Below are 437,167 nucleotides of genomic sequence, written 5' to 3' on the forward strand. Positions count from 1 at the left end.
TCAGCATAAGTCAGTGGCAAAATTGAGAATAGAAGGTAACACCTTTGACTTGGGTAGGAAGTTTGTGAGAGAGTGGGGTATAAAATGGGAATGCTCTAATTGGCAGTAAGTGGGGAGTTGCACTCCCTTCTAGTCTTGACTTTTTGCCATTTTTAATGCTAAATAAAGTTGAGTTTGCAGGTGACATCAAATGAAGTTGCTGATTATGTAGATCAAATGGGAAAAACTAGCAGAATCAGATTTAATATCATTGACTTTGATGTGAAATCTGTTGTTTTGCGGCAGCAATACGTGCAAAGACCTAAAATTACTATAAATTACAAAAACAAATAGTGCAAAATAAAAGGAAATAATGAGGTAGTGTTCATGAACCATTCAGAAATCATTGAGTGTGGATCTTCAGGCTCCTGTACCTCCTCCCCGATGGTGGTAACAAGAAGAGGACATGTCCTGGATGGTGAGGGTCCTCGGTGATGGATGCCGCCTTCTTGAGGCACCACCTCTTGCAGATGTCCTTGATGGTGGGGAGGGTTGTGCCCGTGATGGAGCTGGCTGAGTCTACAACCCTCTGTGGCCTCTTGCAATCCTGTGCATTGGAGCCTTCATACCAGGCGGTGATGCAACCAATCAGAATGCTCTCCAACATACACCTATAGAAATTTGCAAGAGTCTTCAGTGACATACCAAATTTCCTCAAACTCCTAATGTGGAGTAATGTGGACAAGAATGAAGTAATCATCTTCAAACCTAAGAGTAAATATATTTGCAAAATATTGAGGAACTTGGAACTAATAAAGGTAAAAAGATTTCTGTAGGTGTAGCCAAATTATTTAAGCTTGTAGACCTGTACAAATATTATCACAATGACTAATAGAATATTGACCTTTTTTGTCAAGAGGATTGAGAAAGAAGTGGAAGTTTTGCCTTAGTTGGCTAAAGCTCTGGGTTGAGTTTATACGCAATATTTAATTCCAGATTTGGAGCACTGACCTCGGAGGTTATGTAAACAAACTGTTTATGATCCCTTGAGTATGAAGGTTGAATGTTTTAAACATCCCCTCAGAATTTGATACGTTGGGTACAGACACTATTGTCACTGGCACAAAACTTGAGGGAACAAAATCTTACAACTTAAGCCAGGCCATTCAGGAAGGAAACTAAGTATGTTCGCACCAAGGGTTGTAAAAAAAAAACTGGAAGTCTCTCTCACTGTCCCTCCCCAAAATGCTCAGGCTCTATTTAAGCTTTATAGGCCAAGGCTGCTTCTGTAATAGTACCACGGGAGGCGGAGCTAAACTGGATAAATACAGTCGAGTTGTAGATCATCCATGATCTAATTAAACCATAGCTTGAGGGGCTGAATGGCCTCCTGGTTCTATGGTCCTAATTTAACCAGTGTTTTTGACCCTGGCATGCTCTCATGAGACGCGAACGTTGTCTAAAGGCACAATATGATGTTTATGTCTTTTGATTTTACCTCTTTAATTCTGATAATTGTTTCTCAAGATAGCTGTCGGAGTGCCACCGTCAAACCTAATAGGCTTGTCAAGACTCGTGTGCTTTGGAAAACTAACCTGTTCTGCTCTGGTGGAGGGAGGGGGAAGCTGCAGTTTTGCAGTCAGTTTCTCATCTCTCCCATTCCCCCTTCTATTTAAAATGTTGAGACCTGTGAACTGATCTGGATACCTACTTCGTGGAAGATTTTACAAAAACGAAATACTTTGGCGTTTGGAACCGGCTGATGATTTGCCCGCCCCTGTGCATGAACAGCAGGCGTTAGGACCCAAAAGACTGCCCAGTTCCAGGCGGGACTGGTGGAAATACCACAATCCAGAAATGCTTTGGGTCGAGTAAGTGGCTGCGCGGAGGAGCCTTTTAAAGTCAATTGTTTTCGTTGATCGGGCGGGAGACTGCGGCACATCGGGAAGGAGAATGAAGCCAAGTTAAACTCCCCACTGAAGAGCACTTGTTGGGTTGTTTCACCTGCTTGCTGGAATTTTTGCTCACAAACCCTTGGCGACAGGAGGAACTTTAGTCACGTTTATTTCTGAAGCCAGGAAGAGGTTGAATTGAAAAGTGGTGATGGGGACCCCGGTCAATGCTCGGAGAAGGATCCTGTCCAGAGAAATGTCGGAGGATGAAAATGTGATGATAATGATTAAAGAGGTAAGAGACGCTGTTTCTTTGCCCTCTTAAGTACTCTGTTTTTAAAACGTTGTATTTTGCAATACCTTAGATTTTAATATAAAGTTTTAAGTTGCCTTTTTTTTAATCAAATCGCCTCTGGGTTACCATGTAAATCCCTCAATTATGTCATGCTGCAGTATGAAGTCACCCGAAGCTAACCACACAAAACAGGAACCAGATTTCATATGACTTCAGAATTATTCTGCCTCGGTGTGATATGTAGATAGAAATCATTTTTGTAGGCATGATGCTACATCAAACTTTGGAGTCTGAAACTATTTTTCCACTTGTTTGTTTAAGCTCAGACACACCTAACATCTTCCCCAAATCTAGGTTGGACTCTGCGTAATTCCCAGAACAGAAGTTCCATTCAATTAATCCTGCTTTCTAAAGGAAATAACACCTTGTATTTAGTACCTTTCAACACAGCAAGAAGCTTCATGAGCCTGAACAGCAAGCAGTTAAGGCAAATGACCCGTTGGCCTTCATTGCGGGAGGTTTTGAGTACAGGAGCAAGAATGTCTTGTTGCAATTACACAGGGCCATAGTATGACCACACCTGGAGTATTGCATGCAGTTTGGTCTCCTTACCCAGGGAAGGATGTACTCGCCATAGAGTGCAGCAAAGGTTCACCAGACACGTTCCTGGGAAGGTGGGACTGACGTACGAGAAGAGATTGGGTTGACCAGGTTTACATTCTCTAGAGTTTAGAAGAACAAGAGGGAATCCAATTGACAGGCCCAGACAGACCAGATGCAGAGAGGATGTTTCCCTTGGTGTGGGATGTTTACAACAAGGGGCTTTAATCTCAGAATATGGGGCAAACGGTTTGGGACTGAGAGGAGGAGCAACTTCTTCAGAGGGTGGTGAACCTGTGGAATTCACGACCAGAGAGGGCTGTGTTGGCCATGTGGCTGGGTGTCGTTTAGGAGATGGAAAAGGCATCGAGGAAAAGAGGGAGAGAATGGGAGATGGAGGATTGGCCACGATGGTGCCAAATGGCAGAGCAGGTTCAAAGGGCTGGATGGCCTATTCCAGCTATTTGCTGTTTCAGGATGATTGACTGGCACTGTGTGTGAGTTAGGCCACGGTCTGTCTTGGAGTTGGGAAAAGTGTGGATGAGAGGTTCCATGGCAGAGGAGCTGAGAGAGGAATGGAAATAAGTGATAAGGAGGTGGAAGTAGGTGTGGATGTGTCTGAAACTTGGCTCACTGTCAAGTCTCACACCAAGGTTGCAAACAGCCTGGTTCTGTTTAAGAGACTTGCAGGGAGAGGGATGGAGTCGGTGACGAGGGAATGGAATTTGCGATGTGAGCCTAATGTTTGGTTGGAGGATGTTGGACAAGCCATCTGACAACTTAAAGACAGTGAAGTTAGCAGGAGAGGTGATGGTGAGCAAAAGCTGTGAAAACTAATTACATGACATGTATCCATGTTTATCCCAGTGTGGTGGTCTCATTGATTACGTCTTGAATGTACTGACGCTTTCTGGCAAGACTGTGTGTAGATTTACCACCTTTCTGGAGGAATTGTGACAAAGCCCAAATCTTTCTGTTGGACTTTGTCCCAATGTCCAGACTTGGATGGCATTTAGGAGCTCAAGCTAGGGCTGCCTTGGTTTATCCTTCTCCAACTTAGAAGTCGATTGTAACATCCTTGCCGTGAGTCCTTAATGTAAATTAACAGCACGAAACCACTTGACTTATTATGTCTGTCCGCTATTTCAAGAGCAATCATAAATTAATCTTGTTCCTCTCCATTGTTCTGTTTCAAATCTGTATCCAATTTTTATTTTATTAATCTATGTGTCTCAACTGCTTCCTGTGAAAAATTGTTCAATGTTTAATTGAGACTTTTTGATCTCTCTCCTCCCTAAGTTCAGTGGCAAACTAAAATTGATGACCCTCTCCACTGACTCTGCAACTAGAGGAAATGGTCCTTCCTGGTTTAGTTAAATCCCCTAAGAATTTAAACAACAACTTTGTATTAAATCTGTTGGCCTTCCTTGCTCCACTGGAAGTAGAATGTTGTAATATAGAGCCAAAATAGACTGCAAATCAGAAGAAATCAAGATAAAATTGTGCAATGTACTGGTCAGACTGCACTGTACTGTGTTCATTCTGGTGATCAAAAAAAAAGCAGGAGAGGCAATCAAACCTTTCTATGGTTAAGACTCTACATTAGAAGAAAGCTGGAGGGACTTGGGTTTCAGTCTGGAAAGAAGATATCGAAAGCTGCTTTTATACTTGGACAAGGAGAGACATTTTAAGTATAATAAGGTTAACTTTAGGACTGATGTTTTGAAGCTCCCCCTCCATATGGCCTTCCAGATGGATATTGTCAACTAATGATAGAGGGGCCTACTAAAAGGCACCACTTTCACATGACTGACCTCATTAGTGTTTGGCCACCATTTCCTGCAGTTTGAACTTGGTTTTTCCTGATATCAATGGAGGCAAAACCCTGGAATCATTTTTAAAAAAGAAATGATTGGTTTTTCCCATGGAGGGCCGTAAGGTTGTCTGGGTGTGTGAACTGATGTGGAGTGAATTGGCCTTCGTGATTACTGAATTCCCTGCATTTTACTGTGGTTTAAGTTCACTTTGGAATGAGAAGAATTCATCTTTGTTCCCTTGTTATTTATCTAAAACTGTTAATCTTTAAACCAAGTGCACACTAGCCACCATTTGCTGAAATCAGTTCCCATGGTCATCTGTAATCAATGCCACTCATTATCACGGTGCAGGGATGTGCACAAAGGGGATGGGTAGCAGAGATGCAGCACTGCCCCTGGTAATCATTAAGAACATGTGCATATATGTACACAGTGAGTGCTTCGGGTCTCTTTCCAAAAGCAGTCACCTGTGCATAACCTATGGGCACTGAAATTTGAGAATGTATTTTCATGTACGGTGGCTATAGGCCAATTGTTGAGGGGTAGGTGGATTAAATTTAGAAGAATTTTAGAAAATAAAACACAGACCTGACAAGGAATAATAGACAACAGAGGTCCCGATGTGACGGGAAAATGGAGAAATAAATCAGGGTGGCTTACTGGCAGCTATGTAAACACATATGTGGCTTGGAGCTACTTGATTTTCTCCACTTGACATACCTAGTATGGCTCTGCTCCTGCTGTACTTTTTTTGGCAGTGTTCAGTGATGAAACCAGGGGCTGTCATCTGTTGTATCAGTGGGTCAAAAGTTGGGGAGGATCTGCATTATTTATGAAGGGGTGATTAAACTGGAGTGGCTTTTTTAATTATTAAAAGCTGCTCGGAGGCAGTAGCAGCACCAAGGAATAACTTTAGCATAACCCCAGAGCTTGCATTACAGTACTTCCCTGGAATGTTAAAATCACTTCATGTTTTGCTTTATTTACGAGCAGGCCACATGATTTCCAAAGCACTTTGAGAGAAGATCATTATCTTTTCCCCCCATTGTGGCCTTGACCCCGTGTGACCCATCACAACTTCTCCAAGGCGTCAGAACATTGGCATCATGCAAATATTTCCTTATTTATATTGAATGAATTGCAATTCTCTCGAAGGCAGTGACAGTTTCTTCTTTGAATGCTGTTCTTAATAGCTCTTAGTCCTGCAAGTGGGAAGGTCCTTTAAAAATTGGTAAGCAATCCTTGGGATTGGATTTTCCCAAGTCTGACAATGGAACATGTCTGCTTCAGGGCCAGAACTGCTGCTTCAAACACAGAGCAATCACTTTGATTAAATTATCTGCAGAACCTAAGAGTTGTTCAGCTTGATGCCGCAGTCCTAAGGTAAGTAAATAAACAACGATCTAAAGTTTGTGAAGGATTTTCAAGTCAATTTCCAATGTGCCGGAGAATTTGAAGCCAGTGTTGAGAGGGGAACACGAGGATGGAAGGCAAACAACATAAAACACTATTGTTTCTCTTGCTACTGACGACAAAAGTGGAACAATTCATGGTTCCCTGGAGGCTGTGATGCCAAATATTTGCAACACATGGGTAAGAATCTCTGCCAATGGCTGTCTTGCACACCTCTTGAACAATGTTTCTTGCGACTCTTCATTTTCTCCTTATGTGGGCATGCTTTCCTTTCTCTGGTACCAGGTCCACATAGTGTAAGTGAGATCATAACTTTGTTCTGTTAAAACACTAATCCACACCCAACCCTTCTATTGCATAAGCATCTAGAAAAGTCTGGAAGTCTGTTGGCACTCCTGAAATGTCACCTGTCCAACCTGTCCATTTCCTTCCAGAAAACTTTATGAAAACGACTGTATTGATGAATGGGGTGACGGGGGGGTTGGGGGGTGGGGTGTGGTGAGAACGTTGAGGAGGAAGTTTTGATGAAAGGATTGCTGAATGTTGCAACTGATCATTGCTTAAGTATGATAGAATAACAAGGTGGAGCATGGGCTGTCTCTTGAATGCTAGCTGTTGCATTCCAGAGCGGTGAAAATGCCACATGACACACGCATCTTCGAACCCAGCTGTAACCCTTTCCAGCAGTTTACGACGGCACACTTCCAAAATCTGTTGGGTGTGTCAGGGCCAGTATGCTGGCCGTTTTGAAAACCAGCAAGCTGTGACATGTCAACACATAACAGATTGCCTGTGTTAGTTCTTTAAGATTTTGGATGAATCTGTTAGAAAGTGTGTAACTTCCACACAGATGAGTGTCCTATTTAGCAGGGATATAAAATTGGAATTCAGTTTGCAATTCGCCCTTCTCAAAGTATCGGCCATATTTATTCAGTGTAACTAAAGGGTGTATAGTTTTCTTCACACTAAAATGGAAGAAAGTAAAGTAAAAGGTGAGGGAATCATCATGAGGTTTACTTGTGCCAGAAGAAACCAAGAGAGGTCACAGATGCTGTGGCCTCCATTTAGGGCATTGAGGCTTCTGAGGCGATAGGTGAATGCATCACATGTTGTGGTATTGAGTGAAATCCATTAGAGAGGACTCCACTTTAATCCTTGCTTTATACTGAGTTAGGTGGGAAAACTAAGTTAGTGTGTGATCTTGTGACTACAAAGGATTACAATTTTGCTACTGAACTAGTAATCCAGAGTCCTAGGCCAACAATCCAGAGACCGAAGTTCAAATCCCACCACAGCACCTGTGGAATTTAAGTTCAATTGTGAATAAAAAAAAACAAATCATCACTGAGTAATTCTGTTGTCATCAATATCAATCTTACCTGGTTTAGCCTACATGTGACTTCTCTATGTGATTCTTGAATGCACTTAGTTGTATGTAACCACGATGTGAAATGGAGAAGGAATACAATTAGACCACCTGACATCATCCTCAGTGCTGAATTCAGATATGCCGAAATACTCCCAACCCAGAAAATCCTCTCACAGCATCTGGGCACTGGTGTGGAAATTGGGAGAAGTGTCCTTCTCCCAGCCAAGCAACAGCCTGACATAATCGTCCTCACAAAATTGTAGCTTAAAGGCAATGAGGCAGCCGCCTCCTTCACGATCCCTGGACGTGTGCTGACCCACCGGAGGAGGCAGCACTGTATGCAGGCTGGATGCAGTGGCCCTGGGAGTCCTATGTAGTCGTATGGCATCAGGTCAAACACAGGCAAGCAAACCTTCTCCTGACTACTTCCTCCCTTGGGTGATGAATCAGTGCTCCTTCATGTTGAACAATACTTGGAAGAAGCACTCAAAGTAGTAAAGGCACAGAATATGGGAGATTTCAATGTCTGTCACCAATAGTGGCTTGGCAAAACCACCACAAACTCAGCTGGCCAAGTTCTGAAGGACTGAGCTACCAGACTGAGTCTACATTGGTAGATTTACCCCTCGTGTTGAGTGAACCAACGTGAGGGGTAAATCTACCATTTTAATGTAGCTAATCTCTGCCCAATCACTTTACTCTTGATCATCAGTAAAGTGATGGTAGGTGCCATTGATAGCATTATCAAGCAGCACTTAATGCTAATAAATTGCTCACCAATGCCCAGTTTGGGTTATGCCAGCACCACTCTGGTCCAAGTTTGGACCAAGGCTGTAACAAGTCTGGAGCAAAGAGCATTGTTTCAGAGGTGAGAGTGATTGCCCTTGACACCGTGGCAGGATTTGACTGAGTGTTGCATCAGGAGCCCTGGTAAAACTGAAGTCAATGGGTATAAAGGGGAAAACACTCCAGTAGGTGGAGTCATTCCTCACATGAAGGAAGGTAGTTGTGGGTGTTGGAGGTTAATCATCCCAGTCCCAGGACATCACTGCAGGAGTTCCCCAGGGCAGAATTCTGGGCCCAACCACCTTTAGCTGCTTCATCAATAACCTCCCTTCCATCATGAGGTCATAAGTGGGGATGTTCACTGATCATCGAACAATCCTCAATTCCATTCACAACTCCTCAGCCAATGAAGCCCAATTCTGCATGCAGCAAGACCTAACCAGCGTTTGAGAGTGGTAGGTGGCAAGTAGTGTTTGTGTTACAAAAGTGTTAAGCAATAACCATTTCCAACAAGAGAGAGTCTCACCACCTACTGTTAACATTCAATGGTATCACCATCACTGACTTCCCACCGTCACTCTCCTGGGGTCACCACTGATCAGAAACTCAACTGGACCAGCCACGTAAATATTATGCCTATGAAAGCAGGTCAGAGGATAGGCATTGTATGATGAGTGACTCATCTCCTGACACCCCAGAGCCTTTCCACAGTCTACAAGGCACAAATTGGAGTGTGATGGAATCCTGTCCATTTGCCTAGATGAATGCAGCTCCAACAGCGGTAAAGCTCGATACCATCCGGGACAAAGCAGCCCACGTTGGTACCCCATCCACCACCTCCCTCCCTCCACCACTGGCACACAGTGTCTGCAGTGTACACCATCTACAAAATAACACTGCATTTACTCGCCCAGGCTACTCCAACAGCACCTCCCAAACCCATGACCTCTACCACTAAGAAGGACATGAGCAGTAGGAGTGTGGGAACACCACTGCCTACAGGCTCCCCTCCTTCTCCCGAGTAGCTCTCTGTCCTGACTTATAAATGTCTCTGGTCCTTCATGGTCACTGGGTCCAATTCCTGGAACTCCCTCCCCAACAACACTGTGGGAGCACCTTCACCATGAAGGCAGCGCACCACCATCTTAAGGGTGATGAAGGATGGGCAATAAATGCTGGCTTTGCCAGTGATGCCCAGATCACAATAAATGTTTGAATTAAAAACAAAAATGTACTGAAAGTGAAGGAAACTGGGCACCCATTTGGCACACAGTGGTCAAAAACCAGGTCGTTATTATCAGTGAACTTTTTTTAATTTAAACATTTAAATCCTATCTCTTATTCCCTTCCCCCACCTTCAAACACATTTATGTGCCTCAGCAATCCTGTTCATCAGGTTTCAGGCAGACGGTTTCATTCCTGTCCTTGGCTATATGGGTTGGAATATAGCAATGTAAATCTTACTGGCTTATCTCAGTTCAACTTTTAAATTTGTCAAATTGGGAGTTGTACTGTCACGTTGGAACTTTAAGCAAGCTGGCACTGATATAAGGACTTGAAGCCTTCTGTTTTTTGGCAGGTGAGGCCAAGTCTGGATCTTGTTTCTCCTTGATTTTTATTAATGTGGGTGTGGCACAGTGGCGCAGCAGGTAGTGCTACTGCCTCGCAGCTCCAGTGACCCAGATTTGATCCTGACCTCAGGCGCTGTCTGTGTGGAGTTTGCACGTTTCCCTGTGACCCCGTAGGTTTCCTCCTATGTTCTAAAGATGTGCAGGTTGGTGGGTTAGTTGGTCACTGCAAATTGCCCCTTGGTGTAGGGGGGAGGAGAATTGGGGGTGGTGGGGGGGGTGGAGAGCTGACGGTCACATGAGATAGAATAGGCTCCAAGAAAATAAGTGGGGAATGGGACTGATAGGAATGCTCTGAGTGTCAGCATAAGTTTGATGAGTCAAATGGCCTTGTGTCATAAGAAAATATGAAATTGCAATGCTTAATATGGGACCAGATTGGTTTTGTGAGGTTTTTATTTTTGTGTTTAACAGAATGCACCTTTGAGAAAGAGAGAGACATTTTTCGTTTGTCTGAGCAAGCTTCTGTGAAGCAGCTTGGGGTGTTTGCAAGAGCGGAATGAATGCAAATTGTTCCTCGTACAACTTTGTATAATTGTGACGTGCAGAGTATCTTTGCTGAATTCATCCCCATTAAGGTGTGTGTTTTGTGATTGGTCCCCTATGCTTAATTTTATTTGTGCAGTGGGTTGTTCTGTAAATGGGCAGACCTGATGAGTGTCCAGCTTTGAACCTGAAGAGTAGGAACTTCGGGGCAGCAGGGCAGAGCAAGTTGTACTGTTGTTGGGTATTAACTTTTGAGCTGGAGTTGAGAGAGATGGAATTCACAGCACAGCATCAAAAGTGCACCGTTGCATTGAAAGCACTTCGACTCAAATAAGTTACAAAGGTTAATTTAACCTGCTATTGACATTGTCATTGTGCTTATCATTTCTTGTGGTTTGTTCCTTTTACCGAATATGAATGTCACTAATGTGGCTGATGTTTATTCCCCATCCTAAATTGGTCTTGGAAGTGGTGATGTCTCTGTGTCGAGAAGGTACTCTCACTGTGCATTTTGTTGGAAATACAGGATTTAAACCTGGAAATGATGAAGCTGCAGCGTTATATTTCTAAGTCAGGATAGTGTGTGGTTCGGAGGTGAACCTGCAGGTGATGAGGTTACCAAGCACCTGCTGCCCCTCTTTCAAGGTGGGGAAAGGTCACAAGTTTTGGAGACACGAGACTGCAGACGCTGGAATCTGGAGCCACAAACAATCTGGAGAAACTCAGCGGGTCGAGCAGCATCTGGGGGGGGAACAGAATTATCGACGTTTCAGGTCGAAACCCTGGAGCAGGACTGATGCAGGGTTTCGACCTGAAATGTCGGCGATTATGTTCCTCCCACAGATGCTGCTCGACCCACTGAGTTCTTCCAGCAGATTGTTTGATAGCACCTCCAAAACTTGTGTAGTCATGGTAGCCTTGATGAGTAACTGCAGTACATTATGTTGATGGTGTATGCTGTACCCATGGTGACGATGGAGAGAATGAATGTTTGGGGTGCAGGTCAAGTCCTGGATTATGTTGCTCCATCAGAATATCATTAGAGCTGCACTTATCCAGGCATGTGGAGAGTGTTCCATCACCGACCGACCTGCACATTTTTTGGGGTGTGGGAGGAAACCGGAGCACCCAGGGGAAACCCACAGAGTCACGGGGAGAACATGCAAACTCCACACAGACTACCCGAGGTCAGGATCGAACCCAGGTCTCTGGAACTGAGGCAACGGCCATTGTGTTGCCCCTCATGGAATTAAAATTCGTGAGCAGGTTAATGGTGATGAATTGTTGCTATTTGCATGATTAATAATGGATCATTTGTAATTTATTATTTTCAAAGTACAATCTTAAATGGAGACCTGGGAGTGTGTATATGCTTCTGTTGAAGGTGGCAGGACATGTGTAAATGGCGCCGGAGCGTGGCGACTCGTTGCAAGCTGCTCTCTGCAGATCTACTCATTACTTCTACTATAATCGTTACCCTGTACTCCCTCAATGCACTGTGTAATGAATTGACCTGTACGATCGGTATGCAAGACAAGTTTTTCACTGTACCTCGGTACATGTGACAATAATAAACCAATTCCAATTTTGTTTTAAAAATACATCATGTGTTACCTTTTGGATTTATTTATAGGCACAGATTACGAAAACAAGGAAGCTCTGCTTAACCTTTTTTTTTAATAAATAGTTGAAGAGATCTCAGCTGGAGTATTGTGTCCAGTTCTGGGCATAACACTTTGGAAAAGACGTCATGGCCTTGAAGAGGATGTCGAGGAGATTTATTAGACTGATGGCACGGATGTAGAGCTTGATTTGTGTGGCAACACTGGAGAAGCAGGGCTTGCTTATCTTGGGGCAGTGATGGTTAGGGAGACTTCAGTGGAACGATTCAAAATTATGAAGGGGAATAAACAAAGAGGAACAGTTTTCAATGGCTGGCTGGTTGGTTGGTATCTGGAGGACATGAGTTTAAGGCAAATGGCGAAAGAACCAGAGGTGAAATGAAAGTTTTTTTTTCAGGATGGGCACGTTGTTGCATGATGTGTAATGCCCAGTCTGAGGGGGTGGTGGAAGCAGATTCAAGGACAGCTTTCCAAAGAGCTCCCACTTTCTACCCTCCAAGATCAACTGAAATGTCTCCATCTTCCTCCTTTTGTCTGCCACCATCTATCATCCACCTGCCTCTGTCTCCCAACTCCATCCCTCCCCCCTCTCCTACCTGGCTTCATCTGCCTGTCATCCTTAAACCCCCCCCCCCAGTCCACCAATCACCTCTGGCCCCTGTCTCACCACTCTCCCTCTTTATACCGGCTGTCTCGCCTCTCCACTCTCAGTCCTGATCCAGGGTCTCGACCCGAAACGTTGATAGTTCCTTCCCCCCCCCCCCCCCCGCACAGATGCTGCCTGACCTGCTGAATTCCTCCAGCAGATTGTGTGTTGCTCCAGATTCCAGCGTCTGCAGTCCCTTGTGTCACCCAAAACTCTGCTGCCCTAACTCACACCCAGTCCCACTCATCCATCACCTCCATGCACAATGACCCACGTCAGCTGCCGGTTAAGCAACACAATGGTTTTTAAAGTTCTCATCCTTGTTTTCAAATCCCTCCATCATCCCATCCCTCTGAGATCTTTCTGCTCCTTCAATTCTGGCCTCTTGCTCAATCCTAAACATAATGCTCTGCCTTGTCAACATGCCTCCAGCTGCCAGGACCCTAAGCTCCCCTCCCTAAACGCCTCTGTTTCTCTACCCTCCCTTAATATGCTGGGTTATCTGCATGTGGCTTGGTGTCAGGATATGTTGGTTATTCTCTGAATACCTTGGGACAATTTCACTATGTTAAAGGTGCTATATAAATGCTATATAAAGTTATTGGTGATGAGAAACATTTCCAAGGCTTTGGGGAAAAATACAGGAGGATGGGATTAACCGAGCAGCTCATCCAAAGCATGAGCACAATTGAGAGACCAAATGGCTTTCTTCTACCTTGTAACAATGTTTGATTCTAAGAGCTTATTGTAAAATTCAGTACCCAATTACTCAGGTGGAATGGTTGAGTACAGAAAAATTACAGCTCTTTGACCACCTCCCATAAAGTTTGTTTTGGCTCCACAAGCACCAATCTTCCTGAACATTTTGCATAAGTAGCTGTTCTTCATACCACTTGGCAACCAAGACAGTGACTTTTGACATGGTAGCCAACTGCAAGGAGTCTGATCTGACATCAGCTGGTCTCATCTTCTGCCCCTGCCCACATACTTATGATTTTCCAGAGGAAAGCAGGAGTCCTGGGTGTTTTTTCCCTCCCTAACCCAGGTCGTCTGCCTCCCTGACCAAGGGCAGCTAACTTAGAAACTGAGGGAGTAAATTGTCCTGTTCACTTACTGTAAATGGTGCAACGGCTGCAGAAACCATGGCAGTGTGAAGCCGTTCATGCATTTTTCTTGTGTCTGTGTGTGTGTGTGTGTGTGTGTCTCTGTGTGCTCCCTCTAAAATTACAGCAAAAGTGCACAATTTCAGAAAAATATGCATCAAGGAACCAAACTGAAAGCTTTGTGATCTCTTTGGCTGCTACTCGTGCATTTAAGGTGAAAGGGGGTATGTTTAAAAGAGATGTGCGGGGCAAGTTTTTTTTACACAGTGTTGGGTGCCTGGAATGTGCTGCCGGGGTGGTGGAGGCAGATACGATAGAGGTATTTAAGAGGCTCTTAGATAGGCACATGAATGTACAGAGAATGCAGGGATGTGGACATAATGTAGGCAGTAGGGATTAGCTTAGTTAGGCATTTTAATTACTAGTTTAATTAGTTCGGCACAACATGGTGGGCCGAAGGGCCTGTTCCTGTGCTGTAACTGTTGTATGTTCTCCGTACTCATGATTTTAACCAGCTGGGCTACTGGAGCACCTCAGAAACAGCTGCACAGCAAGAATTGTCACCACAAACTAGTGTTGTGTTTAATTGTGTTGTTAATCCATTCACTAAATAATCTACATGTATTTTTTGAGGGAGGATTTATTTATAAATGATAAATTGGATCATTGTCTTAGGAGCTTCACTGCACTATCTTGGACATTCAGTGATGGTCTCTCTGACGGTTCGTGTTGTCCATTTCCATGTTCACCATGGACTGGAAGCAGCTGCAGCTCCTTTAAAACACCATGGATGCTGGAAGAAAAATCTGACGTTTACTCGTATCTGCTTCCATCTGAGCAGTAAATAAATCTTGACAAGTGTTTCCAGATGGTTCCAGAATTCATTAAATGTGCACAAGCTCTTTAGATTTCCACTGCTTTTAAACCTTGTTTATTCTTTGTTCTGGTCTGCAAAAACACAAGTGAGCATTAGACTGCTGCTGCTGACATTTCTCAGCCATTAGCTATTGGAGACTTGTTTTTTTTTTTGTTTACCCCCTCGCTTTGTTCCTACTTCTGAAGGGAATAGCCCTTGACAGAGTCACTTTAGACAGTCCCTTGGGATTGAGGGTGACTTGCTTCCACTACAGTTGTGAGGTGACTGAGGCCAATGTGGGGCAGGAGGTGGGTGACGGGACAGGAGGGTGAGGTGGTGCGCTCCTTCTGCCATTTCTGCAGGGCTCCTGATGCACAGTCTCTAGGTTCTCAATGCCACTCCAAACGCTTCTTCCCCACTTTGAGCAGTTATGGGCCAGGGATTCCCAGGAGCCAGTGGGAATGTTGCATTGAGCACATCCCTGAATCTTTTCCTCTGACTACCTGGTAACCTCTTCCCATGACAGAGCTCGGAATAGAGTGTCTGTTACAGAAGCCTAATGTTGTGCATGCGAGTGATATGGCCTGCCCAAGGGAGCCAACTGTGTGTGACCAGGGCGTCCCTGCTGGGGACCTTGGCCTGGGATGGCATGTTGATGTGGTGCCTTGTCCTTTCGGGTAAACTTGAAAGATTTAGTGGAGACAGTATTGGTGGTATCTCCCCTGTGCCTTGAGATGCGTAATGTGGGTAGTCCAGGTCTCAGAAGTGTCTAGGAGGGAATGTGGGGGGTGGAGAGGGTGAAGGAGGCTCCGCAACTCGCTGACGCCCATGACCGCGCTTGGCAATCCATTTGTAGCCCCAGCACCTGAGGTCCTACCCCAGTGATGGCCAAGAATGGGGATAAACTCAGCAGGCAGTCAGCACCCACTGGAAGGAACATTTCCAACACCTCCTCAACACAACTCTCCCCTTTAATGTGTAAATCTGTCCCACCGCTCAGTACTAACTTGCCCCGTGTAATGAGTTCAGAATGATCTGACATTCATCAGTTCAGAAAGAAGTTATGTGCTGCCTTTGTTTGTTGTTTATGAAGATAGATTTGAAACAATAAGGGAATGAATAAATGAACTGCGTGACTCCTGGGAAAGTTTCAAAGCCTTTTGGGGAAGTTTCGCAAAATCAGTACTGGTCTCGGACGCTGTCCCTGACCTGTTTGCTTTATAAACATGATCAAAGTTGGAAGGGAGGCTTGGCTGCGCCACAAAAATGTGACAAATGGAGATTACTTGTTACTGCATTGACCAATCTGTGTATTCTGAAGAGCAAGTAAACTCTGGCAACCTTAGTGAGGGAGATTTGTTTTTGGAGGTTAAACAATTGGGAGAAGTGAGAAAGGAATCAAACTGTAGAATGTTGGTGTGGGGTTAGCGGGGAATATTGTGAACCTTGATGTCAGCATCGACCTGGAACTGATCCATGACTCTGATCCTTGTGTGGAGGGGGAGAAGTACTGCAGGCCCAAGTGCTGTTTTCACTTTGTAACATCCAGTGTTTTGAATATGCATTTTGTGTGCTGGAACTGGAATATGGAAGAACAGTTCAATCAAAACAAATCTCACCAACAAGCTGTATATCTACAGTGCCTTTCTAAGATTTCTTTCCTATCGTTGATAGGAAATTTTAAATAAACTTGCCAGCTTCATTATCGTCACCACCTGAAAGTGGGAGAAGCCAGTTGTCGTGCAGCTTGATGCCAACTGCATTTGTGGCTCATTGCAGTTTGAACTATGCTGTTAACCTGGGACCTGTTTCTTCCTTTGTATATACTTTTTATTTTATTTTTGAAATTAGAAAGGAGCTGTAAACGAATGAGAGGGCGAGTTTCGTCTGTACTCAGTCGGGCCTGCAAACACGCCTCAGTCAACATAGTAAATACATGAAGTGTTACGTCACCCAGCAGCAAGTCCAGCAGATTCAACTGAATGTGGAGCTGTGCTGGCAAAAAAGATTGCAGCCTGCTGACCCCCATAACCCCAGAGTTTACAGAAATTGCACACGAAATAGAGATCCTGTTGAGAAGCTGGAGGAAGGTAGTGTAGCTGCCACAGTTGCACTGCACTTTCTCTATAACTGGAACATCATATTCTGCATTCAATTCTCTTTTCACTACCTTGATGTACTTATGCACTGAATGATCCGTCTGGATGGCACACAAACAAAAGCTTTTCACTGTATCTCAGTACATGGGACAATAATAAACAGTAACAACCTCTTGAATTAAAAAAAACTGGACAGCACAGTGGTGCTACAGGTAGTGCAGCTGCCTCACAGCTGTTCTCTCTCTAAGCCTATAGGTTTCCTCCCACATTCCAAAGGTGTGCTGATCAGTCAGTGAATTGGCTACTCCTACGGTAGGTGGACAGTAAGGGAATCAGGGTGGAGTTGAAGGGCGTGTGAGAGAGAACAGATTTTGGGGAAATAAGTGGGGAAAAGAGATTAACGTGAGCCTGAATAGACTTGATGGGCTGAATGACTGCCCTCTATATTGTAAGGAAAATGTGAATAGTGCTTCTTTTGACTTTGTTGTCTGATGGCCACGGTGTGCATCACTTCCCTTCTGTTCCTCTTGCAGGCTGATGCAAAGTTCAATGCCAGGAAAGCTTCATTTGCTGAGGCCAAGGAGACTTGTGTGAAAAAACTGGTGCAGCAGCAGCAAGAGGTAAAGCACAGGGTCAAACACGCACTTAATCATTGTCTTCACCAGCACAGTGTCTCTGTACAGATGAATGATGAGAGGAATCTCTGAGAACAATGGTACACACGTGATAATATAAAAACAACCTTACTAAAAAGAAATCTTTCCATTAAGGCACATTGTTTTGAAACTGTCTCTTGCAAGATCTTCCTGTAGTATCATAGGAGTTACATATCTAGACATGTAACTCTAGATGTCTAGATATGTAACTCCTATTACATATTATATGCAAAAGTTGGGGGGGATAAAAATGACATTAGCCAGCGATAATATTCTTCTGTCGGATCAGCACATTAATGAACTAAGAATATGATGAGAATAACTTGCTATTTAGTTATTCTGAGGGGGAAAAAATCATGGAATGCTTGAATATTTTTTTGTTTCACACAGATAGATTGAAATTTAAAAATAAGACCAAGAAACAATATAACAAGCCCTCCCCAGTTTTAAATGATCGGGAAATGTAAAAAGGAAAATAACTAAATTTTTTGTTGAAGTGAATTATGGGATTGTTAAATGAGGCACAATTTTAAAAGTCTGAAAGTATTTCGATATTGTTCCCTCCTTGAATTTGCATCTCTACAGAAAGACAAGTGTTTCTTTAAAAATAACTGAAATTTCAATATTCAAATTGGACTTTGATGAAGTTTGGGTGTGTTTGATGCTGGTGTCAAAAGATAACAACTTGCTTCTGTAAAGCACATGCACAATTTGCATCTTGTAGCAAGGAACATGGTGCACATCCTCCCTGTTCCTTCCTCAAGAGTGTCATAGAAATAAAAACAGAAAATGCTGGAAACACTCGGCTGGTTAGGCAGTGGCTGTGGAGAATGAAATGGTGTTCATTTTGGGTCTGTCCGGGACCCTTCTTCAGAAGTGGGAGAGAGAGAAAAACAAGTTAGTTGAGGTAGTAGAGAAAGTGGAGGAGGGATTGGGTGAAAGAGTGTATTCTAGCCAGAGAAGTGGAATAATAGAACAATAGAGCATCAAAGGAGAATGCCTTGCCTGTGTGCCTGTACTGGCTCTCATCTAGAACTGTCCAATCGATCTTCCTCCCCCTGCTCTTTCTCCATAATCCTGTCAACTTTCCCCAACGTGTTCAACTTTTGTTTTATTCATCATGAAATATTGTTTGGGCTAACTGCTCGTCAGCCAAGTACATCTGAAGCCTGAAGTTTGAGGATACAGAATAGTTGCTGTTAAATCTTCCAAAGCCTTCCCTGGAACCAATACAATGCCAAGTTGATGGCCCAACTCCAGCAGAGACCCCTCTCTGCCCCATAGCTTTATGGTCTCACAAAGGTTGTAACCGTATAATCTTGAATTGCAAGATGAGCTTTTGTATTCTATATCCTCAGCATGGTAAATGTTTATAAGATGCAGCATAGCTGATATATTGGGGTAGACTTCCCAAAAGGATGTTCTTGTTCTTTTACTCTAACTTGGATAGAAACTACAGTAAATCAGCAGAAGGTTGAGAGTAACCTTATTTGGATGTTGTGTCTGCCTTTTATCATCATCCATGGATTGGAACAAATTAAAGAGAAAAACAGGAGGGAGCCAGACTTTTAGAGGAGGGTGGGGAAGAGAATGGGGACTTTGATCATTTAAGATTTGCTCTTAAACCAATATATAATAATTAGTTTCTTTATTGTGTATCTCTTTCACAGATTGAAGGGCTAATGGAACAACAAGGTGCTGACCAGGTAGGCATTTTCCTGCTTGGAGTCTGTCCCAAACAGAATATTAAGTCCTGATGGTGACTAATCGATTAATTGCAGTTTCTGCCATTCAGAAAAACTCTCACTCTGTGTTTGGAAGAATGAGAGAAGATCCCATTGAAACATACAAAATTCTTTTTGGTTTGAATTGGTGATTTCCCCAGGCTGGGATATCTAGAACAGTCTCAAAATAGGGGGTTATCTACTTAGGACAAAGATGAGAAGAAAGGTCTTCATCCAAAAGGCAGTGAATCTTTGGCATTCTCTACCCAAGTGGTCTCTGGAGGCTCAGAGAAATGTATTCAAGACAGAAATCGATAGATTTTTCACTATTAAGAAAGTTGAGGGATATACAATTAGTGCAGGAAATTGGTAAAAGTTTGATCATGATTTTATTGAATGGTGGAGCAGGTGTGAGGGGCCAAATGGCCGCCTACTATTTATTTATGCCACCAGAGTTCTTGAGGAACATGGGGGAATACTAATACAAGCCTTTAGTTTACAGCCTTTCATGTACTTGCTTTATAAAAATTCGTTTTATCGTAAAAATTAATTTACTATCCCCATGTCAGGTCTCAAAGAAAATTGAGCACTCTTGTTTCTGTGTATTACTGTAATGCATGACTTAACTGATAAAATGTCAAGAAAATATGAAATTTAAAGAAGGTTATTAAGCTCACCAAGCTCATTCCTCCCCCAAGAGAATTTACAGCATTCTATTATGATCATACCCAGCTTATTAATTGAGGGATGACTAACAATATTTTAAGGAGGATTAGACTCCACAATTTCTCCATGGGCCCTATAGATACTTCTGTGTCGATTCCAGGCTGTCATTTCTGCTATTGTAACTTGCATTCTTCAACATTGTATGCCACATAGGACGTCTCTCGACAGCACCTTGGACAGCAAGGAAGTCATGCAGGACAGCATTTGATCACTTGTCTAACTTTATCCCAATATGACACTATCTTAAGGAGTTGACTGACACCATTTTGTTGGGAATCTGTTGCAAATTTAGGAGAAAACCAGAATCTGGGCCCATGAGATTTTTAATTCCATCTTTATAAGTGGTGTTTATTTTTTTGTATATTCTTGTGTGCACACACCTATAGTTACACCATGTTATGCATATTGAGAAATGATTATTGAGATATTGTGTCAACATAAACCACAGTAGTACAGTTTTTTCATTTTGCCCTTGTCCTTAATCAATCGGGGAATTGAGTTTAGGAGCCGAGAGGTATTGTTGCAGCTGTACAGGACCTTGGTCAGACCCCACTTGGACTATTGTGCTCCGTTCTGGTCGCCTCACTACAGGAAGGATGTGAAAGCCATAGAAAGGGTGCAAAGGAGATTTACAAGGATACTGCCTGGGATGCGGAGCATGCCTTATGAAAGCAGGCTGAGGGAACTTGGCCTTTTCTCCTCGGAGAGACGGAGGATGAGGGGGGACCTGATAGAGGTATATAAGATGATGAGAGGTATTGATCGGGTAGAGAGTCAGAGGCTTTTCCCCAGGGCTGAAATGGTGGCCACAAGAGGATATAGGTTTAAGGTGCTGGGGAGTAGATATAGAGGAGATGTCAGGGGTAAGTTTTTTTTTTACTCAGAGAGTGGTGAGTGTGTGGAATGGGCTGCCAGCAGCGGTGGTGGAAGCGGATACGATAGGGTCTTTCAAGAGACTGTTGGATAGGTACATGGAGCTGAGTAAAATAGAGGGCTATGGGTAAGCCTAGTAATTTCTAGGGTAGGGACATGTTCGGCACGGCTTTGTGGGCCGAAGGGTCTGAATTGTGCTGTAGGTTTTCTATGTTCTATGTTCTAGAATACCCAGGAAGACTTTAAAAAGAAGTACGTGGATGCAGTTGAGTCGATTGGTCATTTGGAAACTGAGAAGGTTTTACTTGTGTACGAGGTGGAGCGGCTGAAGGATGTTCTGGAAGGCACTGAGGAAGAGCTGGCCGAGCTTCACTGGAAATACGAGCAAACAACCAGGGTACCATGTCCTTGCTTTCAAATTAACTTCTAATTTGAAGGAATTGTGTCCAATGGTCTTCAAAACAATAACCATCACTCAAGGGTACCAGAGCCTGAAATTGCCCCACTGCCCTCAAATACCCTCTTGTCAATGCAGCTGCATCAATAATGTCCTTGTATTCCTTGCCCCTTCCCCAGACCTAACCTAGATCCCCAATCCCTAATATTAACTGGCCCTTTCCAGTACCACCACTATTCATTTTCTTCATGGATGCGGAAGATTGGACCTTTTCAAATTAATGAATTAACTCTCCCCTATTAATTAGCATACTATTTGCACAGTGAAATTCCAAGGCCACCGTGTTTGGCAGTCTTAACTCTGCATTGTGCTATTATTTCATGCACAATTGCCTACAAGTTAGCCCCCAGGACATCAGACCAACTGATATTCAGAATGTCAACAGAGAAGTACTGATGCGATGGTGATGTTAGGGGGTGGTAGGGTTACAGCACAAAATTACAACCGAATGGAGAGAGAGATTTACACAGTGACCAGGAAGTGTTGGATGCAAAAAGAAATGCACAAAGTGGTCATTTCCTTGAACTTTAGGAAGAGCAGTAAATGTAAGTTACTGTAGTTTATATATGAAAGCTTGTTGAGTGATTACTGTTCTCTCATTCCATTAACAGGAGCTGGAAACAGAGAAAGCTGCCAAATATTCACTGTTGCAGGAAATTAATTGCATGAAGGAGCAACTGGAAGAGAGAAAGAAAAGCGAGGTAAGAGTTATTAAGTCTGGCTCGTGTTGCATTGCAGCTCGGGCCTTGGGGAAACTGCATCCAATCAATGGAAAGCTTTCTCAGAAATTCTGGGTGCCGCGCTTGATCTGCTGAGCCTCTATCAGGAAACCTGCTGATCCGGACTCCATAGATAGTTATCAGCTTTTCATTTATTAATTCATTTTCTGGGTTCTGACCACTGCTGGCCTTGCCGTTGGGAAGGTGGTAGTGAGCTGCTGCCTTGAACTGCTGGTGAAGGTGCTTCCACAGTTCCATCATTTAGCCCAATGATGATGAAGGATCGGTGACCATCCTGAATCCTCTGTCAATCTACTAAAGCCCAATGTGCTTCTACCTCACTGGACCTGGAGAGGTGATAAGCGCCTCTTTGTGAAATATGACTGACCTTTAGTGCACTGTTATACATCCCTGGAATATGTCACAACCTGAGAGAAATGTAAATGTTGCACTTTTTGTTTAAAAAAAAAGCAATTTAGCCTATATATATATTCCTTCATTAGTATCACAGTGTGAAAGAATCCATTTTACTCAGTATTATCTGTGCCAGCTTCTTGATAGAACTTTTCAATTAGAAATTTTCCTCTCAGCTCCATAAATTTTTCTTTTTATTCAATTCCCTTTTGAAAGTTACTGTTGCATCTGCTTCCTCTACTGTTTCAGAACACATTGTTTAATTTTTAAAAAGGAAAGATCTCCTCCCCTTCCTCTTTGTCTGCAAGCCTTAAACCTGTCCTCTGGTCATCAACCTTCCTGACAGTGGAAACTGTTTCTCTACATCAAAAGTCTCCTTCATTTTGAGCACATCTGATAAGACTCCATTTGACCCCTCTCTGGAGACAACAATCCCAGCCTCTCTGTTCTTCTCATCTTGGCAAGCCTTCTCTGTGTCCTTGCCTGGGCCTTGACATCCTTCCTGGAGTGCGGTGCCGAGATTGGGCACACTACTCCAACCAAGGCCTTGCCAGTTATTTATGTAAGGATTTGCCATAAATTCCCCAGAAATATCTTGTTAATTTCTTTAAATCTCTCCTGTTTACCTTCCATTTTGGCTGTTTGGGAAGAGTTAAATAGAAACAGAATTTTAATAGTGGGAGGAATAAAAACTGAATGTTCCATTCAATTTGAATAAATAGCTATAACAGTCAACCCTTAATGTTATTTTGTGAGACTCGTTAGTGGACTCTCCCAAGCAAGCTGATTCCTTGCACATTTTAAAAACAAATGCCAAATATTTATAAAATTGATTACTATTACTACCTATGATTTCCATTACACATTAACTAATTGTGGTGTATTTCCACAGGCTATTGAAATAACTGCCACAGAGAATATGGCTCAAAGTATTCAGAGCAACCTTAAACATGAGGAATATTCAGATGTAAAGAAAATGGAGTTGAAATCGGACGATTCTGGGAAACACGGTGCGTGGAAACTTCAGAGCTCGGCAGCAAACCTTGCAGATGTAGAGCAGAAATGCTTGACAAATAGCAGCTTTGAAACTATACACCATGTACAACATAAAAGAGAAATACCTGAGGAGATCGCGAATGGAAAACATAAAGAGAGAAGTGTGAACGCATTCACACAAGGCACAGCTGACGTGCATGTGAAGGAATCTACTCGTCTGATTAAGGACGGTGAAAGTGTAACGGTTGCAGAAAAGGTGAACCACATTCACCAATGTGAGACTGAAAGATCCAAATTGAATAAGGTCACAAAAGGTAGTGGAAGTGAAACATTAGAACCTGTAACATTGGGCAGTAAAGGAAGTGACTTGGAATGCAAGGAAAGCAAAGCTCCTAAGGGACAAGAGAAAGAGCCGATCTTTGAGGTAAGTAAAGTTGCTTTGGAAGAGACTGCACACGATGAAGAGCAAAGTGAAGATGAGGCTGGAACAAGAGAGCAAACCTATGACAATTCTATGAACACAGTGGAAGAGGAAGTAAGAAAGCAAAGTGAACAAAAGAAAACCATTATAATGGAAATGCATGATGGAAAAAACATGGCGATAGTGAAAGGGGAATCAACAGAAGTTTGTGGAAGTGTAACAGGGGTTCTGGGGCGAGGAGAGTTTGTACAAGACCATGGAGTAACCCCTGGAGAATCCAGATGGGAGAAAACTAAAGAGAGGAACAAGGAAGCAATATCTTCAGATAAAAGTTACAAAGAATTGGAAATGGAAAGTGACAGAGAGGATTTTCTTGATGGAGTTGCAAGAGCTCATGATAGATGGATGGAGGGTGGCAGGGATGGAGAAGAGGTCACCAATCAGTTTCGGGGTACGAGGGAACCCATTCCAGATCTTGCAAAAGATGGAGTTTCTGTGAATCTGAAGCAGGATTTGGGATTGGATGAGAAGCAACAGCATGGAAAAGAAATAACTGAAGATGAGCATTTTAATGAGAAACAACGAGGGAACCAGAATCCAGTCAGGGATCAAGAGATGGATAGATGGTTACAAAGCTCTATTGATAAAATAAATGAAGAAGCTTACAGTGGAAGGAAAGGAGGAGAGAATTCCAATGAAAAAGCAAGACTACATCTATTACAAGAGGACAATGCAGATAAGGAGATGGACGAGATACGTGTAGATTTGGACGCACAAAGGCAGAGAACTGTACTGGGTGGATCAGTTCAGGTGGAAGGGAAACTCACACACGATGAAGGCAACACGGAGGAAAACAATGGTGAGAGGGAGAAGGGCCCATTTGAAATGCTTGTGCAAATGATTACAACGATAATACCACAGAAAAGCCCTGCAAAAAGTGAGGGGAAGATGAGCAGAAAGGACGATGTTGACGGCTGCAGGAGTGAGATGCCGAGGGAAAGAAAAGAGCAGAATGAAGAACATGCGTCAACAAATAGAGGACAATCTGTGGGAAAAGAGAAAGAAGGATTAGAATCACCAGGTGATGAGTATGAGGAGGAAAGGGATAATGATTTGAGTGGGAAGGGACAGGCGGAAAGTATATTCAAGCTGACGCGACCGGAAGGAAGTAAGGCTGCAAGGGAATTCACTGAAGAAGTGGAGGGAGTAGTGGATGATCCATCTGATGAGGAAATGCATGATGCAGCAGTAAGTATGGCACCTGCCACATGCACTGAAGAAAGAAAACCAGACATTGAAGATGATCCTGAAAGCGCCCCAAATAACGATGACTTGGGGTTTGGGCAAAGTTTGAATAGAAGCGAGAGTACCAGACGACACACTAAAAACAGAGACACGTGTCAGGTTTCATAGGACTCCTGTCGTGAGTTTCAACTGCAAAATTTGAGGCTGAACAGGGGAAAGGCTTCCAAGTTGCACAAACCTGGCACAAGTTTGAATTGGATCTTTCAAATCTTCTTAATATTGATTCTTTTGCAATGATTTTCACACTTTAACTGAAGAGTAAATCATACTTAGAATGTAAATAAGTTCAGCTTAAGTGGAAATAATTCAATGCATTGTGTCTCAGCCTTTTGGGATTTAGTTGACAAAGGAATAAATAGCCCATTTCATTATTCTTTAAAAGTCTTTTATATGCTGTAAGGCTACTTTTGCCTTTGTTATGGGCTGTTATGATTTCACCATGCTCATTCGGAAATCTGTAGGGGCCTGGACAAACCTCCGAGTCTGAAGGAGCTAGCAGTGAACCTATAGAAATGTTTATGAATATCAAGGCATCTATTGCATGTTTTAGGCAGTTGTGTATACCAACCTTTGTGCTTTTAGATAAGCATTTAGCATTTTGGACAAGATAAACATTTTATGATGCATTTGAATCGCAGAAGCTTGATCTGTATTGGAGGTTCGAGTAGTATTTCTGAAGCACATGAAGCTCGGCACCATCACTGTCACCCTTTTACTTATTTTGCCTCAACTTGTATAAGCTGTTAAATAACTACTAGTTGCCATTGGCAAGGAGGGGTGGAACCTAGATTTTCAACCCAAAACCAGCATGAAATTGCCTACATTTCAGAGGCCTGAACTTTTGCACTGATCCATTTAGGGGGTAGGATGTGGAAGCTGGGGATTGGCGAGGTGAACTAATTCCTGAATCTTGCTGCTTCCACAATAATCACTTCTACAAAGAATCTTGTTTCCTAATTTCAGTTTGCAATAGTCCCCTTTTCTTAAAGGGCTGCTGGTTCATCCATTTCAATGAGCGTGACCAGTTTACGTTCTGCCCACCTTTATGATAAAATTGCAAATGGGGTCTTAAACCAGCATAGGACCGTGAATTGCAAGTTCATGACCTGTTATTGGCAGGAGCAATGTTGCTTCAATCTGCCAAATGTAAACTGGTCAACTCTAGTACAGTACTGGCACAGTGGTTAAATTACTGGACTGGTAATCCGGAGGCCTGGACTAACAATTCAGAGCCCCAACTTCAAATCCTACCAACTATTAAATTCAATTAATAATTTGGAGCAACAACTAATGAGTAATGTTGACAAAAACACTACTGTATTATTGTAAAAACCCATTGGGGTCACAAATGTCCTTTAGGGAAGGAAATCTACGATCCTTGCCCAGTCAAGCCCACATGTCACTCCAGACCAACCCCATGTGGTTGATTCTTAAAATGCCCTCTGAAATGGCCAAGCAAACCACTTAGTTGCCTCAAGTGCAATTAGGGATGGGCATTAAATGCTGGTCTAACCAGTGATGCCCCGATCCCAAAAATGAACAAACAAAAATATTAGATCTCCAAGGTGCTCGCCCCTTTTCCTTTGCTGTTTTTACATTTTGCAGGCAAGAAATGATGCTCAGCAATTGAAAGTGCTGCCCTCCATCTGACCACCCTAACATGCTCTAAAATATAGTGGCTCAGCCAGTAGTGCTGCTGCAATCCAGGTAAGTTCCAGCGATCCGGGTTTGATCCTGGCCTCCAGTGCCGTCTATATGGAGTTTGCACGTTCTCCTTGGGAGTGGGTTTCCCCTGGCTGCTCCAGTTTCCTCCCACATCCCAAAGAATTGCTGCTTGGCAGGTTATACAAACAGAAAATGCTGGAAACACTCAGCAGGTTGGGCAGCATCTGGGGAAATAAGAACAGAGTAATGTTTTGGGTTGTTGAGCATTCATCAAAACTGCTAAGTTAATTATGCCCACTGAAAATTTTCTTAGTGTGGATAGGTGGCAGGAGAATCAGGGGGTTGTTAATGAGTATTTGAGAGGGAATAGGTTACAAGGAAATGGGTGAAGGAAAGGGATTGATGCAAGACCCAGCAGACACTCCATGGGCCAAATGCCCTCATCTTCCATAAGAAGATATGAGAATCCTAGTTGTTAGTGTGACCCCTTTCATTTCATTACAATAACTAGCAATGCCCCAATGTGCATCATTGCACTGACATGAACCAAAAATTGACAACGGACCATACAAATGGGTATTAAATGACCAAAAGTTTGGTCTGCAGCTGTTTTTAGGGCATGTTTCAAAGCAAAATAAGGAGTGTTTTAGGGAGGGAATTCTAGTGCTTGGGACCCAGGCAGCTGAAGGCACAGCAAACACAGGGGTACTGGGTGAACTGGAATTGTGCAAGTTAAGACCCAGGTTTTGGATGACCCGAAGTTTACTTTTAAAGATGCAGGAGATATTTTAGTCCTTTATGACTCTGCCTGTGCACCTATTGTTGTTATCCTCTGCTTCACTCACCACACCTCTATTCACTTCCCTTCCACTCGATGATATATTGAACCTGCATGTGATGTTTCCTTAGATAGGCCCAGCAGAGATTAGGAAGTTACTTTGTCATGGATACTTTTGCAATACTGCTTTGCTGTGGCAGTCTGTGAGGGCCCTGTTATCATTTCACCGTTAACAAATGTGCTGTAGTCCTGAAGGCTGTGAATGCTGCAATCCACTGTAATGCAAGGTTTCTTCCACTAGAAGGTGTGATCAACCAACTAGGTGACGTCTGCTCTGAAAGTAAACAGTCCTTCATATTTTTGTACTTCTGAGTTGGGACAATAAAATCTAAATGAACGAGATGTATTCTTTTAATATTAAGCAATGCTGTTTCAAGGATATGCAGCTATACAAAATGCATCATTCAAATACAAAGCAGTACATCTAACAAAATGTTCAAGCTCCAACTGCTACCCTGTGTTGGCCAGTAATTTGCAGGCTTCTTTCTCTCTCACAGCCCACCCCCTTTTTTCAATCTAGTTCACTGTATTGGCTGCTTTACATTTGGGATTGGGTCAAACAGATCTGTTCTTTCTCTAATGGGACCCTGCTACTGGAACCCTCCCCCGGTGGACACATTCATGGTTTTTTTTAAATTGACTGAAATTGTATGAGGGTTTCTTTCTTGGAATGGGTAAACGCCCACACAGGAATATAAAAGGCACATGTCATTCTATCATCCATTTCCTAAAGCAGTCTTGCTTGTTGTAATGTGGAGCCGCAACCAAGGAGCCTTCTGGGAGAAATGCGCACGTGCACCGTGGAAGGAACAATTTTCTGTGTTGAAAATCAGAGCAGACAGGAGTGGAGGGGATGGGATTAAAATTATTGATAAAGCAGGAACAGCAATGGTAGCGATAGTGACTTGAGTATATCCTTGTGTGAATATCAGACAATTAACTACTGGCAAATAATTTTATTTCATTTCATCATCTTTTAGCTGTTGCTTTCTTTTCCGCTCAGTTTAAAATTTGTGCATCAAATTTGCTGGAATTTGCAGTTCGGGATGTGAACTGCTCTTCCTCCTCCACATTATTCTGGGAGTCTTCTGGAATGCACATTAGTTTTCTAAGCCCTGTGGTAGGCAAGTCAGAAAAAAAACTTGCATTCTGGAAACCTACCTCTCCCCGACCAAAGGTGTATTTGTCTCGTTGGCTTTCTAGGTTGTGTAGACACCCACTTGTCTTCCTCATTTTCCCCCTGGTGAAGATAGAGTAGGGCAAAACTCAAGAAAGTTCCCAACCTGTATATGCAAGAATTAAAACTGCTGCAGCCTGCAAGTTTGTAACTGGTAACTGAAGATGCCATTCAGACTGTAAAAGGCCATTTTTTTCCCCCACAGATGGTGCTTGGAATTTTTAGACAATTTGATGTAATTTCATCCAACTTGGTGCATGAGGCCAAAACTCTGCTCTGGATTGATCACTGTGTCTGATAAGTGTACTCTTGATTTGCCACAGTGCCGTTTTGAATCAATTTTAACTATTTGTCTAGTCTGTACTCGTCGTAAAACAAAACTGGCTGGATCAAATGCAACTTGTCTCCCTTAAGATATTCTGCTAACTAAAGAGGGCACTGGAAAAACCTGTTGATCAGATGACGTCAATTTGTTCACTGAAGCTCGGTTACCAGAGTTCTGCATAAACAATGGGCATTTCTCTTATTTTTACATTCTAAAGTTAGTCTAATTTGCAGAATATGATATTATGAACTATGCAAACAACAATGTGTACTTTAAAATAAAAATAAAATGCTGAATGTTTTAGAACATAGAACAATTACAGCACAATTCAGGCCCTTCGGCCCACAAAGCCATGCCGAACATGTCCCTACCCTAGAAATTACTAGGCTTACCCATAGCCCTCTATTTTACTCAGCTCCATGTACCTATCCAACAGTCTCTTGAAAGACCCTATCGTATCTGCCTCCACCACCGTTTACGGCAGCCCATTCCACGCACTCACCACTCTGAGTAAAAAAAAACTTACCCCTGCCATCTCCTCTGTACCTACTCCCCAGCACCTTAAACCTATGTCCTCTTGTGGCCACCAATTCAGCCCTGGGGAAAAGCCTCTGACTACCTACCCTGTCAATACCTCTCATCATCTTATATGCCTCGATCAGGTTCCCCCTCATCCTCCGTCTCTCCAAGGAGAAAAGGCCGAGTTCCCTCAACCTGCTTTCATAAGGCATGCTCCGCATTCCAGGCAGCATCCTTGTAAATCTCCCCTGCACCCTCTCTATGGCTTCCATATCTTTCCTGTAGTAAGGCGACCAGAACTGAGCACAATACTCCAAGTGGGGTCTGACCAGGGACCTATATAGCTGCAACAATACCTCAAGGCTCCTAAATTCAATCCCCCGATTGATGAAGGACAATACACCGTATGCCGCCTTAACCACAGAGTCAACCTGCGCGGCTGCTTTGAGCGTCCTATGGACTTGGACCCCAAGATCCCTCTGATCCTCCACACTGCCAAGAGTCCTACCATTAAGACTATATTCCGCCAACATATTTGACCTACCAAAATGAACCACTTCACACTTATCTGGGTTGAACTGCATCTGCCACTTCTCAGCCCAACTCCTCATCCTATCTATATCCCTCTGTAACCTCTGACAGCCTTCCAAACTATCCACAACACCCCCAACCTTTGTGTCATCGTTGAAGACCCTTTGTCAGAACTGGAAGGAGACAAAAGCTTGTTAAGCTTCAGGGAGGGTGAGAGTAGTGGATGTCCCTGACTGGGTAAAACTGGGTGACCATGGGGACGAGCTGTAAATAAGGTTACCTGGTCAATGAGTGAATGGGAGCAGTTAGAGAGTGAGAACATAGAGGGGCAGCACGGTAGCGTAGCGGTTAGCACGACGCTATTACAGCGCCAGCAATCGGTTCGATTCCCGTCGTTGTCTGTAAGGAGTTTGTATGTTCTCCCATGTCTGCATGGGTTTCCTCCGGGTGCTCCGGTTTCCTCCCACATTGCAAAGACGTACGGGTAGGTCAATTTGGGTTTAAAAAATGGGTGGCACGGACTCGTTGGGCCGGAAGGGCCTGTTACCACGCTGTAAATAAAATTTAAAAAAAAAGAATGTAGGAGTTGCAAAATGCAGAGCAGGAAGACGTGGCCGGTGGGTCAGACTGGGAATGTCCTCCACTCCCGGGGAAAAGGGGAGGGGGGGTGGGAATCCCCACCTTATCACAAAAAACACCATTATCAGAGATAGAAGAGAGTGAAATCAATTTACCTATATTTGCAGAATTCAATATTGAGACAAGAAGGCTGCAATGTTCCCAGGTGGAAGAGCAAGTGCTGTTCCTCAAGCTTGCCTTGAGCCTCGTTGTAACAGTGCAGGAGACCACAGACAAGTAGGTCAGAGTGGGAGGGGGAATTACTGGCAGGGAACAGGAAGCTCAGGATTGCCCTGCAAAGTGGTCTCCCAGTCTATGTTTGATTTCTCCAGTGTAGAGGAGACCACATTGTGAACACCAAATGCAGTACACTAGGTTGGAAGAAGTGCAAGTGAATCGCTGCTTCACCTGGAAGGACCATTTGGGTCCCTGGATGACGGGAAGGGAAGAGGTGAGAGGACGGGTGTTGCACCACCTGTGGTTGCAGGGGAAAGTGCTGTAAGTAGTGAGATGGTTGGTGTGAATGGAAGAGTGAAATGGAGTCGCAAAGGGGATGGTCTCTGCCAAATGCTGAAAGGAAAGGTGAGTCTAGTGGTGGAATCTCCTTTAAAGATAAAATTGTGGAGAATGATCTGTTGAATGCAGAGGCTGGTAGGATGGGAAAACTGGGAGAATGGAATAGAGTCCTTGGAGGAGGCAGGGTGGGACGAGGAGTAGTCGAAGTAGCTGTGGGAGTTAGTTTGTAATGTTAGTAGCTCGCCGATCTCCTGAGACAGATCCAGAAAAGAAATGAGCATGTTAAGGTGAGAGCAGGGTGGAAATTGGCAGCAAAAGTAATGAAACTTGTCAAGTTGTGCGTGAGTGCAGGAAACAGCACCAATGGAGTAATTGATGTCTCGGATAAAGAGTTAAGGAGTGGGACCAGGTCAGACTGAAACTGACCATTCTGCATATCCCACAAAGAGATGTGTGTAGCTTGGGACCTAATATTGAAAAACTTCAGCTAACTCGATTTCTCTGTCTTAACAGTCGTCCATCTGTGATATTGACTCAGCTTGTCTGTTTTCTCTTTTTTTCACTCCCCTGGGAATGAGGCCATGCCCAGCCTGACCTGCCGGGCAGGTCTTCCTGCTCAGCATTTCACAACTCCTACATTCTTTTGTCCATGTTCTCCCTCTCTAACTGCTCCCTTTCACTCACTGACCAGATAACCTTGATTACAATTCATCCCCATGGTCATCCCAGTTTTACCCTATCAGAGACATCTCTCTTCCCTACCCTCCCTGCAGCTTAACAAGCTGCTTTTCTCTTCTTCCAGGTCTGACAAAGGGTCTTCAACCTGAAACATTAACTCTGTTTCTCTTCCATAGATCGGGCCTGGCCTGCTGAGTATTTCCAGCATTTTCTGTTTTATTTTAGATTTCCAGCATCTGCAGTTTTCTCAATTTCGTTAACGTGTAATTTACACAAGTTGTAAACAAATGGGTAATTTGTTATAACTTTTGTAAAACCCTATCACGTGTATCTAAATAACATTTCATATCTGAAATTTAGTCTTTTAAAATATGAAAACAGAAAATGCTGGAAAATGCTCAGCAGATCAGACGGCATTTTTGGGGGAAGAAACGGGGTTAATTTTTCAGGTCATTGACCTTTCCCTCTGTTTTGAATTGTGTGCTATGCGATAGCTATACGTTCTTAGAAATGTTTGTATGTTAAGACACTTAACTATAGTACGTATGAAAACAATTGCAAATAGCAGGTAAATATGAGGGGATGTAACATCCAGATACCTATTCAAGGATGGTTAACGACCCCACTGGTGGTGTAATTGGAGTTCCTGGGGTTAAGCATACCTTGCAGGAACAGAATGTGATATTATGAGTCAAGTCCTGTATTTAATTCCTTTTTCATTAGTGTTGTGGTCAAGTGTACAAGGGAACAAACAGGGATTCGGCACAACTTTGGAGATAAGTGAAGTGAATTTTGGAGGCTTTCCTGTTAATTAAGGGACGATTGAAAGCTGTCTGTCTTAAAAGATAATCTGTCCCTTTGCACTTCCTACCAAATTAGCAATATTATGACTCATTCACGAACTCTTCATTGGCCCTGATTCTGGCTGCGGAGTACACTTATAGTTGGTGGGTTTTTTTAAATAACGCTTTTTGGGTAAGATGGTTTGAAGTAGAGAGATCAAATGATCAGTGGGTGGTGAAGGTGTGGTTGATAACCTCAAGGACTTCAGACTAATAATTGCCCCATTGTTGCTCTTCCTGAATATCTGTCCAATTTTAGAATTTGTTTCTTCAGTATAGTTTAAGCTTTGTCTTTGGTGAAATGAACTTAATTTTTGTTTTATTCCAGAATTTAACCAAGGCAGATTTCATTGCATGTATGTGGTATGTTTTGGAAATCGGAGAGCCTTGCAGGATGTTGCAGATGGTTCAAAGTCCTATGTCTCTTGCTGTGTTATCCATTTTTCCTTGCAACTGCCTGAAATGATAGCCATAAAACTTGCGCCTGATCTTTATCAATGCCAACCTTGAGTTGCTTATCAGAAAGTGAGAAATGACATTGGATACTCTCCTATTGCTTCCCTACTTAAGATAAATAGTTCCCTCTCTCGCTCTCTCATTCCCCTAAAGCTACAAATGAGCAGCATCAAAGATTTCTGCAGTTGAAGTTGTATTTAATTTTTACTGCACAAATTTCTGGGATGTTTACTACTGTTGAGAGGTGGTTATTTCCTCGAACTGAAAATGTAAATCTTTGCAGTTGAGGAATTGATCGAGTTCTTTTTGGGGCTGCATTCTGATTCAACTCTGAACTAGATCCTTGCACATGCTTCAACTATGTACATTGCCATGGGTAACAGCCACTCATTCTTCATCTCTCATCAATCATTTCATTCAGTCAACTGTAGGGGCTCTACTAAAGTGGCTCCACTTGCCACATCTCATTTCATCATTTTATGAATTAGAAGGCAGCTCTGTTACTTGGAGGTCAGTGAATGACAAATCACCTGCACAGTTCCCAAATCTTACTTCAATTCAGTTTCTCTACTGCTGTCCCGAAGAAGCCATGCACTTCCATGGGTCCCGACAGCCATCTCACTAAGGTGGCAATTTCTGCCAATGACAGCTGGGCTGTGCCCAAACCAAATGCCTTATGCCCACATATGCAATTTGTAAAATTCCAGCTATCAATGAGAGGCAGGATTATTGTGGGGATAGGATAGTAATCCAGTAGCCTGCACCAATGAGTTAAAAACATGCATTCAAACCCCACCTCAACAGCTTTGAATTCCAGATTATCGAACTGAATTTAATAATCTGAATCTAGTAACGGTGACCATTGAAACTGCTGAATTGTCATAAAAACCTATCTAGTTTACTAATGCGCTTTAAGTAACGGAATTTGCTGTTGCTGAGTTCCTGTCCTATATGTGAACTTCACACCCCCAGCAACGTGGGAGACTCTCTGAAATAGGCCAACAAACCACTCAGTTCAAGGGCAATTATGAATGGGTAGTTAATGCTGACCTTGCCAGTGACACCCATATTCCATGAATGAATAAATAAAATGTGCATTTTATATCAATTTAATGGGGCACAGATTATTCTTAACTGTTTACCAGAATAAACCTGACTAATTTAATGGGGCACAGATTATTCTCAACTGTTTGCCAGAATAAACCTGACCAAAAGTTTTCTTTGAATGCTTTCTGTTGTGGAATCCTAATGGTTTTTATAAGGAACATGCTTACAATCTTACTACAAACGATGAACAGAGGAACTCGCTTCCTCCCTGCCCCTGTCCCAGGGCCAGGATCTCCTGATTTCTTGGTGCTCATCCGTTGTCTCCCTTTTGGAAATGTAGCTGGATTCAGCCTCAGAAGATGAATCAAAAATGATGATCAGATTAACAAGTTTAACTTATTGAAACTTTAAATGCTTTATCTTCTTGTAGAATAACAGCTTACAATCAGCCAATGTATTATTAACAAACTGTAAATTTTCATTTTATTTTCTCCATGCCTTTGTTACCTCCTTAACTATTTCCAACACATTCCTGGCTGATCTCAGTTAAGCATCAAGGCATTGCCAGGCCAACACTGGTCTCATTTCTCCCTATCTCTGTTTTCCCTCTGGCCCAGATCCCTCCTGAGATCTCTGCTTCTTCAGCTCTGGCTTCTTGCATGTCACTTATTTTAATTTAAATTTAAATTTTTTTTAAAAAAAATTTTATTTACAAGGCGTGGTAACAGGCCCTTCCGGCCCAACGAGTCCGTGCCGCCCATTTTAAACCCCCAATTAACCTACCCGTACGTCTTTGGAATGTGGGAGGAAACCGGAGCACCCGGAGGAAACCCACGCAGACACGGGGAGAACGTACAAACTCCTTACAGACAGTGACGGGAACCGAACCCCGATCACTGGCGCTGTAATAGTGTCACGCTAACCGCTACGCTACCGTGCTGCCCTTCTCCACTGTTGGAGGCTGTGATTTCGGCTGCTAATGTCATAAGCTCTGGATTCCTCCCTCCAATTCTTCGTTCTTTGTCTAAGATGCTCCTTAAAAGCTAACTAAACCTTTGCTCACCTACCCTAATATACTGTATCATTTAAGCAGTTGGTACCACAACCAGTTTTCATTCATTCTCTAGATTCCAGCATCTGCAATCCTTTGTTCCCCTTCATTCATTCTCTCCTTGTCTCCACCCTATTCACGGACCTTCCCTTTCATTTTCCCTGAACCTAAAACTTGTTTCATTTATAAATTTCTTCAGTTCTAATGAACAGTAGCTGACCTGAAACACTAACCCTCTCTGCACATGCTACTTGGCCTGCCGGAGTATTTCCACCACTTTCTATTTTCATTTCGAAAGTGTCCTTGTGTTGGTCAGTTTTTCTGTTGCTGATAATTGCTCTTTGAACTGCTTTTCAATGTTTTCTGCTATGTTAAGTACAAAGCTGCCATTACTACTGCTATTATCTGATACAGATATTACCTACAATTCTTTGTTTGGTGTATAGGTATTTTTTTAGAAAGTAGACTTTATGCAATTCTTCAAGAACATAAAATGCTGGAAACACTCAGGCAGCATGTGTAGACAGACCAAGAAAGTTTACATTTTGGGTGTGGAGCCTTAACTTAAAAGCTGCCTTGATAATAGGTCCACGTGTAAATGTAAATTCCTCTGTAAGACACTGCCTGACCGATTGAGTGCTTCCTTCATTTTTTGTTCTTTTTAGGGTTACTGCACCTGCAGATTTCTGTGCAGCTCCTCCCAAATCAAATTGCATTGAAAGTTTGTGTTGATTGCAAACTTTCCCTTCACTTTTCCATGTTAACAATGTGTGTGAACTGTATGCAGTTGAAGCAAGATTAACTGAAAAAACTTTTTTCTTTTAGTTTTTTAATAATTTGACCACTGCAATTTTCCACCTCCGTAACATCACACATCATCTCATCCACTGATGAAACCGCTCAATCGCATCTTTTGTTACCACTTGTCCCAACTGCTCTAACACACTTCTGGCCAGCCAGCTATTTTCCACCCTCCATAACTTGTCATTCTAAAACACTGCCGCCTAACTTGCACCGTCCCATTAACCCTGTGCTCACTGGCACACACTGGCTCCTTGTTAGGTGAAGCTTAGATTTTAAATTCTCATCCTTGCTGCTTCCCTACCTCTGCTATCTCCTCCAGTCTATAACCCTCAGAGGGATCTGCACTCCTTTAGTTCTAGCTGTTGCTCAGGTCCTGATCTTAATTGCACCAACATCGGTGTCTGTACTTGACCTGCTGAGACTCCCAACTTCTAGATTCCTTCCCTAAATTTCTGTCCTCTCTTTCCTCAAAATACAATACTTTAATCAAGTTTGTGGGCACAACATTTCCTTGTGTGCCTCTGTGTCAAATTAGTTTGATAATGCCCCTAAGAAACACCTTTGGAATGTTTTACTAAGAGTGATATATAAATGCAAGTTGTTGTAGTGAAGTTGCTGTTACGTTTTGGTTGCTGTATGTTTTGGTTCCTGGGTTATAATATGAATCATCCAAAATTTTCCAATCTGATTTTAGAATTTGCTGATAGATTTTACCTTAATCTCATTTGCTTTGCTTTAGTCCTTCTCTTTCAGCCTCTTTCGCTTGTGTGGATTCTGTTGGTAAAATGCAGTCTATATCAAACAACAGTTCGCATCAATCAGAAACACTAAGCTAGCCTAGAATGCCTAGCCTTGGGGAAAATGCTGTACATCGAAGCTCTTGTGACAGATAGCACTGGGTTTACAAGGGAAGGTTCAACAATGAGAGAGCAGTGGCCAAGTGTTGGGGCTGCTGGGTTGTGGAGAGAATGATTTAAGAGAAGAATTGTGGAAGGTGAAAGTACTACAAATTTCAAGTAAATTACAATATTTTTTGTCAAGTTATAATTGCAGGTAGAGAAAGAATATCCCTGAAAAGACACTAATTAAACGTACAGCTCTTGTTGGAATACAATTTCATCTTCCAGTTAAGTCGTTAAAAGGTTGTCTTTGCTCCTTCTGTGCTGAAAGTTAGATGGATTAAATGAGACAATGCTGCAGTATGTCTCCTTGCTGTTATAGCTTGTCTGAGAAGGAATTGTTTTTTTTAAGCATTGACCAGCTTAAAATTGCAATAGAATGGTTGCTGTTTTTTCTTCCCTTCTAATTTTGTTCTTCAGACGCTGAGTCATGATGGAGAATAGCTCCATGGAGAACTCTGGCACTCCACAGCCAACCATTCATCGTAAGTGAGCAATGATGCTAAGCACTGGCCAGCTGCCTAAGTGAGAGTGCAATCATCAAAGCAGATGTCATCTTCACTGAGCATCCATCCCAATTTTGGAACAGAGTCTTTAGATGGTGATCAAGTGCAGCAGCCACAATTGATTTTCCTGAAACAATATCAAAAATAAATGCTTTTGTAGTGACAGAAATGGAAGTAACACTCTCTTGATTCTGCCAGGCTGTTTAAATGGGGGGTAGAGCAGAAACTGAACAAAATGAACATTGAATTCAGAAAATGCAACTTCTTAATTAGCTCTGATTTAGTGTGGAAAGATCACTAAGTCAGGATTCTGGTGGAGGTGGAAGTCGAAATCGCTGACTTCTCTTTCCAGCCAGGTTAAGCCTAGTGCAGGAACAGCATTATCTGAATGGAGAGCCAAGGCCATGAGTGATCATGGTAATTACATACATTTTCAATTACTTGAGTTTAGTTGTAATTTATGTTTTAAGTGTATTAGTTTACTATTTTTTTAAGACTTAAATTTTTCTTAGCTTTGAATGTTTTTAACATCAGAGTCTTGTGATAGTTTTGACAGCCACTGTTTCCTCCTTGGGCATTTTGTTGGCAGAATGGGTGGTGTCATAGACAGTGAAAAAGGTGGTCAAAAACTACACGAGGATCTTGATCAGCTAGGGTAAGTGGGTTGAGGATTGGCAAACGGCTTCAATTCAGATAAATGTGAAGGTTTGCATTTTGTGAAGTCAAACCAGGGTAGGACTTGTATGGGAGTGTTGTGGAACAGAGGGACCTAGGAGTACAAGTACATGGTTTGCTAAAAGTGGTGTCACAGGTAGACAGGCGGGTTGAAGAAGGCATTTGGCATGCTGGCTTTCATCAGTCAGGGCATTGAGTAAAGGAGTTTGGGATGTTATGTTGCAGTTGTACAACATGTTGGTGAGGCTGCACTTGGATTATTGTGTACAGTTTGGTCACCCTGTTATAGGAAAGAATCATTAAAACTGGAAAGAGTGCAGAGAATATTAAGAGGATGTTGCTGGGACTCAAGGGACTGAGTTACAGGGAGAGGTTGGGCAAGCTAGGACTTTATTCCTTGGAACATAGATTGAGGGGTGACCTTAGAGGTGTATAAAAATCTGAGGGGTAAACACACATCGTCTTTTACCTAGGGAAGGTAACTTAAAAACCTAGCGGGCATGAGTTTAAGGTGAGAGGTGAAAGATTTAAAAGGAGCAACTTCTTCACGCAGGGCGTGATGTGGATGTGGAATGATCTGCCAGAGAAAGTGGTTGAGGCAGGTGCAATAACAACATTGAAAAGACATTTGGATAAGTCCATGGATAGGAGGGGTTGAGAGGGATATGGGCCAAACATGGGCAAATGGGACTATATCCGTGGTTGTCATGGACGAGTTGGGCCAAAGGGCCTGTTTCCGTGCTGTATTACTTCATGGCTATAACTTGTGTTGCCCCACTCCACCTCCAAACGTGGCAGGATGAACACATGCAGAGTATTGCTACCATGCAGCCCTGTATCATTAAGGATGAGGCCAATGCTTTGAATCAAAGTGACACCAGGGTATCTGCAAAGGATAAGTCCAGATATAACACAGGTTAGAAGTGAATGTGGGTGGGCTCACTGCCGGCAGGAAATTCTGGGCCTATGCTTTTCATCTAAGTATTCTGAACTTTAAATTCCATGTACTGAGGTCCTCTTCTATGCCTTGCTGCCTCTGGACTTCTGTTCTGGAAAACAGCTGGTTGGCCTCCCTCTGTACTCTTGCCACCCAATTGGGATCTGGTGGCATACTGGACTAGTAATTCCTGGACTAGTAATCCAGAGAAAAGACTAAGGTTGGAGCAACACAAAATGCTGGAGGAACTCGGTGGGTCAAACCTCCAGCATTGTGTGTGTTGCTTCAGGTTTCCAGCATCTGCGGTCTTGTGTCACCAAGGATCTGGAAACACGTTCACATTCCACTATAGTAGCTAGAAACTTAAAATCAGATGGACAAATAATCTGGGGGGGGGGGGGAGGCGGAGAGACTTTGATCAGATGTCATCATGAAACAACTGGATTGTTGTAAAAACCTGGCTGGTTCATTTGTGTCCTTCAGGGAAGGAAATCTGCCATCCTTGTCACTACTTGTTTCAAAGAACAGACCTGATCCTCAATGGTAAGTGGTTGCATGGTGGCAAGGCTCTACATGTTTGAAAGTGGGGTGGAGGCAGCATAAGTTCTATCAACAGAATACCCAAGAAAGAAACTGATAACTGGCTAAGTTACCACCCTCTTGCTCAGCTGGCTACTAAACTCATCAAAAATTTTGAATGTTTGTGAATGTCCCTGATGATAAAACATTCAAAAGCCGAAAAAAAACAAATTACTTCATTTTTTTTTCAAGAAAAAGCCTAGAACACTTAAAAACAAACGTGGAACTAAACTCATTCAGTTTAGAAGAAAACATGGAAGTTACATAAAACCCCTCCGGTTCATTCATGTCCTTCTGGGGAGGAACTCTGCAAACTTTCCTAGTCTTGTATGTGACTCCAACACTCAGTAAATGGTTGACTCTGAGCTCTCCTTTGAAATGGTCCAGTGAGCAATTCAGTTCAAGGGTAATTGTGGAATAAATGCTGGCCCTGCAAGTGACGACCACTTCCTGTGGTGGAATTTTTTCAAATTGTGTTTTAAAGAATGCACCCACTGAAAAGAATACTTTGAATTAATATTTGAAAGAGAGAAAACAATTGAAACTTTCTGAGGTATTTTTATATTATTTTTAGTCTGGAATGTTCCCACTGATACTTTCACGTTAATAGAGGATAGTTTCCATGAGCAAACTGAACTTTACAACTGAGCAAATCTTATGAACTGAAATATTTGTCCAAGAATAGGCTAGCATGGCCAAGTTTAATAATTAACCTCTAATTATTGGAAAGTTTATTTATTGGGGTCATGTATCACTTCTGACAGCAAAATTAACCTACAATGAGACAAATGCATTTAGATTAAATTTACTTAATCAAATACAAGGACAATTAAAGAACAGAGGGAAGCAAAAACAAATCTCAGCATACTATTGAAATACCACCAAAATCACACTTGAATAACCTATGAACTTTATGATTAAAATCCTTGTTCTTTTCAATGGCATCCAAATAAATGCCTGACAATTATTTGAAGAGCAAGGCCCCACAGATCCTCTATTAGTTACCTTGTATGGTGAGACATGAAAATGGAGATCCTAAAAATGTCTCTGGATTTTAAAAACATCTTTTCCTTTGTTGGAAAAGCAGTCTTTGAACAGTGTCTTTAGAAAACCTACATCACAGTGAACCATGTCAATGATCCAGAAAATGAGTCTGATTTCAGGGAGGCTTATGCTCTCCCGGTTTTTAAAATCCAATAAAAGCCAAGACTGCCTTTGAACCACAAGAAATACCCATCCAACAGAAGTGAAAGACCGTCCCAAAGAACTTTGTAGGCAAAAAGCCAGCCAATTTGAGCACAATAGAGCCCCAAACAACAAAGTGGTAATAACTAGGTAAGTTGCTCTTAAGGTATTGGTTGAGGTAACTCATCAGCGTTTCCCTGAAACAGTTCCGTAGGATTGTTTACATCCACTTTGATGAACAGGCAGCCTCGGTTTAATGTCTCTTCTGAAAGATGGCACCTCCATTGTCACAGCAGTGCCCCAGTACTGTATTGGAGTGTCAGTCTACATGTTTGTGCTTAAGTCTTTGGAGCAGCACATGAACCCATGACCTTCAGACTCCAAGTTGAGAGTGCTACCCACTGCATTATAGCTGACCTGCAGAATAATGATGCTGAAGAATCCTATAAACACAAACTAGGGACCATATTTTACATAACTTGCTATGCTTTGAGACAATAAAGGAAATTCATTTAAGGAAGTGGTTCTCATGGATGTGTCATCTGCAGTGCTCTATTTGGAATCTGTGATATAGTTTTCATTTTAAGACACAAACGTGTATGTTAAAGACAGGTTTTCTCATTTGTTAGTTATGAATTTAGTTTCATTTGAGTGAGAAATATATTGTTGTAGTCCTGTTCAATATCTCTGTCACCATATTGCAACTGTGGGTGGAGATAGCATGTACTTAGATTAGAGACTCTATCATAAACATGATGATTTACTTTATCTATTAACTTTTTCAATGTGTCCGTTTTTGTAATCTCCCCTCTAGTATATTGCCATCTTTTTCTCCAGTCCTCTTTATAGTTGTTGTATGGTAAATATCTCTTCCTCTAACCAAGGTTTCTTAAGGACACACATAGATACTAGTTTCCTCCTGATCTACAGGAGAATTAGATAATGTCGGTTTTAAGGACACACATAGATACTAGTTCTTCCTCCTGATCTACAGGAGAATTAGATAATGTGGGATTTGTTAACCATGTAGCCTGTGAGTATGCAATTGCTGTGCTGAATTATACCATATTAAATGCAGAAGACAACACTATCAATTAGTCCTGGTGGGTAAATGATCTTGCAATATTACACACATGTAAAATGTTGCTGCTATTGTTTGTGTGCTCCCTGGCAAGTTGGCAGATGCACAATCATGGTGAGTGTTGGCAAAGTACCACCACTAAATGGTAAAAGCAAAATACAGCAGATGCTGGAAATCTAAAAAAAAATGTTAGAGATACTCAACAAGTCAGGCAGCATCTGTGGAGAGAGAAACAAGGTTAACATTTCATCAGAACTGGTATTTGAATTGCAGAGAAAGGGTCAAGGTGGAGAGAAAAGAGGGAATGTCTGTGATGAGGTGGGGACCAAGAGTCTAATGATGCTTGTGCAGCACCAACAGCATTTGTGTCATCTGGATTTTCATGACATCCCAAAGTGCTTTACAACCAATAAGATACTTTTGAAGTGCAGTTGCTGTTTAAAAACATGGCAGCCAAGTTACACACAATAAGCACCTATGAACAGCAATGGCTCCATGTTTCTGAACCTGTGCATGTGAGGTGGCGTAATGGGACACCAATTAAAGTGGGTCATAGTACCATTCTGTACTTGACCAAAGCAAGCAGCTTTTATCTCTACGCTCTCAAGTGAAAATCCATCCCTTAATTTCCTGATTATGACCTTGCCAACTCAAATCTTCAAAAAAACTTATCTGCACCTCAATGTTTCATTCTGGTCCTTTCCTAATTTGCAGAACAAATATTTTGCAGAAGAATACACAAGTATGGGTGTTGTGCAAAATATGGGACTAGACCAAATTATGATGCTCACGTGTTGCTCAATCTGCCCTTTAGTGAAAGGGCCACTTGAGCACATTTGCTTGAGTGACTGTGAGACTGTGCTCTACCATGATACCACACCAAACATAAATCAGCATCATAGAAAGAGGAAAACATTTTATAAACTGTTTTACTGATTATTTAATGGTCACAAGGAATACATATACTGTGATGTGGTATCGTGCCTTTTTCATAGGATTCCTATGTAATTCGGACCAAAGATTAATGTACATGGGTGGTTGATCATCATTGTAATCTCAGTGGGACAAAGGACCTGTTTCCATGCTGTAATAATAATTAAATAGATTATTATTCAAATGGAGAAAGCCTGCAGAAAGCTTGTAGTACAAAGGGATTTGAGGGTCCTTGAACATGAAACGCAGAAGGCCAGTGTAGAGGTGCAGCAGGTAATCAGGGAGGTTGATGGAATGCTAGCTTTTAATTCAAGGGGTGATGATGTGAAGTCAACAAACTAGATCGTTATCTTTGTTTTTCTCTGCAAGTTGCTACCTGACCTGCTGGGTGTTTCTAGCATTCTTTTTATTTTGTATCTTTGTTTTGTATCTCTCAGTTCCAATCTCACTACTTTGTCTGTATCTCTCCCCTGTCCTCATTCATCTTTTTACAGCTCCTCCAGACCAATAGGTCTTTGCTACCCTGTCTCTGCCAGCACCACCACCACCACCACCATTGGTGTCATTCAGTTTCTTTGTCTCCACCCTATCACAGACCCCTGTTTTATAAATTTTTCCAGTTCTAATGAAAGGTCATCAATCTGAAGCATTGACTCTTTCTCTCCCCACAGATGCTGCCTGACCTGCTGAGTATTTCCAGCATTTTATTTTTATATCACTAGAACAGATTAGTTGGTCATTATCACATTACTGTTTGTGGAATCTTGCTGTTTGCAAATTTCTTACAATTTTATATATATATATAAATAACAGTAGCTACATTAAAAGTACTTCATTGGCTAAACGTGCTTTGGAATGTCCCGAGGTCTTGAAGGCACCATATTAATGGTATTTTTTTCATCAAATAAATGGAAGATTAAGATACAAACATTAAATCGGCAGTAATAATGGCAGCTTCATGTCTCAACCCAATCCTTCCATGCTCTGCTCATAAAACCTCTCAGAAAGACACAATAACCTACTGTAATCCCAAATCATATGACTATCACATTCTATTACAAGTGGTGAGTTACAGTAAACTCGGGTGGGAGGGGAATTACACTGCCATTTGAAAAGATTAAAGAAATAAAATTTGTCGTGCAGGTCTTTTATCAGGATATTCTCTGATAAATTAACTTGTCTTTCCTCTTATTGGCTGCTGCTGATTCTGCTGTTTCTAGCAATTTTAATTTTTGTCTAAACCTGATTAACTGTCGTCAGTGCCTTTTCCTGCATTGCTATCTGTTTACCTTCTTTACTACTTAAAAGAAAACTAACAAAAATATTATCAGGACAAAAGTAGGCTATTTAGATTGATGCTTCTAATTGCATCAGAGTTCACTTGTTATTTTTCCATAACAACATGAACTCCCTTCGAGAACGGTTTCTGCAGCAGAAATCTGTTAATAACAATCGTCTTTGCATAGCCACTCCCTCCTGGTCCTAGACGAATGGCAGACAATTTCTTTATACATTTGGTTTTGATAAGGAAACACTGTTGAATGTCCTGCCTGCCTAGCAATCCAAGTCTGTTCCAAGGTATCTTGATCCTTTGTAGATCCAGATTCTATGTCTTGACCCATAATCCAACAACTTTGGAAGAGATTTCTATCAGGGCAGAACTATCCACGGTCACTTACTTATTCATTATTAATGCAATATCATATTCTTGAAAGCCCAATAAGTGGGAGCCATGGATAAGTGAGTGAAGCTAGAATTTTAATGTGACAAATCATGTGGGCGAACCCGCATCACTGGTGTTGCAAGCTAATTTGATTTTCTCCCATCTGTTTTAATTAAATAAATCTCTGGTCAAGTTCCATTTACTTTATTTCACAAAGATAAGTACATATGAGAGAGGCCATTTGGCCTATCTAGAAGCATCTGTTATTTCAATAACTTCAGAGTTTTGACTCCATTACCTTCCCCATAGACCAATCTGAGTACATTTCACTCAACTCAAAGCAATGCTTCCTGACATTAGTCCAAAACTCATCAGTTTGCAGTATGTCCCCTTGTCCAGTGGTTGAAGATGAAGCCAAAATAGTGCTCGCAATTAGCTTTAACTATTCCGATAGAATAACTAGTATCCTTCAAGAAGGAACCCTCTCATTTCTTGCCAGAAGGCTAGAGTTTCAAGTTGTTTGATCCTTTCCTCAGCCCTCGGGGATTGTCCTCGTGCCCTTCTTCTGCACACCACCTAGGTCTCTGGGTGTTTCTTTGTGTTTTGATGAGCAATACTGACCATTGGTCAGGCCACATAGTTGCAATGGAAAATAAAAAGTGAAGCTCACTATAATACAAGGACAGGGCTAATGCCTGTTACAGAGTTTGTTACTGCTCCATTTTTTTCCCCTTCCCCAAAATGGCTAGTGCATGAATCCAGCCGGAAATTGTGTATACTTCTCTGTCTGCCAAACTGGGGCTGAATAGGCAAGTTAGTGACCAGGCAATGGGACTCCACAACCAGATTTACAGGTCAATGTATTTCTCCATGAGGAGTGAAATAACAAGTGAAATTCTTGCACATGTAGTTGAGGACTGTAGCATCAAAGTAATTGCTTTCTATCAAATTAGTGTCAACCTTGGCTTAGCATTAGTAGCTTTGTTTCTAAATCTAAAGGTTGTGAATTCAAGCCTCAATCTTGAGAACTTGAGTCCATGACCTAGTCTAACACTACAGTGCAGCATTGTCAGAGGTGCTGCCCATTGTATGAGATGTTTATCTGAGGTCCTGATCAGATGGATATTAAAGATCCAATGGCACCACAAGAAGAAGAAAAGGGGGCTTCTTTCTGTGAATATTTGAACCCAAAGTGCCAAGAAAAGATTATTCGCTCATTTGTCTAATTTGTGTTTATGAATCCTTGCTCTGTGCAAATTGCCTGACTACTTCACATTGGAAGTTGCCGCACAAAGGCAAATCTGTTAAACATATTTTTTCAGATTCTTGTAATGTTATGTGACCATCGGTTATTTAGTATGAAAAAATTAAGAAGCAGATAGCTTGATAGTCAAATACCATTACAGCCAATATACAAGCCAAAATGGTTTTACTTTTGGAAAATGTCTTGGTTGGTGAGAATCCATTTATTCATCTCAACATAGTTGGGTTGGTTGAAACAAAGGTTGATAGGACAACTCTATAAAAAGGACTTTCTTAAAATGTAGCCTAACTTCTTTGCAGTAAGCTTTTGCAATGGAACTGAATGCTGCCTGGTTGTTTTCTCACTCTTCTCAGACTACATATTTCCAGGTGACATGACTGAATCACTCCCTTTGTGGAACAAAGAACAATGGTTCTGTATGCCAAAAAGATAAAATGCAATGCTGTTGGTGTGGCAGGTAATAGATTTACTTTCTTTCTGGGTATTAAAAAAAAAGCGCTTTTATTGATAGAGCTCCATATATATCAAAGCCTGAATATGTTCCAAGATGGCTTACAATCAATAAGTTGCTTTTAAGTGCTCCAGTCAATTTGTGAAGAGCAAGTTCAACAGACAGTAAATGAATGCATGTCTATTTTTGATGTCTTGGTTGAAGGGGAATACAGAGCAGGACACTCTGTTCTACTCCAAATGATACAATATGGGATCTTTTACTTCCAGCTGAATAGGTAAATGAAAATTTGGTTCATCTTATCAAAAGATAGCACTACAATAGTGCAGCATTTTCTCGGTGGTGCAAGGAAGTGTCACCTTCCTTGCACCACCGTGCTGAAGTTCTGCACAACCTTCTGACTCAAAGCCAAGGGAAACTGAGAACATTTGGAGAATATAAAATGCATTATATTAAAGATGACTACTTAACCACTTGGCACAATGAGGAACACCAGAGGACTGTATGTGTTTTTGTAGCACCCAAATTTACTACCATTTTAATCTTTTTTCTGTTGAAGTTTGCTAACAGGAAATGGTGGAGGGAACAAAAGCAAACAATGAATCAAAGCTATTGGTTTAGATTAGAATTAAACCAATAAGAATTGAACTTTGAATCCATCATTGGAATAGGAGTAGACCATTCAACTCCTCGAGTCTGTTGCGCCATTATTTGAGATTGACCAATCTGAACTCAGCTCCTTCCACCTCCCTTGTCTTCATATCCTGTTACACTCGCATCTGGATTTAAAACCACCTTGGGGGTGGGGGAAATATCATGGAGTAACATCACAAAGCAACATTCCCATTAGGACCATGGAGTACTGAATGAAATGTAAAACATTTTCATGATGTGCATAAAAGAATTTGAAAATTTCTTGCAGAGACCCAGAATTAATAGTTGCCTTATAATGGCAACACATATTTTTGTGGAGTGTTATTGATGGAATTAGAAAACTCATATTAGAATTCATGAAGAACTTTTCAATAGTTGTTGATACAAAGAAACTGTTTCCCTGTTTGGTGAGTCTGTTTCTAGGGAGCAGGAACAATACACACAGTGGTAGAAATGTTGAACTCCCTACCACAATCAGCAAGTCATGCTAGGTCAATTGTTAATTTTAAATGTGAAGCTTATTTTTTTTTGTTAATCATAGGTACCAAAGAATAAGGGGAAAGGCAAGTATATAGAGTTGGGTCCCAAATCAACCATGATCTCATTGGAACAGGTAGAAAGGGCTGAATAGCTTACTCCTGTTCCTGTATACTGATGGCCCAGTGATTAAAATAAAAACACCCTGGTATAAAATTCTGATACACAGATGTTCCAGATACAACTCCGTTTATGGTAAATGAACGGATTTCGGTTGGGGTAGTACTTGGATATAAACCTCAGTGCTTCTGAGCTGGGAGATGAAAAAAAATCAGCCAGTAATATTTGTAGAAAGTATGTATGCTGCTTGAAGACAGGATTGGGATCGTTTGGACAGGTGAGGTATTGAACCTGACCAGTGACCATATGGCAATATTCCAGCATGAATCAAGGACCTCAGGCAGAATTGAAAGAGAGGAGAAACTGAATTGAAAGAGAGGAGAAACTGAATTGAAAATTCTGTTTTTAGTTGTTAAGTGGCAATCACTTAAAACCTGAACCATAATCTCTGGTATTTGCCCATTTGTGGTTGACCAAAGTAATAAAGAAAAGTTAATGATTGGCTTTATTAATCAGCAGTCACATTTTTCAACACTGCTGTTGCTAGTTTATCAAGCGTATATATTTTAATGAAGCTTCTACACATTTCACCTGACAATAGTCTGAGGGTCCCAGTGAGTTGGTAAAATGATACATGAACAAACTGAGGTTCTGTGCAAGCAGGGAACATTCCCACCATGCCCCACAATTAAGATTTTTGTTTGCAAGGCCTATGATGTAAAGATGCCAGATTTCCTTCCCTAAAAGTAAATATAGTTTTTTTTAAAAGAGCAATCTGGTAGTTTCATAATCACCATAATTTGAATTGGTATCTTCTTAATTATTAGTCCAAATTTCTGGATCACTAATCCAGTAAAATAACTATTAGCCTTTAATGTATACATTATAAGAGGGTGACCACACACCCCTGATTTCCAGGGACAGGCCCCAGATGAGACACTTAATCCCCTGCTAAAGAATGTCCCTAAATGAGTCACTGATTCACAAAGATCATTATACTGACCACCCTTTATCGGAGCTGGAACATTGATTAGTTGACAATTGGAAACAACATAATAGCAGTGAAGGTGAATCTGATGAATGGAGACCACTTTGAATTGCAGTTAGTTTGTGTGATCATTCTTGGTGGTTCCAGATAAAAGGCAGGATTTCTGCCAGGGCAGGGATGGTGAAGTTTTTTGAACGATAAGACAATTTTTTATTTACAAAATTGCAGCATTACAAAAAGTTTGCCTCTCCCACATGATCAGAGCTGAACATAGAATTCACTCTCACCGTATTAAATTACAGTTCTGCACCACTAATAATCTAATCCAGTTTGACAAAACTGATGTCTCTGGCAAACTGTGTGTGAACCTCCTGCCCTGCAGCCTTGGGAAGACATCACAAGTCACTTGGGATTTGGGACTCAGAGCCTTGCATCGGTGGTAAACGTATGGGTCGAGCAGACTTCTCCAGCCTGACCTCTTCAGTCCTCGTGCTCAGGGACGTTCAAGGAGGCTTTGGGAACTTTGGCTGCAAGTGCAGCTTTTGTGCCTGTTCAGTCACATTGCCAGACCGGTGTGGCCTGGAACCTGTCCACCAGCTGCCTCTGGTGCCTTGTGTGCAGTGCTATTTGCCACTTGACTAGGCTGGGGTGAGGTCACCATTCTGCTGCTACATTCAGTTAAAACAATAGGGCCTCGGCTGGTTGAAAGCTATTGTCAGAGCAAGTCACACAGGCTGGGACAAGCCCAGGTCTGGTCTGAAGCAGTTCAGTGATATTTGGGTTGGGGGGTTGTTGGAGGAAGGTGTGTGGGGGGGGGGGGGGAGGAAGTGGAGAACATAATCCAGGGTCTGGGTGACCTGTTAATTGTCAAAGCCTCTGCTTACCTTGACAAATTACCAGGTGAGATTAGTACACCCAAAATACATACCTTTTGCAAGGTGAATGTATTTGAGGGGAAATGCAATCTCCTTATTTCCCTGTTTCCCTGCAACTCATTCTCTCTCACACATGCCTATCAAGACCCCCTTTAACTCTTTTGCCATTGACCATCACTAACAGGTAATTTACAGTAGCCAATTCACCCACCAGAATGTCTTTTGATATGAGAAGAAACCGGAGCACTCGGAGGAAAACTACATGGCCAAGGAGAGACCATGCAAACTTTGCTCAGCCAGCACCCGAGGTCAGGATCAAAACCAGGTCCCCGGAGTTGTACCATCGCCTCTTTGTCAACTCGAGATCAATTCTGGTTCCTGCAGAGGCGAAGAAAATTCTCCATTGTTTAATTTAGCATGCGACTAGTAGTTAAAGTTGGAAGATTCCCAGATCAGGACCTGAGTGAAATCTTTACTTCGCTATTTGCTGTGTAGCATCATGAGGCCTGCCTTTGGTTGAGAACTTTCAAGACAACCCTAAATAAAAATATCACATCGGTTCTGTGGACCTATTAAAGTTATATGCGTAGGATAAAGGATGAAGGCAGTTGTTTCTCCTTTGTCTTGCACTGCAGCTACTGCAGATAAATTGCCTGAACTTGCCAACCTAAGAAAACCAAGATACCTTCTCTAAAGAAGTCTGTGACATTACATTCTGCAAATAGAAAGCTACAAGTTCAACGATCACTGTATATGGCAGATGGGATGCTGTAATCGAACATTTCTGAGAATCTGTCGTACCACATGTAAATTTAAGGATGAACTGATCCTTAGCCATTCCTGGCTGCAATGCTCCAGTGGAGAAATCCAGACACAGGCAAACTGTAAAAGACCTTCTCGCTGTCAAATTAAACTTTACTCAGGGTAAATTTCATTCTACAATGTCTTAAATTCTTAAACAAAACACCCAAGGATGTGAACATTCTGAAACAGGTACACCCTTCATAGAAACAATTAATAATCAGAGCTTCTTTAATGCTGTTGGCATTGGACATTCTGTTGGTGAATAGAATTTTTTTTAATGTGCGTTGAATTTAGCTTTTTATGCTCAAAAAGCATTAAAGCAGAATTTACCTTCTGCTTTAATGCTCTTTGCGTTGTGAATCTTTGAAAATATCTACCCTAGAGTTGCTGAGGCTGACAGACTTTTGGACAATAAGAGAATCAAGGGATATGGGGTCAGGCAGGAAAGTAGGCTTGAGACACAGGATCAACCTCAGGAGTCTAGAACTTGGGGTCAGCCTCAAAGTAAGAAGCAGGCTACTTAGGACTGAAATAGGAGATTTCTTCACACAAAGAGTGGCAAAGTTTTGAAATACTTTTTCCTGTGGATTGTGGAGGCCAAAGATAAAACTAATGCATGGTGTACCAGTAAGAAAATGGCAAGTACAAAAGGATGGATGGGTTAAATTGGCAATGTTAAAGAAACGACTGTATTGGTAAGAAATTAAAGTTACTTTCAGCCCAAGTGGACGCCCAGTCATTGACTGCATTCAAATCAGAGATCAACAGATTTTTGGCTATCACAGGGATCAAGGAATTTTGGGATGGGGAGGAAAACGGTGTTTACAAAATGTAAATTAAAACAAATCTGCAGATGCCAGAAATCTGAAATAAAAACACTCAGCGGGTCAGGCAGCAGATGTGGAGAGAAAAAGCTGACGTTTCATGTCTAGGACTCTTCATCCGAAACGTTAACTCTGTTTCTCCTTCACAGACACTGCCTGACCTGTGAGGCTCTCCAGCGTTTTCTGTTCGTATAAATAGTGTTCAGGTAGTGGATCAGCCATGATCTTATTGACTAGAGGAAGTAGTATTAAAAAGCCGAATGAACTCCTCCTGTTCCTATTTCTTGTGTTACCTCGGTGCAAAAGACCTCATCCGCCATCTGGCCGCGGATTCCTGTCAGGTTCCGTTTCCATTCGAGACCACGCAGCTCTATTTCGCCTGGAGTCCCACCCCGATGGAAGACGCTGCCTGCCACCCCCACCAGATGACTTCGTCACCCGCGGGAACGGTTTCGTGACGACGCTTGCGCAGAGTGCTCGAACAAGCTGGGGATGGGAATGCGTACGACACGGTGAGGCGAAGTGGAAAGATTTTCCAGCTGGCGAAGATTTGGACGAGAATTTTGGCGGCTTTTTGACTAAACGTGAGTGAATGTTTTCTATTGGCCTGTCATTTGACTAGATGGGGACCGAGGGTGGCGGAATAGTGCCTGTTTAAAACGGCGACGCGGTAAGTGTTTTATCGGCACCAGAAACTGACCCCGGTTTTGAAATGCGAGACCAGTGGGGACATTGGGCCATTTTTTAAGACCAAGGGCTGCTGCCCAATCCGCCCTTTACCCTCTGAGGGAAATCTTATCAACAGTCACCGAGTACAGCTTTCCAGCTGCATAGTTAATTCTGTCGTCAGATGCCCTCCTGAGAGTTGAGAAAATAATTTTGGATTATTTCTGGGGGCTGGGGTACTTCTTTAGTCTTCATTGAGATAGGAAGGGAAAGTAAATACGACACTTTGCTATGATCACACTTTCTGTCCTCTTCCACTGTCCCCTTTTCTTCCCCCCCCCCAAAAAAAAAGGTACATCTTCACTTGACAGAGGAAACATTGAGAGAATTGTGTTTCTATAACGCCATAACACTTCGAAGTGTAGTCACTGTCGGAAGCGCCTTCAGAAGAAGCTCCCACAAACGTTTGTTATAAATGATGGCCAGATGATCAGTTTTTGGTGTCAGATAAATGTGAAAGGTACTATTGTAAATATGAATATATTCCCTTCTCTGGAAATGTTTTTCTTAAATCTTTTAAAACATTGTGTTTCTAATTACTTTAATCAAGACCTAGAGAAAGAGGGAGGAGAAAGTAAATGGAGGAGTCATTTATTCATTGTGATAGTCTGTTTATCTAGTGCCTTGGAAGTGATCTTTGAGATGTATCTTGGAGAGTAGACAAGGGAGAGCCATTGAATGTGTTGTATTTGGATTTTAAGAAGGCTTTTGATAAGATCTTACGCAGGAAGTTGGTAAACAAGATTAGAACATGTAGAATTGGAGGTAATAAACTGGCATAGATTTTGAGTCAGCTAACCGATACAAAATAAAATGTACATAAGAAAATAGGAGCAGGAGTAGGAATAAATGGTTCCTTCTCAGGATGTGACTAGTAGGGTACCACAGGGATTGACACTTGGGCCCCTGCTATCCACAATCTATATTGACGGTTTGGTAGAGGAGAGCAAATGTAACATTTGAGTTTACGGATGACACAAAACTAGGTGGAAATGTGAATAATGATGAGGATGCAAAGAGGCTTCAGGTGAGTAAGTGTACTTCACCTGGCATTTTGTTGTCCAGTGTGAAAATATGAAGTCATCCGCTTTGGCAGAAAAAAAAGGCTGAGTTTTTTAATGGTGAGAGATTGGGAAATGTTGATTTTAAAAGAGACCTGAGTGTCCTTGTACACAGATCACTGCACACTAACATGCAGGTGCAGAAGGCATTTAGGACAACAAATATTATGTGGGCTTTTATTGTAAGAGGATCTGAGTTTAAAAGTAAAAATGTTCAACTACAATTGTATAGCAAGTTGGTGTATTGCGAAGAATTTTTTTACCCGAAAAAGGATATACTTGCAAGAAAAAATATTACCACATTGGTGTCTGGGATAGTTGGTCTTTTATTTTGCATCATCTTGTGGAAAAAATAAAAATGCTAGGCTTCCATTCTATGGTTCCTTATGATCTTGTTGAATGGTGGAGTAAACTTGAAGGCCGCCGAACAGACTACTCCTAGTATGATTTAGGTTTTATGTTTTATCACTGGGCTAAACTGATCTAATTTTTGAATTTGGGCACTTGTTAAGTTCTATAAGTAAACAAACCCCCCACCCCCCCCCCCCCTTCCTTGTTAGGATTCTATACATTGGTTGCTTAAGGTGATAACTAGTTGACCAAGTCACAACTATTTACTCTCACCAGAAGGAAACTAGCATCTCTCATTTTTCTCTTGCTGTGGATGAAGGTTATTAATTATCAAGGTCTACAATCCTTAACCTACTGAACAAGGCATAAAATCCGCTTGTTTGTCTGTTGGTTAAGTGCTGACACAGGCTTGGCTGAGTGGCCTGTAGTAATTTCTCCATAGTTCTGTTTTTAATTAAAAAGTGAAACTTGCATCTGGAGTGGATTGTGGTGTTGTGGAAAGTGTGGGGCAGTGGTGTTCCCATGTGCCTGATGCTTTCAGCCTTGGTGATAGAGATCATGAGTTTGAGAGATTCTGTTTGAGTAGTGTGGGTGAATAACTGTTGTGCATTTTGTAGATGGCACACACAATAGCACTCTGTCACAATGGTTGAGGGAATTAATGTCAAAGGTGGTGGAGGAAGTGCCAATCAAAGGAACTGCTTTGTTGAGCTGTTCCAGTGTTAGAACTGCATCATCAATGCAAATGGAGAGTATTCCATCACTGATTTGTGCTTTGTAGCTGTGGAAAGACTTTGGGGTGTCAGGGGGTGAGTCTCTTGCTGCAGGATACTCAAGGTTTAAGCTGCTCTTGTAGCCACACTATTTATTTGACTGGTCTACTTGAGTTTCTGGTCAATGGATGTTGATGATAGGGACCCTGGTGATAAATGCCATTAAACGTCAAGAGATAGTCACTGCCTGGCCCTTCTGTCTCTTATCAGTCCATGCTTGAATGTTGTCTAGGTCTTGCTGCATGCATATGTGCCCTGTTTTGAGAACGCACACACATGCTCCTGTGCTGGGTGTAAAACTATTTCATTTACTGATAAGTTTGTGAGTTAACATCAAATTACACATAATTGTTTCTTTACATTCTATTGTTAAGTTATGACATACAACTCTACTGCTAGATAGAAAAAAAAATTGGAAATAAACTTGCCATCTCCACCGATTTTACATTGTCTGGTGAGCTCACACAAATGTTAACTATTTTCCATTTGTTACAAATGTGCCATGTTTGAAGCACTCGGACAGATTGCAGTTTCAGTACAATAAATTCTGGCTTCCAGCTTGAAATTGTTTCCTCCAATGCATTTTAAACTGTTCGAATTGATATACCGGGATATCAAGTTCTACTCCACTAGTTTTCCTGTTTGCGGCTCCCCCTCATTGAAGTGGGTAGTTGAAGTACAATAGATTAAAATATAAAGAAAACAAAAGACAAGTGGGGAAAAAAAACTTGATTAAAACTGAAACTTTATTCTCTCTCCAGGTACCATGATGTCATTCCTGAAGTGTACACGGTCTGCTGTGGGCATCTTGCAGATGCAAAGCAGGTAATGGTCATTTCATTGAGGAGAACAACTCAAATTCAATTTGAGGCTCTAAAACTGCCAGCTGATGGGGCCCTTTTTTTCACATGACGGAGAAACTAGTGTCAGCTTTGGCTCAATTGATAGAAGCTCAGAGTTGGAAAGTTGTGGATTCAAGTCCTGCCCCAGATGAATGTGGGGTCTGATGGAGTGCTGCAATATTGGATGTGCCAGTTTCAATTGAACACTTTCTTCTTGAGCAGTTCCTTAAGATTGCAGATAACTTGCTTCAAAGTTTGTGCATTCTAGGGTGATGAGGCCTTCATGGAATCTGCAGATTCTGCCATAGATGATGCTTGATGTGGTGGGTTATTTTGGATATTGTTTTCTTCTTCTGCTGTCTGTGGTCAGCCTCCATATTCCTGTCATAGGAACTCAGTCATAGTTATGGAGATACAGCAGGAAAACAGGCTCTTCAGTCCACAGAGTCTGCATCAACCATCCATTTACACTATTCCTACATCAATCACATTTTTAGTTCTCATCAACTTCCCCAGATTCTACCACTCACCTCCACACTAGGGGCAATTTACAGTGGCCAATTAACAGATCAACCTGCACAGCTTTGGGATGTGGGACAAAACCAGAGCACTTAGGAGAAACCCAAGTAGAACATGCAAACTCCACGCAGACAGCACCTGAAGTTGGGACTGAACCTGGGTCTCTGTCACTGTGCAGCAGTGGCTCTACTAGCTGCACCACTGTGCTGTCCAGTTGCTTGGTGCCTTTCTAGATTCTCCATTTTTGAGTGTTCAATTACCAGGGATTCCAATGAGTAAGTGAGGCTGTTACTTTATTTCTCCAAGAAGACTTTGAGATAATCGCTTTGTTAGTGTGTATATTCTGATACTTTGATCGTCCATTTGATATACCTCCAGACCAACCCCCATTCAAAATGTACCCAAAGTTCTTAATTAGTTATCAGAAAGAGAGCACAACTGCAAACAGCACTTATAAGCATGTTGGAAAAATATGCATGAGTTTTGACATGGGCTTGAAACCATAATCTTCATACTTGGAAATTTGTGTACTGAGCATCCTCCAAATGGCTTCTCTCCCCTAAAGTTTCACATAATGTGCTCATGCTCTTCAAATTCAATGTTCATATTATGTACTAAATATTCCTTTCACAATCAAAGTACCATTAAGCAGATGACAGCTACTTCAACTAAAATGGTAACTGGTTTTTCAAGGCTGACTGAGTAACTCCCGAATCTGTCATTAACCAGTACATGGGGAAACACAGCTTTTCTTCTTCACCCCAATATATCTTGTGTCCAAGTTCAGATGAGGGCCCAGTTTTAAAGTGTCATCATAATAGTAACTGCCTTGGATTGTCAGTCTAGATTTTTGTGCTTAAGGCTGGAGTGGGACTAGGATACACAACCTTTTCTCTCAGAGATATGAGTTTGAGCCAGAGCCAACAATAGTCTTCAGGTGAGGCTAACTGTATGCTTGCTGTGACAGCCATCCCCACTGTCAAATCAATAACAGCAGAGTGAGAGGGAAGGGATGAAATTACTTTGAGGATGGGGGTATGATGAATACAATTTTGATTTATGAGTAGGGACCAGTTTTACCAGCATAGGAACGGATGCAGAAAATACCTGATATCAAAATTTAGTTAATGCTGTTCAGCTGTGTCTAGTAGATGAATTGATGTAGTTAACAGAAACCTAGCTAAAAGAGCTGGTTCTCCAACATTTTGTGGCCTTGGTTTTTGGTGCTGTTTGGTGCAAAGATCTTTTCACCTCTTCACTCCCAGGAATATCAGTCTGCAGGCACTGGACTGTGCAGCCAGAAAATTAGAGCCTTACACACTGATCTGTCCTGGCAATGCTGCATGGAATGATGGGCTGTAGAGCTTTGGCCATGTTGGGAGCTCCTCCTTTCAGCCAGTGCACGGTTACCAAGTAAAGCCAGGGCAATGACCCCTCAGGAAGTGGGAACAATAGCTGTGGAAAATAGTTTTGTCTTAATAAACTTGTCAGTTGTATCTCTTTCCTATGAATCTTTGACTAGTGGTGTGCCTCAGGTGTTGATGCTGGGCCCATTGTTGTTAGTCATCTATATCAACAATTTGGATGAGAATGCCCAAGGCATGGTTAGTAAGTTTGCAGATGACACTAAAATAGATAGTATAGTGAACAATGAAGAGGGTTATCAAAAATTACAGGGGGATCTTGATCAGCTGAGTAAGTGGGCTGAGGAATGCCAAATAGAGTTTAATTTGGATAAGTGCAGGGTGTTGCATTTTGGAAAATCATATCCAGGTAGCACTTTCACAGTGAACAGCAGGGCCCTGGGGAGTGTTGTAGAACAGAGGGACTTTGGAGTATAAGTATATGGTTCACTGAAAGTGGTGTCGCAGGTAGACAGGGTGGTGAAGAAGGCTTTTGGCATGCTGGCCTTCATAAGTCAAGGCATTGAGTATAAAAGTTGGGAGGTCATGGTGCACTTGTACAGGATGCAGGTGAGGCCACGCTAGGAGTATTGTGTTCATTTTTTGCTCACCCTGCTATAGGAAAGATGTTATTAAACTGGAAAGAATACTCAAAAGATTTACAAGGATGTTTCCAGGACTTGAGGGACTGAGTTATAGGGAGGGGTTGGACAGCCTAGGACTTTATTCCTTAGAGCTTAGGAGACTGAGAGGAGATCTTATAGAGGTGTATAAAATCACGAGGGCATAGATAGGATGAATGCATTCAGTCTTTTTCCCAGGGTTGGGGAATCAAGAACTAGAGGACATAAGTTTAAGGTGAGAGAGGAAGGAATTAACAGGAACTTGGGCAACATTTTTACACAAAGAGCGGTATCTATGTGGAACGAGCTGCCAGACAAAGTGGTAGAGGCAGGTACAATAACAACTTTTAAAAGACAGTTGGATAGGTGCATGGATTGGAAAGGTTTAGAGGGTTATGGGCCAAACACTAGCAAATGGGAGTAGCTTGGATGGGGCATCTTGGTTGGCATGGGCCAGTTGGGCCGAAGGGCCTGTTTCTGTGTTGTACAACTCTATGACTCTCCTTGAAACTTTTTCACTGTCCTAGAAACCTGCACAGTGAAAGAACTTGGATTAGAATGTCAGGCATACAAAGAATGTGGAGCAACAAACAAGAAGCTGGAGGAACTCAGCAGGTCAGGCAGCGTCTGTGGAGAGAAATGGAAGTTTTGGGTCGAGACCCTTCATCTGGACTGAAAGATAGAGGGGAGGTAGCCAGGATAAAGAGGTGAGGGGAAGGGGTTGAGCAAGAGAGGGCAGCTGATGGGTGGATCCAGGTGAGGAGGGGTGATGGGCAGATGGAGGAGAGAAGAGTGGGAGTAGTGACAGAGGCCGGGAGGTGATAGGTGGAGGTGATGAAGGGCTGCAGATGGTGGGATCTGATAGGAGAAGAAGGTGGAACATGGAACCAAATAAGGGAGGTGGGGAGGGCAGGTGGGAACAGTGGGGGGAGGGGACCCAGTGAGAGGAGTGTGTGGGTGATGGGCAGATGGAGTGGGTGGAGGAGGGGAAAGAAACATGGGGGGGGGGAGGGCTGGTGTGGATGTGGGAGGACCTGGGCAGATCAGAAAGGGACAGAGGGGGAGCAGTTTACTCAAAATTGGAGAATTCATGTTCATGCCGTTGGGTTGCGGTCTACTGGTGGAATAAGCAGCGCTGTTCCTGTAGTTACACTTAACCTCACCCTGGCAGTGGAGGTCAGACAGGAGGCTGAGGTCATATGGTAAAGAGGGGGAATTAAAATGGCTGGCAACCAGGAGCTCCAGAAGGCGTGCGGATGGAGTGCAAGTACTTGGCAAGCAGTCGCTTAGTCTGCACTTGGTCTCACAGATGTAGAGGAGGCCACATTGAGAAGCACCAGCTGCAATAAACAAGGTTGGAGGAGATGCATGTGAATGTCTGCCTCATCTGGAAGGGCTGTTTAGGGCCCTGGATAGTGGTGAGGGAGGAGGTGCAGGGACAAATGTTACACCTCCTATGATTGTGGGGGCGTGCCTGGGGAGGGGGAGGAATCGGTAGGGAGGGATGAGCGAATCGGTAGGGAGGGATGAGCAAATCGGGGAATCACAGAGAGAGTGGTCCCTACGGAAGGCAGAAAGGGGAGGGGAGGGGAAGATGTGGCTAATAGTGGGATCAAGTTGTAGCTGGCGGACATTTTGAAGAATGATATTCTGGATGTGTAGGCTGATAGGGTGAAAAGTGAGGGGGAACTCTATCTCTGTTCTGTCTGGGGGGAAGTGGGGTAGGAGCAGAAGTGTAGGAAATGGAGGAGATGGGGGTGGGGAGCCCCATTCCTGAGAAAGGACACCTCGGGTGTCTTGGAGTGGAAGGCCTCATCTCGAGAATAGGTGCAGCAGAGATGGAGAAACCGAGAGAGAGGATGTGCACTGGCTACCAGCTAGTTGAGCATAATTAGTGCCTTTATGCTGGCCATGTTAGTCTTGGGAGATGACATTGACATTAGTTTGCCTATCATGACAGTGGATATGGAGGATTTTGCAGAGGTGGTGTGATAGTACTTTGTCTAGTGCTTGGAGTGCCACTGTAGGTTGGTCCATTTTCCAAAGCATTCAAGAGGGTAGGATCGCTGCTGTTTGATAGAATGTAAGCTTGATTGCAGGTTTGAGGTCTTGTTTTCTTCAGTCAATGGAAGGCTGTACTGGTGCACTGGAGGTGGTGGTGAATTTTTTTCATCGCCATCTGGCTTTGCTGAGAGGCAAATCCTGGGAAATGGAAACTGATCCATATTTTCCAGGGGCTTGTTGTAAATCTTGTTTGTCAGGGGCAGTGGTGGCAGGTGCAGGTTGGTAACAAAAGAACTTAAGAAATAGGAGTTGGCCCCTGTAACACATCTTTATCCCCTTAATATCCAGAAATCTATCAGTCTCTGTTTTGAATGAATTCAATGATTGAGCCTCCACAATCCTTCAAGACTGAGAATTTCAAAGATTTCCAACTTTGCTGAGTGAAGAGATTTCTCCTCATTTCAGTTCCAAATGACCCACTGCTTACTCTGAAGCTTAGTGCCCCTTGGTTCTCGAATCCTTGGTCAGGGGAAACATCGTCTCTGCATCCATCCCTATTGACCCCTGTAAGAATTTTGTCAGTTTCAATGAGATTGCCTTCATTGTTCTACACTCTCGAGAATACAGCCCTAGTCTGCTCAATCTCTCTAAATACGACAAACCATCATCCCTGGAACTAGTCGAGTGAACTTTTCCTGCTCTCCCTCTATTGCCACTTTTCTAGGTAAGGAGATCAAAACTACACACACTATTTGAAGTGCAGTCCTACCCAGGTCCTAACTGCAGTATGACATCTTTTCTCCTTGAAATGCTAGTTGATGCCTGCACACCTTCATACCTTTTAATGTCATTTCTCAATCAAACACAGTTAACCGGCCCTCATACCTTCATAGTTCCCTTTGATTTGACCATAGTTTTGGATTGAAGGACATCATTTTCAAACTCAGTGTAAAATTCTGTCACCTCATGGTCACTATTGCCTCAAGGCCCTTTGACAAGAAGAATATCAATTAACCCTTTCTCTTATTGGTTCTTTACTTCTTGATCTAGAAAAGTATTTTGTATACATTCCATGAATACATCCTCAACCTTATTACCTTTTTGCCTTTCCTATATGTCAAATTTCCTTGAACATTCAGCTGTCAGCTTGGGTCACCTGCAGCCATGTTTCTGGAATTTTAAATGGATATGATCTTATTACTTCTATTTGTGCATTAATTTATCTACCTTTTTGTAAATGGTAGAATTCTTGCCTGCCGCGTGGGAGGCCCAGGTTCGACTCTCAGCCAATGCAATTACATACTTAGGCAGGCACGGTAGTGTAGCAGTTAGCGTAACGCCATTGCAGCGCCAGCAACCTGGGTTCAATTCTGGCCACGGTCTGTAAGGAGTTTGTACGTTTTCCCCATGTCTGCGTGGGTTTCCTCCATGTGCTCCAGTTTCCTCCCACATTCCAAAGACGTACGGGTTAGGAAGTTGTGGGCATGCTATGTTGACGCCAGAAGTGTGGCGACACTTGCGGGCTGCCCCCAGAACATTCTACGCAAAGGAGATGCATTTCGCTGTGTGTTTTGATGTACATATGACTAATAAAGATATCTTTAAAATGCTGCATGCATTTAGATACTGTACGTTTAATTTTGCCCTTTTAACATTTTTCTGTTCTTTGACCTCATTTGCTTCTTGCCTTTGTTTCTGCTGCTTATTTATTTTGCTAGCTACTTTCCGAACTTCTACTTCCTGCTTAATTTGTCTCCTTCCTGAATTCCCTTTGAGGTATCCATGCACCTGCCAAGCTTGTTTAAATCCTTCCCAACAGCCCAGCAAACACCCCTGCAAGGATGTTAGTCCCAGTCCCACTGAGATGTAACTCATTTGATTCTCACCTGCCCCAGCAATGGTTCCAATGGTGGAGGACCTTTGTCCTTCAAATGTTTAAAGTAAGTCCCATCCCCCCCTTGTATGCTTCAGTAAAGCACTGAATGATGATTTGTTGAGCTCCAAGTGTGCAAGTGTTGTCTGTGTAGTGTAACTCAATAACTGAGGTTGGAATGACTTTGGTTCTGGAGTGGAGATGAGAAGGTTGAGTAGTTTCCTCTTTGTCCTGCAGATTAAATCTGCTCCAGCAGGGAGTTCATTGGACGTGAGGTGCAGTATTGCAGCAAAAGAAGATTGAGGAGAAGGTTAGAGCAGTGATGCAGTCTTGCTCCACTCTACACTGGGATAAGGCTTGAGCTGGACTCATTGGTTTGGACCATGGCTTGCCCGTGCAGTGAATACAAAATTGCCACGAGTTTCTGCGGTAACCAAAGTTGAGGAGGATTCTAAATACGACAAACAATCTGCTGGGTTGAACAACATCTGTGGGAGGAAAGGATTTGTTGACGTTTCGGGTCGAAACCCTGCATTGGGATTCAATCGTTGAATGCACTTTGAGACGTCATATACTGGCAGGATATATTACAGCGAATGGCAGGGATCTTAGGAGTATTGATGTACAAAGAGACCTTGGGGTGCAAGTTCATAGTTTCTTGAAATTGGTGACACGGGTGAATAGGCTAGTGAAGAAAGCATTTGGCTTGCTTGCCTTCATAGGCTGAGGCATTGAGTATAAAAGTTGGGATGTCATGTTGTAACTGTACAAAACATTGGTCAGGCCGCGCAGGGAGTATTGTGTGCAATTCTGGTTGCCACACCACAAGAAGGATGTGATAGCATTAGAAAGAGTGTGGAAGAGACTATCACCAGGACGTTGCCTGGAATGGAGGGCTGTAGTTGTAAGGAGAGATTGAATAGGCTGGGTTAGTTCTCACTGGAGCATGGGAGACTGAGGGATGACTTTGTAGTGGTTTATAAATAGGTAGGCAGTCTCTTTCCCAGGGCAGGGGAGTCTAAAACTAGAGGTTACAAGTGAGGGGGAGAAATTCAAAGGAGATATGAGGGATGGGTTTTTCCACACAGAGGGTGACAGGGTGGTGGTTATATGGAACAAGCTGCCAGAGGAGGTGGTGGAGGCAGCTACAGTTACAACATTTAAAATGTATATGGACAGGTACTTGGATAGGAAAGGATTGGAGGGCTATGGGCTTAATGCAGGCAAATGGCATCAGCATAGATAGGCATCACAATAGGTGTGAACAAGTTGGCCGAAAGGCCCATTTCTGTGCTGTACAGTTCTATAGACTCTAGATCAACCTGTTGTTGAGACTGGCAAACATTAGGAATCAAACATGTTTTAAGTTGCAGAGGAGTTCACTCTATCTCTCCTCTCAGCCAGAGCAAGGATGGAGTTCCCATTTGTCCTTGCCTTCTGTCCTACCAGCAGCCACATTCAACAGCTCATCATCCACAATTTGCTCTACCTTCAACGTGACGCCACCAGCAAATAAACCCCCCCCCCAACATTGCCTTCACCATTTTGAAGGAACAGTTCCCTCTGACCTCTGACTCTCTGGTTCATGTTTCCATCTCCAGCAGCACCAACCCCCTTCTCATGGTACCTTCTATGCAACTGCAAGAGATGTAACACCTTTTATCTATTCCCTTTCCACCATCCAGGTACCCAAACAGTCCTTCCAGATGAAACAGTGATTCGCGTGCACTTCTTCCAATCTAGTGTTTTGTATTCAGTACTTATAACATGGATTCCTCTACACTGGAGAAACCAAACAGAGATTGGATGAGTGCTTTGTAGAACATTTCCTTTCTGTCCATACGGCTGATGTTGAACTTCTGGTCGTCTGATAATCTGGTCATTTATCATGTTATTGATAAATTTGCTGCTGTATATCTACATTTAAGAAATACTTGTAAATCTGTAAGGTGCTCTGTGACATTGAGATTTTGAAAGAGCTACATCAGTGGTGGGTGCACAACTTTTTTTTCAGGGAGTACTTGACTTACAATCCAAAACACTTGAGAGGGCCACTTGTGAGAAATCTGTTTTATTTTAACCATCCATGATTGGATATTAATAATTTTAGTCCTGTTTAAAGACACAAATGCAGTAGTTCTTGCTGCTTCAGTTATTGACAAGTCTTCCCTTCCACCTTGCTTAGCAGTACCTGTACCCATTTTATAGTGACAAACCCATAACCATCAGCATAGTACACCTTGTTCCAGAGCTGGACTCTGGCCCAGAACATTGGACTATCCCTGACATGGTTTCTAGGTCTCTTCTCATCCCTGGGTCCTTTGGTGCCTGGGTGCCATTACATCCCAGATCCAGGGTGGCCCTGTGACAAATGTCAGGAGGGTTCTTGGGGCTGTGAGGACAGTTAGTACAGACTAACCAGACCCCATCCTGCTAGCCAGATGTTATGCACCAGGTATTGCCAAAATAGTGAAAACTTGTATTAATGTAACTTCAAACTATTGTCTAAAACTACCTGATCAGTTTGAGGCTTTGGCCTTGAGGATTATAAATTGTAAAGAGTTGTAGGTACAGGGGAAAAAAGTAATAGTGACAATACAGTTGGATATGGTAAACCAAGTCTGGTTTTGTGTGCTGGGGTATACTTCAACAGATTGTTGAAAACAATCAATTGTAAAAATGTTATATAAGAAATGGAAGGTGCAATGTAGATTCTCTGCAATAATACAGTGGATGGGGGATAGGGCCATGAAGGGAGATGAAAAGTTAGGGTATTTTCATGAGCTGAGAAGTTTAACTGTTAAGTTATAAATAATTTTTGAGGAGACTTAAGAATGGTAACACTGGATAATTGGGATGTATGAATTTGTGCACAAATTATTATGCAGAATATTTAAAAATGGGAATTAAATGATGAAACTATTAGAGTATGGAGGGTAAAATGAAATCTGGTGGTTCACAGAGAAAAAGTAATGGTACAGACAGGTGGACTAATTCTGTACTGTGATGTTCTATGACTGGGAGTCCGCAAGAAGCCTTAAACATTTAAACTGATGTTATGAAGCTTAAAAGGTTGCTCCAGGCATAAGTCAGATTTAGAAGCCAAAGTCAATCGCATTGTCCTCTGCATATTTCACTCTTCAACTGTATAGTACAGAAAAACATTTGTGCATTGATCGTAGTCCAAGTGATTTGCAGCAATTGTGTGGACCCTCAGATAGCATTATAAGTGTTAGGTCCTTTCTGAAGTAATTCAGGGAATTGCCGTTTTTGCAGATTGTTCAGGATCGAGGAGAAAAAGGAGCTAACTGTCAGAATTAAAGCTGAATGCAAATGCTTCCACCATGTTTTCTAGTTTTCTAACTGCAGCACTGTGAGACATATTGCTATATAAACTTTGGTGTGTGAGAATTACAGAGTGTAATGAATTACTTCTACAGAATATCTTGCAAGTGGCCATCAATTGGCCAGAGATAGGATTCACAGAATCACAGAGATTACAGCACAGAAGAAAGTCATTCAGCCATTGAGTGAGTTAGGGAATAGGATTGGTGGGATTGCTGTGGGAGCTGGCATGGACTTGAGTGCCTCCTTCTAAGTCATAAGATACAACAGAATAATAAAAATAATCTTCTTCAACAAATGTTACAAAACCAGGTTGGGATAAATGTGCCATAGAACAGGAGTAGCAAATTCAGCCCCTCAAGCATGCTTTGCCATTAAACTATCAATATAACTCATTTTATCAACTCATTTCCTGAACTCTTAATATCCTTATCCAAAAAAATGTAGAAGCCAGTCCTGAAACTTTCAATTGACACTGTCCTCCTTTCATGACCTCATTCAGGGCCCTATTCATCCCACCAACCCTAAGCTCAATAGATTTTTGGGGAAAATTTACAAAACGCATTGGCGTTTGTGTGAAGATCTTTCCTTCCAACATAAACCTAAACAGTTTAACCAATGGAAATATCTCAACAGGATGATCTAATTGCTTAGGATCTAGGTTGACCTGCTTTTATTCTGGTTCTATGGGTCCTGAGTTGGCTCATGAGGCAAATGTGGAAACCTCGGATTCTTCCACAGATGGGGCAGGTGGATGGATATTTGTGATATTATGTGAGGTCTGCTCCTTCCACCACTTGCACGGGGCTTCTGTGTGCATGGATTCGAGGTTCTCAATACCATCCTGATTGCTGCTCCTCCATTTTAACCAGTCATGGGCCAGAGATTCCAGGAGTAACTGGGGATGTTGCATTTCTTCAAAGAAGTTTTGTGAACATCCTTGAATCTTTTCCTCTTAGGCATCTGGTAATCTCTTCCTGTGACAGAGCTCGGAATAATGTCTGTTTCAGGAATTTAGTGTTGGGCATGCAGACAACATGGCCTGCCCAACGGAGCTGGCTGAGTGACCTTGATGCAAGATACATTGGCCTGGGAGAGAGCATGGATATTGTTTCGCTTGTCCTTCCAGTGATTTTGGAGGACTTCAACTGGATCTGACTCACAAGGGAGTATAAGCTGGAACTTTGAGCTTCAGTGTGAATCTCCAAGGCCAGTATATCCATGTGGTACTCAGGATTGAGAGCAGAACTCTCGATGGTCTTAACTAGAGCTTTCTACAACTATAGTGTTGCTTCCACCTTTTTTGAATTTCTCCCTCATTGAGGTAAAGGCAGTGTGAGGTCAATACATATATAGAAAGAAGATGAAGTTACACAGAAAAGTTCAGGGGTAAGTAATTTAAACTAAATTACCAGACATGGTTTTGCTTCTCTATCATGATTTAAATGGAAAGTAAAAGCAGGCACAGGATCAGATCAGTATTGCATGCAATCTTATCAATTTCCTGACAAGGGAGTGGGGAGGATAAATCTGTAGAGTGAATGTTGAATGATGATAAGAGTGGTCGAAATAACTGAACCATTTTGGGGATACCAATACAAAATACACCCAAAATTGAACCTTTCTTGAGAAGTGCCCTATTTTCTCAAATGTCTGATCAACCACTTTTGCATGAGTAAATGGATTTTCTCTTTCATCCCAAAGACATGCTGGTAGGTGAATTGGCTGCTCTAAATTACTCCTTACTGCAGATTAACAGCAAAAAGAATCAAAGGGGAGTTGATGGGCATGTGTAAGATAAAATACCTTAGAGGTACAGGGAAATAAGGAGAGGGTGAATGGGACAAATGGAATTGTTGCCCTGGGAACAGGCATGGACCTGATGAAACCGAATGGTCTCATGCTGTGTCATTGGTAGATCAGAGTTTGTGCCAGTGCTATGCCTACAGTCCAGCTAGTCCTAGTCTCCCGTTCCCTTCCCCACAGCCCTACAATTTTTTTTCCTTATCTGGTTCTCTTTGGAACACCATGATCAACTTTGCATCTGATTCAGCCTGGCAGTGCATTCCAGATTCTAGCCACTCACTTCATTTCTGTTTCTTTTGCCAATCACTTTCATTCGATTTTTCTCTGGTTCTTGGCCCTTCCAATGGGAACAACTTCTGTCTATACTGTCACCCAGGATCCTATATGTTTCTGAAGCTGTTTTCTCAACCTGCCCTGACTCTTGCAATGATTTATGCACACACTCTGTAGATGGCCGAGAGAGAATGGATTCCAGGGAAATAAGTGGGGAAAAGGGATAAGTGGGAATGCTCTGAGAGCTGTCATAGATCCAGTGGGCTGAATGGCCTCCTGTGTTGTATGAAAATCTGAGATCTCTCTTTCCTGTACCCCTATAAAAATTTTGCCCTTCTGACTTTTATTTCCCCTCCTTATTCTTCCCTCCAAAATGTAATACTTCACATTTTTTTTTCTTGGTTAAATTTTGTTTACCACATCTACCCATGCCACTAGCTGATCTATATCTCCATGGACCATTGTGTACTGTACACCCAAGTCCAATTCATTAATATACATTAAGAAAAGTGGTAGTTCCAGTAATGGCCCATCAGGAACACCAATGTACACCTCCCTCTGGTCTGAAAAATCAGCTGTTTGCTGTTGATTTTTGTAGGCAATTTTCGATCCACACTGCTTCTGCCCCCGAACTTTGCAAAATATTTTACAGTATTTGATCACTTTTGATGATATAATAAGGAGTCAGTTAAGGACCACATACATATGCAATGTAAGTAACAAGTGTGAACAGATTACTTCAAGATATTCTAGATAATGGGGAGATGTCATTTTGAGTTGCTCTTCAAATGACATTTAATGGAAAGTTAAGATTTTGTGATATGTAAACATTTGACAGGACCCCCCAAATTAAATTTATAACTTGGCTATTGCTGCTTGTTATCTAATCTTGAATAGTATTTTTTTCTGTTCTGCTGGAGCTCATTCTGCATTCAGATAAGAAATGTTCTGGATAAAAGAATAATAAAGCTGATAACATAAAACCAGATTTCACTGTAATAAATTATATGGTTATGTAGATTTGCATGTACTCTGCCAAAGAGATAGCGATAAACTGGAAACTAGCATTCAACTTGTTTTTGCTTCTTTCTGCAAATGATTTTTGCTAGTTAAATGTCAACAATTAGAGCTGTAGAAAAAAGCTTTTATGTGCAGAGTCTCTTTTATGAAATGTGTTTGGGTTGTACATGGAAATGTTCTCTTGTTCTTGTGTGTGGTTTTTTTTTATTTAAGGCATGAACCAAGAACATTAAATCTATTCAGCCCACTGAAGCTATAAGCCTTGACATTATTGAGTTCTAAAGGTTCTAGTGGTAGGAAGCAGTTTTTGTTCGGTCGACAGTGGTTAATCTTGTTGGCTTTTGAATCATTCTTATACCTTTATGTACATGGCAGAGTCAAATGAATTTGCAAATGTACAAGGTATTTCATTAATGGTGGTTAATGAGGCAAAGTAGCTCAAAGGAGCTAGTTGATTTAACTGGTTTTTGTACTTTGATATATTGTGGGTGGAATAAAAGAATCAGTTCATTTGTGTGCATGTTATGGAAACAATTTATATGTACTTTTTTTAAGATAGCCTTTAAAGTTTGCCTTCCACTTTTAAAAGTTCCTTTCTATTCCACATCACTCTTTCCAATCCCGGTTGTATATAAATGGGTAATTGCTATGTGCACCTTGTGAAATAGTTTGTGAAACACGTAAATCTGATTTGAAGTTAAGATTTGGGATTTCAGCTTCATTTACAAGTTGCTTGTGGAACAATGGAGTAATGTTTCAAATCTTCAGACATGATGTTTCAAATGTTAATTATTTCACTGAATGTTTATTTATGTAACCTTTTACAATTGGTTGTGTTGCCTCACATTTTCCTGAAGACCTTGCTTATTTGCTGCATGTCAGGATCAGGTGTAGAGGAGGGCACTTGGCAAACAGCGATGACTGGTGGGCAGAATGGTCTTGGAGAAAATGGGTGGTTGAAGAGTGGGGGGAGGCCGGGGTGGTTGGGGCAATTGAGCAGGAAAGGAAGAGTGCAGGGCTAGGAGTGAGGGAGTAGGGAGACTGGGGAAGGTAGTGGGAAGGAGGAGATCAGGAGTGGGGTGAGGATCAGATGTGGACCACATAATATACAGATTTGTAGAACGTGTGTGCGAGTGCATGCTTTGTCTGTGCAGCAGAGCCTAGTCTTTGTTTGTCTTAAACTTCCTTGTCATTGTGTCAAGACCTCTTCTGTAAAGACCTTGGCATAGCTGGTGTGCAACAGACACCCCATGTTAAAAGAACATGCAGAAGTAGGTAGAATGTATGTTGTCTCTTGTTTCAGCCAAAAGCACTGATCACAGTAAACCTCTCTGTATTGAAAACCAATCTAACCCCTGACCCTTCACCCCCTATACAAATTTCCCACCTGCCCCCAACACCCTCCCCTCCCCCCCCCCCCCCCCCCCCCCCCCCCCAATCCAACAAGTATTCTCTCCTATCTTGGGAACTTGTCTTTTGAAATAAACTGTTAACTGCACAAAGATTAGCAGGGTTTTTCTTTCAGAAATCTGTTGATATCCAGTAACAAAAATTGTGTTACAAACAACAGAATACTGGAAGAATTCAGCAGGTCAAGCAACATCTGTGAAGACAAGAGGTACAGTAGACCCAAAATATTGACTTGCACCTCTTGCCTCCACGGATGCTGCTCGACCTGCTGAGTTCTTCCAGCTTTCTGTTTTCTGTTCCAGATTCCAGCATCTGCAGTCTCTTTTGTCTCTATACGAAAATTGTATTGATAGCCTATGAATATTTGAGACAGTGTGCCATACACAGACACCTGGAATGTGGTACTGTAGTTGTCATGTTACGAGAACTAGGCCATTAATCCAGAAAATGTCAATTCAAATCCTACCATTTCAGTTGATCGTTTAAATTTGATTGGGGGGAGAAAAGTTCCATAGATAAAAATAACTATTTCGCTATGGATTGTAAAAACCTAAAACTTCATTAATGTCCTTTTTTTAAGGAAGAAACCACTATCTTCCATGCCAGTCTGGTTTATGTGTAACATCAGTCCCTCAACAACATAGTTGACTGAAGTGGCTGCACATGCTGCTCAGTGATATCAAACTGGTACAAATAAAATGATTTACTCAGGTCTCCCAGCACTCTCTCAGGGCAGCTAGGGATAGACAATAGTTACTGCTTGCGTCTTACAAATATTGATAATACACAGCCTTTGATGGGTAGAATCTGAATAAGTGACGCCTTAAGAACATGAAATAATGCAAGAAATATCATTGAAAGCTGATTTTTTTTTCTGTCCGCACGTTGCATCACCCAAGGCTTGCATGTAGACTAACAAGCACAGAAAAAATGAGAATTGGACTAGAGGTTACTGGGAATGGGATGAGAAGCTGTAGTGGGAAAATCCCTGTGCTTAGATAGTTTAAATTGGAACCAAGAGCAGTCCCACTGAGCTGGTTAATGGTGAAGAAGTGTTGGAAGAGAAATGGAATGGCTGGCCAGCCTAAGGACTGCAGAGAACATGAGGAAAATTTGCCACAGTTGCAAACGCTTGTGAATATGCTAGTTTCTGGTTGCAAATCAACTTGTCTTCCAAGCTTGCAGAGTTTTGCATGTTTTATTCCAAGCACCACTGTCTCAAGAACTGCAGCAGTTCAATTGCCCTGCACCACCAACAGAGGCGACTGATAGTTTCCTATATCCAAGTGCAATTTGAAAAGTTCATCAGAGCATCTTTATCATTTCCTATAACTACAACCTAATCCCCCCCAAAACTTATGTCATAGCATTGTCCTTTGAAGTTTTCCCAACAGTATGTAATTGTTCAGGGTATTTTAAAAGTAACATACATTTGTAACAAGAACTGTAACCTGAGTAACACTGGTGTGTGGATTATTGCAGTGTTACAAATGGACTAATCGGGGAGATAATTTGTGCAACAGAATACAGTTTACCAGCAGTACAAGGCTTGACATGCACATGCTTAAAATGTTAGGAAAAACAACGAGTTTGCAATCCTAGGATTTTTTCATAATTGCCTGTTTGGTTTCTTAATGCTAATGAATGCTAGTCATCATGATAATTTGTGTGGAGGCAGGAGCCTGCAGTTCAGTTAAGAATATCCCAGAGACTGGGTCCAGAAGAGTGTGGACATTATCTATTGTGATGAAAATTTGTTTTGGAATGTGTGCTATGTAAGTACGTATTGCTTCATGCTTCCATTTTAGAGTATGGATGGAAACCACTGCAGTCCTCCCACAAGCATGCTCAGTGTGCAGCTCAGTACGATGGAAGAACACTGCTGCTAACCAGGACAAAGGTGCAAATTACCAGTTCCGTAATGTACGATGGAGGCACATGGTTCTGGGCGTCGTGACTGGTACAGGTGCCATCCTAGCTTATGGCTTGTATAGAAAACAGGTATGTAGAAAAATATATTGTTGTTTTACTGACATGTTTGTTTCATTCATATATTTTTGGCAATATTTTTAATGAAGGATTATGTACTGTATTCCCTGTTAAAGAGATTGAGTGTTCGATTCTGTCATAGATCTCTGCTCCTGCCAACTCCCACCTGATTTTTCTGCTGAAGATACACACCTCCAAGGGTACATTTTTCTGTGAAGATAGTAATCACCTCGTTCCATAGTTAATTGGCCATTATTTATGGATGGGGCTTGGAAGATGAGTACCTAGGGATGATGAATGTGGTTGAGGACAATTCTGCACTTGCCCTTCACCAGTCGGTGTCTGGAACCAATCAAGAAAGGGAGCTGGCTGACTTTTCCTTTTGCCCACCCACATCTGAGTGCTGAGATCAATCACATTGTTCCAATTGCCATACTGGGACAAAAAGCTGAGTTACAGTATTTTATTCATGAAAGATAAATGACTTTTATTTTGTCTTTTTTGGTACAGGAAGCAGAGCTGAAACCAGAAACATCGCCTAACAATAAGGCTCAAACATCTTATCCAATTTATACCAGGCAAGATGTGGCCAAGCATAAAACTATGGAAAGTGGAATATGGGTCACCTACAAATCTGAAGTGTATGATATTACAAATTTTGTGGAACTGCATCCTGGGGGTGATAAGATTTTGCTTGCTGCTGGAGGTGCCCTTGAACCATTTTGGTCAATGTATGCCGTCCATAAGCAAGAACATGTTTACGAGATTCTTGAAGAGTACAAAATTGGAGAATTGAGCCCTGAAGAGGTGCAGGTGACTCTTGATGTGGCTGATCCTTATGGGAAAGAGCCATCGAGGCACCCAGTTTTGAAGGTGAATAGTTTAAAGCCATTTAATGCAGAACCACCACTAGAGATTCTATCTGAAAATTATCTTACCCCAAATGAAATCTTCTTCATACGAAACCACCTGCCTGTCCCAGAAGTTGATCCAAAAAAGTTCAGTTTAAAGATTGAGGGAGAGGGAATGAAGTCTATTCAATTGACTCTCCATGACATTCAAACCAAGTTCCCAAAGCACACAATAACTGCTACATTGCAATGTGCTGGCAATCGGCGCTCTCAAATGAATGCAGTGCGTCAAGTGAAAGGACTAAATTGGGGGTCGGCAGCAATTGGGAATGCAAAATGGACTGGAGCTAAACTTTCTGATGTCCTTAAATATGCAGGGCTCCCAGAGAACACGGATGCTAAACATGTCCAGTTTGAGGGTCTTGATAAGGATATAACTGGGTCATCCTATGGGGCCTCTATTCCTATTCGTAAGGCACTTGCCAAAGATGGTGATGTGCTTCTTGCCTATGAAATGAATGATGAAGCTTTATCCAGGGATCATGGCTTTCCACTACGTGTCATTGTTCCAGGAGTGGTTGGAGCACGTAATGTGAAATGGTTGAGCAAGATTGTAGTAAGTAAAGAAGAAAGCAAGAGCCATTGGCAAGTGAATGACTATAAGGGATTTTCTCCTTCTGTGAACTGGGACAATGTTGATTTCAGCTCTGCTCCGGCAATCCAAGAATTACCTATCCAGTCTGTCATCACAGTACCTTCCAATGGTCAACAACTCAGCTCAGACATGGATGAGATCACAGTGAAAGGCTACGCATGGAGTGGAGGTGGCCGAGAAGTGATCCGGGTGGATGTCTCACTGGATGGTGGAGAGACTTGGCATGTGGCTGACTTAAGTGGGGTGAAGCTGAATGAGGGGCAGGCTTGGGCCTGGAAACTATGGCAACTCACTGTGCCTCTGCCAAAGGACCAGAAAAGCCTGGAGATAATTTGCAAGGCTGTGGATAACCAGTACAATGTGCAGCCAGATACTGTTGCACCTATCTGGAATTTACGAGGGGTCCTCAATAATTCTTGGAATCGAGTGAAAATTACAATCAAATCAAAGTGATTAGAAACTGTTTCTGAATCCATAACATTGTGAGAATTGTGCACAGTTGCAGCAGACCACTAATTTAGTCCAGGTGTCAGCGTGGCTTACTTGGTATTACGCTTGCCTCTATTAAAGATTATGGGATCACGTCCCATTCCAGAGGCTGGTATTAAGTTTAGAATGACACTTCAGTGCAGTGTTGACTTCGTGCCATTTGAACACAAGGATAAACAAGGATTCAAATGCTCTCCTTGGGTGGGTGTAAAAGTCCTGTAGAACTCATTGAAAAGGAACAGTAGGGTTATCCCTTTTATCAACATTTATCCCTCCATCAGAATCAATTTTTTTAAAAAACTGATGATTATCACATTATTGTTTTCTGGGAGCTTGATTTGTACCGATTGTCTGCCTCATTCCTTGAATTACAATGATGTAATTCAAAAGAACTTCATTGTTTATGAAGTGCTATGGGGTGTCCAAACATTGTGAACGATACTATATAAATGCAATGCCTCTGTGTGTCCGCCCTTTTAAAACATGGCTCCTGCATTATCACATATCTCTTGCCACGATAGCATTAATTACATGTATGGCCTACTTTTAATTCAAGGCCCACTCTATTTGTGTTTTTCAGAATTTAACTAGCACAAAATGTTTAATGTTATTTTTATCTCTGTTTAATTTGAATTACTTCCATTTGAAAGACCTTTTCCAAAAATAATCTGAATTAAGAGTAATGCTCATGTGAATATAGGTACAAAATAACACAATATGCAGTTCTCTTTCCTGCATTTATATTGACTCTTCCTATCTTTAAGATTTGTAAATGGAAGAAGCAATTAAGTTACCATAATGATAACACCATTAGTCTACATAATTTTCAAAGCATTAGGATGGATAATGAACATTATTATATTTTACAGTGGTGACTCCACTTAAAGTGATTTGGTAGGTGTGAAGTAGTTTGGAATATTCTTAAGCTGATGAAAGATGCTATCATATTCTGTCTTCTAATTTGTCACTTTTGTTCATCTGTTGCTATTTTCTGAAACTGAATCCTTGGGCTTACTTAGCAACGTAAGCCTTTTCACCTAATATCATTGGCCACCTCAGCCATGGGTGAATCATCTTTCCCAATGGAATGTTAATTCATTGACAATTCTAAAATATTTCTTTAAATGTTTGCTTTTTTAAAACCTGCTGGCTAAACTTATCTAATTTCCCAGTCTATTTTTGCCAATTCATAAATGGCTTTAAGTTCAATTTTTAGTTTCCATTTGAATTGTCCTTCTAGTAATGAATGCAAAGTTCACTCTGGGATCATTTTGTTAGAGGCCTGAAGAGCTGATGGCTTGCAAGCTGACTTTATCAATCAAAATAAAATTTCCAAAATGTCTATCCTCCTTAGCTTGCTGTGAAGGTTATTCTCCTGGAGGAAGTGAGAAATGTGCAATAAAACTAGCTCTATTCAAGTTGTAGTGAGCCAAGTAAACAGTATTGGGGGATGGGGGAAAGAAATGACCCATGAAAAAAATTTTGCACACAAGTAAGATTGCACTAGGTATAAGGCTACGCCGAAGATGTGAACAAATATGTTGCATGTATTTTTGTTTTGGGTAGATTCCACACAAGTATTTCCTCTTTCTTGTGGTTTCTTAACTTCTCTTTATTACTTTGGTTATGGCAATTCAGGTGCATCGTTAAGATGTCCCAGCAAAGCCCAGGTGGTACTCTGAAACTATCCAATAAAAGCTGCACCAGTGGCCTTAGTATAACATTGCTCATCTATTGGTTAAGCCCCCAATTTCCATCTGGCAATTTCTTCCTGGTAACAGGACTGAAATAAGCATTCAGAGTTGTCTACATCCCTCTGTTCGATGGCATCCAGCACTTCGTTGTTTCCCTCTTTTATACTTCCTTTGGATACCTTGTAATGGAAAGAATGAAAGCCTCAAAATTGGGAGGGAGTAGAAACACTGAAAATTGTTTAAATTTTAATGTCGAGAGGGGAGCTTAAGCACTGGTGGAGGGCAAAATAATTATTTTTAACTGCAATGAGAATAAAGCTTGCATTAAACCTTCCTCAGCAGAAACTGTTTAGTCATTAATGTTAAAATTTAAGTGATTAATATGTTCATTCACTATTTCATTTTCTATAATGTGGACATAGTACATCATTGTAATGTCCTAGTCTCTTAATGTAGCCATGTTTACCTTTGGTTTTGATCAGTTTGTTTGTAAGGAAATGCTGGAAAAGCTACCATTGTGCAGAGACTTAAATCAGTATTTCAGGTCTGCTCACTCAAAGTGGAAATGTCTACAGATTAATAAATTCCATTAATGCTTGAATGTGTGTCGCAGAATCAATGTTTGGATGCAAGATGCTGCTTCAGTCCTAAGTGGGGGTGAGAGAAATGTATCAAAAAACTTGCAATGAAGAGGTAAGGTTTAAGTACATTTGAGAGTTTTGAGTACTATCTCCTATCTCTATTAATTCAGTGTTTCTGATCACTCAAAGAATATAAAGCTTACTTTATTTTCTCTTCTTTTACTTGAGTCTTGTGATTTTGAAAACTTGAAATAAATGTGCTGATGCTTAAAATTCCAAGAGCCCAAACTGCTTCCCAAGCACTTCCATAGGGACCAGGAGTTCGAGATGCAACATTTGCACCTCTGCCGAGAGGAGAATGTTCTGAAATTATTCATATTTTTTTGTATCTGTTGGGTGTAACTTTGTGCTTAAGTAAGGGGGTTGTTTGGGGTTTGCTTGTTATCTCTGGCACAGTGATCTAAAACATCTTTGACTCTGGTCCTGTTCAATTGATGTATTTGGAATCTGAGTGCTATAATGCTTTTGAGACATCAGTACCATTACAAGCTGGTCATCTTTCCCCATTATGCTTCCGAGGAAGTTATTTTTGGTTTAGTGGCTAAGAAGAGGAACTAATTTGCACAAAACCTTTATGGGTAGATGAAACATTGTAAGTTTGATCTGTTGAGATTTTGAGATTTTTGTGCATTAAACATTAATGAGTTCAAGTAGATAATAAAAGCAGTGCAACAGAACCAGGGAATATGCAGATCTTAGAATCAAAAGAATGCCATCAATGGCACACATGTGGAACTCTCTGTTGATCAGAGTAGATTTGAATCAACCTAACATCTGAGGGCAGCAGAGACCTACACTTTTGTTGAGCTTGGAACATGCTGCCTGATTTGGTATCCAATCAGGTGTCTCTTGTACTTGATAAAACGTTTAAGTGGTTAAAGGCATCTGCCTTATCATTTTATAAATTTGCACATTTAGGAAACCAATTCCATCTTATTTTTCTGACCTGCTCTCTCAGGATTCAAGGATGTCTCAGTTTATTTTGCCAACCAATTGTGTAGAAAGATTATTTTTAAAAATCTAAATCAAGAAAATAACAAAATGGTAGGAATCCTTGAACATGATGGTATTGTTTGATTGTAAGCACATTACAGACCTACATGACAAATTGCCTGTACCATTGGTCCTGCGGTGGAATTAATTTGCTGCTAGTGGCAGGAGGGGCCTGGAGTTGGAGGCGCAATTGCAGGGAGGTTGAGGGGAGATGGCTTGTATCAAGCAGCCATTTTGTGCAACTGCTGAAAACTTTTCTGTCCCAGAGTTTGTGTTGTGAAGACAGGGAAAGATTTCAATGCCTCTCTATGTTGGAGAAATATCATTGATCAAATGACCGGTGAGTCTGATGGATGCTAGAGGGGTCTTCTAGGACATGAGACCAGAATTAAAAACTTGGTTGAATTTACTTATAGAGAAAGTAACTTTTTGCTGGCAACTCTAATAATGAATTGATGTGGAATATCTATTTAAATACAAGAGATGTTGAGGCCAAGAATATTAATAGCTGGGGCAGGACTAGGAACGAAGCCATCAAGGTTTGAGGTTGGAGTTGGGTGTGTGTACAAGATGAATCTAGAGGGTAATTTTCTCAACTTAAAGGAATCTTCATCGAATTGCTCAAAGATTTGTATGACCTTAAAATTATTAAAACCCTACGTTGAAGGCTCTAACTTGAACCATTTCACTTAGCTATGGTACAAATCCACAGGTTATTGCATAAAAACAAATTTAAACCTAATCCTTTGAATATGTATATTACACAGGTCAAACAACATTTAACAATTTTTTTTCATGTATATTTTTGCAAGCTAACAGTAAAATGTTATAGTAAATTCTTCTTTCACTCCCTTATTTTTGCATTCTCCTGTAATGTCATCGGAGAATGCCATTAAATTTTAATTGGTTATTTGACATCTTCAAAATGAAGTAGTTCACTCCTTCATGCAGCTAGACAACATTGAGAGCTTGGGCTGTTAAGTGACAAGTAACATTGGTGCCACACAATTGTTAGGTAATGACAATCTCCAACAAGGAAGCCTAACCACTACCCTTGATGTTCAATGGCATTTACCATTGCCAGGTCCCCCACCATCAACATCCTGGTTGGTCGCCTTTGACCAGACACAACTGGATCAGCCGTAAGTACTGTGGCTACACGAGCAAGTCGGAGAGATCCTGTGAAAAGTGCCTGAACTCCTGACACCCCAAAACGTTCACATCCATGAGAAACAAGTCAAGAGCCCTGATGTGATATTCTCCACTTGCCTGGCTGAGTGCAGTACCAATACCAACACTAGCAGCCTGCTTGATCAGCACCCCGTCCACCATCCTAGACATTCACTCCTTAGACTTCTTAGACAATTAGACTATGAGATATAGGCCATTTGGCCCATTGAGTCTGCGTGGCCATTCAATCAAGGCTGATTTTCTTTTCTCATCCCCATTCTCCTGTCTTCTCCCCCTAACCCTTAACCCCCTTACCAATCGAGAACCTATCTGTCTTAAAGACACCCAATGACTCGGTCTCCACAGCCTTCCTTGGCAACAGATTCACCACCCTCTGGCTGAAGAACTTCCTGCTCATCTCAGTTCTAAAGGGATATCCCTTTATTCTAAGGCTGTACCCTCAGATCCCAGACTCTCCAACTAATGGAAACATCCTCTCCATGTCCACTCGATCCAGGCCTTTCAGTATTTGGTAGGTTTAAATGAGATTGCCCCTCATTCTTCTGAACTCCATTGTGTACAGGCCCAGAGCCATCAAATGCTCCTTATATGTTAAGCATTTTATTCCTAGGATCATTCTTGTGTACCTCCTCTGGACCCTCTCCAGGGCCAGCACATCTTTCCTTAGATATAAGGCCCAGAATTGCTCACAATATTCCAAATGCGGTCTGACCAGCATCTTATTGAAGCCTCAGCAGTACATCCTTGCTTTTATATTCTTGTCCTCTCAATGAATGCTAATGTTGCATTTGCCTTCCTTACTACAGACTCAACCTGCAAGTTAACCTTGAGGGAATCCTGAACTAGGATTCCCAAGTCCCTTTGTGCCTCTGATTTCTGAATTCTCTCCCCATTTAGAAAATATCTACACCTTTATTCTTCCTAGCAAAGATAAGAAGGTGATAAAGTACCAACTTCTGGAAGCTCTGTTCCCAAGTCACTCACAATTCTGACTTGGAAGTATATCACAGTTGCTCAGTTGTCTCAGGGTCAAAATTCTGGAATTCCATGCTGAACAGCATGGTAAAGTACCTTCACCAAAATAGCTCCAGCTGTTTGAGGCGCTGGCTCACCACCACCTCGAGAACAGTTGGAGATGGGCAATAAATGCTGACCTTGCCAGTGACCCCACGTCCTGAAAAATGACTAAATTAAAAGCTGTTTCTTTCTCTAAACTGAGAATATTAAATGTACCTTTTCACCAAATACCTCTTAGAAACCTTGCCCCCTGCCTCTCTCCCCAGTACACATTTTAGCATATTAAATTTCTATTTCTGTACTGCTTTGTATTCTTGATAATGTACACAAATCCAATTTGTTCTTCCAACATTTTCCCCCCTGCCCAAAGCTCTTCCTGGTTAGATCTTGAAACGTCTTTCTTGCAATTTGAAGTGCATCCATAAGATGTGGAAAATCCTAGCTTTAAAGAAGCTCAAATGAAATTTCCAATGATCTGCAGCAAAGCCCAACCTGCAGCATCTAAAGGGGATGAAATGAAAATCCAGTAGATGATTAACTTTAATTAATTATTTTGCTGAAACCTTTCAAGGAGAGCTGGGACAATGATATACATCAAATAATAGGTAGGTGTATAATATGTACTGTCCTAGTGTTCTGGATAGGTTTTGACAGCCTGAGAAGAGTGCAGAGGAATTCCAAGTATTTTTTTGGCCCCAGAATCTAGTTTTCAACTGGCCCACAAAAATATGCATGTGCTGCAGTTCCACCTATCACCAGTATGGGGCAGGCTTGATGAACTTGTTCTTAACCTGTCCATTTTGTGAAACACTGGCTCAGCTTTTGAACTTGCAGCTGTGTTTGCTTCTGGGTTCCACTTTGACCCAGAGTTAAGTCATATTGCACATGGGTCTGCGTGGTAGATAAAAATCATGCGGAAGGGCTGTTGCCACAAAAGCTTTTCCATTTAATCTGTACAATAGATGTCACCCCACCACAACTGCAGTACTACAATCCAAGGATGTACTGAACATAGTGCCCAATTCTGAAAGGACATAAATGGTGAACAATGTGTGATTTATTTCTGCTATTTCCATGGCGTTCTAATATACTTGCCCATAAACAGGCTGTGTATACCCCCTGCCACTTCCAGTCAAAAGCACTGGAAGCGCAAATGAGAAAAGAAAAGTGCCCCTTAAGGTACTTCCTCACAAAGCAAAAACAGCATCCAATGGACAAGCTAAGTAATCTCACAGGCAAAGATTCAGATCAAGGCTCTGCAGTCCATCCACATCCAGCCATGAATAGTGGTGGACAATTAAACAGCTAATAGGAGGAGGAGGCTCCAAGAACTTGCTCGTCCTCGATGACAGCAGGAGTGTGCTAAAGATGAGGCTGAAGTATCTTCAGTCAGAAGGGCCTAGTAGATGATCCACCTTGGTTTCCTCCTGAGATCCCTGTCATCACAGAAGCCAGTCTTCAGTCAGTTCAATTCACTCCATGTGATATTTTTAAAAAACTGCTGAGAACACTGGCTAGAGTAGAAGTTATGGGACCAGACAGCATTTCAGCTGCAGTACTGAAGACCCATATTTCAGAACTAGCTGCCCCTCTAGTTAAGTTGTTCCAGTACAGTTACAATATTAGCGATGCCCTGTTCACAAAAAGCAGGACAAATCCAATCCGACCAATTACCACGCAATTATCCACTCTCAATTACCAACAAAATGATGGAAGATTTTGCCAACCGTGCTATCGAGTAGTTTATTGCTCACCAATAAGCTACTCAGCAGTTCTCAAGCAGCTGTAGGAACTCAGTGGGTCAAGCAGCATCTGTGAAGGCAATGGGATAGTCAACATTTTGGGTTGAGACCCTCCATCAGGTCTGATGCAGATGTTGACTATCCCTTTGCTTCCACAGATGCTGCTTGACCCACTGAGTTCCTCCTACAGTTTTTTGCTCCAGATTCCAGCATCTGCAGTCTCTTGGATCTCAACAATTCTTAGTTTGGGTTTTGCCAGAAGCACTTTGACTCCAGATTGCATCACAGCTTGAGTTGAAGCATGGACCAAAGAACTGAATTCCAGAGGTGAGGTGAAAGTGACTGCCTTTGACGTCAAAGCAGCCTTTTACTGAGTGTGGCATCAAAGAACACTATTAAAACTGAAGTCAATGGACATCAAAGAGAAAACACTCCAGTGGTTGGAGTTGCACCTCCCACAAAGGAAGATGGTTCAAAGAAAAGCACCAAGCAGTAAGGGTTGTGTCAATGAGGTAGTGTAACCAAGTGAAAAATCAAACCCTCTTTGCCCCTCAAACCTTCTCTACCACTCAATGGGACGTGGCTGATCTTCCACCTTAACACCATTCTCCTGCCCTATCCCCAAACCCCTTGATTTGTTTAATATTCAGAAATCTATCAATCTCTGTCTTGAATGCAATGAATAGCTGAGCCTCCACAGCCCTCTGGGGCCAAAAATTTCAAAGACTGGCCACCCTTTGAGTGAAGAAATGTCTCCTCATCCAAGTCCTAAATGGCCAATGCATTGTATTGAGACTATGACCCCTAGTTCCAGACTCCTTAGCCAGGGGAAACATCCTCCCTACATCTCTCCTCTCAGGCGCTCTACATTTCAATGACGTTTTTTCTCATTCTTCTAAACTTCAGAGAATAGAAGCCTACCTTGTTCAGTCTCTCATGCGACAGATCTGTTATTCCTAAGAACCAGTCAAGTGAATCTTTGCTGCACTCCCTCCATTGCAAGTATCCTTTTACTTTGAAGGTAAGGTGACCAAAATTGTTCACAATACTCCAGGTATGGATTCACCAAGGCTCTCTATAATTGTAATAAAATATCTTTACTCTTGTACTTAAATCCTCTTGCAACAAATGCCAAAGTACCAATTGCCTTCCTATTTGCTCACTGTATCTGATGTTAGCTGTTCGTGACTTATGTACGAGGAGACCGAGATATCGCTGAACATCAACATTTCCCAATCTCTCTCCATTTTAAAACAAAAACCTTTTTTCTACCAAAGTGGATAACCTTACATTTTTCCACTTTTTACTCCGTTTGCTATATTTTCACCCATTCAATTTGTTTATATCCCCTTGAAGCCTCTCTGCATCTTCATCACTACTCGTATCCCCACTTAATTGGTGAATGACAGGAAAATGACAAAAATATATATATAGAAACCAAGTGCTGGAAATACTCAGCAGGTCAGGCAGCATCTGTGGAGAGGGAAGCAGAGCATGCTTCAGGTCAGTGACCTTTCAGCAGAACCAGAGCATTGACAAAACAAGTGTATTTCAAGTTGCGGGGGTGGAGAAAGTGAAGGGAATGTCTGTAATAGGGTAGAAACAGAGGTTGTACAAGTGACGCAATGCTTGGAGCTGTCTGGTGAAAGGACGAATGTGGTCAGTTGGGGAGAGGGAAGAAAAACACATTGGAACTGTGACAGACAAAGCACAGTAGTTTTTGAGCACATCCAATGCTTTTTGTTCAGATTTACAGCATCTGCAGTTCAGTTGATTTGGAAATATGGCATTTGGCTCCCTCAGCCAAATCATTCACAAAGATTGTGAATAGTTGGGACCCAAGCACTGATCCCTGTGGTACCAAGAAGAGTCTGTGTATTCCTGCTCTTTGTTTCATATCTGTTAACCAGCTGTCCCTCATTGACCCTGAACTGAGGAGGCAGTTAAGAGGCAACCACATTGGTGGGTCTGGAGTCGCTTACAGGCCAGACCAGGTAATGAGGGTGGATTTCCTTCTCTGAAGAACATTAATGACCCAGAAGTTTTTATGATCACACTTATCAAGGGTGACTTTACTAAACATGTGAATTTAAATTTCAACTGCAATGGTGGGATTTGAAGTTGTCTCTGGATTTGAGGTCCAGAACTCTGGTTGTTGGTTCAATAACTGAACCACTACACTGCCGTACCCAATTCTATTTTTCCTGGTTTAATCGAGTGACTTCAAGTACAGGTCCAGCAGTGAGGAAAGACAAACTCTGAATTCCAGATGTGTAATGTTCAGTGGCTGAACAGCAGTTCTCTTCCCAACTATTTTTAACCAAATGTTTCTAGAGTTTGGAAAGATTAATTTCCACTGTTAATGCATAAAAATATCAGAGGCAGGGACTGAGCACTGCATAAAATTGATGAGCTGGAGATCTGAGGAGGAACAAATGCTGTTAATAAACTATTTTAAAAAGTATCCAGTTCACATATTGATAACACTCAGATCTCTCATCTCTCTTGCCCCTTCTGTTGCTTCTGTTTAAACTGCAAGTTTGTTAACCAGTCTCAGATGAGCCAAAGATTCCTCTGCCTCGTAGAATGGCGCTGTATAGAAACACAAAAGCAGAGTGCAAAAGCGGTGCCCTTCCACAAATTCCATGCCCTGCCCACCAGTGTTATCCAGTGTGTCATGTTGATCCAGACTATTTAGAGCCTTTATCCTTTGACTATAATCTGAGTTTAAAGTGTCATTCCATCCTAAGTCTGCCACTTTCCATGTCCATGATGTTCTTTTCCATCCATGCCTCAGCTGATCTGCAAGCTCCAGTCTTTGCTTTTTACCTCCAGACTGGACCAATCCTCCAATGCTCCCTGGACTTCCATAAAGTTGTTAAACTGTCTTGCCCATAACATAACCTATACTGAGTTCTGTTCACTTATGGTTAGAAACCTAAAGTTGTCTGTTCAAAGGAAACTGGTGGACAGAATACTCGAGTTGGTGCAACCTCCCATACAGTGGTCGATGGTGTTGCTGCCTTGTAGCACCAGAGACCCAGGTTCAATCCTGACCTCGGGTGCTGTCTGTGTGGAGTTTGCACTTTTTCCCTGTGATTGCATTGGTTCCCTCAGGCGCTCAGATTTCCTCTCACATCCCAAAGACGTGTGGGTTGGTAGGTTAATTACTGCAAATTCCCCCTAGTATTGTGGGTGGTGGGAGAAATGAGGGGGTGGGGTTGGGGAGTCATTGAGGATGCAAGAAAAAAAATGGGATTATTGTACGTGAAGCCTTGATAAGTCAGCACAGACACGGTGTGCCAAAGAGCCTGTTTCCTTTCTTATACGACATGCTCGAAGTGATCCTGTCCCACACAAATACAAGAGGATCCCTGATTTGCATTCAAGTGGTGAATTAAACTAATTGCTAAAACATTTGGGTAAATAATAAGTTTTTCTAAAATTAAATTTTCTGTACAATTTCAAATTGAAGAATTCCAGTCTCTATACAATTTGCACTATTAAAAGCATTGCATTGAGATGACCCTTTCTCTAGGAACTCTAATAGCCTTTTTGTATATGTACTTTAGTAAAGCAATCTTGACAGTTGATGACTTGAGTCTACCCATTCAATTTAAGAGCTTTCCTTTCTTTCCAATGTTTTTCAATCCAGCAGGGTCAATCCATAATCTCTTCTTGAGGACACTTTTCATAGACAATCATTCATTATGGTCTAATGTATATTCCATGTAGCATTAGATAGGTATGCCATTTTCAGTACTTCTATTGTATGGGATGTCACTCGACATAATGGGTAAGTGAAATCCTATATCCATTGCATCTACAAGAGCTGTTTTTTCCAGCAGCCCAAGTACTTACCAGCCCATTTACTTTCTAAGCTTCTCAAGCTAGAGGATAGGCTTTTTCATTCTTGCCCATGAGTACAATGAAACTGGCTGTACTTAAATACCCAAAAGGAAGATTAGGATGTGAAACTGGGGGGAAAAAAACTGACTTTATCTTCTTTGGGTTACTTAAGGATGAAAATATAAGGATACAGTTACCTACATTTTATTTTTATTTTGCTCTTAGCATTCTCTCCCATGAGACTCTTAACTGTGCCAAATCCAGACGCTACCCACTTTTCCATAATTTTAATCTAAAATAACCTTGTACTTTGTATGAAATATTACTGAATCTTGTCACCAGGTTAATAAAAGTTTGAAGTTATGCAAATACTCATGTCAGGCACCATTTGTAGAAAGAAGAGAAACCGTTAACATTTCATTTTGATGATCTTTCATCAGAACTGGGAGAGAAAACAAGTTTTAAAGATGCAGAGCAAGGTTGGGGAGGAAGGAACTCAAGAAGAGGTTTGTGCAAGGGTAGAAGATAGGAGGAGTTAAATGACTAAAGGGATGATGATACAAGTAAGAGTAAGGTGGTAACGGAATGAATAAAAGATGGGTTTCTGAGGTAGAAATGACAATAGCAGAATTAAATGAAATTTTGAATGTGTTGAGCCTGGAAGGCTATGATGGGCCTCAACAGGTCTCATAGAATCATAGACATACAGATTGGAAACAGCTCACCACATCCACGCTGCCCAGTGGGGACCCACCCATCCTGATGCTCCTCATCTCATTGGAACAGATGAGCACAGAGGTCAAGCAGGGGGTGGAGAATTAGTGACAAGCAACCAAAAGTTTGGGATCATGATTGAGTAAACCAAGTATTCATAAAGCAGTTGTCCAGTTGAGTGTGTGCCTCTCCAACGTAAAGGAGAGTGCAGTCTGTATCGCCTCTGTGTGTTTGATGGTTCCTGGATGCTGGGGTGTAAAAGGCCACGTACTGCATTTCCTGTGCTTGCACAGGAAAGGTACAAGGGAGATGTGAGGATTTTATGTTTGATAAATGCTGAGATTGGTTATAATCTGGAACTCCCTTCCCATAAGTGGGGTGGAACACAATCAGTGCTTTCAAAACGTCACTACTGTCTCCCCAGAACTGGAGATTGAGAAGGGACAGAGTCTGAGATGGATCACATGAAGGTGAGGGAAAGGTGGAACTTTAAAGCAAGTTTAATGAAATATTCCTGTTTGGGGTGAGTGCAGGAATCAGCAGCAATGGAGTCAATGTATTGGGAAGGTTGGTTGAGGGGAATAAATACTATTCCATGGAAAGGCAGGCACAGCTAGGATCCATAGAGATTCCTGTGGCACCACCTTTGACTTGAAGGAAGCAAGTGTGGAAGGTGGAGGTGCTCAATGTGAGAACAAGCTCAGCCAGCTGGAGGAAGGTGGTGGTGCATGGGCACCTCCTCCTTTTCCACGACCCCACTGTTAAACTTCATTTCCCAAGTGGTCACTAACCTCATCTTCGCTCCAACCATTTAGTCCCACAACCACACACAGCCCACTTTGACCTCCTCTTCAAGGTTCACAAGTGGAACTGTCCCAGTAAACCCATCATTTCAGCCCATTCTCAGGCTATGAAGCATTTGTCTCTCTTCCCCAGGCCTTCCCCTCCCCTTAAGTCTCTTGCCACCTACATCTGAAATCCTTCTACTGCTCTTGCCATTAACAGTTAACTGTCTCCTAGTTGTAACTACTGCATTTTCAACTTGGACATCCAATCCCTCTGCGTTTCCATTCCCCACCACAACAGGCCAAGTGCCCTCTGCTTCCTTCTGAACAAAGGTGAAGCTAACTCGGAGCATTTCAGTCAGAGGAAAGTGAATGAGAAGAAAGGTGTTGGTATCGAAGAGTAGTTGAAGCTTTCAATGGTTGACACCAGTGCAAGACAGAATCAGGTTTATTATCGCTGACTTATAAGATGTGAGATTTGTTTTGCAGCAGCAGTACAGTGCAAAGACATAAAAAAATTTCTATAAATTACAAGAATAAATACATAGTGCAACATAAAAGGAATAACAAGATAGTGTTCATGGGCCGTTCAGCTATCTGATGGCAGAGGGGAAGAAGCTGTTTCTGAATCATTGAGTGTGGGTCTTCAGGCTCCTGTACCTCCTCCCCACTGGTAGTAACGTGAAGAGGGCATGTCTAAGAAAAGGCAAAAGATGGAGTGAAACTGCAGACCAGGACAACTGTGGGACAGAGATTCAGTGCTGCTGGAAAGAGAGGTCAGTCATATGCATGTGGTAGTGGTTGCCACTGAGAGTGGATCACTGGAAGCTGCAAGAACAGTAGTTCAACTAAACATCTTGCATTGTGGGAGGATCCAAAATGTGGAATTTCAATTGGGATCCAAGTAGAATAAGTTATAACTGAAGATGACTGCTGAGGAAGGATGTGGCTGTGAAAGAATTGTGGCAATATTTGACAAGACTGGAAGAGAGAGAAGCAATGAAGGTGTACAGTGCACAAGATGGACAGAAATCCAGTTACCTTTTTTTTAAAAAGGAGCAGAACAAGCTGGCGTTCCTGGATGACTAGTGGGATTAAATTAAGTAAAAATAAGATACTGCAGATGCTGGCAATTAGAAGTAAACAAAATGCTGGAAATACTCAGGCATCTGTGAAGAAAGAAACAGTTTATGTTTCAGTTCAGCCTTTGCAATGAAATGCAAAGTGAAAGCATTTCTCTTTGTACCATACATCAATATCCAATTTTCTGTCCAATACTCTTCCCTTCTGTTCAAAAATCTATTGATCTGGTAGATTCAATTCCCACGAGCCGTTGGAAGTAGAGAATTCCAAAGATTTGCAGTTATCTGAGTGAAACAATTTTCTACTTGATTTAAAATGGTCAAACCCTTATCCTGAGACGGTGTTTAAATTCGTTTCCCAGTTTCCTCAATCCCCTTTGGAATCTTGCTGTGTCTCAATGCGATTCTTTCTCATTCCTCTAAACTCCAATGGGTATAGGCTAATCTTCATTGGTCTCTGCTAAAAGGACAATAACTTCCTCTTCCTCAATCTCTCGTAATAGGAAAACCCTTTCTACCTCTTCCAAGGAGTCAGTCCAGGGAATCTACACTGCACCATCTCCAAGGCAAGTATATCTTTCCTTGAGTACCATGATCAAAACTGTGCACACTGCTCCAGCTGTGATCTCACAAGAGGCCCGTACAGTTGGGGCAAATCTTCCCTATTGCCATACTCTATCCCCCTTATAGTAAAAGGCCAATATACTGCCTGTCTTTCGAATTGCTGGTTGGACCCGTGCATTAACTTTGTTTCATTGACGAGCAAACCAACATTTCTCACTGGTCCAAAAGGAAATTAGTTTTCTTTTCCTACCAAAGTAAATATCCATCGTTCATCATGCTGAATCTAATTAACACTAATTGAGACAAATTGCATGCATCCAATCAACTCCTCAAGGTGAAAGTATGCTGAGAACAGATTGCTGATTGCAGTGGGTAGATAGAGGGATGCAGTGTGAAGTTTTCTTCTGGAGTTGCCAGTCTATGAACTCCTGAGGCGATATTTGTCGGCCTTGCTGTTTTTCTTGCTGCTGGTTGCACCTCTGTGGGCTGTAGATGCATTTCACCCAGAACATCAGCAATATTTCCTTTGCAGCTTGCTGCTGTCCTCATTTTAAGTCAACGGTTTCTTTTCAGAAAAGTTCATCTTTATTCATTATTTTAAAAGATGAAAACAGCAATCTTTTTTTAAATGTGGACCGTGTTTTTTTTCTTGTGCCTCGTGGCTTTTTGTGGTAAAGTGACAGCAGTCGACCATAATGTTCACAAGCGGGATTTTACGGGTTTGTGATCCCATTACCGCAGGTTTATGGGGAAATAATGTGCACATTGTCCTATAACCTAGTGTATACAAGAAGGTCACAAGCATTTTTTTGTCTGTCCCACTTTTAAGTTTTTCAGTTTGGTTCCATGTGGGTTTTTGGCCAAGGAAATGGGCAAACATTTGCTACCGATACCTCCTGCTGCCAGCAGATTCAAGCTGCCAATCGCATGCTTGCCCTGGGGTGAGGAAATATCCAACTTCCATTCAGTGATTCCCCTGATACAGAAGCGTGGACACCAGGAATTTACAGCAAAAGTAAATTTTGGATGTCTGCCCGTATTGTACTTTTGTTGCTACATAAATTATTCTCTCTGTCCCTGCAGCACCTTTTACAAAATACAGCAGTTCTCTTTTGTTTGTTGAAAAGCAACTTGTGTCGAACTTTTGCAAAGGCAAAATGCTGCAGATGCTGACAGTCTGAAATAAAACCAGAGTATGCTGGAAATGCTTGGGACAGGCAAGACCTTAAGGTGCAGAGAACAGAAGTGCAAATGGGTGGTTGATGGTCATTGTAGACTTGGTGGGCCAAAGGGCCTGTTTCCATGCTGCCTCTCTCCATGACTTGAAGGAGAGGTCTGTGATAGACCATGCAGGAGAGATTAAATAACAAAAGGGTAGCAGTGAAAGGGGACGGTGATAGAAAAGAGAAGCCTGAAGCACCTGTAAATGTAGAATAATTATATGAAAGTAGCAGATGAATGTGGAGTAAATGCTGGAAATCTGAAATAAGATGACATACAGTAAATATGAATTATCTGAAATTGTTGATGCCAATGTTAAGTCTAGAAGCCTGCAAGGTGCTGTCCTCAAACTTGTATTGAGATTCATTGGAGTGGTTCAGCTGGTAATGGTCTGGGGCCAGAATGGGAGTGAATGGAGAGCTGGAGTCTCCCGTCACTGGAAACTCTGGGTTATGCCTGCAGACGGAATGCAAATCTTCAGCAAATGAATCATCCAATCTGTGTTTGATTTCTCCAGTGTAGAGCAGAGCAGCAAACTGTGATCGGAAATCTGGGCTGGGGAGTTCATGCAGAGGGAGGGGTTTGTGGAGGATGGGTGAGCAAGGCTGAAGCCACCAGGGACGAGGCATTCATGATATCTCAATGGGAAAACGTTATTGCACATGAGGGGTGGCACAGCTAGCAGAGCCGCTGCTGCACAGCACCAGAGCCCTGGGTTCAATCCTGACCTCGGGTGCTGTCTGTGTAGAGTTTGCACATTCTCCCTGTGACCAAGTGAGTTTCCTCCGAGTGCTCCAATTTCCTCCCACGAGATGTGCGGGTTGATGGGTTAATTGGCCACTGTAAATTGCCCCTGGTGTGTAGGTGAGTGGTAGAATCTGGAGGGAGTTGAGGGAAACATGGGAAGAATAAAATGGGGTTAGTGAAGGATGGAAGGTGCAGCCCTGGGAGGGGGGTGGTGTCACCACCATCAGCCACAGTAAGCTTGTGGACAGTGAGGGGCCATTCTTCCCTGAATGGGCAGTCTAGAGGGAGGTGTGCAGTCCACAAAGTCAGCACTGGCTGGATGAGGTGGACAGGAAGAGGTTTGGCAAGATTAGCTTCCTGCTAGGTTATCTGGGAATGCAGCTTGCTAAGAGAGAGAAAGATAGTAACCTTGAGATTGCTGCTCATAAAGAAGCAGTGATCATTGGGCCCTTTGGAAGATGCCAAAAGGGACACAGAGGGAAGTTGTAGGCTCTTCTAAAACACAACAGAGTCTATCGTAGCGGCAGGAGAGTGTAACAAGGTTAAGAAATACTGAAAAGTAGGGGTATGGATTTGAAAGGAGAAAGGGCCATGATAACTAGAGATGGGGAGGGGAAAAATGGAACTGGAAGCAGTAGTCTTGAGTTTGAAGTGGTAGTTAAAAGTTGCACTTGCATGGACTGGAGGAATAAAGAGTTACATGGAAGTTATTGGGATATGTATATCCTGAGGGTGGTTGAGGAATAGTGGAGAGATAATAGGATGAGGTCCAGAGCAAAAGAAGTTATATTGCATCCTGCAGCCTCCTTTATTTACAGAATGTGGATGTTACTGGCATTTATCGTCCATTCCAAGCTGAGGAGGCAGTGAAACGTCAACCGCATTCAGTGAGTCTGCAGTCACGTCATGGCTAGACCAGGTAAGGGTGACTGATTTCCTCCCCTTTTACAACAGTCCAATAGTTCCATGGTCACAGTTACTGTGACCAGCATTTTTTTTAATGACTTGAATATAAATTCCATTGCAGTAATAGTGGGATTCAAATTCAAACTCGTGTCTCTGGAATGGTGGTCCAGAACTCTGGCTGCTTGCCTAGTAACTTGACCATGAAGCTATCCTACCTTTACCACAGTTAATAATTACAGCCTTTGGAAGGAAATGTCTATGGTCAAAGAAAGAAATACAATGAAAGCCTCTTCATGAGGAATGTGAGAGTAAACCAGCGGATTGTACACATTCTGCAACACTGCACAGTTAAGAGAATTATAGTACAGCCTCCAACTGAAGCAGTGAGACCACTTACAGCAGAGTGGCATGAGGTAATATACACAACCTCCAGTCTTTTTAGTGCATCCCATATCTGTATCTTACAGGAGCAGAAATAGAGCTAAATGGTGACCATCAGTAATTTCTATACATCTCCAAAGGTTTTGGTGGGGTCTAATGTACATAAACCTTTTTATTACTTTGAATCCATTGTGTTTGGGTTGCTGGTATGTGAACATGTAAACCAAGCAGATAATTCAATACATTACCAAGGACCTGCTGCATTATTCAAGCAATTGGCTTTTTCAGAAAAGAGCCAAATCTGTGGTTCTGTTTGTCTCTCAGGCGAATGTAAAAGATGCCCTAGTGTTATTTTGAAGCGGACAGAAACTCTTCCAGTCATGTCCAGAATAAAGAGAGAAAATAAGTAATTGCATTTCTGTACCACTTTTCATAACCCTGGAATCCCAAAAGGCCTTACAGCCTCTGAAGTGTTGTCACTTTTGTGAAATAGGATGTCTGCCAGTCAATGTATGCACAGTAAGCTTCTGCAACTAAAAGAGAAAAGTAATATCCACCAGGAAACTCTCTCCTCTTTGAAATTAGTACCATGAGATATTTTACATCCACTTGCTAAGGCATACAAGGGCTCTGTTTAACACCTCACCTGAAAATTGCCATCTCCGACAGTGCACCCCCTACCCCTCAGTTCTGCATTGAGAGTGTTCGTTAATTTTTCAAGTTTGTTTCTGGAGCAGGATTTGAACTCTCAACCTTCTGATCTAAAGGGAAGAGTTCAACTACTAAAGTATAACAGAAAGAACTAAATATTCATCAAAAAATACTACTGGAGAATTAGGTGAGCTTGAAAGCTGATAAATCCTAAGGAACTAATCATTTACGTCCCAGAGTTTTGAATGAGGTGGCTTTAGATAATGAAGACTCTGGTTCTCATTTCCAAAATTCGATAGGTTCTGGAATTGTTCCTGTGGATTGGAGGGGAGAAAATGTGACCCCACTATTTAAGAAAGGGGGAAAGAGAAACCGGGACGAATGACCTGTTAGTCTAACGTCAATGGTAAGGAAGATGCTGGAATCTGTAATGATGGATGTAATAACACAACACCTTGAAAATAATAATAGGATTGAGCAGAGTTAATGTGGATTTATAAAGGAAAATCATGTTTGATTTTGGAGCTCTTTGAGGGGGGGGGTAGAATAGATAAGGGGGAAATGAGTGGATGTGGATTTTTGGAAGGCGTTTAATAGGTTCCCGCACAGGAGTTTGATCAACGAGGTTAGAGCATATGAATTTGGGGTAATATACTGACATGGAATGAGAATTGGTTATTGGACAGAAAGCAAAGAGTTGGATTAAAGAGATTGCGAGTGAGGTACCACAGGGATCAGTGCTTGGACCTCAGCTATTCACGATCTACATCAATGGGGAATAAGTGCCTTATTTCCAAGTTTCCTGCTGATGGTAAACATGTAGCATTGTGCGTATGGCAGAGGGTGTAAAGAGGCTTCAAGAGGATATGGCCAAGCTGAGTGAATGGCCAAGAACATATCATCACTTTGGCGCACATAAAGAAAAGCAGAATGTTTGTTAAATGGTAGGAGATTAGGTAGTGACTGGGTGTTCTAAGAGGCCTAAGTGTGCTCATACAAATGTCACTGAAGCCAACATGCAGATGCAACAAGTAATTAAGAAGGAAAATGGTATGTTAGCCTTTATTACTAGAAGATTTGATTACAGGGGTGAGGGAGTCTTATTGCAATTATATGGGGCCTTGGTGAGACCACACCTAGAATATTGTGGACAGTTTTGGACAGTACCAACAGAAAGGATGCACTTACCACAGAGAGAATACAGCAAACGGACTGTTTCCGGGAGTGATGGGTTTACCGTATGAGGAGTCTAGGACCAGGGGACACAGTTTGAGTATGGGTGGGCTTTTTACGACTGAGATGAGGACAAACTTTTTCACTCAAACAGTGGTGAATCTGGAATTTTTTTTTACCCCAGAGGGTTGTGAAGTCTTGGTCATTGAGTTCACACAAAACAGAGATTACTATCTTTCTACATATCAAGGACCTTGAGGATTATGTGGATAGAGCAGGAAAATGGTGCTGGAGTAGATCAGCCATGATCTTGATGAATGGTGGAGCAGACTTAAAGGCTGACTCCTGCTCCTAGTTCTTATGCTCTTAACGGACAAAATACTTCCCCCTCCACCAAGAATTGATTAGCTGGTTATGAAGGACGGAGTATAAATCTAATGGAGTATAAATGTTCATCCTTCCTTGTATATTAAGGGTTGAGTGGGAAAGTGGTCCATTAGTAATCCTGAGGTTTGGATGAATGATTTGGAGTCCTGAGTTTGAATCCCATCGAGGGAAGTTAAACTCAATTGTGGAATTCAAAGGCTAGCATCAAAAGGTGGTTTCATTGTCACCGCCATCAATAATGATGACATAAAGCCACTGGATTGTGGGGAAAACCCCACTGAGTCATTGATAATCTTTCAGGAAGGAAATCTGCTATCCCTACCTGGTCTGGCCTATGCAACTCCAGATCCACAGCAACATTTCAACTGCCCTCTGAAATGGCCTGGAAAACCACTCAGTTGTATCTTCAACTTGAAGACTTTAGTAGTTCAGCACCATCTTCTCAAGGACATATTTGATAAGTTTGGGAGGAAAAAAGTATTTGGTTCTCTGTCTAGTTTATTATTTCTCCTCCCCTTCCTTTGCATGATTCGCTTGTGCATTCCCTTGGGAGCCGGGTGCTTCATCGCTTCATTTTGGTAACAATAGCAGATTGCCTCCTCCACATCAGTACATATTAAAAATCAAGAACACAGACTCCCTGCAATTAATTTTCCATAAAACCAGTACTTTCCTGGAAAATGGGAACATTTCACAAAAGCTGAAACTGACAGAGCACTGCATTAATTATGACAGTGTGTCTGCAGTGGTGATTTTTGAAATATGAAAAATATTGCTATTCTTATTTCCATTTCTATATCAACCGTTGTGCTTCAATATTGAGAAGCTGGTCACAGTAGGCAAGCTGATTTCTGTTTTTTAGACTTTTTAGAAAACTGTGGTTGGATTTGCACAAGTTTATTTTCTAATCTTGATCAGACTCTTCCTCTGTAAACCCCTTGATTAATGGAAATTGATTTACTGGAAATACTGAATTACAAAAGGTCAGACAAGGAGTATATGATACTGACATTTACCATGTTAAAGTTCTGTCTTCCTGTTTGCATTTTAACTCTACAGTACTTGATCTTCTGTTTACAATAAAGTCAAGTGCTTAGTTTGCCTAAATATGAAGGATTTGTACAACCTTTGGGGAAATCTATGGAAGCTCTATTAGGAAGCTTGAGCTGAAATTCAATTTGATTCACATAAGTTATGGTGCAAATTTGCAGATTGTTGGACAATTCATGACTTTAGGACAGTAACTTGAGCTTAATTTAAATGGATGTCTATAATCAGAGCTCCGAGGAAAAATTTCAGCCATTTTTGTGTAAGTTTGGATGGTGACTCTTGACCGATTATTTGGGGATGTGGCCTTGACCCCAGAAGCATGAAGAGCAATCAAGAGCGAGAAGCCTGGCTGTTGCTCCCCTTCCCGGCCCAATGACACTGAGGTTGATCGGAATACCTAGTTGAGATGGGCACTGATATCTTGATCTGACACACCTGAAGCACTGTCTTAAGGGAAGAAATTTCTTGCCATAAAGAAGCACATACAATGTATGACATATCAGATATATGAAGTTAATTATGGTTCAAATGTGAAAAGTAAGCATAGTGTGTGAACAGACAAACATATGAACATACAAATTAGGAATAGGAGTGGGCCACTTGGCCCCCCTAGCCTGCTCTGCCATTGAATAAGATCATGGCTGATCTGATTCCCTTCTGCCCACAACCACTTGCTTATCTGCCTCAAAAGTATTCAAAGACTCTGCTTCCACTGCTCTTTGAGGAAGAGAATTTTGATTGCAAAATGTGTACCTCATTTCTATCTTAAATGGGCAACCCATATACAATAGATATTATTATCATTCCAAATGTTCTTTCTTAGCAATATATTATACTGAGAAGAAAAGATGGGACAAATATTTTAGATTGTAATCAGCTATTTGCTTTATGAGCAGAATAAACTGGTCCCCTGATAACTAATTTTTGTTCCAACTTCTTATGAAGTTGTGTGGTGATAAATTTGTGGTTACCCAACAATTTTGTTGTTTTAATAATTAGCTTATTAAATTAATGGATATTATACAATTTGGTGGTTTTGTCAATTTTGGTTTTTGGTATCTACCAACAGAATGGTAACAACTATTTAAGCTGTTCTTTCCTTGGCACTGTAACACCGAGGTGTGGATTCCAATAAAATGTAGTGAGAGGAATGAAAGATTAAACCCAGGAACTGCTGACCGTGCAGGTGCTTCATGCACTTATTGGTGCCTAACTAAAGAGCCACACTGGGAGAAATGCACTGCACTGTTTCCTACTGAATCACAAAGAACAACAAGGCCTCAATTTCTATCCCTGATATGAATTGACTTTGTAGATCGCCACTGTGGTAGCAGATCTTGGCTACAACAAACCTAGGCTGGGGTGTGAAACACTATACAGGTTTTTTGTTCCCAATTGCTATCCCAGTGACTTCTACAAGAATGATTAGGATAGGATTGGGCATAGAGGTGAGACTCTTGACAATAAACAATTCACTCTTCATTCATGCTTGAATCCTGGCTATTCAGGTGAGGGAGCTGTGGGAATTTGACTGTGACACAATTTTGTTGAGAGGAGAGGGGGAAAAGTTGAGAAAAATGGCCATGTAGCAAGTTCCTTGGGTGGAAAGATTTATGCCTTTTTAATCTAGTAATATACTTTTACAAAAGAGAAATGAACTGGGAATGCACTGATTGCACAAAGGTACAATTCAGTGTGTGCATTCTGAAATATAAATAGACTTTTACTGAACATGAATGGTTCTAGTATTTCTAAATGTAAGAAAAAGCACATGGCACAATTTTCATCTTGCTAAAGAATTTTTTTGAATTCATTTTTCAGTTTCTTTGTGGTATGTTCTAAATTTTAATACCACAAGAATGTCTAGAATTTTCTTTGTTCAGAAGTCTTGGGGCTAAACATCTACATCATTACTTACTTTGCTTCCTCTCACTTTTAACAATGTCTTCACTCTTTTCCATACTGTGACGAAGATGGGGTTTGCAAACAACCGGTGCTAATGCACACTTTTCGTTTTAAGGAAAGGATGATCATTTTAGAGAGAGAGTCCAGCTGAATAAGGGTCTTACAATGCTTGCAGCTGCTGCTTTACAAATCATTTCTGAAAAGAGAACTTTTCAGTTTCTACATGTGCACCTAATTTTGAGCTGTTCTGCTTTCTGCTTGTTTTAACTTACTAGTGCTGCAGCTGTCACAGCTTTTGAGAAGTGGAAAATGGGTCTGCCACAACCGTTTAAAGTGATTGGGTTGCTCTTTGGAGTCAAATTAGAAAGTCTGGGCCGTTATATCTTCCATGAGGATATAATTTCCTTTATTTTCTTCTTAGTTTTTTCCATACAAATTTAAATATTTCATTTCATAATAAATATTTTCATAGGAAAATGTGTGTAAACAGATGTAGGCAATATTTTACATAATTACAACTGATGCATTTGTACATTACAGCCAAAAGTTGAGTAATTTCATTATTGACCACGCCACATAGGGTATACTTATGTGTACTTCTTCCAACACACTTGGAGCCTCAGCACCACCGCAAGCTGCCCTCAAGGCTACAGCAGGAACAAGTCCCTCACCACCTCCTGTTGGGAACCACCCCACCTTCACATGAAAGATGTGGAGAGGGATGTACTGGTGAGTGTTCTGGTTCACCCTCAACAGCTGAATGACACAGCACTCTGTGCTCAGTGAACTGTTCCCACTGAGACACATCAACTGATGCTGGAAGACCACCAGCAGTGAGAGAGGCTCCTGTGATCTGTCCAAAACCTGCTGGTCTACTAGCTGAAGGAACTGTCAGAGAGTGTTACGAACTGCCACAGGATCTCTGTTCCCCATAGCTAGTGTGGTGTGCTCAGTACCTGACCGTGATGTAAGAATGCATTGGCTACATACATATAAAATGTCTGTATCTGTGTGAAATTTATCTGCACGTATTTTCCCACACAATATTTTCTATGAAGTACTTGAATGCCTTTGTTTTTTCCTTAGTTCCTCTGCATTGGCTGCACAACGAAGCTGACGTGATCCTGTACCCCTACCAATACAATACCTCTTTCCACTTCAGAGAAGCCTGGGGAGAACAAACCTCCATGTTCCTACTTGGCATCACCACTCTGTTTACGTCTGGTTGCAGCAGTTCCCAAACTTTTTTTCTTATGCTTACCTCTGGATGACTGTTTTGACAAATAGCTCAAGTCTCTTGACAACCTAAACCAAATGGAGAGTCTACCTTCTGTGTTGGGTATGGGTTCATATGGCCAAAGTCTAATTGTTCACTTTAAATTGTGGTAAACTATTTGCAAAATGTGCATAATGCCTACCATGTTCTCCTGTCACACTTGTCCACTCTATAAAGGTTAAAACTACTTGCCCAGACTTATTTTCAGATAAAATGTTGTTAATGCAGTAACTGGGGTCACAGGATGCACCTTGGGTGATTAAGTAAAATAAATCTGGAGTTCTTGCAGCTCCTTTCATAAAGCTCTTCCAAACAGAATCTTGCAATCTGTTTCATGGACTTATTTAGCTCCCAGTTACTACTTCATAAAGGAAATGGAAGTCATTAATTATAAAGAAGCCTTTTTCTTTGAAGATCAAATGATGTCTTTTAGGCGATTCAACATTTCAGTAAACAACGAAAGAACAGTTTGCAACAGTTGCATTTCCTCAGCTTGGTAGTTTAAACACTTGTTTATAATCACATGGTGCTTTTCCGGTTGCTGCATCACTCCTGAAGAGGTTTGTGTTGGATCCCATTGGATCTGCCCATTGCTGCGAGTCACAGCATATATTTCTGAGCATCAGGACCTTTATTAAAGTAAACCATTTGAATCTGTTTGAGAATTGGCGTAACTCTAGAATATTTGGCACAAGGCAAACAACCACTAAATCTATTCCAGTAATTTATGAATTAGGGTTGTTTGTTGACTTGATACAAACAAACCTAATCTCTGCCAATGTTGAGCTTTTTTTTTGTTCATTCATTTATGTGATGTGGGCATCACTGGTAAGGCCAGCATTTATAATAAAATTTTAATGACAATGTGCTAGTCTCATGGCTATGAAATTAGCTTTTTAATTCCAGATGTATCTAACTAGCTGCACTTAAATTCTCCAGTTGCCACGCTGGGATCTGAATTCAATAGCTCTACATCGACCAGCCTTCTGGATGCTAGTCTAGTATCTTAACTGCTGGTCACATGCTTCTTTGTTAGAAATAACTTTTTAATATTCTCAGGTGTGTCAGAAAAGTCTTTACAATTAATTCATTACATTTGAAATGTTGTCATTGTTGTGATTGTAACCAACAAGTTGTGTCCCTGAGGCTTCCATCATTCTGTTACCAAAGGTACAGCTGATGGTCGAGAGAGCCTTGTCAGAAATTCCAGATGGTCAAGAACTGCTGCTGGAAAAAGTTATCATTTATATCATCATGTTGCAGATTTTGTGTCACATTTCAGCCATTATATCTGCACGTAGGCAAATTTGTTGGCTTGAATTTTATAATTGTGAAATAGAGCACAAATGACAATTGAATGGGCAGAAGTAAATTCAGAACGACTTCCTGCATTGAAGCAAAATTCTGTAAATGCTCAACACCATTGTGGGTACACCTTTAGCATGCAGACTGAAGCCGTGCAATGAGAAGGCCTACCACCAATTCTTGAAGGATAGACGATAAATTTTGGTCTTACTCGTAATGCCTGTATCTTGCAAATGAATTGGGGAAAAATATATAGTTGGAAAGCTAAGGCTGAAAAATTGCAAAAGATGTTGTGTGCTGTTCCACAAAATGAGTTAAAGGAGACTGCTGCTTAACCAGAACAGTTTTGTGTCATGCAATTTTCTCTTATGGGATTTGAACATTGTTAGCAAGGCCGGTATTTATTACTCATCTCATTGCCTTGTAATGAGCGTATTGTTGGGCTATTTCAGAGATTGGTTAAGAATCAAGCCCATTGCTGTGTTTGTGGTCAACTATTGGCCAGACTAGAAAGGAAGGGCAGATCCCCTTCTCTCAAGGACATTAGTGAAGCAGGTGAGTTATTGGAAGTTTCCTGGTCACCAGTACTGAAACAAGCTATTTATTCCAGATTTAAAAAATTAATTGAGTAGTCCTGGCACCTGATACTAGTCCAGTAACTTTACAACAATGGCACCATAGCATGTAAAGAAAGAAAGGACACATACAAACTGATGAATTGCTTGCTCCTCACAAGATTTGAACCAAATACCATTTAAAAAATTTAAATCACACATTTCTGGCAACCAGTGGAAATTTAAGTCTGGTTTTGAAGAAATAAAAATGCTAGTTTCTGAGGAATATCACGATCATCTATTCTGTTTGCAAGATGTTTGTGGCTGCAAGCGCCATAAGTAAATTGTTTTAAGAGGAGACAACCAGCTATGGTTATCTCTACCCAAGGTGAGGGGATTGATAGAGAGAGGAAATGATTCATAGAATGGTTACAGCACAGAGGGAGATCATTTGGCCCGTCGTATCTGTGCCAGTTCTTCACCCAGAGCAATTCTTCAGCCCTTTCTCCACAGCCTTGCAAATTATTCTCCACCATAGACTTATCTAACTCCCTCTTGAAGGCCTCAATGCCTCCAGCACACCTGCAGGAAGAAGATCCAGATTCCAACCACATGTTGCAAAAAAAATTAATTTTTCTTCATGTCACTCAATTCTTTTTCCCTTTATTTTATACCCGTGATCTCTACTCCTCGACTTCTCCTCCAATAGGAATTGTCTCCCACTACCCACTCTGTCGAGACCCTTCATCTTATACACAATGTAACCTCGATATAATGTGGGTGTCAGGGACAACTTTAACATCCAAGATAAAACTGGAATTAATACTTACCCAATTTTCATCTTGTGGGATATGATAAAAGCTGTGGTAACGAGGCACATTATATTGAGATGCACTGTACTTCTATCAATCTTCCCTCAGCCTACTCTTTCCAAAGAAAATTGTCCCACCCTCTCTAATCTACCCTTGTGTTTGTAGTCCCTCATTCTCATATATCTTTACTGCGCTCTCTCTAATGCCTTCACATCCTTCTTGTCATAGAATAATGCAGTATGGAAACAGGCCCTTCGGCCCAACTTGTCCATGCTGACCACAGCATCCTCCCTGCTAGTCCCAGTTGCTCACGTTTGGCCCATAACCCTCCAAGCCCCTTCCCTCCATGTACCTATCCAAATGCCTCCTAAATGTTGCAATTGTACCTGCCTCGACCACTCCCTCTGGCAGCTTGTTCCAGGTCCTCACCGCCCTCTGTGTACAGAAGCTACCTCTCAGGTCCCTTTTAAATCTCTCCCCTTGTATCTTGTATCTGTGCCCTCTGGTTATGGACTCCCCAACCCTGGGGAAAAGACGATGACCGTCCACCTTATCCACACCCCTCATCGTTTTATAAACTTCCACGAGGTCACCCCCTCATTCTCCTATGCTCCAAGAAATAAAGAGTCAATGTGGCCAACCTCTTCCCTATAACGCAGGCCCTCCAGTCCAGGCAACATCCTCGTAAATCTCTTCTGCACCCTCTCCAGCTTGACAATGTCTTTCCTATAACAGGGTGACCAAAACTGTACACAATTCTATGTGACGAGAAGTGAACACAATACCCCAGTTGGGGCCGGACTGGTGTTTTACGAACATTCAGCATAACTCCCGTTTTAATACCTATGCCTCCATTGATGAAGCCCAGAATTGCACGTGCTTCATTAACTGCTTTCTCAACCCGCCCTGCCACTTTCAATGACTTGTGCAGCCATCCCCCAGGTCCCTCTCATCCGGCAGCCCTTTTAGAACAGTATCTTTGTTCTATTTTGCCTTTCGCTTTCACTTTGTGTTTCTTCACATTCCATCTGCCAAGTGTCTGCCCGTTCCACCAGCCTGTTTCTATCCTGCTGAAATCTAACACAATCCTCTTCGGTCGACAACACTGCCACGTTTTGTGTCATCCACACAATTAGAAATTGTGGTTTGCACCCCCAACTTAATATAACCCAAAAAACAAAGGCCCTAACACGGCTCCCTGGAACTCCACTATTCAACTTTCTGCAGTCAGAAAAACAACCATTCACCACCACTCTCTGTGGTCTGTTACTTCACCAGCTTCATATCCATGCTATCAATGTTCCTTTTATGCCATGTGCTTTACCCTTGATAAGCCTGTTGTGTGGCACCTTATCAAAAACCACCTTGAAGTCATGTACATTACCCTCAGCATCTCTGTTACCTCACCCAAACCCTCACAGACTGGTTAAACATGATGAACCCTTCATAAATCCTTACTTTAGTTAATCTATTTTCTTCCAGATAACAATTGATCCTATACCAGACTAACGTCTCTGAAACCTTTCCTGTCACTGAGGTTGCACTGACTGGCCTGTAGTTTCTGGGCTTATCCTTGCTCCTTTATGGAACAATGCAAGACCATTGGCCACTCTCCAGTCCCCTGGCAGCCACCCTTGTGTACAAAGAACACTGGAAGGTTATGGTCAGTGCCCCCGGGATTTCCTCCTGTACATCTCTCAAAGTCCTGGAATGCATCCCATCTGATCCCAGTGATTTACGTACTTTAAGTTCAGACAATTTTTCTGATACCTTCATGCTATTGAGTTTTAACATATCCTTGTTTTGGAAGCACCTTCTTCCCTGCTGAAGACAGATGCAAAGTACTCATTTAGTACTTTAACACTGCTCTCAGCATCCATATACAAGTTCTGATTTTTGTCCCTAATAAGCCCCACGTTTACTTTCTCTACCCTTTTACTAATTATATGCCAATAGAACATTTCGGGATTCCCTTTTCTCACATGCTCTCTTTCATTTTAATTTTCACTTTCCCTCTGATCCTTTGGTAATCAGTCCGGTTCTCGCTTGTTTATAACCCAGCACTTGTGTTTTTGCTTCCTCTTATCTCTTCTGTCGTCCAGGGAGCTCTGGATTTGTTTGTTCTTCCTTTGCCCCTCATGGGAATCTGCCTCAACTGTACTTGAACCTTCTCTTCCTTGAAGACATCTTATTGTTTGCCCTGTCAACGTTTGGTTCCAATTTACCTGGGCCAGATCCACTCACACCGCATTGAAATTGGCCGTCCTCCAACTAATTATTTTTACTTTGGATTGCTCCTTTTCTGTAGCTAACTGCAATCTTATGTTATGATTGCTATTTCCTCAATGTTCCCCAATGAAACTTGGTGCACTTGACCTACCCCATTCCCCAGAACCAGATCCTGCAATACCCCCTTCCTCGTTGGGCAAGAAACACAGCTCTAGATAGTTTTCCTGGACACGTTTTAGAAAACTCTCCATCCTCTCTGCCCTGAACACTATTACTATCTCAGCTTACATTGGGATAATTACAGTCCCCCTTTATAACGACTCAACAGTTTCTGCACAGCTCTGTCATCTCCTCTGCATATTTGGTCCTCTGTCTCTCCCACCCATTGACACAGAGAATACACTCAGCAGTGTAATGTTCTCACCAAACAGACTCTGTCACTGGTCCCTCTGGCACATTCTCTGTCTCCAGCACTCTAATACTCTCTTTCATCAATACTGTGACCCCTCCTCCTTTCTTTCCTTATCCTTCCTGAACACTTTGAATCTAGGAATGTTTAATGCCAGTCCTGCACTGAGTTATCGATGCTGTGCCAGATTTCCACACAACTATCTGTGCCTGCAGTTCACCAACCTTACTTACCACTGTCTGCACATTCATATGCATGGGGAGTAAACCAAATTTAGTTGTTGTGTTTTCATTTACACTGACCCAGTAAGTCCTTACGCTGACCTCACCTCCTGTGAACTGTCTTCCCTATTGCTCTTTGCTTTCTTGCCTTTAATGTTGTTTTATCAATTTTCCTTGCTTCTTGTTGGTGCATTCTCATGTTTGTCCACTCTACCCCTTCCTGATACACTGTGGTTGTCACAAACCCTGTCACTGCCCTGCACTATTGCCTTTTCCTTTGCCTTCCTAAATACCCCATTCACCTGAATCTTTTAAATTACTAGGTTGGCTTTTCTCCCTTCTGGTTCTACCCTCAGATTCCCACCCCCTTGACAAACTGGTTTCAACCCTCCCCACCATACTGGCAAACTCCCCTGAGAGGATGTTGGTTCTTTTCCTTTTGAGGTGAAATCTATATGCCTTGCAAAGCTCTGATATCCCCAGAAACGGTCCCAGTTCAAGAATCTAAAACCTTTCCTCTCACACCATCTCTCCAGCCACTCATTCATCTGTTCTATCCTATTTCTGTAATCACTCATTTGGAGATTACTCTCTTGCCCTCTTTCCCAGCTACCTCAACAACTTCCTGTAGCAACTCATCTCTCTTTCTTACCTGTGTTGTTGGTATCTATATGGATTGGGACCTCTGGCTGTGTAGTTGTTCTTGGGATTGGGAAGGCAACGTACCACCTTGGAGTTGCATCTACAACCACAGAAATGCTTGTCTGTCCCTTTAACAATTGAATCCCAATCACTATTTCTCCTGGTGTTTCTTCCTCCCTTCCTGTGCAGCTAAGTCGTTCGTGGTGCCGAGTTCCTGCCTCTGCCTGCACTCTCCCAAGGAACCATCACTTTCACTAGTATCTAAAAGGATACAGCATATTTTTCATGATCAAACTTCACAAGTATGTTAATTAACATGCAGATAATAAATAAATGACTTTTTAATGAATCTTTTAGTATTTCAGCAACTTTTAAACTGCTGGAAATGATCGCCCTGGATAAAATCATTTGTGAGTGGGACAGAGGAGTTCTCACAGTAATAATGCAGGTCTTAAAGGTGTCTCCTGGGGCTGTCCAAGTTTGCTGTCTACAACTCTAGTGTGGAAGCAACATATTGAGTCACTCCAGCTGCCTGTATCCCTTCCACAGTCTTGTCTAGGCCTAGGTGACCCTTGAGGTGTCCATTTGTGCACTTAAAAGGTGGGTACCACATTGTCACTAAATTTCCTTTGTCTTTTTAATCATCAGAGTTTTATTAACTGTAGCCCTCTGAATGACACTGGAGCAACCCAATGACTCTCTTTTGGATGAAGCATTGAACCAGGGCACTATCTGATTTCTCAGGGGAATGCAAAGGATCCCATGTGACCATTTTGAAGAAAAGCACAGGAGTGCTCCTCAGGATCCTGAGGCTAATATTTAATCTTCAATCACCACCAGTAAAACAATTTATCATCGGTGATATTACTGGTGAAGTTCCTGAAGGTGGTTCATGTTGTTCCGTTGTTTAAGGAAGGGAGCAAGGACAAGCCAGGGAACTACAGGCTTGTCAGCCTGACATCGGTAGTGGGGAAGTTACTGGAGGGAATTCTGAGGGACAAGATCTATCAGCATTTAGATAGACAGAGTCTGATCAGGGGGAGTCAGCATGGCTTTGTGTGTGGAAAGTCGTGCTTGCCGAATCTTTTAGAGGTTTTTGAAGAGGTAACCAAAAAGGTTGATGAGGGTAGGGCAGTGGATGTTGTTTATTCGGACTTTAGCCAGACCTTCGAGGTCCTGTGTGGTAGGCTAGTCTGGAAGGTTAGGTCCCATGGAATCCAGGGAGAACGAGTTAGGTGGATTCAAAATTGGCTCGGAGGTAGGAAGCAGAGGGTGGTGGTTGAGAGTTGTTTCTCGGAATGGAGGCTGGTGACTAGTGGTGTGCCGCAGGGGTTGGTGTTGGGACCCTATGCATTGTTATTCGTTATTTATATAAATGATTTGGATGCGAATGCGCGAGGCTCGATCAGTAAGTTTGCGGATGACAAGAAATTAGGAGGCATTGTTGATAGTTGAGAAGGTCTTGCAGATAATGGGGATCTTGGTCCATTTGGGGAAGTGGGCTGAGGAGTGGCAAGTGGATTTCAATGCAGTTAAGTGTGAGGTGATGCATTTTGGAAAGTCAAATCAGTGTAGGACTTGCTCTATGAATGGCAGGGCACTAGGGAGTGCAATGCAACGGAGGGACCTTGGAGTACAAGTGCATAGTTTGTTGAAAGCAGCGTCACAGGTAGACAGGTTGGTGAAAAAGGCATTTAGCATGCTGGCCTTCATCAGTCAGGGCACTGAGGATAGAAGTTGGAACATTATGTTGCAGTTGTGTAAGTCATTGGCGAGGCCGCACTTGGAGTACTGTGTACAGTTTTGGTCACCCTGCTGTAGGAAAGGCGTGGTTAAACTGGAAAGAGTGCAGAAAAGATTTACGAGAATTTTGCCAGGATGAGAGTGCCTGAGCTACAGGGAGAGGTTGGACAGGCTAGGTCTTTATTCCTTGGAATGTAGGAGAATGAATCATAGAATCATAGAGTTATACAGCACAGAAACAGGCCAATGGGATGACCTTCTAGAAATGTCTCAAATTATGAGGGGCATAGATAAGGTGGATGGTAATAGTCTTTTTCCCCAGGGTAGGGAAGTCCAAAACTAGAGGGCATAGATTTAGGGCGAGAGGGGAAAGAGTCAAAAGGGACCTGAAGGGCAACTTTTTCACACAAGAGGGTGGTGGGTATATGGAACAAGCTGCCAGAGGAAGTGGTTGAGGCAGGTACAATAATATCATTTAAAAAGCACTTTAAGAAATACATGGAGGGATATGGGCCAAACACAGGAAATTGCGACTAGCTTGGTGGGCACCATGGTCAGCATAGACTTGTTGGACCAAAGGGCCTGTATCCATGCTGTATTGCTCTATGACTCCATGTGATCATTATTGTTTTGCTGCTTGCATGCAACCTGGCTATTGCATTTCCTGCATTACAATACTTCAAAGGCACTTTAAGACATCTTGGGGTCATCTGCTTTCTTGAAGTGTTTAGTTAGGGTTACTTATAAGAGTAAAAAAAACAAACTGTTGGAGCAACTCAGTGGGTCAGGCAGCATCTGTGGAGACAGAGGGATAGTCAACGTTTTGGGTCGAGACCCTGTATGAGGACCGGCGCAGCTTCCTCACGCAGGGTCTTGACCCGAAACATCAATTATCCCTCTGCCTCCACAGATGCTGCATGGCCTGCTAAGTTCCTCCAGTAGTTTGTTTTTTGCTCCACATTCCAGCATCAGCAGTGTCTTGTGTCTCTTAGTTAAAAGGGGTTTGACCAAAAGAGTGGCTACAATTCCTGGACTCGGAATAGATGTTTACAGAACCACCCTTGTGACAGTTGGTTCACACAGAGGCCATCCCACACCTTGCTGGACCCAGATTGCAGTGTTGTCTATTGTTCATTTCCCAATCACAGTCCTCTTGCTTTATAGTCTCCAGTTTTTAGTTGGTATTCCTGATCTTGATATAATTAATTCTGTCGTTGAGCCTCTGGCTGGGCTACTTGGCCTGTAAAACCTGAGGGAAAATATTTTAAATGTTCACTTTGAATTATTCCGTATTAGTGGATGTATAAAGTATAGGGAAAAAAGATGTTGGATTTTCGGTTTCGGTTCGCTTCGTAACAATGTTTTACTGACGTCGAAACGAGGTTCAATGTGATGTCTTTCAGGATGCCAATGATTGGCGTTGGTTCCCATAACTATCCTTGTTTCCGCAATCTGCTCCCTGCCCTTATTCCCGGAATGAATGGATGTGGCGGAGTTCGACCGCTCGGCCTGGTGGTGCTATGAATCGGTTTTTGGTCTCTCCGCTCGCTTCCCTGGCGCTCGGAAGTTATGGCGGAAGTTGTTCGCTGACTGGAATTCAATCGCTCGAAGCTGAGCGAGGGAATGCCGCTGTACCCGTAAACGCTAATTCTTGAGGTAAAAACTGGGTCTTAATCCGTTAGAAAGGGGATGTTTTGTTCCTAAACCCGACGGTCCATAAAATGTCGGCGTGCGTCGCGCTGTCAAGAGAACGAACCTGGGGCCTAAGGTTTATTTCACTATTATTTCTTTGAGGGAGGGAGCGATGGTTCCTTTTAGAAATGTACCCGCTTTCATAACGAATCCTGTTACCTTGTTTGCAATGCTTTCTCCATTTTCTTACAAACTGAAGTGCAATTTTAAATTGGTTTTGGAGGCATTTGTCTGCTTTTCTTAGTCAACCGCACCTGCTACCGGAGGTCCCGCCTTTCCTTTGTGGTCATTGGCGCCTCTGGGGAATATTCGCGCAATGATTGGACGGAGGAGTTGTCAGTTGTTGGAAAAGGGGCGGGATGTCTGGCGCAATTAGCGTGAGTTTACAATGGGTTCATAATAAAAGGAATGTGCGTTTGATTTAGTTGAAAGTGTAGTTCTGCTGTCGTGGGGTTATAGTTGTTGTAGCAAGTTGATTTCCCCCTCTCCCCCGAGGAATCCGATGATGGCCCATAATGATTCTGAGACCTGTAGCTATTGAGTGTTGCAGGTGTGTTGTCAGTCATGAAGATCTCCCTCAGAGAAGTTAAAGCCAGCTGCTGTGCACAGTGTTTTATCCACGGTCATTATTCAAGATGGACATAAGATCTATTTGGAAAGGTTGTTTGATGATTCACGTATGTATTGTGTTTTTTCCCCCGTTGTTCAATTGCCCAGAATGAGGCCTTTTGTATGACAGCAAACCCTCGCCGGTTGGCAATACAATCATTGTAGAACGGAATCAAAGTTTTGCATGGTGGAGGTTCTTTACTCAAGATCTAAATGCGGGTATTGTCAGGGAGACCTACATATCCATGGAATTCTGATGTATTGGTCACACGAATATAATAGGCGAATCCCCTTAGAAGGCATTTCTGAATAAATTATGTAAAGCTGAAACTCCCATGTTGCAACTAGATTCTATAATAAACTACTGTCCAGAATTTGTATGTAGATTCAGTAATTGATTGCTACAAATGGTCTTCAAACAGAAATAATAGAATTGAGATGTGACGTGTTACATGATCGTGTAGTTGATTGATCGGCAAGTTCATTTTAATAATTAAGCTTCAACTTTTATCCTGTCACTTGTTAGGGTTTTGATATTTAAATTATAGCAACTGTGATGGGGTATTATTGGATTAATAAATATTCACATCACAAATGGCTTATTTTTCTAAATGCTTCGAAATTGTGTCGCATTTACTACGTTATTTTAGTTGTGAGTGTGAAATTTTTTAATGTTTTAAAATATGATCCATGCATCCATATCATTCTGTATGTCTTTAAGGTGGTTGCCAAATTTGCCTCCAAATTCTGGCAATGTCACTACGTAACTCACTTGTTAGGTGGTGTGATAAAGACCCAAGTTTGATTTGCCTTTTTATCAAGTATCCTTTCCATGTCCATGTCTTAATGCCTGTGCAATCACCTTTCATTATCTGACTGAGATTAGATATGGTGTTATGGATCCATGGTAAAAGTGACACAACCAGCAAGATTTCAGAAACTGGAGAAAAAGTGCAGCTGGTAGAACTGCTGCCTCACAATACAAGAGACCCAGGTTCAGTCCTGACCTTGGGTGCTGTCTGTTGGAGTTTGCACATTCTCATTGTGACTGCCTGTGTTTTCCGTGTGTTTCCTCCCACATCCTAAAGACACGCAGGTTGGTAGGTTTATTGGCCACTGAAAATTACCCAAGTGTGTAGGTGAGTGGTGGGAACTTTGGTGGGGGGGGGGGGGGGGGGGGGGAGTTGATGGGAATGTGGGGAGAATTTTTTTAAATGGGTTTAATGTTACCTTAATGTAAATGGGTGGGCTTAAGAGCTTGTTTTCATGCAGTATGTATCTATGACTCTAAAATACTCCTGTATTGTGTTCAAAAATGCATTTCCTGCTGGCAACCGTAAAGCTATTAAATGGAACTAGGTGTCTTTTGTGTGACTACCAGAAATTTGAACATGAATTGCAAAGTTTTATGAAGCTTGCGTTATTGTATAGATGGAAGCAACAATTGGCAACAGCATTGTTTTATGACTTTAGAAGCTGCTCCGTACAGTGTTATGTAACTCGTTAGAATTTCACAAGATGACAACTTGTGGATTGCTCGGTTAAAGTCTCTTCAGCATCATATGTTGGTATGTTGTATCACTCTAAGGTCATTGGTGATAGTAGTGCGAGAGTGCATTTCACTGATATTTTGGAGTGATTGCTGATGTACAATATTCTCATATTTGAAATATTGTGCTACTTTGGAAAATATATTTGCTGTATTCTGAACTCTACTCCTAACAGAGTGGTTTGTCAAGTAGTGGGGATGAAAATGGTGATTGAAGTTGGTTCCAGTGGGAAGGATTTTCCACAGTGGTGGTTATAGTTGATTTCTATTTGGTTAAGATCAAGGTCTGATAACCAGTTTATATTAGCATTCAATCAGTTAGTTCTGGGTAATGGTCTGCTGTATTCTGTGTAGAAGCAGCAATTTGATGACCATTTACCACATTGGTATTCCTGTTGCCAAGGAACACGGCAGTGTATTTCAATGACCAAGTCTAGGCTTACGTGAGGATTGCACATACATGATTATAAATGCTGATGTAAGACTGTAAGGTGTATTGTCTCTGTTTTTGTACCTACCTTGGGTGGGTGAAGGAAGTGCTTTTGCTGCCTGGAACAAAAACTTGCTGCTTGCATATCTATTTTTTTCCTTTGTCTTTTTACTAGTTCCTTTTGTTCTGATCATTCTGATTTTAGATTTTAAATCTGTAAGTTGATCTAGTATGATATTGTGCACACATTTGAAACCAAGTACGTTCTTCAGGTGGAGAGAATGGTGTGGTGGGTAGTGATTTGATCAGGGTGTGCAGATGTAATTTCCTATTCATTTTTAAATTCATTCATTCTTACCGACAGGCCCTCACTGAATTGACTTGTCACATTGAAGGTATGCACTTTTGCCAGCATTGCTCTGGAATGCCTCCATTGGTGATGAGGTGTAATTGCATTGTGACATTTACATGGAGATTTTTCCTTTTTGTCAATATAACCATGGAATTTAAAATGGAAAAGCTTGACAGGGCATGTGCACTGGTATGATTTTTGTCTTTCCATTGTAAGAAAATTATTGCTCATGGTTCAACATTTAATAGATATTAAAATTGCCAATGTTATAGTGAAATTTACATTAATGTTTTGAAATCATCAACCTGAAATATTAATGTATTGAGCATTTCCCTTTTTTGGATTTCAGACATCTGTGGTATTTTGTTTTATTGTTATTGTTTAATTCATTGCCACTTCCACTCAAGAAATGCCCATCCAGCAGTTCTGCTGTTCCATGGAGTTTTGCCCTGCACAGTTTTATTGCTATCCATCATCGTGCTTAATTATATGTTTCTTCTTTAAAAAGTAATCTCCTCAGTGGTAGGATCTAACACAGATGACCTGAAACATTAACTCTGTGTGTGTGTGTGTGTGTGAGTGAGAGACCTCCGCGTGCACTCTCTCTTTTTGTTCCTCATCAAAGCCAGTTCTCCAGTTGAATATAGTGCGTGTGGTAGACTGTGATGTTTGCTGTTGCCCAAAAAACTACACCTTTTAATATGCCATCTGGTTGACTCCAGTCTCCAGTGAAATTTGATAAAAGCATAAAGTTCCAGTGGAGCAAAGCACTTGCTTGCACTCCCACTCCAAAGAATTCGAATGGAGTAAAGCATTCCCCATTCATTACCGTTGTATAGAACTCCTTCCTGATCCATGCATAAAATATTTCTTCCCTACAATGCCACCATCTGCCCCCCTCCCCCAAACTGTCAGACAACCTATTTTTCTGGTTCCGAAAACTCAGTATTGCTATACTCAGAAACAACAGTGTGTGGAAGCCTCATCAGTTTTGTGTAGAAGATTGCTTTTGTGTGATATTTTTGTTTGAATTGCTAAATGAATAAATGGGCTGTAGTGCACAGAATTACATTATTATCCCAATTTTATCTGGAAATTCTGATCGAAATATAACCTTTACAAGCTGGTCATGAGCTTAAAGATTCAGTTCTGTGGCAGTGGGGGTTTAATTCCGCAAGGATATATTATCCCATACACAACTGTCTTTTTAAGCTTTTTTAAAATTTCCTTTTGTTTTTCCAACAATGTTGTATCATCTGTATGAATAAGCCTGGGAACTGGGACTTTAAACTGATAAATCTAAAAGTTCACATTAAGAACATCCAACTGCATTTGTGGAGCACTTTCAATATAGTAAAATATCAAAAGGTGCTTCACAAAGGTGCAATCAGGTTAAAAATCTAAACATAAAAAACCTCCAGCACAACTCAGGCCCTTCGGCCCACAAAGCTGTGCTGAACACGTCCCTACCTTAGAAATTACTCAGCTTACCCATAGCCCTCTATTTTTCTCAGCTCCATGTACCTATCCAAAAGTCTCTTAAAAGACCCTATCGTATCCACCTCCACCACTCTCCACCAGCAGCCCATTCCACACACTCACCACTCTCTGAGTAAAAAAAACCTACCCCTGACGTCTCCTCTTTACCTACTCCCCAGCACCTTAAACCTGTGTCCTCTTGTGGCAACCATTTCAGCCCTGGGAAAAAGCCTCTGACTATCCACACGATCAATGCCTCTCATCATCTTTTACACCTCTATCAGGTCACCCCTCATCCTCTGTCACTCCAAGGAGAAAAGGCCAAGTTCACTCAACCTGTTTTCATAAGGCGTACTCCCCAAACCTGAGCCAAAGAGACTGACTGGAAAAGAAAAGGGGGGAGGAAGTAAATTTTAAGAAACAGCAGCTCCTCTCATAGAAGACGAGGCAGAGGATTTACGAAGAAACATACACTCTCAGTGACATGGGGTGCCATTTGAGACTGATGGTAGCTATTCCATCTCTTTGGGAGGTGTGGAAACCCTTTTTGGAGAAATACAGACATAGATCTGCGGGGAAAGGCAAGCATGTATTTGGGAGGTGATGTGTTTGATAGAAAAAGGAAGTTTGTTATCAGGTGGATATTTGTAAGAGAGGAAATTGAAATAGGCTTGTGGTTGGGGATAACAAAACTGTCTTTGAAAGGGATGCAGTGCAGTCCCTGAAGTGAGGGGAATCACTTGCGTTGCAGGTTGGAATGGGGCCAGAAAGGAAAATTGGGTAGTTGGTAGTTTAGTGCAATTAAATTTGATTAAAGGGAGATATGGTTCTTGTGCGCCAATTGAGTTTGGAGAGGTGGTAGGGAAACTGGAAAGTGAATATGGGATGAGGGCTAGGACTGGAAAAAGATCAGAGGAACATTTCACAGTGGGCAGTTGGGAAGTGGCAAGAGACAGTTGAGGTAGTGGTCTCTGTCTTAAGAGTTCCGTTTAAAAAAAAATCGTTATAAGCATGTTGGGGAGGATAGTAAGTCATTTACATAGATAATTTGTTGTGTAGAAAAGGCATTGGGACTTGTCTGCCCTCCAAGATATTGTGGTGTATTGGATTGTTTTGATAAGGGGTGCATGGTTGGAAAGGATATGCAAGTGGTGAGGGCTAAAAGCAAGGAAATACTCAGAAGTGAAATTGTTATTCGAGACTATCGGGTCATCAACCTGAAATGTTTACTGTGTTTTTTCTCTCTCTCCACAGATGCAGCCTGACCTGCTGAGTATTTCCAACATTTTCTGTTTTTATAGTGCTGTTCGAGTTTATTTCTGGTTTGTATTTACATTGGACAGAGAAACAACAAGTAATCTTAGCATAGGGGATGGACTGGTGTTGTCAATCAGACCTCATTGAAACCAAGTTAGCAGCTTAGACGCAGCTTGCAAAGATTTGATGCTTGTTCTTGGCTGATTGGTAAAATTACTTTATTTTTGCACAATATAAGGGTGGTGATAGCATGCTTGGCTGCAGAAGCCCCTTGTGAGCCACTAAATCTCAATGTCTTCTGAAAGCGAGGCCTATGTTAAGAATTTCCTAAATGGATCCTGCCTTGAGCGAAAGCGCAACACTATTGGAAACTGGCACCATTAGCTTCCTGACCAGCAGATAAGCCATTTCTGCTCTGAAGTTTTTGCTAATTGCTAACAGCATTTACCCCTCTGATCTGTTCCCCAGATAGTGGGAGGGACTGCATCGGGGCTTGGAGAACCTATACTGGGGAACAGGACAGTCGTTAGCAGGCAGGCACAGTGACCGATAAAGCTGATCATGTTTTCTGGATCACGAGAAGCATAGCACAGACACCCTTGAGTCCCTTACTGATATTTCTTTGAGAGATTAACAAAAAAATACAGGATAACTGACAAAGCTCAACAATAGTGTATAGTTAGCAGTTCCTTTAATGTTTGCCAGCTGGAACACCTATCTTCACAAAAACATGCAAAATGATGTAGCTCCTGGATACATTTTCTTAAACCTCAATTGTTCTTTGGTCACACTATGATCAAAATTAGTTTTATTGATTTTATACAGGAGAACCTGAAAAAATGGCTTTTGGGTAACCCTGGAGACTTTCTGTGAAGTGTTATCATTGAGGAATTTCAATGGGTATTTGCTGTTATTATTACTCCTTTGTGCATTACTACAGTGGGGAAACGTCAAAGTTGTTCCACTTGCCTCCCCTCTATGGGGCAATTGCCCCATATTCCCATCCCCAACTGGATGGCAGCATCTCTGGGCATCATAACCTTGGTACGGTGCAAGACTTGAGGTGTGAGGTTTTGGGACAAAGCTCAATTGTTAAATGTTGGAATTCAAAAATCCACTAAATTCTGGTGCCGTAGAGTAAGGGTATCAAGCACACTCCATTATGTTCAACAATACAGCAAATTAAAGGCAGGTTAGTTACCACACAAAAGAAATCAAGTTTATCACTAACTTTGACTTTTTCTGCAGTTTCTGGGGCAGCTAGCATTTTGTAACCTTGACTCATGATTTTCCCCAAAAAATTGTAATACCATTGCAGCATTGTTGGGTACAATGTAGAAAATGTACTTTTATCTATTTGGCTGAAGCAGTGCAGTTTGATTCATGTCAAAGAAAATGCATAGATCAATTTATTCCTCTTAACCCAAAAAGTGTGCTTTTCATTATTGAAACAAAATATTCTGATCTGTTCGACTATAAACATTTTACTACTTTTTGTTTGTTTTATTGTCTCATTCTGCACTTTTTCACCTCTTTCGGTTCTCTCCACCAGTCCTTATCTGCACCCCATGATAAAATGGCTGCTGAAATTCTTGAGGGAAAGTATTGAGACATGGTTATCTAATAGTAGGATAAACGCACAGTCTAGCAGTGTTTGCTTTTTGAATTTGTACTTGCTTTGAGATGTGTTATTCACTGAAATTCTTAAAATCAGAGTGGTTGTCATGCGATTTTGACCCTTTCCTTTTCCAAAAGGAATATTATTAGTGAGACTTGAAATTCCTGCCTGCATTCCTGAATAACCACCTGGTTTAGCAGAAAAAAATAAGGTGGGAAAATCATGGCATCATTTGATGTAAACAAATATTGTATGTTCATTAATAACAATTTGTCCTTTTAACAAATTTGAAAGGTCAATTAAAAAGATGATGCCTACTTGTGTGTGTGTGTGTATTTAATTGAATACAGATGGACTGTTCTTAATAACTAGAAGCAGATGTGACAATCACTTGCTGAATCATAGTATTGAATCATATTTAATTAGCAGATTAGTGTAGTTGCAGTTGATGCAAAATAAAAAGGCAATTTTATATTACAATTCCAGGTGAATTGCTCACCCCCTTTATCTGAGCAATCACACTTTAAGCTTGGTCTCTTGGGGTAGAAGCATATAATTTGCTATCAATGGTGTTGCTAAATGTGAAAGACTAATAACTGCGTACTGCCAATTAGCAACCTTACTTTGTTGTTTAGTTTTGCTACACTTGCTTGGCATTGAACCTTGTTCTCCTGTCGTGCTGGTGATCATTGATTTACACTGGTTTTCCAGCTCCCGATATGTTACATTTAAAATCCTCGTCTTTAAAATCTTGTGATATCGCCTGACTTTGCCATTTTGTGCATGCCTTTGGTTCATACAATTGTTTGATTTTATTTTAACTTGGTCCATTCCCACTGTTGAACTCTTGTTAAAACTTGTCTCTTTAACCAACTCTTCATAACGTTGCCTTTGACCATTCTTAAGCTCTCTCTTGATTTTTGGATTCATTCGTAGCTGAGCATCTTGCTTGGTATCAACTGGTAATGTAACCTGACACACTCTTGTCTATGTGGCTCACTTTTATGCTGTGTGTATGAACTGGTTGCTGGGAGATGTTCAGAGTTTCCTGGTACAGGCTTTGAATTATTTCCTTCACCATTTGCTTGTTAGGAAAGTACCTCCAGGCCAAGGACCCCAATGCCGCGCGGGAGTCCCGCTGTTCTTCCTCTGCTGCCAATCACACCACGCACCCCTACCTACCTCCGATCTCATATCGCACCTTCAACCCCTCTCCTCCCTGACTCTCGTCCCATCCTGTTACCCCCTTCTGACTCTGTGCTTGGTCCCAGCTGCAACCTCTACAGTGTCTTCACCGTCCTCTCTGACCCTTCCCTTTCTGATGCTGAGCAGAGGCCTCACCTTTGTACCCCTGCGCCCGCACCTCAACGAATTCTGGACCCACCGTGATCTCGACTTTTTCTTCCACTGCCTCCGCCTCCAGACCTATTTCTTTGGTAAGGAGTCCTCACCCCTTATTGACCCTTTCTCCCATCTCCAACACTCCTCTTCCTCTTAGACACCCCCTTCTGGCCTTTTACCCTTTCCCAACCTTTTCATTGCCAATGCGACATCTCCACTCTCCTCACCCACTCCAACCTCGCCCCCTCTGAATGAGCAGCGCTACACTCACTGCACCAATCCAAACCTCATCATCAAACCTGCAGACAGCAGCGGTGATGTTGTGGTCTGGCGGACTGATCTCTACTTTGCAGAGGCCAGACAACAGCGCTCGGACATCACCTCATACCTATCCCTGGACTATGAACCCCACCAGTGACATTTAGGCCATTGTCTTCCATACCATTACAAATCTCCCCTCCAGAGCCTCCAACCTGATGAGTCCTTCTCTTTCCCTCCCCCCACGTGACCGCTATCACCCAGTTTCTTTCCCCTCCCCCACCTGTTCCATCTGCCCATCACCCACACACTCCTTCACCAGGTCCCCTCCCCCCACTGTCCCCATCTGGCCACCTCCCTTATTTGGTTCCTCTTCACCCTCCTTTCCTGTCAAATTCCATCACCTGCAGCCCTTTGTTGGGTCTACTTATCACCTCTCGGCCTCTGTCACTATCTCTACCTTCCCCTGCCTGATTCCATCTGCCAATCAACCCCTCCTCACCTAGATCCACCCATCAACTGTCAGCTCTTGCTCAACCCTTTTCCCTCACCCCTTTCTACTGGCTACCGCTCTCAGTCTAGCTGAAGGGTCTCGACCCGAAACGTCAATGTCCATTTCCCTCCACAGACGCTGTCCGACCCGCTGAGTTCCTCCAGCAGCTTGTTTTTTTAACCACCTAGTCTTCACTTGTATGCTACTGATGGTGATTCACCTGAGGGGCATGCAGTTAATTGGAGCACCAGTCTGCCAGCCTATGATGTATTTCTGTTAGGTACGTTTCATGTATAGCAGTGAAATAGGAAGGCTACTTCCAGCAGGCTTTATAGATGTCGGTGAAATCATGCCTCCATTCTGTTGGCAAGGCATGGGCATGTACTTGTGATTGGCAAGTGGCAGTAGAGGGTTACTGAGGAGCTAAGTCCACCTTTATCAGAATTAACAGTCAGCTTGAGTTAGTCTCTTGTATTAGCACGTGGAAGATTTTTAATTTTTTTTGTTGATAAATTCCCCATGAAATATTGAAGTGGGTTGAAAATCAAAAAGCTGCAGATGCTGGAAAACTGAAACAAAAACAATATGCTGGAAATACTCAGCAGGTCAGACAGCATCTGTAGATTAACCAAGTTGGTACAGTACAGAAAGGGGCCATTAAGCTCATCAGGTCTATGCTGGCTCCCCACAGCAAACACATCAATTCCATTCCCTTATTATTTCCCTGTGAGCCATTCTGTCATGTTCACCAACTACCCTCTGACTTCCCTGCTACACACACAAACTGTGGTAGTTCATAATAGCCAATTAACCTACCAACCAGCATGCTTTTGGGATGTGGGGGGGAAATCCACGTGGTCACGGGAAATGTGTAAACTTCATGCAGACAGCAGGTCAGGATTGAACTGTGTCGCTGGAGCTGTAAGGCAGTGGCACCAACTGCTGCGCTGCTGTGGATCACCCCCTGGTAGGTGTGGCTGCCACTCTTGTGTTCAACCCTTGGTTTGTTCTAAATTAACTGATTTTTGGCTATGGTGCTGCAGTTGGCCACAGCACCTTGATTCAAAATTAACTAACCATTGATGGGTGCAGCCTATTTATAAACATTCCTTTTTCTCTCCACCCCTCCCTCTCCGCAACTCGATGCGCTTGTTTTCTTGCTTTTCCAGTTCTGATGAAGGACCCTTGAACCAAAACGTCGACTCTTTGTTCTGTTCCACACTGATGCTGCTTCAAGCACTTTCGGTTTATGTTTCAAATTTCCAGCAACAGCAGTTCTTTTTGCTCCCATTCCTGATTGCTACTCTTGGTTCCTGATAGAAAATTATGTATCTGTGGAGGACTGAATTGGGCTGGGTTGTGATGTTGGCAGGAGTTGTATATCTTGATTTTTGGTATATTTATGAAGGATGGTTATGTAGATAAGGTAGCCTTGGGATGCCACTTTTGTTGGAAAAAAAAGTGACAAATGATCTTGCTTTTGGGACTGGAAAGGTCAAGGTTGAAAAGTGTGTGTGATTTTCCACATAATTCTTTATATTTGACACTTTACCGTGACTGATACCAGTTAGATATCCTGGCTTGATAGCAATGGTAGAGTAAAGGTCACAAGTTCCACGCTTGCTCGTTCATACTTTCATAATTTCCTGCAATATGATGATGCTAAACCCCAAGTATGAAATGGCTTAATTACCACTTTCTGATTTCCTTTGTTTTCTTTTATTCTCTACAATCTTAATATCTTGCTCTGTAGATATTGGCTTTTCATTTTAGTTTAACATTTTTTTGCAATTTATAATGTAAGCGCATACAAAAAAAATTGCAATATACGAATGAATTCATTTTCCTGTTCACATTTAAAAGATGTTGGTATTTTGAGAAGTAACTGGTGTGCTGAATATTCAATGGCCTGCACTATAAACACTTGGATCTAATTGGGAGTACTTGATGCTTGGATTAGGAATTCTAAATGACGGAAGTGGCTAATTCTAAATGACGGAAGATTTAGCCCAGTGGTATTCACTCGCAGGAGTAATGAATGGATCCATTTGATCCTTTGGAATTTGCTTATAATGGAAACATTTAAGTGAATGGAAGTGATTTGGTCCTTTGGAATTCAGTGACAATGGGAAAGGATTTGGTCCATTGGAGTTTGTCAAATAATGAAACTGCTTGGAAAATGATATAACCCACTAAACTCCTTTGCTCCAAACCATTTTTCGACCAGGGTTTGGGCATATTTGATGTTTTAGTAGCATGTCCTTGGTGAAGTGTGGCTACTCATTTGTTAGAGACATTGACTACGTCACCTAAATTTTACTCTGTTGTTCTGGCCCAAGATTGTCTGTAGGGAAAGATGCTGTGGAAAAGATGTTTACCTGAGGAGCTAATTTATGCCCTAATTTTCAGTTGCTGAATGTCTGGTATACTCTGGTCTTTACAATGCACTTCAAAAATAATATTTTAACAGCTGCCTGTTACTATTTTGTCAATTACCACAGAGTCGCACACATTTTTCATTTGAATATGGGGTGTGACTTCTGTGGTCGCATTTTACTGTTTGTAATGAACCTGAACATTGTAGCATTTTCTTTGGGAAACAGGCTTCACAGAATATTTACAACACAGGAGGAGGCCATTTGGTCCATTGAATCTATGCTGTTTGAAAAAGAGATAACCAGCCTAATCTCAGCTTCCTGTGCTATAGTTCTGCAGGTCTTGGCTCATGAAGTACTTGTACCAATACATTTTTTTTTAATGAGAAGAGGTTTTCTGCCTCTACCTCCCTTGGTTTAGGAAGCGAATGAAAAGCATACTCCTCATCTCTCCTCTAATCCTTTTGACCAATTACTTTAAATCTATACCACATGGTTTTTGATGCTACTTGGGACAATGAATCCTTCCTCTCTTCTGTGCCCTTTATAATTTGTATTTGGTTAAGTTTCTACTTGTTCCAAGAAAACAACCCTAGCTAATCCAATCTTTCCTCATGGCTGAAATTTTCCAGTCTTGGCAACATCTTTATAAATCTCTTCTTGGTGCAATCACACTTTTTCTGGTAATGTGGTGACTAGAACTCTGTAACTGGCTTAAGTAGTGTTGCATACAGTTCCAGCATAACCTTCCCGCTCTAGTAATCTATCTTCCCCCAATAAAGCATCCTGTGCACCTTTTTGGACCATTCTACCTTTTTAAGGATCTGTGCATTTTACTCAAGGTTCCTTCACGTGACTCAATATCCTCCCATTTATTGTTTATTCCCTCGTCTTGTTGCCCATCCCTAAATCCATCACGTCACTTCCTAGGTTAAATTTCAGTTAGCATTTTTCTGACCAGATTAAGAACATAATCATAAGCCTGCTCTGCCATTCAATAAGATCATGGCTGATCTGGCCGTGGACTCAGACCCACCTACCTGCCTTTTCCCCATCAACCCTTAATTCCCCTACTATGCAAAAATCTATCTAACTGTGTCTTAAATATATTTAATGAGGTAGCCTCTACTGTTTCTCTGGGTAGGGAATTCCACAGATTCACTACTCTCTGGGGAAAAGCAGTTTCTCCTCATCACCATCCTAAATCTATTTCCCTGAATCGTGAGGTTATGTCTCCTAGTTCTAGTCTCATCTACCAGTGGAACCAACGTTCCTGCCTCTATTTTATCTATCCTTTTCATAATTTAATATGTTTCTATAATATGAGTTCCAGCGAGTATAGTCCCAGGCGACTCGATCTCTCCTCACAGACTAACCCCCTCATCTCCGGAATCAACCTGGTGAACCTCCTCTGCATCGTCTCCAAAGCCAAGTCTTCAGTTCTGGTCTCCGAGTAAGGAGACCAGAACTGCGCGCAGCACTCCAGGTGCAGCCTCACCAGTACCCTGTACAGTTGGAGCATAACCTCCCTGCTCTTAAATTCAATCCCTCTAGCAATGAAGGCCAACATATCATTTGTCTTCTTGATAACCCATTGCACCTGCAAACCAACCTTTTGGGTTCATGCACAAGCACTCCCAAGTCCTTCTGCACAACAGCATGCTGCAATCTTTCACCATTTAAATAATCTGATCTTCTATTTTTCCTTCCAAAGTGGATGGCCTCACATTTTACCAACATTGTACTCCATCGGCCAGACCCTTGCCCACTCACTTAACCTATCTATATCTCTCTGTAGACTCTCCACATCCTCTGCACAATTTGCTTTTCCACTCAATTTCGTGTCATCAGCAAACTTAGATACGCTACAGTCGGTCCCCTCTTCCAAATTGTTAACGTATATCGTGAACAGTTGTGGGCCCAGCACCGATCTCTGCGGCACCCTGCTCACTACTGATTGCCAACCAGAGAAACACCCATTTATCCCAGCTCCCTACCTTCTATTAGTTAACCAATCTTCTATCCATGCTAATACCTTAGCCCGACTCCATACATCCTTATCTTATAAGCCTTTTTTGCGGTACCTTATCAAACGCCTTCTGGAAATCCAAACATACAACATTCACCTGTTCCCCTCTATCCATTGTGCTCATATCCTCAAAGCACTCCAGTAAGTTTGTTAAACAGGACCTGCCCTTCCTGAATCCATGCTGTGTCTGCCTGATGGAACCACTTCTATCCAGATGCCTTGCTATTTCTTTCTTAATGATAGCTTCAAGCATTTTCCTGACTACAGACGTTAAGCTAACAGACCTATAGTTACCTGCCTTTTGCCTACATCCATTTGTAAACTGTGGCGTGACAGTTGCTGTCTTCCAATCCGCCGGGACCTGCCCAGAGTTCAGGGAATTTCGGTAAATTATCACAAATGCCTCCACTATAACTTCTGCCATTTCTTTCAGTACCCTGGGGTGCATCCCATCAGGACCAGGGGACTCGTCTATCTTTAGGTCCACTAGTTTGCTCATCACTATTTCTTTAGTGATTGCAATTGTATTGAGGTCCTGGCCTCCCATCGCATCCATAATATCTCTCTTTGGCATGTCAAATGTGTTCTCCACCGTGAAGACCAACACAAAATAGTTGTTCAAGGCCTCGGCCATTTCCACATAACCCAATATTAATTCCCCCTTCTCATCTTCCAAGGGACCTACGTTCACTTTAGCCACCCTTTTCTGCTTTACATAATTATAAACTTTTACTGTCTGTTTTTATATTTTGTGCTAGTTTTCTTTCATAATCTATCTTCCCTTTCTTTATTGCTTGCTTAGTTGTTCTTTTGTTGCTTTTTAAAAATTTTCCCAATCTTCCAGTTTCTCGCTACTCTTGGTGACTTTGTGTGCATGAGCTTTTAGCTTGATGCCTTCTTTTATTTCCTTAGTTATCCAAAGCTGGCTCTCCCCACTCTTACTGTCCTTGCTTTTAACTGGAATATACTTTTGTTGAGCGCCGTGAAAAATCTCTTTCAAAGGCTTCCACTGTTCTTCAACTCTCCCACCATATAGCATGTGTTTCCAGTCTACACTAGCCAGCTCTTCCCTCATCCCATTGTAGTCTCCCTTGTTTAGGCATAATACACTAGTTTTAGATCAAACTGTTGCACCCTCCATTTGTATGAGAGATTCAATCATACTACGATCACACTTTCCATGAGGATCCCTAACTACAAGGTCATTAATTTTACCTGTCTCATTGCACAGGACCAGATCTAAGACAGCATTTTCCCTTGTAGCTTCTCAAAATCTTCTTGCTTTCTAAATATTTCCTCCACATTATCGATCACACCGCCAATTTTTATGTCATCTGAAATCTTCTTTATCCTGCCCTCTACGCTTGGGTCTAAATCGTATTGATATTACAAAAATCAAGGCACTGAATCCCATAGAACCCCACTGGTAACAGCCTTCTAGTCACAAAACACCCGTTAACCATTATTGTTTGCTTCCTCCCTCTGAACCAGTTTTGGATCCAATTTATTATTCTACCTTGGATCTCATTGGCTTTTACTTTTTAAAGCGCAGGGACTCCCTGGTGCAGCAGAGAGATTTTAGACTAACTTGTAGAAATTCCCATTTTTGTGAGTATATTTTCTAACTTAAAGGTCTGAGAAGAATGTTTGATTTTTTTTGTATGGGCTTCCAGAAATTGAGTAGTTTGTTGTTATTTAAAGCAAAATGCCTGTGACAATTCAGTGTATATTGTTGAACATGTCAAAGGACAGGACATTGCTTTTTGAGCACCACTCTCCACCAATCAATGTCCAATAAATATCTACAAGTTGGATTATCATACTTTTTGAGGAAGGAGAAAATACACAACATTTGCCAACTGTATATATCCCTTGTAGTGCACTGTGGTTATATTTAAAGCCTACTGGCCCCTGTGTGTGAGAGAGAGAGAGAGAGAGAAACTCACTGATGCATATAAGATGATGGGCTTTACATGCAACACCTTCAAGACAAAAGTCCTCAGCCAACCTCCCCTGGCTGTACAACACTGCTCTCTGACAATAAAGGTTCATGGTGAGATCCTGAAAAACATGGGCCACTTCTAATATCTCAGGTGCTACCTCAGGGACTGTAGACATTGATGATGAAATGTGCTAGAACAATCTTTGGTCAATTGAGGAAAAGGATATTTTACGATCAAGACCTCAAACCTGGCACAGAACTCATGGTCTAGTGAACAGCAGTAATCCCTGCCTTCCTACATGCTTCTGAAACCTGTGCTACCTGCAGCAGGAACCCAAGGCAGTGGAAAGGTATCACCAACATTGTCTCTGCAAAATCTCCCATATTCACTGGAAAAATAAATGAGTTAACCTCTGTGTCCTCTCTCAGGCCAGCATTCCCTGCATTGAGGACCTAGTTACACTCAGTCAGCTTCATTGGTCAGGCCACATTGTTCACGTGCTCAAAACAGAAACTCTATTCCAAGGTCTGTCGTGGGAAGAAATTACCAGGTAGACGAAAAGATTTGAGGATGTGTTCAAAGCTGTCTTGAAAAGCTCAATAACTCTTGGAAATCCCTGACCCATGATTGCTCAAAATGGAGAAAAAGCATTCAGCATGCTGTTAAGAATTTAGAGTTCATGCATTGGGAGCACATGGAACTTCTGCATAAGTGGCAGAAGGAGTGCACCACCTTACAAATTACCCACCCCCCTGCTTTGTTTGGCACCTCCTATCCTGTCTGCGGGTCCCACGTTAGCCTCATCAGCCACCTCAAGGCCTGCAAAACTGGAATTGAAACAGGTCATCCTCGATCCCAAGGAACTGCTAAAGAAGGAGTGATGTGTGTAATTAGGAACATGGAACTTTTGCATGCTAAAGTAACTCCAGAATGTAATCTTTGCACAGACTAAATTATCAATATGTGAATGTTTTCTTGTGATGTGAAATGATGTTGGCAACAGCTCCAAAGTAGTTAAATTACTAGATTAGTAATTGAGAGGCCCTGACTACTGATTTGAAGATGAGACTTCACATCCTACTGCAATAGCTGAGCAATTTAAAATCTGTTAATTAAGTTAAATCTGGAATAAAATAAAAACTAGTGACCATAAAATTACCAGGTCCTCCCTGTGGAGGAGGAAATCTGCCATCCTTGCCTGAATCTAGTTGACAACATAGCCTGGTAGCAGCATCACTGAGATGCTGCATCCTGAAGGACAAAGTGGCTATAATGCTTTTGCACTAGGTGGTGAAGGAACCAACATGATGAGCAGTGACCCCTGTGCCCTAACAATTGCAGACACATTTTTATATCACATCAAGAGTGAACTTTGGCATAGCCCTGTCTTCACACAAAGTTCATCCTCCATGTTGTGTGGCACTGCTATCGTGCTAAAGGGGTAGATTCAGAACATATCCAGCAACACAAAACTGGGCATCCCTGAGCTACTGGGCCATCAGCAGCAGTGGTGGAATCGACTTCCACCTGTAGCTCCTGGTCTAGTATTTCACTAACTCTGCCAGTACGTCAAACCAACCCTAGTTCAGTCAGTGCTATGGAAGAGTACAGCAGGAGCAGCACAAGGCACATCTTTCGGGTGGGGGGGGCGGGTGGTGAAGAAGGGGAATAAAAGTACCCACCTGCTGCATTTACAACAAAGGACAATGTGGGTTAAACAGTGAAAGCAACATGTCATGGAGCTAAACAATACTGCAGTCAATAGATCAAACCTGTCCAGTCAAGTTGCACCTGGTCATGAATAGCTGTATACAATTAAATGGCTCGAGGTGAGGGTTAAAAAAAAGTAACTCCATTTTACAGAGCCCAACATGTGTGCCAAAGAGAACACTTGAAGCATTTATAGAAACCTTAAGCCAGGACTACCAAGTGCATGATTCATCTCTCCCTCCTCCTGAGGTCCTCTCTGTTGCAGAAGCTTGTCTTGAGCCAATTCATTTCATTTCATGTGATGTCAGAGAATGGCTGGAAAACAGCTCGGGCTTTGAGCTTTTCTGACTCCTCAGCCTCCAGCCACGTTATTACAGTATACTTACGGTATAACTGCAATGTTGGCATAGACCTATCAATGTAGAAAATTGTCCAGGTATGTTCTGGCTATGAAAAGCAGGACAAATACAATCTAGCTAATTACCAGTTGATCAATTTAATTTTAATCATGGGAGGGATGTTATCAAATAGCATTTACTCAACCAATAACATGCTCAATTTGGATTCTGACAGGTTTGCTGAGCTCCTGGCATCATTACAGCCCTTGGTCCAAATGTAGCACAAGGTGAGTTCCAGGCTGAGACAAGAAAGATTTGTGTTTGAATGATTGCAGCTCTAGTAAAATTGAAGTCAGTGGGAGTTGGTGGGGGAAGGGGTATCCATCACAAATAAAGATGGTTGTGATTGTTGTGATATCTCAATCCCAGGACATTACTGCAAGAGTTCCTCGGGGCAATGACCTAATCTAAACCTTGTTGAGCTGTTTTAATCAATGGCCTTTCCTCTGTGTCAGAAACTGGCATTCCACTTTCAACTCCTCAGATAAGAAAGCATTTGGTGGCTGCGTGCACCAAGACCTGTGCATCATTTCAGGTGTGAGACAATGTGGTGCAAACATTATTTGCCACTTAAGTGCCAGACAATAACCACCTTCAGCAAGGGTGTCTAACAGTCTTCTCTTGACTTCATTCAGTACATCATTGAGTACCCTACGGTGAACATCCTGGAGGTCATGTTGACCAGAAACTCAATTGGGCAGCCACGTAAATACTGTAGCTACCAGAGTTGGTTAGGGGCTGGCTTTCCTGCATTGATTAATTCACCTCCTAACTCCCTGAAGCCTTTCTACAATTTAGAAAGCACAAGTCAGGAGTGATGGTACATTGGGTGATGCAACAGTGCAGCTCCAGGAACCTGACTCCGTGTGGAGTTCCTGTGATTTTGTAACATCGCCCAAAGGTGAGTTGGTAGGTTAATTGACTGCTGTAAATTGTCCCCTGGTGCAGGTTAATGGCAAAAAAAAACAGGAGTTGATGGATGTGTGAGAGAGAATAAAGTTGCTGGGGAAACAGGGAAATAAGTATAGAGGGAATGGCACTGATGGGATTGCTTCCCTGGGAGCCATTGTGGACTTGATGGCCCTAATGGCTGCCGCCTCTGTTCTCAGTGTATGTACTATTCACTTGCCTGGATGAGTATGGCTCCAGTAACTGTCAAAAAGCTTTATCAGCTGGGAATTGGCACCCCATCCATCACACACTTTTCTCTCTCTACTCACCATGCCTGCAATGTCCACCATCTGCAAAATGTACTGTAGTACTGAGCAAAATTGAGGGCTATGAGTAACCCTAGTAATTTCTAAGGTAGGGACATGTTCGGCACAGCTTTGTGGGCCGAAGGGCCTGAATTGCGCTGTAGGTTTTCTATGTTTCTAACTTATTAGGCTGCTTTGACAACCCCTGCAATCTCAAGGGGCAAGGGTAATATGTGCATGGAAATGCCATCATCTGGAGGTCCCCTCCCAGTCCTGACTTGAAACGATATTGCCGTTCTGTCGTCTAAAATGCTGAACTCTCTATCTAACTGTACAGAGACAGCACCTTCACCATGTGAATTGCAGTGGGTTCAGAAAGCAGCTGACTAACAATTTTGGCAATTGGGGGTTAATGGTAAGTGCTGACCTTGCCATTACCCACATACTATAAAGTCTAGAATATCCAGTGTATGTCATTTGAGCCAGAAAAAAATTAACATTCATTGCCAAGTAAATTCAAAAATATGATTAAGTAAACATGGGCAACCACAAATGTATTGAATTTCAATTTTATGTAAAATAGTGCAATGCTTATCAAAAGTAAACATCTGTGTGGTAACCTACCAAACTACAATCAATATTGCTTCAGATGAGGAAGTTTCCATGTTAACACTTTTTTTTGATAAAGGACAACTTAAGTAAGGTGACATTATGCAATGGGCCCTATTTGCTCCTCAGATAGATGTAAAAGGTGATATACCACTATTGGAAGAATACCAAGGGGCTCTCTTGGTGTTCCAACCAATATTTAACCATTACCATTTTCCGAACAAAATCAATTTTAACGACTAATTACACTGCGGTTTGTAACTTTGTAATTTTAGCTGCAGCATTTCTCCACGTCCACAATAATGACAACACTTAGTGTTTAACTGCTTGTGAATCTCTTTTGGACATCCTGAGCGAGTGAAAGATACTAAAGGTGTTTCTTTATTGTCTGACATTGGTGTATATGCTTGATTTCTATCCTGGGTTGCTCAATAGTGACCAGACACTCTGCAAACCCCCCTTTCTAACCCCCCCCAATCTCCTCTCCTTTCCTTTCCTGAAAAAGATACCCCTGAGGCAAGTTATCGTCTTGCTGTAGCTGTCTTAACCTACTATGACTTATGGGATTGAACCTTTTCCATTCTCTCAGGCAGGTTGTATTGAAGAAATAATTGCTAAGGCATGTGGAAATGAATGTTGTCATCCACTTCTGATAATGTAACCATTGATGATTATGCCAGGCATTGGTGGTGTGAGTAAAAGAGCAAAGAATGGTTTTATTGCATTGTTTAGGATGTCCAAAGGTAGAATCAGTTGCCTTTTTTAAATACTTCAGAACACCTTATTTGTATCCTCTTGGCAATCCTGCTCTTTGCACAGAATATGTATTTAGATAATGATTTCTGTAATGTGCAGACACAAAGCTGATTTGCGCATCAGTCTATATGCTGGTAAAATTGCCCTTGCATGTTTTGGGTTTGACCAAGCCTGGATCCATAACTGAGCACTAAATCCAGCTCTGTCTTATTTCCAGAATTGTAGATGGAATTTTTCATGATTATTCATGAATATTTTCAATATTTTTCTGATTATTCTGACTTTTTGAGATGAGACAAATTTACTGATGTAAAGAAAGAGTGCAATATTGGAGACATGAGAGACTGTAGATGCTGGAAACTGGAGCAAAAAACAAACTGCTGGAGGAACTCGGTGGGTCAAGCTGCATCTGTGGGGGGGAGGGGAAAAGAAGGAATTGTCAATGTTTCAGGTCGAGATCCAATATCCTGGACTTCAAGCAAAATGAGCATATTGCAAAATTGGCTTCAGTCACTCCCAATAAAATCCAAAGATGATTAACTGATCTCTCTTGGTTGGTCAAGGTTGCAAGTAACAAAGCCATGCAGATTAGATAATTCTGATTATGTTCCCGGAGTCTGTGCATAACTAGCTGGTATGAATGGCACCGTAATTTGAGATTTTTGACTATCGGCTCCAGCAACCCAGGTTCGATCCTGACCTCAAATGCTGTCTGCACAGAATTTGCTCTTTGCTCCAGTGACTGTGTGAGTTTCCTCTGGGTGCTCTGCATTCCCTCCACATCTGAACTGTGTGCTGATAGGCTAAATGGCAACTGTAAATGGGTGTATGTAAGTGGGGAAAGAACCAAAAGGGAATTGATGGACATGAGGGAGAATACTGTTAATGGGGTTGCTCTGCTGGGAGCCAGCATGGACGGGATGAGTTGAATGGTCTCTCTTTGTCATGGTAAGTAAGCAATGACGTGGCATTAAAAGTGCTGGAATTGGTCTTTGCGTCTCAAGATGGAGAAAAGTCACTCAACAGAGTACAGTTGGAAATTGTACATATTGAGTGAGAACAGGATTGAAATTCTGTGAAGCCTTCTCTGCCACGTTGCCGACCAATACTCATTTAGTTTTCCATGTGAAGAATTGTTGCTGAGGTGATTTGAAGTGTACCTCTGAAACTATCCCTGAATGGGGGTGTGTCTTATGGAGGTGGAGCCAGGGGAGGCAATTTCAAGTGGACTTTTAACACTGTATGCACTTTGGTGTTGAGGTGGAACTTGCCTGTCAGTTAGCTTTAGGACGCTGAGTTTGAAAATTATGTAAAATTTTATGGTTGGATCAGGAGGTCTTTTGTTGAAATGATTGTGGAATGGTTTGGTTAAGTGGAACTCTGTTGGCATTAAATATATTGAGTTTTCTGAATCCAGATTAAAACAATGCAAGTCTCTGTTAAAGCAAACACAAAATAATGCATTACGTAATTACATTACATTTAAACCTCGTTGTAATCATTTTCAGCAATTTTGTAGGCAAACCCAGTTGCTGGAGCTGTATGAGAAGGTGCCCATGTATGTTGCTGAGTAAATTTCTTGGCATATTTTGTCAGGCCAACTTTCTAAGTCTAGTACTCTACATTTTCGAATGTATGTTGAAGTATCTCAATATTTTGTTTTGTCAGCTCAACAACTGAATTCAGGAAGTAACTTTAATTTTAAAAATTAAATTCTCATCCTTGCAAACTATCATAGCTTTTTGAGGAGTGGCAACATAAGTATACTCATTTGGAGTGTTCTGCACAAACACATTTGATGTAATTTCTTTGGCAGGTATGAGAGATTGAGACTCTTAATTTTTTGATTATAGCTTTATTAGAGGAAATGATACTTAAAAACAGTGCATGCAAACCTTGGATACAGTTCCTGAGCTTAGTTACAGACTGGCCAATCTATTTTTCCCTCACTTAACATTTTTTAACAACTTTGTACTTTTGTGACCTTTAGCCATACAGTCATTAGCTCTGTTTCAGAGACTTGCTGTGTAGGTATCCACAACCTTGACTTATAAGCGGCCTATCCAACTTAATCTGGGGAAAAGGTAATGCTGGTCCTTATATGGCTGTAAGACAGATTTATCTACCAGAAGGTCCAAACTACACAAAGAACAAACAGCTATTTTGCCAACTCCAGCTTGTACCAGCCACACAGGGGCCTTGAGGGTCTGAGCTGATCTGGACATGTTCCAGATAATGCCTGCTTCTGCAGACGCTGCCTCCTATTTGCAAAACAGGACCTTCAGCATAAACCCAGTCCCCTCTACGTGGCTTCTCCTGCGTGTTCAAGGTGAAAATCTGATTAATTTGACAAAAACTTGTGTTCTTGAACTAAGTATAGAAGAAATTGACAGGTGCTCTTTTTCCAGTATTTCTGTCCTTTTTTTTAAATTTTTCTGTCCTGAAGTCATCAAGTTCAAAGAATGGTTCTGCAGTACTAGCTCAAAGCTATTTTCCTCTGACATTCATGTGAATACATTTGCATTGGGGATCATTAGATAGAGGTGGGTGTTGTCATTGTTTACAAGGGTATCACTAGTTGAGGTAAGAAAGTCCAATGAAGAAAATTTGGAAATTCTATTCTGGTTGTGGCTCATTGAGGATGAATTGTGTTTCCATCTCACTTTTGATGATATTAGGCTTCCCAGGCTATTGAGAGCTTTTTGAAATCTAGTAATTATGTTCTTAAGTTCTTAAGGTCTTAAACTCAAGTTTTAAGACGGCTATAGATAAGGATAAGTATGGACCTTGCGGGGGAGTACCAAATTGGAGCAGGGCAAATTACAAGAGCATTAGGCAGAAACTAGGGAGAGTTAATTGTTTTTGGGCGAGTCCACATCTGACATGTGGAGGGTGTTTAAAGGCTAACTGCACAGAGTGCAGGACAGGGAGGTTCCAGTAAGAAGGAAGGGGAAGGATGGCTAGGTAAGGGAACTTTGGATGATGAGAGAGATGGTGAATTTAGTCAAGAAGAAAAAGGAAGCGCATAAAAGGTTTAAGAAGCTAAAATCAAATGGAGCACTTGAGGATTATAAAGAAGCTAGAAAAAAACTCAAGAGGGGAATTAGGAGAGCCAGGACCTTTAACAGTGTTGATGCACAGAGGGATCTTGGGGTCCAAGTCCATAGCTCCCTGAAAGTGACTGCACAGGTTACCTAAGAATATAAGAAATAGGAGCAGGAGTAGGCCAACTGGCCTGTCGAACCTGCTCCGCCATTCTTTAAGATCATGGCTGATCTGGCCATGGACTTGAGCTCCACCTACCTGCCTTTTCCCCATAACCCTTAATTCCCCTACTATGCAAAAGGTTGATAGGGTGGTAAAGAAGATGTATGGCATGCTTGCCTTTATTAGTCAAGGCATCGAGTTCAACAGTTGGGAAGTCGTGTTGCAGATTTATAAAACTCTAGTTAAGCCGCATCTGGAGTATTGCATTAGGTTCTGGTTGCCTCATTATAGGAAGGATATGGAGGCTTTGGAGAAGGTGCAGAAGAGGTTCACCAGGATGTTGCCTTGATTAGAGGGCATGTGCTATAAGGAGAAGTTGGACAAACTTGGGTTGTTTTTGCCAGAGCAGCAGAGCCTGAGGGGAGACCTGATAAAAGTTTATAAGATTATGAGAGACACAGATAGGGTAGACAGCTGGTACCTTTTTCCCAGGGTTGAAATAAATACTGGAGGCCATGCATTTGTGAGAGGGGGTGAGTTCAAAGGAGATGTGCAGGGCAAGTTTTTTTTACACAGAAAGTGGTGGATGCCTGGAATGCGCTGCCAGGGGTGACGGTGGAGGCAGATACGATAGAGGCTTTTAAGATGGTCTTAGATAGGCACATTAATGTGCAGAGAATGGAGGGATATGGACATTGTGAAGGCAGAAGGGATTAGTTTAGTTAGGATTTTATTACAAGTTTAATCAGTTCAGCAGAACATTTTGGGCCGAAGGGTCTGTTCCTGTGCTGTACTGTTCTATGTTTGAATTTGTAAGAAATGGGCAGATACCCCATGCAGAACACGACAGCAATGTGATAATAACCAGGTAATCTGTCTTACGTCAATTAGTGGCTAAATATTGGATAAGACACTGGGAGAATTTATTCCATACTTTAATTAGTGCTAAACGATCTTTTGCAACCACCTAAGAGAACAGATGGGACCTCTGATTTAACTTAGCAACTTTGCTTCCAAGGTCCTGCACTAGAGTGTCATGTAACTTAGATTTAGGTGCTCAGATCTCTTGGCTGAGTCTTGAGACCACAACCTTCAGACTCGAGAGATAACAATGCTACCCACGGTTAACACGGTGGCAGGTATTACTCAGTGAGTTGTAGGGTAGGTAATCCTGTAATGTTTTTCTTTGTGGCCCTTTGCACTCTGCTGTAAATAAAAGCAATTGAAAATAATCCAATTGAGCGTGGTGTGGTGAGCATCATCCTGGTGCTTAGAAGAGGCATCACTCTACCAAACTGTTGTTTTGCATATATCATCCTTATTGCAAAGAGTTTCCTATCGCAGTAGTGGTGTCAAGTAAAAGCCAAATTAAAGAACAGGTAATTTCAAATAGCAAGTGAAAAATTGGAGGCTAAGTTCTCTGTTCCTGCCCTTGTATTGAGATGAAGGAGCACATGATAGATTTGTTGAAAACTAGATACCAGGTCATGAAGACCAAAGAGGAAATTGTTGTTTTGCAGGCAATATCTACAAGTATTGACGTAGAAGCAATAAGACTTGCAATGTATTTGCTTTTGTCAGTAAATTGGTAACAATGTTAATTTTGAAGGTAGATGGGCTGGAGTACAAAAAAGAATGTGCTTGGATCAGGACTTTACATTGAATTTTGTCTGGGTCAGGGAATGCAAAAAATCAATGTAAACAGAAAGTGATTTGACAAAATATAATTTGGTCCTTGAAACTGGATGTGCATTTTGAAGTTGACTGCTCATGTTTTGAATTTGTGAACAGAGCCCACTGGAGTTGTGAAGGTATGTTAGTTTCTCAGAGTCCCTGAGGCTGAATTTCAATTTGGACAGTGTTATTCCAAAACATGTGATCTCCCTATGGACACAGACTTGTGCACTGACCAGAACTGTGTGGCAGGGGACAACTCTGAATTTGAACTAAACTGTTTATTCAAGTTCTGACACTTTTTGCTTTTTTTAAATTAACTTTGTGTATTAGATTTGATAAATGTGCATTATCATGTCATTTGGAAGCAGAATTTGTCACTTTTGTTGCACAACTGCCAATTAGTTTTTATCACTTGTGTCGTGCCAAAGTGAATAAATAACTTGCATTCATGTAAGACATAATACCTTTCAAATAATCAAAGGTACTTCAAGTAACCTACTCCTTGAAGGGAAGTGACACACTGGTGAAAGTGACCAGCTGTTTTTGTATGCAGCAAAATACCTCCTGGTATCAGGCTGCATCATTCCTTAAGTGGTTTATTGGTGCTGGTTGAGGGAGAGCTTCCTATTCCTCATATGGAATTTGTACGTCATTTAAATCTACTCTGTCAAGAAGAAAGCACTCCTGCACTGTATTTAAAAAAAAACCTGTCCCAGAATGAAGGCTGAACCCATAACCTGATGGTAAGATGAGAATGGTATTGGTTTATTATTGTCACTTGTACCGAGGTACAGTGGAACAACTTGTCTTACAAACCGATCTTACAGGTCAATTCATTACACAGTGCAGTTATTTCACGTTAGTACAGAGTGCATTGATGTAGTACAGGTAAAAAAAATAACAGTACAGAGTAAAGTGTCACAGCTACAGAGAAAGTGCAGTGCAATAAAGTGCAAGGTCACAACAAGGTAGATCGTGAGGTCATAGGTCATAGTCCATCTCATTGTATAAGGGAACTGTTCAATAGTCTTATCACAGTGGGGTAGAAGCTGTCCTTAAGTCTGGTGGTACGTGTCCTCAGGCACCTGTATCTTCTACCCGATGGAAGAGTAGAGAAGAGAGAATGTCCCGGGTGGGTGGGGTCTTTGATTATGCTGGCTGCTTCACCAAGGCAACGAGAGGTAAAGACAGAGTCCAGGGAGGGGAGACTGGTGTCCGTGATGCGCTGGGCTATGTCCACAACTCTCTGCAGCTTCTTGCGGTCTTGGGCAGAGCAGTTGCCATACCAAGCCGTGATACATCCAGATAGGATGCTTCCTATGGTGCATTGGTAAAAGTTGGTGAGAGTCAAAGGGGACAAACCAAATTTCTCTAGCCTCCTGAGGAAGTAGAGGCGCTGGTGAGCTTTCTTGGCCATGGCATCCATGTGGTTTGTCCAGGACAGGTTGTTGGTGATGTTCACTCCCAGGAACTTGAAGCTGTCAACCCTCTTGACCTCAGCACCATTGATGTAGACAGGTGTATGTACACTGCCCCCTTTCCTGAAGTCAATGACCAGCTCTTTAGTTTTGTGCATTAAGGTTCCAAATATTTTTTTTAAATCATGTTTTTATGTTGAATCTCGCCTCCCAATGAATGAGAGGCTTTTAAATTCCTCTTTCCCTTCCCCCACCCCAACTTTGAGCATCACAAAGGAAAATATGCAAAATGCTTTATCTCTCCATTTTTTTTTCTTGTGGCAATGTATCTATTGCTGGATGAGCAACGTGCTCATGAATCAATGTCAATGTACATCTGCAATAAGTCACTAAATTGCAAATTAGCAGGGCTCTGCATAGCTTTGTAAACCAAGTAATCAAGGTGATGCATTGATATTGTAAAGGGAGAGCCTAAGTAAAGGTAAACCCAGAAGTGGTTTAAGTGATGTAAAGTTGTTGGGTTTTAAAAGTATGTGAACTGGGAGGGAGGCAGGATCTGAGAGAGCTCATTGGTCAAATTCACTTATAACAACCCAGAAGGAGACCATTCTGCCCATTAGGTCCACACTGGCTCCTCAGGGAGCAATCCCAACAGTCCATTTTCTTCCCTCCTCCCCTTTATTTCCCTGTTGTCCCCCCCCCCCCACCCCCACGCAACCTCTCACATATGCCCATCGATCACCCTTTGATTCTCTTTGCTATTAATTACCACTAAGGGGTAATTTACAGTAGCCAGTTAACTTACCAGCCCATCTTTGGAAGATGGGAAACAACTGGAACATCCAGAGGAAACCCACTCTGTCATGGGAAGAACATAGAATGTTCCAGCACAGTATCCTGCTCTAAGATCTATCCATTTTATCCAACCCTTCTCTCCCACATAGCTCTCCATTTTTCTATTATTCATGTGGCTATCTAAGAGTCTCTTAAATGTCCCTAATGTATCTGCCTCCACCACCTCTAACCTTTGACATCCTCCCTATACCTTCCTCCAATCCCCTTAAAATTATGACCCCTCATGTTAGGCATTGTCGCCCTGGGAAAAAGTCTCTGACTGTCCACTCGATCTATGCCTCTTATCATCTTGTACACCTCTATCAAGTCACCTCTCATCCTCCTCCTCTCCAAAGGGAAAAGCCCTAGCCCGCTCAACCTGCCTTCATAAAACATGCTCTCCAATCCGGGCAGCATCCTGGTAAATCTCCTCTGTACCCTCTCTAAAGCTTTCACATCCTTCCTATAATGAGACGACCAGAACCGAACACAACACTCCAAGTGTGGTCTAACCAGAGTTCTATAGAGCTGCGACATTACCACGCGGCTGTTGAACTCAATACCCCGACTAATGAAGGCCAGCACACCATACGCCTTCTTAACAACCCTATCAACCTGCTTGGCAACCTTGAGTGATCTATGGACGTGGACCCCAAGATCCCTCTGTTCCTCCACACTGCTAAGAGTCCTGCCGTTAACCTTGTATTCTGCCTTCAAATTCAATCTTCCAAAGTGTATCACTTCACACTTTCCAAGTTGAACTTCATCTGCCACTTCTCAGACCAGCTCTTCATTCCTATCCATGTCCTGTTGTAACCTACAGCAACCTTCTACACTATCCACAACACTGCCAACTTTCGTGTCATCTGCAAACTTACGAACCCACCCTTCCACATCCTCATCCAAGTTATTTATAAAAATCACAAAGAGCAGGGGTCCCAGAACAGATCCTTGCGGAACACCACTGGTCACCGACCTCCAGGCAGAATATGCTCCATCTACCACCGCCCTCTGTCTTCTATGGGCGAGCCAATTCTGAATCCACACAGCCAAATTTCACTGGATTCCATGCCTCCTGACTTTTTGAATGAGCCTTCCATAAGAAACCTTATCAAATGCCTTACTGAAATCCATGTACACCACATCCACTGCTCTACTTTCACCAATGTCCTTTGTCACATCCTCAAAGAATTCAATCAGGCTTGTGAGGCGTGACCTGCCCCTCACAAAGCTATGCTGACTGGCCCTAATTAGCTTGTGCTTCTCCAAATGCCCATAAATTCTGTCTCTAAGAATCTTCTTCAGTAATTTGCCCACCACTGAAGTAAGACTCACTGGTCTGTAATTCCCAGGGTTATCCCTACTCCCTTTCTTGAACAAAGGAACAACATTTGCCACCATCCAATCATCTGGCACTACTCCTGTGGCCAGTGAGGATGCAAAGATCATTGCCCAAAGCGCAGCAATCTCTTCCCTTCCCATAATAACCTTGGAGAAATCCCATCCAGCCCCAGTGAATTATCTATCCTGATGTTTTTCAAAAGTTCCAGCACATCCTCTTTCCTCACGTCGACATGCCCTAGCGTATCAGCCTGTTGTACGCCATCCTCACAAACGTCAAGGTCTCTCACTGGTGAATACTGAAGCAAAGTATTCATTAAGGACCTCCCCTACCTCTTCCGACTCCAGGCACATGTTTCCTCTTTTATCCCTGATCGGTCCTATTCTCATTCTAGTCATCCTCCTATTCTTCACATATGTGTAGAAAGCCTTGGGGTTTTCCTTAATCCTACTCGCCAAGGCCTTCTCATGCCCCCTTCTTGCTCTCCTAAGTCCATTCTTAAGCTCCCTCCTGGCTAGCTTGTAACCCTCAACAGCCCTGTTTGATCCTTACTTTCTAAACCTTGGGTAAGCTTCTTTCTTCCTCTTGACAAGATATTCTATGTCTCTTGTCAACCGTGGTTCCTTCACTCTCCCATTCTTACCCTGCCTCAATGGGACATACCTATCCAGAACCCCATGCAAGTACTCCTGAAGCAACCTCCACATTTCCATTGTGCACTTCCCCAAGAACACCTATTGCCGATTTATGCTCCCAAGTTCCTGCCTAATAGCATCATAATTCCCCCTCCCCCAATTAAATACTTTCCCATATCGTCTGCTCCTATCCCTCTCCAAGGCTACGTCACTGTCTCCAAAATGCTCTCCCACCGAGAGATCTGAAACTTGATCAGGCTCATTGCCTAGTACCAGGTCCAGTATGGCCTCTCCTCGAGTTGGCCTGTCCACATACCGTGTCAGGAATCCTTCCTGGACACTCCTAACAAACTCTGCCCCATCTATCCCCTTTACGCCAAGGAGGTGCTAATCAATATTAGGGAAGTTGAAATCACTCATGACAGCAACCCTGTTGTTTTTACACCTCCTCCAAAATCTGCCTCCCAATCTGTTCCTCAGTGTCTCTGCTGCTATTTTGGGGGGGGGGGGGGGGGGGGGGCGGGGGTCTACAGAATTCTCCCAATAGAGTAATTGCTCCCTTCCTGTTTCTGACCTTCACCCACACTGACTCGGTGGACGATCCCTCCAGGATGTCCTCCCTTTCTACAGCTGTCATACTGTCCCTGATCAGCAAAACCCCTCCCTCACAACATGAAAACTCAACACTGACACCGTTCAGCCAAGATCAAACCCAAGTCCCTGGAGTTGTGAGGCAGCAGCGCTAACTGCTGCGCTGCCCTTGCACATTTTGTCTTCTGCATTCTGTCCAAGTAAACCGTCCATGTGAGAAGAAGTTAAAAAAAAAATTGGAAATACTTGGCAGGTCAGGTAGTATCTCTGGAAAGAGTGAAAGACTTAACATTCTTGAGTCAGGTCAAATGAAAGGTCATCAATCTGCAATATTAATTCTGTTTGTGTCTCCACAGATGTTGCCTGATCTGCAAAGTATTTCTGTTTTTATTTCAGATAACTAACATCCACAGTATTTTGCTTCTGTATTGGACACAAGAAGGATCTTGCCAGGTATAGGAGCAGTATCCAAGTTTTTCATTGGGCTGGGACTTTTACTTTGGGGAGGGGGGGTGGTAGAGGTGGTGGGAAGAAAGTGGTTGACGTGAAAGGTGAAATTCACTCTTCACACTGCACATCTTTGTCCAAGACTTTGTTTCTGGCTTTATTGTTAGCAGACAGTCAGTAATTGGTGGGGTGAGATGGAAAACAAACAAAACTGCAGATGCTGGAATCTGAAACAAAAACAGATGCTAGAAGAACTTAGCCAGGCAAGCAGTATCTGTGGAAGGACAAAACAGTTAATGTTTTGGATCAGGGACCCTTCCTCAGAACTGAGGAAGAAATGGAGGGTTTCCAGTTTTTGAAGCAGAGCTAGGGGGAGGAGTGAGGTGCAAGTCAAAAGACTATATGTAGATTGTTTAAGGTAGTTCAGGTGATAAGGTACGTGAGTATTGACTGCTAGCAAGGCATTTTAAAGAAATGGAGTGAGAAAGGAATGTATGTGAATCTAGAATTTATAATCAGATTTATCATCACTGACATATGACGTGAAATTTGTTTTGTGGCAACAATATGTGTGAAAATGGGAAATGATGAGAGTAGTTTGAAGTTGGAAGATTTGATGCTCATTCCAGAAGGTTGCAAAGTGCCTTGACAGACAGAAGGGATGTTGCTCTGATCCTCAATGTGGCAGTGGAGGAGGCTGCAGATAGGTCAGAATGGGAGTGGGATTGAGAATTGAAGTGGCATGCAACTGCAAGCTCCGGATCACCCCTATGGACTGAGTGCAGGTGCTCCACAAAGTGATCACCCAGTCTGTATTTGGTTGCTCCAATGTAGAGGAGGCCAATGAAGATACATTGGAGAAACCAAACGCTGATTAGGTGATCTCTTTGTGGAGTACCTGCACTCAGTCTGCAGGAATGATCCCGACCTTCTGGTTGCATGCCACTTTAATTCTCAATCCCACTTCCATTCTGACCTGTCTGTGGCTTCTTCTGCCATAGTGAGGTCAAACATAAACTCAAAAAAAATCTCATCTTCGGTATAGGGACTTGGCAACCTTCTGGAATGAGCATTAAATTTTCCAACCTTAGGTGCAATGCTTTCTCATTGTTTTATCATGCTTATGTCCATTTCTCACCCTGTTTCTTTAAAATGCCTTGCTAGCAGTCACTACTTGTCATCTTGATCACCTGATCTGCCTTAACCTTTCTCTATATAGTCTTTTGTCTTGTCCCTCACTCCTCTCCCTTAGCTCTGGTTTGAAAACAAAGACGTCCACTCTTCCCTGAGTTCTGAGAAAGGGTCCCTGATCTGAAATATTTACTGTTTTCTCTTTCCAGAGATGTTGCTTGATTGACTGAGTTATTCCATCATTTCTGGATTTTATTGTAGATCACAGATCCTTGCTCCAGTTCTATTAAAATTTTGGATTTGATTTATTTTGAATTCTTTTATCCATTTCTGCTTTCTGTTAAATTTTATTTCCTCTTGTAAGAGCTGCTTTCATCCTGTTGTTTGTCACTGCATGGTTAATTGATCAGTTTATGCCCCCTTGTTACCTCTGCTCTGTAACTGGTCAGTAAAATGTGTGAAGATAGGGTGGGTGTGATGTGTATTGGGTTGTGTGTGTGTGTGTGTGTGTGTGTTTGCTGTGGAGTTTGACAGCCAGAGGAAAGAATGCCTTTGCTAATCATCGAGTGGTGTTTGGTAACTGGCAGTTTTAGAGAGTTATAAGTGCAAATCCACCCCTTGGTATTCTTTTATGTTCATAAACTGATTTCTGAATGATTTTAGAAAATTTCTTGACTCCATTTTTTGGAAAAAGGCATTTAAGCCATTAGAGACTTGCACAGATGATGACTTTTGCACAGTATTAAGCTGGTTTTATGTTCACCAGTTGCCAAACCCCAGGTTATGGGGAAGCAAGTAAGTGCTCTGATCTCCTGCTTTTCAACCATGAAGTCCATGTGGACTTAGTAGATCAGATTAGGAGTTTTCAAGTGACAACCTGACTAACGAGCATTGAGCAAAGTATTGATACTGTAATGGCTCATAGATTCATCGTAGAGCAATATTGAACACATTCTTTTTACCTGTGTGTTTCAGCAGCATATGCATCAGTTAGTCATAAGTGAAGATAAGCTGGGTCACTTAAAGTCCATGGGAGTTTATAGACTAAAAAAAGTGTCATGATGTCAACAGCCATACCAGCTGCAATGTGACACAGGCGCATTCTGAATCCAACTTGGCGCATAAATTGGAGCAGTACTTGGCTCTGAAAACTGGTGGTATTCTTGGCTGTTTGCTTTAAGCAAATCTGAGCCAGTAACAGGCATACATTATCAAAGTGCCTTTCAGTGGTATACTTGATTGGTGGCTTCTTCATGCTGTTTCTCCCAAACATCCAAGTAGGCTGACTGAACTTTCCTGTTTAAATCAAAATATGAAGATCAACTTGAAGCAAGAATATTTGATTTGAATAGTTGGTGTTTGATTTATTGCACCATTTACCCCCTAAGACCTACTTTTAAATTTAGCACAGGCCAATAGTGTAAAAGTTCTTTCTCCACCAGTTGTGAAAGTTCAACAAGGAGGCCTGATTGACATCCCAGAGGACATAGGTCATTACTACAAAATTGCCTGTATGTTATGCCTCATAGTGACTTGTCACTGGTTATCTCAGTGAGAGAGAGTGTTGCTTCCCACCAAAAACATTCCCCCACCTTGGTCAGAATGTTTGCACAAAACAAAAATAAGAAAAACTTGGGTTTAAAGGCCAGTGTATAGGTACTGGATAACCCAGGGAAAAGAAATATGAATATTCATTGATTCTGAAGAGTCTACAAAGTAAATTTATTTCTAATTTTGATGCAGAAAGCTTTTGCATGCTTGAAGGGTGCAGTGATGGGGTGGTCAATGATGTGTGAGCATAAAAGAACAAAGTGAACTTTCAACTTTTGTTTTAGGTTCACCAAGTACTCATGTAAAGCAGCTTATGGATGATCTCTAAATTGAGCTATGACTCAGCTCACTTATTGAAATTCATAAGAGGGTACTTTCATATGTTGTTCAGGATTTGGCTGGAAGTTGCCAAAATACTCATTGTTTTCAGAGGAATGCTTTAACCTCCAGTAAAAGTGTAGTGACCACAATTTTAAACTGCTTTATTTTCATCATCCTCGCTTCTGTCCCATTGAATCACATATCTGGCTGACATCTAATTGCTGTATTTGCTAAGTTGACTTGATTTTTTTAAAAGGCAATTGTAAAATTCTGATGGTTCATGTATATTTAATTTTGTCATATTTATATTTTCTCATGACACAGACTTGATTCGCAGTACCCTCTTAACCTACTGACCCACGTCTTTGGGATGTGGGAGGAAACTGGGGCAACTGTGGGGACCTACCAGTCATAGCGCGAGTGTGTAAACTCCTCAGATGGCATCCTAGATCTGGATCAAGCTCGGGTTGCTGGAGCTGCACAGCAGCAGTACTAACTGCTGAGGCACTGTACCCCTTCCCCCATCCAGTGAGGTTAAGCAAGAACTGAACCCGTCCAAAATGAAAACTCCCTTTTGAGATGTTAGGCATCTTTTTTCCTCTTGCTAAATGAACTAAAACCTCAAAGTTCAGGTGTATTAAGTTGTCTTGAGGTTTAATGCTGCTTTCTTTCCTGTACCTGCTGTGTGTGAAGTTTGGCATTGCTATTCTGGGGAATCCTTTTGCCCTTCCTTCCTGAATAAAACACTTCCACACTCAAAGCCTTGAAGTGATTAGGCTTTTATTCTGATACTTGTGACTCCATCAAGACTGTTGTTGAATTTGCGTAAATTCTTGTGCAAATTGTGTGAACTATCCAAGAAGGAAGTGAATTTTTCTTGATGTTCATGTGGATGTTATATTATTGAAGTACAGTGTAATAAAATGGTTGTTTTTCAAAATTAAAATCTTTTTGTCTATTCCAAGCTAAGGCCAAATGACTGAATCAACCTGTATTCAAATTTGAATCTGTTAGGAGAATTTTTCTTTTTCTCATATTCTTACCAAAGGCTATTTACCACATGCAGAACAAAGTAGTGCCACTCTTGTGCTCATTGTGAGAAATTTGAATGATCGTGGGAAGGATTCATTCCAATGCACAGAGTAGTTAGGTTAGAACAGCTCCCATCTTTGAAAAGCAACAAAATGAAAATTATTTCAATTGCCATAATTTGGTGAATGTGGAAGAATTTTAAATGTAGATTCCACGAGTGAACTGGAACAGTTGTGGGCATCTTAAACTATCAGTTTTTGGAAGGTGAGCAGATGCCAGAATAGAAATTGCAATCGAGTGCAATGAATCTGCTGTGATCTTTTAAAAGGGAGAGGAATGGTTAATTTTGCAAGCTGTAAAATAAGAATATTGCAATGCTTTGCTTTGATTAGTTTGCTAGCTTCAGAGGGAAAGAGATTTTTTTGATCTGGACTGCTGCCTCGAAGTAAATGCATGTCTCATGAATGTTTATCATGGAGTTCTAGCTTGCCAAGTGCCCTGTTTTGTTTCCAATGTATGTCAAGTATTTCAAACCATGTCAATTCATCAAACAATGCAGATGGATGTACTGAAAACTAAGCATGTAGGGGCACGTCAGTTTATTAGTGGGTGGCGGATTGTAATCCAAAGGCATATCAAATTTGACATAATGTTTCTTGTTGCAATCTTTTAAAAAAAAATTACCTTTTACTTGGATGTTTGGAAATATACTGATGATCTACCTGGATACCTGGAGGGGCCAGTGCAAAAAGATTGGTGAGATTATACACTTGCTGAGATTAGAAAAATGGAACATTTTTTTCATGGTCAGGAACCTTTGTAGTTGTTGTGATACAGAGTGATCTTGGTTTGCTGGTACACAAAGCTAACTTTGCAGGTACACCAGGCAATTCAAAAAGCCAATGGATTGTTTTTTAATTGCAAGATTAAGGAAGCCTTTGAGATTACACCAGGCTTTAGATGACACCTGGAGTTCTGTGTGCAGTTTTGGCAATGTAGGTTCACAGAACTGATTCCCGGAATGAAGCGATTGAATTATGAGGAGAGAATGAATACAATTAGTCCATACTGCAGTTTAGAGGAATTAAAGGTGTCTCATGGGGACTCTGAGGAAGTTTGAGAGACTAGTTGCTACAAGGCTGTTTCCTCAAACTGTAGAGTCCAGATTTGCCAACCAAAAATTGAACTATTTGGATTGCTCCTACTTACTACCCAGCACTCAGTCAATGCCCTTGTGGTATTGGTATTGGTTTTGGTTTATTATTGTCACTTGTACCGAGGTACAGTGAAAAACTTGTCTTACAAACCCATCTTACAGGTCAATTCATTACACAGTGCAGTTACATCAAGTTAGTACAGAGTGCATTGATGTAGTACAGGTAAAAAAAAATAACAGTACAGAGTAAAGTGTCACAGCTGTAGAGAAAGTGCAGTGCAATAAGGTGCAAGGTAACAACAAGGTAGATCGTGAGGTCATAGGTCATAGTCCATCTCATTGTATAAGGGAACTGTTCAATAGTCTTATCACAGTGGGGTAGAAGCTGTTCTTAAGTCTGGTGGTGCGTGCCCTCAGGCACCGTTGATACATTTTAAATGTGGTGAAGTTTCTGCCACAGCCACCCTTTCAGGCAGTGAAGTCCAGACTTCCACTGCTCTTTGAGTTGAAAGGAGTAAGGTTTCCTTGACTCCCTTCTAAATCTTCTACCAAGTGACCCAATTTTACTTCCCCATAGTTATCCACCTCTCTGTCATGGAAATAGGTCCTTGTTCACTCATCCAGGCCTCTCATTCCATAGACCTTATCTCTCCTTGGCCGTCTTTGTCTCGAACAAAATTTTCTCTGCATGTTTCCTGTAATATGGTGACCATAATTGCATGCATTACTTGAGCTGTGGCCTAGCTAGCGTTTTGAAAATTCTAGTGTGACAATTCTGTCAACCTGTCCTTCAGAATTCTTCTGAGTAATTTGCCTAATACTGATAATTTGGCTGACTGACCTGTAAGTTGATCCACCCCTTTTTTTCTTAAAATAACAAGTGCCACATAGGCAGACTTCTGGCATGACACCTGTAGCCAAAGAGGATTGGAAAACGATAGTCAGAGCCTCTGCCATCTTCACCCTTTTTGAGAGGCAGGGATACATTCTATCCAGGTCTAGAGATCTATCCATTTTCTGACTTCTTGAAATAGAGTTGTACAGCACAGCTCACCATGTCCATGCCAACCTTTTTGCCCATCGACACTAATCCTACTTGACTGCATTAGGATCTTGGCCTTCAATGTCTTGCCTATATAAGTATCTGTATAAATATCTCTTAAATGTAATAATTGTGTCTGATTCCACTGCCTCCTTTGGCAGCATATTCCAGATATCAACCACTCTTTGTGTTTTTCTTTTTTAAAAAAAAGTTTGCTCCTCATCCCCTTTAAAACTCCTTCCTCTTGTCTAAAAGCTATGCCCTCTTATTTTTGATACCTCTACGATGGGTAAAAAGGTTTTGACTGTCTAGCCTATCTATGCCTCTCATTATCTTGTACTTCTATCAGGTCACCCCTCAGCCTCTTTTACTCCAAAGCAAACAAATCCAACCTGTTCCCATAACTAAAGACTTCTAATCTGGGCAATATTCTAGTGAATTTCCTCTGCACTCTCTCCAACGCAATCACATCCTCCTTGTAATGTGGCGTCCAGAACCACATACAATACTCCAAGTGTGGCCGAACCAGTATATTGTGAAGAATCCCAACTCTTGTGTTCTATGCCCCAACTTAGGAAGGCAAGCATGCCATATGCTACCTTCACCACCCTAACTACTTGTGTTACCACTTCTAGGGAATTACGGACTTCAGCCCCAAAGTCCCTCTGTTACTGTATATGTTCAACCCCTATTTGACTTCCCAAAATGTCAGTTTGTCAGGGTTAACCTTGCACTTGTCAGGGTTAAATTCCACTTTCCAACACTCCGCCCATCTTGCCATCTGATCGATATCCTGCTGTAGCCTTGGATGTCCTCCTTCACTATCCACAGCACCAATTTTCATACCATCATCAAACCTTCCACATTTAATATCCAAGTCATTAATATGTATCACAATCAGCAAAGGTTCTAGCACTGATCCCTGCTGTAGACCATTAGTCACAGACTTCCAATCAAAAAAAAATCCTTCCGCCACTACCTTCTGCCACCTATCACCAAACCAATTTTGGATACAAGTGGCCAACTCACTTTGGATCCCATGTGGCTTTATCCTGTAGACCAGCCTACCATGCAGGACCTTGTAAATCCCTTTGGAATTTATACTTGTTCTTTTTTTTCCCTTTCCTGAACCATGTTAAATCTGCCCAAATGATAGCTGCCTCCAGTAAATTCTCCCACCATCACCCTTTCCACTTGCCCAGGTTCACTTTCTAAAACTCAATACAACTCAAAGCAAAACTCTCTTGATTTTACTCTTATTTCAAGAATTCAGCACCTTCTGTGCCCTTTATTCCGTTACTGTCCCAGTTAAAGTTTTTGGGTAGTTTTAAACCCTAACAATTACTGTCATGTTTTTTAAAAATTTCTAATCTGTAAATATCGAAAAAAATGTGATCTAGGTAGATTGTGTTTATTAGACAACTGTTCGAAAGATAAAAAACAGTTGTCAATGAATAAATCTCGAAAACATGTTATGCCCTTCATTTTCCATAAGGAAAACGCTGAGTCAATTCGAGATGGTTGAAAGAAAAAATTAGATTGAATAGGACTTGATAAATTAAATTTATTCAATCTAAAGAATTTACGAAATTGAAACCATATCCGTATTGTATGTTTAACTATTGGATTAGTCACTTGTTTACTCAATTTAGTAAGTGCAAAAGGGAATGAAGCTCCTAAAATAGAAACTAATGAAAATCCTTGCACTGATTCACACTCAAGGTGTACCCAACAGGGACAATGAGTTGCATCTAAATCTTGTGCCCAGAAAATTAAGTATCTAATATTAATTGCCCAATAGTAAGATCTAAAATTAGGCAAAGCCATACCACCATCCTTTTTTTAATCTTTGTAAGTATTTCTTACTTAACCTTGGGTTTTTATTCTGCCATATATATGAAAGAATTTTGGAATTAATAGTGTCGAAAAAGGATTTTGAAATAAAGGTTGGAATCGCCTGAAATAGATACAAAAATTTTGGTAAAATATTCATCTTAACTGCATTAATTCGGCCAATCAATGATAAAGAGAATGGGGACCATTTAGTGAATAATTGTTTCACGTAATTAATTAAAGGTAAAAAGTTCACTTTAAATAAGTCCTTGTGTTCTTGGTAATTTTAACACCCAGGTATGAATAGTAATCAGTCACTAATCTCCAAATGGTACTTGCCTGTAAATTGGGACTTGCATGTTTAATGGGAAAAGTTCACTCTTGTCAAGATTTAATCTATAGCCAGAGAAAACACTAAACTGAGCAAGTAGTGATAATACTGCTGGAATAGATTTCTCCGGGTTAGAGAGATAAAGTAACAGGTCGTCTGCATAAAGAGATATCTTATGAGTCTCCTTTCCACGAGTAATACCAAATATGTTAGAAGAATCCTGAATAGCAATTGCCAAAGGTTCCAAAGCAATATTAAATAATAAAGGACTCAAAGGGCAACCTTGTCTAGTACCTCGAAAAAGCCTGAAAAAGGGGGATCTCTGATTATTAGTAAGTATTGAAGCCATAGGTGTGTGGTAAATCAATTTGATTGCGGATATGAAATTTGAACTAAAATTAAATTTCATACTGTCATGTTTTTGCACTCCTCAGAAACTTAACTGTGTACATGTACATGAATCCTATTTGCCCACATTACATCCATATCCTTTTATGCTTTGCCTATTTGAGTGCCTGTCTAAATATCTCTTAAATGTAGTGATTGTATCTGATTCCACCACCTACGACTCCACTGCAGCATGTTCCTATCAGCTACTCTTTGTGTCCAAAAAAAAACTTTCCTCTCAAGTCCCCTTTAAAACTCCTCCCTCTCACCTTAAACCTATGCCCTCTTGTTTTGGGGGCAACAACTCAAAAGATTATGACAGAAATAGCGTGGGTGATTTCCTGCCTTGCCCTTCCTCTTTTCTCCCTCTTTCAGTCTGAAGAAGTGGCTGCGATTAGGAATTGCAGGTACAAGCTTGTTCATTAATGCTGTGATTACAGTACACCAACAGTTACTTATTGATCATCTTTACTGGAGAAAAATGTCCCAAATCACCAAGCCACATGACGTGACCAAACATTTGGTGAAAGTGGTAGGTTTCAAGTAGAGTCTATAAGGCACTGCAGTCATGCTGCCCCAACCCATGTTATTATTTTGAAGGTGCAGAACCCTGTGGAACTAGTATACAATGTACTTGCAGTGGACATCTATTGCTACAAAATTAATGTAAGAAGAATAAATTTAAAAATTTCTTGGCATCTTCCAGTTTAGAAGATCTTGCACCAAGTGTCTTTCTCTTGAGGTGGTTTCTGATGACGCTGGAGCCTATAGATGTTTCTCACCTGGCAAGTTTAATTCCAAAAACAAAAATCAGGCCAAAACAAAATATAAAATCCAAGGGACATGGCAATTGTAAATTCTCAAAAACAAAATTTTTACAGTGGGGGGGGTGGGGGGGATTAAGATGGAAAAGGCATGATGGCATAGCATTAAAGCAGTCTTCTTTAACCACAACCACGTCAACAACCTCTTTTATTAATCAGGTAACTTGAATAGGAAGAGTAGGCCATGTGTTCTTTTGAGCCTCCTTTGCCATGTGGTGGGAGCATGGTATTTGATCCACTATCCTGCATGAACCCCAATGCCCCCATGTCCTTTGATTCCTTTGGATCAATGGATTTTTGAACACTCAACCTTGAATCTACTCAATGGCTCCATGTCCACAGCTCTCTGGGGTGGAGAATTGGAAAGATTTACAGCCAACTGTAGTTCCTAATCTCATTTCAATTCTCACGGTCTGACAATTTATCCTGAAACTGTCTCCAAGTTCAAGATCCTCCAGAGAAAGGAAGCAACATCCCAGCATTAAGCTCTTTCAGAATCTTGTATATGTCAGTGAAATCACCTCTTATTCTTCTAAACTTCAGATAATATCAAATAGAATGGGCCTATATTTCCTCCCGATCTGAGACCGACCTGCACAGCGGTCAGATTAAATGTATATTCTGATAAAACATTTTGGGGTTGAGTTAACTTGTGCCACGTTGGCCCTTGGTACTTTATTCAGGTCAGTATATTTTGAATGTATTCGTGCAAGTGTTGTCTTTTCTTGAACAGTATTTGGTATTTTATCCTCAAGCAGATTGAAGCATGTCCAATATATACATTCAGTTTTGTGTTGGATTTTAATTTTGTATACAGGCTGACTTTAAGTCTGCTTCTTTATCCCAGGAATCAATCTTATAAACCTTTCTTTTTAATAAAAAACAACAAAATGCTGGAAATATTCGGTAGGTTAAGCAGCATTTGTGGGAGGATAAATGGGGTTAACGTTTTGGGTTGATGACCTTTGCTGTACTGCCTTCAAGGCAAATATCTTTCTTGACATAAGGAGACCAAAACTGTACACAGTACTGCAGGTGTGTTCTCACTAAAGCCCTGTATAATTGTAGCAAGAGATCCTTGCTGTTGTACTCCAAATCCCTTGCAACGAGGGCCAACGTTCTATTTGCCTTCCTGATTGCTTGCTGAACCTGCAGATCAACTTTGATTCATTTTTAAGGCCATCCAAATTTTTCCAACACCAGCCTTTTAACGGTGGTTGTTTCAAAGAAAATGTTCCATTTTTCTATTCTTGTTACTAAAGTGATTAACCTCGCATCTGCCATCTTCTTGCTTACTTAATCTAATTGTATCCCTTTGCAAACTCTGTCCACAGCTTACTTTCTTAGCTTTGTGCTTTCAGAAAACACGAATAACAGGACAGTGTATAATATACTCATTTCAGGGTAACTTAGAAATAGCTGAGGCGCTACTACTGATCCTTGTGGTATCCTAGCAGTTACAGACTATCAATCTGAAAATAACCTATTTATCAATACTACTGTTTTCCATCTATTAACTAATCCTTTATCCATGTTAACTTGTTATCTCCAACCCTATGAGCCCGCATATCACAAACTCCATCAAATGCTTTCTGAAAATCTCAATCTACTGCCTCCTCATTATCACAGCACTTATAAAAGAAAAATGGTCAATAATACAAATTATTGCAACAATCTAAGATTCTAAAAATGAGACCTTGCATTATCCATCTATTTAGCAGTCCTAAATTTTGGAGGAGTGTATTGCAGGTAGAATAGACTTCATCTGAGAACATGAGATGAAGTATGTTTCAGCCCAGCAAGCTTGCTGCTTTCACAGGTCATGCAATTGCTGTTATGTACAATATTAGTTTATTCTCTTGAGGGAAAACTTGGCCATTAAAGATACTTGTACAGCACCTATTTGCTGCTGCTATTTGGTCACCTATACCCATCCTTGGAACCTCAGAAGTCCTGTTTACCATTCTTTAAAGGAGTTAACACTTAGACAAAATGTTTTTGCTTAGAGGCTGTAAGGGGATGATTCCCCCCACCCACCCCCATCTCTAATTTTGTTCACATTTTAATTTTAAACCTTTCATCCTTTGGTGTCTGTGGGTTAATAAACGCATTCCATAATCTTTCTCTCAATTTTAACCATCAGACTTAAATTGTACTAAAATCTTTTTTTTGATCGAGAGTTCCATTTTGCAAGTCGTATGTAATTTAGACAGTCCCAGAGATGTCATTATGCTCTGTACTCTCCCATGCATTATTATCCTTTTCAAAATTAAGCGTGCAAAAGGCATCTGGAGCATGTATCCACATAATTTATGTTTACCTTTTCTATTCCAATTGCGTTATGTCTCAGCTGACTTGACGTAGCCCTCGAGATCCAAGGAAATTTGAACAATATATAGTCCAATTAATGTGATCCACTATGTCAATGTCTTTGTTTCACAGAATGGATGGCTTCTGATTAATTTCCTAAATTGCATTTTGCATTTGTATATCATCAGTCTAATGCAAACCTAAACAATTACAACACATTAGTAATGCCATTTCAGCACTCTAAATTGTAATTGTTCGACTATCATTCATTCTGAAATGTGGACATCATCCTCATAAGATACAGCAGATGCTGCATGAGCCCTGAATTGTGAAGTGAATACAACTCCAACGACAATTAATGGCCCCTAGGTTCACTTACTTTGCTGTTGTTTCGTCTAGCCCATTCTTTGTGGCTAAGTTACTTGGCTAAATCGTCTCAAAGGTTGTATTTATTCACCAGAAATAAATGGAGAGGTGTGCCTAGAAAATCCTTACAATTAATATATTGATTATGAATTTTCTTTACTATGTTCTACAATGAGGTGTAGTTTAGTTGATTTTGAGTGAGCAAATGAGCTTGTGAGCACACAAACTGAACTGTAGATATTAGTTTTTTTAAAAAAAAAATCTTTAGAGATTCCAGTCCAAGTATCTCTTGGCAAATGAGCCACGTGTTTGTTTTCTGTTGTGCCAGAGATGGAGAAGTGTTTGCTCGTCCCTTAAATCTAAGTGAGAACTTAAATCCTGATTAGAAATTTGAAGAGAATAATGCTTTCCTCCAAGGTGTCTCAACTGAAATGTCAAAGGTTTTGAAGGCTACAAAGGGAATCTGGTGCCACGTAATAGAAAAGTTCTAACAGGTAATCGGCCGGTATCACACCAGTAACTGGCTAAATTATTCATTCTAATACAAGTTAATTTAATTTAATTTATTTTCTTTTAAAGAAGAAAGTGTGGTGACTCACCGTCTAGTTGGGCGAACCGGCTCGGCAGTCGGGTCGCGCGGTGTCGGAGCGACGAGGCCTAAGATGGCGGCGGGCCTCGTCTTTCCGAGCGACGGGGAGAACCCGCGCGCAGGAAAGTCCTGATGACGTAGGACTTACGTCGTTGCCAGTTGTTTTGGGCGGGAACATTCTCCCTTAAAGGGCCCGCGCAAGGCGGGAAAATAAACCAGTTCTGTTTGGCAATCCTCCGAGTAGAGTCTTGTTTTATTCCGCGGTAGCAACCGCTACATTGGTGACCCCGACGGTCCAAATGGCTTTTGGACCCGCGAAATGGACGACAGCGCAGCAGCCAACACAGTGGCCCTCAAGCTGCCCACCTTTTGGACACTTCGGCCCAGCATCTGGTTTGACCAGGCCAAAGCGCAATTCCACCTTCGGCAGATCACCTCCGACTCCACAAAGTACTACCATATGATTAGCTCTCTGGACCAGGAGACAGCCGCCCAGGTTGGAGACTTCATCCAGTCGCCTCCGGAGGAAGATAAGTACCCGGCTTTCAAAGACCTTTTGATCCGGACCTTCGGCCTCTCCCGTCGTGAGCGCGCCGCCCGCCTGCTTCATCTGGATGGCCTGGGGGACAGATCCCCATCCGCCCTAATGATTGAGATGCTGGCATTGGCCGAGGGACACAAGCCATGCCTGATGTTCGAACAGGCCTTCCTCGAACAGCTCCCCGATGACATCCACTTGTTGTTAGCTGACGCCGACTTCAGCAACCCCCGTGGGGTGGCCGCCCGGGCAGATGTCCCCTGGAGGGCCAAGCGCGAGAGCGGTTCGTCTGTCAGTCAAATCACCAGGCCGCGAGCCCAACGCCCGCCTCGCCCGGCCCCAGCAACAGAGCAGCCACGCCCCAGGAACGCAGACGACGACACGGGTGACCAGCTGTGCTTCTACCATCAGAGGTGGGGTGCGGAGGCCCGTCGATGCCGCCCACCCTGCAAGTTTCAGGGAAACGCCAGGGCCAGCCGCCGCTGATGGCTACGGCGGCTGGCCGCCGACAGAGCCTCCTCTTCGTTCAGGACAAGAAATCTGGACGGCGTTTCCTCATTGATACTGGAGCGGAGATCAGTATTTTGCCCCCGACAGGCCGCGACACTCGTGACAGGCCACCAGGTCCTCTACTCAATGCCGCCAACGGTACAACGATACGGTCTTTCGGCACCCGTACGCTTCAATTACACTTTGGCGGCAGTCGTTTTACCTGGACCTTTACCCTTGCCACCGTCGCCCGACCACTCCTAGGAGCCGATTTCCTTCGGGCCCACAACCTGTTAGTCGACCTGCGAAGGAAGCGGTTAGTCCACTCTAGCACTCTCCGGACCTATCCCCTGGGAGAAATCAGCCCACCAGCCCCGCGCCTGGACTCCATTTCCCTTTCTGGCGACGATTTCGCCAAGCTCCTAGCCGAATTCCCATCGATTTTGGCACCTTCGTTTACAAATTCTAGGCCCACACACAGGGTACGACACCACATCATTACCACAGGGCCACCCCTTCATGCCCGAGCACGACGATTACCTCCAGACAAGCTCCGCCTGGCAAAGGAAGAGTTCCGTCACATGGAGGAGCTGGGGATTGTTCGCAGGTCAGACAGCCCCTGGGCCTCCCCCCTGCACATGGTCCCCAAAGCCACCGGAGGGTGGAGGCCCTGCGGCGACTACCGCAGGCTGAATGACGCCACCACCCCGGACCGCTATCCCATCCCTCACATCCAGGACTTCGCAGCGAACTTACACGGGGCCCGCATCTTTTCCAAAGTGGACCTCGTTAGGGGATACCACCAAATCCCGGTCCATCCGGATGACGTCCCCAAAACTGCGATTATCACCCCATTCGGCCTGTTCGAATTCCTTCGGATGCCGTTCGGCCTTAAGAACGCTGCGCAGACCTTCCAGCGGCTGATGGACGCGGTAGGCCGAGACCTGGACTTCGTGTTCATTTACTTGGACGACACACTGATCGCCAGCCGTAACCGCCAGGAACACCTTTCCCACCTCCGCCAGCTGTATTCCCGCCTCCGCGATTTCGGCCTCACGATCAACCCGTCCAAGTGCCAATTCGGACTTGACTCTATCGATTTCCTCGGCCACAAAATCACCAGCGACGGGGCAACACCCCTACCCGCCAAGGTGGATGCTATCCGCCATTTTGCCCGCCCCGACACAGTCAAAGGCCTACAGGAATTCCTTGGGATGGTCAACTTTTACCATCGTTTCATCCCTGCAGCAGCCCGTATCATGCGCCCTCTGTTCTCGCTGCTGGCTGGTAAGGGCAAGGACATCACCTGGACTGATGAGGCTGCGGCTGCTTTCGTTAAGGCCAAAGACGCCCTGGCAGACGCCACGATGCTGGTACACCCCAGGACTGACGTCCCGACTGCCCTCACGGTAGACGCGTCCAACACCGCGGTGGGTGGGGTACTGGAACAGCTACTCGAAGGCCGCTGGCAACCCTTGGCATTTTTCAGCAAGCACCTTAGACCGCCCGAACTGAAGTACAGCGCTTTTGATCGGGAACTTCTAGCGCTGTATCTGGCGGTCCGGCATTTCCGATACTTTCTAGAAGGCAGGCCTTTCACCGATCATAAGCCTCTGTCCTTTGCCTTCTCCAAAGTCTCCGATCCCTGGTCAGCTCGTCAGCAGAGACATTTATCCTACATTTCCGAGTTCACAACTGACATCCAACATGTCTCTGGAAAGGATAATGTCGTTGCTGATGCACTTTCCAGACCAGCCATCCACAACCTATCCTTGGGTGTCGACTACACGGCCCTAGCTGACGCACAGCAAGCCGACGACGAACTGCCCAGCTACAGAACCGCAGTCTCGGGTCTGCAGCTCCGAGATTTCTTGGTTGGTCCAGGTCAGCGGACCCTACTTTGCGACGTTGCGACTGGTCAGCCCCGCCCTATAGTCCCTGCAGCCTGGCGGAACACGTTTTTGACTCGGTACATGGGTTGGTGCACCCGTCCATCAGATCTACTGTCCGACTGGTCGCCAGCAAGTTTGTCTGGCATGGCCTGCGCAAACAGGTCAGTGAGTGGGCCAGGACTTGTCCGCACTGCCAGACGTCAAAAATCCAGCGACACACCAAGGTCCCACCACAGCAGTTCGAGCCTACCCGTAGGAGGTTCGACCACATACATGTCGACCTCGTGGGCCCTCTGCCGGTTTCAAGAGGAGCCCGGTACCTCCTTACCATCGTGGACTGGTTCACGAGGTGGCCTGAGGCAACCCCCCTGACTGACATCACAACTGATTCCTGCGCCCGGGCGCTGCTCACAACTTGGGTCTCACGTTTTGGCGTTCCGGCCCACATCACTTCAGACAGAGGCACCCAATTCACTTCCAGTCTCTGGGCTGCATTAGCGAACCTGCTCGGGACGCAGCTGCACACCACCACGGCCTACCATCCTCAATCAAACGGGTTGGTGGAACATTTTCACCGCCATCTGAAATCGGCCTTGATGGCCCGCCTGAAGGGTCCTAACTGGGTTGACGAGCTGCCTTGGGTCCTGCTCGGCATACACACTGCCCCCAAAGAAGACCTCCGCACTTCGTCAGCTGAGCTTGTATACGGGGCGCCACTAGTTGTCCCCGGGGATTTCATACCTGCCCTTCGGGACCAAGGGGAACAACCCCCAGCAGTCCTACAAAGACTGAGCGAGAAGCTTGGCGCCTTGGCCCTGATTCCCACCTCACGGCACGGTCAAGCCCCATCCTGCCAGCCCAAGGAACTACGGGACTGTAAGTTTGTTTTCGTTCGCAGGGGCACACCTCGGGCGCCATTGCAACGACCATATGAGGGACTGTTCCGAGTCATACGGAATAACGGATCCACTTTTATTTTGGACATTGGAGGCAGGGAACAGGTTTTCACGGCGGACCGCCTCAAACCGGCCCATTTGGATCTGCAACAGCCTGTCGAGGTTGCCACGCCGCGACGCAGAGGCCGCCCCCCTAAGCGGCAGCTGGCACAGCCCACGGACCTTGGGAACTGTATCGCCGGTTCTGGGGGGGGGTTGTGTGGCGACTCACCGTCTAGTCGGGCGAATCGGCTCGGCAGTCGGGTCGCGCGGCGTCGGAGCAACGAGGCCCAAGATGGCGGCGGGCCTCGTCTTTCCGAGCGACGGGGAGAACCCGCGCGCGGGAAAGTCCTGATGACGTAGGACTTACGTCATTGCCAGTTGTTTTGGGCGGGAACATTCTCCCTTAAAGGGCCCGCGCAAGGCGGGAAAATAAACCAGTTCTGTTTGGCAATCCTCCACGTAGAGTCTTGTTTTATTCCGTGGTAGCAACTGCTACAAAAGTCCCTTTTTTTTCCTGCAGTGTGTCAGCACAAAATTGAAATTTTGTGAAGGATTATTAATAGAATAACTGATATCAACATTATTTGGTTTTAAATGTGCACGCCTCCCTATGGCAGCAGTCCAGCTTACTCTGCTCATTTTCTGGGAAATGATTCTTACTTCCCAGTGAGCTCTGTTTTTAACCCTTTCGCCCTTTAGTAATGAAATCCATTTTTAACTGGCACCCCTATTGTATAGTATTAATGTAATCAATGAAACTTTGTTTCAAAATGACTTACATAAAGTAGTGGATGGAGGAGGGACAAGGATGCAATTTTGTTTGCAATAGACATGCACAATACTTGGTTTAACAGGGATTGGGGAGGAGAGTTGATTTTTGAATAGGCAAACGACACTTTGAATAAGCTAATTACATTTTTGCCTTTCACACTTTGACAGTGCATGTAATGAACAGTATTGTTCTTTAAAGTCCTAAACTATTTAAGCTTCAGACAAATTGACAGTAACTAGAAAATGGTGCCTCTCAGGTTGGGTTGTGAATAAAATTGCACAAAAAAACAAGGTCAAGTTGGACAATAAATTGAAGAAATACCCAGTGCTAGAATTTGAGCAAGTAAAGTTTTGAAAACGGTTTAAATAAAGAAATCCCATTCTTGCAAAGAATTTGTATATCTCTAGGCTGAGTCTAAAATGTGGATTATGTTTATGAAAGATATTTTAAAATATACCTGGTGGTTGAGAGATTGGAACCCAATGGCTTCAACTGTGTAAAAGATTTCATGGCTCCATTTGACAGAGCAGGAGGGTTTTGTGTCATGGCCAATATTTTATTCCTGAACCAGTACACCACAATGGTTCTAGTCATTTATCTAATTGCTGTGTGACTGTTACATTACTGTGCATTAATTGGCTACTATGTTCCCCTATGTTACAGGACATCAAAAGAGTTTTAGTTGTGATAATCCTTGGACCCAGAGGTCATGAAAATTATGCAATTTCTTTTACTGACGACAAAAATGCACTGTATTTTGCTGAAAATTTACTTGAAATAAAAATTGGGTTTGAGCCACTGCATTGAAACTTTTTTTTGTTCATACTTAGTTGAGGAATTTTTCCACTACTTTGTGCCCCAATGTTGGATTTGACTGAAACTTCCATGATTTTTATTGACGGCTGCTGGTTAGGGACCTGTGAGTTCAGGTGTACAAATTTTTGGAGGTGACTGTTTCAAATAAAAAGCTAAAGGGACCCTGGGCATTATAAATAGAGACCTAAGAGTGCAAAAGCAAGGAAGTTGATCTGAACCCTCGTAAATCAGTGGTTATGCCTTAAACGGAGTATTGTGTGCAGTTCTGGGTACCATACTTTAACAACGATGTCAAAGCCTCGCAGGGAGATTTGGTAAGAGTGGTTGAAGCAATTCAGTTGTTTGCAGAGACTTGAAGTATTGTTTTGCAGTACAGAATGTTCAGTGAGATTTAAGAGATCTTCAAAATTATGAAGAGTTTTATTAGAGTAAACTGCTTGGCAAGAAGGTTGATAACGAGAGTGGGTAGATTTAAGGTAATTTTTAAAGGAGACAGGAAAGGTGAGAACGCACTGCCTTAAAGGATAACAGAAGACGATTCAATGGTAACCTTCAAAAAGGAAATTGGAAAATATTTTTTAAATAATTGCAGGCTATGGGGAAAGCGTAAGACTGTAGAGCCAATTGTTAATTCTGTCAAAGAGCCAGCATGTTTCTGGTTGAACTGGATTGGTCTCCTTGTGTTCTGTATGATTTCCAGAATATGAGGGATTTCCAGAAATCATTTTTCTTATAGACTGCAGTTCCCAGAAGAAATTTCGCTCCTTTTCACTTCATCAGCAACCTTGCCTTCCCAGCTTGCTGTTTACATTGTAGACCTGTATGCAAAACAACATCAAATATGAAAACTCTGGTTTTGAGCATGCGGAGATGTTTTTGTTGTCAAACATGTTTTATTCTGTCATTTGTGCAAGATTTCATCCTGAAACATCAATAATTCATTCCATCTCTGCCCCCCCCCCCCCCCCCCCCCCCCCCCCACAGATGCTGCTGGACCTGCTGAATTCCTCCAGCTGATTGTGTATTGCTCGAGATTCCAGCATCTGCGGTCTCGTGTCTCCATGTTTTATTCCATATTAACTCCAACCCCTAGCACACCAGAAAAAAAATTCAAGCCTGCAGGCTGGGTTCAGTCAGCTTGCTTGTGGGAGTCAAAATTTGTCCATTCTTCTGGTACTGTTGATGTTATATTTTGTTGATTTTTTTGAAGCTTGTTTATTCTTACAATGTTTCAAGTGCTGCAAAAAACATTTTGTATCTATACTGGAAGCAAGAGGAATTTGACAGTGTCAGTGGAGAGCCATGTATTAAAACAGTAAAATATTGTTTTATGGTCTTTAATATTGGCCTTTTAAGTCAATTTTAGAAGCCTAGCATCTATGAGCTGACTTCTATTTTATCCTGTTAAATCTAATTATGGTAGACTGGCGGCAGACTCGTAGATAGAGGTAAAACTGGGTCTACATCTGCTGGCAATCAACAGAAACTGAATGTAACAGCAGGAATGCTACCTGACTATTCTCAGGCAGCAGACTTCCAGACTTGTGGACCAGTATGAAAGTGACTTTTAACTGCCCTTTTTTCTCTCCTGATGTGGATATTTGGAGGGTCCACAGAAAGTTGTTTCTCAATCTCTTCTGAAGACAGAAGCAGTAACCTTCTAGTATCTTCTGAAGTGGCCATTTAATTGGGTAAGCCCGGATACTAAATGTCTTGAGGCCACCTCATTTAACACCTGTGTGTGTACAGATTCAACAGTGGTGAGAAGTTGAGATGATTTTTCTTCCTTGGCTGGGCTACATGGACAATTGTAGTCTGCCCTAACCTCGCGCAAACCATGGACCGTAAGTTTTACATTCTTGCTAGGTACTTTTTTTAAATTACCCCACTAAATTACTGTCAGAAAACAGTAGGAATTTTAAAATAATTTGTTAAAAACCTGCAAATGCGGATTTTCGTGAGTTAAGATTTTGTTCTTTGATACCACTATCTGTCAGAAGTGAACTCAAAAAGCTGCAAATGCAGATTTTCATAACAAATTATTTTTAAATTCCTGCTGCTTTCCGACAGTAATTTAGTGGGGTAATTTAAAAAAAAGTACCTAGCAAGAATATAAAGCTCACTGTCTCCCTTGTCTTTGCTATGTGGCAGTAGATTGATTTAAGTGATACAGGTTCATTTGCTGGTGTAACTGGTCAGCTTTGAAAGAATTCTTATTTGTAAAAACAACTTGACGACATTTTGAGTTGTCTCATCACTACTACGGCACTATTATTTCTCATCATTGTTTTGGAAGAGAAAAGTTCTTACAATCTATCTTTATTTGAAGGGAGGATTGATGTTCACCATTCCAAGATTTGTCTTAGCTGTGGTTTCTGAATTTGTGGGAAAATTATAAAGGCAATATAGGTTTTAAGCAACTTCCTTCTTTAGAATACTTGGGCAACAAACTTGATTGTTGTTCATTGGTAGAAGTTCTTTCAGTTCTTATACCTTGGCTCTGAAACTCCTTTCCAAAATAAATAGATAATCATTCTTGCTATTTCTGTTTCTTAGACGACTATAAAAACCCCTTTCTTGACTATGCTTTCAACGCCTCTCCTTTAATTATGTTTCCCCTCTTTCTTTTCTATTAAGGACTTGTGTAAGGACTTTCGGAGATGATGTCTAGTCTTTGCAGAGCACAATGTAAATGGAATTTGTTCCATGCACTCAAAATAGAAATCTCCATTAGGTTTGAAGCTGTACAACCCAAGCCATTGAGAAGTGAGTTGAGAACTATAATGCACAGACACCAGTGTAAGGTTGTAATTCAATTAGATTCGACACAATAGAAACTTTATGAAGAATAAGTGACAATATTTAAATTTTACACTGTTGTGACAGTGTAGTTACATAAATTTTGAAACCTGTCTGAGACTTGATTGAGGAGCGCAAGACTGTTCACTCTGACAGTTCTGTTTGCTTGTATGGAATTTCCAGTGAGTAAAATAGTACTGATCTAATGATAAATGTGTGTGCCATCATAACTGGAATAATGAGTTTTCTTTATCTTCAGTCTGCAGCAATTTCACTTAATTTAGTATGTTTTGAAAGAAAGTTTGTGTGCAAGTAATGCTATGTACTAGAAATGCTGCACAGCTTGCTGAAACTTCTGTTGCCTTTGCACGAGCAGTGGCATAATTTGTATTCTGGTTTGTAGTTTTCGTCTTTTTTTCTAAAAATAATCATTATTGAAGTTTTTATTAATTTGAGATTCACCGAAGAATGGATTCAAATTTTAAATGATCAAAAATCAACACCTGGAACTTCCCCTCAGTCAGAGCTGAGCATGCAATGAGAATGAAGTGAACCTAGTGTGGTAAAGCTGACATTTAAACTGTGTGAAACCAGAGAGTTGCAGTTTTAAAGATGTATCTTTTTTGTAGCTTCAAAACAAAATTGTGCTTTGAATGAACAAGAGCTTTTCTTAAAATTAAACGTTTTTGGCGTCTAACGTTGGAGAAGACAACCGCAGAAGATCTCTTGCTGCAATACATTTCCTCCGGCCTTCATTCTGAAAGCTGGAGAAGATGTGCCACTTTATAATGCAGATGAGCTTAGTTGAATCAACCAAAATTCAAAAATCCTCCTCCCAACCAGCTTCAAATAATAATTTGGATTCCTCTGAATTTCTCTACTCCATATATTTCCTTTCAAATGTAAGCAGACTTGATGCACTCATATCTGAAATGCAATCCTCTGGGATATGGAAACTTTCAGTTGTTTGTTTGAATCCTGAAGCCATAGTGGAGCTTTCTGCACTCAAATAATTGAAATTTGTAAATTTCCAGCATAAGCATTGTTATGCATAGGATGTCTTTAAACTGGTGAATCAGTGCCTTCATTTTTGGGGGTTAGAGGGAGGAAAATTAAAATTCTTGTTAGTCCAAGGGTCTGGCCATAAACTTGTATTGCTCATTGGTTGTGACACTGCGATTGGGCCTTGGAATGCCAATATAGAAGGACCCTAAGCCGTGCACTGGAAGGGGTTGTGGCAACAGAACATGAGGCAACGATAGAATTTTTTTGAATGAGCACAGGTGTTGGGGTGGCAGTGGAAATTGTAAAGAATGGGGTATTTGATGAGTGTGACTTACTTTGGGACAGGCAGCAGAGTTGTTTGAGAAGTTGAACTTTGTGCAGAGAGAGCGTGAGAAGCTGGTAAATAGGATATTGGGGAGTTTAAGGTAGGGAAAATTTGGTAAGGTTGGTATTGCTTTTGGGGATGCAATGTGCAAGAGGTGGATGTATGCTGTAGCAATGGCTAGGATATGAGTTTTAAACCTCGTACTCATTTGTCACAAACAAATGCAACATTTTCTCTGGCATGAATGTTACTTGGAATCCAAAGTTTTTCCCCATGGATTCACTGATCTTTTCGCATCCTGGTTGAGCCAAGAGTACGATCATGTTCTCACAGGGTTACTATAATTCTCTAGATTGGAAAGGTTCATATTAGTACATGTAATATCTTTTTAGTCAGTACCAGGTCTTCTGTGCTGTGTTGAGATAAGACACTGAGTCATCGTTGACATAGAAAAGGTAAGAATTCCATTTAGGATCCTGGAAAATAGCACCAAGCGCTGAGTGATTGTTTTGATCGTGATATTTCCAGAATTTGCTCCCTTGTTCAAGGTGCATGGTGTGGTGCCTAAAGCACCATGTGATGCACACGTATATATATATTAACTATATAGCACTTTTATTTCTGAATGTTTATTTTTTCTTTTCAATGTTATTGTTACCATACCATTATTTAAGAAGGGCAGCAAATACAAGCCAGGGAACTATAGGCTGGTGAGCCTGACATCAGTGGTGGGAAAGTAACTGGAGGAGATTGAGGTACAGGATCTGCCAGCATTTGGATAGATAAGAATTGACATAAGCATCTGTGTGTGTGTGTGTGTGTGGAAATCATGTCTCACAAATCTGTTGGTCTTTTTTTTTGAAGAGGTAACCAGGAGGGTTGTTGAGGGCAGGGATCTGGATGTTGTCTACATGGACGTTAGAAAGGCCTTGGACAAGGTCCTGCATGGAAGGCTAGGCTGGAAGGTTCTACTGCATGGGATCTAGGGAGAGCTAGCTAAGTGGATACATAATTGACTTGATGGTAGAAAGCAGAAGATAATGGTAGAAGGTTATGTTTTGGACCAGAGGCCTGTGACTAGTGGTGTGCCGCAGGAATCGGTGCTGGACCCATTGTTGTTCGTCATTTATATAAACGATTAGGATGAGAATGTGCAAGACGTGGTTAGTAAGTTTGCAGATGACACTAAAATAGGTGGTGTTGCAGACAGTGAAGAAGGTTATCAAAAATTACGGGGATGGTGGGGGAGTCTTGATCAGCTTGGTAAGTGGGCTGAGGAGTGGCAAATGGTGTTCAATCCAGATAAGTGCGAGGTGTTGCATTGTGGGAAGACAAATGAGGGTAGGACTTTCACAGTGAACGGTAGGGCCCTGGGGAGTGTTGTAGAACGGGAGACCTGGGAGTATGTGGTTCCCTAAAGGTGGCATCACAGGTAGATAGGGTGGTGAAAAAAGCATTCTGACATGCTGGCATTGAGTAGAGGAGTTGGAACATTATGTTGCAGTTGCACAGGACATTGGTGAAGCTGTACCTGGAGTATTATTATAGTACAGTTTTGTTTACCCTCTTAAAGGGAAGATGCTGTTCAGCTGGAAAGAGTGCAAAGCAGATTTATGAGAATGTTGCCAGGACTTGAGGGAGTTAGTTGCGTATATGGAGAGGTTGGGTGGGCTGGGACTTTATTCATTGGAGTGTGGGAGACAGAGGGGTGACCTCATGGAGGTTTATAAAATCATGAGGGGCATAGATAGGGTGAATGCACACAGTCTTTTTCCCAGGGAAAGGGAAATCAAAAACTGGAGGGCATGGGTTTAAGGTGGGAGGGAAAAGATTTAAACGGGATCTCTGGCAACTTCTTCACACAGAAGGTGGTGCATATGTGAAATGAGCTGCTGGAAGTAGTTGAGGTAGGTACCATAACAACATTTAAAAGACAGTTGGACTGGTACATTGGATAGGAAAGGTTTAGAGGGATATCGGCCAAACACAGGCAAATGGGACTAGTTTAGATGGGTATCTTGGTCAGCATGGCGAGTTGGGCTGAAGGGCCCTTTTCCATGCTGTATTACTCTGTGACTCTACTACGTTTCCACTGAATTGAATTAGAGCAAAGTATATGCTGCAGTTGCACCTAGTAATTTGCAACCGGAATAGCTGGAGAGGGAATGAGTCAGACAGAGCCTTCAAATTACGTAGAATTGTTTTAACAGTTCAGCTCCTTCATTTAAAGTCACTTGTTGCATTTGGAGCAGCTGCACATTGCACAGAGACTCTAAAAGTATCCATTGTGCTACAGCAGCAAAGGAACAAGTCATCATGTCAAACCCCAATATTAACTCTGTAAGTACTGAATCTTTTATTTATGGGATTAAATTCGAGAAGGATTCGAGCTACATTTTACAGTAATGCATTCTCTGTATTTGATATTTAAGTTTGGATCTGAATTTTTGCCTTCTCCATAATTTGGTCAAAAATTTTAAAATTATCATCCAGAAAGATTCATTTTAAAATTAGTTTTACATTTTCTAACCAACAGAATAATTTCTCCTCCTCACCAGTGTTTGTTGTGTAATTGTTATTTAAATTGTCATAGTCACTGCCTCTAATATACTGTCAATTTTCTTTTGTCTCTGATTTTTAATTTAAAAATTGTTTCCTGGTTGGAGTAAATGCTGTTTTTATCTTATTTTTTTTAAAAACTTCACTGATTTAACTTGTTCGTTTTGACTTTGCTGTTGGCTCTGCTTAATTGAAAGCCTGATTTATTAAACAAATTATTAAAAATTAAATGTTAAGGGTTTAGGACATTTTATTTAAAGGTAGTACAGACCTTCAATATGTCCTAAACCTGTTAACAGCAATTTTTAACTGATTAGTGCTGAATTTGCACATTCTAGCGAGTTGGGAATTGAATTTAAATTTTGTCAAGTGCAAGTGTACTTGGTTATAACCTTGGCTGAAAATTATACTTTTTAAATAAATATTTTGCATTTAGTAACTAGCAGTTTGTTTAACTACTAGTAGTTTAGTAATTAGTAGTTTGTAATCTGTATTTATCATATACATGGAAAGCTGTCTAAATCCATTCAGTGTCTGTTGTTGAGAATTGGTAGTACTGTGATAATAAATTTATTTTTTAAAATCATCATCGATCACTCAATGTTTATACTGCTTGAGGATGAATCAATTTTCTATACGTATTTTCCAGAGTGAAAACCTATTTGTCACTTATCCAGGGTTATGGTCTGAAGATAAAGCACCTACATTGGTTGCTTGTACATCACTCTCCAGTTTCTTATTGTTCATACCCAAGCTTGGGCAGCGTATATTGTTAAGTTATTCAACAGTGGAGTATTTCAAAGTCAAACTCTGTATTGTCTTTGCTTAAAATCCACACTTTAACTTGCTCAACAGACTGGGCAAACACGTCTGCATGGTAGAATGTTATAATTGAAAGAAACGTCATTATTTTTTTAGATGAAGTTTGTTTGTATATTTTTTTTTACAATCTTCTTTCCCAACCCGCCACAATACACTAAAGACGTAGCTGTAGTGAATCAGGAATCCATCTGCTCATCCTTTTTATTTTACTAGATAGGACCGCAGGTTAACATTTCGTTTGAAAGATGGCCTCTGTTGCCTAACTGCACTGGAGCAGGGCTTGAACCTACAGCTTTCTAGCACAAGCAGAAATAAAACAGATGTACGCATGAAACCCTGACTTTTAATTGAGTTGTTCAAATAATTTTTTAATGAGATTGCATGAATGGCAGAAATCACTGTTCAGGTTGGTTTACCAATCAAGTTCGGGTTGCAAATAGAGACAGCTGTCACTGATCAATGTTGTCTTTGTGGAGGGAATTCTGTCCAATAATGAGACTTGCTCTGTGAGCGACTGTATACGTCAACTGAATGAATTTGTGGTTCCTCTGACATGGGATAACATAATGATTGCAACCATATATCAGTTGGACAGAACTAAATTTATCTTGTGTTATAAATCCAGCACTCCTTCCTTGTTATTAGATGAACAATCAAGGCACTTTGGCATTTGCCCCCCACCCCCATTTTGGGTTGTGGGCATCTGTCTTTACATCAGCTTGCATTACATAAACTGGCTTCCTTAAACCAATGATGGATTCATAGACCCATGAAAATTTATGTCTAAGATTCCGCCTGTGGGGAAGAAAGCTGATATTAGCAATGTAAATGAAGAAAGATCGATCACAATTTTGGACTCTCGTGACCTGGACTACAGAAGCGTGAAATATAAAAGTACCTTCAATTTTACTTCAGTTCAAGAGTTGGCATCAAATAATTCTCAGGTGACTGAAACCAGTTATTCCAGTTTTTTTTTGTCTGTTACCTAAAATCCAAATCCCTTGCTTTCATATCTTGCATATCATACTTTTGCCCATGATGTTTCATGAAATTTTTTTCTCCTTTCCATGTAAAATCTAATTTGGTTGTGATATCCATAATTCCATTCTGTTTTTTTTAAAACCCCTTTTTTTCTCTTCTTCCCCTCCCTCCTCCAGCCCACCACCCACCCCCACCCCCCAAGAAATTTTTGCAGGCACATGCTGATTTTTTTTTTGCAGTGAAACTTCAGCTTAAAATACTCATTGAGTGTACTCCTGGCTCATTTGTTAGACTCTTCCTTCCTTCATCCTCCATGCACTGCAAAGTATCTGGGTAAACGAAATTGAAAAGTTGAGAAAGAAAGAGGAACAATAGAGAAGGAAGTAGCTTGAATTTGTCAAATTGGGTGCAGAAAGAGAAATGAAGATGAAAAGGAGATTTCATCGCGAGAGCGAGAAAGAGGAAAAATAGGAATATTTTATTTAAAACAAAAGTACAACAACTTGACATCTCTAGGATTGAGACTATGCTCTTTCATTTAGTCCCTGTTCAGTGGCATAACAGGAATACCATTCCTTTTTTAAAGACCAGGTTTAAGCTGTTAAGTACTACCCTGAACTTTCTGCAAAGAGTTTAATTTGCAATTAGTGTGTAAATGCAACAATTTGTTGAAACTCATGGGGAGATTATGGTAAGCTGTTTTCATAAGGCAAATGCTGGTGTGATGCAAATCATCCAGCAATTTGTGATAATTCACTGCAGATCTCTTCTCTCAAATTACTGAATGATTTGCATGATAATGGCATATTAAACTTGCACCACTTAACTTGCATCATTTTCCCAGCACAAAAGAGCCTTTTCTCAGATATTTTCATATTTCTTACAACATAGAAGTGAACCACTTGACCCATCGAGTTGATGCTGGCTCTCAGAGCAATCCCATTCATATGAGTAACTTGCAGTAGCCAATTAACTTGCCAACTAAATAAGTCTTTGAGATGTGGGAGAAAACTTGAGCTCTTCAGATAAACCCATGCAGTTACAGAGAGAGTGCGCAAGCTCTTCACAAGCAGCACTGGAGGTTGGGATCGAACCCAGTCACTGGAGCTGTGAGGCAGCAGCATTACTATGCCTTATTAGTTTATCATCCATTGCAAGAAAATGTGTGCCTGAACTGGTTCTACATTACACTAAGGACCCACATGAGTGCCTCCGATATTTGCCGTATATCCATCTGCAGTCTGAAATGTAAATTGCCAGGATTCACTTAAAAACTCCATTAATGCGAGTATCCTTGTGCAATGCAAAGTTGGTGTAGTGAGTGCTTGCAACTTCTATTGCAGGTGGCTACAGCAGGGATGTGATTCTGGCTTTAGCTTCTCTAGCATAGCCTTGACAGAATAACTAGTGATTTTCATTGTGATTTGGTCTGTTTTTGAATTGGGCATAGTGATTCTTGTGGCAGCTATGCTTGAGATGAGGCCAGTCCAGATTTTGGCTGTAGATTCTAAATTATCAGCAAAAACTCTGCATGATTTTCTCTTCTGATGGGAGAACTTTAATGCACATTGGCTGTTTTGCTTCATTCTGTTGGACATCTGTTTCGGCACACATAAGGCAACTCAAGGCGAGGAGATAAATAATTCCAACCTCAAATGAGAAGACAATTTAAGTTCTAGGGATGATGGATTTCAACTACACTGTTAAACTGGAGAGATGGAAGTTGTTCTTGGAGCAAAGGATGTTGAGGGGACTTTTGATGTAGGTGCATGAGATCATGAAAGCCCATAGGTTAGAGAGAAGCTATACCTATTAACAGGTGGTTCGAGGACAGGGCACAGAATCAAAGTGATGGGTAAAGGCATGGTGAATGTGAGAAACCTTTATGCAGGCATTTATGATCTGAACTTCTACCCGTAAGGATGGTGGAAACAACCAATCAAGACTTCAAAAATAAAAAAAATTGGTAGGCACTTGAGGGAGTATGATTTTGCAGGGAACTGAGACTGAGTAGGCTGCCCTCTGATTGTGAACTGAATGATGGAATCTTGTGTTGTAACAATTTTACTAATTTTTAACACAGCCAGTTGACATCCTGTCAGCTCCCTTTCAATCACAAATTAAGTAGAATCAATGTGACATCTTATAACCTGCTCATGGTAGTTCAGTTTGGTTTCTACAAGAAGAACACTGTTCTAGGCTTCATCGCTGATGTGAATGAGCTGAATATTAAAAAGTAGTTGAGAATAACATCTCTTGACATCAAGGCAGCATTCATGCAATAAGAAGCCCCAGCAAAGATGGAGTGAATGTGGGTTAATGATAAAAAAACTTTTGTGGCTGAAGTTATCTTGATCCAACTGGATGGCTGTGCTTGTCAGAGACCAATCCTTTCAATCCCGGGACATAAATCCTAGGACAATCCTCGGTACATCCTCGTACCTCAAAGAAATGTCCTTGTCACAACCATCTTCAGTTGTTTGATCCAATGACCATCTTTCCATCATCATCAAGAGTGGGGCTGCTCACTGACTTTGTGTTCAGACTCAAAGTGAAATGATGTGTGCAAACCCACATCGAGACTTGTATAGTATCCAGCCTTAGGCCGACAAACAGCAGATAAACATTGCACCGCACAGATGCCGAGTAAAGAGACTACAGGAAGTACACCATCTTCCTCCAACAGTCAAGGCACATTGTCCACATCCTGAAAATATTTTCTTCAATTTTTCTACATGATAGTTTAATGTGCGGACAGATACACCAATTGAAGTACTGGCTAAGTTGAAACATTATGTTTTGCTGAAATTCTAGCAAGTTGTTGGAAAATGATTCATTTGAAAAGGGAAGCATCTTGACTCTTCTCTGGAAAAGTCACATGTTGACGGGTTGTGTTTAAAGAGTATGCTTTCTGAACCACTTTAAAAATGGCACTCTCCTCAAAATATATTCATTAAAGGCGATCAAAGCAATTTCAATTTAGATTATTTAAATGTGGTTAAAAAAAAAGAATAAAAACAAACAGCTAGAAAACACTCAACGTGTTAGGCAGCCTCTATGGAAAGAGAAACAGAGTTGGTGTTCAAGATCAAAGATCTTTAGTCAGACGCTTCATCTGAAATGGGCTCTGTTTCTCTTTCCACGGATGCTGCCAGACCTGCTGAGTGTTTCCAGCATTTTCTGTTTTAATTTCAGATTTTCCTATATCTGCAGTTTTTATTAATTTTTGAGAAAACAAGTCACTAAATGATTGTACTGTAACTGATCAAGTAATTATTTTAGTTTGACTAATTTTAGATGTGTTTAAATCCACTGAATGTTTTCATGTTTGATCAGGTTTTCGAATAGATAATCTGCCGGTCAGATGCACCAGCTCGAGTGAATAATGAAATGATTAAGCACTAAGTAACTTTGTGGAAGAGTGTTTAATCTGTGTTGTTTTTAAACAAGCAATTGAAGTTTTCCTAGTATTAGAATTGGTTATAATTTATTAATCTAGTTCTCCAGTTTAATTTTATGCATGCTGAATAATGTCCTGCGGGGGTGGAGTTATTAAATTAGAGCTGGTTATTACGTTTATAGTTTTTTTCTACTTTTCTGGGCTGGGGTTGATGTAACATTAGTTTAAAAAAAGATCCTGTGTTAAACAGAAAATACTTTTTAAAAAAAAGTGCACATCAGCAGACATCAAAGATGTACCTGACACATGATCTCAATCCGGAATTCCAGTGGCTCAATTGTTCCCTTTCACCTACATTATAGAATGATTCAAGTGAGCCAGTTGCTTTCATTTACACAGAATTTTAGTAGTCTCAACCTTTCTCTGACTCTTAGATGTAATTTATAATCCAAGAATAAAATACTCTGTCATTTTTATTTGCTTGAAATGTAGAACTTCTGTTTTGTCCTTATTTTTGTTTACTTCTGACCTTTTAGTATGTATCATTTGCATTTAGTATAATGAATGTGGACTTAACTCCAGCTTGAATGATTAATAAGCATGTTTTTTATATAAAGTATTGACTTGTCAGCCTTGGTATTAAGATGTATAATACAGCCCATCTGAGATCATAGACTTCTGAGTATCTGTACTGCTTGATTTTCAACGATCGATGCTGTCGTAAATTTGGGAAAATTAAAGCACAGTTTCCTGTTGTTTTTGTAAAATATTGTAATGAGGCTTTGAATTGCATCAGCAAGAAGGATGCAAGTACTAAAGCCCAAACTTCATCCCAATGCATTGTATTCACCATTTCCATAAACAGATGGATCTTTTTTGTACAAGAACTTTTTGTCTCTCCTATTTTGACCATGGGTTAATATAGCAATGATTTAATAATATATCACGAATCATGGTAAATCGTTTAATTATAAATCCCCAAATATTCTCCACTCTTCTTGTGTTGCATTGGAAGAGGGGAAGATAGATAGGTCTGTTATTTACAAAATTAAAAAAATGATAACAGCTTGGCCACATAGGAATTTGGTGTAACAGCCTGGAGTTCAACCAGGGCATTCCAGCTCTGTAACATTTTAAGGGTGGCTGATTTTTTTTTTTTGTAGTTAACAAAAGGTCGCTTAAACATTGCATTTGGAAAAATCCTTTTAACCTGAGGAATGGATTTAACTTTTGTTTTGCTTTCTAGCACAGCACTTTGAAAATGGACATAGAAGATTGCAATGGTCGTGGTTACATTTCTGGTAAGGGAAAATTGTGCTCATCTTTCCAAGTGTTAAAATATTTTGACTCCAACTTGCTATCTCATGGAGCAATTAGTTGCCTCCGTAACTTTCCACATAGGATATTTTGAGATGTTTTTACAATCTTCAATGTGACGATTCTATGTACTTCTGTTTTGCTGATTTTCATGCTTCGAGGTGTGATATGTTGCCACTGATGAGCAATATCAACTTGGTAGGCACAGCACTTTGCAAACAAAAAAAAGTCAGTGCAGTGTAGGTTAAATGTGTGCTCAAGTTCCAATGTATTTTAAGTCCACTCCTAAAAGCAATGTACAGTATGTTTGTTTTAAGGAGGTTGAATTTGCTCTCTACGTGGGGTTAATTAGCTGGTCTGATTTAGATTGACTCAACCAGAGAGTTAAGGGATTGTACAGTTGACAGTAGAATTGCTAGGAATGGAAAATTGGCTGGGTTACCTGCTCCTGATCGCTTAGTATCTGGTCTTTCTTAGTGCACCGAGACTGACCTCTCTGCTACAGAGCTAGTGAGGGGCAAGTTGCTCAAGGCTTTTGCTCCTCATTTTTCATACAGTGATCCATATTGCAAGTTGATGTTTTTTGGATGGTGAGATATGATTTGGGTGTGATATCCTCAGCTGAATAGTCTGCTGATTCTTCATGTGAAGATTGATATTGCCACTTTGAAGTGGTATCACAGGATTCTTTGTGTCTGTGGAGCTGTATTCTTCCAAGGAGTGACATCTTTGGGAAAGATGTAACATTTTTGACAGAGTGAGTGGAGAGTTGCATCATTCCAAAGTCTCTGCAATGCTGTTCCTGTAGTTACAGTGAAAAGATGCACAAAAACTGTAGCATGTTAATTTTGAGTTGATATTTTCTTGCACAAGTGCTCCAAAGAACACGAGTGAACTGTAAGACTAACCACCATGACTAACAACTAGTAAATCGAATGTTGTATGTGCTTTTGAATACTTTTCAAGTGCAAAAGATTATGGCATTTTCTCTGCTCTCTGTACCTCTGGAGGTGAATGTGTGAGGGGTCTTTACTGTTTTGAGTTTTTCAAGGGTGCAGCCACCATACTACTGCTTGATATTTCCCTGGAATGTTTCTATAGTGGAAGCCTTGAGGTAATACACACTTTGCACTCCTGTAAGCCAGATTTTCCCATTACTAGAGCCACAGAAATTGTACCTCTGTTTGGCAGACTTACATGCATTGACAAACCCAAGCCTATACCCGAACCAGTTTTTAACCAATTTGTTTTTATTTATCTGTTTTCAATTTTGTAACTTGGAGTATGAACTAAAGGGACAATCTCTAATCTTCCAGCACCTCGTACAAAAATAAGAGTGAATGCACATAATATTCAACCTTTCCCATCATCTCTTATTGATCTTCCAAAGCAAATAGATTGTTAAAACCAATAAGATATTGTGCTTCACTCTGGCATTTTTCATTTTCAGTGGTAGAATTGTATTTCTTCAGGAATTTAAATTGAGGGTAAATAGTTTTTACACAAGTGATCAGGTAACAGTTTTGTCCTGGTTTGTGTCAGTGTTGACCGACCAGTGTCAACCTAATCCTGATGTAGACTCCCTTCCTTGGAGCAAATAGCTTTTATTTTAAGTAATTAATTGTCGAAACTATGAAGCTTGCTTTTATGTTTCAATTGTGATCATTTGTCTCCATAAACATCCTCTGACATTTTTCAAAGTATGAATAATATGATAGTGTTTGCAGAAAATCCAAGTTATGAAAGACTGCAACCTTTTTATCATTGTCAAGTATCACTCTGAATCCTGTCTGAATGCTTCACCAAAAAAAACAAGCATGCACTGCCAGCATTAGGATCAAGTAGTAGTGAACAGAAGTAGTAGCGAGTCAAGCAGTGAGTTCTGAAGGCCCGAAGCTTTACCATTTCAGGTGTGCATATTCGCCTTGTGATACTGCTGAGCACTGTGAGTTGCTTTTAAGTTATCAGCAAGCCGTCCTTAAAGATTCTTTCATGACTTTTTTTTTTAGAAAGAACAATCGCACTTGTGTCATACATTATAGCATCCACAAGAATGTTGACCAGGATGCAAGGAAACTTCCTGCTCATCCATTAATGCATGTGATTCTACATATAGGTGGCCTTGGATTAGCAAATCATCTGAAGAGTTGTGCCTCTTACAGTGCAGCAAACCCTCAATGTAACACTAAATTCAAGGCCTGTATTTTGTGGTTGTCTTTGTTGTGAACCTCGTGATTCAGAAAAGGGGGCTACCAGCTGAGCTAAGATGATTGAAGTCTTCTGATGCCAACTTCTGATACTTTGGAAAAGGGACTTCTGTTATTTATTCATTTTTGGGGGTGTGCATGTTGTTGACAAGGCCAGCAATTACTGCTCATCCTTAATTGCCCTTGAGAAGGTAGTGATGCACTATCGTGAACTGCTGCAATCTTGGTGAAGGGAATTTCAGGGTTTATATTTCCAAACCAGGATATGTGCTACTTGGAGGAGAACCTGTAGAAGATGGTGTTCCTATGCCCTTCTCCTTGGTAGTGGAGGTCACGGGTTGGTAGGAGCTGTGGGAGTAGCCTTAACAAATGTGCAGTGCAGTTTGTAGCTGGTGCTCACTGTAGCAGTGATGTGCAAATAGTGGATGGAATGAATGTTTAGTGTCATGGATGGCATGCCAATCAAGTGGGCTGCTTTGTCTTGGATGGTACATAAGAAGCCACAGAGCACTTTTAAGCATGAGGATGAGCCTTTCAAAATGAAGATGTTGGTGAACTAGAAGACAGTGTAGCCCAGCGGTCACAGGAATGATGGGTGAAAGGGGTTGATCCAAGTTTGAATGTGGGCAAGCTAATTTTTTGGAGGGTGAAAGGTGGGAGACTAGCTAGTAAGTCACTGGAACAGTCTGGTGATAAGAAATGAATGGATGAGGAATTTTGAAGCAGGTCTAGGTGAAAGTATTGGTTTATTATTGTCACTTGTACCAAGGTACAGTGAAAAACTTGTCTTGCATACTGATCATGCAGACCAATTCATTACACAGTGCAGATACATTGAGTTAGTACAGAGTGCATTGAGGTAGTACAGGTTAAAAACAATAACAGAATACAGAATAAAGTGTCACAGCTACAGGGAAGTGCATTGCAGGTAGGCAATAAAGTGCATGGTTAAACAAGGTAGATTGTGAGGTCAAGAGTCCATCTCATCGTACAAGGGAACCAGTCTTGGAGTGGGAGGTATGGAGTTGGGAGGCACAGCAGATGCTGGAATCTAGAGCAACAAACAATCTGCTGGAGGGACTCAGCGGGTTGAGCAGCATCTGTGGGAGGAAAGGAATTGTCGATGTTTTGAGTTGAAACCCTGCATCAGGACTGGAGTTGGGAATTTGATTTAATCAAATAAGGTGTGGAATTTACAAATAATCTAATTCAGCCCGATATAGTGGTCACAAGTGGGATGAAATTGGAAAAGGTATAGAGTTTATGGTGAGAGTCTTCCCAATCTTTATTTGATGGAAGCACAGCAGGTCAGTTAGAATGTGCTGAAAGCTCCAGAACTCAACAGGGATTTAAAAAAGTCGAATTCCAGGAGTTCAGTGACAATGACTGCCCTCAATCTCAAACTAGCCTCCGACTAAATGCAGCGTCAGGGAGCCCTGGTAAAACTAAATTCAGTGGCTGTCAAGGGGAAAATGCTTCAAAGGTTCAAGTAATTTCTCAAGCAAAGGAGGATGGTTGAGGATGTTAAAGGTCAGTCATCTCAACAACTTTCAGCCTCGTATCATGGCTGCAGGAGTTCTTTGGGGAAAGTGCCTGAGATGCATCCATCTTCAGCTGCTTCATCACTGACCTTCCAACTTCAGGTGAGAAGAGGGCATATTGTCTGACTTTTAAACAATGATTAGTTCCATTCACAAGTTGATTGCTTCTGTTAAGTGGAGGTGGGTGGCAGAAGAATAAGGGTGGAGTTGGTGGGTCTGTGAGAGAGAATAAGCTACAGGGCAAATAAATGGGGAAATGTCTGTGACAGGAATGATCGAAGAGTGGACATGGATTTGATGGGCTGAATGTCTTCCTGCACCACTTTAAAAAAGAAAGAGAATATGTAAGGCGATTAAATGACAAGTGACCTCCATTCCACACATAGTCGAATACTCCACCATCAAAATCCTAGGGGTTAAAGTTGACAAAGCAAGCATTTCAGTGAAGGTAAGGAGAGGAGAGTTGGGGAAATAATGGATGTTCCGAGTTGTTGAATGAACTTCATACTGCTTAATAAAATTTGTCTAATAGATCTCTGTGACAAAATAAAATGGCATTATGAGAACAAAAATGTACAAATAGCTGAGGATAGCAAGATAAGGGAAAGATTATGCAATTTTTACCAGCCTCTGGAATTGTGTATAATTTAATTAAGCTATTTCTAGTTGATTTTAACTATATGAAATATTTCAAAATTCAAGATTAACATGAAATATGGTGAATTTTTCTTTAGGTTCTCGTAGGAACTCATTTCCAGAACATTACAGAATTGGTTTCTAAAATACATGGAGAGATTTGGTAAATGCAATATAGTGTTCAGAATTTGCTCCTCAAGTTGCAGGGTTGGGCATTTTTAGACTACAAATCCTTTGGTATTGTTTGATGCTGTGGGTCATTTCCTTGTGATCAGTGTAGGCATAGACACTGAGGAGGCTGTCTCAGATTCATTTCTTGGAAGAAGCATTTCCAGGAAGACAGGTTGCTAAAAGTATGAAAATACCTGGCAGTAGTGTGGCCTGATTTATGTTCTCCTTGAGGCTCAAGTTACATTACAAAATAGAAGAGCAATATTCCCTTCAAGCCTAAAACCTTCTGTATTTGGCTGAGTTGATTTCACCCCTCCCCATTTCATAAAAACAGTTGAAGAATCCTTGCTGACAAATAATAGTGAACAGATTTTTTTTGAGTGAATTTTGTGCGTTTGTATTACTAATTATACAATGCGCTGTGTATATGCAGCAGTTCACTTGAAATATGATGCAGTGAAACACTTCTACAGGTCACCCTGTGACTTTTAACAATAGTCTTTTATTTGTATTTAGAAGCTGTATTCTAGGACCTTGACATCCGGTAGGTGTGTTTGTGCTGTTAAGCAGCTTTCCATAGCTCTGCATCAAACTTGGACATCTTGGTAATAGAAGCTGCCACAGATGTACAAAAAGGGATTTTGCAGCAAAAATGTAAGGAGGCAGCTCCTGGATGTTGGACTCGGAATCTAAATTAAACAAAGCAGCTGTTCCATAATTTTTTTTAGAAGCAAGATAACTTTAGGAATGTATTAAATTTTTATGAAATCTTCTCACCTTGCCCCACCCCCTCTCCTTTCGTTTCAGAAATTGGCAATTAATTTGAGTAAATATTTTTTGTAGATCAGCACTTCCATTGTGACCTACCATTTAAACCCCTAGCCTCACAAGTAGCTAGGGTTAATACATATTCAGTTAGAGGGATCTTGCCTTTGACAGCCATGTAAAATTATAAAACTGAGAGAGAACGTGACTTGAGGTATGGAACAAATAAATTTAACTGAATGTCTATGAATCAAGTATGGTGTCCAGTAATATTTCTTTTATGTTTCAAATGTATGTTCCATTGTGTGTTCATGAATTAAAGGTTTAATTAGTATTTTAACAAATCTTTGTAAACTCATTAGGAGGTGGACATCTTGAATTCCAGAATTAAGCATGATTGACTATTCCTTTGAGTACCAGCAATAGGAATTGTGAAGAGATGTTTTAACTTAGTTTATGTGCACAAAATTCCAATTGGGGCATGAAGAAAATGTGGCCAATTCAATGCTTGTTGACAAGTCACAAATTTAACAGAATAACAAAGATTTTTTGATTTTTTTTTGAGATTTAATTCATCCAGTTATACTAAATGTAGAAGGTGCAAGTGTAATAAATACTGGCAAGCTAGAGTACCATATGTACTCTGGTGCTAACGTTTGGCAGCTGCCACTCTATTTGGCTTCTGTCATCTTGCAGCTGTCTGGTTTCCCTTGCAGACGAAGGGAATTACTTGAGCTGCTGTTACTTTAACCAAATAAAGTTTAACACTTATAAATGGTAAATGTGCAGTCAGTTCAATAAATGTGTACATTAATTATGCTTCTGAAGAATTATGTCCCCTTTTTATCAAAAAAAAATGTGGAGCTCTTGTGATGAGAGGGTGCAGAATTGATTTTGCGCTTACTTCGATATTGAGTTTGAGTAATGCCAGTAATTGGGAGCTCCAGGCTTGGGATCAGGGAAGTTCCAAGCATTGGGCTATTGTTAAACACCGCCTTGTGGCTAAAGGAGGAACAACTTTATAATAGAAAGCAAAGACCCACCAAGCCCCTTGGTGGTTAAACTGTGTGGATTATAAGGGGAAGGAGACTTTGCTTTGGCTTGACTTTCGCTAAATGTTTTCCATATTTCCTCATTTGGCCAAAATATTTGTTCTGCAAATAAACAATTTCTTCAGCATCCATCTCTGGAAACTTTGAGGGCTGAAAATAATGTTAATCATCACAATTTCTTATCAGGATGATTCCATTGCACTGTGATAATATGATCATAATGTGCTCCGAGACCACAGAACCATTTGATACATTCTGCCTTCTCCACTCCAGAAGCGGATAGCCAATTTTGGCTGCAATCTGGGAACTAGGTGAGAGTGGACAAGATATTCGTCATTCTCCCAATTGCAATTTTAAACTTGCAGCCTATAAATTTGTGATGCTGTAGTTTTCATTTTCAGAAATTAAGCAGTCAGGTATTGTACTATTTTGCTTCCTTCTTAAAACCCTATGATAATGAAAACTGAGTTGCTGTTCACACCTTAAAATTAATTTTGAGCTATTCAGATTGTCTTTTTAAAAAAAATCTTTCAAAAGAAATTGTGAATTGGGCTGTTTCATCGACAAGTACTTATTGACGAGCAAGACTTGTTCCATGCAACCTCAGCCATGCCAATATAACCTCAATTTCCTGTGCATTAATTTGTGTCCACATTTTGACTCTCCTCTGGACATGAAGACCTATCCTTTCCACCTCCCTTTTTGTTTCTTTTGGATTATCTCCAAGTGTTTTCTTCTCTCCTTTTCTCTTGTCCAGACATGCCAACTTTCCCTTGAAGACGTTCCTGCACAGTCTGCTGCAAGGGAGTTAATCTCACAGTATCTTGGTAAATCAGTAGTTGACAACCTTCTCGGTATTGTAGAATGTTTGGCCGCAGGTTCTTGCCATCCTGGCGTGATGACATTGATTTTCATAGGAACTTGGCAGTTGGGTGCTGGCATTTAACCCACCCACATGGATGTATATCATACTACCTGCCCTGACCAAACTACTGTGATAGCAGTATGGTTTTTCCTCACTCACTTTCAAGTTTCTCTGGCGGTGCTTATTTGAGTGCCTCATATTTTCCATGCCTTGCTTCTCTACTTTAAAATTGTACCAGTTTTCTCAGTGAGATCCACCCTCAGCCTTTGATGATTTCAGTCTTCGTCTCCACTTGCTATCCCTTCTTTGAATTCACTGCGGTTCTGTCCTTTCTAAGCCTTTTACCTCCACCCTTTTGTTTTTCTTCCTTCCCCCTCCCCCAACTCCAATTATAGGCTTTCCACACCACATTCATAGCCGTATTATGCAATCACGATTACCATTCTCTTGACTGCAGAAGACTAGTTTCCATCCATGTCCTTGTATCCTTCACTGCTCACATCTTCCTACCCTACTTCCATTTTTGTTCATTCCTCCCCCCTCCCCCAACGTTCTCCAGTTTTTTTTGCCCATTTTCCTTCTTTGCCCCCAACAAGCTTCTATTTTCAAACAATGCAACTCCCTAATCCCACTAAAATGCTGATCATGTATATTCCCTTCTTGAAATCCTGTTGTAGTTAACAAAGTAAGTGGTTCCATCATAATGGCTTCCTTTCAAGATTGTTGCTGTCATTCCACCCCCACCCTCTTCAAAGTAAGACACCCCAGAGCGTCTCTGATCCTGCGAATTACCACTCTGTTTTTAGTCTCCATTTCCTTCGTAGCCTTCAGGTGTTTGGTTTTGCTCTACCTCCTAATTGCATGTCCACAATTCCGATAACACAGCTCCTTCTACAGAACAAACTGAAGTGGTCCTGATCAAAGTCACAAATTTCATCTGTGACTGAGCATACCGCACTTCCTTCCTTAACTTTTCCCACTGTCTTCAATGTGGTGGACTTGCACCATCCTCCAGTGCCTCATCCGTTTTCTGGCTCAGTTGGACTGCCCTTGGTTCCATTCTAATGCATCCATTTGTGTCCCGTTTCCATTAATATCCCTAATTTCCAAGGATCTGTATTTGGTTGCTGCCTGTTCCTCATCCTTGTGCCCTGTGGTAACCTAATACTCATGAAGGTGACTTCCATGTTTACACTGATGATGCCCAGCTCTACCTCTTCATTTTTCTTAACTGTTTCTGTGCTGCTGGGTTGCTGCGTCTATTTTCTTTTAAAAAAAACCTCCATGAAACCTACCAAATTGTGTATTTCCTGATGGCTTCCTTCTGACTATACACTGAAATAATGTGTGGCATTTTATAATGTGCCCTTAACATAGAAAAATGTGTGTCGTTGCTCTTTAGAACCTTCAATATAAGGTGATTTTTTTTTACTCTACTGTTCTCCATGGAGGTGGGGAGAGCAGAAGAAAAGATTTAGAAGAATTATCAAGGCAATGAAGATGGTGTTGATTTGGGTGTGAACCGCACAGTACTGGAAAGAGTAGACACTTGTGGAAGAATGAAGACAAGCCATGTGTGTTTTGAGCTAGTTGAGTCTCGTGGTGACAGCGTGAATGACTGTTTTACTGGTGGGTTGACTGAGCTATGGATGGAGATGGACAATAATATTATGGCAGTAGAAGCAGGTAGTGATTGTGATGGTGAGGATATGGGGCTGGGTACTTGAGTCAAACAGGATAGAAAGGTCCTTAACAATCTGTCTCAATCTGGAATGGTAACAGGAGAGGAGGTTGGAATTGGAGGTGGGGGAGAGGACAATCTATAGCTGAAGAAAGTTAAAACGTTATAGACCAAATATTGGGCAAGCAGTCTGATAGTACATTACAATAAATGGATCGAGAGAGGCAGGGGAAATGTGAAATGAAGTTTGTCTGGAGTACGTGTTGAGGTTGATCCATCAGTGATGTCAGGCATACAAACTCATTCCAACAGAACTGGACAGTGAAGAAATACAGGAAAAGAATGGCTTGGTTAGCTGTGATAGCATAATGGTGAAGAAGGAGTAATGTAACAAATAGTTTTCAGCTTCTCTTAAAGTTAAATATTGTCTGAAATTGAGAACTGAAATTCTGTTAATTTTCACAATGCAAGTGACATTTTTACCCTGGTTCCGATAAAGCATGTTATTGCACATTTGAGACTTTGGCTATATACTGACACGTCCAACAAAGCAAAATTCGGAAGGTGTCAATCTATGAAAGTGGAGTATTTTGTTAAAGGGAGTTTTGTTTTGGCAGATGTTGAATTTGTTGCAGTATTTGTTTTGTACTGTTATGCAAATAGAAAGCTGCCACTTTATAGATCTAGTAGCTTGACCAAGGGTTGAAGGACCTTCTCTGTCATTGTAATAGAGCCTTGCTTGTGTTTGTTCTTTGCTAATTCCAGATTCTCTGCCATTTTCTTGGTTTTAAAATTAATTTGACCTTTTTCAATTAGGTACAATGTGGTCTGTATCAAGGTGAAAGCTGCTGAATGAGGTTGGCAGGTTGTATGAGCTGCTCGTCACTCTCCAGCTGGTAGTTCGTTTAATTAATGTATTAGAAAAAAATCTTCAGTGTGAGAATTAACTAGGCTGTTTCGTTTCTTTAAAAATGAAATCTTATTATGCCATAATGTTCGGGAGCTTTTTATTCAAAAAAGGAATTTTTTTGAAATGCAGGTTGCTCACCTCATTCCATTGTAGTTGCTGTCAGTTCTGGAAGTTGAAACAAGGAAAATGGTGAATGTTTTGGGTGCAGAGTGCAAGCAAATCATTATTGATGTGCTTTTTTCCCCTGTGTGGATTTAGAAGACACATACTTTTGTAGACAAACTTTATTTTTAAGATTCTTACTTAAGTTTTCTTACTGTGTAGGTGCAATAGATTGCCATGTAAATGGAATCAAATCCTAATGAACATTGGGAAAAGCATGATGATTAATACTGCGTGGAAGATCAATAATTCTGCGTGGAACTATGCCGACTGACTGATGTGCAAGATTTCTGCCTCTGTCCAGTAAATCTGTGACACTGCAGTGGAATCTAAATACAAATAGATGCATCTATTAATGAGTGAAAAATTAGCCACCTTGTGTGCTGCAGTGAATTGGACAATACATTTAGAATATATCAAGTGAACTGAATATCGAGATCCTTCATTATATTGAGCCTTGATCAGTATTCAGTATACGAGTCTTGGCCATACATCAGACATCTATGCTGGTACTGTATAATAAATAACTGAAGTGTTTGGTACGTGGATCAGCCATTATCTAGAATTATTGTACTCTTGCAGTGATGGTATTGACCCCAAATATCTAGAATGGCTGCTTAAGTTTGAAACTGTGTATCACAATGGTACTGTGTTTTGTTTAGCCATCTTGTTTCTGGATATGTTGTGGAATCCTCAGATCAAAACTTGATTTGAGTCTTTTCATATTTTTGGAAGTGGCAATTCCCAATGCAAATCAACAGTGTACTGTTATTTGCATCCATGTTGCATTCAGTTTTATTTTTGCAAGCCTTTTCCATGTGTAAATGTGTTTTGAGCAACAGATTACAGTCCTAATAATCCTTGGAAATTAATATAAATCCTTATTTTAAAAAAAATCCTTTTGTTTTTTGTGCGCAGGAAGCGGTGACTCTTCAATGGACAAAGAATTCCCTGGGGCAATGGTGGGTCCCACAGTGAGCACACCCAACAGTCAGCACTCTTCACCCAGCCGTTCTTTGAGTGGTATGTCTAATTTTTTTTCAATTATTCATTGGTTTCACTCATTTAACCCTTATTGGGCTGTTGTGAAAGGTCAATTCTGTATCTCTAGAAGTCAGAATTGATTTTCTGAGCATGAATAGAGAAACTGGTTTTAGTCTATTTCTAACACTCAATATAGATGACACTTTTTTTTTGCAGTATTGATTTGGCAGGAAACAAACGTGCTTCACAAGTGTTTAAGGAAATTCTGTACTGAAATGATTAGGTCCAACAGGAGGTAGGATCTTTTGTTTCCATGAATGAAAGATTAACTCGTATTTATCTGATATTTGATAAATGTGAGCAAGTCGTTTGATCGTGAGACTGGTCCTCCTAATGGAGAAAGCAGGCTAGAATTTGGTGGAGCAGAGTACACTGAGGTGTGTCCTGTAAATTGGAATTTTTTTTCTCCCTTTCCTGTTAGCTCAAAAATTTTATGCAAGTGGGAAGTACAAGTTGACCACTGATAAGGTTGGGATCTTGAATCTTGGTGAATGATGGGACCAAACAGCCAATCTTAATTTGAGGATAATAAGAGATGAACAGTGAAAGCAGAGGATGGAATTGTCACATTTGATGCAAAAGCAATAATTTAGTTTCAGAAAAACTTAAGAAGAAACAAAAAACTTGCATTTTCAAATCATCTGGGAACTAGTTGCTAGCTACAGGAGTGAGACTTCATAATTAGTTCACTCTTCCCGGGCTGGAGAAGTTGAACGGCACAGCAAGGACATAATTCTCGTCATTAAGAGGATCCTGGCTTTAAATACAAATCCCAGCTTTCTCTTGTGCGTTTTGGTCCTTATTTACAGCAATTTCTTAAAACCTGAATGAGCTTCAGTTTTGCAAAGCGAAACAGTGGAGTATCACAAATCATTCCATGATTTATATGTCAAAGTTGAGTTTATTGTCGTATGCACAAGTACGTGTATGCACAGGTACAACTAAAAATTTACTTGCAGCATAATCACAAGCACATAGCATCAGAGACACAACATTCACAAGAAAAACATAAATTATACACAATTTTTACAAGAAAGAATGCAATTAGAACAAAAAAAAAACAAAGTACATTGTAGTGAAAGTGGTCATAGTGTTACTGAGATGGTGGTTAGGGCTGTGCAGTTGGTTCAAGAACCAAATCGTTGAATGTGTGGTGGTGAATTGGAATTGTGAATTGCTACAAGTTGCTGGAAGTGCAGTTAACAAGTAGTTACTTTGATGCAGTTTAATTGAAACATTACAATCTATTCCTTTTCAGATTTGTGATAATATCCTTGTATGCCTGTTATTCCAAGTCCTTTGGAACCAGGCAAGCAAGTTTGTCTTGTTTGCATTTTAGAACATGTTTGCAAGCTTAACATGTATGCAACATGGTGAATATTCCATGATTGATTAATCAGTGAATAGGCAAATATTGTGGTTACTGTTCATGTATTTAATTATTCATTTTTACTTTCATAAGCCTCAGTTCTCAATTTTTCCAATGAATATTGAATATCCAGCTTTTATGGTGATTAAAAATTACACGAATAGCTGTGGCACTTGAAGTCTGATCTATAATCGTGGTTTTGGCCCCTTTGCCCTTGCAAACCAATTAGAGAGTTGCACCGCACAGAAACAGGCGCTTCGGCCCAATTCCTCCATGCTGACTAAGATGCTTTCCTGAGCTAGTCCCATTTGCCTGCGTTTGACACATATCCCTCTAAACTTTTCCCATCCATGTACCAGTCCAAATGTTCTTAAAATGTTGTAATTGCACCATCTCTGGCAGCTCATTCCACATACCCACCACCTTGTGAGTGGTAAAACTTGTCCCTCAGGTCCCCTTTAAATCATTCTCCTCTCAGCTTAAACCTATGCCCTCTAGTTTTAGAATCCCCTACCCTGGGAAGAAGACTGACAATCCATCTTATCTATGTCCTTCATGATTTTATAAACCTCTTAAAAGGTCACCTTCAGCCTTCTTTGCTCCAGGGAAAACAGTTCCAGCCTATCCAGTCTCTCCTTATGTCCTGGCAACATCCTTGTGAATCTTTTCTGCACCCTCTCTAGCTTAATCGCATGCTTCCTCTAGTATGGCAACCAGGCACAGTGTCTCTAACATCTTTTACAGCTGTAACATGATGTCCCAACTCTTGTACTCAGTCCCCATCTGATGAAGGCAAGCATGCCATACTCTCACTTCACCACCTTGTCTACCTGTGTTGCCACTTTAAGGGAACTATGTACTTGTACCCCGAAGTCTCCCTGTTATACAACACTCTCCAGGGCCTTTTCATTCACTGTGTATGTCCTACCCTGGTTTGACCTCAAAATGCATCACTTTGCACTTGTCCAAGTTAAATTCCATTTACCATTCCATGGTCCACTTTCCCAGTGGATCTAGATTCTGTTGTAACCAATTTGCGTGTCATCCACAAACTTGCATGTCACCTACATTCACATCCAAATCGTTCATATATATGACAAACAACAGGGGGCACAGCACCAATCCCTGCAGCACACCACTGGTCACAGGCCTCCAATCTGAAAAGCAACCCTCCACTGCCACCCTCTGTCTCCTTCCACTAAGCCAATTTTGTACCCAATTGGTTATTTTGCTCTGGATCCCATGTGATCTAACTTTTCAGATCAGCCTACTATGCAGGATCTCATCTTCGTGGACTTTAGCAAGGCTTTTGATAACATCTACTGCCCTGCCCTCATCAAACCTCTTGGTCACCTCTTCAAAAAAAAAAGATCAAATTCGAGATGAGATTTCCCACGCACAAAGCCATGCTGACTATCCCTGATTGGTCCTTGCCTTTCCAATTGCAAATGGATCCTGTCTCTCAGAATCCCTTCCAGTAAGTTTCCCACCATTGATGTTAGGCTCACCTGCCTGTAGTTCCCTGGCTTGTCCTTGCATCCCTTCTTAAATAAAGGCACGATGTTAGCCATTCTCCAGTCTTCTGGTATCTCACCCTTGGCTAAGTAACACACAAAAATTTCTGCCAAGGCCCCTGCAATTTCTTCCCTTATCTCCCGTAATGTCCTTGGCTACATTTGGTCAGGCCCCAGGGATTTATCCGTCTTTACTGGCCTCAAGACTGCCATCACCTCCTCTTTCATAATGTCGATATGTTTCAGGACATCACTGTTCGCTTCCAGACCAACTTCATAGTAAATACAGACAAGAAGTGTTCACTTTAGGCCTCATCCATCTCCTGTGGCTCCACACGTGGATGACCACACTGATTCTCAAGGCGACCTATTCTCTCCCTAGTTACCCTTTTGCTGCAAACTCCCTTTCCTGTTGTAGCTGCTCAAATTTGTGCCCATCTTTCCTGGAACTCCATTTGAATCTCTCCATTCAGATTTTTGACTCTCCCACAGTACCAAAATGTTACTTATTAAAGATGCTAATAACACATGTAATCTTTTACTTCCTTTCTTGCCCTGTCTACTGCCTGATAACAAGGTTGATCACATCATCCAACTAAAATGGCTATCGACCATCATCCAGCTGTGTGGACTGCACCTGGCTGGTTTATTTCCTCTCCAGTTGAGAACAGAGAATCGCTTGCAATGACTTCTTTCTTTTCCTACGCCATTAATTTTTGTCTTTCAATGGATCAGTCCTTGGTCGCCACCTGTTTCTCATCTACATGCTGTGCCTTGGCAACATCGGCCTAAAACGTGTCAGGTTCCAAGTGCACTATGGCAACACCCAACTCTACATCACTGCACTCTCTTTCCACTACTCCACTGTCTCCACCCAGTCAGATTGCTCGTCCAGCATCCAGTGCTGGATAAACAGAAATATCCTCCTGCTGAGTCTTGGCAGAATGAAAGTCCCTGTCAGTCTGTTTCCTTATTACTGACAACATCTATCCACCAGCACTTAAAACTGAACCAGACTCTTTGCAGCCACTGTGTTGTTTGACCCTGATGTGAGCTTTGGACCACATATCCACTCCATCGATAATATCTGTGCCCTTTGTTTTACCTCTGGACCCATCTATTCCTATGGACTGTTGGCAGTCTTCCCTTGTCCTACACTTGGTAAACTTCAGTTCATGGGAGACTCTCTTCTTGTGTCTTAACTTGCACCAATCCCCTTCACTTGTCACCCCTGGGCTTGCTGACCTATGTTAACTCGTACTTCAGCAAAACCTTACTTTTTGAATTCTCACTTGTTTTCAAATCACTCAATGGTCTTGCTCCATCGCTATACAACTCTCCAAGATCTCTGTACTTTGGATTCTAGATATTCATCTTTCTAAAATCTGTGCTGTTTTAATCAAACTTTAGGATTTTGAGGGGACTTCTAAAATGGGGGAGGGACTGAAAGCAGTTGGGTGTGAATGCAGCTCTGATGCTGGACGCTTCTTTTGCATCTGCTACTTTCTATGTCAATATACCAATTTTGTACCAACATGGTAGTGAACTATTATTGGCCAGCTTGATAAAAATAAAATTCCAGACTAGGCTTACATGCAGTGAGATCACTATCTTCCCACTGAGTTTTTCTGTCCCTTGGGAGTTCTTGGGTCCTGCCTCGGAGATGTGTTGAGCATATAAAAATATTAAATACAAGTGCATTGGTTCTTGCTGGTTTAACGTAGTATGTTTTCCATATTTTAGGAGAACCCTTGGGATTTTCATCCAGGTTCCTTTTTATGATTTTTTTTTAATCACTGCCAAGCTGTGTTATGCTTTATGCTGAGCAGGATATGCCTTCAAGTTAGAAATGGCACGACTTGTCATTCTAAGCAATGATGTATTGGAACACCTGTGAGTACAACATGAAGCTTTTTCAGTATTCATAAATCAGTTGAAAACAAAGGCCTGTATGAAGTCTTGTCAGGATGTGATGCATTACAGGTACCTTCAGGTCCTTGTGAGACGACAGCTTGGGGAAACATTCATTCCTTGTGTTTTTCGTATTTCCTTACGAAATGGGAAGCTATTAAGTCCATTAAGTCTATGCTGGCTCTTGGATTAATTCTACAACCTATTCTCCCTCACATACTCATCAGCTACCCCCTTGCCTGAGCCCACTTCCACCACCCACCTAACAACCAGCACATCTTTCGGATGTTTGTCCATTGTAAAGCTAACCCTGACAAAGGAGAAAGGGAAAGGCAAGAAGGTGAAAACTGTAATCGATTCTAAGCTTGCCATAGAGCTGTTAAGTATGTTTTTGGAGATGGTGGGATTGTAGGGCCCAAGTTTTGTTCTGTATGTCTTGCTGGAATGATGTGCTCGATCAGGAGGCATGAGCATCAGTTGGTTATGGTTGATCCATGTAGTATGGGCACACCTCTCTGAAGCAAGTTCGCACCTGGCTTGCAGCATTACCAAGTATGATTTGACATTACGTCATACCCTTCCTTGCCTCTAACTACCTGAGAATCTGCCACCCCTACCGCCCAACCTTATTGTTTCTCTCTCCTCACATTTGCCTTCCTCTCACTTTTCCTGCCCTACTCCTCTTGCATTTCATATTTACCTTCTCTTCAGTATTTGGTGTTTGCATTTTGCCCTGCAGGTCACCCACATTATCAAGACTCTCCTTGGTCATAATTGCCTTGTCCTTTTCAGTACTGCCAAGGGTTGCCAGCTTTGATTGGATGGATTCTTAAAAGTTTAATCACATAATGTTCAAGCCCCAATCAGCATGTCAAGTTAAATAGACTTCTCTATATTTTCCCATTTGATCTTGTTACACCTAATAAATGGAAATATGCAACTTTTAATAACCTTATGATTATATTGCTAAGTGGCTAGCACTCTTGTGTCTGAAACAGAAGAAAATAGTTTAAAACCTCATGCCAGGGACTTGAGTACAAAAAGTTTGGCTGGTACTCTGGCATAATGCAACACTGTTGGAAGTGCTATCTTTCAGTTAAGCTATCAAATGGAGGCACCATCTGTTCTCATGGATAGTCGTAAACAATCCTCAGCACAATTTGAAAGAACGGGAGCTCTTGCAAGTGTCTTGACCAATGTTTATCTCTCAGTCAATACCTAAAAACAGATGGATTAGGGTAGGATTGGTATAAAAATGGGTGTTTGATGGTTGCTGTGGACTCAATGGACTCAGTGGGCTGTTTCTGTGCAGTATCTATCTCTTGACTGTAGGAGATACAAAAGCACAATACTAGGGCTGCTAAAATCTGTTAACCAGATGGCTTCATCAACAATTTATCTCCGTGGCAATCTGAGCTTCTCCCTGTCAGAGAGATTCCCTTTGTCATATCCCTCCCTCTCTCAAACTTAAAACTAATATTTTCTCTTTCCCAGTTCTGATGCAGGCTCTTTGACCTCAAATGTTAACTTTTCTCTTTCCATTGTTGCTGCCTCAACTGCTGAGTGTTTCCAGCATTTTCTGTTTTATTTCAGATTTCAGGTCAATGACCTTCCAGCACATTATCTAGTCATTTTCATATTGCTGTTTGTGGGGGCCTGTTGGCTTCTGTGATTCCTACTTTACAACAGTGGCTACACTTCAAAAGAACTTCACTAGCTGTAAATAAATAAATAGATGCTTTTGGGTACCCTGGCATTGTGAAAAGCACTGTACGAGTCAAGTCTGTCTGTATGTCTTTCGAGTTTTGCTCCCAACAGTGTCTAGCGATTAACTCTCAATTCCTGTAGACTCCAAAGCATTGAGTCCCTTCAGGGTTGGCAGCCTTAGTGCTGCCATTTGCTTGTTAGGGTTGGTAAGCTTAGTGTTGCCACTTGCTTGTAAATGAAGTCCTACAGTGAGATGAGCTGATTTAAGTCTGTATGCTGAATTATAATAAAGTGATCTTGGTTGTAGGAGGGGAAAGTTCATCCACTCGCAGGTAAGATGGATTAGCAGGGAAGAAAGCAGCAAAATCGAAATGACTGAAAAATAGGCAGAGGATAGTCCCTTGTCAGATATGAATGCTGGTATCATGCTGAGAAGTTAAATTCTGTGAAATGCTTTGTTAAAAAAATTGTAGCTGTTCAAAGTGGTGGCAATTCTGTGGGTTCTTCATTACAGAAATTGGCATGTCTCTCTCCTTACCTTTGACCCATCCCCTGTTGGATCTGCTCTCTCCTCCTCCTCCCCCCACACCTGCCCATCACTATCTCTTACCTGCATCTACCTATCACCACCCTGTGCCCACCCCGCCTCCCCTCTTTTGTCCACCTATCACTGCTCTGCTTTTCCCTCCTATATATTGGGCTTCCCCTTTTCCTATCTTCAGTCCTGAAGAAGGGTCCTGACCCGAAACATTGACTGTCTGCTTTTCTCCACGGATGCTGCCTGGCCTGCTGAGTCCCTCCAGCATCATCGTGTTTTTCATCTCAATTCCAGCATCTGTGGTCCTTTGTTTCCCTGGGCAGATTTCTTTGTCGTGTGTGATATTCATACTAATTTCTATTTCCATTTAATTATGTGCACTGCATCCATATACCCCTGCTCCAGTGTTGCATTTCAAGTGTTCATACAGTGCAGATATGGATCACAGGTTTTCTTGCAGTAGTGATGGAGGAATTTGAGTTGCTGCTTGCTCTATTGTGAGTTGCGAATAATGGCTTTGGTGCTAAATTATTCTTGTCCGTCTCTTCCCTTTAAAGGTATTAAGGATTAATCCTGGTTATCTTAAAGTCACAAGCTTGAGCATATTGGATTAAAGAAGTTATGTCACACTGAGCCTTCGTGTCTATCCATCAAGTAGCTTTTCTTTTCTGCTTTTGAACAGCGTTGGTTGAAGTCTTTTGAGCAAGTTATCTACTTTGGTGGACAAGTCATTCACAAAGTGCAGCACATCTCAAAGAAGTGAAATTATTATTACTAATTCAATAAAAAGAATGCTTGCAGCCATTTGTAATACAGTATATGTGTATATAGAGTCATACAGCCTGGAAACGTGCCTTTCATCCTCCCGAGTCTGCGCTGACCACCAAGTATGCATTTACACTAATTCGACATTTATCCTGTTTTAATTCTCCTCACATTCCCATCAACAAAAAGATTCTACCACCAACTTGCACACCAGGGGCATTTTACAGTGGCCAATTAATCTACCAACCCACACTTCTTGGGGATGTAGAAGGAAACTGGAGCACCCAGAGCATATGAGTGTAAACAGTAGCTTTTTTTGAATTGCAAGACCCATTCCTCTCAGCACATGATAGTTGCATCCAAAACCAAAAACCCCACAGAAATGGTCTGTTAAAATCAATGATTGATGGATTTGCTTGAACCTGAGCGTTCACAACCTGTTCAAATCCAAGCCACTGGAACGTCAACAGCTGAGGAGTGTGCCTTCCTTTGGATTGTATGCTAAATAGGAACCTAGTCTGCCTTAATTGGCCATAAGAGAACCTACGGAACTAATTTAAAGTAGACCAGGAGAACTTACCTTGGTGCCTTGTTTAGAACCTGGCTACCCAGCGAGAACCTTACGATATATGTCTCGGGTTCTGGTCAGGTGTATATTCTGATTAAAACATTTGGAGTTCTGTTTGAACCTACCAGCTCACCTCAGTACTATATTCCCAGTCAGAATGATTTGCCTAGTATTCCATTGTATGTCCTCCTCTTGATGAATATTTGGTAGTTCATCCTTATATCAAAATACATTTGAGGTGGTTATATTTACGGTGATGGTTGGATATAAAAAAACAAATTGAGCATTCAGATTGCCTGTGTTTGGGTTGGTTTTAATTTTGTTACTGAACAGACCTCTGGTCCGAACTAATGCTTATCCCTATTTAAAAAGAGGATTATCTGCTCATTATTATATTGTTGTTTGTGGGACTTTGCCTTATGCGGGAAAATAAGAATGGAAACAGACCCTCGTGGCCCTTTTGAGACTGTTCTGCTATTCAATAAGATCATGGCTCAGCTGATCTTTATCTTCAACTCCATTTTCCTGTCTTTCAATGAGATGACCACTCATTCTTTGGAAAAACCCAGTCTACACATTCTTTCCTCAGCACTGCCACCTCATCCTAGGAATCACTGTCTCCAAGGCAAACGTTTTTAAATAAGACTAAAAACAATTCAGTATTGAAGGTATGGTTTCAACGAAGTCCTGTAGAGTTGTGGCAGGGCAATCCTGCTCTTGTATCGCATCTGCCTTGAAATGAAGACCAATGTGCCATTTGCTTCCTCAACATGCTAACATTGTATGAGGACAACCAGGTCCTCTCTGAACACCAATATCTAATGGTCTTGCATTGTTTAAATGATATTCTGCTTTCTTATCATTGTACCAGTTGGTAACCTTGCACTAAATTATTTTCCATCTGCTATCTTTTTGCCCACTCACTTAATCTGCCAATATCCTACTTGATTAATCTACTTGACTATTTTTGTATGCGTTTTCCCACCTATCTGAGTATTGTTGGCAAACCAAGATGCATGCCACTTTGTCCCTTTTGTCCAAGTCATCATTATAGATCAACAGCTGAGGCTTAACACCTGAGGCACCCTGCCCTATTCAACTTGCCACATCAAAATTATCTTTGCTGTTTTCTTTTTGTTAAACAGAGCTCCATTCACATGAATATATTAACCTCAATCCATGAGCCTTCATCTTGGCCAGTGACTTTTTGGAAATCCAAATACACAACATCCACTGATTTCCCCATTGTTGGCCCTGCTGCCCATGTTCTTGAAGAACTCTTAATACATTTCTTAAATTTTCATAAAGTCTTGTTCATTCTGTATAATAACATTATGCTTTTCTACATACTCAGTTTTCATTGCCTTAATACTTGATTCTATCCTTTTGCCCATAACACTTGAGTTTCCCCTGTGCAAAAATCTTTCCCTGCCTTAAATGCGTGTAATAACCATGATGGCTAACAGGCAAGTAATTTCCTGTTTCCTCTTCCCTTCTACAGCTGTGTTATGTTTGCTGTTTTTTTTTCAGGGACCTTTCCAGAATCCAGGAATCTTGGAAAGTCACAGTCAATGCATCCACTGAAAAGAGAAACACCATTGATATTTCAGGTCAATAACCAATGATCAGAACTAAGTTCAAATTCCTTGGCGAGGAGTGGAAAGATTCCACACATTGCGCCTACATTCTTTGAAAGGTCCTTGACCTGAAATGTTAACTCTGTTTCTGTCTCCACGTATGCTGCCTGAATAGTTTAGTATTTCTAGCATCCTGTTGTGTTTTGCTTCTCAATTCATCCAGTATTGCTCTGGGACACTGACTTAAATGCATTTCGTGGACTTGTCGTCAAGATCACCTTTGTCAATTTGATTTGAGCTGTCTATGTGAAGATTAAGGTTTCTAATGGTTATTGCACAACTTTTGTTACAGCTCCCATTATTTCATGATTGATACGATGTTGAATAATATTGCTCGTGTCAAGGAATCTGTAGACTTCTCCCACCGGTATTTTTGACTTTTTTGCTCTGATCTTGAGCCAAGATCCCTTTCTCTGCTGTTCTAGCACCATCTTTTATTACCGGAGCCACTGCCTCTTTCATTCGCAACCCCCCTGCCCCCCCCCCCACCCCATATTTTCATTTTGCCTGTTTTTTCCAGACCCATTTATCCCTATTTTCACCATGAACTTGTCTATCTTGTTATGAATCCTTCATACACCTGGGTAAAGAACCATTAATTTTGACTTCTTTTTTTTAAGCACTTAACCCTATTTACTGCTGGTCTGTTACTATGTACCCTCTGACTTTATAGCAGTGACCACACTTCTAAAGTGTTTCACTGGCTGTAGAGCATTTTAGGATGTCTTGTGGCCATGAGAGAAATGCAGGACTTTTTCTCACTGATTTCTGTTGTTTGCTTAAGAGGAATAAGGAAGTTAAATTTGTCCATCTTTTGACGAATGTTGGCAAATTGTGCTCCAACAGAAACCCTAATTTATTCTGATTGATTGAATTGTATGCATTGGATACAGCAAAGGCTATGGGCCCTGACAACATTCCAGCAATGGCACTGAAGACCTGTGCTCCAGAGCTTGCAGTGCCCTTGGCCAAGCTGTTCCAGTACAGCTACAGCACTGGCATCTACCTGACAATGTGGAACATCAGGTATGTCCCGTCCACAAGAAGTAGGACCACTACTCTTGATCATCAGCAAAGTGATGGAAGGGATAACGATAGTTCTATCAAATGGCACTTGACAGTAAAACCTGCTCACAGAAACTCAATTTGGGTTCCCCCAACTCACTCAGCTCCTGACCTCATTATGGCCTTGGTCCAAACGTGGACAAAAGAGCTGAACTCCAGAGATGAAGTGAGAGTAATTATCCTTAACGTCAAGGCAACATTTGATTATGGTATCAAGGAGCTCTGGCTAAACTGGTGTTGATGGGAATCGGGAGGGTAAAACCCTTCGATGGTCAGAACCATACCAAGCACAAAACAAGATGGTTGTGGTCATTGGAGGTCAATCATCTCAGCCACTGAACGTTTCTGCAGGAGTTCCTCAGGGCATTGTCCTAGGCCCAACCATCATCAGCTGCTTCATTAATGACCTTCCTTCAATCATAAAGATTAGAAGTAGGGATGCTCACTGATGATTGCACAATGTTCAGCACCATTTGTGACTCCACAGATAATGAAGCAGTCCACAACAAAATGCAGCAAATCCTGGACAATATCCAGGCCTCGGCTGATGGGTGGCAAGTAACATTTGTGCCACACAAATGCCAGGCAATGACTATATCCAACAAGAGAAAATCCACCTGTCATCCCCTGACATTCAATGGCATTGCCATCACCAAATCCCCCACTATCAATATCCTGGGAGTAGCCATGTACACACTGTGGCTACAAGGTCAGGTCAGAGGCTAGGAATCCTGCGGTGAGTAATTTACCTCCTAACTCTGCAAAGCCTGTCCACCATCTACAAGGCTCAAGTCAGCAGTATGATGGAACACTCTCCACTTGGATGAGTGCAGCTTCAACAGCACTCAAGAAGTTTGACGCCATACAGGACATAGCAGCCTACTTGATAGGCACCTCATCCACAACCATTTACTCACTCCGCCACCAGTGCGCAGCAGCAGTTTGTACCATCTGCAGGACACACTGCAGCAACTCACCAAGACTCCTTAGACAGCACCTTCCAAATCCAAAACCTCCATCAGCTAGAAGGACAAGGGCAGCAAAAGCACAGGAACATCACCACCTGGAAGTTGCCCTCCAAGCCACACACCATCCTGACTTGGAACTAATATCGCCATTCGTTCACTGTCGCTGGAGCTCCCTCCATAACAGCATTATATACACAGCTGAAGGACTGCAGCAGTTCAAGAAGGCAGCTCACCACCACCTTCTTGAGGGCAACTAGGGATGGGCAATTAAATGCTGGTTCCATTAAGTAGTCAGCAGCCTCGCTTTCTGAGCTTTAGAATTCATTGCTGGCAGATGCACAAAAGTCTTAATGGAGTCCATCTTCCTTCATGTGATATTTCAGCTATGATGAAGAATTTGAGGTTCACTGCTGATAGCTTTTTGCTTCTGCTCCAATTTTGTCTGCTTTATTTTGATAACCAAATCAGAAATAACATGCTTTATGAGGGGATCCTTCATAAAGGATCTGAAAGAAGGGACTTAAGTGGTCTGTACGTACTTGTGTGTGGCTTGGATTGGACATCGCCAGCATCATTACTGCAAATGCCCTTGCAGAATTGAGTGATAGGAAGAACATTTGTTGTTGGACTTGAACTGTCATGCACCCTAGTTATATATCCACCTTTGCTCTGATATTAAAATCTCTTTTGACTAAATGTCCCTATTCATGCAGTGTTTCAGGAAACATTTGCATTTAAGTGCAAAAAAAAGATGAGCAAATCACAAGTATTTAATCAGCAAGTTTCAAAAAGGTGGTGGTTAGTCTAATTTGTTGGAATATTTACTGTACTCTTACTGTACTCAGCTTAATTTTGTCAACCAATTTGTGCAATACATTGTGCTGTCTGTATAATGTCGTAATTTGATGTGGTGTTAGTGCTTCCATAGTTGCATGATGCTTGCAGTCTTTTAAAAGATGCATATTTTAAGCTTATTCTGTCTACCTACTTTGCTTACTGGGCTTGCTTAAAGGGGGAAAAGAAACAAACTGAGCATGTGTCCATTTGGAGCTGTGAGATTTCTTTCTCTTGCTGATTTCCTCTTTGCTTTTCTGCAAAGTGTTGGCTTTTTGTTGTGGTGCTATTCCTTTGTCACTGATTACTCTTGATCAAAGTACCCATTGGAGACGACGACACGTGTTATCGGGCAGTTCAACCACAGAGGAGGCCTCCTGTATATTTTTCCTGATTGAGTTGTCCCCTGATGCTTGTGTGCACTTCCAGCAGGAATCACTGGATGGGGATTAGGAACAACAACCTTTTTTTCTTTAACCCAGCCAGTTGTAATTGTCAGCTGCTGTTCCATCAAGCACAGATCGGAAACTGAACCTGTGCCATGCTGATTGGGCTTGGCTCAGCTACTCACTGGATAACTTTTGATGCTGTCAGGGATGCCTTAAAAAATCTTTTTCTCTGTACCTTTCTCTGGCAGACAACCCAGAAAATTGCAAGCCTCTTCAATTTTGTGTGCTTACTCTTGCCCTAAGCAACTTGCCTATTTTTTTTTGTTCACTTTGATTCAGAATAGGACGTGACCTCCACTTGATGCCTCTGTGAATTCCACTGCAAGATTAAAAAAAATTTTACCAATGCCTCCATGTATGAACTGGTGGTTTACCAAATCCTTAGTTCTCCAAAATAATACCTGGAATGAAGAGGCAATGTATAATAGACTGTGTAAAATTAGGTTGTATTCTCTGAAGTTGCTGATTTAAGGGATGTTATAATTGAGGCGTTAACAATAGATGAATTGATGATAGTGAAAATGTTTCCCACTGGTACAGAAATCCAGAACAAGGGAAGTAATCTTAAAATTAGAACTCAGCCATTTGAAGTGATTACAGGGAAAAAAATACATCTTGTGATTGTGAAAATTTGGAATGCACTGTCCCAGTCGGTCATATATTGGAGCATTAATTAAGATGCTTTGAGTATAATTTTTGAGATGCATGGACAGGACAAAAATACGGATGAGAGCAAGATCTACCACAGCTAATAGAATTCTTTCACACAGAGGGTTGTTGAAATCTGTAACGCACTGCTCGAGTGTATGGTGGAAGTAGGTATTCGCACAACATTTTGGTATCTAGACGAACAGTCGAATTGCCACGGCAAAGAAGGCTAAGTGCTGCTGAATGGGATTAGTATAGATGGGTACTTGATGGTCAGCATGAAGTGGTGGGTCAAAGGGCCTGTTTCTGTATGACTTGATTCTATGATTCAGCAAGTAGGTTTGATGGACAGAATGACCTACTCCTGTCCTTCTGTTCTTGCCACTCTTTAACCAATTCAATTAGAGTGCCAATCTGTTGTAATGTGCTGCCTTTTGCATTGCATGCTAGTTGCATTATAGAAATTATTGTTCTATAAGTGAGGACGGTGAGCATGAATAAACTACCTGTGGCTTTACAGTTGAGTCCAGTTCTGCTCTCAACTATTGGGTGAACATTGCGTACATTCCAACTGCTTGGAAAAGCATGGAGATTTGCAGGCTGATTGGAGTGGTTCTTTTACTGACCAGGGGTTGAATCTTGAGACCTTGCTCATTTGTTTGCCCCTGATACCATGACTTCTGATTTGGTAGGGTACCACGAACTCCCAAGTGACTGGCCACCAAGAGCTTTTAGCAGTGTTCAAATTGCCACAGTTGCTTGGGAACCCAAGATTCTTCAGTTGGGTGCTCAGGATGTTGTCTTTTTTGATGTTGTCATCAATTTTAATATATGTTTATTAGAGCTCTTAAGAAGGAGAAATGCACTTTAAACTTTTTCCACAATAAAAGCTTTTTACTATATGAATAGGTTGTCACTGATTATAGTATCCCTGACTGGTCCTTAGACAGGTACTGTAAATGGCATTTTAACTAAGTTTGTGAAGAGGTTTTCACTCCTGGGTAAACTGAAAAATGTTTGAAGGTTATTCTGTACAGTGAAATTAAATCAAGGTTGTCATTCTTTTGCACCTGGATGCAATGCAAGACAGCAATCATTCAGGACAAAGTGTAACATTCATAAATTAAACTGCCTATCTATATACGTATAATGGAGGAGGTAAGAAGGGATCCATAACTGTGTACTCAAATGATTCACTAGTCTTTCCAACTGAGAAGCAAATTTCTGACTGGCTGTGGAATGAATGGTTGTACTTTTGTTTTGAAAAGTAATGTGAGAAACTGCACTTCACACAAGTTAAGATCCATAGAACTTGACCATTTAGTGGGGATTTCGAAAGACCAACATCTTTGAGTTGACCTTGTTATCATGCTAATCAGAATAGTCCTTTGAGCTATTGAACTATTCCTCTAAACTCTAGAATTACGGAGATATCTGCAAGCTAGTTTTGTGTGTGGGAGAATGTTATACCTTTTGTTTTTAATATTTGCTGGAGCCTCAGTTTTACCATTACTTTGGTTGCTTGTGGGCTTGGACAAGTTTTTAAATCCCATCTTACAAATTCCCCAGTTCCAGGTGAAATTGCTCACAAATAGTGCTTGTTACTTGCTGTTGATACTCTCTGAACACCCCAAACAACACTATATAAACCAAGGAGGGAAAAGAACAATCGTGTAACGTTTTAATATTTCTTGGAAATATCAGTGTTTCATATACAATCAATCTCTGAAGTGTATTGACTGCTTACACAGGCAACTGACGAAGTGAGTTACACAAAGTGAGAGCTGATGATCTGTAATGAAACCAATGATCAATTAAGCTGCTATGGCTGAGAAAGTGAACTGAGATACATGGCGAATGTCCTGCTTTTAGATGCTTGGCATTTAATCATTGTCCATCACAGTTCAGCAATTCATCCAAAGGCTTCCTTCTCTGACACTGCAGCATCTACTTTGCCTTTTGTATTAGATAAAGTATAACAAGCCAACATATGTTTGGGCTCATAATTCTGAGGGGAGAAAGTGAGTGTAAAAATTCAATAACGGGATAGTGGTTGTAATTCTGAATACTAAATTCAAGCATGCTAAGCCAAGACACTGCAAAGAATGTATCTTGATCCTTGCATGGTCCAATATATAGGAAACAATAATTAGACCCTTTTGCGAAATAAAGACACAACAAGAGTATCTCTGCCTTGTGTTGTGACGGTGTTTCACTGCACAAACCTTTTGGGGGAGCGGTGTAAAGTGAAAGTGTCCTTTCAGTACCTCGGGCACAAGTATTATGCTGTCCTATGGTTGCAATCTATATTTTTAGATTTTAATTGCATGAAAAATGTGTGGTCTCAATATCGAAGCCAAGTAAGTGATTTATTGATCAAATGCTTCTCCCTTGTTCCATTAAAGATGTAGTGGTTGAATTCAGTCACTAAATTAGTTGATGTGTAATATCTGTCCTAAATGGAGGGAGAAGTGTGGAGTTCGTAATTATTTGAGAGGCACAGGCAATTAAGTGACAAATTGCAATAGGTTAGCAATAAGTTAAAACAAAATTAAGATTGGGAAGACCACTTGCAGTGAAAATAAATTGTACAATATTTCAAGATAAAAGCTGCCAAGATTTGACACAAGTAATACCATATGAACTAATCAAGGAATTCTTCAGTTTAAAATTTAAAAACAGCCATTTAATTGGTTGCATGCAGCAGATTTGGCAGCTTCTACGGAAAGAGAAATATAGTTAACATTTCAAGTCGAAAACCCTTCATTGGAATAGCACCGATGAAGGTTCTTCAACCTGAAATGTTCATGCTTTTTTCCCCCAGATAGGTGCTATCCAACCTGCTGAATGTTCTCAGCATTTTTTGTTTTTATTTAAGATTTCCAACATTTGCACTTTCATTTTTCTATTACTTTTGTTACTTTCTTGCATCACATTTGCTCCACCACATTTGCTATTTGTTGCAAGTTCTTCACTGCAGAATTCAGAGGTGATCTTGCGTAGATGGTATGAAAAAGATGGATCCAGAAAATTACATCTAATTAAATTAAAACGACAAAATGATGTGTGTTTACGATAGTACAAAGCAAGTTTAGGACTGATATTGGAAAGGTCTTTGATCAATGTGTGGAATGAAATCCCAGAGAGCAGAGTGGAGGGAAGAATCATCAAATTATCTGAGACGCATTTGGGAGGTAATTTGGACCATTCCGAAAGGCTAGGCTGAAGTGGGTTGAAAGTTCTTCCTTGCCTGTAATTACTTTGTGGTTTAAAACTAATTAAGTTGGGACCATTTAATGTTTGCCTTGGGACTTGTGGTTGAAATTGTGTTTAGCCACTTTAGAGTTAATTTTAGTCTGGTATGAAATACAGCAATATTGTGTGCTAATTTGTTGAATGTTGTCTTGGACTGTGTACTTTTTTAAAAAAAGTGAAATGTACACTAGTATGTAAGCTTCCTAGTATGTCAGTTTCCATATAAAATTAAGTTTGTTTTTTTTTTGCTCAGTTCAAATATTAGGTATAGTTTGAGGTGTTAAACTTCCATTGTTAAGTGCTCAATTCATTGTTAAGTGATTTTAGTTTGCTCAAATTCAAATCAATGATTTGGATTTGCATTCTGCAATTTATTAACATGTAGCAAAACTAAAATCATCCAAAGTGCGATTGAGGAGGGTTTAAACCAGCTTAGCAGGGGGATGGGAACCTGAAAAGGAATTCAGAAAGGTGAGAGACACAGCAGGAAGGGGAAGTCATAAATGAAGTAGGTAAAATGAATAGACAGTAAAAACAAAGTTGAGCAAGAAAGGTTTAAAATACAGAAAATGTCAAAACGGCAAAATTAAGGGCTCTGTTATCTGAACACCTGCAGTATTTGCAATGAAATACACATTAATGTGACAAATGGGTATGATCTCCTTGCCATTAAAGAAATGTGGCTCCTGAGTAACCAAAGTTAGGAACAAATTATTCCAGGGAATTCAACTTTTAGGAAGGACGGGAAAAAAGGAGAAAGGAGTGGTATAGCACCATTAATGAGGGAGATGATTAGTGCAGTGGTGAGAAATGATCTCAGCAAAACACATGATGTAGAATTGGATCAATTTGGGTTGAATGAAGAAATAGTGAAGGGCAGAAAACATTTGAGGGAGTTATTTATAGGGCACTGACTAATTGTAATGTTAAGCACAACATGAATCAGGAAATTGGAAGCATATCTAACAGGGATAATACTGTAATTGTGGGAGATTTTAATCTACATATAGACTGGATAAATCAAATTTGCTGTAATAAGGTGGAAGATGAATTCTTGGGATGTATTCAAAATGTTTTCAGATAAATATGTTGAGGAACTGACTAGGGAAGAAGCTATCTTGGATCTCATTTTATGCAATGAGGAGGGCTGGTTAGATAACTTTTGTCAAGAGACCTTTGTGGGACAGTGACCATATGATAGAATTTTACATTGGGATTGAAAGTGATGCAATTCAGTGTGAAACTAGGGACTTTAAACAAAGGATACTATAAAGAGATGGGGGGAGAGTTGGCTGTGGTGCATTGGGAGAACACATTGAAAGGTGTGACGGTGGACAGGCAATGGTTGGCATTTAAAGAAGTAGTGCACAAGTTGCAAAAAAAATCCAAATCCATTAAGGCATAAAAACCCAATGGGACAAGTGACTTATTCACGACTGACCAGAGAAATTACCAGTGGTATTAAATTAAAAGAAGAGGCTTATAAAATTGCCAGAGTTAGTAGTAGGCCTGAGGATTGGGAGCATTTTAGAACCTGCCAGAGGACCACCAAGGAACTGATAAAATGAGGCAAGATGGAATGTCAGTGTGGACTTGTCAGAAACTAAAACAGACTATAAGAACTTTTATAGGTTTTTTTTTAAAAAAGCCTAGCAAGGGTAAATTTGGGCTTTTTTTTTAAGAGATGGGAGAATTTACAAGAGAAATAAGAAAATGGAAGAGGAATTAAGCAATGAATTTCTTCATGGAAGATGATGTTTCCAATTAAATGCAGCACGCAATAAAACACACCAGACAATGACTTTATCTAACAGCTGTACTTTAATCACGATTGATTTAAACAACTCAGATTCACTATGTAATTTCGAACAAGACTCACTAACTTTTGTTTCACAACACTCTTAGTTACACAACTCTTCAGTTTGCTTTCACAACTTCTAAAAGCCGCAATTCAGATATTACCCATTTTTTTGATGAACCTGGCCGAGGTTCAATCTTGGCAAGTTCATCTCAGAATCCCTGACTCTGTCTTCTTCAGTGGTCGATCTCTGGAGTCACTGCTGTTGGTCATCTCATAAAGCAACTTTTTATACATTTCTTCGCACACCTTCCAAACATTGCTTAGTTCTTTATTGTCATTTACATAGCTGTAATTCCAATCCTTATCTATGTTTAATTAACTTCAAATTCCTGCTGGTGCCATCCCATAATTACTTCAACCATTTGGTTCATTAATTATCAGAATGTTTTTCTGTGCGCTTCTTTTGTAATATATAAAATCCTACCTTCCACAAGATATCAATCCCCCAAAGCATCCCCATTTGCTTGTTCCGTGCTCCAGATAGCTCACAGTGGGATGGTTCACAGGGCACAAAGCTGTCTCAGCTATGTTCTCAATTGATATTGACCAGGTGTCAATTACCTGACCTTCCTTCACAGTCTTTCCTTGTTCTGTGGTTCCCAACATCTTTTCCTAGCCAGCAGAGGACCCTCCCAGAACCTGATGGGATACTTGACGTCCCTCTGGCCGCACCAATGCACAAACCTGCCAGATATATTTGAGAAGCAACTGTCCAGTGAGAATGATATATTTGAGAAGCAACTGTCCAGTGAGAACGAGGAACGAAGTATTAATTAAGAAGGTACTAGAAAAGTTGCCAAGTTTAAAAGCTGATTTGGCTAAGGGGATGAAATGCTATATTTTCAAAGTTTGCTGCTGATACTAAAATAGGTTGGGTTGAGAGTGCAGCGGAGAATATAAAAGTTCAAGGTGATGTGGGCAAGCTGAGTGAATGAGAACATGCCACCTGGGACATAATGTGGAAAATGGGGTCATCCAGTTTATTGCATGTAACAACAGAAAAGTAGTTTTTATTAAATGGAATGAGATTAGGTTGTGTTAATAGCCAAAGGAACACAATTGCGCTTGAGCACAAGTCACTGAAGGGCAGCATGCAGGTGTAGCAAGTAATCAGGAGAGCAAATGTTTGTTAGCCTCTTTTACAAGAGGGTTTAATTGCAGGAGTAAGGAAGTATCCTTGCGATTGTTCAGGGCCTTGATGAGACTGCACCTAGAGCATTGTGTATAGTTTTGGTCATCCTAACCAAAGAAAGGATGTTCTTGCCATAGAGGGAATGCAACAAAGGTTCATTGGACTGGTTCCAAGGGTGGTGGGTTTGCCATATGAGGAGAGATTGAGTAGACTGGGACTCTATTCTTTAAAGTTTAGAAGGATGGAAGGTGATCTTGTAGAAATGTACAAAATTTCCAAAAGAACTTGACAGGCGAGATACAAGGAGCATGTTTCCTCTGGTTGAGGAGTCTCGGACCAGGGGCACAGTTTGAGAATAAAGGGTGGGTTGTTTAGGATTAGGGTGAGAAATTTCTCCACTCAGAGTGTTGAACTTTTGGAATTTTCTGCCCCAGAGGATTATGAAGACTCTGTCATTATGTTCATTCAAAACGGAGATCAATAGATTTCTGGGCACTAAGAGAATTGAAGTGTATGGGGATAGTGGTGGAAAGTGGTGCTGAGGTACAAGATCAGCCATGATCTTAATGAATGATGCTCTTAACAGAGCAGTTAGTGAACTTCTGCTCCTACTTAGGTTCAGTGTGGTGTGAAATAGACCCAGGGTCACTGTTCCCGTGTACAAAATGAAAACTTTAAAGTTCAAGTATACACTACATTATGCATTGTTGGGTGGTGCTTGAGTGGGATGGAAATAGCCAGATAGGTCACCCCAGGATGATCTTGTGTGCCTTAAGAGCAATCTTGTTAAAGTTGGGGAATGTGTAATTAAAAGTGATATGCGTGAAGTAGCAAAATGAGAAAGATTTTAAAGTGGAAAAGGGCAATGGGTCTCGCCTGGCAACTGACTTAGTAATGGATATGGGCATGGCTTGGGTGTCATCCAAAGCCAGGCCAAACAGAAAGTTCCAGATTTGACTCGCAGTTTATTCCATATTAAGTGAACGTAACTGTTGTCATGTCAGCCTTGGTACTCCTGTGATTGGGAGGGGATTATTAAACCAGTCATGATTCCAGCTCCGGATGCTCCTTTATGATGAGGGCAGATTGAACTCAGCTGTAATATTCATTTTTGTTCCCACCCCCACTTCTTTCCTCCTCCCTCTCCTTGAATCTTTTTAAGAAAACATTGAATAAATAAGCTGTTAACACTTGCCGTCAAAACTCTCAAATGAATAGCCACCTGGGCAAAGTACTGCATCAGCAGTAGAATCATATCCCAGCAAATACACAAAAGGAGAAAATTGGAAAGAAACAAATGGATAAAAAGAAACAGATGGAAAATATGACCTGCATTTTAAATGGCAGTTTGTTTTTGCTCGTTATTTTTGAGAGTTCCAGTTGGTTCTCAGCAGGCATTTACTACAGGACCAGAGTGGTCTGCTACCATGGCAAATCCACTGGTTGCCATGACAGTTTTTGAATTGGATATTTTAATACATAAAGTAGAAAGTCTTTGTTTTTTATTCAGACTAATTTTGCATTCGTAGAACTGAAAGGCCAAGGATTGTGGGAATTGTACTGTGGGGATGCTTTGTTGATTCTGTCAGTTTGGCTTATGACTCGAGCACAGTGATAAATTGCATGGATGCATTTCATCCACGGGATTGAATCTGTTATAGTGTCTTTTTCTTTTAAACTGAATGCATTTGTGAATTTAATCCCTGAAGTTAAATTGGATAAACTCTCTCCTGGACAATTGGAAAGCAATGTGAATTCTGAGAAACTGCATTTTTGTGTTTTAGTTTCAAATTTAGCTGTTATAATCATAATTCCCTGTGATCTCATTGACCCTCGAGCTGGTTATAGAATCTAATTATGAATCTTCATCGAATTTTAAAGAAAAATAAATTTCAAGTTGCAGGTAATGTTTTGTCTTTAAAACCTGGGTTATTTTAAACTTGCTTGTTATTTTTGGCTTTGGTGGAAAGCAGTTAAGTTCAAAGAAGTCTTTTTGTATTAAATTTTATTGTGGTCCAGGCACAGCACTAATTGTCACGTGGTTGCTCTTTAGATTGAACTTAATATAGTAGATGCTGGGCTTCTGTCCGTAGGGGGTGAATTTGAATCCCAGTCTTGATTGATCTATTGCTCAAAATGAGTGTTCTGTTACAAGTAGTGATAAAGAAATGGGAATGTGGCTTTTGCTAAACCTCAGTTTTCTGACTAGTTGTGAGTGTTGTTGATGGCTGCTGTGATGAAGGCTTTCGTCCAAACTGACCAATCTCAAGGCTGAAAGATGAGCTTTGATAGGTGGCAACTGTGGGTGGGGGGGGGGGGGGGGGGGGGGGGGGGAGTGGAGTGGAGATATTGGTCAAGTTCTGAATGATTTAATCTTTAATGTTGTATTTTTGGACTTGTGGATAATGTCTCAAATTGTCTGTTTCTTTCATAACTCTCACTCACACTGACAAGTCCAGGGTGTGGATTCCTGCATATCTCAAACTATAAGAGTAAAGGTAAACCACCCCCCCCCCCCCACTGTCTCCCTGAAATGATTTTCAGACATATTATCCATCTCTTGAGGGGTATAGGTCCATAGCACAAGCATTTCTGAAGCTCTTCTTGAAGAAATCATTAAGTGGGCAATTTACCTTGCTGCTAATTTGGGGCATCATAATGGGATCATAATTGTATTATTCTGTTCATTCGCAATATGAATGCTTGATGCAGACATGAGATACCGAAGGTGGAAACGTTTCATTTCCCAGCACTGTTTTGTATTACTTTGACCAGAACAAAATGTATATTTTCAGCATCGTCTTATTTATATAAAATAAACCATATCTCTCAAATGCTGAATGGTAGCATGAATTCTGTGCAAATCTTTTAAGTTGTTTTACTTGTCATATTCACTCATTTATTTATTGTGGTTTTGGAGAAATGTATGCTCCATTACCTATTCTCTCTCGGCTGGAGGCAGGTATTCACTGGTAAGCAGTTGGGAAGAAGAGGAAATGGGAAAGTTAACACACCAGTGTTAAAAGCTCAGTTGTTTTAGGCCAGTTGCAGAAGGTTCCATTTTTCTTTGTTCTGTTATTTCTGAATCTTATCTCAATCTCAGCAAGTGGTGTCTTCCTTTCAAAATGTACCTGCTGCTGTAACTATTCCACAGTTTTTGTCTGATGCTCTCAACTTGTTATCCTTTTCTCTTCATAATACTTCATTACTCAAGTCCAATTTTATCCATTTCCAAACTCTTCTTTGAATGGATCTTTTGTGTATTTTGTCCTGTTTATTGCTTCATTTTAGGAAGAAGGTTTCTAGGTCTGCTGTGGTATCATCAAAAGTAGATGAAATGCTGAAGTTACACAATTCAATAAAATGGCTGCGCGTTTGTGTTTTTATTTGTGTTCACTGTGTGCTCGTAAGCTGAAGGACAACAGTACTGTAGAATTGGATTTTTTTTCTTCCCACATTTTCTGTGAGCAACCATCTCCTGGGTGAGATTTAGCATAGGTCATCTATAGTGCTGGGTCCCCTCTTGCTTCAAACTTGCAAATATTTGACTAAGACTGCTCCATGAGGGCTCTCAAAGTTGGTTGCTGCACACTTGTTGCCATCTGGCCCATCTTGAACAACGCCCGTACCTGGTGTCTAGCTAGCCCTGTCATCTTATGGCTCCATCTGACATTTCTGATGTTCATTTGCAGCCAACTCCATCAAGGTTGAGATGTACAGCGATGAAGAGGCAGGGAAACTTCTGGCACAGGAGGATGGCGCTAGTGATAAAGATGAAGCAGTCATTGCGGATGAGTCTTTGACGGAGCCGCTAGGATTCTGTGAGGGCACGGGGCAGGGACCTCATTCTCCTGGAGGGATTCGCCTTCCTAATGGAAAACTGAAGTGTGATCTGTGCGGAATGGTCTGCATCGGACCGAATGTTCTTATGGTACATAAAAGGAGCCACACTGGTAAGTATGCTTACGCAAGTAAGGAAACGGAGTGACATGTAGTTGGGATTTAAAGTCTCTATCTGTGGTGGCAGTTGTTTGAACTCGCTTGTAATTTATTTTCCCATGAAGCTTGGCCATTTATTTCTGCCCCTGGGACCCTCTGCTTTATAGGAGCAGGTAGATGGAAGTTGTAGTATTCACCCAGCTCTGGCAACTGAACTTGAGGACAATAGAATTTCCTTTGGGAAAACTTCCTGCAAGTGTTCTTGGAGCATTTTTTTGGTTCTTGCTATTTGTGCTTTTTCTTTCTTGACTCATACGAGGACTTCAGCAACATAACTGCAACATGAAAAATGTAACCAGTCTGGGGACAATTTGGTTTCACAGCACATGACTACAATGAGTTGGCACCAAATTCAGCGAAGCTTCATGGCCAGCTTTCATGGGGAATGGAGAGAATTGCACTGATACAGCAGAAATGGTTCTTCTGTAGTTGTTGAGGTGCATTGAGGCAGAGCAAGTTTCATCCTGCGCCAAACCTACATGATATCAGACCTGTTGTTGCCAGATGCAAGTTTTTTTTTTCTTAATAAAGTCCTTTTCCCAGTATTGATGTCCCTCAGCATGAGCACAAAAGTTACCGTAGAAATTTGGAATTGTTTATTACCAGAATGCTGTGTTCACAGAAGATGTCTAATGAAATTTGTTTTCTGTTCATTTCTGACCAACGTATGGCAAGAAAGCTGAAAACGTTGTTCAGTCCTTGGAGGGCTAGATTTTTTTCTTGTTTGCTCACATTATCATTTTTCTCCTGGGCACTTCTAGCTGCAACTTGAAAAGACAAGAATTGAGCATCTCTTAGATTTGCAACCATAAATTTGCAGTCAGTTTTGATGATACTAGTGTTCAAATGCTCAGTTGGTACTTGTATCTTTTGTAAATTTTTATGTACTGCTGCTGCCGCCAATAGAATATTGTATCTGAGAAGGCCAGGTTATACTTAACAACATGATCAACTATTCAACTTGACATTAAATTGAATATGTAACAAATCATTGGTAATAGATGAGACAATATATGTCCTTCCAATGCAATTTTAATCTTGTAATCTATGCCACAACTAATTTGACTGATGAGTAACCAGAAGGTTTGGATTGTTCATGTGTTTGATTGATCTTGAGGTTTTTTGATTGACTGTCAGCCAGGCTTAGTTGGCAGATTTCTTGCCTCAGAAGATTCTTGATTTGAACCTACTCCAATACTTGAGTACAATGTCTGGATTGCAGCACTAAGTAGGTGCCACATTGTTAGAAGTATCATTCTTTCGATGAGACTTAATGTGTTGTACTTCAGCATCACACTTGCACATTCTCAAGTGATGCAGATGGATGTTGAATCCAGTGGCACTATTTAAAGACCAGAAAAGTTAACAAACATCCTGGCAAATATTTGTTCCTCGCTGCAACCAGAACGGTAAACTGCTTTCTCATTTTATCTATATGTGGGACCTTTACTATGTATAAAATGGCTGCTGCATTTACATAAGTGTTTGTGCTACAAAGAAATTAATTGTAAATGCAGCACTGTGGAATGCCCTGAGATGTGGTGGTGTCTGGTGCAGACAATTTATTCAGTTTATTATTGCCACTTGTTCAATTTGACAAGTTCTAAAATTTCTTTCATATTTCAAAGAAAGTATCAGCTCTACGTAACATTGAATTCCACAAAGTGGAAAATCCTTTGTTTTCCAGCATTGTCATCCTTCACCTCATTGAATGCAAACATTTTGTGTTGAAAAGCTGATAATATTTTAAACCTCTTTCTCTGCTTCACTCTTTGACCTTTATGCCTATCTTTCTTCCTCCAGGTGAACGCCCCTTCCATTGTAACCAGTGCGGTGCCTCATTCACGCAGAAAGGAAACCTCCTGCGGCACATCAAATTACACTCTGGGGAGAAGCCTTTTAAATGTCCTTTCTGTAATTATGCCTGTCGGAGAAGGGATGCACTCAGTGGACACCTCCGAACACATGCAGGTTAGTGGGTGGGATCCTGTTCGGAGCAGGGAGACGTGAACTTAATTTTGACCTCCTCGTATAACAGCTGTTTCAAAGATTAAAAGAGAAGTTGTGTAAATACACTCTGAAGACAATGAAATTATGTGTAGGGGAAGGGTAAGGTGCAGGAATCCAGCATACTCCAGCTCAATTTCTGGTCTTCACCCATAGTATACCACAAACATTTTGTTTTTTAAAATCCATTTATCCAGTTTCCTAAAATTTTGAAGAAAATGTCATGCTGTTAATTTTAGTCTCAAATATGTAAGAACAATAGAACATAAGTAGTAAGAGGTGGATGCTCTGTCTGGCCCTTTGATCCTGCTGTGTCATTTCTGGAGGTCATGGATACTCTTCCACCACAGTTCAACTTTCCTGGCCCATCCATCATATCCCCTGATTAAGTATCCAAAACTCCATCAAACTCAACATCTGGGGTAGAGAATTTTAAAGATTCACCAACCACCTCTCTGAGTAAGAAAATTTCACCTTATCTCAGTCCTGAAGGAGCTACCCCTTATTCCTGCACCTGCCTCACTTCTAGTTCCCTCAACCGGGGGAGCATCAGCTCTGAAAGAATTTTGTAACTTTCAATGAGATCATTTCTCATTTCTGTAAACTCTACAGAATATTGGCCTAGTAAAGTTGGTATGATAAGCACACATTTCCTAATCTGTCACCATTTTAAAAAGTACTCTACTTTCCTGTTTTGTGTACCAAAGTGGAAGACTTCACATTATACTCCATCTGCCATAGACTTGGATTGTATGTATTGCCTTGGAGCCTCTTTACATCCTCACCTCCACTGCAATTAGTCTAGTTTTGTGTCAGAAGGTGATATTTAAACTTGGATCTTAGTTTGAACATAAAACTGAAGTGAAGCTATAAATAAGTTCTATGCTCACTCCCTCACACAGAGTAGCAGATAAATGGAAAAAGCATGGCAAAGGCATTTCAAAGCACCTTAGTGTACTCCTTGTAACAAAATACTCCTTAAATATCCAGACAAGAACCAGACTGAAGGATTTCGAGGATAAGAATCAACCTAGCTGAAGAATTGATAGATGGAACATAATGGTTCTTGTGCTACAAAGAACATGAAAATATGAATGTGGAATGTAACCATCTCCAATTAAGAGTGCAAATTTAATGTTGCTTTGCTATCCTAGAGGTTTGTAAGATTGCCATTGACTGGAAGAAATTTGTTACCCCTTTATCTCTGGTTTCCCATTTCCCAAGCAATTCTGAAATGGAGTAGAATTCCTAAAAAATACAGATAGTCTGTTGAAAGAATAGCTTTCCATCCCAATGTTGTGACCTTACTGCATTCACCCAGCTTAGATCTACATGTATTTTTTTTTTAAGTGAGGAAGCTAAATTAAGAACATTTTCTAGTTGGAATCTTTTTGAAAGGTTCCGTGACGTAAATATGCCCTCGGGTACTAACTCAAATGATTTGTGCCAGTTGGTTGTGATCTGCAGTTCTGAACTAGCGATAGCTGTGGTATTTTCATTTTTGCCAGTTGAGCAGGTGCCACTTTTTCTGTAAAAAAAAACAGAAGAGAAAAATCCCCTAAATTTAAAAAAAAATCATCTTGTGTTACGCTAAACAACCATGCTGGGTACTAATAAAGTCACAAGATAAAATCAGCTGGGTTACAAATACATGCTTTATTTTTGAGAAAATGTAAGCAGCAGTGCACTTTAACCTTTAGCACAAGGGCTGCCATGATCTTGAATACTGTTTATGCATGGTGGGTGGGAGGTGATGATAAATATTGGATTCGCTGAATGATGGAAGCCCATATATTCCATCATAGTTGACACATCCCTAATGAGACACTTTCTTTGAATTGAGCACTGCAGAACTAATTCTACCTCTGGAACTGGAAAGTCCCCTCCTTGACATTAATACAGAACTTGGGTTGATTACATGATGCCTTTCACGACCTCTGGACATCATGAAGTACTTCATAGCCAACTGAGTACTTGTGGCAGATGATTATTTGATGCTTGTGCAAACCTTGTGAACATAAGTTTATATTGTTTATGTGTTTTAGTTTATTAAATTATTCAGAATACAATTACTCAGTGTATCTTATTCATTGTGTGGGTTTGTAATGCTGATCAACAGGACTCCTATAATATAAATCTATATGCATTTTGTGTAATTCCATCTTGATGAATGGTAAAAATGAGCGAAATACATTTGTGACTATTTGGAATGTACCGAAGGAAGGATGTTTATTCAGGTAATTAGTTTGACCTACTGGCTTGTACTGGATCTATCTTGTCCCATTGAAGTTAATGGGGGAACAAGTCTTTATGCCCGTGGTTTTCAAAGCCATTACGATGAGGCTAACATGTCTTACCCAAGCCATGATGGGCCTCCATTGCTGTTAGCTTCCACACTTACTCATCCTGATATCGTGTGCCATTTTTGCCACTTCCAGCATGATGGCATTACCAAACGTCTTTCGTCCCCTTTCAGATTCCGAAGGGACCATTCCTTCTCCAGGATGCTAGCCAGCTTTTCAATCCCCTCAATGTCCACTCAGTTTCCCACAGCATCTTCTGTGTAACTCTAGGAGGTTATTTCCCAAATAATTTTTCAAGCAAAGGGAAAAACAATTCAAACTAAGCAAAATTATTAACCACTACTGTAGCCTAATATTATGTTTAAAACTTACACAGCTCAAGGTTTAAACCATGCACAAACTGTTAAATATTACCATCTTGACAGAGGATTGAACTGAAGTACTTTTGCCCTACTTTCCATTGTCCAGTATCCCAAACAATTCATTTGAAATACTTTTTTAAAAAAAAAGCAAAGAACTTCACTCTCAATTTAGTGCACTGTATTCACTGCTCATGATTTTATTACGTCAACCAAAGGCAGGTTGACTGATCGCTTTGTGGAATATCTCTTCAGTTGGCAAATGAAAATCAAAAAAAACCTTCAGATTCTGGAAATAGTGCTGGTGTTAAAAATAATTAAATGAAGGTCTTTTGTATGTTACGTTGGGGGGGGGGGGGGGGGGGTTGCATTCCTAGAAAACAGTCCTTATTGCAATTTTCCGCAACACAAAGCCATGTCATCTGTGCATGCGTCAAGAAACATGAGTTGGAAAAAAATTGTATTGATTTATTTACTATTTTTCCATACAAATTCTATGGGAGCAAATTATTCTGCATCTCAAATTTTTGGGTAGTGATTTGTGTATTCTGTAAGGACGAATTTTTGTAACCCAAACGGTCATGACGTGGGGGTCGCCTGTACTTCAATTGAATCTTCTGCCCAGATGATAACATTTAACATAGTGCACACAGTTGCATTGTATTTTTATCTTATTTGTGCTTGTGCTTAAATCTTGAACTGTATAAGCTTAAACATAATATTAGGCCATAGTAGTGCTTAATAATTTTGGTTTGTTTTCCCTTTAGCTTGAAAACTGAGTCTTAATACATTGATAGTTCTCAGCTGATTTAAATAAGTTTTCATAGCTTTGGCTATTTGATCTCCAGCTCTAATCATCAAACATCATATGTTGTAACAATGTTACAAATGTTCAAATTTAAAATGTCCTAAATTTGCCATTCTATATAATTTTTATATGCAATGCTGAGGCATGAAATGGTGCATTTGAATATTCTCCTCCATTAATTTTAACAAATGCATGCATTCTTTGTAAAATGTGTTTACAAATTCAATAAAATCCAAAAAAAAATATTTGGCCCTTTGTTATAAAGGTCTGCAAATGACACAAAAGAATGCAGATGGTGGAATCTGGAGCAACAAACTGCTGGAGGAACCTAGCAGGTCAAGCAGCATCTGTGGAGGGGAGAGGGGCGTGTGGGAAGGAATTGTTGACATTTCCAGTCAAAACTCTGCCTCAGGACTAAGTGGAGAGGAAAGATGGCCAGTATAACGAGGAGAGGGGGAGTGGTGAGAAGGGCCAGTGGACTGAGAAGGAGGTGAAGAATGACAGGCCGATGGAACTAGGTAGGGGAGGGGTGAAGGTGGAGTCAGCTAGGAGGGTGATAAGCAAGAACACAAAGGCTACTAGTGCTGGAATCTGTTTAGTGAGGAAGGTGATGATAGAAACCATTAGTGGAGAGGTGGGCAGATGGAGAGGGGGAATGAAAGTAGGTGATGGGGGGCTGGAAGGGAGTATGGGAAAGGGGACTAAAATGGGAGGACCAGAGATGGATCAGAAGGAGGCAGGGGAGAGAAAGAAACAGGAGGGAAGGATTACATTGAATTTTTCAATTTCAGGTTCATACCATTGTGTCGTAGACTACCCTGGCAGGATATGAGGTGGTGTTCTTCTAGACTGCGCTGGGCCTCACTTTGTTTATTGCATCTTTTGTGACTGATTAGAAGTTGGTATTAATAATATTTGCCAGTGTCTATGGTTCTGATACATGTAAGAACATGTCAGTATCAGGGAAAATTAAGGAGTAGACTGCTAATAGTAAGATCATTTCCAAACTAAAATATTTGGGATAATGTTTTTCCAAGTGAAATACCTCAAAGTAGGTTGTTTTTGATTTTAAAATTGGAGTGTGACTGAGCAAGACCTGATGGATCTTGCAAAGTGTAAAAATAACTCACTAGTTACATTGTTATCTAAATCCATATTCAGTGTGTCATTTGCCTCAGCCATGTGTTTCACTTTTAAACTGTTTCAAGCCAATATGGTAGGTCGGATGAAATGGGTGATATCACTATTTCAAGTCTTAATACAATATGCAAATGAGAGAGTGGATTGTTCTTTCTCCGTGTGAGATGAGCATTTTTTCCATGGCTAATATGATAGAAAGCTACTTTACCCACGGAGGAAGCAATACTTGTAAAGAAAGATTAGCAGTTAAGGGGAAAACAAAACCAAACTAAGATATCCTGCAGACACAAGAAAGACTGCAGATGCTGGAAGTATCCTGCAGAGTAGCTAAAGCCAGTTCATGATGACTCTGCCTTCATTGGTGAAAGTTTGTTTCAAGTATATGGTACTTTCTGCCATTTGTGCACTGTACCACATCACTTAACTGTCTGTAAGCCAGTGACTGAGTGAACACGAGTTTCACAGTACACAGTAGATGGTTCAAAGATCACACTGTCAGAAGGTGCTGAAAATTCAGAAAGCCTATTCACTCTGAAGGACTGTTCTTTGGTTGTAAGCACAAGATTGTAAGTTGTTCTGATCAGTATTAGGATTCTTTCTATTTATCCGTAACTCTTCCTGTTCTATCTTTTACTTGAGGTTTTTAATCAACATTGTCCCCTTGGATTGGTCACTTTGTGACTTCTGTGAATTAATGGTTTAAGATTATACATTTGAAATTGTTAAATTACTTCTGAAATGTTTGTTTCCAGGTCTTAAAAAAATCCTCGCTTCCATCTTCTAGCTTTATTTTCCTTATTTTCCTGAGAATGCTGACTCATGCTGGTGTACATTCCTATGACTTCATATCACCAGTATCTCGTCTAAGTGACTGTCTTCATGTGCGATTATGCACTAGGTTGCAGCAAAGTAATTGAGTGGAGTGTTGTGGCATCACAGCTGAGCCCAATTCTGCTCTCAGCTGATGTCAACATGCAATATTTTACCCCCATGTGAATTACTGAATAGAAATCAGTGACTGTTGTATTTCCCTTTTCTTTCACTGGAGACAGAGGCCATTTGGGCTCCCACTACCACAATAACAATTTTTGACAAACCAATGAGATTACATCTCCTTAGAAATTTGTTAGAAAGAGGATTGAGCTTCAAACAACATTAAACAATAGAGTTGTAGCATTCAAGTAGCAAATCAGTTTATAATCTGTACAAATTGCAGAAAATATTTGAGGACTAAATTAGTGGACCAAGCAGCTTGTTTCAGTGTTGTTCTAAATCAAAAGTTAATCCAGTATTACTATAGTATATTTTATAGATCTTTTTCTGAATTGCTGTTAAGATTTTTTTCAGTGAAAGCCTTTAAGGATAAATCTGTACCATATGCATCTTTTGAATGAGCAGTTGGTGCAAATCTTTGGGAATCTCTACTGTGCAAAGCTTTGAATGCCAAGTCATTGAACTTATTACAAGGTGAAGAGAGATTTTGGATTAGTTGGGATTATTGTAATTTGGCAATAAAGTTGATCTCATTGAGTAGGAGAGCAGGTTTGAGGGGAATGTATGACATACTCCTGTTTTTTTTTCTTGGGTAAGTGCAATAACTCTGCTTCACCCCTTTGTGCAACAAATTTTGCTCCTATTCCACAATACAATGTCGACTAGTTTGGCCTTTCGTTAAAGAGTTGTTGAAACATTTCATGTTGTTTGGGGAAGTACCTGGCCTATACAAAGCCCCTCTCCAGTGTAGTGGCTCATAACAAGAGGTTTTGCCCAACCAATCCATAGCATGATCAATTGTACTCTTCATACCAGGATGTTTATAAAAATCCAGTTATTTGGCAGCTTGATGTTAGGTGTGTAACCTACAATGCATAGAGAATTAGTTTATAATCCTCACTAGACACAATTATAAACTATGCAGACTAATTTCCAGTGCCTGCTCTAAAGCTATTGGTAGACATCCTACTTTGTTGGAAACCTATTTCAGTCATCAATGCTTGGACCTAGTCTGAACTGGCCAAGTCCTGTCATTTGAAATGCTCATCCAGAAGATGAGATGTTCCTCTTGTCATCTGTGCATTAGATTCAAATGCAGATTCCAGTGGTGTAGGCCCATCTCTAATCCTATTGATACTGAGATTTCAGATAAATTATCTTCCTCTTGTGTATCATTCACAAACCATTAAAGGCATGATTCTTATCAGCATTACCAGTCATCTTCAAGTTATTTTAATTACTGGTGGCTGTCCTGTGGTATTTTTCAAAGTGCATCAGTGTTCATTGTTTTCTGGAAAATAACATGCGAAGATGGCTTGGTGTGTGTGTGGGGGGGGGGGGGGGGGGGAGAAGAGTCCTGTTTTATTGGGAATTTTGGGCTACAATTACACAATGTGGTGATTTGTGTAGAAACTAAATCAGTTACCTTGATTACCATTGAAAGTTCATTTACCAAATGTAGTCAGTTTTTGTTTTAAAGAGATCAGGATATTGAGAGCTAAGGCAGGTAATGCTGGCCACTGAATGTCATTTGCAGGAATTGGGGCTGGCATTGTGGATTGGTAGTCTAGAGGCTGTTCCTGGGGTTTTGTCAAGTGGTTAATGGAATGTGGGAGTATTGTGGATGATGGTGTTCAACCAGGAAAGGAATTGCAGCATGTGGAAGTGCACTAGAGGAAGTTGTGGGGACTGAAGGTGCAGAGCAGGGGATACCATGGTTTGCAAGAAGTGGGAGAGATGTGTTAGGATATGGCAGTTCTGGGATTGACCACGGTCATATGGGTAAAGGGCTGTAGGATGCGGAAACCTGTTCAGGATAGTGGAGGAAGTGGATTTTTGTCCTTGGGATGTGGAAGCTCTGAGATGGCAGTGCCAGGGTGTGTGATTGACAGAAGTGTAGTAATAGGTGGTTTCTTTGGTCAGCAAAGGAATACATTGTGGCAGATGAGTGGAAGAGATGATAGAAGGTATCCATTCTTGGAACCATAATGGTAAGACCGGGGCAGAGAAGATGTGGCCCTGATTAGGGGGAAAAGGGATTTAAGTTTCTTGACTTGTGACTTGGGTGAAACCCTAAACATGATCCCTGGACATGTTGCACACAATGGTTGTGTTTCTAAACATACTAAATTTGCCTGGATTTACTGTATATTCACTTTGTTGCACAAGTATGAAATTATGTTTTGTTTCTCTCGCTGAGATGAGCATAATTGCAGGGGTTTGCAAATCTAAACTGAAACCAAGCTAGGAAAAGAAAGTAAGAACTTCAGTGAGAACAGAATGTTCGAGTTGTGAACAAAATTTTCAAAACAAACAAGATGATGTGTAGTTGTGAATTATCTAAAGAATTTCTGATCAGATTAGACTTTTTAAAAAAATGCATGAAATTAATAAAAACATTTTCCCAAAATGGTGTCACTTGCTCTATTAGCATTCCAAGTTGAATGGGAACCTTTGGAAATGTTCTGTTGGATCATGCATACACAAAGTGACAAATATTAGAGATAAGGTAGCAGAAAGATGAGCAACCATGCACATTAATGTACATTCAAAGTAATCCCACCCTCAAAATACTTGAAAAATTTGGTTGACGTTAAACCTTAAAAATGCATGGCTGTGTGGTGGTTTAAATCTGGTCTAATCTTGCAGAACCTGACCGAAAATATTTTCAGACTATCTAAACATAAGGAACTGATACTGCATGACAGAAATATCAATCTTCTGAGTTTGAAATCTAGCTATGAGAATTTGTCCTGCATTAAAGCAGGGCATCCCAGGTGTGCCCCACAAAGGCATTGGTTCCAAAAATAAATTTAGGCAGCCACTATTACGCTGCTTCTCTCTGATATCGTTGTACTTTATTCTGCATCTTCCTTTAACTACAGCACTGGGCACTCCCTAATTCTCAACTGAGATACAACTATTATTGTGGAAGATACAAAAATGTGATTGAACCTGAACAGCAAGAACCATTTCTAGTCATTGTGTTCATTCATATTAGTGCTGATCTTGCCCCCAGCATGTGCTTTTACTGCAAAGGTACATGAATGATTTTGGCCAGTCTGCCTTCTGACACTGCCTAATGTTGGGAAGGTTTCGAAAATTCACTGCTGGCTTCTGTGAACGTGCTTAGAAGTCCACACAACCACATATTCAACCTTTGTGCTGCTGGGGGATGTTTGCATGCATTTACTTGCACTCAGTGGTTGAAGCACCAGATGGAAACTACTGTTCTGAGATGATTTTCATGATGGAGTGAGAGCATTGAATTACATTAGACAGTTGCCTTCAACTGCATTCCTTTTGGAAATGTATCAAATTTAGTATACTATAATTTTGTCAGATGTAACCAAACTATTAGCACTGTAGCCATTGGGTCAAAGGTTTGTGGGTTCAATTCTTACAGCAGAGGCTTGAGCACAGAAATCTAGGCTGACACTCCTATGTAGTACTGAGGGAGTGCTACATCATCAGTGATGGTGTCTTTTGGATGAGGCATTACACTGAGGTAACATCTGCTTTCTCGGGTTGATATAAAAGATCTTTTCCACTATTTTGAAGAATTGGGAGTTCTTCCCAGTGTCCTGGAGATTTATTTATTCCTCAACCACCATTAAAACATAATCTGATGGTCATCTTATTTGTGGGTCCTTGGCTCTATGCAGATTGGCTGCAAAGTGCTTTGGGATGACACAAGTTTCTGAAAGGTGCTTTGTTAATGCAAGTCTGTTTTTTAAAGTAATAATTGCATCCCACAATTTTCTATTGAACTTTCCATTTTGGTGTGAGCTACTGCTTTCTATGAATTTAAGTTACAAACACATGAATTGGTAGCAGGAGAAGGCCATTTGGCACCTCAAGCCACCTCCGCCATTCGATAAGATCATGGCTGATCTGATTGTGAATTACCTTTGTGCCACTCCACACTTTTTACATGCAGCGTTACATTTCTGTTAAATATCAGTTGTGCTCATTTCTATTCCTGTGTACGTTTCTGAATCTTATGGTGATTTGAGGTGAAATACAGGTGATTTGTCAAGGGTGGAAAAACTGACCATGCTAAAAATCTTGGAAAAAAGTAAATGTGCAGTAATGAAGACGTTCAGTTTGGAATTTCCAGCATTTTGTGTTTTAATTTCATATATGTTGTCCAATTCAATGTAGTTTCTTATTGAAATCTGTCTTTGCAGAGCTTAATACTCATCTGATAATCTTCTCTCTTTCTAGTCTCTTCTCCCACCGTCGGCAAACCTTATAAATGTAACTACTGTGGGCGGAGTTACAAGCAGCAGAGTTCGCTGGAAGAGCACAAGGAACGTTGCCACAACTACCTGCAGAGTCTGAATGCTGAGCCCCCACAGCCATCTACTCAGCAAGGTCTGTAACCAGCAATGTCACAGTTAGCCTGAGGCAGCAAGGACGGTTCCTAGCAGTGTCAGTTATACAAGAATAGTGAGGCCATTAACCAACAGCAGCAAATGATAATGCTGTTGGGTAGTGATCATATCAGCAAAAGCTATACCTTTTAGAACTACCCATTGCTTGGATACATTGCAGTGCATTAATGTTTGAAAATGTGTGTTTAATCATTCAGGTATCATTCACATATCACAGGAACTTGTTCAATCTTGATTATGGTTTGATATAATGGTTCTGGGAAGCATGTCTTTATTTAATGGCATCATTAAAACCACCTCTTGGGTAACAAAAATTGACTCCTTGCTGTACAAAACTGTATAAAGGCCCAGTGTCTCCTTGATAGTCCAATGACCAAACAATGTCCAGTCATTGTGCTACACGATCTCTAGTAGCACATTTGTATGAAAATTTACTGGTAACTTAATTAGAATACACCCGCAAAGGAGTGAATTGGGAATAGTGTGGTCGGTGTCTGGTATATCGCCAAGTCACTGGGCTGTGATACACTTTTATCAGGGATGTATTTCAGATCAATGGCTCCAATTTGGTAACACAAGGATGAGTTACAATATGTATGGAAAGAATATCCCAGTAGAATTTAATTTGACTGAGTTTATACTGAAAGCACAGTGTAAATATATAAATCTTCATTAAGTAGGGAACCTGAATGCCTAGCATTGTCTCAAGAACTCTGCTTGATCCCTAAGCATACTTCATTACATGTAGCAATCCATGTTTAGTGCACAAACTCACTATTTTTTGTATTAACGTGTATTACCAGTTTGAGGAAAATTGGAAACGTCTGATTTTCAAAACACTACTTATAATACTCTGTTCAGGCTTCAGATTCTAATGAGATCTGTAAAGATGTCCTACCCTTGGGGAAACCTGCTGAGAAATTGACCTACTGGTCTAAGCCTTCTAGAGCCATTCTGTAACAGCCCTGAGTGGCTTTAAGGATTACAGTGGCATTAAGTCAGCAAACTCTGTCTTACCATTGATTTTACTGGGGCTCTGATTAGTTTTTCAGCTTTGAGCTTGTCTGGTCTCCCAGATCACAACTGACCACAATCAGCATTTTTCAACAGCTTAAAGGGCAATTCCCCAGTTAAGCAAGGTTCTGGTACTAATTATCCAACCCTACTTTCTCCATTTGAATTCCATGCCAACCATTTTCGTGGGTTGTACATTTAGATCACTTGCATACTCACCTGATCAGGACAGTATCCAAAATTAAGGTGTCTCTGGAATTCATGAAAGCTAGCAGCTAATATTGGGTTTTTGCACCTATTACTTGTGGCCAGTTGGTCATGTGACCTTCACATTAACTTTTGGATCTTGCAAAACAATCAGTTCCTCAAAAATCCTATTTGTTTGCCTGAAGTGACAAATCCATCCTGGTTTTGGATTAACCACTGTGAATGCTCGTTTTTGAATTGATCCTGCTATCAATAGGCTCTTGGGTATGGCTCAGTTACCAATACAGAATCTGTTGGCTTTTCTTGCCCTCTCAGTTTCCCTATGGAGCACCTATGAACTGTCTCTGTGCGCCTAAGCCTGCATTATATTCATATTTGATCAACTGGTTCATCCAGGCAGCCCAGCAAGTAATTGATACCTTTCAGTAGCTGGTAATTTGTTGATTAGCACCATCAGGATTCTTGCATAGGCTCATCTCGTTCATTCATGTCCTTCAAAGCAGGAATATTTGACCCCTTGCTTGCCTTGCATCTCAAGCTTACCTCTACATTTCAAACTGTCTGGTTGACTCGATGCTCTTGGAGATGGGAAATAAATACTGGGTTATTGGGGTCATCCGTTTTCTTAAAAACAAAAGTTTACAAGAAATTTCTTACTCAAACCTGTCAGAACATTAGAGACACAGACCATTCCAGCTCATGGACTGCCATTGAAACTTTCAAACTGTTTTAAGCTGCTTTCTTGTAAACCATGTTACTTGCTCTTCATTATATTTTCTTGGCAGATTGCTCCTTGCACATTTACGAGACATAGTGAAATTTGGACAGTATTCGGGTTTTTCCTTGTCTGTTTTGGCAGCAGAACATGTAGCTTTGCAGTGAGGGCCTTTCTTTTTAAGTGCTATGCTGATGTGTCTCCTATATTGTGTGAGGGCTGATTTGAATGTCGAAGTTATTACCTAGTAAGTTCTTTGACTTGCAGTATTCCTTGTACATCACCATCCCCCCCCCCCCCCCCCCCCCAACCCATTATATTTTGTCATATGGTTGGGTATTTAAGGGAACCATTTTTAGGTTTCTGTAGATTATTGCCAAGGTCCTGGACCTTTATACAGTGTGAGAGCAGGATGTCACATGAGCCAAGCTCTCAATGATGTCCTAATCAAAGAGAATGTGATTTCTAGGACTAATCCAGATTGGGCAAGCCCCTGTGGCCTGTGAGGGATGCTTTCATATGAAGAATTATGAAGACTGTACAAGGTAGGTCATTTTTCTTTGCCTGTGACTCCCACATGAGGCTTTCCTGATTTCAGCAACATTGGAGGAGTCTCTGACAAGAGGGGACATGGGAACAGAAAAATTACTGTGGGGACATGGAACAGAAAAATTACTGTCACCCTTGGCTATTTGCACATTGGAGCCTTAGGAGTATGTTAACTTGCCCATTCACCCTCTTAACCAGGGAGTAGGATATGGCTGGTACAAGGAAGAGGAGAGATAATAAATGCCCATGCGACACTGTATGAGTAATTGTTTTGATGAATTGTAAAAGATTGGTATTGGTTTATTATTGTCACATGTACTGAGATGCAGTGAAAAGCTTTTGTTTGCATGCCATCCAGACAGATCATGCCATACACAAGTACACTGAGGTAGTAAAAAGAAAAACAGAATGCAGAACATAGTGTTGTAGTTACAGAGAGAGTGCAATGTAGGTTGATATTGCATTCTGTTCGGTTGAGCATATGGAATGATACCACACACAAGATGAGAAATTATTGTTTGTAGTGTTATCTGGAGGTGTGGTAGTATAGTGGTAATGAATTTGACAAATAAGAGGGAGGCCACGCGTTCAAATTGCAATGTGACATTTTAGTGAGAATTCAATAAATTGACGTGGCACAAAAAAAAATTAATGACCATTTGCAGTTGATTTATGTTATGGATGTAATATCTCAGTGATAACAAATAGTTTGTAGACTGACTCAATTCTGCTATTAATATTTTGAATATTTGCAGTGGTGTTTAGGAATTTGCTAGCTAGAATATTAGTGAGTAGCAGAGTTTTACTAAGATTCCTGTGGCTGGCACTGTGATGGTTCAAACTGAATTTTTTCTGCAAAATTTGTGTCCACTGACTGACGAAGATGTCAGAATATTGATAATTTACAGTTTTTATGCAAAAATTAAGTTTCAAAGTTATTGTATTCTCAAATCGGTTTCTGTGTATTGCTTGGAAATTGAGTAGATCACTGTTGTATCACTGATTTTTATTGAATCGAGTTAACACTTGTTCACTGTCTGCCCACTCTAAAATTGTAGCCCTTTTAAAAGTAGTTTTCTTCATTCCAGGTAGTGTTTAAGTGATTAGGCACATATTCCTACTGACTGATCAGCACTTTTTGCAGCTGACCCTTAACCACACTTCTGACCCCCTGTACTACATCATTTTAATGTTTTTGCTGCTTTAGACGTGCATAAAACCAAAGTAAATATCTGTGTGTGGCTCCAGCTGATGCTGAAATATAATGCGATATATGCATCTGATGGCATCATTTAAAACCTTCAAGCTTCTTGCTGTGAAATGCTGTCCACAGCAGCTGGCTGCTAAAATTCCCATGTTTAGAGACAGGAAATACCAGCCATGGTTCCTGCTTCTGATTGCTGTCCTGTGCTTAACTATGAAACTATGGCAAAGACTATCATGAACCCAATTAACATTCAATCTAGGCTTATCCCTGAAGAACAGCCACTTAAAAATGAAATGATGTTTTCTTCGAAAGTGCAAGCTCTCCAGAACTTGCAAAGGATGCCTGGTGCGTCCAAGCACTTTAGGGGAGATTAGTTGGAGGGGGAATCAAAACAAAATTGGGACCAACCCACCATTTGCACCCAAATGGAGAGCAGCATAGAGTGGGTCCATTGTTTGGCTTGAAGGTATGTTTTATGTTACAACCACCTTGAAGCCTTTGGATCAAATTTTCCATTACTGTTATTTAATGTGTTTACTGGTTTTCTTCATGCACTAAGCAATACTAAGTTAACAAATAAATACTGAAAAATACTGACAGTGAGAGGGGAAAGATTTAAAGAGGATCAGAGTGGCAACTTTTTCCACACAGAGTGGTGGGTATATGGAACAAGCTGCCAGAGGAAGCAGTAGAGGCAGGTACAATTACAATGTTTAAAAGACATTTACACAGTTACATGGATAGGAAAGGTTTAGAGGAATGTGGGTCAAATGTAGGCAAATGGAATTAGTGTAGATAGGCATCTGGGTCGACATGGATGAGTTGGGCCAAAGGGCCCCTTTCTCTACAACTCAATAACTCTATGAATCTACGAAAAGTAAGAAATTTGTTACTGCTCAAAGACAAGTCTTTGGTTGTCAATGAAAGTTTAAATTCAGTATGGAATCACCCCTCCTCCTGCCAGTTTCCTTGCTTGGTGCTGCCCGTTATCCAATGCTTTGGCATTTCCTTGTGTGAAGTAAAGCAGGAGTTGTAGTTAGGAACAGGGACCCTAACATCTCCTCTCTCCTCCCTTCCTCCACTCTTCTCTCCAAAGCTGTGACAACCCTGCTTTTAGTCCAAACCAGAAATCAAGCTTGGACTTGTTTCAGTTTAGTGTGGTCCAAACTATTGCAAGCCAACCTGTATAGCATTAATGAAATAAACTGTGCTATGAATTCAAAACTATAATGACCAATACAAATTTGCGGCTCTTGTCTTATTTGTAGCTTTTTAAAGAAACTGGAAAGGCCTTGGAGAATTCATTGGTAAAGAATTATTTAGGATGTTACCAACAAGAATTGGGTGTTCCAATCTTTTAATGATCTTCCTTTATTTTCAGAACCTTTCTCAATTTAATGTCTTTAATGGAGACTAAAATTTGTTTTTAAATATTTAGTGCCAACAAAGTTTATCCTCATTTGTTCAAACTCCATAATTTTGTTATTGAAAAGTTTCAGATGAATTTAGTTCTCATCAAGGTAAAAGATGTTCAAGCTGGGGAGTGGAGCATTTTCCACCCAGAATTGGCATCGAGCACACCCAAGCAAGTCTCTTCTGTTCCTTGGCACTTAAGCATCAAAAGGTGACCTGTGGGAATGTTTCCACTTTCCACACCAGCAATCATTATGGCCTGTAAGTGTTGAATTAGGGACAATTTTGTGCTGTGGGCCCATAGCTACCTTGAAACTAGGTTGAAGTGGTCCAAACTCATCTCACAAAGGACCTAGTTAAGACCTGGCGCTGGCTCAAATGAAATAAATTAATAACCTGTAACTGCATTGAGAATGCATGCCATTTTGAGTGAATGCTGTGAGTGCCCTCCATGTGGGTTCATGTTGCATATCTCGTATGCTGCACTGTTCTATAAAGAAAACTAAAATGAATTCTGCTTGTATGACACCCTTGGACAATTACAGTTAGGAGCTGGCAGAACTATGGAATTGCCGACAGTTCTTTGTCCTCCTTAATTATGGCGCAAATGCGCAAAATGCCTTGTAAAATGTAATGGAGCTCTGATTATCCTTATTGCCAAAGTGGAATTCCTTAACAGGAACTTAACCGGTTGTGCAGTATAAAATGATCGCTAAAGCTGGTTCAAAGCAAGTTCCACTGTTATTCCCAATGCTGGCTGTACAATGTGCATCAGTTGATCACCAGATTTTAGGGTGCTTTCTCTCATCAGCAGGGGAGGAGAGCCGTGACATCGATGTGATGCCTGACCATATCCTTCAGCCGGCCCCTGACAGGCCTTCTTTTATAGATAGGCTTGCTAACAGCATTGCAAAAAGAAAAAGATCTACTCCACAGAAATTTGTTGGTAAGAGCTTATGTATTTTTTTGCTTAAATGCCCCAGAAGGACAGTGGATGGTTAGGGTTTGTACAACTATTTCCACGTGTCTTGAACCTTTGTGTTGCTGATGGGCAAGCATTCTTAAATGTCTTTCTATATTTGCAACTAAATTCAGAGGAACTCAGCCCTACAGAAAGCAAACTGCTGGATCCTTCAGTTTCTTGTACTTTGATGTACAAATTAAACAATGCCATTCAGTGCATTCTGCTTAATCCACTACAGTAATCTGGATGCACACACTCTTGGTTTAGGGCTTTCCAAAAGTACAAATTTGGATTTTATTGTGTAGGCAATGCAATTTTCAGCAAAATCACAAGTTTTTTAATGTCCTGCATCCAAATGAAAGGGTATTTTAATCATCCACTGTCCAAAATACCTTCTGTTTGGATTTAGAGTAGGATCTTCTGTGACTCTGTAAATCTGGAGGAATTATGTTTGTTTCTGAAGTCTTCTGTCACCGACAAGTAGAAATGTGAAATCTTCCTGGTTGCCTTTAGATTGTATTTATAAGTTTTGATTATTTTTTGATTTCAGGGCTATTTCAAAGTTGAATTCCTGACCATTGTCTAATCTTAGTCTGGTTTATCCATATTTCTCTGACTACTATACAGACTAATTCTCCTTGATTTCAAAGATCATGATTTCAAAGTACTTTGCTTTTGCAGATATTTTCATTGTGTTGGTGAAACAAACCCCAACAAGAATTTGGTAATTCTTGATCCTGAGCTTTGACAGGATCAATTTAATGGCAAGACCATTTAGTCTTGAAGGCCATTTGTATTTCTGAATGAATATCAGAACAATATTCAATACATTTTAACTGTTACATTGATGACTTTGTAATTGAATTTGGAAATGGGTAGTTTCAGTTATTGAAAAGCAAAAAAAACTACAGATGCTGAACTATTGTAAACACTCAGCAGTCAGGCAGCATTTGTGGAGAGAGAAACAAAGTTAATGTTTCAGGTCAATGACCTTTCACCTCTGCATTGCTGCTGCCTAATCTGAATATTTCCAGCATTTCAGTTGTTACCATCTGTGAAACCTGAATTACTTAAACCCATTTGGTCCACGTCTGCTTCCAGCAGGGTAATTCCATTAGTCCCAGTCCCAGTCCCCTGCAATTTATTCTCTTTCATGTGCCTATCAACTCCCCTTTTGGTTCCTTTGCCACTTATGCGAACAATATGCAAACTCTAAACAGACAATGCCCGTGGTCAGAATTGAACCTGTGTTGCTGGAGCCGAGGCAGCAGCCGACTTGCTACACCACAGTGCTGCCTGAATTGTGAAATTTTATTGTAAGCATGTGGATCCAACAGAATTGGTGGCTGGGAGGGTGTTGATTGTAAACTAAGTTTACCTTTTGATTTCCTGGCTGATTTATTTTCTGTGCTTTCTGATTTTAAACCCTAATCCTTTCTTTTCAGGTGATAAACACATGCGCCTCAACCTATCTGATGTTCACTTTGAGATGAACTCCAGTTTTGAGAAGGATGTAGAGATGATGGCTCCTCACCCCATGGACCAGAATTTGGGCAGTGCACTGTCCTATCTAGGAACAGAAGCAATGAGGCCTCCAAGGCTGCCCATGACCAGTTGTTTGCCGGAGATCACGCCCGTGATCAGTGCTGTCTACTCGCATGTACATCCCATCCACAGCCGAGCTGAGGCACAGGGAAGTCGAGAGGCAGCAGAAAGTCATGAAGACATGCCAGAAAATCTGAATTCTAGAGCAAAAAATCAACTGGTAGAGCTTGGAGTATCTCCAAGCAATGGTTGTCATGATTCCACTGATACAGAAAGCAGCCATGAAGACAGGAATGCCCATGCTTTCCCTAGTAACTATGTCACAAGGCAAAGCCCGGCCTATTCCAAAGAGGACCCAAAGGCACAGGAGCCTCCATCATCTGCCAAAGCAGCTCAAAGCTCAGCCAAAGAGGTCCTAAGAGTCTTAAATGAAGATGGAGAACAAGTTAAGGCTTATAATTGTAACCACTGCCGGGTTCTCTTTCTTGACCATGTAATGTTTACCATACACATGGGTTGCCATGGATTCAGAGACCCTTTTGAGTGCAACATCTGCGGCCACCACAGCCAAGATCGGTACGAGTTCTCCTCACACATTGTCCGAGGAGAACATAAAGTGAGTTAGAGAGGGCCACATGGACTACACTTTTCTACTCCCCTTGCACTGACTTCATCTAAAGAAGGAGGTGTTCTTACTAGGGTTGGACAAGATAATTGTTTTCAGGGATTAATCTACAGAATAAACGAGGGTTAAATTCGGCTCCAAATAAAACTAAGTGTTCTCCATCTGGAATATTTTGTTGCATCTTTGACAAAAAATATGCTTGCTTAAATTCTCTTCTGTTGAATTTCAGAGGAGGAAAAATCCATATTTCTAGGGGCCCAATTTTACAGTTAATGAATATTCAGATTATGGTACTTTTTTCCGAGCACTGATTTATCTGTAATGTATATAAAGGCAGTGTAGGTGGGTTTTATGTAATAGGTGAATTCAAAATGAGGCTTCAATTCCTATCAAAGCTTCCCAATTAATGGGATTCAACTCTGTTTTAACCTTATAGATAATTAAGCGTTCAACTGTTCTTTAATCCTAAAGACCTTGTGTAACTTTAGAAGAGAATCATCCAGTGGAAACTACTGACCCTTTTTAGTGTCGTATGAATTCTTAACCTAGATAAGTAGCAGTAATTTATCCAAATGACATGCATCAAAGAGAACTACCTATGTTTATGCCTTTGTGGAATTTGTCTTTGAAGTTTGATATTTTATAAATGCCCATTTTTTTTAAACTAATGAGGTTAGGAGTTGAACTATCTAAACATCTTGGCAATTTTGACATTTTTTTATGATGAAAGAGATGATGCCTGTAATTGTTTTCTTAAAACCAGTTCAAAAACTGTGGATTAATCCCAGACCAACGTGACTTGGCTATCAGTTACACAATTAGGGTGTCCAGCCAGATTCTGTAATAGCATTTTGGGGAGGGAGGGGTAGGCACAGGCTCAGTTCTAATTTGTTGGCAAGAGTAACCCTTACAAAATAACAGATTTTATCTGCTTCAGTTTGAAGATGCCCAATAACGTAGTAGTGAATGTGCCTCCTTTGTCACTGTGGTTACAAATTCATATCCTGTCAATGGTTCACATGTACTTGCCTACTGTCAGTGTGGTGAGTTTGACAAATCCTGGGTTGAACCAATGCACCATCTAGTTCTGTGTCAAATGACCAGCCTGTATGCTGAGCCACAGACTACCCTGGCAATATGCAGGGTAACTAAGCCATGGGCGTGAGAGTGGAATTTGAGGAGCTATTGTGGTGAAATCGGACAATTTATGAAATTAGTGTCATAAGCAATCCAAACTACCTCGTTCTAGCTGTTGGATCTAATAACTACCATGACGCAACCTTGGCTGGTGAGAGGCTTTGAATTGGTGGCTAATGGTGATAGCTAAGTAATATTTCCTTATTCCCCTTCCTCTCACCAAGCTGTTTGATGATGTCACAGTGTCGCCAACCACTAAGAAAGTGTACACAAATTGAAATGCTCAGTCTTACTGGTGCATGATGGTTTCTGTTGTTCAGTACTTTCCGTGCTTGAAAGCACCAGTGCCCTGTTTGCATAAAATGTTGACTTTTGGCCTGACAGTACAGTTAATGTGTATACTTTCTGAAGTTCAAACCTTCTCCAAAGTCAGTATTCCAATCCAGTAACTACCATGTGCATGTTGAGTTTCTTTAGTTTTTGGCTGAAACACTGCAGTGCTGCTTACTCTGTGGGAAGAGGTAGCCATCTGTGTTCATGCTCACCAACACTGGAGCAGCATTTGTACAAGAAGCTGTGATGAAGTCTGGGTGTTTATCTAGAAATGTGCAGTTTTTAAAACTTTAATCATATAATAAATATTTTACTTTGGACCAAATAAGGTTTACAGGCAGAGGGTTAATATATTTTAAGCAATTAATGTGTTCTTGTCTATTAAAAAGACTTTTCCAAATGTTGACTTTTAAATAGTGTCTGCATTCATATTTATAATTTTAAAATTCTGTAGTGTAAAAACTTCACACTCCTGTGGTTGTAGGTTCAAGTCCGTGGCTGAGGCATATCGGTCACATTAATGGTGAATGGTAACCAGTTCTCAGTCTGCTGACTGGGTGTGACCTCTTGTGGGAGTTGGATATTGTCAGCTGCTCCACTCCAGTGAGATGCAGGAAAATTTTCCTTTGCTGAGGGGAGAAAAAGAATGAAGAGAACTGGGAGAAGACTTTGCATTCTGTATGTCTTTAGTAAAGAATGTTGGATGAATACACACAGCCATTGTGAAATATCTGTAAGAGTTTATTCAAAATGGTTTTATGGAGTTGATAGATTTTTGTAAAGAAGGAAACTCTGTGACATCATCAGTTTCCAAGACACCAGGGCAAATTCTAGATTATAGCTTGCGAGGGGGACTTGATGGGTTGTAGATTTTTTTTTGTCCAACCCTAGTTTTTATCAGATATTCAGTTATTTAATTAATTTCTTTTGAACTGACACTTCTAGAATTATTTTCTGAATTTGTTTATTTAAATTGTCTTTGCACATTAGTATGTTGCACACTTGTTAGCTTCCTATTTCTTCTGTAGATCCAATGTCACAATTCATTTTCTTTTGCTTGTGATTTCAAGCACACTTTTAAGATTTAAGTGTTTAATCTGTGCAAAGTACATTTATTCAAGATCTACTTTAAGGAGCCCTGCTGCATTAGTAGAAATTTATACCCCCCCCCCCCCCCCCCCAAGTTCTGATACAATCTTGGGTTCTGGTCTCTGAAGGAATGGGACTGGCTGCAAATTATGTCAAGGGGGAGCTTGAGTCCCTGAATTGCTACAGTCCTCTAAGCTGTTGGGACAGAAACCAGGAAATGAATTTCATTATTCTGTATCAGTTGAGTTAGATGCAAAGGGAGCAAACTTTAAATATGTGGTCATTATTTCTGAACCAACCTTTTAATAAAATTAAAAATAAAAAGTTGCTGCTTGTGGAAATTAAGACAGCAGGTTGCTTCGAACAACAGGAAATCCGAGGCAATGGTGGTGGATGGTTCAATGTAGGAGATGTTTGTGCATGAGACTATAAGTTCATTTTTTTTCCACATGCTTTTTTCGCGCCTTTTTTATGCTTCTCATGTCGCTTAATGGTACTATTGTTTTCTTGCAAATTAAGTGTTGCGCTAAACCTGCAATCCTACTGCAAAAGGCAAGAGTGGTCGAGCATTTACCAAGGGGGGGGGGGCTTCTGCCCTCGTAGAATCAGCATATTTGATTGCTTGGAATCTGGCCACATTGTCAAGGCAATGTAGCTCTGGCTGTAGCTGGCCATAAGCATCACTTCCAAAATTGTTTATTGTAGCATTGAGCAGATCTAAAGGAGGAAAGCCTGCACCAAACCAGCAGTCCAGTAAGTGTCTGAATCAGGTGATGTACATTTGGACTCGATTGCATTTAGCATTTTTCCCTATTAATCAGGGGCCTTTACCCATTATTAGTAATCCAGTAGATGCCATCTATCATGTAAAAGAAACTTGTTTTCAAGTTTAACTCACAATTTGTCTATTTTTCATCTTGAAGCACTTTCAAAATCATAACTTGAAACAAATAGCCTTTGTGCCTTTAATTATAGAACATAGTAATATGTTTTGTATTTGTAATCTTTGTGTATTTTTCAAACCCATGTGGGACTATGGATCATAATGCGTGGATCTGGTTGGAGCGTTTGGCCCTACCTAGTCACACTTGTATCACTGTCCACACCAGAGATGAGCAGATGCAATCCTATTCTTCTTTAATTAAAGGGACTTGGTTGAATATGTTTTTAGAAAAAAATAGATTTCTGATTGTGAGACAGTGCCTTGCAGCTTTTACCTGCAGCACCATTTAGTTTTGTTTTCTCTGTATTGAAAGTGTTCAGAGTTGCGCAAACCATTATGAATAAAGTGTTTCCCAAAACCATTGCATCAAAACTGTGATAAATCTTGGCTTCAGTGAAGATCAACTTTTTCTGCATAACTTCATCTTTTTGACTTTGTAGTAACTGCTGTGACCTTCCAGCAGGTTTTACTCCACTTTCTAAATCAATTTCCACTGTCTTGCACATCTAAATACACACAAAGAAATCTTGCAATTCAAATCGCCACCATATTCCTACCCTCATAAAATTGGGATAAAAAAAATTCAATTGGCTTCATGATCTTGGGAATAATTTGAAGATCATTGAAGAAACTCTGGACAGTGAGCTTATTTGATGAGTATATAAGACTTGGTTCATGAGTGACTTGCATGTCACCGTGCACACAATGGAGTTCGATTGTGGTGAATATGTCCTTGTGGCTGCAAGGGCTTTTTCAATCAATTTGCAAGAGCATGACTGTAAAACCATTGTGTATGTGTGAAAAATAAAGGAGATGATCAGAAACATGCAAGAAAGGAGTTTCTCCCCACCCCACCAACTGTGGTCTCTTGATTATTTTTCCAATGAAACTTTTAAAAAAAAAAGTACCAACTCATTAACACAAGATTTGGGCATTATTTGGGCTGTTGGTTTGATGAAGCACTTCGATCTGCAATATTAAACCTTCAATGGGCTAAAGCGTGCTACTGAATTTTGCACAAAGAGATTTCAATCTCTGTCCTTCCATATTTTAATTATGTATGTTTAACATCAAGATTCTTTTTGGTAAATGTGGCATTTTGATTTTCACAACTAGCTTCCATATTTAACTTTTCTGTACGCCTGTGAGGTTTATTTTGCTGTTCGGAATTTGTGTATCGCTACGCATGAAAAACAGCAACCCAATAAAATAACCAATGTGCTCTCAAGTTGTGAAAAGGCAAGTAGTCCAGGTTGAAAGGCATCTTTGGGGCATTTACAGCCTTAGATGCTCAGAAATACATTGATTTGTAATTATCTTTAGTTTTTTTTCCTGTGCCTGTTCCCATTGTTAAGGTGTCTAGCTTTATGGACATCCCCCCTGAATTTGTGCATTAGACATCTTGAAAGCTTGCAGTGTACTTCAAATGTCTCTGTTCAGCCTGTCGAAGTCCAAGTATGGGTAAGAATCAAGACTAAGAAGTGAGCTTGGTTCTTCCCAGATAGCAGTCAACTGTTTCATCCTTGTAGCTTCAATTTAAGATATTTATAATTTGGGTAATTGTCTCCAGAGAAAAATATTAAAACTTCAAACTACCAGAGACCAGATGTAGATAAACAGGTCTAATACTGGTTGATGAGAAGTTAACCCTTGCAGTCCAAACTGGACTCAAAGTTTCAGGTGGAGAGAGAGTGACATTTGAGTCACTCAGCTATTGCAGTTTTTTTTAAAATAAATCTTGTGCTGATATTCTCTAGTGATCTTCCCTTGGCTGTGTTTTTATTTTAGCACTGCAGATACCACCTTCCAACAACAGCTCCTCCTTCCCCCCCCCCCCCCCCCCCCCCACACCTCACCTCACCCCACCCCCCCCCCCTTCCATTGAAAAGGCCATTTGATATGTTGTGACTTCCAATGTATTGTAGAGTGATGGGTACTGGGGAGTGAATTATAAGACATTAATAAGTGCTCAGATGGCAGAATGAAGCTTGCATTATTAATCACTGCTGTGTGAACTCAGCAAAGTTATTGCCGTTGGTTCCATCTTCTCTGTTAAAGCTGTTGTATTATATGTAGTGTTTATGTCATGTTTTAGTGAATTTGTTTCTGAAGTTTGATTTATTCTGATCCTTTAAATGTGGGAGATGTGAAATGTAAATGTTTTCAGATCCAATGGTAATTTGAAAAATCTGTACAATGTGGCAGGTACTGAGGTACTTTGGTATCTGCCTGCTGGAAGGTAATATATACAAGTGTTTATTATATGTTGCAGAAATTCATCCCTAACCATTATTCATCCCTAACCTTTCCAAAGAGCATTGTATAAGATGCTGAGCAAGGCACCAAAAATATAGTTTGTTTGAACTTCCTCAGGTATTGTAGTCCCTTACTCTTGTGTACTAGTTTTGGGGGTTTTTAAATTGCTATCAGAGCACCCCATGCCATTATCAATAATGGTGTCATTGATTATTTTAGATTGCTTGGTGCACATTTTTTGTGGTCTATTTTCTATGAACTCTTCTCAGCCCCACTCTCTTTCTGTGTGCAGCCTCAAGGGGGGCAAAGAGTTTAGATTGATACTGTTCTGATGTGGTGCTTATACCATTAATCTATACTGAAAGTAATATTCCCACATCAATGTCTAAACCCATCTGCAGTTTCTTACCCTCTTCTGACAAGAAAAAACAGGCTGGGGTTTGGGGGTGGGAGACACAAAGATGAACTTTAAGGATGGAATCGGGCAAAAAAAAATTCTTACTGTGGGAAGGAAAGAATTGTTTTTGATTATAAAATATGTAAATTAAGCCACAGATCAACAACCAGTGTGATTGTTGCTATTGCAGCTGGAATTTGCCATATTCAACAACTACCATAGTTTGCTGGTCATTTTGTAAAATAGTCAATACTCTAGAGAACAAGATTTTCCAATAGCAGCAACAAAAATCTTTTTGAAATTGAGAGCTTTTCCCTTTATACGTATCAGTGTTTGATCCAAAAATTAGTACATGGTGTACATTATTCAGCGCCTTGCTGCTTGTATATAATCTTGATGAACAGCCCAACTGAGCATTTAGGGCAAATATCTATGACTGATAAATGAACTGCAGAAACAAGTCGTGTGTTTTTTAAATTTACACGAGGGGGGAATATGGTTCAAATTGTTGAATCCCACCTACATGTCAAATACTTGAGTGAAAATAGAAAATATTGGAAATATGCACCAGTAGGGAGAGAAGTAGGGTTGGCATTTCAGGTTGATGGCTTTCATCAGAACTATTTTACCATAATTTCGCTCTGATGAAAGGTCATCAACCTGAAATGTTAATTTTGTTTCTCCTTCCACAGTTATTGCCAGACCTGCTAAGCATTTCTAGCATTCTTTGGTGATATTTCAGGTTTCCAGCATCTGCAGTGTTTGCTTTTTGATTACTTTGTCTTGGACCTGTGTGTGAATTGGATCAAATTGTCGGTCTCAATGCATGCACAAGTGCAAACAAGAGCCTGAAGGCCTAGTTTGTATCTAGAATCGCTTCTTCAGTTTAACTTTATTGAACGGAAGTATAAAATTCTGGATATATAAGTTGGAATGGGCGCAGGAACCTCTTAAAGCTCAATGTCATAAATTTGGGGAAAAAAATGTTTAAAGGGCATATCAAAAAAAATATATAGAAGGTAGGAATTGTTGAAGGTTACTTGTAGATGTTGCTGTAGTCCCTGATAGGAAAAAAAAACTCAATGTGAGCTGAACTAAAAATGATGTTGGTAGTTTTTTTTGCCATGATATAGTATTTCCCAAAAAATTATACCTGGCATAAAACTACAAGTTTGTTATAAATTAGTGATGAAAAACCAGGCAACCAGTCTCATTATTGTCACCCGATGCATTCTGTTTAAATAATTGCATAACAGGGACACTCAATTCTTTAATTGATGCTTTCTGATCTCTCCTTAAATAAAGGCTAACAATTTATAGGTAGAGGGCAAACAGTTTGGATAAAGTGATTTTTGCATTCTAAAGATTTGTGCATTCTATCCTTGCTGTTTGATCCAAAATTAAAAACCTTGATTTTATGTTGAAATATTATTACTATTGAGTCCAGTCAATAGTATGTCATGAAGCCTTGAGACTCCTCCTGTGCGGAACAAAAAATGGCATCCATTTGTCTTGCAGTACCCCAAACGTTTTCATCTTTAGTATTTTAAATGAAATTTTATTCCTTTTGTTTAGCCTTTTGTTTGTCAACCTACTGATTGTATGTACGTTTGTATTTAGTTGATGAGAAAGACAAAATAGGGGCACTATTACTGTGACTGTAGCCCTATGTCGATTGAACAGAAAACACAAATAACATCTGGTACGTTTGTGTGTGTGTGTGTGCATGTTGCAGTAAAAAAATTATAAATTGTCACCAATTTTAATTTGCCCTCTTGATTGTAGGTCATAAAACATCATAAAAGAAAAATAAATCTGTGGTTCTACCTGTGTTTCCTTGGAACACTGGTCTTTGTATAAAAGATGTAGTTTTATACAAGAAAGTGTTTGATTTCTCAAGTAATCAAGCTTTTGCAAGTCACGCACTCGAGAGCTAACAACTTGAATCATTTTCGATCAGCTTTCCAAAGCACTTTGTCAATATTTAAAGCTGGTGCAGTGATTAGTGGTTGTTTTGCTGAATTACTTAAGTTGATAATCGATCACTTCTACAGTCAGTTGATTATTCTCTGAATTTGTCATTTTTCACTTAAAACACCAAAAATATTTTTATTCAAAATTTCCTCCTTAATAATCCTGTAACATTTATAAATCATTTTCAAATACTTGTCTTATTTTTTGAGGGTAAATTGAATTTTAGCCATGTTTTATAGCTGCTCTTAATTTTACACGATCTTTTGGATTCGTGACTCTTAACAAAATCTACTTGTGTTTATATAGCGCTTTTAATATTAAAAAAACTGTTCCAAAGTACTTCACAAATGGGAAAATAATGTCTAGGGAAGGGAGAATTGAAGTGTAGCTGAATGGTGGATCAAAGAGATGTATCTTTGAGGTTTTCTATTACCTCATTGTGAATTGAAACTTAAAAGGATAGTAGTGCAGCATTTGTTTGTTTCCTGATAAACACTCCGGTCTTCCTCTGCTTAGAAAGCTGTATTGGAAAATAGCTGTATTCCTAGCTTAATGAATCTGCTCTGGGAATAGTGTTAGCATTGGAAGTTAGTTTAAAGAAATAAATGTAGCAGGAAGGTGCATTTTATTCATAAAACCTTTGTTATATAACAAGGCAATTAATACCATCAAGCCTGTGCCAGAATGTGGGTGTTCCTAGCCAGGCCAGCATTTAATGCCCTTCTCTAATTGGGCTTGAAAAGATGATGATGAGCTTTCATCTTGAACTGCTGAAATCCTGGTGTAGGTATACTCACAGTGATATTCAGCAGAGAGGTCCAGAATTTGGAGGCAGTGATGATTGAGGTACAGCAACATATTTTCAAGTCAGGATGGCATGCAACTTGGCTGAATGTCCGTGGATGGTGTTGTTCCCATGCATCTGCTGCTGTTGTCCTTTTGGGCAGTCAAGTTTGTGAGTTTGGCAAGTGTCAAAGAAGCCATGATGGAGGGAGTAAATATTTAGGTTGTTGGTTGAAATGCCAATCAAATGGGCTGCTTTGTCCTGGTTGGTATGAAAATAGCCTGGTTTACTGTGACTGCACTTGATTTGCTTTGTAGACTACCTTTTTTTAGAAAAAGAGAAACACTCCACACTTGTGATGAGCTAAAAAATAATTTTAACACGTTTCAGGTTAAGTTAATGCCAAAGGTGCACACAATGCACCTTCACTTGTAAGGGCAAGGCTATGGGGACACTGGTTTCTCTATTCAGCAAGCTATAAGGGTTTTATTTGAAATACATTTGGTTCATCTTAACTGAGATGTTAGTGGACCCAAATCTGTAGCATAAAACTCTCATTAACTCTGCGCAAATTTCCAAGTACACAGTATGATACGAAAAATGAAAACTCCTGCACTGGTGCAATAAGGAATGCTCTTGCATTATAGCAAAGTGGGTCATAATGGCAGCTCGACTCTGAATCTGGCTTTTTATACCTCACCTGGGAGAGCTCAGTTTCAGCATTTGATACATATAATGCAAAAGTGAATTTCCACAGTTATTGATATCCTTCATTTTGAGAGTGTGGCAAAATAGTACCAAAACAACTTAAACGATTTGTTTGTAGTGCATGCTTTAAAATAATCTGTGGCCAGCAGTGTCTCAAATATACGTACACTTGTAAGTGGTTTTCTGCTTTACGTGAAAATATTAACCTCCATTCACGGCTGTCCTTTTAAAGTTGCTATCTAAGTGAGTGCAGTGCATTGTCATTTGGAGTATTATTCTTGTGCCGCTTCTCATTAGAACTCATTTGATCTTCTTGATACATCTGAGACTATTGCAAGTATGTTCTGCTGTCAGTATCAAGCACATGTTGTCTGATATGAGAGAAGTAGCCTTTCAATAAAAGATGCATCTCAGATTTTGTACAAGTTTTAAACATTTCTCCACTGTAGTTTTCCCAGATATTCTATGTTGCTACTTTAAACCATGTATTGCTGAAAGCTTTACTCTCCTAAGGTATTCTTATCTTGCATTGAAGAACAGTACATAGTATGCTACAGTCCAAAAACTGACCTTTCCAGGATTCAGCTGAACTGTTTAGCACTAAAAGAACTTGCATTATTATCTTTGAACTGTTAGAATTTTTCACATAATTGTATTTGTCAGCTTTATCCTGGTACCTTCCAGTTTCTAAAGATTTAAATGTACTAACAATTTTTAGGATTTTTTTCTTCCCCTCTGTCCAGTATCCAGATGTTGAATACATGCAAAGTGCACTACACTTATCGAACCCTGCACTTGCATATACTTCCTTTCCCAGATCATGTAAGTGACCTGGGAATGCTTCAGGACAATGTAGACCTTGGGATATGCAGGAAGGTCAAGCAGCTGCAGGTTTCTCAGACCTGTAACAGCTTCTAGCTTCTGCCTGATGATGGAGGCTTATTAACCTAACATGGTAGAAAAAATTAGTATTAACTGACTTCAGATCTTTGGCCTGCCTCAAAACCTCCTATAATTTGGTGGCACTTCCCAGCATCAGCTTTTCCTTAGCACTCTTGTGCTAAGGTGCCTACCAAGTGTTACTATTGGGAAGTAAGCCCACAGGCTGGGAACACCCTGACTCAGTTTAATAGCACTCTTTGGCCTTCTGCAGGTGCAGGCCAGGACGTGCCCCAGCAAGGAAGCTGTAGAAATGCCTAAGCGGTATTACAGGGGTATAGTCAGAGTGATCACTCCCACTTTTTCCTGATCCCCGTGATGAGAATGCTTGCTTCCTACATACAAGAGTCAAGAAAAACACCTTGTCATTTGAGCATTTTGCTCAAAAATAATTGTCCGTTACCCTTTTGTCTACCGGTTCCTATTGTTGAAAATTAAGGAAAAATATGTTTTGTATTTTGCACCATTAGCAGTCTTCCTTCCAGGTTTAGGATAGCTGTAAAGTCAGTAAGCTCTGTCTGTGCTCCATTTTGGAGTTTCGCAGTCCTGAATAGAGAGCATGGAAAAGCTGAATAAATGTTGTTTAGTCACCTGATTTCAGTGATAAATGATAGGATTCCTTCAAATGAAATCTTATCGCTGTCTTCGTAGACAGCATTTTTGTCACTTGCATTTCAGTCAAGTGTTAAAGAGCATTTTGAGCTGAATGACGTGAGTGTGGTTTATTGGCAGTCTATCACCGTTTTAACTGGTGAATTACTATGAAAGATTGGTACAAGCATTCTTCTTCTGTGTTTGTGCAAATATTATAAACATACTCAATATTGGCAAAGGGTGCTGTTTTCTTTTGTACCTCATCAGTGAGGTCAGCAAAGGATGTAGTGTATGGATTGAAGACCCAGCAGTTGAGGGGCACTGTGAAGGACCTTATAATTTATATTACAATAAATATAAAATGCAAATCCATCTTTGCATCTTGCTTTTGTGTCCAGGAACTGGTCAATTATAGAGTAGAGCGCCTGGGTTTTGAGGCTTGCCTTGAAGTATATTTCTTTAAGTGATTGAAAAGATTTATTTAAACAAATGATAACATTTTCATTTGCAGTGGGGAGCTTATGAGACATTTTAGTTTAGTTGTGCACCATCTGCATAGATAAAAATAAAAAGTGGAAATGCTGGCAACCTAAAGAACCGTAAATAGTACAAATGCAGGTCAATGGACCTAACTTTATCTTTTGGGGTGCTGACTGACCTGCATATTGCCACTATTTTCTGCTTTTAATTTCACTGTGTGTTTGTGTGGACTGCTTAACCATATACTTCACTAACCTAAAGAAAAAGCTTCCGTTGTTTGGAGGGAAAAATTTTTAAAACTTTATACACTTCAAGTATGTAAACTAGATACATGCTAAAGTGGAGTATACTGCATGTCTTTTGGCTATTTAGAGAAATTCTAAGAAAAAACCCACTTCTGATAAGGATGGAGGTAAGCCCCAGTCCCTCAGTTTCAATTTTTTTAATTAAAAAAATAACATGCACATATTCTTATATACCTCATGAAAATGTGAATATGACATTAATGATAAACTGACTTCTGGATCGACTATCAATTATAAATAATCGCAATCGTTGTACCTTGCTGATTTGATTTTTGCAAGCAGTTTTTTAACCTGTAGGTGTAAATTTTGTTTAGTTTGAAACTGTTAATTGGTCTGAGGACAGTAAAATGTAATCTTAATAAAGATGTGCTGCCTCAAAAAAGCTGACCCATAGCGTGTTTAAAATGCGTGAATCTTGTGTTTTTATACAATGTACGGAATTCCAAGTGCAATACTCCACTGTCCCTCTTTACAGTAGTTTTCTTGATGGACTTATACGTATACGTTCGTGTGTAAGTACGATAACAGACCATTATTGTCTTGACTTTTTTTTCTCCTGTGATCAATATGAATTGCATTATGTTGCTTTTAAAAACTGCTCCAGAGCCTTTGTACATGTATTATATTATAATTATATATATTTGTGTACTGGAGAAAAACTACTGTAAGTTTTGTACTGTCATGGCTGAAGGTCTACTAAAATAAACTTGAGAAACTCAGGAACCCGTTGACAAGTTGATTATTTTCAAAATTACACTATTACCCATGACTTGGTGTGTCTGTGATCGCGTTATTTTGTATAAATGTGGCCTAATAGATATCCACATCTGTACCATAAGTGCAAGGAGGTCTGTGTCAATGTTTTTTTTCTTGAGCAATCTAATAAAGACCTTTCATACATGGTCTTTTTCACATCCCAGGATTTCACACTTTTTGTAGTATAGTCTTTATTGGTAAATAGACAAATGCGGCTGCCAATATGCGCACAAGGACTCAGAACAATGAGATAAAAGACCATATTATTTATTTTGATTGAGGGATATCTTGCATTTGTGTAGCGCTTAATTATATCTCTTAAAAACATTCCATCTGCTTCACATATTGAAGTGCTTTGAGTGCATTCACTCTTACAAGCAAATGCAGTTACCATTTTGCGCACAAGGTACCACAAAGTGCAAATGAGATGGCTAATTAATTTGGTCTTATTGGTGTCGATGGAAGAATGTTAGCCAGGACACTGAGGAGAATCTTTCTGCTCTCAAATAATCTGTGGAACCATTTATGTCCACCAAAGAGAGCAGTTTGTTTAACAACTCATCTGAAAGATGCCTTCTCCGACTATGCAGCATCTCCTCAATGCAACACAACTTGATAATAGACTTAAATTCTGGGGATGGGTTTTAACTTGAAGTTTTCTGACTTACGAGTTTTGCCACTGAACCTCAAGATGTAATGTTGGGAGATACTGAAGACAACTGCTACAATTGCACTGCAGGCAAAACCAGTCAGCATTATGGTTCAAATGAATCTGACCTCAACATAACCGCACCTAATGCACAATAATTGGGAAAAAGCTTAACAAAGTCTTATAATTGCCTGACGGTGTGTATTTCTGCATTTATTTTAATTAATTTGAGCCTGAATTTGAGTTGATATTTTAAGCATAATTTTAGATGTATGCTTGTGAAGATATGGAATAATGAGACTCAAGCTTGTCTGCCTCTCTTAAGAGAAAGGAGTTTTCAGGTGCCACTGTGGATTAGCAGACTTGTACTGATGTGCAGGGCTGAGCTTCAAATTAAGTGTCTTCCCTGCTGGCTGTAAGCACTCCTACAAGTAGAAATGAGATTTGTTCAACATCAGTCCAGTTTCTAGTGAGTCCACAGCACAAAATAGCTCATAAGCTGATCATTTCACTCCATGAGGTCGGCAGTTGTAAAAATGGTAAACTTGAGCAGGTTGCTCGAAGGCTATTATTGGGAAAAGCAAAAATAACTTTATATTTATCATGCACAACACCTTGCTGGGCTATTTGACGGTGTGAAAAGTTGATAATTTCCATTTTCACCACTGCTGTCCTTTATCTTGCTGAGCACAAAATTCACTGCTTGAATCCTATCTGTCAGAGGTTGGCCTATGGATGAATTCCAATTTTCCTGTCAGCTTAAACCATGCAACTGGAAAAGAATAAACTGGGAAGCCATCACCAACACCATCAACAGATTGACATTAGCAGTCTTGGGTTGTAATGCAATAGAAGACTCCTCTCTTGAGAATGTTTTGCATCCAGCTCAGGCTGAAGGAATTGAAGTATCACCTCTCAGCAGGAAGAGTAACAAATGAGAGTCTCATAAATTGCTGCAGGTCCTCTGTCCAGAGCAGAAAAGTTACTAACTTGGTGTGAATGAGACACCGATGCAGTAAAATAGAATGATCTGAGAAGTCATTGAACCAATGTGTCTGATTTGGATAGTTTATTTAAAAACAAACCCATCCATGAAAATTGCTCCAAGCACAAGTTGACCAAATATTATTACATAGCATCTTTCATGTGCTTTATGGCTAATGATGTGTGGTCACTTTATAATTGAAGACATGAATTTTAAGGACATGTCTCACATTTCAGTCCTTCTCCAAACAAAAACAGCATAAAGGGGTGGATTGATGATTTAAGTTTTACTGTAGTTTTTTTTAATATAAATCAAATTAAAAGTCTTGTTACTTGGTTGGGTGTGTTGTGGTACTAAGCCATACAGACCTGAAGGATCCCAGATTCAATCCTCAGGAGATTAAATGGGTTGGATCAAGTCCATGGTGGAGAGGATTGTGGAAGGAACAAGCTTTGGGTCATGACTATTCAAGACTTGCATTCTTCATCATCAAAGAGGTAATGAAAGCACCAAGCCTTAATTTTCAAATACAAGAATATATCTGTTGTGATCCTCCCAACAAATGGGATATTATGATGTATTTGGTGAGTTTTGGAAGACTTGGTGGATCAGGAAACTATTGGGGTTTGAAAGGGTTAATTGAAAGCCCAAGGAGCCAAATTTTCAAACTAGTTTACACAGAAATGCTGCAGCATGAACATCTGCAGCAGGATTGTTGATTAACATCTGACACCTGTCTGTTATTGCAGTTGAATGTGTGCACCCTGAATCTTTACTGTCCCTGGGTACACCAGACCATAATGTTCAAAATGGCTCATTGATGTGGTAGCTGATTTCAACTTATCATGATGGTTATCTAAGTTTGACATTTCCACAAAGTCCTAGTACATAATATGTACTCTTCTCACCAAAAAGAAAAACACCAAGTAGTTACCGCAGTGGTTATTATTGCAGAGATTATTGTCAATTAACTGTGTTTTTGCAGAATTGTCTGGCTGATTTGTGGGAATATATAGTACATTGAGAACTGAAAAATAGCATATTGACTAGGTTCATTATGTTCAAGGTAATCAAAGAACCACAGTATAATTGCAGGTTAAGATCTCTCCTGATGGAACGATGGGTAAATTATCCACCAAGTGCTGTTTAGTGTCAAGCAGATCAGGCAGGTGCCAGGTTCAGTTCTGCCTCCTGAATTATCTGATCTCAGGGTAGCAATCAGGGAAATGCAGTTGGTTCAACTGAGGGAGCTGGGCAAAAGACTAGTTCCTGCTGCTGATCGTCATAGAGAAACCCTTGTTGGAAAATGTATCTTAGACATTTGCAGTGTTTTAGGGTTTTTTTGAGAGAAGGAGAATGGCAATAATGAGGTTCATATAATGTCATTTCTGTTTTCTCTCCTTCTGAAGACGGTGGTCATGAGGTACGGTTTGGGCACCTGCTACCCTCTGATACTTTGCCTAACTTGTCATTCAGGGAATGTACCTGAACAGCATCATAGCTCTGTCCCAACTGGTCATTATTCCAGTTTTTGCAAACATACACTTTCCAGTAAGGATTCATGGAGTGCCATCAGAAACAGCTCAAGTTGATTTTGCCCCTTCAGTCTGTGCTGTTGAGCTGGCTGCTGCCCAAGCTCTAATTGGCTAACATCACACAGAATGGGGACCCAACCTGGGACCATATCTACCATACACCATTTAGTTATCAGTTGAGCAATGTTGATACTAAGGCAGAAAGTTTCACTCATATAAGCTAAGAAAATATTTGAAATTAACTTAACTAAAGTTTTATTTCTGTTCTATATTAAAGCTCAAAAAAATAATATGTAGAATATGATGAAAGAATAAATGCACGTTATTTGGATAATGTAAGTTTAGAAATTTTCTTCCTGTAACTGTCATTGCATATGGAGGAATTTAAAATGCGGGAGGAAGGGGTTAGATAATCTTAGGTGAGGTTTAAAGGTCGGCACAACATTGTGGGCCGAAGGGGCCTGTATTGTGCTGTACTGTTCTATGGTTCTATGATTTCACTAAAAAGATACATAGGTTATTTAAATCTGTTTCAATTCACAATGTTTTTTAATCTGTGGTAGTTGGAATTTGGCACTTGCTCTGTTTAATTGCAACAGAATAATCTTACAATGGACATGCATTTAGTCACATTTAATTCAAAGAGCTTCTATTTGTTCCCTTGGGGAACAAAGGTCCCACGTGCACCCTCCATCAATGCTGATCAAGCTGGGTGACAGGCGTACCCTCCTCAACTAAGGAAGGAAAAACCACATGGGTTCCCATTCTTCATTGCCTTTAACTGTATGGACTACAGGTGAGGATTGGGTTGGATCTACCTTCGATGCTCCTGTGGTTAAATGTTCCGCTTACGCTGTGAAAGCTCATAATAACAATTTGGATAGTCCCAGAGAGTGATTGGTGTCAGTGGAACAGTTACAGAAGAAAATGCAAACACTAATTGGATGGCATTGCTTAATTTATGAACTTTATTTAGCAAGCTTATGATATTTTAAAAGTTCCACCAAGTACTTGCTGTCCCTCCTTCCTTTCCATAAGACACCAGACTTTGTGCTATTGCTGAGGTAGAAGTCTGAAACCTGAGTGACTGCTCAGCCTGAACATGAGGCTTTCCCCATCATTTTAATAGAGCAATTTATCATATAATTTGAAGTAATATCTACCCCACGGCAACCTGGCCTGAGATCTATCCCAGAATGCCATGGGAAGCAGGGGAGGAAATAGCTGGGGCCCTGACAGAGATTTTTGCATCATCTTTAGCCAGAGGTGAGGTACTGAAGACTTGGAGGATAGCTGAGGTTGTTTCTTTATTTAAGAAGGGCAGCAGGGATAAGCCAGGTAACTACAGGCAGTTGGCCCTCGCATCAGTGGTAGGGAAATTATTGGAGAAAATTCTAAGGGATAAGATTTGTGTACATTTGGTAAGGCTGGTGCTGATCAGGGACAGTGAGAGCATGGCTTTGTGAAGGGGTAATCCTGCCTCACTAATTTGACTGAATTTTTTGAGTAGCTAACTAAGAAGATTGCTGAAAGCTGGGTAGATGTTGTCTATATGGACTTCAGTCAGGCATCTGACAAGGTCCCACGTGGTGGGCTGGTCCAGAGGTTAAGGCACATATCCAAGGCGAGCTGCCTAATTGGGTCCACAATTGACTTGGTGATAGGAGGCAAGGGTAATGGTGGAGGACGCGTTGCTGATTAGAAGTCTGTGACCAGTGGTGTACCGAAGGGTTTGGTGTTGGGATCCTCGTTGTTTGCGATATATATCGACAACATGGATGTGAGTGTAAAAGTTTGCAGACTACACAAAGATTCACAAGCAAAATTGTCTAAGGCCACAGCAGGATATCGATCAGATGGAAAGCTGGGTGGAGTGTTGGAAGATGGAATTTAATCCCAACAAGTGCAAAGTGATGCATTTTGTGAAGTCAAGTAGAGGAAGAAGAAAAACAGTAAATGGTAGGGCGCTAAGGAATGTTGATAAACAGGGAGACCCCGGAGTTCAAATCCAGAGCTCCCTGAAAGTGGTAACACAGGTGGATAGAGTGGTGAAGAAGGCATGTGGCATGATTGTCTTCATAGGATGGGACACAGAATATAAGAGTTGGGACATTACAGTATGTTGCAACTTTACAAAACACTAGCAACATGACACTAGGAGGACTGTGTGCAGTTCTGGTTGTCACAAGATAGGAAAGACGAGGTTGCGCCGGAGAGAGCACAGAGGAGATAGATTCACGAGGATGTTGTCTGGATTGGAAGCCTTCAGTTATGGAGAAAGATTGGAGAGGCTGGGTTTGTTTTCCCTGGAGTGAAGGAGGCAGAGGAGTGGCCTGATGGAGGTGTATAAAATTATGTTCAGGTAGATATCTTTTTCCCATGGAAGGAATATCAAAAACAAGAAGGCATAGGTTTAAGGTGAGAGGAAGGAGTTTTAAAGGGGATCTGAGGGGAAAGTTGTTTTTTTACATAGGAAGTGGATGATGTCTGGAACTCACTGCCAGAGGAGATGGTGGAATGAGGTACAATCACAACTTTTAAGAGACATTTAGACAGACTTGTAGGCAAGGCATTGAAGGATACAGACCTAGTGCGGGCAAAAGTGTTAGCACGGACATGGTGGGCCGAAGGGCCTGTTTCTGTGCTGCAAAATTTAATGACAATTGCCACTGAAAGGCAACAGGGCTTGCAGTTAGATAAATTAGTTAATGTTCTACAATACTTGATTAAAATATCACCTTCCCTCAAAAAAAAAGTTGTTCATACAATGAAGTCTTTGTTTTCCTCTACTTTCCATGTTGGATTTATAACATGTATGTGCACTTTGTTTTATGTTCATGGGTTGTAGGTATCGGGAAGGCCAGCAATCCATTGTTCATCCCTAATTCCCTTGAGAAGCTGGTGGTGACAAACTGCATTGAAGTCCTGTGGTCCTTCTGGTGAAGGCACGGCCACAGTACTGTTGAGTAAGGGAGTTCCAGGATTTAGACCCAGTAACATTGAAAAAAACAAGTCAAAATGGTGTTCAGTTTCTAGGAGAACCTGCAATTGGGGGTGTTCCCATGTGCCAGCCAGAAACACAGAAGTCTTAGGTTTGGCAGGTGTTGTTGAGGAAGGTTTGGATATTTTTAGATATTAGGAAATCTTGGGATATGTGGTGCTGAGGCATAAGATCAACTATGATCAGAGCAGGCATAATATCCTTCTGTGTCTATTTGTTCTGTTCATGGTGAGTTCCTCAAGTGCATTTTATAGATGATGCACACTGCAGACAGTGTGTAATTGAGGTAATGAATATTTAGCATGGTGGATGAGGTGTCACTTAAGCAGGCTACTATGCCCTGGATGACATTGTAGATTCTTGAGAGTATTTGGATCTGCATTCACCTAGGCAAATGAAGATTATTGCCTTGTACTTTTGTGACTGGTGGAAAGGAATTCGGAGAGGTCTGGAATTCAGTCACCTGATGCAGAATACCCACAGCCACAGTGTTTTTTATTAAAAAAAAGCTTGTTTTGTTACATTGTTGATCAATGGTGACCTCCAGGACATTAATGGTGGGAAATTTGATGATGGTAATGTCATTAAGTGCCAAGAATAGGTGGTTAGGGACAGTCTCATTGGAGATGGTTGTTGCCCTGCACTTTTGTCACACAAATGTAATTTGATAACCATCAGTCTAAGCCTGAACGTTATCATTGCCACAATTGTCGAAAACCTCACTGCAGGTGGCTTAAGCACTTGACACATTTTGTGGGTAAGCACTATGATTTTCATTTCTCACCATTGTCTCCCAGAGATCAAGTCAAGTTATACTTTATTGTCATTCACCCATATGCTATAAAAACACACGGAGGAACGAAATGTCGTTTCCCCCAGACTCTCACAACAGAGGACATACATGGAACAGAGGACATACAATAAATGCAGACACAAAAATTGTGCAAGTACAAATAGTGCAAAAAAAAATGGTGTATACAGAATGCAAAATTAGTGCAGGGTTAGTGCAAAACCGAGTTGGACGAAGAAAATACAGAACTCAGTGTGTTGCACTAAATGTATAAACATGTTCAGCAGCAGCCAATGTTCTTGTATGCCGTTGTGCAAACCAGGGCTTTTGATGCAGCATTTGTCTGAAACTGCCTCCAGGGTATTCAGGAGCCTGACAGCCTGGGGGGAAAAGCTGTTGTACAGTCTGGTAGTTCTGGCCTGGATGCTCCGGTAATGTTACAGTTAAATGTTAACTGTATGCACTAACCTGAATAATATGCTGGAAATAGTTTGAAATTATTTTGGTATACTTGTGACTGTCACTTGTTCTAGACTTCTTTCTGGAAAAACGTGAAATACTTTGATCAGCTCTATGTGGCTGCTTGCTGCTGAGTGGAAGTGTTTCCTTTTGCTTCATGATCAGTCACTGGGATACACCAGCCAATTAACAGCACTAATTAAACAGACTGGCTCTTTCAGGCACTTCTGTTTTTAGACCCCCATGCACACTTTTATATTTAGCCTATCACAACACTGAAAATGTTTGGATAGAATCTGGATATAGATGAGTGTGGAACACTGAATTTCCTCTCCAAAGGCAACCTATGCTTGCAAAAGGTTCCTAATTAAATTGAAAAATATAGTGAGGTCAGGGAATAGTGAAATAGAACAGAAAATGCTGGAGATGCTCAACGGGTCAGGCTGTATCTGTGGAGAGAGAAACTGAGTTAGTCTCGGGTCAATGACCTTTCACCAGAACTGGGGGAAAAAACAGCAAATGCCAATGTGCTTCTGAAATAGCTGCTCAAAGGGTTAGTCACTTGCATGCCCTTTGGCTTTATTTCATTCTGTTTTGGAAGAACAGCAACACTGCATTGGGAGCTGGCCTCCACTGTGCAAAACATGGAAACTCCCAGGTGTGAGCCTGCAGGACTAGCTTGCTGTATTTATAGAAACTAGCGACCTTACCCCAACAGTATGCTTGCACAGCCACATTTTTGAAGGCTGTTGTTTCACTGAATGTCAGAATGTTTACACTGTGAAGTGCCACTGTTGAAGATGCCACTTGTGAACCAGTTTGTCCACCTCAGTTATTTTTAGTGTTGCCACTAGAGGGCCCTGTTTCATAAAGTACATGAATTGCTCTACATAAAATGGAAAATACATTTTTGTTTTACATATAACCACAATGTTGTCTCCTTAGGCGATCCTTCAGGATCGAGGTCTCCAGTTCTGGGTGTCTGATAAGGCCAATGTGGGTATCAAAGACTCTTCCACACGTGCAGCAGGGCTTGCCTGATGGGCTGGGTGGGTGGTTTGTGAATTGGTTCATTCTTCTGCCATTTACTTGGGGCTTATGTGTGCTCCACGCTGCCATGATCTAAAGATGCATTCACCTCCACCATTTTCCAACAAGAGAAAGAGTTTTTGAGCAAGGTGCACTCTGATGTCTCCCTAATTGCCTGCCTGCCTCCTTTCCTCTGCTCATAGACTTGAGGTTCTCAGTTCTGACCTGAATGCTCCTTCTCCACTTTGAGCGATCTTGGGCCAGAGGTTCCTGGGAGTCAGTGGGGATGTTGATATTTTTCAAGGAGGCTTTGAGCACATCCTTGAATCTTTTCCTCTTTTCACCCAGTGATCTCTTCCTTCGTGGAGCTACGGAATAGAGTGTCTGTTTCAGGAATCGAGTGTTGGGCAGGCAGGTAACGTGACCTGCCCAAAGGAGCCAACTGAGTGTCATTAGGGCCTCGATCCTGGAGATGTTGGCCTGGTAGAGGACACGGTCATTGGCTTGGTTATCTTGCCACTGAATTTGGAGGATTTTGCAGAGACTGTGTTGGCGGTATCTCTCCAGTGCCTTGAGGTGCCTGTTGTGGATAGTCCGGGCTTTGTGACCAACTTGGGACATTGCACTTCGTTAAGAATGGCAAGAAGGAGAAGGTGCAGAGGGGATTCACAGGGAGGGTACCAGGAATGTTGGTTATGCAGAGAGACAGGAGAACCTAAACAGGGATTAGGAGAAGTTTCAATCTAAATAGTGAAAATTATGAGGGGTTTTGATAAGAATAAGTGATAAGGGTCAGTAACAAGTTATTAAGGTGATTGCCAAAAGAAACATTTTTTTTACATTATGAGTTGTGATCTGGATTGTGCTGCTTCCACTGTTTCTAAATTGTCAGACTGCTTGTCTGACTCCAAAGGTTGTTTTGTGTTTTCAGACCATGGACATTAAATCACTTCTCTGATAATCATCACATTAGTGTGTTTGGGAACTGCCGGGCCCAAATTAGCTGTCACATTTCCAGACTGCAAAACACTCCAGAAGTATCTCATTGGTTGAAAAGTGGTTTGGGACATCCTAAAAATGATGTGAATGGTGCTGTAGAAATGCAGAACTTCCATTGCTCTCGTCCTAAAAAAGATACATCTTGGTCTCTCCAAACTACCATTTTTTCCACATCATTTTTGCATTTTTGAGATTTCTGCCCATCCTACTGAAATAGCCCCAACCAAAGTCACAAATTATTTTCCCTGTGATTCTGACTGTGGTGTATTCACTCTCCTTGTCCCATCTGTTGTCTTTAATACTGTAGAGAACATGTGTGCCACCTTGGAGCAAACCAATATTACCAGTGCAACATGGAGGAAAAGAATGTAGGCCCTGCACTGATCCAGCGCAGGAGGTGGGACTGCCCAAGTCTCAAGACCACAGAGAAGGTTACGTAAGAAGAAATGTCTTTATCATGTGGATTTGAACATCAGCCTGGGAACTTTGAGACGAGTTTCTGTGCACCTGAGTTTGGTTACTGAGATCAGGCCTCAAATCAGGATGTCAGCTGGCTAGGTTGGGGTCACAATATGTTTTGGGAGGGAAAGAAAGTTTACTTGAGCCCAAGCTGGCTGAAAATTGGGCAGCCTGCTGGTGCAAGGCTTTTGGAGCCTTACTTGAGATTGTTCTATAAATTTGCATTCCCCTGAAAAGATTCTTTACAGTTATTGCAGAGTATTTATTGCACCAAAGGAAGAGAGCTTCGGTGTAATGATTGGTTGATAATGAAAATTTTAATAAATTAGATCAAAAATAAGAGCTTTAACTAATGAAGAAAATGAACTGCTCCCATGTTGACAACAGGCACACACATTCTGCACACACATTCTACACACACTCCCCCAACGCTGAAGTTGCTGAGTCTTGCTACAAGTCATTCTTCCTGTGCAAGGCAGCTGAAACACAGATTAAAGAATTAAAGAACACTCCCTGGTACAGCACCTTATCACATTTCAGAAACAATAGACACTTCAAAATGAAATCAAGTTATGTTTGTAAATTGATTAACACTGAGTTTCATGTCATAGGCTCACTCAACCTATCCACTGCCTCTAGATTTACTTGACCACTGTCGAAATTTCTTATTAAACATTGGAAAGACTAAAACCAAAGCTTTTCCACCCTCCATGTGCCTCTAAAATGTCTTCCTTTTTCCTTAACCATGGCTTTCCCCTACCATAGTTCACAAAACCTTTGTCTTCATCTCATCCATTTCCTGCATCTCTGCTCTCAAACCCTCTCCTCCCAGCCAGAGCAAACAATCTGCATAATTTCTGTCAATTTCAAGACTTTACCACCAGATAGATCTTCCCCTCCCCTCTCAGTATTCTGACTGGATGTTTCCTTGTACAATTCCTTAGTCCACTCTTTCATCTCCACCAACTGTTCTTATGGGACTTTTCCTTACAACTGCAGGCAATGCAACACTCATCCTTTCATTTTTTTTCCCCCATCCCACCATCCAGTGACCCAAACAGTCCTTCCAGCTGAAGCAGTGATTCACCTGCATTTCTTCCAATCTGGTGTATTGCATTCGGTGTTCACAATGTGGCCTCCTCCTCATTGGAGAACCTGAATGCAGATTGGGTGACCACTTTGCAGGACACCTCTGTTTGGTCCTTAGAGGCAACTCTAAGCTTCCAATTGCTTGTAACTATAGCTCTCCATCCCACTCCCACTCTGACCTATGTATCTGTAGCCTCCTGTACTACTCCAACGAGGTCCAACGTAAGCTTGAAGAACAGTATCTCATCTTCTGTCTGGGCATGTTACAGCCTTTGGGACTTGATATTAAATTCAACAATTTCAGATAGCTTATTTTTTCTGTGATTATTAGATTGTACATTCTGTTTGTATGTAAGTTCATCCATGTACTTGATCTGCTGGGCATTTCCAGAATTATTCTTTTGGTTTTAGCAACAGCTCTAACCTGTGTTCACCTTTTGCATGTCCACTTGTTTGCTTTCTCTCTCTCTTTCTCTCTAACTACCCTCACTGCAGAACTGTCTGGGTGATAGTTCAAATAGCAGAATCCATTGCAGCCTTGCCTTGCCCTATCAGAGAGATCCCCTGCTGTTAGTTTCCTATCTTGCACTCAGTCCCATCACCATCAGTCCCAGTGCTTGGTGCCCAATTAGCTCCCATTTAAGAGATACCTCAGTGTTAAAATATTCATCCTTAGGAAAAGAGCATTTTAGAAATACTCAACAAGGCTGAAGAGGAATAGAATGACCTCATTTCTCATGCTCGTTTCCAAATCCCTCCACGGCCTTCTTCCTCCCTATCTCTCTACTCTCTTAGTTGGACAGGTACGTGGATTGGAAAGGTTTAGAGGGCAAATGGGAGTAGCTTGAGTAGGCATTTTGGTTGGTATAGACCTGTTGGGTAGAAGGGCCTGTTTCCATGCTGTATGACTCAATGACAAGCTCTGCACTTGTCCATTTCTGGCATCTTGATCATCCTATATGTTAATTGTTCCACTATTGGTAGACATGGCTTTGAGCTCAAGAATTCTCTCCCTAAACCTTTCTGCCCTTACTTTTAACATGCAGCTTATAACATTTTTTTCTTAAGACCTCTTTTTTTTCCCACTCAAGATATGGTCACCTCACAGGCCTTAGTGTGAATGTCACTTGATATCCTTGTTAGTAGCTGTAATAGGAACGTTTTACTTGGGTTGAGGTGCCAGGTTCTGAAAACCATTCGGTGATGCCTTCAATAGTGTGCCTGAAACAAGAGGGCGGAGCGACTAGCGCGCTGTGATTGGTAATTCCACTGATTGACAACTACGTCACATAAACTGATCCAATCTGCCGCGCGCGCTGCTTGCTGGGTAATGGACGCCTCACGGGCCCGATACAGTATATTCCTCCGCAGAGACAAATAGTTCCCAGTGGTTACCGAAACAAATCTACCATGTTTTAGAGGCCCTGGTTCCAGGTCGCGTTGGATCAGCACGGTGGGGCCGCAGCTGCCGTAATGTTGGTGTTGGATGTGTGATCTGGGGTTGTTTCCATGAGTTCCGGGGCCTCAGCGCGGAAGTATAAAAGGCGCGCGCGCCGGTTTCCGTTCCTCTTTGTGACTCGTGCTGAAGATGGTGAGTGGGTCCGTGGCGCCGGGCCGGGGGCCGAGCGCCCAGCGCTTCGGTTGCCCGCTTCCCCGAGGGATGCGGGGAGAAACGGAGGCACACGACAAGGGCAACTGAAGCGCTCGGCCATTTGGGCCTCGGCCTGCGGGACGAGGCGGGGAGCTGGGTCTCTGGGTCTGCCTTCCTGCAGGCTGGCGGCCGACGCAAGGCGGCTGATGCTCAGAGGCGAATGCGGGCCGGTGGGGTGGTTGGGACACGGTCTGAAGCAGACTTTGGGGTCAGTCGGCGTCAATGGCGAGAGGATCGGGCCTTCCGTTTGATGACCTGTCAATGTAATGTCACCCGAAGTATTTTACTCACCATTGCAGCCAAGTCTTCTCGGGGTGAGGCCGGGAAACGCTTCTAAATGCAAAACCTTGTGTGTGTTTGGAACCCTATTCTACAGACTGCACTTGTTAATTTTAAATCTCAAGATTATATAAAGTCTAATGCAGGGGATTGGAAATGAGGATATAGGGAGTTGGGGCACGGCTCCATAGGTAGACTGGTTCATGTAGTTGCTTTCAAAGCTTCCTTTTAATCCTTTTTTTTAAACTAGAAACACTCAAGTTAGGTAACATCAGTGGAGGGAGAAAGAAATTCTTCATTGTTCTAATCCCTGTACTGTGCAGAGTTTTGCTAATCTGAATCAGGATTTGCATTGTGATTCTGTGTGCATGGAGGTGATATAATGCAACTGTGGTTCCAAGTTGCTGTCTGTTTACCACTTATAACTTGCATGTTGGGTGAAGAGTGGGTTGGCCGTGGTGAAATTCAGCCCCATGTCAAAAAACATCCTGCTGCTAGTCCAGTTGATGAGCAAATACGAATATGATGTTTTGTAGTCCTGGTAACATTAGCAGTGCAGAGGTTAAATTACTGTATTTGCAGCAAGCGTTGTGAAGCATTGATCGAGGAACATGTTTGAATCCCACCATGGCAGTTGAAGAATTTAAATTCAAGTAATTATATTGGGGTAGCTTTTTTATAACAAGTTTCAGTAACAATAAATACAGAGCCATTAGATTGTTGTTAAAACCATCTGGATTGCTAATGTCCTTTGAGAAGGAAAGTCTGCCATCCTTCCCCGGTCTAGTTTGTATGTGACTCTGGACCCACCATTGTAGTTGACTGTCACTGCCTTCTCGGTTCAAAGGCATCCAGGATGGACAATAAATCCTGGTCATTGTCATTAATCTGTGAATAAATTTTTAAAGGTCAATTTTAATTGGAGCCACGCTTTCTTTCAGACTAAGAAGCGAAGGAACAATGGACGTGCCAAGAAGGGCCGTGGCCATGTCCAGCCCATCAGGTGCACAAACTGTGCCCGTTGTGTCCCCAAAGACAAGGCCATCAAGAAGTTTGTTATCCGAAACATCGTGGAGGCTGCTGCAGTCCGAGATATTTCAGAGGCCAGTGTTTTTGATGGTGAGTTTCTGTGGAAGCCTGCGTGCTTGTCCATTTTTCCCACTGGGGTTCTAATCTGCAACGCTTGAAGGTAGTTCTGTTGAAATGTTTGGAGGCTGCCGTTGATTGTCCTGGTGTACCTTTCTTTGTTTCCAGCATATGTGCTGCCGAAGCTGTATGTGAAATTGCATTATTGCGTCAGCTGTGCCATCCACAGCAAGGTGGTGAGAAATCGTTCCAGAGAGGCCAGGAAGGACCGCACCCCTCCTCCACGTTTCCGGCCTGGAGTAAGTATTGAAATAGCAGATGTAGTTTGTCTTGTACTGTCTGAGACCAGACATTGCTACTTAAGATTAGTCATTGACCCTAATTACATGGTACTGGGCCCCAAAGGGATCTTGGTAGCTCTTTAAAGCTGCTTCACACCAAGGTATTTAACTGGTTAGCAGCAACACCCAGTCTATTGGCTGGGAGGGCCAGGGTGTTGGTTGGCTGTGAGAAAAGATGTATGAAATGGGGTCATTTACTAAAATGTAAGGTCACAGCTTCAAAATGCCTAAGTAACTAATTGTTTTTCCACCCCTTTCCTGTGTGGTGTGTGAATGCCCCTAGGTTCCAGGTGGGTTGGGCTATGTATTAAGAAAGCAGTTGCTCCTTGAAGAGCAAGGGAGATTATGCTAAATTTTGTTCACTCATCTCAGAATCAGGTTTATTATCACTGACTTGTATATTGTGAAATATAATCCAAAACTATCTGCCCTGAAACCAATTATGAAGTGTTGGGTGTAATGTACATAGTGATTAGAGATGATCAAAACACTTAGAAACTGAGTGCTAAAGTTGATTCAATTAATGGCAGATATGCAACAGAACACAAGTAAATATCTCCAATTTGATGTTTGTTGAATACTTGCTTTTGTTAGGATCAACACGTGGATGCCCATTTCTGAATGGCATTCTTTGCACATTTAACTGCTTTCTGTATGGCAGCTGATGTTTTTCTTTTTTGTCCTTTCCAGGCTAACATCCCACGTGGACCTCCTCCCAAGCCGATGTAAACATGAGCAAATCTTGTCATTTGGTTTGAAATAAAAATGTTGGACCACTGAAAAGTGTTTGCCTGTTTATTTGGACCTTTTTCTGGTGGTTTGGATCTACAGAAAGTGCTTGGACAACACAGTGAGGAATGGATTTTGCTGCTTATATTTGCAGTTTACCTTCTGCTCACACTTCACTGAGCTATCAAGTGAATTAGTTGTCTACTAAGGCTAACAAAATGCTGCTGAAGGAAATTGTGTTTAGCTTCCCAATAGGGTCAGTGTATCTGTACCAGATTATGTGTGTGAACTGCAACAGTTCATTTACATTGCCTCTGGTTCAATAGGTTTACAATGCTTTGTGAGAGGTTTCAAATGATTAGCAATACTGTTTTTCTCAAACTTTCTTTCTGTACTCTCCCCTTGTCTTCCACGTGCTAGGGGAGGTGGTGGCAAAATTATCATCTATCTACTGTTTTCTATGATGCTTTTAACCAGCTCTTGCCAGGTGGAGTGTTTGCCATCTGTTTGGATCCATATCTACGAAGGCAGCATTACCCAATGAACTTTGTATAGAATGGGAGTTAGACAGAGACAGCAATAGAAACAGGGCATTGACCACCAAATATCCATTTACATGAACCCCATTTTATCCCCCCCCCATACTCCCATCAACTTTCCCCAGATTTTACCACTCACCCATGCAATTTACAGCAGCCAATTAACCCACTGACTGGCACGTCTTTGTGATACGGGAGGAAATTAGGTTACTAGCTGTGCCACCCAAAAAATGAATGTGTATTGGATGTTACAAAATCTAGGTAGGTACAATCGATAATGGAAAAGACAACTATGCTTTGATCTGAAGCTGAACCTACAATTTAACAATGCATCATTACCACTTCCATTTCAGCAGTATTGCAGTTGTACCTTCTCCGTTGGAAGCTTTGTACATTTCCTGATTTCTAGCCTTGCCTGCTCAAATACTACTGGCTTTCCACTCCATAAACTTGATTGCAGGTACCTTGTCCTGTTTTAGCTCCTCGATCATCCCCCTCACTGCCAGATCTTAACATTTTGGACTTTGTGTTGATGGTATGATATTGTAAGGTTTGGCTTCAGCTGAAGTTACCGGCAGTTTGGGGGGGGGGGGGGGGGCGCGGGTGGAAGAAGTTTGTCAGGAACTTGGCACTATCTTCATTATTGCTAACACTTTGAGTCTTGTATTTAATGTTTGATGAGAAGATTGGATAGCAGCTCCCAGGATCCAAATATCATGTGAGAAATGGTACCCAGGATTTCCTGTGAGGGTATTCCAAAATTAACATTGGTGCCAAGGGAAGCCATTGTTGGAGGTTGTCCATAAGTGGTAAGAGTGGAAGTGGGGAAAGGCATTAGTGCAGGCAATTATATCAGATGATTAGACCAGAGGAGGAGGTAAGGAACATTCTGAGTTCTGAGATATCTTACATAGGCTGTGGTTAGATTTTTCCATTTCTTTGCACTTCCAGTTCTAATAAAAGGTAATTGACATTAATTCTTCAAAGATGCTGTCTGATCTGTGTATTGACAAGATTTTTAGTCTTTCGATTTTCTGTGGGAAGGATTTCTTGGGTTCTTCACTGAGGAGTTGTGTATAGATTTGAATTTTAACTGAGATTGTACTGTTGATAAACTTAACTGCTTGTGCACATAACAGGATTGAAAAACATTGAGGCAAGGTTTAAAACACTAAATTTCCATGTAGTTTATGTGACTTGTGTCATTTATGTGATGAATGTTGCTGGAAGGGGCAGCATTATCCCTGAGGAGGTGAGGTGAGTTCCTTTCTTCAACTACCGCAGTGCAGTGTTTCTGGTGAAGGTGTTCCTACAATACTAGTGCAGATGGGGCTCCAGGATTTCAACCAAATGATCAAGGAACGATAGAAATTCCAAGTGAGGATGGTGTGCAACTTGGAGAAGAGTCTGTACGTAGTGGTGTTCCCACGCACTTGCTGTCCTTGGCCTCCTTGTGGTAGAGGTCATGGATTTGGGAGGTGCTCTCAGAGTAGCCTGGGTAGGTTAGTGGCAAATTGACAAATTTCTACAGTGCCTTCCATGAATTGTATTCTAAAGTACTTCACCAGATCACAGTGCCAGAGATCCCGGTTCAATCCTGACCTCGGGTGCTGTCCATGTGAAGTTTCCATGTTCTCCCTGTGACTGTTTCCTCCCACATCCCAAAGACGTGGGTTGGTAAGTTAATTGACTGCTGTAAATTGCCCCCAGTGGGGTGAGTGGCAGAATCTGGAGAGAGTTGAAAAGAATGGGGAGAATAAAAATGGGATTACAAATAATGCTGGAACATGTGGCACAGGAAATCTCTCCATCAGGACTGCAGTGTGGCTGGGAGGAAGTTTGGTTGGGGAGTTGCCAGGAGAAGAGAAATTTCCAAGGGACAAGGTTAAAGATGCCATCTTTAACGGGTTTATCATTTTGTCCAAAAGATGGTGCTTCCTTCAGTGCAGCACTCAGTATTGTGAGTTCTTAGCCCAGAATTTTGTGCTCACCTCTTCTGAAGTAGGCTTTGAACCTACAACAATTTATTTTTGGTGAGTGTGCTTCCCACAAAGCCATAGTTTGACACCTGTATCCTTGCAGAAATTACTCATTGTAGTATCAAGATGGGAGATTGCCACTTGGCACATCTTGTCTGTGCCAGCCACAAAAAGTACTGTACAGTCCAATCCCATATAGCAGTTCTTTGGCCTTGAAGGTTACAGCATACCAAATACATGATTACTGTTTAAATGTGATGCAGAATCTGCCTACACCATCCTTTCAGAGGATGCATTACAGACCCCCACAACTTGTTCCTAACACTTCCACCAATTATCTTGAAGCTCTGCCATCTGGTTTCAAGCCACTCTCACTAGGTGAGTTCCATTCTTTTGCTTTCATTTCAAATTTCCACTATTCACAGTATTTTGTTGTTTTGTCAGTTAAGTTCACACTACTACCTCTCTGCTCCAGTGACTGGGGATCGATCCTGACCTTGGGTGCTGTCAGCATAGTTCTTCCTGAGACTCTGTATTTCCCTAGATGCTGCAGTTTTCTCCCACTTCCCAAAGATATGCTGGTAGATTAATTGGTTGCTCTAAATTGCAACCCCCCCGAGTGTTGATAAATGACATAGAATCAAAAGGCATGTGAGAAAGAATTAGTTCCTGGGTTATTGGGGAAATAAGGAAAAGGGGGATTACTCTGCTGGGAGCTGGCAGAGATGATGGGCTGATTGGCCACCTGCTGTGTCATAGTAAATGGGTCCTTCCTGAATAGGCTTCTCAATTTTCTACACCTCAAGTAACTCTGCCCTTGTGCTCCATTCCAAAGAAAATAAGCTCAGGTCAGCCAAGTATTCCTTATAGCTGAGTTTAGGAGGGCAAAGAGGTAGCATGAAATAGTGTTGGTGAACAAGATTAAGGAAAATCCCAAAGCATTTTATAAGTATGTTGAGGGCAAGAGGGTAACCAGGGAAAGGGTACCGCTCCTTAGGGACCAGAGGGGCAATCTGTGTATGGAGTCGGAGGGTGTAGGTGAGGAATTAAGTAAACACTTCTGTATTTACTCGGGAAGGATGTCGTAATGAGAATTCAGAAAAGAAAGCGGTGAAATTCAAGAACAAGTTACCATTAAAAAGGTATTAGATGTTCAATGAAAGATAGATAAATCCTCAGGACCCAATAAAATGTCTCAGAGGCTGCTATGGGAAGTGAGGGAGGAGATTGAAGAGGCTCTGACCGAGATTTTCAAATCTTTACTGTCTCTAAGTGAGGTGCCAGGAGGACAGTGAATGTAGTACTTATATTCAAGATGGACAGTTGGGATAAATAAGGAAATTTCTGGCCTGTGTGTGTAATATCAGTGGTGGGGAAGTGATTGCAACAAAATTCTGAAGGATAGGATAAATGTGCACTTAGAAAGGCAGGGATTAATCAAGGATGGTCAGTGTGGCTTTGTTAGAGGGAGATCCGGTCTGACTAATATGATTGAATTATTCAAAGAGGTAACAAAATGCGAGCATGAGGGTGGTACAGTTGATTGGGACTTAAGTGAAACCTTTGATGAGGTCCCACATGGGAGACCAGTCCAAAAGGATATAACCTGTGGGATTCAGTTAGCAAATTGGATTGAAGTGGCTTGGTAACAGAGGCAAAGAGTGATGGTGGAGGGTTGTTTAAATGATCGGAAGCCCATGACTAGAGGTGTACTACAAGGATCAGTGCTGGGACCCTTGCTGCTTTATACATTAACGATTTAGATGTGATTATTGGAGGTATGATCAGTAAGTTCAATGATGACACAAAAGTTGATGGTGAGAAGGGTAGTCTCAGGCTACAGACAGTCTTGATGAGTTGGTAAAATGGACAGAGCAACAGTAAATGGAATTTAATTCTGGTAAGTGGTGGTGATGCATGTCAGCACATTATCTAAATGGTGAGACATGCAGAGGGATCTGGGTGTTCTGGTGTGTGATTTGCAAAAGGCTGGTTGGTATGCAGGTACAGCAAGTAATTTGGAAAATTAACTAGATGTCAGCATTTATTATTAGGGAGACTGAATACAATAGGAGGGAGATTATGATTCAGTTATATCAGCCATGAGTGAGACCACATCTGGAGTACTGTGTATGGTATTGGTCTCCTTATTTAAGGAAGAATGTTAAGGCTTTGGAAGCAGTTCAGAAGAGGTTTACTAGATTGATACCTGGATTTGTTGTGTTGTCTTATCAGGAGAGGCTGGACAGGCTGGACTTGTAACTGCTGGCGTTTAAGAGAATGAGAGGGGACTTGGTTAATAGGGTGGGTGTGGAAAGAATGTTTACCCTGTGGGTGAATCTAGAACTAGGGGTCATTATTCAAAAATGAGGGGGTGCCCATTTAAGGGAAATGAGGTCATTTTTTTTCCTCTGAGGCTGAGATTCTTTAGAATTCTTCAAAGAGTGGTGGAAGTGGAATAAGATTGAGTTGGATGGGTACTTGGTAAGCAAGGGGGTGAAGAGTTACCAGGCTAGAGGGGAATATGGGGTTGAGTTGAAGTTACAGTCAGATCAGCCATGATTTTATTCAGTGGCAGAGCAGGTTTGAGGGGCTGAGTGATCTTCTCCTGGTCCTAATTAGCATGTTTGTGTGAAATATAAAAAATTCTTCCAGGGCTTGTGTAGATGTGAGGATGATGTTTTCTCTGGCTGGAGTGTCTAGAATCAGGAATCTCAGACTGAAAATGAGGGGTTGGCCATTCAGGATTGAGAGAAGCAATTTCTTCATCTCAGGAACAGTGACTCTTTGGAATTCTCCACTGAAGAGGACTGTGAAGGCTCAGTCACCGAGTATTATTCAAGACAGATTGATGGATTGGATATTTGGGAAATCGAAGGATGGGGTTAGTGCAGGAAAGTGGCACTGAGGTAAAAGATTGCCCACAATCTTACTGAATGGTGGAGCAGTATGGAGGTCAAATGGCCTGGCCTGCTTCTATTCTTTATGTTTTGCCAATAATGGTAAGTATCCTGATGAAGGGTTTTGACCTGAAACGTCGACCATCCCTTTGCCTCCACAGATGCTGCTCGACCCTCCGAGTTCTTCCAGCAGTTTACTTTTTTGTTCCAGATTCTAGAATCTGCAGTCACTTGTGCCTTCCTAACCACCTTATCAACCTGTCCTGATACCGTCAGGAACCAATGAATGTTTATTCCAAGATCCTTCTCTTCCTCTATTCTAAGTGCCCTACCATTTATCATACCTTTCCTTCCCCTTCCCCAGCTGCATTCCCTCTCACTTATCTGGATTGAGTTCTGCTTGTCACTTATGTGCCCATTTAATCTGTTCATTGGTATCCAAAGTATAAATGCAGTGAGTACAGACTCCAATTTAATTGCAGCTTTTGGCAATTTTACCCACACACACACGTATTGTTAAAAAAGCCTCTAACTTTTGCTTGGCATTCATTCACTTTGGCCCCTATGCTAAAGGTACTTTACAAATACACCTGCTTGATGATGTTTTATTGTTGGATTACCTGACAACATTCCGCTTTCTTTGTAAATTAATTGTGTTCCCATCTTCAATCATCCGATCACAAGTCGTTTTTGGAGTTTCCAGAATCTCCTGTACTGTTAGTCTAGAATTAGCCACTAGATGGAGTTTAAGAGCAACGGAGAATCCTGCCTTCAATAATAAAGACAGAGAATGCTGGAAACACTCAGCAGGTAAAGGGAGCATCTGTGGAGAGAGAGAGTCAAGAACTTTGTCGAACCTGATACAATGATCAAGATCTGGGAGCTAGTGTATGAGTGAGGTCGTGGGCAGAAAACCACATCCTATTAATCCAAGAGAATGTGCTTTCTCTTTACTGGGTGAAAAAGTATTAGGCTAAACTTTTTAGGAAACTTTACCAAAATCAAGAAACTGACTAATTCATGAAGGAAGGAATTTCATTTAAGTGGTGTGTGATCATTAAATGGTGCTTTTCAGACCCTTCTCTCTGTTACCTTATAGCAATACCCAACATAAGCTTCTATCTTGGCATATTGCAGCCTTCCAGACTCAATATCAAATTCTACTACTTAAGGCAACTTGCTTTCTCTGTGTCAGCACTAGCCACTTCTGCTGAGACTCTGTGGTATTGGCTCAGTTCTTCTCTCTCTATTAGTACAGCCTGACCTTCTGGTATGTCCCACAACCCTGTTATTTGTATTATCACCCTCAAATTGCCCCAATTAACCCATTGATTGGATGACCAATACAATCCATCCCAACAGCAACCCTGGTCTCACCCGATCAGAGACATTCCCTTTTTACTGCCCATCCCTCCCCTACCTTCTCTGCCACTGAAAATGAACATTTTCTCTCTTTCACAGTTTTGACGAAGGGTCTTTGACCTGAAGCGTTGCCTCTGTTTCTGTTTCCACAAATGCTGTCTGACCTGCTGAGTGTTTCCAGCATTTTCAGTTTCAGTATGCTGGCATAGTAAGTAATTAGGAAGACATGAAATGGAACATTGACCCTTATTGCGAGAGGATTGCTATAACTGTAGCATATCTAGGAGGTCTTGTAGATTTTTTTGTTCCACTATTTAAGGATAAACTTGTCTTGGAGGCAGTGCAGGGCATTCTCTGGATTGATTCCTGGGATGAGGGAGGTTGTTCTTTGAAGAAAGATTGATTAGATTGGGTCCATAGCCTTGAGTTTAATATGAGAGGTGATTTCACCAAACCCTACAATATTCTAAGGGGGTGTGACCGAGTGGATACTGTGAGGAGTCTGGAATAAGAAGGCATAGATCAGGATAAGCAGTTGCCCATTTAAGACTGAGATAAGAAGAAATTTCTTCAGAGGGCTGGGACTCTTCGGAATTCTCTCCCCCAGAGAGCTGTGGATACTAAATCGTCAAGTGTATTGAAGACTGAGATGGGCAGATTTTTGGAGTAAAGGGTTTTGGGTAACAAACAGGAAGATGGCCAAAGAGCAGATCAGGAAATGTTTTAGATCTGCTGGAAATCGGAAATAAAAACAGAAAATGCTGGAAATACTCAGCAGGTCAGGCAGCGTCTGTGGAGAGAGAAACAGAGTCAATGTTTTTAGACGAGGGGTTTTTGATCTGAAGCGTTAACTATTTCTCTTTCCAAAGATGAGACCAATCGGCTCTTATCGGCTCTAGGGGCCTTCGGTCTCCCCTCCTCCTATTCATTATGCTTGGACGTCACTCCCACGGTTACTTACCGTTTCCATTCTCATCACCTTTGTATTCCAGGCGAGGCTGGCATTTATTGCCCAATCTTAGTCTCACCGATCTGACACAACTGAGTCGCTTTTTTTCCAAAGGGTAGTTAGGATTTGGCTACTTGGCTCAATGTCCCCATGATGGGCCGTTGATGTGGGACTGGAGTAACACCCAGACTCCTCTGCATTTCCCTCCAGGATACTTCACAGAACCAGCTGGGTGTTCACAACAATCCAACTGTTCACAGCACTTGATGACGATTTTTATTTCCCTATTTTCTAAATTGAGTTTAAAATCTCAAACTACCGCCGGGTGATTTAAACTTATTTATTCGGATTATTAGTAGTGCTAAAACATAACCACTGCACTGTTGCTACCATTTTCTTACACATTAATTAACTCTGACAGTTCCTTTTCAAAACTAAAGTATGGCGATGCCTTGATAATCAAGTCGGTGAATGCATCGTGCGTGACTTTTGAAAACGTTGACTGCATTTCAAAAGTATTTCACTTACTGTAAAGTGCTTTGGGGCATCCGAGATTATAAAAGGTGCTATAGAAATGCAAATCGTGCTTATACCATACAAAATAGGGAAATCTCATCTTTGATCCTTGGCTGATTGTCTTTACTGGAGTAATAATCGAGGATACTCAACCCCCAACTCCCTCCTGCCATCACACATATCAGTTACGGAGGGAATAAAATCAATTGAAATTCTCGACCCCTGTCTACTGCCCCCTCCCGGTAAATGCTTGTGTATGGATGGCCGCGAGGACAGGTTTAGTTGAATGTGAGCCAGGACCAAAGATCGCAAATTGGTTGTGAAGTGCCTTAATAAACTGATATGGCTCAACTTTTGAAAAAGAGGATATTACACAAACACAGGTGTTTGTTTTATAATATTGCCAAATTCTTCCTTTAAATCCAATCTGTTTGATGTACAGTTGCTTAGATTTGTTAAAAAGTGCTGCATGCGTCTTTGGAGTGCAGTTTCTCACCTTCCTGGTGATGGGATTTGATTCAGAAGGTGGAGCCAAAACCCATGTGTCACATCAGCGTGAAACTGACGAGAGCGGAGCGCAGAGCAACGACTCGAGTGGGACTAAAGTTTGACTAAAAGCATTTCTCAAAATTTTCAAACGATCTTACACTCTCTTAGTGCTTTTTAAGTTAAAAAGTACAAGTCATGGAAACAATTTCCTCGAAGTGACTGAACGATACGAACGCAATCTGGAAAACAGAAGATGGAAATTCTGCAGGTGTTGGGCATATACTTGCTGTGGGTTCTAAATGGTGCTACCTCTCAGTCAGGTAAGGTGGGTTGACCCCACGTTTTCTATCTTTTGAGTCACAAAAATGGTCTATCATTTGTAAACGATACAGCAAGACTTTAGCTCAAACTAATTTGGTGGTACTTGTGGTAATGACGATTAAAGTTTGTCTTTTGGGGTTGGGTGGCGCAAAAAAAACTCCGATAACCTCCCCTATCAAGACGGAAACTGGGAGCTATAAAACCTTGTTTGTTTAAGCTTTTTTTGCGCAAGACTAACGATAAACTGGGAGTGGTTCAGGTTGCGAGAAGTTTACTGTCGCTTGGCGATGAACGTGTTAAATTATTTTTTTAAAAAAATCAGGTCAGCGAGTTCGAGCGGAAAGTGCATGCGTGAGCAAGCACTGAGACCAGGTCAGCGTTCACACGTCCCGGCTAATGGCGAAACCTTTAGAATTAATACTCTCTTTTTGCCGCCTTTCGTTCGTTGGCTTGTTTGGAGAGCAAACTTAGGTCGTGATTTAAATATCGGAAATCAGTCAGACTCTGGAAAGTTACAGACTTGCAGCTAATATTTAATTGTCCAGTCCTTTTTAACTCAGTGACAGATGCTACAGTAACTTTGATTGCTAAATGTGACGGAACCCAATAGCTCACGTTCCTTAAAAATTCAGTAGTTTCTAGAAGGCGCCCTCTTACTTCAAAATTTGACACGGGGCCACGTGAACAGATATTAGGGCAGGCACCAAAAGCTGGGTTTTGAAAGAGTCTTGCAGGAAGGGGGAGAGGTTTAGGGAGGGAATTCCAGAGCTCAGGACCCAGGCAGCTGAAGGTACGGCCGCCAGTGGTGGAGTGGTTAAACGCGGGGAAAGTCGAGAGGCTGGAATTGGAGAGCAAAAATCTTGGGGATGGTGAAGGAGATTAATTCTGACTAAAATCTCTCCTTGTTCCATTTTGCCAGTTTGCCCGAATTAGTAGGTACTTTCACACTCTGTAGGTCGGGTGGTCCCAGAGTCACGTTCATATGCCAAGTTATTCCCATCAGCAATCACCTCCTTCATCCCAGTGACCCAGACCTCAGTCCTGATCTTGATTTGAGTCTGTGGTCTCACTGATGAAAGTCAGGTTTGGTTTGTTCAATCCGCTGAGGGAGGTGGAATCGCCCTGAATGAATAGATTGTGAGCGGCTTTTTTTTCGGGTATTCCAAGAACTACATTCTGATCCTACAAGTGAATTTCAGCACAATTGCTTTCCGCTTGTCTGGAATCCTGTGCATCAGGAGCTGGAGTTACCGAGTTCCAGAGTTTAATTTACAAGTTGTCAAAGCAGCTGCAGATTGTTTAGACATTCTTTTCATTGTTCAGGGGAGATTGGTGTTTGCAAATTGGCTCCTGTGTTTGGCACTTTCAAGTAATTAACCTCGTGATAAGATGGTATATAGATGCAAATCTTTCGGCATTAAACCCACGGAATACCCCCGTTTAAAGATCAATTACTCACTTTTTAATGTTTTTAACTCTTTCATCCTCTTCCCCACCCCCAAGTATGTCAATGATTTCCATTATTTTTCATCTGTATTGAGCGCTGGATGCTTTACTAATTTACATGTTGTGCGATCAGTCCCTTGTACAGAGGATCAGGTTAATTTTGAATTTTTGTTACTGATTTCAGAAATTTGTGGGTTTAACCATTTCTCTCCAAACATGTGCCTTTCTGCTGCATTGATATTGGTATCTGTTGTCCCACTTACACTGCTTGTTGTGTCTCTGAATAATCGCCCTTTAAAAGCAAAAGTTTCCACTTGGAATTTTCCTGCCTGGAAATATATTTTTCTTTCAGTACTCATGGCTTCTCTGCATTGCAAATTAACCCTTTTCCCATGTCCCTTCCATCCTCATTGCCAGGAATAAGTGCATGGAAGTCACTTAAGATCAAAACCATTCATTCAGTTGCCTTTGCTCTACTCCCTTACCTCAGCTGATCTGTCCTATTATCTCCAGGCTTGAGTATTCCCGTCCTGCTTTACATTGTTGCAATCAGCCCGGCCATCTCCAGAATAAAGTTTATGTGTTTGAATGCTTGTGTGGCCTTCCCTGAACTATCTCTGCGACCAGCTCTGCATTTGTTTGACTTTGTCATCCCACTGATACCTCTGCCTCTAGTTGTCTAGCCTTTATTTTCCAGACTTCTCTCCATTATCCTCTGTTCTGAACCAACTCTTTCTGCTCCCCCCCCCCCCCCCCCCGCCTCTGCATGAAACCCACCACCTAAATATTTTTGGACTGTTATGCTTCTGTGGAGTGTGATGGGACATTCTTTCTGTTTATAAAGATGTTTGGAACTTGTTGCCACCTCAGTCAGAGCAACTTGTCGCAACTGTTGTGAGATTTATCGACTAGGTTGCTCCCTTCAAACTCATCCCCTCTACTAGACCATGTATGTCGCACCCTAACCCACATTCCACCTTACCCAATTAACTCCTTAGGAATAATTCTGCCCCTCCTTCCTTGACTATCCCTCAAAAAAAGAGCAATATCACTGAGCTTCTCTCTAACCACAACATGACACTCAGTGTAATCAAGTAGGAATGTGGGTACACTTGCCTCTTGTTCAACTCAATTCACAGTGCCAAGTGTGCTGAGTTTGGAGGCACTAAGCAAACACTGCAATGTCACACTCTCTCCTCCAGGGGAGAAAATCAGAGGCTGGGGTTATGTCATCTGTATTTAGTATCTTGGTTAAGTACAGGTGGATTGGGGGTGTTTCGGGCACAGACCTCTCAGTAGTCATTGTGTTTGGGTCAAATGGATTTGCAACTCAATATCAGAAACGCACAAACCTGGAATCCACCACACTGTTGAAATACCCCTAATCAAAGTCATCGATGTCTGTCGCATTGGGGCACGTTTCAAAAGTTATATAAAAGCAAGTTTTTATTGTTTCTCAACTCCTCTCTTTACTGGAATTTTAAAAAAAAGCTGTAGATACTGGAAATCTGAAACAAAAACAGAAACTGCTGGAAAAACTTTGCAGGTCTAGCAGCATCTATGGAAAGGGAAACGGTTTATGTTTCGGGTCAAAAACCCTTGGACTTGAAAAGTTAGCTCTGTTTTTCTCTTCACAGATGCTGCCTGACCTGCTGAGTGTTCCCAGCATTTTCTGTTCCTCCTTTTAGCTGTTGTTTCTTCATCTTTTGTTTTAAGCCAGCATCTCTTTACAGGCTGAATGTATGAGATGTGAATCGAGAGGGAAAAAAAATCCTGCAGCTTTTTATGCACTACGGACAATGCAATTTACTCTTTGAAACCACAGTGTTGTACAAAACTGGAGACAGAAAAATACTGTTTTTTGACTGGGATAGCAAAATATATAAAGTCATGCAGAGGAAATTTTGTAAAAAGTTGTGCAAAATTTTAAGAAGAGAATGGAAAAATTACTTTCAAAGTTGCCCATGGTGAAGAACGTTGTTGTTCAGGAAGTGTTTATCAGACACTGAACATATGTTTAAAAGACATGTGGCCTGTGTTCCAAGGTGAAATGCTGCAAAGTAAAGTTCTCCAATGGATGCATTTAATTTTGAAGCTCTATTTTCTCTTTGGATCTGGTTTCTCAGACATTTCTGCAGAATGGTAGAGCAGTGTCATCTTCCTGAAGGCAGATTTGTCCTATTAGTTGAGAATGTTTAGCTTCCTTGTTTCTTTTGTAAAGTTTAACAGGGTGATTAAAATACTGCTAATTTAAAAGCAATCCCTAGGTTTCAGGCTCTTTCTCAAAACTTCAACAACTGCATTCTCAAAGCTAGAAGCCATTTCCCAGGTTTGTTGAGACCCCCACATTTAAAGGATGGTTCTGTGTGCATGTGACCAGTGTGGAACTGACCATATGGTTTGGGTATAGACCATGCTTATTTCCCCAGAGTGTACACTTGACCATCTACACTAATCCCATTGACCCTTATTGGGACTGTATCCTTCTATGCTTTGCCTATTTAAGTGTCTGTCTACATTGACTCTTAAACACAGTGATTGCATCTGATTCTACCACCTTCATCTGGCAGCGAGTTCCCTAGTCTCTGGCAGGGCCAGCATTTACTGCTCATCCTTAAATACCCTTACACTGAGTGGTTTGCTCATCCATTTCAGGGGGCAGTTAAGAATCAACTCCATTGCTGTGGTCTGGAGTCAGAAGAAAGGCCTGGATTGGGTGAGGTGGGCAGATTTCTTTCTCTGGAGGACATTAGTGAACCAAATGTTTTTTATTTCATACACTATTATCCAATAGTTTCACATCCCCCATCACTGATACAAGTTTGTTATTCTGGATTTAGTTAATTAGCTGAATTTAAATTCCCCAGCTTCTGCAGTGGGATTTGAACTCGTGTTTCTGGGTGGAATGCCCTTGCCTTTAATGCTAGTGCAGTAACTTTGCTGCAATATCACTGCACGTCCTTAAATTGGTGTCCGTTCCATTCATGTATTGTGGGTTTCCCTTGGGTGCTCCAGTTTCCTCCCATGTCCCAAAGACGTGCGGGTTGGGAGGTTAATTGGCTGCTGTAAATTGCCCCCATTGTGTAGGGGGGTGGTAGGATCTGGGGGGAGTAGATGGGAGGTGGAGATGACAAAAAAAGGAGTAGTGTAATATGGGTGCTTGATGGCCGGCATGGTCTTGATAGGCCGAAGGGTCTGTTTCCGTGCTGTATGACTAAAAGTGGTTTGAGTCAAAAGGTGGTTAAGGTACCTGGGCCTGGTTCAAAGCTGTTTCCTCATTAATTGTAAATAGCAGGTAATTTGTCAGCTTGTTTGAGTAATTAATAAATTCTTCACACTCATTATGGTTGGACTTTACTGTTCCTGCACAACGGAAGTTGTGCTGAGCTTTCCCTTTCAGCTTGTGCACAACTAAATGGACAGATAAAACCAAGCTTCTTTTTCAAAATCTGATGCTGTATCGCAGTCTAGCAACAAGCTATGAGAACATTGTTTGAGGAGATGAAATTGGGGCAACGTGCAGTCTTTATTTTCAATTAACTGTGTGAGGATTTGCTATGTTATTTAAATTTGGGTGAATCTGTTCACAACTGGTCTGCCTGTAAAGTAATTGAAGAACCATCCATTGGAAAGACCAGTCTGGATCACAAGAAGGTAGTGTTGCTTTGCCTTGGGTTATGCTATTACGTGTGTAGATATGGGACTCAACTCCCACAAAGGCATGATGCCCACAGTAATTGAAAATCAAAAAACTGCAGATGAGATGCTGGAAAACTGAAATAAAAACAGAAAAGTGCTGGAAACACTCAGCAGGTCAGGCAGTATCTGTGGAGAGGGAAACAGGTAACATTTCAGGACTGGGACCCTTCATCAGTTGTGTCATTACAGACAAGCAAGGTCACAAGTGCTGCTTTCAATTGTGGCAGGGGGTTGAGAGACGATGTGGTCAGCTGTGGGGGTGCGACAGTTAACGTCAGCTGAAAAGAGACGAGCTTGCGTTCTGCCTGTTTGTTGGAGATCCACATGTAAAGATTGGGTGAGGACACAATTAGACTCTGCCAGGTTACCTTGCCATTACCACTCCCATTCGAAGCTTCTGCCAATGACCTTGCCTTCTGTCTGGCCACCTGGCAGTGCAGAGAAGCAGCACCTTGGAAAAACATCGTCAGCACACCCAGGTTGAAATCGGCAAGTGTGTTCTGTTCCTAACCCTCGCGTACGTCATATCAGAGATCATCAGTTACGTGAGAAATAGGAGCGGGCCATTCAGCCCCTTGAGTCTGCTCTTCCATTTATCAAGATCATGACTGATCTTCCACCTCAGCGTCACTTTCCAGCACTATCCCCATATCCCGAGATTCCATTAATAAACAGAAATCCATCAATCTCTGTTTTGAATGCAATCAGTAACTGAGCTTCCACAGCCCTCTGGGGTAGAGAGTTCCAAAGATTCACCACCCTCTGAGTGAGGTAATTTCATCTCAGTCCAAAACAGCCTACCTTTTGTTCTGAGACTCTGTCCCCTGGTTCTAAACTCCTCAGCCAGGGGAAACATCATCCCTGTATCCCCCTTGTTGAGCCCTGTAAGAATTTTGTATGGTTCAGTGAGCTCTCCTTTCATTCTTCCAAAAACATGTCCAAAAATCTACCTCATACGGCAAATCCACTATCCCTGGAACCAGTCTGATGAACCTTTGCTGTGCTCCTTCTAAGGTAGGTATGTTCTTTTTCAGATAAGGAGACCAAAACTGTATCCAATACTCCAGGTGACATCTACTCCCTGTACTCAAATCCTGCTGTAGTAAAGGCTGATATATCATTTCCCTTACTAAACCTGCATGTTGGCCTCCAGTGGCTTGTGTACAAGCACACACAGGTCCTTGTGAACGTGAACTTTACCTAATTTGTTCCCAATTTTAAAAAATACTTTGCCTTTCTGTTGTGTGCAACAGAGTGAATGACATCTCATCTTCCCATCTTATATTCTGCCTGCCATGTGTACTCACCCACTCACTCAACTTGTCCATATCCTTTTGGAGCCTCTTTCCATCTTCCTCCATACCCACAATCCCACCTAGTTTAGAAAAATAAGCAAGCTTGGAAATATGACATTTAATCCCCCCCCCCACCCAGTCAAATGTGACGTAGGTTGTGAATAGCTGGGGTCCACTGGTCACAGCCTGTCAACCTGGAACAATTGGATAATTCCTACTCTTTGCCTTTTGTCTGTTAACCAAAGTTCAATCCATATTATCCCCAATTTTTATCTTGCTAGCCACCCTCCTGTGTGGGACAATCAAGTGCTTTATCAAAATTATCAAAAGTCTTCCACTAATCAAAATACATCACATCCACTGATTTCTCCCTTATCTAATCTACTTGTCACATCCGCAAAGAACTCCAATAGATTAGTCAAACATGATTTTCCTTTATAAATCCACATTAACTCTGCTCAATCCTGATATTATTTTTCAAGGTGTTGTGTTATTACATCCTTCACTGTAGATTCCAGCATCTTCCTTACCACTGACGTTAGACTAACAGGTCATTAGTCCCCTGTTTTCTCTCTCCCTCTTTCTTAAATAGTGGGGTCACATTTGCTCCCCTCCAATCCACAGGAACAATTTTGGAAGATGAGAACCAGAGTGTTCATTATCTAAAGCCACCTCATTCAAAACTCTGGGATGTGGATCGTAGGGTCCTTGGGATTCATCAGCTTTCTAGCTCACCTACTTCTCTAACACTTTTTTTTTGCCTAATAATTATTTCCTTCAGTTCCTCATTCTTGCTGGACTTAGTTCTCTGCTATCTGTGGCAGTTTTTTTTGTGTCTTCTGTGAAGACAGGGCACAAAGCAGTTGTTCAATTTCTCTGCCATTTCCTTATTCCCCATTATAAATACACCTGTCTCTGGTAAGGGACACCCATTTGCCCTCGCTAGACTTTTCCTTTCCACATACTTATAAGAAGCTCCTACAGTCTGTTTATATGTTCCTGACCAACCTGCTTTCATATTCTATCTTCATCAATTCTCTGCTTTTCCCTTGCCAAATTCTAAAATGCTCCTGATTCTCAGGCCTTTTGCTTTTTCTGACAACTTTATAAGCTTCTTCCTTCGATTTAATTTCTCCTGTCAGCCACAGATGGAACACCTTTTTACTTTTTGGGCTGTAGAATATTTAATTTATGCAAATTATGCATAATTTCTTTAAATGCTACCATCGCCTGTCCTCCGCCATACCTCTCAGCATATTTTTCTGACCCTTCCCCTTGAGAAGGTGGTTTTGGGTTGAAGGACATCATTTTCAAACTCAGTGTAAAATTCTATCATGTTATGGTCACACTTCCCTCAACTAGTCCTTTCTCATTGCACAATATGAGTTGTAAAATAACCTTCGGTTCTTCAACAGACTGATTACGAAAACCACCTTGTACATTCCATGAATTCATCCTCCATTTTATCACCAGTAATTTGACTTGTCCCATTTATATGTTGATTAACATCCTCCATGATTATTGTATTGCCTCTGTTACATGCACCTCTAACTTTGTGATGTTATTGCCATGCCTGATATTACAACTACTATTCGGTGACCCAGAAAAATACTCCCAAATACTCCCATCAGTATTTTCTACCTTTTGTTGTTTTTTTTAGCTCAACCCAAACCGATTCTAATTCGATATCATGTCTGCTGAGCTAAGATCATTTCTCACCTTATCTTCTCCCTTATTAATGACACCACCCCACCTCTTCCATTTTGCCTTCCTAAATCTCAAACATCCTTGAACATTCATCTCCCAGCTTTGGTCACCCTGCAGCCACATTTCTGTAACGGCAAAGACATTTACTTCTATTCATGCAATTAATTCACCTACCATATTGTGAATGCTGCGTGCATTTCTTGATACGGCACCTCTAATCTTGCTGTTTTAACAGTTTTCTGTACTTTTACCCCAATTGTTGTTTCCCTTTGTTTCTGCTGCCTTATAGTTATATACGTATAGCCGATTTCACTGGCTGGTATTGTGATGTACAAGAATCTCCATAGCTCCTGCATTCATCGGTTACCATTTGTATAGTTTATTTAATTTGCCACAATGGAAAGGGAGAGCTTTTCCTAAGTTTGATGATTGGTACCATTATGGGGCCATTCCTTGAAAGAGGAGCTTTTGTGGCCCGTATTTTAAAACTCCCTTCACTGACAGTTGAAGGAGAGGGGTTCGTAAGTCCAGATGTAGCTCAACGGAAAGAGGGCTCTCAGTTTGGGAATCTGTACCTGAATGTGTGTGAGCTGATTCATTGCACTAATCTGTTTATCTACATCATTGCAGAGAAGGTAAACAAGAGCGAGGAACAGGTGTACAGCCAACAAAGACCCAGCCACGTAGAGCCCCAAACCGAGCCAAGGCTATTTGCCCTTTCAGCTGTAGATAACTTGACTGGGGCATGAGAAACCGATTTATAAGCCAAGTGTTCTTAGAATGAAATCCACACCCATTGGCACAGTGAACAGATTGCATGAGAAGGGAAAATAGAGGAATTAACATAGGTGAACAACCATGTTATTCACATTCCACCCTGAGTACTGGTGGATGATGACTTGTTCTTGTGGTGACCACAGTCAGAGATCATTTCTCTCAACACCAGCCTACGTTACTAATTTCCCTAACCACTGGATCTTCCCTGCATATCTGTTTCTCTAGAGTCATCTGTGAGACAAGACATCAAATAGTGCCCCCTCACACACTTCTGCCACCTTCTCTGTGTGGTTCTGCCGACACTTCTAGGGGTTTCCACTGCTGACCTTGAGTAGCTGGCTGGTGATTTGGCCCTTGTACACACACTGGATAACATTTGGAATTGGGAGCCAGTGACTGTTTTTTTTTCTCTTTCAATCCCAAGTCCTGACCTTAAGGCTGGGGAAAGATTGGCCTTTATTCATTTCAATTTTGAAGAATGAGAGATGAATTTTGTCTCGGGAGCAATCGTTTAGGACTGAGATGAGGGGAAGTTCCTTGAAGTGAAGGTGGTGGGTGTGAACCTTTGAAATTCTCTTCCAGAGGGCTGTGGAGACTCAATCATTCAGCATGTCCAAGGTTGCAATTAATAGATTTTGGACTCTAAGTGAATCAGAGGACATGGGGAATGGGCAGGAAAGTGAGCTCGGCTCAGGATCAGCTATGACATTAGAGTCATGGAAGTACAGAGACAGGCCCTTCAGTCCACCGTGTCTATTCCTAATATTACTAATCCCATTTACCAGCATTTGATCTGTAGCCTTCTATGCCTTGGCGATTCAAGTGCTCGTCCAGATGCTTCTTAAATTTTATGAAAGTCTTTGCCTCCACCACCCCCTCAGGCAGTGTGCTCTAGATGACGACCACCCTCTGGGTGAAAAAATTCCTCCTCAGATCCCCTCTAAGCCTCTTACTCCTCACCTTAAACTTATACCCTCTGGTCTTAGACACCTTTGCCATGGGATAGCAGAATGAATGGCGTGAGGTGCCAAAAGGCTTCCTCCTCCTGATTCTTATATGTTAGTGCCCCAACTTCCACAAATTGCTCACACAGCAAGGAAAAAAGAGCAAATTTGGGATCTTCTAAGTATCACGTAGCTAATTTCCCCCTCCCACTCCCATCCACCCGATCCCAATAACCAGTCTTCACACGTGATCCTGGTGGGCTGTGGGTTACGTGACTGGCGGAGAGGGTTGTAGAAAAATCACAACCCAGTCTCATTTTCACACATGGTGCATATTCCGCTGGGGTTACTGGATAGCATTCAAGAGCAGGAATCCTAGGCTGGCTTTGTTCTTCCTCCTCCTTCCTCCAAGGATTCAAACACAAGTTGTCTGCTCATTTTCCTGTAGTGAACTACCTAAGCCTTCTGTTCTTCCTGTAAATCAGCTAATGCTATTCCCACCGTGGGGAGCGAATGACAGCCTCTATCCCCAGCCCCAAGCTCCTTTGGCCAATGCATTTCACTCCCTGAGCCATTAGGAGGCCAGCTTACTTCCTGATGGCTTGAAAACCTTTGCCACTTCCTCAGATATGACTTATAATTTCTGATTTATTCAGCATCACCAAGAACTGATGTTATTCTTGTCATTTTCTTCTTGACAAACGGATTCAGCCCATATTTGACCTGGGATTGTGCCCGTCGGGTACAAGAAGGCTGCTCTGGTTTATCTGTGGTTGTGAATGTCTGTAGGTAACATGCTTAACATTGATGCCATTGACTGAATATTATCTGTAGTAACTGTAGCATGATCTCGCTCTGCTATTTGGACTGGGCCAGGATCCAGAGTCCAGAGCTAACATTGTGAGAAAATATCTTTCAGTTAAATGAGAGCAAAACAATTGTACAGGGTTTGTTTAAGACTTTAGGTTTAATCCCATTATGTTGATCATCTTTTGTCCTTTTGAACAGGAAAATCAAAGTTTGTTCCAGCCAAATGCTCCAGTGGGTGGGATGCTGCCAGGCCCTGTAACCGTGAGAATGATGCAGTGCATCCATGGTTGGGATAGTCAGAGTCATGCAGCACAGAAACAGGCCCTTCGGCCCATCGAGTCTCTGCCAACAATCAAGCACCCATTTACTGGAATCCCATTTTATTCTCCTCCCATTCCCGTTCAGGCCCCCCAGTTTCTCCTACTCACCTACACACCAGGGGCAGTTAACCCATCAGCTCACACGTCTTTGGGATGCGGGAGGACACTGGAGCTCCAAGCAGTTACAGGGAGAACGTGCAAACACCACACAGACAGCACCTGAGGTCAGGATCTACTCACTGCACCATGGTGGCACAGCTCAGAACTTCTCAAGTTTGATCTGCCAATGCAGTCACACACCCATGTGGCACATTGGTTGACGGTCACTGTTACTGATATCAGTTTTTTTTTAAATTACAGGTTTATTTCATGAACCAAATTTAAATTCCCCAGCTACTAGGGTGGGACTCAACTGTAGCCCTGAATCAGTGGTCCCATAACTTGGCCAATATTCCACCCTGTCCCAAGGTCAGATTCCACGTGGGTCAGGGGAACTTGAAGGTGTTTCTGGCCACTTTGCTGCTCCTGCTCTTTCTCCAGAGCAGAAGTCAGGGTTTGGGAGGTGCTGTGGAAATAACCTCATTGAGGGGCTTCTTGTAGATGGCACACACCACTGTCCCAGGGCTGGTTGTGGAGCCCAGTGCAGGTCCTCTGTCCTGGACGTATGGGGCTATCTTCAGGATTGCTCCAACACTCCTGACAACTCCTGCAGATGATGGAGAAGCTTCGAGAGGGCTTGGGGCAAGTGCCCAGCCTTTTGCCTCCTCTTGGAGCCACAGTCTTATGTGGCTGATCTGATTTAAGCTTCTAGTTGGACAATCCTCCCCCTTGTGCACCACCATTGGGTAACAACACCTTGTATATTTTTACAGTCTATATTAATTAAAGCACGCATTCATTACTGAGGATGGTATTGTCACGAGTTATTGACACTTCAGTGAGATTATATTGGAGGATGTAGGTTGATCAGTTGCTAAAGGCCACACTGAATCCACTTCCCCTTTGACACTGGGTCAGGGGTAGGAGGAGGCGGGTCAGGATGGGTCCCACTGGGGCCTTTTCATTAGCTGAGAAGTGGGATTTGACCAGCTGTCTGCTTTTGTCCAGCATGACCAACGATGGCCTGAGTGGCCTCTTTCTGTGTTTTTAATTTTTATAATTGTGATTTATATGGAAGTAGTATCTGCCAATGAAAGGACGAGTATCATTTTGCGTTTGCCCTGGGTGCTTTGGCACTTGCTTGGGTGTTTTTCTTGGACTTGAATGAAACTCAAAAAGCTGTTTTCATTGCCATGAATGAATAAGCGTGAGCGTCGCAACTAATGCCTGAAAACACAAACCTGCATTGACAAAAGCACCTGCGATTGTTTCCCCATTTTCTATTTATTCCTTAAATTCTCTGATTTGTTTTGGCTGTAATTTGGAATGTTGTTCTTGCAGTGGAACATGTAATTATTCGTCATTAAGGGCCAATGAGAATGAAACAATCGAGGTAAAGCTAGTCCGACTTGCTTTTCCGAAAAATTTATTCCTGTTTCTCTTCCCCCTTCAAAGGTGCTGAGTCACACCAGGTGAGAAATTACCCCACCCCCCGACTCTGCCCCGAGTGTCCAGTCGGTGCCGATAGTGAGTAGCAGGGTATTCAACAACTGAAGGCATCACATACAACTCCCCAGAGTCAGCACCATCTGCAAGCAGATTTTAGTTGGCAGGCGAGCCCACTCCCGGCCTACAAGTGCTGTCGCCATTTGGATCTCCCAAACCTACTCTCCATTGTCAAATGTTCAGCTCGGTACGAGTGAGTTCCTTGAACTCGATGCCTCCTTGGTGGTGCCCACAGCCGCGGAGCACCGAGCGAGCGCTGCCGGAGATACTGCCTTTCGTTGAACCGAGGTCACGTCCTCTCTCTTGAGTGGACGCAACAGACCCCGCGCACTGTTTCAAGGGGGAAAGCCTCCCGGTATTCTGGCCAATATTTAACTCTGAACCATTAAAGGCTGATCTGGCTATTCGTGCATTACCATTCATGGAATCTTGCTGTGCAGGAATTGGTAACCTTGCATCCTGCATTGCAACGTTAGCTCGCTTTAAAAATATTCCATTGGCTATACAGCACTTTGGGATGACTTTGGAAGGGGTGCAAATGCGGGTTTCTATTGATTCAGCGGGGCCAACCAGCCCTGTAACCCCGGCTGTGCAGAGTTTCAAGGAGCGATTGCAAACGTGTGACGTGGCTTCCCTGACCACGCTTTGATCTTTATCCAAATACGAAGCCTCCCGGTGTTCAGCACAGTAATTGTTGTAAACATGTTGTCTAATTTCATCGAAGGAAAATCGACAAATGTTGACGTGGTGACGGTGGCTTTTCAATTGCATGTCTGGCTGGGGCCATTTTCACGTCTCCAGTGAGCTATTAGTGTATCTGCCCGTTGTGGACTCTTGAGACAGTAAGCGGACGGGGTATTCGGTACTTAGAGATTGTAAATAAAAGACTGTTTGTGACCATATATTTTGGTTTGCATCGTCGGTTAAGATCTTCATGTTTGTAGATTATAAGGCCCTGACACGTTTACCTACCAAGAGTTTTGGAGAGTTTAAGGCATAGATAACGTAAAGTGGAATCGTGCTATTTAACTTGGACTGTGAGTACTGGAGTTGAGAATGCAGTTCCAACATTAACATACCTTAAATTAAACCAGAGATTGGTGAGATTCTTTCCCTTGCACACAGTCCTATAACAGACGCCTGCTGAAAGCAATTTAATGTTGTGTCTGGCAGCTCCTGCGGGGGCAAAAAAATTGCGGGATAAATATCCTGCATGTTGACATGGAAGCAGTATTGATTGGAATTTCCTCCCCCTCCCCACTTTGAAGAAGAATTTTCTTGGGAATCCTGGGGCTCAATATTACTCCTTTCAAAAACATCATTGAAAATAGATGATTTGGTCATCTCACACTGATGTTTGTGGGAGCTTGCTGTGCATAAATTGGGGTCATGATTTAGTTAGGGTCAACACTCAAAGTACTTTTTTGGCTGTAAAGTGCTCTGAGACGTCCTGAAAGGAATGTGAAAGCAATGCAAATTAACCTCTCTTTTTAGCCTGGTGTCCGTAATGCCAATAATGCCAATGCTAAATAACTCTATAGCCCAACTCCTGCCCTGAATTAAAACATCCTGGTACAGAACAGAAGTTGAAGCTGGGTCTTCCCCATGTGTCAGACTGACACACCTCCATCTGTTTACTCTGTGCCAAACATGCAGCCTTTATAAACAACCTGGATGAGCAATGTCTTCAGTGTGGTTGGCGTGTAGCAACCTGATGATGTGCTCATCCTGCCCTGGTAAAATTAGCAGGCCAGACCTCAAAGAGTTAAAGTACCTGCAGAACTGGATTGAAGTATTTGCACCCAGGGTGTGTCTGTGAATCAGTTGGAGACCAATCTGACTGGGCGTTGCTCTTTCACAAGGTGCTGTTTTACAGATTTTTCAAGCGCCTCTTTAATGAACCCCAGTTTGCCCACTCTTATTAATGGGAGCTGAACTCGGCTTCTGATGTGCTGGTGAGACTCAGCAGAGATGACTTTGACGTCCTGTAAATGGCATTATTTTAGAAAGCCAGCAGGCTCTTGAACTTAACAAGTGTGTTCTCAGGATGGGCAGGGTTGTGATTGTCAGGCTGTTGATAGAAATGTTTGCTTTAATACTAACCGAAAATCTTTAGAGGCAGAGGTTGCATTTCTTATGTAATCAGATACTGGAAATTGGAAACAAAAAAAAACAAGAAGTATTGGAAATGCCCAGCAGGTCAGGCAGCATCTGTGGAAAGAGAAGCCCTTCATCAGGAGACACAAAGGACTGCAGAATCTGGGATCTAGAGCAGAAAATAAACTGGAGGAACTCGACTGGATTCAAAGTTAACTCTTTCTCTTTCCAGAGGTGCTGCCTGACCTGCTGAGCGCTTTCAGCATTTTCTGTTTTTATTCCTATCAAATATTTTTGTCAAAACATTGCTGTTTGTGGGATCTTGCTGTGTGTCATGTTTCCTCTATTTACAAGGGTGACTACACTTCACTGGGTGGAAAGGGCTTTAGAATGTTCTGAAAAGGAAGTGAAAGGTGCTATAGAAATACAATTCTCTTGTGATCGATCCAGAGATGTAACAGCAGCCACAATGACCAGGAGGTGCCAGGCTCCAGTTGATTTGCAAGGCCTACAGTCAGGGGACCCCAATTGGCCTCAGCTCTGCTGTGCTAAACTGTGGTCAAGTTGGCCAGGGTTTCTGCTCCATGCTGGAAAAGGAGTGACGAATGGGTGAAGGCAGGCTTAGGTTCGACTATGATGCTCTCTAGAGCTGTGCAGCCCATGGACATAGAGGGAGCATTTGTGTGAAAGGCAGCTGTGCCTACTGAGCTGTCCTGCACATTCGAGGGTGGGGCATTGTGCTTAAATGTTCTATATTTAAATGGAACTTGCTGGATGCTCCTAAACTTTTTGTGGAATGAATGACCTTCAGAGAACCATAACTTTTAATGTTAATGGCTCTTTGATCTGTGGCTGCTATGGTAACATGCTTTGAACAGCCTGTTTTGTACTCTAAGTTCCTGGTCGAGGACTTTGTCTGTCCCAATTGCTGATAACACACTCAGAAATGCAAGCGGCACAGAGATAACTGTCCTTCCCTCTCGATGAGCTTTACTTTTATGATATTTACAGATGCAAGAATTGGAACCTAGGAACAGGAGGAGGCCATTTGCCTCCTCAAGCCTGTCCCACAATTCAGTGAGATGATAGGTGGTCTGTGCCCTAATGCCACAACCTTTTCCCCACTTGTCACTCTCTTTCTAGTTAACAAGAAATCTACCAATCTCAGCTTCAAAATTTGCAAAACGGGCTATGGGTTTGGGCCCCCACTACAGCCTAAAACTCTTAGCTAACTCTTCAAACGACATAAAACAAAGTGCATTTTTACCCCCAAAGATGAGATGCTAAAACATGGCCCCACCAACTGACCTGGGCAGGTGCATGAGATGTTATGGTGCCATTTAAAGTCTTCTCCCAGTGTCACGGCCAATGATCGCCCTTCACTATAAAGTGTTTTGGGATGTTCTGTAAGGGATAAGAATCTTTACCATGCATTCCCTAGAATTATGTACAAATATTTAACCTTAATTTACTGATGTTTTTCTGTGTTGATGTGATCAGTTGCCTTTATAGCCTTTATATCTTATGATACCTAAAAATTACGGGGGAAGTGAGAAGTGCTTATTCAATATATTCCCAACTATGGACCTTAGTGGGTCTCTCAGCCTAAATAATTCCTGTTGATCTAATTCAGTGCTGTCTAATCCCACTGCCTGACCTGTAATTCCTCCACACAAGTGTCTCCATTGGAATGTGAGCTTCTTATAACTTGCTGATTGACACTGATGGCTATAAAAGAATGATGCCGTCATTCTGCACAAATGGGGAGCTGTGTCCACTTTCCATCAGTGGCAGAGTGCAACTATCTGAGTGCTTCTATTTCTGTGTGGAATGGAATGCACTGTTAAAGGGACAAGACTCTTTATGCTGGCAGGCACAGAGCGTGCTTTCACATCCCAGTTCTTCCCCAGGACTCTTTTTATTATTCCCTATCCTAGATTCTCTTTCCTGCTGCTAATTTTGCTGTACAATTCCGGGTTTGTTGGCCATCTAAAAACTCGCCCAAAGAGTGCATTGTTAAAGAGTGAGGCTGGGCGGCAGGTGCCTGTGGGGTGGCACGCACCCAGCTTGATTCTGTTCTTGCCTGACATGCACACTTTAGGATATGAGTAGGCCATTCAGCCACTTAATCCCACTCCACGATTCAAGATCATGACTGATCCTTTACCTCAATTTCACACCGATCCTTGTATCCTCCCCCATATCCCATTGCCCCAACTCTCATCAGCTAATAGTACAGGCTGACTATATCATGTTTAAACTTAGAAAAAATTACGAGTGGCACTGTGGATTCTTCACTTAAATTTGAGGAAGTTTGGAGTCCATTCATTCAATATTTTCATATGATATACATCCCTTTTCAATAATCTTTGAATTTAGAGGAGCGGAGTTGACGACATAATAATGCTCTTTGTTTATTGAGAAATGTCAGTCCAGTTTTTTTTCTTCTGAAATTTATTTCTAGTTTGTTTCATTTTATTACTTATAATTTTTTTTTCAATTTGGGTTTTTTTATATAATCTTTTTCTTTCTTGTTTTGATTTTTTTTGTAATATATTCATTTACTAAGAAACCGTGGGGCTTAGAATATATCTCTTTTTATTCTTTATGACTATATATGTCATGACTGTCCTCCCGATCTCTTTGTATGACGTGTATAATTACTGATGTTATATGTATTATTCTGTATTAATTTGAAAATTAATAAAAAGATTGAAAAAGAAAGATTCCAGCCTGGAATCCAAGCCTGGAGTTTTATGTCTGCAATAAGGTTGTGCAAATGTCTTTTTTTTTACTCCTGGGGTCTGGATTTGGGATTAAAGACTCCTCTCCTGATGAAAGGGTTGACATATGAAGAAAGGCTGGACAGATTGGGCCTAAACTCCAGAGCATGACCAGAGGCTGGGTAGACAAGGTGGCTTTAAGGGGAGCGAGTCTAAAAGGTGGAGAGAGGAGTAGAGAGGCAGAGGTTTAGGGATGGAATTCCGGAGCTTAGGGTCCAGGCAGTTGAAGGCACAGCCGTCAGAGGCACATACAAATCAAAAAATTACAGATGCTGGAAATCTGAAATGAAAACAGAAAATGTTGGAAAAACTCAGCAGGTCAGGCGGCATCTGTGGAAAGAGAAACAGTTAACTTTTCAGGTCCAGGACACTTTATCAAAACCTGTCAATAGAGGAGTTATTAAATAATGGACTTTGCTGTTGCAACCACATTACTGGGCTTAATAATCCAGGGGACTGGAAAATTATATAACTATTTTATGGTGGTTTAATTGCTCTCCTCTAAATCTGGCCTTTGCACCTTGCCCAACTTTAATTCTTCCACCATTAGCAGCTGCCTGGGCCTCAAACTCCAGGCTTCCCTCCCTAAATCCCTCTGCCTCTCCCCCTCCCTTTCTGGGACACTCCTTTAAACTTATCTCACTGACTGAGTTTTTGGTTATTTGGCCTAATGCCTCCCTCTGTGGCTTTGTGTCAATTTTATGTCTGGTAACTCTCCTGAGTGCCTTGAGATGTTTTGTTGAAAATGTTGGATAGTAAAAGTTGTTATCTTGCCAGTAAAACCTGCAAGAGTTAGTGGAGGAGAAAATTCCTATTGCACGGTTCTAAACTGCACTGAGCTATTATTACTATACAATGTGATATTGTGTTTTATTACTCTTAATATTTAAGCTGTAAACTTTAGGGGAGTTTTTTTTTGTTTCTGGCAACTTGCCTTGAGATAAATATTTGATGTGTTCATTTGGATTGTAAGCATCCACCTATCATGTTAGGTGTGTAGTGGAGAATGGAGGGATATGGGCCTGGGTGCAGATTAGAAAAGTGCCTGGTTACAGTGCAAACACCCTGCCACGCCATGATGTTTGTTTCTTGTATTGAGCTCTTCCTAGTTCAAACCTTTCTGCTGACTCTGACCATTCATTTCATGATAAACATTTAAAAAAAAATCTGTTGATTAAGTTGGCTCTAATTCTGTGGTAAATGATGGAGGTTGTGGGATTCCAGGTGACTTTATTGTCTTTGAGTTTAAAGAAGCTTTTAAAGCTGTCTGGGATCCTGTGACGGCATCTGGGAAGTGTGGCATACTAGTATTCGATAAGGATGGCATTGGGCTTAGCTTGGGTGCCACGTACACTCATTGTCTGAATTCACATGTGAAGGATGCCCATTTATACAAGGTACTGGACACAAATTTGCTGTCTTCATCCAGTCTGGCCTGTACCTTGCCTCTGACCCTTTCCAATGTGCTTGACTCTTAACTGCCTCCTGACCTGGCCCAGCAAGAAACTCACTGGTATCGAATCATGATGTCAAAACATAAGAACTTCACCAGAAGGACTGCAGTGGTTCAAGAAGGCAGCTTACTAGCACCTTCTTGAGGGCAATTAGGGACAGGCAATAAATGCTGGCCTTGCCAGTGATGCCCGGATCTCACAAATTAATTAAAGATTAATGACAGATCTTGGTAATCCCTGGAGATAAAACAACATCATCACACCCAATCCCAATAAATCGAGCAGATGGGTAGTAGGGAACGGCAGAGTGTTGGGTAGCATCTTGTCTTCACCCATTCCCATCCTTTTTGTAATTTCCATCAGGTGCACTGGTTAATGGCCTGGAATTGGTGGCATAAATGATATTGATTTCTCTACCCCATCAGACCCATACCACCCAATAGGATACCAGCTGTCAGCAGAAGAGCTATTTCCTTGGATTTGTAATAAATGCCAACAAATCTGGGTCGTTGTTTCCATGACAATAAGCCATGATAATATCATGTGGGCCAAATACAGACTAGGAAGTGATCAGTGACGGTGTGGAAAGAAGGAACTGACTGCCTGCTGCCTAACACACTCGATGTGGTGGCACTAAGGTTATGTTACTGGGCCAGTAATTCCCAATGCCAGGATTGATGATTGAGTGACACAAGTCCAAATCCCACTGTGGCAGCTGGGAAGCTTAAGTTCAGTTACTTAAAAAGAACCCTGGAATTTAAAAAAAGCTTGTATCAGGAATAGTGACTGTGATTCTACCAGATTGGATGTGGAGCTGGCGGTTTTATCTGTGCGTGGTTTGTCTGCCTGACAGTACAGCTGTGCTTGTGAACCACCGGGTAATGTCAAGCTCCTGTATCACTGGGGGGTGGAGGTGGGGAGGGGCGAAGACTGTTTGACCCCTGAAGCTCTTCTAAAGGCTTCAAGCTCTTCGTTCTGTTTCCTTCTCTGTGTTCCCTGTACGAATTAAGAGCAGGCCACTCTGCTCCTTGAGCCTGCTCCACCATTTCATAAGATCGTGGCTGATCTGATTGTAAACTCATCTCTGCATTCCTCCCTGCCCTGGTAATCTTTCATCTATTTATCTATTCTATGGCATCTATTTATCTTTCCAGATCCATACCAGCATTATAAGAAACAGGCCTAGAAGTTTGTGCTTTTTTTTTGGACATTAAAACATAGCTATTGTGTCTCCATGTTGCTGTTTTAAAAAGCACTTCAAAGATTGCAAAATTCATTAGCACCAGTTAAACAATACCATTCTGTGTCCCCATGTGACTGTCTCAGGAGCATTGGGCTTTCCTGGTCAAATTTCTCACTGCTGCCAGCACTTAGAGACACAGCTGCAACCTCATCAGCCAGCCCTTAAACGTACAAGTACTCAATGCCACCAGCACCCTTCCAGTGACTGGAGAATGATGATCACTTCAGCATAGCTGGCCCCATGATTCTTGAAGGCAAAGAGTGTGCTCCTGGGTTTACTGACAGGAGGGTTTGGGGGAGATGGTGGGATTACTTCATCTACAAGAGTAATGTTCTCAGTTCAAGGGGGCCAGCATTGTAATTCAAAAGTAAAGGACAAGATAATAATTTGGCACAGGGTCAGAGAATTTTCTTTTGAAAAACAAATTGCCTGCTCTGCCTGCTCCTGTGATCTAAAGGAGAAGTGGATCTGTTCTGGTTGAGAGTGTCAGTCATGTCCCTAATGCAGCAGTGATCAGTGACATCTGAGATGTGGTTTACATCAGCAGGTGTTGCCTGGAGTGCTCCTGAGGCTAGAGGATTGAGAGTGAAGGTGACTGGGTATCTTGGGAGTTGGGGTGGGCTTCTTTTGCACTCTTATACCATTTCAAGGCTATAGCTGGGTGGGAACTTGTTAGGGAGTGCTCTGTAAGGATGTGAACACAATTTGTGAATGCCCAGACTTTGCAGAAAATGGGCATTCAGAAGGTGGTTTTGATTGCAGTGAAGTTTTTGAAAATGGAAGGAAGGGTCAGTGTTGAATGTGTTCAGGCTGCAGAGTGAGATGAGAGCATGTAGAGTGGTGTGGAGCAGTCTGCCTATGACTGATTTTTAAATAATATTCAGCTTGAGCATTATTAAAAACGTTTTTCTGTGAGTGAACAATGACTGTCATTATTTAGACCAACTTGGTTGAAAATGTCACAGGAGTCAGATTTTGGGTGTTGCACTAATATTGACGTCATCTGGGCAATCTGACTGCCAGAAAAACAACCTCATACCAATCAATATTAATGACTAGTATTTCCTCTCCCAGAAACCTGCAAAAATTATTTCACGCTGCAACAATACACTTTCCAACTTTGTAACCCCTGCTTTTCCAGCTCCCCACACAGAAGGATTTCAAGGCAAGGAACTATTCCAGAATAACCAATAGATGGGAGAGAATCTGTAATTGAATAGAGTTTTTTCAACTGAATTCTGAAAGGCTGCAGTTTCAGGGATTGTGGATCCAAGTTTCACTCCAGAGACTTGAAGGATCAGTTCAAGGCTGACCCTCCAGGGAGTGCTGCTCTATCTGAGATGGGAGATCAAACTAAGGCCTCATTTGCTCTCTCAGGTGGATGTAAGAGATCGCCTGGTGCTATTTCGTGGGGCAGGGTCTCCTTTCTGGTGTCCTGGGTATGGTAGTGGCAATCCAGAGACCTGAGTTCGAACCCCACCACAGCAGCTGTGGTATTTAAACTTGGTTAATGATCCAGAATTATTTGGTGATAGCCACAGAACTACTGGATTGTTGGAAATACCCAGTTGGTGCAGAAAACTGTCATCCTTACCCAGTCTGGCCTGTATATGATTCCAGATCCTCCTATGTGGTTGATCTGAAATGGCCCAGTAAGCCATTCAGTTAAAGTGCAGCTAGAGAAAGGCTGTAAATGCTAGGTGTTGCCAGTGATGTCCAGATCCTGGAAAATTAATAAATGATATGGACCTATATAAGGAGGCATATGGGGCCTGAATGAGACCACACCTGGAATATTGAGGACAGTTTTGGTTTCCTTACCTAAGAATGGATGTACTTGCCATAGCGGGAGCGCAGCTAGAATTCACCAGACTATTTTCAGGGATGGTGGGTTTGCCGTCTGAGAGGTGATGGAGTAGTCTGGGACTGTATTCTCCAGATTTTAGAAGAACGGATTGAAGAAGATCTCATTGAAACTTACAAAATTCTTACAGGGCTCAACAGGTTGCATGCAGGGAGGTTGTTTTCCTCTGGTTGAGTCTAGATCCTATTTCCCCCTTCACCCATGCTGAGAATTTCCAGAGTTCATTGTTTTTATTTTATATTTCCAGCATTTGCAGTTTATTCTTTCACTCTCTGATTACGTAACACTTCGGGAAGAGGTCCAACAAGTGTCAGTAATTACTTTTGAAGTGAGGGCGAACTGGGTAGGACACAAAGTAGTTTATACTCCAATGTTCCGTCACTAATGCATATCCTAGCTGTATCAGTCTGTCTGGGCGGACGCTCTGCCTCAGACTTTTTTTTTCCCGCTAAAATCCCGAGCATCTGTGATAGATATTAGCCAAGAGCCCACAATACACTCTGGTGTGGATATCTCGCCCCGACCGTTACACTGAGCTTATTGTCTGGGAAGGCCTCATGACACCGGAGTGACTGAAAGCAGATCGTTCTTGCGGCACGTCTGTTGCCCTAGAATCACAATGGTGTTTTGTACTTCACATGACTCACCCTGCGATCCTGAAGTTAGAATTTCTGTACCCTGACATATGAAGAAATGGTGTCTACCAGTTTTACAAGCTGCATGTCGCATCCGTGTTAATAATCTACACTTTGTAGACTCTGTGTACTCGAGCTGAACGAGTGTGCCAGATAACCGCTCTCATTCTGAGTGATGTAGTGTTTTGGGGGATGATTGGTCTAGCGTGGTCTTGCCTCCTCCAGGTTCCAGCCCGGGTCTGTGCTGAGTCAGCTTCCTTCCTCCTCCCGGGAGCTGGGGAACAATGTGACCACTATTCACCACTGGAAAATTCTTGTGCGTGTACGCGCGTCCACATCAGACGAGGAGGAGCGGTTGTGATGCCCTCCGGAGTCAAAGAGCCTCTTGTCCCTCACGGTCCAGCTCTCACTTGATTGAGACACTAGAGGGACTGATAATGTGGAACAGTATCCCACAGCGGGTGGTTGGAATGTGGGACTCCTTCCACAAGGGTTAAATCATTAGATAAGGGAGGAAGGAAGATAGGGAAATGGTGAAGAGGGGTACGAGAGGCAGAAACACGGGTACAGAGTACAAGGGGCCAAATGGCATGTTCTGTAAATACTCTTGAATCAGGAGAAATGGATAAAAAGTGGAGGGTGTGTGATCATTGTAAGCCTCCATTGCCTTGTGTACACCTTTCAGATGAGATGTCAAAGCAAGGGGGTGGGGTTCTTGAGTAGCACAAAAGATCCTGTGGCACTATTTTGGAGAACATGCCAGCGCACAAATTAGAACCGGGAATAGGCCACTTGGCTCCTCGAGCCTGCCTTGCCACTTAATAAGATCCTGGTCCCACATTCCCATCTGCCGGCACTAACTTTCCACCCATTTGGTTACCAGGAATATACAAGAATATTCAACAATTCTTCTTTCACTGCTCTTTGAGGAAGAGAGTTACAAAAACTCTCAACCCTCTGAGGGGGAAAAAAATTGCCTTATCTCTGTATTAAATGAATGGCCCCTCATGTTTAAACTGTGACACTTAGTCTTGGATTCTCCCACAAGAGGAAGAGCAGGAGAATTCTCCCCGAGACCTGGGGCTGATATTTGCCCCTCAAACAACATCACTAAAAGAGATCATCCGGTCATTATCATGTTCTGGGAGCTTGCTGTGCACAGAATGGCTGCCATGGTTTGTAGGTTACAAGGACATAATGAAGTGGTGGTAGGTATTACAGAAGAATGAGTCTTTCATCTTCATATCTAAGAGCTGTTCTTTTTTCCCTGGGAGTGTGCACAGGAACAGCAGATTCAAATAGCCTACATGACAAGGCTCACTGAGTCACACAGTGCCACCCATGTATGACCAATTGCCTTTTATCCAGATTGCACTGACTGTCTTTTCTAAAAAGACAAAAAGACAATTGAGAATTCTGTGCATGGCCTGGGGAAGATCTCCCAGTGTGATCAGTCGGGGAGAGTAAAGGCCAGCATAGGGTCGTGACTCCATCTCAATTAGCATAACACCAACAGTCCATTTGTTTCGACATCAACATGTCTCCAGCCTTGCTCAGTGTTTCGCTGTGGAGCAGGCCTTCATGGCACCGACAACATGCCTTCCATTATTACCAATGCTTTGTGGCTCCGAGCTCAGCAGTCGAGAGGCTAATTCTCTCCCTCCCATCCTCTTCCCTGAGATCATTTGCCAGGTCAGTATACCAAGAAGGTCACTTGGACATTGAAGGAAAGACACTTGTACAAAGTAACTGGGTCAGCTCTCCTTTGAGCTTTGGGGACACTCCCAGGTAAGGTGTAGCACAAACATTACATCTCAGTGAAATGAAAGCTTTCTCTAACACTGTTCTTATAAAGTGGGGACACAAGAGAGACTGCAGATACTGGAAATCTGGAGCAACACACGCAACATGCTGGAGGAACTCAGCAGGTCAGGCAGCATCTATGGAGGGAAGTGAATAGTCGACATTTCGGGCCAAGACCCTTCATCAGGACTGAATGAAGGGTCTCGCCCGAAACATTGACTGTCTATTTCCCTCCATAGATGCTGCCTGACCTGCGCTGAGTTCCTCCAGCATTTTGTGTGTGTTGCTCTTATAAAGTGGGACCTCCAACACTTGAGCACGTCTGTAGCACTGATGTAAACTTTCAACCTCCCATGTTGTACTCCCTTTGAATGATACTGGTGGGTCTCGTGCACATTGAGACATCAAGAAACCCAATAGGGAATTCACTTTATCCGAAGAAGGTGGAACTCGCTCACACATGGAGTGGTTGAGGCATAGATGCATTTATAGGGAGACTGGACAACCATATGAGGGAGCAACAAACAATCTGCTGGAGGAAATCATTGGGTCGAGCAGCACCTATGGCGGGGGGGGGGGGGGGGGGGGGGAAGGAATTGTTGATGTTTTGGGTCAAAACCCTGCATCAGGACCCAAATCATCGACAATTCCTTTCCCTCTACAGATGCTGCTCGACCTGCTGAGTTCCTCCAGCAGATTGTTGCCCCAGAGTCCAGCATCTGCAGTCTCTTGTGTCTCCATATGGAGGAGAAGGGGATAAAGGGGCAAGTTGAGAGACTTGGGTAAGGAAAGATAGTGGAGGCTCAAGTGGAGCATAAACACCGGCGTGGATTATTTGGGCCAAATGGCCTGTGCCATATATCCTGTGTAATCCAATAAATTATGCTCTGTGCCATGTGTTTACAGCCATCAGCTCAACACATCACAGCCCATTTCTCTGGGCTGCCTCAGACAGCATCTCAATGGGGATCAAAGGATTTTTGTCCCCATACTCTGCAACACACTGGTATGCCTTAAGTGTGAGTTAAATTGAGCAAACCAAATCCTGAAATGAAACAGCAGACTTAGGATGGAATTAATAGTCCAGATGTGTAGAGTGAGACCAATAAAGGCTCTGAGGAGCATAAATATTTCTGTGCAGTTTGAATAATGGGAGTATCATTTGTTAGAAGGCCCTGTACAAGGCAACAAAAATGGCACAATTTCATTTCTGTAGCAGTTTTAAGGTATCCTAAAGCACATTACAACCAATAAAGTACAGTCACTGTTGTAATGTAGCCAGTCTGAGCACAACAATCTCCCACAAACAGAAATGTAATAATGTCCAAATTATCTGTTTCAGTACCATTAACTGAGATTTAATCATAGGCCCGCACAGCAGGGAAATTCCCCTGCCCGTTGTCATATTGTACCAAACGATCCTTCAAGTCTATCAAAGAGCACCTTGGTTTAACACGTCTTTCTGATGGTGCAGGACTCCCTCAGCACTGCCCTTCCAGCATTACAGCAATTCCTCAGTATTGCACTGAAGCATCAGCTGAGATTTCTGTGCTTGAATCTCAGGAGTGGGACTCAAACCCACAATCTGCTCACTTAGAGGTGAGAGCACTGCCACTGGGCATGAGTGCATATGTAAGCAAGAGGTTTGTTGTAAATTGTGGAGATTTGACAAGCTGCAAGCCTGGAGTTAAGTGACTGGGCAGAAGCATCATATTAGCTTTCCTTCAAATCATGTAAGTGGAGTTAAGTTGAGGAGAGAGGTACAGTTTATGTGGACTGTGGATGGAGTTGACTTAGTGGGGTGTATGGCCTTTCAGTTCTTTTCTAATTTGCTCTGCTAAAGGAAGTAAAGTCACAAGATGATAGTAAGAGTCAAACTTGATCAATTTTGCTAAATATTAGCACCTTCTTCTCAGGGCCAACATGTTGCAAGTTCAAGCCCTGCTCCAGGATTTCAGTCTGTGATCTACTGAGTTTTAAGTTTGACTTTCATTTCTTGTTATGGTGCACAACTGTTTACTGAACAAAACTGACCCTGAGCAACATTAAGAGATAATAAAGCAGGTAACTAAAGGGTTGGTTATGGAGGCAGGTTTTAAGGAGCATATTAAAGGAGGAAAGAGAGGAGAGGTTTAGGAAGGGAATTCCACAGCTGAGAGCTGAAGGTATGGCTGCCAGTGGTAGGGGGATTAAAGTCGAGGGATGAGCAAGAGGCCTGAATTGGACAAGCACAGAAATCTTGAAGGGTTGCAGGTCTGGAGAAAGTTGCATTGTCAGGAGGTGCAAAACCACAAAGGGATTTCCGCATTAGAGTGAATAAATGGACAAATTATAATACTTCATGCTAACAGTAACCATGCATTTAGAACAAGTAGACTTCCTCTCAGAGGGAGGATGATAACTGATACTACTTTTATCAAGAAGGGTCTTTTTATTTCCACTACAAGTAGCAACTATAGAAATCCTGAAAGCCAAAGTCCTTTTACCTGTGGAATCCAGGTTTGAATGCACCCCAGACTGATGGGATATGAACCTGTCCATGATGCCTTGTCAAGTTTGAGGTGACATGATGTATGACCTGGATGGACCCACAGAACAGAACAGTCTACACAATGATGCAAGTTTTGCCAATGTCACTCCAAAAGGCTTTGCACTTTAGTGGTGTCAGAAATGAAGAGAAGTGCCCGATTGTATGATGTGATAGTAGGGGGCTCTCCTTGAAGTAAGAGCTAATGTACATGGGCTGAATTTTACTCTCATACCTGGCCTGTTTTATCGAGCTGCATTGGTGCTGACATTGGAGATTCAAATCATTCCTCAGCATCAATGTCAGTTCCTTTTCCTATTAGACTTGACCACTGTGATGATGGTTACATAGCGAGACCCATTGTTTCAGTGTGCACTGATTCACAGATTTCCACTATTTCTCTGATGCCGTCTCCTTTTTGCTTGTGGCTTTAGCTATTTTTGCTTCCAAACCAGTTTCTTTCCGCTCCACGGTGCAGCCTTTGGGCACAGGAAGTCGCGGTCTTGCATCTTTTTGTTCTCTGGCCTGCGCTATTTATCACTTGTTAATGATCGGTGGTCCCAATTTAAACCTCCGAATGTTTTGGCGGCCTGAGTGTAAGAAGTGAGATGCTAATGAGGTCATTTTATCTCAATAGCCCACATTGTTGGACCTCATAAATTCTTCCAATGAGTTAACTGTCAACTATTTCATAAACAGCACAAAAAAGGGAGCCAACTCTGTCACAGGTTCTCTGAGCATATTGGATAGGACCATTTTGTCAGGTTTTGGACACGTATCAAATAAGGGCATAAAATTCTGCTGAGCTCTTTAGTTTGAGGTCTAGTGTTTAGGAGAAAATTAACTAGTTTCATTCTGGCATTACATTGTGGCGCTGCATTGGTGTGGAGTGTAGTGGTTAAGTTCCTGGAACGGTATTTAAAAGCTTGAGACACGAGTTCAAATCCCACCACAGCAATTTGGGATTTTAAATTCAAATAACTGCATATCCAGTGACCCAGGTTTGTTTCTGGCCTCTGGTCTGTCTGTGTGAAGTTTGTAGGTTCTCACTGTGACTTGTATGGGTTTCCTTTGGGTGCTCTGGCTTCCTCCCACGTCCCAAAAACATACAGGTTAGGAAGTTAATTGGCTGCTGTAAATTGTCCCTAGTGTGTTGGTGAGGGGTAGAAACCTGGGAAGGAAAAAGGGTTACAGGAACCTAAGTGGGGGAAGGAGATTGATGTGACTGCTCTGAGAGCCAGCATATACTTGATAGGCGAATGGTCTCCTATTTCATAATAAAATACGAATATGAATAAATCTGAAATTATAAAGTATCAGTAATAGTGGCCATGAATCCAATGGATTGTTGAAAAAAATCCATCCAGGAGGGAAATACGTTGTCCTTACCCAGTCTTGCCTGTATGTGACTCCTGAGCTCAGAAATGGCCTGGCAAAGCTAATAATTTCAAATGCTGGCATTGCCAGTGATGCATTTTGGTAAAGGACTTCAAAGAAAAGGTAAAGTTAAATATCAGTACTTTTTTCAGGTTATTTCCTTGTTTCACAATCTTTGTTCCTTGCTGCAGCTGCAGTGTGTATTACTTAGAGCAGTAACTCGCTGAGGCCTCTTTCTCAGTACCAGTGAACCTGTGGCCTCTACTGCTTAGAAGAACAAGGCAGCGGCTGCACAGAAACACCAATGCTTCCAAACTCCCCTGCAAATCACATACCATTGCATCTTGGACATCACCACCTCCTCTTTAGGTTGTTAACAGTCCCACATTGGGAGGAACTGTACTCAAATTGGAAAGCGGCTGCCTTGTATAATATCATTACTGGATGCCTTTACCCCATACAACTTTTCAAGCCTTTTCAGCCCAAACCTGAGCTGAGTAAATACAAGATGGTATCTGTCCAGGATGGAATCACACACCATTGGTTAAGGGTTCTGGAACTCCCCAACTAATGGTGCATTTTGTTTTCACAACCTGTCTGTATCAGTATTTCATGTCTCCTTTATGCTAGACCCTCTTTCCCACACATAAAGCCACATCCTGAACTTTGCCTGGATTTTTTTAACTCTGGGTTGTCCTTTAACAAAGGCCTTAAATTGTATATCCTTAAAAAGCTACTTCAGTGAGGAAGATGGAAACCAAAGAGATGCTTTAAAAAGTGGAGTGATCTGAGCCCTCTCCTCCCCTGACATGAGTTTTCAGGTGTTCCTCTCACTTTTGGGGCACCATAAAATAAAAGTGTATGCAATTCTTGTTGATGATTCTCTGAACCCGATTTGCATTGGTGTTTTTACATCACAGTATTTCTTAAGGCTTGATACCTGAAACTCCAATTCAGTAGAGTTTTTGGTTGTCTTTTGTTTGCCCTTTGGAATCTAGTGAGGTGAAGAAAGTAGGGCAAATATTGGGTGTTAGAAGGTGGGACCTTGTGGGCCTTTTCACCTCCTTATTGATTTGTACTGCACCGTCTGACTGCAGACTCGGTTCTTTGCCTTCTTGGGCTGTCCACTTCAGTTATTTGGATTCAGAGGTAGCAGATAGGCCAAAGTGGGACCCGCAGACTTTGCACAGGAGTTGCCTGATGGGCGGCTGGGTGATGTTGCCTGGATTGTTGCACACTCCTTCTGCCTGTTTGGGCTTCACCTCCACATCCTCCCCAAGGACCCTTCCTCGATGCATCTCCACAGGTTTAAGCACTTGTGGGCCAGTGATTCCTACAAGTCGGTGAGGATATTACAGATTTTTCAAGGACGCTGTGAAATGATTTCTCTGTCCTTTTGGTAATTGCTTGCGTGCAAGAAACAAACTGCTGGTGGAACCCAGCAGGTCGAGCAGCATCTGTGGAGGCAAAGAAATGGTTGATGTTTCAGGTCAGGATTCCACAGCACACTCTATTTGCCACTGGGTAATTGCTTGCCATGATGGGGCTCAGAATAGAGGGTCAGTTTCAGCTCGATTAATGAATGTAGCCATCATCAGATCAGCGCAATGCTCAGGCTGGATTTTTGGAGGAAAGTGTAGAAGTGGGGGAGGAGGAGATGGAAATTACAGAAAAATTCCATGTTTACCTTCTTCTCCTGCCCATTTGCTAACCTGATACATCTGCGAACTGCAACCAGAATGAGGGGAATATTGGTGTAACAGGAAAATTAAATATTTCCAGTCAATTTGCATGGATGTGGCTAAGATTTGAATGTGGAGCCAGGGAAAAGCACAGAGTAACACTAACAGCTGCTCTGTGCCAGGACAATTGTGCTAAAGTAGCTCGCACACTACACTGTGAATTGTTTAATTGTTGACTCCAGAAAATGCCCGCGGGTGACTCTGTCCAACTTTGCCAAGTGGTCAGAGATTATGGCTCCTCTCCTCAGAAGCAGAGTAGATAAGTTGGAGGCCGATAAAGTATTTGCCCTCACAGCTTGACAAAGCCGGGTCTGTCCGATGTGCCAATTCACAAAGGGCTACCTCTGGCTTCTCCCTGTGTGAAGACCATTGTTTCTGAATAAAGACCCTGATTATACTGCTATTAGCGATGGCAGTTTGAGGGGCCTGTGGAATCTGACCTTTTGAAGGCTGAGTACTGCTGAAAAGGCAGAGCTGAAGAGTCAAAGGACTTGGATTAAAATGGGCCCTATCCAGCTGCAATAGCTTGTGTTTAACCCTTGGGACCCCCTGATGAAGGGGAAAAATGTTGCAAAGTGGGTGGGGTGGAGACAATGAACCACAGAGCTTGGAATTGGTGATGGACACTTGCTGTGACCACATGGGTTCTCCTGTGACACTGTGAGTTTCCTCTGGGAGCTCGGGTTTTCTCCCATGTCCCAAAGGTGTGTGGGTTGGTAGGTTAGTTGGCTGCTATAAATTACCCCTAGTGTGTAGGTGAGGGGTAGAATCAAGAGATCGAGGAAAGTTGATGGGAATGTGGGGAGAGTAAAATGGCTTCAGATAGAATTAGTATAAGGATGTATGCTTGATGGTCAGCACAGACTCAGTGGGCTGAAGGGCCTGTTTCCATGCTATACTTCTGTATGACTCTATGACTTGCTACTCTGTGTCCCACCTCCTTGCAGCACAGTGTGTCACTAAGACTCCAGTGTTAAGCCACGTTGTTCAGGGTCTCTTTGTCGGTCCTGAAAAAGTGGGTTGGTGCTAGTGTGGCCAGATCAGGCCAGCACGGCATCCGAGGTATATCAGGCTTGCTGCAGTGCCTGCCAACACACCATTGAAGTCCCCCACCCCAAGGATGACCACTTAATGTGTTGGAATCCCTTAACCAGCAGTGCTTTACGTGAGGGGAGGAGCAAGAAGTTGCACTTTCCCATTGGTGCGAAGGGAATTCAGAATCCCTGTGGATATTTTTCCATTTTTCTGGGTGCCTGGGGAGAGAGTTCACATATCCAGCCTGTGCCAGTGGGCTGCCGTCTTTCACTGTGGTTTGTTTGCCTGTGGAGTGCAGGAATGTGTACTTTGGTTAAGGTGTATAAGTGGGTCCTGCTTTGCTCCAGTGGGTAGAATAGGCCAACTGTATTGTGCTGCTGCTTGGATAAGAGGCTTTTCCCTCACCAAAGCAGATGTGAAGCCAACTTGCTCTGTTTGAGCCCATTCAATGCTAAACAAAGCAGTGGAAACTTTTTCCACTTGGGCAGGGATTCTGTCCTGGCAGGGCTATCCAATAGCAGAGTAGGGGCTGGAAACAGTTTGATAGTGCCATGCTTTGCGTAGTGGCATACCTGTGCCACCTGCCACAGATTGCAGATTGGTACCCACTGTACCAATATGGGAGTACCTTGCCCGGGTATCGCTATTAGGTGAAAGGTTTTAGGTGCTTCAACCACAGTTTGTACATCTGTATCCCCGGAGCAAAAAAACAAGTCCCAAGCAGTGCACTATTTATTTGCTTTTGTAACTTATAGTAATTTTTATGCCTTGCACTGTACTGCTGCCGCAAACAACACATTTCATGACATATGTCAGTGGTAATAAATCTGATTCTGATGAATCAGGGCAAGTGAGCAAAAGCTTTGTCAACACAGGATGTTTTAAAGAGGAGACTAGTGGAGAGGTTTAGCGAGGGAATTCCAGAGCTCGGGCCTAGTCAGCCGAAGGCACGGCCACCAGTGGTGGAGTGATTAGATTTGGATAAGGTCAAGAGGCCAGAGTTGGAGGAGACCAGAGATCTCAGGAGGTTGTGAGGCTGGGTGAGGGTACAGAGACTTGAAGAGTTTGTTGAGAAGTTGGAGATGGATTTTTTTAAATGTGTGGAATTTGCATCTTCTCCCTGTGACCGTGTGGGTTTTCTCCAGGTGCTCCAGCTTCCTCCCACATCCCAAAGACAAATGGGTTGGTAGGTTAACTGGTCGCTGTAAATTGCCCCTAGTGTGTAGGTGAGTGGTAGAATCTGGGGAGAGTTGATGGGAATGTGGGGAGAATAAAAAGGCATTAATGTACAATCGGTATAAATGGGTGTTTGATGGTTGGCAAGGATTTGCTGGGCCGAAGGGCCTGTTTCCACCCTGTGTGATTCCATGCGGTCCAGCGTGCATCACAAGCTCTAGTAATTTTTCTTTAGTGCAGTGCAGAATTCACTGTAAACTTAACAGTAAAATGCAGAATTAATCATTAAACACACTTCATATTGTAATGCTTTTCAAATCCATCCCCTCACAAACAGGTCCAAAGCTTTCTGGCATGCATCTTGTCTCTGCTATTCTGTCAGCGGGGAAGTACAGAGCTCTCGTCTGGTTGTTTGACAAGGTGAGGGCAGGAAGACTGCTGATCCTGGGGCTGGTCCTTGTGTAGAGGAGGTTTGTTGCTTTGTGTTGTATTCACACACTCCTGGTTAGCCTACCTTGACAAACCTGTGTTCACTGTTGCACATGTCCAACACTCTTCCTCACCCATTACTCCCTGTGCACACTGACACATTCTGGCTCCCAGTTATGCATTGTTATGATTTTAAAATTCTCATCCTTTTCAAATGCCTCCATGGTCTCAACCCTCCTTATGCCTGTAAACTCTGCCAATTCTGGCCTCTTAATAATCCCTAAATTTTAACCTCCCCCACTGGCGGCTGTGCCTTCAATGGCCAAGGCCTCAAACTCTGGAACTCCTTCTCTAAACTTTCTCACCTCTGTATTTCTCTCTCTTCTTTTAAGATGCTCCTTAAAACCAAGCTCATTGACTGAGCTTTTGGTCACCTGCCCAAAACCTCTTTATGGGAGTCAACAACAACTTCTAATGCTCCTGTGAACTAGAATGTTTTTGTGACGTGGAAGGTGGTGTTAGAATCACACAGCATGGAAACAGGCTATTGTTAGCTTTTTCTTGGGATGTCCCTGAGAATTGAGGATGACTTGCTTCAGTTTTGACTTTGTGGGTTCTGAGGTGGTTGGTGAGGTCAATGTGGGAATCACAGACTCTTCCAAAGATTGGGCAGGAGGTGGCTGGTAGGGTCGGTAGTTTGTGAGGTGGTCTGGTCCTTTTGCCACTTATACAGGATTTCTGTGTGCTCCTGATCCATGGACTTGAGGTTCTCAATACCATCCTGAAAGTTGCTTCTCTACTTTGAGCGGTTTTGGCCAGAGATTCCCAGGGGTCAGTGGGGATGTCGCATTTCTTCAAGTACATCCTTGATTCTTTTCCTCTGTCCACATGGAAATCTCCTCCCTCCCACAACAGAGCTTGGAACAGCGTGTCTGTTTTGGGAGTTTGGTATCAAGCATGCAAATGATGTGGCTTGCCCAGTGAAGTTGACCGAGTGTAGCTCGAGCCTCAATGCTGGGGATATTGTCCTGGGAGAAGGCACTGATGTTGATTTGCTTATCCTTCGAGTGAATTTGGAGGATTTTGCAAAGCCAGTGGTGTAATCGAGAGGCTACACATCGGGCTATACTCAGTGTGGGATAATTCTGCCTGTCAGTTGGGGGTGGTGCAGCAGATGGGAAGGAAAATGATGGAAGGACAGTGAGGAAGGAGTTGAAGATATTGCCACCATGAACTCAAAGAATTTACAGAAAACACAATTTCACCAGGACTGTTATAGGCTGACCTTGCCTTCAGTGAAAGAACTTCAGAGAGTGGTTCAACTGTTAAAAAGATAATTTCATGGCTTCTTTACAGAAATATTTAAACATCAAGGTGAACAGTGTCATTTTAGAACCCCATTAGATGCTGGACAAAATTCTTAAGCAATGCTCAAATAACTTTGTTGCTAGATTAAAGGAATCTTGTCATTTTGCTGGAGAGGAATTATATCTAATGATAAGAGATGGTGAAAGAGTTTTTCCAAGTGTGGAAGCCTTTGTAAATAGTGAGGCAAGAAAGTGGACAGTGCAATGGAAATATTCATGGTTCAGGACAATTGATTTTAGTTGCTTGAGAGCATGTAGAGATTTGAATTAACCTAGAATGTAGGCTTGGCTCCCACTCCAGAGGTTTAAGCATAGAATTTAGGTGAATCTCCAGTATTGATACTGAGGGAGTGCTTTATGTTGGAGGTGCTTTCTTTTGGATAGGATCTTGAGCTGAGCTCCACTTGCTCTCAGCAGCTTGTAGAAGATCCCATACCATGATTTTAAAGAAGAGCAGAGGAGTTCCCTCCACCAGAGCCCTAGGGCCCATATTTATCCCTCAACCAACATCATAGAGCTGAGGTTGTGAAATGCACTATAGAAATGCGGGTCAGGCTTTCTGTTCCTAGTGTCCACTTTACTGTTGGATAGATAAGCGTTCCATTCTACAGTATAAACGTAGATATTGCTAGAGGTATTTCAGTGTATTAGGCAACAGCTGTGGAAGGAGAAGTAGGGTTAATGTTTCGAGTCAAAGACTCTTTGTCAGAGTTCTGATGAAGGGTTCCAGACCTGAAATATTAATTTTGTTACTCTTTCCACAGACACTGCCGAACCCAGCAAGTGTTCCCAGCATTTTCTGTTTTCATTTCAGATTTCCAGCATCTGCAGTTTGTTTATTTCCATTCTCTACTGTTCTTTTAGTAGAAAAGAAGTCTTCATTGAAAGCATCAATGATTCTCCACTGATGCTGCCAGCTAGATGTCACTTGTTTCAATGTGAATGTTGCAACAATTTCGCAATGATAAGCTATCCTCTGTGTGGCTTATTATTAACCTTCCTTTATTGTTGTTTTTCTCTCTGCGTAATGCACGACAACCCATAATCGACTAATTCGTTAGCCTCTTCACTTTCGCAACTAAACACAGTCATTGGGAAAGAGCAGTCACAAGGCAGAAGGGCTGATTTGAATGTGTCCCACCAATAATCCAATATGAGAACAGAATGAATAATGGGCACAGGATGGCAAGTCTGGGCGATAGCAGCACCTGTAACAGCGCTCAGTTAAAGACCTTTCACTGTTCTATGACCTGCCTTTTCTTCTCCTGCTCCTCCAGCAAATACTGCCACTGTTGTGGGGTTAGTTCTGGGAGGCTGGATGGGATTGGTACACCTCACCATGAGGATCCAACTCCAGACCTTCCCAGTTTTCTGCTGTCCTTTTACCATGGCACCAGTAGAATTAACTTTCCAGAATATGGATTTGCATTCTCTACACCTTGAAGTAGGGGTACTGTTTGGGGGCAGATGTTGAAGGGAGAGACATGTTCTGGCATCCCGTCCACACCCGCACATGAAAAATGCACAATCAAAGGGCTGTGGGCGTCTGCAGTGCAATTTTCCTCTCCTGTTTGTTGTAGCCTTTGAGTGAGAGAGAGAGAGAAAATGGAGAGGGAAGGGACAGTGCCAAACGTGCAAAGAGGCTGTTCTCCCCACCAAGCCTATGCCAACCATCAAGTACCCATCTACGCTAATCCCATTTTTAAAATTCCCTCCACATTCTCATTGATTCCCCCCAGATTCTACCCCTCACCTACATGACGAGCAATTTACAGTGCTCAATTAACCTAACAGTCTGAACATCATTGGTATGTGGGAGGAAACTAGAGTACCCGGAGGAAATCCGTGTGGTCACACAGACAGTACTGGATATCACGATCAAACCTGTGTAGTTGGAGCTGTGAGACACCTCACAGGCAATAGAACTTGACTCTGAAGGGAAGAAAGAGCAAACTTGCTCTGCACCAACTGGTGTTCTGACCCTAACAGTTGCTGTACTTTTTCTCCAGGGCAGTTTATTTGGACCATTAGCCACTGATGAACTATTTATTGACTTGCTAACCAGTATGGTTTGAAACTGGATAAACAACTCGTGACAGTGGCTTGGGAAAACAATCTACCTTGTTGTTAGGGTTACATCAACATACATTCCAATGCTACTTACAGTTAAACCTTTATAAAAACCTTTTCAAAGGGCGTTTGCCAGTGGAAAAGAAAACAAAAAAAATACAGGTTTGCTTTTCTGTAAATAAATTGACAATAGAAGCTTTGCATTTTTAACAATGACTGAAAATTTGTGTGAGCATGAGCAAATGTGCGTGCACCTGTGTGTATGTAAGCATGTTGCAAGCGTGGCAGTGCACACGCATATGCGTGTTTGTGGGTAGGGGGACAGGCTATTTGCAAAACTTGGGGATTGGAAACTTTTCCCAATGTTGTCTTCCAATGTCAGCATCAAGCATCTTGCAATAAGATAGTACAAGCAATTCCATTATCAACTTGCACCACAGAAGGGTTGAATCTATTTGTACACAGATACCCGAGGGGTCAGTTTTAGTTCTTGCTATTCTCACATGGCTTCAGACTGCCCTAAAGCCATATTGTGTTGGATTTTCACTTCATCAATTTAAACTTGCCTGTGGCCCAGCCACCAGTGAAAGGGTGGCAAGGCAAGAATATGGTGAGAAATCCTGTTCTAAAACACAACAGACTGCAGTTTGGCATGAGAGAGTCAGATGGCCACTGAAGAACAGTTACAGTTGTGGTGTGAATCCTTTAGCTTGTGCTTACTCTTTTACCTGCCTCATCCTTGCATCTGGACCTGGAAACACACTTGGAAACTCCCTTGGGGGAAGGCACTGAAATGGTTACTGCTGAGTCACTTGGACCAGGAAAGTCTGAGGTTCACTGATCTGTTATGTGCTGGGTGATCTCAGCAGTGTTGATGCTGATGTCAGCCTCAATGCCCTTCAACCTTAAAAAGAGGAGCATGAGGAAGCCATTTGGCTCCACAAGCTTGCTCTCTCACTTAAAAAGATCACAACTGATCCTTTGCCTTGTCCAGCTTTCCAGCCAAACTCCTTATTCCCTGATTCCTTAAGTACCCACAGATTTATTGATCTTAGTCTTGAAGGTATTCGAGCAGTTGGGAACCACAGCCTGTGGGAGAAAGAAAATTCACAGCCTGCTGAGAGGAGAAATTCCTTATCTCAGTCCTAAATGGATGCCCCCTCATCCTATATACCTTTAGCTTTAGACTTTCCAGCCAGGGCAACAACTTCCCAGTGTCTCACTCGAGGATTTGAAATGTTTTAATGGGATCACCTCCCATGACAGAGGTGAGAAATTTGTTTGTTCTTCCAGTGACTCCCACTGTTAAGTTTGTGTGTCTGGATGTCCAGTGAGGTTTTGCAATGACATTAACTCTTCCTCTCCAATTGTTGACTTGATTTCCTCACATCAAGTATATCCATTGACCATGAACTGTGCTCACCATGAGTCCATTCAGAAGAACACAGGAGGAAATAATTTACTGGTTGCTTCATGTTATCAGTGGCTCAGTCGCCTCTGAACTAGAAGGTTGTGAGTTTAAGTCCCACTCCACAGAAATCTAAATATTCAAATGTTTTGCTGAGGGAGCACCGCCCTGTCAGGGGGTGGTGCCGAAGGAGCACCGCCCTATTGGAGGTATGGAAGCCATATCTGCCCCGCAGTTGGACATGAATAATCTCAAAGCACTATTTCAAGGAAGAGCAGGGGAATTTGTCTGGTCTGTCAGCCAATATTTATCCTTTAACCTATGTCACTTAAAAACCCATTGTCCAGTCAGTATTAGACTGCAGTTTGTGGAATCTTGCTGCGCGCAAATTGGCTGCCAATATTTTAACAGTGACTCAGCTCAGAAGAGCGCATTTCTGTAAAACATTATGGAATGTTCTTGATGTGAAAGATGCTATAGAAATGCAAGATCTCAGCAGGCCCCAACTCTTGAGTGTTGACCCTTGCTAGACTCAAATGCACAGAGCTGCTGTCATTTTGTACAGTGTGGCCTGGCTGTTTGCTGCAGAGCGAGGAGGAAAAAAGGGGGTTTGTGTTGGCACAGCCAGTTTCTGCAGTCATGGGAGCCATTTCTCCAGTCTAAGAGTTGGTGCCAATGACATCAGATATTACTGTAAATAAGTTGGAAAAGCAGCCAGAAGGACCTGCAAATACCATGGAAACAAAGGAAATATTCAAGACTTGCCGAACCAGACCTTGTAAACATTGATTCCTTTCCCCACCCCCAGCTGAACACCCGAGCTGCCAAGTAAAGGCCTCATCCACTTTGGAAGACCACAGGGGCCATGTCCACCATTCCTGGAGGCTGTGCTCAGTAAAAACTTGGAAAAAAGGAAGCCACTGTAATCTGTATGCTACCAAAGCTTGGATGGTGATACTGTACACCTCCTTTACAGTGTGCAGCATTGCTCTCACCATTTCCAAGTTTACTGGCACCACATAGTGCTGTGCTGATCAAGAATGTCAGATTGTGGGGCTTGATTCTCTGCAGGCCCTGGGTGGATGTGATTTGCAGGCAGATGTTTAACTTGCCACTGCTATTTCCTCTAATCTCAGTTACCCAGAAAATTGCACAGGTCTTGACTTTAAAACAAATAGTGGTGGTAAAGAAGGCCAGTCATCTTTTGTTGCTAGGGCAGCAGGAGGGAAGGTACAAATCTGTCAAGGAAGAACTAATTTTTTGAGAGCATTCGTGGTTAATGTCGTCAGGTTGAACTTCTTGGGAGCATTGTACCCATTCGTAAAGTTTGGTTGCTGGTCTGTGGCAAGTGAACCTCTCTGGGCTGGCATTAGGTGTGGGTGGGGCTGAGGCTGTGGCTGCAACAACTAGCTTCTGTGAAGGTGATCAAAGAGGGCTTAAAAAAGAGTTTTGGACCATCTCCAACCAAAAAAAAGTCTTAACGACCTACCCCTGATATTCGTTCACTTTATCATTGCCAAGTCCCCTACCATCAATATTCCGGGGTTCACATTGGCCAGAAACTTAATTGACACATGAGTACTGTGGCTACAAGAGCAGGTCAGAGGCTGGGTATCCTGCAGCAAGTGATTTTCCTCCTAACACCTCAAAGCCTTTCCACCATCTAAAAGGCACAAGTAAAAAGTCTGATGGAATACTCTCCAGTTGCCTGGATGAGTGCAGCTCCAACAAGGCTTGAAACTTGACTGGAACCCCATCCAAAACCCTAAACATTTGTTCCCTTCACCACTGGCAGCTCATGGCTGCAGTGTGTACCATTTACAAAATGCACTGTAGTTTCTCACCGAGGCTACTTTGACAGCACCTCCCAAATTCATGACCTCTACCCATCAAGATGAGCAAGGGCTTTAGATACATGGATACATCACCACCTGCAGGTTTCCCTCCGAGTCACACACCACTCTAACTTGAAGGGGAGGCTCAGTATGCAGGTTGGGAAAGGTATAGACAATCTCGGTGTAAACAGATTGGAGGAAATTTCCCCCAGATTTTTAGTTTGCCCTGAAGAAATATAATTCGACAGAGTCATCATTTTCAGCACAGGAGGGGATGAAAATTGGAAATGCACTATTTTTACTTATGATTCAGTTTCCAGAGACTTTAGCTCAATGCATAAGAATCTTCGATGTACTGAAGGCCAGTGATTTTTATCATTTATTATGAAATAGAAATAAGCCTTCACCTTTTATTAGCAGCCACTTCCAGTCCTGCTAGACATCAGCATGAGGTAATTGTGTTGGCAGAACAGTTTGACTCGCCCACAGGGACTGTCGGTGCTATACTCTTACCGCCGAGCAGGAAGTGAAGGTGCAGCCTTCAACATGCTCATTTAGTTGACGTTCTTAGGGAAAGTAATTCTACAGACCCTATCAAGTCTTGGGCTGAGAGAGGAATTTGGATGCTGGTATACAGCGCCTTCCACAATTTTGAGACATCCTGAACGACTTTACAAGGCCCTTTTTGAAACATGGTTCCTGGTGCAGTACAGGAAGATAGAATCCTCACCAGCTGTGTTTTTCTCTCCAATTAGCTCAACTTTGTTGCATCTCTTAGTGGTGAAACAGCCAGAAAGAACATCTTTGTCATAGTGGGACAGTGGTATACTGGTCTGGACCAGGTGTCCAGAGGCCTGGATTAATGAGACAGTGAAATGAGCTTGAAACTCACCATTCCAGCTGAGTCACTGAACCCCAGAATTAAATATCTGGAATTAAAAAGCTGGTATCAGTAAAAATGACCATGAAACTACCGAATTGTTATTAAAACTGTAATTAGTTCACTGATGACTTTAGTCATAGAGTCATGCAGTGCAGAAACCAGTCCTTCAGCCCATCATGTCCACACCGCCCACTGTACCTCTGTACACTAATCCCATTTACCCGCATTAGATCCGTGGTCTTCTATGCCTTGGTGAGTCAAGTGCTTGTCTTGATACTTCTTAAATGTTGTGAGAGTTTCTGCCTCCACCACCCCCTCAGGCAGCACGTTCCAGATTCCAACTCTCCTCTGTGTGAAAAATCTCCTACCTCTAACAAATCTATGCCTTTTTGCCTCAGACATCCCTACCATGTGGAAAAGATTACTATCTACCCTATCTATCCCCCTCATAATTTTGTGTACTATTTAATGAAAGAAAGCTAAATCATTCAACACCTTAACCCTGCTCTACCACTCAATACAATCATGGCTGATTTGATCCTGGTCTCAGCTCCACTTCTCTGCTTGTTCCCCATAACCTTTGACTCCTCTGTAGATCATAAATCTACTGATCTCGGCCTTGAATGTACTTAATGACTCAACTTCCAAAGCTCTCTGGCAATTAAGGATGGGCAATAAATGCTGGCCTTGGCAGCTATGCCCACATCCTGTGTCTGAATAAAAAAAAAACAGTTGCACTGAATTTTTCTCCATCCTTCCTCAAAAGCCTCATACTTGGCAGTTGAGGTCTGTGCTGTTAGCAGTGCTGTATATTTAGGTGTTGTATCAAATCGTGAAGATGCCATAACCCTGTGCGCTCCTTTTTCCTTCCCTCTCTGTCTGTTATCTGAACTTTGAACTCCCAACGATCACTGATCCAAGTCCAGGTGTTAGTGGAGATAGGCTTCATTTTATGTCTCATGGGCTCATGGTCCAAATCCAAGAATTTTGATGCCACTCAGCACGTACTCCCGCCTTCTTCCTCAAAAGATATAGCACAGGAGGAAGCCATTTTGCCCACTGAGTCTGCACTGGATCTCTGCAAGTCAGTCTCATTCTCCAGCTCTTTCTCTCATAACATTCTGTTCTCCTTTAATTATTTATCCAGATCCATTTTGAAAGGCCCTTTCAGGAAATGATACACAAATCTTTATGCCAGTTCCTTTGTCCTCTGTTTCTCAACCCCTCTGCTGATGGCAACTTTTTCTTTTCTCCACTCTGTCTTGACCCTCTTTGACATCTCCTCTGCACCCCTGCCTCATAAAAGCAACTTAATTGACACAGGTCCCTCCTCACAGAGCAGCTCCTTGGCCTGCCAATGTTGCTTTGAACAGCCTTGAATAATCAGGGTACTTCCTGCTTGCTTCCAATATCCACATTCAGCTCCATGGTTTCTGAAAACTTGATCAAGAAGATTCCAGGCTGCATCCTGTTTGGTCTGGGAGTCACTAGGATATTTAATTGCCTCTAATTCTCTTCAGGGAATTTGCAAGAAACTCGAGGCACTGGGGCTGCCAGTATTTGGTCTTTCTCATACATGTACAAAGACACGATTAGCAGCACAACGCACAGTTTGATTGCTTCTTTATGGGAATTATGGTGCTTTGTGCCAAGAGGCAGGTCCGTTCTAGTTGCTGATTTTTCAAGTAGATTTGTGCTGTGGTTCAGTAGCTCCCTAACAACTTTTTAATTGAGGTATTTCCTACTCTTCCTCCACCCCAATGATAAATGCTTTCAAAGTGGATGAGGTGCTTTTGGAAAACACCGGCTATCAGCCTAAAGGATATGGGCAGAGTTCACAAGGGACAGCCATTCATTTAAGAAAGCTATCCCCGGGTCCACCCCAACTGCTGGTGGTGGGCACAGCTGTGGAGGATGGACAATAGGCTGGCATGGCTTGGTGCCAGCAAGGTGGGCTGGGCCTGCTATGCTCTGCTGCCGTTCTTCAGTGACTACTATTGGGACGTGCACAAGTTGGCCATTTTCCTTCACAGCCTTTTTACTGGCCGCCTGGGTTTCAGCCATAATAAAAACACAGAATTCTGGAAATGTTCTGCAGTCAGGCTGCAGATGTAAAGAGAGAAACAGAGTTAAGATTTCAGGTTGATGTCCCTTTATCGGAGAGGTGGAGGGGATAGTGGGGATATCTCTGTTTGGGTGGGGATCAAGGCAGTCCAGGTGACAGAAAAGTTGTTGATAATGTCTTAGGGAGGATAATGAATGCTTGTTGATCACAGCTGATCTGTCCAGAGGAGTGTGAATAAATGGAGGTTAATGAGGGCAGTAGAGAGAGAGAGAAATAAACATGCTGGAACTGAGATGCAGAATGCTGCAGATCTCAAACTAAAAAGAATGCTGGAAATACTCAACAGGTCTGGCAGCATCTGTGGAGAGAGGTGGGTTTCAGCCATGGCTCAATGGGTCATGTTTGCTTATCTCTGATTCAAACATTTTGGGTTTAAAACCCACTCCAGAGACCTAAGCACAAAAATCTAGGCTGATGCACCAGTGCAATACAAAGTCAGGACTGCCTTCTTTTGGATGAGATGTTAAATGAGGGCTAGGCCGACTCTCTCAGGTGGATGTAAAAGATCTCGCAGCTCTATTTTGAAGAGAAAGGTGTTCTCTCCTGCCAATGTTTATCTGTCACTCAACATAATTGGAAACTGGTTAGAGTCCGAGACTAATGGGGTCATACAACATGGAAATAGGCCCATCGAGTCCATGTCGACCATCAATCACCCATTTCCATTAGGGTACGATAGCATAGTGGTTTAAGTATCCAGAGGCCTGGGCTAATGGTTTGTGAGTTTGGATCTCACCAGAATGGAGACGGAATTTACATTAAATTAATTGACTATTTCTAAAATGAACAATGAGTATGAGAAAACCCATCTGGTTCACCAATATCCTACAGGAAAAGAAATCTGCAGTCCTTGCCACAGGATGACCTACATCCCTGATTTCCAGCAATAGTCATTGTAAGCACTGCAAGTGTCTCTGGTGCATGGAAATTCATGGATGCAGGACACTGCAAGTTGTCTTATGAGGAAAGGTTGGACAGGCTGGGCTTGTATCTGCTGGAGTTTAGAATAGTGAGAGGGGACTTGATTGAAACTATGGGGTTTTGACAGGGTGGGTGCAGAGAGGATGTTTCTTCTTGTGGGAGAATCTAAAACAAGGGGTCACCTCTTTCAAAGATGAGATGAAATTGTTTCTCTGAGGTCATGAGACTTTGGAATCCTCTTCCTCAAAGGACAGTGGAAGCAGAGTCTGAATATTTTTAAAGTGACGCAGGCTTGAAGAGCCAAGTGGCCTACTCTTGCTCCTGCTCCTAATTTGTATTCTCATGGGACACTCTTTTTCCCCCCTACACCATTGCCGACATTTCTCATGGATTCCCCTACTTGTAGGAAAATTTTGTCTACCTACGGTCACTTCCCTTTGTTACCTTCAATCCCTTGATGGATCCATTAGTATCCTCATCCCCAAGGAATATGCTGTAACTCAAACGTATTCAATTTCTCTCATTTGATTGGTTTCTTCATCCTGCATATCAACGTGGACTCCAGGGCTTGAGAAAGAGATACTGATCTTGGACTGAAAGCATGTGAATTCACTAGAATGAGACCTTGACTCAGATTAAATTATGATGAGAGATTCCACAAACCAGGGTTGCATTCAATACAATTAGCCACATTTTGATTGATAGGGTCAATAGAAAGGCATTATTTCTGCTGGTCGGGGAGTCTGGGATAAGGAGGCCGAATGTAGAAATGAAAGCCAGAGTTTCAGGATTAAAGTTAAGAAACACTCCTACACACAGGGGGGTGGGAGGAATTTGTAGATGACAAACCGGAGAATTCTCTAACCCAAACAGCGATCGATGGTCGGTCAGTTGTTAATTTGAAATCTCGGGTCATTGGGTTTTTGTTACCCTAAGAGATTGAAGGAAGGGGTTTCACTGAACGGTAGAACAGACAAGGGGCTGAATGGCCTCCTGTTCCTAAATCCCTGGTGAATCAGTGCTGGACTTGTTCCAAGGCCTGTGTATCCTTTTAAAGATGAAACTCCCAGAACAGAACACGGTGTTCCGAATGAATTCCAACCAGCACTCAGTAAAACAGCCCCAGAACTACTCATTGTGTTCTATTTATAACATTTGTGATGAATCCTTCTGGTCTTGTTGAGTGTGGCGGGGGGTGGGAAGAAGAAAAGTTTCAACACATTCCAGATAATCGTATCTGGTACTGTATAACCAAGGCTTGAATATTTTGGTTTTAATTTTCTATTTGGTTTGGGGGGGTGGGGGGGGGGAGGGTTGTTAGTTGCTTCTTTCTGGTGTTGGGCAAAATTGAGTATTCAGGAAACTTCAGTCAAGGGAAGCATCAGCTTTCAGTCCCTATAAATTGGTCATTGTAACCACAAATGCACATTCAAAGCTCCATTAAGTTTTCAAAATTTAGCACCTTTTAACAGGTTACCACTAAACAGCACATCCCACAAACAAATAGGATTGTTTGGTATTCCATGCGTGCATTTTAAAAGAGATCAGTTGTACTCTTAAAGCAGAATGAATGAAATGTAGATTCTGCTTTTTTGGCATTTATTGCAGTGTGGAGTTTTATTGGTGCAAATACGTAAAATTGATTTTTCCATCGAGGCTTTTGGGATGATTTTAATTCTGTTTTTTTTCATTGGTATTGATCTTATACCATTCTCAGTGAACAGAATTGTACAGCTGGCTTTGGAGAGCATCCTGTGCCTTTAGGCAGGATAAGATGGGTGGAGGAGGAGGAACGATAAGCAATGCCGGCCTCTATTTTAAAAAATAAGCTGCATGAGATGGTCTATTATCTGATGAGTTGAAGGTCCTCTTTGCTGAATATATTTGTTTGTTTTGTCCAGTGTGTGCGGGCACGGAAAACAAGCTGAGTTCGCTCTCTGGCCAGGAGCAGCAATACCAGCAGCTGCAGAAGATGTATACTGACTGTGAGATAGTAATGGGCAACTTGGAGATCACTAACATTGATGCCAATCGAAACCTCACCTTCCTCAAGGTAAGGACAAAGAGTAAAAGGCAGCTCACTCAGCATTTCATGTCGATTTGTCCTCTTCCAAAGTTCCTGCTGTCCCTTTCCTAACTTGCACAATCTCATTCACAGATCATCCTGCAGTGGCTCCCTGGCTGACAATGCCTCCATTTTAAACTCTTCATCTTTGCTTTCGAGTTGCTTCATGGTCTTGCCCTTCCTTACATCTGGAACCTTTTCCAAGCCTTGCAACCTTCCGAGGTTTCCATCAGCTGGCCTTTTGCTCATCCCTCCACTAGAGGTGGGGCATATCTTCAGACACCAAACCCCTAAGCTCCGGGATTCTCTCCTTAAACCCCCTTCCCATCTTTCTTTAAAATGGTCCTTAAAATCTATCTCAGTGGCAAAGATTTTGACTGTTTGCCCTAACCTCCACTGATGTCAAAATGTGATCAACAACACTCTTGTGAATCTCCTTGAAATATATTGGTCCATTAAAGCTGCCACATAAATGTTTATAACCTAAGAAACAGCATCTCTACACATATTCATACAGCACAGAAATAGGTCCTTTGGCCCACCAAGTTCATGCTGACCATCACGTATCCATTTACACTGATGCAATTTTATTCTCCCCACATTCCCATCAACTAACTCCCCTCAGGTTCTACCCCTCATCTACACACTAGAGGCAATTTACAGCTGCCAGCGAACCTACCAACCCACATGACTTTGGGAAGTGGGAAGAAACCTGAACATCTGCAGGAAACACATATGGTCACAGGGAGAACATACAAACTCCACAGAGACGCAGCAGAGGTCAGGATCAAACCCAGGTGACTGGAGCTCTGTGACAGTAGCACTATCTGCTGCACCACTGTGCTGCCAATAATAGCTGATCATTTTTTTCACTCAGGATTGTGAATTTTCAGAATTCTCTCTCCCTGAGGCTGTGGGTCCTCAGTTGTTGAGTAATTCAAGGCTGAGATTGAGTAGATTTTTGGATCCTCGGAGAATCAAGGGATACGGAGATCAGGTGGGAAAATGGGCTTGAGACTTAAGGTCAGCCGTGCAGGCCCAAGGGGCTGAATGGCCTCCTCCTGCTCCTATTTCTTATGTTCTTTTGTCTTGCTGAATTTGTGGTAAATTTCACAAATGTTCGCCACCAGAGTGATCACTGTGATGGTGTTTATAGTTGCCGATTTTGTTTCTTATTTTGACTTCCTACTTCAAGCACTTTTGCCAACACAAGACCTTATGAGTTTCCTAGATTATAATGGAAATAACACTCACTATTGGTGTTAGAGATCTGTTAAGTGCGGTGGGCTTTTCTGCCTTTCTAAGTTCCCTCTTGGCCAAGGGCTCTCAGATCAATGGCTCCTATTCTGGAAGGAAGGGGAAGATTCAGCTTGGAAGGTTCCACCAGCTCATGTCAAAAGGAAATGGTGCTGGCAAAACCTATGTGAACTTAGTATTAGTCTTGATGAAACTTGGCCAAAGTAGGCTAAGTTGGTGTGGCACAGGTAGGCTAAACTGGGCTCCAATTTGGCTCTCAGAGTCTCAGAGACCACAAGGGTGGTTGAGCCCCTTCACTGTACTATAATTCACCCTGGTGTCCTTGGATGCAGAGAAAGAAAAACACAAGGGTGCTGTCTAGTGACCCCATCCCCACTTCCCCTCCCCCACCTAACATCCTAAGACTCCATGTACTTGAGGGGTGCAGCTCGTGGAGCTAGTGCATCACAGCACCACTCCGGTTTCCTCCCATGTATCAAAGACATGCAGGTTGTTAGGTTAATTGGCTACTATAACTTGCCCCCAGTGTGTAGATGAGTGGTAAAGTGTTGGGGGATTGATGGGAATGTGGGAGAACAAATTACAGGGAAAATTACTGGGGGAATGGGATTGATCTGTAAAACAGCATAGATTTGATGGGACAAAATGGCCTCCTTTGTTGTGTGGAAATATGGCATATGGATGGTTGATGTCCCCACAAAGGAATGGTTTCCTGTCACCTCATCACAACTCAGATTTAGGTGAATGACCACAGAAGGTTAGGTACTCAAGGCTTACTAGCACAAGTCACTGACTTGAAAGGGGAAAGAACAAACAATGGAGAATGAAGCCAAGCAAGACTGTAACTCTTGCCTTCTTTGCACTCTGTCCACATTCAGTGCCCCACAGAAAGCAACCCAGAGGCAGAAGAACAAACAATCTGCTGGAAGAACTCAGTGGCTTGAGCGGCATCTGTGGGATGAAAAAAATTGTCAACGCTTCGGGTCAAGACGCTTTTTCCTCCCACAGATGCTGCTCGACCCGCTGAGTTCCCTCCAGCAGATTGTGTGTTGCTCCAGGTTCCAGCGTCTGCGGTCTCTCGTATCTCCAGTGGCAGAAGCCTTCAGCTATTCGTCACAAGAGCTGGATATTTGCTAGTGAGGATTAGACAAGTCACTCAGTCACTTTCCCTCAAGGATGGAAGGAAGTTGAGGGAGGTTTGTGTGAAAATGCTCGCCAGGACCCTTCAAACCCTGAAAACCATTGGCAATTCATCCATTTTGCAGGCATAAAGTGGCACCTAAATGGTTAATGTGCAGTGCAAACAGACTTTTTCCACACTGGGGATGTATTGCCCACTATATTGCATCAGGCTGCTCCATGGCTGTCCAGATATGAGCAGGAATCAATTTGACATACAGGCCATCCCCGGATAATGAATGTGTTCAATATTTACAGACATCCATAAGTCAATTTTGTTCATAAGTTGGAAAATACACAAAAAAATCACTCGATATGGTAACCATACCTCCACAGTATTGTAATGAATGGCATCAAAAGACTGAAAAGAAAGAACAATGACTAAAATTGGAGAGAGAGGAGAAACTAGTTCTGCCATTCGTAGGAATCGATGCATGTAGTAAGACTTTTGAATATAATAATACTATGGGAGCTCATTCATATGTACGGATGTCCATAAGTTGAGCAATCTTAACCCAGTTGATGGCCCATACTCTTTAAATGTTTAACTGAAGGCCTTGCATGGGTAGGACCCTCACGTGAGAGTGGCCTGTCCATTGCTGGATTTACCCAGCAACACTGGTGGACAACAAAGCTGCTGCAGCAGCACTATTTAAAGGGCTTATCCACTGATCACATAGTGGTTTGTGCATGGGGGCAGTTTTTGATGTAATTTCCCACTTCTGCAGCTGATTTCAGACAATGCTGAGAGGGCTTTTCTCCTGGAGGGCCTGAAACCAGTTTCCCTGTCATTGTGGGTGGTCATAATGGTCTGAGAGACAAGGGGTGAGGTGAGGGAGCCAGTGGCAGTGATGGAGCAGGATGTGAGAGTGGATATGACAGAATGGTGTGAGAAGAGAGAAATGGAGGCAAGAGGCTGGGATAGGTCTTAATGAAAATTACAACCATCTTCTGAGTGTTTAACCACTGCCGTTAATCTCCATAGCAACCTGACAACAGCGAGGTTGCCTGAAAAGCTTTAACATCCCGGGCAAATGTATCTCCCTCCCACTCCTGCTGACCAGGCTCTCAAATGCTGCACTTTTCTTTACAAAGCAAAATACTTTTGTACATGTGTACACATAAATCATGCAAAGACAGAAATTGCATTTATTTTGTGCAAAGGAAGTTTAGTGGGGGAGGTACTGAGGTACTTCCCCCACAGTTACAACAAGCATTCAGGAAGGCGGAAAGTATGTTGGCCTTTACTGCAGGAGGGTTTGAGTACAACAGTAGAAATGTCTTTCTCCAATTTTCAGGCTCCTGGTAAGGTCACATCTAGAATATTGTGTTCAGGTTCGGTCTCCCTACCCAAGAAAGGATAGACATGATAGAGGGAATGTCGTGAAAGTTCACCAGGTTGATTCCTAGGATGACAGGTTTGTTATATGAAGAGAGATTAAGCAGACTGGGTCTGTATTCTGCTGAGTTTAGAAGAACAAGAGGTGATCTCATTTGAAACATACAAAATTCTTATCAAGCTTTGTAGGGTAGATATGGAATTGAAAAGAGACATTTTGACATACACACGAACAGCCAGGGAGTAGAGGGATATGGACCATGTGCTGGCAGATGAGATTAGTTAGATTGGCATCGTGGTTGGTGCAGACATGGAGTGTAGAAGGGCGTGTTTCTGTGCTGTACTGTTCTTTGTTTTATGTATTTTCTATGACGTTTCCCCTAAATGGGTGTCTAGAATCAGAGGTCACAGTCTCAAAGTGAGGGGTCGGACATTCAGTACAGAGGAGAAGAAATTTCTTCACACAGAAGATAGTGAATTTTTGGAATTCTCTACCCAACTTGACTGTGGACGCTCAGTCACTGAGCTGATTGAAGACAGAGATTGATAGATTTTTAGATGTTAAGGAAATCTGTGATCATTTTTGAGTAGTGGAGTAGAATTGAGGAATATGGAGTTAATGCAGTAAAGTGGTGCTGAGCCGTGATCTTATTGAAGGTGGGGGGGGGGGGGGGGTGGTTTCCAACAGGAGGAGGTGGTGAGGGACTTGTTCCTGCTGTAGCCTTGAGGGCGGCTTGTGGTGGTGCTGAGGCTCCAAGTGTGTTGGAAGAACAGCACAGGGAGGCCCTTCCTCACCACCTTCCAGGCCATATCCTGTTACCTGTCAGTCAGTCCAATGACAATATGTTTTGCCAGATTTTATCTTCTGCATTTGGGAACATCATGTCAGCACAGCTGATTTCATCAGTATGTAATACAGAACTTTTGAGTCAACATTTTCATCACAAGTCATGTTATTCCCATCACTTAACATCAGCACATCATCAGTTATTCATTTACAACTTCAAAACAAATATTTCATGGAGTTTTAACACAGATTTCGACTAAGTACTGTGCAATGGCAGGAAGGCCCTAAACTGTGGCTCATCCCCATGGAGCCCTTGCAGTGGCTGTCCCCAGTTTAATTGCATGGTCTAGGGCAACCTCGGAACAGTTTGCTGCACTTGGTTATGGACAACACCTTGCTTTGAAACATTGGTGAGATTTGGGCAGACCAGAGGGTGCCTTTCACTGTGTTGATGGTTTGCCAGCAACAGTTGATACTTGACTCAGTGTGTGTCCCTGGGAACATCCCGTACAGCACAGACTCTGGTGTCATACAGCTGTTTAGGATGAACCTTGGCAAATATCCCTGTACCTCATCCCAGACCTTCCTGGCAAAGACAGATTCTTTAAGGAGATGGGTATGGTCTCATTTTTAGTGCAGTCAACAAGAGGCGAGCATGCATTGTCAATCAAACACGAAAAGTGTGACAGGGAGGTCCTTTCTCATCACCAACCGAAGCAAGGTGTTGTTATTTATTTAAAAGCTTTGGTGATGAGGCAAATTGCCAAATGACTTCGACCAGTGTGCTCGGGGAACCGTCCCACTGGATCCACCATGTTCTTCTCCGGCAAGAATCTGATGACATTTCATGCAGACCATAGCCTGACTGATTTGTGATTAACTTTGCCTACATCCGGCTGGCATCAACCGAATGCTATCTCTGTATGCCCTCTCTGCACCTCCTGATAAGTTGGTGCCTGTTGCTCGAGTGAACACCCCCTTTAAGAGCTGATGGCTGACTTTAATTGGCCGCAGCGAAGCCCACACCTCGGCAGCGAATCCGGTTGGTCCCGCGCTTGTGGCCACGCGAAGGGCCGCATGCAGCGCGTGGCCACATCGAGCGAGCAGCCCAGCTTCTGCATCGCCGCCCGCCCGTCCGTCATTTTCCCGGATGTAATTGGGGCAGTGCTCTGCTCCTTGGCAACAGTCTGCGTTTGACTCCTCTCCAAGCTCCAATGGATATTTTTCTTTCTCTGAGCAGCCGACTATAAATAGGCTCTTTCTGAGGATTTTGTGGTTCTTGTACCTTCCACCAGAAACGAAACCATTTTGGCAAATAAACACACAGGGCACAGACGCTCTTTATTAACTCGAGGTGAGCGAGAGGAGTGTTTCCCATCACGGGACAGGCCTGCTTCTAGTTGGTCATGTGAGCCATTCTGGGGTTTATTCGGGCAGCAAGAGCAATGCCGGGACGTGAAGCCTAGGTGGGCTGGATGGAACCATGCGGCGTCCCTTTGAAATAATGTATTTATTCCATCCTGCCCTGAAGGCAGCTACTCAGGCTTCAGATCGGTTCTGTGGAGTTGCCCCCCAGCTGCTATTGGCAGATTCTGAGGGAGAACAGGGCTTAGCAAGAGGCGCCAGGGCCATGAGGGCTTTACTTGCTTTAATGAAGTTCCTTTTTGGGGGGGGGGGGTGGGTAGGTAATGGCATTGAGAAAATTGAAGGGTAGTGTACAAGTTTGAGGGGCTGAATGGCCTCCTGCTCTTGTATTCATGTCTGGGCAACTGAGTGGTGAGCATGGCAGTGGGAAACCCCAGTCAAGCTGCTGGAGGAGGACAGCAGGTTTTGTCCAAAACCATGTTGCTTTTTTATACATGTTCCCATTTTGTCCAGGTAAGTGTTCCCTATTTTAAAACTGAGCAGCGGAGGAGCTGAGCTGAAAGCCATTCAAGGACAGCATGTGTGAAACAAACCTGAAAGCACACACGTACTTCAATGTGTACACATATCAAAGAGCACAGGCTCACATCAGTGTGTGCATGCACATAGCAATGCATGTGTGTGTATTAATACATGTACAGAAACATTCATGCAATTGCACATATTTTGATGCATTCACACATCAACATGCAAGTGTTTACATGTTCACAACATTGCACAGATTAATACATGCACATGTATATACGCACACATTCACATATTCTCTCACATGCACATATATGCAGCGAAGAGGCCACCTGTCCTGCATCGGCTGTTCTACAACTGCCATTATTAATTTTGAGTTGCTAATCCAGAATCAGTGCCTGCTGCTGTCAGCCTTTGCAGCTCTGAGCTTGGTGGCCAAGTGTCTTTATTGTCTCTTTGAGGATTGAATGAGACCTGGTTGCACGCATGTATGTTTTCCAATGAGGATTACTGGCAGAGGGGTTTCCCCTCAATTTTATTTCCAGAAGTGGTATCCAGGTGCAGTCTTTATAGCTCCTGACCATTGTGGCCACCCATTCATCCCACCTCCACCCCTTTCTTAAAAAAACAGCTTGTCCACTCAGCCCAGGGAGTGAACTTGGCACTTCTGATCTGTTTGGCATTTACAAAAAGCTGTACGTTCTCCAGAAAGAGACCGGCATTTCCATAGCCTTTTCACAACTTCAGGATGTACGAAGCACTTCACAGTTAGTGAAGAACTGTGGAAATTTTATACTGTAAAGCTGTTCCTGCATATCCAAAATGTTTTTCGGGGAATATAGTAGCTTGTAGGGGTGTCATTGGATGTCATTGTCCACATAACTACCTTAGTGGAAAATTGACACTTCAGAGTGACGTTAGGTAATTAATTGGGTCAGACACCAGGGAACGATCCCACACACTTAAAATAATGCTATGGAATCTTTTATGCCCGCTTGAGAAAGCAGACAAGTCTCAGTTTGATATTTCAGCTAAAACTCCCTCAGTGCTGCCCTGAGTGTCAGGTTTAGATTTTTCTGCTCTTTCTGGAGTGTGACTAGTCCGAGCATTTCTTTCTCCCCTCACTCCCACCCCCGAGATCTCTGTGCTCCTCCATCTCTTGTTCATCCTCAAGTTTAATTGCTCCACCACTGGCGTTGAGCACTGGAGCTCCCTCCTTAAACTCCCTCTGCCTCTTTCTGCTTAGGATGTTCCTTAAATTCTACCTCTTTGGCCAAGCTTTTAGCCACCTCTCCTAATAAGTTTTTATGTGGCTGGGTGTCAGATTTTTTTTGACAATTTGCAAATTGCCTTTGGACATTTCACAATGCTAAATGGACTATATAAATGCAAATTTAAGTTTTTGCATTTACTTGCACAACAACAGTGATTGTTCTTCAGAAGATAGTTCATTGGCTGCTGAGTATGTTGGATTGTCCTAAAAATGCAATAACAAGTTGCATAAATGGAGAGGGAGGCATTAAGGCATATCAAGTCCTTTTGTAGAGTATTATCTTCTAATTGAAGTTTAAAATAATAACTTTTCTAAACTGCCTTTGCAGCTAAACATACTGTGGGAAAAAGGTAAGTTTCCTATTTGAAATGCAGGTATGTCACCTCATTCATCATGATAAGGAGTGCTGAGTAATGTGCAATCTTTATCTCAAACCACAGGTAAGGCACTGCCTGTCTGGGCCTGCCTGATGAACCTCAGGGCTGGGGAAGTTTAGAAGTGTATACAGTGGGGACAACTCATATTGGTTTCTGAAGCAAACATATACGGAAGCTGCCCCTCTACTTCCAAACACTGAAGGCCAAATTAAATTTTTTTCCCCCTAACTTTCCAAATGATATCCTCAAACAAATAATTCCAGGAGAGGATATTCTTTGGCAGCTGGCTACATCTATTAACACAGTTCTTAGATAGCTTTACTTCCACAAGCCCACTCTCCAGATGGAATAAAGATGTGTGAGATGCATCCAATACAGGGAACAAATAAAGAGGTCCCTGACTTCAACCTCCCTCGAAGACGGTAGAAAGGACTCTACAGAGTCTGCACAGACATGGAGGATGTGGCCACCTGCTCCACAAATGGAAGATGTGCAGTGACCCAAAGTGCAACTGTGACCATGAGTCCCAAACCATGGACCACATCACATCAACCTCACACATGAGGCACATCACTTCTCCACTTAGCACCTGTATCAGGACTGTAGTGGTTTCTGGTAGCAGCTCACTACCACGTTCTCGAGGGCAATTAGGGATGTGCAAGGGCAATGCTGGCCTTGCCAGTGACACCTAATCGAGCAGCACATCCCAAACCCACAAGCTTCACGACTGAGAAGGACAAAGGCATCAGGTGCATAGGAACATCACCCCTTACGAGTTCCCCTCCAAGTCGCACATCAACCTAACTTGGAAATATATCACCATTCACCATCATCGCTGGGTCTAAATCTCGGAACTCCCTCCCTAACAGCATTATGGGTGCACCTTCACTAGGAGGACTGCAGCTCATCACCACCTTCTGAAGGGCAATTAGGGAGATGGGCAATAAATGCTGGCCTTGCCAGTGATGCGACATCCTGTGAGAGAATAATGAAAAAAACACTTGTACTCCCTTACATTGGCCACAAGAGCTGCTTGTTGGACACCCAAATCTGTTCACCCACCAGCAGCTCCACCACCACCAGATTGCCCCCAAGGTTGCTGGGCAACCAGATATGTTTAAATGCCTTTTTTCTGTGACCTTGGGACCTCAGTGTGGAGCTGCTCAGAGTTGCATGGCAGCATGAGGCGCTGATACAAGCTGTTCATAGTTGTAGCTTCCTCAGGGATGAGAGGTCAAAGGGGTTGTTCCTGGTCATGGACTAACCCAAACGGTTGCCCGCCCTCATTATTCTTGCAGGGCCTGTCACATTGTGGCCCACTCACGTGTTGGCATGCAGTTTAATATTGACACTGGTCTTTTTTGCTACCAAAGTAGCTAAATAAAAGACCAGACTTAACATTTAAAAGGTACTTGGATAGGAAAGGATTAGAGGGATCTGGGCCAAACACGGGCAAATGGGACTGGCTTAGATGGGAATCTTGGTCGGCATGAACCATTTGGGCTGAAGGGCCTGTTTCCATGCTGTATGACTCTACAACTGATTTGTTGTATTGTTAAGAGATAGCATTTCTATTGCAACACAGGTTGGGCTGGTTGAAGCTCAGTGGCACTGTGAGTTTACAACTTGTTTCTCGGCCTCTGGGAGCTGGCTTCCAAAGAACGCCATGCTGACATTTCAAAAGCCTGCTCTCTCTGCTAACTTGGCTGCTACTGGGACTTCTACCCAGTTTCTTGTGGGTGTAGAATAGAAAAAGAAAAAATCCTGCTCTCTTTACAGAATTCTCATACTTTAATACCAAGTCTGTCTTAGTGAGGAAAGCATAGAGAAAACTGAGACAATTCTCCCAAATACAACAACAGTGGACTTAAACAGCACATCTAACATAGTAAAATGTCCCAAGGTGCTTTCCAGGAGTGATTATCAATCAAAAATTGACAAAAGCTACATAAAAAATATTGGGGATAATGAATCATGCTTGGTGTCAGAAGGGAGTTTTAAAGAGCATCCAAAAGGGGAGGAGGAAGAGAGGTTTAGGGAGGGAATTTCAGAGCTTGGGGCCCAAGCAGCTGAAGGCACAGCTGCTAGTTTGCGGGGGGGGGGGGGGGTGTGGGGGTGAAATCGTCCAGGGTGAGCAAGAGGACAGAATTAGAGCAGCTCTGAGGTATGAGGGGGTGGAGGAGAGTACAGAATCTTGGTAGACACTAAGATGGATCTCCAACTGTAAGAGTGGAACACAGGAAATCAAAAGTTTACATTAATATAGTATGGAGTGCCTTCTGAGAGGGTGGTAAAGTGTTATGAACGTACACAGTACTTTAATGTGTTTCATACCTTTGCTGTCATTTTCTCAGGAATGTCTAATGGGACAGTGCAGAGGGAGCTTTACTCTGGATCTAACCTGCACTGTCCCTGCCCAAGGATTGTGTGATGGGAAGTTGTGGAGGGAGCTTCATGCTGTGCTTAATCTTGTTGTCACTGTCTCAGGAGTGTTTGATGGGAGAGTGTAGAGGGTGCTTTACTCTGTGTCTAACCCGTGCTGTTCCTGCCCTGGGAGCATTTGATAGAACAATGCAGAGGGATCTTTACTCTGTGTATAACTCTCGCTGTTACTGCCCAGGAGTGTTTGACAGAGTAACGTAGAGGGAGCTCTACTCTGTACCTATGCCATGCTGTCCCTGCCCTGGAAGTGCTTGATAGGTTCTCATGATAGTAATCAAAAGTGAGGACCTTCCCCTGTTTCCACTGTTCCCCAACACTCTGAATCCCACCGTCTTCCATAATCAGGGCTAGTGTGAGATGGTGTATATCTTCCATCCTGGTTGCCCTGTCCCCTGCAATTAGCAAACATAGAGCAAGGATTGAATCTTGAATTCCTTACAGTTTATCTAAACTTTCAACCAAATGGCTTGTTGCATTGTACAGTACATCCTCTTGCAAATCTAACCATGGCTTCTCTGCCCCACAGTCGATCCGGGAGGTTACTGGTTACCTGCTCGTGGCACTGAATCAGTTTGAGTATCTTCCTCTGGAAAACCTGCGAATTATCCGCGGTACAACACTCTATGATGACAAGTATGCACTATCAGTGATCCTCAACTACCGGAAAGACGGAATTCAAGGGCTGAAGCAGCTTGGCTTTAAACATCTGACAGGTAAGATCTTTGGATAGATGGGCAGGAGGAATTGGAGAGGAACTCCTGGGGAGTAGTGAGCGTTCTGGGACCACAGTCCACGATAGTATCTTGGCAAAGACCTACCATAAGGACTTATGATACCTTTGGGGCACTTTGCGAGCACCGTGACTTTTCGGTTTCCTTTGCTCTGTCTGCCTGGTCTAAAGGGTGTACTTATTGTGAGCGCAAAGGAGCTTAGGAGGCCACATTCCGGCAGCATGGACATGGACAGTGAACACTGGCGAGCTGTTCAGCAACAGCAACCAACACCTCTCTGAGCCTGACGTTATCTCGTGCCACATTGTGACCATTGGATCAGCTGCCAGTGTTCAGATATTGAAGCTACTCGAGTTCAGCTGGCCAGGTTTAGGTTGAGGTTTTAGTGAAGACCCTCCACCTTCCCCATAAATCAACCCAGGGGAAAAGGAGCATTTTTTTTGCATCAAGTATGTGTCGCTGTGCTTCCCTCCAGCTCTCTGTTCAAGATGTGGGTTTGGATGACAGGTTTAATTAAAAGATTTACTTGTTATGACTTTTGCAATGAGTCAGTGAGAGAATTGCAGTTTCTGTCAAACCAGATTTTCAGCCAAGGAGCAGATCTGGAGCCAAATTTCACCTCAAACTAGGCAACAGGCTTTGAGGAAGCAGCTGAGCCAAAAGTTGCTGTCTGCTCTGCCACAGCTCCAGCCAAGACGTGCTGCCCCCATCCTACCCACGCACACTTCTGCTCCCCTCCCCCATTCTGACTCCCTTCACACTGCACTCACACCACTCAACCTCCATTCCCTTCCCCAAACATTGCTCTCATCTCACTGCTCCCACACTCACTCCACCCCACTCCCACCATCCCATTTCCCCCCACACTCCCTCAACCCAGCCTCTCATACCCTCAACCAATTCACATCCCATTCCCCCTCACCCCACACTCTTCCACCCCACAGCTCCTTACCCAACTCCCCCACCCCTTAACCCCATATTCCTTGTACACACCCCTCAACCCACCTCACTGCATTCCCTCTCGTACCACTCCCCTCCTCTCATCCCACACCCTCACCCACACGACCCGACCCCACCCCATCCCACCCCGTTTCCTCTCACCGCACTCTACCTCACTCCTCTCCTTATACATTCTATCCCATTCTCCCTTCCTGCTGCTGCATCCAGCAATGTCCCCCTGCCAATGTTGCAGTGATGGACCATGGCTGCTCCTCCCTTTCCTCGCCAGGGGTTGTCTGTAATGCATCAGGTGGTTTCCCGCTTGAGACCAGCTCTCTCGGCACAGACAAGAGATAGAGACCAATAAGCCCATCGAGGCAGCTCACAATAAGATGCTTTGAATTGGCTTGATGTTTCTAAGTCCAGTGAGCTTCCCTTTATATATGGCCATCCAGTAACTCAGAGATGGAGCTGACCCTTGTCATTCTCCCAACCTCCTGGTTAAAATCAGAGGGCAAACTTAACAAGAATGGTAAGTGAAGAGACAACATGTGTCTGTATGAATGACACTGTAGAGCAGCCAGCAGGTGGTTATTGTCAATTTTTGGTCTGGGCTGGTGGTGGGGGGGGGGGGGGGGGGAGGGGGGTTGGTTAGTCATAGTTAACAACTTTCAGTTGTACAGCAAACACCTAACAAGGGTGCCTGTAGGGATTGGGGGAGAATTTAGCAAACACATCCTAAGACATTTCACAAAAGTGTTATCAAACCAAATTAAATATTTAATACTGAGTCACATAAGGAGATATTAGGACAGGCGACCAAAATCTCAGTCAGTAACACAGGTATTGAGGAAAGTCTTTAAAGAGAAGAGAGGAAGAGTGGCTTAGGGAGGGAATTCCAGGGCTTGGGGACCAGGCAGATGAAAGCACGATGCCAGCGGTGGAAAAACTAAATTCGAGGATGTTCACAAGACCGGAATTGGAGGAGCACAGAGAACTCCAGAAAGCTGCAGGACTGGGGATGGTAATATTGCTGAGGAACACTGAATAAAACCCCTTATCAGGCCAAGATATTGGTGTCTGCAATTACAAATGTCACTTGTGTGTGGTCATTCTCACTTCAGGGTGGCCTCTAGACTTGTGTAAAGGCGGTTTAAAATCGAATCCCATTACCAACTCATTGCAAAGAGCCTTTATCCGTAGATTTCTACTTCAGCTACCTGCCTTCCCTCCACACTTTCAAAGATCCCCATTTAAAAGACTGAAGCAAGGGAATATCACATACATGGTGAAAAAGTAATGTTTAGCAATCAAGTAGTAGTGTTTGTGTGTTCACAAATATTGAGATCCCTGCACCCTCCCATTCTCATTCTCTTCAGGATTGGGCTACTTCTTGCTTATGATGCACAGTTCTCGGATAGCGCATGGCTAATTTGAAAATCAGGCTGCCCGGGACCATCTGGAGGTTTTCCCCACACACTTGTCCCCAGCCCACTGTCCTCTCCATGATCCCATTCTCCAGGATTCTCTCCTAAACTATTTCCCCTTCATCATAAGAAATGGGAGCAGGAGTAGGCCAGTCTTGGCCTCAACACCACTTTCTTGCTCTCTCCTTGTGCCCTTGCCTTGTAGTAGTTTAAATAAGATCTCTCCCACCCACCAAAAGACATCCTCACTGAGTCTTCTCCTGTTCTCAACTGACACTGACACACACACACACACACACACACACACACACACACACACACACACACACACACACACACACACACACACACACACTTCCAACCACAGTTGCATTTATATGGCACAGCAAGCTCCCCTAATCAATAGGTAATTTTTAAAAATGTGATTTTTATGAAAGGATAACTATTGGCCTCAGGGTACCAGAGGGAATTCTCTTGCTCCTCTCCAAAATGGTGGCCATAGCATCTTCTGCGTCCACCTGGTTTGACATCCTTAAGTATTCCCTCAGTACTGGACTTCTGTGCTTGAGTTTCTGGAGCAGGACTTGAACCCATGACCACTTGATTCAGCTGAGAGTGTAGCCCACCCAGCTACAGATAACACTTAAATCTTAAGGGCACAACCAGGACTGTGGGCCCTGGCTAGTTACCTTTTCCTTTCTATCGCTCTGCATTCCTGAAGCCCAGTGTTGAGATCAAGCTAGTAACTAAGCCTGGGGCTTTGATTTCCACAGGACTGGCTGTAGCACCTTCTTATAACCCAGGGTCACATTAGGAGAGTCCCCATGTGTGCCTACTGAGATACCCAACAGAGCTTTCAAACACTGGGAAAAACCATGAGGGGTCCTGGAGAGTGAAAATATGGCTCTTGTATTTGTCCACAAAGGTGCAGTTCCTACACTTTGCTGCAATGTAAATACTTGGAAACTTACAGCACAGAAGGGGCCATTTGGTCCATGTTGGTTTAAAATGGATTTTAGGTTCCTCCCACTTCCTAGCTCTCGGTCCATAGCCCTGTAGCTTACAACTCTTCAGGTGCTTGTCCAGGTACATTTTAAATATGGGGAAGGTTTCTGCCTTCACCACACTCTCAGGCACCCACCAATCATTGAATAAAATCATATTTTCTCAACTCTCCTCCAGTACTTCTATCAGTTACCTTGGATCGATGCCCATTCGTCATTATAATTTCTGACAGGGGAAATAGTTCCTTTCTGTTTACCCTGTTGAGGTTTCTCGTCATTTTATGCACCTCACTTAAACCTCCCTTCATTTCCTTTGTTCAAAAGAAAACAACCCCAGTCTGGATAATTTCTCCTCACAACTATAGTCCTCTAGTCCTGGCAACATCCTTGTAAATCTCCTCTGTACCCTCTCTAGTGCAGTCACACTTTGAGAGGCTTTTGCTGCAGATAAATACATGTGGTTCTTAACCACAGTGCATGGTTCTTTTAACCACAAGGGCCTCTGGGGCAGATATTTATTTTCTTCTAGCCAGGTAATGAACACTGAAGGAAGAACATATTCACCTTCAGATAGAGCAATATTGTAAGAAAGTTTGTTGATTTGGAAGACTAGTGGCTGAAATAGAATGGTATTTTAGATATTTCAAGTATAATCTTCCAACATAAAGAACATCTGTAGTCTTTATAAACTGTGATCCAGTTGCAATACTCTGAGCTCAAATATTACTAGAATTTAGCTACATTTGTGCTCACTGTCCGTGCAATACTTATTCCCTGCATTGGTCCCAAACATTTAATTAAATTCTCTCTTCTCTCCTTCCGGGATTTCCAATGATCGTTATTTCATTTCTTTACTAACACTCTCCTTTTTGGTTTTGTGCTGTGCAGAGATTCTGGTGGGAGGTGTATATCTGGAATCCAACAAGTTTCTGTGCCACACAGAGTCCATTGATTGGGCTGACATCCTACACAACCCAAAGGAGAGAATGGACTTCAATGAGACAAAGGATGCCATCAAAGGCTGTGAGTACTGCACGCAATCAGGAAGGGGTACCAACTTTGGAATCTGCTTTTGTAAACTTGCATGATAAATTGGTCCTTGTTTTTATTCATTTCTGGTGTTTATAAGATTAGCATTTATTGCCCATCTGTAATTCCCCTTCAAAAGTTCATGGTAAGCTGCTGCTTTCTTGAACCATTGCAGTACTTCCAGTGATGGTACTCTCACAGTACTGTTGGGGAGGGAGTTCCAGAACTTAGACCCAGTGATAATGAAGGACAGGTGATATATTTTCAAGTAAAGATGGTGTGTGATTTGAAGAGGAACCTGCAAGTGGTGGTGTTCCAAGCACCTGCTGCCCTGATCTGAGATGGTAGAGGTCATGAGTTTGGGAGGTGCTGGGCAAGTAACTGCAGTGCATTTTGTAGATGGTGCACACTGCAGCCACTGTGCGCTGGTGGTGGAGGGAATGACTGTTTAAGGTGGAGATTGAGGTTCCAATCAAGCAGGTTGTTTTGACCTGGATGGTATTGAGTTTCTTGAGAGTTGAAGCTACACTCATCCAGGCAAGTGGAGAGTATTCATGACTTGTGACTTGTGGATGGTGGACTTTGTTCAAAACAAAGGCTCTGATGTTCAAAGTCTGTGTTGGGGACTTTTTGACTGTCTCCCTATCTGTCTTCTCCTCCTCTTCCTTTACAGTAACATTCTCTGCAGAGGAAAGCCAGGTCCCAAAGTTAAATGTGCATGACTGGTTTAGTTTGTTCATATGTACCTTAATTGCTCGATTTCCAATTTATTGCTATAATGTCATTGACTCTTTGGGGTATGTGTTTTTGATTTATAATGATGATGTATTTCCTGTTTTTCAGGCTCCCAGTGTCATCCATCTTGTAAAGGACATTGTTGGGGCCCTGGTGAGGTTGACTGTCAGAACTGTAAGTACATTGTGCATTGTTAATGGATTGCTTGTGAGGTACAGGAAATGGGCAGATGAGTGTACAGTCATTCAGGCTGCTGTGCAGTCCAGGTAGAATACCAACATAAGAGAGTAACTCAAACTGGTATTCACATTACTGAACCATGTGTGAATACATAAAACTGTAGACTTAATAGAAAGACTTGCTTTTGTATACGTGGATACCCTGAGTGCTGATTTGTTACGGTGCTCTTAGCCATCCAGTCCAAACACTCACAGGATAACCTGATACACCCCTACTTTAAAAAAAGACATCTGCTTGGGCTGCACACTGCTGTGCAGGGGACCTGGTGTGAATACCTGCTCTCTGCTGGAGCTCCCACAGCAATGAATCATCCACTGCTCGGTGTGGAGGGTCTGCCTATGGGGGTGGTGTTGAGACACTTCTGCTCAGCACTAAGATGTCCTCAGCAACGGCATGGTGAGTGTGGCCAATGCTGGGGACTGGCAGCACCTGCTCTGGGTGTTGACAGGCTGCCCAGATCCTACAGTCTCCCTCATCACCTCCTGTCAGGAGTGATAGAAGTTGCTGATCCCCCCCCTCTCTTTGCCTGCACGGTTTTTCTACGGTAACAAGCTTAATGGCGCTAGTTGGCTATTGCCTTGATATTGAGCTTAAAAGTTTCAGGTAAAACCCCAGCTTCCCACACACTTTTTCAATGATGTGACTGGACCTTTCTGTTTTAATGTATCTTGGTATTATTTTGTCCAGTTGCCATTTTTCAAGTAATTGTTTTCTCACTTTTCTGCTTCTCATAATGGGTGCTTGAACTGAAACGTTGATTCTTCTTCTCTCCCTGCTAATGCTGCCCAACATGTTGTGCGCTTCGAGCATTCTGTTTTTATCGCAGAACTTAGCTAGAGTACAGTCCCATCATGTCCATATGGTAGTGGATCACTCTTTGGTTACTCTGTTCATATCAACCATCCAGCTTGACTTGAGGTTCTGTTAGCAAAATGTTGTTTCAATCACACAAGCCAACACGCAGTATTTCCAAGGAAGCATTTGGTGTTGGTGGGTGAAATGGCGGCTGTTATCATTTGACTGGATGACACAAGCAGTGTACCTTGGGCTGAAGCTATCAGTATCGACGTGATTCACACACAATCTCTCAGTGTGAATGGGGGTTATATTTATAAACATGCCAAATCCTTTCAGACACACAAAACTTGAAGTAGTTATAGATGATCATAAATTAGTGTCAATTTGAACTGAATTGATAGGTTGTGGTTTGCTTTGTTCCAAGATTTGAATGCACTTTCTGTATTAAGGTGTGATTTGCCAGACTGGTGAAGTGTCACATGGTCAGGGATGTTATTTTTGGATCAGTTGTTTCACTGAAGACCTGACTGAATTGTTGGATTGCTGTCAGAGACTGCAATGGCACCAGTCAGAGAAGATAAAAAGAGTTTGCCTGGTGTCCTGGCTAGCATTGCTTCAACCAGTCTCACTAAACAAAGATTAAGCGATAGGATCAAGAGTAGACCATTCAGACCCTCAAGTCTGCTTCACTATTCAATATGATCACAGCCGATCCTTTAACTTAAATCCACTTTTCCAATATCCCCTTGAATCTCATGAGGTTCAAAAATCTCTGAATCTAAGCCATGAATTAACTCAGTAATTGAGTCTCCATATCCCACTGGGGTAGAGCATTCCAAAGATTCATAACCCTCTGAGTGAAGAAACTTCTCTCATCTCAGTCCTGAGTGGCTAGCCCCCTGCACTGAGACTGTGACTCCAGTTCTCGTCTCTTTAATCTGAGGAAATGGACTCTCAGTCTCCCCAATGTCAGTCCCTCTCTGAATCCTATACATTATAAGGTTATTCTCTTTCAACCTTAAAATCTAAAGTAACTGCCAGAAAAAATAAATTACTTATTTCAAAAAAGGAGAAACACTGATATTAGACCTAAACCTAATAATAGGTCATTCTTGATCCCAAGGGACTGCTTAAGAAGTAAGAAAATAAAAAGAACTAATTTTTAAACTCAGTTGGATCTAGAATTAATCTGGAGTTTGTTGCCCTTCCAAAAGATGCATATTTGGCTCCTCCTATAGGTTATTTGGTTCAGACTGCAATGAGCTGACCTTTATAGGCCAGCTCGCTGGCTCAATTCTTTCTCCATGCTGAATTAGAAAGTAACATATGAAATGCGTAAGATTCTTAAAAGACAAAAATAGAAAATGCCGGAAAAACTCAGCAGGTCAGGCAGCATCTGTGGAAAGACAAACAGTTAACATTTTGAGTCTGTGACCCTTTGTCAGAACTGGGAAAGGTTCTTAAGGGGCTTGACATTGGGATGCTGAGAGGCCGTTTCCTCAAGATAGCGAGTTTAGAACTGGGGGCGACAGAGTATTAGGATAAGGGGCTACCCATTTAGGATGTAAATGAGGATAATGTTCTTCACCCTTTACCTCTTTACCCCAGAGGACTTGGTTGTTGAGAATATTCAGGTTATTGGTATATTTCTGAACATGAGAATCAGTTTGGAAGGTAGATCAGCTGTGATTGTAATGAATAGTAGAGCAGGCTTGAGGGGGCTGGATAGCCTTCTCCTGCTCTTGCTTTTGAAAGATGTTCACTTGTGTGGACCATTGTAGTACATGTGGCCCCTGGGAAACCCCAGCAGGAATCACTGTCTTCAGGCAAGTGATGAGGGAGCACAAAAGCTGCAATGATTCTGACTTCGCTCTCCTTTTTTTCCCCAACAGTGACTAAGTCAGTGTGTGCTCCTCAGTGCAATGGCCGATGCTTCGGACAACACAACCCCAGCGAGTGCTGCCATAGCGAGTGTGCTGGTGGGTGCTCTGGCCCCAAAGATACCAACTGCTTTGTAAGTCCTTGAAGTGCTTTATTTTAGTAAATTCTGGCTTTACAACAGTGACTACACTTCCAGAGTATGTCCCTGGTTGTGAAGCACTAAGCTCACCGTAGAAGCGGATGTCTTCATTTTAATGGTGTGAATTCTGATACAAAGGAAAATCCTGTGCTGGAATTGGAAAATGTATGAGAAACAGGTCAGTAATATCTGTGTGGAGAGAGAAACCAAGTTAATGTTTCAGGTCAATTTGAAACATGAGCCTTGTTTTATTTTTCCTGTCTATGTGAGTGCCAGACATTTCTGGGTAACTGATCCTGATGCTCACAGCCAATAGAAAATCTTTCTGGAGCAGGAATTGACAGTGAATCCTAAAGAGTGAAATAAGCACCGAGAGACAGTATGGCAGGGGGCAAGTGTCTAGTGGGGACTGTTGGAATGGAAGCAGCTGTCTGCACTGGGTGGGGTCTGAAGAGACTAAGTGTGATAATGAGCAACTGGGAGTGGAAAGATGTGAAGGCTTTGGAGAAAGTGCAGAAGAGGTTTACTCGGATCATTCCGGGGATAAGGGACTTTGGTGATCCGGGTAGACCGGAAAAGCAGGGGTTGTTCTCCTTGGAACAGGGGATGTCGTGAGTAGATCTGAAGGAGGCAAATTCCTGAAGGATATACTCAGAGTGGACAGGGAGAAACAGTTCCCATTGGCAGAGGGGTCAAGAACTAGAGGATCTAGAATGAAGGTGATTAGCAAAAGAACCAAAAGTTACATGAGGGAAAACTTCATGCAGTGAGTGGTTAGGTTTAGCACTGCCAGGGTGGTAGTGGAGGCAGGTTCAATTGTAGCAATCCAAAGCAAGCTGGATGTGTATCGGAAAGGAAAGAATTGGTAGAGAGGGCAGAGGAGCGGGAGTAGCTTGATTGCTCTTCCATGGAGTCGGTATTGACTCAATAGATTGGCCTCCTGTGCTAAAACCATTTTGTGACTCATGGACAGAGTGAACATAGCCAAAACTGAGCATGTGATGGCGAATGAGGGAGAGAAAGGATAACGGAGCTTCACAAAATGAGTGGGGCTTGACTGATAGTGAAGAACCATTGCAAGGAGCAACAGACTGCATCAATCAGAGTCCAAGAGCAGTGAGGGCCAGCAGTGTGCCCAAGTATCAGAGTGCAAAATGGTCATTTGTTGAGCTGTTCTGATTTCTCCCACTGATGGTTCTGTTCCCACAGGCATGCAAACGCTTCAATGACAGCAACTCTTGTGTTCCAGTCTGTCCACAACCATTAATTTACAATAAACAGTCCTATCAGCTGGAGCGCAACCCTGACACCAAGTACATGTATGGATCTTTCTGCGTAAAGAGCTGCCCTGGTAAGTACATTGAATTTGCCATGAATCCGTCTCCCACTCTTTCCGTTCTGTGGGAACTATACCGTCATCAGGAGAGGTTGCACAACAATCTGAGGTGTGCGTAACCAACCATTGGACAACTTATGCTAATGATGGCCTCCTTACAGAGAGAACATGGTGTCGCTCATTTTTCTTTCACCCCTGATATAACCAAGAGTTACATTTGCGCACCCCGCCCCCCCCCCCCCACCCCCCTCCAGCCCAAGTGGCATCCAGGCTATCGGCTAACTCAACAGATGGGCATGGAAGCTGCAACCTTTCTGATCTGTATGTTATCACCTCCCCCTTCAATTAGTGGGGTTTTATTCCTGTTATGCTCACACTCAATACACGTAGAGAGTCGCAGGGAAGTTTCATAGAAACTGCAGCATAGGAGGAGCCATTGAGCTCATCGTGCCTGGGCCGGGCTCTTTACAGGGGCTAGTCCCACTTCCCTGCTCTTTCCCTGTAGTACTGTTAATCTTTCCCTTTTGAGTACTTATCCAATTCCCCTTTTGAGAGATCCTGTTGAATCTGCTTCACTATCCTTTCAGGCAGAGGGTTGTGGATCGCAGCATCTTATTAGGTTAAAGAAAATAATTCCCCTCATCTCTCTACAGGTTATGTAAGTGATTCTCTAAACCTGTGAACACCCCCATGCCAGTGGAAACTGTCATATTTCCATGTCTGCTGGGGACATTAAGCTAGCTGCCTGTGTTATACCTCAGCAGCATTTGGTTTCTATCCCAGCCAATTCAATGTCACCTAGTTTATGTACCAATTCCTGGAAATCACTTCGAGGCATGAGCTCATGGAGTGGAGCATGAAGAACTTAAGAAGTCAGAGCAGGAGTAGATCATTTGGCCTCACAAGCTGTTCTACCATTCATCAAGATCATGGCTGATCTTCTCCCATTTTCCTGCACTATCCCAATATTCCTTGATTTCTTAAATATCCTGAAATCTATTGATCTCTGTATTGAATGAATTCAATAACCGAGCCTCCACGGCCTTCTGAGGCAGAGGATTCCAAGGGTTCTCCACTCTCTGAGTGAAGAAACCTCTCCTCATCTCTGTCCTGAATGATCGATCCCTTATTTTGGGACTGTTTTCTTTGGTTCTCAGGGTCACCCTCTGTTTTTGTTTAATCGGCAGCAAACTTCATCGTGGACCAGAGCTCATGTGTCCGTATCTGCCCCAGTGGCAAGACGGAGGTTGAGAAAAATGGGGTAAAGATGTGCGAGCCGTGTGATGGCCTGTGCCCAAAAGGTGAGAGTGCAAGAGCTCAGACTCCTCCCTTCATCCTCAGCAGGTTGCCTGGGCAACAGATACAATTTCCATTGTAATGTTAATCGGGAAGGGGGGGGGGGGAACAAAAAAACAGTTGGTAGCTGATTGGAGCACGATTCCTGTCCCTGGAATTAAGCCAATGTTTGTTAGTTAGTTTCAAGTGAATGTACCTATCTTAAGCCTTTTTGTGAGCACTGAGAGCCATTTCACTGTGTCCAGTGGTGTTTTGAGCACCTCTATGCTACCCTGTATATAGAGCCATTTGTGTTTAATCTTGTTGAGCATATTGCATTGGTGCACAAGAAGTCTCAGTCAATGGCGAGTTGTCTGTTTGTGGTTCAAGGCAACCCAGCTGTCTCCACACCTTGACCCCAGTGGCAAGAATGGCCTGGGAGCTTGGTTGTTGTTGGACCTGTGGTTACGTTTCTTTTGTCAGAGTCAGGATTCTCTAAACATCACCACCTCTGTTTCTCCATTGGCTGAAGGTTTACAGCCAGCAGCTTGAGGCGGGCCTTTGGTGGGGCTTTTGGACAGGCGTGGGTTTGACGTGCTTCTAAGCACTTGGTGCCAGAGCTAACTTGGAAAATCGGCACCTTGGATAATCTTCACCGGCTTGTTCCTACTGACAGCAGCATATAACAATATTGAGGGCTTAATTTAAAACATCAGAGCAAAAGAGAAGTAGGTGTTTCATTTTAGATTATGTCCCCAGTTATTTGAAAATCCACCAACTTTTACGAGACAGTTGGTATGAATGTTCTTGTGGCTCAGAGGACTGCTGTGATGGTTCAGAGTCAGGAAGCTGTAGGTTTAAGTCCTGCTACCTGGACATAGAAATCTGGACTGACACTCAGTGTGAATACCGAGGGAATGCTGCATTGTTGGAGGTACCGTTTTTGAGATGACTAATGAAATCATATTTGCCCCTCCTCAGGGTATATATGAGGATTCCGGAGCAAGAGGATTCTCCCTGGTACCCTAGAGCCAATATTTACCCTCAGTGAACCTCACTAAGTCAGCCCATTTGGTTGTGTTCATGTTCTATTTGTGGAAGCTTGCTGTGCACAAGTTGGCTGCTGTGTTTCTCACGTTACACTTCAAAGGATGGCTGTGAGGTACTTTGAAACACCCAGCGATTATGAAAGGGGCAATAAAAATGCAAGACTTCCCTTTGTTTTTTTTTACTGCTGCCATCATGCATCACTTTTACCCAGTGGAGAACAAGCTGGCAGCAGTTTGGCAAGTTGACCTTGAATTTGCAGGAACCTTCACTTCCTGGTGTTTTCCAGTTGGTAAGTCCATGGCCAGCTCTGATGTTCATGGTTCTATGCCCTGTCAGTGGTGATGGTTAAATTACTGGATTAGCAATAAAGAGACCTGGGCTAACAATCCAGAGACCCGAGCTCAAATCCCACAATGGCATGTGTGGAACTTAAATTCAGTTAATAATCCAGGATCATTTGATGATCACAACATTACTGGATCGTTGTAAATCTGGTGAGGAAATTTGCCATCCTTACCCAGACTGGCTTATATGTGACTCCAGACTCACCAAATGTTGGTTGACTCTGAAGTGGCCTAGTAAGCCACTCAGTTAAAGGGCAATAAATGCTGCATTTGCTGGTGATGCCCAGATTTCAAAGAAAAAAAGAAATAGAGCCTTATTAGGGCTGCTGCTCACTAACTGCATTGAGGGGGTTCAGCTTTCAATTAGGGCCAGATGGGCTCTTTCTTCTTTCTGACAAGTTTGAGGGTTTTGACAGAAGCTATGTCAAGTTATTTTGTAAGAAAAATATCACTCCACTGGAAATTATTTGTGGTTTTCTCAAAATTGAAGATTGCAAATCTGCTGCCAATGCAGAAAATGGTTCTAAAGGTCAGCATGCAGCTAAGAATGAGCAGATTGTCTTGTGAAGAAAGGTTAGACAGGCTAGGTTTGTATCTACTGGAGTTTAGAAGTGTGAGAGGGGACTTGATTAAAATATAAGAGGTCATGGCGGTTTGGATGTGGAGAGGACATTTCCTCTTATGGGAGAATCTGGAACCAGGGGTCACTGTTCAAAAATAAGGGGTCTCCCATTTCAGACAGAGATGAGATGCAATGTCTTCTCATAGGGTTGTGTTCTTTTGGAACTCATTTCCTCAAAAGGCAGTGGATGCAGCCTGAATATTCTTGATGCAGAGGTAGATAGATTCTTCGTAAGAAATATGGGGTGAAAGACTACTGGTGGTAGGGGAATGCAAAGTTGAGGTTACAGTCAGATCAAGTATGATCTTATTAAATGGCAGAGCAGGCTTGAGGGGCCGAGTGGTTGTAACAGGGGAGTTGATGTTTCTGGTGAGGGCTTATCAAAATGCTGTTGTTCTTCCTTTGCCACAACAAAAATCATTGGCAGCTTGAGAAATTTTACAATCATGGTGCGTCCTCAGTAGCAGTTCTTTCACTGACATGACGTCTATTTAAACAGAGCCTTACTTGGCCTTGGGATGTGCCACAACGCTGGACACCCTGAGGGGGGAGGTGGGGATGGGGACAGATACAGTTTAATTACTAATCTGAGGCTGGTTCTTTCATGTTGATTAAAAAAGACTCCTTGATCTTTGTACAGCAGTGCAGGATCATTGTAAAATTCAATAAAGTGGGGGAAAATGCAGCACCTCTGGGAGTGCAGACCTGCACTGTGCAACACTGAAGTGTTGGTCTAGTTCATGGGCCCAAATCTTGGGCGGACCCTGAACTCACAACCGCCAAGCAGAATTTTAAATGTTAGTATTAACCTCATCTAATCAGCAGCAAGAATAATAAAGCGCATCCAGCAGATACGGGTATTTTTATGTAATAAAGTATGATCAAAGTAAACTTAACATAAAAGTAAATAGACTACAATATAACAAGGGAGAAACAAGGGATTGCAGATGCTGGAATCTAGAGCAAAAATCAAGTTGCTGGAGGAACTTAGTAGGTCAGGCAACATCTATGGAGGCAGAGGGATAGTCCCAGTGAAAGAGAGGAGGAAAACCTCTTCAAACTGGGCATATGTACAATATTACAAAGGGTGGGAATAGGATGTGGAGTCGAAAGGGGGAAATTGACCTTCTCACCACTCTTCAGAGCTGTGAGAAAGACTAATCAGGACAGAGGCCATTTTAGGATTGGCAGGGAGACGCCTCTAATCCAAGGATTGATGGAGAGAGACAGAGTTGTATTACAGGACTGGGCACAGACCAATCGTGCTGGAGAGGGGGGAGGCCACAGGTACTATAACCTCAGGAGTGGACGACCCTTATAAACAAGCGAAGAAGTTAGTGGTTTGACTAATTATTTGATGTTTATGTTTGGAAAAATGGGGCAATGATTGCTTGGGAATGCTATGTTCTTTGTGGATTCTTTACATCCAACAAAATCCATTTGCTAATGTCCTAAATGGGAGGAAATCTGTCATTCTCACCTGATCTGGTCTATATCTAACTTTGGACCCAACCAATTTAATCAGAATCAGGTTTATTATCACTGTCTTATATGGCGTGAAATTTGTTGTTTTGCAGCCGCAGTACAGTGCAAAGACATAAAATTGCAGAACAAATAAATAGTGCAAAAAAGAAAAGGAATTATGAGGTTGGGTTCATGGACCATTCAGAAATCTGATGGCGGAGGGGAAGAAACTGTTCCTGAATCATTGAGTGTGGGTCTTCAGGCTCCTGTACCTCCTCCCCGGTGGTATTCTGATTCTGAACAAGGTTTATCCAAGGGCTCCTGGACTATTTTTCTGGAATTTTAAAAAATATCAATTGCATCCCAGAAAGCAGTTAGTCACATGACAATCCTGAAAGAGGTAACAGCCTTAAAGCAACAATCATTGTTCGCAACCTGTATTACATATGGGGCAATTGCAGAGGAGTTATGTTGAATTAATGATAACATTGCCTTGTAATGTTTAAAAAACATTACCAAACCAGTCCCAAAACTACTGGCTTGCTCTGTCGTGATCAAAATGTTTAATCGTTACGTTTTTCAGTTTTGCAACTAGCATTAGCATTAATTTGTGATCTACTTCAACAACTTGGCTGAATCCTGTTACTGTTTATGGTATTCTGACACCATTGGGCTGCATCATACCTCAGTGTTCTGTTCACTTTAAGAGCCTGGAGCCTGATTTTAACCATATCAAAGCACAATATAAAATACAAGTTGTTTTGCCTTCTGATATGTGACACAAACATCCAGAGTCATGACTGAAAGATCTCAGGGCGTTAATAGGCTTGGGACATTACAGGGTGTATGTCCAGTTCTGACCATCGTGTCACAAGGAAAACATTCAGATCTTTAAGGCTGTTTCCAGGTGGGATTACTGGAAGAAATCAGCCTTGCAAGGGGCTGATCTAGAAGCAGATCCATTAGTGAATGATATGGACAACTTGGAAACATACCGGGGTTGGGGGATAATTTTGTAATGTCACAGGTTCAAACTGATGAAAGGCAAATTTCATATTGATGTCAGAGATTCTTCATGGAGTCAACAAAAGGCCTTGAGATTAGAGGCAGTAACTCTACACTTGTGTAAGAATTAATTGGATGCTGTCATGCTACAGATTCTCTTTTGTTCGATGATCTATGATAGGCAAAATGGACTTGCAACCCTGTACCCAGTCAATGCTATTGGCTACATTCATGACCCATTGCTCTGGACTTGCCAGCATGTCTGGACGGCACACTCGGACAGAAGCGCTCTACATCTAATTAACACTGAAAGCTCAGGGTGGGCAAAGTGAGAGGGCCTCCTTGAACACTTTTTCTCAAAATGCAATGTAGTATTTATATTGACGTGGAGTTTAGAGAAATTATTGCTGCAGCAGCACCACCTTCAGGCTCTTAGGGGCTCTGCAGGTTGGACCATCCAGCATCCATTTTCTACACGCATGCAAACAACGGAATCTGCAGGATTAATACTACTTTAGTTGATGGGCAGACTTTGTTGCCTTTAATTTTTTTTATTTTGGCATCTTATCCTTAGCTGTCTCTTTCTTTGATACAGTCCTACAGGAGTATACGTAACAAAAGCCCGCATAGGCACTTTGCGGATCTTTTTAACAAGTGATTGCTGCTTTGGTCGAGTCAATTAACTTGGGAATTAAAGACGTAAAGGACAAGAGAATTTGCATTTCAATAGCACCTTTCATGCCCTTGAGATGACCCAGATGCTTCAAACCCAACATAGTACTTTCCAAGTGTGGTCATTATTGCAAGGCACCCATTCTGTGCACAGCAAACTCCCAGAAGCAGCAATGTGATTATTATCAGATAATCTGTTTCAGTGATACTGATTGAGGGATAAACATTGGGAGAGACAATGGAGAGAGCTCCCCTGCTCATTGTCAAAACACAAGGTTCTAGTTTAATGTCTTATTCAGAAGACAAGACCTCCAATAGAGTCGCACTGCATGAGTGACAGCCTGGTTGTGTGCTCAAGTCTCTGGAGTGGAACAACTTTTCAGGGAATTTTGGTAATACTGATGTGGAAAGTCTCCTGGTAAGCAGCAGCACAACCTGTGTTTTCCTGTCCACAAAATTCCTCCTAAGTATTGGCAGTGACTGCCAGACTCCAGAGGGCTTCAGCTCTTAGCTCCAGCTCTGGGAGGACCTCCATCCAGTGCATTTCCTCAAATTGGTAAATTGGTTTATTATTGTCACCTGTACTGAGGTACAGTGAAAAACTTGTCTTGCATACCATTCATACAGATCATTCATTACACAGTGCATCGAGGTAGTACAAGGGAAAGGAATAACAGAATGCAGAATAAAGTGTGATAGCTACGGGGAAAGTGCAGTGCAGGTAGACAGTAAGGTGCAAGGTCATAATGAGGTAGATTGTGAGGTCAAGAGTCCATCTTATCGTACTAGGGAACTGTTCAATAGTCTTATAACAGCGGGATAGGAACTATCCTTGAGCCTGGTGATACGATCTTCTGCCCAATGGGAGGGAGGAGAAGAGAGAATGTCCAGGGTGGGTGGGGTCTTTGATTATGCTGGCTGCTTTACTGAGGCAGCGAGAAGTGTAGACAGAGTCCATGGAGGGGAGGCTGGTTTCCGTGATATGTTGAGCTGTGTCCACAACTCTCTGAAGTTTCTTGCGGTCACAGGCAGAGCAGTTGCCATATCGAGCTGTGATGCATCCTGATAGGATGCTTCCTATGATGCATCGATAAAAGTTGGTGAGTGTCAAAGGGGACATGCTGAATTTCTTTAGCCTCCTGAGGAAGTAGAGGTGCTGGTGAGCTTTCTTGGCCGTGGCATCTACGTGGTTGGACCAGGACAGGCTGTTGGTGATGTTCACTCCCAGGAACTTGAAGCTCTCAACCCTCTTGACCTCAGCACTGTTGATGTAGACAGGAGCATGTACACTGTCCCCTTCCTGAAGTCAATGACCAGCTCTTGTTTTGTTGATACTGAGGGAAAGATTGTTGTCATGACACCATGTCACTAAGCTCTCTCTCTCCTTCCTGTACTCCGACTCATTGTTATTTGAGATACAGCCCACTATGGTGGTATCATCTGCAAACTTGCAGATGGAGTTAGAGCAAAATCTGGCCACGCAGTCATGAGCGTATGTCTCCTTTGCTTCCTTGTCTGCACAGCATGTGAAGGGACTGGGGCTGGCAACCAATACCAGACTGTGGATTCAAAAAACATCGACAAGTTCATCAACTGCACAAAGATCACCGGCAACCTTGACTTTCTCATCACCGGGATCGAAGGGTAAGAAAACACTGATAGTTCCTTTGGATGGAAATGCCAGGAAGTGTAACACTGGAAACACTGTGGAATGCTAGTGGCTGTAGAGAGGGATTGTGGGATGCTTACTTGTGTGCATCATCCGTCTTAGCCAGGTAGGGAAGTACATTTGGTGGCTTAGGGGATGCACAGCGATAGGGGTGGAGAAAAGATTGTAAGAAAAGTTGGAACCACTCCCATCCTGTGCAAATCTTGGTTTAAGTTTGTCATATTCAAGGATCTGGGAACATGGTAACTTTTTCAGCTTGGTTGGTGGATGTTACAGAGGAGAGCTGAATGGTAATGAAGAGAGTGTTTTCCTCACCAAATCACATCTCCCAGCAGTGTACCCTCTCTGTTGTCTTTGAGTTACAATCACAGAATTGTTCCAGCACAGAAAGAGGTCATTTGGCTCATTGAGTCCACATCAACTCCTTGTAAACTATTGCAATCAGTCCCATTCCCCTGCTCTTTTCTCGTAGCCTCATGAATTTTCCTTCCTTCAGTGCCTTTCTAATTCCCTATTGAAAGCGTTGATTGACTCTGTTTCCACCACTCCTACAGGGAGTGTGTTCCAGATCATAACCATGCTTCGCGTAAAGATTTTCCTCATGTCCTCATTTCACTTTGAACCTTGTCCCTAGAACCATTGCAGTAAATCTCCTCCATGCCCTTTCTGGGAACTTCACATCATTCCTAAAATATGTGACCAGGATTGGAAGTAATACTCTGGTTGTGTCCTAATCAGCCAGTTAAGTAGCCACGACGCTATTACAGCGCCAGCGATCGGGGTTCGATTCCCGTCGCTGTCTGTAAGGAGTTTGTACGTTCTCCCGTGTCTGCGTGGGTTTCCTCCGGGTGCTCTGGTTTCCTCCCACATTGCAAAAGACGTATGGGTAGGTTAATTTGGGTTTAAAATGGGTGGCGCGGACTCGTTGGGCCGGAAGGGCCTGTTACCGCGCCGTAAATAAAATTTTTAAAAAATTTTAAAAACCAGGTCAGTTGTAACCACTGAGCTGGCTGAGGTCAAACCCAAGGTCTTTGGTTTGTCTCTTATTAACCAAGTCATTTGGGGAGCTCTGTCTATTCTTCGGATCACATTTCATGTTGATGGATCATTTCCAACTTCTCTCATGTAAAAAGGTTGCACTTCTGAGTTTTGATATTGTTCATGCACAGCATCAATTAAGCTCATTTGAAAATTGCCCTCTTTCTCCAAGCTTTCAACTTGTTTGAATACAGTGTTCAGAAGTGTTTTTATATTTGAGACTTGACAGCAGGGAGTTGCTTCAATATGTAATTGTCCCAGAGTGTTTTAAGATTTTCCCAAGTGTTTTTGCTGTTGAGTTACTTGGCTTCAAAGGTTACATGGTTTTTAAGGGCAGGACAAATTCTTAGTTTTCCAATTGAATTTTTCCCTGCCTTTTTACTTGGTTTTAGGGACCCATACCACAAAACTGCACGTCTGAATCCAGAAAAACTGAAGGTATTTCAAACTGTTCAGGAGATAACAGGTAGGCACCTTAAGATGATGATTAAAATTCTGGCATGGAACCTAGTAGTTTAATCTTAAACTAAGGTGACTCTAAAGTTCAAAGCTGTTCTAGATTACTTGTTGTGGGGGTCTGCCTGAGGACTGCAAAAGATTGATATCACTATCTGCTGTACCTCCACCTTCAGCCCATTCTGCTACTGGCCTAAAGGACATGGAGTCCATGACGTGATAGGGTGTTGCTTTTCCTTCGATTAAGCGAGGGCCTGCAGAGTTTAAGTGCTGCCTATGTAGCCTGCTCCAGATGTCCTGCTCCGATAGCACTGCAGTTTCTGCCAGTACAACTGATGCTAGACACAGGCGTGAGTGGCTGAACGTTACTGTTAACTAGTTATTGGTGATGCTCATTCCAGCCGAAGGGTTGCTGAATGCACTCAGTCCTCCAAAGCGGAGGAAAATGCAGCAGTGGTGGAGGTAACGGTTACCCATGGGCCTTTCCTGTACATGTCTCTGCTCAGTTATAGAAGAATACTGACGGAGGAGCAGGTGCAACTTTCCTGATTTCTCAACCAATGATGCAAGCAGTAAGAGAAGATTGAAAGAAAAAGTCTTGCACTATAGACCGTTTGGAATAACCCAGGGCAGACACGTACTCAAATCCAGGCTGGTGCTGCTGCAATGGGGAGTGTTTGAGTGTGATCTGTTCTCTGGTGTTTCAAGTCACACATGTGTTCTTCCTGTTCCCAGGTTACTTGAATATTCAGTCCTGGCCAGAAAGCCTGAAGAATTTCAGTGTCTTTTCCAATCTGACTACTATTGGAGGAAGGACACTCTACAAGTAAGCACTCTAAAATGAAAAGCTGGTTGATCTGTAGCTGAGAAGTGGAGTGCTGTGGCGAGTAGCTTTGCCGCCTGATTGTTGAGGGTGGGTGGGGGAGTGGTGAGTCAGTCATGAATCCCGTGGCTGCTACTGGAAGAAGCTCTCCATTTGTGGATATCAGGTTGGGACTGGATGGGCTCTGCTCGTGGGTCCCTTCCCCACCTCCCCTCACTCAGTCCACCCTAGTCTTCCTACTCACCGCCGTCCTTCTTCCCCAGACTCACTCTCAGAAAGTGAAGACCAGCTTCTTGGGCGAAGCACTGATTTACGCGGATTGTAGTGTTGCTTAAACCAGGGCCATCAGGAGAGGTGGGAGTGGGGTGACAAGGCAGGGAGGTGGGGAGGGATACTGGTGTGGTATTGGTATGTTTCAAGACAAGACAAGTTTTTCACTGTACCTCGGTACAAGTGACAATAATAAACCAATACCAATACCCTGATCATATTTGGGAACACACCCATGAGTGTCCGGTAAAAGGGCCGATGCGTCAGTGTACTGGAATGTGACGCATGACTGGGATTCCCTCCACAGTCAGCTGCTGGTCAGAGCTGTTTTTTGTGAATAGCAGGGAAAACACTGCGCAAAACTTAGCGGGGAGCCACTGGAACTGAGTCCTAGTACCCTGACCTCTCATTCTACTCCCTGGTGTCTTTTTTGTAGCCGCGGCTTGTCTTTGATGATCATGAAGCTGCAGAACGTGACGTCTCTTGGATTTCAATCCCTGAAGGAAATTGGCGCTGGGCAGGTGTATGTGGCCTACAATAAGCAGCTCTGCTACTACAACACCCTGAACTGGACAGCACTGTACCGCCCGAAGACTCCCGCCCCTCCCCCCATCATCAAGGAAAACAAGCAGGGGAGAATCTGCAGTGAGTGAGCTTGGGATAGCGGGAGTGGTCATGGGGTGTGGTAAGTGGGCAGGTGGGATGTGGGTAGAGCAGGATGGTGGTGGTGGTTGGGGGGAGCATTCTCTTTACAGCTCAACAACTTGCATTTACCTAGCACCTTTAATGTGGTAAAGTGTCACATGAGCAATAATCAGTCAAATTTTGACACCCAGCCACATATTGTGGTCAGGCCATTAAAAACTTGGTCAGAGGGGTAGGTTTTATTGAGAGACGGAAACGAGGGGAGAGAGTTGCAGAGATTTTGCAAAAGAATTCCAGAGTTGGGGCCATGGTTGTAGGGACAGCTACCATTGATGTTGTTTAGGTAGCAGAGGATAGGATTTGAGCACAATAACAATGATAAAGGATGATAAACTCCCAGGATCAAATGGTTTCCAACCCAGAATTCAAAGGAACCCTGCGAGTACATTGCAGATACTTTAACCATGACCATTCAAAATTCTCTTTACTTGGGAACTGTTCCCTTCAGATTGGAAAGTTCTGCTTTTTAGGAAAAGTGAGAGAAGAAAACCAGGGAAATTTTAGACCAGTTAACCTAACAGTTGTTGGGAAATTCTTTGTGCCTACAAGTAAAGACAGAGTGACTAAACCCCTTGAAAATTTTCAGTTGATCAGAGGGACTGCATAGATTTATAAAGGATAGATCATCTCACAAATTTAATTAAATTTTGTGTGGAGGTTACTAAATCAGTGGATGGGAATGTTGATGGATATTATTTGTATGGATTTCCAGAAGACGTTTGATGAAATCTCTCAGAAGAAACTAAAGGTTGAAGCTCATGGAATGAAAGGCCAATTAATGACCAGGCTGGAAAGTTAGCTGAGGGGCAGGAGACAGAGAGAGAGAGAGAGTAGGGATAAAGGGCAGATCATAGATTCAACTAATGCTGGAAACTGTGGCAAATTGATTTCAAAATAGACGATCTGGGAGACCTAGAGAGGAAACTGGGTGCAGCAATGTCTCACCAGTGACAGAAGATTAAGCAACTACTGGGGTCTTTATTGGTTCTTGATTGGTAAAAGGGTTAAGGGTTACGGGAAGAAGGCAGGAGAATGGGGTTGAAAAAAAATCAACCATGATTGAATGGTGAAGCAGATTTGATGGGCCGAAAGGCCCGATTCTCCTCCTATATCTTATGGTCTTTGACCTTGTCCGCCGCCCTCATGAGTCCCGTGGCACTCTGTATTTACAGATGAGGCACAACTTGGAAGCTGCAGTAGTTTCATAAGGGAACAGAGTGAGGAAAGGAAATTTCCATCTGCTTTTCAGTTGGTGGAGAAGTCCCTCCATTCTTAGCACTGGGTAATGCCCCTCCGTTACCTGCTCTACCTCCTGCCTTCATTCTTTGCTCATCCTGCAGTTGACCTTTGGAAGTTTGTTGTGACTCTTCCAGATTCCTCTGGATAGACACTCATTTTCACCCTTGATCTTCTATTTGCCTTGCGGATGTCTTAAGTTTGGAAACCAATGGCTGTGCCCTTTGCTGAAGTTGTTTCACAGAGCTGAATGAGGTTTAATCTTAGATCAAATCTGCTGCATGCTTGTGTTGATGTTATTTTTTTTCCCCCTCCTTTTCACAGAGGCTGAAGAGAAGGTGTGTGATCCCCTGTGTTCCAGTGATGGTTGTTGGGGGCCAGGCCCCAGCCAATGTTTGTCCTGTGCCTTCTATAGTCGTGGTGGAACCTGTGTGAGAAGCTGCCATTTCCAGGAGGGGTAAGTGACTGTAACACTCATTGTATTATTGGTAGTCACTTCCTGGAATACAGTACTGTTACCCTTGACTCCTGTTCCTTGCTCCACTCCCCTCCATCTACGTATGTAGATTGTGGGCTTTACCTCTGGCTCATGCCCTCGAGCAGACCCGCAGTCCTAACTAATTTAGTAAGAGGTGGAAAAAATTAGCTCAAAAATGGCAGATGCTGGAAATCTGAACTAGAAAATGCTGGAAATACTCAGCATGTGTGGCAAAAGAAACAGTTAATGTTTCAGGTCAAAGACCCTTCATCAGTACTTTCACCTGCTCATATGTCAGAGCTTCCTGTCAGTTTGCTCTCAACTTCTGAACTTGCTCTGCCGCTGCTCTAACCCAACGTGCAAAGCACCTCATTTCAAATTTAATTTTAACTGTAACGTCCTTCTCAAATGTCCCAGAAGGCTTCACATTCCAGGAATTATTTGCAAGTGCAGGAGCTGTTGTAATGTAGGGAACTGCAGTACCATCTTCCATACAGCAAGAATCCACAAACAGCAGTGAGCTGAAGGATAAGTTAATCCATTGTTCAGTGGGAGTGCTGGATGAAGGAGAAATGATGTGAAACATGACTTTTACTGAGTCAAAAAGACACCCACCCCAACCCTGCCTTGCTTTCCCAGACATCTGTAATTTACCCTGCTTCGCAACAACTGGAGAAGGCTGTTGGCTAAGTCAGTTGAGGCAAGGACCCTGGGTTGTGCAGAGGAATGCACCGCTGCTGGAGCTGTGGGCCAGTATCCAGCTGTGCATTCATCCAGTCTGATACCGCAAATGTATAGTTATGTACATATGAATTAAGAGCAGGAGTCAGCCACTCCACCCCTTGAGCTTAATCCACAATTCAATAAGGTCATAGCTGATTTGATTGTACCCTCAGTACTGTGTTCCTGTCTACCCCGGTAACCTATTATGCTCTTGCTTATCAACAATAAGTTTATGAATACTATAGGCTGTAAGTCCAGTATCGACCGTGTTGCAGGAAGGGTTGGAAGGTGTGCAGAATCAGTACATACTGTTCTCTCCACAGAGCCCAGCGAGAGTATGCTGATGGCTCCACCTGTATGCCATGTCACCCAGAGTGCAAGAAGATCAAGGGAGGACCCACCTGCAATGGAACGGTAAGGGGGAACCTGGAGTAGAACTGACCAGAGGTTTTGCTTTGGTTTTCATATTCTACCTTCAGTTTCCTCTGGATTATGAAAGTGTGGTGGGGATTGATACTATTTCTGGTCTGGAGACCTCAGCAAATTCCTGTACAACACTGGCTGGCTGCAGACTTCCCATCAGCTGGCATCTGCTCCTGGAGGTACCAGGGACTGGGATAGGTACCAACTGCTTGACACAGCCAGGTTTAGAAGAACGATCTCAGGAGCTGCAAGGATAAGGTGGACAGTGACTACACTTTGATGTTCTGTCATAAGTACCACTGTCTCTCTGAATGACCTCTTCCACTCTGCCCTTTCTAGTCGGCTATTCGTTCTGGGCTTTGCAATTAGCCTTTGCACAATGTTCAGATATCGGCTGTAGGAAGCTCATTCTGTCACACACATAGCAGGCTTCCAAGCAGGTTGGCTGCCGAGATTTTATTTCCATCAATTCAAATGAAAACCATAGAATTTTACAGCCCAGTTAGTGCCACTTTCCTGGTAGGGCAGGTGGTTTGTGGAAGGTGCCCACTGCACCTGTTCAGCTCTCAAATGCTGAAGGGTAAAGTTGATCTTAATCCACAGAGACACTTAACATCCAGTCCCAGGTAACTGAAAACAGGACACGTTTTTCTGTTTATTTCAATCTTTTTCTATGTTCTTCCTTGTACCTTTGACACCTCTGGACTTGATGATTTCATCATGCTACTGGTCAGGCTTCCCTCATTCTCACATAAACATGAGCTCACCCAAAATTCCACTGCCCAAGCCCATTTACCTATCACCCCGTACTCACTGACCTCTGTTGACCGGTGATCAAGCATTTTCTCCGTTTTTAAGTTCTCCCGCTTGTTTTCAAATCCCTCCATGTTCTCTTACTCCTCTCCATCTGTGTACCCTTCTCCCGCCTCACAACCTCAGCACTCCTCCAATTCTGGCCTTGAAAGAATCCCTGGATTTAATAACTCCACCACCGGCGGCCATGCCTCCAGTTGCCTGGGCCCTGCTAAACCTCTCCACCTCTCTTTCCTCCTCAAAACCCACCTCTTTGACCAAGCTTTTGATCATCTGCAGTGATAAGAATAGAAATAGGAGCAGGCAATTTGTCCCCTGTATCCACCCCACCATTTAGTAAGATCATGGCTGATCTTTTCCCTCAACGCCACATTCCTGCACAAACCTCAGATCCCTTGATGACGCTCTTGTGAAGTCCCCAGAATATGTTTATTACATTAAAGAAATTGTATAATTGCAAAATGTTAATGTCATGATCATTGGCCAAGAGGGATGATGATTGGCTTCCTCCCAAACCATGGCCTTTATCCTTTGATTGTTACCGACCAGGCAGGACACAAGTAGTTAACACTGTACTGACAGAGCGCGGCTTCAGTCTAGCACCTACCCAGAGTGACAGCACCTGGACAAGGGCAGCCTCTGGCACCCATCAATAACCAGCCGTCACTGAGTCCACTGCTGTGGGTATCTGAACTGCAAGGCTGCACTATGTATTTGATATTAGCCAAAGAGGAAGTGGCCTTGCTTATCAATGTAATTACAAAATTTCTAACGCTGTTACAGCACCAGCGACCTGGGTTCAATTCCGGCTGCTGTCTGTAAGGAGTTTGCACGTTCTCCCCGTGTCTGCGTGGGTTTCCTCCGGGTGCTCTGGTTTCCTCCCACATTCCAAAGACGTACGGGTTAGGAAGCTGTGGGCATGCTATGTCGGCGCCGGAAGCGTGGCGACACTTGCGGGCTGCCCCAAGAACACTCTACCCAAAAGATGCATTTCACTGTGTGTTTCGATGTACATGTGACTAATAAAGAGATCTGGTCTTACCTGGATTGAAAAGATTGGGAAGGTTAAAGAGGTAAATCAGTAAGTTGCAATTAATTAATATGAAACCTAGATTGTGGGAGAAAGTAAAACTGAGGGAGTGAGGAAGTTTTGAGGTCTTTGGAAAAATAAAGTCTTGACTGCAGAGTATTGAGGGCAGAGGAGTGGAAGGACATTATTTGTCCAACAAGGTGGTTGTTTTGCCTGACTGATCCAACATCATCCATTTCTCCATTCTCTTAGGGACCTGCTCACTGCTTTCAATGTGCTCATTACAAAGATGGACCCAACTGTGTGCAGAAATGTCCCGAAGGAATCCAAGGAGAGAGAGGTCTCATCTTCAAATATCCAGACAAGAACAAAGAGTGCAAACCTTGCCATGAGAACTGCACACAGGGGTGGGTGCAGATAATTCTAACCTTTGAAATTTGTCAAATATTGCTGTTGTTTTTGTTTCTTTGCACTTTTTCCTAGCAGAACAGTGAGTACTGGAAGGATTCACAAGCTGATTAACAGTCTTCAAGGGTGGTGTGATTTTGTATCATTGCACTCTTCTGTTGGAGAACAATGTTGAATAGGGGAGGGTTTTGTAGGGTGAGTAACAGTGTGACAGGTTGTAATTCAATGGGTGTGAACATTTTTTTTACAAGTCAGTGTTGTGGAGGAGTGGGGCAGGGTGGCAATGGGGACAGTTTCTTGGACAACTCGTGCAATGGAGAAAAAGGTGCAACCTCTTTGTTGAATAAGCTGACCTGCCTCCATTCCACCCTCCACCAGAAGGTTAGAAATTGGTCTAGGGCTGTGTGCCCAAGTCTGATTATTATACAATGATCCCCTGTTGGAAGTATCTACCTTGGACATTGAGTTGACAAAATCAGACCTAACTCCAAGAATTGAGCAGTACTTGTGTTGAGGCTCTTGCATGAGTAATAGCCACCTGGACTCATTGAATGGTGGCCCTGCAAAGACTCCATGCTGGTGAGAACCAAACCCCCTGAAGGTAACGACACAACAGACAGAAAGTCTGCATGCATTAGTAATGCTGCCTTGGGTTTGTGCCACAGTATGGTAAGGACAAGGGCTCTGATCTCAACCAGACTGGGAGCAGGGAGTGAGCAAAGCTGTATTAAGTTGTAGCTGTATAAAATGTTGATTAGACCGCATTTGGCGTATTGTGTACAGTTCTGGTCACCGCACTACAGGAAGGTTGTGGTAGCGATAGAGAGAGTGCAGAAAAGATTCACCAGGAGGTTGACTGGAATGGAGGGCAGTTGTTTTAAGGAGAGATTGGATAAGCTAGGTTAGGATAGGATAGATAGTCAGAATCATTTTTTTCCAGGGCAGGAAAGTCTAGAACTAGAGGGCACAGGTTTAAGGTGAGAGGGGAGAAATTTAAAGGAGATCTGAGGGGTAAGTTTTTCCACAGAGGGTGGTGGCTATATGGAACAAGCTGCCAAAGGAAGTGGTGGGAGTGGATACAACTACAATGTTTAAAAGGCATTTGGACAGGTTCTTGGATGGGAAAGAAATGGAGGAATACAGTCCTATTGCAGGCAAATGGCATCAGCATAGATAGGCATCACGGTTGGCATGGATGAGGTGGGCTGAGGGACCCATTTCTGTGTTGTACGTTTCTATCCTCTGGCACATCTCTCCTGAGCGGACAATGTTAATCTGGTCACCTCCAAGTTGGATGAAGATTCTGGAGTTTGAGTTTTTTTTCTGATGAGCAACAGAGAGGTAATGCACGGGGGAGACTTGTTCAGTGCAGTGTGTATTCTTGGTGTCTTCGCAGGATCTTAATAGGTGTTTCTCACCAGGTTGTCACTTCTTTACCATGAATTGCTTTGTGGTTTTTACTTGTTATTTTTGTATTGCTATGACACCAGGTGCCGAGGTTCTGATGCTGCGGATTGTGGCGAAGTTGTCCATAGGTACTGTTGACCGTCTGCATGTGTGCGTGCATGCCTCCTTATGACTTTCATCTTTCTCTTATTCTGATTGAAATACAGGTGTAAGGGTCCTACTGGGCTGGATTGCTCTCGCTATCCTTGGATGGCCCCCATCAAAGCATTACACAATAGGTAACATCCTCTCCACCCACCCCTTTGAATTCGAGCTGTGACATGTGACATGCAACTGCAACATGAGATCTGTATGGGGAAGGGGGCAGAATCAATAAGGAAGTTTCACCTTTGTTTTGAACAGTAATTGTGAGCATCCCTGCCTGGTGGTTTGTGTGGTTGAAAAGACTGCATGTATTGCGATAGCAGAGCTACAAGAAATTCATCTTGGATGCTACTGCAATACAGGGTTGGTGGCCTTATTTTCCCGTATTGATGCTAGCCAATGTTCAGCTCAGTTGCAGTTAGTGGAATTAAATAAAAACAGAATGCGAGAAATACTCAGCAGATCAGGCAGCGTCTGTGGGGAGAGAAACAGGTAGCCTTTCAAGTCAATGTGCACCTGGTATTTAATTCCATTCTGAATTCAACCCATTTGAATTCTGTATACAATGGGGAGGAATTGCCTGATACTGCCTGATTTACTACATTGCCTGAATCGAATTCCAACACCAGCTAGGTTTTTGCCCCTCATTCTGCACGGAGCTGCTCTCAATTGACAGAAAAATTGGGATCCTCCATTTGGTGTTTGGGATCGAGCTCTTGGGAGGAATGGGAGTGGATTGCTGGAACTCGGCTGGGTTTCCCATGCCTGATCACTATCCAAGTGTTGTCAGTGGGGAACTGCAGTGGACATCATCCCTGCTCATCCAGCCAGTGACATGCCTGGTCTCAGTCTACCCTTCACAAATGCCGACTTGTTGCTTGGCAGCTTGCTCGTGACAAGAATTGGGTCAAATTGACTGAGAGACATTTGGGGGAAGACAAGGTGAAGTGGACATACCTAGTGATCTTCTGTGGCACTTTGCAGTGATAGTGTTAAGCATGCTCTGAATTGACAGATTGGGTGTGAAGTTTTAGTGCAGTAAGAAAAGATGCTCTGCATTCATACGGAAGACCCTGGCTCCTGGGAAGGCTATCGAATACTGTCAGGAAGTCCTGAATTACAGGTTAGCTGTCCCGTTTGTGGTGGTGTCCCTGGGTGGAAAAGGAAAAGCTTCCTCCATGGTCCCTCTGATACTGTGCAGGACACGACCTGCAGTTCTGGTGGTCGGAACAAGATCTCAGTCTGATCTTTATGTTGTACTCCATGTCACGGCACTTGTTATGTATCATCCCTGTTGATCAGGGTACCACAGAGTATTAACATTATTTTTAATACTCTGTTTTGAAATTAACAAGCACTCAATTACATCATCTGCTACCGTCAGCCCCATGTCCCAGAGTTGCGATGCTCCCTGTGTGTCTTTGTCAATGCTTTCATTGGCCATTGTTTTGATCACTGCACGATAACATCCATTCCCATCGGCATTTTCATCCTGCTTTGGCTGCTGTTGTTTCCACCTCCTGTCAGACCTCACCTGTAAGAAATCCATAACCATTGACTTTGTAGAGCACACTTTGGTCAGACGTTGGTTGCAATGGGGGCTGCTCTGATGCTCGGCTGCAGAGTGCACTGCCACAGATGGCACTGAGCACTATGGTATCCCTCCCCAACCTCCCCTTTGGATCCTGGATCTGAGTTGCGTTAGATGATCTCCATCCAGAGGGGAGAAATTGAAAGGAAAAAATTGGATTCCATTGCAGTTTTGCCAATCTGAACTCACACTGACCATAGTTTCATTTGGAGCCAGAGAGTTCTATACAGGTGAGGTATTTTTGGCTTCAATTAAGGAATGCAGTGTTGGATATGAATTCATGGTTAAGGGTGGAAACATTGCTATATTGCACCAGGTGCTTGTCTTTTAACTTAGAAACCTGAAGCAGACCAGTCAAGGGCAGGGTACAGCAAAATGTTACTGCTCTTGTCACAGCTGTTGGTATGAGCACACCATTCCCCTCACACTGTGGTGCTATTCTGTTAAAGAAATAGGCAGTGAGTCACTTTCCCAGAGGAAGGCGTGAATGAGGCCAATCAGCCCATCCCCCTCTGTCACACCACCTTTGCAGAACAACATTGACAATGGCCCGGTCTTCTGACTCATTTGATGGAATGGCGCAGAGTTCTGGGGAAGCTTGAATTCTCTCCCTCCTCTATTGTGTGAAGTTAGATGGAAATATAATGCAAAGTCCATGGTGCAATGTACAGTGACAAATAGTATGTCTACCCTTAACCGTGCGTATGAAACCTTGAGTGTTTTGAATATTGAATGAAACAGATGGCTTTGCTGAAGACATCATTCCTGTTCACCTCTCCTGTTACAGTCTCACTGGTTCAAATCCTTTCACTGCCAGTGGAATAATCACCACTACTCAGAGCCGTGCTCCCATTCTAAAATGTATCTGCAATATGTATCGCACGGATATCGCTGAGGTTATTGTTAGAGGGCGTTTGAGAGAAACTCATGAAGCATTGCTCATGACTGAATATTTTACCTGAATCTTTGTACAAAGTTGGGGCAGTATTTTAATTCTCCATGATCTCGTCTAACCTCATAACCTTCAGATGTCTCCACACCAATCCAGATCAATCCCAGATTTAATTGCTCCACCTTTGGCAGCCATACCTTCAGCTGCCTGGGCCCTAAGATCTCTTGTGCTCCACTAACTCTGGTTTATTAGAACATAGAATAATTACAGTGCAATTCAGGCCCTTCGGCCCACAAAGCTGTGCCGAACATGTCCCTACCCTAGAAATTACTAGGCTTACCCATAGCCCTCTATTTTACTCAGCTCCATATACCTATCTAACGGTCTCTTGAAAGACCCTATCGTATCAGCCTCCACCACCGTTTCCGGCAGCCCATTCCAATTGATCTCCAATTTTAATCTCTCTGCTTTTGGCAGCTATTTCTTCAGCTGCCTGAGTTCCAGGCTCTGTAATTTCCTCCCTTAACCTCCATACCCATCGACCTCTTATTCCTCCTTTAGTACATAGGGGTGAAAATAATAAATTTTTCATTAATATGGTCGTATTGCAAACAGAGCTTCAGTCACTTTCCTACTGGCTTGTACTGGCATACCCTCACCTCTGCCTCTCTCTTAATATCTCCTGTGGTTTAGCATGAATTTTTGCTTGATGACACACCTGTGCAGGATCTTGGTTTTACTATGTTAAAGGTGCTACATAAATGCAAGTTGTGTTTGTGTTATAAATGGTACCATATTTTAAATATTAGAGAACCAGCCAGCAGAATTATTACAGTTTTTCATAAACAGGATTTAAAACGAAAAATAATTCCTAGTTATATAAACTATGATGATGAATGCAATCTGAAGAGAGACCCAGAAATTAAATGGATGAATTTAAAAGCAAAATCAGATTACAGGGATAATACTAATTTTCAAAAGGGTATTGGGGCACATACTTAAAGGTTGTAAAGCAATGGGGATAGGGCAGGGATTAATTGGTAGCTTTTGCTGAGAGCTGGCACAGATACAGTGGACCGAATGGTGACTCCCTTCACTGTTAGAAGACACTATAGGATTGAAATTTGTCATTGGTTGATGGCGCCACTGGGCTAACTATTGTTTAGGCAGAAAAGAGGGAACTTTACACTGTTTTTGGTAGTAATGTTTCCAACCTGGTAACGGTTGATGCCTGAAATGGAGCAGTCTCACTCAACAACTCCAAACTCCCTGACTGTGACAATTCAAATATTCCCACCCAACAGGGGGGTGGGGGAAAGACACTGATATTTCCAGATCAAACAGTATTTCTTCAGCAAAGTTTTCTGTCCCCTTCATTTGGGGAATTCCAACTTATTGGATTCTCCATGTCTTGTGTGTTTGAATCCCTCTGGGTTTTTCTTCTGCTTTTCCCCAGAGCTTTAAAGGGCATATGTAATCAACGGTTAAAGTCCACTTCACACATTTCCTGCGTGTGGCAGGGATTGTTGTAATGTGGGAATAACATTTCGTAGTGGATTCAGGGCATTGCTGATGTCCGCATTGTGGTGGACATATGCATGTGCTTACAGGTATGCACATACGTACTCTTTCACACATGTACTCCCTCTCCTAGTGCATGCTCTTTTCCGCACCGCACCTGCCTCCCTCTCCCCCCTCTCCCCCCTCTCCCCCCTCTCCCCCCTCTCCCCCCTCTCCCCCCTCTCCCCCCTCTCCCCCCTCTCCCCCCTCTCCCCCCTCTCCCCCCTCTCCCCCCTCTCCCCCCTCTCCCCCCTCTCCCCCCTCTCCCCCCTCTCCCCCCTCTCCCCCCTCTCCCCCCTCTCCCCCCTCCCTCCCCCTCCCCCTCTGCCCCTCTCTCTCTCTCTCTCTCTCTCTGTCTCTCTCTCTCTCTCTCTGCCACACGCATTCTCTCTTTCTCACACTCGCTCCTCTTCATTAGCAATAGCCAGCTGACACTCAGACTAAATTGCCCCCTTTGTGCAGTCACTGGAGTGCCATAGACTGTGCCATTGAACTCTGCTGCCCTAGTCCATTTTGCAAATTCTAATTTGCAGATTTGTTTTGCAGTGCAACTGATGTGACCTTTAAAGCTCTAACGTTGCTATCTTTGTTCTAACCACAATGTAAACCTTTATTATTTCGAGAAGGAAAGGAATGACCTTCATGCTGCATTGTGTGGGGCACAACCTGCCTTGACTTGTATTGTTTTGAATCCAGACAAATCCCTCAGATTGTGGCAGCAGTTGTTGGAGGGCTGCTGGCTGTAATGTTTGTGGTGCTGCTGGCTGTCGTTTACTGGAGAAGGCAGATCATTCGGAAAAAGAGGGCAATGCGGCGATACCTGGAGACGGAGGTGAGAGGTCATCCAAGAGGGAAAGTGTCCAAGGGGTTGAGATTGGTTAGCTCCTCTGAATCTCTTTGCAGTGAGGAAGACGCTCAAAAGAGTGTCACCAATTTTAGACAATCTTCATATAAAGGTCCTTGATTTTTCTATCTGCAATCAAATCAGATCAATAATACTGAGCACCCATACTATTAGGATAACACTTTACATTTGTGATTTTGTTTCTTTTCATTAGCTGCTTGATCCCCTTGATCCCAGTGCCGACTCACCCAATCAGGTAAACACACGGATTCTGAAAGAGACAGAACTGCGGAAAATAAAGGTGCTGGGGTCTGGAGTATTTGGAACAGTGTACAAGGTGAGTGGGTGTAAGTCACTGCCACAGCGCCTAACAGGATGATGTAAACCTGCAATTTTGCTGTTCTTGAATCGTTTAATGTTACAGTTCTTGTGTACTGCTGAGATATTCCTGTGGTACCTAACACTGCTGAATTCTAAGCATTATTGTGGGTGAGGTCTAAAGTCATAATTTTCTGTGATGGATAGTTTTGCATTCAGATGGACAAAAATCAAAAAGCTGTTTGAGGATGAAATAGTGAAAACCTTCACTGGTTCCAAAGGAGGAGGCAACAAAAGAGAGATTGTAACACAGAGTCAAAGCATGAAACTCAAAAGTTTTTTGTTTGAAAACGTGGACAGAATCATTCTTCAGGGATGACAATTTTCTCAGTATGTCCAAGCGTCTTATTATTAAACAGACCCAAACAAATGATCAATCCCTTTCAAACTGGAATTGATACTGGGATTGATCAGGGTGCGCTGTTGCAGTGAACTGGAATTTGTAAAAAGGCAGACTTGTGGCACCTTTCAGGATATCCTGAAGTACATAAGCACTTTTAAAGTGGAGTCACTATTGCAATGGAGGAAATGTAGCAGCCAATTTTGTGCACATTAAGCTACCACAAACAGCAATGTGAAAATGACCAGATCATCAGTTTTAGTGATGTGGGTTGAGGGATAAATATTGGCCAAGATATTGAGGAAAACACTAAAAAAAAAAGCAAGTGCAATAGGATTTTTTTGCATCCACTCGGGAGACCCTCAATCTAATGTTTTATCTGAAAGAGGGTGCACCACTCCCTTGGTATTGCACTGGAATGCCAGCTTGGTTTATTGTGCTCAAGACTCTTGAGTGGGTCTTAAACACACAATCTACTGAGTCAGAGGAGTGGGTGCTGCCCACTGAACCCCAGCTGGCACACTTGCACAAAAAGAGATTCTATTTTGAACGACTTTAAGTAAGGCACAGTGGGGAAACGATGGTGTCAGCACATAAATGATGGGAGAATAAAACTGGGAACTCATTTACCTATTTAAATATGTTGCTATTTGTTGGGAAGAAATTGTGATACGCTAGAAAGAGCTTCAGTGACAGAAGGTGAGAAAAAGAATGATGAGATGGAGAACACTTAGCGCTGAGCTGAGCCAGATCCAGTGCTGATTGAGTTGACCTTTAGTTACTTTTATTCTTGATGATCTGAAAAGATTTCTGCTTCCAGGGTCTCTGGATTCCTGAAGGTGAGTCTGTAAAGATTCCAGTGGCCATCAAGGTCTTACAGGAAGGACATTGCTCTGAGACCTCAAGGACTGTGAATGAGGTAAGCCTGCCTTTTTTTTAATCCTTCAAAGGATATAGACGTGGCTGTCACTGTTTATTTATTGTCCATTTCTAATTGTCCCTGAACTGAGAGGGGAAGTTAAGAATCAATCACATTGGCCAAGATATCAGGAAAAACTCTCCCTCTCTTTGAATCCACAAAATAGCAGATGGAGCATCAGCGTAGCTCTCATGTGGAGTCACATATAGGCCCAGGCTAGATTAAAAATAGCAGATTTTCTTTCCCTGAGAGACTTCGGTGAACCAGATAGATTTAGACCACAAACTAATGGTTATCATGGTTACCATTACTGAGACCAGCTTTTTCTCTTAAAAAAAAAAATTATTTAATTACTTGAATTTAAAGTCCCCAACTGCCATGGTGGGATTTGAACTTGTATCTCCAAACCAATAGTCCAGAACTTTGGATGCTAATCTGGTAATTTAACCACTACGCTATTGTAGCCCAAAGTATGAAATTCCAATTGTCATATGTGAAAGCTCCACAGGCTAATTTGTATACAATTCCAACTAGCTCTCCTCTGATTCTTCATCCAAGATGTCATTCCTCTGACCAATAAGCAGCCATATTCAGTATCGTGGGTTTTTCTTGATGTTCCACTGGCGTTGCAATTGGCACAGCCTCAATCTGCTCTGTGCATTTTTCTGGGACTAATGATGGCACAGAGAAATTGGTCAAAGTACAGCAAGGTTGGGTATTGAGTGTGTGAGACTGAGTTGAGTACCAGTACGACGTAGTTGGGGGTGAGGTGGTAAAGAGAGAAATTATCATCGGGGAAAGTTCCCCTTGTGGCAGAAAAGGGAATGGGGCCAGTAGAGAATAATGAGTTGACTCTCTCTGTTGTGAGGTGGATGAGGATGATTTGTGCTGAAGTTAATGGTTCTGACTGAATTTGTCTCTCATTCCTTGCCTTTCGAGTGGAGGTCTATGGAGAAACTAGTTAACAAATGATCTCTGTGACTTACCATGGAAGAGGTCTACAGTTGGTGTGTGCTGTACTTGGTATTTAATGTCATGTTGTGTTTGTAGGATATGTTGATGGTGGGCAGTTTGGATCACCATCATGTTCTGCGGCTTCTTGGAATCTGCCCTGGAGCACCACTCCAGATAGTCACACAGCTCCTGCCACTTGGCTCTCTCCTTGAGTACCTCCACAAAAACAAGGAAAATATCCAGTCCCAAATGCTTCTCAACTGGTGTGTTCAGATCGCCAAGGTATGTGAGACCTCACACTTTGATCCTTTGCTTGGCAAAAGACAAGTGTTATGCATAGCCTTAGTGAAGATCAGCTGCTGCTAAGCCCTTGGTGGGGAAAAATTCCCTGAATGGACTCTTGGTCTAATAATTGGTTACTTATGACCTAGTTAAATACATTGACCTTGTTACCACAGGGTATGAGATACCTGGAGGAGAAGAAGATGATTCATCGGAACCTGGCTGCCAGAAATGTACTGGTGAAGTCCCCTAGCCACGTTCAGATCACGGATTTTGGCGTCACCAACCTCTTGGCGTTAGATGAGAAAAAGTATTTCTTCGATGAAGTTAAGGTTTGTCATCTTTTTTCTTGGTTAAGTAATTGACTACAGAGAAAATATTAACTTCATTCCTCCACAAATGCTGGTTTCGATACATCAGGGAAACCTGAATTAACTTATTAGTGTTATTTGAGGAGGTTCCTGCTCCCAAATAGTGTCCATTCCAAAAACAAGCAGGGTTACAGGAGAATGGAAATTATTAGAAAAATAAAATGATCATATTCACTAGATGGGAATCTTTTTCTTCAGGACAAGTTTCACATACATAAGGAAAGGAGCAGGAGAAGGCTTATCAGCCCCTTGAGCCTGCTCCGATATATAATATGATCGCAGTTGATCCTCCATCTCAACTGCACAGTTGCTATTCTTTCAGCAAAGATCATTTGTTTTTTTCACGAAAAGTACCTGCAAGACATACAACACTTTTCCACAGATTTGTGAGCCATCTCGTACCATTGGTTGAGCGCAAATATTCATGAGTGAAGAGCAGATTGTCTTTTACCTCGGTTATTAAACCAATGTCCGGTCAGTTTATTCAATTGGACATTAGAGATCTCATGTATTAATTAAACACAGGACAGGGAACTCCCCCATTGCTCCACATACCAATCAATGGGCCATTTATTTCATCAGCATCTGGAGCATCTTGCTGTGCGCAAATTGGCAGCTACATTTACCTATGGAGCAATAGTGACTACTTTAAATTAATACTGTATACTTAAAGCACTTTGGGACAGTTCTGAGTGGTGAGGTAGTGTGCTGTGTAATTGCAAGGCTCACTTTTTATCTGGAACGGCCTTATTTTTCCTTTGTCCATTTCCTCATGGATCCTGTGGCTTGCTCTGCTTTTCTCTTTTACATATGTAGAAGCCACGTGAAAGGAGAGGTATTTCAATATGAGCCTATTTCAATAATCTAGGGAATCTCAAATTTACAAATTGTAAATTAGGGAAGAATATTTTGCACGGTCTAGGCTTGCCAACATTTCTGCGCAAAATGAACTTTGCTAATGTTAAATTTGCACTCCTATTAGACATAGTGAAGTTTGACAGTGAAAAAACTGGCTTGCACGAAAACACATTTTACATTGCTGAAACTGGCTCCTTACTCTAGCAGGCATAAGTAGGGACACATGTTCTGCCGTCAGATTAAAGGGGCAGGTGTTAAAAATGGAAATGCAGTTGCCTGGATTTGAGCTGAACCTCAGGGGCGCAAAATACAATATCAGCGCATCGCTGAACCAAATCTGCAGCTATTTCTAAATCATCAGAATTGTGTCACTCCTCTCTTTTGGGCATGAACTGTTCCAGTGGTGAAATCAGGAGATGAATTAGCTGAGCAAGCTAGATCACATGATAACCACCGAAAACAGATGTAACAGCCTCTGTCAAACTCATCCAAGATCTGAATTGTTTCCATATCATTCAGGGATTCATTGCTTGCAAGGATCAGAAGTTTGGTACATGTACTTCAAAGATTTTTTTAAAGGTATTTGTGCGTAACATCACCATGTTATAAAAAAACACAAGGCCATGTGCCCCCTATTGGATTTGTAAATTGGTCTTGCATGTAGTATTTTTTAAAGTTCCCATTCAGAGGAGCTTCACGTGCTGAAAACATATTGGCAGAAATTTTGGTTTGCTTCTGATTCAAGGCTCCCTTGATTTTCTGCCTGTCCATTTTACTGGACAGAAAATCACTGCGAACTGTGAATTAGGAAATGACTGAACTGCTGCATGCTTCAGGTGCCTAGGGCCATAAAGACAAACATTTGACTCCATTGTTATAAAAATTGCCCCACCCTGTTGTTGCTTTGTTGTTGAGTCTGTCTGTCTGTTGCCTGCTGTAGATGCCCATTAAATGGATGGCACTAGAGAGCATCCACTTTAGAAGATACACCCACCAAAGTGATGTGTGGAGTTATGGTGAGTCATATACTTACAGAAGCATTTTTTTTACTCTTAAAGGTGCAGTGCTGCATTTTTGCATTTTTAAATAAAACCAATGCAAAAATACTTCATTTCTGCAGTGAAGCAAGAATCTGGTGGGGAAGGGTTGGAGGTCTTTGTTCTGCTGTTAGAGATGCTGCAAAGGGAGTAAAAGTTCCAAATAATTTATTAGAGTTTCCTGGGGGAGCAGAGACTATGACAGGAATATGGCTTACTGCAACTTCAGTAGAGCCTTTATTAAAGTGTCTTAAGAAAAAAGACTTGCCATCAAACTGTAGTTGGTCAATTAGAGCCAAAGGATCTATGCAAAGGCAAGTACTAAGTGTGGAAGGGTTGGATGAGAGGGTCCTGCGTTAGGACTGTTATCTTTTGTCATTTTCATTCATGATCTGAAATAACATTTTGGTCACTTTAGCTCAATTAGGAGATGAGAGCAAAATAGCAGGGTGGTTAATTAGGTGGAAGAAATGGACACAAACCCCTGGAGAACATTGTTTAGGCGAGCAACATTTGGCTGATGCTTTTTAACACAACAGTGTAAACTCTTCCCCTTGGCAATACAAAATAATGGGAAAATATTGACACTGATGAATCAGGAAAGGGATCTGGGAGTCACTATGATAAATTCCTCATGATATGAAGACAGTGTCTGACTCCTGTCAAAGAATGGAGTATAGGTCATAAGGTTATTCTGCCATTTTACAAGGCAGTGATCAAACTGCATCATGCACACTGTAGAATCTCACTCAGGATGGATGGATGTGACTCGGAGATGGTGAGCAAGGGAATTACTATAATAACTGGGAGACCAGAGACTTAAACATGAGGTTTTTTTCATTCAGATCTTCATGATTGAATCTCTCTACCTGTATCTTCCGGCATTGCCTAAGACATTTATACAAATTGACATTGAGAGCCTACTGACATCCAGTTTGAGGTGGTTTAGCAATCTCTAGATCTTGGAAATGTTGCTGGATGCCAGCTGTATGTGGTTAATGCACCTGGCTCTGTTTTCCTTGGGAATCGTTCCACCTTTGTGACTATCATTGAGATCTTCCAATGGTTAGTTCCTTATCATCTGTACTTGGGGAAGGTTCAGAGCAAAGACCAGATTCTCTAACAGCAATAAGGAAAATTGAAGGCCCGGTAACTAGAGCACAAGTGTGCACTTCGTGTGGGGAATCTGACGTTAGTGATGTGTACACAAATTACCACAAGTACGTCTTGGAGAAAATATGTGAAAGAAGAGGGAAATATAGGTTGGAAATTGCTGTTGGCTTAAATCAAACATCCATGATATTGGACCATTACTGAGTAGAAATTTAGTGTCACTTTGTTGCCCATCTGCTTCTCGAAAGCTGTGATTGGAGGTTATTCAGCACGACGTGTATTGGTGTTTGGATTCTTGTGCACAATATTGTGCTCTTTGGAAATAGAAAATCTCCATTCTGCCTTATAACATTCAGCTTGTACCTGACTACCAACATGTAGATCAACGCCTGTGAACATAATTCCTTTATTTTCACACAATCATTTGAAGGGGAAAGGGTGCATAATGTTAGGTAACTTCTTGTGACCTGCACTCCATTCCCTCTATTGTACAATGAAACATCCCATTATCTTTCTTGGCAGCAGTGAGAAACTGGTGTGAAATCTTGAGGGTTTTATCATAATAACGGCCAAATTCCTTTTCTGATACAAATGGCAGAGTGTTTTCTTTTCCATTATTCCTCTGACCCCTCCAGTTATGTTGTATCCCTTAGTGCAATTAACCACATCAAACTGCATTTGCCAAATGTTGGCCCATTGACACCAACCCCATCCTGCACTTCCAAGCAATCCGAGGATGGCTCTTAAAAATGCAGTTGGAATCATTAATAAAATCACTGTGATCTTAAAAAGAGGCTTCAACCAATCAGTACAACCCCCTCCCCCCCTGGGGTTTGATGGACAAGTGTCAACTGCAACACATTTGTTTGCTTCTTCGCACTGTAAAGAAAGCTTGCCAAGTAGGTGAAGAGTAGGCTGGCAAAGCCATGGTGGAGCAGGAGGTGCAAGTGACGATGAATTTGACACTAACTCGTAATGCAGCAAGTAGAACTGATGCTTCAGACGCACATTTAAAATGGATTCCGCTGTGTGCCATTTTATAAAGCTGCAATCTGCATTGTAGAATGACTAAAGCAAAACCACCACCTTCAATACTGTCCTCATAGGAAACCTATTCCCATCCTTACTGCCTTTTGTCAATATTCTAAATGATTATAAATAAATATAAGCATAAATCCAGCATTGTTCATTTATTTCATGCATTGTGTGGTTACAGAAACCTAGGTTGACACTCAGGTGCAGTACAGCTGTGTTTCAGATGAGCTGTTAAACCAAGATGCCATCTGCTTCTCAAGTGGATACAAAAGATCCTTTGGCTCTATTTTCAAGAAGGCCAGGGGAGTTGCTGGCCAGCATTTGTCCTCAACATCTGGGGAAAAAAAAACCTGCAGACTACATAATTATCATCTCACAATTTGTGGGACTTTGCTATGCGCAAATTGTCTGCTGCATTAAGCAACATTACAGTTATAACAATACAAAATTACTTATTTGTCTGCTAAACACTTTGGGATATCCTGAGGTGATAAAAGGCGCTATAGAAATGCTAGCCTCTTCTTTTGGTCAGTGTGAATGTAATTTAACACAGCGCACGTCTCAGATGTACCTGAAACTACAAGTTCTTCTAATTGATTCCCTTGCGGAAGGAGTAAATATATGAGCTAATTGCATTGTTGCATGAACAACCTGTTGGGTAAGCAGAGATCTTGTGTTGTACACTATGAGGACCCTGTGCCTGATTCTGTCAGAATGGCCATTGTTGTGGCTGACTAGTTCAGCCCGCTTACTATTCCCATGTTTAGAGATGGTTAATGGATGTCGTGGCACTGGACTGAGACCTTACCTGCTACCTCTTCTGGGGTCTGTGCAGCTGTGCTTTCTGAAGATGGTGATAATAATCTGGGATGTTACAAGGATTGGCTTGCTCAGGTATTCCAGATGTAGCTATCAGCTCTTCTCTCTACCTGCAATATTCACCTTTAAGCATGACTTCCAGTGCAGTACACTATGATGATGCTGCTGCAGTTTGGTATCTCTGTGACTGTCACTCGGTGGAGTATTGCAGGACATGAACGTTATAATGCAGGACATACATCTCTATTTGTTGACTGCCAATCCCAAAAAGATCTCCCAGTCTTGGACACTGAGGATGACTTAAGCTGTTGGGGACCGGCTTCTGTTGCTCTCATTATCTGACTGGTTGCATTACCACCTGGGTTGCTCCAATGTTGAAAGAGGCTACAGAGGGTTGTAGACTTAGCCAGCTCCTTCATGGGCACAACCATCCCTGCCATTGAGGACAGCTTCAAGAGGTGGTGCCTCAAGAAGGCGGCATCCATCATTAAGGACCCTCACCACGCCCTCTTCACGTTAATACCATTGGGGAGAAGGTACAGGAGCCTGAAGATCCACATTCATCGTTTCAGGAACAGCTTCTTCCCTTCCGCTGTCAGATTTCTGAACGGTCCATGAACACTACCTCGTTATTCCTCTTTTGCACTATTTATTTATTTTTGTAACTTTTTGTAATTTTTGTCTTTGTGCCTTGCACTGTACTGCTGCTGCAAAACAACAAATTTCATGACATATGTCAGTGATAATAAACCTGATTCTGATTCTGGTGGTGCATGAGGTATCAAGAAGTACACCTACACATGATGAAGATACATGAAAAGTCATTGAGAGGTTATCCTGTGTATGTTCCTTTTGCAATTCCAATTGTAAATGCAGCATATCTCCTAAGTGTTCTCTGACAGATAAAACTTTTGTCCTGGTTTTATTGTGGCTTGATTTTTTTTCCAGCTAATCGTGTCCAACTGTTTAGCAGCTTCCAGCAGTCAATGAGGAATGTTGTTTGCAGGTGTGTTTTCTTGCACTTGTGCACATGAGGTGGCTCCAGTTGTATCGAGTATTGGTGCCTTACTGAAGCACATCCCTGGAACTCTGACATCCTCTTGTTGGTCTTTTTCCACCTCTTGTGGCCCAGGACTGTGGGCTGCACTGACACCATCTCTCACGTCTACGGCACTAAGAGGGAAGGGAGAAGGGGGAGAGGAATGGTCATGAGTCCCATACAGTGTTTCCCTCCTTGAGTCTTCCTAATTGGGCTTCTTGACACTCAATCAGTAAAACTTGTTATTCTTCCTCTGTAGCCCTCAATTGCTTAGAATCAATTTACAGCCACCCTGGCCTCTCCAGTACAACCGAATGGCTCCTAATTGCAGTTCATAGCCAGTTATGAAATTTATTGCTTCTTCTGCATGAACGGCTGATTCATTCTGCTGGCATCTAAGAAAATCTTTTTGTATACCACTAAAACTAGGAGTCTCCTGGGTGAAGCAGCTTCCTTTGAAACCCTCGGAAGCCCAAGTAATTCTCAATCGAACCTTCAATTCTGCCAACAGCAATTTCTAGCTTATATGTTCAGCTTTGTGCACGTTGCCGTGGAAGTGATCTTAAAGTCCTTTGTCTGTGGCCATAGGAGGTAACTGATTTCCAGTTTTGAAATACTGTGTGTTCTTTGCAGGCGTCACCATATGGGAGCTGATGACATTTGGCAGTAAACCATATGAGGGCATTGCTGTTCGTGAAATCCCCGGTCTCTTGGAGAAAGGTGAACGCTTACCGCAGCCTCAGATCTGTACCATTGATGTCTACATGGTGATGGTGAAATGTAAGTATGTGACGAAAGACAACGGTTTTACCTGCTGGATTTTGGAAGGATTAAGGGATGATTTGATTAAAGTTTCCAAGGTGTTAAAGAGAACTGATTGGGTAGAGTAACCACTTGCACTGGTTTGAGAGATTGGAACTAGAGGTGGGTGGGCATGGATTAATAGTTACAGCTTGGCCTTCCGAGGATGGTCAAGAAACACTTCTACATGCAGAAGGTGGTTGAAGTTTGGACTTCTCTTCCATAAATAACAATTGATATTAGGTCAATTGTTAATCTTAAATATAAAACTGATAGATTTTTTTGTTAAGATATTATGAGATATGGAGCAAGGTTACACGGCAGCCTTGAGCAGTGAAGTAGCCTCAAGGGAGCGAATGGACTCCTCTTGTTTCTCTGTCCTTAACTTTGAAAGCACAGGTTCTAGGATTTTCTGTCAAATCAGAGGGCTAAACAACTGGATGAAATTTTAAAAAAACTATGAAGAGCAGAGTGGTATTTAGGCAGTTATGTTACCATAGATTCCTAATTAGTACCAACACTGTTCTGACATTGTTTTACAATACAAGTTGTTTCAAGGTAAAAGAAGACACAGAGACAGATCAGTTTATGGAAAATAGCTGTTTTAATCACTTCTGGTTTTGTTTATCAAAGGAGATTGCCAACTTACTGAATTTAGTTTAAATCTTTACATGAGAGATTATGTATTACTACTCAGCAATTCAGATTCAGATGAACACGTTCAATGGATGCTGTTCACTGCCCAGAAAATTATTTAAGTGGCAGTTGTATGGAAGACATTTCCTGCCCCCCCCCCCCCCCATCCCGATTCCAAAATGCAGTGAAAGGACAGACATAGGAACATACAGAAAAGCAAGTCGTCAAGATCCAGTGTGAAAACTAGCTAATACAAGCAGAGTTGGAAGAAGCAGGGTTTGGATCGGTTTATCTGTACCGTAGGAATAGAATCAATGGGCACACTTTTAAAATAGAACTTGGCTATGGAATATTATATTGTAACTGGTTACTAAATATCAGAGTGTATAAGAGTCCAAATTCATGTATTGTGGATTGTGAAATGTCACTTTAAGGTGCACAGAATATGACAACTTGCATTGCACAGCCCCTTTAACAGCATCAATTCTTGTCTTCTACAGAGTCTGTAATTAGTTAGAATAAAATATCCCGAAGTATGTCGCGGTAACTTTATCAAAAAGAATTTCACATTGAGCCACAAAAGGGGTTAAGAAAACACACGACCAAAAACATGGTCAAACAGATGGTTTTGAAAGAGCATCTGTAAAGAAGAAAGAGAAACAGAGGTTTAGGGAGGGAATTCCAGAAGCTAGAGTCTTGTTGGCTGAAAGCAGGGTCACCAATGATGGAGTGATTGAAATGCTGGATTTATTATCACTGAACGTTAACTAAATGATTATTTCACTCATCAACATTGACATTTATATTCAAACAGCAGCAACAAAATCCAAACATGAAAGCATATGGACCAGATTATGAGAGAGTTCAGTAAGATTTGTTGCAATCTGTGCCAGCTGTAGTAACAGAGGGCAAAAAGATTTACCGTAATAACATTCATTTTGCATGCATGAATAGTTATAAAGGCCTTTAGTATATCGTTCAAGGCAATGAGTGTTAGCAGGATTTTACAGTGTGGATGCATATTGGCCCATCCATCCTCATGTGAGTGTCCTTAACAGAAAACATGATGTGGATTTCAAAAGGCCTTGAGTAAAATTCCATGCGCCATCTGTCTTTTCCCTCTCGCCTTAGATCCTTGTGCTTCAAACCTTCAGGGTTTTGGCTGAAGATTCATAAAGATTGCTGACTTCCTGAATGAGTCACAAGCGGAAATCTGTTCTCCATGGTCTGTTTCCCTTTCTTCTGCCCTCTTCACTCAATATACATTTGGGGTGCAACAAAATGTGATTGTCTTCATTTTTCTAAAACAGGCTGGATGATTGACGAAGACAGTCGCCCTACATTCAAAGAACTTGGTGCAGAGTTTTCTCGAATGGCCCGGGATCCAGATAGATATTTGGTTCTTGAGGTTTGTTATTGCGATGTCTCTTGAAAATGTTGAAATTTGTTTGAGAACAGTGTCAGCTGACATAGAAATGTTAAATTTTAGGAGCTCTGAAAATAGAATTAGTTCATAGAATTGCATTGAATGAACAGAAGGACAAGCCATTGGTCCATCCATTCTATACTCCAGTGGAGCCTTTCTTCCTCTAACTGCTATCAGTATTGTCTTCTAATTCCTCACTTGTTCATCTCATTTCTCTGTTAATCTATTTATGCCATTTGCCTCAACCACTCTCCACGGTAGCAAGTTCCACGTTCTCACCATTCTCTATTGGATTCCAGATTACAGCACTGGTTTATGCAGATTTGCCACTGATTTCTTTGATTTAACTATGTTAAATTATGAAAAATGTTGCTTTGTATTATACACTCAAGGTTCAAGATTTTTTTTTAATCTCATACAGATGGAACAATGCACAGATAGTGATCAGAGGCAACAATGGATGAGCCATTTTGAGCCTTCTATAAAAATAGCATTAAATCTAGAAGCATTGCAGGTTATTTGTTTGTTCGATATTTTGATTTTGGCAGCTAAGATGGAATGTTTTATCAAGTTTGTTTATAATCTGATGATTTAATAGCATCATTGCTGACTTGATCAATAATCATTGCTGACTTTTATCAATAACCTGCTAGCTGTATCCCTAACCTTTCTGTATCTTCCCTTAGCGCGATGAGAGAGCCAACAACACCTATGTTAGTGACCAAAGGACCTTGCATGAATATGAGGAAGACCTCGTGGATTATGATGAGCTGGATGAGGATTTGATGGGGACCACACTGGATAACCCACCATCTGGTGGAGGAAGACCGAGGATTGAATCGAGCAGAGTATGAAATTGGCAAATATGAATCGGGTTTTGTGCCAAGAACAGATCATTTGGGGGCAGTTAGTTCCCTTCCATCTCTCCTAAATGTTGATTGCACAAGGAAGTTCGTGAATGTTTGCTTTAGTCTTATTCATATGATGTGGAGACATCACTGGTAAGACCAAGCTTTTATTGGCCCATTCTTAATTTCCCTTGAGTCAACCAGCTACTAAGTGCAGAGTTGTAATCGAATTTCTTATGGCATATTTAGAGAAACATCAGATTCCAACTCATCCATGCCGACAAAGTTGTCAACTTGAGTTAGTCCCGTTTACCCACATTTGGCCCATATCCCTCTAAACCTTTCCTATCCATGTACCTGTCTAAATGTCTTTTAAACAGTGTAATTGTACCCACCTCTACAGCTTCCTCTGGCAACTCGTTCCATATACCCATCACCCTCATGTGAAAAGTTGACCCTCAGATCCCTTGGTGGGGTAAATGATCAATTTGTTATAGACCAAGAAGACCCTAAATTTGACATCCCAGTTGGATGACCTTAGCTGGAATAGTAGTAATGGCTCAGTACTCCTAGGCAGGTGGATAAAAAAAAAACCAGCCAGGATTCTGCCCTTGGTAATATCCAAACACCCCTGTGTGTGAATATGGAGTGACGTCAGTTTCAGCTGTTCCCCTTGCTCTCTGAAGAACTGGTCATTTGAATAAGGACCTCATCTATACCATGACACGAGTAATGGAGAGACAGGGGAAGAGACTGTTTGCAAATGATTTGTTGGTTATTCCAAAACTCAACTGTCTGTGATCCTGGGCCTTTAAACTATACCTTGGATTAGTTATGTACAAACCCCTAACACATTAATCTGAAATAACTTCATTTATAATTTTTCCTGCACTAAATAACAGACTAGTTTCAAACCAATGTGCTAAGCATTTGTCTGCTAATATCCCAAATGAGCTCCTGACCGACTGGACAATTCTTGTTAAGTGCCCTTCCAAATTTAGTTTTTGTCTCTTTTGCAGAGCAATAGTTTGCCAGCTGGGTACATGCCAATGAATGGGATTGGTCCAGATGGATCTCGGCAGGTAGGTACAAGCTGAGGTCTTATTTGGAGATGCTGACAACAGCAGCAAAAGTTTTTTCTTTGATAGTACAAGAATACAATCAAAAATAGTGACTCTTAAAAATAATTAGAACGTTCTCAGTCTTGGTATTTTAAAAGACAAGTTTTGATAACCTTGGCCCTGATTCTTTAGTGCAGCTATTGTAATTGTTAACTAATATAAAAGATTTTTTTTATATTGTTAGTAGCAAGCACCATGTAATATTCTAACTTTTTTGACCAAATTCCTTTTTCTGTACCAACTGATGGACTTGTCAAATAGTCGATAAGTATGTATCAGGAGAATAGACCATTCATAGAGTCAGAGATATACAGCATAGAAACAGGCCCTTTGACTCAACTCATCCATGCCGACAAAGCTATCCACTTGAGTTAGTCCCATTTACCCACATTTGGCCCATATCCCTCTAAACCCTTCCTATCCATGTACCTGTCTAAATGTCTTTCTATGGCTTCCTCTGGCAGCTCATTCCATATACCCATCACCCTCATGTGAAAAGTTGCCCCTCAGATCCCTTTCAAATCTTTCCCCTCTCACCTTAACCCTATGCCCTCTAGTTTTGGATTCCCTATCCTGGGAAAAAGACCGTGACCATTCACCTTATCCATCCCCTGATGATTTCATAAAACTCTATAAAGGTCACCCCTCAGCCTCCTATGCTCCAGGGAAAAAAAGTCCCAGCCTATCCAGTTTCTCCTTACAGTTCAAGCCCTCCAGAACTGCTAACATCCTTGTGAATCTTTTCTGCACCCTTTCCAGCTTAGTCGCATCCTTCCTATACTCAGGCAGCCAGAACTGTGCACAGTATTCCAAGTGCAGTCTCACCTATGTCTTGTACACCTGTAACATGACATCCCAACTCTCGTACTCAATGCCCTGACTGATGAAGGCATGCATGTCAATCGCCGCCTTCACCACCCTGTCTACCTGCGTCTCCACTTTTAGGGAACTATGTACCTGTACCCCTAAGTCACTCTGTTCTACAACACTTTAAAGGGCCCTACCATTTACTGTGCAAGCCCTGCTCTGATTTAACTGATCAAAGTGCAACACCTCCCACTTGTCAGAGTTAAATTCCATTTGCCATTCCTTGGCCCAATTCCCAAATTAGCCTAGATCCCCTTGTTAACTTATATAACCTTTTTCACTGTCCACTACACCACCGATTTTGGTGTCTGCAAACTTACTAACCATGTTAGCAACATTGTCATCCAAGTCATTACATGAGAAATAGGAGCAGCAGTAGGCCATCTGGCCTGTCGACCCCGCTCTGCCATTCGATAAGACAATAGCTGATCTGGCCATGGACTCAGATCCACCTACCTGCCTTTTCCCCATAACCCTTAATTCCCCTACTTTGCAAAAATCTATCTAGTTGTGTCTTTAAATGTATTTAATAAGGTAGTCTCTACTGCTTCCCTGGGCAGAGAATTCCACAGATTCACTACTTTCTGGGAAAAGCAGTTCCTCCTCATCTCCGTCCTAAGTCTACTTCCTCGAATCTTGAGGCTATGTCCCCTAGTTCTAGTCTCACCTACCAGTGGAAACAACTTTCCTGCCTCTATCTTATCTATCCCTTTCATAATTTTATATGTTTCTACAAGATCCCCTCTCATTCTTCTGAATTCCAGTGAGTTTAGTCCCAGGTGACTCAATCTCTCCCCATAGGCTAACCCCCTCATCCTCGGAATCAACCCGGTGAACCTCCTCTGCACTGTCTCCAAAGCCAGTATATCTTTTCTCAAGTAAGGAGACCAGAACTGTGCGCAGTACTCCAGGTGCGGCCTCACCAGGAACCTGTACAGTTGGAGCATAACCTCCCCCTTAAATTCAATCCCTCTAGCAATGAAGGCCAATGTTTCATTTGCCGCCTTGATAACCTGTTACACCTGCAAACCAATCATTAATATAGATAAAAAACAACAGTGGACCCAGCACCGATCCCTGCGGCACACCACTGGTCACAAGGCCTCCAACCTGAAAAACAACTCTCCACTACCACCCTCTGCCTCCTTCAACCAAGCCAATTTTGTATCCAATTGGCTCAGTCACCCTGGATTCCATGTGATCTGACCTTCCACACCACCCTACCATGCGGGACCTTGACAAAGGCCTTGCTAAAGTCCATGTAGACCACATCTACTGCCCTGCCTCTGTCAATCCTCTTGGTCACCTCTTCAAAAAAACTCAGTCAAATTTGTGAGTCACGGTTTCTCACACACAAAGCCATGCTGTCTACTCCTAATCAGTCTTTGCCTTTCTATATGCTGGTAAATCCTGTCAGTCAGAGTCCCCTCCAGTAATTTTCTCACCACTCGTTTAGGCTCACTGACCTGTAGTTCCTTACCTTGTTTTTGCAGCCTTTCTTGAATAAAGGCACATTAGCCACCCTCCAGTCTTCAATTAACTTGTGCTATGATCAGGCCATTAAGCCAAAATTAGGATGTTTAATTGACTGAACCTGATTGTGTGTTCATGGAGTATTTACCTTCTACAATAAAGTCCTTTAACTGTTCTCTGTAAGATGAATGTGTGCCTTACCATGTACAATGACATATAACAGTGTCCTGTTCATCTATTAGACTGGGATGAAGAATGGAGACCTGGGATCAAAGCGCTCACTGAGGACACGGAATGAATCCACAACTCGGACTATCTCGGAGTCGTCAGAGGGTCGAGGGACAGCATCCTCGCTTGATCTGTATGAAGAGATATCCTTGAATGGAACACTACAGCTCCGTGGCCACCGCTCCCGAGACAGCAGTGCACGTTTCTCCAATGGCACAAACATGATGATTTCCCCATCTGATGAAGCAGAGGTGGACATTAATGGATATGTGATGCCAGAACAAAAAAACACCACAGCTGGTAAGAAACAAACTCACCCTTTGAGCTCTCTGCTTAGATTCTGATTAGAAAAGTAAAACTGAATTGCAGTTGTACAGAAATTTTGAAAATATAAAACTTCTAATAGATGTAACTAAATTACCCAAATGAATTTGGTATGATTTGTGCATTCTCGTGTCTGAATTCAACCTTAGCATATAACCTATCCTGACAATCTATTCTTGTACTTCAGTAGTGACTGAGTGCTCTTTGGATAAATGTCTCTGGGATCAGAAATTAAACCTAAGCCTTGTCTGTTTATTCTGATGGGTGCTAAAAACCCCATGGCACTATTAGAAGAGCAAGACAACTTAAAATCTTGACCAACAGTACCAGGAACGGGTTAACTGGCTACTTATTTACTTTCTTAAGTGTGGGATCATGTCGTGCACAATTGGCTGTCGTATTTGCCTAGATAACGACGGTAACTTGCTGTAGAAGGAATTCATTGGTTTTAAAGTGCCTGCAGTATACTTGATAATTATGCAGCATTGTAGCCCCACCTAATGGTTGAAGTGGAAATTGCAATCATGTGTGGTCCAGTGACCCAAAGACGAGGCAAGTCCCAGTTTCAGTCTGTGGTCTGTTCTGAGTTATTTGTTTTGCCCCAGGCCTGGTAATGACCAGATGAAAGGTGTGTGTGTGTGAGAGAGAGAAAAAGAGAGATGAGGACATGGTACACAATAATGCTTGGCTGAGCCGCCTCTCTGTTGAGACTGCCTGAGCCCAAGAAACTAAACTCCAACACAAGTCAGACTTGCAGCTAGGAAGCAAAGGAGATAAAAATCTCTCAACATTTTGTTATTTTCTAGTGACTTACAAGTGTTCGTGCTTTGCTTGCAGAGAACCTGAAACCTGCCAACGATGTAGATCCCTTGAGCACTAAAGCCAGTGACGTGAACACTATCCAGTCACCTGAGAATCAGAAGGAATCAGACTCGAAACCAAGTGATCACCAGGAATATGAGTACATGAACAAACGAGCCTACCTCAATGGCTATGTGAGCGTTGTGCAGAACCCAGAATACCTGGATGAGAGCACTGTGTTTGTTAATGAGGGTGACATTCATGCCTTTGATAATCCAGACTACTGGCACCACAGTCTGCCAGCAAAGTTAGAAATAAAAAGGACATAGAACCCTGAAGTTGATCCTCTATCTAGATAACTGGCAACTCAACAACAAGCAAAGAGTTGATTTCTGAACTTTGGAAGGTGTGGGGAGGGTTGGGGTACAGTGAGAATTCACAATCAGAAGACTGACAATCTAATTGGAGGAAATGACTGGTTTACTGATGTCTTTGTGTGTCAGTCATGATAAATACATAGAAACACAAACATACACATGCACACACAGAATGAAGCACTCTCATCTCCTGCCACTGAGGTTCAATACAAAGGAGGGAGGGGATGTTTTAATACCTTGCCTATTCAGCAGAAACTGCTTTGTGTTCTTTCGAAGCAAAATACAAGAGGAGCCTAGACATCTTGAATGGAAGTGATCCCTGGCCCTTGATAATAACCAGTTAATGATGCTGTACCTTGCAGAACATGCAGTTTTAGTATGGAAATGCAAGATATTTTGGGAAGGAGGCAGACTAGGAAAAACAGAAAACTAGGAGTGCAAAAGCCATTGCCTTTATAGATTACATCTTTGGACTTTGATTCCAATGGTATATTGTTTATTATACAGCTGAAGAATTGTCACTGTTCATTGTGCTAATGAACAAGGTGAAAAGGGGGTCAGTGATTCAGATAGTGTTTTCAAGTGGGCAGAATGAAGTATAATTTTATTTTCCCTTCACAAGATTTGCTCTTACATGAGACACTTGAAGATTGACTGGCCTGTTCATTTAGCTCAGTAGGGAATGGTAACAATTTGGTTTTTAAGGCAGCTAAAGGGCTATGCTAAGAGGTTAATGCCTAGAAATTGGGCATCAATGTTATTTCTGTAATTACTTGTGGAATTGTCTTGTGATGTTTTAAAGTGCTCCGATCTGAAATATAATTCCTCATGATCTTTGGTTACCACATCCACAGAGAGGAGTTAAAAGAACTTGGCTGAGGCACTACCATATGCGGGGTGGGGGAGAGTAAAACATCAGGAGGCAGTTCTGGGACAGAGAGAAACATAATTCATGCCAAAAATTATGGAGGGGGATGGGATAGAAAGAACGATCTTCCCCTCAATGCTAATTTCCAGTAGTAGCTTTGCTCAACTACCATTCAGGATAGTTTCTGACCGGAAAAGGCTGAGCCTTTTCATTAGCAATGCAAAGCTGGAAGGAGGAGCATGTTTTCAGGGAAGGTTCAAACAAACATTACAATAAAATATTCTGAAAGTGAAGGATACTAAAAGAGAAAGGAGATCTGGGTCAATGGAATCCAGAAGAAATGGTTCTTTTGCCAGATTTGCGAAGAGTTATGGTGCTTTGAGTAATGATGAACCAAAAATTAGCCTAAGTGACCACAAAATAAATGCCTGGAACATTCAGACAGCACTCCATGGTATATCGTGGGTGGGCAGAAGTTCAAATCTGCATCTTCAATTGCTTACTTTGATCTCTGAAATATTTCAATAGGTTTGGGCAATTTTTGTAATTCTATGAACTTCAGTTTGGAAAAATTGGATGTACTCCTTCAATTATGTTCTATTTGAGCACTGTGTTTCTAAATAACCCATTAATAGAAGCCTTCATGGTATCGAATTGTGCAATGGCTTCACTACCTCTACTTCCCCATCCCACCAACCAAACAAAACATTCTTTACTTTTGCAGTTAATACCACGAGGAAGTGTAGTGAGAGAAATTCTTTGTTTTATCTGTATATAAATGCCAAGCTGGGATACTTGAACATAATAATGTGTGATCAGTGCTTTGACTAATTAACTCTGATGGGTACAAAAGATCGCAAGGCATTGATCTGAGGACCTATTGTGGGTATTTGTAGAATTTCATGAATTAAGTTCTATACTGTATTTTGTTTTCTTGCTTTTCTCAAATGAAGCAGCAGTGATGAGTTTATGAGCCAAATAATGTCAGACTCCTTTTGGTGTTACTTTGATACAGATTCCCTGAAAAATTCAGTGATCAAATTTAGTACATATCTATTAGTTTGATATAATTTTTGTATGTATTTACATTTATCCCTTTTTGTTCATGCTATGGGATATGGTTTCCTCTGGTATATACACTAATGTTTGTGTGTAAAAGGGGTGATTATTTATAGACTTCTACAGCTTATTCTGTTCTTGTCTTGTGTCTTGCATACTTTTATCAGCATGGTTGGGTGTGGGTGGGACGTGGGGAGAGACGGGTGGCAGGAAGGGGTCCCCACACAATGGAAATAAGCACTGATAAACCTGACGTGTCCTTCTCCACTTGCCAGTCCAGAGCTGCTGGTGCCCTTGCTGAGAACAGCTAACTCAGATTTAGCTCTTGTGGCCTGTGTTTTAACAAAATGTGCCTTTATCCACTAAAAAACCCTTTTGTTAACCATTTCTCCTCCCATTCTTTCCTGAAAGTGCTTAATGTTGGTTGAGGGATCAAGGGCCAAGTTAACAGGAGCTTGAATTCCTCAGCAACCCACTCAAGTCTCTATTTTTCATGTGTGAGGACTGATATGTGGGGTGATGGGGGAGTGGGCATTGTACCTGCAAGTCATGTGGCCTAGAAATTCTTTGCATAATGTTTGTGCACCACACTGTCTCAAAGTGTGCAACATCCCAAATTATACTGTGCAAGCCTTACTCACCGAAGCAGGTCTTAAATGGAGGGTTGGGGCATTCTTCAGCTGTAAGACTGACCTGACCTAGCTACTGCTGGGGAGTCTAAAGTATCTACCTTCCTCCAGGTTGGTGCCTTTTCTTTGATGGTGATTGCTACCTTCCCACTATCACCCACCAATCCCTTGCCCCTTGTTGCTAAACCCCAGCATCTCTCTGATCAACACCAATCAGTGCACTGATATTTCCTGGATTCTCACATAAAGAAAAGCTGAATAAAAGGCAACTAGACCTGTACCCCAAGACTGGCTGGGCCTTCAGAGGGGAAAAAAATTGGAGAAGGGAAAACTATTTTCTTTTTTAAAAGAATGCATTTACTTTGTTGCTGCTTAAGTACTGTAACAAGTTTCAGAGGGGTGTTTCATGTTGAATTAACCCCATGATTACTTCAAACCAATCAATCTGTCTCTTAAAGTACTCAAATTCTAATATCTACAGGACTGACATATTTTCATTTTCTGACACTACAGTGCTTAATATATTATGTTGACTGGAATGAAGAAACAGTGGTAAAGTAAAACTTTTAATTTTCTATTTTTTAAAGATTTATCAGGATTAATGTGATTCTGTTTTACAAAATATGAGCTTATGACCGAAGACATGCTGAGTATTAAAAACAAAGATGATTGTAGTGTAAAATAGGGGAGACGCTATTAGATATTGCTTCATGTATAGTTTCTTAATTGATGCTGTGTACTTAGTGCTGTTTTTATGGAATCTTGGGGAACTGGTTGGAAGCTGTACAGCCCCTTGTGTAAAATTAAAATAAATATTTGTATAAAAAAAATGCATTCATCTTAACACTGACAGTTCTTAAAGCTTTGATCAAACAGAAAACTACACAATGTCTTTGGTTTTGCTAGTCTTCTCTTGACTCTGCAGTGTCAGAGTGTTTTGGACAGTGGAAACATAATCACAATACAGATTAAGCAGGTGCTTTCCCTTTGCTCTGCTTTACCAGGTTCCCCTTTACCTCTTTAAGCCTTGTACAGTTGAAAGAGCTTGCATATTTTGGCTCATAATCCCTTGTGTTGAAGAGGTAATCAAATCGAGGTGTTCTTATGGGTAAGGGGATTAGATAGGGTAGGTGCCCAGAGATCATTTCCTCTGGTGGGAATTAGAACCAGATCATTCAGGAGTGAATCAGGAAGTAATTCTTTACACGAGGGGTACTGAAAATCCACAAAAGTCCCACAAAAGGCTGTGAATGTGTGGGTGTCAAGAGAATGTTGAAATTTCCAAGACCCAAGATTTTGTTTGCAGGAACAAACGAACATGAATTAAAGCCAGGTAAATGGAATTGAGGTGAAAACCAGCCATGATCTGATTGAATGTCAGCATCATCTCCAGTCTGAATAGCTGACTTTCTGTCTACGACTGTGTAGAAGCCCTGCTTGTTTGAATCAGGATGAGAGTAACAATACTGCTCATCAGATACCGCTATTCTCTTAGACTAAATGGAAGTTGTACTTTGGTATAAAAGCACGTAAATGTTTAATGAAAACAGTTGGAATTGCTTCCTCCACCTTTATTTAAAATGAATTGATAACACCTCTGGAATTTGAGGGGGTGATATTCTTGTCCTTTTTCATTTTCCTACTCTTTTCCTGGTTCCTTCCCTCTGATCAGCGATTTGCTGCCGGGGAGATTTCAGCCAGTGCCACTTTCTATCTGGCTGGAGGCAGTAATAAACTTTGTCTGTTGCTTATTTTGTCGTCTTCTGTCTCTGTGTAATCTCTTGTGATTAACAGCTCTTGTGAAATCAAGAGCATGCCATAAGGATCAGGAAAGCTAAACTTTCTGCGTAGATTTTTAAATTTAAGTGGTCCCCATTAAAAAAAATGTTATCCCGATAATTACTGAGTGCCCAGGGTACAAAATCTGCCTAAATAATCCAGTTTCTGCTGTGAATTGTCAGAAAGATAGTATGTTCTTCAAAGGGATTTTTAATGAAGTCGCATTGCATAGCAGTGCTTGTGAATTGATGCAAAATATCGCATTACACTGAATTGCCATGTCATCATTACCTGAATATGTCAGGTATGTAATTAGAAATTTAAAAAGGATAGCTATAAATGAAAGACATCTGTTTATTTTCTATCCAACAGTAGCATGACTGTGATATTTATATCTCTAACATTTGGTGAAAATGTATGCAAATTACATGGTTTTAATATAGTCAATGGAAATACAGAGATGTTTCACTCATCAGGCAGAATAGGCAAATCTGTTCGCACAGTACAAGAGATGTAGAAAATACAACAACGTTATGTACCATTGCTTCTGTTGTTCTGGCGTACGATATCCAGAATGGGCTATTCGATATTGTGGTAAAACAAGGGGCTGCATACTGTATGTAATGGGAGAGGGACTGGCTCATAATGCAACATGCACAGGAAATCCGCTGCTTTGGCAAGCACTTAACCTTTAGGAAAGGGGCCAAAATATTCACCTTAATTTTCTGTAAATCCCTTCCACGAGTTTTTCCTCCTTTGGTAGGGTATGGTTTCAATGGATGAAGAGGTCTTCTGCTCACTCTTCATTTGTGAGCCTTGGCAATGACCATGAACAGAGTGCTCCAGCAGCCCATTATAAACCATAATGCATTTTTGTTACAGAGTAAGGCAGAGAGCTGAGGACTGTTTTGAGTACAAATTCCCACAACCAGTACTGCACTGAAGAGTCAGACGACAACTGATCCTGAGCCCATGAGCTCTTGGCTTGTGGTTCAGAGTGCTACCAGCTAAGTCAGCCTGACACTGACCTAACATGATCATGTAGGAGTTGAGGAGCTTGCATGTCATCGATGAAGCCAGTGGTGGACTCACCTCCCCTGTTACTGCCAGACACCCTTTCACCATTCCCTGGCTTTTCAGACTTTGGAATCCTGTCCTGCCCAAAATTACTTGATCCTGGGACATTTACATCCCCACTTATATTCGACATTCCCCTTCCCACCCCCACCCCCACTCACTGAGATCCCATTCCAGTGCTGTTGCAGCCTCAGTATCAAGTCCTGTTGCTGAATACCATGGCACCCCATCCTATTGTGCTGCTATATTGCAGAACCACACCATGCAAAATCAAAGCACCCGGAGAAATACTCCATCAGTTAGACAAACCTCTGGAATCCTCCTCAGTTGAATTTTCACACCAGTTCTGCCAAATCCCAGATGTAATGCCATCAAGTCCAGGTCCTCCCTCCTAACCCTAACCCTCTTTTGCTGCTTGATGCTGCAAAATATAACCTTTGCTGTGTACCCTGGTTTAAAGCTTAAAGATAAACATTCAATACAAATGTAAATCAATATGCAATAATCAAGGCTACTCATTTACCTTACCCAGGAAAATGGATAATTTCTTGGAACTTGATTCTTGAAATTCCAGAATACCATGTGATTGATACACATTTGACTTATTCAGCCACTGTAAGTAACAAGCCCTGATAAGACATGGTGTATCATGACTAGCTTTCTTGAAAGTACATCCTTCAATTCACCAAAAGCAACATAAAATGGGATTCCATGAGCAATATTTTGTAAACAGTAAATCCCACACACTGTTTCATAATGATTACTGAGCCTTGCTTTTTTATTGCAAGCTCACTAAATTTTAAGCTGATTGATATGCAAATCAAGTCCAGCTCAACAGAAATTAATTTCCACTGATTGGTCGATATTGAAATTAATGGAGTTAAATTTATGCCTCCTTATTCAGATTAGGCAACAAGGAGAAGGTCAAACACTAAAGCTGGTGTTTTGAAAAAGTTTTAATCCATAATTTATTTTTACATCATTCTGATGAGCAGTCTCTATAACAATATAGCATTAAAAATTATTTTGAACTGTTAACTAATGATAGCACATCATTCAGTGAGGGAGGGTAATGAGTAGGTCATGGTACTTCTTCATACAACTGATCCTGGGCCTGGCCAAAGTGGGAGAGAAGAAGAATGATCACCTGGCCCATCTATATGTCCCTCTTCTGTGGTAATATTTCCATTTGGATGTCCCCAGAGAGTGAGCAATTGGACATTGTCCACACTGTGTTTGAAGCCTCCTGCAGGTTTTGAGCACTGGAATGCATCATTGACCTCCAGGAAAATTTTCCTTTTAAGAAAGGAAAATTTGTGGCAACGTGTTATCTGTGTACATTTATGAAGGAAGCACTTGTTAACTCCTAAACAATGATAACACCAGTACCTACTGCAAAACAGAATCAGTATAGGCCAGAGACAATCACCAAGCACTGGACAGTGATTTTACTCAATGTTTTTTTAACTCAAAACAAATGAATTATTTTTAAAATCTTTTCACTTAAAATTTTAATGATCATCATTGTACATTTTAGAAAATATAAAGCTGCTGTTTAGTTCAAGATCTGTTAGATGCAGTTTGTAAGAAAAATACCCTCTATTACCTTGCCTACCATTCTCACACAATTACCTTGCATTAAAAAACTCAGTTCATTCCAGCTGCTCATTTTGTCCAGCCATACATTGTCCTCTTAATGCCCATTAATTCCATCCACACATCTATACCCAACTAATTTAGGTCTCTCCAGTTGTTTGATTTGTCTGTGCCACCAACTTGAATCCTCACTACCTCACCCAAACCATCCAATTACTCTGAATATTCTTAGTCCCAAAACTACACAATGCTTCTTCCCAACTCTTTATTGAATACTCCTTGACCTGTTCCTGTATTTCCTTCTGCAACTACTTATTACTATTTTTACCCCTTTACAAACTCCTCCACAAATTCGCCATCTTGTTCTGAAACAAATGATTTGGAATTGGTTCATTATTGTCACATGTACCGAGGTACAGTGAAAAGCTTGTATTGCGTACTATTCATACAGATCAATTCACTACACAATGCATTGAGGTAGTACAAGGGAAAGATGCAGAATAAAATGTTCCAGTTACAGAGAAGGTGCAGTGCAGGTAGACAATAAGGTGCAAGGTCATGATCAGTTACCATTTGCTCATTTACCACGAGCAAATCAATGAATATTGACTTTCTTATAAAAAGCCTTTAGTTTGCATGAGAATCTCTACAAGTAGTTACCTTACAAGTTGCCAGTCTCATTGGCATTGACTTCTGATCCAACTCATTGGAATCTTTGCTAAGAATTAAACCAGAGCCAAGCACCTTTTATGGTGAAACAGTGTTAGTTATACGATCATTGATTTTGTGATTCTGGGCATCATTGAAAGTGACCTTTTTTAACTGCTAAGAGAACAAAAGACCTAAATACTGCCTGAGCTGGTGAATGAGCACTATCAGATTGCATTATTTCAAAAATACAAAAATGTTTGCATTGTTTGAATACAAGTTAATTTTTTTTAAAAAGGCATCAAATGGTTTAACTGTAGCTGGTCTGATGCGTGCTTCAACATGGAACACACTGTTCCAGGACCTGAGTCTATATAACAATTTAAAAAATAACATATTAACATTTTCTTAATATGAACTTAAATATTGTTTCTTTGTGGCGACAATATTGATTTTTTTTTGAAGGACAATGGCACACTTTGATGTAATGCAAGTCATTGTATTTAATATTACCCCATAGACTTTGGAATTGGAAGAATTGGTCCTTCAGCTCTGAAGATGCAAAACCCTTTATATTACTATTATAACAGTTGTTCTGATAAAATAATCTTTGGGCATCTGGCACCAGGATTGCAATAGTAAAGAAAGCCAAAGCTTTTCGGTGAGAGACAATCAATGTTGCACAAAATAAGTGGAAAAATAATAATTTTTGGAAGACAATACTGCCTTAATAATTTCCTAACTAATGATTTGGTAAGACAATAGTCACATCGGCTTTATTCAAACCTGAAAACCATTATTTATCACTGTCGGCCGGGACTCAATTTGGCAGCATTCTTGTCTATGAACCATGTCCTATTTCAGAAACTTGAGCATCGAAACCTAAACTGGCACTCAGCTGCATGGTTGAAGGTGCCATAATGTAAAAAATACGAACAGGAGTAGGTCAGTTAGCCCCTCAAGCCTTCTCTGCCATTCAACAAAGCAAAACTGATCCACCTCAACACCATTTTCCTGCCCTACCCTTATAAGCCTTGATTCCTTTAATATTCAGAAGCCTGTTGATCTGTTTTGAATGCAATCAATGACTGAGCCTCTGCAGCCCCCCTGGCGTAGAGAATCCTAAAAATTCACCGCTTTTAGAGTGAAGACATATCTCCTCATTTCAATCCTAAATGGTGTTCCTTTTTGAGACTGTGACCCTTAGTTCCGGACTTGCCAGCTGGGGGAAACACCTTCACCACGTCTACCTGTCAAGGCCTCTGAGAATTTTGTCTGTCTCAGTGAAGTCACCTCTCATTCTTTGAAACTCCAAAGAGACCTAGCCTACTTCATATGACAGTCCCAGGAACCAGTTTGGTTAATCTTCACTGAACTCCCTCTATAGCGAGTATATCTTCCTTGGGAAAGACCAGTAAAATTGTACACAATGCTCCCTAAGGTGTGATTTCCCTAAGACCCCATATAGTTGTAGTGTGGCTAATCAGCTCCATAGAACAGGGAGCTGGGAACCACAGGAAAATTAGGCAAGCTGACCTTAGATTAGTGTAAGATCCAAATCCACAAAACTAGCTGGGTCAGACATTCAGTTTGAGCTCAGAGGTAGCGATACAATGGCAAAAATAGGTGCTACTGCACAGGTCCATCGATTAGTAATTGAATATTTAACATGTGTTGGTCCAGGGAAAGAAACAACAGAGAGGCTGAATGCAGCCTCGGTTTCCCGCCCCTACTTCATTTGGAGGGTTGTGTTCAAAGCCCCCCCCCAACTCATTATCCTTTAAAAGGGACTAGTAGTGGCGCTCCCACCTTGCCATCCAATTGGACAAGCCAAGAGAAGCATACTCTGAGGCCTCCAACCAAAGACAGCACTACATGAGGCAGGAAACTAACATTCATGAAGAGCAGAGAATCCTGGACTCTGGGAGCCCAGTGAAGATGCCTGTGACCAGCCCCAAGTGTAACAGATAGTGTTTGAGGCTCAGACAGATAGTTAGAGCCCAAGTTGAGTATTGCATGATTAACCATGTGTATGTGTGTGTGAATAAAGCTGCATTTGCACTGGGATTAGACTTGTGTCCTTCTGTTTGCCTCGAAAGTAAAAAGCACCTGGGTGAAACACACTTAAAGGGATGTGGTGAAGTGTTCAGAATGCATAGGAGCAACAGTAGTAAGTCGTCCTTACTCTTGTATTCAAATTGTCTTGTAATAAAAGCCAACATGTGATTTGCCTGCGGTACCTGCATGTTACTTTCAGTGACTTGTGTACAAGGACACCAAGGTCTCTTTGAACATCAACATTTCCAAATCTCTCACCATTTCAAAATACTCAGCATTTCTGTGTTTTCATAGTTATACAACACAGAAATGGTCCCTTCAGCCCACTACGTCTCTGCCGACCATTTTGCCCATGTTCTCTCATCCCATTTGCCCAACTTCGGTCTGTATCCTTCTATGCCTTGTCTATTTAAATGTCTTTCTAAATGCCTTTTGAACATAGTAATTGTATCTGATTCCACTGCCTCCTCTGGCAGCGAGCTCCAGATAGCAACCAGTGGATAATCTTGAATGGGCAAATGAAAAAATACACTCAGCTTGCCTGTTGCCCCCTGAAGCCTTCTTGCATCCTCATCACCACTCACATTCCAACCTAGTTGTATGTCATCAGCTAACTTGGAAATGTTACATTTGGTACCCTCAGCCAAATCATTGATATAGATTGTGAACAGCTGGGGCCCAAGCACCAATTTCTCTGTACCCAACTAGTCACAACCTGCCAGCCTGAGAAGGACCCATTTATTTCTACTCTTTGTTTTCTATCTCTCAATCACCAACTCTCAATCAAAGCTTGTATATTACTCTGCAATTCCATGTGCTCCAACCTTGTTGGCCAACATCCTGTGTAGGACCTTATTTGAAAGCTGCCTGAAAATCCAAATACCCCACATTCCAATGGTTCCGAGATCCTCAAACAACTTCAATATTTTAGTCAAACATGATTTTCTTTTCATAAATCCATGTTGACTGTTTAAACTACTTTCTAAATGTCCTGATATTGCATCCATTTATAGATTCCAGCATTTTCCCAATTACTGACGCCACACTAACAGGTTGGCAGTTCCCTGTTTTCTCCCTCCCCCTCTGAAATAGCGGTATCACATTTTCCACTCCCCAGTCTGTGGGAGCTATTCCAGAATTTATGGAACTTTGGAAGATGATAATAAGAGCACCCACTGTCTCCACAGCCATCGCTTTCAAAACTCCGGGACAAAGACCATCACGTCCTTGGGATTTATTCGTTTTCAGGCTTATTAATTTCTTTTGCAGTATTTCTTCACTAAAACTTTTTTTCAGTTTCTTTGTTTGTATATGACCCTTGGTTCTCACACACAAAACAGTTGTTTAATCCCTCTATCATTTCCTTTAATTCTCCGGTCTCTGTCTGTTGGGGATCCACATTTGCCCTTCTGCTATTTTACACATCTATAGAAGCTTTTACAGCCTGTTTTAATGTTTCTCATAAGTTTAGTCTCATATTCTATCTATGTTTCCCTTATTAAGGGAAATTGATCATCCTTTGTTCAATTCTAAAATGCTCCCAATCCTGAGGCTTGTTGCTTTTTCTGGTAACTTTATAAGCCTTTTCGTTGGATTTAATACTATCTTTAATATTTCTTGTCATCCATGGTTAATTAATTTTTCCTGATGTGTTTTTATTGCCTTAAAAGAATGGATATCTGTTGCAAATCATGTATTATTTCTTTAAATGCAAACAATTGCCTGTCCACCATCATACCTTTAATGTGGTTTCCCAATCTACCACAGCCAACTCGCCCTTCATACATTCACAGCTTCATTTGGTTAGATTGAAAATCGTGGTATCATACTGAATGATACATCACTTTCCCAACTTCATGTAAAATTCCATCACCTTATGGTCACTTTCTTTGGGGGCCTCTTTACAACAGGATTATCAATTAACCCTTCCTTTCTGCACAGTGCTACATCTAAAATAGTCTGTTCCTCAACAGACTGGTCCAGAAATCCACCTGCTTTATATTCCAGGAATTCTTTCTCTAAATTGTTAGTATTGATTCGATTTGCACAGTCTAGTGGATTAAAGTCCCCGTGATTTGTACATTATTATTGAAACATACACCTCTAATTTCCTCATTTATAGAGCACTCTTCATCACGACTACTATTCAGAGGCCTATAAACAACCCCTACCAATGTTTCCGGCTCCCTGCTGCGTTTTGGCTCCATCTTAACTGATTCTAACTCTATGTCACCATCTGCTGAGCCAACATCATTTCTAAGTACTGTACCGATGCCATCTCTTATTAACAAAGCTATCACATCTCCTATTCCTTTATGCCTGTCTTCCTTAAATGTCAAATACCCTGTAATATTTAATTTGCACATATGGCCATCCTGCAGCCACGCTTCTGTAATGGTAATTAGATCATTCCTATATACAACTATTTGTGATGTTAATTCACTCACCTTGTGTAGAATGCAGTTTGCAATAAGATATATTGCTTTTAAATTTAACCTTTTAACATTTTCCTTACTCTGGCCCTATTTGCCACTTGCCTGTGTTTTCACTGCCTGTCTGTTTTGCTTACTACATTTCTAACTTCCACTGCCAGTTTTGTTTCTCTCAGGTTTCGTCCCTCTGCCAAGCTAGTTCAGACTCCCACCAGCATTCGATGACATCCTGCAAGGTCCTGGTCACGTTGAGGTGTAACCTATTCAATATCTTTTGGATGAGAAACTAGATGAATGTTCCTCCTGCCCTCTCAAAGGTCCCACGGTATATTTGGAAGAGCAGAGAAGTTTTCCCTAGTATTCAGAACTGTATTCAGGACCATAAGATAAAGGAGCAAAATTAGGCCATTTGGCCCGCCATTCAATCAAGGCTGTTTCTTTTCAACCCCCATTCTTTGCTTTCTCCCTGTAACCCTTAATGCCTTTACCAATCAAGAACCTATCAACTTCGGCCTTAAATACACCCAGTGACTTGGCCTCCACAGCCGGCTGTGGCAATAAATTCCACCACCCTCGGGCTGAAGAAATTCCTCCTCATCTCAGTTTTAAACGGACGTCCTTTTATTCTGGGGCTGTGCCCTCGGATCACCGTCTCTCCGACTAATGGAAACATCCCCTCAGCACACATGATTTAGGTCTTCACATTGCTGTTTATGGGGAGCTTGCTGTGCACAAATAAGCAGGTAACAACAGAATCTACACTTCAAAAGTACCTCATCGACTGGATAGCACTTTGAGCCCTTCTGAATGACGCTATCGAAATGCAAGTTTGTTCTTAATTCATAGATAGCGGCAGTTTCCAATTTACACTTGAATATTTAAGGCCGACCCACTTTTCTGCTGTGGTGCTACTCTCTAACTTTAACTGTCAATTTGAGGATTTAATAATAATCGTGGCCTGCTGACGACACAAACCCGTTTAATTTTTAAGTCCCTCTTACAGTTTAAGTTATTCCACATGCTGTTTCCTTTAGTGCGGGCGGGGAAAAAAGTGACACTTCGCTCCCACAAAACAACACACAAAAAAAATCAGTCAACGGTCAGTGTGGGAGAACTCACCAGTTCGCATGCGCGACAGGTCCCGGCGCTTTCTGGGGCTTGTAGTGTCGTCTCGCCGTCGCTACCACAATGGATGCTGGAGTCGAACTACAATTTCCAGGAGGAGCCGCGGCACTCGAGCGGGCTGGTGACGGGGAAGACGCGGCGCCCGCGGGGGAATGTGGGTAACAGGAGGGAAAGATGTCGGACGATGAGAGTCAGGAGCAGACGATCGCCGAGGACCTGGTGGTCACCAAGTACAAGATGGGCGGTGACATCGCGAATCGTGAGTCCGAGGGTTGAGCTGGGGAATAGAGCGGCTCTCGGGAGAGCAGGCGGGCCCTGAAGCAACAGGTGCTGCCTCGGGATGTGGTTATCTGAGGGAACCACGGTGCTGCCATGTGGGACACGTGGGGAGCGAACAGGCCTCGGCAGCGGGGCTCCCTCCTTCCCTCCCCGAGCCACCCTGTGCTCGGCCTGGCCCACATCCAGCTGCTCTGTAGGGCACTGTGGCAGCGCAAGATCCCTCGGCATGTGTTCGTTTCTCCCAAGTGTCTGGCCACGAGGTGATGGGCCGAAGGGCCCGAGCCTGGCTGCTGTCAGCTTTCAGCGCGCTTATTCTCTTCCCGCAAACGATAAGTGCATAAAACTGCACTAATTTCTCATCGCACTTCTACATTTCGTGCTTCTTAGACAAAACTGTAGTGCTTGGGGACAGATCGGAATACTTTCCCCCTAAATACGTTCTGCTGTGTTTACTGCTGAAGGTATTTGACTCCTTGTTTGGCCATAGCAACACTTTCCTCTGTGGAGACCTAATCGGGCATGGTCCTGACTGTTCAACCATATGGTTATCGTCTATGCCCCCAACTAGTGGTTACCAAGTCGTGGGCAGTAGGAGGTGATTACCCCAGCCCTTTGAAGCGAGGCTAATTGTGGCCCTCTTATCACTGCTGAGATCGTGAACTCGGCATAGGCCCCCAATTAACCGTAATGGCAGAATAGTTTATTCTGTGTTGAGGGTAGGTGAAGTGAACTTTGGTACGACTTGTTTTATAAGATAAATTATTCTATTTTTAGATAATTGATGTATGTTGCCAATATGATTTGAAATTTGTGGCAAATGGCCCAACTAGGTTTAAATTACAAATAAAAAACACATGTTGAAAATCTGAAATAAGAACAGAAAATGCTGGAAACGCTCGGTAGGTCAGGCAGCATCTTTGACCTGTTACTCTTTTCCCGCAGATGCTGCCTGATCTGTGTTTTCTGTTTTTATTTTAGTTTTAAATTATGCAGTGTAGTAGAAATGTAGTTTTAGAACTTGTGCAGAGGTGTGGGAGTTAAGATTGTAGTCTGGGCTTTTGACAAGATTCCTACTTAACTGAAGTTGCATGTGGAGGGACAGGAGTTTGCTGTATAGAATCATAAAATTGCTATTTTGCCTTATTGTCCATTATCAATTATTACAAAATTCACTGGTCAGAATTCATTGTTTAATTATTAACTTTCTTGCCTCGCTGCCAACAAATACCTTGTATGAAAAAGTAATGCTTTCTGTACAAAACTGAACAAGGAAAAACACCAACCACGCTCAAGTCATGCCTCATGTTGTCGGAAGGGCTTTTAATTTATGTATTTTTTCTTTCTGGGGTATGTTTTGAAAGCTTGAGGTTTGCTGCAAATCCATAACAGTTCAGTAGGTCTAATAATTTAACTAGACAGGATGGCAGGACCATATAAAACTATTGGAACCTCTAGGTCAGTGTTTTTAGTGTCATATACCTTTTGTGTTTTATTCTTTGGGAACCCTGTTTTATCCTTATTTCCAAAACATGAGGTTTTGGGTGCAAATTGTTGAGATTATTGCAATCTGGGCACTCTGGGAGCCTGATTTCCTTGAATTTCTTTCCTATGTTCATGATTAATTTGGCAGTATTATCACAGTGCTAATATTTAGCCCCTAGGATAAAGAAGGGAAATTTAACTGTTAGCAGGTTCACAGCATTGGTTTGAGCTGAATTCCCATGAAAGAGTTACTTCATAGATCGTGTCTGGGTTTGGTACTCAGTCTTCATAGTACTAATCTTGCCGGATATATTGAAACAGTTGTCTGTATCTAAATTAGAATAAAACTAGTCAGGGGTCTCCTGATTGTAATTCACACGCAGGAAGCACTTATGCATGGATATTAAGGATGAGAGCTCATCAAATTGGCAAGTCAGCTATTGTCAGAGGTTGTATCTGAATCTGGCTACTGAGGTAGGGTGTCTGGAAATTTATTCCACCAGCAGTTTTCAGAAGAAGGGGATGTGAAGAGATAAAACTTTAATTTAAAGCCACTGAAAACAGCCCCCATCACAACTAAGTTCATATGAGACATGCTGTTGAAAGTGCTGTTCTTTGAGTGAAGGATTAGATTGAGTGCAAGCTGCTCTTTTGAGTGTTTGTTTATTTTTAAAAATGGCTCTATTTTGAATTAGAGCTGTGAATCATTCTTGGTGTCCAATCTCACAGTTGTCATCGTCACTAAAAAAAAAGGATTGTTCAGTCAGTGCTTACTGTGCCCAAATTGACTGCTTGTTTTCTAATTACAGCAGCAATAGTACTTCATTGGCTATAAAGTGGTTCAGGATGTCCTGATGTTGTGAAAGATGTTATATAAACTGAAATCTTTGTTCCTTTTGAATACAGTCTGTAATTGAAGCATACAGATCGAGGCTCCAGCCTTGGTTAAATGATCTTAGTGTGTCTGTAGAAGAAAGCAGGAAACTTCCTTTTGTCACAACAGTGACTCCTACTTGAAGTCTTCATGACCAAATGACAATTAAGGACAGGTTTGGCCTTGCCTATGCATTCATTATTTCCTGCATCTCCTCAGCCCCCCTGACGAGCTGTTACTGTCCTGTATCATCTTGCGTTAAGAGTCGTCACTTGGGCCAGATCGTGAAGGGCTGCCAAAATTTGGAATCTGTGCCATACATCAGGAAGAGACAGGAAATTTGGCAAAATATGGCTACTCTACTCAGTAATAAAGCAGTTGTTAGTTCTGTGGTAACTAAACATTACATTCTGCAGATTAATTCATGTGTTCATATTAATCCATTTTTAAAAAATGGCATCTTAAAACTAAAATTGTTCAACAACTGCCTCTTGGATAACAGTAATACCTCCTTACTCATCTATTTTGCATAAGAGTACTGCAACTAATTAGTTGGAGTTGCTACAGTTGATACTTAAGAATAAACATGGCATCAACTGGAGTTTAATCACAGCACAAGTGTTACAATTTAGTAGCAAGTGCAGGTGTTCAGGTGATCTCATGATATTTCAAGTATACTTGTTCTTTAGTAACGAGCAAAGATTAGAATGGAAGCTTTGAATCAGAAGATTGTGTTTTTCCCAATCCAATGACTTCAGCACACACATCTTTTTCTGCCTTCAATAGGTGGCTCCTGAGATGTGGGAAGTGGTCCACGTTTTCCAAAGTCTTGCTGTTAACCTACTCGTGGGAATGCGTGTTGTGCAGAGACCGATTGGTAGAAAACCTGTCTCTAGCTGGTGATGAGAACGATGAGATTACGGATTCAACAGAGAAGATGATGGGGACCTTAGAGATACTGTAATTGTGACAGTTTTCACGAAAGGAGACAAATCCAAATAAACCACCACTCCTTTCAATGTGTCAGCATGGTCTTTGTACAGTCAAAGATCAAGACCTTGATATCTGTCACAAAACTAATTCACTGCTGGATAGCAGTGATCCCTGCCCTCTTGTATGCATCTGAGACCTGGACTAGCTACAGTAGTCACCTCAAGGTACTGGTAAGATACCAGCAGTGCAGTCCCGGCAAAATTCTCAATTCACTGAAAGGATAAGAAAACCAATATCATTCTCCTCTCCCAGGCCAATATCCCCAGTATCGAATCCCTAGTGACACTTCATTGGGAAGATTACATCACTTGCACGATCATTAGAAGATTAACCCGCATTCCATCATCGTTTTCCTTCATCTTTCTCAACTAGAATGATATTTCCTTCCCATTCTGAGCACACATCAGTGCTTGCAAGTCGGCAAAAGCTGTTCTCAAGCATGACCAAAACAAAGTTTGTTACGCAATTTGCCTTTTGCTGCCCCCAGAACACTCTACACAAAAAAGATGCATTTCACTGTGTTTTGATGTACATGTGACTAATAAAGATATCTTATAGTGCAGTCTTGGGTCTGTCCCCATTTTGCCAAGTTGTCTCTTAATTTGGGTTAGGGGGTGGGTTCTGGGTAGTTCATCTCTCTCCCTGAAAGAAGCAGTTGCCCTGATGCCCTTGTCTATCCCAAGCTGCGCCTGCTGTAACTCTTAGTCACTGGTTGCATGGGTAATTTTGGTTACTGTAGTGGTTTAATCATGACTGGAAGTCTGTCTGGCACATCCTACTAACACTGTTATGCAGTAATTGAAAGAGATAGTGGAAGTGGAAAGTCTTAACATTTTTGAAAGATGCCGCCTTTTTGACTTTGGTTGCAATTTACCAATCAGAAAGGAACTGGTCAGTTCCTCCCCCTGTCTAAGAATTCCGGTCACAGGGTGGTTTGAGAACTGGCTGGGGTAGTGGTGGATTTAAATTTGGTTTCATTCCCTTGGGTGAGCTTTAGGGCAACTTTAGAGATCAAGAAATTGGGGTGCAGGGTACCCTGGATCCTTTGTCGTCATGATTGCTAGATGCTTATGGGCAACAACAGAAATAAAACAGCTACCTTGAGGCTGTAAAGTTTTTTTAATCACTTATGTACTTTTCTCTTTCCATCCTCTTAATATTTACTTCAGCTATTTACTGCTGCCTGAATTTGACTTTGGGGATGTGGTGTGAAACTGTATCAAGGGGATAATCTTGCATTGGTTTGGCTTTGTTTAGTTGAAGCAGGACAGCAGCTGGCATGAAACCAGCATTTAAACTTTAACTCTGCCTAGCAGGCTACAAGGCTACTGTTGCACTTGCATTGTTAAGATGCTGCCTGCTTGGTGTTCTATAACCAAGGAAAAGTTGCTGCTGTTATGCTTGGTAATAATTTGCTGTTGCAGAATTACATTTTTGAAATGTCTTGCTATTAACTACAGGCTCTGATGGATTGGTGCCCATATCACTGCTCCAGATGTCAGGTGCTGCAGTTTAAGCATTGAGTAGTAATGTGCCCTCAAGCCATTAACTCCAGTGGGCTTGGTAAACATCCCCATTCTCAATGATGGCAGACTCTGAGCTTGCAAAGATTAGGCTGAAGTGTTTGTAACAATATTTGTGCAGAATTGCCAAATTCACGATCCATTCTGCCTATTCCCAAATGTCAGTCTTCATCCAGTTTAATTCACTAGATTACACAGGCCACAGCGATGCTTGTGGGTTCAGTGAGGTGCTGAATACTTATGCTCCACAGCTAGCCTGGGTATTTTGGCCATACCGTACCAGTACAGTATGGCTAAAATATGCAGGTATCAACCTGTTATGTCTTTAATAATAAAAGCAGGACAAATCTTACCCATTTGTTATTCTCTTGGTTTGGTTTGTAAGTGAAAGAAACCATCAAAGGTGCTTTTGAGCAATAATAACCTGCTCACTGATGCTTTTTATTGATTGTGTTATTGTAACCCGTTCTTTATTGAGAGTTGAAATGAAATAGAAGGTATAGTTTGACTTTAAATTGGGCAGCTTAGTTTTGATTTGTACAAATAGCCTAGCTTGTCTCTTTCTTCTCCAACCACATTGTCATTTGTTCCCAGGTGCCTTTATTTAAAAATGCAGTTGGCTCAAGCTTTTTTTGGCTGCACCTTGGGGATTATAGGAACCACATTTTATATTTTCCTTTTATTTTTAAAATGTATTTAAAACCTTTTGAGTCATTCCACAAATAGCAATGAGCAGGCTTTTTTGAGGCAGGTGGGTGGGGTGGTGCAGCTGCTACCTAAGCACTTTTTCTTCAACAGAACTGAAGCTCCTTTGTTTGCAAATTGCTGATAGCTGGGTCAAGATTTATTTTAGAGAGAGTATAATCTTTATTTTACCACTCAGCATATCCTCTGCATTGTAAGACCTCTTCTGCCTGTCCTGGTGATTCAGACAAGAATTGACCAATATTTCAAAAATTTTACATTCTGTGGCTGTAACAGTTAGTGCTATTAGCCATGAAGTTACTGTTAAGGCCAGATTTTTTTTACCAACTTGTTTTATTGGTTCCTGGGTATAATTGGATAGTATTAGCTGAGCCAATGCAGACTGGATCCCCAGGTATCATTTCTGTAGACTCTGCTGAATTAGTAGACTTTTTGGCATTAAAGTTCCACTGCTTAGAAGCTAATGAATCATGCTCAAATGTTGCTATCGCTAATGCATCGTGTCCCTTTGCAGGTGTTTTGAAGATGGTGGTGGATGCAGCAAGGGTAGGTGTGTCAGTTGTAGGCCTGTGTGAGAAGGGAGATGAAATGATCATGGAGGAAACAAGGAAAATTTTCAAGAAGGAGAAAGAAATGAAAAAAGGTAAGTGACACTTGATCCTGAGTTGACTCTTAACATCCATGTTGTTTGAGACAAAACATCAGTTTGAGGTTATGGTTGTGTGTTAATATTAAAGTTTTGCTCTGGAGCAAGTCTTTTGTAAAAGATTGAAATGGAAGGTTTAGAAAATTGCAAGAAACTAAGTTAAGCTGTTATGATTGTGTAAATTGCACACTAGTTAGACTAATTCAAACCTGATATCTCCTCATAGCTTAGTGCATGGCCTTTGTTTTATGAATTTTATGCATAATAAACATGATTGATAAAGTTCTTTGTAATACTCAGCCATTAAACTGATGAATGGTGTTACCAGGAAGCCAACTCAAGGTATGGTGGTTAAATTTACTCCAGTAACTAACCATCATAGTGATGGTTGTGTAAATGCCTGTATCCTCTTTCACTTTATCATAAATAGATGTAGTTATGAAATGTGATTGCTGAATGTGAAAACCCCATGTGATAACAATACCAGTTGATTTATTAGTAAAGGGAAGCTGGTCCTGGCTATTTGTCCTGATTGTATTGTATCCTGTTGCTGACCTTGGATATAGAATCAGAAAAGTACAACACAGAAACAGGCCCATCTGGCCCACCTATTCTATGCAAACTATGATGCTACTAGAACAATACAGTACAGGAAAAGGTCCTTCAGCCCACAATGTTGTGCCAACCCAATTACATTAGTAATAAAATATCCAAATAACCTAATCCCTTCAGCCTGCACAATGTCCATATCCTACCATTTCCCTCACATTCATGTGTATATCTAAGAGCTTCTTGAACACCCCAATCATATTTGCCTCCACCACCATCCCAGGCAGTGCATTCCAGGTACCCACCACTGTTTTTAAAAACTTGCCCTGCACATTTCCTTTGAACTTTACCCCCTAACACCTTAAATGCATGCCTTCTGGTATTAGACATTTCAACCCTGGGGAAAAAAGATGCTGGCTGTCTCCTCTATCTATGCCTCAGTCTTATAAACCTCCATCAGATCTGCCCTCAGCTTCCACTGCTCCAGAAAAAAACCACCCAAGTTTGTCCAACCTATCCTTGTAGCACATGCCCTCTAATCCAGGCAGTATCTTGGTAAACCTCTTCTGCACCCTCTCCAAAGCCTCAACATCCTTCCTACAATGGTGACCAGAACTGAATACAATACTCCAGATGCGGCTTAACTAACATTTTATAAAGCTGCAGCATAACTTCCTGACTCAAACTGAATGCCTTGACTAATGAAGGCAAGCATGCCATATGCCACCTTTACTACCCCATCAACCTGTGTAGCCACTTTCAGGGAGTTATGAACTTAGACCCCAAGATCCCTCCGCTCATCAACACTCGAGGGTCTTGCCATTAACAGTATACTTTCTTTTTACATTTGATCTCCCAAGGTGCAACACTTCACATTTGGCTAGGTTGAATTCCATTTGCCATTTCTCTGCCCATATCTGCAACTGACCTATATCCCATTGTATCCTTTGCCAGTCTTCTACACTATCCACAACACCACCAATTTTCATATCATCTGAAAGCTTACTAACCCACCCATTTACATTTTCATCCAGGTCATTTATATACATCAAACAGCAGAGGTCCCAGTATGGATCCCCAAGGAAAACCACTAGTCACAGACCTCCAGCTAGAATAAGTCCCCTCGACCACTACCCTGTCTTCTACAGGCAAGCCAGTTCCAAATCCAAACAGCCAATTCACCGTGGATCCCATGCATCTTAATCTTCTGGGTGAGCCTCCCATGAGGGACCTTGTCAGACACCTTACTAAAATCCATGTAGACAACATCCACAGCTCTACCTTCTTCAAGCACCCTCATCACAAAACTCAATCAAATTAATAAGGCACTACTTGCCCTGCACAAAGCTATGCTGATTGTCCCTAATTAGGCTATGGCTTTCCAAATGCTCAAATCCCATCCCTGAGAATTCCCTCCAGTAACTTCCCTGAGACTGACGTGAGACTCACCAGTCTGTAGTTAACAGGATTATCCCCATTTCCCTTCTTGAATAATGGGACAACATTAGCTCACCAGTCCTCCAAGACTTCACTTGTGGCTAGAGAGGAAACAAAGATAAGACCCCAGCAATCTCATCTCTTGCCTCTCTCAATAACCTCTCTGATGGCGTATATCCCATCAGGCCCTCGGGACTTAGCCACCTTAATGCTCTTTAAGAGACCCACTACCTCCTCTATCTCAAAGTGCCCTAGCATGCCCCACACTGATCTCCCGATCCTCCACATCCTTCTCTTTGGTAAATACTGATGCAAATTACTCACCAAGGACCTCACCCACATCTTCCACTTCCAAGCACATGTTCCCTCCCTTATCTTTAAGTGGTCCTACCCTCTCCCTAGTTATCTTCTTGCTCTTGAATTACAGAATGCCTTGGGATTCTTTAATCCTACTTACCAAGGGCTTTTCATGGCCCCTCCTGGCTTTCTTAATTCCTTTCTTGAGTTCCTTTCTGGCTTCTTTATAATCCTCAAGTGCTCTGTTTGATCCTAGCTTCCAAAGCTTTGTACTTTTCCTTCTTAACTAAATTCACCACCTCTTGGCATCCAAGGTTCTCTTACCCTGCCATCCCTGTCCTTCCTTACTGGAACATACTTGTCCTGTACTCTGCAGTTGGTCTTCAAACACCCTCCACATGTCAGATGTGGACTTGCCCAAAAACAGCTGTTCACAATTAATTCTCCCTAGCTCCAGCTTAATGCTCTCAATTTGCCCTGCTCTAATTTAATACTCTCCCACAAGGTCCATACTTATCATTATCTTAAAACTGGAGTTGTGATCACTGTTCCCTTATTGTTTTCCCACTGGTATGATGATAGAGGTATACAAAACATGATAGAGGTATATGAAATATTGAGAGGAATAGATAGAGTAGATAGCCAGTGCCTCCTTCCCAGGGCACCAATGCTCAAGGCAAGGGGGCATGGCTTTAAGGTTATGGGTGGGAGGTTCAGGGAAGATGTCAGGGGGAGGTTTTTCACCCAGAGAGTGGTTGGTGCATGGAATGCGCTGCCTGGGGTGGTGGTGCAGGCAGATACATTGGACAGGTTCAAGAGCTTGTTGGATAGGCACATGGAGGAATGTGAGATAGAGGGATATGCAGGAGGAAAGGGTTAGATAGTGTGAGGGTGGTTTGATGGACAGCACAACATGGTGGGCCAAAGGGCCTGTTTTGTGCTGTATGGTTCTATTGGAAATGTTAGTCACCTGGCTAGGCTCATTATCCATCCCATACAGCCCCTCCTCTAATTGGACTATAGATATTGCTTTTGAGAAACCCTCCTGGATACACCTAACAAATTCTGCCCCATCTGAACCTCTTGCACTAAGGGAAGTTGAAGACACCTATGGCAACAACACGATTAGTTCTACACCTTTCCTTAATCTACCTGCATATCTGTTCCTCAATGTCCCAGTGGCTATGGGGGGGGGGGGGGGGGGGGGGGGGGGGAGAGAAAGAAGTCTGTAGTATAATCCCAGAGTGATTGCACTCTTATTTTTGAGTTCTACCCATATAGACTCAGTGGACAAGCCCCCCATCATGTCCTGAGTGCAGCTGTGATGTTCTCCCCAATTAGTAGTGCAACCTCCCTCTTTTTTAAAAACCATCGAAACCCTGGAACATTAAGCACCCATTCTTGTCCCTCTCTCAACCAAGTCTCTTATGGCCACAACATTATAGTTCCATGTATTGATCTAGGCTCAAAAAGTTCACCCTTACCTATAGAACTCCAAGCGTTCAAATACACACACTTCAAACTGTCCATCCCATCATATTTATTACTTTTCTCCTGCCTGGTGTGTTTTTTTTTTAAAAACCTGGCCCTGACATCTACCTTCCTCTCAATCCCTCCACTTTCTGACCTAGTGCACTGGTTCCCATTCCCCTGCCAAACTAGTTTAAACCCTCCCGAGTAGCACTAGCAAACCTCCCGGCCAGGATGTTGGTTCTCCTCCAGTTGAGGTGCAACCTGTCCTTGTACAGGTCACCCCTGCCCTAGAAGAGGTTCTAATGATCCAAGAACCTGAAACCCTGCCCCCTGCACCAGTTCCTCAGCCACTCACTCATCTGTTCTATCATCCTATTCCTGCCCTGACTAGCATGTGGCACCAGGAGTAATCCAGGGATGACTATCTTGGAGGTCCTGCTCTTCAGCCTCTTTCCTAACTCCCTGTATTCACTGCGCAGGACCTTTTCCATGTAAGTCATCTGTGCCAACGTGCACCATGACCTCTGGCTGCTCACCCTCCCCCTTGAGAATATTCTATAGTCACTCTGAGACGTCCTCAACCTTAACACCTGGAAAGCAACACACCATCCTCGCGTCTCTTTCGTAACCACAGAATCTCCTGTCTGTCCCCTTAACTATAGAGTCTCCTATCACTATTGTTCTGCCTGTCTTGACCCTTTCCTGCTGAGCCATAGAGTCAGTCAGTGCCACTGACCTGGCAGCTACTGCTGCTGTGCCTCTTCCCATTATCCAAAGAGGTACACTTGTTGCTGAGGGTTATGGCCACAGGGGAACCCTGCACTGACTGCTTACTCCCCTTACTTCTGGTGGTCACCAATCTGAAGCCTTTACCCTGGGTGTGACCACCCTCAGTAAAAGTCTCATCTATGTGGTTTTCAGCTTCCCAGATGGTCTTGAGTACATCCAACTCCATTTCCTTGACCTGGTCAGTGAGGAGCTGCAGCTGGGTGCACTTCCTGTAGATGTAGTTATCAGGGAGACTGAGGTTCCCTGACATCCCACATCTTACAGGAAGGAGGAACATTCCACTGCTCTAACTACCATCCTGCCTACACTGAGTCAAGGACTAAGGATTTACAGATAACAAAATAAAGACCTTACCTGTTCCTTCTTACCAAATTTTTTTTTAAAAGAGCTGCTTGCACTCCCCTCACCAGTGGCATTTACTCAGCCTCTTCTCATCAAAGCCTCAGTCCCCAAACACCTATGCACTGAACCACTCACACAATGACCACTTCACTTAACCCTAGCTTCTTCTTAATGGCTGCTGTCAATTAGCTAATTAGCCAATTATTACTAACAATATGCAAGTGTGCCTCTTTAAGGGTCCTGCTCACTGAAAAAGAACACCAAGCACACAGACTCACCTCTTTTGAAAGCTCCTGCCTCTCGTTTCAAGTCCCGGCTCCCGCTCCCTCATTTGTCTGCATTAGGACTGTATCCCTCTACGCCTTTCTTATCCAAGTACCTGTCCAAATGCCTTTTAATTGTTGTGATTGTATCCACCTCCACCACTTCCTCTGCCAGCTCGTTCCATATAGCCACCACCCTCTGTGTGGAAAAACTTTAACCCTTCGGATCTCCTTTAAATTTTTTCCCTCTCACCTTAAACCTGTGCCCTCTAGTCCTAGGTTCCCCTGCCCTGGGTAAGGGATTCTGAGTATCTATCCTATCTATACACCTAATTTTATAAACCTTTTATAAGGTCACCCCTTGGCCTACAACATTCCAGTGACAAACCCAGCCTGTCCAATATAACTATAGCCCTGGTGAATCTTTTCTGCACTCTCACTATCGCTACCACATCCTTCCTGTAGTGCGGTGACCAGAACTGTACACAGTACTCTAGTGTGGCCTAACCAACGTTTTGTACAATCGCAACGTGACTTGTACTCAATGCCTTGACCTATGAAGGCAAGCTTAATAAAAACCTTTTTGAATACCCGATCCAGCTGTATCACCACTTTTAGGGAGCTCTGGACTTGCACCACAAGGTGTCTCTGTACATGATGCTCCTAAGGTCTTTACAGCTTACAATACATTTCCTACCAGAATTTGACTTCCCAAAATGCATTTCCTCGTATGTGTCTGTATTAAATTCCATCTGCCACTGACTGCCCAATTTTCCAGCTGATCTACATCCCGCTGTATCCTTGGATGACCTCCGCTATCTATGATTCAAATTTTTGTGTATTCTGCAAATTAGTATTGTACCACCTACATTCCCATCCAAGTCATTGATAAATATTACAAACAACAAAGGTCCCAGCACCGATCCCTGTCGTACACCACTTGTTGCAGACTTCCAGTCAGAGAAACACCTATCCAACTACACTGCCTCCTATCTGCAAACCAATTTTGTATCCAGTTTGTAATCTATTTGAGGCAGAAGGATGCCACAATGAATCAGTAACCCTGCTCTAGAACAAATTCAGAACCCTAATGCTTTCTATTACTTCAGTTGACACTTCCTGTATAAAGTTGTCTGAACATTAACAATAATAGTCTTTTTGTGAGTAAATAGTTTGTGTGCCCCTTTTCTTTAAAGGAATTGCCTTTCCCACGTGTATATCAGTGAACAACTGCGTCTGCCACTACTCTCCTCTCAAGAGTGACCCTGATTACGTCTTGAAGGAGGAGGACCTTGTTAAAATGTAAGTATGTTTTCAAACTGGAATACTATCTTAGATTTCGCATGTAGGATCTCTCAAAAATAATGTCATTTGTCAATTGACAGAAAACTGGAAAGTTGGTAGTGTCCTCCGTAGGAAGTGAAATATTGTTTTTCATTCCTAAAATAAAAATCAGAGAAGAATATCTGTTGCCCTTGCCCAGTCTTGCAGATGTGCGAACCCAGACACATTGTGGTTGTTCTTAAACTACCTCTGAATGGCCTAGCAAGGCACTCAGTTCAAGGGCAATTAGGGATGGACAATTTGTCTCTAAACTCAAACTCTAATTTTTCTGTCAGAGGTTGGCCTTTTAAAATGTGTTTTTGGAAAGCATCAGAAACTTTCCAATAAAATTTCTGTTCAGAAATCTAGGTGTGCATTGTTCAGAAGTTTCTCACGATTGAAATCATACCTAATATGCTTTTAATGTTAACCTGACTTGCTTGGTATCACGCATCTTGTATCAGAAGGTTATGGGTTCAAGTCTTACTCCAGGCCTTTAGCATATAATTTACCATGGCATTTCAGTATGGAACAGAGGGAGTGGGGGATAATCCAGAGGTGCCATCTTTTTCATGAGATGTTAAATCACTAATGAATATTTGGGTGGGTGTAAAGGATTCCAAAGGCTGTTGGAAGAACAATAGAGAACTCCGAACCATTTCTTGCTCGACATTCATACACCCACCTTCCAGCAGTGGTTATTTGTCACTGATCCAAGTGGAAACACTGATTCGCTTCACATTTGTTCTCTCCCTGCCTCCTCAAAGTCCAGAGGTATGGAAGAAGTTGTAGTGGCCCTATCCAAGCCTTGATTGACAGGAATGACCCGAGGTTATTCTTGGCTTTTACACTTCTACCATTTGAGACCTTCGAGGAAGCTCCTGTTCATTCTGCACTTGCGTATTTGCAGTGATGAAGGGGGGTGGTTTCAAAATTCTGAAGAATGCTACACTCAGAAGTGTGGTATTTTATGTGCACAAGTTGCAGCTGAGATTTATGCAATTGTCTTTTTTTCCCCCAACAGTGATTTGGGTGTCCATGTGGATGGATTCATTGCTAATGTGGCACACAGTTTTATTGTTGGTGTCAGTAAGGTATGTCCATTTTGGGAGCACAGGCAGTTGGGTTGTTACTAAATATAAGGTATGTTCTAGCTGTGTAGAAAGGAATGTTCTTCGCCTTCTGGTTAATGAGACTGCTTAGATTAATGAGACTGAGATTTTGGCAGCACGAGTGTAATTAATTTTCAGTTCAAAGTTTTTAAAAACTAATTTTGTTGCAAGTTGAACCACTTGACTCCCTGTTAATTTAAAAAGAAAAACGTGTCTTGTTTGGAACAGAAAGCAAATGATCTATTGCCAGGCCTTTTGCAATAGTGACTATCCAATAATTGGTGGCGAACACTGGCCTGTCTGCACAAGGAATTGGAACATCTTGTCTTCTTTGGAGCTTCTCCACAACAGTGTGGCTAAGTTCTGTTGCTCAATGCAGTAATGATTATGGGTACAAATGTGATCCCTGTCATCTTTTGGCATAAGAAGCTGACACTGAAACTCAGCAATAATTTCAAATATCAAAATGGTCCTGATCCCTCTCCATAAAACCAGATGTTATGAATCCCTGTGCTGCCTCTTTTGGAATTCCCCACTCTGTATAGTCTGATTATCATCTTTTATCCTGCTGTAATGAGATGCCCCTGGGAGTAGCTGCACAGCTACATTCTCTGAAGCATACTGCTGTGAGAAGCATGCAATATTGAGTGTTCACTCCAACATTTACTTTCCCCTTTGCTAATCCAGCTGGTTCTGCTTCCCTTGACGAAGCTAAGCAAGCATTGAGATTCACAACAGCTGTGTTCATTAAAGCAGATTACGTTCAGTTTGCTTTTGAATCCGTTGTTGAGTTATTAAAATGTGAATTTCTCCATTTGATGTTGTGCCCAATACCTTTGGTGTGATGGGTTTATTGCCATGTGGTGGGCACTGTTTTTGAATTGGGACAGGCAACAAATATGTATGAAGATATGAGTTAGGAGCAGAGTTTGGCCACTTAGCCCCTCAAGCCAGCTCTGCCATTTAATTGATTTTGGTTCATCTGACTGCAACCTCAACTCTACCTTCCCTTGTAACCACACTCCTTGCTTATTAGCTACCTCTGCCTTAAAAATATTCAAGACTCCATTTCCACCACCCTTTGAGGAAGAGAGAGCTGCAAAGACTCGCAACTCTGGGAAAAGAAATTCTACCTCCTCTTTCTCAGATGGGAGACCCACCTTTTTTTTAAAAATATTATGGTTCTAAATTGTCCCACAAGAGGAAGCATCCTCTCCACATTCACCTGTCAAGACTCCTCAGGATCTTGTATGTTTCAATCAATTCTCCTATCGCTCTTCCAAATTCCATTGGATACAAACCCAGCCTGTCCAATACTTTTTCCTCAAAGGGCAACCTGCCCATTCTTGGTATTAGACTAGTAAGCTTTCCCTGAACTGCCTCCAGTGATTTAAATATCCTTCCTCGAATAATGAGGGTCAATAGTGTACTCTGGGTGTGATCTTGCCACTGTCCTATATGTAACTGAAGTATAGCTTCCATACACTTGTATCCATTTTTCCCATCGATAAGCAATACTGTTAGCTTTCTCAATTGTAGTATCTGCATACTAGCCTTTTGCAAATCATGCACTAGGGCACCCACATCCCTTTGCAACTCAGAGATCTGTGATCTCACCATTTAGAGAATATGCTGTTTTTACTGCCTAAATAGACAACATTCCCACGTTGTACTCAATTTGCCATATTTATGCCCCGTCATATAATCTATCCCTTTGTGGTCTGCTTGTGTTCTTTTCACAACTTGCTTTCTTGTCTGTGTTTGTGTCATCTGCAAATTTAGCATCAATACTTTTGGTCCCTTCAGGATGTCATCAAATGTGGTTCATTTGCCTTGACTACTGTCAAAATAGTGAGTGCATCACTGGAGCACTATGGAGGCTTAAGAATTTTCTTAACTCATTATTTAAGGGGTTGGTGGAATTATTATTGAATTTGCTACAAGTAGTATGCAGTGATAGCCAACAGCACCTTTTTAAGTCGGAATAAATATATTTTGGTATGCATTTATCTCAAGGCCTGTTGGAGCCATGCAGGGTCTTTTTGATTTACTAATAAATATCATTTGAGATTAGTTCCTTAAAGTTTTTGGACTTGTTTCTCCCTTCATAAGTGGCCTAGCTGAAATTCCATTGTCCAATTTTTATTCAGCTAAAGCATTGGCAAGTTTGGAAGAGATAATTCTTGGATAGTAATGCATTCAGATTATGTCTTTCACTTGGTCTTTTCCCTTTATCAAATACTTTATTTTCCAGGATAGCCCTGTATCCGGTCGCAAAGCTGATGTCATTAAAGCTGCATACTACTGTGCGGAAGCAGCTCTGCGGCTAGTGAAGCCTGGCAATCAGGTAAGATTACTGGAAAAGGAGATTTTCTTATATGAAAGCATTTTGCCCCAGTAAATCTAATTGACTGGCAGGGTGGGGGTGGGGGTGGGGGTTTAATACAGGGTCATTTTATTGTTGTTGCTAACATAGGCTATTGAAGGTTCTGTTGCAGTCATCACTAAACCCTGCCCCCACCCTATCCCAAGCGAATACAGATTTCTATTAAGTAATTAGTAACTATTAGTTGCTAACTCTTATCTTAAAGTTGTTCTTGTTTCTTCTCTCCCTCTTCCCCCCCCCCCCCACTGCCAAAAAGGAGGAAATAACTTCTCTATATCCAATCAAAACATTAACATTTTAAGCACTTTGATCAAGGAATACGAGCCAAATTCACGCAGCCTGTCTTTGTAACTTAACCCTTTAAATCCCCATGTTGTTCTGGTGCGCTTGTACTGTATGCACTCCAAGAAAAATGTATCTTCTCCAAAATGCAGTGTCTGTAACTAAACACAATCTGAGCAAGGTTGGATCAAAGCAATGTACAATTGAGCCATAACTTCCTTCTGTTTGTGTTTCAACTTCTTCAGATGTTAAACTGAGACTTGTAACACCTTTTCAACTTTCCACCCATGACCATTTCAAAACCATTCATGGTGCACATGTGTTACCTATTTTTCTTCCTATCTGCAGTATGTATTAGATTTCACCCAGCATTGTTCTGTCCACATTTATATTTTATTCAACTCATTCTATAATTTCTAATTTGCCTTTGAGAGGTTTTATTTGGAGAGCAATAAATTATTGTTGGAAGCCAGAAATGTTCTTATTTATTGACTTTTTATAGGAATATTGTTATTTAAGTGGAAATTTCTTGATTTCCTTTTAACCTCAGAACACTCAAGTGACAGAAGCCTGGAACAAGATTGCTCAGTCCTTTAATTGCACTCCAATAGAAGGTAAGATGTCCAATTCTGATCAGAGGAGAAAATTAATGTATCATTTTTCAGTCCTAAAAACAAAATCCCACTTTCCTCAAATGTTTTATAAACTCGAAAAGGCTTTTGGTGCGTGGAACGCCATATCCACTGAATACGAGGAACATCCACACTTTGCAAGTGGGAGCAGGTTGTACTTGGTTATGTTTGGGGTGGAACTGTAATCAGGAGATTGGGTAAACTTGCATACTATTCATGTACTTCCCAGGAGCCACATTCGGTGTATTTGGAGAAGGGTACAACTTCACTGCTTGACTCAGACAGTGGATCTGCTTCCCAGCAGATTGCAAGTACTCAGCCTGAAAGATTAAAATACTAACAGCCACATTTTTGGTCTCCTTGAATGAACAGTAATACATTCCCTAAGGTTAACAGGTATCAACGTAATGCCGACAGGTCCTCCAGTTGCCTGAAGTTATGGGGCTTGTGAATGGAGTTGCTCTTAAGTCAGACTCATTTCACAAAAGTATTAATTACACTACAAGGATGATTGCACTTAAACTGAGAAGCAGTAACTTCAGTTTGCCCACTGTTTGGAAGGTGAACAGAGGTGGGAGCTAAATATTCTAGGGCATTTAACATTTGGGAAACACTGGTAAAAAGGAGGAGGGGGTAGCTCTGTTAAAAAGGGATGACATCAGTACAGTAATTAGAAAGAATCCAAGCCTAGCAGATATTTCTACAGAATTAAATCAGTTTGGGTTGAGCTAAGAAATAGCAGTGAGCTAAAAATGTGGGTTTTTAGGTCTCTGAATGGTGGTTACAGTATACTGTGTGGTACATATGAAGAGACGTATGTAATGGGTAATATCGTAATTAAGGGGGAATCTTTAATGTACTTATAGACTGGGTAAATCAAATTAGTACTTACAATTTAGAGGATGACTTCCGGAATGTATGAGCGATTTCTAGATCAGTATGTTGAGGAACAACTAAGGAGCAGACTATTTTAGATCTAACAATAAAATTTAAAAATGATAGATTTATGAAATCTGAAATAAAAACAAATGGGAAAATAGCAGGTCAGGAAGCATCACTGGAAAGCAAAACTGAGTTAACGGTTCAGATTGAAGACGCTTTGTCAAAATGTATTATTGTGTTTTTTTTAGATTAAGGTTAAATTAATAATCTTGTCTAAAGGGGTGTGGTCCCTAGGGGAAAGTGACCATAATATAATAGAATTTTACATTAAGTGGGAAAGTGATACTTTCAATCTGAAACCAGGGTTTTCAATCTAACCAAAGGGAGCTATGAAGGCATGAGAGCAGGTTGGCTATATGTGGGGGGGGGGGTGGTTAAATATGGATAAAGTAAAAGGGAAGGAGCGTGCAGGAGAGGTTACCGAAGTCTCCAGAATAAAGAATAAGACAAAGCTTAGAAGGGGATAGGAATTTAACTTCAGGCAGCATGGAAACAAATTTGAGAAGAAGGGTGGTAAATACAGGACAGAAGGTGCTATATTTGAATGCACGCAGTATACAAAATATATAGCGCAGTTAGAAATTGGCAGGTATGACATGGGCATCACAGAGTCGTGGTTGAAAGAAGATCACAGCTGGGAACTAAACATCCAAGAATGCACATCTTATCGAAAAGACAGGCAGGTGGGCAGAGGGGGTGGGGTGGCTCTGTTGGTAAAAAAAAATGAAATCAAATCCTTAGCAAGAAGTGACGTAGGATCAGAAGGTGTAGAATGCTTGTGGGTAGAGTTAAGAAACTGCAAGGGTAAAAAGACCCTGATGAGAATTGTATACAGGCCTCTGAATAGTAGCCAGGATGTGGGGTACAAATTACAACGGGAGATAGAAAAGGCATGTAAAAAAGGCAATGTTATGGTGGTCATGAGGATTTCAATATGCAGATAGATTGGGAAAATCAGGTTGGCACTGGATCCCAAGAGAAGGAATTTGTAGAATGCCTACGAACTGGCTTTTTAGAGCAGCTTGTGGTCAAGCCCACTAGGGAAAAGGCAATTCTGGATTTGGTGTTGTGCAGTGAACCAGATTTGATTAGGGAGCTTAAGGTAAAGGAATCCTTAGGAAGTAGTAATCATAATATGATAGAATTTGTCCTGCACTTTGAAAGGGAGAAGCTAAAATCTGATGTATCGGCATTACAGTTGAGTAAAGGTAACTACAGAGGCATGAGAGAGGAGCTGGCCAAAGTTGATTGGAAGGGGACCCTGGCAGGGATGATGGTAGGGCAGCAATGGCAGAAGTTTCTGGGAGTAATTCAGAAGACACAGCATCAGTTCATCCCAAAGCAGCAGCAGCATTCTAAAGGGAGGATGAGGCAACTGTGGCTGACGAGGGAAGTCAAAGACAGCATAAAAGCAAAAGAGAGGGCAGACAATATTGCAAAAATTAGTGGGAAGCTTTTAAAAACCAGCAGAAGGCAACTAAAAAAGCAATAAGGGGAGAAAAGATGAAATATGAAGGTAAGCTCGCCAGTAATATAAAAGAGGATACCAAAAGTTTTTTCAGATATGTAAAGAGTAAAAGAGAGGCAAGAGTAGACATCGGATCATTGGAAAATGACGCTGGAGAGGTAGTAATGGGGAACAAAGATTGGGTTTTTTAAAAAAAATCTACCAGATAAGTTGATGAGCCTGAAAGCTGATAAATCCCCAGTATTCTGGTCTACATCCCAGAGTTTTAAAAGTGGTTGCTTTTGCTATCACCTACCAAAATTTTGTAAATTCTGGGTTAGTTCCTGTTGATTAGAGGGTAGGAAATATGATTCCCCTATTTAAGAGAGGAGGGTGAGGATGTTTTCCCTAGTTTGGAGGTCATAGGCTCAAAATATGGGGTAGGCCATTTGGGACCGAAATGAGGAAATGTTTCTTCACGGTGGTGAATGTACTGCAGAGGGCTGTGGAATTTCAGGCATTGATTGCATTCAAAATAAGGTGGATGTGTTTCTGGGCATTAGAGGAATTGGGGGATGCAGGAATAAGGCAGGAAAGTGGTCTTGAGGTGGAAGATCCGCCACGACTTTGTTGACTAGTGGGCTGAATGGACTGATACTGCTCTTTTTTTTGTTAAAAGACTAGTTCATTTGTAGTTTTATTGTGATCTTTAAGTATTAAAATTAATTAACTGAGAATGTTTGAAAGATGGTGTGTCCTAAACCATGCAACTTAAAATAGTGGAATAATATTGAATGGTGAGCTGTTGTTTGTGATGGTCCGACACATATCAAACCACTTTTCTACCTCCTAAAGTGGGAATAGAGTGATGCCATTGATAAAAACCAATATTTTTTGGAAAGGATTTGGATCGTTTTCTTAAATTCACTGCATATCACCTTACTTAAAATCACTATAGTTCTCTACTTTCTGAATACCAGAAGCTGTCAGCTCTTCAGAGGTACTTCAGTTGATGCTGGGTTCACTCTTGTACCTTGCCCAAGTCATTTATCAGGTGTGAACCTCTGGCATTATAATGAGGTTTCTACCGGAGTTCACTGGGCTGCAGTTAGGATCAGGTCATTTCGTGTTGCAATTCCTCACTCAGTTTTGCTGTGGAGCCTGTATGTTGCCCCAAAGAAGATTAGCTGTGATTGAAGCCAGGAATTTCCTGATCTGCATAGATAAACTACTTCTGAAAATGATGGAATTTTTGAAGCTGGGATTTGGTTTAATATCTCATTGGAATAAGACCTTGAGTAATGCCGTACATATTTGGTAAACATTGTATTAACCCATAAACTTTTAATTCTGTCAAGAATGCTGCCAACTGAGCTAACCTGCCATGGCATTTAGAATGTGAATTATAACTTTTGAACTGAGATGTTAGCCCAAAACCCCAATTATAATGTTAGTGAATGCTAAAGATCCGTTGACACCATTCAAAGTCTAGTTCCATCACTGCCCAATGCCACCCAGGTAGATTAATTGTTCATCTCGTTTCCCAACTGTTTGCATTTTTTTATTCTGTTGCTAACCTAACTATGATTCTAACATTCAAAGAGTAAATCCTTGTAGTTGAACCTCCTGGGTCATGCAGAGATGTTATACAAGTTTAGGATAGTTTTTTTTTGGCATTTTAAGGTTTGGGGTGGGGCACAGGTGGTTTCAAGCCGGAATATAAGTTGCATTTATTTCTGTTCAGGCATGCTGTCACACCAACTCAAACAGCACGTTATTGATGGGGAGAAAACAATCATACAGAACCCCACAGATCAGCAAAAGTAAGTTTAAAATGTTTGGCTTTTCATTACAAACGAAATGACGTACTTTTAATAAAATGCTTGTAAAGTTGATCTTCCAGGTGACATTGTCTTAAACAGTTTCTGCTCTGTCAAAGGAAGGTTGCTTGTGGGTATCAGCGCTAATGTTTTAATTGGTACTGTGCACTGGCAGACGAGAAGGATGCTTGGGATCTGCCAGTAAGGGCATGGATGAAAAATTAAACAGCGAAATCATAGAATCATACACACAGAAACGGGCTCTTTTGGTCACCTTGTCCATGCCAACTGTGATGCCTATCTACGATATTTCCACTTACCCACATCTGTCCACACCTTGGCAGGATTCAAAACAGCTCATGGCTGTGTTGAATCCTGCCTTCCTTTAGCGTCTAAGTTATTTCAGGCGATTTGGAGCTTTGTTTACATTGTACTGAATGCAGTCAAGGGTGAATGTTAAAAGAATTAAATACAAATTAGTTTTAACAGTATGAGCCTGAGTGTATGATGCATTTACAGAGTGAGTTTCTCTAGCTAGTGGAGTGGCTTGAAGTTATTCCCAAGATTGAATGCGATGCATAGAAACGGGTCATGTAACCATCCAAGTCCATACTGCTTCCTCTCCCTTTCCTAATGAGTTAGCAAGTCTAAACCCATTGTTTGATTCTTTTTTTATATACAAGTCCGTTTCAAGCAATCTTTAAGTTCCCGTTGAAGTTTAGCTTTAACAGTATCTTATGATTACAATATGCAATAATCAATCACAGTCTATGTAAAGAAGTATTTTTTTAATAGAGAGGTAAAAAAAATACTTCTTTACATAGACTGTGATAAATTATTCCATATTGTAATCATAAGCATTTTTTATAGCAGCCTTCTATTCCAGTCTCATTGACCAATAGGAATAACACTTTTATTGTCACTTGTTTCAGGTAATGCTTAGCTCTCTTGGTTCTGGGAAAGGGTTTGGTTTTCTCAAACTGTATTGTCGTCCTGATAACATTCTTTTAAAGCTGCACTTTTTAACTTTTCCATTGTTTTGATTTCATTTCCATTATTTTGGTGTTCAAAGCTACATAAAGCCAGAATGGTCATGTACAAGTTCAAGATCACATTTTCTGCCTTTTGGATGTGAAACCAAGGAATCTGCTTCCTGCCTTTAATGCACAATGTTTGTGTATCTGCTGTTCTTTGCTCCATTAAAAATGTTAACGTATAAGGTGCATTTTTCCCCCCACTTTCAGTGAAAAATAGTTATTACTTCTTGTTGTTCTGCATAGAATAGTCTGCCCATCCTGCTAGTCTAGTTATAGCCTGCAAAATTTCTGGAATCCTCATCATAGCTTGCCATCTGCAATGTCGTTGTACCCACGACGGGACAATCTGGTGGTGATACGTGGCTCCATTTGATTTTTGGTTTTCAAATTCTTCCATCAGTGGTGGTCTAACTGTGCACCTTTTCTTGTAAAGGAAAGATCATGAAAAGACGGCATTTGAAGTACATGAAGTTTACGCTGTTGATGTATTAATTAGCACTGGAGAAGGCAAGGTGAGGAATTGGTACATAACGGGCCATGAGTTTGTGTTTTCATTTGGGGTTAGAATGAAATGTTTGCTCAAAGGAGTATACCCTCAGCCATCAGAGTGGGGGGTCTGGTTGCATGAGAATTGCTCAAAACAGACATTACTGTACATCAAACAGTAGTATTGTGTGCATAAACTTTTAAATTGCCGAACCATATGTCATCTTACCCTTTTCAATTAACAAAGTTTAGCACTGCAATTTTACACAGTATTAACATAAAATACAGCAAATATCAAATGAGTGATTGTACTCTCCATCACATGAAGTGCCAAATCTTCGATGTTGCTGCTAATCAGCTTACAACTGCACTGTCCTTTTGCATAAAGTAAATAAACACGTCTTTTCACATTCAATTTGTACAATGTGAAATAAAATTAACAGAGTTTATCTTCATAAAAGTGGAACAATCTTGAGTAGGCTCTGCATAGATTTTTATGCCTAGTCTGGGCTTAGGCTACCACTTAAACTAAAATAACTTCATTCTAAATGTCAAAAGGGCAGTCTAAGAATGTTAAGCAATTTTATGAAATTACTTAATATTCTAAGAATTTTTTTGCCAGTTGCATGGGAGTTCTGGATGCATAAATACCAAATAAATGTCAGCTTACAGTAGTTGGAATTGTGAAGGTAAAGTGTTCTCAATCAGTGGCTGGGAAAATGGCCTTGCAAACTTTGTGCGAGAGTGGCAATATGTTGCAGACGTGGAATGGTAGGTTTTTGCCCCCAGTTTAATTGTGTGAGGAGCAATGATGTGCATGTAAATCCACTAGGAGTGCAGTCTGGGCTAAAGACTGACATTAAGAGTGGAATGTATATGTGTTTACTAAATGTGCATGCTTGGTGTTTATTAAAACTTGTTTGAAAAGCATACATAAAATGCTATTATGCATTTGGACATAATGTCGCAGAATTAAATTTTGAAGTCTCGTTGATTTGTTTAGTAAGCTTTATCTTAGAAAATATGCAGGTGTAGTAAATCTTTGAAGTATTTCTGTTAATGTAATAAATAATTTGGCATTTTTGGGAGGAGCGTGGACAGCAAAATCCAGTTATTGCAACATTTACAGTACTTTTAAGTTTTCTGACTGAAAGATCAGAAACTGGTATGACATTAGCTGAACAGTTAACTCATTGTTTCTCTGAGGTAATGGTTTTTGGTATCGTAATTGGATTAAGATTCATTACGCAAGCAATTTAATTCATATTTTGCATCCAGCTTGTACCACCAATATTTGATTAAGTTATCCTTCCTGCTTTTAGATTAAACACTCGATCAATTTGCAGCAGACACATTCTTAAAGATTTTGGCACACACCATATTTTCTTGGGCGTGTTACTTTGCAAATACTCTAGTGGCCTAGAAACTTACTGCAGCGGCCTTATTTTCCACAAATGGTTTCCTATTGTAGGAGGTGTTTGAACAACTTAACCAGCAGTTCGTATATTGACCCAGTGCAACCAGAACTTCCCAGGTGGCCTTTATTCCAAGAGAAGTTGTAAAGTGCACTGAAAAGTAGTGTAGATATTTGTTTTCCAACAGTGGGAAGGAAGAGGCAGATTTGAAATCGCTGGGGGATGGGATGAAGCTGAATGGATTTGAACTGTTAAAATGCATATGAACTTGTACATGTATAAAAACAAGCTTCTTCACTCTGGTATGTCTTTAGGCAAAGGATGCTGGTCAGAGAACAACTGTGTATAAGAGGGACCCAACGCAACAATATGGTTTGAAAATGAAGACTTCTCGTGCCTTTTTTAGTGAGGTTGAAAGGAGGTTTGATGCTATGCCCTTCACTCTGAGGTAGGCCTGATATTAAGCATGTGGCTGTTACTTTATGTAACCTGGGGTTGTACTGATAGTTGATCTAACTCGATGTAATATGGGGATTTTCCTCAATCCTCTGCACTCAATGTTAAATCGTCCAATTTTTCTCAAACTTGAAACATAAGGTTTGCAATTGCAGCTTCTTTAGGATGCTGGTAAAGCTAGGATTTCTTTTCAAAGGGCGTTTGAGGATGAGAAAAAAGCCAGGATGGGAGTTATGGAGTGTGCAAAGCATGAACTTCTACAGCCATTCAGTGTACTATATGAGAAGGAAGGTAAGACCCTCTGTGTTAACTACAGGTCACCCCCAGGTTACGACAGGTTTCCGTTCCTGTGAACTGTTCGGGTGATGTGGCTGTGAACAGAGTTCCCACACAGCAGGAGATGCCTGCAGCCCAGCAGCAGCCGGCAAATCCATCCCTCTGGTCTCCCAAACACTCACTTGTATATATGGGCTGGACATAAGTGGGGCATTTGTAAGCTGGGGAGGACCAGTACGACATTGAATGATTTAAAAGTGGAAGTTTGCTTCCCTAATTTATTAAGCTGTGTAATGGTACGACCTGTTGCAATAACTCCCTGTTGACTGTGTGTTGGATAAGATTCTGTGGCTGCTGGGCAGCTTCAAATGTCATGCGTAGATGGCCATCATTCATGTGCCGTTCTTAACCCACAAGTAATTAGGTTCTTCACTGCTGATTACATCATTGTGGGACTTGGCTCCCACACACTTTCCAGCGGGGGTCTTGTTTTACCTTGGCCACTGTGCCAACCTCCTGCTTGCAGGTTTGATGATTTCCTGTTCCCTGACCAAACTTAAATTTTATTTTCAAGTGGCACATTTGAAACTCAATGATCTCAACAGCACTGATGAAATTGTAATTTTGGTTAAGTTAAATACTGGGAACATTCAGCACATGCATTGGCTTTGGATATTCTGATACCTGAAATGGCATTGTCATTTCTTGATTCCTGAATTTGAAATAATGCTTTACCTGATGTCTGTTCTTTGTTCTTCCCCAGGAGAGTTTGTAGCTCAGTTTAAGTTCACAGTTCTGCTCATGCCAAATGGTCCAATGCGAATCACCAGTGGAACATTTGAAACTGATCTTTATAAGTCTGAATTGGACATTAAGGACCCTGACCTAAAGGCAAGTTATAGAAACAAACCCCTGTTTTTTAAAATTTCTTCTACAATCAAAAGCAGATTTCAAAATAACGTAAAACTTTACAAAGTTACATATCAGCTTTAAGTTTTTTTTTACCCATTCTGCTTGCAGCATTTTTGTTCTCCAGTTTCATCTGGAAATACTTGGGGTTTTCATGAACTTGCATTGCTGTCTTTCTCTAACCTTGCTTTTTGATCTAGAAGCACAAAATAAACCTTACGTAAAGCTGCGCTCTGACTCTAACCTGTAGTGGTGTAGAGGTTTGTAAGCGAAGCTGTTTACAAAAATGGTTTGCTACCCTTTTTTTTGAAGATTGGCTGGAGTGGCTTCTTACTTCCTGAAATGAGGATTACTGATTTTTCTTTTGTTAATCACACACACCCTGTGTTTATGGTTGAGCTGATGGGACTGTCTATAAGTTTTCAATCTGTATGATAAGCATGAGTCTAATTGGAATAGTTGATGGCTTGAAGCAGAAACACCTGATCCTCTCCCCACACATACTGTCTGACCTGGGCATTCCCAGCAGTTTCTTTTGTCCTGGAATATCCGGTTTTAAACAGACTGTGGAAATTCTACCAAATACTATATGGAAACCAGAAAAGTTCTGTTCTGAAACTCTACGACTAGTGTCTTGTGTTCATTCCGCGGTAGCAACCGCTACAAGCAGTGCTTTACCACTTCACAAAACCAACGTAGATTATTTGAAGCCCAATAGCTTCATAATTATCAGTAATAGATTCTCAAAATTCCAGTCTGAGAAAATCCCCAGCTCTAGCAGAAATTGGCCTAGATTTTGCCCTTGAAAAGACAGTCATGAGGTACGAAAGGGTTATGGTTGTTACTGGACTAATATCCATAAAAATACATTGGTTCAATGATGTTCTTCAAGAAAGAAAATCTGTTGTCACTTCAAACCCTTGGGAATCAACCATTTTGCTAAATGCCCCCATATGGAAGGGCCCAGCAAACTATTCAAGGGTGATGGTGGAAGGTCAATAAATGCTGCACCTTGCCAGCAATGGCCACGTTCTGTTTAAATGCACAAAGAGTTTGTCCGTTCTCAAAGCAATCCGATCGATCATATTCCCCCACATATTTCCCCATTCTCTCTCATGCCCATCAACTCCACTCTGATTACTGCAGGTGATTGGTAGGGGAAATCAATTAACCTACCAAGCGGCACATCCAGCGCACCCAGGGGAAACCCGTGTGGTCACAGGGAAAATATACAAACTCCACAACTTTCTCCTGACAACATTCTAGTACTACACGCAAAACGTTTCTTGACGTACAAGAAGGCGAGTCTCCATCTTTTACTTTTTTCTACCTCTGTTACTTGCATTAAAACTACTCTTTTTAAATACCCACTTTAGGCCCTACTTCAAAGTTCTGTAAGCCGAAGGAATCAGAAGAGGAGGAAGAAGAAGAAGGTGGTAAGTAGCATGTTTTCAGAGCCCATTGATAATGCAGCTGCTTTCACTTCAGCTCCTGTAAGTGGATTTTGTTCTCGACATTTTAGAAGCTGTATCTTCTAATTAATCTTCCTTTGAAGAATTTTGTAATCTTGCCAATTTCTGGGGAGAGAAAAATACTCTGACAATTTGCTTGCTAGAGTAAAAGTAGTATCGTCTTGTTGCACATACATTGCAAATAGATGGAGCTTGCAGTGTTCAGTCAGGCCACATGAATCAATATATTTTTATAAGCACATTAGAATAAAAATTTAGCAACTACTCCCAAAACAATAATGTACAAACTACGCTGCATCCTAACATGGTTCTTAACAGATTGAAAATACTCCGCTTGACTAGAGTTTCTATCTAGTGTATGATCCTATTGGATTACTTGAAGTAAGCTCATCTTTTCGTTAAAAAAAAATCCTAAATACAGTGCAGCAAGTGGCCATCTTATTTTTTTTTAAATTACCTTCAGGCATCAGTAAATCATAACCACATTTGGCCTTTCTGTGCCAGAAACTAAGTCCCTCTTTTGTTTTGCAAAGTTTTCAAACAAATTAATAGGACAACTGCATTCAAATGAACAATAGCTATAAATTTTTAGTACAGAAGGTTCTGCTCGGGTCAATGTGCCTCCAATAATTGTTTGTGCCGTGCTTAGGGTTTTTGTTTCCTCTGGCCAGTAGCAGAACTGATGGGCTTTAAGCTTTGAGTCCCCCTTCTCCCAAAAGCTGTGGTGGGAAATGGTAGGTGTTGGTCGAGCAGTAATTTAATACACTTGTATGTCTTTCATCTCCAGGCTTCCCAGTGTGGACTCTCTGCCACCACTGGCAGCACCAATGAGGAGAATGAGACTGGAGACTGACCTCTGGTAAACATAGCCCCAGAACTGACCTGACCTTTGACATACTGTCTGTACCTGATGGCGAGATCCATCCCCCATTGCTGTTTAGTGTACAGCTTGTGGGACCCTTTTCACCAGCTCCTATATTCTTACACTGAGGGAGGACCACAGGACTCGCATTTATGACTGCAGACTACTTCAAAAACACAATAAAACAAAAAACAAAAAAAAATCTTTGTGCTATTTGTATGGTTTTATATTTTCTATCCAAGCAAGAGCATATGGCAAAGAGAGTAATCGGTTTTGGAGACTGAAAGGTAGCTGTTTAACTCTAACCCCAAGCCTCTCTTTTTTTCCATTGCAGTAGTTTCCCTCAGGTGTTTGTGTAGTCATCCAACTTGTCGGCTATTACTGCTAATTGAGACAGCATAATAGTCATCTAATGCTGTTTGGTCAGAACTTGGGGTGGGTGGAATGGTGCGGTGGGGTGGGGGGGAGGTTCTTGGATTAAAACATTTTTAAACTGTATAGCTTATTAGAAGTCAGTTTCCACCTTTTTTGTATCCACTTTTATGAAATATTGCCAATTTCCCCAATTACCTGTTGTGGTTATTAAATATGCTGCAAATGTTGTTGGTCATTTCTCCAGTAGAGTTTTCTGTAGACTCGAAACAGCTCAGGATAAACTGAAAACGTGCATTGCAAAGCTATTATTAATTATCCCAAGCAATTCAGAAGGATTCGGCAATCTCCAGAAGACTGGGAAATTTAAAAAAATGAATACCATGTTTAATTGTGACCCTCCGAATGATGGGCCAAATAGCTATCGACAACAGACCAGTTTGGAGTCCATGTACATTGTTTCTGTACTGTGAAATGTTCTTTTTTCTTTCTCTATCTCGTATTTTTGGGGAAGAGGGAATTTACATTTTACAGACCTGATTTGCAGGATTGGAAGTGTACTTGTGAGCAGAGGCCGAATTGATGCAGATTTATATTGTATAATGAATTGTGTGGTTCTGTCTGATTCCGGTGTCTTTAACGATTGGCTGGTATTCTGTTGATGTTTGCAAATGCAGCCCCTACCTTTTTATTTAAGAACAAAAATAGCGTGCATACCAAACTGGAATAAGGACTCTTGTTGTGCTAGCCCATACCATCAATGACTTCTGTGTGTTTGTGTGAGATAGGAGCTCCGTGTAATACCATGATTTGTTTTGGGTCACTGTGGGGATTAAATAAATAAGTGAATATTAATCCTGTATTTGGTTTGTCTTGCTTCATGTCCCCCGCCACTTGCTGCAAAGCCTTTCAGTCATTAAAGCACCCTTAGTGTAATGTGATTCTGGTTATAATGGATGATTCCCACCCTTAAAGGATGTTGTTGATTATAATGGTTCCTTTGTGATTGCACCACACTACTAACGAACTACCACTTGGTGCGCACGGCCTTCACAGGCAGCAGTGCTTCCTTGTTCATCTGTTGTTGCCCTGGTACTGACCTGGAGCAGCTGCTGGGAGTGATCTGGCACTGTTAGTGCAACATGGCTGTCCACCGTCTGCTTTTGATACTCAAAATATGCAGTCTATGCATTTTTAAGTCATTTGAATAAAAAGCTCAATTGAAGATATTTTAAAAAGCGTTTGTCTTTTTTGTGCTGAATCCAAAGGGATTTTGGAGGTGCTTTAATGTGGAGTCGAGATATTGCAGCTGGACATAATTAGTCTGTTGCAATTTTTTTTCTATATAGGAATTTCTCTCAACCTTGTCTCTTGCTAGTGATTTTAAATTTTAGGACATTTTTCACTACAATTTCTTCACTCAGTGGAACTTTCTCTTTACACTTCTGAATTTTAAACTTGTTTATTGAAGCTCCTACTATCCTTCTCTACTGTGTAGTGGAAATAAACCTTGTGTCAAAAGTTCCTCAAAAACATGTAGGAGTTAAGCCAGCATCTCCTTTGTTGGTATGGGATTTTTATCTGGCTAGTTGCTTCAAACAAAAAAATCTGTTAAACTTCTGTAAAATACAACTTGTTTTTAAACAATTCTACACAGGCTGTCTTTAAACCAAACCTCTTAATTCTTAGTAATTGGATTCCATTGAAAATGGACTTGCTCTTTTCTGGATCATCCTGCTTTTCCTTGATCAGTGAGGTTGCTACCTTGTGACGTTAATGTTCACTTTTCCAACCTAATGTTTATAGTGATTCCATGCATTTGTACAATTCATGTTGCTGGGCAATGCCATGTTTGCAAATATCCCACTTCAGAAAGGATTCCAACAAATAGTTTTTAAAAAATGCAGCCAGGACAAACAAACTTTGAACTTGATGTTGGAGATTTGCACTTAAAAAGTGTCCATCGTTCACACCCCAAGTTACTACAATGTCCAGTCATATGAACAGCAACAGGAGAGGCTCCTGACTAGTTTTCTTGCACGCCCTTGAATCCCCATGCAGAATTGATGTTCCTTTTGTAGGCGAACCGTGCACCCCGTACAACAGCTTCATGCACTCGGTTGCAGCAGTAACTGATGTGATTATTAAACGGACCCATCAAGACAAGGAACAAATGCCTCTGCTGAGTTCAGCAGAAAACTGTAGCAGTTATTGGAATAATTTGGTTTTCAGGGCCCCTCCCACCATCACCATTGTGTGCTGACGGAACATTTCTAGTGTTCTGTTACAGCATCACTCCAAACAATGTTTGACAGAAGTCCCAATATCCACATTGCATTAAATATGAACTTTGGTCATACTTCTACTTGAGCTTCTCTTTACCACTGTGCACAAGTGTTAGATGATTTAAAAGACTGACCCAACCCAGTCTTCCTCCCCCCCAACCCCTGTGCTTTTTATATGGTGCATTAAGTTTTTAATTAATTTACAGCATGTGGCCAGGATTTCTCCCTTCTCATTGCACATCAAGCATCCCCCAGATGAAGGATTGATTCTAAATTTTTCGTAAAATTAAAAGGAGTCGATTTGACATTTGGCTTAATAATAGAATCAACAGGAAAGTACAAAAACAAACTGTTGGCAGACAAGGGCTATTAATGTGATGTCAGTGGTTTAAATAATCTTGCGCACTCACTCCATTTTATCCCTACACTGAATTCAGAAAGTGCGACACCTTGACCATTTAAGGCAGACGGTGTATATGTAAGTTTAGCCAAGTGCAACACGGGCGCACACCATTTGGCACACTGTATTTGCTCTGTTGAGGAACGATGGTTAGTTCCTCCCCTGCCCCTACTGTGCTTTTGTTTTGCTATTGTCCTGCAATTGTTTTCTCCATGTGTATATTTAAAGGCTACTATTGAACCTGTATCTGCACTGTCGGGCAGTAAATTCCAAATTCCACTCGTTACACAAAAAAAATGTTCCTTCTCGTCTGTTAATCGTCTTAAATCTGTGGCCTCTGGTAATCGGCCCTTCGGTCCTGAATTACTCTATTCCTGTACAATAAGCAGATAAGTCCAGCAAGTTTAAGGTTTAGGTCTCAAACAATGTTTTGATAATTTCAGATTCTGGTACTTTTTGGTTTTGGTGAAAATATAAACAAGCTTGCCAATAATGTTTTCTAGTGTTAATGACATTGTGGACCATATTGTAAATTGGCCGGAGGTGAGTGACAATCTTTCTCCCCTGTTCTCACAACTGCACAAGACAACTGAAGTGATTCCTTTCTGGTTTGAGGCTGCATTTTAAAAATGTCCTCTTTGCACTAGCTGTGCTCTTCCGTTCTCTTTCCCTGTAACAGTAGAAATTTACATGCTGTATCCTGCTTTCAACGTAATGAAACATCAGGATGCTGCACAGCAATGAAATTGGACCGGAATTAACACTGAGCTCTGAAGCAGCCCCAGAAACAGTGAATGAAAGTCTTGTTGGAGGTAAATTTTAATGGAGAAGGGAGAGGGGAACAGTTCTGGGAAGGAATGGCAGAACGTATGGCCTTGATGACTGAAGGTTATGGTGGCTGATCGACACTTTAATGTTGATTACACAATTAAAGTGAATAATTTTGTGCTTGGACCACAGTGTTGGACCAAATGATGGATTTGCAAGCTTGCTGATGGTACTAAACAAGGCAGGGTTGTGAGTATGGGGGAGGATGTAAAGTGGCTTCAAGGGATGAACTGAGTGAGTGGGTGAGAAGATGGATTATGAGGAGAAAAATGTGAGGTCATCCACTTCACAAAACAGAGTCTTGTTGATTGGTGAAAGATTGGACAGTGTCGATGTTCAAAGGGGGCTGTGTGTGCTTGTTCGCAAGTCACTGAAGGCCAACGTGCAGGTGCAGCGAGTAAGAGGGCAAATGATGTATTGGCCTATAGAGCAAAGGGATTTAATTACACAACTAAGGAAGTCTTATGGCAACTGTGTAGGGCCTTGGTGAGACCACAGTTAGAGAATTGTGTAGTTTAGGTCTCATTACCGAAGAAAGGATGTACTTGTCATAGAGGGAGGTCAGTGTAGATTAACTAACTAGTTCCAGGGAAAGTGGCTTTGCCATAAGGAGAGATTGAGTGGACTGGCATTCTCAAGAGTTCAGAAGAATAAGAGGATATATCTCATCAAAACCTCCAAAATTATTAAAGAACTTGAAGGGCTAAATGCAGGGAGGATGTTTACCCTGGCTGAGGAGTCTAGGACCAGGGGACACAGTTTGAGAATCAATAGGAGAGAATTTCTTCACTCAGAAGGTGGTGAATTTGGAATTTTCTACCCGGAGGGCTGTGGATGCTCAGTTCTGTTCATTCAAATAGAATCAAGATTTCTGGACACAAAAGGAATCGAGGGTTATGAGGAAAGTGTAGGAAAATGGTGCTGAGTTACAAGATCTGCCATGAGCTTGATGAATGGTGGAGCAGGCTTGAAGACAGCAGGCCTACTCTTTCTTACAGTGTTGGGTACATGTAATTGATCACTCCAGGAATAGGGGCATGCACAGGAATTTGAATTCATTGCTTTTGGAGGGGCACATTGAACACATGCTATATGCATACATTTTCTGTTTTATTTCAGACTTCCTGCATTTTGCTTTTGAATTTTCCTTCATCGTGATTATAGTGTTCATTGGGCTTGGGTCAGTGCTCCTTCTGCCCTCACTTCATCTTCTCGTCCATCCTCCACCCATACCTGTCTAAGACTGAGTTATTCATGACTCAGATCAGTGGTCCATAATTTTTTTGTATGGGTTAGAGTGACAATCCATATCACTTCTGCAGGTCACTCATGTTTCAGTTAATCACAAATAACCAGACGCTGATATTTTTAGTCACGTACATGGAGACAAATTCTAAAGTTTATAAACGGCCTAATTTCTGTTGAAATTACTGTTAAACACGTTGATAATGGTTCTCATTCAAAATGCAATGAACTCTAATTGTTTTTGTGTTTGACAAGATAATTGACTCTAAATTATTTTTAGAACCTTGCAGTCTTGGAGCCACTAGCAGTCTGGGATTTTGATCCTACCAACATCTCATTGTGGGTATTTACATAACCACTGCATTACAAATCAAACATTCCTTTGGAAAGTATACAGCATGGACTGGCCCTGCTTACTTTTAAAAAAAAACATTCAGTTTTCTCTCCTAGCCTCCTCTCTGAATTGTATTTGGGCACTTGTGTCTGTTTATTCTTTATTAAACATCTCATTTGAGATGGGATTAACTTCCTCTCTTTAGGGAGAGGTGAAAAGCAAATGACAATTTAAAAATTTTGCAGATGCTGGAAATCTGAAATAAAAATAGAAAATGCTGGAAACACTTAGCAGGCCAGGCAGCATCGGTGGATAGAGAAACGGTTAATGTTTCAGGTCAGAGCCCCGATTATTCTGCAGGTGACTGTGAAGCTTAAATTCTTAATTAAAAATACTCTTTCTTATTGCCAAACTTGTATTTATAGGTGAAGGCTCCAGTTTTGAAATTTTATTTGCAATGATGAAGTAAAAAATGTTTGCATGTTTCGTAATTCTGAAGATGTGTTCTGAAAGAAAAGGTTATGTTAAAGCGTACTTTACCTTGGAGCCTGTTAAGTACTTTTAGACATGAAGTGTATGCCGGGGGTTTGTCGGCTTTGGGGTATAGGTGGAGGGAATAAAAATTTCCGCTGGGTCGAGTCGGATCGGGATGGGCTGGACCTTTATAATAAACATGTTCCCAACCAAAGGACCAAGTTGGGTGCAAGGATGTAGGGGCCTTGCTGCTGGGTAGGGTTGAGCACATGCTGTGTTTATGGGCTGGGATGGGTTCCTGAAGAGGGTCGATCAGCAAAGAAAATTATGGATCCTCAACCTTGGTTGGTTTGGGTTGGCAGTGATTGGGTCTTAATTTAGTACCTGAGCTGGCCTCCACTTTAGCTCCTGATCTTCCTCGCCCCAGGTACTTGTTTCGCTTCGACTTGTCAGGTGCATTTATCAGGAGTTTCCAAACCACCGAAAGAAGTCGTGACCTGCAGGATTTCAGTTTACCCGATCTGATGCAAACATAATCGTCCCAATGACTTAAGTTTGCAAGTATACTTACAAAAAGCCAAATACGGTGGATGCTGGACATCCGAAATAAAACAGAAAATACTGGAAACAGGCAGTCAGCATCTATAGAAAGAGAGTTAAGTTTATGACCTTCTGATGAACAGTCATCGACCTGAAATGTTTTGTCTATTTCTCCCTTCACAGACACACGGCTGCCAGTATTTAACTAAACAACTTACCACAGTACATCCGGAGTAAACTCCTAACAAGTAGACCAGTAAGACCACCTATCCACTTGGTTCTTGAGGTTACTTGGAGGCTCCAGGACACACCAGAAAGAAACATCTAGCAACCAACCCTGATTTAATGTCGGACTCCAATATGGGCAGAAATGTATGTGTGTGTGGATTCTAAACCTTTACAACTAATGCTAAAGAAACATAGTGCGATGTGATTTCTAATGCCAGAGTTTATTCCGTCTCTGAATGCGGGTGCTCGTGGTCAGTGTGTGATACAATGTTGGTGTTCAGTCCTACAGGAGACTTTCCTGCCTTCTCCCTCCCTCCTCCTCTGGTTGGACGGTGAGTGAGAGACACCACCAGAGGGCAGCGTTAAGCTAACAACCCAATCTTTTCAGGGATCCACGCTGTTGCTATCGGTATACTACAGTTTGGGAGGAATCATCAGCAACTTTAAATAGTTGATGGGATGTAGGAAGGAGGGGATTTCAACAATACCATTAACAGGTGAGAACCACTCAAATGTTGCGCCCCTTTTGCAACACACTTAAACAATCCCTTTTCCTTTGAATAATATTTCATTTAACAGCAACTTTCCTTCGCTTGGGCTTCCCCTTATCAGTTTGTGGCTCCATTTTGCTGCAAACCCCCATGACAACCCTTCCTCTGTAGCATGCGCTCCTGTTATCTGAGAGCATCCCAACTTTCAGAGCTCCCTGCTGCATCACGTTCCACGTTTCCTTGTTTGGAATCCATCTGCCGTAGTAAAGTAATTGGGCTAATGCCAAGGTTACTTTAGATGTGTGCGAGGGGACTCTGTGACATCACTTCGAGCAGTTGTATCTTCAGAGACACAAGCAATTCTGCAGATGCTGGAATCTGGAGCAACACACCAACTGCTGTAGGAACTCAGCAGGTCAGGCAGCATTTATGGAGGAGAATAGTTGAGGTTTTGGGCCGAGACCCTTCATGTGTCCTGGGGGGAGCAAACAGAAACCACAGCTGCTGGCATTCGGAAATAAATGCTGAAACCGAGACAGCATCTTTTGCAGAAATGAGAAATCTTGGCTCTGGGGCTGCATCAACCTTTCTGGTCATGTGGATATCTGTTGCAACCTCACCCACTCTGGCTGTCTATGACCAGATCTTAAAGATAGATGCTATGTCTGAATCCACTGTACCTTGGCACACAATGAGTCCCAGATCTCCTGGAATACTTCTTCCCCCATGCTCCAAACCATGCAGCGCCTCCTCCCAAAGAGCCTCAACCTCTTTCCCCTCCCCCCCTCAAATCCCCTTCCCCAATGAACTCCTACCCACATTTACAAAGTACCTGGATGAGCACTTAAAGCACTGTAACCAGCAGGGCTGCAGACTGAGAACTCGGGTGTAAAATTAACATGTCCAGTTTTGGCCAGCATGGAGGTGATGGGCCAAATGGCCTCCTGCACACCAAACTTCTCTGTGTGAATGAACCACTGCCCGACTCTGGACTAATGTCGTAGAATGGTTACGGCGTAGGAAGAGGGCATTTAGCCCACTTGTGTCTTCAGAAGCTCTCTCTCCCACAGCAATCTCCAGTTCCATCCGCTGGCCCTTTTCCACAGCCTTGCAAGTTTATTCTCCAGCGTACAGTTCCCTCCTGAAGGCCACAGTGGAACCTGTCTCCTCCACGCTTGCAGGTAGTGTTTTCCAGATTCTAACCACACACTGTGTCTGTGTGGTTCTTCCTCATGTCACTCTTAAAATTCTCTTCCCTTTTTTATATCTGTGACCTGTACCCTCGTCCCATCCACCAACAGGAGCAGCGTCCCGCTATCCGTTCTGTCCAGACCCCTTGTCCTTGGTGTTGCTGAACTCCAGAACCATTCACTGCATTCATTGTGTCTTTATGAAACAAACACCATCATAAAGTTTGCAGATGACATGACAGTCATTGGCCTGATCATGAACAATAATGAATTGGCAGACAGGGATGAGGTACAAAACCTGACAGCCTGGTGTTCTGCCAACCATCCCATTCTCAACACCCAAAAGACTTAAAGAGGTTGTGGTGGATTTCAGGAAGTCAAGGAAGATAGATCTTCATCCAGTGTTCATTGGTGGCGAGGCTGTGGAGAGAGTCTCCAGTTTTAAATTCCTGGGGGCATGCATCACCGAGGACTTTTCCTGGGCAATACACACCTCAGCTGTCATTAGGAAGGCACAGCAATGCCTCTATTTTTTGAGGAAATTGAGGAGAGCCAGACTGTCTCAGAACATTCTGGTGAACTTCTACCGGTGTGCGGTGGAGAGCATCCTGACATATAGCATTACTGCTTGGTATGCCAGCTGCACTAGGAAGGAGCAGAAGGTTCTGCAGAGGGTCATCAAGATGGCCCAAAACATCATCGGGACTCAGTTACCAGCGATGGAGGACATCTATCAGGCTCGATGTCAGAGCAGGGCTTTAAACATCGTTCGAGAACCAGCTCACCCTGCTCACTATCTTTTAAAATTACTCCCCTCTGGTAGGCGATACAGGACAATACATGCACACACTACAAGACTGAAACACAGCTTTTTTCCCAAAGCTGTTAAATTGTTGAACATGGACTAACACCTCCTATACATACACACACACACACACATACTATGTCTTCCCCCCTTTACTGACTGGACTCATCACGGTGTTATTGATATGCTGCTGATTATCATTATTATCACGGTTCATTTGCACACTGCCTTTTTATTTTTTTATACTTTATGTTTGTGTAAGTATGTTTGTTTTATTTTATAGTTATAATTGCTCTTATTAATTTACTGTTTTGGTTTTTATTAGGCAAGGGAGTGCCATCGTAATCTCGTGTTGTTGTTGCAACAGTACGATGACAAATAAAGAATTCTTGAGTCTTGAATCTTGAATCTCTCATCATTGGTGCAAATGTTTCCTGATTTTTTTTTCTGTCATAATTTTATTTAACTGCACTTTGAATAGTGCAGAAGGGTGACCCTCATGACTCTGTTGGTGTGTCTGTTTACTTTAACTCCTTTCCTTTTGATTCACAAATTGGAAGTTTGGTGTATAATTACAATGTGCGGTTTTATTTAACTGTTGAAATTCCCTTTACTTCAGGTTTTCCACTCGTACCTTTTATTTTGAGCCAGTGTCGCTTTCATTCTTAGCAAACCTTCAAAAAAACATACCAGCAGAGTGATCTGTTCTCCATTTCCCCTTGGAGTTGTCTGCTCTTTATTACCAACTCATCAACCACAAATATGAAGGCAGTGAAGAATTCAAAATACCTCTGTATTCTGAAATTGCATCTCCACATGATCACCAAAAGCCAGCGGGTCGATGACATTACGATACGTTAGCTGGGGTAAAATAGCGTAGCATTCAGTCTGTGATGACTAAACCTTTAGTGGAGCGCTGTACGTCCTGTGATCAGAAGACTGCATGGGTCAGGTGCTATTTTTCTTTACAACAGAGTACTCTTAAAGGTAAGCTGATGGGGGCCTTCAAAATTCTGAATGGGTTTGGCATGGCAGATGTGGCGTGGATCCAAAACCACGGCCATAAATAGAAGCTGATAAATCCATTGGGGGATTTAAAATGTTCTTCATTCAGTGGTTAGTATGTGGAACTTGTGATCTCAGGAAGTGGTTGGAATAAATAACTTAGATGCTTTCAACAGGAAACTGGACGAGTATATGAGAGAAAATGGAATAGAAGGAGAAATGAAAAGCTGCTGAGATTTATTTTAAGAACAAAAATAGAATCGGGAAGAGGGAGTCATTCAGTAAGATCACTGCTGATCCTGAGCCTCAAGCCTACATTCCTGCCAGATCCCCATATCCTCCGATTTCCCAGAGTGTCCAAAATCCCTCGACCCCTGTTACATATACTCAGCGGCTGAACATCCGGTGCCATCCAGGGTAGAGAGTTCCAAGGATAAATGGGATACATGCCACAGAAACAGTCCATACCAGCGGTACTGGATGCTCCTGAGGTTTCAGCCTGGTATGGTTGTGGGTGGGAAGAGCTAGAGATGTTCAGTGCTGTCGGATTGGAATGTAACAGAAGGGAAGAGAGTCACAGAGTAATACAGCACGGAAACAGGCCCTTTGGCCCAACTCGTCCATGCCGACCAAGGTGCCCATCTGAGCTCATCCCATTTGCCTGTGTTTGGCCCAATTCCCTCCCCACTTTTCCCATCCATGGACCTGTCCAAATGTCTTTCAAATGTTCTTAATGTACCTGCCTCACCCACTTCCTCTGGCAGCTCTTTCCATACACCCACAACCCTCTGCGTGAAGAAGGCCCCCACCCCCCCCCACCCAAATTTTCCCCTCCCACCTTAAACCCATGCCCTCCAGTTCTTGGTTCAAATTCCCTGGGGAAAAGACTGTGTGTGTGTGCCAACCCCATCTACACCCCTCACAATTCCAGACACCTCCACAAGAGGCAAGGTGGCCAGGGAGCAAGAGGGCAATGCAAAGCGAATGGCAGAATTGTAGTTTCGTGGTTGTTGACGGGTTAGCAATCCAAAATCCTGACGCAGGTTCACATCCCGCCATAGCACATGGGAATTTAAATTCAAGACTTTTCTTGATATAAACAAAAGGTTAGTCAGAATAGCAGAGACCATGAAACTACCAGATTCTCATTAAAGCCCTAAAATTTAAAAACTGCAAATGCTGGAAATCTGAAATAAAACCAGAAAATGCTGAGAGTATTCAGCAGGTCAGACAGCAAGTGTGGAGAGAGAAACAGTTAATACTTTAGGTTGAAGACCCTTTAAATGTTTCCAGCATTTTTTTAATCTCAAAATCAACTGGTTTACCATTGTCTGACGGTCATTAAATTCTGCCATGATGGGATTGCTGGTTCTGATCTCTGCTGATCTGGTAACTACTCTGCTGTAAATATTGCTGTGCCAATGTTGCAGGTAATTTTTTTGTATTGTTGGAAGCAGTGTTCCTGGTGTGTGAGATGAATTTCCTGATTTGCTCTGTTCCATACCTGTTCCACACCTAGCCTATTGAGCCTTGTTAATGTTTTGTGAATAAGAAATATTCACATACAGCATCTAGTTGCAATAAATGCACTAAAAGAGGTGATTCTTTCTCCATAGGAAACTAGTGGAAACAAAAGGTACACCCACATCTGTGAAGAGAGGGGAAAGGAGTGGTTACCTGTAGGTGTTGAATTCAACGTTAAATCCTGAGGGCTTCAATCAACCCATGCAGCAGATGAACTGCTGTTCCTGCAGCACTGGCCATCGTTGGAGCAAGGTGGGAGTTTGACAGAGGATACACATTGCTGCCTGACACACCGAGCGCTTGTAGCACTTCCTATTTTTTTACCACCCGTGCATTGTAGTTGATTCTCCCCCTCTTTTTGCATGCTGATCAATGAATTTTGTTCTCTTCTTTAGCTCAGAGTGCTGCTTTCTGTCCTGTGGTCCTGGTTCCAAACCTCTCTGGACGGTGAGTTTTGTTGCAGATTGGAATTCTGATTGCTTTTCAGAGTTGGTTGCCTCTTAGCCCTGCATTTGACATTCTTCCAGGGCTATGGAGAAAGAATCACCTCTTTTATTGCATTTATTGCAACTAGATGCTGTATCTATAAGATAAGATATCTTTATTAGTCACACGTACATCGAAATACACAGTGAAATGCATATTTTGCATGGAATGTTCTGGGGGCAGCCCGCAAGTGTTGCTACGCTTCCGGCACCAACATAGCACGTCCACAACTTCCTAACCCGTATATCTTTGGAATGTGGGAGGAAACCGGAGCACCCGGAGGAAACCCACATAGACACGGGGAGAACGTACAAACTCCTTACAGACAGCGGCCGGAATTGAACCCGGGTTGCTGGCGCTGTAATAGCGTTACGCTAACCGCTACACTACTGTGCCTGTCCTATGTGTATTGATATAGAAATGTGTACTGTGTGAATCTATGTGCACTGATATAGAAATGCATGGAGTTAGTGATGGTGTGTCAGAGGCAGATGTCTGGAGGTGGAGGTGGAGGGGGTTTATACAGATTGTCTGTACAAGATGTGTGCAGAGGGGCAGTACAGTGGGTAGAGCTGCTGCCTCACAGCGCCAGAGACCCGGGTTCAATCCTGACCTCAGGCGATGTCTGTGTGGAGTTTGCACGTTCTCCCTGTGACCATGTGGGTCTCTCCCAGGTGCTCCGGTTTCCTCCCACATCCCAAGGATGTGCAGGTCGGTGGGTTAATTGGCCGCTGTAAATTGTCCCTCGGAGGTGAGTGGTAGAATCTGTCGGGGGGGGGGTTGTGGATGAAAATGTGGGGAGATTAAAGTGGGATTAGAGTTAATTGGTGATTGGTCAGCACAGACTCAGTGGGCCAAAGGGCCTGTTCCTGTGCTGCATCTCTGTGACTGAGGTGGAAATGAGTGTACACAGGATGGGTGAGGAGGAGAGAGTGGTGCATGGGGGAGGGATAGAGGGTGCAGAGAGAGGGGAGGGGTGGAGAGGTGAAGGGAGGGAGAGAGAAGTGCAGTAGAAATGGAGGGGGTGGCAGGCTGAAGCGAGGGGGGGAAGAGATGCGTGCCTAACCTCCGTCTCTTGGCCTGGGAGGACCCTCTGTCTTGGGGTCTGTTGTAGGTACTGGGGCAGATGTGATGTAGAATCACAGTGACTGCAATCAGAACCATCACAGCAGGAAATCGAGCTCTGGCTGAGGGCCACAGCAGAGCCTTGGAAGGGCTGAGCTTGGCCGGCAGACAGCCTCACCAGTGCCCCTGCCGTGAGGACCAGATGCGAGGGCCCTCTGCAGTTTCTTGCTGCCATTTCCTGTTTTCACGCACTGCAGTGGGATGAGCTGCCGCAGATTTGCCAGGGCTGGAAGCTGGTGTGGAAAGACTGATTTGAAGTATCAGAATTATTTTGGATTCAATTCAGTCTTTTAGAATAATATTTTTATTAAAATCCTCTTTGCCCTCAGAGTGGGTCATTTACTGTAGCAAAACTCTTCAGCGCTGTTTAAGTGCAATTGTGGTGACTTTCACAATGCTGCGTATATACTTTATTGAAGAAATTAACTCTTTCGTGCTACACTTTAACACAGTCTGTGCATGTGAATTTTGAAAGTTGTATTTGCATTCGTGAGTTCACTGTAGACACTGTGAATGTTTTATTTCCCAGCCGTTTTGAATCACTGCTTGGCCCAGAGGTCAGTAATATATGGTGTGAGGAGGGTGGATGTTCCCTGGCCGACTTCTGGCTCCTGGCTCTCTTCTCCTCCCTTGAAGCAACCCCTGAGAATCCTCCTTCCACGCAACATGTCCATGATTGTAGAAGATTGATTTTTAAAGTGCCCCCAACGCTAAGGACAATGCTCAGCACTATCGAGGCCCTTGGCAGACAGAACAAACCGTGGCTCCCCTCGACCCTGAATCCCGGTCCCAACCACCTCAAACCCCAGCTCCTGTCTGCCACTGAGGTAGAACGTGAGAGCAGACCATAAATAGTTCCCGATTATGTGGTGGGGATTTCTGTCGGTGGTCAGCACATGGTTTCAGCTGACAAGGTCAAAGGTTTGAAGGAAAGCTGATGCTCTTCTGTGAAGGAAAGTTGATCCTTTTGTCAAAACTCTCCTTGTCTCTGTAACCTTGGAGATATCTGAGCCTCTCCAATTCTGCCCATTTTATCAACCTTGAACTTAACCGTTACATCACCGGTGACTGTCTTCAGCTGCCCCAGGTCCCGAGCTCTGGAACTCCCTCCCTACACTTCCCCACCTCGCTCTCTCTCTCTCTCTCTCACTCTCTCTCTCTCTCCTCCTTCAGCTGCTGCAGGTCCCTGAGCTCTGGGACTCCCTCCCTACACCTCCCCACCTCTCTCTCTCTCTCTCCCCTCCTTCAGCTACTCTGGGTCCCCGAGCTCTGGAACTCCCTCCCCTCCCTACACCTCCCCATCTCTCTCGCTCTCTCTCGCTCTCTCGCTCTCTCTCTCTCTCTCTCTCTCTCTCTCTCCTCCTTCATCTGCCCCAGGTCCCCCAGCTCTGTAACTCCCTCCCTGCCTCTCTTCCCTTAATCAGTAGCCGCCTTAAAACCCAGCTCTGTGACTGAGCCTTTGGTTTGCTGACCTCATCCAGAGTGTGACTTGCTGGCAACTTGTGTTTGATAATTGTTATATTACGCAAACAATTGTCTCTTCCTGGACTGGGAGAGACGAGAGCAGATTCCCAATCACCCAGAGGCCACAGAAATCATAATTTAAAAAAATAAATATCTTGTCTAACTTCTGATCTTCTTGGAATAAAACGAATTGCAGACTCAAGAGCTGCAGGTATTGGGCTGGCTACAGATTCTGTGTGACCCGGTCCTTAAAAGGATAGGGTCAAACCACTTTCCCATTGTCTCGCAAATGTTAATCTGATTACTAACAGTTCAGAATTTTAGCCTGCGTCGACCAACAAAAATGAATGTCGCAGTCAAACTTATTAAGTACTCTTTTGGCTGTGTGCCCACTTTAATGGTCTCTGTGTTAAGAATTTGTGAATCACTGCCCAGTGGGACTTTCACTCAATTGTACATGAGTTATGATTGATGCTTTTGAGTATTGATGTGGAGAGTTTGTGTGAAATTTTATACACTTCTTAATAAACCACATACTTACACCCACTTCATCAAGACCCACACTGTTTCACAGGGAGAGCTTGATGTGCTGTCAAAGCTCCTGGTTGCTGGCTGTAATGTTTTTCTTTAATGAAGATTAAGGATGTTAATGGTTTTCTCTTTAAATTGACCATCGTTGCCTTGTCTGTACAACAGAAACAGTGTGAGCGATGGCTTGGATTAAACATTATTTGTTTAAATAAGGTCTTGGACTTCTGGAGGTGTTTTTTAAAAAAATAACGTGTTTTGGAGCCAAAGCCGACAGGGTGATGAGCTGACCTCCTTCTACAGTGTTGCCAAGGAGACGATAGGTTATCGCTGAACATTGGGAGCTGGAGGTGAGGCTTCTGCAGGCAGAGATCAGCTTTCATGAGACAGCCTGCTCTGGCTCTTGCTCACCACCACTTGTCAAGGCCCCAGACAGACCCTCGCTGGTGGGCTCCCTGTCTGGGCCCAGCTCCTCTGGCTTACCTACACGAAGACTGATTCGTCCATCGTCTTCCATACTTGCCTTGAACCCGAATCCCTTCCCATTGAAGCCGACGGGTCTGGGTGGTGTGATAGGGTGCTGTCTTGCAGGTGTGGGTTCAAGCCCTGTGCCAAGGATTCCAGCACAAAAGTGGGGCCTGACTCTCCAGTGCTGAGGGAGATCCGTGCTGTCGGAAGTTAAACCTTCTGCCTCCTCAGGTGGATGTGGACAACTTTACAGACCTTCTACCCTGTGTTTTGGTTAGCATTTAAACGTCAACAGTAGATTGTCTAGTCTATGTCACATTGCTGCCTGTGGGATCTTGCTCCGTACAAATTACTTTCTATCTTGCAAAGGTGACTATACTTCAGAAGTATTTAATTGGCTAGAAAGGGCTTAGGGCTACAGAAAACCAAAATCCTCCTTACCACGTTAGCCTGATGTTCGGTTTAACACGAGAAAATAGGAGCAGGAATCGACCAATCAGCCCCTCGAACCTGCCCTGCCGTTCAATCTCTTGAATGTGACTGAAAATCAAACAAAAAACTGCAGATGGAAATCTGAAACAAAAATCAGAAAACGTTGGAAACACTCGACAGGTCGGACAACGTCCGTGGAGAGAGGAGCAGTCAGCATTTCGATGAAGGGTTGCAGACCCGAAATGTTGACTGGTTCTCTTTCCACAGATCCTGGCTGATCAGCCCCAGGCCTCCTCTCCTCTGTGCCTGTCCCCATAGCCCCCAATTCCCTGGTGGTTCAAATATTTAACTACCTACACTTTAAATACTTTTAAAGATTTAGCCTCCGCGACCTTCTTGGGTAGAGAATTTCAAAGATTCACCTCCCTCTGAGAGAAGAATTTCTACATACTTCGATTTTAAACAACCAACCCTTGTAACTATGTCCCCTCATTCAAGACTCTCCCACTAGTGGAAACTCCCACCTTACCTCCTCAGTATCTTGTGTCTCAATGAGATCACTCTTCACTCTTCTAAACGATATAGATGTAATTTCTTTAGCCACTTGTGATAGGACAACCTCCTCCTCCCAGGACTCAGCCTGGTGATGTGCCGGGCCCTGTCCAACGATGAACGGCTGGCTGGCTGCTCCACTTCCCATATCAGCCTCTCTGCTGACATTCCCGCCCACACTATTGTTGTCTCAAGACGTGATTACTTGACTGGCCTACTGCCCTCTGCTCCAGTCAGTAGCACTACCTCATCCAACTTTCCCATGCCCATTGTCAGTGCACTGACTGACCAAACCTGGTCCTTTGTTCTCGCCATTACTGCCCCCACCTCGTCCATCCCCAACAAAGCATCCATCAGATTACAACCCCCTCCCACCCCTGGCACGACCCTAGTCCCATCCTGTGGCTGTCGTCTCCTTGAGCTCTGTATCCCCCTTCTGAAACTCTCATTCCTTCGACTTCACCCTCCTCCTCCCTCAGTCCCAGGTAGTGTCTGTCTTCAGCTGCCTCGCTGCAATTCTTTGGAATTTCATCCCAAATATCGGATGGCGCTGCTGCCTCATGGCTTCAGTGACCCGGGTTCGATCCCAACCTTGGGCGTTGTCTGTGTGTGGAGTTTGCACGTTCTCCCTGTGACCGGGGGTGCTCCGGTTTCCTCCCACGTCCCAAGTACCAGCGCGTCGGTGGGTTAATTGACCGCTGTAAATTGCCCCGAGTGGTGGAGCCTGGGGAGTTGGTGAGAATGTGGGCAAAATAAAATGGGATTAGTAAATGGGTGGTTGGTGGTCGGCACAGACAGAGTGGGCCGAAGGGCCTATTTCCATGCCGTATAATTCGATGTTGTATGTTTCCATGCTCTATAACTCACTGTTGCTCACTGTTTGATAACGTTTCTCAGTCCCCCATCAATCCCTCCTCTCCTACCTGGCATATGACTGACCTAGATTCTGAATCTCTTTGATGTAATCAGCCCCTTCTTGTCCCTCCTGAGCAGTCCGCAGCCTGGTCACCCGCCCCACCCTCTGACCCCTCGCCACCGTGTCAGGCTGCCTGACGGCACTGTCACCTGGGCTGCTCTTCCCACAGCTGCTCTGTCAGCCCTGGAACCCCCCCCCCCAGGGGTTTATCAGGGTATTCCCCCACCTCCCCCTGTCCCATTTTCCATTTCTGTGCTGCCCTTGGTGATATCACCCAAAAAATGTGATGTTAGTTTCCATGCAGAAGCTGCATGTGGACGTTGCGAAGACCAGAGCCATTGTTCACAGTCCCCATCGCAAATCCTGTTCCCTCGCCGCCGAACCTGACCCATCACCAAAACAAAATACTGCGGATGCTGGAAAGGTCGTTGATCTGAAACATTAACTCTGTTTCTTTCTCCATAGATGCTGCCTGACCTGCCAAGTATTTTCAGCACTCTATTTTATTTCAGGCTCTTCACAGCCTGGATGTTGTATGTGCCCCCAGGACGTATCTCAGTGAGACTGCCTACTCCCACCTCCGTAACATCACTCGACTCCATCTCCTACCTCACCGGAGTCTTTGTTATCTCTGGACGACGATTCCAGCCCACTTGGGTCCAGCTTCCTTCGTTCTACTCTTTGTAAAGGTGAGCTTGTCCATGTTATAACACTTGCCAAGCCCTGTTCACACACCAGCCCTGTATACACTGACCCGCGCCAGCTCCCGGCTAAGCCATGCCTTGAAATTCTCATCCTCTTCATGTCCCTCTGCGATCTTCCCCGTCCTTGTCTCTGTGCCTCCTCCAGCCCCGCAGTCCTCTGAGATCTCCCATTTTAACCTCACTGATCATCTTATATAATTGCTCTCTCACTGCCTTCTGCTGCCTGGATCCCGAGCTCTGGAATTCCCTCCCCAAATCCCACTGCTTCTCTCCCCTTTAAGACCTCCCTCTTTAACTAATCTCTTGGTTACCACCTCCAATCTCTCCTTGTGATTTGTATTTTGTTTTATAATCGATCCTGGATGGTGCCCAGGATGTTTTGCCATGTTAAAGTGCTTTAGAAATTGATATGCCCTGGTACTTGAGTTTAAAGGAGTGAGAGGGGACTTGATTGAAACATACAAGATCCCGAGGGGTCTTGACCGGGTGGATTCAATATCGATGACTTGAATGAGAATGCACGAGGCATGGTTAATAAGTTTGCAGATGACACTAAAATAGGTGGTGTCGTTGACAGTGACGGTGGTTATCAGGATTTACAGAGCGATCTTGATCAGCTGGGTAAGTGGGCCGAGGAATGGCAAATGCAGTTTAATTTGAACAAGTGTGAGGTGTTGCATTTTGGGAAGATGAATGAGGGTAGGACTTTCACAGTGAACGGTAGGGCCCTGGGGAGTGTTGTAGAACAGGGGGACCTGGGAGTACAGGTACGTGGTTTCCTGAAAGTGGCACTGCAGGTAGACAGGGTGGTGAAGAAAGTGTTTGGCACACTGATCTTCATCGGTCAGGGCACTGAGTGTAGGAGTTGGGATGTTATGTTGCAGTTGTACAAGACGTTGGTGAGGCCACATGTGGAATATTGTGTTCAGTTTTGGTCACCTTGCTGCAGGAACAATGCCATTAAGCTGGAAAGAGTGCACAGGAGATTTAAGAGGATATTGCCAGGACTCAAGGGATTGAGTTATGGAGAGAGGTTGAGCAGGTTGGGACTTCTCAGTGGTGTGTAGGAGAATGAGGGGTGTTCTTATACAGGTGTATAAAATCATAGGGTCAATGTTCACAGTCTGTTTCCCTGGGTTGGGGAATCAAGAACTAGAGGACGTAGGTTTAAGGTGAGAGGGGAGAGATTTAATAGGAACCTGAGAGGCAACTTTTTCACCCAGAGGGTGGTCAGTATATGGAATGAGCTGCCAGAGGAAGTGGTCGAGGCAGGTACATTAATACATTTAAAAGGTAATTGGACAGGTACATAGATAGGAAAGGTTTAGAGGGACTTGGGCCAAACACGGGCAAATGGGACTAGTTTAGACGGGAATCTTGGTCGACATGGACCAGTTGGGCTGAAGGGCTGATGTTTCCTCTTGTGGGAGAATCTAGAACCAGGGGTCACTGTTGAAGAATAAGGGGTTGCCCGTTTAAAAGATGAGATGATATTCTTCTCAGAGTTGGGACTTTTGGGAGTCTCTTCTTCAAAGGGCAGTGGAAGTAGAGTCTCTGAGTGCGTTTAAGGCAGAGGGAGATAGATTCTTGCTAAGCAAAGGGGTGAAGTGTCACCGTGGGTAGATGGGAATGCAGAATCGAGCTTATAATTGGAACAGCCATGATCTAATGAAATCCGAGGTCGTTGGGACGTGGGGGTGAGGTGGTGGTGGGGACAGTATTAGCCTGCACTGAACTGGTGTGTTATTGGCCCCAGAAGGAGCAGCTTGCAGTGGTACCTTGGCAAATCTGCTTCAACCCAAAACTGGGTCCACTAAAACAGATTGGCTGTTGTTTTGTGGGAGCTGGTTTTGTGCAAATTCATTACCATGTTCCATTTATATATATATATAAAATCTTTCACTGGCTGGAAAGCAGTTTGAGAAGTCCTGAGGCTGGGTAAGGTGCTACAGAAATGCAGTTTCTTCTTGGTGCATTATACATGGGAGCTCCAACTGTGTTTTTTTCCCCCAAGACCCCAACCAAGATGGCCAGCAGACAGGGGAGCTGGAAACACTGGGGTTGTGGCAACAAATGGCAACTGGAATCTTTATTTCACATAAACTGGAAGCTCTGAAAGGAAGCAGGAGGGGAAGGAACAGCCTGCAACTGGTGCCTGCGGCAATGGTGTCAAGGTGGCAAGGAAGCCGCAAACCAAACTTGCTTTATGGTATCACAGGCTCTGAGGAGGCATTTCTTCACTCAAAGGGTGTTGATATTTTTGGATCTCCCTACTCCCTACTCATTGATTGCATTCAAAATATGTTGATAGATTTGTGAATATTGGTATTGGTTTATTATTGTCACTTGTACCGAGGTCCAGTGAAAAATTTGTCTTACAAACCGATCGTACAGGTCAATTCATTACACAGTGCGGTTACATTGCGTTAGTACAGAGTGCGTTGAGGTAGTACAGGTAAAAACAATAACAGTACAGAGTAGAGTGTCACAGCTACAGAGAAAGTGCAGTGCAATAAGGTGCGAGATCACAACAAGGTAGATCGAGAGGTCAGAGTCCATCTCATCGTCTCTCGTTCAATAGTCTTATCACTGTGGGTAGAAGCTGGTCCTTAAGCCTGGTTAAGGGGATCGAGGGGGACGGGGAGAATGCAGGAAAATGGTGTCGAGGGAGATCAGCCAAGGTCTTGCTGAATGGCGGAGCAGGCACAAGGGGCTGAATGGCCGACAGCTGTTTCCATGCGCTGAACAAGAGCAAAGGGATTGGCTGCTGGATGTCGGGTGCGGAAGCAGCTGTGTCCCTCCCATTGGACAGCGGTTGGAAATAGTGATCACTGCAGGAGCCAAGAGCCAAGAGTAGAAACATTTTAAAGAGGAAATAAAATGTTTAAAGATTCAGGCCCTTCAGAGCAATTCATGGAAACAACATCTTCAGAACTGCAAGCAGATTCCGATCATCACTGTAATACCATCACTCTTCATGGGCCTGGGCACAAAGCCCACACTTACAGACTGCAAGAATGCCAAGAGTCTGCAAGGGGATTGTTTTCATGGGACTCTGCAGAAATATTTCAAAACCAACAAGTGCACTTTGACAGCCATGATCGTAACAGTTCTCGTCAGTCTATCAGTGAGCCAGCGAGCAGGGCAGCAGGTTAGCTTGCAGATGGAGAAGTCAGAGGCAGCTGACCTGTGAGTGAGAGTCATTTACTGAAACCAGCAATTTACCAACAATTTGCTGGAGAGAACAAGACACCCTGCACCCCCCCCCCCCCCAGCTCCATGAATACCAATGCACTCCCCGGGACCCCCCGTGAATACCGACACACTCCTCGGGGACCCCTCTCCCCGTGTGAATACTGACTCAGGTCACGGACTGAATGGCCTGCTTCTGCAGTGCTAGTACTTTATAAATCTAAATGGAATGACTGCATAATAAGTAACTCAGCAATGGTCAGGGAGAGCCACAGTAAAGATCTCTGGGAGTGACTGCAAATGATTCCTGCTGTTGTATTTTGTGCTGCTTGCCAGTAGTGATGACAAGTGACGTTCTCTAAACATTTCAGGATCTATCCACCCCCACCGACTGAGCGGACCAGAATGTGTAGTAGGACTGTTTTATTTAAATGTTCCTAAATGTTGAAGGTGTACAGGCGATGACTCGTAAAAATATTCTGTTAAAGCTAAAAGGTTTTAAGATCCAGTTTTGTTTTAAGTGGCCAATAAAAAGCCTCCTTGTTCATGTGTACCATGTTGCCTTTGGCAATCTGGCCCTATCAAATGAGATTTGTATGTTAAACTGCTCCACGGCGAACAGATTTAACAGCTAATAATGGAGAGCAAAAGTATTTTAATGTCCATGGTGGCCAAGTACTTCTGATACAAAGGATAAAGTTTCTTTTGAAAAATAAATCAAGTCATGAAATACTTTCTTCAGAAGAAACAGACTTGGAGCAGTGTAATTGGAGAGATCTGGATTATGAAAGATTGAACTGGGGAAATAATTGAGTGCGGTGAAGGCTCCAGATACCAAGGAATAAGGGAGAGACGGGAGGAAAACTCAATCCAAGAAAGAAATCCAGAGAGCGGCAGTCGAGATACAAATACCGTGGAGGTTGAACATCTGGAGTAAAATGAAGAGCTGGAAATATCCCACAGGTTATGAAAGGTCATTGATTGAAATTTTAACTCTGTTTCTCTCTTGACAGACGCTGCCTGACCTGCTGACTATTTACTTAGGGATGTAAGAAATAGAAGCAGGAGTGGCCCATTTTCATTCAATAAATTCATGGTTGATCTTTTACCTTTTCATCTCCCTTCCTGCTGCCTTAATCGCTTGCTCTACTAGTATGTTAACTTCAAATGGTTCTTGTACAAGGCCATCCAGATGTCTCTGAACCTTAATACCTTTCAATATCTCAACATTAAAAAAGCAAAGTGGATGACCTCGCATGTTTCCATATTATCTTCCATTTGCCATGTCTTTGCCCATTCACTCAGCCTGTCCATATCCCCCAAAGCCTCTCTGTATCCTCATAGCCCACACTGCCACCCAGCTTTGTATCATTAGGAAACTTGGATACACGACACTTGGTCCCCTCCTCAAATCATTGATGTGGACTGTGAACTGGGGTGCCAGCTCTGCTACCTGCAGCATCCCACTAGTCACAGCCTCTTGAGCTGAAAATGACCTGTTTATTCCTACTCTTTGCTTAACCAATCTTCAGCAATGTATCGCCCCAGTACCATCCCCCCAACTCTGTTCAATAATGTCTGTGTGGCACCTTTTCAGTGGCGCTCTAAAAGTTCAAATACACCACATCAACTGGAATTGAAGGATCTTGTAAACGACAAACCTCATTCAATTCTGTAAATAGGGAGACTTGTAACCAGTCATGAGTCTGGAAGGGGACTCAGAAAGGGATTGATGCAGTGTTTGCTGAGAAATTCCTCTGGCTTGTGAGGGGCCAACTCTCAAGATAAGTGGTGGGCTGGAGATGAAGAGGGGGGTGGAAATTTCTGGAAATCTCTCCTTCTGGAGAGCTGTGGAGGTTCAGTTGGCGAGTATACTCAAGGCTGAGATTAAGATGGTTGAACTCTAAGGAAATCAAGGGATTATGAGGATTGGGCAGGAAAATAGACAAGAGAAACAAAGGACCACAGATGCTGGAATCTAGATGAAAAACACGATGATGCTGGAGGAACTCAGCAGGCCAGGCAGCATCCGTGGAGAAAAGAGGGTGGTCAACGTTTCCAGTCAGGACCTTTAGAAGGGTCGACCACCTGCTTTTCTCCACGGATGCTGCCTGGCCTGCCGAGTTCCTCCAGCATCATCATGTTTTTTTATCAGGAAAATAGACAAGGTTGTAGTTGAATGGCAGAGAAAGCTTGCCCCCAACAACTTCCTCCTGCTCCTGTTTCTTAAGTTGTACACACCAGCTGCATGCTGGAAACTGCCATTCACTTCTTGAATCTCTGGCTAAGATTGCTGGTGATGCCAGCATTTATTGTCCATCCCTAATTGTCTCTGACATGAGATGGTTAAGAGCCAATCACATCGGTGAGTCTGGAAGCACATTACAGTAATGATAGCAGATTTCCCCCCCTGAAGAGTACCAGTAACCAAGACGGATGTTACAGCAATCCAATTGATCACAGTGACCAGTACTGAGAACAGTTTTAATTCCACATTTATTTAATGGGTTGAATTTAAATTCCCCAGCTGTCTTGGTGGGATTTGAACTTGTATCTCTCGATCAGTGATCCAGAGGTCTGACTGCTAGTTCACTAACTTAACCATTACACAACCATACCTGGCCAAGACAAGGTGGAGCTGGGCTTTGTTACAGAGGTAATCGGGAGACACAAGAGACTGCAGACGCTGGAATCTGGAGCAAAAAAACTAACTGCTGGAGGAACTCAGTGGGTCAGGCAGCATCTGTGGGGGGGAAAGTAATCGTCGACGTTTTGGGTTGAGACTCTGCATCATGTTTGAGTGTGAAGAGGGAAGGTAATTGGGTGACCTTGGTGTTGCATTGGAAGCTCAGCTAGGGGACCAAACCAGGTGTGGATGCCCCAACCAATCTTGCTCATGCTCAGACGGTGGCAGGGAGAGAGAACAGAATGATTGGTGAAGGGATAGTTTGTGCTGGGGACCAAAGGCAGCAGCTGAGGGCACCCTAACATATAACTTCTTATCATCCAACGTTATACGTTGGACAGGTGTTGATATTTGAATTGCATAGTCTAAGTGAAGGACTAAAGCCCATGCTGTTGGGCCTGTGGCTCAGTGGGTTGCTTGGGTCTAACTCGGGTTAGACCACACTTGGAGTATTGTGTTCAGTTCTGGTCGCCTCATTATAGGAAGGATGTGGAAGCCTTAGAGAGGGTGCAGAGCAGATTTACCAGAATGCTGCCTCGATTGGAGAGCATGTCTTATGAGGATAGGTTGAGCGAGCTAGGGCTTTTCTCTTTGGAGAGAAGAAGGATGAGAGGTGACCTGATAGGGGTGTACAAGATGATAAGAGGCATAGATCGAGTGGACAGTCAGAGACTTTTTCCCAGGGCGAAAATGGCTAACACGAGGGGACATCATATTAAGGTGATTGGAGGAAGGTACAGGGGGATGTCAGAGGTAAGTTTTTTACACAGAGAGTGGTGGGTGCATGGAATGCACTGCCGGCAGAGATTGTGGGGGCAGATGCATTAGGGACATTTAAGAGACTATCTCAGGATAGCCACATGAATGATAGAGAAATGGAGGGCTATGTGGGAGGGAAGGGTTAGATAGATCTTAGAGCAGGATGAAATGTCAGCACAACATCGTGGGCCGAAGGGCCTGTACTGTGCTGTAATGTTCTATGTTCTTGCCTCTGAGTCAGAAGGTTGTGGGTTCAAATCCCACCCTAGGGAGCAGAGGGTCAGAAGTCCAGCCTGATGCTCCAGTGTGGTGCTGCTGCCTTTTCAAGCAATGACTGAGATTCTGCCTGCCCTCTCAGATGCATATAAAGGATCCAAAGGGACCATTTTGAAGGAGTTCTCCCCAATGTCCTGATTGGGACCAAGTCGGTTGTTGTGGTTTCCTCACTTCAAAAAGCATTTTGTTGGCTGTAACGTTGTGGTCTTTATCACTAAAGTTGCTTTGTGGTTGCTGCTGGACTGGTATTCAGAGATGCAGCATGTGAATTGAGAGCCAGGAGTTAAAATCCCACCATGACAGCTGGGGAATTTGCATTCAAGCAATTAAATAAATCTGGAATTAAGAAAGCTACGGTCAGAGATGGTGAAACGACAGATTTGATAGTTTAAAAACCCATCAGGTTCACTTCAGGGAAGGCAGTCTGCTGCTCTGGCCTGGCTGATATGTGACTCCATTCCTACCCTCTGAAATGGAAACACACGCCGCCCAGTTCAAGATGAAATTAGGGTGTGCAATAAATGCCCACATCCTGCAAACAAGTATATTGGAAAAGGTAATAAGAGGATTAAAGTATAGGAACTAGATTTGTATGAAGGAGGTTCTTTAATTCGTGGTACCTTATCTATCCAGAATAATAAACCTATTGTCTTCCTTATTACAGGTCACGATGAGGAGATGTCAAGGTGATCAGCACCCTAGTGAGACTGTACGAGGAATCGAGGGTTATGCAGAACTGGCACAGGAGTTGAGGCCAGTATGGGGCAGGCTTGAAGGGCTGAGTGGCCTACTCATATATTCTTGTGACGTTTCCCCTGACTGGAACTAGGGGTCATAGCAAGGGGTCATGATCTGGACAGAGATGAGAAGAAATCTCTTCACCCAAAGGTACACCCAAAGGCATGTTGTGTAGCAGTTAGCGTAACGCTATTACGGCACCAGCGACCTGGGTTCAATTCTGGCAGCTGTCTGTAAGGAGTTTGTACGTTCTCCCAGTGTCTGTGTGGGTTTCCTCCGGGTGCTCCGGTTTCCTCCCACATTCCAAAGACCTACGGGTTAGGAAGTCGCGGGTGTGCTATGTTGGCGCTGGAAGTGTGGCGACACTTGCGGGCTGCCCCCGGAACACTGCGCAAAAAAAGGATGCATTTCACAGTGTGTCTTGATGTACATGTGACTAATAAAGATATCTTATCTTAATCTTTGGAATTCTCTATCTAAGTGGGCTGTGGAAGACCCAGATGGACAGATTCGTTGGATATGAAAATAATTAAGGGATATGGGGCTAGTGTAGAAAAGTGGCATTGATGCAAACGATCAACCTTGAATAATGGTCCAGGAACGGGGGACCCGCTCCTGCGTGTACTTCGTATGTTCTAAGTCTGACTTTTAAAGGAGGAAGGGGAGGCATCTGGAGGTTTGATGTCTCGGGGAAGGGTGTATTTAGAGATGGCTTCACCACAGCATAGCTCCAAAGGCATGAATGCAAACAAAACGGACCATCTCACCAGAAGACCCAAAAGAAAGAATAAAACATTGAAGAGGTAACATGCGAGCCTTTCCTTGAACTGTGACAGATTTCCTCAGCTCTGGCCCAGGACAGGCTGGCGCACGGCATTAATGAGTGTAGATTCAAGGTACGATGTACTCGAAGTTTCGAAAGAACAAAAGGGGAAAGTTCAGCACTTGATAGGATCACAATACACAGTGCTCTGGCAGCGTGCCAGAAAAAGAGCATCTTGTTCCCATTGAGAGGGGTGCTGTGTGCGATTGTACTTGCCGAGGCTCAGACAGCATTAACTGATCCTGTGCGTCATCCTATGAGTTGATAACAGACTGTTTGCTCTGGGAATGTGACCACAATCTCTGTCATTAAAGCTGCAAGTAACATCTCTGGTCTTCTGTTTGAAATTCAGATATCCATGCGTAAAATGATGATTAAGATGAAGTAATTAAATAATGTTTTTTACGCCAGTAACCACAA

The 437,167-nt window shown here is 42.1% G+C and overlaps 6 protein-coding genes and 1 long non-coding RNA gene across 18 annotated transcripts; 6 read left to right on the plus strand and 1 right to left on the minus strand.

Moving 5' to 3' along the window:
* Window positions 1-991: 991 nt before the first annotated feature.
* On the plus strand, window positions 992-27,722 carry LOC127566925 (Golgi integral membrane protein 4-like). The gene is made up of 6 exons (XM_052009446.1): window positions 992-2,166; window positions 17,125-17,211; window positions 18,918-18,953; window positions 20,797-20,967; window positions 21,639-21,728; window positions 23,053-27,722. Exons 1-6 carry the CDS (start codon window positions 2,083-2,085, stop codon window positions 24,988-24,990), a joined length of 2,406 nt encoding a protein of 801 aa, XP_051865406.1. The 5' UTR covers window positions 992-2,082; the 3' UTR covers window positions 24,991-27,722.
* suox (sulfite oxidase) lies at window positions 26,489-75,172 on the plus strand. Of its 3 annotated transcripts, XM_052009448.1 has the most exons (6): window positions 26,489-26,589; window positions 46,025-46,128; window positions 51,171-51,448; window positions 54,537-54,600; window positions 70,702-70,894; window positions 71,393-75,172. In XM_052009448.1, the coding sequence occupies exons 2-6, from the start codon at window positions 46,106-46,108 to the stop codon at window positions 72,839-72,841; spliced, it is 2,007 nt and encodes a 668-aa protein (XP_051865408.1). In that variant the 5' UTR covers window positions 26,489-26,589; window positions 46,025-46,105; the 3' UTR covers window positions 72,842-75,172. The 3 variants fall into 3 exon arrangements, with proteins under 3 accessions (XP_051865408.1, XP_051865407.1, XP_051865409.1); XM_052009447.1 differs by lacking the exons at window positions 26,489-26,589; window positions 46,025-46,128 and having other exon boundaries at window positions 49,220-51,448; XM_052009449.1 differs by lacking the exons at window positions 26,489-26,589; window positions 46,025-46,128; window positions 51,171-51,448 and adding an exon at window positions 51,510-51,534.
* LOC127566934 (uncharacterized) lies at window positions 26,643-34,738 on the minus strand. The gene is made up of 3 exons (XR_007955806.1): window positions 34,322-34,738; window positions 28,547-28,625; window positions 26,643-26,771 (listed from the first exon to the last, which is right to left on the minus strand). It is a non-coding gene; the product is annotated as an uncharacterized LOC127566934 (long non-coding RNA).
* A 30,521-nt stretch (window positions 75,173-105,693) lies between the features above and the next one.
* Window positions 105,694-226,674, plus strand: ikzf4 (IKAROS family zinc finger 4). 6 transcript variants are annotated; one of them, XM_052009451.1, is made up of 9 exons: window positions 105,694-106,417; window positions 136,956-137,012; window positions 168,462-168,516; window positions 179,441-179,545; window positions 203,480-203,740; window positions 205,590-205,757; window positions 215,624-215,773; window positions 221,710-221,844; window positions 223,308-226,674. In XM_052009451.1, the coding sequence occupies exons 3-9, from the start codon at window positions 168,477-168,479 to the stop codon at window positions 224,030-224,032; spliced, it is 1,584 nt and encodes a 527-aa protein (XP_051865411.1). In that variant the 5' UTR covers window positions 105,694-106,417; window positions 136,956-137,012; window positions 168,462-168,476; the 3' UTR covers window positions 224,033-226,674. The 6 variants fall into 6 exon arrangements, with proteins under 6 accessions (XP_051865411.1, XP_051865410.1, XP_051865412.1 ...); XM_052009450.1 differs by lacking the exon at window positions 136,956-137,012; XM_052009452.1 differs by lacking the exon at window positions 136,956-137,012 and having other exon boundaries at window positions 221,713-221,844.
* Window positions 215,726-251,862, plus strand: rps26 (ribosomal protein S26). Of its 3 annotated transcripts, none has more exons than XM_052009464.1 (4): window positions 215,726-215,773; window positions 250,594-250,771; window positions 250,907-251,037; window positions 251,770-251,862. In XM_052009464.1, exons 1-4 carry the CDS (start codon window positions 215,741-215,743, stop codon window positions 251,806-251,808), a joined length of 381 nt encoding a protein of 126 aa, XP_051865424.1. In that variant the 5' UTR covers window positions 215,726-215,740; the 3' UTR covers window positions 251,809-251,862. The 3 variants fall into 3 exon arrangements, with proteins under 3 accessions (XP_051865424.1, XP_051865425.1, XP_051865423.1); XM_052009465.1 differs by lacking the exon at window positions 215,726-215,773 and adding an exon at window positions 249,290-249,313; XM_052009463.1 differs by lacking the exon at window positions 215,726-215,773 and adding an exon at window positions 249,625-249,687.
* An 8,661-nt stretch (window positions 251,863-260,523) lies between these two features.
* LOC127566971 (receptor tyrosine-protein kinase erbB-4-like) lies at window positions 260,524-371,476 on the plus strand. 3 transcript variants are annotated; one of them, XM_052009546.1, is made up of 28 exons: window positions 260,524-260,862; window positions 306,142-306,293; window positions 317,376-317,562; window positions 321,839-321,973; window positions 322,823-322,888; window positions 325,645-325,766; window positions 326,982-327,123; window positions 328,296-328,409; window positions 335,064-335,184; window positions 336,640-336,713; window positions 337,439-337,529; window positions 338,233-338,441; window positions 340,062-340,194; window positions 341,262-341,352; window positions 343,457-343,611; window positions 345,226-345,297; window positions 349,903-350,038; window positions 350,265-350,387; window positions 351,589-351,687; window positions 352,738-352,923; window positions 353,100-353,255; window positions 355,093-355,168; window positions 359,829-359,975; window positions 361,943-362,040; window positions 362,745-362,906; window positions 363,926-363,988; window positions 366,610-366,895; window positions 367,757-371,476. In XM_052009546.1, exons 1-28 carry the CDS (start codon window positions 260,796-260,798, stop codon window positions 368,047-368,049), a joined length of 3,756 nt encoding a protein of 1,251 aa, XP_051865506.1. In that variant the 5' UTR covers window positions 260,524-260,795; the 3' UTR covers window positions 368,050-371,476. The 3 variants fall into 3 exon arrangements, with proteins under 3 accessions (XP_051865506.1, XP_051865507.1, XP_051865508.1); XM_052009547.1 differs by lacking the exon at window positions 345,226-345,297 and adding an exon at window positions 345,103-345,147 and having other exon boundaries at window positions 260,525-260,862; XM_052009548.1 differs by lacking the exon at window positions 260,524-260,862 and adding an exon at window positions 298,587-298,685.
* A 10,028-nt stretch (window positions 371,477-381,504) lies between these two features.
* LOC127567045 (proliferation-associated protein 2G4-like) lies at window positions 381,505-411,478 on the plus strand. The gene is made up of 13 exons (XM_052009698.1): window positions 381,505-381,627; window positions 387,739-387,867; window positions 394,217-394,322; window positions 395,368-395,437; window positions 397,710-397,802; window positions 398,674-398,737; window positions 402,889-402,967; window positions 404,435-404,513; window positions 406,217-406,350; window positions 406,555-406,649; window positions 407,398-407,525; window positions 408,920-408,979; window positions 409,803-411,478. The coding sequence occupies exons 1-13, from the start codon at window positions 381,543-381,545 to the stop codon at window positions 409,866-409,868; spliced, it is 1,188 nt and encodes a 395-aa protein (XP_051865658.1). The 5' UTR covers window positions 381,505-381,542; the 3' UTR covers window positions 409,869-411,478.
* Window positions 411,479-437,167: the final 25,689 nt, after the last annotated feature.

The sequence above is a fragment of the Pristis pectinata genome, chromosome X (genome assembly GCF_009764475.1).
Source record: "Pristis pectinata isolate sPriPec2 chromosome X, sPriPec2.1.pri, whole genome shotgun sequence".
Lineage (NCBI taxonomy): Eukaryota > Metazoa > Chordata > Chondrichthyes > Rhinopristiformes > Pristidae > Pristis > Pristis pectinata.

Bases quoted from the DNA above. Each gene is read 5' to 3' on its own strand.
- LOC127566971 (XM_052009546.1), top strand. From the start codon at position 260,796: ATGGAAATTCTGCAGGTGTTGGGCATATACTTGCTGTGGGTTCTAAAT. The intron at 317,563-321,838 runs GTAAGATCTTTG...TGTGCTGTGCAG, and splicing joins TGGCTTTAAACATCTGACAG to AGATTCTGGTGGGAGGTGTA. The intron at 363,989-366,609 runs GTAGGTACAAGC...TTCATCTATTAG, and splicing joins GTCCAGATGGATCTCGGCAG to ACTGGGATGAAGAATGGAGA.
- LOC127567045 (XM_052009698.1), top strand. From the start codon at position 381,543: ATGTCGGACGATGAGAGTCAGGAGCAGACGATCGCCGAGGACCTGGTG. The intron at 404,514-406,216 runs GTGAGGAATTGG...GTATGTCTTTAG, and splicing joins TTAGCACTGGAGAAGGCAAG to GCAAAGGATGCTGGTCAGAG. The intron at 407,526-408,919 runs GCAAGTTATAGA...TACCCACTTTAG, and splicing joins TTAAGGACCCTGACCTAAAG to GCCCTACTTCAAAGTTCTGT.
- rps26 (XM_052009463.1), top strand. From the start codon at position 249,640: ATGTCACCCGAAGTATTTTACTCACCATTGCAGCCAAGTCTTCTCGGG. The intron at 249,688-250,593 runs GTGAGGCCGGGA...GCTTTCTTTCAG, and splicing joins TGCAGCCAAGTCTTCTCGGG to ACTAAGAAGCGAAGGAACAA. The intron at 251,038-251,769 runs GTAAGTATTGAA...TGTCCTTTCCAG, and splicing joins CTCCACGTTTCCGGCCTGGA to GCTAACATCCCACGTGGACC.
- LOC127566925 (XM_052009446.1), top strand. From the start codon at position 2,083: ATGGGGACCCCGGTCAATGCTCGGAGAAGGATCCTGTCCAGAGAAATG. The intron at 2,167-17,124 runs GTAAGAGACGCT...TTCCTCTTGCAG, and splicing joins TGATGATAATGATTAAAGAG to GCTGATGCAAAGTTCAATGC. The intron at 18,954-20,796 runs GTAGGCATTTTC...TCTATGTTCTAG, and splicing joins AACAACAAGGTGCTGACCAG to AATACCCAGGAAGACTTTAA.
- suox (XM_052009447.1), top strand. From the start codon at position 51,085: ATGATCTTATTGACTAGAGGAAGTAGTATTAAAAAGCCGAATGAACTC. The intron at 54,601-70,701 runs GTAATGGTCATT...CTTCCATTTTAG, and splicing joins ATCTTGCAGATGCAAAGCAG to AGTATGGATGGAAACCACTG. The intron at 70,895-71,392 runs GTATGTAGAAAA...TTTTTGGTACAG, and splicing joins ATGGCTTGTATAGAAAACAG to GAAGCAGAGCTGAAACCAGA.
- ikzf4 (XM_052009451.1), top strand. From the start codon at position 168,477: ATGGACATAGAAGATTGCAATGGTCGTGGTTACATTTCTG. The intron at 168,517-179,440 runs GTAAGGGAAAAT...TTTTGTGCGCAG, and splicing joins TGGTCGTGGTTACATTTCTG to GAAGCGGTGACTCTTCAATG. The intron at 215,774-221,709 runs GTCTGTAACCAG...TTCTCTCATCAG, and splicing joins ACAGCCATCTACTCAGCAAG to CAGGGGAGGAGAGCCGTGAC.